Genomic DNA, 576,716 nt, shown 5'->3' with positions numbered 1-576,716 from the left:
TGATTCTTGCACATTATTGTCAAGAATCTGCTGATACTGAGTTGAATCCATGTGACCCTCAACTTTAACAAGATTCCCGGTGCCGACATTGGCCACACAGCCCCAAAGCATGATGGAACCTCCACCAAATTTTACTGTGGGTAGCAAGTGCTTTTCTTGGAATGCCGTGTTTTTTTGCCTCCATGCATAATGCCTTTTTGTATAACCAAACAACTCAATCTTTGTTTCATCAGTCCACAGGACCTTCTTCCAAAATGTAACTGGCTTGTCCAAATGTGCTTTTGCATACCTCAGGCGACTCTGTTTGTGGCGTGCTTGCAGAAACTGTTTCTTTCGCATCACTCTCCCATACAGCTTCTCCTTGTGCAACGTGCGTTGTATTGTTGACCGATGCACATTGACACCATCTGCAGCAAGATGATGCTGCAGGTCTTTGGAGGTGGTCTGTGGATTGTCCTTGACTGTTCTCACCATTCTTTTTCTCTGCCTTTCTGATATTTTTGTTGGCCTGCCACTTCTGGGCTTAACAAGAACTGTACCTGTGTTCTTCCATTTCCTTACTATGTTCCTCACAGTGGAAACTGACAGTTTAAATCTCTGAGACAACTTTTTGTATCCTTCCCCTGAACAACTATGTTGAATAATCTTTGTTTTCAGATCATTTGAGAGTTATTTTGAAGAGCCCATGATGCTACTCTTCATAGGAGATTCAAATAGGAGAACAACTTGCAAGTGGCCACCTTAAATACCTTTTCTCATGATTGGATACACCTGCTTATGAAGTTCAAAGCTCAATGAGGTTATAGAACCAATTTAGTGCTTTTGTAAGTCAGTAAAAAGTAGTTAGGAGTGTTCACATTAAGAAATTGATAAAGGTGCCCATACTTTTGCACTGGTCAAATTTTGTTTAAATGCGGACTGCACATTTTCTGTTAGTACAATAAACCTCATTTCAATCCAGTAATATTACTGAGTCCATCAGTTATTAGATATATGAAACTGAAATAGCTGTTGCAAAAACCCAAATTGTTATAAAGAAAAAAGGTTAACATTAATAGGGGTGCCCAAACTTTTTCATATGACTGTATATTATATAGTTATTAGACACAGAGTGATCTATTTCAAGTGTTTATTTCTGTTAATGTTGATGATTATGGCTTAGAGCCAATGAAACCCAAATGTCATTATCTGAGAAAACTAGAATATTATATAAGACCAAATGAAAACATGATTTTAAACTCAGAAATGTCGGCGCCGACTGAATAGTCTATACAGTAAATGCCTCAATACTTGGTTGGGACTTCTTTTGCATGAATTAGTGCATCAATGCGGTGTGGCATGGAGTCGATCAGCCTGTGGCACTGCTGAGGTGTTATGGAAGCCCAGGTTACTTTGATAGCAGCCTTCAGCTTGTCTGCATTGTGGGGTCTGGTGTCTCTCAACTTCCTCTTGACAATACCCCATAGATTCTCTATCGGGTTTAGGTCAGGCAGGATGCTGGCAAATCAAGCACAGTGATATTGTCGTTATTAAACCAGGTATTGGTACTTCTAGCAATGTGGACAGGGGCTAAGTCCTGCTGAAAAATGAAATTTCCATCTCCAGAAAGCTTGTCGGCAGAGGAAAGCATGAAGTGCTCTAAAATTTCCTGGTAGATGGCTGCGCTGACAATAGTCTTGATAAAACACAGTGGACCTACGCAGTAGATCACATGGCTCCCTAAACCATCACGAATTGGGGAAATTTCATACTAGACCTCAAGCAGCTTGGATTGTGGCCTTTCCACTCTTCCTCCAGGCTCTGGGACCGCGATTTCCAAATGAAATGCAAAATTTACTTTCATCTGAAAACATCACCTTGGACCACTGAGCAACAGTCCAGTTCTTTTTCTCCTTGGCCCAGGTAAGACGCTTCTAGTGTTGTCTATTGGTCATGAGTGGCTTGACACAAGGAATGCGACAGTTGTAGCCCATGTCCTGGATATGTCTGTGTGTGATGGCTCTTGAAGCACTGACTCCAGCAGCAGTCCACTCCTTGTGAATCTCCCCCAAATTTTTGAACAGCCTTTTCTTTACAATCCTATCAAGATTGCAGTTATCCCGGTTGCTTGTGCACCTTTTTCTACCACACTTTTTCCTTCCACTCAACTTTCCATTACTATGCTTGGATACAGCACTCTATGAACAGCCAGTTTCTTTAGCAATGACTTTGTGGCTTACCCTCCTTGTGGAATGTGTCAATGACTGCCTACTGAACATCTGTCAAGTCAACAGTCTTTCCCATGATTGTGTAACCTACTGATCCAGACTAATGGACCATTTTGTTTTAAACACTTAGGAAGCCTTTACAGGTGTTTTGTGGTAATTATTCTAATTTTCTAAGGTAACGACTTTTGGGTTTTCATTGGCTGTAACAGAAATAAAGACTTGGAAAAGATCACTCTGTGTGTAATGACTCTATACAATATATGTTTCCCTTAACTTTTTGATGATATTCTAATTTATTGAGATGCACCTGATTATAATTACTGCTGCAGGACCTCTATGGTTTGCCCTAGTTAGGACACTGGAATGACGGGGGTTGAATGGGCGAGGTATGGATATTTATTATTTTATCACACTTCCTTTTGCTTAGACTATTTATTAAAAATTGTAGACAACCACTAGACGTAAAGGATCTGTCAGATCATTATTACTGAGCTCTTTCTAAATACAAGTTGTCAGATTTTCATTTCTATACTGTATATGGAAGGATTTAACATATTTCCATATCGTTAACGCTCAGAAAAAATATATCATCCCCCGGCTACAGTATTTCCAGTTTGTTGACAACCTTCATCATTTTCTCATCAGAAATATTTAACCCTTGTCCAGTTCTTCTCACTGAAACCACTAACTAATATCAATACATTGGCCGTAAAGCTGCTTAAATATTCCCCGTAACAGCTGAAAAACCAATGTGTTAATTTTGTGCTCAAATCTTCTTTCTGCCTTGTTTCTTAATTACAGTTCTCCAGGCCAAAATCTGCCAGCTGCCTCCACTGCCAGGGATAAGCAAATCAACTGTATAAGGCACTTATCAAGATGTATTCAGAGCATTAAATGAACTCTAAAAATAGAAATTGTATTAGGCAGAAAGTTAGTGTCGTACGGCTCTGGGAAATTCTCCATTCACTATCCAGTTATGCTCATGCTTATTTTGTGCTCGTTACACCTTTATACCAATACAGATTGATAGGGTACGAGTGGTTCAAATATTCATTCTAATTTATTATTTCCTGTAATTGCACCAGAATATGTGGATATTATCTAAAATAAATAATCCAGGAATAAGGCCAGTCAAGTCAAATCAACTGAAATTACATACCCCTGTCAAAATGATGTGCCAGAAAAAGCTCAAGACGTTACACACCCATAATAATGTCTTAAAGGGGCACTAAGCACAAAAGTTTCAAAATATTCCAGGATCTATTTCCTTGATCTCCTCAATTTCTCCAATATTACATTTAAATATTACAGTTAAAATTGTGAAATATGTAAAGAAATCTTCTTATACTCCATTTTGTTCACTTTTCTTCATCTGAGTGTAAGAGGTTGGGCTGCAACAGAAGATATTGCTAGATTTTGTCTTCTCTAAAGAGGTGGTTCACCCGTTTTTATTACTGGCTACATCGATATTATCTTGATAAACAAGGTTTCTCTCAAATACCTTGTATTGCCAATTGTGCCTGTGAGCGGCGCTGTTGCAGGTCACTCATCCCCTTCACGTGATCCCCCCAGGCTCTGTGACCTCTGATGTATGGTGATGTCACGTCAACTTCCTGTTGACCTGACATCACCGCGGCCAACCCCAGTCTCTGTGAGTCCCTTTGGCTGTGGGCAGCGTTTCACCGCTTATCACAGCCCAGCATTGCTCCTCCTTGCGGCACTCTGCAGTGGAGAAGGGAGCAGGGAGATGCTGCGCTTTGACGCTGGGCTGTGACTAGCAGTGGAACACCACCCACAGCCCAGTCACTCAGCCTCAGTTGACGTGACATCACCAGATATCAAAGGTCACAGAGCCTTGGGGCAACGCGAAGGGGGTGAGCGGACCACAATATCACTGCTCACAGGCACTATTGGCAACTCAAGGTGTTTGAACAAAACCTCGTTTCTCAATATATTATCGATGTGGCCAGTAATGAATAGGGGTGAACCACCTCTTTAAGATAGTACCTGGATGTACTTTTGGATTTCTAACAGCTTAGTGTCCTGACTAAGCTATTACCATGACTATTCTCCCTATTAGTGCACTCTTGTTTGACCTAGCACTTCCTTAAAGGGAATCTGTCAGCAGGTTTTTGCTACCTCATCTGAGAGAAGTTTGATGTAGGCAAGGAGATTCTGAATCCAACAGTGTATCACTTAGATTATTGGCTGAAGCCGTTCTGACACAATCTGAATTTTTAGCTTTAGTCACGTAGCAGGCTCTCCATAGAGATTGTATATTGACAGTGAGGTGTCAATCAGAAGAGAGGATGTATCGGACTGCCCTGCACCTGCCAGCTAGACCTAGCAATAATAATCACCAAGTGATAAAGCCTTTAGTTTAAGTCAACAACAACAACATGGAGCCTGATAAGAGAGGCATAGATGGTTTTAAGTTTTTAAACCCCTACTGCAGCCTGGCTTCAGCTTACATAGCAAGTACCTGCTGAGAGATTCCCTTTAACACACTCTGCTCATTATTCTGCTCAACCTCCTGGATTCTGCCCAACCCAGGGAGCCGATGTGGGGAAGATTCTATCTGTGCATAGGGTTAAAGGGTTGAAACCAGGGAGCAATTAGACCTAGCTAAGTAGAGTGACACGCACCAAACCTGATCGTAAAAGCCTTTGTGAGCTGACACTTCCATAATCTTATATCCCACAAATTTGGCTTTGAATTAGTTACATAGTTACATAGTTACTTAGGTTGAAAAAAGACCTAGGTCCATCTAGTTCAACCTTCCTCCACCAGTTACTTTACCCAGAAACAAATTGTCAGTGAGGTTGATTTGCAGCCTTAGTAACATAGGAACATAGTTTCTAAGGCTGAAGGAAGACCTTATGTCCATCTAGGTCAGCCTATTTTAGTGCCTCTGTTCTCCAGTGTTGAACCTGGCAAAAAGCCACAGAGTAGAAGCCAGTTTTCTTCATAGGGAAAAAAATTATTTCCCGACTCCTAATCTGGGTCAACTATCTACCTGTAATATTATGCTATTTATAACCTTCTATACTTTTGCTATCAAGTAAAGCATCCATTCCTCTCTTACATTCATTCAGTGAGTTGGCCATAACCACTTCCTCAGGAAGAGAGTTCCAGAGCCTCACTGCTCTTACCGTGAAGAACCCTCTTCTATGCTAGTGCAGACATTTTCTTTCCTCCAAATGAAGAGAATGCCACCTTGTTCTTGTCATAGTCCTTGGTACAAACATATCATGGGAGAGATCTCTGAATGGCCCTCTGATATACTTATACATATTTATTAGGTCTCCCCTAAGTCTTCTCTTTTCTAGAGTAAATAGACCTAATTTTGATAACCTTTCTGGGTATTGTAATGCACCCGCTCCATTTATTATTTTAATTGCCTGCCTCTGAACCCTTTCAAGTTCAGTAATGTCTTTCTTGAGCACCGGCACCCAAAATTGCACACAATACTCCAAGTGTGGTCTGACGAGTGATTTGTACAGAGGAAGAATGATGTTTTCATCTCGTGCCCCCAGACCTCTTCTAATGCATCCCATGACCCTATTTGCTTTGGTGGCAGCTGCCTGACACTGGGCACTCCAGTTTAGCTTCTTATTGACTTAAGACCCTGTTACACGCTACGATTTATCTGGCGATCTCATAAACGATGCGAGACGCACAGATCATTGTTACGATTTGCCGAGATCGCACATAGGTCGTTTATTAGCGGTCACACGTACACATCTCACCAACGACGTAACAGCGATCAGCGATATATTGTTTGACCAAGTCGGTCGTTTGGATGTTGTTTGTCGTTGGCAGGGTGTCAATCGTACCAATATGTCTGCTGCGATCCAAACGATGAACAATATTTTGAAAACGAAGGACGTGTCAACTATCAACGATTTTCAACCTATTTGCGATCGTTTGGAGTCGCTCGTAGGTGTCACACGCAACGACATCGCTAACGATGCCGGATGTGCGTCACGGCAACCGTGATCCCCAATGAGATATCACCAGATAAATCGTAGCGTGTAACGCCGCCTTAAGATGCCTAAGTCTTTTTCCATGTCTGATTTCCCCAGCAGTTTTTCCATTTAGTAAGTAATCGCAGCATCTGTTTCTCCTTCCAATGTGCATAACCTTACACTTATCTGTGTTAAACCTCATTTGTTATTTTTCAGCCCAATTCTCCAATTTCCTGTATATATATGTATGACTTTCCGAAAGCACTAAAACGTGATGGCACATATCTGGTGTCTAGCATCCAAGGCACATGCCCAGTCAGCACTCTCTGAGCTATGCTCTTGGCTAGCTCATGGTCCAATATTGATACCTTACTTTTTGTTATAGCAATGACTTTCTTTTGGTTAATCTCAACTTTTGCCATAGTTTTTAGTCTTAATATATTCAAGAACTAAACAGTGTAAAAGTGTAAATCAATTTATGACAAAGTAATGTTATCAACAGAGTCATTTTGAAACTAACAGTAAATATCATGATCCTTTGGGTTAGCCAAGTCTGGAGTCATGACAGCCACTTGCTTGTTCACAACATGTCTACTATTAAGGGTATTACATTTTTACATTTACTGCAAATGGCAATTACAACCATTTCTACAAAGCTGTCATGAGTGTGGTATGGCCTGATGTGATCTAGGAGCATTCTAGGATCAGAAGGTCACAGCGTATTGTTGATTGCAGATCCGCTTTAGTGCCCGCTCACCATTTACGCTGAGTTGGAGAATATTTAATTCCATTTGGCACTGAAGGAGTTAAGGTTAATTTCTATCCTGCAGTGTTCGAATATGTAGTTGAAATCTCAGCTGCAGCCACTCCCTTCTGCTATAAATATTCACTCCTCACTCCTCCCTATGCCAGCTATAGCTCAAACATATGCTAATCATGCTGAAGGAGCTCTTTGCTGCATAGCTGTGGTGTCATTTCTTTGAAGTTTCTTACTGATAAAACCTAGAAGTGCTTGTTGTTGTGTCTTTCTCCACCCGTATGTCTTACCTACCTTGTATTCTCTTATTGTAGTTGCTAGACTAGTGTCTCATTAGCCTTCACTAGTCAGGGTGAGTTTAGAGTCAGCGAGGGCCAAGGCATGTGATCAGCACACGGGGGAAGAGTTTGTCTTGGGATCTTAGGGAGTGCTGAGTTCAGCTCCTCAGGTGAGTGCTAGGAGGTGACCCTGTGCTCCTTTCTCCCTATCGTGAAGGCCCACCATTGTATTGTTTTCGTATTGAACCCTGTGCGTTGCATCGCTCGCTGGGGGTACTTCCCAGGATGACACTACCCTGGTGTTCCCGCTGTGTTGTGCCGCTTGCTGGGAGTCCTCCCATGACTAGGCAAGAAACCTGAAGTCACATCGTGAGTGAATACTAAAATATTTGGGTTTAGATTATTTGTCTTGAATATTTTGTATTATTTGTGTATTTGTCACCAATTACAAATCTAATGCAAGTCAATGGGAAACTTGAATAATTTTGCAGTGGACCCTTCCAGGATGTCTGGCGGGGCTATAAAAATCCTGAAATGGATGGAAAAGTGCTGAAATTCAATGGAATCAGCATGGGGAGCATGCCTGGATGAATTTCTGAAACAGGTTGCTTCTGGGAGCAATGTTGTCAGAGTATTAGGCCACTTTGAAATTTGGTCCCCCACATATTTGTGATAACCAGTGCTGGTAAAATAGACAGCTGTGAGCTGCAGCCCCATTTCTCTGTTTTGTCTTAGCTGGCTATCAAAAATAGAGGCTTCTCCAGAATAAATAAATAATAATAAAAAAAAAACGATGTGGGCTCCTGCCCACTTTTAGTAACCAGCAAAGGTGAAGCAGACTGCTCGAGACTGGTATTCTCAAAATATTTGAGGAGTAACGAATATCCCGAATACCTTAATATTCATGCAAGTAACAAATAGTGCCGAATATATTCGCTGATCACTAATCGTGACAAAAGCTTTTGCCATAGATTGAGGATATCCAATAGTTCTTCATGATTGTTCTCACACAACACATTTGAAAGCCGAACATCAATGATTATTAATGACAGACTATATAAACTTTATCCACCAGTTTAAACTGGTATATTACTGCAGTTCATCAAGACAGACCCTGCAATCGTATTCACTTGACCCCGAACAGAACACTGTGGAATACGAGGAATTGTGGTGGAATGCATCAAGAACTTGAAGTGGAACACAATCACCCCCCCCCCCCCACACACACACACACAAATTCGGTGATACCAAACTGCTCCGGGGACATGAGAGGTAGTGGAACGCGAGGACCTGCAATAGAACACATCGATGCGTTCCACCGAAGGTCCTTCATGTGTTCCACTGCAGGTTGTTATTTTCCGCAGCATCCTAGGTCCAATTGCTAACCGAAAGCTGTATAGTATCACCAGATGTTTTATGTGTATGTGTGTGATGTTACTGCGATCTGATGTGGTTGTGTGTATGAGTGCCTGCCGGAAGAAGCAGGGAGGACTGCTGTGGAGCACGCAAGGACCCTCTGGGAGCGCATGTGTCGCGGGCGGAGGAGGGGACGCCGCGCTCTCCCACTGCTCGGGTCCGGCTGCCGCGGCTGCTGCGGCCTGCTGCTGCTCGGTGGCTCGAGCGATGGGCCGGATCCCGGGGACTCGAGCGGCGCTCCTCGCCCGTGAGTGAAAGGGGATTGGTTTTTGGGATGGTTTATTGTCTGTGACGCCACCCACGGTTGTGGTGATTGTGTGGACACCACCGCTGCTCTGTATGGGGATCCCGGGAGCGGTGACGGGGAGCAGCAAAGTTGTTGATTCTCCCCTCCGTGGGTAGGGGGTAGTTGTCCCGGGGCCCAGTGATGAGGTGGGTTATGAGGGATGGCAGGGCCGGTGCAGGGCTTGGTGGGGTGCAGGGACGCGGGGGCAGGGCTGTGCCTCACGGCACTGTGGTACTCACTCAGCCTGAGACGGTGACACAGTTCTCGGTAAAACACACGGCTGGAACGACGGTTCCCACGGACGGCTGCAGTTGCTTTTCCCCAGTAGTTGACGGTGACGGTCCCTTTTCCTGCACCTGAGATGATGATGGTAGCGATGGGTTCCCACCGGTAACCCGCTCCCCGACTTGGTTATGGGCTGGAGGAGCCCTACTTTGCCCGCAGGCGCTGGCCCTGAGAAACTGGTGCCTTGGCGGTGGCGGTGTCTCTCTCTAATGGTCGGACTGTTGCCTTCAATCGGGACTTGGTTGTTGGGAGACCCAGAGGTCCCCTTCACTGACGGATTTGGCAAATTCACGGCGACTCCTAGCCTTGCCGGGATCCGAAAGCCCCCTGCCAATGGTGCTGACTGCTCTTCGTATACCGCTCCGGTACCGCCGGGCCACCACCTGTCCACGGTCCTTTCGGCAACCTCCAAGCAGCCTCCCCTGCACACAGTCACCGCCGTCCGGTGATCTTGCTGTCTCAGTTCGGGGCACACACCCGGACCAACAACAGGCTTTCTTAACTGTCACTTTTTCTGTCACTACTCTCACTGTCCTCCTCTACCACGTCCTTCTACTTCACTCCCTTAAACTGATCTCTCCTTTACTTCCCTAACTGTTCTGCCTGGTTTTCCCGCCTCCAGGGCTGTGAACTCCTCGGTGGGCGGAGCCAACCGCCTGGCCCACCCCCTGGTGTGGACATCAGCCCCTGGAGGAAGGCAACAGGGATTTTTGGTTAGCTTTGATGTACCTATCTGGGGTGTAGGGTGTGGTGGTGTTATTACCTGTGACCCCTGGCTTGCCCAGGGCGTCACATTCCCCCTTAGCAAAATGCAGACCGTCCGCGGGCTGCCCGTCCAACACCGGTTTTATTTTCTGAAAAGATATATAAAAACATGAAATACAAATAAAATAACTTCATCCCACATCGGGAGGTTCATTTCTTAAACGTTACTAACATTTCAAACAGTTGCGGCTGCCGCTCTCTCCCACCGAAGTAACCTGGCCCTGATGCTGCCCCTAAAACCCAGGCAGCACCCCTTGACCCCAGTCTTGAACCAGTTACCCGAGCGGGATCTGTCCTTCCCCTCCAGAGGGTAGCCACCGGTTCCTGTGGTGGCTGGGCCCCAGCCGGCTCCACTGCGGGCCCTCCCTCCAACCTGCCTCTCCAGAGGCGGTAACGGTTAGCTGCAACAACAGATTTTATTTACAAGCCACTAATGTTTGTGGTTGCCCTGCAAGTTCTCGGGCTTGTCCATAGAGGTTTCTATGCAGCTAGATGGTCCCCACGGGGACAACAATGCCGGCAACGGCCGGTTCCAAATCACGGTTAATCAGGTTACTTTTCGGTAATCACTTATCATTTTCATTCTTTGACAAAACTTTTTCAAACTTTCAAAACACACATACTTTCTCCCCCCCCTTTTTAAAGAACGGTTTCCCTGTACCTAAGTGGGGGCCTACCTAGGTTGGGACGGGTGGACCTCCGGGGTCCGGTGTCAGTGGGGCTAGGCAGTGGGGCAGAGGGAACAATCAGTTCCTCCTCCCTGCTACCATGTGGGGCAGGCGGAGGCATAGGGGAGCTGGGCGCAGGTTCATCCCTGGGCACTGGCTCTGGTTCTGGCTCACGGTTGACCGCCTCCATCACTTCTTCATCCACAGGTTGTGGGAACAGTATCACTGGAAGAATCACCGCGCCTTTCTGTGTAGGCCAATCTGCTGGGAAGTCACCCATCACAGTGTGGATCACCTCTTTTGCCTTCTCTGCTGGTGGTGGAACTGGTACTTCAGGTGTTGCCCTCAATGCTGGTGGGCACCTTTTCAGATGGTCCCGAGAAACCGTGGCCAAAGTGCTCCCTTGGTCACGACTGATCTGGTAGGCCTTCCCATCTTCCCATCCTGTGGGCTGTATGACGTATGGGGTTTGTTCCCATTGATCACCCAGCTTGTGGGTCTTCCTCTTCCGCTTTAACACCACATCTCCAGGCTGGAAAGGGGCTGCAGACGCCTTCTGATTGAAGCGCCGCTCCTGTTGTTCTCGACTCCGACTTAGGTTCTTCTCCACATACTCCTGAATCTGTCGGTACTGCACCCTCCGCCGGGTGTCCCATTCAGCCGTCGAGGGGAGTGTCTCTGGGGCTTCCAGTCCCATTTCCAGGTCCACCGGCAGTCAGCCGGGCCGAGCCCTCATCAGATATGCTGGGGTGCACTTTGTTGAGCTAGACGGGATATTGTTGTACATATCGACCAAGTCAGGCAGCTTCTCCGGCCACAGGTTCCGCTCTTCCAGCGGCAACGTCTTGAGGAGGCCAAGGACCAAATGGTTCATCTTCTCACACATACCGTTGGTCTGGACATGGTAAGGCGTGGTCCGGATCTTCTTGCAGCCGTACAGCTGACAGAACTCATGGAACACCTCCGCTTCAAAGGCTGGGCCTTGGTCAGTAAGCACCTTCTCAGGGTATCCATGGGGTCGACAGAAGTAAGCTTGGAACGCTCTAGCGGCGGTACGGCCGGTTAGGTCTTTGACCGGGACAACCACCATGAACCGGGAGTAATGATCTACTATGGTCAGAGCGTAAGTGTACCCACTTCGGCTGGGGGTGAGCTTTACATGGTCCAAGGCGACCAGCTCCAGCGGTTGATGTGTAATGATCGGGCGTAGGGGCGCCTTCTGGCTAGCTTCGTCCTTCCTCCTCAGCGTACAAGGACCGCACTCTCGACACTAGGCCTCTGCAGACTCCCGCATCCCACTCCAATAGAACCGCTCCCTCAACAGCATCTCCAGCTTCTTCCATCCGAAGTGTCTGGCACCATCATGGTACGCCTGCAGAACAGTGGGTACATCAGCTTGGGGAATAACCAACTGGCGGATTTTCTCATGAGTCTTCGGGTTGATCAGCTCACGGTACAACTTCCCTTGATGTAGATACAGCCGGGTCCGTTCCTTCCACAAGCGTTGGGCTTCAACTGGGGCGGCAGGGTCCATCCCAGCAGCGCCTTGCTCCACCAGGGTCTTGACTAGGCGGACAACGGGCGCCTGATTTTGAGCTTCCTGCCACTCCTGACTGGGCAGCGGATCCAGGTTCACCCGTTGCTGGTGGACATGTACTTTCTCAGTTGGCGGCTGGTGGAATGCAGGCAACTCGATCTCTTCGAGGTCATCATCCTCGCACCCTCCTTCTGACAAGTGGGGCATCCGAGAGAGTGCATCAGCATTAATGTTGACACGACCGGCCCTGAATTTGATTGTGAAGTCATAGTTGGCTAGTCTGGCCACCCACCGCTGCTCCAATGCGCCCAACTTGGCCGTGTCCAGGTGAGTCAACGGATTGTTATCCGTGAAAGCAGTGAATTTTGCTGCGGCCAAGTAGTGGCGGAACCGCTCGGTGATAGCCCACACCAGTGCCAGGAGCTCGAGCTTGAAGGAGCTGTAGTTCTCAGGCTTCCTTTCAGTCGGCCGGAGTTTTCGGCTAGCATAGGCAATCACTTTCTCCTTTCCATCCTGGACCTGGGACAGGACTGCCACCAAACCCACATTGCTGGCGTCTGTGTGGAGGATGAATGGGCAGCCGTAGTCAGGGTACGCTAGGACCTCTTCTCCAGTCAAGGCCGCTTTCAGCTGGCGGAAGGATTCCCCATGCCTGTCCTCCCACACCAGTGGGGCTCCGATGGGTCTACCACCTTTGGTCTGTCCCACGAGGAGGTCTTGCATGGGAGCAGCCATCTTCGTTTACCCCTTGATGAAGCGTCGGTAGTACCCCACCAGACCCAAAAACTGCCTTACTTCCCTCACGGTGGTTGGTCTTGGCCAGTCCTGGATGGCAGTGATCTTCTCAGGGTCGGGGGCGACACCTTCCGCACTCACCACATGCCCCAGGTACTGCACTCTGGGTTTCAGCAGGTGACACTTAGAGGGCTTCAACTTCATCCCGTATTTGGCAAGGGACGCGAACACCTCGGCTAGGTGCTCCAGATGGGCTTCATACGTCTGAGAGTACACGATCACATCATCCAGGTATAACAGGACGGTCTCAAAGTTTAGATGTCCCAGACAGCACTCCATCAGCCGTTGGAAGGTTCCAGGGGCATTGCACAGCCCAAACGGCATACTATTGAATTCACAGAGCCCGATTGGGGTGGTGAAGGCGGTTTTCTCCCGGTCCTCAGCCAGTACCCACTGGTGAGGTCAAGGGTAGAGAAGTAATTTGCGGTTCTCAGTGCGGCCAAAGACTCTTCAATACGGGGCAGTGTGTAGGCATCTTTATGCATTATCTGATTAATCTTCCGGTAGTCCACACACATCCGCATGGTGCCATCCTTCTTCTTGACCAGTACCAACGGAGCGGCCCAGGGACTACAGCTGTCCCGAATAACCCCTGCCTCCTTCATGTTCCTCAACATATCTTTGGCACACTGGTAATGTGCAGGGGGAATAGGCCTGTACCTCTCTTTGATAGGGGGGTGCTCACCGGTGGGGATGTGGTGTTGGACCCCTTTGATCTGCCCAAAGTCTAGTGGATGTTTGCTGAAAACTTGCTCATACTCCCGCACCACCCTGTATACCCCTGCTTTGTGATGTGTAGGGGTATCGTCAGTGCCCACGTGTAGCTGTTGGTGCCACTCATTTACCACCCCTTGGGGCGGGGGAGTGCTGGTAGTAGGTGGGGAAACTGAGGGAGTGGCCTCGTGGATGGTGTGGGGATCCAGGGTGAGCAGCTTGGCAAGGGTGGTATACCGGGGAAGCCTGACTTCTTCCTCCCCACAGTTCAGTACCCTCACGGGCACTCTCCCCTTCTTTACGTCTACCACCCCTCGGGCGGCCATTACAGTGGGCCAGTGCTCGGAGGGCATGGGCTCCATCATGGCAGGGTAGTCACGCCCCTTAGGCCCTACTGCTGCCCTACACCAAATCATCATCTCACTCCTAGGGGGCACAATCAACGGAGCAACATCCATCACTCTCACTCCACCAATCTCTCCTCCTGTTGAGTTTACATGCTGGCGGTACATCAAGGCTCGGATCTCACGCTGCACAGCTCTCTGTCGGCTCCCCGCCGCCGTGGCGGCCAGCTGTTGCAGTAGGGCCAACACATCACCCATACAGTGCTCCATCACATTGGTTCCTAGCACTATCTTCGGGTTATGATCACTGGGTTCATTCATGATCACAATCATACCCTGCAGTTCAGCTCGCCCTACTGTCAAAGCCACTTGTTTATACCCCACTTGGGTCAATGGGAGTCCATTAGCAGCAATCAGTGTTATACTAGTATCAGGGGGTGCCAGCTCGTCTGTCCCCCAATACCGCTGGTACAATGTGTATGGTATGGTGGTTACCTGTGATCCAGTGTCCAAGAGAGCCATCACCGGTATGCCGTCCACAGCCACGGGGATGATGGGCCGGGCCCCGATATACCGGTCCCGCCAGTCTGGGGGGCCACGGGGTTCTACTCCTGAGGATTGGCCCGGGGCCCCAGGGGTTGCTCGTTTAACGGGCACTGTCGGAATTAATGGCCAGGCTTACTTTACTTGTAACAGGTTGGAGGTCTGCTCCGCGAGTTGTTAGAACTTCTCCGCTGCATCCAGGGGACATCCTCAGGGCTGTCGGCAAGCTGTATCTTTGCTGGAGGCTGGGATCTGGTCAAAGGTTGGAGTGCAGCGAGGATCTTGGCGAGGTCTCCGTCTATGCGGCGGACCTGGGCTGCCAGTTCTTCCATCGTGCTGCTTGGGGCTGTAGGTATTGGAGAGGTTGGTAGGGCAGGGACCACCACGACGGGGGCCGTCTCAATGGGCCACGGGGCTGGCTCCAAGATTTCTGAAGCTGGGGGTTGCAGTGCTTTAATGGCCCGTTCCTTTAACACAGCAAAGTCCACATCAGGGTGTTCCAGGGCCCACAGCCAGAGTTGTTTGCGATCCTCAGGGGACCTCATCCCCTGCACAAATTGCTCTACTAACATCTTGTTGCTGTCCGCCTCATTGATAGTGTCCACCCACTTTAGCGTGCGGATGGCAGTTTGCAGACGTAAAGCATAGTCCCGAATGCTATCCACAGGCCGTTGCCGGCACTGGTAAAACTGCATCCTCAGCTCAGCTTCGGTACGGGTCTCAAAGGCAGTCTGTAGCTTCTCAAAGATGGTGGCTACAGAGAACCGGTCCCCCTCGGCCCAGGTCTCCGCCTCCTGCTCAGCCGCGCCGGTTAGCTGGCCCAGCACTACCGCTGCACGTTGCTTATCAGTCAGGGGGTACAGTTCTAGCAACGGAGTAAGCTTTTTCCGGAAGACCTGTAAAGCATCAGGTTTCCCGTCATACTGCGGTAGCCAGGTAGCTCCGGGCGCATAGGGCAAGGAGAACGGCATCACCTGAGCGAGAGCGGGGGCCGCGGAACCTCCTGCCAGCACGGCCGGGACCTGGGCAGGCCCATTCCCATCCACGGGTGCCACTGCGGCTGCGACCACCGCTCCTCCAGCGGCTCCGTCGGGCGCAGACATCTTGTTTCCGTCCCCCTTAGCCTCTTTCCGGCCCCTCCTCTATCGGGGCGGGGTTTTGGCCTTCGCGCCTCCGCTACTCGAGAAGATGCTCGAGCGGGAACTCTTCGCGCCAAAGATGGCGACTTCTGAAATTTTCCGGCCGGACACCTCCGGCGGTAACAAGGCACACCTCTACCCAACGGCAAAGCGGTAAGATCCTGTTCGTGACGCCAAGTTGTCGCGGGCGGAGGAGGGGACGCCGCCCTCTCCCACTGCTCGGGTCCGGCTGCCGCTGCTGCTGTGGCCTGCTGCTGCTCGGTGGCTCGAGCTATGGGCCAGATCCCGGGGACTCGAGCGGCGCTCCTCGCCCGTGAGTGAAAGGGGATTGGTTTTTGGAAGGTATATTGTCCATGACGCCACCCACGGTTGTGGTGATTGTGTGGACACCACCGCTGCTCTGTATGGGGATCCCGGGAGCGGTGACAGGGAGCAGCAAAGTTGTTGAATCTCCCCTCCGTGGGTAGGGGGTAGTTGTCCCGGGGCCCAGTGATGAGGTGGGTTATGAGGGATGGCAGGGCCGGTGCAGGGCTTGGTGGGGTGCAGGGACGCGGGGGCAGCGCTGTGCCTCACGGCACTGTGGTACTCACTCAACCTGAGACGGTGACACAGTTCTCGGTAAAACACACGGCTGGAACGACGGTTCCCACGGATGGCTGCAGTTGCTTTTCCCCAGTAGTTGACGGTGACGGTCCCTTTTCCTGCACCTGAGATGATGATGGTAGCGATGGGTTCCCACCGGTAACCCGCTCCCCGACTTGGTTATGGGCCGGAGGAGCCCTACTTTGCCCGCAGGCGCTGGCCCTGAGAAACTGGTGCCTTGGCAGTGGCGGTGTCTCTTTCTAACGGTCGGACTGTTGCCTTCAATCGGGACTTGGTTGTTGGGAGTCCCAGAGGTCCCCTTCACTGACGGATTTGGCAAATTCACGGCGACTCCTAGCCTTGCCAGGATCCGAAAGGCCCCTGCCAATGGTGCTGACTGCTCTTCGTATACCGCTCCGGTACCGCCGGGCCACCACCCGTCCACGGTCCTTTCGGCAACCTCCAAGCAGCCTCCCCTGCAGACAGTCACCGCCGTCCGCTGACCTTGCTGTCTCAGTCCGGGGCACACACCCGGACCAACTTCAGGCTTTCTTAACTGTCACTACTCTCACTGTCCTCCTCTACCACGTCCTTCTACTTCACTCCCTTAAACTGATCTCTCCTTTACTTCCCTAACTGTTCTGCCTGGTTTTCCCGCCTCCAGGGCTGTGAACTCCTCGGTGGGCGGAGCCAACCGCCTGGCCCACCCCCTGGTGTGGACATCAGCCCCTGGAGGAAGGCAACTAGGATTTTTGGTTAGCTTTGGTGTACCTATCTGGGGTGTAGGGTGTGGTGGTGTTATTACCTGTGGCCCCTGGCTTGCCCAGGGCGTCAAACATGCGGTGGATTGCAGAAGGACCTGGGAGCGACACAGATGTCCGGGGTTTGGTAAGCATGTGTTACAGGGGAACTATCAGATTAGGATAAGGTAGCGTATTCCCAATCGCCAGGGGTCCACCGTGCTCCCAGATGGAAAAGCAGCTGCTTGCAACCCAAAGGTTAGGCAGAGATTACTGAGCTCATGACTCAGAGATAACCCAGGAGACCTGGGAACCAGTCACATGTGTAGGGACAAATAAAACTGGACGACAGCCCAGTTAGCGTTTCGTTGGAGCGAGCGCTACTCCGACCACGTGTGTAGGGAACACGTCAAGCCGGATGGTAACCAGTTAGCGTTGACCAAGAAGACCGCTGTGATAGCGCCCTGTCGGCCACGTGTGTAAGACATGTCAAGCCGAGTGGTCCTCCGATTAGTGTTTCTGGTCACCACTTGACTGGCCACGTGTGTGAGGGACACGTCAGACCAGGTAGTCACACCAGTAGCATTTGACTGGGAAGCCGAGGAGGGAAATAGGGTTCACACACCCAATCCAGGAACACCCTGTTAACTTCACAGTGGTTCTGGAATGCGCTGTCCGTGTGCATAGAGGGCACTCTCGGACAGGTGACACAGCAGGTATGCCATCTGTGTGCGTAGGGGGCACAACTGGACAGGTGGCGCAGCAGTCGCAGCAGCCGCAGCCCAGTTAAGCTCCACTTGGCTGCACTAGCAGGACTAGACGGTAGGAGGTGAAAGCCCGGCGCCTCACCCTAACGTACTGAGCCACGGGTGTCTTGGCGTGACAAGCACCGGAAGCCTAACCCTACCTACCGCTTCCAAACAAAAGCTTATGCCACAATGGGCTCTAATATGGAGGTGTGCTCTGTCTGAGCATAGGTGAAGACTGCGCACCTCCATGTTGTCTCCAGCCCCTTTTATAACCTGGGTCCGACCCAAACCCAGGGTGGACCACAATGGCACCTCCAGGGACCAATAGCGGAGTGCCACGTCATCAGTGACAACACCAGAGGCCTATCCGGCACTGCCACGTCACTGATGAAATTAATGGAAGTGTGCCGCCCCCGCGACAGCAGATGGGCTGCTCGGACCCAAGTCTGCAGTGGCTCGAGGGGTCTCCGGATCCAAGGCGGCGTCGCGCGGCACCCTCGGAAATAAAAGGGGGAAAAGTTTGTGGTTTGGGGGATAGTGTTCGTGATGCCACCCACAGTGTGTGGTATCGTGAGGGACCAAAGCTGCCGGTTTGGTGAGCCCGGGGATGCTGGTGTGTGGCAGCTTAAGTTGTTAACCCCTCCATGGGCAGGGGAGTGGTGTCCTGGGGTCCGGTGATGGATGGCGTGGGGTTCCCGTCCGGTGCAAGGGGGGCAACGTGTACTCACACAGTCCAAAGTCACTGACGCTGACACCAGATAAACCAAACTCTTGAGCACTGTGTGGTCCTTGGGCGGGCACACTGGGTTCGTGTCCTCTTGGTGTTGCCTGTTGACCTGAAGCCTTGTCCCTTGGCACTGTGTGTCCTATGTGTGGATCCCTTACACTTGAAGCGTTTCGGGTCCCGTTCACCTGCGTGGCTAGCAGGGTGAGCTTGCTCTCAGGGTTCATGCTTGGGATTTTCTGGACGGCTGTGGGAAGTCCTATCCTCCTCGTTGCGCTAGTACCCCGATTCTGGAGCGGGTGGGGAATGGTTCCTGAAGATTCCGTTTCCGTCGGGTGAATTACTGGGCTGCGTGAAGCTACTTCCCAGCCTAGGGTCCGCGTACCCCGTCGTGCCCTGGTCCCTGCCTGGTTGTAGCACAAGGCAGCCGGCCCACTCTCTGTAGCGGCACCATGCTCCCTGTCACTACCCCCTGCGACCGGGGTTCCAGCTCCTTCTGGCCAGGCCAACGTCTGGCACCTGGGATGGGTATAGGAGCCCAGCTCCGCAGCGTGACCTGCACTGTCACTGCTGTCTCTCTCCTACCACTCCAACTTCTCAACTGCACCGATACTTCTGCCCTCCTTCTACCAGCCCTCCATCCTGGGTGGCCCTATTCCCCTCAGGCTGCCCAATGGGTGTTTGGTGGGTGTGGTGCAGAGTGTTCAGGATTTGTGTACACCTGTTGGTAGCAACACCAAAGTGACAGGACCCGTAACAAAGGAGGAGCGGGTACCATGCAGAAGGGCAGATTGCACAGCACCCTTGTGACCACCTGATAGGCCAGGGCATCACAGCATCAACGCCCCAAACACCTCACCAGTCATCATCTGACGCCCAATGGTGGGGTGCCAGGTCATAGGAACGGGCCTCCGCAAGCCAGTCCAGAGTGGCCACATCATCAGGACACCTGATTCCCTCTGGCCTATCAGGGCCTGCCACCTCACGGACATACCCAGTTAAATCTTTCCCGGACTTCGCCTCCAATGCACTAAGTGCCTGATCATGCTCAGTAGCCTGAACAACAGTCTCAGAAATCAGACTATCAGCCTGAGCATGCTCAGTAGGCACAACACAGGACTTAGACACAGCACGCAGTCCAAGTACCTGTGCAAAGAGGCTTTTAGCACTAAGTGTAGGAGCATGCTCAGTAGCTTGAACCGAGGACTTAGCCTCAGAAATGGCACTATCAGGCTGACATGCTTACTAGGCGAAACTGGACTTAGGCTCTGACTGGGGTAAATCGGCACACGTATACGCACTAGCCGCCTCTCCACACTTAGACGTGGAGGAGCAAGCAGCCAGCTGGACGACCCGAAACACGGCCAAAAACGGCAGCAGGCGCCTGGGCGCAACTGGAACCACAGCAGGCTGTTTGCGGCTATGGTGGCGCCGATTCGTAACAGCATGATTCTCCTGCAGGGTGTCTGCCTTTTCTTTTTCCTACCCTCAATACACGTTTCCCCAAATATAAGCTCTACAGTGAAAATGAGCCCTAGCACATTTTTCTTGGCAAAAAATAATATGACAGTGTCTTATTTTCTGGGAAACATTGTAAAAGTTTTCCCTCCGTTATAAAAATCATCAATCCCTTTTGCACTCTCCTGACTGAAAATCTTGAATTTTTGGAAAATGATCACATTGAACTTTGAGGTATTTTTAATCAGTGCCATTGTATGGGAAGCTAACTTTGGATATGCTAAAAAGGCCTGACAATTAGAGCTGGGTACTTTTCATTTCAGTTAATTAGTGAGGACATAGGAAATAAGGCGCCCACTTTGCAGACAATACGTTACTTGCAATTTTATTCTATATATGATTAATTAAGCTTGGAAGCAGTGAGCCCCTAGACAACAAAAGTCCATGTTGTAGTAAGGGAAAATGTTATAAATTCTCCCACAACAGCAATATAATACATAATTACAGTAATCATGTTTCATTAATGTCACATTGTGAAGGAATAATAATATAGTCTAGCCATAAATGATGACAGTGTGAAACAAAATGTACAAAGTACACTACAGTACAACTCTGAAAAAAATGTGCCAGGTTATTTCATTAAGGAAGACCATAAATCTTGGGTATAAAGACTTCCTATGCCAACAAGTGCCATGCTGCGATTCCTTCATGATGACATGATGATAAATATGAAAGCACACAAATACAAAAGACTAATTTACATTCACCAAAAACTACACTGCAAGAACCTTTGACAGCAATGACCTTGTACAACTATACCACTGTACCTTGGGGCAACTACAACACTGTACCTTGGGGCAACTACACCACTGTACATTGGGGTAACTACACCACTGTACCTTGGGGAAACTACACCATTGTACATTGGGGCGACTACACCACTGTACCTTGGGGAAACTACACCACTGTACATTGGGGAAACTACACCACTGTACCTTGGGGCAACTACATCATTGTACCTTGGGGCAACTACACCATTGTACCTTCTGGCAACTATACCACCGTAGATTGGGGCAACTACACCACTGTACAATGGGGCAACTACACCACTGTACCTTGGGGCAACTACACCATTGTACCTTGGGGCAACTTCACCACTGTACATTGGGGCAACTACACCACTGTACCTTGGGACAACTACACCACTGTACCTTGGGGAAACTACACCATTGTACATTGGGGCAACTACACCACTGTACCTTGGGGAAACTACACCATTGTACATTGGGGCAACTACACCACTGTACCTTGGGGCAACTACACCATTGTACTTTGGGGCAACTTCACCACTGTACATTGGGGCAACTACACCACTGTACCTTAGGACAACTACACCACTGTACCTTGGGGAAACTACACCATTGTACATTGGGGCAACTACACCACTGTACCTTGGGGAAACTACACCATTGTACATTGGGGCAACTACACCACTGTACATTGGGGAAACTACACCATTGTACCTTGGGGCAACTACACCACGGTACCTTGGGGCAACTACACCATTGTACCTTGGGGCAACTTCACAACTGTACATTGGGGCAACTACACCACTGTACCTTGGGACAACTACACCACTGTACCTTGGGGAAACTACACCATTGTACATTGGGGCAACTACACCACTGTACATTGGGGAAACTACACCATTGTACCTTGGGGCAACTACACCACGGTACCTTGGGGCAACTGCACCATTGTACCTTGGGGCAACTTCACAACTGTACATTGGGGCAACCACACCACTGTACCTTGGGACAATTACACCACTGTACCTTGGGGAAACTACACCATTGTACATTGGGGCAACTACACCACTGTACCTTGGGGAAACTACACCATTGTACATTGGGGCAACTACACCACTGTACATTGGGGAAACTACACCACTGTACCTTGGGGCAACTACACCACTGCCACTACCAAAAGTATGACCATATGTAATAGCCATCTGGTATAATACCATAATTTGTAGAAAAATTATATTGGTTTCTATGGGAAAGAGTAGATAACACTATACCTTTTGTAAAAAACATTGAAAGAAAAATTGAAGAAGGATGGATCTACTTATAAAAATGAAAAAAAAATCTTTATTTTTTTTATCCAATACAATGTGTTCATTTGGCATATTTCATCTCTATTTAGTAGGCCAAATAAACACATTTTAATGCATAAAAAAATAAAGATATTTTACTAAATGGATCTATTCTTCTTCAATGTTGCGTTAAATGTAGGGCTGAGCGGATCCGAACTGTAAAAGTCCGGATCCACAGGGTTTCAAGGATTTCCGGGTGCCGGATCTGGATCTGGAATTCCGGGTGCAAGATCCGGATCCGGCAGTGGGGAAAATAATTGAAAAATAAAGAAAAACAGAAATACAACAGCGTTTCATACTTACCGAGACTCTGTGTCATGGCGGCACACTGTTTCCGGGTCGCGCATTCACTTCCTGTACTGTGCATCGTATACACACAGCTTTCTGTGTTTTCCCTGCCCACCGGCCGTCCTCTTGTCTGTGATTGGTTGTAGGCAGACGTGCCCCCAGCCTGTGACAGTATCTGCCTGCCATGCAGTCATCGCGGTTGTCATTGTCTGCACAGCCGGCGGTCGTGCTCTATGGCCGCTGGCTATGTAGCAGAGCTAAAGTGGTGTGGGACCTTGTGTGGATTACACTGGAGCTGCAGGGTGTTGGGGGTTAATAGAGAAATGAAGGAGGGTGCGTTTAGTACTTTTTTCCAAATAAAGGATTTTTCCCTGTGTCTGTGTTTATTTACATTCACTTACAGATTAGTGTGATGCAGGTATCTCATAGACGCCTGTGCTATTACTAACCTAGGGTTTAGTAGAAGCTGTGTGCTACTATTAACCCCTTATTGCCCCTATTGCCTCCACTCCAGGGCAAGCGAGAAGAGCCAGTATTGCACTGGGATTGTCACATCAAATAGATGCGGCAATACCGGGCGGCTGCGGGCCGAGAATACCAGCCCCCAGCCAGCATTACCATGGCTAGGGATGAAAATTAGGGGGGACCGCACATCGTTTTGTTTTTTTTTAAATTATTTATTGAAATAATAAAAAAAAGCCGCATCACCGGCACAGCCGCACACACTTCTGACAGGAGCGTGCATGTGTTTCTAGGTACATGCACGCTCATGCTCAGAGAGCGCAGGCTGTGCCGGCCATGTCGGCTGATGTCATGTCAGACTTGTACGAGTCTGACAGCTCATCACCAGCACAGCCGCACACTCTGACAGGAATATGCGTGTGTTTCTAGGTACATGCACGCTTATGCTCAGAGCGCGGCAGGCATGCTGGCTATGCTGGCTAATGTCATGTCAGACTTGTACGAGTCTGACAGCACATCACTGGCACAGCCGCGCACACTTCTGACAGGAGCGTGCATGTGTTTCTCTGTACATCCACGCTTATGCTCAGAGCACGTCAGGCCATGCCGGCTGATGTCATGTCAGACTTGCATCACCGGCACAGCCACACACTTCAGACTGGAGCGTGTATGTGTTTCTGTGTACATGCATGCTCATGTTCAGAGAGCGCAGGCCGTGCTGGCTGATGTTATGTCAGACTTGTACGAGTCTGATTGCGCATCACCGGCACAGCCGCACACTCTGACAGGAACATGCATGTGTTTCTGAAAGACATGCACATTCACCATACTGACCCGCAGACACTTGCACTGCTTTCCCCCGCCCACCGGCCGTCCTGCCGCCTGTGATTGGTTGCAGTCAGCTGACATGCTGACACTCAGGGTGGGGGCGCGTCTAGCTGCAACCAATTACATGCGCCGGTGGGCGGGCAAAACAATGAATATTGAATTGTCGGCTCTAGACGGGAAAAGCGTGACCCGAAAGGAAGTTTCCTGCCATGACAGAGCCTCGGGTGAGTACACCGCATGCGCTTCTACCCCCCCCCCCCCCCCGTCCCCTCCACAAACGTCTTTAACCTCTGGATTCTGGTCCCCATAGACTTATATGGGCACCGGAATCCGGAGCAGATTCGTATCTTTTTGTTCAATCAGGCAGGAATCCGCCGGTTCAGGTTTTTTTCGTATTCGATCAGCCCTAGTTAAATGGTTTCTAATCTACACTGCTGGACAACAGTTGAAGTGAGATCCATAGAACAACCAGGAAACCTCTCAAGGATTTGTGATTGATGTGTGGCTTCACACTAGAGTTGAGCGCGGTTCGCGGTTCGAGGTTCTCCAGTTCTAGGCTCGAGTGATTTTGGGGCCTGTTCTAGATCGAACTAGAACTCGAGCTTTTTGCAAAAGTTCGATAGTTCTAGAAACGTTCGAGAACGGTTCTAGCAGCAAAAAAACAGCTAATTCCTAGCTGGCTTTCCGCTGTAATAGTGTAAGTCACTCTGAGACTCACACTATTATGACATTTCAGTGTATAGTGTGCGTGAACAGCGCCTTCAGATCACTGCTGTTTGTATAATGGCGATCGCCATTTTTTTTTTTTTTTTCCTTGTCTTCCTTTCCTAAGCGCGCGCGTCTTGTGGGGCGGGCCAGCATGTCAGCCAATCCCAGACTCACACACAGCTAAGTGGACGTTTAGCCAGAGAAGCAACGGCATGTGTGATAGGATGTCCATGTCACATGTCCCTGCATTATAAAACCGGACATTTTCCTCCAGGACGCCATTATCTCTTCTGCGTCCTTGGTGTCAGGTGTATGCGCTCCATACACAGCGCTGGACAGCATAGGGATAGCACTTTCCATCAGTCCTTTTAAGGGCTCGTACCGGTAGGGTCAGAGTTAAGGTGACAGGTCCTGAAAACAGCGACAGCGTCTGTGTAGCAAAGGTCAGGGATTTCGTCGCTGCATTTCCCCATTAGGAGGGAATAGAAAGGCAGGCTTCCTTTCCTCTACCCAGAGCCCCACAATCCTGGCACTGTACCCTCCTGTCCTCTGCACACTCCAACTCATTATAACTAAGCCATTATACTAGCAAACACTCAGTGTACCTAGTGGCATCCTAAACGTGGGTATTGGACTTTGCTATAGTCCCACTAGTGCAAAGACATTTGCAGCACCTCTGCCTGCATTGCACACTCCAACTCATTATAACTAAGCCATTATACTAGCAAACACTCAGTGTACCTAGTGGCATACTAAACGTGGCTATTGGACTTTGCTATAGTCCCACTAGTGCAAAGACATTTGCAGCACCTCTGCCTGCATTGCACACTCCAACTCATTATAACTAAGCCATTATACTAACAAACACTCAGTGTACCTAGTGGCATCCTAAACGTGGCTATTGGACTGTTGTCTAGTCACACTAGTGCAAACACATTTGCAGCACCTCTGCCTGCATTGCAGACTCCAACTCATTATAACTAAGCCATTATACTAGCAAACACTCAGTGTACCTAGTGGCATCCTAAACGTGGCTATTGGACTGTTGTCTAGTCACACTAGTGCAAAGACATTTGCAGCACCTCTGCCTGCATTGCACACTCCAACTCATTATAACTAAGCCATTATACTAGCAAACACTCAGTGTACCTAGTGGCATCCTAAACGTGGCTATTGGACTGTTGTCTAGTCACACTAGTGCAAACACATTTGCAGCACCTCTGCCTGCACTGCACACTCCAACTCATTATAACTAAGCCATTATACTAGCAAACACTCAGTGTACCTAGTGGCATCCTAAACGTGGCTATTGGACTTTGCTATAGTCCCACTAGCGCAAAGACATTTGCAGCACCTCTGCCTGCATTGCACACTCCAACTCATTATAACTAAGCCATTATACTAGCAAACACTCAGTGTACCTAGTGGCATCCTAAACGTGGCTATTGGACTGTTGTCTAGTCACACTAGTGCAAACACATTTGCAGCACCTCTGCCTGCATTGCACACTCCAACTCATTATAACTAAGCCATTATACTAGCAAACACTCAGTGTACCTAGTGGCATCCTAAACGTGGCTATTGGACTGTTGTCTAGTCACACTAGTGCAAACACATTTGCAGAACCTCTGCCTGCATTGCACACTCCAACTCATTATAACTAAGCCATTATACTAGCAAACACTCAGTGTACCTAGTGGCATCCTAAACGTGGCTATTGGACTGTTGTCTAGTCCCACTAGTGCAAAGACATTTGCAGCACCTCTGCCTGCATTGCACACTCCAACTCATTATAACTAAGCCATTATACTAGCAAACACTCAGTGTACCTAGTGGCATCCTAAACGTGGCTATTGGACTGTTGTCTAGTCACACTAGTGCAAACACATTTGCAGCACCTCTGCCTGCATTGCACACTCCAACTCATTATAACTAAGCCATTATACTAGCAAACACTCAGTGTACCTAGTGGCATCCTAAACTTGGCTATTGGACTGTTGTCTAGTCCCACTAGTGCAAAGACATTTGCAGCACCTCTGCCTGCATTGCACACTCCAACTCATTATAACTAAGCCATTATACTAGCAAACACTCAGTGTACCTAGTGGCATCCTAAACGTGGCTATTGGACTGTTGTCTAGTCACACAAGTGCAAACACATTTGCAGCACCTCTGCCTGCATTGCACACTCCAACTCATTATAACTAAGCCATTATACTAGCAAACACTCAGTGTACCTAGTGGCATACTAAACGTGGCTATTGGACTTTGCTATAGTCCCACTAGTGCAAAGACATTTGCAGCACCTCTGCCTGCATTGCACACTCCAACTCATTATAACTAAGCCATTATACTAACAAACACTCAGTGTACCTAGTGGCATCCTAAACGTGGCTATTGGACTGTTGTCTAGTCACACTAGTGCAAACACATTTGCAGCACCTCTGCCTGCATTGCAGACTCCAACTCATTATAACTAAGCCATTATACTAGCAAACACTCAGTGTACCTAGTGGCATCCTAAACGTGGCTATTGGACTGTTGTCTAGTCACACTAGTGCAAACACATTTGCAGCACCTCTGCCTGCATTGCACACTCCAACTCATTATAACTAAGCCATTATACTAGCAAACACTCAGTGTACCTAGTGGCATCCTAAACGTGGCTATTGGACTGTTGTCTAGTCACACTAGTGCAAACACATTTGCAGCACCTCTGCCTGCATTGCAGACTCCAACTCATTATAACTAAGCCATTATACTAGCAAACACTCAGTGTACCTAGTGGCATCCTAAACGTGGCTATTGGACTGTTGTCTAGTCACACTAGTGCAAACACATTTGCAGCACCTCTGCCTGCATTGCACACTCCAACTCATAACTAAGCCATTATACTAGCAAACACTCAGTGTACCTAGTGGCATCCTAAACGTGGCTATTGGACTGTTGTCTAGTCACACTAGTGTAAACACATTTGCAGCACCTCTGCCTGCATTGCACACTCCAACTCATTATAACTAAGCCATTATACTAGCAAACACTCAGTGTACCTAGTGGCATCCTAAACGTGGCTATTGGACTGTTGTCTAGTCACACTAGTGCAAAGACATTTGCAGCACCTCTGCCTGCATTGCACACTCCAACTCATTATAACTAAGCCATTATACTAGCAAACACTCAGTGTACCTAGTGGCATCCTAAACGTGGCTATTGGACTGTTGTCTAGTCACACTAGTGCAAACACATTTGCAGCACCTCTGCCTGCATTGCACACTCCAACTCATTATAACTAAGCCATTATACTAGCAAACACTCAGTGTACCTAGTGGCATCCTAAACGTGGCTATTGGACTGTTGTCTAATCACACTAGTGCAAACACATTTGCAGCACCTCTGCCTGCATTGCACACTCCAACTCATTATAACTAAGCCATTATACTAGCAAACACTCAGTGTACCTAGTGGCATCCTAAACGTGGCTATTGGACTGTTGTCTAGTCACACAAGTGCAAACACATTTGCAGCACCTCTGCCTGCATTGCACACTCCAACTCATTATAACTAAGCCATTATACTAGCAAACACTCAGTGTACCTAGTGGCATACTAAACGTGGCTATTGGACTTTGCTATAGTCCCACTAGTGCAAAGACATTTGCAGCACCTCTGCCTGCATTGCACACTCCAACTCATTATAACTAAGCCATTATACTAACAAACACTCAGTGTACCTAGTGGCATCCTAAACGTGGCTATTGGACTTTGCTATAGTCCCACTAGTGCAAACACATTTGCAGCACCTCTGCCTGCATTGCACACTCCAACTCATTATAACTAAGCCATTATACTAGCAAACACTCAGTGTACCTAGTGGCATCCTAAACGTGGCTATTGGACTGTTGTCTAGTCACACTAGTGCAAACACATTTGTAGCACCTCTGCCTGCATTGCACACTCCAACTCATTATAACTAAGCCATTATACTAGCAAACACTCAGTGTACCTAGTGGCATCCTAAACGTGGCTATTGGACTGTTGTCTAGTCACACTAGTGCAAACACATTTGCAGCACCTCTGCCTGCATTGCACACTCCAACTCATTATAACTAAGCCATTATACTAACAAACACTCAGTGTACCTAGTGGCATCCTAAACGTGGCTATTGGACTTTGCTATAGTCCCACTAGTGCAAAGACATTTGCAGCACCTCTGCCTGCATTGCACACTGCAACTCATTATAACTAAGCCATTATACTAGCAAACACTCAGTGTACCTAGTGGCATCCTAAACGTGGCTATTGGACTGTTGTCTAGTCACACTAGTGCAAACACATTTGCAGCACCTCTGCCTGCATTGCACACTCCAACTCATTATAACTAATCCATTATACTAGCAAACACTCAGTATACCTAGTGGCATCCTAAACGTGGCTATTGGTCAGTTGTCTAGTCACACTAGTGCAAACACATTTGCAGCACCTCTACCTGCATTGCACACTCCAACTCATTATAACTAAGCCATTATACTAGCAAACACTCAGTGTACCTAGTGGCATCCTAAACGTGGCTATTGGACTTTGCTCTAGTCCCACTAGTGCAAAGACATTTGCAGCACCTCTGCCTGCATTGCACACTCCAACTCATTATAACTAAGCCATTATACTAGCAAACACTCAGTGTACCTAGTGGCATCCTAAACGTGGCTATTGGACTGTTGTCTAGTCACACTAGTGCAAACACATTTGCAGCACCTCTGCCTGCATTGCACACTCCAACTCAATATAACTAAGCCATTACACTAGCAAACACTCAGTGTACCTAGTGGCATCCTACACGTGGCTATTGGACTGTTGTCTAGTCACACTAGTGCAAACACATTTGCAGCACCTCTGCCTGCATTGCACACTCCAACTCATTATAACTAAGCCATTATACTAGCAATTTTTGCTGCCAGTTTAAGGGCTGTAGTTGCATTGTCAGGGATATTTATTCTTTATTATTCTGCTGTTAATAAAGCTAGACCACCACTGCAATCTACACCACCTCTCAATTTTTACTACCACATTTTCAGTGCACAATCTTGTCGCAATCAACATGAGTGGCAAAATGACAGATGCTGGTGGAAAGGGGAAGAGGCGTGGTGGAAAAGGCAAAAAAGGTTTTGTCCGTGGGGAAGGTGGCAAAGCTCCATTATCATCTGCTGAAGATAGACCATCTACCAGCAAAAGTAATATGTCTACTACTTACCGTGGACAATCCGATGTGCTCCCTTTTTTACGGACACGAGCAACAGGAACAAAGGTAGATGATGTCCAAAAAAGGAAAATGCTTGAATGGATCTCAAGTGGTCCAACAATTGCCCTCTCAGCCACTTGAAGTACCGCATCCAAAAAACACCAGTCCTCTGAGTTGTCATCCCAATCAAACTTGCTTTCTCCCAGCTCTGAAGTATCCATCAGCCCTGCACAGTATGGTGGAACTGAGATGGCTGAGTCTGCAGAGCTGTTCAGTCACACTATAGCCTGGGAATCAGAGGTCTGCTCCCAAGCTACAGTGAGTACAGAACAGAAAATGGTCTGCAGTGATGCCCAGAACCTTTGTGACTCTGATTCAGGCCGTGAGGACCAAGTTTGTGAGCATAATGTTGACCCTTTGTCACAAACTGTAACACCTGTGGTTATAGACAATGAGGAACATACTGATGAAGATGAGACGCAGATACCCGATTGGGATGACAACTTAAATATTCGGTCAGGGCAAGAAGAGGCTCGGTCTGAGGGGGAGGGTAGTGCAAACACAACAATTGATGATGAAGTTCTAGATCCCACCTACTGTCAACCCACAGTCAGGCACTCGAGGAGGTCAACAGAGGTGGTGGAGGAGGATGCAACCGATGACGAAGTTACCTTGCGCCTTCCTGGATACAGTCGGAGTACTGGTAGCACGTCTACAACTGCATCCTCAGCCACCACTCTGCCTCTGAGCATTATTCGGGGTGGATCAACAGGTCGCATGGCCTCTAAGCCTTGCCTAGCCTGGTCCTTTTTTGACATAGAAAAAGATCGCCCAAATTATGTGATCTGTAAAATTTGTCATGGTTCTCTTAGTAGAGGTCAAAACCTCAGCAGTTTGACAACTTCTTCCATGAATCGTCACATGAATAAATATCATATGGCCCGGTGGGAAGCTCACCGTGCTGCAATGCGGCCTAGCGGAGTAAACCATCCACCGCCTGCCCCTTCCAGTGCATCCGCGCGCTCGTCATCTTCTAGGACTGTGGGGACAGCTGTCACACCTGTTTTTCCACCCACAACTTCCACCACTGTAACCGCAACAGGCAGTTTGCTTGGTAGGTCGTCAGTTGGTTTGGAAGGGGAAACAAGTGAGTGTGTACAGCTCTCTCAGACATCGATAGCACCAACGTTGGATGAAGGCAACATCATGTCTCCGCCTGCACTTTCCTCACAAACCTGCATTTTTCCAGGGACACCCTACTCAACACCGTCTACACACAGCAGCCAGATCTCTGTCCCTCAGATGTGGTCAAATAAAAGGCCACTTACTGCGACCCATGACAAAGCTAAGAGGTTGACTCTATCCCTCTGTAAGCTGTTGGCTACCGAAATGCTGCCTTTCCGCCTAGTGGACACACAGGATTTTAGAGACCTTATGTCTGTCGCTGTGCCCCAGTACCAGATGCCTAGTCGCCACTACTTCTCTAAGAAAGGTGTGCCCGCGCTACACCAGCATGTCGCACACAACATCACCGCTTCCTTGAGAAACTCTGTGTGTGAACGGGTGCATTTCACCACCGATACTTGGACCAGTAAGCATGGACAGGGATGTTACATGTCGCTGACTGGGCACTGGGTAACTATGGTGATAGATGGTGAAGGGTCTGCTGCACAAGTCTTGCCGTCCCCACGACTTGTGTGTCAATCCTCTGTCTGTCCAAGTTCCGCCACTGCTTCTGCCTCCTCCACCTCATCTGGGTCCTCCACCTCCGCCCCAAGCCTGCCTGGTCAGGCCACCAGCGTTCTCACTGCGCAGAAGGAATCACGCACCCCTCATTACTATGCTGGCAGCAGAGCGCAACGGCATCAGGCGGTCTTTAGCTTGACATGTCTTGGGAATAAGAGTCACACAGCTGAGGAGTTGTGGTCAGCTCTGCAGTCCGAGTTTAATAAATGGTTGTCTCCACTCAACCTGCAGCCTGGTAAGGCCGTGTGCGACAATGCTGCAAACCTGGGTGCGGCCCTTCGCCTGGGCAAGGTGACACACGTACCTTGTATGGCTCACGTGTTGAACCTTGTCGTCCAGCAATTTTTAACACACTATCCCGGCCTAGATGGCCTTCTGAACAGGGCACGAAAACTGTCTGCTCACTTCCGCCGTTCAAGCGCCGCAGCTGAGCGACTTGCATCGCTCCAGAAGTCTTTCGGCCTGCCGGTTCATCGCCTGAAATGCGATGTGGCGACATGCTGGAATTCAACTCTCCACATGTTACAGCGACTGTGGCAGCACCGCCGAGCCCTGGTGCAATACGTCATGACGTATAGCCTGGGCCAACGAGATACAGAGGTGGGGCAGAGCACCCTGATGGAGTGGTCTCAGATCAAGGACCTATGCACCCTTCTGCACAGTTTCGACATGGCGACGAATATGTTTAGCACTGACAATGCCATTATCAGCATGACGATTCCAGTCATTTACATGCTGGAGCACACGCTAAACACTATTCGGAGTCAGGGGGTGGGACAACAGGAAGGGGATGAACTACAGGAGGATTCATATGCGCAAGACACAACAACATCACCAAGGTCCAGACGTTCATCATCACCAAGGCGCCAGGCATGGGACCATGGGGGACAGGGATCAACAAGGGCGCATGGTAGCAGGCAAGATGTTGAGGAAGGTGCAGGAGAACATGAAGAAATGGAGGACGAACTGTCCATGGACATGGAAGACTCAGCAGATGAGGGAGACCTTGGTCAAATTTCAGTTGAAAGAGGTTGGGGGGAGATGTCAGAGGAAGAAAGAACGTTTAGCACCTCTATGCCACAAACACAGCGTGGACTTGGTCCGCATGGCTGCGCAAGACACATGAGTGCCTTCTTGTTGCACTACCTCCAACATGACCCTCGTATTGTCAAAATTAGAAGTGATGATGACTACTGGCTTGCCACACTATTAGATCCCCGGTACAAGTCCAAATTTTGTGACATAATTCCAGCCATAGAAAGGGACGCACGTATGCAGGAGTATCAGCAGAAGCTGTTACTCGATCTTAGATCGGCTTTTCCACCAAACAACCGTGCAGGTGCAGGGAGTGAATCTCCCAGTTGTAACTTGACAAACATGGGACGGTCTCGTCATCTTCAACAGTCTACCCGTACCAGTAGGACCGTATGTGGTGCTGGTAACAGCAATTTTATGGAATCTTTTCATAATTTTTTTAGACCCTCCTTTGCAAGGCCACCAGAGACAACAAGTCTGACACATAGTCAACGGCTGGAGAGGATGATACAGGAGTATCTCCAAATGAACATCGATGCCATGACTTTGCAAATGGAGCCTTGCTCCTTTTGGGCTTCAAATCTAGAAAAATGGCCAGAGCTATCCAGTTACGCCTTGGAGATTTTGTCGTGTCCAGCTGCCAGCGTTGTCTCTGAACGTGTCTTCAGTGCTGCTGGGTGTGTGCTGACAGATAAGCGCACGCGTCTGTCCAGTGACAATGTGGACAGACTGACGTTCATCAAAATGAACAAGTCATGGATCCAGAAGGAATTTACTACCCCTGTGTCATCCTGGGGAGAGTAAATGCTTGTGGATTTGGAATGTGCTTGATGCAAATCTAGCTGTGAATTGTACAACTGGGGCACAACTGCTGCCACTGAAGGGGTGGGTGTGTGTGGGGCCCAATTTTTGGAAAAAAGGGAGACTCCGCTTGGAGTAACCCTTGCTTGCTGTGTTTTTAAAAGAAGCCAAGATGAACAGAGCTGGGATCAGGAAAGACTTTGCTACCTACCCCGGTGTCATCCTGGGGACGGATAAGAATGGCGTATTTTTGAATGTGCTTGATGCAAATCTAGCTGTGAATTGTACAACTGGGGCACAACTGCTGCCACTGAAGGGGTGGGTGTGTGTGGGGCCCAATTTTTGGAAAAAAGGGAGACTCCGCTTGGAGTAACCCTTGCTTGCTGTGTTTTTAAAAGAAGCCAAGATGAACAGAGCTGGGATCAGGAAAGACTTTGCTACCTACCCCGGTGTCATCCTGGGGACGGATACGAATGGCGTATTTTTGAATGTGCTTGATGCAAATCTAGCTGTGAATTGTACAACTGGGGCACAACTGCTGCCACTGAAGGGGTGGGTGTGTGTGGGGCCCAATTTTTTGAAAAAAGGGAGACTCCGCTTGGAGTAACCCTTGCTTGCTGTGTTTTTAAAAGAAGCCAAGATGAACAGAGCTGGGATCAGGAAAGACTTTGCTACCTACCCCGGTGTCATCCTGGGGACGGATAAGAATGGCGTATTTTTGAATATGCTTGATGCAAATCTAGCTGTGAATTGTACAACTGGGGCACAACTGCTGCCACTGAAGGGGTGGGTGTGTGTGGGGCCCAATTTTTGGAAAAAAAGGGAGACTACGCTTGGAGTCACCTTGCGGTGTTTTACATGATTTTAGAAGGGAGTGCCATGCCTATATCTGTGTGTCCTCCTCTTTTTCCTTGTCCAGCTGTTTTGTTTTCGCATGAGTATATGTCCTTGTCACTTTCACATGTGTTTTTGTTGTGTTGTGAGTTGTTTGTCACCTTTTGGACACCTTTGAGGGTGTTTTCTAGGTGTTTTTATGTGTTTGTGATTGCCTGCCATTGTTTCTTATGCAGTTCGAGTTCGGTTCGTCGAACGTTCGACAAGCCGAACTCGAACGGGACCTCCGTTCGGTGAACCGACCTTGAGCCGAACCGGGACCGGTTCGCTCATCTCTACTTCACACACTTTTCTGTGTTTTTACCCTTTGTAGTCTTAAGTCAGCATGGACAGCTCCCCAATCAAGATACCAAACCTGCATGATTTGTCACACGGGGTTTGGCTCATAACTCGCCGGGTGACATGTCAGCATCAAATGCTGTTCACACAATAGACTCTAAAGGCCCTGTCATACACAGAGATAAATCTGCGGTAGATCTGTGGTTGTAGTGAAATTGTGGACAATCAGTGCCAGGTTTGTGGCTGTGTACAAATGGAACAATACGCCCATGATTTCACTGCAACCACATATCTGCCAAAGATTTATCTCTGTGTGTGATGGGGCCTTAACATTCCACATTGTCATTTCTCTGGTGCACCTGAGTTACACAGGCAGGCTTGGGCTTCGACCAGTTGTGTGTTCATTTGTGATGACACTAGAAGCAGTTAATTTCTACTGGTCTGCTGCTTACCTCTGGGATCACATGTTCTGCGAAGACCTTTTGCCTTTTTAAGATGGAGGAATCTGGCTTCCCATGCCGATGATAGTTTTTGCTACACCGGTCCATGTGCTGTTGGATCTCAGTCTTGTTGGTGATTGTAGTGTTCTGTGCGTGGAGTTGTTGTCGAGTTCTCTTGTCCTCTCGCTGTTTGCTTCTTGTTCTTATTTTCCTCCTTATCACTTGTTGTCTAATAGCTCTGTTTGAGTGCTGAGTGAACTAGTCTTGGTTTCCTCTGTTTGTCCATATCTGTGGGCTCAACCACTTGTGCCCCGGCTCACCCCTAGGGTGAGGGAGAGGGAGAATTAGATGAGGGCTACACAGTAGCAGGGCTAGGAAAGTGGCCCAGACATCATCATCATTAGACGTATCCTTGGGATCGGGGACAGCTAGGACCCCCCAAGCCTGAATGCCAGTTTAGGAGCCCCGGTCCTCGGTTATCCCATCACACCCCATGACAGATTCTGGACAATTTGGTCCTGATTCATCAAGAATAGTGTTTTGTACATCATGAACTGTGTGCTACACTAAGATGCACCTCGTAAGGAATTTGTCACATCTTCATCTGCCCTATGCAACCGCCACAAGTTACTAACTGGAATGACCAACTAACAATTTAGTTCCGTCAAAAAAAACCCCCCAGCTTTTGGAAAGGGCTTTTGGAAAAACTATTTTGACTTAATAACTTGTGAGGTTCTTGAGACACCATTTCTATGGATGTCTGTATGTACCAGTATACACGCAAAGACATTTTTTATCAGATAGCTTAACTAGACTGCAAGAGGTACGAATAAAGATTCCAGAAGAATCGTAAATACGTGTGGGGTCTTCCCCCCATCTCTTCATTATTTATCACACAGGTTTCTCAATTATGCCAATTTTGACCTGTTTTTAGGTTTGTCTGCAGGTTGTGCTGGCAATATACGATACTAATTCATATTTTCATTTAATTGCTTTTGGTTTTGCCATTGCTATTGCTGTTGTTCTTGGCATCTATTATATGCATAAGCTTTGCACTCAGCATCTTATAGCTTAGGGATATGCATTATTACAATTGTATTTATAATGGTGACAGGTGCTACATGTGACTAAATAGGTTAGATCACAGCTGCTTTATGGGCTTGTTCAATTAGTCTTTTATAGTTATTGGGCTTATTTAAGTGTTTTTAAATGTTGTCTTTTTAGCTCCTATTTTAATAAAGATAGATAGATAGATAGATAGATAGATAGATAGATAGATAGATAGATAGAGGTGATCCCTTCCGAGGGGGTGATTGACATGAGAGCTGGGTTTCTTCTAAGACGAAAAACTGATTACACAGCAGTAGAACAGATGTAATACAAAGACAATACAATACTGTATTATTCCCAAATCGTGGAACTCCCAGTCTGAAATTTTTAGGCTTCAAAATAACCAATCTTAACACAGTGCCCTTCAACAATATCTGCTGCTGTTCTTGGAACCCAAAAGACGAAAAAGAAACACACAAACATGCAACAATAAAATTACGAACAATTTTTAAGTTCAAATTTGTGATTGGAGTCCTGTAGTCCACAACAATAGGATAAGTCCAGGTTTAATTTGAAATCCATCTTCAGATTGGGGAAGGAGCAACATGCAAAGACTTCCACCAACCCAACAATGCAAATGGTGAAAGTTCCATGTCCTGACACTATGTGGAAGTATGCTCCCCGTTGTGTGGTTTGTCTAGTAGCAACATGTTCCATGTGATGCCGTCTCTCATGAAGCACTGGGCAATATTAATCAGGCAAGCAACAACCGGCACGACAGATAACCGACTAGAGAAGCGTCCAAAGCAATGAAACTTTAGCTTTAGTCTTCAGATCACAAAAGTATAGTGAGTAGAGGTGGTTGGTCAGATTTCTTTGTCAGATTTTGGTTCAACAAGGTTGTAGGTGTTATTACTATTGCTTACAGGAATCCTCATATACTTGGAGGTGACAGCCACATGTAGTCACCAAGCCTAGATGCAGCTGTGAGTCTTGGTTAGCTGGGTTAGATCAGTGAAGATGAAATGCCAATGCTCAGAAGTAGAAAAACATCTGATGTGCTTTACTCTATTGCTGACATAGAATTGTTTTGTTTGGTTGCATATGTAACCAAGCACCACTCTATTTTCTGTGTAGAATGTAAATGCATCAATTGTAATGTCCATTTCATTCCTCACAACTTCAGCAATTCTAAATTGCTAGTACAGCAGCTCAAAGTTCTAGCCTTTTTATAGAGTGTTCAGGATTTGGGGTTAATTTGGCCTAAACAAGTTTGGCCTTACCCAGTACAAATCCACACTTTGTTGTTTGCTTCTGAGGTCTTGAGATATGCGGTACGATATATCGGGCGATATGTTGTCGGGGCCATGTCATTAGTGACGCACATCCGGCATCGTCAGAGATATCGTACCGTGTGACACCTCTGAACAACTGTGAACGAGCAAAAATACTCACCTTATCGTTGCTCGTTGACACGTCGTTCATTTTCAAAATGTCGGTCCTCCTTCCGTGCTCCGGTTGTGCATCATTCCCGAGACAGCACACGTCGCTCCGTGTGACACCTCGGGAACTACGAACACAGCTTACCTGCGTCCCGCCGGCAATGCGGAAGGAAAGAGGTGGGTGGGATGTTACGTCCCGCTCATCTCCGCCCCTCCCGTTTCTATTGGCCAGCTGCCATGTGACGTCACTGTGATGCCAAACGTCCCTCACCCTTCAGGAAGAGGATGTTCGCCGCCCACAGCGACGTCGACCGGGAGGTAAGTGCGTGTGACAGGGGGTTAACGACTTTGTGCGCCACGGGCAACTAATTGCCTGTGACGCACAAATGACCGGGGCGGGTACAATCGCTCGTGCGATCGCACGATAGATCATCCCGTGTGACGCCGGCAATAGGCTACTTCAGCTATGACGTGTTTAGCTGCATCAGAGAAAATGTTGACTTTTTTTGCTGCTTGATCTGATTTTCATCACCATGTCTTTTGATGGGAGAAAGCATAAGCAGTGCAGAGTTGTGTAAGAATGGTTGGAGGGTTTATACGTGGTCCTCACTATGACACTCCAAACACCAAACAGAGCTTTTACAGACTTTAGCTAAGGCTTAAGCCACATGGCGAGAAAATCGGTGCGAGTGGAGTGCGATAAAACATCACATTCCACTCAGACCAATTTTAGCCTGAGTGTCAGCGCACATGAGCGATTATTTTCTCAGCCCTAATCGGACCGCGAAAACAATCGCAGCATGCGATTGTAATGTGAGACTCTTTTCTCTCGCTCCCATTCAAGTGAATGGGGCGAGAGAAAAATCGCACTGCACTCGCAGTACACCGGTGTACCGCGCGTGCAGAGTGAGAATCGCAATAGCCAGCTATGGAGGAGAGAGGGAGATAAATCCCTCCCGCCCCTCCTCAGTGCCGGCCCGCCCCCCGCAGCTGAGGTCCCTTCGCACAGTCAGACCTCAGTCACAGGGACACTAGCATGAGACTTAGCTCCTGCTGTACTGCCAGCGCGAGCCGAGTGTCATGCGAGCATCGCACTAGTGCGCCGTGTGGCCCCGGCCTAAGTGTTCAGTAAAAGCACAACACCGTAGCATACCCCAAACCTCTTTAGAAGCTCCTTGCAGTCTTGGAACTGTTCCTTTTGAAGTCGAAGCCTTTCCTTAGGGTATGTGCCATCTTATGAATGGGACATAGCAGATTAGGGTTTTCAACCCTTTCACATTTGTTGCTCTTGTTTGGAGCTGATGTTTGTATGGGAAAAATATCACTTTTTTTCACTGACACTGGACCTCTGTGGTTTCTCTTGTTTGAACGTCGACTCTCATATTTAGTGATAAACCAGGGCCGTTGGGTTTTCCATAGGAAATGCTTGGGTCAGTCTGATACTCTGCAATATTTTCATAAACTCACGGAAGTAGGAAAACGAGGAAAAAAGACTTAATTTTCTCTTTTGTATCTTGACCCACGTGTAGTCCACCTTTTTTAAATATTATACAGCATCTTAGAAACTATTGGGTTTACCCTACGATCAGTGTCCAAGAGGCTAAGGCTACGTAGGTGCATGGTCTTGGCCAGATGGATCTCTTATAGTAGGTCGCTGAGCGCTTAGATTTTTGAACTGTCCTTAATGGATATATTTGGAAAATCCTGTATTCGCTTGAACAGTGCATTTTCTATGCTTCAGGACTGTCAAAGCTTTGTTGTAATCTCTTCAATGCTTCAAGTAGACCAGCCATTGGATTACTGTTGTGGACAGATAAGAATCTCGTGACCCTCTCTGTAGATTGTGATCCCAGCCATCTGATCAGCAGATCTAGCTCTTCTACAGCTGTGATGTGGCGCCCTGGACAAGCCAGGACGTCACAGGTACTGCACCAACACACCCCACACCCCGGTTAGGCACATCAGCCGCACACACAAAATCCTTGTTGCCTCCCTCCAGGGGCTGATGTCCACACCAGGTGGGGTGGAGCCAGGGGGTTGGCTCCTCCCACTGAGGAGTTCACAGTCCTGGAGGCGGGAAAAGAGTAGAGTTGAGTTTGGAGAGTGGAGTTTGGAGAGTGGAGTGGAGAGTTGAGGAAGTGGTAGTGGAGGAGCTGACTGGCCGTGTCCGGGTACGTGGCCCAGGCACAGAAACAGCAAGGTTGGCAGATGGTGGTGACCATCTGCAGGCAAGGCCAATTGACGCACAACCGTAAGGACCGGGGATGGGCGGTAGCCCGCCGGTACCAGACAGGGGAGCGAAGAGAGGCCAGCACCATTCGGCAGGGCCTGCGGACCCCGACCAGGCTTGGAGTCGCCGTTAAACTGGTCAAATCCGTCAGCGACGGGAACCTCCGGGGTTTCCCAGCAGTAAAGACCCGATTAAAAGGCAACCGCTCAACCGTGAAGGGAAATAGAGCTACCGCCACAGCTAGAGTTCCCAGGGCCAGCGCCTGCGGGCAAAAGGGGCTCCTCCGGCAAATATACCACTGGGGAGCGGGCTACCAGTGGGAAGCCATTGGGGCTGAGAACACAACACTGGTGCAGGGAGAGACAGTTACCGCCAACCTACCGGGAGTGACCGCCGCAGCCGTCTGTGGGACTCGTCCATCCAGCCGTTTATTTTACCAGAGACTCCGTGTATATTACTGACTGAGTAAGTACCATCGTGCCGTCTGGCACTGCGCTGCCCCGCAACCCTGCACCCGGCCAAGCCCCGCAATCCACCTTACAGTCAACAACTCCGGGCCCCGGGACTACCAAAACCCCCCTACCCACGGAGGGGAGAGAAAACATCCCAGCTGCTCCCTGTCATCGCTCCCGGGATCCCCATACAGAGCAGCGGTGGTGCCCCAACCTCACCACACACCGTGGGTGGCGTCACAAACCGACATCCCAAACCCCAACAGACCACCCCTTTCACTCACGGGCGAGGAGCGCCGCTCGAGTCCCCGGATCCGGCCCACCGCTCGAGCCACCGAGCAGCAGCAGCCGGACCTGAGCCGCAAGCACGGTCGAGCAGCGCACCCCCCGCCCGCGACAACTTGGCGTCACGAACAGGATCCTACCGCTCTGCCATCTGGTAGAGGTGCGCCTTGTGTCCCGCCGGAGGGTCCGGTCGAAAATTTTCAGAAACCGCCATATTGGGCGCGAAAAGTCCCCGCTCGAGCGTCTTCCCGAGCAGTGGAGGCGCGAAAGCCAAAGCTCCGCCCCTGAAGAGGAGGTGCCAGAAAGAAACCAAGGGGGCACGGATGGCGTCTGGCCGCATGTAGACCGCGGCTATAAAAGCAGGGACGCCAGGACCCTGCAGCCATCTTTTGGTTCCTGGAAGAGGCCGCCGCAGTGATGCATCGTCCGACCAGCAACACCGTAGCCCCCGCGCCTGGCACCGCGGCGTGGGTGGAGGTCCGGACCGCTCAGCTGCATAGCCGACTGCAGATCTGAGTGCAGCTCTTCTTGGAGGAGTGGGAGGCCGACATGGCGGATGTGGTGGCGGCCATACGGAGACGCGAGGTGGAGGAAGTTTTGGAAGAGCGGGTAAGCGAGCCACGCCCCTGTATCCCGATAGGGTTGGCCATCATGGCTGAGGAGCCCGGTCTGCACCCGCTCACCCTGCTGCCTTCCCCGCTGCCCGTGTTGGCTGCCGCTGCCCCGCTACTAGGCCCGCTACCACCGCAACCGGTAGCGGTACCCTGCCAATCTGCCCAGGTGGACCGACCTGCAACCGAGGCCCGTGACCGTCCGGCACTGTTCCCCTGGAAGATACCAAAAGCCGAGCCCGATAGCGGAGATGCCCCGGAGGCACACACAATGACCGTGCCTAGGCCCGAACCGACTCCGGCAGCTTGCCCCGTGCAGAAAGAGACAGAGGTCAAGCGGGAGAAGCTCCCTGTACCCATCCCCCATGCCTCGGCTGAGGCTGCGCCGGGTCGTTGCTGTGAGGCAGCACCCCAGGCCATGACACGCGGGACCTCCCACCCCGAACGCCAGTCATGGGCAGCGTAAAGGAGGTCTCGCGGGGCCCGACCCGTGCGCCGGGGCCCGCAATAGCCCCTTACTGGGACAGGGAGCCGACACCGCTGGGCCAAGAAATCGCGGAGAGGGAGAAGAGGAAGGCGGAGCTGGTAGCCCGCACAATAAGGGAGAAAGAGAACCTCCGCAGGGCCACATTCCGGGTGCGGGGCCTGAGGTACAAGGGGAAAGTGAGGAGGTTCGACGTCTGTAGGGGATAGGGCTTCATTGTCGAACCGGGCCTGGAGGCCGAAGTTTTTATAGCCCGGAGGGACGTAAATGACCACCTGCCGGAGGATCACCCAAGCCGCAACTTGCTTCCCGGCGATCTTGTCACCTATACCCGGCACTGCGGGGAGAGGGGCTGGTTTGCCCTGGACGCTAGGCTGAGTGGAGGCCAGGAGCCTCAAGCACCAACCCAGCCCCCTCACCCGCCAGGTGGAGTGGATCTAGAGTGATGGCAGTGGTCCTCCGCCGCAAGTGTCCCCGTTGGGACCACCAGCACCGTTGTGATGTTTTTGAATGTTGTTGAATGTAACCGAATGATAAGAGAACGTAATCACCCGAACTGTGACCAGATTAGAACCGTGATTGAACCAGCCGTTGCCGGCAACTAGTCCCCATTGGGACCCTGTGAACCGTTGCGTAAGGAACTACTTACGGACAAGCCCGAGAACTTGCAGGGCAACCACAAACTTGTGGCATGTAAATAAAAATGTTGGCTTGTTACCGTGACCTCCTCCGGAGAGGCTGATTTGGGAGGATGGGCCTGGAGATAATGGATGGCCAGGCCCGCCACTACCGTAACTGGTGGCAATCCTCCGGGGGTTCAGGGGTCCCCATGGACGCGGGTCCCCTGAAAGAGACCGTACCCGCTCAGGCAATTTGGTTCTGGACTGGGGCAAGGGGTGCTGCCCATTTTCTTAGGGGCAGCATCAGGGCCAGGTTGTTTGGGCGGGGGAGAGCGGAAGCCGTTATCTAATATATAAAGCTGAATGTGTGTGTATGTGTGTATGTCTGGGATTGGCATCTGCACCGTCGCAGCTAGAGCCACAAAATTTTGCACACTCACACGTCTGGACCACGAGAGCGTCATAGGCTATGTTTTGAGGGGAAATTTTAACCCTGCGCGTTACAGTTATTCGCCAAAAAACCTGCCTCCATTAAAGCGAATGGAGCTGGGAGCCACAGTGCAGCCAGAACTTCAGAAGAATGCGCAGCCACGCCCTTATATGGAATGTTGGCGTGTCACAATGAAGCCAGGGAAAGAGACAGACACAGACAGGGAAAGAGGCAGACACAGACAGGGTAAGAAATAGACATAGACAGGGTAAGAGACAGACACAAAGAAACAGATACAGACAAAGAGACAGACTGACAGGGAAAGAGAGGGAAAGAGAGAGACAGGTTAAGAGACAGACACAGACAGGTAAAGAGACAGACAAAGAGACAGACACTGGGAAAGAGACTGACAGGAAAAGAGAGGGAAAGAGACAGACAGGGAAAGAGAGGGAAAGAGAAAGGGAAAGAGAGGGACAGAGACAGACAGGGAAAGAAACAGACAGCGAAAGTGACAGAGATAGACAAACAGGGAAATAGATTGAGACAGACGGAGAAAGAGACATAGACAGTCAGAGACAGACAGGGAAAGAGGCAGACAGAGAAAGAGATATAGAGAGAATACATTTTTGTTAATACATTCTATTTTGTTAACAACAGTTATTAACCCGGGCAAAGCCAGGTAGTACAGCTAGTCATTAATAAAAATGTTCGTAACGTTTAGGCCTGTTTCACACGTCAGTGATTCTGGTACGTTAGTGCTTTTTTTTAAACGTACCAGAATCACTGACATACGCAGACCCATTATAATGAATGGGTCTGCTCACACATCAGTGATTTTTCACTGCACGTGTCTCCGTGCGGCGTACCCGCGTGTGTGTGATTGCCGCACGGAGACATGTCCATTTTTTTCTGGCATCACTGATGTCCCACGGACCACGCAGTGGTGTGGTCCGTGAAACAGGTGCCAGAAAAAAACGTGCTTTTAAAATAAAAATCATTTTTACTCACCCGGCTCCAGCGACGCTCTCTGCAGCCTGTTCTGCCTGCTGCTTCTGAGCCGGCTCATTACTGTCGCGCATATTCATGATGCACGACACAGCCGATCCGGAAGCAGCTGCTGCAGGGGTCAGCGCCGGCCGGATGCTGCACCGCGGAAGCGTTCAGCACCATGGAGAGCGGGAGCGCGCACAGGTGAGTTAATCTCTAAGTGCAATCACGGGCCACGGAGAATGGAGCCCGGATTGCACTTAGACAACCCATGTGTGCCGTGATTCACGGCACACGGAGGGACATGTGCGTATTTTACACGCCAGTGAAAAACGTCAGTGTTTTTCACTGACGTGTGAAACGGGCCTTAAGAAAAGTGCCTCCCGTTATGGGAAGTTTTATAAAGTAATGCTTGTGTTTTACATGTTTCTACTTTTTCAGTTGTGAAAATAAAACCGGTGATGGACGAGCAGCCCGCGGACGGTCTGCGTTTAACCAAGGGGGAATGTGGCGCCCTGGACAAGCCAGGACGTCACAGGTACTGCAACAACACACCCCACACCCCGGTTAGGCACATCAGCCGCACACACAAAATCCTCGTTGCCTCCCTCCAGGGGCTGATATCCACACCAGGTGGGGTGGAGCCAGGTGGTTGGCTCCTCCCACCGAGGAGTTCACAGTCCTGGAGGCGGGAAAAGAGTAGAGTTGAGTTTGGAGAGTGGAGTTTGGAGAGTGGAGTGGAGAGTTGAGAGTTGAGGAAGTGGTAGTGGAGGAGCTGACTGGCCGTGTTTGGGTACGTGGCCCGGGCACAGAAACAGCAAGGTTGGCAGAAGGTGGTGACCGTCTGCAGGCGAGGCCGATTAACATACAACCGTAAGGACCGGGGACGGGCGGTGGCCCGCCGGTACCGGACCGGGGAGCGAAGAGAGGCCAGCACCATTCGGCAGGGCCTGTGGACCCCGACCAGGCTTGCAGTCGCCGTTAAACCGGTCAAATCCGTCAGCGACGGGAACCTCCGGGGTTTCCCAGCAGTAAAGACCCGATTAAAGGCAACCACTCAACCGTGAAGGGAAATACAGCTACCGCCACAGCTAGAGTTCCCAGAGCCAGCGCCTGCGGGCAAAAGGGGCTCCTCCGGCAAACATACCTGTTGTGAATGTTAGTTATGTTTTGGCTGCTGGGAGGCTCCCCTCTGGTGGCCAGGAATGGTTTGGACTTGGACCAGGTGTTTTTTGCAGTGGGTGTTTCCTTTGCTAACTCTCTGCTTATGTCGCGGGCGGAGGAGGGGACGCTGCGCTCTCCCACTGCTCGGGTCCGGCTGCCGCTGCTGCTGCGGCCGCTGCTGCTCGGTGGCTCGAGCGATGGGCCGGATCCCGGGGACTCGAGAGGCGCTCCTCGCCCATGAGTGAAAAGGGGTGGTTTGGGTTTTGGGGATATTGTCCGTGACGCCACCCACGGTTGTGGTGATTGTGTGGACACCACCGCTGCTCTGGACGGGGATCCCGGGAGCGGTGACAGGGAGCAGCTTTGTTGTTATCCCTCCCCTCCGTGGGTAGGGGGTTGGTTGTCCCAGGGCCCGGTGATGGGGTAGGGGTGGATGGCAGGCCGGGTGTGGGGCCTGGTGAGGTGTAGGGTCGCAGGGGCAGCGCTGTGCCGCACGGCACGGTGGTACTCACTCAGCCTGAGACGTTGACACAGTTCTCGGTAAAACACACGGCTGGAAAGACGGTTCCCATGGACGGCTGCTGTTGCTTGTCCCCGGTAGTTAACGGTGACTGCCTCTTTCCCTGCACCTAGTACTTCTGTTGGTTGCGATGGGTTCCCACCGGTAACCCGCTCCCCGACTTGGATATGGGCCGGAGGAGCCCCTCTTTGCCCGCAGGCGCTGGCCCTGAGAAACTGGTGCCTTGGCGGTGGCGGTGTCTCTCTCATACGGTTGGACTGTTGCCTTCAACCGGGACTTAGTTGTTTGGAAACCCAGAGGTCCCGTTCACTGACGGATTTGGCAAATTCACGGCGACTCCAAGCCTTGCCGGGATCCGAAAGGCCCCTGCCAATGGTGCTGGCTTCTCCTTGTGTACCAGTCCGGTACCGCCGGGCCACCACCCGTCTACGGTCCTTACGGCAACTCTGATAGGCCACTCCTGCAGACGGTCACCGCCGTCTGCTAACCTTGCTGTCTCTGTCCGGGGCACACACCCGGACCAACTTCAGGCTCTTAAGCTGTCACTTTCCTCCTTCCACTTTCACCTCTCAACCTCATCTCTTCTCTCACTTCCCTAGCTTCACTCTCACTGCCTGTGTTTTCCCGCCTCCAGGACTGTGAACTCCTCGGTGGGCGGGGCCAACCACCTGGCCCACCCCCTGGTGTGAACATCAGCCCCTGGAGGAAGGCAACAAGGATTTTTGGGTCTAGCTTAGATGTGCCTATCCGGGGTGTAGGGTGTGGTGATGTCATTACCTGTGACCCCTGGCTTGTCCAGGGCGTCACATTTCCCCTTAGCAAAATGCAGACCGTCCGCGGGCTGCCCATCCAACACCGGTTTTATTTTTCTTTTAAACTGTAAAAAGATAAAAAACAGTAACAGATACAATTATACTAACTTCATCCCACATCGGGAGGCACTTTCTTAAACGTTTCAAATGGTTAACGGTTTCAAATGGTTACGGCTTCCGCTCTCTCCCACCCAAGTAACCTGGCCGTTACGTAATTTTGGCGTTTGGAATTTTTTTGCCGCTACGCCGTTTACTGATCAGATTCATTGATTTCATATTTTGATAGATCGGGCATTTCTGAACGTGGCAATATCAAATATGTGTGTATTTTTTATTTTTTTAACCCTTTAATTTTGAATGGGGTGAAAGGGGGGTGATTTGAACTTTTAGGTTTTTTCATTTTTTTTTAATTTTTTAAAACTTTTTCTTTTACTTTTTTTTTTTTATTTTACTAGTCCCCCTAGGGGGCTATAGCGATCAGCAATCCGATCGGTTTGCACTATCTGCAGATCTCAGCTACAGAGCTGAGAACTGCAGATTTGCTGCTTCACTTTCAATGCCGGCTGTATTCCGGCATTGAGAGGAAGTGACTCATGTTAGCTACAGGCGTCATCACATGACCCTGTGCTACCATGGCAACCGCCAAAAGTCACGTGATCATGTCACGTGACTTCCGGTGGGGGCGGGGTAAGTGACTGTCATGGTGGCGCCTATATACATATTGCTGCCAGATTTTGGCAGTGAAATGTAATGGGTTAATGGCCGTGGGTGGAAGCAATTCCACCCGCGGCTAGCAGGCACACATATCAGCTGTTGATAAAAGCTGATATGTGCGCGGATCGCCATCGCCTGCCGGCGGCAGGGGGCGGAGTTTACCGGCACACGATCCATGACATACCCAGTACGTCATGGGTCGTTAAGAGGTTAACATCAGCATGTGGAAAGGCACCTCCTACTGCAGTCATACAAGCCTTCTCAAAATCCACTAAAACCTTTTGTGGTGCCAGATTTGGAATCAATACCTTCATTATTTCAAACATTCTTTTATATGTGTTCATGTCCTTTCTTTGTAGTAAAATGTACAAACATGGCGGATATGAGTTACCCACCTTGGCATGCCAAGTGTACAGTTGGTAAATTACATTGGGCACGTTATCAAAGGTGCCATCTCCATAGACTGTATCTTTGTTCAGTTCAAGCATAAGATCTCTATCTCCTAAAACCAGAATTCTGTGTCGATCATCCTTTCCTGAATCAAGAAGTATCAGTTGACTATACTTTTCCGGAATGCAAAAATGTATAGTTTTCGGGTTAGGCAAATTACCATCTGTTCTATGATATACCAGGCTTCTTGCAAGAGATGATTGTCTTGGCATATGGGCCAATACATCATTACTCAACACAGACAACACCTTTCCCATCACATTGCGAGGAGTAGCACTTGACCACTGAGGAAGGATTTTCCGGTCGTGATGGTTACTATACCCCTTAAAACTTAACCTAAAAATAATACACCGACTGCATGCGACTTGGTTAAACAAATTGGCCACAGCAGCCTTTATTACCTATTATTAACATACTACCACAAAGGGGGCGCCGTCCAACGGGCGACCCCCAAACACACAATAATAGGTAACACATAATAATAAACGGTACATGAAACCCTATGTAGGCCCGGTCCAGAAACCCTTTCCTACACCAAATCCCTGGCCGCAACACTCCGACCCAGAGATGAGGTATTAATCACCCCACGGATTAATACCCCCCAAACTTTGCAGAACCCCGTGCCTGCAATTTCCCGGAACCCAGAGACACCATACCAAGACAGTGCCTCTCGGTCCAGCTACAAATCCCTTCCAACCGCTTCTGGACCAGACCTACCCCCGCTGCTGCGACAAAACATACATTCCTTTTATAATAATTCCTTTTTTTTTTTTTTTTTTCTGAACATAGTTAAACAAACTCACAAACGCAAAAAAGGGAGGGTGGGCGGGAATCTGTCGCCGTCCGGAGTCCAAAAGGGGAGGTAAGACCCTCCCTCATCGCTTTTATACTCCCCCCCCTCCCCTACAGGGATCCTTTTCTCCACCAATCCCCTATACCTTCCCATAATGCCCCTCATTATACCTTTATTAACCCCTCACTCCCTCCCTTCCCTCTGGTCATGTCGCCCCTCCCCCCTATGGGGTCCATGGCTTTCTTACTGCTCTCATGCCTTCTCTCATTTTGCTTCTGGCAATGTTTGCTTCTGCTTTTTGAGGGCAGGAGTCATGACAATGTTCTGTTGGTTCTTGAACTATGTTGTCATCTTTTGTTTTGAGAATCGAGTGGCACTTTGAAGAGCGATGAAGTCGGCATCTCCAAGTCACCACTGCATTGAAGTGCGAAATGCAAGATATTCAAACCCCAAGTAAATCATAACTTTGTTGTCCCTCTGGCTTCTTGAAAACTCCATTGTTTGCACTACAAGAAGGAATAGAATACTTTAGATAAACTCAAAATACATTTCTCTTGAAAAGAAATGAATCAATGTGGGGATAGATCTATTAAAGTACATGTTTTAACTAACGGTGGTGTCACACACAGCGACGGCGACAACGACGTCGCTGCTACGTCACCATTTTCTGTGACGTGGCAGCGACGTCCCGTTGCTGTCGCTGTGTGTGACATTCAGCAACGAGTTGGACCCTGCTGTGAGGTCGCCGCTCGTTGCTGAATGTCCTGCTTCATTTTTTGCTCGTTGCTCTCCCGCTGTGAAGCACATATTGCTGTGTGTGACAGCGAGAGATCAACGAACTGAAGCGAGCAGGGAGCAGGAGCCGGTGTCTGTCAGCCTGCGCTAAGCTGTAAGCAAGGTAAATATCGGGTAACCAAGAAGCCTTTTCCTTGGTTACCTGATATTTACATTAGTTACTAGCACCGCCGCTCTCACGCTGCCAGTGCCGGCTCCCTGCTCTCCTAGCCAGAGTACACATTGGGTTAATTACCCGATGTGTACTCCAGCTGCGTGTGCAGGGAGCCGGCACTGGCAGCGTGAGAGCACACCGCTTAGCGCTGGCTCCCTGCACACGTAGCCGGAGTACACATGGGGTAATTAACCCGATGTGTACCCTGGCTAGGAGAGCAGGGAGCCAGCGCTAAGCATGTGCGCTGGTAACCAAGGTAAATATCGGGTAATGGTTACCCGATATTTACCTTAGTTACCAAGTGCAGAATGGCTTCCACAGCGACGCGTGTCATTATGATCGCTGCTGCGTCTGCTGTGTTTGACAGCTAAGCAGCAATCATAACAGCGACTTACTAGGTCACTGTTGCATCACAGAAAATGGTGATGTAACAGCGACATCGTTGTCGCTGTCGCTATGTGTGAACCCAGCTTAACCAAAACACAATTGGCTGGCACAGCAGGAAAGTCATTGTTCACTGGGGTTGTACCAAAAGGAATGACATGATTGCCGTTTAGAAACAATGGGGTGGGAGGGCGCTGGATGGCCCATTTGAAATAATGTCAACAAGGAAAAGAAAATGACTTCCATGGACTCCATTGAAATACAATACAGCACAACACAGGCAGCAAAGAAAATGCAGAATGGATTTCAACAAAGGTCTCTAGGCCCACGTTAATTCTCCAGGTTCTACATGTTCAGTTCACTCATACCTAGTCCCAGAATACAGATTCTGTTCTTATGAGTTGTCATTCCACTGTGCTAAATATAATTCCAGTCTCAGTGTGGTGTGTATGGGCCGAGAGACCCTTATTCAAATCCATTCTGCATTATTTTATCCTATGTCTGCCAACACCTGCAGTTTATGTGTATGATACATAGCTAGGTAGAATCTATTCACTCTTAAGGGTACGTTACACGCTGCGATATTCGTACCGATATCGCTAGCGAGCGTAGCCGCCCCCGTCGGTTGTGCGACACGGGCAAATCCCTGCCCGTGGCGCACAACATCGCTAACACTCGTCACACGGACTTACCTTCCCTGCAACGTCGCTGTGGCCGGCGATCCACCTCCTTTCTAAGGGGGTGGTTTGTGCGGCGTCACAGCGACGTCACACGGCAGCCGTCCAATAGCAGAGGAGGAGCGAAGATGAGCGGCCGGAACATGCCGCCCACCTCTTTCCTTCCTCATTGCCGGTGGACGCAGGTAAGGAGATGTTCGTCGTTCCCGAGGTGTCACACTTAGCAATGTGTGCTGCTGCAGGAATGAGGAACAACATCATACCTGCAGCAGCAACGATATTATGAAAAGGAGCGACGTGTCAATGAGCAACGATTTTTCACGTTTTTGTGCTCGTTGATCGTCGCTCCTAGCTGTCACATGCTGCAATGTCGCTAACTGCGTTGGATGTGCATCACTAACGACGTGACCCCGACGATATATCGTTAGCGATGTTGCAGCGTGTAAAGCACCCTTTACTCTTGGTAGTCATAAGTGGACAGGGAAATAAGTGCAGGCACATTCACTGCCACTAAAATCAATGGGAGAGTGGTGCTGCTATGGCATTTCTGGCTCCTCTCTTGGTCAGTGACATCACTATGGAGACACACGGGTCAGTGGGTCCCCTTGTCTGCTGGCCTGGCTGTCTTTCAAGAGCCCACAAGAACCAGGGCTCATTCCACTGAATGCCCGCACTCGATCCCCATGGGCAGAACACCACTCAGACAACACAGGGTGAGGGGAACCCACATTGGTAAGACTATTTACCAACAGAAAAAAAACACAGAGGTGTAATGACTGGTGGTGTTTTCAGAAATATTACCGGTGCCACGAGCGTCACTAGAAAGACAGCGGGAGCTTAGGGAGATAAACACGTGGCTTAGAAATTGGTGCAGGAAGGAAGGGTTCGGGTTCATGGAGAACTGGGCTGACTTCTCAGTCGGCTACAGGCTCTACGGTAGGGACGGGCTGCACCTCAATGGGGAAGGTGCAGCTGTGCTGGGGAAGAAAATGGTCAGACGGATGGAGGAGCTTTTAAACTAGGATTTGGGGGGAGGGAGGGTAGTGGAGCAAAAAAGGGGATAGATAGAGCAGATAGAGACAGTGAGATGGTAGTGGTCAATGAAGGATTAGGGGGGGATGGGACATGCAAGGAAAGTAGGGAGGCTAGGAGTAATAAAGGTGTTAATAGGATTAAATGTCTACTGGCAAATGCAAGAAGTCTTGCAAACAAAATGAATGAATTGGAGACTCTTATGTCAACCATGGATTATGATGTGGTGGGCATTACGGAAACCTGGCAGGATGAAAGCCATGACTGGGTGACAAACATACAGGGTTATAGTACATTTAGGAGGGACAGGAAAGACAAAAAAGGTGGTGGGGTGTGTATATTTATCAAATCTAACCTAAAACCTGTGTTGAATGATGACATTGGGGGGAACTGCAACAATGTAGAGTCAGTATGGGTAAATGTACATGGGGAGGAGAATAATGGAAAAATGCTAATTGGAGTTTGCTATAAGCCTCCTAACATACTTGAACAAATAGAGGGTGAAATGCTGGAACAAATTGAAAAGGCAGCTAATAATAATAATCGGGTTCTTATTATGGGGGATTTCAACTATCCAGACATACAGTGGGACATAGAATCTTCTGGTTGTGCTAAAAGCTGTAAATTCTTATCTACCATTCAAGACCATTTCCTCTCTCAGATGGTAGATGAACCAACGAGGGGAGATAATTTGCTAGATTTGGTCCTGTCAAATAGACCGGATACAATTTCAGATCTACAGGTCCGGGAGCACTTGGGCACCAGCGATCATAATATGATCAGCTTCAACGTAATATTCAATAGAACATTTCAAAGGGGAAATGCTAAAACCTGGAATTTTAGGAAAGCTGATTTCAACAAATTAAGGGAAGAGCTTAAATGTGTAGATTGGGACAAAGTCATGGTAACTGGGGATACCGAACATAAATGGGGAAAGTTTAAGGATATATTGCTAGAGTCCTGTAAAAAACTTATACCCTCTGGTAATAAAACGTCCCGGAATAAAAAGAAACCACTATGGATAAATAAGGCTGTACAAAGTATAATAAAACAAAAACAAAGGGCGTTTAAAATCTTGAAGGCTGAGAATACAGAAATAGCATTGCAGGAGTATAAAGATATCAATAGGCAATGCAAAAAAGAAATCAAACAAGCAAAACTAGCTACTGAAACAAAAATCGCCAATGACATTAAAATAAATCCCAAAATCTTTTATAAATACATTAATGCCAAAAGGAAAACAAAGGATAGTATCGGCCCCTTAAAATATAATAACAAGTTAGTTATAGAGGACAAACAAAAGACTGAGATATTAAATAGGCATTTCTCATCTGTGTTCACCAAGGAACTGACTGTATCAGGCATCCTTCAACAAGTGAAAAATCAAAGTTCACCACCCGATATAATTAATTTAACACAAGAAGAAGTACGCCTACGTCTGAGTAAATTAAACATTGACAAATCCCCAGGGCCAGATGGCATTCATCCACGAATATTGAGGGAATTGAGCTCCGTAATTGACAGACCGCTATATCTCATCTTTTTAGACTCGCTTGTAACAGGGTTGGTGCCTCAGGATTGGAGGATTGCTGATGTGGTACCGATATTTAAGAAAGGTAAGAGGGTAGATCCAGGCAACTACCGTCCAGTAAGCCTGACATCAGTAGTATGCAAAGTTTTTGAGGGCATTTTAAGGGATGACATGCAAAAATATGTTGCAGAAAATAATATAATAACTGACAGACAGTATGGATTCATGAAAGATAAGTCGTGTCTAACCAACCTGTTGGGGTTCTATGAGGGGGTAAGTGCAAACCTGGATATTGGTAATGCAGCTGATGTGATTTATTTGGACTTTGCAAAGGCATTTGATACTGTACCACATAATAGGCTTATACTAAAGCTCCAGAAGCAAGGACTGGGGGAAACTATATGCAACTGGGTAAGGAATTGGCTAAAAGATAGGAAACAAAGAGTAGTCATAAATGGAACATTCTCTAAATGGGCCATAGTCAGCAGTGGGATGCCGCAGGAATCTGTGCTAGGACCAATTCTTTTTAATCTCTTTATTAATGACCTTGTGGATGGGATTGATAGTAAAGTGTCAGTCTTTGCTGATGACACCAAACTATGTAGGATATTAAAAACTGACCTTGATAGTATAATATTACAAAAAGATCTGGATAAGATGTCAGAATGGGCAGATACTTGGCAAATGAGATTTAATGTTGATAAATGTAAAGTAATGCACCTAGGACGGAGTAATCCTATAACTGCGTATACATTAAATGGAAGTAAACTCGGGACTACAGAACAGGAGAAGGACTTGGGTATTCTCATTACAAATAAGCTGAGCAGCAGCACTCAATGTCAAGCAGCAGCTGCAAAAGCAAACAAGATTCTAGGGTGTATAAAAAGAGAGATTAGATCCCGCGATCCCAACGTATTATTACCCCTCTATAAATCACTTGTAAGGCCACATCTGGAATATGGGATCCAGTTTTGGACTCCACATTTTAAAAAGGACATTCAGAAGTTAGAGTCAGTTCAAAGGCAGGCAACTAGATTATTACAAGGAATGGAAGGCCTCCCATATGATGACAGGTTGAAAAAGTTAGATATGTTTAGCTTAGAAAAAAGACGTCTTAGAGGAGATCTCATTTATATGTATAAATACATGTGTGGTCCATATAAAGGACTGGCACATGACTTATTCCTTCCAAAGACAACACTAAGGACCAGGGGGCACTCACCGCGAGTGGAAGAAAAGCGATTCCGACAGCTAAATAGGAAAGGGTTCTTTACAGTTAGAGCAGTCAGACTGTGGAATACCCTACCACAAGAGGTAGTAATGGCAGATACTATAACAGCTTTCAAAAAAGGGCTGGATGATTTCCTCACTACACACAACATTGTTGGTTATAAATGACTGAAGGAAGGTTGAACTAGATGGACCTAGGTCTTTTTTCAACCTTAGTAACTATGTAACTGTGGTTGCAGGGGTCAAAGCCATGACCAGGCATGGGGTACAGGAGCCCGCTAACTCTGGTGCCTGTTTCTGCTGGATCTGCGTCCTCACTGAAGACACAGATCCAGATGACATGCACTGCGATACATGCTGCCGGTACCGTGACTGTGAGCTGACGTAGGAGGTGCAGCCACAGTGAGTGGCACATGACAGTGGTGCACACTCCGATGTCAGCTGCTGGCTGTGGCTATAGCAGACACCAGGCAATGTAGGAGCAGAGGAAAGGTGAGTAGAATGTTTTAGTTTTTAATTATGCATCAGGGGCAGAACAGGGACACATACACTAGGATTGGGGACCATGTAACCCAGGATGGGAGCATATATACCAGGAAGGGGGCATATATACCAGGATGGAGACAACGTGGACCATACATACCAGGATGAGGACCTTATGTACCAGCATTGGGAAAAATATACCAGGTGGAGGACATATTCACCAGGATGATGGGCAAATATACCAGGACGGGAGACATTACTAAATAATGAAGGGGGAGGGGAGGCAGTTCATAAGTCTTGATAAAAGTTAGAATGCTACAAGGGCCCATACATGTGAAAAACATGTGTGAGTGGGGAGGCAGGTCCAAATTTCACACTGGGGCCCATTGGACTCTAGTTACACCACTGCAAAAACATATCATACATTCCCAGCACGAACACAAGGTGGTACAAGCGACAGTCTCACCTTTCTGCTATGCCTTTGGGGCTTTCAGTAGCAACTATCTCTGCCAGCAGCACCCTGCTTTTGGTGGGTTCCCACTGAGATGATGATGTATTCGCTGTGAGCTGCAGTCCCATGTATCTCCACAGATAATACAGTGATACTTTTGTGAGTACAGATAGTAGTGATTGCTCCTCTGGATCACACTGCTGCTGGTTCTGCATGTGCTGCTGTTTTGGGCTGGTGGGAGGAGTAAGGCAGAATCAGTGAGAGATGAGAGCAGACTGTATCTATCTATTTCTGATAATGACAGACTGCTACTATTCACAGATCTTCAGCATTTTTGCAGTTTTGCACTTGGTCAACTGTAAATCACAAGTTGATCACCTATCATGTGAACATCCTCACCTTGCACCTCAAATATCATAGATCTGAAACTTTGTGATGCTGCAATTGGTGATTTTTTTTGTGTGGGCAATTTTCCATGTGGGCAATCAGTTATCATGATCCCTTTGCAGAGAAACAGTCCCAAAGCATGATGTTGCCACCCCCATGCTTCACAGTAGGTATGGTGTTCTTTGGATGCAACTCAGCATTCTATCTCCTCCAAGCACAATGAGTTGTGTTTCTACCAAACAGTTCTACCTTGGTTTCATCAGACCAGATGACATTCTCCCAAAATGCTCTCTAGCAATCTTCAGATGGGCCTGGACATGTACTGACTTAAGCAGGGGAACATGTCTAGAACTGCAGGATCTGAGTCCCTAGCGGCATAGTGTGTTACTGATGGTAGCCTTTGTTATGGTGGTCCCAGCTCTATGCAGGTTATTCACTAGATCCCCATGTGGTTCTGGCATTTTCGCTCACCGTTCTTGTGATCATTTTGACCCCATGGAGTGAGATCTTGCGTGAGCCCCAGATCGAGGGAGATTATCAGTAGTCTTGTATGTCTTCCATTTTCTTATTATTGCTCCCACAGTTGATTTCATCACACCAAGCTGCTTGCCTATTGCAGATTCAGTCTTCTCAGCCTGGTGCAGGGTTACAATTTTGTTTCTGGTGTCCTTCAACAGCTTTTTGGTTTTCACCATAGTGGAGTTTGGACTGTGACTGTTTGAGGTTTTAGACAGGTGTCTTTTATACTGATAACAAGTTCAAACAGGTAATGGGTGGAGGACAGAGGAGCCTCTTAAAAAAGAAGTTGCAGGTCTATGAGAGCCAGAAATCGTGCATGTTTTTAGATGACTAAATACTTATTTTCTACCTTAATTTGCAAAAAAAATCTTTCCCAATCAGACAAGGTGATTTTCTGGATTTGTTTTCTCATTTTGTCTTTCATAGTTGTGGTCTACCTATGATGTCAATTACAGGCCTCTCTCATCTTTTTAAGTGGGAGAACTTGCACAATTGGTGGCTGACTAAATACTTTTTTTCACCACTGTATTTGGTTGTCAAGAGTATAGTGACCTACCAGCATATTGGATTGCATTTAGGCATCAATGTATGGAGTTTGCTGTACAGATGCGTGGCACATTCTGGTGCAGGACGGAGGTTCAAGATAAGAGATTGGCAGTGCACTGTACTGGCCTTGAAAGCAGAGTGTTGAGGAAAGATCTGTGTTCTGTTGCTTTGGAGAAATGTTTGTACTGCCAGGAACAATTGTAGTAATATGCGGGTGAACTATCTTGACTTATACATAGTCTATTGTGCACTTAAGAGGGTCTTCTGCATCAAAATTACTTAAACTAATGATACTGTCTTTTTGACTCTCATTGAGAGCTCGTTCCAGGACCTTATGTCATGCCATGGCTGTGGCATGCTGACATTCCTTCTCTAATGCCTCTATTTTTGCCCTTTTGCACACTGTGCTTGCTTTCATTTCTTCCTCCTTGTACCCTACTTCCACTCGCTTTTAATTTGTCTATTTTTCCATCTTGCTGCTTTCGCTTTCATCTTTCTTCATGGGTACTGCTTCTTCTACTGTACTCACTTCCAATGCATCCATTTCTACTTTCTTGCGTGCTGCTTCCACTTCCATCTCAGTTCTCTTTTGCACAGAGGTGAGTTTTATCTGAATAAGATTGGCTTCTGCCCATGGTCTTATCAGTTCCTTACTGAGTTTGAATGTTTTTAAGGGCATGACTGTTGCGGAGGGGATGATTGGATATACAATAATATGAAGCCAATCGTCGCCCGAAGTCCACCAGGCAGTTGACAAGGCCGCTACGGGACTGGAGGACGGGTACAGTAACTAAGGAAAACCGAAATATGAACAAATGAGATGTTTAAGAGCATGTCCCAACGTATAGCGTGTCCCTGTTAGCTTCACAGGTACACAGGTATCAGTCACGTGTGTAGGGACATGTCAGACCAAGAGGTAACCCAGTTAGCGTCACTGGGAAACCAAGGACTGGTACACACACATACACACAAGTCTGCCACTGACACTGCAGACTACCGGTCACGTGCGTAGGGGGCACATCAGACCATGTGGACCCTGACCCTCACCATGCCAAGACACAGGTATACCGAGATACAAATACCTGGTACCGGTGCCTAGCCCTGAAACACATACACATTGGTCGGACAGGAGCTGACCTAACTGCGCCGCGTTGCCAGAGAATTGTGGCGTCCGGCACCGACGCTCTAGCCCTGCCTACCACTGTCCTATACACACACATACACCTGCCAATGACTCTGCAGGATAAGATGGCACTGGAATCCATGCATACATACAGCATCGTCTGTTCAGTGAGCTGCCATCATAGACAATGTGACGCTTGTGCGCCTATGGGCGGAGCTACGGGCCTTTTATACCACATCCCTGGCCCAGGCCCCATGGCATGTGGTAATGGCGCCGATTGCAGCCATACAGAATTTGCCACGTCATCTCTGATGTCATGATGACCAATCAGCGGCTGCCACGTCATTGCTGATGTCACCGATGACCAATCAGCGGCCGCCGTGTCATTGATGACATCACGCACATGCTTAGTACGGCTAAATGAGCACTTAGACTCAGGATGGTACAAGACTCCAGCCACATGATGCCTGTCAGCCCAACAACTTGAGCAATGGACAGGTGGCGCTGCGGAGTCAAGCGATCCCGATATAGGAGTCAATGACGGCACTAGACCGGTTTGAGGCACAGGGGGACCCCAAACCGTAACAATGACTTAGTTGATTGCTTTCACATCTAGAAATGCAAGATGACATCTTTGGTATTTGTTCAATTCTTGCATTTGTCATAAGCTTAATATCACGTACAGCGATATCTCTCACAGAATTAAGTTGCTGCAAACGTTGCAGTTTTTTTTAGAGAATCTTGTGAATAACATGTCTTCAGAGTTATAATGTATTCTTGGCACGTCCCTGTATAAAGGTAAAAAACTGTACAAAATTGTCCTAGAACTTCCTCTAGTGATAGCTTGTGAGATTCAGGCTGAAAGATGGTGGTGATTTCACTGAGCACCTTTTCCATACATCTGATGCATTACAACAAAGTTCATGTTTTACACTTTCAAGGTTTTCTCTAACTTTTCTTGTAGCAGGATAAGGCACAGCTACAGTGTAGGAGATGTGGAGGTGCACTCGTAGATGTCCACACCATATGTCCAGAGAATTAGAAACAAGGCACTCTCAACTGGTGATACAAATGAAGAATTTATTCCATTAGTCTTAAAGCAACATTTGACGTTTCGGCCAGGTTGCCTTCATCAGACAACTTGTTATTAAGACTGTCAGGGTAGTGGTAAAGGCAGTGGTATCCACCACGCAGCATAGTGGTGGATATCACTACCTTTACCACTACCCTGACGGTCTTAATAACAAGTTGTCTGATGAAGGACACCTGGCTGAAACATCACATGTTGCTTTAAGACTTATGGAATAAATTCTTTGTTTGTATCACCATTTGAGAGTGCCTTGTTTCTAACTTTTCTTGTAAGCTTGGTAGAGTAATTAGACTTCTCACTGGACTGCAGATAAAGATCAATATTTTGTTAATCTGACTGTAGATCTTGCAAAGACCATGTATACTTCTCCTGGGACATGATATGTCACAGGCAGAATGGATCTTTAGAGTGATGTGAGCTGCTGGATTTCTTGCAGTATCTTATGCTGAGGGAGACTTGTTGTGGGACATGACAAAACCAAAGGTACAAAAAATGAGAACTGTCAGTGTCCTTAAGGCTTTAAGTAATACATCACTTTATGATGACATATTACTTTTAAGTGTGAAGGTAGGCCTCCTGTCAGTATCCGGTAGCTTCCTATTGTCATTCTTTCATTCCATCTGACTAGTGATCAAGCAATTCCCAAAACAGTGAGGTTCTGGGTTATATGCAGGTTAAAGTACCTTGTAAATTAGAAATTGGCCAATTAGTGCTCCATTATTTTAGATCATTGTCTAAACCTCTAACTTTTATCTTTGCAGTAATGATTTTATCCGGCCACGACAAATAAACATTGTAAAAATAAGGAATTGAAACATAAAAGACTTTATCAAATTTTTGAAATTTGTATAAAAGTGAAAATCTCCTTTAAAACCAGTGATTGTGGTGACCAAATATATCTTTAAAAGTGAATAATCTGATTTATAACTGTAAGTAGCAAAGTCAAAGGAAACATACAATCCTCTGTTGGATGCATTTTGGCTGTTTATGAGGAAAGGCTTGGAAGTGTTTTTGCTGGGTAATGAATGAAGTACTTTGTTCGGCTTGTGAGAGCCAAGCTCCCGTTTTTGACTCGGCAGCAATGAGATGAGGATGTGCACAAAGAAAGCTACTGACATGAGATATATTACTATGAAGCGCTGCTGTTCTAGAATCCCACAGGGATAAACAATCACACAATGTTTTTGGATACTGATGCGGAATATGTTATTGAACAGAAAAGCAAAGTTGGAATTACAATAGTTGTTACAGTGGTCGTTTAAGGCTACTTTTATACTAGCTCGTGTCCATCCTAATAGCTGACAATATGGTATTAGCAGCTGACACTTTCTTTCACCCTATGGTATTTTTTTCTAATTATGTCCCTTGTTACTTCTATTTTATAGCTAACTTTTAGACCTCCAACCAAGTTGCCCTATGATAATAACTTTAGGAAAGCTCTCCAAAAAGTCTATGCCCCCATCAGATAATACAATATTTGACATTGCTCAAATGTCATCAATGATTATGTTTCCCAATGTTATAATAACTTTGGCATAGCATGGAACCAGGGCCTCTAAGCTGTCCCTCAAGATTGAGGGCCCTATGCTATCCCTAACCCCAGGGATACCCCCTAATGGTGGAGATGCCTGAATCTCCTTCCTGGCCCTGCTCCTGAGCAGTCCTGTGGGAATGGGACAGAAGTATAATCAAAGTCACAGATATAGACAGAGAAGGGAAAACCAAATCTCTGTCACACAGCGCACACACAAAGGTAAAGAGAATAAGAGATTCAGAGGGAAATACAAGAGAAGGAAGGAAGCTACAAAACAACAGGGGCAAAGGTCCACAATTCAAGAAGCAAATAGCACAATTTTTACGAGAGAATCTGGGACACCCCACCTTACATACCAAAGAACAATCTATAGCTGGAATGGGTAGAAGATTTTATCAAGCTTAAATAGAAGGGGAGCAGATGTGATTGGCCTCCCACTACATGTGATCAAAGGAACCTAACAAGCAGACTAGCAGAGATTAACTCCCTCTAGCCTGCCTATGAATCAGCACACAGTAGGTCGACGCCCGGAGTCTGCCTGTGTTGATCCCAGGCACTAAAGAAACCATCAGAGGGAGTTTCAGAGTCGTAATGTGAACAGAGTGAACCGCCAGACAGTTGGCGAAGTTTGTGCAAAATTCCATGTGACATCTAAAGATCGAAAAGAATATTACATTCAGAGGGACTTCAATAGCAAAAATGATTATTTTTGTAGACAAGGCAGATACAGTAGGTTGCCCGGATAAAATGTCTACCAAAAGTAACCTTATAGATAACAGAAGATTGGAGCCATTTCACTAAAGCTGGGTTTACACACTGCAACATCGCAAAGGACATCGCTGTAACGTCACCGGTTTTGTGACGTAACAGCGACCTCCCTAAGTCTCTGCTAAGTCGCTGGTGAGCTGTCAAACAGGCAAACCTGGCCAACAACTCAACAGCGATCCGGACCTGCAGAGCGACCTAGCTGGTTGTTGGGGACGTTGATAAGCAGCCTTTTGAAAGGGAAGTTGCTAACAAAGTCTCTGCAAAGTCTTTCACACACTGAAACTTTCCAGCGATGCATGCTGCACAGCGGGAAACAAAGGACCTAGGAATGGTCCTGAACAATTTGTAACGATTACAACTTCACAGCAGGGGCCGGGTCGCTGATAGGTTTCACACACTGCAACATCGCAAACAACATCGCTATTGCGTCACAAAACCGGTGACGTTACAGCGATGTCGTTTGAGATGTTGCAGTGTGTAAACCCAGCTTAAGAGATCGAGAAAAGGAGGAAAAGACACAAATGATCAGGCAGATATAAAAATCTTTTTTGTCCTTGTTTAAGAGAATAGTCTTGATGAAGGGGAAAGTTGGAGTTAGATGCTCCTGAATCGTTAAGAGTAGAGATGAGCGAACTGGTCCCGGTTCGGCTCGAGGCCGGTTCGCCGAACGGGGGTCCCGTTCGAGTTCGGTTCGTCGAACGTTCAACAAACCGAACTCGAACGTATAGGCTAGAATGGGAGGCAATCACAAACACATAAAAATGCATGATAAATGTACACAAACAGTTAATAAACATTGCCATAACACTTACCGGTCCTCGCGATCCCTTCTGCACTCTGTCTCCTGCCGCTATTCCATCCGATGATCGCTGAATCCTCCTGGTGACCTGCACTGCCAGCAGAGATGCAGGACCTATCGTGATGTCAAAATAGCCATGTGACCAGTCACGTGGCTATTATCTCATTGGCTACAGACTGGTCACATGACTATGACACGTCATGTAGGACCTGCGAGTGCATCTCTCCGGTACACGGTGCACATATGTGTATCGCCGTGTACCGGCGACATGCTCTAGCACACGGTCGACTCCCCGTTCCGTTAGGGACCGGCTGACACAGCCGGTCATTAACGGAGATCACCGTTGCCATAGCAACGCAGTTAGCGGTGACGTCACCGCTAACCGCGGCTCCGAGAGCACCGTTGCTATGGTAACGCGTCTGTCAGCGTTACCGCTAGCAGCCAGCAGTGATCACTCACGGAGTGAAGGCTGCACGCTGCTTCCCGATTGTAGTGATGATTGTAGTGAGGATGGAGGTTCCCCAGACCCAAGTGATGAGCTGGTGAATCTCATCCTTCCTCACTACAATCGTCACTACTACTACACTAGTGATGATTGTAGTGAGGATGGAGGTTCCCCAGCCCCAAGTGATGAGCTGGTGAACCTCATCCTCACTACAATCGTCACTACTACTACACTAGTGATGATTGTAGTGAGGATGGAGGTTCCCCAGCCCCAAGTGATGAGCTGGTGAATCTCATCCTCACTACAATCGTCACTACTACTACACTAGAAAGAAAGAAGACAGAAGAGCAGGATCGTGGAGGGCTGACAGGGGGTAATAAAGATGGAGTCTCTAATGTGTCTGTGTATTTATTTCTATTAAAGTATTTTTTCTCTGTGTGGTGTCTTTTTTTTAACCCTTTATTGGAGATTCTTAATGGCCGGGTCAAACGTGCCTGACATTAAGAATCTCTGGCTTAATACTGGCTGGTAAAACAAAGCCAGTATTAACTCATGATTACCCAACAAGCCACCCGGCTCCAGGGCTGTTGGAAGAGTTGGATACAGCGCCAGATGATGGCGCTTCTATGAGAGCGCCATTTTCTGGGACGGCTGCGGACTGAAATCCGCAGCAGAAGCGCCCACAAACCTCGGGCTAACCTGTGCTGCGGACTCCAATCCCCAGCTGCCTAGTTGTACCCGGCTGGACACAAAAATAGGGCGAAGCCCACGTCATTTGTTTTTTAATTATTTCATGAAATAAGTGAAATAATTAAAAAAAACGGGCTTCCCTATATTTTTGGTTCCCAGCCGGGTACAAATAGGCAACTGGGGGTTGGAGGCAGCCCGTGGCTGCCAGCTGTACCTGGCTAGCATACAAAAATATGGCGAAGCCCACGTCATTTTTTTGGTGGGCAAAAAAATTCTGCATACAGTCCTGGATGGAGTATGCTGAGCCTTGTAGTTCTGCAGCTGCTGTCTGCTCTTCTCCATACAGACAGACAGCAGCTGCAGAACTACAAGGCTCAGCATACTCCATCCAGGACTAGGCAAAAAGAGGTTTTTTGCCCAGCTCACCTGTGTGATGGAAGCCAGTGATCCTGGGCTGTGCACGGAGAAGAGGTTTGGAGAGCCAGTCCATGTGCATTGAAATTGGTTGAAGGATTTCACCAGCACAAAACTCCAGGCATTTTGTTCTTTAAAATAAAACTTCCTTTATTTTCTTATCATTAAAAAGTCCATGCTATGGTGGTCAAGCCCATGTCAGAGAGGACGCGTTTCGAACATCCAGTTCTTATTCAGTCTCTAAACCATCTAGTCACAGAACTGTTTAAAAAGGGCTGAACCCAAACATGTGATCAAATGCAAGGAGAGAGCAAGACAATTACAAAAACATTAACCCCTTGAGTTATATCACTCCATATAATGCTTATAACACTTATATATATACAAAGTATTTTTTTAGCCAGATTAATATGCAAACATCAATTCATTTCTTTTATTTAAACCTTTTGGAAATCTTGTGCCCATTAAAAACATCCATTTTATTTCTCTCTGAAAGAGGATATCTTTCAAATTTCCACCCCTTCTAGGTAGTTGAATTTTTTCAATGGCATTGACTTTCATGCCTGTTAAATTACCTGCATGTGCGTCGCGAAAATGTTGAGACGCTCCTGATAATTTTCTGGTGGTGGCATTATTAACATCATAAATGTGTTCAGATATCCTCTTTCTGAGAGAACGACAAGTGCTGCCTATATATTGTAACTGGCAAATAGTACACGATATTAAATAAACCACATGGTCTGAACTGCAGTTTATGAGTGACATTATTTTATACGTTTTTTTATCTGTAAATGAAGAAAATTCCTTCACATTTGACATATAACCGCATAGTCCACACGATCTGTGGCCACATTTGAAAGAACCTGTGCTAGGTAACCAATTGCCAGTGTTTTTTTCTTTTTTAGTGGAACCGCACCTATTCATATGATCACTAGGTGATAACATGGATCCCAATGTAATGTTCCTTTTTGAAACAAATTTAACTCCATTTTTTAAGATTTTATGTAATGTGTCATCTGTAGATAAAATGGGTAAATATTTTTTAATAATTTTGATTACATCATAATAATTTTTACTGTATGTTGTTGAAAAAACAACTGACAATTCTTTCTGGGGATTATCTCTGGTTTTATTCATGTCCAAATATTGTGACCTACTCACTTTGATTGCCTTGGTTTTGGCTTTCTGGAGATTTGTCATTTTATACCCTCTTGCCAAAAACCTTTTTTCAATAGTGCTGCATTCTACCTCAAAACCATTTTGGGTGTTGCAACATCTCCTAGCACGGACATATTCACCTGTAGGGATGTTATTTATAACATGCTTTGGATGGCAACTTCCCGCATGTAATAGTGAGTTGCCTGATATGGGTTTTCTATAAAGACTACAATTAATTTCTCCATTGTCACCCTTCCCATGGAATTGTATATCCAAAAAATTAATTTTCGATACATCATGAAAAAAAGTGAAAAAAAGATTATGGGCATTATTATTAATGTATGATATGAAATCCTCAATTTTTTTGTTTGGATTTTGCCATACAATAAGTACATCATCTATAAATCTCAGATATAATGCTATATCCGAGAAAAAAGGATTGCACTGATTAAAAATATATTGTTCTTCCCACAAAAACATAAATATGCCTGCTAGAGAGGGGGAAAACCGTGCGCCCATTGAACATCCCTGCAACTGAATATATCCTTTATTTAAAAAGGTAAAATAGTTGTTTTTGAGTAAAAACTCAGTTACGTCAATCAAATAGTCCTGTAATTCAAGTGAGTAGTCAGAATATTTTTTGAGCAAATCTTTCAACGCTAAAATGGCAAGAGAATGTGGAATGGATGTATACAAAGATTGCACATCACAAGTTAACCAACTAAAATTATCTTGCCATTTCATCTGAGAAATAATATTCAACACATGTTTGCTATCCAGGACATAGCCAGGAGACATTTTAGGAAGAAATTGAAGGTGGTTATCCAACCACTCTGCTAGATGTTCAGTATAAGAATCTATACCTGAGACAATCGGTCTCATTTTTGGGGGAAATTGGTTTTTATGTGACTTGGGTAAGGCATGCAATAATGGTATTAAACAATAAGATGGATTAAGATAATCTCTCAATTTTTCATCAATTAAACCCAAATGTAAGCCTTCTTCTAAAATTTTTTCCAAGGATTTTTTTATATCTGCAGAGGGGTCATGATCGACTCTCCTGTAGGTATCACAATCCTGTAACATAGTCACTACCTCCCAATCACTGCATTCAAAGAAAAAAAGTTTGTTCGTGATTTAAGGGACTATGAGGATAATAAAATCTACAATTGGCATAATTCCAGGAGATTTTTCCAAGCTGGTCCCAGATCCATATTGAAAAATCATAAAAGACGCAACAATTCTACTCGTGTCAATTTTTCTTCTACGGACTTTGAAACGACTGATGTGGACTCTACAGACTATAATACTGACACGTCCGATAATAATTTTGACACCCCATCCACTTCTTCAAGTGTGTCAAAAAACTTGAAAAACCAGCCGTTTTTTCAAAAAAATCGAAAAAAACAAGGAGGAGCGGCCGCAAACATAGAAAGTCATGTGTACCAACACAATCATTTCACGAGGGGGAAAAGGAAATGAATATTGATAATAATAATTTTTCTGTTATAAATATGTCGGCATGCATTTTAAACAGCAGTGAAATTAGTGTTTTGAAAAGGGGTTTAAATTTTGTTCCCAACAAGAGGTTTGATCTTTTTAAAACAATACTAGATGTTAATAAGTTTATCCGAAAATTAACAGTAAAAAAACACTTCTTTCACGATGAAAATGAGGTTAATGTTCCTAATGTTTCAAATGCATCAGCTGACATTTTTTTCTCTCCTATGTCATTTAAAGAACAAATGGCTTTACAAGATTTGCATGATTTGTCAAGTGATAGTGGTGCCGGACCCAATCCACATTGTGCGGTTTCCCACTTTAATGTTCCTAATCCCAGTTTTTATCCCATACCTTCGAGGTGTGATCAGATGACTGATTTCCAGAACATAGTAGAAAAGAAATTAACTGCTCTTTCTCATTTACAAGAACCTATGGTTCAAAATTTGTCTAAGACTGAGAAGGATGCGATTATTTCCTTGCAAAAAAACTCTAACATCATAATAAAAAATTCTGACAAGGGGGGGGCAGTCGTAGTTTTGGATACTGGACTTTATGAAAGGGAGGTATTGACTATGTTACAGGATTGTGATACCTACAGGAGAGTCGATCATGACCCCTCTGCAGATATAAAAAAATCCTTGGAAAAAATTCTAGAAGAAGGCTTACATTTGGGTTTAATTGATGAAAAATTGAGAGATTATCTTAATCCATCTTATTGTTTAATACCATTATTGCATGCCTTACCCAAGTCACATAAAGACCAATTTCCCCCAAAAATGAGACCGATTGTCTCAGGTATAGATTCTTATACTGAACATCTAGCAGAGTGGTTGGATAACCACCTTCAATTTCTTCCTAAAATGTCTCCTGGCTATGTCCTGGATAGCAAACATGTGTTGAATATTATTTCTCAGATGAAATGGCAAGATAATTTTAGTTGGTTAACTTGTGATGTGCAATCTTTGTATACATCCATTCCACATTCTCTTGCCATTTTAGCGTTGAAAGATTTGCTCAAAAAATATTCTGACTACTCACTTGAATTACAGGACTATTTGATTGACGTAACTGAGTTTTTACTCAAAAACAACTATTTTACCTTTTTAAATAAAGGATATATTCAGTTACAGGGATGTTCAATGGGCGCACGGTTTTCCCCCTCTCTAGCAGGCATATTTATGTTTTGGTGGGAAGAACAATATATTTTTAATCAGTGCAATCCTTTTTTCTCGGATATAGCATTATATCTGAGATTTATAGATGATGTACTTATTGTATGGCAAAATCCAAACAAAAAAATTGAGGATTTCATATCATACATTAATAATAATGCCCATAATCTTTTTTTCACTTTTTTTCATGATGTATCGAAAATTAATTTTTTGGATATACAATTCCATGGGAAGGGTGACAATGGAGAAATTAATTGTAGTCTTTATAGAAAACCCATATCAGGCAACTCACTATTACATGCGGGAAGTTGCCATCCAAAGCATGTTATAAATAACATCCCTACAGGTGAATATATCCGTGCTAGGAGATGTTGCAACACCCAAAATGGTTTTGAGGTAGAATGCAGCACTATTGAAAAAAGGTTTTTGGCAAGAGGGTATAAAATGACAAATCTCCAGAAAGCCAAAACCAAGGCAAACAAAGTGAGTAGGTCACAATATTTGGACATGAATAAAACCAGAGATAATCCCCAGAAAGAATTGTCAGTTGTTTTTTCAACAACATACAGTAAAAATTATTATGATGTAATCAAAATTATTAAAAAATATTTACCCATTTTATCTACAGATGACACATTACATAAAATCTTAAAAAATGGAGTTAAATTTGTTTCAAAAAGGAACATTACATTGGGATCCATGTTATCACCTAGTGATCATATGAATAGGTGCGGTTCCACTAAAAAAGAAAAAAACACTGGCAATTGGTTACCCAGCACAGGTTCTTTCAAATGTGGCCACCGATCGTGTGGACTATGCGGTTATATGTCAAATGTGAAGGAATTTTCTTCATTTACAGATAAAAAAACGTATAAAATAATGTCACTCATAAACTGCAGTTCAGACCATGTGGTTTATTTAATATCGTGTACTATTTGCCAGTTACAATATATAGGCAGCACTTGTCGTTCTCTCAGAAAGAGGATATCTGAACACATTTATGATGTTAATAATGCCACCACCAGAAAATTATCAGGAGCGTCTCAACATTTTCGCGACGCACATGCAGGTAATTTAACAGGCATGAAAGTCAATGCCATTGAAAAAATTCAACTACCTAGAAGGGGTGGAAATTTGAAAGATATCCTCTTTCAGAGAGAAATAAAATGGATGTTTTTAATGGGCACAAGATTTCCAAAAGGTTTAAATAAAAGAAATGAATTGATGTTTGCATATTAATCTGGCTAAAAAAATACTTTGTATATATATAAGTGTTATAAGCATTATATGGAGTGATATAACTCAAGGGGTTAATGTTTTTGTAATTGTCTTGCTCTCTCCTTGCATTTGATCACATGTTTGGGTTCAGCCCTTTTTAAACAGTTCTGTGACTAGATGGTTTAGAGACTGAATAAGAACTGGATGTTCGAAACGCGTCCTCTCTGACATGGGCTTGACCACCATAGCATGGACTTTTTAATGATAAGAAAATAAAGGAAGTTTTATTTTAAAGAACAAAATGCCTGGAGTTTTGTGCTGGTGAAATCCTTCAACCAATTTCCATCCAGGACTGTATGCAGAAGTTTTTTGCCCCCTGAAAAAATTATGTGGGCTTCGCCATATTTTTGTATGCTAGCCAGGTACAGCAGGCAGGTACGGCTGCCCCCAACCCCCAGTTGCCTATTTGTACCCGGCTGGGAACCAAAAATAAAGGGAAGCCCTTTTTTTATTATTTCATGAATTTCATGAAATAATTAGAAAACAAATGACGTAGGCTTCGCCCCATTTTTGTGTCCAGCCGGGTACAACTAGGCAGCTGGGGATTGGAATCCGCAGCACAGGTTGGCCTGAGCTTTCTGGGCCCCACTGCTGCGAATTGCAGTCTGCAGCCGCCTCAGAAAATGGCATTTTCATAGAAGCGCCATATTCTGGCGCTGTATCCAACTCTTCCAGCACCTGCCTGCTATAACTGGCTAGCATACAAAAATATGGCGAAGCTCACGTCCTTTTTTTGTAGTTTTTTGGCAAAAAAAATAAAAAATGCTTCCCTGGATTTTCCATTGCCAGTGAAGGTAACACCAAGCAGTGGGGGTTAGCAGCCAGTAGCTGCTTGGATTACCCTTAGCTAGCAATACAAAAAATGCAGCGGGAGCCCATATTTATTTTTTTTAATTATTTATATAAATAACTAAAAATAAAATGGGCTTCCCTGTATTTTGATTGCTGGACATCACAGTGCTGTAAAAATAAATCTTTAAAAAAATGACGTAGCGCTCCACGGTATTTTTGATTCTCAGCGCAGATAAAGCAGACAGCTATGGGTTGCCACCCCCATCTGCCTGCCGTTACCTTGGTTGGCAATCAAAATACAGGGAAGCCCATTAATTTTTTCTATTTAAAAAATAGCTAAAAAAAAAAAATGACGTTGGGTCCCCCCATTTTTGATAGCCAGCTAGGGAAAAGCAGACGGCTGTAGCCTGAAAACCACAGCTGGCAGCTTTACCGTGGTTGGGGATCCAATGTGGAGGTCCCCTCAGGCTCTTTTTTATAATTATTTTATAAATATTAATAATTACACAAAAAAAGTAGGGTCCCCTCCAAATTGGATCACCAGCCAAGGTAAAGCGGACAGCTGTGGTCTGGTATTCTCAGGGTGGGAAGGTCCATAGTTATTGGGCCTTCACAGCCTAAAAATAGCAGGCCGCAGGCACCCCAGATGTGGCGCATCCACTAGATGCGCCAATCCTGGCGCTTCACCCCAGCTCATCCCGTGCCCTGGTGCAGTGGCAAACGGGGTAATAAGTCGGGTTGATACTAGCTGTAAAGTCACCTGAGATCAAGCCCAGCAGTTTGTGATGTCATGGCGTCTATTAGATACCCAACATCATAAACTGTCAGTACTAACAAAAACAAAAAATCAACAAAAGAAATTTATTTGAAAAAACAGTCCCCAAAACATTTCCTCTTTCACCAATTTATTGTAAGAAAAAAAATAAAGGGGTCCCACGACGACTCTGGACCGTCTAGAATATGGGGGGGAGACACTCAGGGAACGTATCCCCCATTTTCTAGGAGTGCGGACCCTTCATGTGAGGAGTGTGGGTGCAATGAATCTGCACTCACTCTCCCCGGGTCCACAGCAGCAGAGTCCATGTCGTAATGGTTGCTACCAAAGCTGCAATGCCCTGCTCATGAGGTAAGGGCATGCCTAATCAGGAGAACTACTGTAGAGGAAGCTCTGCTCACTGGTATATAGGTGCTCAGAGGTAATAATAGATAAAATTAGTGAGTAACCTCGGCACTCTAAATCTCCCAGACTAAGTCAGTAAGTCCCAATGGATAGTAATGCAAAATCACTCTTTATTGGTCCGTATTAAGAACATTTTTTTTTTCATAAGCATATTTGTTTTTGTCCAAAACAAGTTACAATTGACGTTTCGGACTGAGCCTTCGTCAGATTGGACTTATCTGCATGTAATCATGAAAAATGACAATAATCAGTATCACATAAGAGTGAGAGAACAATAACATAAACTCGAACAATGTAGAGGTACAATTGGCATGCAGCAAAAAAATTGCAACACAGCAAGAAATGAAACACATGATACAAATGTCATAATACAGTACAAGGACAATATAGTAATGACAAATATGGGGTCAGAGTAGACTTAGACAGCTCTGGTACGAAAGAGATGTCAATCATAAAGTAACATGTGCAGTAGGTGTAGAGCTACAGTATGCATGGCAGAGCTAATGGGTAGAACGACCATAGAAAAAGAACGGAGAAAAAGTGGAGAAAAAGTGGAGAAAAAGTGGAGAATAAGTGGAGAATAAGTGGAGAAAAAGTGGAGAAAAAGTGGAGAAAAAAATGGAGAAAACGTGGAGAAAAAGTGGAGAATAAATGGAGAAAAAGTGGAGAATAAGTGGAGAAAAAGTGGAGAAAAAGTGGAGAAAAAAATGGAGAAAAAGTGGAGAAAAAGTGGAGAATAAATGGAGAAAAAGTGGAGAAAAAGTGGAGAAAAAAATGGAGAAAAAGTGGAGAAAAAGTGGAGAAAAAGTGGAGAATAAGTGGAGAATAAATGGAGAAAAAGTGGAGAAAAAGTGGAGAAAAAGTGGAGAAAAAAATGGAGAAAAAGTGGAGAAAAAGTGGAGAATAAGTGGAGAAAAAGTGGAGAAAAAGTGGAGAAAAATTGGAGAAAAAAATGGAGAAAAAGTGGAGAAAAAGTGGAGAATAAATGGAGAAAAAGTGGAGAAAAAGTGGAGAAAAAGTGGAGAAAAAAATGGAGAAAAAGTGGAGAAAAAGTGGAGAATAAATGGAGAAAAAGTGGAGAAAAAAATGGAGAAAAAGTGGAGAAAAAGTGGAGAATAAGTGGAGAAAAAGTGGAGAAAAAGTGGAGAAAAAGTGGAGAATAAGTGGAGAAAAAGTGGAGAAAAAAATGGAGAATAAGTGGAGAAAAAGTGGAGAATAAGTGGAGAAAAAGTGGAGAATAAGTGGAGAAAAAGTGGAGAAAAAGTGGAGAAAAAGTGGAGAATAAGTGGAGAATAAGTGGAGAAAAAGTGGAGAAAAAGTGGAGAAAAAGTGGAGAAAAAAATGGAGAAAAAGTGGAGAAAAAGTGGAGAATAAATGGAGAAAAAGTGGAGAAAAAAATGGAGAATAAGTGGAGAAAAAGTGGAGAATAAGTGGAGAAAAAGTGGAGAATAAGTGGAGAAAAAGTGGAGAAAAAGTGGAGAATAAATGGAGAAAAAGTGGAGAAAAAAATGGAGAATAAGTGGAGAAAAAGTGGAGAATAAGTGGAGAAAAAGTGGAGAAAAAGTGGAGAAAAAGTGGAGAAAAAGTGGAGAAAAAAATGGAGAAAAAGTGGAGAAAAAGTGGAGAATAAATGGAGAAAAAGTGGAGAAAAAAATGGAGAATAAGTGGAGAAAAAGTGGAGAATAAGTGGAGAAAAAGTGGAGAATAAGTGGAGAAAAAGTGGAGAAAAAGTGGAGAATAAATGGAGAAAAAGTGGAGAAAAAAATGGAGAATAAGTGGAGAAAAAGTGGAGAATAAGTGGAGAAAAAGTGGAGAAAAAGTGGAGAAAAAGTGGAGAAAAAAATGGAGAAAAAGTGGAGAAAAAGTGGAGAATAAATGGAGAAAAAGTGGAGAATAAGTGGAGAAAAAGTGGAGAAAAAGTGGAGAAAAAGTGGAGAAAAAAATGGAGAAAAAGTGGAGAAAAAGTGGAGAATAAGTGGAGAAAAAGTGGAGAAAAAGTGGAGAAAAAAATGGAGAAAAAGTGGAGAAAAAGTGGAGAATAAATGGAGAAAAAGTGGAGAAAAAGTGGAGAAAAAGTGGAGAAAAAGTGGAGAAAAAAATGGAGAAAAAGTGGAGAATAAGTGGAGAAAAAGTGGAGAAAAAAATGGAGAAAAAGTGGAGAAAAAGTGGAGAATAAATGGAGAAAAAAATGGAGAATAAGTGGAGAAAAAGTGGAGAATAAGTGGAGAAAAAGTGGAGAAAAAGTGGAGAAAAAGTGGAGAAAAAGTGGAGAAAAAAATGGAGAAAAAGTAGAGAAAAAGTGGAGAATAAATGGAGAAAAAGTGGAGAAAAAGTGGAGAAAAAAATGGAGAAAAAGTGGAGAAAAAGTGGAGAATAAATGGAGAAAAAGTGGAGAATAAGTGGAGAAAAAGTGGAGAAAAAAATGGAGAAAAAGTGGAGAAAAAGTGGAGAATAAATGGAGAAAAAGTGGAGAATAAGTGGAGAAAAAGTGGAGAAAAAGTGGAGAATAAGTGGAGAAAAAGTGGAGAAAAAGTGGAGAAAAAGTGGATAAAAAAATGGAGAAAAAGTGGAGAAAAAGTGGAGAATAAATGGAGAAAAAGTGGAGAAAAAGTGGAGAAAAAGTGGAGAAAAAGTGGAGAAAAAATTGAGAAAAAGTGGAGAAAAAGTGGAGAATAAATGGAGAAAAAGTGGAGAATAAGTGGAGAAAAAGTGGAGAAAAAGTGGAGAAAAAGTGGAGAAAAAAATGGAGAAAAAGTGGAGAATAAGTGGAGAAAAAGTGGAGAAAAAGTGGAGAAAAAAATGGAGAAAAAAATGGAGAAAAAGTGGAGAAAAAGTGGAGAATAAATGGAGAAAAAGTGGAGAAAAAGTGGAGAAAAAGTGGAGAAAAAAATGGAGAAAAAAGTGGAGAAAAAGTGGAGAATAAATGGAGAAAAAGTGGAGAAAAAGTGGAGAAAAAGTGGAGAAAAAGTGGAGAAAAAATGGAGAAAAAGTGGAGCACCCTTTGGTGCCTTTCATGTGGCACTAAGGGGTGCTTAGCTTTGTATTTAGCCAAAAAAATGAAAAAAAAAATGACGTAGGGTTCCCCCTAGTTTTGTAGCCAGCTAGGGTAAAGCAGACGGCTGCAGCCTGCAGACCACAGCTGGCAACCTCACCTTGGCTGGTAATCCAAAACTGAGGGCACCCCACGCTGTTATTTTAAATTAAATAAATAATTTAAAAAAAAAAAAACACGTAGGGGTCCCCCAAAATTGGATCACCAGCCAAGGTAAAGCAGACAGCTGGGGCCTGATATTCTCAGACTAGGGAGGTCCATGGTTATTGGACTCTCCCAAGCCTAAAAATAGCAGGCCGCAGCCGCCCCAGAAGTGGCGCATCCATTAGATGCGCCAATCCTGGTGCTTCGCCCCAGCTCATCCCGCGCCCTGGTGCGGTGGCAAACGGGGTAATATATGGGGTTAATACCAGATGTGTAATGTCACCTGGCATCAAGCCCTGGGGTTGGTGAGGTCAGGCGTCTATCAGATACCCGACATCACCAACCCAGTCAGTAATAAAAAAAAATAGACGACAAACACATTTTTATTTGAAAAAACACTCCCCAAAACATTCCCTCTTTAACCAATTTATTAGAAAGAAAAACAAATCCAGGTCTGGTGTAATCCAAGGGGTTGCCATGACGATCCACACTGTCCCAGTCAATGAAGAGCAGGATGTTCCCCATTGGCTGGGAGAGCAATGCAGTGACCTGAGCTAACATCAATGGGTCAGCCCAAGTCACTGCAGGGCATGACAAGTGCTGCTGTCAGCGAGGTACATTACCTGCGCTGATCTCCAGCACACTGACAGCCCCTGTCACTGAGGTCAATGACCGGCGCCTTCACATCAAGTATCGCGAGACGTCCGTGACGTCACCGCCAGTGTCAGTCTCGGGTCAGAAGCGATAGGTGATGTGACAAGCGGCGGCCATGGAGGACAGTGACAGCGCTGAGGTCGGGATGGCGGGACTTCATCACCGCGGGTAAGCCGAGCGGGGGGGGGGGGTCTTGGGGGGGGGTGCGTGTGTGAGAGTGTGTGTGTGTGTGCGTGTGTGTATATGTATGTATACATGCCGCGGGCAGGAGGGGGTGGAGTGAGCTGAGCGGGAAGTGTGGGCTTCCTGTACGTAACTAAGATAAACATCGGGTTACTAACCAAAGCGCTTTGCTTGGATACCCGATGTTTATCTTGGTTACCAGCTTGTGGCAGGCTGCCAGCGATGGCTCCTGCACACTGTAGCTGGGGGGGGGGGGTGTGCGTGAGTGAGAGTGTGTGTGTGTGTGTGTGTGTATATGTATGTATACATGCCGCGGGCAGGAGGGGGCGGAGTGAGCTGAGCGGGGAAGTGTGGGCTTCCTGCACGTAACTAAGATAAACATCGGGTTACTAACCAAAGCGCTTTGGTTGGATACCCGATGTTTATCTTGGTTACCAGCTTGTGGCAGGCTGCCAGCGATGGCTCCTGCACACTGTAGCTGTAAAAAGCCCTGCTTTTTGCTGCTAGAACCGTTCTCGAACGTATCTAGAACTATCGAGCTTTTGCAAAAAGCTCGAGTTCTAGTTCGATCTCGAACAGCCCCAAAAATCATTCGAACGTCGAACTGGAGAACCTCGAACCGCGAACCGCGCTCAACTCTAGTTAAGAGGTGTTGTTTTGCCAAGTATTTAAAGGGATTGTATGCGGTTTTAAAGAAGGCAATTAATTTTATTATGATCATTAAATGATTACAGAAAATAGGAAGTAGTGTGAGCGTACAATTTTGCATAATATATATCACAAAGCTAAACTACTTACATTGCACACTACATATGAAAACAAAACTTCACCAGGAGCAACACATCATCTGTCTGGAAGCATTAGCTGTGAGAAGGAAAAACAGAGAAAACAGAGAAACTCCTGGGTCATGGGATCCACATTGTGGTTTAATAGGCGTCCCCTCCACAGGTAAACAGGCTTCTGAGTTCGCTGTAATCTTCACCAGTTTATATCTCACCTGAAAACAAATGCTTGTGTAACCACGTTACAAAAACTCTAACAGATTCCATTTGTCCAATATAGTATCCCTCTTCTGAGTGGCCAACTCTTCAGATGTCAATCTACACCTGACAAATGCGTCACCGGATGAGACATGCTAAATTCTCCTGGTTTCAGATGTTTTACCATACTATAAAAACATACATTCTTAGTAAACATTGATAAGAAAACTATGTGGTACTGAGTGATACTATAAACATGTATTTCCTCACTAGAACTTTAAATTCAAGTGAATGAGAAAATTACAGAAAAACAAGCTATTATAAACTAACTGTTGCAGTCTAATATCTTATCTAAGGGTTTCTTAAAGACAGAGTACTAATATGGATTCCTTGATGGCCAATAACATGTTAGCACTACAGGTGTATGCCTCTTAATTAATCAGACATGTCTGACAAGTGGCGCCCGCCTAAATACACCACGCCAGAAATTTTACTTCATTTATTGATTGTATGCAATGCCTACATGATGAAGTTGGAGCATCACAACCCCATCACGCCCACCTCCGCCATAATGGAAAGAGAAACCTAGCATGGAAAATACTAAAAGTTAAAAAAATGGAGCAACTTGGTGTTTTTTGCAACTTTTTAAAAGAATTTACAAAAGAATTGTTGCGAAAAAGCGAAATTGCTTTAATAAATTGGATCCTAAGTGAACACATTGAGTAGTTGCAGCAGATTTTTCTGTATCAAAAACAAGAATGTTGGTTTGAAAAAAGCTGAATAAAATATAAACGTTTTTTGATGTGTTTTTAATTTGTTTTAATGTCGGAATACATTTTTTTCTTTTGTCTATGTTGTTCAATTAAAAGAAACAGGCCTGTGCTTTTTGTGATATCCATATGCCTAAGTTGCCATTATAGAATGCTGTATATTAGTCACCGAGCCGATCTGTATGATATAAAAAACAGTTTTTATTATACTTACCTGCCGGGTAGTGTTGAGCGAGTAGTTAACTATTCGTTCTCGCTATGCTGTTAGCGAGTACTGTCCGCTACTTGAATATTCACTATGAGTAGGGGGCACAATGTGAGTCAATGGGAAATACTCGCAAAGTAGCGAGTAATTCGAAAGTTGTACTTCTCATGTGAGTAACGAATAGTACGGCACTTGGGTTAAACGCTACTTAGCGAGTATTTACCATTGACTTACGTTGTACCAACTACTTGTAACTAATTTATGAGTAGTGGACAGTACTCGCTAACAATATAGCGAGTATGAATAGTTAGCTACTCGCTCAACACTACTGCCAGGCGATCCGGTCCAATGGGTGTCACTGGTCTCAGTCTGGTGCCTCCTCTCTTCTTGTGGTCAACGTTCTCCCTCTTGCTCCATGTGGAAGACGAGTCCTACCTCATTCACACAGAGTCCTCCATTGTGCTCCTGCACATGCACACTTCTCTCTGTTCTGCTGAGGGTAGATCAAAGTACTGTAGTGTGCATGTATGGGCATTCTTTGACCTTTTCCCACCCCTGTGCTTTACAGTACTTTGCTCTGCCCGCAGCAAGGCGGAGAGAAGAGCGTGTGCGCAGGAGTGCAATAGAGGACATTGTGTGGATGCAGTAGGATGCATGATCCCCATGGAGCAAGAGCAAAGATGGTGATCGGAGGAAGACAGGAGGCACTGGATCAAGAACAGTGATGCCCATTGGACCAGAATGCCCAGTAGGTGAGTAGAATGAAGCTGTTTTTAATATTATACCGATCAGGTTGGGGACTTATATACAGCATTCTAGAATGCTGTATATAAGAGCTCACTGGTGGTGGCCACAGCTTATAAGAGACAAGTCCTGGTGACAGGTTCCCTTTAACCTTTTTTACCCCTTATTCTGCACCCTCTGTTTCCTACCCAGTGTCTGGTCCTCTGCTCCTCAGTCACTTCACTAGTCCGGTGTTTACTCTAGGCTTCTGGTCACAAGTAGAACCTAGATCATGCAGAGTGAACTCCTGGGCCAGAGTTTGAAGCTCTAGTCTAGAGTGCACCGGTAATGTAATTCCAAAGACACACAGAAAACGAGATCGCGGGCAGGGAGAGGCGGGAGTGGCTGAAGAGGTGCAGAGAATGAGTATGTTTTTTGTTTGCTATTAATTTGTATATGTTATGTTTATCATGCTATGGAGTCTGGAGACCTTGGAGCATAATAGTAGACATTTCTTTGTGAAATTAATTTTGAGGTAAAATCCGTGAAAACAGAAGAATTCTAATTTTGTCTGATCCCCTTAGCTGTACCCATTTTTCCCAGTCTATTACTTGATTTGTGGTTCCTGTAAGTCCAGGTGGGAAGTATTTAAGGATGAGCTTCTTATCTACGCACTTTGCTTGTAGAAGAACTTTTGTTCAAAACACATCGTCTTTGGAGCTCAAGTGAAAATATTCTTAAACTTGTAGAACATATGAAATAAAAAGTTGATTCTTTTTTTCACTTTGCAACCGATGATGCTAGACTCTCATCTACTAAGAGTACGCCATGGAGATATTTGTTTTTTGGTATGGGAACCTGCACATGATGTACGCAAATGGTATACTACTCCTAAATTGGGCCTTCACATTTGAGGCATACTTTGGGAGATTTTACTAATGTGCGGTATGTGTAATTTCCTACTATATTTTAAAGACCGCTTATAAAAACAATAAAAAAAAATGTCTGAATCATTGTAGCTAAAAATGACTCACACAATTTGCCAAATGCCTAACAACCTAACAAGATTCCTTTAACCTTTAAAAATGCTCAGTTTCTTGACTTTTCTTCTCACTATAGTTTGTCATTGGCTTTAAGGAAAATGTTAAAGAGATTTAAATGTCCACTTCAGTTTTAAAGGTCAGTCGTCCAAACTGGTATTTGACGGGTTTTTCATTTTTTTTTTGTTCAGAAGAAAATAAAATGTCTGACTCTTCTATAAGCATTTCACAAACTTCTGTTTAGCTCATCGATCAATCATAATACATTTTCTATGTAACCGATCCTTTATGTTTCTAAGCGACAGTTCACACTATTTTACATAAAAAGTGGAATTTAGCCAATTGCAAGGAACCATATTACCACACAGGAACATTTTAGCTCAGACTTATATATTAAAAATCCCAGCAAGTAATTAAATATTATGTCCCACAAAAAATATACGCATTGACAATCTTTAAAGGGGTTCTCCACTACTGGGATAACCCCTTCTGACCTTCTGTTTCCACGTTTCCCCCAGGTAAAGTAATAAAGATAATACTCACCTCCCCTACAGGCACTTTTCCAACAGTGTCCATGGCTCGTGGTGCTGGGACTCTTGTGGGGTTGGGACGTCATGCGAGCCTCTCGTCTAATCAGCCCCATTTCCCACCTTTGGACCAAACAAACAATCAACAGGAAGTGAGCACAGCTACAATGGTCACTTCCTGTTGATTAACTCGTTTGGTCCGAAGGTGAGGAGACAGAAGCCGACGGTGATTAGACCTACAACTACATGTGAGCCCCAACACCGCGATTCTGGATATCGCTGGAAGGGTGCCGGTATATGTGGAGTGTATAGTCTTTATTATTTTACTTGGGGAAACATTTGAAACAGAAGGGTTTCCCTAGTAGTGGACAAACCCCTTTAATTTCTAGGCAAACACACTTGTACCAAATACCCTGTAGCTATGAATGTTAGACAAATGGGAAAAACTATAATGGCTTTGTGTATGGTGCAGTGTTCAGCGTTGCATGTGTGGTGCTTCTGTGGCTTCAGGCGCCACAAGGTACTGCACACCTATTAGGGTGTAGTACTCATCCTAGGTCCGCGGAAGGTCGAGGTCGGTTTACACAAACACACACACATACAGTCACTGGGTTACCCTCCCTAATGGGGACTGGGCTAGGGTCTGATCACAGTAGGGGGTCACTACATCGGTGGGTTTACAGGACGCCACCGCACCACGGGTTCCCCAGATCCACTGGACTGGGGACTCAGGGTCAGGTTGCAGCAACCACCAGAGGGAGTTAGTGGCACAGTGGGAAGAGCGACTGGGGGCAACAGCTAAGACCACACAACACCACAACAGAAGAGTTTAGCTTCAGACACAGAGCAAAGCGGACGTGCTGCGTGCAGCTCTGTGGGCCAAGGCGTTCAACACAATCACTGGGGAGAAGCAGGGCAGCTGCTTCCACAGGACTGGTGCTGTCGGGATACAGATTCCTAGGGCAGGCATACTCCATTTTGTCTATCAACTCTGCAAGGGTCGCGGGGAATGGCTACTGATAGTCACCAGACCCGTCCCATGAGTCTGCAGAAAATAGCACATAGGATCTGGGGTTGAGAACCAGCCCCATAACGGAATTGCGCTATCAGCATACAGAATACAATTTACTGACACCGGGACCCTCAAGTGCTTCACGCCACGGGGGTCCGATACTTAGCGCACAAAAGGAGGAGAGAGCTCACAGGCTGACACACACACCGGACTTGACCTTTCACGGATCCAGGATTGGGTGGAGCCCATCGTGGTAGAGAACAGTACCCTGGGCAGCACTTGAAAGACTTGTGAGTAAAAACACTTGGAACCGCAGCCCCTGTCTCTGCCTCTCCTTTAACCGGCACCGTCGCTCAGCGCTGCGGCGCTAGAGGGGAACTACTACTATCCCCGCCATCCTCCCGGCGTAATCCCGCTCCGCTGGGGGGAGTGACACCATCCCGGCTGCACTCTGACAGCTACCCCTGTGAGAGACCCTGCAGCGGCGACCCACATCCCTGGCCGCATACCACAGGTGGCGTCACGATCACCTAATAGACTTTCCAAACCTCCAAATACTACCTCCATCCTCCCTACCACCCTCCAACTCTCCTTCCTGTATGCCTCTGGATAACGGAACCAGGACAGGCCACCCTGTCACAACGCACAGGATATGCTCCCTGGCCCGGTGACGAGTAGGTTAAAACACCAGCCCCGTTGGGTGCTACACATGCGCTGGGTGCCATGGTGGTGTCGGACTCTGCTCACACTGCAGAGTCCGACAAACAGCCTGTTAGTTGCACAGTCTGTTATGGACGTCGGGTAGTTCTGGTTTCACTGCTCTCCCAGTACAGCAGGAGTTAATTCCTCCTGGCTTGTGATCATCAGCTTCCTCTACCCTTTATAAGGCTCTGGATTCTGGGGCTGAGTGCTGGATATGGCTTTTGGCTTCCTAGGTTCCTGTGGTTATGCCATTGTATGATGATCTACAAGTTGCGGTTCTGCGTGATGTGTGAGTTCTCCAGTTGTGTATCTATCTATCTAATGCAAAAAATAGGAGCAGCACTTAACCTGTTGTGGTGCAAAGTCCTTCCAATCAGTCTCACCCGATTTCAATGAGCAGCAAAAAAAATGAAGGCAGCACACAGCTTCAATCTTGAATGAAAAAGCCTATTTAATGGCCCATATGATACAGCACGACGTTCAGTCACAAGTGACTTTTTTCAAGCAGTACAATGCAATGCATTCAAGTGAGAGTTTATCTATCTATCTAGGTAGGAACCCCTTTTGCATTACTCCCCAGTACACATACTGTCCCTTCTTTGTGTTTGAGTGCAGTGTGCATAAGTTTTCATTTATCTTTGTCTGTGTTTGTTTGGATTTTGGTTACTGGCTTTCCTGCCCGCTCCCTGGGTGGGGGGAAGTAGGATCAGGGCTTGGACAGGAGACAGGGCCATGTTGGCGGCTCGAACCCGGCTACCATCAAGTCTACCTTCCAGATAAGAGACAGTGCAGCGTCCTCAGTCTTAGGGTCAACCTAGGAGCACCTGTTCCATTAGTACACCCTCATGACAGTATGTTGAGTTATTTAGAAGACACCAAATTTACACAGTTATACAAGCTGAATAACTGACTACTTTGCATTGTAAGAAAGTGTCATATTGTCAGTGTTCTTCCATGAAAAGATATAATAGAATATTCACAAAAATAGGAAGGGTGTACTCACTTTTGCGGTATATTGTATATCCCCATATCTCCTAAAAAAGCCTTACTTATAATCTTGTAATATGAAAATAAAGACACTCGTGCACTCGTCCATCCCACACCAATGGAAAAATGGGAAAAAAGATTTGGAAGTACCACAGTGCTCCCCGTGCCTCTGCCCTGGTTATTTTGGAGATTAAGAAAATGCGCACTGATTGCAGATATTTTAGGCAGGGACCATACTCCAGAACCAATTCAGCGATCAATATATAACAACATCCATTAAAACATCAGATTAGGTCCCAAAATATATTCAGACCTCAGCACCGACCACTACATTTACTGTAATATGATGCTCACCATACAGGGCCCTACTGTAATACCATAGACATTTGATTACCTGTAGAGACACTGAGATTTTATGTCTCATTCTACAATATCTGAGTCTGATAATAAACAAAACACCGAATGTCGAATTATGATGGTACTTTAGGAGAAAATACTTCAATAATAAATTTCTACCAGTGAATAGAAGGCTGCTGTGCAGTTCTCTCCTTGTGTCATCATTATATGCCTAAAGAGGGCTTTACACGCTACAATGTATCTAAAGATATGTCGCCGGGGTCACGTCGTAAGTGACGCACATCCGGCATTGTTTGATACATCGTAGCGTGTGACAGCTACGAGAGAGTGTGATCGAGCAATAATACTCACCTTATTGTTGCTCGTTGACACGTCGCTCATTTTCTAAAAAATCGAACGTCTGGTTGTTCAGTGTTCCCGAGGCAGCACACATCGCTCCGTGTGACACCCCGGGAATGATGAACTGCAGCTTACCTGCGGCCGACGGCAATGCGGAAGGAAGGAGGTGGGCGGCCGATGTGTGACGTCGCGGTGATGCCGAATGTCCCTCCCCCTTCAGGAAGTGGATGTTCGCCGCCCACAGCGAGGTCGTTTGGAAGGTAAGTACGTGTGACGGGGGGGTTACAATATTGTGCGACACGGGCATCAAATTGCCCGTGCCGCACAAACGATGGGGGTGGGTGCGATCGCAAATGTGATTGCACGATTAATTGCAACGTGTAAAGCAGGCTTAAGTGTTTTTGGTTACTTCGACTCCCCAATAAATGAAATATAAAGGATTCAGAAAATTTTTATGAACCCCAAAATACAGGAATACCACAAAAATCATGCTCTCATACAACTTTGACAGAAAAAATAAAAAAAGTCATGGTTTAGGATGGCAAGAAGGAAATATTTGAAAGCAAAGATGAACTCACAAAGACACTGATGCCAAAACTGCTTCAAAACCCTGGAGCCCTGGACTGTCTTTATAGCTGCATGGGTGCCTTGTAGAAAAGGGAGCTCTAAATCAATTATTGTCTAATTTCCATGTAAAATACTTATTTCAGGTTCTTTGCTCAAAGGTAAAGGATGACGGGGATTTCTGTGATAATCTATTGGAGGGCTGTTTTGCCGAAGAGAAGGGGAAAGCCAGGTGATGATCGGCAGGGCTCCACTCTTCTTCTTCAATCGGATGTTGTGCATGTGCTCCGCCCCGGCTGGAAGGTGCGACACTTACTTGCATTTTCTGCAGCTCTTCCGCCACCTCGTCACCGTTGTAGAATAGTTGGGCTAAACATCACAGAAGCAGTTTCTTTACAACTAAAACACAAACTCTTTATTTGGCACACAATCTTGCCTTGACAGACATGCCACTTTCCTCCTGCGTTGCCGTTCTGCCACCTCTGTTCTATGGGGTACCTTTCTGTCTAGCCCTCACCCCAGGTATTAGCTCTCCAGCAGCCGAGTCTGACTTCTGCTCTTCCCCATTACTTATCTCTGCAGCTTCCCGTGTCCTTAGGACACAATGGAGGAGATATCCCGGTTCCCAGGTGGTCCCCAAAACAGAGCACATTAGCCCTAGGAACCTCACAGCAGAATTGCTTTTACTTCCTGGCTTGTCTGGCTACTCACTCCTTGTTGCTCCTCCCTCTGTCCTTCATGTCTTCCGGGTTACCAAAGTATCTATCTATCACTTCACCTCCTGCACCTCCTTCACTCCACCTCCTGCACACTTAGTTCCTACCTTACACTTAATCTCAGCTTAAAACATTCCTATGGAATTATACATTTAGTCATACATAACATCTTGCACTTTGCATAACAAGATACAGTATTTCTCCGGTAATAAAATTCTTTACATAAGACACAGATGTGTACCGCCCTGGGGCTCGGCCGGCTGCCGAGCCGCTCGGATCCGTGCTCGTCAGTGGGTGGCTCGAGCTTTTCACGGACCCGGGGGTCACGTCGCTCTGAAAGGGGGTTGGCGCTACACGTAGGGACTTTGGTGGGGAGGTCCACGGCCGGAGCCGCGGTTGTTTGCAGGGGATTTAAGTTCCTGACGCCACCCACGAGTTGTGGTGAATGGATGGACACCACCGCTGCCGTTGACTAGGCTCCCGGGGACGGTGTTGCGCAGCTTGGTGTTGACCCCATCCGTGAGTAGGGGGATGGTGGTCCCGGGGGCCCGAGGGAGGTGCTGAGGCGAGGGGATGGATGCGTGCTGGGGTGTCGGTGCGGTGCGCGGCCCGAAGGCACAGTTGTACTCACTATGACAAACACGCTGGAGAATCTGGTAAACCAAACAAGATGGTGAACGGTGCCCGCAGCCGGCTGCAGTTTTCCCCTTAACAGGTTGGTGGCTTCCGCCTTTCTCCTGCACCTCACTTGTGTAGAAATCACGACTCCTATGCCTGAGCAATGGTAGTCCGTTCCCCGGCTTGATATGTGTTGGGAGAGCCCTCTTTGCCTGCAGACGCTGGCCCCTTGGGTCTCTATGCCTGGGCGGTGGCTTTACCCCTATGGTTGGGCTGTTGTCTTCAGTCGGGTCTTATGTGGGAAAGGTCCTAAAGTCCAGTCCTCAATCAGTTGATTTGACTCAGCCCAGTTGTTTCTGGGCCTCGTACTGGGTCTGAGCACCCCTCCTGGTGCTCCGGTTTCCAATCGGTTCCCCGATTCGGTACCGGCTGGCCACCGCCCGTCCCCGGTCCCTACGGTTTCACCGGCTGTAATCCCAGCTCCTCCAGGCGGCCACCACCATCTGCCTCCTTGCCAAAGGTGACTGGGCTCCAACCCAGGCACCTTGTGTAGACTTTGGCAGGCTTGAGCACAGGTCTGCCCTTGAACTTGACTCCACTTCACTCCACTGTCAAGCCTAGACTCTAACTCTCTGTTTTCCCGCCTCCGGGACTGTGAAATCCTCGGTGGGCGAAGCCAACCACCTGGCTCCGCCCCCCTGGTGTGAACATCAAACCTGGAGGGTGGTGACAAAGGTTTTGTAGTTTGGCTGCTGTCACCTTACTAAGGGGAGGGGGCGTGTGTGTGTGGGACTACCTAGGATGACCTGGCGAGTCCAGGGCGTCACAGTAGCATACAACATACAGTAGCACACTTAAAGGGTATTATTACATATATAGTTATACAATACACAGTATACACTGAGTAGGAGTGGGGCAATCTGAACACCTCCAACACAGGAACCATGTGTTATCTGCATTTGTGCCTTGGGCAGCGCATATGGCTGTCATGCCCTTAGCAGCTATGTTCTGTCGCTGTTTGTTCTTATGTGACGCCCCTGGACTATCGGGTTGTCACAGGGTATTGCACAATCTGCCCTCCTGTGCAGTATCCACCTCCTACTTGGTTTTGGGTCCCTAACCATATGGTGTTGCCTACATCAGCTAATCAAATCCTAGATACAACCTGCACCACACCCACCAAACACACCAGTGGGCAGCTTGAGTGGAATAGAGTCGCCCACCTGGGGGGTTGGTGAGGGGAGGTGAGGAGTGTCAAAAAAGAGAGATTAGTCTAAGGAGTGAAAGTGAGAGGAGGTTGGGTGCGTGGTTCCTGGAAAACTATCTAGGTGGCAGAAGGTGGTCTGGGCCTAGAGGAGTCGGACCCCCTGGTCACAGGGGATTGTGGTAAGGGGCACGGATCTGTCGAGGAGGACAGCCGGTGGCCTTGCACCATCACCGGTCCGGGTCCGAAGCACGACGGGGTACGTGGACCCTAGGTCAGGGAGTAGCTTCAAGCAACCCGATAATTTACCCGCAGAGAACGGAGCCTTCAAGATTTGTTCCCAACCGCTCCAAAATTGGGGCACTAGCACAACAAGGGGGTTAGGACTTTCCAATCCAAAACGATCCAGAAAATGCCAAGCATGAGCCCTGAGAGCAAGCTCCCACACTTAGCCATAGTGGGCAGCGGGACCCGGCAAGTTTCACTCTACTGGGACCACCAGAGAAGTAAACTTAGTGCCAGGAGGCAGGTCACGGATCACCAGGCAGCACCATTGGGGACGGGACCCGAACTAGCTTCCCTCAGCGGCAGCGGTGTCCAGAGACTTGTTTTACCAGTTGTCGGTGTCTGCTTAATGGACTGAGTGAGTACCAAAGTGACCCCCTTTGCACCCAACGGCATCCCCCTCGAACACTGAGTCCTGGGGTATTCCCCCTTACCTGTGGAGGGTTCTAACACCTGGCTGCCCCATTCCATCACCCCCGTGTATTCCCAACTGCAGCGGTGGTACACCTAATTACCACATACCACGGGTGGCGTCACGAACCCTATACTATCCCTTGTAAATACCCCCTTCATTTGAGTGACTGCATGACCCCCGGGTCCAGAGACCCTCAAGCCACTGAGAACCCGGATCCGAGCAGCTCGGCTACTGACACGGGGGCGGCACACTTACCCTTTCTATTGTAATATTTACAGATGAGACGTTTCCATATTTTAGGTTCTTAGGATCTGATATTCTTTGTTATAAAACACTAAGCTTTAATCATTATTACATTTGCGCCTGTTTTTTTGTCTACATTTTGATATTTTTTTTACCTGTTTTTCATTTGCGCTTAATTCTTTTAATTTGCACTTTTTATAATCAGTTATACCATAGTTTTCATTATATAAGACGCGCTGGATTATAAGTTGCACCCCTAGATTAGAGGATGAAAATAGGAAAAATATTTTTTAATGTTAAAATGAGGGTCTGTCTTATAATCCTAGTTTTATATCTCACCAGGCGGGAGCAGCGGTGATGGAGCGGCTCAGGAAGGTTACAGAAGGCAGGGTTGGCAATGTTGCAGGCTCGGAGGAGGGGATGTCGCGGCTCAGGATAGTCAGTAAGCGGAGGGTCGGCAATACTGCGGGCTTGGGGGTGTTCATCTGCCGGTGGACTGCGGACTCCATTGAATCGCCTGCAGTTGACAAGACTGACTTCAAGAACATGGCTATGGAGGCGGCGCATACGCAAATAGGCCTCTGCAGCCATTCTCTTGAAGTTCATGGCGTCAATGTGCGCACACACCACTTCTGCGGCCATTTACTTGAAGTCCATCACGTCAACTGTGGGCAATTCAATGTAGTCTGCAGAATGCTGTCAGATCAATGGCTCCCACCGCATTGCTAACCGTTCTTCCTGTGACCCTCCTGAGCCGCTCCATTGCAGTGACACTCCCTTCTCTGAGCTCTCAGTATCGTTGACCCTGCCTCCTGTGACCCCACTCCAGTAAGCCATATCTGGATTATAAGACGCACCCCCATTATACCCCTAGTTTTGGGGAAAAAAGTGTGTCTTATAATCTGGAAAATATGGTATACAGTGTGTCCACCCATATCCTGTCCACCGCCATTAACTTGAGAACGGCGGCAGCTATAGGCATAGAAGTGGTGTTTAGGTATAGTAAAGTAGCCATGCGCTACGCATTGAAACCACCTATAGCACCACCTGGTGGAAAACAACTGAGTTAGCATTTTTATCTCAAAAACTTAACGAGATAGAGAAAAGTGTGAATTACAAAGTTGTAGGGCATCATCAATTCAATACGAATCAACACCTTACATACAGAAATGCTATGATATGAAACCCATGACCCCCCAAAACATTGAATGCTGGGCACGCATATGGCGCTCATTTAACTTTGATGCTCAAAGTGGCCACCGTCAGCTGCAAAGCACACTGGACTCTGGACAGCATACTGTATCTTGCTGCACGTTGTGCAATATGGTAGGTGACACGTTTGCACAAGCATCTGTGATACGTCATAGGTCCTGCAATGTTGGTGGAGGGGTCGCACACACCTGCTGTTTGATGTGACCTCACAGAAAGAAGTCCAATGGGGTCAGGTCAGGTGAGCGTGGAGGCCACTCCATGCAGCCACCATACCCAATGACTTGTAGGAAGGTCTCCATGAGGTATCGCTTCATGTTTGCAGCCTTGTGAGTTTTACATGTTCTAATCATAGCATTTCTGTATGCAAGGTGTCGATTCGTATTGAATTGATGATGCCCTACAACTTTGTAATTCACTTTTTTTCTCTATCTCGTTCCTTTTTCGAGATAAAAATTCTAACTCCGTTGTTTTCCACCAGGTGGCGCTATAGATGGTTTCATTGCGTAGCGCATGGCTACTTTACTATACCTAGACACCACTTCTATGCCTATAGCTGCCGCCGTTCTCTAGTTAATGACGGTGGACAGGATATGAGTGGACACACTATATGTGTTTACCTTTTTTTTCTTATGTTTGCCTTTGTGGGTGAATTTAGTTGAGAGTTAAGATGTTTTTGTGTAATTCACAAGTCACAAAATTTGCTGAGCATGTACTCCAACCCCCCTGTAGTGATTTTATGTACCCCTGTTATTTTGGCACAATATTTCTACCATTTGTAAAACATGAAATTTCTTTTGCTAAACAGTCACAAAACAGGTTAAAGGCAAAATTAAAAACCATTTTATGAACCGCTTCTTCCAATTTGAAGAATTTGGCACAAAACAAAAATTCAGCAATCTACAGGACAACAAACAAAAGTGACTTATAAAAAACCCCACAAATGATGAATTGGGGCTAAATTATTACTTAAAATCTGGGGAAAATTTTAATAGAGTTTATCAATAAGAATGAAACTTGAATATTTATTGCTTCGTGAATTATAAAATCACAACAGTTTGGATAACTCTTCAGCGCACAATCGCCCCTGAGCTCTGACATATTTTAGAAACCAAATTTAGAAAGTAAAAGAATAAAAACTTCTGTGTGAAACAGTCAGAAATATCTTTAATGGCAGTAAGATAAAAATATGTCAGCATGAATCTCCAATCTATCAATTAGACAGTGAGAAGGCTAATGAAGGAACCTACGCATGTCCCTTCAGGGCTCTGTTTAAAAATAGATGAAAATGTCCTAGTATAAAGGAGAAACATAATCAATACCGTGATTAATGGGAACGAATTCACACAAACATCTGGGCAATTAAATGTGCTCTTTAGGATATTTCCAGCCCTGGAATTTAGGGGAATTTAAACTTCCTTCATAGACGATCTATAATTATTGTAGCAAAAGTAAGAACTCAAATAAGAAACTAAAATAGTTTTCCATTTTTTTTAATGGGGACATTTTATTACATTACAAATCAAAAATGTCAAATTGAAAACTATGTAGGAAAAAATAATAAAAACTCTGGCAAAACCCAGCTGATATTTGGGCGAAGATGAAACAATCACATGATCAAAATATTAAAGGGAACTTGTCAGGTGCAATATAATATAATAATAATAATAATAATAATAATAATAATAATAATAATAATAATAATAATAATAATAATAATAATAATTATTAATTCACTTATATAGCACTATTAACTCCATAGCGCTGTACATATATCATCACTGTCCCCGTTGGGGCTCACAATCTAAGGTCCCTATCTGAATGTCTTTGGAATGAATCTTTAAACTCATCAAAGAGTTGGATATTGACTAAAAGGGCCACTTAATATGGTGATCTCCTAAAAAGAGCCACTTTGTGGCTAGGTCCTTCCCAGAGGGATATCTGGCTATTTTCTGTGTTGAGACTCCTAACAGAGGCTCCACAGATCTTTTTTGATTTGGAGTGTGGGAAGAAACCCAAAAACCTGGAGGAAACCCACGCAAACCTCGGGGAGAACATACAAACTCCCTGCAGATGTTGTCCTTGGTGGGATTTGAACCTAGGACCCCAGCGTTCAAACATGCAGTGCTAACCACTGAGCCACCGTACATGCACCTAGAACCACGAGCAGTTCTGGGTACATATTGCTAATCCCTGCCTAACCGTCCCTGTATACACTAGTATAGATAAAGAGATCTTTAGAAAAATTTATTTCAAAAGATCTTTTATCATATGCTAATGAGGCCAGTGACTAGTCACAAGGGCGTTACTTCTCCCAACTAGTCCGCCCTCGTAGTATGGCAGTATGCCCACAAGCGCGTGATAACATGCCACTCAATTCAGCGTCACCAGTGGTGAGGTGTCTGCCTGTGTCCGCTGTCTCCACTGTTCAGAAGTCCAGTCAAGTGCACTATACCTCGCTGAAGCCAGGACGCGTACAACCGGCTTCATACTTTGTGTGACCGGAAGTGCCGGGGACTTCTGAACAGTGGAGACAGCGGACACAGGTATGCAACTTCCCCGATGGTGATGCTGCATTGAATAACATGTTAGCACGCCGCTGTGGGCATACTACTATGCTAAGAGGGCGGACTATTCGGGGGAAGTAACGCCCTTGTGACTAGTTCCTGGCCTCATTAGTATATTAGAAAGAATCTTTAGAAATACTTTTTCTAAAGATCTCTTTATCTATGCTACTATAGTCTGGGACAGTTAGGCAGGGATTAGCAATATGCACCCAGAGCTGCTCGTGGTTCTGGGTGCATATTGCACCTGACAGGTTCACTTTAAAAAGAATCCGTCAGCAAGTTTTTCCTACTTCTTCTATACGCAAAGAGATCCTGAATCCAATGATGTATCACTTAGATTAATTGGTTCAGCCATTCTGACACCAGAGTTTTTAGATTTAGCCATGTAGCAGAGCTGAGAGAGCTGTTCCCACCCACACCAGGCTCGCAATAGAGATTGTACATTGTGTCGTGAAACTGAAATGACACAGAAGGGGGGCGCAAATGGTGTCTTATCTGGAGATACCAGAAAGAATTTAATTAGGTGCACTAACCTGGTGCAGTTGTGTTATAGACACAACCACTATAACCACGTGTTGAGGAAGGCTGCTGCAGAACACAGGAAGATAGCGTTGGAGGAGATGGAAGAAAAGGATTAATCCGCACTGCCAGAAGAAGATCACTGAAGATCAATGGGAATTAGGACATCGGATTTTATTGTTCTACGCATTTCGGAGCTGAATAACCCCTTCAGGAACGAAAATCATAGTTGGCAATGTACATTATTGATTTTTATTACTGAAGAAAAGGTTATACAGCTCCGAAACTCTTGGAACAATAAAATCCGATGTCTTAATCCCCATTGATCTTTAGTGATCTTCTTTTGGCAGAATGGATAGATCCTTTTCTTCCATCTTCTCCATAGAGATTGTACATTGATAGTAAGGTGTGAATCAGTGGAGGGGGTGTGCTAAACTACGGTGAGCATGACTTTGTAGTCTGAGCAATGAGAAGTCCTGATGTGTCATAAACAAACATAGCAAATAAGCAACAAATCTGACCTTGACAAGACAGGCATCCCTGAATTCTGGGTTTTAACCCTTGCAGCATGCTGTCTTTAGATTACAAAGCAAAAACCTGGTAACAGATTCACTTTAAGCATTACTTTCCCAATAGCTGCTGAAACGCCCACGCCGGGGCTTGCAGGGCTCGCACGGTCACCGGGCCGGTGGTATTCGGGGTCAGGCTGTGAGTGGCCCGACCCGGCTTCCGTGACCCCCGCCGGGTTTCAATAAAAAGGAAAGTCCGACCGTCAGTCCGGTATTACAAGGGGGACGGAAGGAGGGTAACGGGGTCCCTGGGGGGGCTTGCCATCGCTCTTCCCCAGGAAACGGTACGGGACGGGGGTGCTTGCAGCGCCACCCGTGGTTTGCGGCCAGGTGTTAAGCCGCCGCTGCGCGGTCTCTCTCCGGGGCAGGTGTTACGGGCAGCCGGATGGAATCGCTCCCCACGGGTGGAGCGGGGGAGCCCCGGGAGGTTAATGAGACCCAGGGCAACAGTCCTCAGGGACACCGGGGGCACAGGGCGGCGGCATTACTCACAGCAGTCATGGTGTGCGGTTCCAGTTGTTCTTTATTTAAAGTCCGTTTCACATCACACCCGGGTGCTGGTCCTCGCCGCCTGTAGCCTTTGGTCGGTCCCGGCCAGGTAGGAGGAAGGGGTGTCCGGTGAGGTGTTCTGGGGGTCTCTCCCTTTCGGTGCGTTAGTGCCGTCCCCGTGGCATAGAGCATCTTGGGAACTCGCCGCCTCTCTGTCTCTCTCCTCCCCGGTAGCGGACCTAACACAACCGCCACCGGGTACAACTTGCTCCAGGGAACCCCAGTCCTCAGCTCCATTCCCCTCCTCTAGGTGTTATCAGCCCTGGTCTCGTGGCATCTCCTCAACAGGAGCGGTTCTCTGGACGTCTGCTCTCCTTTGCAGCCCCTGACGTTCTGCCTAAACTTCTGTGTTCTCTGCACTAAACTCACTCCTTCAGGCCCCTCTCCCCTTGGTTGTCATGGGGACCTGCCTGTGTCCAGCCACCTGCTCATTAATGAGACAGGATGAGTCATGGACTCAGAACAAACGTCATGCTGTTAACTCCTTCCTGCCAGTATGATGTTAGTGTGTGTTGTGGGGACCCTTCTTCCTCCTGCCCGGGAAAAATGGGGTAACATTTAATACCCTGTAACGACCCGTTTACAAGGGCGTTACATTCCTCCAGACCAAAAACGCAACACTCCGGGGTTGCGACAACAAACAACACCACAAAAAAAAACTTTTCATAGATAAACAAATTAACATGTCCCTTTTACCGGGACCCAATAAAGGATAGGAAGAGGCAGGAAGAAAAAGAAGAAGAAAGAGAAGAAAAGCATGGAAAAAGAAACATTTGCATATAAAAAAAACATTTAAACTTTCTCGAACAGGCCTCCTTATGACGCTCCAGGGCCCTCCAGGTACCCAGGTTTAGGGGGAAAACTCGGTAGTCCAAATCCCGGTACGGGCTGCGGTGCCGGGCTCACCCCTCCGGCCACCACTCGCCAAAGCTCGCACCCGGACAGTCTGTATCATCTCCCCATCTTCTCCTGGGCCTGGGGAGGCAGGGTTCCTGGCTCCTGGCAAGTGGCCAACAAAGGGGCGGGCATGGATTTTCGCGCCCCGCTGCAGCCCCACCCACGAAGGGCGGGCCAGTCCAGTCCTTGTTGGTACGCATGGCGCCCATCCCATTCTCAATGGACGCCATTGTACAGTCCAAGTCCATTTGTCGTATACCCGCAGCCGCGGGCACCAAAATAAATGTGAGACAATCCAATATTGCAGATGATATACACAAGGCACGCGTCACCCGGTGTTACCGGGTCTTGTCCGGACCCTGCTCGCAGCGCCAAGTTGAAACGCCCACGCTGGGGCTTGCAGGGCTCGCACAGTCACCGGGCCGGTGGTATTCGGGGTCAGGCTGTGAGTGGCCCGACCCGGCTTCCGTGACCCCCGGCGGGTTTCAATAAAAAAGAAAGTCCGACCGTCAGTCCGGTATTACAAGGGGGACGGAAGGAGGGTAACGGGGTCCCTGGGGGGGCTTGCCATCGCTCTTCCCCAGGAAACGGTACGGGACGGGGACAGGGGTGCTTGCAGCGCCACCCGTGGTTTGTGGCCAGGTGTTAAGCCGCCGATGCGCGGTCTCTCTCCGGGGCAGGTGTTACGGGCAGCCGGATGGAATCGCTCCCCACGGGTGGAGCGGGGGAGCCCCGGGAGGTTAATGAGACCCAGGGCAACAGTCCTCAGGGACACCGGGGGCACAGGGCGGCGGCATTACTCACAGCAGTCACGGTGTGCGGTTCCAGTTGTTCTTTATTTAAAGTCCATTTCACATCGCACCCGGGTGCTGGTCCTCGCCGCCTGTAGTCTTTGGTCGGTCCCGGGCAGGTAGGAGGAAGGGGTGTCCGGTGAGGTGTTCTGGGGGTCTCTCCCTTTCGGTGCGTTAGTGCCGTCCCCGTGGCATAGAGCATCTTGGGAACTCGCCGCCTCTCTGTCTCTCTCCTCCCCGGTAGCGGACCTAACACAACCGCCACCGGGTACAACTTGCTCCAGGGAACCCCAGTCCTCAGCTCCATTCCCCTCCTCTAGGTGTTATCAGCCCTGGTCTCGTGGCATCTCCTCAACAGGAGCGGTTCTCTGGACGTCTGCTCTCCTTTGCAGCCCCTGACGTTCTGCCTAAACTTCTGTGTGCTCTGCACTAAACTCACTCCTTCAGGCCCCCCTCCCCTTGGTTGTCATGGGGACCTGCCTGTGTCCAGCCACCTGCTCATTAACGAGACAGGATGAGTCATGGACTCAGAACAAACTTCATGCTGTTAACTCCTTCCTGCCAGTGTGATGTTAGTGTGTGTTGTGGGGACCCTTCTTCCTCCTGCCCGGGAAAAATGGGGTAACATTTAATACCCTGTAACGCCCCGTTTACAGGGGCGTTACACTGCTATATCTACAGATCATAGTGTAATGGAGGCTCTTTTTTTCAGACATAAACTCCTTACAGTGCATCTGTCACCAGGTTTCTGCTGCCACCTCTTAGGGCGGCATGATGTAGGGTCAGAGACCCTGATTCCAGTGATGTTACTTTCTGTGCTGCTTACTGCAGTTTTGATAAAATCACCATTCATCAACCAGTTCTCTGCATGCTAAGCTTTGACACCCCCCTGCACACACGCATCACTGATAAGCAGCTTTTTGTGTACACTGTAGGCAGAACATTGCCAATCAGTGATGAAGGAGGTTATACAGATATTATGAATATGGAGCACTATATTTCTGCGGGTTTACTAGTCCCCTACTGATAAAATCACTGTTTTAATAGCAGGAGATTATCAAAACTACAGCAAGGAGACCAGAGAGGGACACAGCTGGACTAAATGAAGGTAATGGACTTGGGCAATGAGCACTTTGCCCATATATATCTTGCTCCTGACACCAAGAAATAACATACAGACTTCAGTGAGCATTGTGCACTCTTTTTTCATATGTGTCTTCCCAGTCAACAACACTAATGAATGATAAATTATTAATATGTGGTTTACTTATCACTCTGCAGTACACATTATAATGTAGGTGATTCACAATGTGGAGTGGAAAATGTGCACTTTATAGACATAAGCTGTGTGTCGGGAGAAATAAAAGTCAGCACTTATTTACAGGTGCAGTCCATATAAAAAACTAAGTATCTACAGGCAGACACACAATATTGATTCTCTGATTTGTTTTAGATGTTGAATTTATATCAGTGCTACTATACCAGGAAAGTATGATAATCTGTATATCTGCCGAAAAATTGGTTTACCATGATACTCATGCACATTTTCCCATTTGTGTACCGGTCACTTGCCCGTTTTACTTTACAGATGCTTCTTCACTCTGTGCATCCTCTGCTCAGCCATCACCCTCCCAAAGATTGTGGATTGCCAAGAGGTCAAAAACCTAGTCCTCTGCAGCGACTAGCTGATGGCAACCTGAAGAAAGTGCCTGTAAAGAAGCTGCTTCAGTGACATTTGGAAGCAGACTTGCACTGGCCCACCGGAAGACCGGGGAATACCCCAGAGGGCCCATGAAGGAGGTCAAAAGATCACTCTTAGTTTCAAATGGAAATTGTCTCTTCTGTGAGGAAGTAGACAAACTTTAGTGCTACCTATTGGAGGTAGCATTCTTAAAAGTCAAAAGTGACCATTTAATGAACCTTGTCATATTACTTAGGTTCTATGCCAGATAAGAATCTCAATTTGCAGATATGGTGTTTCGGAATGTTTGTCCCTCGTCAGTGCAAAGTATGAGATCTGATCTGCTGTATGAGAGGCTAAGACGGGGTCTAAGGGGAAAGTTATTCAACTTGCGGAGACTGACATTCCAATCCAGCATGCCAGTGGTGAGGAGACTTTAAGCTGCAATGCTCCTCTGGGAAATATGCAAATTGTCTCTTCCGTGAGGAAAGAGATGAATTCTAGTGTCACCTACCCACCCACCTGAAGGTAGCAATCCTAATGTCACAGAGTGACTTAGGTGAACCCCTGGAAGCCTATACTAGCCCTAAAATTGGGGCACCTTTGCTCAACCTAACCCTGAAGGTACCCTCGATGGTAGGGAGGTCCAGGTCACCACCTTGGGCCCTATCTCCTGTTCTTGTCCCTGATGGTATGACCCCCCCCCCTCCACAACCCACCACTCAGGGGGAATGGGCAAGAACAGGAGTCAACATCCCACCAACAAATATAGACAGATGGGTAACAACAATAAAACCTACACGCACACATGGCAACCGCACAAAAAGGAGCCACAAAATGTGCATGAGGGGAGACAACATAAAAGAGGGGAATAAACAGACTACTGGGGAACTTCCAAACTAGAACAAACACACGTGAGAACGCTGCAGCAAACTCCAATGCTACAGCCAACAGAACAACTGAGAGAGTAAATAACAGCTCCTTCCACCTCCTGGCCAAGCTTCCTAATGATAGAAAATAACCGGCTCTTTCTTGTGGACGTAGATGGTATTTATGGAATCTGGGCCAAGAGTCAGGAGCTGCCGGAATTAACCCTCTCCTCCCCAAAGGAAAGGTAATTCATTTAATCTGCAGAGTCCCACAAGACAAAGTTAGATTCTGACCCAGAACATGTCACAAAGCTCCGCAACAGGGGAAAGTCCATGACACCTAAAAGTCAAAAGTGACCCTTTAACGAGCCTTATCATATTACTTAGGATTTATGCCAGATCAGTTTCAAATGGAAACTGCATCCTTGGACACAAATCCAGTTTAAGAGCACTGAGGAGAAGAGAGCCACTGGCTCCCTGCCTTATAATGCCTGATGTTACTGCATTGTGTTGTCTGCAATGTGCAATAAACTAGGAAGTAGGGACCCATTATGGAAGCTGTGATAGGTGAGTAAAATCTTGTTTATTCTTTTATTTCCATGTAAAATAAATAACAGAGAGGAAATTATACTTAATAGGAGCTAAAGAGGAGGACACTACAGTATATGGGGGAAAAAGAGGGGACATTATGCTAAATGTCTGCTGGATTTCAGCATAAACATTACTATTGTATTGATCCACAAAAAGAAATTTTGGTTTTGTACGAGCCCCACAAAAATGGGAATATTTATTAATACTATATAGGGTGCACAGAGAGGTGGACATTTCTAAGGTTAGAGGGTCACAAAGGATATCACTACTGTGAAGTAGTTTATTTTTTTTGAATATTGTTACGATGTAGGGCACGAGGGTGGCACACTAGCACTTTTCTTCTTCACCTGGTGCAATGAAGAAGTATGGGGAAGGTGCTTTAGAAGCGATCAGCCATAGATGTCAATGACTTTCATTCTTCAGGGAAACGTTGTGGCTAGAAGAAGTTAAAGTGGTCTGCGCCGGATGGAGAAAAAAAGTAAAAACGAGAGTCTTCAATTGGAAATAGCATAGGTAAGCCTCTAGATTTAAGTCTACACTAAGGCGGGCTTTGCACATTGCGTCATCGCAAGTTGCGATGTCGCACGCGATAGTCCCCGCCCCCGTCGCAGGTACAATATCTTGTGAAAGCTGGCGTAGCGAAAATTATCGCTACGCCGGCTTCACATGCACTCACCTGCCCTGCGACCGTCGCTCTGGCAGGCGACCCGCCTCCTTATGAAGGGGGCGGGTCGTGTGGCGTCACTGCGACATCACACGGCAGGCGGCCAATTGGAGCGGAGGGGCGGAGATGAGCAGGATGTAAACATCCCGCCCACCTCCTTCCTTCCGCATAACCTACGGAAGCCGCGGTGACGCCAGTAGGAGATGTTCCTCGCTCCTTCGACTTCACACACAGCGATGTGTGGTGCCGCAGGAGCGAGGAACAACATCGGACCGTCGCGTCAGCGTAATTATGAATTACGCCGACGCTGCACCGATGATACGATTACGACGCTTTTGCGCTCGTTAATCGTATCATCGAACCTTTACACACTACGACGTTGCATGCGATGCCGGAAGTACGTCATTTTCAATTTGACCCCACCAACATCGCACCTGCGATGTCGTAGTGTGCAAAGCCCACCTTACACTATTCACTGCGTTCCAAATTAGTATGCAAATGCTATTTGTCTCTGAATTTCCTAAATAGTTGATGCAAATGAGTCAGTATCATGATCAAATCATCAACTATCAAATTTTATTGGAAGATCCTCCAAATAATAGCAGTATTTTTTTCCAAAACTAAAAAAAACTCAAACTATTCCAAATTATTATGCACAACAGTTTCATAACATTTTCTAAGTAGTAAAAAATGATAATTTGTTGAATTTGCAGCATTTAGAGGTCACATTTACGGAAATCAAAAGCTTTCCAATCAAAAATATCTTAACAGGTCAGGTTACATGTTAACATAGGACCCCATCTTTGATTCACAATTCTTTCATCCAATAAACTTGTGAATTTTTGGATAGTTTCTGTTTGAATTTCTTTGCAGAATGTCAGAAGAGCCTCCCAGAGTGACTGTTTTGATGTGAACTGTCTCCGATCCTAGCATGAAAGAAATTGGTCAGTCAGAAACTCTATATATTTTACTGAGGTCATCTTTACAACTTTAGGGAGCCTAAAAGTTACAACCAGATGTCTCCCCATGATTCCGGCCCAAAACATGACTCCACCACCTTCTTACTGACGTTGCAGCATTGTCAGGACATGGTGGCTATCCATCAATCATCCACTACTCCATCTATCTGGACCATGCAAGACTGCACGGCATTTATCAGTAAAGAAATTGGTTTTAAAAATAATCTTCATGTATATCTGCACCCACTGCAAACATTTTTGCTTGTGGGCACTCTGTAGGGGTGGGCAAAGTGTAGGTTTATGTACAACTGCAAGCCTCTGGAGCATCCTGCACATTCAGCTTTGTGGGCCCATGGAGGCATGCATAGCTTCAGATACCTGTTTGCTGCTTTGTGATGGTAGTTTAGCAGCTATTCTTTTAATCTGATTAATTTGTCTGGCAGAAACCTTCCTCATTATGCCTTTATCTGCACAAACTCGTCTCTGCTGTGTATCAGTCACAAATGTCTTCAAAGTAGGATGATCAAGCTTACATTTCGTGAAATTTCTAATGTTTTCATAACTTTTTCAAGTCATTGCACTATTTAACGCTTTTCGGCAGCAGAGAAATCCTTTTTTTTTCCCCACATTGCTTGTTTCCTGCATAATAATGTGGAATATCCTTCTTAGGTTTCATTCGTATATCTGTAGTTTTGATCAGTATTTTGCTCCAATTAGGGACTGCAGTAAATTTTTTTATGTAAGGAATGCTACAGCTCTTCATGAATTATACAAGCTGTGGTGTCACGCACCTATAGCGCCCGCTCACATCTTAGCTCTACCTATTTTGGCTTAATTGGGCTAAACTACAGTGAAAATGCCAAAAGACACAACATGTTTGCGCAGTTATATATTGTGCAAACATTTTACAACTTTTCAAAGAAATTTGCACCATAATTTTGGCATAATCACTGATAAATCAGGACCTATATATTTATAGAGCTACTGTGTATAATGTCACTAGTGATCACTGAATTTACCTGTACCCTAACACTATACAAGAGATACTATCTACAGAGTTCCTGTGCATAATGTCACTGGTCATAATATTATGATTACTTAATCACTACTGTATGTACTAGTAATATGTAGTCTGTTTATGATGTGGTGGTATTTTTCACTTGTATATGTTGAATAATTCCAGTCACTATGTGGTCGTGGTCGTAATATGTGGTCTGGTCATGGTGTGGAAGTATTTCTCCATTGTATATGGTAAAATTCTGTTACTATGTGGTGGTAATATGTAGTCTGGTCATGGTATGGCAGTATTTGTCCATTGTATGTGGTATTATTTGGTCACTATGTAGTAATAATATGTGGTCTAGTCATAGTTTGGCAGCAGTTGTTACTTGTATGTGCAAATATTAGTATATTGCTCTTGGTATAATGGATTGTGCTGTGTATAGAGCTCACTTGTTCTCTTTTCCATCAATAAGGAGATAATTATTCATTTTCATTGAAGATTAACTACTTGACAGTTTTACCCCTTGATAAACTATTACACAGCAAAAGAGATGCACCTAAAGGGGTTCTCCAGTGAAAATAAATTATCACCTATCTAGTGGATAGGTGATTGATTTGTGGGGGTCCAATTGCTGTGACCCATATTTTTCGACAGAATACAAAATTTATCATTCCAGTTTAAATGAAGCAGCATGGTCAATGAGCTTTTTCTTTTTGTTAAAAGTTTGTTAATCTGAGTGAGTATTTTTACAATCATATATACATCATAGCTAGATATATAATGGCATAACGAAAGCTTAGTCCTAGTCAATGGAGTCATTAATATACAAGTTGTGTGTCAAGGTTTTGATCCAAGGAAGCCATTTTTTATAGTATTTTTCGGAGTTCTCTCTTAGAGCCAAATTATATTAAAATGTATTGTGAAGGGAAACTCTCTCCACTAAGTTCTCTATTTTGGGGGGAAACCCCTGTTTTCATCTTGAAGCTATAAGATGTTTTTTGGTTAGTAAAATATGGCAGATGATATGTCTAAATTTGTTTGGAATGTCTTCAACACCTATTGAGAGCAGAATTAGCTGGGGAGTGAGCAGGATATTTAGATGAGTAATTTTTAATATAAGGCCTTGTGTGTCTAACCACAAATTATTCAGGATTGGGCAGTTCCAAAATATATGGGTTAGGCTTCCTATTTTTCCACAATTCCTTCAGCAGAGGGGTGATTTTTCTGGACAAACCATGTTTAATTTTTGCGGGGTGAAATACCACTTAGAAAGTACCTTATAGTATGTTACTTGAAGAGTAACGCAGGGGGAGTTTGTGTATATAGTATCTAGTGTTTTCAAAAACCTATCCTCAATTTTTATAACCAGGTCTTTTTCCCATGTTGTTAGATTGGGCCCTTTGTAAAGGCCTGAATATGTGACGCCCCTGGACTATCAGGTCGTCACAAGCTGCCCTTCCGTGCAGTATTCTGCCTCCCTCTTGGTTCTGGATCCCTACTTAAGTGGTCTTGCCTCTACCAGCAAATGAAAATCCTAATGACACCCTGCACCACACCCACCTGACACACCAGTGGACGGCTTGAGAGGAATAGAGTCGCCCACCTGGGGGGTCAGGGAGGAGAGGTGAGGAAGTGTAGTCAGTTGAGTTGAGTTGAGGAGAGTGGAGTGAGTGGAGAAGGAGGTTGGAAAGTAGCCCTCCAGCTGAAAGGAGCTCAGAGGAAGTCAGGAGTGGGGACTCCCGAAGTAACTGCCTAGGTTGCAGACGGTGGTCTAGGCCTAGAGGAGTCGTACCCCCAGTCACAGGGGATCATGGCAAGGTACTCAGACCCGTCGAGGAGGACGACTGGCAGCCTGGCCCTATCACCGGTCCGGGACCGAAGGCACGACGGGGTACACGGACCCTAGGTCGGGGAGTAGCTATAGGCAACCCGACAATTCACCTGAGGAGAACGGAGCCTTCATGTTCCGTTCCCACCCACTCCAGAATCGAGGCACTAGCGCAACGAGAGGGATAGGACTTTCCAACCAAAATGGTCCAGAAAATCCCAAGCATGAGCCCTGAGAGCAAGCTCCCATACTTAGCCATAATAGAGAGCGAGGCCCGGCTAGTTCCATGCTACCGGGCCATCAAGTTGAAGTCTAAACTAAGTGACAGGAGGCAGGTCATAGACCACCAGGCAGCACCATTTGAGGACGGGACCCGGACGAGCTCCCCTCAGTGGCAGCGGTATCCAGAGATTTGGTTTACCCAGTTGTCGGTGTCTGTTTATGAACTGAGTACGAGAGTGACCCCTTCATACCCACGGCAGTACCATCCCTTCACCGAGACCCAGGGCATCCCCTACCCGTGGAGGGTTCCAAAACCTTGCTGCCCCATTCCATCACCCCCGGGTACTCCCAACAGCAGCGGTGGTACTCCTAATTACCACACACCACAAGTGGCGTCACGAACTATAACTCCCCTGTAAATACCCCCTTTTTCATTCGAGTGGCCGCATGACCCCCGGGTCCGGAGACCCTTGAGCCACAGTAAACCCGGATCCGAGCAGCCCGGCTGCTTCCACGGGGATGGTACAAATATAAATTAAATACCTTAGAAATATTATTAGTTTTCCATGTTTGGGTGTTTAGGGGGTGGTTCAGTAGACTGACTATAATAGATAGCAATTTAAGTTTGACTTCTTCGATTAAAAAATGTTGATTAATGCATAACCAATTTCTATACTCTTTGTTGGGGACACCAAATGTGAGTTTTATCTCTCCTAAGGTGACCAGGATGTCATCTATAAGGATGTCCAATAGATTTGTTATATTGTGTTGTTTCCAGGTTTCTAGATTGATTTTGGAGATAATAACTTCTAGGGGTATGAATTTTGGAGTATCGTTTGTTTTGCACATCTGGACGTTGAGGAGAAGAGATTCCCAGGCAATGATGGTAGACTTATGTAGCATATTTTTGGGTAAAGGTCTCGAATGATCCATGAGATGAGCCAGCCATAGGGCAAGTAGAGATTTGCTGTTGTTTAAACTTCTTTCAATTATAACCCAGGCTGGACTGTCTCCATCTTGCAGCCATTTTTGGCTAAGCTTTGTAATGCTTGCTGAATCGGATATGTTGGGTAGGCTTAGTCCACCACTCTTTTTATGTTTTGATAAAATGGATCTTGCAACCCTAGGTTTATTGTTGTTCCATATGTATTTGACTACCTGATGTTGGAGTTTTTATAGCCATGATTTGGGAATGATTAAGGGGATATTGACATTTTGTATGAGACTAATCTTCCTATCCATGAGCATTCAATTTTTGCAAGGTTTAAGAGGATTTTTTGTATAGATGGTTTGTTTGAATTATATTTGATAAGGGTTTTGTTAAAAAGATTCCTAGGTACGATATTTTTTAATTCTCCCACTTGAATGAGTACTCCTTTTTAATAGTGTCTTGACTATCTTGGTCCGTATGAAAGTTGAATACTTGGGATTTCATTTGATTAACTTTATAGAAAGAAACCAGAGAAAAGCTATTTAGTATTTTAAATATGTGTCTGACGGAGTTTAGTGGGTCAGAAAGGCTGAGAAGGATGTCGTCGGCAAATAAAGTAATTTTATATTGTTTCAGGTTGAGGAGCATTCCCTTTAGGTCACCACTCATTCTAATAGTTTCTGCTAGAGGTCCGATGAATAAAGAGGATGGGAGAGAGAGGGCACCCCTGCCTTGTTCCATTGCATAAGGCAAATCTTTTAGAGGTGAAATTGTTTATATAAATATTTGCCGACAAGGAGGAGAATAGAGCTGTAATAGAGTTCAAAATTTGGCCTTGAATTCCGAATTTCTTCAGGATGGAAAAAAGGAAGCCCCAATGGACCCTATCAAATGCCTTCTTGGCATCCAGCGCTAGTAGGATTGATGGTGTACTGTTTTTTTTCTATATGTGATAAAAGAAAAAGGCTTTCCTAGTTGCGTTGATTATATGTCTATCTGCTATAAATCCCACCTGGTCTTTATGGATTAGGATGGGGAGACATGCTAGAATTCTTGTAACTATAGTTTTTTCTATAATTTTGGCGTCTGAATTTAGTAATAAAATGGGTCTGTAATTAGGAATATCTTGAGGATCCCCTTTTTCCTTTGGCAACACTATAATAGTAACTTCTAGCATACCTTTGACATAAAGCCCTCTCAGGCCAGGAAATTGCCGTTTTCAGGAAAGAAGCCAGTGAATCCTTGCAGTGCACAGTGTGCACTGGTAGAGCGACTGCAGACATCATTTTAGACTGGACAACCCCTATAACCAACGAGTGAAATTGCGCCTTGCATATTTTTTGGTGATCTGTGTATACAGATTGCTGTTCAAATTCACTGGGACCTGTGATTTTCAAGAAATTTGTTTTTAAATCGATTCACATTGGATTGATCTGCTCATCTCTAGCCTGGATACATACAGAGAAAGTGAGGATGAATACACGATTAATTCACCGAAAAGGACATAAATTCATAAAAAAAATAAAAAAAAAAAACTCACCAGAAAAAAAGCCACCAGCCAACACAGGTCAAAATGGCAGATGCATTCGCAGGATGCAACCAGCCAACCTATGATAAAGGTGGTGCTAACACAGGTGCAGAATACCAATGAGACAACCACTCACAGCCTACCAACTCATGGAGGAGGTGGTTGCTGTTATTAAACATGCACACTAATAAGGTTTACATAGGGCACCAGTCACACAGATATGTGCAATGCACAATGTCTAGCTTACAGCCTATTGATGATGCACATACTATTTTTTTCTATTGAGTTTGTTTTTTTTTTATTTTTTTCTGAAATTACGTCCTTTTCTGTGAATTATTTTAAATATAGTGTAGGGACTTGCAAGCGTAGCAACTCTTGACTTGTTATTTATGAGCTTATGTATTTTGGCCAAAATGTGGACCAATACCTCACTTTATTATTATTGTATATCAATTTCTATTGCACAATTTTCAGCAGGATGCAGCCGGGCCCTTTGGGGTGTCTGTCCTGTGTCAATGAACAGTATGATAAATTCCAAGCACTCAATTGGACACAAAGGTGTTGCAAAATGTGTTTTTTATTAGACTATTTGCAAAAAGAAAAGCGCCACTACCAAATAAAGCAAAGCCAACGTTTCGGACTACTTTAGGCCTTTGTCAACTTCTTGCCAAAAGCCAGGAAGGCCTGGAAGACAGGTAGAGGAATAGAGAAGATGCCTGAAGCGCATAAGGAATGGGGACGGGGTCCCAGAGCAGTGGCATACCGCCCATAGAGGCAGACCACGCCACTGCTACGGGGCCTGTGAGGTGGAGGGGCCCGGAGGCAGCTGCCCGCTGTGTGTACATTTTCACTTTCTCTTTCATGCCCCCGTGGCATCACCAAGCGGCTGATTAAGGCCGCTGGGTACCCGCACTGATTCTATAGCTGCAGGATGGCCGCAATGCATTGATGCAGTCTCACTCACTGTGCACTGTGCGCGGCCTGTGCTGAAAAGGAGGGAGTGGCCAGGCAGCTGCCTCTTCCAGTCAGAGAGCAGTGAGAGATGCCAGGAGAAAAACAGCCAATTAGGAGAGGGGGCGGAGCTTCTTCAGTACAGCGCGGGAGAAACAAAGATGAACAGGAAAACAGAGTAGAGCCCATAGAAAAGAGAGAAGAGCAAACAAAGCATTAAAAACAGTGAGAAGCAGAGAACAAAAGGAATTGAAAGAGAAAGCAGAGGAGAGGAGGAGACGCCAGGAGGACTGACAGGAAGTGCAGCAGGGAGGCTGGAGTCACTGACGATCTCTCACATCACAGGAGCAGGTATTATAATGTACAAATGTCTGCCTGTAACTAACTACAGAAACTGCCCTGTGCTGTGCCATTACACTGTGTGTGTGTCTGTGCTGCTCCTGAGCTGTGTCGTGTGTGTGTGTGTGTGTTGCTCCTGTGCTGTGCCATTACTGTGTGTGTTTGTGTGTGTGTTGCTCCTGAGCTGTGCTATGTGTGTTTCTCCTGTGCTGTGCCATCACTGTGTGTGTGTGTGTGTGGCTGTGTGTGTGGCTGTGGCTGTATGTGCGTGTGTGTGTGGCTGTGTGTGCATGTGTTGCTCCTGTGCTGTGCCATTACTGTGTGTTGTGGCTGTGTGTGTGTTGCTCCTGTGCTGTGCCATGTGTGTTGCTCATGTGCTGTGCCATCACTGTGTGTGTGGCTGTGTGTGTTGTGGTTGTGTGTGTGTGTTGTGGCTGTGTGTGTGTTGTGGCTGTGTGTGTGGCTGTGTGTTGTGGCTGTGTGTGTGTGTGTGTGTCTGTGTGTGTGTTGTGGCTGTGTGTGTGTGTGGCTGTGTGTGTGTGGCTGTGTGTGTGTATGGCTGTGTGTGTGGCTGTGTGTGTGTGTATGGCTGTGTGTGTGTGTGGCTGTGTGTTGTGGCTGTGTGTGTGTGTTGTGGCTGTGTGTGTGTTATATATGTATTTTGTAGAGGTTTACTGTATTTCACAATGCTATAAAGGGGGTCATAATTGTTACCATTAAATGGAGGAGACAGATGTGAAAATGTATATTGTGTGTAGTGAGGGGCACGAAGAAGGACATCGCTACTTTAGGCCAAGTTCACATATTGCAGATTTTTTTTGGGATTTGCGGTGTGAACCCACTTGTCTTGGTGCAGTGGTCTCTGCTCAGTAACAGGACGGTGGTTATATTCAAACTCTATGTGGTGATATTTGGTCATGGTGTGGCAGCATTATTTTGCAATGTATTATTGGCCTTGGTATGGTGGGTGTTGTTCAGCAACACTGTGTAGTATGTATTATTTCTAACTATAACCTGCCCGCAGTAACGTGTATATCACCCTCAGTAACTTGTGCCGGCCCCAGTAGCATGTATGATGATTATTGTTATTATTTTGTTGTAATTTTTTTTTTTTTTTTATTGGTAGGGGGGGCCCATTCAGACTTTTGCTATGGGGCCCCATGATTTCTATGTACGCCCCTGTCCCAGAGGTATTGGCAGGAGGTGTGTGGCCACACGCCTCCTGCCAATACCTCTGGGACCCAGTCCCCATTCCTTATGCGCTTCAGGCATCTTCTCTATTCCTCTACCTGTCTTCCAGGCCTTCCTGGCTTTTGGCAAGACCTTGACAAAGGCCTAAAATAGGCCAAAACGTTGGCTTTGCTTTATTTAGTAGTGGCGCTTCTCTTTTCTTTTTGCAAATAGTCTAATAAAAAACACATTTTGCATCACCTTTGTGTCCAATTGAGTGCTTGGAATTTATCATACTGTTCATAGTCTTTTTTCCCTTAAGCACCTTCCCTTTATAGGCAATAGAGCCCAGCTTTACCCTTATAATTCTGTCCTGTGTCAATGCACTTATAAAGTACTTGGCAGCCCACCTGATCTAATAGTATGGGCGTCATCAATAGGCTGTAAGCCAGACACTGTGCATTGCACGTACCAGTGTTACTGGCGCCCTATATAAAACCTCATTAGTGTGCATGTTTAATACCAGCAGCCACCCCCTCCATGAATTGGTAGGCTATGAGGGTTGTCTCATCAGAATTCTGCACGTGTGTTACCCATACCTTTATAATGGGGGCCGGCTGCATCCTGTGAATGTATGCACGATTGCTTCTAAGGGGTACTTTGCACACTACGACATCACAAGTGTGATGTCGGTGGGGTCAAATTGAAAGTGACGCACATCCGGCATCGCAGGCGACATCGTAGTGTGTAAAGCCTAGATGATACGATTAACGAGCGCAAAAGCGTCGTAATCGTATCATCGGTGTAGCGTCGGTGTGACGCCCTGGCAAAGCCAGGTTGTCACAGAAAGAGTTAATCCTCCTTGGTAATCTGATCTCACACCGATGCAGCATGACAAAGCACATCCCCCAGGGTAAGAGAACAGCAGAGCAGAGGGGAGGGGCTGGAGCAGAGTGTTTGGAGAGACAGAGAGAAGAGAAGCCTGGAGTTGTAGCTCCCAGGCTGAAAAGTGAAGCGTGCTCCGAGAGGGCCGGGACAGGCTGCGAGTGAGGAAGGGGCCAGAGGTAGCCGGGCAGGGTAGTGGCCCCCCGGTACCTGGGTGACCCGGATCACTGCAGGGGAGTGGATTCCCCGTTCCCGGCTGAGGAGAAAGAGGAAGAGAGTGGAGAGAAAGGCACCTGGCTGCAGGGAAAGAACAGGAGCTGCTGCACCGTATGTGGGACACTAACACCCCCGTACCGAAGGCTGCGGACACCGGCAATTCCTAGTTACCAGTGACTCTGTGTGAAATACTTGTGAGTACGCCCGTGCCCTCGGGCACCGCACTGCAGCACTGCGCCCTGCTCCCTGCTTACCCCATCACCGGGCCCCGGGACAACCAACCCCCTACCCACGGAGGGGAGAAATAACATCTAGCTGCTCCATATCATCACTCCCGGGATCCCTGTCCAGAGCAGCGGTGGTGTTCCACAATCACCACAACCGTGGGTGGCGTCACGGACAATCTCCCTTACCAAATCCCCCCCTTTTACTGTGGAGCCTGGGATCACAGACCGGGTCACGCCACCGTGATACCCACAGAAGTGACCTCGTGGCCCGGATCTGAGTAACCCCCTGGTCCCCAGGCGACACATTTGGCGTCACGAACAGGATCGAACCCATCCAGTTACTTGGAGAAAGTGCGCCTTATTCTGGACTGTCAGCGGTGTTCCGCTGCAAAAATTTTGAAAGTCGCCATCTTTGCCGCCATTTTGGGCGCGAAAATCTCCCGCCCAGCGCCTTCTTCCCCAAGCGGTGGGCGCGAAAAAGAGGCTCCGATCCCTGAGAACGCGGGCGGAAGTGAAGCTCCGGAGGACCGGAAGCGAAAGGAAAACTTTAAAAGTTGCTAGAAGGACTGCTCCCGAGTACCAAGGGGGAGCAGGAGGAAGGAACCGCAGTTTATGTGACCAGGACTGTAAAGGCAGGGACGCCAGGACTTTGCCTAATTCCGTTCCTGGACAAGCAGTAGCCGCAACCCCGATGACATCTTACCCGGCTCCGGCAGTCCGCCCAGCCGCCACGGTGATGACGTCGGCTCCGGCAGTCCGCCCGGCCGCAACGGAGGTGGCACCCGATTGGAAGTCTGCCCCAGATGTGGCGCCGCTAGCTGCTCCATATCATCACTCCCGGGATCCCCGTCCAGAGCAGCGGTGGTGTTCCACAATCACCACAACCGTGGGTGGCGTCACGGACAATCTCCCTTACCAAATCCCCCCCTTTTACTGTGGAGCCTGGGATCACAGACCGGGTCACGCCACCGTGATACCCACAGAAGTGACCTCGTGGCCCGGATCTGAGTAACCCCCTGGTCCCCGGGCGACACATCGGCGTAATCCATAATTACGCTGACGCGATGGTCCGATGTTGTTCCTTGCTCCAGCAGCAGCACACATAGCTGTGTATGAAGCCGCAGGAGCGAGGAACATCTCCTACCAGCGTCACCGCGGCTCCTGTAGGATATGCGGAAGGGAGAAGGTGGGCGGGATGTTTACATCCCGCTCATCTCCGCCCCTCTGCTCCTATTGGCTGCCTGCTGTGTGACGTCGCAGTGATGCCGCACGACCCGCCCCCTTAATAAGGAGGCAGGTCGCCGGCCAGAGCGGCGTCCCAGGACAGGTGAGTCCATGTGAAGCTGCCGTAGCGATCATGTTCGCTATGGCAGCTATCACAAGGATATCGCAGCTGCAACGGGGGCGGAGACTATCGCGTGCGACATCGCAGCATCGGCTTGCGTTGTCGCAACGTGCAAAGCCCGCCTAAGAGGACAGACATATCATTAGCAGGAAGCAAAGGGATAGCTAATGGGTAGCCATACGTTTAGACCCTGACTGAAAAAAAAAAGCAAAATGGGGGATTGTTTTCAACAATTCTGAAAATGTTACATCTCTCTACTATCCAAAGAGCCAACATATCCCTGCCTGTACCAACGCTAAGGGCTAGAACAAGTAGTTGAGGCTGCAGTATGGATCATAGTACATACGACATGATGGGCCAGATGTTTTACCTGCCAATACACCAGCCTGACACACTTAGCATACCTGAGTCGCCTGCACAGTCAGGGTCAGTCATACCTAGGTTGCGTCCTTTCTCATGCAAGTAACCAGAGTCCAGATTTGCTGGAGTTCTAACTCATCTAATTGGCCCAATGGCAAGAACTGGTCTAATCTGCTTTCAACGTACTGTAATGTCCTGCCTCCAATGTACTGTAAAAGCGGGAGTTCAGTGTAGCAGGTGGATTTCTCATGCCACAGGCTCCATTATCTTCCACCAGCATGGAAAATCTTTCATTTGCCAAAATGAATTAGGCATGGATCACTGCCTATATTGATTCCTCCAGGAGTGGGCACAGAGAAAAGAGGACCACTGTGCAAGAACAATATATGGTCTCTTTGCAGATCAATACCTCATAATATTGCACTAGTCCACCATGCCGTGTGGCTGCACAGTTTGCACCAATGGTATGTCCACCCCTGTATTACACCGGATACCAATGATTACATCGGCCTTACCATTTGTCTGACTGTCCATTATGTTCTACTGTCTCTAGTCCTGACTCCTTCTGCCCAACCAGGTATTTTTCACCTGTTTACCATGTTATACAGTACATCACAGAAGTGAGTACATCCCACACATTTTTGTAAATATTTTATTATATCTTTTCATGGGACAAAACTGAAGATCTGACACTTTGATACAATTTAAAGTAGTCAGTGTACATCTTGTATAACAGTGTAATCTGGTGCCCTCTAAATAACTCAACACAGCTATTAAAGTCTAAACCGCTGGCAGCAAAAATGAGTACACCCCTAAGTGAAAATGGCCAAATTGTACCCAATTAGTAATTTTTCCTCCCCAGTGTGATGTGACTCATTAGTATTACAAGGTCTCAGATGTGAAGGGGGAGCAGGTATGTTACATTTGGTGTTATCGCTCACACACTCTCTCATACTGGTCTCTGGAAGTTCAACATGGCTCCTCATGGCAAAGAAATCACTGAGTAGCTGAAAAAAGGATTGTTGCTCTACAAAAAGATGGCCTAGGCTATAAGAAGATTGCAAACACCCTTACACTGAGCTGCAGCATGGTGGCCAAGACCATACAGAGGTTTAACAAGACACGTTTTATTTAGAACAGGTTATACCATGGTTGATCAAAGAAATGGAGTGCACGTGATGCGCAATGTGATATGCAGAGGTTATCTTTTCAAAAAAGAAGTAAGAGTGCTGCCAGCAATGCTGCAGAGGTTACAGGGGTGGTGTGGAGAGGGGGTGAAGGGGAGCGTGTGTGGAAGCAACCAAGTGAGGATTACAAAGACAAGTATGTCCTTCCTACAGTCAAGCATGGTGGTGGGACTGTAATGATTTTGGGCTGCATGAGTGCTGCTGGTTGTGGGGACCTACAGTTCAATGTGGAGACCATGAATGCCAACATGTACTGTGACATACTGAAGCAGAGCATGATCCCCTCCCTTCAGAAACGGGGGGCCCCAGGACGGTATTCCAACATAACCCGAAAGACAACTCTTAGACGCCTACTGCCTTGCTAAAGAAACTGAGGGTAAAAGTACTGGACTGGCCACGCATGTCTCCAGATGTAAACCCTATTGAGCATTTGTGGAGCATCGTCAAATCAAAGGTGGAGGAGCACAAGGTCTCTAACATCCATCAGCTCCGTGATGTCATCTTGGAAACTGGAAGCGGATACAGCAGGTCCTGTGACGTTCTAGTGAACTCCATGCCCAAGAGAGTTAAGGCAGTTCTTGAAAATATTGACACATTGGGCACAATTTGGTCATTTTCACTTAGAGGGTGTACTCATTTTTGTTGCCAGAGGGTTTAGACATTAATGGCTGTGTGTTGAGTTATTTAGAGGGAACCCAATTTACATTTTTATGCAAACTGCACACTGACTACTGTACATTGTATCAAGTGTCAGATCTTCAGTGTGGTCGCATGAAAAGATTTAATAAATATTTTCAAAAATGTGAGGTGTGTACTGTGCTGTACCTATACTGTTTTGCTGCTGGGGCTGATTGTGATGACCGAACACAGAGCCAGATATCTTTCTGCCTGCCTCATCGCATTCTATAATGTGAAGCTTCTGCCACTGCCAATGCTGATAGACAGCTATGCCAGCCACACATCTTCCCTGTCCACTGTGCTCTATAACTATAATGCACAGCTGTTGTAGGGGCTGCCTGTGTTGGTCCTATACTGGTACTTTTTTCTTATTGAGCAGTCCGTGAAAAAACGAATAGCAATCAGAATTCAACTGAGTGGCAAATTAAGATTAGTAGGGACTGAAGAACCAAAAATTGAGGAGCATGGGCTGAGGAGAGTGGAATCATACTGAAGGATATGGAGAAGAATGTAGCCACGCTGGGGACTGAGGAGTGTGTAGTCAAGCTGTGGGCTTAGGAGGAGAGTAAAGTTATGGTGGGGGCTGCGGAGAGTTGGGTCAAGCTGAAAACTGAGGATGAAGATGGAGCTGTGCTGGGGCTCTGGAGAGTGGAGCCAGGCTATAGACTGAGGAGGAACATGGAGTCATGGCTGTAGAGAGTGGAACCATGTTGTGAACTGTAGAGAGTGGAGCTATGCTAGCGGCTGAGGAGATTGGAGGTATGCTGACACTTAGAGAGTAGAGCCATGCTGAGGGCTATGGAGTGTAGAGCCATGCTGAGGGCTATGGAGAGTAGAGCCAAGCTGAGGGCTATGGAGTGTAGAGCCATGCTGAGGGCTATGGAGTGTAGAGCCATGCTGAGGGCTATGGAGTGTAGAGCCATGCTGAGGGCTATGGAGAGTAGAGCCATACTGAGGGCTATGGAAAGTAGAGCCATGCTGAGGGCTATGGAGAGTAGAGCCATGCTGAGGGCTATGGAGAGTAGAGCCACGTTGAGGGCTATGGAGAGTAGAGCGGTGCTGAGGGCTATGGAAAGTAGAGCCATGCTGAGGGCTAAGGAGAGTAGAGCCATGCTGAGGGCTATGGAGAGTAGAGCCATGCTGAGGGCTATGGAGAGTAGAGCCGTGCTGAGGGCTATGGAAAGTAGAGCCATGCTGAGGGCTATGGAGAGTAGAGCCATGCTGAGGGCTATGGAGAGTAGAGCCATGCTGAGGGCTATGGAAAGTAGAGCCATGCTGAGGGCTATGGAGAGTAGAGCCGTGCTGAGGGCAATGGGGAGTAGAGCCATGCTGAGGGCTATGGAGAGTAGAGCCATGCTGAGGGCTATGGAGAATAGAGCCATGCTGAGGGCTATGGAGAGTAGAGCCGTGCTGAGGGCTATGGAGAGTAGAGCCATGCTGAGGGCAATGGGGAGTAGAGTCATGCTGAGGACTATGGAGAGTAGAGCCATGCCAAGGGCTATGGAGAGTAGAGCCATGCCGAGGGCTATGGAGAGTAGAGCCATGCTGAGGGCTATGGAGAGTAGAGCCATGCCGAGGGCTATGGAGAGTAGAGCCATGCCGAGGGCTATGGAGAGTAGAGCCATGCCGAGGGCTATGGAGAGTAGAGCCATGCCGAGGGCTATGGAGAGTAGAGCCATGCCGAGGGCTATGGAGAGTAGAGCCATGCCGAGGGCTATGGAGAGTAGAGCCATGCTGAGGGCTATGGAAAGTAGAGCCATGCTGAGGGCTATGGAGAGTAGAGCCGTGCTGAGGGCAATGGGGAGTAGAGCCATGCTGAGGGCTATGGAGAGTAGAGCCATGCTGAGGGCTATGGAGAATAGAGCCATGCTGAGGGCTATGGAGAGTAGAGCCGTGCTGAGGGCTATGGAGAGTAGAGCCATGCTGAGGGCAATGGGGAGTAGAGTCATGCTGAGGACTATGGAGAGTAGAGCCATGCCGAGGGCTATGGAGAGTAGAGCCATGCCGAGGGCTATGGAGAGTAGAGCCATGCTGAGGGCTATGGAGAGTAGAGCCATGCCGAGGGCTATGGAGAGTAGAGCCATGCCGAGGGCTATGGAGAGTAGAGCCATGCCGAGGGCTATGGAGACTAGAGCCATGCCGAGGGCTATGGAGAGTAGAGCCATGCCGAGGGCTATGGAGAGTAGAGCCATGCCGAGGGCTATGGAGAGTAGAGCCATGCTGAGGGCTATGGAGAGTAGAGCCATTGGGGGATTGGGAAGAGAGGAGCTTTGCTAGGCGCTGTAATTCACAAGTACAGGGAATGAAAAAAGCAACTTATAATTCAATACGATATTGTTGCTATATTCAAACTGCAAATACCTACATGACTTCGGGGGAGGGATGTTAATCATTTTCTGTGTTTGTGTATTATATTGTACCTGGTTATGGAACATTACACATCAGCCAGGGCTGTGTAGATTATATCTTTTTTCTTTTAGGGGAGTTTTTGTAGTTTTGAGTAGTCGTCTCAATGAAAAGTGGCAGAAACAAATGATGCCCTGGAACTGTTTAAGTTACTTATTCAGACAGAAGGAACATCAGCCCCCTAGTGGTGGCAACAGACACTGAAGATGTACTTTTCTCATGACTTTTTTTTTTATTTTAAAAGCACAGTATTAGGGCACTTTACAGCATGGGGACACTGTTCTCCTATTAAAGGGTTTTCTCATAATAAAAAATGAATACAATTCCAAATGCTCTTATTAACAAGTTTCTTCTCTCAAACATGGTGAGATTTTTTTGAACACAATGGTATACTGTGCATTGCCTAAGTTATCATCCATCTCCGCAGTCTATTAGAGGTGGCATGTTTCCTAGGAAAGGAGAAAAGCACTTGCAACCTCTTTGGTATGGAGCTTGTATGCACTGCTCTGAAGTTCTCTGGATTGCTGCATCCTGCCAGTTTATACACACCTGCACTACACAGATGCTACAGAGACAAATGTACCTCTGCTTGTAGTATAGAACACTCAGTTTGGTTCCAGCAGCTCAGCTATGCCGCAGGCCTGAACTGTTGATCACCATCAGCACTTTGCACCCTGGCATGCAGATAGCCGGAAGGCAGGGGAGCGATGTGCTCCGGAAGAGAGATTATTGGAACCTTATTCGTAAATGTAATATGAAGTCTCTTCAGATAATTTATTGCATAGAAGCCTTGAAATCAAATTACAATGGTAGGTAAACCTTAAAACTAACAATTTCGAAGGTGTATGGAGCCTTTGTATATGTTCAATTTCGTAAAAATATAGCATGCGCTATTAGAAACCATATTACAAGTATTATCATAGATACATTACTTATATACAGTTTCAGTGCCATGTCTCATCATTCTGTCACACTCAGGCTGACAAGTGTCCAACACGGCATGTCAGATGTGCACCGACCAGCAAGTGTCTGGCGCACGGCGAAATACATGGGTATCAACAGGGATGGTAAAGGAGTAGGGAGCGGGCTATGGGTCACCTCCTGATAAAAATCTATGTCTTGTCCCTGAGCTCCCCTGACATCCCTATAGAAGTCCTTCCCCCTGTCGCCGTCACATGCCTAGTCTTTTACTGTCCCTCCACTCACCCTGGATAGTGACAAGGCCAGTGAGTATGGCAATGACACACAGGGAAGGATGACAAAAAGGGGAACATAGACAAAAGGGATAAACACACTTCACTACTGCAGCCGGATTCCAAGGCTGCAACCGACTCGACTTCAAAACGTGGCACTGCAACAGCTAAGCTCCAGCAGCATAACACCAGCAGCTCCAAGTGAACTTCTTCCTTCCATCCTTCCATGGTGGTCATAAACAGAATAAGATTTAATTACCGCCATCAGTTGATGGATCAGGTGACTATTTAAAGGAGATGGGAGTGGTCATAAGCCGGCTGCACCTAAGGTGAACTAATCAGGAGGTACTAGCAAGTAAAATGTCATTAACCCTTGCAAAACACATTTAAAATCATTGAGACACTTGTGACTCATATAGAGCCGTGTGGATCCCAAGATGCTCATGTCCATAGCTGTGTAATGTGCATGGCTGTAGAGGTTTTTAATGCAAAAGAAATAAAAAATACATATAAAAAATAGTAAAATCAGCTTGGAAAAGGATATTGTCTGCTATTTATTTGCAGCTTTATTTTTCTTTTAATTACAACACAATAAAACAATGGTAATTACAGAAGATGCAATAGTATAAAAGCCAATGATCCCTTCCCTTTAAGACACTTACAGCAGACAACCTGCCCTATCCCCAAACAGCCCTCCTTAAAGAGAAACCTAAAATAAATAGTAATAAATAGAAATGATTCACTGCACAGCCTTTACCACTTTGACTGACATGGAGAACACTTGTTTGAAAGCACAGAGGCTTGCAATCTAATTAAGCTGCCGGGAGCCTGTGCCACCAATTTTCAGAATAATGCAGTCACAGTGATAAAGCTTTGTAAACATGTTCTTTTTTCTTGGAAAACAAAAGTTGCCGTATTATGGAATACAATACAATAAAATTAAATTTAATAATGATTAAACAGTTATTGACCCATGTATCTTCGATAATTCAATATGGGGCATCACAAAAGTTGTTTCTTCTTTAACATTTTAAATAAATTTAATTTTTAACTTTATTTTCTGTGCAATGACTTTAGGTATTAAAATACGATTTATGCAAATAACATACTGTTTATGCATTGATTTCCAATATACCATGTAAATAGTCAGTCTAAGCACTACAGACGTTTTCCCGGTTATAGCTCACAGTCTCGATACACATTAGCACCAGTTATTCAGCTTCGCATTTGCACACAAATGAACTTTGTGTTTGTCCTTAAAAACAAAATCCAATATTTTATCTATCGGACCGTATGTGTGAAAAAAAATATACAGGAAATGTTATATTGTGACTTTTTATTAGAAAATAAATAACATAGTGAAACTTTCCATTTAATTTTTCACCATGTATACGATACTTTATCAACTTATTTGTCTTTTATTAGATATTGACCCTTGAGGGATGTAGATTTCTTTCGGTTTCTGCTTACCATTTAATGTTAAAAACTAAAAATACTGATTTTCTACTTTTCTCAATAATATCTTTATTTATAGGTTAATAATAGTTTTTATTAATAAAATAAGATAAATATTATTAAATCTGATCAATCAGAATACTTATTATTAGAGTTGAGCGAGTACCTAACTATTCATACTCGCGAGTACCTAACTATTAATACTCGCGAGTACCTAACTATTCATACTCAGGAAAAACTCGCAAAGTAACGAGTAATCCGAATGGCGTACTATTCGCAACTAGCATGAATAGGACTGCATTCGAGTTACTCGTTACTTTGCGAGTTTTCCCCTTTGACTTGCATTGCACACGCTATTCGGAATGAATACGAAACTATTAGACAGTACTCGTCATGAGTATAGGGCGTACGAATAGTTAAGTATTTGCTTAACTCTATTAATTTCCTCCCGGCAGCGGGGTTCAATGTGCAGGCGCCAGGCAGGATTCAAATGCAAGTAGGTTATAGCATTTTTTTTACATGAAAGGTTCCCTTTAAGCTTGCCATACAATTCCACTGATAATAGCTTGCCTCAATCTCTTACACCCTGTACAAATGAATGTTTGGGCTTGGCTCTGGTGAGCCTCCTTGTGTTCTGTATTGGTGGAGGGGTTGTGCTGCTGCCCGAGACTAATTTTCAGAGTGGGTGTAAAAAAGCATAGGGTGTTGAAACTAAATATGTCCAATCCTCAGATGATGATGTTGAGAGAGTGTCAAGAAGTCCCAACCAAATAAGACGGTTGGCCACTCTGGCCAAATTTGTCAGATTTGGATAATTTTATTCAATGTGTATTGGGGTCTTTAGGTAAGTAAAATGACAAGAGGAGAGAAAACACTAAATTTTCTGTTATCCAGGACAAAAAATATGGTTGGTACTAGTGTTGAGCGAGTAGTTAACTATTCGTACTCGCTATGCTGTTAGTGAGTACTGTCCGCTACTTGCATATTCGTTACGAGTAGCGGGTGCATTGTAAGTCAATGGGAAATACTCACTAACTAGCGAGTAACCCGAAAGCTGTACTTTTCGCTACTCGCATGAAAAATACGGCTTTCGGGTTACTCTCTACTTAGCAAGTATTTCCCATTGACTTACATTGCGCCCTCTACTCGTAACGAATATGCGAGGAGCGGACAGTACTCGCTAACAGCATAAAGAGTACAAATAGTTAACTACTCGTTTTACACTAGTTAGTACCATTTCCCCCTACAAAGTAATACAAACAAAGCCCTATATTTGTAGGTCATGGGCCAAATTGCTAAAATCTCCAAAACCACCACCACTATCTGTTGCCAAACGTGATGATGATGAAGCCAAAGGTACTCCACTAAATCCTATAACTAGGAGCGCCTGCATCAGTTACTATAATAGTGTTCCAGTGTGAGGCTCCTGGAAATCAACACCATTTTTTAGCAAAGTGACCCGGGGCAGTAAGATATTGGCACTGTTCCGAGTTAGGGTGTAAGATACACAATGTATTATAATCTGAGAGATAATAATGGTATATTACCACCAGAATCTCTAATAGAATTTTTGAAAATTACTTAAACGCTGCTAACATAATCTATTTTCACAGCACCTGAAGGTTTTCAGAGCATCCTAGATTTGTAGACCTGTTTTTAAATCTCCCACCCCTGCAAAAGATGCAAAAACATATTTTGAGATAGGAAAATTGTTCTTAATATTAACAACTATCTTCCTGGCATTATTTTAGCATCACTCAATCTATCATAAATCATTTACTTTTATATAGGTTTCCTTACGTTGACAATATTCCAAAATATTTTATCATAAATGCTCTAAAATTAATCAATCCTAATCTGAGTAAATAGGAGATGCAATGTTTAAAAATGAGCTGCTGTGCAAATCCGTTTTTACTAGGTACTGTACTATTCCATACCATGTTAACAATGCCTAGCTCCAATAAAAAGCCACACTGAAAAAAAGTTAAAAACTTTAGTATGTAAAACGGTAACAGGACTCCTTTTTACAGTAAACTATATATAAACTGACATTTTTCACCTAACAGACATAGAGCCCATATCAACAGCATATCAATATCAACCTTGGGGCCCCTTTGTTCTTCCCACGAGACAACCTCTACTCTCCCTACCTAGCGCTGTGTATAAGGACAACACATTCAATCTCTAAAATTAGGCTAAATAGTAGTGAGAAGAGCAAAGGATCGGCATTAATATCACTATTCTAGTAACATGCCCCTAGTATCTGCTGTGAAAAATTATTTTCAGTTAACTGGTTTTAATAAATAACTACCAAAACACAAATGAGAACCTGTCAGAACTCTTGACTGTCTACATCCATTACCAAAGTGTATGTTATTGGTTTCTTTATTATAATAAGGTGTTTTATGTGCACTTCATGTGCTGCAGTGTTTTAAGAAATACCTTTTGATCTGCAGCATCACATATACTACTGAGGTAGGACTTGTCTGGCTAGGGATCGCTTAATGATTCAAGAAGAGAAGAAAAAGAATCCAGCTCCCGCAGTAATCGTATATAATTCCGGACTTCTTATATTAAAAACATCTTGTAATTTCAACCATTAATAAAAACAAAAGAATCGCTATCCTTTGTGTTTCGAGCAGTTTGCTCTTACTCATTGGCTATGAGTAAAAGCAAACTGCTCGAAACTCGTAGGGCAGCGATTCTTATGCTTTTTTAATAGTTGAAATAAAAAGGATGTTTTTAATATAAGAAGTCTGGAATGCCATTATATACTATTACTGCGGGAGCTGGATTATTTTTCTTCTCTTCTTGAATACTTCACCTCAGGAACTTCTGTGCACCGCACCCGTTGCTGCATTAACCATTCAAACACTTGATGGACTGGTGAGCTGACTGCCCTCTCTTTTCATCTTATATATCACCTAATGATACCTCTTCTGGGCATGTTTAACAGTCTGCATACAACAAGCACTGATGGACCAATATGTAGGCTGTCAATCACCCTCCAGTGAGACATAATTTGAAAATTAGAGGCAGGACTAGTCCATAGAAAGATATGTCCTGCTCCATTAGAATACGTGTTGCTGCAAAATTAGGCTTCATTCTTTAAACACAGCATTAGTAAGCACATAAAACACTTATCGCATTAAAGACATCTGCACCCTTACCAATGTAGTGGCTGTTGGGGAACCTGATGGGTTACTTTTAAAAGAATGAATGCTTATTGAGTTTTACATCAAAAGAATAAAATGAGCTAAAGCTTAATCAACATATTTTTGCAAAAGATGCAATTTTTTTTATACACATTGTGGGACCGTAATGGGGTTTGTGACAACCCCTAAGTTAAGTATGTTTGCTCTAAGTCTACATGGCCTATACATTTAATCATAAAATATGTGTGATACTCTTCTACAACAGTTTGAATTATAAAGGAGAGGATTTTATTGTGTAAGAAATGGGCAGGAAGGTTTCCATTGACATACTCATATGTATATCTCCAGTAAGTGACATTGCAGGGATGAGGCAGCAATACAATGTGCTATATACTGTATGCCCACATAAGACATTTGTGTGCAAATTATTCCACCTAATCGTATACATATTTTCTTTAAAAATTCAAGTACTCTTGAATAAAAAAAATATGCTATATTGAAATGTGATTATATGCGCACTTCCTATGTGTTATAAATTTACTGGACAAAGTTAATTTATAAATGGTCATTCATTTTCAACTCGCATTCGCCATACATCTTAAGTATACGTTTCTCTTATTTAACATACGCTAAAAGTCAGAGGGCACAAGAGCAGGAATGGTGCTCTGTTTTACACAGCAAGCTTTCTATAAAATGACAAAGTCATGACAGTCAACAGGACACAATTTTGGATAAAGGCATACTGTTTCCTTGGAAAACACTCTGTTTCCTACACGCTTACTTTAAGCCAGCAGACCATACTGCAATTGCATTCAATATACCATCGTTAAGTGTTCATAGCATAGTGCTTGTAAAAGTATACTACTGCATAATGCAGTTGGAATACCTTCCACAGAGACATCACTTTTCTCTAGGAATAGCAACAAAAGTAAAATAAAGAGACCTAACGCTGGAGATCAGATGGAAGGATGAAAGCGATACGTTTGACAAGAAAATGCTTTGGTGCTACCTCTAGTCTTGTATGCTTCTGTTGAGGTTCCATCACCTCCTCGCCCTTTGAGAACTATAGTAAACATGCAAATAAAGGATAAATTATATTGATGCTCAAAGTATTCAGATCTTCCCTTAGTATTGTGCCAAGATGGAATCATATAAGGCGATTCTCACTTCTGTGCAACAATTGTGTTCTATAACATCTGTCCTACCATTTTTTATTACAGACCCACCTCCCTTTACATATCCTTCATTATATCTTTCTACAATAAAGCAGAACTAATTTAATCAAAATACTGAGTTCTGTATATTCCTATTAACTCTTTTTTACAGTAATTGTTCTGCACATTTATATCATTTAACTGACAAGCTGTCCTTGATACAATAGTGCTCAAAGGGTTACACAGTCATAATACTTGTTGCAATTTCCTTCACAACGGGACTGCCATCTTGCCGCAGCTCATAGCAATACACTTCGGAGACATTTTGCTTCCCGCCAAGCTTCCAAATGAGTGTTCCTGTGAGACCAAATAAGTGCCCTAGGCAGTTGATCAAATATGATGCAAAAATAAAAAAAAAAATGAAATAAAGTAAAGAAGTTTTTGTTCAGTATATTAATGACTAAAAATGTGTTCAAAACATTTTGGACAAAGCTCAGAAAAAGTTGTAAAAAACACAAAATGAATGTATCATTAAGGCTGTTACTGTATTGCAGATAATTTGGCCCCTTGTTTGTTGGGAAAAAAAATAGTCTGTCCAAACAGTCTCAAGGTCCCACGTCACGTTGTTCTCCCACAAGATCAGTTGTGGGCATCTAACTATTGCAGACAGAGAAACAATCCTCTTTGGAAACAAAGCTGTTTTGGGTCTTCACACTCTGTCGAAGGTTCATTATGGGTGATTCTTCGGTTGATTCGATGTTTTTTCAACTTGCAGCATAAAACTTTTCGAAGTGAATCTGCAGTATTCGATACTAGGATAATTTGAAAGCAAACTTGATTTTTTTCAGGATTTTTTTTCCTACCTCCTCATCGTTACGTCTGGACACAAAGTCTGCCTCCAGAGTGCAGAGGAAAGGGCTATAATTGAATGACAAAGAAATACAAAAACTGGAGGATTGGCAGAAACTGTATTTCATGGAAGCTCCCCAGAAGATTGAATCCCCACTCAAGTGCAGGACACAAAACCTCTTGGATTTGAAAGATCAGCCATATGACCCTGGCCCACAGATGTCTGTGTTAAGCTAGGGAACAGCATAATAGCTCTGATGTTTAATCTCAAGTAACCTCAAATTTCTACAACAAGAAGCCCTACATCACACCCACTCTTGCATAGAGCGTTTACAGTACAGTATGTGGCGGGGTGTTCCTTTCCTTTTGAATTGAAAGACGGTGTAAACCAAGACAAGGAGGCACAGGGCCAGGATACAAGGGATTACAATAGCTATGGCTTTCACAGTGCTGGCTGTGTTGTCTAGCTTCATGACAATGTCTACATCATCTTGACTACTGGTTCGATCTTTGTCTCGGTCAACTGTAGTCTCACATCCCATGTAATCTTTAAGAATTGACCGCGGGTATCCAGGTTCCACCTTCAATCTCTGGTTGTGAAACTTCCAGTAATCCATGCCTTTATAGAAGTAAGTGAAGCCTGAAAAGATATTAAAAACTACATTTGAAATACATTCTAATTCCAGAATCATATTATACATCACCGGTACAAAGCCGCTTTTTCAACACAAAACAAGTCAATTGTAACTTGCATTCTCAAGAAAAGCAAAGCCACAGAAACCAAAAACCAGTACAATGTAATGCATGGGTCTTATGTAATAAGCCCATTCTCTCTCGCATTATTCTGGCATTTGGCAAATATAAATAATTTTGGTTCCTAATTGACCTAATAAAGGAAAGGTTTATTTTGATTTCATGTAATATAGTGAGAAAAACCTGCAGATGTGTCTTTAGAGAGAGTGGATGGAAACTTCTGGTTTCAACTGTAATTTTTTTTCAGTTTTTTGTTTCAGACAGTGAATGCCACAAATAAAAAATATTATAAGGGTATGTGCGCACACTGCAGTTTTGTTTCTCCAGCGACAAACACACCCTTTGGCAGAAAATCGCACTTCTGGATGAAAAAATGCATAAAAAAATGCATGTGTTTTTGATGCATTTTGGTGCGTTTTTGCCCCTGCATTTTTTTAACATTGTCAATGGCAAAACGCAGGGGAAAACGCAGAAAAGTGACATGCTGCTTTTTCTGCAACTAAAGCGGCAGGCAAAAAAGAAGCAACATGTGCACAGCCTTTCGGATTTTTCATAGACTTTGCTGGGGAAGGTCATACATGCAGTTTAAGACCACAAACTGCACAAAAAAAGCAGCAAAAATGCAGTAAAAAAAGCAGCGTGTGCACAAGACCTAAGGATTGCTTTTAAGGTTTATCCAAAATAAAAAATAAATAAAACAAAAAGCAATTGAAGAGTTGCATGCACATCAAAATGGTCCTAGTAGATTCTATTTTTTTTTTTTTTTAAATAAAAGTAAAGTAAAAGTTATATTTCTCAGAATATGTTTCCTCTCCTCTCCCCCTCAAAAAAAGATAAAATTTGTAGTAAAAAGAGATTTTCTGCTGCAAAATTAGCAGCAAAACAATGCATATGTATTGGAAATCATCGTAATTGTATCGAACTGCAGAATAAAGGTCACAAGTTAATTATATGGCATGATGAATGCTAAAAAATGTACGGTAACTATAAAAAATCCACCAGATTGTTTTTTATTCATCATAAGTACAAAAAGATGGATTAGAAGGTAATAAAAAATTATATATAACCAAAAATATACCAGTGATAGCTACAGTTTGTCCCACAAAAAATAAGCCCTAAAGCCTGCTTTACACACTTCAATAAATCCTTCAATCCGTCGTCGGGGTCAAGTTGTAAGTGACGCACATCCGGCATCGTTCATGACGTGTTTGCGTGTGAAACCTACATGCGATCGATATTGAACGAAAATACGGTGATCGCATACACGTCGTTTATTCCTCATACATTGGACGTTTGGTAGTACGAAACTAGTGAATTGTAACGTGTGACATCCCTCATACGATTTTGGTGTCTGATGCTATGTGCGCAGGTGTGCGCTCTGCACCGCAGCTTAAAAAAGGTCCGCTTCAGAGCGCAGCTGAAAAGCTGCGTTCTGAAGCGCCTCACAATGTCTGTCATGCACTAATCTCTGTCAGTCCGTCACTATCTCTGTCCCTCTCTCTCTGTCCATGTCAGTCTATCCCTCTTACCCCCTCTCTCATATACTCACCGATCCCCGATCTCCAGCGCAGCGCTGCACGGCATTCACACTGCTCCGGCGGCTTTTACTGTTTTGAAAAAGCCGGCCGCCCATTAAACAATCTCGTATTCCCTGCTTACCCCGCCCACCGGCGCCTGTGATTGGTTACAGTGAGACACGCCCCCACGCTGAGTGACAGGTGTCACACTGCACCCAATCACAGCAGCCGGTGGGCGGGTCTATACTGTGTATTGAAATAAATAATTAAATAATTAAAAAAAACGGCGTGCGGTCCCCCCCAATTTTAAAACCAGCCAGATAAAGCCATACGGCTGAAGGCTGGTATTCTCAGGATGGGGAGCTCCACGTTATGGGGAGCCCCCCAGCCTAACAATATCAGCCAACAGCCGCCCAGAATTGCGCATACATTATATGCGACAGTTCTGGGACTGTACCCGGCTCTTCCCGATTTGCCCTGGTGCGTTGGCAAATCGGGGTAATAAGGAGTTATTGGCAGCCCATAGCTGCCAATAAGTCCTAGATTAATCATGTCAGGCGTCTATGAGACACCTTCCATGATTAATCTGTAAGTGACAGTAAAAAAACACACACACCCGAAAAAAATCCTTTATTAGAAATAAAAAACACAAACACATTCCCTCATTACCAATTTATTAACCCCCGACAAACCCTCCATGTCCGGCGTACTCCACAGTCCTCCAGCGTCGCGTCCAGCTCTGCTGCATGGAGGTGACAGGAGCAGCAGAAGACACCGCCGCTCCGGTCACCTCCACGCAGGTAATGAAGACAGCCGCGCGATCAGCTGAGCTGTCACTGAGGTTACCCACTGTCACTGGATCCAGCGGTGGATGCAGCGGTGGCCGCGGGTAACCTCAGTGACAGCTCAGCTGATCGCGCTACTCACCTCAGTTGCTGACTGGAGCTGACCGGAGCGGAGGTGAGTAGCGCGATCAGCTGAGCTGTAACTGAGGTTACCCGCTGTCACTGGATCCAGCGGTGGCCGCGGGTAACCTCAGTGACAGATGAGCTGATCGCGCGGCTGTCTTCATTACCTGCGTGGAGGTGACCGGAGCGGCGGTGTCTTCTGCTGCTCCTGTCACCTCCATGCAGCAGAGCTGGACGCGACGCTGGAGGACTGTGGAGTACGCCGGACATGGAGGGTTTGTCGGGGGTTAATAAATTGGTAATGAGGGAATGTGTTTGTGTTTTTTATTTCTAATAAAGGATTTTTTCGGGTGTGTGTGTTTTTTTACTGTCACTTACAGATTAATCATGGAGGGTGTCTCATAGACGCCTGACATGATTAATCTAGGACTTATTGGCAGCTATGGGCTGCCAATAACTCCTTATTACCCCGATTTGCCAACGCACCAGGGCAAATCGGGAAGAGCCGGGTACAGTCCCAGAACTGTCGCATATAATGTATGCGGCAATTCTGGGCGGCTGTTGGCTGATATTGTTAGGCTGGGGGGCTCCCCATAACGTGGAGCTCCCCATCCTGAGAATACCAGCCTTCAGCCGTATGACTTTATCTGGCTGGTTTTAAAATTGGGGGGGACCGCACGCCGTTTTTTTTAATTATTTATTTCAATACACAGTATAGACACGCCCACCGGCTGCTGTGATTGGGTGCAGTGTGACACCTGTCACTCAGCGTGGGGGGCGTGTCTCACTGTAACCAATCATAGGCGCCGGTGGGCGGGGTAAGCAGGGAATACCAGATTGTTTAATGGGCGGCCGGCTTTTTCAAAACAGTAAAAGCCGCCGGAGCAGTGTGAATGCCGTGCAGCGCCGGGGAACGGGGATCGGTGAGTATGAGAGAGGGCTGCTCAATTCAGTCACTCAGGGGATTAGCGGTCACCGGTGAGCCCTTCACTGGTGACCGCTAATCAGGGCGCGACACAGACAGAGCCACAGCATGACAATGAAGTCGGGTGAAGTTCACCCGAGTTCATTCTGACAGTGCGGCTCTGTCTGTGTCTGCTGTCATCTGCCATTCAGCTCTGCTACATGGCTGTCTGTGGCTGCTGTTAGCGGCCATGTAGCAGAGCTGAATGGCAGATGACATAGTAAAAACGCATCCCTACACATTACACACGCTTGTCAAGTCAATAAATAAAAAAAAAAAGGGTGCCCGATGCATACGTCACGGAACACATGATCTAAAGGATCGCACACAAAATTGATCAATTTAACATAGACTACTAACGCACGTGTGACAGCAAATGAACGACCTACGTGCAATCTCATTCAATCGCATATGCGACCTGGGCGTGTCACATCGCATACGAGATCGCATCCCTAATTGTAAGGTGTAAAGCTGGCTTAATACATCTCTGTCTAAAGGAAAATAAAAGGGTTATAGGTTTAAGAGCATGGCAGCCATAATCATAAGGACCCATATATGAGAACTCATTTGTGCAGCAAAATAAATGGAGTAGAATTTAAAATTTAAAATACAATGGTAGGTTTGCGGTTTTTATCTTAGTCTTCCCATAGAGAATTAATAGAAGTGGATTAATAAGTTATATGTAACCTAAAATGATGCAACTGACAAATACAACTCATGCTGCAAAAAAATAAGACATTACAGCTATTTGAGCCAATTTGGGGCTATTAGAACAAGGGTGTTATTTGCCTTTGTTATTAGAGATGAGTAAGGCTAGTTTCACACTTGCGTTGAACGGTATCCGTTGCATTGCGTTGTGTGACGGATGCAACGGATGTGTTGCATATAGTGGCACAACGGATGCAACGGATGCTGCAAAACAACACAATTCGTTTTGTTTTTTTACAGTTACCGTCGGCAGACTACTGTGAACGATCAGCCGATCACTCACAGTAGCCGGCCGCCGGGTGATCAGCCGATCACTCACAGTAGCCGGCCGCCGGGTGATCAGCCGATCACTCACAGTAGCCGGCCGCCGGGTGATCAGCCGATTACTCACAGTAGCTGGCCGCCGGGTGATCAGCTGATCGTTCGATCGCCGACAATGTGTGCGGGGGTGCGGGGGCGGAGCGCGAAGTGGGTGGAGCCGAGCGGGGCCATGGCTGAGGACGTCAGTGCCACGGGGACTGCATCGCTGGGGGACAGGTGAGAGTGTGTGTGTGTGTGTGTTTTGTGTGTGTTGTGTGTGAGGGAGGGAGGGAGGGAGCGGAGCCGAGCGGGGAAGTGTCGGGCTCCCGGCACACGTAACCAGGGTTCCTTGGTTACCCGATGTGTACCCTGGTTACGGGTGGAGGGAGCCAGAGAGAGCATGCGCAGTGAAATCCAAAGGATTCCGCTGCTCAAAATAACGTTACATGCTGCGTTCCTTCCGCCCGACGCAGCGTCAAAATAACGACGCTGCGTCGTCTGGCAGATGCAATGCTGACACTTGCGTTACAGTGCGTCATCCAAACAAGTCAATGGAGAATAGCGCAGTGCGTTAACGGACTGCGCTATTCTCCATAGTGACGGACTCCGCTGAACGCAAGTGTGAAACTAGCCTAAACTAGGGCAAGGCAAAACTTGAATTCTCCTGTTCACGCAAATTTTACTTGGAAATTCATTTTGCATAGAAGTTATTCTCTGCAAATTTAATGTCCCTTATTATTGTCTTGGGTCTCTTTGAAATCCAGAGCATAATAAACATAAAATATAAAAAATAAAAAAAATTCTTGTACTCCACATACCGCTCATCTCTCTACCCCCTCTGCATCTTCTGTTCTCCGCCACTCATGCTTTCTCTAACCGTGATTTGTGCGCATGTGCAGAATCATCCCGGGTCTCATCAAAGCCGTAATTACTGGGATGGTTCACAACAAAAACTGGACAGATGTCGGTGAACAGTGCAGGGGCCAGTGAACAGTGCAGGGGCCGGTAACGAGAACAGGGGCCGGTGAAGAAAACAGGGGCCGGTGAAGAGAACAGGGGCCGGTGAAGAGAACAGGGGCCGGTGAAGAGAACAGGGGCCGGTGAAGAGAACAGGGGACGGTGAAGAGCACAAGGGCCGGTGAAGAGCACAAGGGCCAGTGAAGAGAACAGGGGCCAGTGAGCAACACAGGGGCTGGTGAGGAGTGTAGGGGCTAGTGAAGAGCGCAAAGGGCGGTGACTACTGCAGGGGCCGGTGAAGAACGCAGGGGCCAGTGAGGAGCACAGGGGCCAGTGAGGAGCGCAGGGGCCAGTGAGGAGCGCAGGGGCCAGTGAGGAGTACAGGGGCCAGTGTAGAGTATAGGGGACAGTGAAGAGTATAGGGGCCAGTGAGGTGTACAGGGGCCAGTGAGGTATACAAGGGGCCAGTGAGGTATTCAAGGGGCCAGTGAGGAGTGCAGAGACCAGTGATTTTCATGGATCATTGGTTAATGTGAACCTATTATTTTTAGCCCTTCTAGTGAGATGTAACAATCAGTATGTAACGAACAATATAAACCTTCTCACCATTATACCTACCATTCTCTTTGTCAACAAATGCTCCTTCGGGTGATTCTGGTATTCCTTTCCATATAGTAATGGATTTGGGGTAACCAGGGTCCATAACTCTCATTTCTTCATTATATCTCCAGTACCTGAAACACAGTAGCTTAAATTTACATTTACGCTTTCATGTAGTCCTTAAAAGGTCAGAAATGTAAAAAAACAAACTAATTGTCTTTTATAAGTCGAAGCCTAAAGGCCCATTTACACATAACGATATTGCTAACGAGATATCGTCGGGGTCACGGTGTTGGTGACGCACATCCGGCCTCGTTAGCGATGTCGTTGTGTGTGACATCTTTTTGCGATCAGTAACGATTGCAAAAAGGTGTCAATTCGTTCGTTGTGTACACGTCATTCATTTTTAAAAAAAAATCGTTCCTCATTTGAAACGCAGATTGTTTGTCGTTCCTGCGGCAGCACACATCGCTATGTGTGACACCGCAGGAACGAGGAACATCGTACCTGTGGACGCCGGCAATGAGGAAGGAAGGAGGTGGACGGGATGTTACGGCCGCTCATCTCCGCCTCTCCGCTTCTACTAGGTGGCCGCTTAGTGACGCCGCTGTGACGCGGAATGAACCTCCCCCTTAAAGGAGAGATTGTTCGGCGGCCACAGTGACGTCGGTGAACAGGTATGTGCGTGTGACGCTGCCGTAGTGACATTGTTCGCTACGTGAGTGATCTCCCCGTGACGCGCCACCGATGTAGGTGGGTGCTATCGCTAGCGACATCGCTAGCGATGTCGCAGCATGTAAAGCCCGCTTTAGTCAAGTTATTCTAAACATCACTGGAAAATGCTAAATGTTTTATTAGGTAATAGTATCTCATTATTATAATACAAAGGGGTATTCTCAAGTTGTAAAGATATCCCATGGAATAGGGGATAATGTCCCAATCACGGGGTCCGCCTGCCGGGACCCCCACCAATTCGAGAACCAGGGCTCTTTACAGCCATGTGTGAAGGATAGGTGACAAGCATGGGCACTACTCATCTCTATTTACTATACATGATAGTAGATAAAGATGAGCCCACCTTTACCTTTTAGCAAATTGGCCTCTAATTTCTTACCATACAAATTTAAACCCATCATAGTGACAAGTGAACTAAACTCATTGGTTATTCCAAGTTACCAAGTTTTTATATTACCAACACTTAGGTGATAAATGGCAGAAAAAAAAGACTGCATGTTCAAAAGTGCAGTCAGTTTTTTTGTGTAGATTATGGAGTCATGTCCTCTGACTGTGCACCCCTCCCCCATTTGCCACAGGTTATTTTATTCTCTATAGAAGGTTCCTGCTTGCCCATACACATGAAGGTTTATCACTCAGAGAGAGGCGCTAGAGTAGGTCCCCAGTAAAGGAGATATGCCTTGATGTGGCTACTGGGCAGGTATAGAAATGGCCATTTTTGTATGCTAAATATCTCAATTTTTTTCTTAGATGTCCTTTACCAGTAATGCATGTCTATATTCTTACATTCATGGATTGCATGCTTTAGCTTTACAGAGTGCAACATCTTTTTTTGTTATAATTCACAGATAATTCGTAGATCGCTGGAGACCTGAACACTAGGATTCCCATGACTGGATATTTCTGGCTGACCCCCAGACTTTGAATTGAACAGCAGAGGTCATTTTTGACTGCTGCACCGTTGGGGAGACTTTTGCTTTCCATTCTCAGGAAAAAGAAGGTGAAGATCCAGCACCATATAAAACTCAGAGTTTCTTCTTTATTTGATCATTTAAAATCAGGGGGAAAAAAGGGGGATACACCATCTCCAATAAGAACGTGACTCACAAGACGCATTTCGAACACATTGGTGTTCTTGATCACTACTTGATCATTACTTCATGGGGACACCGGCTACAAGTTTCCATGCATCTGCTTATTGGAACCTGTTGGGCCTTTCCTGGACTTTTTGGACATCCGAAGGGGTTAGCTGATACATAAGCACTATATTTATTTTTCCATTCTTAGGGTCACAGATGTCCCAATACAGTCCCCCAGCAATCAACAGGCTATCACCTATTATGCGCATGGGTGATAACTTCTAATCTTTGGATAAACCTTTTAACCCCCTTGGAAGTATGATATGTACATAGTGTATAGTACATTACGCAACAAACAATTATACAACATAGACCTCTCTACTTATACAAATGGCTGACTGAGTCTAGTCATTCTATTCGACTGTTGAAGAAAGCCAAGTACACATCTCTTGCAGTCCAAGGAAGAATGAATGGATGTTGCAAGTTTTTAATGATTTAACAGATATTAATGGTATTGCAGATCTATAGTATCACAGCTCATAGTTTGCCACCAAAGAATCAAAAACATAAAAAAAGTAACCATATTTGAGAAAAAATATAAAGAGTCTACTCTTACAGGCATTGATTTGTGAAGATCAGTTATTACCTAACCACCAGATTGGCAATACGTCAAAGATCGATGGGTGTCCCACCTCTCTGATCTGAACCAATACAGAATGGGGAACTTTTCTCCCCATTGTAAAGGAGCGACACTGCTCATGTCCGACAGTACCCCATTTATTCTCTATGGTCAGCTTATCATTGTGCTCAACTTTTTCCATGAGCTCCGCAGAGAATGGATGGTGCGGTGGTCAGGCATGTGTATGGCCGATCCATACTAATGAGTATAAACGTTCCTAGTTCTGATTAGTGGGAGCTTCAGCGTTCGGACCCCCACCAATCACTTAACCCCCTATCCTGTGAATAGGGGATCATTTACCTTTACTGGATAATCCCTTAAAGATAATTATGTTTTCCCTCTGTGTTATCTAATACAAAAAGCTGAAATTGTGAGACAAATCCATCATTCCTGCAAGCTGGGACACTGATGAGCTGAGGCGGTGAAGTGCTGTTTGAAGTCTCCTGTGATACCACACACTATTTTTGGAAAGCGTGTGATTGCTGAGTATGATAATTAGAACTAAAAAAATGATTATCTTCACCATAATGACTCTTCAAAAGGAATCAACAACTGCATAGATAGCTACTTCACACGCCAATAAATACTTATTACTCTAGACGGAAATTAAGTCAAGGCATCTGGGTGATGTATGGAACAACTTGATCTAATGAAGAGATGTAAGATTATCTTGTCTCCTATGTCTATGTCATTCTGGGATTACTGCATGAAATGCCAAACCACACACAGGTTATATGGGAAATTATCAGTAAATAGAGCACTGATGATCAGTATAGAGTAGAAGTGCACATAATAACCTACCATATAAAATGGGCTTAAATTAACTACTATCCCAGACTATGATGTTAAACTCAAGGGAACTGTTTCTGACACCTGTATAAGTAGGCCATGTAGTTTCCCTTAGTTCCGACGATATCCCAATAACAGACATTATTAATTAGTGTTGTGAAATTGGTCACCAATGGCATTCCTGAACTTAATCACCAAAATCTCGGCTACCATCCTCATTTCCAGTATCAGCATTCCAGGTTCTCCTAAGATCTCCTTTTTCTCAAAGCTGGTGGCAAAATGAGGGTAATATAGTATAATAAGAGTATCAGAATTATAAGGCAATGTTACAAGGAGGTTTTGGCCAGCATTTTCAATTTTCATGGCAGCATCAGGATCTGTAGAAACTCCAGATCCATGCACTCTGCCTTCTAAATTCTCTGATGTTTGTGATCAGCGCAGGGCGATTCAGACATCAACATTACAGTATGCGAGTCTGTTTGTTAATCTCCTTTAGTTGCATGTTATGGGAGAGCTAGTCATATTCACTCCACTCCTATATATTTACTGCCAGTTATAGATTGTCTATACTAGTCTGGAGAGGTGGTTTGATCTACACTTACTGGTGGTTGTTGTGAGCATTTGTGGTGTTAACCCTTGTTGTCCTTTTGTTGCTGCCTTACTTCTCTTGCTTTTCTCCTTATTTTTCTTAGTGCTTGTTCCTGTAAATTTGCAGTGTGTCTGAGTTCCTTTTTTACCAGTCTGTTTAAATTTGTGTTTCCATCACACTCCTGCCCCTTCCTTCCCGAGAGGGAGGCACAGGTAACAGATTACCTCTGGTCAGGAGTATAGGAGGCATGAGACTCCTGCATCTCCACCATTAGGGGTAACCCTGAGGGATAGACTAGGAGGGACAGTACTGGAGCATTGACGGACAGTATAGGAGCCCCCTGTTCTTCGCTATTCTACAGGCAAGAATAAAAAGAGCATTATATTTCTTGTCCTAAATTTTGGTGTCCAGTGGCTACCCTCTATTTCCCACCTGTTCGGACTCTCTGGAGAAAGGAGCTTTTAAAGCCTCATGACATATTTTGGTGGCATCCATCTTCATCCAACCATCTTTCATTGGCAAAAGTTATGTCCAATCAATATGATTAGAATTTCTAGACAAATCACTTTGCTCAATGCACCAAACACCTCATCACGAAGAGGTATATTACATAACTTCATGTTCTCTCCTGGCAAGGTTGCCAACTTGACTTTATTTTTTTTTGGGACATCTCCTTAAAGAAATCACGGACAGACAATATTTTTTATGGGCATATTGGAATACTGTTTGGCTTTATTATTGTCATATCTTCTGGTTCTGATCGGCTTTATTATGGTCATACTTTCTTGTTCTGATTAGGTTTATTATTGTCAGATTTTCTGGTTCTGATCGGGTTTTTTATTGCCATATCTTCTGGTCCTGATCGGCTTTATTATTGCCATATTTTTTTGGTTCTGATTGGGTTTATTATCCTCATATTTGTTGGTTCTGATTGAGTTTATTATTGTCATATTTTTTGGTCCTGATTGGTATAATTATTGTCATATTTTCTGGTCTTGATTGGGTTTATTATTACATCCAATCATGCTGTTGTTACCCCCAGTTGGAGCCGTTTAAACATTACAAATGGCTCGCACTGGGCTGAGCACCGAGTGTACCCGAGCACAGCGATGCTCATGCAAGTGATGTTCATACATTAAATGGCAGAGAAAAGACAGTACATAGGAGATGCACACACCGTAAAATAAATCATATACGGTATATATTCTAAAATTCAAAACTTTATTATATGCCAAAGGGAATATATAAAAACATGAATTAGTATAACATAACGCCACAGCTTTATTTCCAAGTGCCATTCCAGCACACAGATCAGGTATGGGTAATTTTCCTTGCTCTCTTATTGGTTTTATTTGATTTTTCATTGCTGTTCTGTATCTTAGACACTATCTTGTTATCTATCAGCCATACAGGTTTATGCTCGTCCATGAGGTTCATTGGTTTATTATAACCCTGAATTTCCACAAGGCTTCCGCTAATCATTTTTCATTGAGGTTTCTCTACTTTGTCAATTGGCCGGTTTCTTGACTACTTTTACCTATTGTGGTTATAGGCAGTGTCACTAAGTATTCATGTTTTTATCTATTCCTTTTGGTATATAATAAAGTTTGAATTTTAGGATATACGGTATATGATTTCTTTTTCAGTATGCGCATCTCCTATGCACTGTCTTTGCTATTCCACATATGATTTACCGTACTTGATGGTGCACCCTTTTCTAGTATTAGGCTATGTGCACACGTTGCTTTTTTGTGTGCACATTTTCTGCACATAAAAAAGCATGTTTTGGCAACAAAAATGAAGCATAAAAAAGAGCATTTTTTATTGCGTTTGTGTGTTTTTTCACATGCAGTTTTTCAAGCTTTTTTTTTTGCAATTTTTTTTTATTGCGAGGGCTCGCGCGCTGTACCCCTGAAATCGCTGCCGGGTCTCCGGCTGATGTTACAGCTGGGACCTGGCTCTTATTGCCCAGAGCGGTGCCCGCACCACTCCCGGCAGTTCAACCCCCTGAAATGCGAAACTTTCAATGCGATCGCAGCATTCAGGAAGCAGGGAGTGGAATTGCTTACCTCTCCCTGGTGATTGGGTCCCTGTAATGCGATCACAGGGACATGAATGCTGTCATGGTAACCCTTGTTCTTCAGCATGACGACCTGGGGTTACTTAGCTACAGATCGCCTCACAGACCATGCCATGTAATCCATCATAGTGATAAAGCACTGCAGTGGATTATAGAAACGCAGGAAAAAAAGCAGAAAGAATTGACATGCTGCTTCTTTTTTCTGTAACAAAATCTGCAATGAAAAAAGAAGCAGTGTGCGCACAGCAAGTCAAGATTGTCATAGACTTTGCTGGCATGTGTTTTTTCTTGCCGTATTGATTAAAATCTCATAGCCTTACAGCAGTGCATCTGCTCTTTACATTTACATGGTTTGCATACGTAAAGGACCTGAACTCCGAACCCAAACTCTGTTTTTTGTAAAGTCTGTGTTTGATACAAACACCGAACCTTGAACACTGAACTCCTCTCTACTCAGAGTCTACTGGTCAGAGTAACCGCTCCTTGCACCTTCCGGTGAATGTTGCTTCCTAGAGGGATTAGTGAGCTGGATATTTCTCTTTTTATGCATTTGTCAGAGTGACCAGTATACAACTATCACCTGTAACTAATCTGTACATGATGCTTACGATCCGTACCTCTGTTTTGTCCTGAAAGGAGATAGACTCTCACCTTACCGCCTACCATTCCCTGCTCATCCTATGCTTCCAGTTACTACAAACCTAAAATAATAGTAAAAAATAAATAAATTCTGCCCCTCATTCATTCCAAAAAAAGTCAAATTTTTGCTTTACATCTACAACATACTATACAAATGAAATTCTTCTAACTTCCGACAATTTTTTTTTTTTTTAGCTTTGGGTGAATAGGGAATTCCAGGTGGTCCTTAATCAGGTTCATTGCTTGTATAGCTTGACAACCCCCCATTGTGTCACATTTCTGGTTGCTTATTTAGTCCCTGTGCTTTTCTTTAATACTTTTCTCTAAAAGAGGACCTGGACCTAATTCATTCACACTGTAATTTACTACTCTCAGTTTTGAAAGGATTGGCAATATGAAAGAACACGGACTATTTTGGAACATAATGAAAAATGTCCCTTGCGGGTGTAAAATAATCACATTGCAGAATAACATTAATGCTTTTCCAAATACCAGAATATATTAACGACAACAAGAATTTGCTGAGCAACATCTTTAAATCTAGTAAGGGCTTACATATTTTAATTTCCATTACTTCTGCACCAAACCACAGGATCTTGCTCAATATATTGCAGGAAAGAAATTCTGAAATATTTTACTCCGACATAACTAATAGATTAAATGTTCAAACTAGAAAAAAAAAAAGTCTAAAACTCTCCTGTGCCTGTCAAATTGCCTTCCAATGCGTTCCCGTAATTTAAATCACTTTCTATCAGCAGCTGCCCACCACCATATAAGCTCCATTGCCGCAGGCAAAATACATGACAAATTCTTTTTCCAGCATTAAAATCTCATTGGTAAAATGTAATGGCAAAAAAATATTGCAAGTGGACCCTTTCTCGTTTATCATATTACATTAAAAATTAACAGTTCATCCTTATCGTTCTGTGAATTTTAAGGACTCGGATTTCTCACAATAGACATTCAATAAATTATGGTACATGCTAACTATGCAAACGGCTTCCGAGATGAAGAAGACTTGAACTCTACTGCAACCTAATCAATCTGGACCCTATAATGAGCCTTGCCACATGACGTATTATGTAAGCCAAATCACATACACTACTTGAAGACACATGTTTCAGGGTCTTTGCCCCTCATTAGTACAAAGCGAGAAATGTGACTTGGTTGGATGAGAAGCTACTGATGGGGCTGAGCCAAATTAGACCTCTTGCTTTGCACTGAGGAGGGTGAAACAACCTAAAACATAGGTCTGCAAATAGAATATCTGGTTTGGCTTTCATCCTGTCATGTGGCAAGGCTCAGTAACCCCTTTATGAGTAGAGATGAGCGAACCTGAGGTTTGAGTCTGGAAACAGACTACAAAAAAAAACAAAGTTCGGGTTCAAAGTTCGAGTGCAAACCACTCAAGTGAGCAGCGCTGTGTTTGGTTATGAGCGATGCTCAGCTGTGTGCAAGCCGCATGCAGGGTTCGAATGGCTCGCACATGGGGTAAAAATTAGTGTGATCAGATGTAATGTGCACACGAAAGAAAAAAAATTGAAACCCCCCGCAACGGAAGTGTTCTGCTTATGGCTGGCAGTATGTGGGTGGAGTCCTGAACTGCCCAATTCCATTGAGGTTCGGATCAAGTCAGGGTCACAATCCAAACTTTATCTAAGGTTCGACTGTGCCCTGCAAACCGAACCTCCAAAGGTTCGCTCATATCTATTTACGAGCTATGATGTACTGATATGTCATAGTTCGTGTCCCTGCCATGATGTGGGCAAGCTCACTGAGTCCATATCTTTCCCTGCACATGTTGACTGATCTGACCAGCCAATATGGGCCTCTAACATCCGAAGGTGGATCAGCTGTTAACCAGTTAAATCCCGCTGTCAATTTCTGACAGCGGGATTTAACAATTGCCACGCGAGGAGCGCACCATTCCCAGCTCCTGTCAGAGCCCCAATGACTTGACCATGAGATGCCAATGGCTTGTCATGACAGCCGAGGGTCAGCTCATAACCCCTGTTTCTGTTATTATGATCCTCCTGTGAATGTCATAGCCGACATTCATAGGAGATTGTTATTTCTCTTGTACTGAGCAGTGCTGATGCTGATGAAGTGCTCTGTACAGCACAAGTCATTGGATGATTTCAGTTTCAAGTCCCCTAGGAACTAATAAATACAATTAAAAGTGAGAGAAAAAATGTTTGCTTTTTTTAAATATGAAAATAATAAATAAAACCCAGAAAAGTTGAAATTACGCCCCATTGAAAATAAAAGCATAACATAAAAAATACACACATTTTGAATTGCTGAGTTTAGAGTCGTCCGATCTATCAAAACATTAAATAAATTATTCCGATCAGTAAACAGCGTAACGGAAAAAAGTTCAAAATGCCAGAATTACGTTTCTTTGGCCATCGCAACGTTGCAATAGGATGCAATAAGATGTGCAATACTTTGCATCTACACAAGAATACAGTAGTATCAGTAAAAATGTAAAAATGTCACTTTAGGGTGCAAAAATTACCCAATCATACAGCACCAGATCCCAAATGATGAAAATGTTACAAGGCTCGGAAAATGGCACCAAAAGCTACATTTTGTTTTATAAATTTCTGATTTTTTTTCCCACCAGTATAATAAAAGAAAAACTATACGGTAGATGTTTGGTATGTATGAACGTGTACTGACATGGAGATTCATGCTACAAGGTCAGTTTTACCATATAGTGAACATGGTAAATAAAAAAAAAAATCAAAACCCAATTATGGAATTGCACTTTTTTTTGGCAATTTCACAGCACATGGATTTTTTATTATATTCTAGTACACTATATGGTAAATTAATGGTTTGATTAAAAAATATAACTCGGCCCTCAAAAACCAAGCCCTCAAACGGCTGTGTAGATTTAAAGATAAAAATTTTATGGGTCTTGCAAGAAGGGGAGGAAAAAACTAAAATGAAACACGGAAAATCATCAGGTGGTGAAGGGGTTAGTATTCACTTTTAGATTGCTACTTCTAGTAGGTGACATCAGAGTTGAAGCCCTCTTAATCTCCGAGGAAGTAATATTTAATTTTTTAGAGGAGCACTGCATGGCCTATCAGACTCCTGGCATGTCAATTTTTAGAGGAGCACTGCATGGCCTATCAGACTCCTGGCATGTCAATTTTTAGAGGAGCACTGCATGGCCTATCAGACTCCTGGCATATCAATTTTTAGAGGAGCACTGCATGGCCTATCAGACTCCTGGCATGTCACTTTCCACAATGGTAAAAAAACCCTCTTGATAACCTGCAATTCAAATCACAACCACTGAGTGGCCACCTAAAGACATATATAGCATAAACATAGAAAAGAAAAATTGTTTGCAGCACCTTCGGTAGAATCCTTTAAGGAAGGGACACAAGTCAGGTCCAAGGGATCCACTTGGCATCTATGATATATCCTAAATGATGGACAGCATACCATCGGGATATATGCTATGGCCGAATAAAAGATATGGAATACACCTGATAGGATGCTGTCCATCATTTTGGACATATACCATAAACATCCCCTGCCAGAACTGCACAATCATGTATGTATATATATATATATATATATATATACATATATATATATATATATATATATATATATATATATATATATATATAAAAATATATATATATATATATTTATATATATACAGTACAGACCAAAAGTTTGGACACACCTTCTCATTCAAAGAGTTTTCTTTATTTTCATGACTCTCAAAACTGTAGATTCACATTGAAGATATCAACACTATGAATTAACACATGTGGAATGAAATACTTAACAAAAAAGTGTGAAACAACTGAAAATATGTCTTATATTCTAGGTTCTTCAAAGTAGCCACCTTTTGCTTTGATTACTGCTTTGCACACTCTTGGCATTCTCTTGATGAGCTTCAAGAGGTAGTCACCGGAAATGGTTTTCACTTCACAGGTGTGCCCTGACAGGTGTAATAAGTGGGTTGTCTTGCCTTATAAATGGGGTTGGGACCATCAGTTGTGTTGTGCAGAAGTCTGGTGGATACACAGCTGATAGTCCTACTGAATAGATTGTCAGAATTTGTATTATGGCAAGAAAAAAGAAGCCAAGTAAAGAAAAACGAGTGGCCAAGAAATTAAGGTCAGTCAGTCTGAAAAATTGGGAAAACTTTGAAAGTGTTCCCAAGGGCAGTGGCAAAAACCATCAAACGCTACAAAGAAACTGGCTCACATGAGGACTGCCCCAGGAAAGGAAGACCAAGAGTCACCTCTGCTGCGGAGGATAAGTTTATCCGAGTCACCAGCCTCAGAAAAAGCAGCTCAGATTAGAAACCAGGTTAATGCCACACAGAGTTCTAGCAACAGACACATCTCTAGAACAACTGTTAAGAGGAGACTTTGTGCAGCAGGCCTTTATTGTAAAATATCTGCTAGGAAACCACTGCTAAGGACAGTTAACAAGCAGAAGACACTTGTTTGGGCTAAAGAACACAAAAAATGGACATTAGACCAGTGGAAATTTGTGTTTTGGCCTGATGAGTCCAAACTTGAGATCCTTGGATCCAACCACCGTGTCTTTGTGCGACGCAGAAAAGGTGAACGGATGGACTCTACATACCTGGTTTCCACCGTGAAGCATGGAGGAGGAGGTGTGATGGTGTGGGGGTGCTTTGCTAGTGATACTGTTGGGGATTTATTCAAAATTGAAGGCATACTGAACCAGCATGGCTACCACAGTATCTTGCAGCGGCATGCTATTCCATCCGGTTTGTGTTTAGTTGGACCAACATTTATTTTTCAACAGGACAATGACCCTAAACACACCTCTAGGCTTTGTAAGGGCTATTTGACTAAGAAGGAGAGTGATGGGGTGCTACGCCAGATGACCTGGTATCCATAGTCACCAGACCTGAACCCAATCGATATGGTTTGGGGTGAGCTGGACCGCAGAGTGAAGGCAAAAGGGCCAACAAGTGCTAAGCATCTCTGGGAACTCCTTCAAGACTGTTGGAAAAAAATTTACAGTGACTACCTCTTGAAGCTCATCAACAGAATGCCAAGAGTGTGCAAAGCAGTAATCAAAGCAAAAGGTGGCTACTTTGAAGAACCTAGAATATAAGACATATTTTCATTTGTTTCACACTTTTTTGTTAAGTATTTCATTCCACATGTTTTAATTCATAGTTTTGATGCCTTCAATGTGAATCTACAATTTTCAGAGTCATGAAAATAAAGAAAACTCTTTGAATGAGTATATATATATATATAGAACAACATGAAGAAGGATCCAGCAAGGCAGAATGACTCCAAAGGGCAACAAAAGTTTTTTTTTTTCTCTGACTTTATTATCTAAGAATAAAAAATTCCAGAGCTCTTGACAAGTTGTTAAGTGCAAGGTATATGCAGTATGGACTACGCGTTTCGGCGGACGCAGCCGCCTTCTTCACGGTCCCAAGACAAAACGGCTTGGGACCGTGAAGAAGGCGGCTGCATCTGCCGAAATGCGTAGTCCATACTGCATATACCTTGCACTTAACAACTTGTCAAGAGCTCTGGAATTTTTTATTCTTAGATAATAAAGTCAGAGAAAAAAAAAAACTTTTGTTGCCCTTTGGAGTCATTCTGCCTTGCTGGATCCTTCTTCATGTTGTTCTACATATCTTGGAAGTCTCCCACTTCGGGTCCGTGCAATAAGGAGAACAAGGACGCCGGGGCTTGAGCTCAGACAGGTGAGCTGGTCTACAACCTTTATTTAAAAAAAAAAAAAATATATATATATATATATATATATGTATATATACATAAAAAACTCTTTGAATGAGTATATATTATGCATGCTCCAACTTTTTGGCTTGATGTAATATTATAGATATATTCCCTTCTTTCCTATTAATAAATACCTGTCGCCTTTGAAAAAATAGGTCTTCCCGACATCTTCCCACCAAACAGCAGTGTCTATCCCATGAGGTGGTATTCCATGCCCAAGATGTATCAAGTCGTGGGGATAACCAAATTGTAATGTTGTATCTTTAAACACCCAATATTTGTTACCTAGAAAACACAAAAACACATGGAAACAACTCAATAAAGAATTATTTTTAAAACTTTCAAAACATTGCAAGCCTGATGACAGATCTTCAAGTGTAGACAACCGCAGCTGTGCCAAATATTGTTGGCAAAACCCTGTGGCCGACGGAGATGGTTAAAATTACAACATCACCTTTCGCGATTTAGTCAATTTCTGAATATGTCCTCTCAAAATGTGACTAATCTATTTCACCCTTAGAGTTTGCTCTGGCAAAAAAAAAAAAATGTGGGCTATTAGAAGCCATTTAATATAAAAGCCAGTCTTGAACTTTTCATCTTCCTAAGGATAGATTCATAAAGTCTGCTTCAAATCTACATTTTTTTCTTTATATGAGGATTTGTAAAGTAAGTGAGACTTGGCCTTAATAGGGCTTGCCAATAAGAAAAATACCACTACAAAAAAAAAGATTTAAGCAACCTTCAGGAGATGAGCGAATCGATTTATACGACTCTAGTCCTGTATTTTGTGGCCATATGAACTGCCTCCTACCTGCCAGCCCCCCCGACACCTCTTGTGATTAGACAAAGTGTGCGGATTATGATGATGTCTCACCAGGACGGCGGCCTAATCAAAAGAGGTGTAGGAAATGCCAGCAGGTAGGAGGCGGTTCGTATGGCTTCTGTCAGCAGCCAAGGAATAATGACGGCCTGCAAATTTATTCACTCATCTCCACAACCCACATTCATCTTAACCCACTCAACCCAAGTTTGCATACACTCATGAGGAATAATTACACTGACGTGCTGAAGTTACCGATCATAAATCCAATTATATTAAATTAGCAAGTACAATGAAAAAGGATATATTACTTAGAGATGATCAGAGTTAGGTCAGGTTCACATGAACATTTTCATGATCCATATATTTATTTTTCAGGTGCCTACATTTGAGTTGATGACATGAAGTACCGTGTTTCCCTAAAGATAAGACATTGTCTTAGATTTCTTTTTTTGCTCCGAAAAATGTGCTAAGGCTTATTTTAAGGGCTTATTCTCTGGGAAACAGACAGTTTACCCCTAAAAAAAATACAGATCCCCCTTCCCAGGAGTCATATTTACCAGACTATGGGTGTCTGCATCACTCCCAGGTCCTCTTGCTATTTTCAGTGGGCGCTCCCAGCAGGTATGCTCCACACAGTCCTCCCTTGCTTCTGGCCGACACACATACATCACATCGCACACATAATGACACACACAAACTCACCACATCCGGCGATACCAATTGCTTCTGGCCTACAGAGGAACCTAGGATGCAGTGCAGTGGAGTGCAAGGACCTGCGGTGGAGCGCATAGAGGACCTGCGGTGGAATGCATCGATGCGTTCCACCACCGGATCCTCCATACGTTCCACCGCAGGTTCTCACACTCCACTGCACTGCGTCCCAGGTTCCTCTGCCGGCCAGAACCAATCGGTATTGCTGGATATGGTGAGTGTGTGTGTGTGATCTGATGTGGCAGTGCGTGCTATCTGAAGTGTGTAAGTGTGCCATCTGATGTGTGCGCAATCTGATGTGCATGGGTTTGCGATCTGATGTGTGTAGGTGTGCGATCTGATGTGTGCACAAACCGTTTGGTGTCTGGTGAGTATGATTGCGGGGTCTTCTTTTGTCTCTCTTTTGAGGAATGTCTGCTTTCTATAATGAAGTGTCTTGTGGTATTCTTTAACTTTTTTTTAGCTACACAGACACTTCATTACTGAACTGCGACTAGGGCTTATTTTTGGGGAAACACGGTAATAACACTTTTAAAAAATGTGCATGAAATTTGCATGTTCCCCAAGTGGTAATGTGTACTACTACTACAAAAAATTCTCAGCACTCCATACCTGCTTATGCGTTCGGTGTGCAAACTATCCAGACTGAGTTTCTCCATCATAAATGTTATTAGTAAGGCCCAATGCCATATAGCAGGCCTTCTGTTACATTGTCTGTTTAGTTTTAATAAAACACCAAATGAAAACTAATAAAGGAACTAATCCCACTGGTTTAAGTTGGATAATTCTGAGCTGTCGGGTACAACAACAGGCACCGGTCCTGGGGTCAGATATAACAATGTATGATGTAACAGTGTAATGCGGCTTCTTCACAATGAAGAAAAGGGTAGAAAAAAACTTATGATAATTGTTGGATAGTAACGAGCGATCACTAGCATGCTTTTATCAGTACTCGAAAAGAGCAGTCGGATGCTCGGATGGGCGCATATCGAGCACCCAAGAATAATGAAAATCAATGGGGAACGTATGCATTTTTCCAGGAAATCCTGCTTGAATTCCCCACTGACTTGCCTTATACTCGGGTATGCGAGTTGTGCCCATCCAAGCATCCAACTGCTCGTTACGAGTCCCGAATGGTACTGCTGACTCATCACTATTTTGCCTCCCTTTTCACTTCAATTTACATCAAACAGATTGCTGGTATTACGCTGTCTTTTTGCATATTTAGCAAACACTTCTGTATTTTGTACGCAGGTGTCTGCACCAGAATACATAATAGCAATCTGCTGCATCAGGTTTTTGAGTTGGGGCTTTGGCTAGTGATGGATTGTGGTGGAGCATGCTAGGGTTCTTCAACACTGGGATAATGTAGGAAAGTGAATTGTTGTCCCATCTGAAGGAAGAGCCAAACTACATCTCCACTCTGGTTCATATTTCCATCTTGATGACTACCTCTCCAAATCCCAACATTATAATTTTATCTGTACCTATTTACACCTCTGTAACTTGGCACCATTCATAACAAATTGGCCAATTTTTGAGCAAAGAACCTTCATTTTTCTAAGTATATCTTATATAGCATTGATGCAGTTTTAATTTCATATATTCTATGTTTGCCTTCGTCATTGCACTTTCAGAGTGCTGCTGTGTCTATTTGTTTGTATATCGTGTGGTTTCAGCAGTTAGCACCTGTTCACATTTGCTATATTTGGAGATGCAGTTTTTTTTTCCCCAAAATGTATTGGAGGTATAGACAGCCTCCTATTCTGACTGTGCTCTCTGCCCATCAGGGTGGTTATAATTAGTGCCAGATCCTATCTGCCCATATATTTTATTTGTAGACTTTTACTCCGGGAAAGGCATGACCCAGTATAGAGTCCCATCAAGGAAAGGTCACCTTGCTACGGTGGATGGGCATTCAAGAATTGGCCATTTTTTTGAGCAAAGAACCTTCATTTTTCTAATTATATTATATTTTATATAGCATTGATGCAGCTTTCATTTCATATATTCTATGTTTGCATGTGTCTTGGCAATTGCAGAGTGCTGGTGTGTCCCTTTGTGTTTTGTGTAGTTTTAGCAGTTAGCACTTGTTCACACTAGCTATATTTGAACATAAAGTTTTTTTTGTTTTGCCATATATTGTGGAGGTGTATAGAGCCTCCTATTCTGACTGTACAGGATGGTTTTAATTAGTTCTAGATCCTATCTGCCCATATAGTGTAGACTTTTAGTCCAGAAGAGGCAATCAAGGAAAAGTCACCTACCCGCAATAGATGGACATACAATTGGCCAAATTTTGTGCAAAGAACTTTCATTTTTTCTAAGTAAATTCTATATAGCATTGATGTAGTTTTAATTTCATATGTTCTATGTTTGCATGTTGTCCCGGAGGTGTCACAGAAGGCTGACAATCTAGTGGCAGCGAATGTTAGAAAATCCCAGAGATCGGCAACATGTATTTTTATCTGACAGTTCCCTGTTTCTGCAGCAACAGACTCTAGGACTCTGGGAAACTGTCAGTTATTCCTCTCATTTGTCAGCCTCTGACTTCCTTTATAAACCTCACCCTGGGGTGGTTTGAGTGCAGTTATTAGTTGCCCCTGGCTGTGGTGTGCAGCAGTCGTCTCCTCCTGTTGTTCCAGAGACTTCTGTGGTAGCTGCTCCTAAGATAACTGTTTAATGTTTGCTATCTACCTGGGCTCAGGTGGTATCATTTGTTTTTACCCTGCATTGTTTCCTTTCGTCTTCCTTCGCGTTAGTGGTGTTGACGAAGAGCTCATTCCTTCAATCCTTACTTATGGCCCATATCAGGGCTTACCTGGGGTGAGGTATTACTGCTTGGCGACAGGTGCAAAATCTGTATAGGGTCAGTGAGGGTAAGCTGCAGGTTGTTGTTAGGGGTCACCACTTCCCCCTTTCCCTAGTAATAGGGCATTCCTTTCCCCTTCCCTTTGTATTGTACTATACGGCTGGTAAAGCTTCTATCACATATGTCTTGGTGGTTACAGAGTGCTGTTGTGTTCCTTCATTTGCGTTTCGTGTTGCTTTAGCAGTATGCACCTGTTCACACTTGCTATTTTTGGCAATGCAGTTTTTTGCACCATTCATAACACAAAATGCATTTCTTTTTTACCAAGCACTGATTACTACAGTCCCAGGAAATACAAAATGAGAGATGTCAGGCGGCTGCGTGCTATACATAAACGTGAAACATAAAACTAACTATACTTTTGTATTTCCCTAAAAACTGAAGATTATTTTTACATAGCCTCCAAATTGCAATACATATACACTTTGTGCTAGAAATGACAAGCCGCATGATGACATGTTATACAATTCTACACTACTTTACCAAGAGAGTGGAGGGGAAAATGGAATTCAGGCAATTGCCCTGATGGCTGAGTTGTTTTAAATTGCAGCTTTCATAGTGCTTTTCCTTTTTGCTGCGGCACTAAAGAACAGACTTACACTCGGCAGACTTGAAATTTTCCAATTTAACTCAATTCAGTTAGCCAATACAGATATCACTAGCAGTTCAATTTTCTCCTTAGATTAGAGGTCTATTGTATGACGGCTGATGTTTTTGTGATACACATTTGCTTCTGGCATTGACTAGATGAAAGAACGGAGTTATAAGCTGATGATCTGGGAGGCAGAAATGTCACTGAAACGTGCTGCACTGGCCATTAAAACACGAAAAACATATTTACTCTTGTAATTTGGAATTTCCCTAATTAGTTTTGAGTGCCAAATCCATACAAAACATGAAAACCATGAAATGGAATGAATCACAAAATCACTTTGTATTGGTCTACATACACTCCTCAATATTGCAACACCAAAAAGGAAAAGCTGTAATATCATGGAAATCACAAGGTGGATAGATATGTTAATGATATGCAAATTATGAAAAAATGTAAACAACATGTTCAAAATATCTCGATATATTTAGATACATGTACAGAAATCACAACACTTTGCAGTCAACGCTGCTACCGTGTTTTTCCAAAAATAAGCTCTCCCCCAAAAATAAGCCCTAGCAGGGATTTTCAGCATTTTCGGAGCAAGGCTTAAATATAAGCCCTCCCCTGAAAATAAGCCCTAGTCCCGGATCAATAATGAAGTGTCCGTGGAGCTAAAAAAGTTACAGATGCTGCAGGACACTTCACTATAGACAGCGGCACCCGGCAATTACACTCACCCGACACTGAGCGGCAGGACCTGTAGCTATCGCACACCCGCACACATTAGATCTCTCTCACACACACACACACACACACCAGATCTCACACACCAGATCTCACACACAAACATCGGATCGCACACACAATCAGATGGCGCACATAATCAGATCGCACACACAAACATCGGATCACAGGTAAACATCAAATCACACACACAAACATCGGATCGCACACACATCAGATCGCATACATACTCACCACATCCAACGACACCGATCTCTTCTCGCCGGCAGAATCCTGAGAGGCAGTGCGGTGGAGCGCAACGACCTGTAGAACAGGACCTGCGGCGGAACACATGACTTACTCTCATAATTTCCTGCGGCCGGAAGCGCTGGATGTGATGTGTGCACGCGCGATCAGCTGTGTGTGTGTGTGCAATCGGCTGTGTGTCTGTGATCTGCTGTGTATGTCTGCGATCTGCTGTGTGTGTCTGCGATCGGCTGTGTTTTTTTGCGATCGGCTGTGTGTGTCTGCGATCGGCTGTGTGTGTCTGCGATCGGCTGTGTGTGTCTGCGATCGGCTGTGTGTGCCTGCGATTGGCTGTGTGTGCCTGCGATCTGCTGTGTGTGTCAGTATGTCAGCTAGCAGCAGGGGAGGACGGCGTGCAGCACCGACCGGAGATCACAGGGAGGACCTGGGAGCCACGCAGACATTCGGGTATGGTAAGAGTCTCCTGGGAAGTGGGGGGGTCTGCTTTTTTGGGTGGTAAACTTAACGCCCAACCGTGTTTCTCCAAGAATAAGACCTCCTCCAAAAATAAGCCCTAGTGCTTTTTTGGGGGCAAAAAAAATATAAGACAGTGTCTTATTTTTGGAAAAACACGGTATCAATGAGGTCATTAATGGTTGTCTGAGGAATGTTCTGCCACACTGAATGCACTTGGGAAAATCATCAAGATCCGCTGCTGGCAGTTCCCTTTATATTTAGAGATAAGTGGAACCGTGGCAGCTAAGTAATAACTTAGGGCCCGGCAACGCCCCCCTCTTCACCGGGCCCCATACACCAGTCATGGTTGGAATACCCTGAAGGCGACCCTGGGTTAGAGGCCATTTAAGATATCCTCAGAAAGTTAAGCGGGCTTTACACGCTACGATATCGTTAATTAATTATCGTCGGGGTCACGTTGTTTGTGACGCACATCCGGCGTCATTAACGATATCGCAGTGTATGACACTTATGTGCGACCTAAAATGATCGCAAAAGCAGCCAAAATCGTTTGCCGCGGAGATGTCGTCCTAAAACAAAAAATCGTTCATTTATAATTAGCGATGTTGTTCCTCGTTCCTGCGGCAGCACACATCGCTATGTGTGACACCGCAGGAGCGACGAACATCTCCTTACCTGCTTCCACTGCCAATGCGGAAGGAAGGAGGTGGGCGGGATGTTTATGTCCCGCTCATCTCCGCCCCTCCGCTTCTATTGGACGGCTGCCGTGTGACATCGCTGTGACGCCGAACGACCCGCCCCCTTAGAAAGGAGGCGGATCGCCGGCCAGAGCGACGTCGCAGCGCAGGTAAGTCCGTGTGACGGGGGTAAGCGAGGTTGTGTGCGACGGGCAGCGATGTGTCAGTGACAACTCACGGGGGCGGGTACGATCACTTGTGATCTCGCTAGCGAGATCGCAGCGTGTAAAGCCCGCTTTATAGTTTATGGTGATATGTTGACTGTAAGAAAAACCAACAAAAATATATGATATTTGCAGAAATTATTATAAAACGAATAAGCTTTCCTTTTTGGACTTTCCATTATAAAGCTTTGAGCACTAAGCATCCCTTATGCTAATGGCAACAAGAACACTGCTCCGATTCTGCAATGTGCCGTCCTGGAGTTTTGCTACAAATGGCGTCCACACTTGCCAAGTACAGCAATATGTAATTTGGAAAGCTGAGACGAACAGGAAAATGTTATTTTTATTTCACAAGTGACTGGATATAATAAATAAGGCGATCTGCTTTACTGGTTTGACTCTGCTTGGCTACAGCTAAGGTGACAAAATTCACTTTTCCTATTCTGAATTCAAGGGCGCTTTCTAATCTATAACAATATTAGGACAGTGGCATAGGGGCAATGGTGGCAGACCACACGGCCGCTAACGGGCCAAATGATTTTTATGTACACCCCTGTATTTATTACGATCAGTCTTCTACAAAATCTTCTCACTTGAGACACCCATTGTGTAAAGTTTTCCCGACACATTTTTTTGCAAGCAGAGCATCTCGCGTCACTCTGGGATATGACAAGGCAAGGAAGGCGACATATGCGTCCATACTGACAAATGTCTCTCTGGCCCTATGTTATAGGGTTTGATCACTACTTTAAAACACATTATAATTGCTCCTGTAATGGTGAAAAAAATAAAAAAGAATTGATACTCAACTACCGGATTGGTGATGCATTTTCGTGCCCTGCTCTAGGTCCCTTGCCAGTGTCCTAGCTTTTTTAATTCGGAGGTGGTGCCACGTGACCACTGCAGCCAATCAGCCGTCAAATGTACTAATCATCCATTTATCAATTATACATTTATCCTTCATAATAATCCATAAATGTACAAATTGGGAATACCGCTTTACCCTTCCACCCCATTTGGATGACAAAGTAGCTGTAATGCCTTTTTGGCATATTTGCTCTCTGTAAGGGCTTTTCGTAGTTTTTCACGTACGAATGTGGCTACCACTCATACACACGTGGTCAAAATTGTTGGTTCCCCTTGTTTAATGAAAGAAAAACCCACAATGGTCACAGAAATATCTTGAATCTGACAAAAGTAATAATAAATTAAAAAAAATCTATGAAAATGAACACATGAAAGTCAGACATTGCTTTTCAACCATGCTTCCACAGAATTTTTTAAAAAATAAAACTCATGAAGTTCACTTCATCTGACCAGGGTCAGTGTATGGAGGTTTATTAAACCTCCGGAAAGTACCTCTGGAGAGGAGTGTGTATACCGGGGTAAGTGAGTGGATGCAGACATAGCTCCACTGAGATACTTGATAAGTGTATCCGAACCTGTGCTGGCGTACCACGGGTGTAACAGACTGAAAATCGTATTTGTGCTATGTAACGAGGAATGTGGTTTGTGTGTGATAAAATAGACCTGATGGACTTTAAAATGAAGGTGTACAATGGTGCTACCTCAAAAAAGCAAGCTAAGTGAGTAACCCCATCAAAATCTGTAAAAATTGGATGCCATACTATGGGTGGGCTCATCCAATTTCTGGAGGAAAATAGTACATGCTACGAAAAATGTCGGTTGCCCACACGCACAGCGGCCCATTAATAAAGAGCTATTCTACATGGGGATGCTTAGGGGTACTTCTCACATAGCGAGAGCGCTAGCGAGATCGCTGCTGAGTCACGGGTTTTGTGACGTACCAGTGACCTCATCAGTGATCTCACTGTGTGTGACACTGAGCAGCGACCTGGCGGCCCCTGGTGTGAAATCGCTGATCATTACACACTGTTCTGGTTCATGTGTTGGTCGTCGGGCTCCCGCAGGGTAGCACGCGTTGATGTGTTTGACACCTTACACAACGACCTCGTTCGCGACTCACGTAGGCGTGCATCTTCGTTGTTTTCCGCGCCCTCTCTGTTCCGATTGGTGATCGCTACTGCATTCGGATTGGCCGCTTCCATCCTCTGTTCTGGCTTGTTGATCGCAGTACATTTCAGAGGGCTGAATTCACTTGTCCCGGACCGCGTGTAGCAGCAGATCGTAATACAGTCCATTCTGCATCGGGACTGTAGAATGGACAAGGATGGAGAAGGATGGAAGCGCTATTATGTTGCCTTCTCTAAAGGCAAGGCCGCCCAGTCACAACGCAGTTACGACCACCAATCGGAGCAGAGGGGGCGCGGAAAAGGCAATGTAGATGCACGCCTATGTTACTAATCAAGATTTGAATCGTGCTATGTGACAGGGTCCCACCACCGTATCATTACTGCATCGTTGGGAAGATCTGACTGTTTGACAGCTCACTAGCGACCCTGTAGCGACGTACCAGCGATCCTTACCAGGTCGTATCGTGGTCAGAATATCTGGTACATCGTTTAGTGTGACGGTACCCTTAGCGTGACAAACTGCAAATCTGCAGCAAACTTTGTTTTTCTTCTACGGAGAACCTTTTGTATCTTAACGTAACATTATTATCCATTGTCTTTGCACTGTTTCCCTAGAAAAATGTTGATAAATGAAGTGTGGCTCACCTTTAAAGAAGACAAAATTTCCTTCACTATTTTCATAGACGGCATCAATACTCGGTGGCAGTCCCCTCCAGAAGACACTTATCTGCATAGGATAGCCATCCATTACTTTGTTTTTTCTAACTCTCCAAAACCATTGATCCTGCAAAATTAGATGCACAAACGTTAGTAATAAATATCAAGTCAGAAAAAAATAAAACTGTTATTTTTAAACCAATAATAACTTATACATATGATACACAACAGCAGACGTGCAAAAAAATTGCTTTTAATATTTCATGAGAATATCTATATATATAATTGCCTTATTCTGTCTGTCTGTCTGTCTGTCTGTCTTGCTCCAAAATTGTGTCCTTATGGTGACACAAAGCTGATTGGCCGCTGGGCTCGCCATGGCCCCGCCCCCCGCACGGATTGGCCGCTCGCCCAGGCTGCGCCCCCACACGGATTGGCCGGCCGCTCGCCCAGGCTCCGCCCCCCCCACAGATTGGCCTCTTGCCCCGGCACCCTGCAGGCATTGGCAACTTGGCCACGCCCCGCCCCCCTCACGCAATGCACGCTAGCGCTGGCCCCGCCCCCCCACGCATTCCCCGAACCGACACGGTCACGAAGCCACGACTACCAGGTGAGTACTGTACCCCTGGGAGCCCACATCAGCGTACGCCACCAAACCCAGCCGACACATACCCTCGCATTGCTGGGGCTGGCCGGCGTATGCTGGTGTGGGCTCCCGTGCGAGCGGGGGACGAGATACGCTGGTAACCATGGTAGCATAGTTACCAGTGCATCAAGGTCCTGCAGCGGCGGAGCATACACTCACATAACAGCACACACACACACACACATCAGATCACACTCACTCTCACACACACCTCACACACACATAACATCGCATCCACACACTCACAACATCCTGGGATATCGCTTGCTTCTCGGCGGCGATACTGTGCTGTGAGCTTCCAGGACCTGCCAGAGGATCACATGGCCAGAAGCATGTGGTATCTCCGGATGTTGTGAGTATGAGCGCGTATGTGCAATATCGTCAATGTGTGTGTGTGTGAGTGTATGCGATCGTGTGTGTGTGTGAGTGTATGCGATCGGGTGTGTGTGAGTGTATGCGATCGGGTGTGTGTGAGTGTATGCGATCGGGTGTGTGTGAGTGTATGCGATCGGGTGTGTGTGAGTGTATGCGATCGGGTGTGTGTAAGTGTATGCGATCGGGTGTGTGTGGGTGTGTGTGAGTGTATGCGATCGGATCTGTGAGTGTCGGCAGAGGAGCACGGCGTGCTGGAGGAGGCTGGGAGGAGAGAGGCTGATTCTGGGGAAGGCTGGGATGGGGAGGCTGAGAGAAGAGAGGCTGATGCTGGGGGAGGCTGAGGCTGGGGTAGGCTGGGAGGAGAGAGGCTGATGCTGGGGACCGAAAAGGCTGATGCTGGGAGGAGAGAGGCTGATGCTGGGGGAGGCTGAGGCTGGGGTAGGCTGGGAGGAGAGAGGCTGATGCTGGGAGGAGAGAGGCTGATGCTGGGGACCGAAAAGGCTGATGCTGGGAGGAGAGAGGCTGATGCTGGGGGAGGCTGGGGTAGGCTGGGAGGAGAGAATCTGATGCTGGGAGGAGAGAGGCTGATGCTGGGGGAGGCTGAGGCTGGGGTAGGCTGGGAGGAGAGAGGCTGATGCTGGGAAGAGAGAGGCTGATGCTGGGAAGAGAGAGGCTGATGCTGGGAGGAGAGAGGCTGATGCGGGGGGAGGCTGATGCTGGGGGAGGCTGAGGCTGGGAGGAGAGAGGCTGATGCTGGGAGGAGAGAGGCTGATGCTGGGGGAGGCTGAGGCTGGGGTAGGCTGGGAGGAGAGAGGCTGATGCTGGGAGGAGAGAGGCTGATGCTAGGGACAGAAAAGGCTGATGCTGGGATGAGAGAGGCTGATGCTGGGGACAGAGAGGCTGATGCTGGGGACAGAGAGGCTGATGCTGGGAGGAGAGAGGCTGATGCTGGGGACAGAAAAGGCTGATGCTGGGGGAGGCTGATGCTGGGGGAGGCTGAGGTTGGGGTAGGCTGGGAGGAGAGAGGCTGATGCTGGGGACAGAAAAGGCTGATGCTGGGAGGAGAGAGCCTGATGCTGGGAGGAGAGAGGCTGATGCTGGGAGGAGAGAGGCTGATGCTGGGGGAGGCTGAGGCTGGGGTAGGCTGGGAGGAGAGAGGCTGATGCTGGGAGGAGAGAGGCTGATGCTGGGAGAAGAGAGGCTGATGCTAGGGACAGAAAAGGCTGATGCTGGGAGGAGAGAGGCTGATGCTGGGGACAGAAAAGGCTGATGCTGGGGACAGAGAGGCTGATGCTGGGGACAGAAAAGGCTGATGCTGGGAGAAGAGAGGCTGATGCTGGGATGAGAGAGGCTGATGCTGGGATGAGAGAGGCTGATGCTGGGGAAGAGAGGCTGATGCTGGGGACAGAGAGGCTGATGCTGGGAGGAGAGAGGCTGATGCTGGGAGGAGAGAGGCTGATGCGGGTAGAGAGGCTGATGCTGGGAGGAGAGAGGCTGATGCTGCGGGCAGAGAGGCTGATGCTGCGGGTAGAGAGGCTGATGCTGGTGCAGCATGGAGGATGGAGCACGATGGGGGGTGCGCAGCATGGGGGATGGAGCACGTTTGGGAGTGCGCAGCATGGCGGATGGAGCACGTTTGGGAGTGCGCAGCATGGCGGATGGACCACGTTTGGGAGTGCGCAGCATGGCGGATGGAGCACGTTTGGGAGTGCGCAGAATGGCGAATGGAGCACGTTTGGGACTGCGCAGCATGGCGGATGGACCACGTTTGGGAGTGCGCAGCATGGCGGATGGAGCATGTTTGGGAGTGCGCAGCATGGCGGATGGAGCACGTTTGGGAGTGCGCAGCATGGCGGATGGAGCACGTTTGGGAGTGCGCAGCATGGCGGATGGAGCACGTTTGGGAGTGCGCAGCATGGCGGATGGACCACGTTTGGGAGTGCGCAGCATGGCGGATGGAGCACGTTTGGGAGTGCGTAGCATGGCGGATGGAGCACGTTTGGGAGTGCGCAGCATGGCGGATGGAGCACGATGGGGGGTGCGCAGCATGGGGGATGGAGCACGATGGGAGGTGCACACCTCCCCCCAACACACACACACACACAACACACCACACACACTGGGAACCACAAACACCGCCCTACACAGACACCCACACACACAGACAACGCTGCACACACACAACACCCAACACACAAACACCGCGACACACACAAATATACGCACATACCGCACAACACACATTGCACAAAACATACCTCCCCAAAAACAGACCACACACACACAAACCGCGCAACACACACACACACAACGCTACAGACACACAGCGCTCCACAAACAACGCAACACACGCAACACACATACAACACTGCTCTCACCCCCCGCCACACCCAGACAACACCCAGAACATGTACAGCGCCCTACACAAACACTTGGTAACTACACACAACAACATCTATATATATATATATATATATATAACAAAAATCATACATGAACTACACAATACGTAAATTCTAGAATACCCGATGCGTAGAATCGGGCCACCTTCTAGTCTATATATATAATTGCCTTATTCTGTCTCTCTGTCTGTCTGTCTTGCTCCAAAATTGTGTCCTTACGGTGACACAAAGCGGATTGGCCACTGGCCTCGCCCCCCCGCACGGATTGGTCGCTCGCCCTGGCTCCCCTCCTACACGGATTGGCCGGCCGCTCGCACAGGCTCCGCCCCCCACACGGATTGGCCTCTCGCCCCGGCACCCTGCACGTATTGGCAACTCGGCCACGCCCCGCCCCCCTCACGCAATGCACGCTCGCTCTGGCCCCGCTCCCCGCATGCATCCCCCGAACTGACACGGAGACACGACTCCCAGGTGAGTACTGTACCCCCGGGAGCCCACACCAGCATACGCCGCCAACCCAGCCGACACAAACCCTCGCATTGCTGGGGTTTGCCGCCATATGCTGGTGTGGGCTCCCGTGCAAGTGGGGGACGGGATGCGCTGGTAACCATGGTAGCATAGTTACCAGTGCATCAAGGTCCTGCAGCGGCGGAAAATCCACACGCACACACATAACAACAGACACACACACACACACATCAGATCACACTCACTCTCACACACACCTCACACACACATCAGATCGCATCCACACACTCACAGCATCCGGAGATATCGCTTGCTTCTCGGCGGCGATACTGTGCTGTGAGCTTCCAGGACCTGCCGGAGGATCACATGGCCAGAAGCATGTGGTATCTCCGGATGTTGTGAGTGTGAGCGCGTATGTGCAATATCGTCAGTGTGTGTGTGTGTGAGTGTATGCGAACGGATGTGTGTGAGTGTATGCGATCGGGTGTGTGTGAGTGTATGCGATCAGGTGTGTGTGAGTGTATGCGATCGGGTGTGTGTGAGTATGCGATCGGGTGGGTGTGAGTGTATGCGATCGGGTGGGTGTGTGTGTGTGTGAGTGTATGCGATCGGATCTGTGAGTGTCGGCAGAGGAGCACGGCGTGCTGGAGGAGGCTGGGAGGAGAGAGGCTGATCCTGGGGAAGGCTGGGAGGGGGAGGATGATGCTGGAGGAGGCTGATGTTGGGGGAGGCTGGGAGGGTGTAGGCTGATGCTGGGGGAGGCTGATGCTGGGGGAGGCTGGGAGGAGAGAGGCTGATGCTGAGGGAGGCTGATGCTGGGGGTGGCTGGGATGAGAGAGGCTGATGCTGGGGGAGGCTGATGCTGGGGGAGGCTGATGTTGGGGGAGGCTGGGAGGGTGTAGGCTGATGCTGGGGGAGGCTGATGCTGGGGGAGGCTGGGAGGAGAGAGGCTGATGCTGGGGGTGGCTGGGATGAGAGAGGCTGATGCTGGGGGAGGCTGATGCTGGGGGAGGCTAGAAGGAGAGAGGCTGATGCTGGGGGAGGCTGATGTTGGGGGAGGCTGGGAGGGTGTATGCTGATGCTGGGGGAGGCTGATGCTGGGGGAGGCTGGGAGGAGAGAGGCTGATGCTGGGGGAGGCTGATGCTGGGGGTGGCTGGGATGAGAGAGGCTGATGCTGGGGGAGGCTGATGCTGGGGGAGGCTGGAAGGAGAGAGGCTGATGCTGGGGGAGGCTGATGCTGGGGGAGGCTGGGAGGGGGAGGCTGATGCTGGGAGAGGCTGGGAGGAGAGAGGCTGATGCTGGGGGAGGCTGATGCTGGGGGAGGCTGGAAGGAGAGAGGCTGATGCTGGGGGAGGCTGGGAGGGGGAGGCTGATGCTAGGGAAGGCTGGGAGGAGAGAGGCTGATGCTGTAGGAGGCTGGGAGGAGAGAGGCTGATGCTGGGGGAGGCTGGGAGGAGAGAGGCCGATGCTGGGGGAGGCTGGGAGGCGGAGGCTGATGCTGGGGGAGGCTGGGAGGCGGAGGCTGATGCTGGGGGAGGCTGATGCTGGGGGAGGCTGGAAGGAGAGAGGCTGATGCTGGGGGAGGCTGATGCTGGGGGAGGCTGGGAGGGGGAGGCTGATGCTGGGGGAGGCTGGGAGGAGGGAGGCTGGGAGGAGAGAGGCTGATGCTGGGGGAGGCTGATGCTTGAAGGAGAGAGGCTGATGCTGGGGGAGGCTGATGCTGGGGGAGGCTGGAAGGAGAGAGGCTGATGCTGGCGGAGGCTGATGCTGAGGGAGGCTGGGAGGTGGAGGCTGATGCTGGGGAAGGCTGAGAAGAGGGAGGCTGGGAGGAGAGAGGCTGATCCTGGGGAAGGCTGGGAGGAGGGAGGCTGGAAGGAGAGAGGCTGATGCTGGGGGAGGCTGATGCTGGGGGAGGCTGGAAGGAGAGAGGCTGATGCTGGGGGAGGCTGATGCTGGGGGAGGCTGGGAGGGGGAGGCTGGGAGGAGAGAGGCTGATGCTGGTGGAGGCTGGGAGGAGGGAGGCTGGGAGGGGGGAGGCTGAGAGAAGAGAGGCTGATGCTGGGGGAGGCTGAGGCTGGGAGGAGAGAGGCTGATGCTGGGGACAGAGAGGCTGATGCTGGGAGGAGAGAGGCTGATGCTGGGAGGAGAGAGGCTGATGCTGGGAGGAGAGAGGCTGATGCTGCGGGTAGAGAGGCTGATGCTGGTGCAGCATGGGGGATGGAGCACGATGGGGGGTGCGCAGCATGGGGGATGGAGCACGTTTGGGAGTGCGCAGCATGGCGAATGGAGCACGTTTGGGACTGCGCAGCATGGCGGATGGACCACGTTTGGGAGTGCGCAGCATGGCGGATGGAGCATGTTTGGGAGTGCGCAGCATGGCGGATGGAGCACGTTTGGGAGTGCGCAGCATGGCGGATGGAGCACGTTTGGGAGTGCGCAGCATGGCGGATGGACCACGTTTGGGAGTGCGCAGCATGGCGGATGGAGCACGTTTGGGAGTGCGTAGCATGGCGGATGGAGCACGTTTGGGAGTGCGCAGCATGGCGGATGGAGCACGATGGGGGGTGCGCAGCATGGGGGATGGAGCACGATGGGAGGTGCACACCTCCCCCCAACACACACACACACACAACACACCACACACACTGGGAACCACAAACACCGCCCTACACAGACACCGACACACACAGACAACGCTGCACACACACAACACCCAACACACAAACACCGCGGCATACATAAATATACGCACATACTGCACAACACACACATTGCACAAAACATACCTCCCCCCAAAACACACCACACCCACACAAACCACGCAACACACACACACACAACGCTACAGACACACAGCGCTCCACAAACAACGCAACACACGCAACACACAAACAACACCGCTCTCACCCCCCGCCACACCCAGACAACACCCAGAACATGTACAGCGCCCTACACAAACACTTGGTAACTACACACAACAACATCTATATATATATATATGTATATAACAAAAATCATACATTAACTACACAATATGTAAATTCTAGAATACCCGATGCGTAGAATCGGGCCACCTTCTAGTACAATGATAAAAGGTTATAGTTTACTAGGAATAATTTGAAATATTCTAGACCTTTAAATATGTGACAAAAATCTAGTTGTATACAAGTAACTAAATTGCCGTGTGCTCTAATAAATACATAAATAAATATATAAAGAAATATGGCCACAATGACATATACTTGATAATTATGAAAATGTTGTCTTTTGTAATGAGATTGTGTATATATATATATATATATATATATACATACATACACACACACTGAACAAAAATACAAACACAACACTTGTTTTCACTCACATTCTTCATGAGCTGAATTAGAAAATATAAGTCTTTTTTTACGTACATAAAATGCCTTTTTCTCTCAAATATTGTTCACAAATGTATTTAAATCTTGTGAGCACTTCTCCTTTGCGGAGATAATCCATCCACCAGCATGATTATTGCACAGGTGCGCCTTAAGCTGGCTACAATAAAAGGCCACTCTAAAATGTGCAGTTCCACAGTATTATAGAGGTCTGGGAGGATTCAGAAATCCAGTCAGTGTCTGGTGTGACCACCATTTACCAGTCTGCCATAAGCCCTGTACAGTGAAAACTCGGAATTCGTCTGTGAAGAGAACACCTCTGCAAAGTGCTAGGCACTACTGAATATTAGTATAACGTGCAAATTATTTACAGTAAGTGAAATAACTAAGTATATGTACCAGAGGTAAAATGAACAACATCCACAGATTAGTAAAACAGCATAAATGGAAAAACATGTCAACATAAACCCAAGTGCCTGCATATTGTGGTTAACGTGCGTTTCGTCTTGCAGCCTTAAACTTAACTTAACTAGGGAACAATTCAAAGCTGCAAGCGAAACAAGCGTTGGGCACAATGTACATGTACTGACATGTTCTTCCAATTATGATGATGTTTTATTAACCTGTGGATAGAGATCATTTCTTATCTGCTATGGAAACTAATTATATATATATATATATATACATATATTATATATATATATATATATATATATATATATAGTAAAGCACAGTTCCTTTTGGCTTCTTGTATACAACTATATTTTTGCAACATATTTACAGGTCTAAGTTATTATTTCTAGTATCCCTACGATGTATATTTTTTCTTGTGCAAGTTTTTGCCTTATTCTTTAAATTATTTATCATTAATCAATTTTTTGCATTTAGTCTGGCGGGATGGTGGGAGTTTGAATCCTATCACCTCACTGATCCACTGAAATTAATAATCTATCCTAAAAAAAAGTCAGCAAAATGAAAGTCCCATTAAACAGTTTTAAGGTTTCAGAAATCCCCTGTCCCCGGGTTGCATTTTATTAAAAAAAAAAAAGCCTCACCCTTTTAGGAGCTGGCGCTGAGTCTCCGCAGTTGTTATCGCTGTCTGTCTGCAGTGCTGCCATCACATGAGCAGCACTGCAGCCAATCAGCGGCGCACTGCAGCCAATCAGTGGCTCACCTCGAGCAGAACCCCTGGGCTCAGTTATTGGCTAGACCACGGTCCACAAGTCATCAGCTCTGCTGACAAATACATATGCTGGGAGCAACAGCAGAGGCTCATCGCCGGACCTGGGGAGGGTGAGTATAGACAATTTGTTTCTTTAAAATTAAAACTGCAGCTTGGGAAGCGTGGGTTTCTAGAAATCAGGAAAACTTAGACATGAAGTGTTAAATAAAATAGAAATATAGAATATTATTATTTCTGAAGAGGTTTTGAGACAAGCACTATGAAAAATTCATCAATATCAGTTCACAATTCAGCAATAACATGGCTGTGGGGACCTCTTACCAACACATTTCTAAGATTTGACATTGACATTTGGTTGAAAATGTGAAATTTGCACTGTCTAGTAATATTTTCAAGGAAGTCAAGTCCGATGCTATTGTAAACATATCAGCGCGGTATACTGATTTTACAGCATCTTAATTATAATCTATAGCCCGGAGGAAAAGAGCAGAAGGTCACTGTTCCTGTTTCATAAACTACGGGAATTAAAAGGTCATGGATTCAACAATTAAAGGAAGTGTTATGTGGAAGGGAGAGACAAACATACCTAATGACATCCTTGGTTTGGATACAGGGATATACATGTAACAGGTTGCAGTTTTCCAAAGCATTAAATGGATGAAGAGCCGAGTTTATCATTTACATTGTAAAATAATAAAATCTAATAACGGCGGCCACAAAAAATGCCAACTTGTAGACTATGCCTGCAACCTGCCTAATTATCTCTGCCTACTCGTAGAAGAAATGCCTGGGGATACGGCCCCATAGGATGATACTGAGATGTAGCCTGAAACTGGAGAAATAGGAATTAAAGTGCCCCTGTCAGGTCCAATATGCACCCAGAGCCATGAGCAGTTCTGGGTGCATATTGCTAATCCCTGCCTAACCGTCCCTGTATATAGTAGCATAGATAAAGAGATCTTTAGAAAAAGTATTTCTAAAGATCCTTTATGATATGCTAATGAGCGCTGGGACTAGTCCCCTGGGTGTTGCTTCCCTTGCTAGTCGGTCCCATTAGCATGTTAGTACGCCCCTGTGCTGGCACCTGGAGCCCGAGATAATGTGACCACATGTATGTGATATGTATACTCATGGCCATATTCCAGCTAGATGGGTGCAGCCTCACTCAATGTCAGTATATTGAGCTGGCCGGAAACAGTCTAGTTGGAATGTGGCTGGGAGTATATGCGTATCGCATACTTGTGGTCACATGAAGAGCCGCTCCTTGCAGTGTGCGCACTGTGAGGATTCACAAGACTGCAGTCACAAATCCTTTAAATAGTGTCTGGATGTGTGGGACATTTGTGACCACCAACATATTTTTCTTTTGAAAGAACTTTCTAATATGCAATTATATCTGACATCATGTTATTAGTGTAACTGGACAATAGATGAAAAGATCAACCCAATTTTACTTAAAAGATAATGGTAACATTACTTCAAAAGCACAGTATCAACAGGACTTATTAATGAAAAGTACAAGCCCACATAGCATGGGCAGTCCTATTCTTATATGTTAAAACTACCAAGATTCCCAGCAGCACCCTGCTTCTCCTCAGTTCTGCAGGCCCCTCCATCTGCTATCCTGTCTGTTTCCTAATATAGATCTCATCATAATCAATTTTTGTTTATATTGATGAGTTGACCACTTGTAATTTTGAGTGTAGTGACTGTGACCCCTTTTTGAACAATATTTTTTACTTTGTACAAACTCCACATCTTGTTGGTAGTTCATGGAGCTCATCGAAGCATGATTCTGTTCCCCTCCTTGGATTGCAGATCTGAGCATAGAACGGCTAAGCTGTGCTACAACCCGGCTGTCAGATCAATGAGGATGTCATGACAGTGCCTATGTTTTATAAGAAAGGGTCATAGGTGCATTAATTTTTCATGAATTAGACAGGGTCATTAGGTGCAAAGTTGGTATCTGTGGGATCTTGAGAGCCAAGCAAAGCTGAGCAGTGTTATAACTCAGCTGTCAGATGTTTTATTAGACAGGGTCTTTAGGTGCATCTGATCATGCTCGACTGACAGCACTGGTACTACTGGAGGAAAGACCTAGTGTCAATGGAGGGAAAAAAAGAGAGCCCTCGAATAATTATCATTAGAGAAGTAATAGCTGGAAATCAGTGCAATTAAAGAAAAAAAAAGGTCTGTGGCTACACATGATTAATTCTGTAAGTACAGCATTCTGATACCATATTGTGATTTTGGAATAACCAATACCAGTGAATTTAGAGGTAGGCAAGCATTACGCACATTAAAGGCCGCTTTACACGCTGCGATATCGTTACCGATATCGCTAGCGTGCACACCCACCCCCATCGTTTGTGCATCACGGGCAAATCGCTGCCCGTGGCGCACAAAATCGCGCGGACCTGTCACACTACTTACCTGCTTAGCGACGTCGCTGTGACCGGCGAACCGCCTCCTTTCGAAGGGGGCGGTTCGCTCGACGTCATATTGACGTCATAAAGTGGCCGCCCAATAGAAACAGAGGGGCGGAGATGAGCGGGACGTAACATCCCGCCCATCTCCTTCCTTCCTCATTGCCGGCGGCCGCAGGTTAAGGTGAGGTTCCTCGTTCCTGCCGTGTCACACATAGTGATGTCTGCTGCCGCAGGAGCGACGAATTACATCGTAGCTGCAGCAGCAATGATAAGCGAGATTAGGGGGGCATGTCACCGATTAGCGATTTTGAACGTTTTTGCGACGATTCAAAATCGCTAATAGGTGTCACACGCAACGACATCGCTAACGCGGCCGGATGTGCGTCACAAATTCCGTGACGCCAACGAGATCGGTTGAGAGATGTCGCAGCGTGTAAAGCGGCCTTAACGCCAATCATACTGATGTTTGGCTGGTCAACATTCTATGTTAACCTCTTGGTACTACATAATGTATATAGTATGTTCAATCAAAATTATTCACGCCCACTGCGCATTAGATTTATTGCCAAAATATACATCCTTTCTGGTAAAAAGCCAAACAAGATAAAAAGGGAACCTGTCGTGTCATAAATCATTATCAACCTGAAGATATGAGGTTAATTTGCAAGTTAATAGTGTCCTAAAGCTGTGCGGCTACCATACTGAAAGCCTGGCAATTGGGAAACAAATTGTATGAATGCTGGGAGCCATTGGCTTTCAGTCATAAAGGTGTAGCCAGTGCAGCTTCAGTCATTGCTCAGTACATAGTGAGCATAGGCTGTAACCACTCCCTGACAGTGACTGACAGCTGGCACTGTACTGTACTCTGACTGAAAACCGGAGGTTGCTGGGAGGAATAAAATTAATTTCCTCCTGGTAGAGGGGCTTTCAGTATGGCGACTGCCACACAGCTTTTAAACAATAACCTGCAGATTAACTACACATTTGCAGGTTAAAAACATTTGGGGACATGACAATTTGTCTTTAACTTAACTAATAGAGCAAGTGGTTCCTCCAAATTCATCACAAAATGTCACTTTAAATGACTGCTGCAGTCTGAGAATTATTCTTCTTTAGCTTCTGGCAGGATTTCTTAAGAATCTCAGACCATTTTGAACACCTCCTTAGAAGTCTGGTTACAGATTCCTGTTTCTGACGTGTCTGGGTAGTGTAGCCATTGTTCATTGAAAGGGAACCTGTCACCAGAGTTCCCTTTAAATGAACGCCCGAGTCTGCCTGCGCTGATCAAAGACAACAGAAAAGTTATCGGGCGGAGTTTCCGAATCTATAGCCTGAAAAAATCCCAATGCTGCCATGACAGTTGTCGATATATGTAAAAACCTCCATGTGACAACTATACAAAAGTAATAAGTAGAGTAGTTGTGAATCCAGCACCTGATGAGACAAAACACTTACTAGAAAGCAGCACCATTTGTGTGTATGTGTCTAGCCAACTCACTCTCTTCCTTCCTACTTCTTGACCTTTCCTTCTCCAAAAACTTGTCTTAAAGGGAACCTGTCACCACTTTTTTTCCCTATAAGCTGCAGCCACCACCACCAGGCTCTTATATACAGCATTCTAACATGCTGTATATAAGAGCCCAGGCCGGGGGTATAACATAAAAAACACTTTATAATACTTACCTAATGGTTGCGCAGTGGGCCTAATGAGCATCTCCGTTGTCCAGTGCCGGCGCCGCATCTTTTGGCCATCTTTGATCTCCTTCTCTAGCCGCGGTACATGACGGGTCCGACGTCATCCACACTCGCCGGCATTCAGGTCCTGAGCAGGCGCACTTTGATCTTCCCTGAGCAGGGCATGAAAGTATTGTAGTACGCCTGCGCAGGACTGGCGAGTGTGTATGACGTAGCCGCGTAATGCACACAGGCTTCAGGAGGAGGATGAAGATGGCCGAAAGGGGAGGCGCCCGCACTGGAGACCGGAGACGCCCATTAGGCCCAGCGCGCGACCGTTAGGTAAGTATTATAAAGTGTTTTTTATGTTATACTCCCGGCCTGGGCTCTTATATACACCATATTAGAATGCTGTATATAAGAGCCCGGTGGGGATGGCCGCAGCTTATAGGCCAAGAAAGTGGTGACAGGTTCCCTTTAAGCAACATTGGTTTTAGCTTTATTTATTAGCGAATGTCGAGTTCAGAAGGCAAAGCGAGAACAACGGGCATATAAATTGAAAAAGAAGCATATTTCTCTTAATATTATATCTTATGATCTTTTCACCCCGAAGCCTTCTCTTCTCTAACGCAACAACATTTAGTTCTGACAACCTTTCTTAATAACTGAGATTCTCCATACCTCTTATTAATTTGGTTGCCCTTCCATGAACTTTCTCCAGCTAACTGATACTTTAATGAGTCACACTAGTGCTTCATAAAAGGATAAAATAATAAGCCATGCCTTACCAAGTACAGGAATATCCAGTTAGCTTTCACTGCAGCAGACTGGCACTGTGTGCTATAATTAAGCCTATTATTAATAATTACACCGAAATCTTGGGCCATTGTAACCTAATAGCGATTCACTCAGGATATAATTGGCATGCAGATTTTTTTTTACTGCAAAATGTATAACCTTTACACTTGACAAACCTAAACTTTGTGATAAAAAAACATATTTTGTTCAATGGTCCTTAAAGTTTCAGAATTCCACACTTTTTGGATCACTGAGCTTCATCAGTAATGGACCGGACACTCTACCAATCTGTGAAAATAGTCAAAAGTGCTCAGTTAATGGTTCATTTAGAAAAGCAGACTCGACTGTGGTTATTAAATGGGATCTGTCAGCAGGGTTTTGCTGTGTAATCTGATAGCAGCAGAATGTAAGGGCTAAGAGGCTGATTCCAGCGGTGTCACTTACCTATTTATTTTATTCCCATATATAGCACTATTAATTCCACAGATCTTTACAGATGTGATCATCACTGTCCCATTAGGACTCACAATCTAAATTCCCTATCTGTATGTCTTTGGAAACTGAGAGGAAACAGGAGAACCTGGAGGAAACACGGAGAACCCAGCGCTGCAAGACTGCAGTGCTAACCACTGCGGCCCGTGCTGACTTAGACTATGTGTTGTTGTTTTGACAAAATCAGTGTTTTATCAGCAGGAGATTATCATTACAGGACTAGGCATCTCATGCCTCCTAGTCAACTGCTCTGTGTAACCCCGCCCCATCACTGATTAGCAGATTTCTATCAGTGTACCACATCAGAGACAGTTAACTGTGCCAAGACCTCACTGTGCTACTACTGTACCCCAACACAGTTACACCTCAGCAGTGGGGGAAGAAAACACCCATCAGAGAGAGTTAACTCCACCAAAACTTCACTGTGCTACCACTGTACCTCACTGGACCCCAACACAGTTACCACTCAGAAATAGTGGGGGAAGAGAACACCCATCAGAGCGTTAACCCTGCCAAGGCCTCACTGAACCCCAACAGTTACCACTCAGCAATACTGGGGGAAGAGAAACCCCATCAAATATAGTTAACCCTGCCAAGACCTCACTGTGCTACCACTGTACCCCAACACAGTTACCCGTCGGCAATAGTGGGAGAAGAGAACACCCATCAGAGCGTTAACCCTGCCAGGACTTCACTATAACCCAACACAGTTACCACTCAGCAATACTGGGAGAAGAGAACACCCCATCAGAGACAGTTAACCCTGCCAATGCCTCACTGTGCTACCACTATACTCCAACACAATTACCACTCAGCAATAGTGGGGGAAGAGAACACCCATCAGAGCGTTAACCCTGCCAGGACCTCACTATAACCCAACACAGTTACCACTCAGCAATACTGGGGGAAGAGAACACCCCATCAAAGACAGTTAACCCTGCCAAAACCTCACTGTGCTACCACTGTACCTTACTGTACCCCAACGCATGGAAGAGAACACCCCATCAGAGACAATTAACTATGCCAAGACCTCATTGTGCTACAACTGTACCCCACTGTACCCCAACACAGTTACCGCTCAGCAATACTGGGGGAAGAGAACACCCCATCAGAGACGGTTAACCCTGCTAAGATCTCACTGCTTCAATTGAAGATTTAGTGAAATTCAAAAACAAAAAAAGTAACTAAGCAGTTAAAAAATTATTTGTTTTTTATTACAATTAAAAAAAACTTTATTAGAGCTACAAATATCGTATAATGATGACTTTTTCTAGACGTGAGACATCACCGAGTTATGCTCGTTTTTTGTTTTTTTTTTTCTATGAATTTTGACACACTGAGCTCTAGAGCTTGGCCATCACTGCTCTATACACATAAAACAATCGTTAATACGACTTTTGACTTCTATGTGCTAGCACAGTATCTCTGAGAGGGGCGGCACATGGACGGCCAACTATCCAAATCATTGATTTGCTCCGGCATTTGTTTTTTTAAACAAAAAGTTAATCTTCAAGCAGTTTTCAAAAATTTCAAAGGTCAGAAATGCGATGAAGGCGGAAATGGTGATTGTGGTATTTTTGGAAGCTTTCTGGATACAAACACTTTACTGCATAAACTAATTTACATAGTCCGCTGACCAGAATGAAACCCTATAAATAATACGGGCAGTAAATACACCAATGTGTCAGAGCAATCGCAGTGACATTTGAATGTAGAGCAAGCTATTTATGGCCGGTATAAAATGTTATAGCATCCCGCTATGTAATTCCATCATGATAGATTTTTCCCATTTAGCAATCAGACATCAATTGAATAAGCAGCATTCACAGTGATTTCCTTTGGTCCGGGCGGCGGAAAACAGTGGCATATTTTACGGTTAATGTTAAAATGGTCAGTGAACCAAGTACTACAGATGAAGCGAAGAGCACATTAAGAAGGGCTGTAATCTCCACTGACGTTATCACAGTACGGTGCCTATAGGAGACTATTTGGATTTTATTTGCTTATTTAACTTTTTTTTAATGGGTTATTTTGATCAATTTTGAAATATTAGGGCAGAAAAAGAGAAAATTGTCTAAAGTTGTGTGTAGAGATGCATTTTTATGTTGCAGCCTGAGTTAGTAAATCAGAAGTTCAGTATTTTTTTCATTTATTCTACTACAGTTGACATTTAGGCAAAAGTGACAACTGGATGTGCTGCCATATTGGTCCCTTATGCACTGGGGTCTCAGCGAGTGACAATCTGTCACTTCGATATTGACGATTCATGCCGGGAATGTGGCATTTCACTTTGAGTTGCTCAACAAAATATTAGTCACAAACTTTGTATTGGGAGAAATTGCTCTTTAAGATGACAGTGGTGCAGCCACAGAAATGGCTTGTGAGTGCTCCTTATATGCCATAGGGCTCAGACAGGGCAAAAGTACAGGTATGGGACAATTGTATATAGGTCTCCACCTCCCCGGGAACTTCTCAAGACGTTCTTGAGTACGTCTAAGACAATGCCTGCAACAATGGTTTGGCACATGGGGAGGTACAACATTAATACTATGGATCTGGCTACCTGATTGCTGGGACCCAGTGCACTCCTAATTCAATGACAAATTGGGCCAGAATAAAAATTTGGATTAAAAAGTATATGATTAGTCCAGAATTGATTACATTAGTTTTCTCATCTCTATTGTTAAGGAATGGTTTGAAGGCCAAGTCGTCACCTTGAAATTTGAAGGCCAAGAGTCATTACCTTGAAATTTGAAGGCCAAGTCATCACCTTGAAATTTGAAAGCCAAGTCATCACCTTAACTTGGCCTTCAAATTCCCAAGATCTCAACCTGATCGAGCATTTTAGAGAACTGCTATAAAGCGAGTAGGATCCATAGAGACCCTCCTCAATTTAAAAAAGTGAAAGTATCTACTGCTAAAATCTTAATATCAGGATATGATGACAAGTCTTTCTTGTCGGAGTCCATGCCTTGATGGGTCAGACTTGTTTTGGCAGCATAATTGGGAAGTAAACAATTTGTCAATTGCACCCATCTATCCATAGGATGGGGCACATTTGAGTACCACCCATCCATATATTGTCAATGTGCTCATTCTATTCCTCTCATGTAATCTACTGGATATCAGACGCCATTAACTATTCCTTTAATATACAGATGTCATTAAAAAAGAAGCAGCCCATAAACCAGGCCGGCCGGCTTTTAATGTATATCCTCCAAGAGCAGATTTAAACCACCACAAAGTGTGAATTTAAATATATCTACATTTCATTATTTATAAACTAGGACACGTTCGGTATCGAGGGGCATAAAAAGCCACTAAGAAAATGAAATGCTGTTCTAAGTAAAGCTTTACTACATTGCAAATTTAGTAGTGAAATTTTAATGCATAGACCCGGAGCTCCACATCAATATTCTTAATTAACCTAAAAAATATTGCAACCCATAAGTAATTGAATATTGATTTGCAAAATGCCGTGTGTTTCATCCACATAGCGAAAAATCTGTGATGTCTCTGTGCACCAATAAATTAATAGAGAGATATTACTTCATCTTCTGAATGGCTGTGAAATATTATAGGAGTTAAAGGGCTCCAATACCCCTGTAATATGAAATACTAATGTAGAGACTGGAATTGTACCAGGAGAAACTCCTTACAGAAATCCAGTCCTGATTCTGCAGATTGGGAGCTTCGTAAAGATGTCATGAAATGTCCCAGTAGCTCCGGTAAAATTGCCCGCGTTATAGAAAAGTCTATTCGGTGTTCACTAAAGTAAAGAACCGGGGTGGGATATTAAAGGGACTGTGTTATCAGAAAAATGATCCATTGGTTACAACAGGATTTTATGTTAAAAGTTTTTTTAAAAAAATGTTGCCAATGTTTTTTTGCTTCTAGATCACAATTAGTGATGGGCAGACTCACAGATACCTGGGATTGGCGGGTCTAACAGGGTTTAAAACTCCCCCTGTTCCAGCCCGGGATTGATCCCGGATATCTGGCCGGACACCAGTCCCCATATAAGTCTAGGGGGATCAGAATTTGTCGCTTAAAAATGGTGGGAGAAAGGATAGAGGGATTGGAGCAAGCGCGTTATACTTACTGGTCTCTGGCACAGCTGTAACTGCTTCCAGGCCCTCTCATTCTACTTCCACAGCCACTCATTTACCTTCATACATATTCACTGCTTCCCCTGCCCATCGGCAGTCCCGGTGTCTGTGATTGGTTGCAGTTAGTTGCGCCCCTACCCTGTGTGACAGCATGTCTGACTGCTTGCAGTTACAGATCCTGTCTGGGTCTAATAGTGAAAAAATAAATAAATGGAAAAAAAAATTGGAGTAGAATCCCCCCACTTTGTGTACACAGGACAGATAAAGCCTAAAGCTACAGGCTACAGCCCCCAGCTGTGTGCTCATCTTGGCTGTGTATCAAAATAAGAGGAACCACATGCAGCTTTTTTTTTAAATTATTTAAATAAATAATTTTAAAAAAATGCCATTCGGTATCCCCCAATATTGATAACCAGCCATGATAATGCCAACAGCTGGGAGCTGCTGGAAGACCCATGGGTATTGGGTTTCCCTTAGTCTGAAAATCAGGATGAGGCCGGTAAAGTGTCGGGATTGTCGCATCTAACGGATGCGACAATCCTTGGAGGCTGCTATTTTTAGGCTGGGGAGGGCCAATAACCATGGGTCTCCCCAGCCTTAAAATACCAGCCTCCAGCTGTCGGCTTTTTTATGGCTGAGTTTCAAAATTGAGGGGAACCCTAAGCCAATTTTTTATTTATTTATTTTTACACCAATAGATTTGCAGACAGGGTCTATGATCGCAAAGCAGTCCGATACGCTGTCACGCAGACTGCCGTTTGGCGGGGGAAGCACTGAATATGTATGAAGGTAAATGAGCGGCCCCGGAAGTAGAATGAGCGGCCCTGAAAGCAGTTACAGCTGCACTGGAGACCGGTAAACATAGCGCGCCTGCTTTATACTTATTTTCTTTATTATTCCTTTATTTCTTTAATTTATTACCCGGGTGGCCAGACCTGGATTGTTGAACCCGTGCAGATGCAGACTTTTACATTCCAGGTCCACCCATCAATAATCACAATCTGTGCAATTTTCACACCGGCCACTAGGGATTTTTTAGAATCTATCTTCCAGTTTTTTCACAAAATCCACATGTACATTAGTCACAATAAGCACTGAGCAATAGATGGGAAAATTGCTGAAAACATCATAATGTAAAATAACATCAGGAGCATCGGACTCAACTTCAGCACGCCACCTCATCAAGACCGGCATGAAAAATACTGATCTTCATAAATCAGGGCCTTTCAATATATACAGAGGTTGAAATATGACGTATTCAATACTTATTTCACCTTCTGCTGTTTTTTCACCTCCCTCTTGCCCCTTTCTACTCATTTGACCACCTACACGTTGAAATTCCAAGCCCATTTCCACCACATGACCAGTGAGGCAGAGAAACATACTGAAGGAGGCGACAAGAAGAGGCAACTTCTTGAGGAAAGCTCTCAAAGATTTTTGAAAAACTACGAGACTTGCATAACTATGTGCCCTCTTCCCTGTGAGGACAGGTCACCATCGTAATGAGAGCTAATTAGAAAGTGCGAATATATCTTACCTTAAAGACAAACATTTCCCTGCGTAATATTGCCAAAGTGTTGAAATTGCCATCACAGATGTTAGGCTTTACTCCTGGGTAGGACGGCCGGTCTCCTCCATTTGGAGGCCTAGGAGGTCGAGGTTGCCTGTCATTCTTACGAGGATCTGCTGGTGGGTTAGGCCGATGTGGTGGCACTGTAGGAAGAGGTTTTGTTGGTGTAGGGATCTTTTCAGGTGGACCTAAGAATAAATTCAGAAAAGTATAAATACAATACTGTAGTTGATAATACATTATGTAATGGAGAAATGGATCAGTTAAACAATTGAGTTAAACCATGAAAATATAAGAATAACAGTGTGTAAAAGTTAAATGAATATTCCTTTCAGAAAGTGACCCTGGTGTGGCGCAGAGTCTCACTCCGACAACATTCAACATGTCTTCATTTACCAAATGTAGGAGCTCTTTGTCCTGACTCATAAAGGGGGATTCTGACCGAGAAAACCTCCTCTATGACCTCTATATATCTTAAAGCGAATCTGAGAGCGCCATGATGTAGGGGAAGAGCGCTTGATTCACTTACTGGGCTGTGTTCTGCTGTTTCAATACAATCAGTATTTTATCTGCACGTGATTATCACTAAAGGACAACATATCTTGTGCCTTGTAGTCCAATCACGTCCCAGCACTAAGTAGTAGTGTTCTTTGACTATACAATGTACACAGAAAGCTGTGGTGTTGGCTCAGTAGTACACAGCTCAATATCTGACCTCTGCTAGATCTACAGCAGAGAAAACTGCTATTCTGTCACAGCTACAGCATCCAGTAAACTAAGTGACATCACTGGAGTCAGGGTCTCTGTCCCTACATCATGCTGCTGTCACTTTACAAGCAAACACCTGCTGACATATTTCCTTTAATAAGGCATATGAACAAAGGAAGTCTTCATAAGAAAAACACTTTTAAAGCGCAAATCACCAGGATTTTCCTATATAAACTAAAGCCAGTGCTATACTGGCACTATCAGGCTGATTCTATACACACCTTTAGTTGGCAGCTCAGATGTATAGTTTTTGAAACGTAAGCAAGTAAAATTTGTAAAATGAACAGCTGTTGATTGGCAGCAGCTGGGGTGGATATTCATAGTCATTCTCGCCCTCCTGCCTGTCCATCCTCCCCCTAGCTTTTATTCATGCAAATTGTATTATAGAAGCATTTTACTAATGATTGTGGCAAGAAGGACCTTGCTGATGTCATACCCATGTGACCAGAAGGGGTGGGGCCTCAGCCAACATAGCTGATACCAGGAAGCAACATTATTTTTCTGTTAGCTAAAGCCCGACCCCTTCTGGTCACATGGGTATGACATCAGCAAGGTCCTTCTTGCCACAATCATTAGTAAAATGCTTCTATAATACAATTTGCATGAATAAAAGCTAGGGGGAGGATGGACAGGCAGGAGGGCGAGAATGACTATGAATATCCACCCCAGCTGCTGCCAATCAACAGCTGTTCATTTTACAAATTTTACTTGCTTACGTTTCAAAAACTATACATCTGAGCTGCCAACATTATTTTTCTGTTAGCTAAAGCCCGACCCCTTCTGGTCACATGGGTATGACATCAGCACAAGTCCTTTTAGTCACAAAGTAAAACGATTGTATAATAGAATTAGCATACATAACAGGGGGAGGGGATAACTATGAATACTCACCCCAGCTGAACTGTAGCTAATGTCAATCAACCCGCTGCTGATTTTTCAAACTTTCCTTGCTTGTGTTTCAAAACCTATACATCCTAGATGGCAACTAAAGGTATGTATGGAATTAGCCTGATAGTGCCAGTATAGCACTGGCGTTAGGTTATATAGGAAAATCCTGGTGATGGTGCGCTTTAAGGAATATATTACACTCATTGAATAGGCAATAAATGTTACATAGGTGGGGGTCTAGCCTCTAGTGATGCCCACGAGTCACCTGAAAATTTTTAAGAGAACGTCCTGCATATAAGACTGGTTTTAGTGTAGCCATATAGAATTCTGGAGAATTAACTACATGGTTGTATAGGAAAAGCAGTGCAGTTGCTTATTGTAAAAACTTAGATTCCAGCCCTAATTTTTCAGAGGTTCAATTTTAATAGAAGCTGAAATCTGATTGGTTGTTATACAAACTGCTCCACATCTCCTTTGCGTGGATATTGGTTAATCTCATCGTAGAAAGTTCTTAGCAACAGTAGAATTGTTACGTTTTCTATATAATTAGATCTTTGAGATTTTTCAGGAATTTTACAAAATCTACTCTTATGATAGGGAATGGTATAAAACAAATAATGGCCCAATACCTTCTCCTGCACCACTCTACTGCCACAGCACCAATGTTCCTCAGCAGGTCTGCAACAATGACTGTCCATCAATCACGTCACCGCTGCCTCCAATCACTGACCACTAAAGCCAGGTGATTGGTAAACAGCAAGTCTGGGGGAACCACTATGTTGGCAACATAGAGGTGGGGTTTCAATGGGTAATTGTTCTTTGTTTCATGACATTCCCTACTCTAGTACACATTTTGTAAAAGTGCAATAGTTGCCGATTGTTTTTTTTTAATTTTTTTTACATAAATGTGAGATTTTTTAAAAAGTTCACCCCCTTAGTAGGACCTGTTCTCATCCCCCGAATATGTGATTAGACAGCAGCAAGTCTGAGCCAGATGACGCCATATCTCAACGTCATGGACAAGGAAATGTTGCAGAAGCCCTGACTTGTTCGGGGAGCACAGGGCCACACAAGAGAGACTCGACAGCCCTTCAGGTAGTCCGAAAGGTCTCTCGTTTTACCCAGAGACTTGGAAACTTTACTTATACCTCGAATGGTCAGATTCACTCACACATAAAATTAGATTAATGCAATAAGTGGAATTCGGCCAATGTTCTGCTGCAGGTTGGCAAATTAGCGAATTCTGAAGTCTACTTTTATTATGCCCCATCCCACCAATTCAGGGGGGCTTTAACGTTGTAAATAAAACACACTCCCGATAAAAAGTAATCAAATTATCCAAACTATCGTTATTTCTCTGCTGCGGATGAACATGGCATTTGTAATATTTCCACACCTTACAAATATCAGGATCAGCTCTATTCTTGCCAATGATCCAATCACTGATAGTAACATCAATGCGCCATCTTCGGGTCCTGGAAACAGTACTATATACTGAGTAATAAGTGACCTGTCAGCAGAAAGAGATGACAGCAGCCATTTTTCCTCCAAGTATACAGATGCCAACCTTTTAAAAATAATTCTCATGAACACGACTCTGAAGAATTCGACTTGCTCATCAGAAAATGAAGGCGAAAGAATGCTGAGCTTCATACAAAGAGCAAGGTAAGTTATGATAATGGAGCGGATTAATAAGAACCCATGTGTTTTCAGCAAATCTTCGTCGTTAATCTATTAAGTAAAATATGTTTCATTCCTCCGCACACCCATGGTCAGGGCCAATCTAAAGGCACATTCAGCTGTATCCCAAGGGATTTCAGCTCCGAAGCCAGGGTAGAGTTTCACCTGGAAATTTCCCAGAGGGGCATTGCAGCTATAAGTCCCCTTACCTGGCAGCCAGACTGGCTTGCAAAGTCTCCTTAAGGAGAATAGTGTTCCCCCGTGGTCCCCACATAGCTTTCTCATGAGCCAGATCAGACACCCCCATACTTTGCACTGACGAGGGGCAAGCACCCCGAAACACCGTGTCTGCAAATTGGGATTCTGATCTGGCTTATATATCCTGAGTCATATTGCAAAGGATTGTCAAAAATCCACTTGTGACTTTTAGGATCGCTACTTCCAATAGGTGGCGCTGTGCTAGAGTTTGTCTCCTTTACTGGAGAGACAATTTGAATATTTCCCTATTTCCCAGAGGGGCATTGCAGCTATAAGTCCCCTTACCTGGCAGCCAGACTGGCTTGCAAAGTCTCCTTAAGGAGAATAGTGTTCCCCCGTGGTCCCCACATAGCTTTCTCATGAGCCAGATCAGACACCCCCATACTTTGCACTGACGAGGGGCAAGCACCCCGAAACACCGTGTCTGCAAATTGGGATTCTGATCTGGCTTATATATCCTGAGTCATATTGCAAAGGATTGTCAAAAATCCACTTGTGACTTTTAGGATCGCTACTTCCAATAGGTGGCGCTGTGCTAGAGTTTGTCTCCTTTACTGGAGAGACAATTTGAATATTTCCCTATTTCCCAGAGGGGCATTGCAGCTATAAGTCCCCTTACCTGGCAGCCAGACTGGCTTGCAAAGTCTCCTTAAGGAGAATAGTGTTCCCCCGTGGTCCCCACATAGCTTTCTCATGAGCCAGATCAGACACCCCCATACTTTGCACTGACGAGGGGCAAGCACCCCGAAACACCGTGTCTGCAAATTGGGATTCTGATCTGGCTTATATATCCTGAGTCATATTGCAAAGGATTGTCAAAAATCCACTTGTGACTTTTAGGATCGCTACTTCCAATAGGTGGCGCTGTGCTAGAGTTTGTCTCCTTTACTGGAGAGACAATTTGAATATTTCCCTATTTCCCAGAGGGGCATTGCAGCTATAAGTCCCCTTACCTGGCAGCCAGACTGGCTTGCAAAGTCTCCTTAAGGAGAATAGTGTTCCCCCGTGGTCCCCACATAGCTTTCTCATGAGCCAGATCAGACACCCCCATACTTTGCACTGACGAGGGGCAAGCACCCCGAAACACCGTGTCTGCAAATTGGGATTCTGATCTGGCTTATATATCCTGAGTCATATTGCAAAGGATTGTCAAAAATCCACTTGTGACTTTTAGGATCGCTACTTCCAATAGGTGGCGCTGTGCTAGAGTTTCTCTCCTTTACTGGAGAGACAATTTGAATATTTCCCTATTTCCCAGAGGGGCATTGCAGCTATAAGTCCCCTTACCTGGCAGCCAGACTGGCTTGCAAAGTCTCCTTAAGGAGAATAGTGTTCCCCCGTGGTCCCCACATAGCTTTCTCATGAGCCAGATCAGACACCCCCATACTTTGCACTGACGAGGGGCAAGCACCCCGAAACACCGTGTCTGCAAATTGGGATTCTGATCTGGCTTATATATCCTGAGTCATATTGCAAAGGATTGTCAAAAATCCACTTGTGACTTTTAGGATCGCTACTTCCAATAGGTGGCGCTGTGCTAGAGTTTGTCTCCTTTACTGGAGAGACAATTTGAATATTTCCCTATTTCCCAGAGGGGCATTGCAGCTATAAGTCCCCTTACCTGGCAGCCAGACTGGCTTGCAAAGTCTCCTTAAGGAGAATAGTGTTCCCCCGTGGTCCCCACATAGCTTTCTCATGAGCCAGATCAGACACCCCCATACTTTGCACTGACGAGGGGCAAGCACCCTGAAACACCGTGTCTGCAAATTGGGATTCTGATCTGGCTTATATATCCTGAGTCATATTGCAAAGGATTGTCAAAAATCCACTTGTGACTTTTAGGATCGCTACTTCCAATAGGTGGCGCTGTGCTAGAGTTTGTCTCCTTTACTGGAGAGACAATTTGAATATTTCCCTATTTCCCAGAGGGGCATTGCAGCTATAAGTCCCCTTACCTGGCAGCCAGACTGGCTTGCAAAGTCTCCTTAAGGAGAATAGTGTTCCCCCGTGGTCCCCACATAGCTTTCTCATGAGCCAGATCAGACACCCCCATACTTTGCACTGACGAGGGGCAAGCACCCCGAAACACCGTGTCTGCAAATTGGGATTCTGATCTGGCTTATATATCCTGAGTCATATTGCAAAGGATTGTCAAAAATCCACTTGTGACTTTTAGGATCGCTACTTCCAATAGGTGGCGCTGTGCTAGAGTTTGTCTCCTTTACTGGAGAGACAATTTGAATATTTCCCTATTTCCCAGAGGGGCATTGCAGCTATAAGTCCCCTTACCTGGCAGCCAGACTGGCTTGCAAAGTCTCCTTAAGGAGAATAGTGTTCCCCCGTGGTCCCCACATAGCTTTCTCATGAGCCAGATCAGACACCCCCATACTTTGCACTGACGAGGGGCAAGCACCCCGAAACACCGTGTCTGCAAATTGGGATTCTGATCTGGCTTATATATCCTGAGTCATATTGCAAAGGATTGTCAAAAATCCACTTGTGACTTTTAGGATCGCTACTTCCAATAGGTGGCGCTGTGCTAGAGTTTGTCTCCTTTACTGGAGAGACAATTTGAATATTTCCCTATTTCCCAGAGGGGCATTGCAGCTATAAGTCCCCTTACCTGGCAGCCAGACTGGCTTGCAAAGTCTCCTTAAGGAGAATAGTGTTCCCCCGTGGTCCCCACATAGCTTTCTCATGAGCCAGATCAGACACCCCCATACTTTGCACTGACGAGGGGCAAGCACCCCGAAACACCGTGTCTGCAAATTGGGATTCTGATCTGGCTTATATATCCTGAGTCATATTGCAAAGGATTGTCAAAAATCCACTTGTGACTTTTAGGATCGCTACTTCCAATAGGTGGCGCTGTGCTAGAGTTTGTCTCCTTTACTGGAGAGACAATTTGAATATTTCCCTATTTCCCAGAGGGGCATTGCAGCTATAAGTCCCCTTACCTGGCAGCCAGACTGGCTTGCAAAGTCTCCTTAAGGAGAATAGTGTTCCCCCGTGGTCCCCACATAGCTTTCTCATGAGCCAGATCAGACACCCCCATACTTTGCACTGACGAGGGGCAAGCACCCCGAAACACCGTGTCTGCAAATTGGGATTCTGATCTGGCTTATATATCCTGAGTCATATTGCAAAGGATTGTCAAAAATCCACTTGTGACTTTTAGGATCGCTACTTCCAATAGGTGGCGCTGTGCTAGAGTTTGTCTCCTTTACTGGAGAGACAATTTGAATATTTCCCTATTTCCCAGAGGGGCATTGCAGCTATAAGTCCCCTTACCTGGCAGCCAGACTGGCTTGCAAAGTCTCCTTAAGGAGAATAGTGTTCCCCCGTGGTCCCCACATAGCTTTCTCATGAGCCAGATCAGACACCCCCATACTTTGCACTGACGAGGGGCAAGCACCCCGAAACACCGTGTCTGCAAATTGGGATTCTGATCTGGCTTATATATCCTGAGTCATATTGCAAAGGATTGTCAAAAATCCACTTGTGACTTTTAGGATCGCTACTTCCAATAGGTGGCGCTGTGCTAGAGTTTGTCTCCTTTACTGGAGAGACAATTTGAATATTTCCCTATTTCCCAGAGGGGCATTGCAGCTATAAGTCCCCTTACCTGGCAGCCAGACTGGCTTGCAAAGTCTCCTTAAGGAGAATAGTGTTCCCCCGTGGTCCCCACATAGCTTTCTCATGAGCCAGATCAGACACCCCCATACTTTGCACTGACGAGGGGCAAGCACCCCGAAACACCGTGTCTGCAAATTGGGATTCTGATCTGGCTTATATATCCTGAGTCATATTGCAAAGGATTGTCAAAAATCCACTTGTGACTTTTAGGATCGCTACTTCCAATAGGTGGCGCTGTGCTAGAGTTTGTCTCCTTTACTGGAGAGACAATTTGAATATTTCCCTATTTCCCAGAGGGGCATTGCAGCTATAAGTCCCCTTACCTGGCAGCCAGACTGGCTTGCAAAGTCTCCTTAAGGAGAATAGTGTTCCCCCGTGGTCCCCACATAGCTTTCTCATGAGCCAGATCAGACACCCCCATACTTTGCACTGACGAGGGGCAAGCACCCCGAAACACCGTGTCTGCAAATTGGGATTCTGATCTGGCTTATATATCCTGAGTCATATTGCAAAGGATTGTCAAAAATCCACTTGTGACTTTTAGGATCGCTACTTCCAATAGGTGGCGCTGTGCTAGAGTTTGTCTCCTTTACTGGAGAGACAATTTGAATATTTACCTGGAAATTGGTCAGAAAACAGTATATCAATGGCTCTCAGTTCTGGGAAGTGCACTATTCGGACTTAGCAGAGGGGCGACATGTCCCATTTAACACAGTGTAACACTATTTTGTAACAGACTGCAATTCATCAACATTTCTAGGATGGGAGTCCAAATGGCATAATTATAGACAGGAAGCACGGTCTACTGGAAATGGTAAATGTGTTACTGGGGAATAAAGGGTGAGCAAAATCATCCAGAATCTGGGGCTATTTGTTCCAGTTGATATCAACACAACTCTCGAAACATCTGCATACGGGCCAAAGAAAATAGTCTGTTCTGAGAAAACTCACACAAACACCGTAAGAACTAAGAGCGTCAAATCATTACCTGCAGTCCTATGTAAAACCATACACAATGCAATGATTAACAAGATCTGCCCAGGCCAAATGTATAAAGATAGGAGCCCTCAGTGACCAGACTGAACCACAGTCATCACCGATAGAGTTCACCAATATTAGGAGAACATGTTAGGTTAGGTATGGGTTGAACTTGATGGACATAAGTCTACCTTCAACCTTAAACACTATAAAACTATGAATATTCCTAAAGAGCATTTCTATCCAAAAACTAAACAATAGCCACATATTAATAATTAAAACTTAAAATTTAGCTCAGAAGCTGACATTTGATAATTTCATTTTTTTCACTTACACAATTATTAAAAGAGCAAATACCCTCAATAAAAATGGCAGACAGTAAGGCTATGTGCGCACGTTACGTACTAGCCCTGCAGAAATTTCTGCAGCGATCTGAACAGCACACGTGCGCTTCAAATCGATGCAGAAACAGTCCGTAATGAAAAAAAAAGCCGATTTCATGCGCTCTGAGTGCAGCCCCTCCCATAGACAGAGCGGGGGCTGCAGGCAAAGCGCAGGAAAGAAGTGATATGTCACTTCTTAGAACGCACGCTTCGGGCAGCAGCCGAAGCGCTGCGCTCTAAGACGCCACGTGCACACGGCTCCTGCATAATCTTCATAGATTATGCAGGGACGCAGGAAGCATGCAGTTACGCTGCGGTGTAGATTGCAGCGTAACTGCATGTAATTACGCAACGTGCGCACATAGCCTAACTGGGTTATTAAAGAGGACCAACCACCAGGTTTTTCATACATAAACTAAAGCCGGTGCTATACTGGCCCTATCATGCTGATTCTTTACATACCTTTAGTTGTGAGATCGGATGTATACTTTCGGAAATACAGGTAAGTTTGTGATAGCACCCGCCCCCGTCATTGGTGCGATATGTGGTGCTCGCTGCTGTAGCGAACATTATCGCTACGGCAGCGTCACATGCACATACCTTGTTAGCGTTCAGCGTCATAGCGACGTCACTACAGTGTCACTAAGCGGCCGGCCAATAGAAGCGGAGTATGAGCGGGTTGCCGGTGGACGCAGGTAATGAGATGTGGATCGTTCCTGCGGTGTCACACATAGCGATGTGTGATGCCGCAGGAACGACAAACAACATCATACCTGTGGCAGCAGCGATATTAAGGAAAGGAGCGATGTGTCAACGATCACCGTTTTTGAACGATTTTGCGATCGTTGATCGTTGCTCCTTGGTGTCACATGCTGCAATGTCGCTACCGGTGCCGGTTGTGCATCACTAACGACGTGACCCCGACGATGTATCGGTAGCAATGTCGTAGCGTGTAAAGCACCCTATAGACTTGTATTGGTACTTTTCATCCGTGATGCTGGTGAGAAAGGAGTAGTCACAAATGTGTGAGCAGCCCCATAGACTACAATGGATCTGTGTTCTATAACTGAAAATCAGGGATAGATCATGTTCATAAGATGCCAAAGTCTGAATGAAGCCTTATAAAGTAGGCTCAGATTTGAGCAGGGGGGTTACTTCAAGACTGTTCTGCTCAGGTGTTCTGCCAGAAACAAAAAATAAACCTATATTTTCTTATTTTTGTATGGACATACAGTGGTACATTAGACATTTTGTAAACCTGTGCTTTGTGTGTGTGTTTATGCAGTGCTGTGTCTATTATTTTCTTTCCACGTGGCTCACCAAATCCAAAAATGTGTGACGCCCGTTGACTAGTATACAAAAACATAACTTTGTGATACCATTTTATGAAACAAGGGACTTTAGGAAACAAAAAGCGCAATAGAGCTTATCTAAATAACTACGATGACATACAGGGATATCCTGCTCACCTTGCTTGGTTGTGGTGACCACAGCACAGAAAAACTATTGTATACGACAGCTGCTGCAGAATCCATGGCCAGTTGATTACAAGCTGAAGGGAAGAAAACCATGGTCTCTCCGCGCTGCTGTGGAGGTTATATGAAGATGACAGGATACATGGGCAGGAAGTATTGTGGATGCGTTTCGAAGATTTCCAAACTCTTCTTCAGCACGGGAATTCAGTTTGTGCTCAAGAAGATGTTTGGAAAACTTTGAAACTAATCCACAATAGTTCCTGCCCATGTATCCTGTCATCTTCATATAACCTTGACAGCAGCAGCGCAGACAGACCACGGTTTTCTTCCCTTTAACTTGTGATACTATGTTGGCAGAACATTTATACTATATGTGTCTTTTTCTTGTCAATGAGTGGGTGTGTTTGTGGTTCAGTATTGACTAAAGTCAAGTCAGGGGTCTGGTTTGAGCCCACCCCTTAATTGATTGACTCATCAATGGACTATCAAATAATTAAAGTCCATAAAAGTGATAAAAAAATAAGGAAAATCATAACCATAGTCGCCATTCTTAAATCACCAATTCCATCAGACTTTGAATCCATCATCCTGATATTGCTTCAATGGTATCATCATATGAATCAGTTTCCAGACAATTTAGTTGCAATATATAGAGCAGAATCCAAGTCTTACCATAGATTTTCTGAATTCCCTGTAAATCATCAGTAGGTAGCTTGAAGTTGTCGGTTTCCATGTACTGGTAAAAAGGAGCCATGATTGCGGTGGGGTCATTAGAGTGCTCCAATCCTAATGCGTGACCCAATTCATGTACCGCGACCAGAAATAGGTCATTTCCTGTGGAACAGAATAATTGAGAACATTTTTGTCGCAGATTGTAATCAATAATGTAATTACAGTCTCAAACAATTCAGATAATACGTAATTAGCTAAGGAAACAGTAGGAAAGAAATCATTTCTCCGGTAATTATATAACAGGCGAGCAGGTGTTAACGACGGCTTCATTGTATCGTCACTAATTGTTTACATTATTAGAATTCAGACGGACGTTACTTCCCCTGGCTAGTCGGCCCTCTTAGCATGTAAGCACACCCCTGTGGGTGTCCTAACATGTTAATGAATGCGAAACGTCAGAAGATAGTCATGCTCACCTCTCTGCGGCCACCGCGCCCGATGCTGGTTCTCGGCTCAGTGCACATAATCCAAGGACTTTTGATCATGCGTACTACACGAGTTTGGAGCAAGTATGCATACACCCGGCTTCATAGTGGCCATGACAGAAAGTCTGGGGATCATGCGCACTTGGCTGAAATCCAGCGTCGGCAGCAGAAAGGTGAGCGTGACCATGCCGCTGATGCTGCGCATTCATTAACATGTTAGTACGCACACGTGGGTGTACTTACATGCTAAGGGGGCTGACTAGCCAGGGGAACTAACGCCCTTGCGATTAGTTGGTGGCCTCATTAGCATATAATGAAGGATCTTAGAAAATATTTTTTCTAACAATCTCTTTATCTATGCTACTATACACTGGAACTGTTAGGCAGGGATTAGAAATATGAACTCAGAACTGCTCGTGGTCCAAGGTGCATATTGGACCTGACAGGTTCCCTTTAACCCATAAAAAATTGCTACACACTTCCCCATAATACTGTATTTAAAGTAAAACTTTAATTACTAAATATGCATGGACAGCTTGTTGCTGCCGCCATAGACAATTCCATGATTGCACTCCATGGAATTTTTATGGATTTTGAGAATTGTTTATAGGAATATGTTTACCAACACAGTTATTTTCTTCTTTGGTCTTTGTTGATAGGCTGCAGCAGTGGCATCACATTTACAGCACAAGTGACCACTGCAGACAATCACTGGGTTCAGATGGTGCATGAGTCACTTTGCACAGTGATTGCCTGCAGTGGTCATTTGTGCTGTAGATGTGATGAGCAGAGAAGTAACTTTTCTATTAAACATATCACTATGAGCAATTCCTCTGAAAATCCCAAGGACAGCAATCATGGGAAAGGATACGGTTTCCTCCGGGTGCTTTTGTATATACAAGAAAATAGTTGTGGGATTTCTTTAGGAAGGAAGTCCTCACCCAGCGTCTTCTAGCACAGAGGATAGATAAACCTATTATTAGCCATCTGAAGCCAGAAATGTAGTGTTACTCTCATCTGTAAGGATTCAGGGTAGGACTAGGCAAGGTATATCACGTCAGTGGAAAACCAGAGCTTACAAGAGATGTACATTGCTTGTCTCATTGCTATGTCTGAAAAAGCTAACAAGTCCCAGAAACTGACAACAGAAGCCATAGGAATTCATATATAAACCGCCCTCACTAAACACATACTACTGATACAACGGGATTGTCATGACCGTAAAAGGCAGAGCTGCCAACCGGGACCAAGGAAATCGTGTCTACGAGAAGAGATAACAAAGCATTCATTTTCGACTTATGGTACAGACTAAACCATGCAAAGCATACACAAAACATAGAACAGATATAGTTTATCACATGTAACACACTTAAAGAATCACTACATTTTAAATGAATTTGTCCCTGCAGTGAGGAAGGAGACAAACTCTAGCGCCACCTATTGGAAGTAGCAATCCTAAAAGTCAAAAGGGGCTTTTTAAACAAGCCTTTTCATAAGATTTAAGATTTATTGCCAGATTAGAATCCCAATTTGCAGACATGGTGTTTCGGGTGATTGCCCCTCGTCAGTGCAAAGTATGGGTATCTGAACTGGCTTATGAGAAGCTATGTGGGGACCATGGGGAAGACTATTCTCTTTACGGAGACCTGACAAACCAGTCTGGCTGTCAGTAAGGGGACTTATAGCTGCAATGCCCCTCTGGGAAGTATTAAAATTGTCCCTCCAGTGAATAAGGAGACAAACTCTAGCGCCACCTATTGGAAGCAGCATTTTAAATGGAAAGCTTCCAAGGTGGTCATATAATTAACACATATATAGTGCCTTGAAAAAGTATTTATATCCCGTGAACTTTTCCACATTTTTCACTTTACACACGCAAAATATTTTATTGGGATTTTATGTGATACACTAACACTAAAGGCTGCTTTACACGCTGCGACATCACTACCGATATATCATCGGGGTCACGTCATTAGTGACGCACATCCGGCGCCGGTAGCGACATCGCAGCGTGTGAGATCAAGGAGCGACTATCAACGATCGCAAAATCGTTCAAAAACGGTGATCGTTGACACGTCGCTCCTTTCCTTAATATCGCTGCTGCCACAGGTACGATGTTGTTCGTCGTTCCTGCGGCATCACACATTGCTGTGTGTGACGCCGCAGGAACGACGCACATCTCCTTACCTGCGTCCACCGGCAATGCGGAAGGAAGGAGGTGGGCGGGATGTCATCTCCGCCCCTCCGCTTCTATTGGCCCTCCGCTTCTATTGGCCGGCCGCTTAGTGACGCCGCAGTGACATCGCTATGACGCCGAACGCACATCCCCCTTGAAGGGGGGATTGTTCGACTGTCACAGCGACATCGCTGACAAGGTATGTGCATGTGACGCTGCCATAGCATAATGTTCACTACGGTAACGATCACCACATATCGCTGGAACGACAGGGGCGGGTGCTATCACGCTTGACATCGCTAGCGATGTCGCAGCGTGTAAAGAACCCTTAAGAGGCAAGTATTTGTGACTTGTAAATATTTTGTTTTTGTGACATTCTAAATATTTTCATTTATAAATCTTTGGCTTACTCACTTACATTTTGGCTACCTCCAGTCTATCTTTTTTATGTCTCTGGGTCAGCAGTGAGGTCCTCCTGGGTCTCCTGCATAGCATTTAATTTAATTCAAATGTCAACAGTTTGCGCGGACACTGATGCCCCCTGAGCCTGCAGGACAGCTTGAATTCCTTTGGAACTTGATTGGGGTTGCTTATCCAACATCCAGACTTTCCAGACTTTCCTGTATTACAAGCTTTCATCAATTTTTCTCTGCTGTCCACATCCAGGAAGATTAGGTACAGTACCATGGGTTGTAAACTTCTTGATTAGGTTGTAAATTGTGGACAAAGGAACATCAAGATCTCAAGAGATGGACTTGTAACCTTGAGATTGCTGATATTTTTCAACAATTTTGGTTCTCAAGTTCTCAGACAGTTCTCTTCTTCTCTTTCTATTCTCTATGCTCAGTGTGGCACAGACAGATACACAATGCAAGAATTGAGTCAACTTCTCCCCTTTTTAGCTGGTTTCGTGTGTGATTTTCATATTGACCACACCTGTTACGTGCCACAGGTGAGTTTGAATCAGCATTGTGGCGCCCCTAACCTGGTCAGGCACCACTGAGTACTGCACCCATGCTAGGTCAGTACAAACAGGTAATCCCAAAGGCTGACTAGGGTGTGGACACACAGACATGTAGTAACCAGGACACACACACAGCTTAGAGGGGACCCCTGGGCAGATCCAGGAAGGGGGCGTAGCCCTCGCATCCCAGCTAGTGGTGCGTAGTGGGACTGGAAGGTACACAGTGTGCAGTGGCAGTCAGAGGAGCAGGAGTGGAGGAGCCGTGTCTGAGGTGGAGAGCTGAAGAGCAGGACACTGTCAGACTCTGCACCTGTAGTGGCTGCTGGCGGGGGAGAGAGGCTACCCAGTGGTGCCGCCTGAAAACCACCTAGTGAAGAGGTGGCTGAGTAAGGGGACTACCGATAGAACAAGCTCGCACGGGGAAACAGGTCCCTAGACCAGGAAAGCATTTACTCGGCCTGCTAACCCTGCTGGTGAGGGTGCTGGATGTACCTCACCAAACCACACAGAGTCCACAGCATCAGCAGCAACGAGGGGGCCCATAAGGAGGATCGAGCCTGGAGCCATCTTATCCTTGGTCCACGCTGTCAGCAAACGGGCCAGAAAGGGGAGAACGGCAGTTGTGACTTCCCTGGGTGATTCCCGCAGTACTACAAGTCAGGAGTCACCCCAAACAAGAAGGGCTAGGAAGGCAAGTTAGCAGTCACCCCTAGATCAGCCTGAAGGATACCTGGTTCCACCTGGTTAATCATAGCATCGCCCAGGTTGTCTCACGTTACCATCAGAAAAGTGAGTAAAAACCCTGAAAGACATTGCTGCCTGTGTGTGAGTTCTTCTACGCCTTGTGGTACTGCACACTTACACTGAGCCCCTGGGGCCAGCCTCACTCTCGGGAGGCCATAACATCAGATTGCATTTACCATCAACCCCAGAAGCTCCCTAAACTGCAGTGGCGGTCACCCCCTGATCGCAATTACCGAGAGTGGCATCACGATTCCCATTGAAGTTAACCTGACGTTCCTGTTGCCGGAAGATTTCCAGCACGTGAAGATCCTGAGGCGACCTGCAGGTGAGAGGGGCTTCACAGCATCACATGCTTAAAATAAAATTGTTTACGCATAATTCTGGAAAGAAGCCAACAATTTTGTCCGGACCATTTTTAGGGGTTTTGTGTTAAATTATGCCCAATTTTTCTTTTTTCTGCGATTTGTTTTTTTTTTTGTGTGTGTTGTTCCAGTACACACAAAGGAAATAAACATGTGTATGACAAAATGTGTAATTACAATAATTTTCTGGGTGAAATACATTTTCTGAAACAATTTAAAGGGTGCCAACACTTTTAACCATGACTGTATATTTTTGTTATTATTGTGAAGCTAAGATTTTTTTTACCCATGGTCCCAAAAGAAAAAAAATTTTCAGGATCAACTATACAGATCATGCCCCGATGAGGCAAACGACTCTGATTCATTAAGAGGCACAGGCCTTTTTATGCATCTAGCACGTCTGAAAAAGTAAAGTGTGCCTCGTTACTAATCTTACTTCAGTCCGAGACTGGAGTAACTGAAGTAATAATTTGCAGCGAAGGGGTTGCCAAAGCCCTGTCTCGTCCAACTCCACCCAATTCGTCTGAGAGAGGCAAAAATTACATGAAATCAGCAAAATTGAATGGCAACCTCGTATTTTAGGACTTTTCAAGGCTTTGATGAATTGAGCCCCATGTGTGCATCCACTTTAACACCTGACCACCACAGTCAGTCTGGGCCTTAAAGGGGTTGTCCATTGAAAAATAAGCTATCATTTACTGATTGGTGGGAATCTGACTACTGAGACCCACAATGACCGGCAGAACTGAGAATTTTTATCGACTGATGGGGCACTTTTATCTCCATTACAAAATGGAGTTACAGGTCGGATTCCTTACCACTGTTCCATTCATTGTATATGGGGCTGCAGCCCCATTGTGAATGAATGGTGCGGTAGTAATGAGTTTTCATGTGCGCCACCTCCAGTTATAGAACACCTCACAATTAGAGATTTAAAGTTCGTTGTTTGTACTGGACAAAGACTTAAAGAAAAAAAAATCAGTTTTTGAGTTCGGAGTTCAGGTGCATTACCTATGCAGACTACTCGATTGAGCATCACTGTGCTCAGGTACGTTCAGTGCAAAGCCCAGTGTGAGCCGCTTGCAGTGTTTGAATGTCTCTATCTAGGGGTAATACAGCATTATTGGATGTAGTGAGAACATAAAAAATGAAAAAACACCCTCTCTCCCTTGGAAGTGATCTGCGTATGGCTGGCTGTATGTGGTCGGAAAGCAGAACCGCCCAATCAGTGACTTCTAATGAGGTTCGAGTCAAGTTCGGGTCCAGAACAAAACCTCATCTAAAGTCCAGCTGAACCCACAGAACCCGAATTTCAACAGCTCCACTCATCTCTACTCACATTGGAAAGCTGCTTTTCTCTGTTAAGGCCCCGTTACATTGCTAACGAGATATAGTTGGGGTCACGGAATTCGTCACGGAATTCGTGATGCACATCTGACCTCGTTAGCGACGTCGTTGCGAGTGACACCTACGAGCGACCGCTAACGATCAAAAATCGTTGATTGTTGACACATCATTCATTTCCCAAATACTGTTGCTGGTGCTGGACGCAGGTTGTTCGTTGTTCCTGAGGCAGCACACATCGCTACGTGTGACACCCCGGGAATGACGAACAACAACGTACCTGCGTCCTGCCGGCAATGAGGTGGGCGTGTTGTTAATGCAACTAGTCTCCGCTCCTCCGCTTCTATTGGCGTTCCGCTGTGTGACGTTGCTGTGACGGCGCACGAACCTCCCCCTTAAAAAAGAGGTTGTTTGACGCTCACAGCGACATTGCTAGGAAGGTAAGTATGTGTGACGCGTCCTAGCGATATTGTGCGCTACAGGCAGCGATTTGCCCGTGATGCACAAACGACGGGGGCGGGTGCTTTCACAAGCGATATCGCTAGCGATGTCTCTGCGTGTAAAGCAGCCTTTAGAGGTGGCTGATGGACTGGTCTGGTCACATGTTCTTCCACCAGCCACCATTGTATGGACAGTTAACTGCACTAACAAGAGAAAGTGGCCGACCCCTTTATCTTAGACACTGTCAGTGAGCTCCTTCTAACAGGGAAGTTTGGAACTCTTAAGGCCACTTTACACACAGATAAATCTGCGGCAGATCTGTGGTTGCAGTGAAATTGTGGACAATCAGTGCCAGGTTTGTGGCTGTGTACAAATGGAACAATATGTCCATGATTTCCCTGCAACCACAGATCTGCAAAAGATTTATCTCTGTGTGTAAAGTGACCTTTACTTTTTATCTTTTTTATGAGCTTGTCTCAGCTAATTTATGGCTACAGACTACATTAAGGCTGCTTTCACACTTGCATTGTTTTGCATCAGTCACAATCCGTCGCCTTGAGGAAATACAGTATCCTGCATAATATTATGCAGGATTCCGTTTATTCCCCATAGATTTGTATGGACGACGGATTGCGACTGATGGTCCTGCGTTGCATCCGCCGCATGACGGATCAGTTGTGGAAAAACTGACCGTCGGGCGGCAGTAACGCAGCATATAGCGTTTTTCGGAGCGTTGACAATAGGAGCGGAATCCGTTGGAATGCGTCACTGGACGGATTCCTGTGACTAATCCGTCATTTACCAACTGAGCATGCTCAGATGAGTAAATTCTGGAAAAAAAAAAAGCTGCAACGGATCAGTTTTTTTGCAGCATCAGTTGTGGCACTATATGCAACGCATCCGTTGCATCAGTCACACAACGGATTGCAACTGATGCAAAACGACGCAAGTGTGAAAGCAGCCTAAGGCTAGGTTCGCACACTGCGTCTTTTTGACACTGCATTTTTGTGCGTTTTTGGCCGCTAAAAACGCACAAAAACGCACCTGCGTCGAAAAAACGCATCAAAAACGCACGCGTTTTTACCACGATTTGGTGCGTTTTTGGCTGCGTTTTGCTGCGTTTTTGATCTCTGCGTTTTGCTGCGTTTTTCCAATGCATTGCATGGGGGGAAAACGCAGAAAAACGCAGGAAAGAACTGACATGTCCATTTTTTTTTTTAACTCAAAAACGCAGGTAAAAAAAACAGATGTGTGCGGACAGCAAAAATGAAAACTCATAGACTTTGCTGGGGAAGCAAAGTCCTGCAGTTTTAAGGCCAAAAACGCACCCGAAAAACGCGCAAAAACGCCGCGAAAAACGCTCTGTGCGCACATAGCCTAAGGTGAAATGTACAAGAAACAGAGCCTGTAAAAGCCAAGTGGTGCAAAATCTGTAATGAAATCCAATAATAAAAATTATTTTTTAGTCGAAATACTTGAATTTAAAAAAAAAAAAATGTTTTAGCAATATACCATCAATTAATAAAATGAGAATAGCCCTTTAATGGAGTCATAGCCATCACTAAAGCACATGAATGTAATGAGTCTTGTATTTTGGACAACAGTTAGAGATTAGTGGACCCGTTGAAGTTCAGGTTTGCTGGGTTCAGCCCGGACTTTAGGTACAGTTGAATTTTGGACCTGGACTTGGCCAGAACTTGATCCCAGAGCATGAGCCCCATTGGCTGAGCTCCGAGCTTACCCGAGCATCCTGATGCTCGATCGAGTGCTTTGCATACGTAAAGCACCCGAACTCCGACACTGATTTTTTGTAAGGTCCGTGCTCAGTACAAACCCCGAACTTTACTGTTCAAGTTCGCTCATCTCTAATCACGGTCAATACAGGGCGGCTCTACCGGACTGTCAAGGGTGTGTCACGGGTGACAGACAGTCATGTGGTTTCTGGCCATAGGATGTCACAGCATTTGGCTACGCAAAATGCTCCCGGACTTTACATTGTTCCTGTTGTCCGTATTCATTAGTATAGATAGCTTTCCTGCTGGATTCATCTCTCCATGTTTTGGACCCAGCAGGAGCTTTCCTTCCACCCAGCTGCTGATCATCAGTATTCTCTTGGTGCTTAAATACACCTTCCATCCTTGGACTGATGCTGGTGACATTTCTCAATTCTTTCAAGCTCTGTTCGCAAACAGGTGACTTGTACTCCTCTGTGGTGGCTTTACTGAAAACTTTGCTGAACTTCTACCTGTGTCATCTCTGGATATGTAGTTCACGCAGTTTCCCATATGTATCGTAGTTATGTCTTCTTTAGTGGTTAGTGGGGTTGACGAAGACCTCATCCCATCTGTTCACTATTTAGGGTCCAGCAGTAGGAATACCTAGGGTTAGGTATCCGCCTCGGCACACAGGTGCAGAACCTATCTAGGGTGGTGAGGGACCCCAGGGACCAGCAGTATTCACCATCTTTTCTTCTGTAGACACAGGCTTCACCTTCCCTTCCCTTTCATTGTTCGCTTGGTACTTTCCCGTACTTAGCGTGACGCGGACCCAGCCCATCCATGTAATACACGGTAAACCACTTTTCTGAATTGCCAGAATTTAATTCAAAATTTTTCCTACAAAGGACGCTGCAGGGATATGTATGCATGGCCTCCCCCAGTAACGATAACTGATCCTAAATCAGCTGATCCTTCCGTAACCATCCGTTATTCCTAGATTCTCCTCCTACCCACATTTACTGTACCATCTGCTCATAGATAAGATAATATAAATGACTCGCGTTCACTCTTGGTTTAAAATAGGTAATCGTGTCATTGTATCGCCTCATTTATATTGTGCCTCTTTAAATCTTCTTCGACCATATGGCGGATTGTGTGAATGTCTCGTTCTCCATCGGTAAGAAATTAACTTTGACGTACTTGGAGAAAATAAGCTGAACACGAAATTGGTAGTTGAAGTACAGAGATGGGCACTTATGCCCAGGTGAATGAACTGAAGTGCTTATAATCAAAAAAACTGTCCTCCAAACCTCAGGGTAATTACCAGTTTTCAGATGATTGGCAATCTAGTAATTAAACCGTACTCGCTATATTTCATCAACAAAAAAAATGTGTTCGTTGTTAGGGAAAAAATGATTTGGAGTATTCATCCTACTGGGAGCAAAAGTTGTCAGCACATCATAGGAGTGAAGCAATTAAAATGCATTAGACTGTAACCAGCCATGAAACGGTGACATTAAGAGGCAAACAGTTCGCTCAAAGTGAGCAAAATACAGAGACAAAGATACTGAGCACCGGATGGCACAGCCGCATCTATACAGAGGATAAACATGTAATGTGGAAACTATACAAACACTGTGACAATGCCCCCCCCCCCCAGGCCAAATGCTTCCACTTCTTCAATGCCCCCTGAAAAGTCTTTACTGTCCTTTCATGATGCCGCACAGGGAGATATATATATATATATATATACACACACATACATACATATATATATATATATATATAAAAAAATAAATATATATATATATATGAAAAAATATATATGTATGTATATATATATATATATATATATGTATATATATGTATATTATATATATACAGTTAGGTCCAGAAATATTTGGACAGTGACACAATTTTGGCGAGTTGGGCTCTGCATGCCACCACATTGGATTTGAAATGAAACCTCTACAACAGAATTCAAGTGCAGATTGTGACGTTTAATTTGAAGGTTTGAACAAAAATATCTGATAGAAATTGTAGGAATTGTACACATTTCTTTACAAACACTCCACATTTTAGGAGGTCAAAAGTAATTGGACAAATAAACCAAACCCAAACAAAATATTTTTATTTTCAATATTTTGTTGCGAATCCTTTGGAGGCAATCACTGCCTTAAGTCTGGAACCCATGGACATCACCAAACGCTGAGTTTCCTCCTTCTTAATGCTTTGCCAGGCCTTTACAGCTGCAGCCTTCAGGTCTTGCTTGTTTGTGGGTCTTTCCGTCTTAAGTCTGGATTTGAGCAAGTGAAATGCATGCTCAATTGGGTTAAGATCTGGTGATTGACTTCGCCATTGCAGAATGTTCCACTTTTTTGCACTCATGAACTCCTGGGTAGCTTTGGCTGTATGCTTGGGGTCATTGTCCATCTGTACTATGAAGCGCCGTCCGATCAACTTTGCGGCATTTGGCTGAATCTGGGCTGAAAGTATATCCCGGTACACTTCAGAATTCATCCGGCTACTCTTGTCTGCTGTTATGTCATCAATAAACACAAGTGACCCAGTGCCATTGAAAGCCATGCATGCCCATGCCATCACGTTGCCTCCACCATGTTTTACAGAGGATGTGGTATGCCTTGGATCATGTGCCGTTCCCTTTCTTCTCCAAAGTTTTTTCTTCCCATCATTCTGGTACAGGTTGATCTTTGTCTCATCTGTCCATAGAATACTTTTCCAGAACTGAGCTGGCTTCATGAGGTGTTTTTCAGCAAATTTAACTCTGGCCTGTCTATTTTTGGAATTGATGAATGGTTTGCATCTAGATGTGAACCCTTTGTATTTACTTTCATGGAGTCTTCTCTTTACTGTTGACTTAGAGACAGATACACCTACTTCACTGAGAGTGTTCTGGACTTCAATTGATGTTGTGAACGGGTTCTCCTTCATAAAAGAAAGTATGCGGCGATCATCCACCACTGTTGTCATCCGTGGACGCCCAGGCCTTTTTGAGTTCCCAAGCTCACCAGTCAATTCCTTTTTTCTCAGAATGTACCCGACTGTTGATTTTGCTACTCCAAGCATGTCTGCTATCTCTCTGATGGATTTTTTCTTTTTTTTCAGCCTCAGGATGTTCTGCTTCACCTCAATTGAGAGTTCCTTAGACCGCATGTTGTCTGGTCACAGCAACAGCTTCCAAATGTAAAACCACACACCTGTAAACAACCCCAGACCTTTTAACTACTTCATTGATTACAGGTTAATGAGGGAGACGCCTTCAGAGTTAATTGCAGCCCTTAGAGTCCCTTGTCCAATTACTTTTGGTCCCTTGAAAAAGAGGAGGCTATGCATTACAGAGCTATGATTCCTAAACCCTTTCTCCGATTTGGATGTGAAAACTCTCATATTGCAGCTGGGAGTGTGCACTTTCAGCCCATATTATATATATAATTGTATTTCTGAACATGTCTTTGTAAACAGCTAAAATAACAAAACTTGTGTCACTGTCCAAATATTTCTGGACCTAACTGTATGTATATATATATATATATATATATATATATATATATATATATATATATATATATATATATATATGAAAGGGCTAAAATCCTGTGGGACTTCAAGATCCAGACAGATAAGCAAGTGGTAGCTAACCAACCAGATATCGTGATAGTAGACAAGGGTCAGAAGACAGCAATGATAATAGATGTGGCAGTGCCTAATGACAGTAACATCAGAAAGAAGGAATATGAGAAGCTGGAGAAATACCAGGGCCTTAAAGAACAACTGGATTCCAGTGGTGATAAGAGCACTTGGAGCAGTGACCCCTAAGTTGGAAAAATGGCTGCAACAGATTCCAGGAGCAACATCTGAGCTCTCGGTCCAGAAAAGCGCAGTGCTGGGAACAACTAAGATCCTGCGCAGAACCCTCAAGCTCCCAGGCCTCTGGTAGAGGACCCGAGAATGAGGAAGGACAAATACAACTGTTAAGAGGAGACTTTGTGCAGCAGGCCTTCATGGTAAAATAGCTGCTAGGAAACCACTGCTAAGGACAGGCAACAAGCAGAAGAGACTTGTTTGGGCCAAAGAACGCAAGGAATGGACATTAGACCAGTAGAAATCTGTACTTTGGTCTGATGAGTCCAAATTTGAGATCTTTGGATCCAACCACCGTGTCTTTGTAGAAACGGTGGACGGATGGACTCTACATGCCTGGTTCCCACCGTGAAGCATGGAGGAGGAGGAGGTGTGATGGTGTGAGGGTGCTTTGCTGGTGACACTGTTGGGGATTTATTCAAAATTGAAGGCATACAGAACCAGCATGCCTACCACAGCATCTTGCAGCGGCATGCTATTCCATCCGGTTTGAGTTTAGTTGGACCATCATTTATTTTTCAACAGGACAATGACCCCAAACACACCTCCAGGCTGTGGAAGGGCTATTTGACTAAGAAGGAGAGTGATGGGGTGCTACGCCAGATGACCCGGTCTCCACAGTCACCAGACCTGAACCCAATCGAGATGGTTTGGGGTGAGCTGAGCCGCAGAGTGAAGGCAAAAGGGCCAACAAGTGCTAAGCATCTCTGGAAATTCCTTCAAGACTGCTGGAAAACCATTTCCGGTGACTACCTCTTGAAACTCATCAAGAGAATGCTAAGAGTGTGCAAAGTAGTAATCAAAGCAAAAGGTGGCTACTTTGAAGAGACTAGAATATAAAACATATTTTCAGTTGTTTCACACTTAAAGTGTTTCATTCCACATGTGTTAATTCATAGTTTTGATGCCTTCAATGTGAATTTACAATTTTCAGAGTCCTGAAAATAAAGAAAACTCTTTGAATGAGAAGGTATGTCCAAACTTTTGGCCTGTACTGTATATATATATATATATATATATATATATATATATATATATATATATATACATATACATGTATATATATCTCCCTGTGCGGCACCATCAAATATATATTTTGTAATTTCACCATACCCCCAGGCTTGGACTGGCCCACCAGGGGACAGGAGAATTCCCTGGTGGGCCACTCACAGTGCAGGAGTTTGTCACCCACAATACACTTATAGTTTCATAGTTTCATAGTTTTTAAGGTTGAAGGGAGACTCTAAGTCCATCTAGTTCAACCTGTAGCCTAACATGTTGATCCAGAGGAAGGCAAAAAAACCCCAATGTGTCAAATAAGCTCCAATGGGGAAAAAAATTCCTTCCTGACTCCACATACGGCAATCAGACTAGTTCCCTGGATCAACACCCTGTCATAAAATCTAATATACATAACTGGTAATATTATATTTTTCAAGAAATGCGTTCAGGCTCTGCTTAAATTTTACTAGTGAATCCCTCATTACAACATCATACGGCAGAGAGCTCCATAGTCTCACCGCTCGTACAGTAAAGAATCTTCATCTGTGATTATGATTAAACATTCTTTCCTCAAGACTTAGCGGATGCCCCAGTGTTCCAGTCGCAGGCCTAGGTGTAAAGAGATCTTTGGAAAGGTCTCTGTACTGTCCCCTCATATATTTATACATTGTGATTAGATCCCCCTAAGCCTTTGTTTTTCCTAACTAACTAACCCCAAGTTTAATAACCTGTCTTGGTATTGCAGCCCCCCCCATTCCTCTAATAATCTAGGTCGCTCTTCTATCTACCTGTAAGATTATGCTTGATTCACTGTGCCCCGACAATGGCAACATCTCGTCATTAAACTGCCCAGTTTATTATATGGTACATTTTGAAAGCAGATAATGTAATATATGTATGTAGCTGAATAATTGGCCCCCAAATTCTTTTGCCCCCCCCCCCCCCCAGTCCGACACTACATACCCCTGAGCCCCATCTTCTGAGTATCTTAAACCTTACACTCTTGGCTTCATAGTTAACTTTTACTTATATTGTGAAAACAATCTCACGAGTTTAAAAGCATAAACTATTATTTCTGGCTCTGGCATCATTTCCTGCACATTTGCTACTATCTATCAAAGGAAGCATTGAAGTAAACATCTTACACTGGATGCCAAGTATTCTTGCCTGTAGAAATTAGACAAAGAGTCATTTATGCATGCAAAAAATAGATTTTCACTTGTCAGCTTTCAAGATCTGTCTGCAGCAAAATAGAAGGCAGCAAATATTTTTAGATCTTTATTGTAACTTGTTTATGTAGGTTTTTTTATGTATTACATCAGTTCAAGACCGATCACATGGGCAGCGACTCAAGAGACAACGCTTCTGATCTCCGGAGCACTTTATTCTGACATTAGACTAAGCTAACACAACATAAGAGACGTGTCCATTACCATAATAAAGCGTCAGCCTGAACACCGCACATTGATGGAGAAATATAGACATAGTCTCATGAAGAACAGTTCAAGTGGTCAGAAACCAAGTCTATGGGAATAACCCAAGTGATAATCAGATGGTTACATTTCACCTGTTCTCCTTCGGCTCTGTTCACATGTCCAGTTACCATCCGTTTGTAACGGAGCCAGTATTAAAGGGAATCTGTCACCAGATTTGGTGACTATAAGCTGTGGAGACCACCAGTGGGCTCTTATATACAGCATTCTGACATACTGTATATAAGAGCCTAGGCCGATGTGTAGAGGATAAAAATGACTTTCTAATACTCACTTAAACGGTCGGTTCAGTGCAGACTGGTCGGATGGGTGTCTCCATTCTCTGGGTCCGGCGCCTCCTCTTTCGGCCATCTTTGTCCTCCTCCTGAAGCCTGGGTGTATGACGCGTCCTAAGTCATGCACACGCACCGGCGTTGAGATCCAGCATAGGCGCACTACAATACTTTGATCTGCCCTGAGCAGGACCTCAATGCCAGCCTGTGTGAATGACATAGTACGCGTCATGCACCCAGGCTTCAGAAGAAGGAGGACAAAGATGGCCAAAAGAGGAGGTGTCGGACCCGGAGAACGGAGACACCCATCTGACCAGTCTGCACCGAACTGACCGTTTAGGTGAGTATTATAAAGTGATTTTTCTGTTCTACACAGTGGCCTGGGCTCTTATATACAGCATGTTAGAATGTCGGGCAGAAAAAAAACAGAAAATCAGAAAAAAGTATTGAGCATATGAAGAAAGAAAGGTGCACAAAGCCATAGAAAGTAAGGACAGTAGCTGAAATCTATCCACAATTAGAAAGCAATACAGCCACTTGGTGAAAAATAGTATTAAACTGATCTACTGGTGGCCTATAAAAAAAGTGTCTTATTTTCAAGGTGCCACACATGAAACATCTCATGATGGGTAAAACCAGTGAGCTGTCTCAAGACCTTCACAACCTTATGGTTGTAAAACATACTGATGGCATTGTTTACAAAAGAATTCCTAAACTATCAAAGGTTCCAGTGAGCACTGTTGGGGCCATAATCTGGAGGTGGAAAGAACATCATTTCACCATAAACCGGGCACAACCAGGTGCTCCCTACAAAATCTCAGACAGAGGAGTGAATATAATAAGAAGAGATGTCCATGAGCCAAGGACCACCTGTGGAGAGCTAGACAAAGACCTAGAATCAGGAGGTACAATTGTTTCAAAGAAAACAATAAGTAATGCACTCCCCCTCCATGCACCTGTATGCACGCTCAGCAGGCAAGACTCCATTGCTGAACAAAAATCAAGTTCAAGAGTGTTTAAAGTTTGCTCAACAACATTGAGACAAGCCTGTGAAATACAGGGTGAATACAGTCTGGTGAGATGAAACCAAAATTGATCTCTATAGATGCCATAATACACACCATGTTTGGAGGCCAAAAGGTAAATCCCCCCCACAAAAAAACCCACACAAACAGTGAAGTTTGGGGGTGGGAACATCACGGAGTTTAGGCTGGTTTTTGTATTCAGTAATAGCAAACTTCATATGATTGAATATACAAATTTACTGAGACATTATTGATGAAAATTTGCTGCCATCTACAAAGATGATGATGATGAAACGAGGATGGACACTCACACTTGGTTTCACAGAAAGAAAATAAAGCTGCTAGAATGGCCAAGCGGATCACTGACCAGAATCCCATAAAAAATGTATGGAAGCTCAGAGTTCATAGAAGGAGCCCATGGCACCTTCAGGATTTGAAGAACGTTTATGTGGAAGAATTATCTAAACTCACACCTGAGCAATGCATGGGACTAATTTCTCCATACAGGAGGTGTCTTGAAGATGTCATCACCAACAAAAGCTTTTGTACAAAGTAGTAAATATATTTCTGAAAGTGTGTTCAAAACGTTTTTCTTGAGTCATTTCTTATTATTACACATCAATAAATTTATGGGCACTTATGGTGTGATTTCTTTACCTGTGTGGATTGGATGGGTTGTTACCGATATCTGGTGAGAATTTCATGTCAATAGCACCTTTAGAATTATATTTACTTAGAAAATTGGTGACGTATTCAATATTTAATTCACCCGCTGTATATACATATGGGAGTTACATGCAGTTTCATATACATTTTTGGGGTCATTGACAATCTTGTTCTCTCCTTTTTATACAAGAAAAATATAGGGGTAGTCCAGGTTTGGCAGGAAAGTTTGCAGTGCACACTGTCAGGATTCTCTGGTGTCATCAGCGAGAACAGGCAGACATGTGACCACAATTATTTAACATGCATACTTCTAGTCACATTCCAACTACACGTGTGCGGCCTCACTCCGTTTACTTGTAGTAAAGGGGTTGTCCACAACTCATTCCCTTACTTTGCCCCTGTAAAAATAGATTATCATTAGAGGACTACTTGGCGTGCTGCAGGTAGTCCAGCATATTCAGTTCTGTATAACTGCTAGGTCTGTGGCAGAGAAAACATTGATTTTATCAAAACGACAGCAAACATCTCAGTAAGTGACACATCGCTGGAATCAGGGTCTTTGCCCCTACATTATGCTGCTCTCAGATGGGGAGCAAAAACCTGGTGACAAATTCCCTTTAATATTGAGTTGTGACAGCAACAAATGTACCAAAAATAGCAAAACAGCATTGTAGAAAATCCCACCGAGCACGCTGTATACTTCTTATATTATCACAAACATTTCTGATGTTGGATGATTTATTGAACAGGAAAGTTCCAATCTAACATATGTCATTTCCCCTCAACATGCTGCCTGACAGATGCTTCAGAGAGATTGAAAACAATATTATACAGCGTTCCATTTTCATTCTTTCTCAGAATGAAGAAAATTAAGTGCCAATCTCTCCCATCGTTCCTTATGAATGTGTGTAACCAGCCGGGATTCTTTCCATTACATTTACTTAGGTAGACATGGTGTACTAATTTATCTGGAGGAAAATGACTGTTACATTGTCTTATTATGAACACCCGAATCTGAGACAAGTGTCGTTGTGCACCAACACTTTAATGAATAAGTATAAAAACAATTTCATTGGAATCTATACTCTTTTCATAGACAACCAGCTAGAAGGTATGGATTCTTCACATAATGCTCCCCAAGGAATTAGTAAAGCAAAATATTTTTTCGTATAAAAAAACTTTCTTAAAGTGTCATTAACATGGCAAAATATATCTTTGTACCGTGTTAGCCAGTAGAGATAAAAAAAAGTTTGTTTAAAAGAAAAGTCCTCAGTAGTTGATACCTTTTAATGGCTAACTGAAAAGATGGTAATAATTGCAAGCTTTCAAGACTACTCAGGTCTCTTCATCAGGCATGGTATAACACAAAATCTGAAGAGTCACATATTTATACACAACAGGACATACAATAGTGCAGTGGAAAAAGAAAAAAAAAAGTTATGTGAAGCAGAACTATCACTATGGCAAGAGGACAAACTGTTGTAGCCATAAATATTGTTGTAGTTCATTCATAAGGAGTGTGAAAGTTTTATTGACCTCTGATTGGGGTCTGGTCCGGGCTGTGACGCCCCCGGATGCTCTGAAGAGCAGGTTTCTTAATTGATGTAAAAAGACATGAATCCATGTGACACATTCATTCCTGCTCTGAATGTGTCAAAGGTCATTATAAGTTTGTACTCCCATAGTCTCCTGTCTCTTTGGGACTTGCAATTTCCTTTCAATACCAGCAATTTCATGTCCATGATGCTGTGGTCTGGCTTAAAAAAAATTTTAGTCACAGGTAGATCCATCCTTTTTTCTCTAATTGTGTGGCGGTGAGAATTCATCCTTGTCCTGAGCTGTTGTCCTGTCTCCCCTACATACAGACCCCCAGTTGGACATTTGGTATATATAATCAAGTACACCACATTGGTTGTGGTGCAGCTGAAGGTACCTGGGATCTTGTACTCCTGATGTGATCTGGAAATCTTTATCCTGTCCGTTGTCAATATAAATGGACAGATCTTACATTTTTTCTGGTTGCAGGGAAGTGTTCCTGTTGTTGTTGGGGACATTAAGAGGTGTTAAGAGCAGCTGCACGGAAACTACAACCATTACTGCAAAAAGATGCCCGGTTATAAGCTATTTTTTCAGACCCCCCACTTCTGTGTTTTAGGCAGCCCCCGAATCTAAGAAGCATCATTGTCAGAAGCTCCCTGTCCTCTCCAACAACAACAGGAACATTTCCCCACAAAATCAAATCCACAAAATCAAATATTATACCCAATTTCAAGGGATAGGAGAGGACTTGTGATCATTGAGGGGTCTGACTGCAGGAACCAAGAGAACAAGACTTTTCAGATGCTCAATTAATTGTCCATGGCATAGTCTTAAGGGTACTTTACACGCTGCGATATCGGTACCGATATCGCTAGCGAGCGTACCCGCCCCCGTCGGTTGTACGTCACGGGCAAATCGCTGCCCATGAAGCACAACAACGCTTACACCCGTCACACGGACTTACCTCCCCTGCGATGTCGCTCTGGCCGGCGAACCGCCTCCTTTCTAAGGGGGAGGTTCGTGCGGCGTCACACGGCAGCCGTCCAATAGCAGAGGAGGGGAGGAGATGAGCAGCTAGAACATGCCGCCCACCTCCTTCCTTCCTCATTGCCGGTGGACGCAGGTAAGGAGATGTTCGTCGTTCCTGCAGTGTCACACATAGCGATGTGTGCTGCCGCAGGAACGACAAACAACATCGTAACTGCAGCAGCAATGATATTTGGAAAAGAAGCGACGTGTCAACGAGCAACGATTTTTCATGTTTTTGCGCTCGCTGATCGTCACTCCTTGGTGTCATACGCTGCGATGTCGTTAACGGCGCCGTATGTGCGTCACTGACGACGTGACCCCAACAATATATCGTTAGCGATGTCGCAGCGTGTAAAGCACCCTTTAGAAAGCTGACTATGTCCGGAAGTTCCCATCGACAATTCCTGGAGTGGAGGTCGAAAATGCTCAACCTCCAATCTATTTAATAAGGAGCGTTACAAAGTCGGTTTTCTGCCTCACTGGGGTTTGCAGTGGGGGAAGTCCCAGCAATCAGCAAGTTTCCTACAGATAGGAAATAACATGTGATTTTGGGGTAAAAACCTCCTTAAAATGGTTGCACTTCTTAAAGTAAAATCCCATCAAACAAATGTCTTTAGCTAGCCAAGACCTGGTCACATTCTAAAGCTCCTCCTGGATTGAACCTTACAGGGCAACCATGAAAATTTTGTTGTGAGCAATCCCATATTTTCATAAGAAGCATTCCTTGGAGTTCCCACCTTTCCTGCTGGTTTACCAAAGTCAATATTCCTCCAATGGAATCTCAAACATCTCACCACAGCTTGACTTGTTCTGGTCTAAGCCCCTATTCAAGGCTGGTATTATACACGCCAGTCTAATGAAGGGTGTGGTGGAGTGAGAGTTGCATGCCACTTAATGAATCAGACGCATCTTACAAGTGGCGTGGCTTCCATGTGCCTCACCAGAAATCTTACTCTAGTAATGGACTTTAGTAATATTTGTAGCGTAAGCTAAGCCACATCTGGTCATGAAATAAATGGGCTTGTGTTGTCCCACTCCATTGTGTCGCTCACTTTGGTAGTGATGGCCAAGATGCAAAAAGTTAAAACACTTTTGCGCAATTTCACGTTGTGCAAATGTTTTGCGACTTTACAAAAGTGTTTTACCCCAGTTTTCTGGAACAAACATATTGATGTGTTGTCCCATAAAAGTACAAAATTCAACTGTCCACAGGCTGAAGACTCTTTGGTCAGCCTTTGGACTTGAGACACTGATATTTAGGGTGGCCAATTAAAGCGGATTTCCTATGTAGGAACGCACTTATGCCTTCCTGGTTGTCCTAGGAGTGGGCCCAAACTGTGTGAGACAGCTTTGTCTCCGAAGCCTTGGATGGGGGCAGTGGCACTGAATGTGACCAAGATCTGGTGCTAACAGTGTGCTCTAATGATCCAACCAGCTTCAGGGCCGGACAGCTTCAGAGCCGGACAGCTTCAGATCGTGTCAGCTTCAGATTGGGCCAGCTTCAGATCGGGCCAGCTTCAGATCGGGCCAGCTTCAGATCATGTCAGCTTCAGATCGGGCCAGCTTCAGATCGGGCCAGCTTCAGATCGGGCCAGCTTCACAGCACTGCTTCCAAGCTCTATAGAAAAGAACTTAAAAGCACTGCACATGTCCAGCCATCATCACTAAATTATAGAATTGACCAGTTCCCTAGGCAACAAACTGTAAATATGAATAATGAAAACTGTAATAAAAAACTGTAACAGTGGAGAAATTTTAATAAATGGAAAATTGGGAAGTGTCTTGTTTTCACAAGTACTATACAATTATGGCCATAAGTGAAGGTGGGAATAACACTTTATACAGCAGGGCATAGACATAACTGGGGGTACACACATTACTGGGCGGCACAGACATCACTGGGGGTATATACACATCACTGGGTTGCACAGACATAGCTGGAGGGCACAGACAGTCCTGGGGAATTGCCGGAGGGGCACAGACAGCCCTGGGGGACTGCCAGAGGGGCACAGGCAGCTCTGGGGGATTGCAGGAGGGCACAGACAGCCCTGAGAGACTGCCGGAGGGGCACACACAGCCCTGGGGGACTGCCGGAGGGGCAAAGACAGCTCTGGGGGATTGCCAGAGAGGCAAAGACAGCCCTGGGGGACTGCCGGAGGGGCACAGACAGCCCTGGGGGACTGTTGGAGGGGCAGAGAGAGATGGGAGAGGCTGGAGGCACAGACAGACTTGGGGGACACTGGAGGCACAGAGGGTGCTGGCGGACGCTGGGGGCACAGAGAACAATGGGGGAGGCTGGAAGCACTGACCGACCTGGGGAAGGCTGGGGGCACTGACAGACCTGGGGCAGGCTGGGGGCACTACAGACCTGGGGGAGGCTGGGGGCACTGACAGACCTGGGGGAGGCTGGGGGCACTGACAGATCTGGGGGAGGCTGGGGGCACTGACAGACCTGGGGGAGGCTGGAGGCACAGACAGACCTGGGTGAGGCTGGGGGCACAGACAGACCTGGGTGAGGCTGGGGGCACTGACAGACCTGGGGGAGTTTTGAGGCACTGACAGACCTGGAGGAGGCTGGGGGCACTGACAGACCTGGGGAAGGCTGGGGGCACTGACAGACTTGGGGGAGGCTGGGGACACTGACAGACCATGGGGAGGCTGGGGACACTGACAGACCTTGGGGAGGCTGGGGACACTGACAGACCTTGGGGAGGCTGGGGACACTGACAGACCTTGGGGAGGCTGGGGACACTGACAGACCTGGGGGAAGCTGCGGTCACAGAGAGAGATCGCTGCTGCCGGGCACAGACAGAGGGCTCCCGCTGGGCACAGGCAAAGCGCTCCCGCCGGGCACAGGCAGAGCGCTCCCGCCGGGCACAGGCAGAGCGCTCCCGCCAGGCACAGGCAGAGCGCCCCCGCCGGGCACAGGCAGAGCGTTCCTGTCGGGCACAGGCAGAGCGCTCCCGCCGGGCACAGGCAGAGCGCTCCCGCCGGGCACAGGCAGAGCGCTCCCGCCGGGCACAGACAGAGCGCTGCCTGGCACAGTAGGACCTGGGGGATGATGGGGCAGTCGCTCCTCTTCTGTTGGATGGAGTGTAGCACACCTTCCGCCTGTACGTCCTCACGTAGCCAGTGCCAGCGTAATCGCAGCATTCAGTATTGAATGCGCTGTGCGAGTTCTTAAAGGTCCTGCAGACAGCAAGATGCGTCTGCCGCCCCAGCACTGCGGTTCCCAGGAATCAGCCCGGGGGCCACAGAAAAAGTCATTGCGTGCCGCATACCCACGGGCCGGAAGTTTCCCACCCCTGCTTTATAGGATGTCTTGAATAAAAACGAGAGGGCCCAGAATCTAACATTCATCCCACATGGTAAATATTTCTTAGGTGGCATACTGTAAAATTGCTGCAAGTCCAATAAATAGTGCAGTACCGCCTCCTTCTAAGGCCTAAATGTCAAAGGAAGAGGCTGATATCTAGACTATGTGATAATGTGTCAAAGTAAAATGGCACTAAAAATAAAGAATTTCTCATTTTTCATATACATTATGGAGTTTTTCAAATTCCCTAAATAGCATTAAGCACTGTAGTATTGTTAGTGACCCAAGCATGTTCAGTGGATTCTCAACAATGGAAGATTTGGGATAAGGGTGGGGCAATTGTCTTAGGCCCGTTTCACACGTCAGTGAAAAACACTGACGTTTTTCACTGGCGTGTAAAACACGCACATGTCCCTCCGTGTGCTGTGAATCACGGCACACGTGGGTTGTCTAAGTGCAATCCGGGCTCCATTCTCCGTGGCCCGTGATTGCACTTAGAGATTAACTCACCTGTGCCCGCTCCCGCTCTCCATGGTGCTGATCGCTCCCGCGGTGCAGCATCCGGCCGGCGCTGACCCCCGCAGCAGCTGCTTCCGGGTCGGCTGTGTCGTGCATCATGAATATGCGCGACAGTAATGAGCCGGCTCAGAAGCAGCAGGCAGAACAGGCTGCAGAGGACATCACTGGAGCCGGGTGAGTAAAAATGATTTTTATTTTAAAAGCACGTTTTTTTCTGGCACGTGTTTCACGGACCACACCACTGCGTGGTCCGTGGGACATCAGTGATGCCAGAAAAAAATGGACATGTCTCTGTGCGGCAATCACCGCACGGAGACACGTGCAGTGAAAAATCACTGACGTGTGAGCAGACCCATTCATTATAATGGGTCTGCGTATGTCAGGGATTCTGGTACATTTAAAAAAAAGCACAAACGTACCAGAATCACTGATGTGTGAAACAGGCCTTATGGTGTGAAAAAAACGAGTAGTAGAAAAGCATGCAGAAACATTGAAGAATACATATCTATGCGAAGATGTCGATTTAGTAGTATCCGATCTTACCATCATGATTTGGATTTCCTAAAGTCCAAGGTTCATCAGAGTCAAAATGCGTATCTCCTCCAATTCCAGGTCCTGGGAAGTAAGCATGGGCCAAAAATCCCCCTTCTCCATCAAATGGCGAGCTATCTCCATGAAAACCTGATGCAAAGATGATGGTAATGTCCACTTCCCGTTTGCCATTTTCTAACTCATTGTATGGAACTTCTTCGAATGTCAATGGAGTTACATTCTGCCAAACATCAAAGGCACGGCGAATGGCTTTACGCGTTTCTGTGTCTCCCACTTTTGGAGTGACGTTCTTTATACTACAAAAATAGAGGGGGAAAAAAAAGGAATTAAGTATCAACCAAATAAATATATTACCAGCTGCCAAATCTAGAGTTTATTTATAACAATATGTAGAGAAGTAGGTTAGTAGCATAATTCTCATTTATAGACTGTCTCATATCAAAAACCACAGCTGATTTTATTATAAGGTAAAAGCTGGTTCACATATAGTAGTTTTGATGCATTTTTTTCTTCTGCATATTTTTTGCAGCTGTCTAGATCAAAAAACACAATAACAGCTTTCTTTGATCATTGCGTTTTTGCTGGATTTTTCTCTTGATGTGTTTTTCTTGGAGATTTAAAGATACATTTTTACTGCAGAAAAGCTTTGATTAAACGCAACTGCGTTATTTATTATTTATTTATTATATGTTGGTTATATAGCGTCATCATATTCCACAGCGCTTTACAGAGATTATCATCCCTGTCCCCATTGGGGCTAAAAATCTACATTCCCTATCAGTCTGCCTTTTGACTGTGGGAAAAAACTGGAGAACCCGGAGGAAACCCACGCAAACATGGGGAGAACCTGGAGGAAATCCATGCAAATACTGTGAGAACCTGGAGGAAAGCCATGCAAACACTGGGAGAACCTGGAGCAAACACGGGGAGAACCTGGAGGAAACCCATGCAAACACGGGAAGAATCTGGAGGAAACTCACGCAAACATGGAGAGAACCCGGAGGAAACCCATGCAAACACGGAAAGAACTTGGAGGAAACCCACACAAACATGGGGAGAGCCTGGAGGAAACCCACGCAAACACTGGAAGAACCTGGAGGAAACACATGCAAACACTGGGAGAACTTGGAGGAAACCCATGCAAACACTGGGAGAACTTGGAGGAAACCCACGCAAATACTGAGAGAACTTGGAGGAAAGCCATGCAAAGATGGGGAGAGCCTGGAGGAAACCCACACAAACATGGGGAGAACCTGGAGGAAACCCACACACACACACACAGGGAGAACCTGGAGGAAACCACACAAACACAGGGAGAACCTGGAGGAAACCTACACATACACGGGGAAAACCTGGAGGAAACCCACGCAAACATAGGGAGAACCTGGAGGAAAGCCACACAAACACGGAGAGGACATACAAACTCCTAGAAGATGTTAACCTTTGTGGGACAAAAAAAATGTTTTTTTTATATGCATTTTTTTCAGGCTCCCCATACCAGCCTATATAGAAAAAAAATTACTCCAAAAATGCAGTGAGCATGAAATTTCGTGAAATCACATCCATGTTACTTGAACAGCTAAACGCATAGTTTTATGTACAAAAAAAAAAAATACTACCGAAAAATGCAGCCTTTCCATCATATGTGAACATGGCTCAGAACTTTGAGGACAGGTTTGGATGTATGATAAAATTATGTACTTATGTAGCTGAGCTGAGCGTGGAATTCGTCCACTCTAAATTCAGTGTAGTTTTCCATAGGACTTGCAATATTTTAAAGAATTAAAATGCAGCGATTTGGAAAATGTATTTATGCATCATGAGCCCCGAATATCTACTTCTTATGCATGAAAACTCACTCAGGTAGAAAAGATTGGTTAGCTTTAGGCACTTCACATATCTCTCATTGCGGAAACATGCAGTTAATTGCACAGAAGTGTGCGTGTCACTGGCTGGTTTCTAGCTCCGCTCCATCAGGCCGAAACAGTTTTGTAGGGACTACAGATGAGCTGCACTACGTAATGGACGTCTGAGGTAGTCTGAGACTAAAGCGGGCTTTACACACAACGACATCGCTAACGAGATGTCGTTGGGGTCACGGAATTAGTGACGCACATCCGGCCTCGTTAGCAACGCCATTGCACGTGAAATGCAGGAATGACCGTTAATGATCAAAATTACTTACCTAATCGTTGACAAGTCGTTCCTTTCCCGATTATCGTTGCTGTTGCAGGACGCAGGTTGTTCGTCGTTCCTGCGGCAGCACACATCGCTATGTGTGATACCGCAGGAACGAGGAACATCACCGTACCTGCGGCCGCCCGCAATGAGGAAGGAAGAAGGTGGGCGAGATGTTCGGGTCGGTCATCTCTGCCCCTCCGCTACTATTGGGCGGGCCGCTTAGTGACGCCGCTGTGACAACGAACCGCCCCCTTAGAAAGGAGGCGGTTCGCCGGCCACAACGACGTCGCTAGGCAGGTAAGTATGTGTGACGGGTCCTAGTGATGTTGTGTGCCACGGGCAGCGATTTGCCCATGACGCACAACCAACGGGGGTGGGTGCTTTCACCAACAACATTGCTAGCGATATCGCTGTGTGTAAAGCCCACTTTAGACTCTAAAGCGGACTTTACACACTGCGACATCGCTAGCCGATGCTAGCAATGGCGAGCATGATAGCACCCGCCCCTATCGTTATGCCGATATTTGGTGATTGCTGCCGCAGCGAACTTTATCTCTACGGCAGCGTCACACGCACTTACCTGGTCGGCGGCGTCGCTGTGACTGCCGAACAATCCCTCCCTCAAGGGGGAGGGACGTTCGGCATCACAGCGACGTCATTGCGACGTCACTAAGCGGCCGGCCAATCAAAGTGGAGGGGCGGAGATGAGTGGGATGAACATCCCGCCCACCTCCTTCCTTCCTCATTGCTGGCGTGTGGGAGGTAGAGAGAGGTTCCTCGTTCCTGCGGCGTCACACGTAGCGATGTGTGCTGCCGCAGGGACAAGGATCAACTTCGCCCACGCGACAGCAGCGATATTTGAGAATGGACCCCATGTCAACGAGGAGCGACGTTGGACGTTTTTGCAACGATCCAAAATCGCTCCAAGGAGTCACACACAACGAGATCGCTACAGCGGCCGGATGTGCGTCACAAAATCCGTGACCCCAACGAGATCGCTGTAGTGATCTCGTAGCGTGTAAAGCCCACTTTAGGCAGCTTAGTCCTTCCCTCTTACTTTGCACTGCAGCTCTGCCAGTCCAAATGAGCTACTATGTATAAACAAAACAATATGGGAATAAGTTTATTGAAAGCTAGTTGCCATCAAAGCAAACTACAAGCAACTAATCTACCAGTAAGTATAAAAAGATTACTACTGTGTTTCCCCAAAAGTAAGACCTCCCAGGATGCTTTTACAGGATTTTTAGATTATGCTTGAAATATAAGCCCTATTCCAAAAATAAGCCTCAGTTACAATCAGTGCCAGCGTTAGGAAGAGTCAAACTGTGCAATTTCCCAAGGTCCCCGACTCTTTTTGGGACCTCAGCGTTTGTATTTCAAGATTAAGATTGTTTAACGACCTTTGGTGACTTCCCAGTCATGTGATCATGATGTAACCAAGGGTCTCTTAATTGCAGGAGTCTAAAAGAACTGAACCCGGAGACAGGCTGGTATGTAGAAGTGGCATTAGGGGGAAGGGAGGGCAAACTGGGTAATTTCACAGGGCTCCCATTTTCCTTGGGGCCCCAACGTTTCTATCTAGATATGGTAAGACTGCTTAAGGACCTTTGTGATATGACCATCATGCACATATACATACAGTCCTGCTCATTGTTATTGGCACCCAAGAAGTTTAAGTACATAATGTGGAATGTCTTCTGAGAGAATGAATCAAGTGAAACAGCTTTTTCGTATCGAGCACTCGTGTTACATACAAAAAGGCAAATGATAAACAACAATTTAAAACAAAAAACAATGTAAAGGAAAGATAGAGAAACCTAAAGCTTTTGTGACACTGGTATTGGCACCCTTTACATTAATATGTGTGGAAACACCTTGTGACTCGCCTGTGGTAAATTACAAATGAGAATCACCTGTGATAAATTGTCGGTGCCCATATAACACGAATTAGCCAATGGATGATGACTTCAGTGTTTTAAAAAGCCACATGGTAGGCCTTGTTCCTTTGTCACAATGATGAAGACACAGGAGTTATCTGAGGACATCAGAACTGCTATTATGAGCAAACACAAGACTTCCAAAGGGTATAAGGCCATCTCCAAAGACCTTGGTATCCCAGTTTCAACATTGTGCCATGTTATTAAGAAGTTTGTCAAGCATGGAACCATCAAGAGGAAAATTGACAATAGATATCTTCAAAGGTTGGTGCGACTGGTGGAAATAACACCACCTCAAACATCCAACGACCTGAAGGCCAACCTAGAACAGTCTGGGATCATGGTTTCAACAAGTACCATACACCGCACACTAAACCAAGCAGAGGTTTATGGGTGAAGACCAAGGAAGAAACCATTGCTGAAGAAAAGACATAAAAAAGAATGACTGATATTTGCCAAAGAGTACCTTGCCGAACCACAATCCTTCCGGGAAAATGTTGTGTGGCCAGATGAAACAAAAATAGACCTTTTTGGCAAAGCAATAGTTTACAGATGACACATTGAAGCTTATAAGAATAGAACACCCGATTTCTCCTTTGAATCAATGGGGCTTGTGTGCAAAGGCCCACCAGAAAGAGGAAAAACACCATGAGGGGAGTAAGTTAGGGTTCACTAAAATTAGCATGTAAATACCTAGAGTGCCATGCGATAAAAAAAATCAGATTGCACTTATACCAATGTTATTGAATATTGAATGAGGTCCTGCTTATTTGCGAGTCTTTTCTCAGCGTCACTGTAATTGGTCCTGTTAATAATGACTGTAGCATAATAGCTACTGACAAAAAAAAAAAAAAACACATTGCCTATGGATGGTAATTTGATATTGGGATGCTGGACGCTGCCTGAGAAAAATTGGGTATAAAGTAGAATATCTCCAAACTATGGCCCAATACTAAGGCATATACAGCAGCACTTGAGAAGACCAAGGATCACGAGTGTCTCCTGTCCTTGAGAGACATGTGACAGCTCTCGGATCTGTGAAACTTTGTATTTTCAAAGTGTGTCTTTATGTTGGTGCCACAAGAGTTAATGTAATTTTCCTTGCTGGTAGTTGCTAGCTAGTCCAATCTCAGGTGCAGTCAGTTTGTGACCACTCACATTTCCTTTAAATAGTCACATGTTCCATCACATAATGCCAGTTATAGGAAAAAATAATTCTGAACCGACCACCGTGGAGAGAGAGGATCTATTTGGAGGTTGCTGGAGCCCAGTTGCCTGCAGCCCTGGTGTTTGGCCGCTACCTTGCTGTCTGTTAATAGGCACGGCGGGAGGGAAGGACCTGTTTAGGAACATTCAGGAGCTCAGGGTGCAGAAACAGGTTAGAGTCGGGGGTGACCATTCTCCTATCTCCATAACGCAAGGGCTTTCCTACCCCCTTCCCATCTCATTGTAACCTCTGTGTTGTGCCGTTCGCTGGACATCCCCTAGTCTGTGAGTGACAGTAAGGCCCCAATTCAACATTGCTAAATAACACTTTGTAAAATAGTAATATTTTTTTTCATGACAGTATTGGGCAACTCTGTCAAAATGGGTGGAGATGTAGAGGAACAGGTTTGCACTGCCCCCAGTGAATGACTTGCGTTGCGCTAATCAGTCAAATTCTTTGAAAATGGCAGTGTTTCTTACACCAGACATGTTACTCCACTCATCAACTGGAATATAATTTGTGGAGAGCTCCATTGAAAACATGCATCGTTGATGTGCAGCTGCATGACTTTGGTGCTTCTTATTCCTACACACCCCTCATTACAGGCGTACTAAACACCAGTCTTAATTAATCGGGGCCTATGTGCCTTGGCAGAGACTCCACAAATAGGCTTTGTCCTGCACATGGGGCCTTTCAATATTATCAGCACTAACAAATATAAAAAACAATAATGCTGTAGATAGATGAGGAAATTATATTAATTAGCAACATTGTTTATGTGGAAATCTTTATATCGTAATGCGGCCAGTAATATTTTACCATTGTAATATTGATTTTACATTTTTGAAAATTGCAAAACGCAATAAGTATCTTGTTCCCCGGCAGGATTTTTCTTGTATTTTATGCTCCTCCACAAAATATTGGATCCTGTTATCTGACATGATCAATCTCATCATCCCGCAAGAATCAATAAATGTTCTGTCTGACAGCGGTTTGCTCTACCCATTCATCTCAACGGATCTCATATCCTTTGTGTGTCCGTCCCGGTGAGGATGATGAGGCTTTGTCTCCGGCGTAATGTGCTGCCACTGTCTGTCAGACTCTCCTATTTTACGTCAGAGAACTGGACTCACAGTTAAAAATGAATATACAAAGAATTCCTGCTTATTAAAAGATTGCGAATATGGATTATGTTCACCTAAGCTTGTAATCTAAAATCAAGCTCAGACAGTGAAGAGCCGACCTGACAAGCAGACGGAAACCCGGCATCAAGGAATGGTCTTGTCAATGGCAAACTGTGGAGTGATTAAAGGGAACTTGTCACCAGTTTTTTGCCCTATAAGCTGTGGCTACCACCACTGTTCTCTTATATACAGCATGTTAGAATGCTGTATAGAAGAGCCCAGGCCACTAGGTATAACATAAAAAACACTTTATAATACTCACCTAGAAGGTCGCTCTGGTGCACAACGGTCGGATGGGTGGCGCTGTTCTCCGGGACCGGCGCCTCCCCTTCTGGCCATCTTTGTCTTCCCTATTCTGAAGCCGCGGTGCATGATGCTCAGGGCAGATCAAAGTGCGCCTGTGCAGGACCTCAATGCTGAGTGTATGACGTAGACGCGACATTCACCACGGCCTCAGAATATGAAGACCAAGATGGCCGAAAGGGGAGGAGCTGGTGTCTGAGAACAGCACCACCTATCCGACCGTTGTGCACCGGAGCGACCTTCTAGGTGAGTATTATAAAGTGTTTTTTATGTTATACCCATGTTGGAATGCTGTATATAAGAGCCCAGTGGTGGTGGCCGCAGCTTATAGGGCAAAAACCTGTGACAGGTTCCCTTTAAGCTAAAAATAAAAGCTACAAGTGAAGCACATCTCCAAAAACTAAAAAAAACAAACAAAACTTCTCTGTGTTCTTAGATTAACATGTACAGGACCGTTGTGAAGCTTTATCCCAAAAGCCCGGATGATTGTACTGCAGAAGACCTCTACTTCCTAATTCACTAACTGAAAGTTATTGTCTGCATGTAAGGCCCCATTCACATGTAAGTGATCCCGGTACGTGTGATATCCGTTTTCATACGTACCGGAATCACGGACATATGCAGACCCATTACATCAGTGATTTCTCAGGAACAGTGTCCAAATGGAGCACACGCGTGTCCGTGTGTTCCGCACGGAGACAAGTCTGGTTTTCTCGGCATCACTGATGTCCCACAGACCACACACTGATGTGATCCATGTGACCTGTACCAGAGAAAACATGTCTTTGAAATAAAATGAATTTCTTTACTCGTCTGTCTCTAGCGCTGCTGTCTTCTGCTTCAGGGTTCGCTCATTATGCTCATTGCATATTCACTGCACTGCGGACCCAGAAGTAAGTGTGACCACAGCGCCGGGGACAGGTGAATATAAAGTTCCTGATCTCTGTGTGTAATCATGGATAGCACACGGAAAACACAAGTGTACCAAAATCATGGCACGTGGAGGGCCATAATCATCTTCAACACGTCAGTGAAAAACGTGTCAATCTGATATCAGTCAAGGTATTAATCTGCTCAGCTCCTTCTGCTTTAAAACATGGTGACTGAATTTTCATGGTGACATATTGCTTCTTCAGAGAGATTTCTAGTGTTACCTATTGGTGTAACAATCCTAAAAGTCAATATTGACCATTTACTGAGTATTAGGCCAGCTTTGCACACTACGACATCGCAGGTGCGATGTTGGTGAGGTCAAATCGAAAGTGACGCACATCCGGCGTCACTTGCGATATCGTAGTGTGTAAAACCTTTTTGATACGATTAACAAGCGCAAAAGCGTCGTTATCGTATGATCGGTGTAGTGTCCGACATTTCCATAATGCCGGTGCAGCGACAGGTACGATGTTGTTCCTCGTTCCTGTGGCAGCACACATCGCTGTGTGTGAAGCCGCAGGAGCGAGGAACATCACCTTACCTGCGTCCCGGCTGCTATGAGAAGGAAGGAGGTGGGCGGGATGTTTACATCCTGCTCATCTCCGCCCCTCCGTTGTTATTGGCCGCCTGCCATGTGACGTCGCTGTGACGCCGCACGGCCCACCCCCTTAGGAAGGAGGCAGTTCGCCGGCCAGAGCGATGTCGCAGGACAGGTGAGTGCATGTGAAGCTGCCATAGCGATAATGTTCGCTACAGCAGCTATCACAAGATATCGCACGTACGACGGGGGCGGGGACTATCGCACTCGACAGCGCAGCATCGGCATGCGATGTCGTAATGTGCAAAGTCGGCCTTACCATATGATTTAGCATAAAAACCAAACACTCTATTTATAGACACCTCTTGCTTTGCACAGATGAGGGGCAAAATCCTGAAACATGCTAATTAAGTTAATGGTTTGGCTTTTGTCCTAAGTGATATGGTAAGGCTCGTTAAAGGGTCAATATTGACTTTTAGGATTGCTAATTTGTGGCACTAGAGTTCAATTCCTTTTTCTCTCTGAAGAAGCAATTTGCTCATTTAATTTTCCAGAAGATCATTGCACTGGTCTTCCACATCTGAGTACACCCTCAGAGAATAGCATCTTTCAGCTTTATTGCTGTTGACATTTTTGTTACAATAACCCTCATATCAGTACAATACTTATATCACTATCATTGCTTTCCCAGATGAGCATCGCATGGTCTATAAGACTCTGTACAGCACTCCCCGCAAGGCCAAACCTTTCCCCTTAGACCCCGGTTAGAGGCCTCTCATCCAGCCAAATCAGAATATTATTGATATAATAATATATCATGATGTATATAATTGGTGGTTTACTATGCTATTATTAAATTTTTCTCTTTTACATGCCTACAAAACTATTATTGCTTAATATCTCTGGGTTACATCAAACATGTGCTGATCGCTGCACCAATAAAGGCCCATTCTGAATAACATACGGCCTTAGTATATAAAGGAGGAATTTTTGCAGGGTCGCACAACATTTGATACATTTTTGCCTCTTTAGATATAACACGTCTACCTACAGCCAATTTTCCACTTTTTACTTGGCATCTCTACTTGAGCGAAAATTGAAGATTTTTGGGGGTCTTTTTAAAATGTCATTTATTAAAATCTAGCTTAGAGGGAGCCTGTCATGTTAAGAAACACTATTTACCAGACTAAAGGCCACTTTACACGCTGCGACATCGCAAGCCGATGCTAGCGATGTCGAGCGTGATAGCACCCGCCCCCATCGTACGGCCGATATGTGGCGATCGCTGCCGTAGCGAACATTATCGCTACGGCAGCGTCACATGCACATACCTGCTCTGCGATGTCGCTGTGACCGGCGAACCGCCTCCTTTCTAAGGAAGCAGTTCGTTCAGCGTCACAGCGACGTCACTAAGCGGCCGCCCAATCAAAGCGGAGGGGCGGAGATGAGCGGGACGAACATCCCGCCCACCTCCTTCCTTCCTCATTGCTGGCGGGATGCAGGTAAGGAGAGGTTCCTTGTTCCTGCGGTGTCACACATAGCGATGTGTGCTGCCGCAGAAACGAGGAACAACATCGTTACTGCAGCAGCAACGATATTTGGGAATAGGGGGACATGTCACCGATTAGCAATTTTGAACGTTTTTGCAACGATTCAAAATCGCTCATAGGTGTCACACGCAACGACATCGCTAAAGCGGCCGGATGTGCGTCACAAATACCGTGACCCCAACGAGATCGCTTTAGCGATCTCGTAGCGTGTAAAGCCACCTTAATTCTGCTTTAAACTCATGTATTCCTGGCTAACTGGAGCAGCGGCTACAAGGAAAAAATTAACTTACATCCTCCCTGTAGCTGATCGCTTTCAATCATCAAGGCGGTACAGTGAGCAAGCTGTAATCATTTCAGTGCACATATACGCCAAAGAGTAGGCTCTTAATCAATGTGTCGGGCAGTGATTACAGTGTGCTCACAGAGTAGTGAGTGGCGATTATAATTGTTCATTGCACCACCGTTATGACTGACAGTGATCGGCTAGAGGGAAGATCTATGTTAATTTTCTCCCTGCAGCCGCACTTACAGTAAGACAGATAGATATGATTTTAACTGAACGTTAACCCTATATCTGAAGGTAAATAGAGTTTCTTGACATGACCTGTTCCCTTTACGCTTTATATTTCAGTTAACTAAATCCAGGTTACCTATGGTAAGAAAGGCATAAAACATAAAAAATAGTGCGAGAAATTGTGCAACTTTTTAATGTAAAAAAAGTGGTGTAAAATCCTAGACAAATTTCATCTAAATATAGATAGACTTGGAAAAAGCTTTGTGGTAAAACACTTTCTTAACAGGGCCTTGTCCAATAAATAGGACATTTCTCTTAACGTGTTGTAGCAAATACTTCTCCAGAAAATAAAAGTGAAAACAACTTATGATAGAACTCTATGTTGAGAAATTCCTCTGTAATTTATCTTAGGCCCCCTTCACACGTCCGTGAAAAAAACGATCCATTTTTTCACGGACGTATTAAAGGGGTGGTTTGCCGTGTTTGTGGCACATTCCTGTTCACCGTGTGTTATACGTAATAACACACGGAGAACGGAAAGCCCCGCCTTACCTGCTTCTTCCGGAGCTGTCTGTGGTGCTGAATGACAGCGTCTGTCACAGGCCACGTCCCGCCGACGCTGCTTCCTGCCCCCAGTGAAGACGACGCGTTGTTCAAATTCACTGGGGGACAGATGTAGGGGACAGCCGCGGCAGAGACTGCAGGTATGGTGGAGGTGAGTATGTGTTTTTTTATTTTTTACAATGCCACATGTGTTTCTCCGGCGCATGTCACGTGCACCCGCATCCACACTACTTCCGTGTGATACGTGCGCGGGCCCGTGCTGCCAGAGAAACACGGACATGCATCCGTGTGGAGCACACGTCTGCTCCACACGGAGGCACGGGCCTCTGGCAGAACACGTGCGTGCACATATACCCATTGATTTTAATGGGTATACGTGTGCCCGTGTCTCCTGTACATACGGGCACGGACCTAGCACGTACCGGAGACACGGACGTGTGAATGGGGCCTTAGGCCGCTTTCACACTGCGATGTGACCTCCGTTCAGTGGTCCCGTTGGGTCTTTCGTCCGACAATCCACCCCCCGCCGGAAAGCGGGTTTCGGACGTATGCTACAATGGCCCCATTGATTATTATGGTGCAGATGGAGTCACCATGTGTCCTGTCTTGCACAATTTTCGGGCGTATACACTTTTTGGAGGCGGATACCCAGACGCAATCTACATTGTCTGGTTGTCCACCTGCAGAAAGTGTATACGCCCAAGAATTGTGCAAGATAGGACAAAGTGTGACTTCGTATGCTCCATTATAGTCAATGGCCCCGTTGGCGCATGCATCCGAAACCCATTTTGTAGGGGGAACGGAAGCCCTGATGGGACCACTGAATGGAGTTCACAACGCAATGCGAAAGCGGCCTTAGAAGTGCACTGCGGGTGTGTCCCTTCTTTACTAAGAAGCAGTCCAAGTGCACTGACACGCCCCCAGTGCACTCTGTCTAATTTGCATATTGCTACATTTTTCATGACTGGCACATCAAAGCTCTTAAAAAAAGGTGTCATTTTTTATTGGGGGACAACCGCCCATACAGTCATATCCCTACTGACATTTTTAACGACATGCTGACAGGTTCCCGTTCAGACTATGCACCATGATTATATATGTCTCCCTCATTCTGCTTAATATCACCCTTGGATATGATTACCATAATCATTTCTTCCACGTCACCTTAGATAACTCCAGTGTGAATTCTTAATCACTTATTTTCATTCGAGCTTTTCCTTCATTTGCATTTTTGCAGTTTCATGAGAAGCCGGAGCCGCTCGTGTCATTCCTCACAGTAAATCATTCTAGTAAAGATGTCTCGATGTCTACTGGAAATCCGCAGTGACAACACTCGCATGTCATCCCTTCACGTCAAAGAGAAGAGCAGCAGGGAGATTAAAAGCCGTAGTATTGATATACATGGATGTGCCGAGGAGAGTAATGCACTCGTCCAAGTTAAGAAGTGTCTCCCGTAAACACAAGGCGTCCTAATCAGTTAATTAGGGTATACTACATGATTTGTCAGGGTCTCCTAAAAAATAAAAGGCTTACAATTCGCTATGATTTGTTACACCTGAATCTTTTCATTCCAGCTGGCATCAATCAAAGCCGTGCTGAAATGCGGGCATTTGCTGGGGTTTTCTGGCACACAGCATGGCTTATTGAAATAAATGAATTGCTTCTAGTCAAATATAGATTTCATTTTCTGCTCCTCTTTTTCCCTTCAGACACTTCCCATTGGGTTATTTCATTAATCTTTTTGCAGTTTGTCTGCTTGTTAATCTCCAAACCTTTGAAAGCTACAGCCTCAGCATGTGAATCAATAAAACAAATCATTCATTATACATGTATAAAGCATTACTGATCCCATCCTCTCAACAAACTTTGATACGTCCAGAATACATAGATAAACTTAAAAGGGTTGTTTAGTAACCAAAAAAAAACATTTTTTTTATCAGATATAGGGGGACCCTAAAAAGAGCAGGAGGTCCTTTACTCGGGACAGGATCTTCATCTGTTGGTAACAGTGTCTTTCCCTATGGAGGACTATTCTGCTGAGCCATAGGGGTACTTTGCACGTTGCGACATCGCTAGCATCGGCTAGCGATGCCGAGCGCGATAGTTCCCACCCCCGTCACACATGCAATATCTTGTGATAGCTGCCGTAGCGAACATTATCGCTACGGCAGCTTCACACACACCTGCCCTGCGACGTCGCTCTGGCCGGCGACCCACCTCCTTCCTAAGGGGGCGGGTCGTGCGGCGTCACAGCGACGTCACACGGCAGGCGGCCAATAGAAGCGGAGGGGCGGAGATGAGCGGGACGTAATCATCCCGCCCACCTCCTTCCTGCCGCATAACCGGTGGACGCAGGTAAGGAGATGTTCCTCGCTCCTGCGGCTTCACACACAACGATGTGTGCTGCCGCAGGAACGAGGAACAACATCGTATCTCCTATTTGTGTGACATTATGAAAATGACCGACGGTACACAGATCACCAATTTTCGTCGCTTTTGCGATCGTTTATCAGCGCATCTAGGCTTTACACGTTGCGACGTCGTTACCGGCGCCGGTGGGCGTCACTTTCGACAATTTGACCCCGACGATATCGCAGTAGCGATGTCGCAACGTGCAAAGTACCCCATAGTCACAAATCCATCCTTTTTTATGATACATTTGCATTATGTGTTGTTTTATTTTTATAAATCATGGACCCTTTGAAATCAATAAAGTCTTTATTAGAAATATTAAAAACATTGTGAAGGCAGAGTATGAATCTTTACATGGAAACTTACTCGGCCTTCACGATGTTTTTAATATTTCTAATAAAGACTTTGGAGATTTTATCTTAAAAGGAGAATCAGTGCCGGATCATTTTTCCTATTTCCTTCATCCACTAACCGGTTGGGACTCACCGATGGATCATAGGCACCCGCAAGGTCCAGCAGTCCGGGCAACAGGTGAGCTGAAGAATTTTTCTTTCCTTTGAAATCAATGCGTCTGTGCACAGCTTTTTTTTTTTAACAGATTGTCCACAACAAAACCCCAAAACGTCCTACTTTGATGTTTTGTGGATAAAATTCATCAATGCAAGTCAATGGCCCAGTTAAAAAAAAAAGTGAATAGCACATGGATGTCGTCTACGTACTGTCCATATTTTGATTTGATTGGTTGGAGAAGCTGAACTTTTTTTTCAGTCTTGAAAATCAGATGCAACAAGGATAGGGAAACAATATAAAAAAATCAGAACGATTTTCATATAGAAAAGGAGGACAATTTTTTTTTCTCACTTATCTTACGTGCACTTATCACTTATGTGCAACTCGTTTTTTTTTCAGTAACAGGTATTAATCATTTACAGGAGCATTTACAAGTGTCCTATGTTACAGAATTGTAATGTAACCGTAAAAATCAGATGCCATATTGTGGCATCCAATTTTTTTTGTTGCACCCATAGATTTGAATAGGTGAGTTTTGACCGATTTCAGACTAAAATTTTTCACACACAGATTCTGTCTGGTTTTTTTAACGAACAAAACTTATCAGATACAAAAGGGTTTCTGAAACCGGCCTTATGCAGGCTACCCATTTAATTAAATGGGTACTACGTAACATGTCCTGCTGTATCTAGTGCTCTGTTAGTTGTCACTGTCACTGTTACGGTGGCCAAGCACTAGTCAGAACAGAAGTAGGGTTCCCCAATCTGGAAAGAGATGTTTAATTAATTATTCAGTATACAAAATGTAGTTAAGAGGGATGATCAACTACCTCAAATATTCAGCTTCGCGAATATTTTCCGAATAGGTCGCCGATATGCGAATATTCGATGTGCAATGTAAGTCTATGGGAAGCCCGAATAGTTCCGAAAAGTTGTTATTCGGGTTTCTCATAGGCTTTCATTGCGCATCGAATATTCGCGAATAGTCGAATAGCGGCGACCTATTCGGAAAATATTTGCGAAGCCGAATATTTGAGGTATTCGATCATCCCTAGTAGTGAAGAGAAGAAAATGAAAAGAACAGAACTTGAAGTTTTTGGTTGCCACACCTTCCAAAAAAGGATAAAAAAAAATAAAAAATTAAAATGTTGTATGTACCTCTAATTAGAAAGAAAAAAGAACAAACTGGCTAACCGCAACAGTCAGTGTGTTGCAGTCTGGAGCCTGATGCATTCCTGCCATGATGGAAGTAATAAAGTCCACAAAATCCAGCTTCACAAACTTCAACCTTCTTTATTGTTAAAATTAATATGAACAGCTTATGTCATATCTCCCATTGTTATTCCTCTACGCGTTTCTTCATTCCTTTTCAGTGTTTCAGGCATGCTCATGATTAAGGATCCCTGTCATGTGAAACACGTAGAGGAATAACATTTGGAGATATGGCATAAGCTGTTCATATGAATTTTAAGAATAAAGAAGCTTCAACTTTGGGTAGCTTCATTTTGTGGACCCCAAATTAATATTGATAAAAACATCAGCTTAAAACACAAAACAATTAAAGCCCTTATACACTTCCATCAACAGAAAAATACAAAAAGTTACAAAATTTCATATCTTAGAAAATGAAGACAAAAAAATCTAAAAAATACTTTTGACAACCCTCAGACTTTTATTTTCCAGTGCCTCAATGTAAAAAATAACTTTCCTTGACCTTAAGAATCATGTTATCAGGTCATTTGTACTCTAAAGCAAATGGTATAAAGACAAAACCACCAAAAAAAATATAGTGGTCGTGTGATGGTGTAATATTGTGGGTTGTGTATCATTTTGTGTAGGTTGTGGGCCTCTGTCCATTCTATGTATTATTTGTCCTTTCTGCATGTTAGTAACCCCCTGCAGTGCTTCTGTCCCTAGGTGTGGGGGAGGGGGCCTGGTATCCACCCTTTTTCTTTGTTTACCTGTTGGATTATTAAGTCTGTCTGAGAACTTCAAGAGAGAAGCAGGAAGATTTATCCTCTGTGGGAGAAGCTGAGGCTCCCCAGAGAGACCTCGACATTTATCGCTTATTGGACTATATCCGTGTTTCTGGACTATTTTACCCTCTGTATGGTGGATTATTTTATGGACCTTCTGTTTTGCTTGGAATACATGTTCTTTGGATTGTTTATTCATCTGTCACTCTGTTGATTGTGTAATATCGGAGAAGGACCGCTTGACAGGTCGAATCATACGTTTTTTTTCAATGTATTTTCAGTACATTTGGGAAAGTGAATCATGATATTCAAAACAACTCGTCTCGAAAAAATAAGCCCTGATATGGCTATGTGGACAGAAAAGTTTGGAGAAGAAAGGATTGGAAAAAAATGAAAGTGTAAAAACAACAACACAAACTAGTTACCAGATCAGACGTAGTTAAAGGATTGGCTACTAATGTCTTGGTGCCAGACACCACGGAACGTCCTCACGTGTAGTGGGGTCTATCAATTGGCCAGAGCTGTTTTGATGGCAAAAGGGGACGTACACAATATTAGGACGGTGGATTTCGTGCCACCACTGATGGGTTATAGAGCTCTCACTTCTGGTACAATATCCTCTAATTACCAATCATCATATTCATTATGGTAATTGTTATTCTTCATGATTATTAATTATTGCCTCTCAGATCTGAGAGCAGATGAGTTTTGTGAGTATCAGCTGTCATTAATCGCTGCCAGGATAGTGATGCAATTTGTCATAGAAATGTTGGTAGAAAATGTAATTTCTAGGCTGCCAGTGCACTGAGACTACACGGATATTTCTCCATGGACGACAAATCGGGAAATCAGCTGGAACTCGTGCTCCTAAAGTTGAACGGTATTTTTTTTACTGTCTGCTGACAGGACTACACGAACATGTACGATGGTAGATACATAATAACCCCTTTCGCACTAATCTATAACACAGCCTTTCCCTGGAGAATTCTTCACCCCAAATATAGTTTTCATTATCTTAATTTTCTCAGGCTATAAAATGTATATAACTTGTTAATCAGTCAGTTCAACAACCAAACCCCGCCCCCCGAGAATCTTAAGCCTGCTTTACACGCTTCAATAGATCTTTCAATCCGTCGTCGGGGTCAAGTTGTAAGTGACGCACATCCGGCATCGTTCGTGACGTATTTGCGTGTGAAACCTACGTGCAATCAAGATTGAACGAAAATACGGTGATCGCATACACGTTGTTTATTCCTCATACATTGGACGTTTTGTTGTATGAACCTAGTCAATTGAAACGTGTGACATCCCTCATACGATTTTGGTGTCTGATGCTATGTGCGCAGGTGTGCGCTCTGCACCGCAGCTTAATAAAAGGTCCGCTTCAGAGCGCAGCTGAAAAGCTGCGTTCTGAAGCGCCTCTCAATGTCTGTCATTCACTAATCTCTGTCAGTCCGTCACTATCTCTGTCCCTCTCTCTCTGTCCATGTCAGTCTATCCCTCTTACTACCCCCTCTCTCATATACTCACCGATCCCCGATCTCCGGCTCTGCACGGCATTCACACTGGTCCGGCGGCTTTTACTGTTTTGAAAAAGCCGGCCGCCCATTAAACAATCTCGTATTCCCTGCTTTCCCCGCCCACCGGCGCCTATGATTGGTTACAGTGAGACACGCCCCCACACTGAGTGACAGGTGTCACACTGCACCCAATCACAGCAGCCGGTGGGCGTGTCTATACTGTGCAGTGAAATAAATAATTAAATAATTAAAAAAAACGGCGTGCGGTCCCCCCCAATTTTAAAACCAGCCAGATAAAGCCATACGGCTGAAGGCTGGTATTCTCAGGATGGGGAGCTCCACGTTATGGGGAGCCCCCCAGCCTAACAATAGCAGCCAACAGCCGCCCAGAATTGCCGCATACATTAGATGCAGCAGTTCTGGGACTGTACCCGGCTCTTCCCGATTTGCCCTGGTGCGTTGGCAAATCGGGGTAATAAGGAGTTATTGGCAGCCCATAGCTGCCAATAAGTCCTAGATTAATCATGTCAGGCGTCTATGAGACACCCTCCATGATTAATCTGTAAATTACAGTAAATAAACACACACACCCGAAAAATCCTTTATTAGAAATAAAAAACACACACATATACCCTGGTTCACCACTTTAATCAGCCCCAAAAAGCCCTCCTTGTCCGGCGTAATCCAGGATGCTCCAGCGTCGCTTCCAGCGCTGCTGCATGGAGGTGACCGGAGCTGCAGCAGACACCGCCGCTCCGGTCACCTCCAACAACAAATGAAGACAGCCGCGTGATCAGCTGCTGTCCCTGAGGTTACCCGCGGCCACCGCTGCATCCACCGCTGGATCCAGTGACAGCGGGTAACCTCAGTGACAGCTCAGCTGATCGCGCGGCTGTCTTCATTTGCTCATTTGCTGTGTGGAGGTGACCGGAGCGGCTGTGTCTGCTGCAGCTCCGGTCACCTCCATGCAGCAGCGCTGGAAGCGACGCTGGAGCATCCTGGATTACGCCGGACAAGGAGGGCTTTTTGGGGCTGATTAAAGTGGTGAACCAGGGTATATGTTTGTGTTTTTTATTTCTAATAAAGGATTTTTTTCGGGTGTGTGTGTTTATTTACTGTAATTTACAGATTAATCATGGAGGGTGTCTCATAGACGCCTGACATGATTAATCTAGGACTTATTGGCAGCTATGGGCTGCCAATAACTCCTTATTACCCCGATTTGCCAACGCACCAGGGCAAATCGGGAAGAGCCGGGTACAGTCCCAGAACTGTCGCATCTAATTTATGCGGCAATTCTGGGCGGTTGTTGGCTGATATTGTTAGGCTGGGGGGCTCCCCATAACGTGGAGCTCCCCATCCTGAGAATACCAGCCTTCAGCCGTATGGCTTTATCTGGCTGGTTTTAAAATTGGGGGGGACCGCACGCAGTTTTTTTTAATTATTTAATTATTTATTTCACTGCACAGTATAGACACGCCCACCGGCTGCTGTGATTGGGTGCAGTGTGACACCTGTCACTCAGCGTGGGGGCGTGTCTCACTGTAACCAATCATAGGCGCCGGTGGGCGGGGAAAGCAGGGAATACGAGATTGTTTAATGGGCGGCCGGCTTTTTCAAAACAGTAAAAGCCGCCGGACCAGTGTGAATGCCGCGCAGCGCCGGGGATCGGGGATCGGTGAGTATATGAGAGAGGGCTGCTCAATTCACTTACTCAGGAGTTTAGCGGTCACCGGTGAGTCTTCACTGGTGACCGCTAATCAGGGCGCTACACAGACAGAGCCGCAGCATGACCATGAAGTCGGGTGAAGTTCACCCGAGTTCATTCTGACAGTGCGTCTCTGTCTGTGTCTGCTGTCATCTGCCATTCAGCTCTGCTACATGGCTGTCTGTGGCTGCTGTCAGCGGCCATGTAGCAGAGCTGAATGGCAGATGACATAGTAAAAATGCATCCCTACACATTACACACGCTTGGCAAGTCAATAAATAAAAAAAAAAAAAAGGTGCCCAATGCATACGTCACAGAACACATGATCTAAAGGATCGCACACAAAATTGATCAGTTTAACATAGACTACTAACGCACGTGTGACAGCAAATGAACGACCTATGTGCAATCTCATTCAATCGCATATGCGACCTGGGCGTGTCACATCGCATACGAGATCGCATACCTAATTGTAAGGTGTAAAGCTGGCTTTAGTCTCTTAGGTCCTATGAGGTGGGGTGGTTTTCAGAAGATCAATTTGCCAAAATAAAGACTTTCCATCCATACTCTTCTACATCTGGGCTAAAACTTAAAACTCAGGATCAGCCCAAGAGAAAAGCCCCACTGTTTCTGAAACTTTCATTAATCTGACTTATTGTTTATATTAATTTAAAAAAAAACAACTTTTTGGTATTATGAACAAAATTCTGTGTTAACGATAATATATTAACTGGAAATTATCTATTGATTAAAAGGAACCTGTCAGGTGCAATATGCACCCAGGACCACGAGCCCCAGGACCACGAGCAGTTCTGGTGCATATTGCTAATCCCTGCCTAACTGACACTGTATACACTAGCATAGATAAAGAGATCTTTAGTAAAAGTATTTCTAAAGATCCTTTATGATATGCTAATAAGGGCAGCGACTAGTCTCAAGGGCGTTTTTTTGCCCTCGGCTAGTCCGCCCTCTTAGCATGTTAGCACGCCGACAGGGCTATTCAATGCCCATTGCCCAGCGTCATTGGCGGTGACGCGCACACCTGTGTCTGTTCTCACCGCCTCAGATGCCAAATATAGGCTCAGTGTGCTTCCCCAACACTTCCGGTCATACACACTAGACCTCTCTGAAGCTGGGATGTGTGCACCCACAAATAAAAGAACGCTGAAATAGTCATATTTCAAAGGATTTGCTCATCATCTCCATTCTTCAATCTCTATAGTTTATAACAAGACAGATTTCCATTCATGATTCCAAAATCTTAAAGTCTTTGCTGATGACAAAAAACTTTGTAAGATAAGAAAAACTAAGCTAGATTCTATAATATTAGAAAACGATCTTGATAAGATGTCTGAACAGGTAAATATATGGCAGATTACGTTTAATGTTGATACCTGTAAAATAATGCACTTAGGACAGAGTAATCCTAAAGAAGTAATCTCAGGACTACAGAACAGGAGAAGGACTTGGGGATTCTCATTACACATAAGCTGAGCAGCAGCACTCAATGTCAAGCAGCAGCTGCTAAAGCAAACTAGATTTTAGGGTGTATAAAAAGAGATTAGATCCCGTGTTCCCAACGTATTGTTACCCCTCTATAAATTATTTGTAAGGCCACATCTGGAATATGGGATCCAGTTTTGGGCTCCACATTTTAAGAAGGACAATCGGAAGTAAAGGCCCCATCACACACACAGATAAATCTTTGGCAGATCTGTGGTTGCAGTAAAATCATGGACAGATTGTTTCATTTGTACACAGCCACAAACCTGGCACTGATTGTCCACAATTTCACTGCAACTACAGATCTGCCACAGATTTATCTCTGTGTGTGACAGGGCCTTTAGGGGTACTTTGCACACTACGACATCGCAGCTGCGATGTCGGTGGGGTCAAATCGAAAGTAACGCACATACGGCGTCGCAGTCGATGTCTTAGTGTGTAAATCCGTTATGATACGATTAACGAGCGCAAAAGCGTCGTAATCGTATCATCGGTGTAGTGTCCGACATTTTCATAATTGCGCTGCCGCGACGGTACGATGTTGTTCCTCGTTCCCCTGCAGCAGCACACATCGCTGTGTGTGAAGCCGCAGGAGCGAGGAACATCAGCTTACCTGTGCCCTGCGGCTCACGCCGGCTATGCGGAAGGACGGAGGTGGGCGGGATGTTTACGTCCCGCTCATCTCCGCCCCTCCGCTTCTATTGGCCACCTGCCGTGTGACGTCGCTGTGACGCCGCACGACCCGCCCCCTTAGGAAGGAGGCGGGTCGCCGGCCAGAGCGACGCCGCAGGGCAGGTGAGTGCATATGAAGCTGCTGTAGCGATAATGTTCGCTACGGCAGCAATCACAAGATATCGCTGCTGCGACGGGGGCGGGTACTATGGTGCTCGGCATCGCTACAATCGGCTAGCGATGTCGTAGTGTGCAAAGTACCCCTTAGAGTCAGTTCAAAGGCGGGCAACAAGACTACTACAAGGAATGGAGGCCTCCCATATGATGAGAGGTTGAAAAAGTTAGATTTGTTTAGCTTAGAAAAAAAGTGGTCTCAGAGGAGATCTCATTTATATGTATAAATACATGTGTGGTCAATACAAAGGACTGGCACATGACTTATTCCTTCCAAAGACAGTACTAAGGACCAGGGGGCATTCACTGCGAGTGGAAGAAAGGCAATTACAAATACAAAGTCCTAAATCTAGGCAAAAGAAATGTAAAAAACATATATAATATTGGAGGAATAGAACTAGGTGGTAGCACCAGGGAATAGTAGATCCCAGATTCAACATGAGCAAACAATGCGGAGCTGCAGCTAAAAAGGACAACAAAATTCTGGGATGTATCAAGTCAACCAATGAATCTAGATCAAGAGAGGTAATTATTCCCCAATACTCTGCCCTGGTCAGACCCCACCTGGAATACTGTGTACAATTCTGGGCACTCCAATTAAAGAAAAACATCAATATATTGTAGCAAGTCCAGAGAAGAGCAACCAAGGTTGCTAGAAGGTCTGCAAACCATGTCATATGAAGACCGGCTAAATGAACTAGGAATGTTTAGTTTGCAAAAGAGGAGGCTGAGAGACTTAAGGCTACTTTACACACTGCGATATCGGTCCCGATATCGCTAGTGTGGGTACCCGCCCCCATCTGTTGCGCGACACGGGCAAATCGCTGACCGTGCCGCACAACATCGCCCAGACCCGTCACACATACTTACCTGCCCGGCGATGTCGCTGTGACCGGTGAACCGCCTCCTTTCTAAGGGGGCGGTCCGTGCGGCGTCACAGCGACGTCACTGAGCGGCCGCCCAATAGAAGCGGAGGGGCGGAGCTGAGCGGCACGTAACATCCCGCCCACCTCCTTCCTTCCGCATAGCGGCCGGGAGGCAGGTAAGGAGAGGTTCCTCGTTCCTGCGGCGTCACACATAGCGATGTGTGCTGCCGCAGGAGCGACGAACTACATCGTTACTGCTGCAGTAATGATAATCGAGAATGGACCCCCCATGTCACCGATGAGCGATTTTGCACGTTTTTGCAACGATGCAAAATCGCTCATCGGTGTCACACGCAGCAACATCGCTAATGCGGCCGGATGTGCGTCACAAATTCCGTGACCCCAACGACTCCGCATTAGCGATGTCGCAGCGTGTAAAGCCCCCTTTAATAGCGGTCTACAAATATCTGAAAGGCGGTCATAGTGCAGGGGGAACTACCAATCTGCACCACCATAGCACTAGCACTTTTATAATTAGCATCAATTATCTATAGCTCACTTTCACTAGATATGTTTGATATCAGCAGATATTATTGCACTTTATTTGGAACCTTAGAAGATTTACAGATCTCTATACTCCTTCTGCTTTTTTTAAGTATATTTATTGTCTTTTAATTTTATATTCTCAATAAAGATTAGTTTTATGCATTGGAAAACTATTTACATCATGTTTTATCTGATTTTTCATCAGATACATGGTGATTTTTGTATATTTATGGCATTCCCCCTTAATTTGGGGTTTCGCAGGGAATGATGTTGGCAATTTCTTTTTGACTTTGGAAAACCAGAACTATAGTTTTTTTTAACTATAACTTCAGAAAACTGCAGCAAAAAAAAAAACCAATGCAGGTTGATACATCGATGTGTGAACATACCCCACTGTTTCACGAAGGTTGACCCCTTTTAGTCTGTAGGGTAAAACAATGAGTTGTTTTTGGAAAATAACTCATTTATACAGGGCGGACTGGATTAGAAAAGAGTTTGAGAGCTGACGCTTCAGAGCGACTGTCTTACCAGATAATTATGTTGAATGATCCAAAGCTTTTCATTCTTCCCGGCTTATCATCTAAGAACAGCCAAACAATTGCCTCTGCGATAACTCTTCCTTATGAAACGTCTATGTGGCATTAGTTAACTCCGTGTAATTAACTTGAGAGCTTCAATCAATTTTTTTTAAAGACCCCAGACTTTATCAAGTTCATACCAAAGCTATAAAAATCTCATTACAGTAATCTGTAAATGAGACTGACAGACGTAAAGCACATACATTTAGACATTTAAAGCCTGCAAGCAAATTACAAAATAACAACTAACCAATATAGTGTGTTCTCCTATGCTGGTCCTTTAAAGGGAACCTGTCAGGTCCAATATGCATCCAGGACCACGAGCAGTTCTGGGTGTGTACCATCCCGCGCTCGGCTACAGCCGAGCCGCTCGGATCCGGGCTCGTTGGTGGGTGGCTCGAGCGCCTCCGGACCCGGGGTCACTTCGCTCTGAAAGGATGCTGGCGCTACGTAAGGGGGTGGTAGGTAGGTGTACGGCCGGAGCCGTGTTTGAGTTCGTGACGACACCCACGGGATGTGGTGAAGGTGTAGACACCACCGCTGCAGTTACGGGGCACCCGGGGGAGATGGTTAAGCAGCAAGATGACCCGGGGGAGATGGTTAAGCAGCAAGATGTTAACCCCTCCGTGGGCAGGGATGATGGCCCTGGGACCCGTTGGGGAGAAGTAGCTGGGTGGTGCAGGGCGGTGCGGGCTGGATGGCACTGTTGTACACACTGTTATTGACACACACAGTCTCTGGTAAACAAAGATGATGGTGGTCGGTGCCCGCAGCCAGCTGCGTCTGGTCACCCCCACCCGGTTCGGTGGTCTTTGCCTTTCTCCTGCACCGTGTAGTGTGTATGTAGACTGCCTTCACTTCATCGACAGGAGTCTGCTCCCCGGCGGTATGTGTGTCAGGAAAGCCCGTTTGCCCGCAGACGCTGGCTCGTGGGATCTCTCTGCCTGTGCGGTGGCTTTCTATCCCCTTCGGTGGGCTGTTGTCTTCAGTCGGGACTTGGGTGAGAAAGGACCTATAGTCCAGACCTCAATCAGTGAATTAACTCAGTCCAGTGGCTTCTGGACCTCGTTTCAGGGTCTGAGTACCCCCCTTGTGTGCTCCGGTTTCCAGTCGGTTTCCCGGGTCGGTACCGGCGGGCCACTACCCTGTCCCGGTCCACCACGGTTCCACCTGGCCATCTTCCCGGGTCCTGCAGGCTAAGGCCACCGTCTGCCTCCTAGCCGAGGTACCAGGGCTACGATCCTGGCACCTGTCAGTTCCCGCTGCAGACCTGTCACCACAGGCCTGCTGCACTTGAACTCCTCACAACTCTCTGACTACAACTCAACAACTGACTTGCACTTCCTGCCTCAGGCCTTCAGAACTCCTCGGTGGGCGTGCCAACCGCCTGGCTCCGCCCCCCTAGTGTGTCCATCAAGCACTGAGGGAGGTGACTAGAGTTTATGTGTTTGGCTGGTGTTACCTGGTGTGGGACTGGTGTTGTGTGGGGGCGCTATCTGTGACTACCTGGCTAGTCCAGGGCGTCACAGGTGCATATTGCTAATCCCTGCCTAACCATCCCTGCATACACTAGCATAGATAAAGAGATCTTTAGAAAACGTATTTCTAAAGATCCTTTATGATATGCTAATGAGCGCACGGACTAGTCACAAGGGTGTTATATCCCCTGACTAGTCTTCCCTCTATCATGTTAGCACATCCACAGGGATGTGCTAACATGTTATTCATTGCCCAGCATCATTGGCAGTGACGTGAGTATCTGTGTCTGTTGTCACTGCCTCAGACGCTGGGTTTTATGTCAGTTTTCCTGATCAGAAGTCACCGCACTAGACCTCTCTGAAGTCGGAATGTGTACACCCGGCTTCATAGTGCACATGACCAGAAGTGCAAGGACATCTGATCATGCGCACGGACCCTAAACCTGGCGTCTGAGAGGCAGTGACAACAGACACAGGCACGCGCGTCTATGCTGATGACTCTGGGAAATGGGCATTGAACAGTATGTTAGTACTCCCCTGTGAGCATGCTAACATGCTAAGATGGCGGACTAGTCGGAGGATATAATGTCCTTGTGACTAGTCCCTGGCCTCATTAGCATATCATAAAGGATCTTTAGAAATACCTTTTGTAAAGATCCCTTTATCTATGCTACTAGATACAGGGACAGTTAGGCAGAGATTAGGAATATGTACCCAGAACAGCTTGCAGTTCTGGGTGCATATTGGACCTGACAGGTTCCCTATGATAAAGCTGCATTTGTAGACCTGTAATATTCTTCTTTACAAAGTAAGGCCATCACTGACGTATTGGACTTTTTTTTACCTTTCGGTTCTGCTCATATTTTAGTGTCAGATTTGGTACAGCGAAGAATGATGATCAGTGATGAGCAGATTATTTGGGATTTGAATTTGCCAAATTTATACCAGAAATTTGATTTAGCCGAACATCCACAGGTCCGCTCATCAATGGTCGAGACGTCATGACATTAGTCAAAGCAGAAAGTTGTAAAGAAAAAATGGCAGCGACACCTGTCAAGTGGTGCGGCTATGTATTGCACGAATATTTAAAGAAGAATATTTGCCAACTTTTCTGACAGTCCAGGAGGTCTCCTCATTGTCTGTGAGCCTCATTGATGTTCTGGGAGATTTCAAGCATATTTTCAATGGAAACAGAAAAATGTAGAGACAAATTGAAACCTATAGGATCCTCCTCACCTGTATGTGATATGCTTGTGATTCCACTTCTGCCCAGTTAAGGCATAACGTTTTCGGCGGACACTAAATCTGGAAATACCACTTTTCTGGTCAGGCACACCACATCGTGGTTTCTTCATCCAGCTACAATAAAGAAAAAAGAAACTGAAACAGCAATCGTCTCATTCGAGGACGCAGATAAGACTGTGCGGCAGATACATATACTGGAAGGTAGACTAGAGGAGATATAGGGATACTACACAACTCAGAGGTTATAGGGTTGACAAAATATACACTAGTACATGGAACACGCAGCTACGATGTCATCATCTATATCCATTACTCGGAGCACCTTTCTCAATCAGAGTGTTTGTGGCCATTAAAATAAAAACACTTATAATCCCATCCGGCGCCGGCGCTGTTATAGCGGTGTTGACACTCGCTCTCCCGGAGCTCATGTGAAGATAGTGCTGACACTACCGGAATGGTGCCGGTACCGGAGGGAAGTATGAGCTTCTTTGATCTGCCAGATACAAACACTCTGATTGAGAAGGGGTTGTCCAAGCAGTGGATATTCCCTTTAAATATTACAATTACCTTTTTCTAAAAGGGGTTGTCCAGGATTACAAAAAGATGGCAGCTTTGTTTTACAAAAAAAATAAAAAATGTAATCGCTGTCTACATATTGTGCATTATTGCAGGATTGCATCCATTCACTGAAAAGGAGATGAACTGCAATACCAGATGCAGCCTGTAGGCATGGGTGGTGCTGTTTTCTTAAGAAAGCAGCCATGTTTTTTCAATCCGGACCTTGCTTCCAGCCTACCAGCTGTACTCCTGCCATCATTCCTATTGTGATATTTGCATGGAGTTGAAATAAGCACATTATCTCAACTTAAAGGGTATGGACACATTCAGGGACAACATTTTTTGTTTAAATGTATATATCTTTAGCTAAAAAAAAATTGCACTGGGGTTTCATAAAAAAAATTGCATTGGTTGCATTCTATAGCCTCAGACAATTTATGATCTCCTCTTAGATGACTTATGGCTACAAACTTCAGCTCAACTTTGATGAGGTCATAAATCAGCACAATAGGAGCTCAGAAACAGGCAAATAGTTATAAAACTCTTCAACCATAGCTCACTGATAGATCCTCAGTTAACTCAGTGCAACACAGAGGCTATACAATGCATAAAAAACATTGGGGTTTTACACAATACTACATCTTAGCAACACAAAGCACATAGACATCAATAGAAAACCACCTCCTAGCAGCACCATATATCGCACCATTGGCTTGTGAAATAGTATTCAGGAGGCACAGTGATAAGCAGATCTCATCTGTACAACATTTACACCACAATAGTGATACGTGAGACTGTGCTATCCGATAGTCACAGTGATGGACAGGCATGAAGATGGCAATGTACAGTATTGGGAATTCTCACCTCATTGTGATTTGACTACATCATAGGAGGAAAGCAGAGGGGAAAAAACAGAAGAACATGATTACGCTCCAGTACATCTGCTAGACATCATAATGATCAACATACAGGACACATTCAGCGAGTACGTAGATTGGCTACACCGTACATTTTTTATATCAGATTATATTATTAATAGAGTGTATTACTGTGTATAATGTCAGAATTCAGCCCATAAAATGACTATCCTCATTAGAATTATGCAAACAATTGATTATTTTTTCATAGTCAGTATACCAGTCTCATCAGGTCTTAGGGGCACTTTGCACACTACGAAATTGCAGGTGCGATGTCGGTGGGGTGAAATCGGAAGAGATGCACATCCGGCATCGCAGGCGATATCGTAGTGTGTAAAGCCTTTTTGATACGATTAACCAGCGCAAAAGCGTCGTAATCGTATCATCGGTGTAGCCTCGGTCATGTCCATAATTTGGAAATGACCGATGTTACGATGTTGTTCCTCGTTCCTGCGGCAGCACACATCGCTGTGTGTGAAGTCGCAGGAGCGAGGAACATCAGCTTACCTGCGTCCCGGCTGCAATGAGGAAGGAAGGAGGTGGGCGGGATGTTTTTACGTCCCGCTCATCTCTGCCCCTCCGCTTCTATTAGCCGAATGCGTGTGATGTCGTTATGACGCCGCACGACCCGCCCCCTTAATAAGGAGGCGGTTCGCCGGCCAGAGTGACGTCGCAGGGCAGGTGAGTGCGTGTGAAGCTGCCGTAGCGATAATGTTTGGTACGGCAGCTATCACTAGATATCGCTGCTGCAACGGGGCGTGGACTATTGCGCTCGGCATTGCAGCATCGGCTTGCGATGTCGTAGTGTGCAAAGTGCCCCTTAGAGTTCTATTTATTAATGTATGCATTTTGTATGACAGTACTGCACTGCAGCGCCAAATGCTGGATCACAACCACTAGTTCCCCGACCTAGCGGCCCATCTGTGGCCCCAGGGGTCAGGTCACTGGTGGGGATGTGGAGATGACTGTTGAAGAAGCAGTGCGACAGTGAGGGCTGATTCTGGTGGAGAGTACGGTGTGTTTCTCTAAATAAAAATTTTGAAAATCCATGTAATTTCCCCTGAGCTGGCACAAGGAAACCGAAGAATTACGCTATGTGCACACATTGCATTTTGCAAACTTTTTTTTAAAGCAAATTTAAGCTGCTTTTTACAGTACCAGTAAAAGCTATGGGATTTCAGATATCTCATGAATGCGCTTGCTTTTTTTTTCCTGTGAATTTGAGAATGGCATACATCTGCAGCAAGTCAATTCTTTCAGCATTTTTGTACTAATACAAAGCAATGAAAATGTAAAACAAATGCAGAAAAAAAACAAACAATGACGTTTTTTTAAAGAGGACCAACCACCAGGATTCTCCTATATAAACTAAAGCCAGTGCTATACTGGGGCTATCATGCTGATTCTATACATAGCTTTAGATGTGAGATCGGATGTATAGTTTGTGAAATACAGGCAAGTAAAGTTTATGAAATGCACTGTTATTTGATGAGAGGTGCAATGGAATATCTAATAGGTGGGTTGGGTTTTGCTAGTTATTCCCGCCCCTGTCTGCTGCCTGTCCTTCCTCCCTCTGTCTCTGTTATTACAGCAGGAGGTAGGAGACAGAGGAGGGACAGGCAGGCAGCTCAGGGCAGGAATAACTAGTGTGATGCCCTGGACTAGCCAGGTAGTGACAGATAGACCCCCGCACTACACCTGTCCCCCAAAAAAGGTGTCATCAGCCAACCATTAAAACCTAGTCACCTCTCTCAGAGCTTGATGAACACACCAGGGGGTGGAGCCAGGCGGTTGACCACGCCCACCAGAAACAGTGAAGTTTAGGAGTGCAGTGCAGTCAGTCAGTGAGTAGTGAGAGGAGGCTGACAGGTGCCGGGGTTGGAGCCCGGGCACCTTTGGCTAGAAAGCAAGCGGTGGCCTCAGCCTGCAGGAGCCGGGAAGACGGTTCGGTGGAACCGTGGTGGACCGGGACAGGGTAGTGGCCCGCTGGTACCGACCCGGGGAACCGACTCGGAAACCGGAGCATACAGGGGGGTACTTAGACCGTGAAACGAGGTCCAGAATCCACTGGACTGAGTTAATTAACTGATTGCGGTCTGGACTATAGGTCCTTTCCCACCCAAGTCCCGACTGAAGACAACAGCCCAACGAGGGGGATAGAAAGCCACTGCACAGGCAGAGAGATCCCACGGGCCAGCGTCTGCGGGCAAAAGGGCTCTCCCGACATTCACAAAGCCGGGGAGCGGACTCCTGTCGCTGAAATGCAGGCAGCCCAAATACACAACACGGTGCAGGAGAAAGGCCAAGACCACCGAACCGGGTGGGGGACCAGACGCAGCCGGCTGCGGGCACCAACCACCATCAACTTGGTTTACCAGAGACTTGTGTGTGTCAGTAACAGTGAGTACAACAGTGCCATCCGCGCACTGCCCTGCACCGCCCAGCTACTTCCAACGGGTCCCGGGGCCACCATCCCTGCCCACGGAGGGGTTAACAACTTGCTGCATAAACATCTCCCCCGGGTGCCCCGTAACTGCAGCGGTGGTGTCTACCTTCACCACATCCCGTGGGTGGCATCACGAACTCAAGCGCGGCTCCGGCCGTGCACCTACCTAACCCCCACCAAAAGTGCCAGCACCCCCTTTCAGAGCGAAGTGACCCTGGGTCCAGAGGCGCTCGAGCCACCCACCAACGAGCCCGGATCTGAGCGGCTCGGCTGCAGCCGAGCACGGGGCGGTACACTAGCAAAACCAGACCCACCTATTAGATATTCTATAGCTGCTATCAATCAAATAACAGTGAATTTCACAAACTTTACTTGCCTATATTTCAGAAAGTATACATCCGATCTCACAACTAAAGGTGTGTTTAGGATCAGCATGATAGCCCCAGTATAGCACTGGCTTTAGTTTATATAGGAAAATCCTGGTGGTTGGTCCTCTTTAAGCATTTTCGGTGAATAAAATTAACTTTATTGTAAATGTATTGTTGACAACACACTCATTTACTCCGCAACTGAAAGTGCAGCAAAAAAATATGTAAAAAGCTGAGTGACAAATGCTTTGAAAACACTGGAAAAGGGCATTTATTCTGCCAAGAGAGCAGGTCATGGCTGTAGAAGAAAAGTGGCAAATACACTGCCACAAGTTTCCTCACAGCCGACAGTCCAACTTTCTAAAAGACTTTGTATTTTACTTAAAGGGGTGGTCCACTACTTGAACAATCTAACTTCAATCCCTACATTTGTCAATGAGTCAGAACTAGTCTATTGCTGCCTGTGTCCAAAGAACAGGAAGTACGAGTCTAGTACTTGCCCTCATGTTCTGTGTGAAAAATGAAAGGTTTCTGTCTTTTTAATACATATAGTGATAATGAAAAAAAATAAAAATAATTGTTCAAAAAATAAAATTTAAAATCGGATTTAGGTCATTTTCCGCTGATGCGCCCTTTATGTGTTAGGATGGGCATGTGTTCTGTGTAGATGTTGGAACCCATGAACCTCGGTCTAGTGTGGTGCATGATGGACCGCATGTCTCATCCTAAAATAATGGTGGAAAGGTGTTTGAATACAGTAAAGGCCACTTTACACACAGAGATAAATCTGCGGCAGATCTGTGGTTTCAGTGAAATTGTGGACAATCAGTGCCAGGTTTGTGGCTGTGTACAAATGGAACAATATGTCCATGATTTCACTGCAACCACAGATCTGCTAAAGATTTATCTCTGTGTGTAAAGTGGCCTTAAGGCTATGTGCGCACGTGTGCGCTCTGCACCGCACCGAAAAGGTGCGCTTCAGAGCGCAGCTGAAAAGCTCCGTTCTGAAGCGCATGGTGCCGGCGAGAACGTGCGCTCTGCCTGCAGCTCCTGCCATAGACAGAGCAGGGGCTGCCGGCAAAGCGCATGGAAGAAGTGACATGTCACTTCTTAGAACGCAGCGATTCGGGCAGCAGCCGAAGCGTTGCGTTCTAATATGCCACGTGCGCACGGCCCCTGCACAATCTCCATAGATTGTGCAGGGGACGCAGGACGCATGCAGTTGCGCTGCGCTACAAAGCGCAGCGCAACTGCATGAATTACGCACACGTGCGCACATAACCTTAGACGTGAATGGGAAGCAGAAGTTTTGTTTTGCAGCCCGTCTATACTGTAACAGTATTTAGGAGAGTCTAAGCTTGGCGAAGAAATCAATCTATGGGATGTTGACTTATTACAATGTATCATGACAATTATCAGTTACATTGCGTTGTCTGGCACATAACGTGGCTCTCCACAGACTCTGACAGTTATCGACGACTTCCTGACAGACTGTGATATCTGCTGCAATCTCTTCATTCATCAAGTTCTTCAAATATATTTATCTAATGTGTCTAATCTGAGCTATTTTTGTAGAAAGCTGAAAGTGGAAAAATACCGGTCTGAAAGAAAAAGTGTTGCCGGCTAAAGAGGTGGACTGGATGACTCTACGGGATGTTGGCTCCACAGATCGAGGTCTCCCACTCTCCGACCCCTCCATATGTGAGAGCAAAAAGCAGAAAGAATGGCTCTAGACTTAAGGGACGCGGCCCATCCATGTATTTCTTGGTCACACATTTCTCTCAAGAATCTTCTTGAAATATTGGATTTTCCTTGAAGGCATCTCAGAGTGTTAGTGGTACCAGGAGCTGAACCGCCACCATTTGGCTTCTCACCATGGAAGCTGTTTAGGGATGGAGAGATTTTGCAAGATTTCTATTTTAATGGGGATGTATTAGAAGAGTCCCTACAAAAAGAGCTCCGTTTACCAGGCAGGGATCACTTCTATGTAGGGAGCAGCGTCTGAGGGGTGAGCCCTCATGAGAGTAGGATGGGCCCTCATGGGAGTAATCTTCTTTTTTTGAGATATGATAGGATGAGACCTCCTGGAAATAATCCTTTTTTTCTAAATATAATAGGATGAACCCTCATAGGAATAATCCCTTTTTTTCTAGATATGATAAGATGAGCCCTTGTGGAAATAATGCTTTTTTTTTTAATTTCGAGATATGATAGGATGAACCCTCGTGGGAATAATGCTTTTTTTTCAATATGATAGGATAAGTACTCATGGGAATACTGTAATCCTTTTATATCTAGATTTGATTGAATGAGCCCTCCTGGGAATAATCTTTTTTTTTTTTTCGAGATATGATAGAATGAACCCTCCTGGGAATAATGCTTTTTTTATATGATAGGATGAGCCCTCGTGGGAATAATCCTTTTTGTTCAAGATATGATAAGCATGAGCCCCTGTGCGAATAATCCGTTTTTTTTCTAGATATGATAGGATAAGCCCTCGTGGGAATAATCCTTTTATATCTAGATCTGATAGTATGAGCCTTAGCGGGAATAATCCTTTTTTTTTTTTAGATATGTTAGGATGAGCTTTCATGGAAATAATCCTTTTTTCCGAGATGATAGGATGAGTCCTTGTGGGAATAATATTTTTTTTCTAGATATGATAAGATGAACCCTTGTGGGAATAATCCCTTTTTTTTCGAGATATGATAGGATGAGATCTCATAAGAATAATTCCTTTTTTTCTAGATATGATAAGATGGGCCCTTGTGCCAATAATCCTTTTTTTTTCTAGATATGATAAGATAAACCCTCGTGGGAATAATCCTTTTATATCTCGATCTGATAGAAGAGCCCTTGTGGGAATATTTTTTTTTTCCCCGAAATATGATAGGATGAGCTTTCATGGGAGCAATCCTTTTTTTTCTACATATGATAGAATGAGCCCTCATGGGAATAATCCTTTTTTTTTCTAGATATGATAGGATGAACCCTCGTTGGAATAATCTTTTTTTTTTTTTTCGAGATATGATACAATGAGCCCTTATGGGAATAATCCTTTTTTTGAGATATGATAAGCCTGCTTTACACGTTGCAATTTCACATACGATATCGTATGCGATTTGCAACGCCCCCATCGTATGTGCAGCACGTTCAATTTGTTGAACGTGACGCACAAACGATTAACCCCCGTCACACGTACTTACCTTCCATACGACCTTGATGTGAGCGGTGAACGTCCACTTCCTGAAGTGGGAGGGACGTTTGGCGTCACATCGACGTCACGCGGCAGCCGGCCAATAGAAGCGGAGGGGCGGAGATGAGCGGGACGTAAACATCCCGCCCATCTCCTTCCTTCCGCATTACCGGCCAGGAGCCGCACGTAAGATCTGTTCATCGTTCCCGGGGTGTCACACACGGCGATGTGTGCTACCCCGGGAACGTTGAACAATTTGACGTTCAATTCTAGAGAAATGAACGACGTGCGTGCGATGAACGTTTTACCGTTCAATCGCAATCGCACGTACCTGTCACACGCTGCAATGTAACTTACAATGCCGGATGTGCGTCACTTACGACGTGACCCCGCTGACACATTGTAAGATACATTGCAGCGTGTAAAGCGGGCTATAGAATGAGCCCTCGAGGGCAGGGCCATCTCTTCTACTGTACCAGTCTGTGCCTTGTATTGTTCATGATTATTATCTTGTTTTTATTATGTATATCTCTTTTTAAATGTTAAGTGCCATGGAATAAATGGCATTATATTAATAATAAAAATATAACATTGCATACAAATATTCATCTGAAACCGTAAATTAGGCCATAGACACTAACACATGGATTTACAGGTACAAACATTTTAACATTTTTACATTTCTCATGCACTAGCATCAAAATGTAGCATTAAAGCTTTAGAACTAAATATTCCTTTGCTCTAAGTGTTCACGCAATACTGGGGTTTACTTTAAAAGTAATGTTTAGGTGTAAGGTGGTGATAACTGGCTGAAGACATAGTGGAAAGATGGAAAAACACCGCTATAATTGCTAGGATGATACGTAGAAAGAAAATGTTACCAGCGTAAATCCATCACAACGTCTTAACTTATTTATGTGAGGGCATGGTGGGTAACGACTGAAAAATCCTGCACCTAAAATCTGTATTGTGATCAAAAATGTCATCAGTACATACACAGCTCCATACAATGAACCACACTCCCGAAACTCACCAACATAAATCACATCAAGGGTATGTGCACACAGCATCTTTTTAAAGTGGATTGTGCCTGGAACTTAATAAACATTAAAAATAATTAACATAACCACAGTGATGTCAAAACAACTTGCGGTGCATATGCTGCCTCTTTTTTAGGTTCTTTTAACTGCTGTAGGCTTCAAAAACCATAAAGTGGCTATAAGAAGTGACCGATCTTCAGTTGCCTTCCAAATGCCACTATCTTATACCACATCCGTGATGTAGGTGCAAATGTGTGTGCATGTGTCCGTGTGTGTTTTCAACATGTGCTATCCATATGACATCCGCATAGCACACAGACAGCATGAATTTCTATACTTACCTGTCCGTGGTGCTACTGTGTCCGACGCTGCTGTTTCCGATCCTCGGTGCAGTGAATATGCATGAGCATAATGAGTGGGGGGGCGGAAGCAAGTGACAGCAGTGCTGAAAGACAGCAGCGCTGGAGACAGTCAATTATAGAAAATAATTTTATTTCACAGACACATGGTTTTCTCCGGTATGTGTCACACGCATCACATCAGTGTGTACTCCGTGCGGTCCGTGTGACACCCATGCTGCCGGAGAAAAACAGGACATGTCTATGTGTCGAGTGCACATATGCTCCACACAAACACACTAAATGAAAGTGTGGCGCCCCTGAGGCTTCCGTCGCCACAGGTCATTGCACCCCACCAGCGGTGTGATGCCCCATTCTGGGAGAGGAGGAGAGTGAACTCCGGTCCCCTGGTAAATCCACACTACACCCATTGTTAGGAACATACTGGGACCACGGAAAGTGGCAGGCAACCCTCCCATGCTGCATGCTGAGAGGGGCTGTAAGACCCATCCCTGCTCCCATAAGGTGGTAGCTTAGCAACTGGAGAGGTGGGAGGAGCCACCAGAGAGCAGATAGAGAAAGGAAGGTCAAGTTAGTTTCAGTTTACCTCAGGGAGTGAAAGAGTGAGGAGCCAGCATGTAGTTGGAGAAGAAGAACAAGAGCAAGGAGGGAGGAGGAGGCCTGCTGGAGGCAGGCAAGGAGGAGGAAAGAAAGACAGAAAGGAAGAAGGAAAAGAGCTCCAAGTCAGTCAGGAGCAGAGGAACAGAAGGAGACGCTTCCCGGTGAAGACCCTGGGACCCAGAGGTCCAGGTGACACCACGTAAGGGACAGAAGGAGTCGCAGGGCCGCGGGTAGTCCTGGAAGTACCACGAGCAGTCCTTGATAGGTACCGAGGAGAGGGCCTAGAGGCGCCACGGGTAGTTGTAGGCTGCGGTGGCCTGTTCCACATTAACATCGGTGGAGGGATCAAGCTGCGACAGGGGACGGTCCCTAGAGACTGGAGGAGTGCAAAGACAATCTCCAAACAGTAAAAACCGAGGCCCAGGGAACGTTGTAAACTCCCAGGGCCAGAACCCATAGCAGACCTTCAGAAAAAGGGTAATCAGCCGACAGGTGACCCCCCAGCCTGGAGGCTGTAGTGGAGGCCAAGCCAGGTCCACCTTAACAAAGGCAAGGCTAAGAGAGACAGCAGAAGAAAGAGACACTAAGAGAAGGGCACCGGCTTTTACTCTCTGAATCACCCAGAAACGGCGGAGGTCCCTGACAGTGGTCCCAGCAGTCCAAGGGTCCCTACAGCTGTGACAAGAACTGTGAGTAAAGAACTTGAACTGCACCCTTGAAGTGGTCTCTGTTATTTCCGCTGCATAGACATTCACAAGCACCAACTGTGCCCCGGGCATTGCTCCACCTGTGGGGAGCAGTACCACCTTTGCTGCCATAACATCATCCCGGTGGCCTCACACAGCAGCGGCGGCTTAATAGCCGCATACCACAGGTGGCGTCACGAACACAACCATTAACAAGCAAGCCACATATTCTACTGACACCCACCAGGGCCACGGAGCCGGGCCCAGCCACCACTGACTACCACCGGACTAGTCCGGCCCGGCACCGGGTGTCCCACAGCCCTGGGGTGGGCGAGTCAACAACACGCACGTGTGCGTAGACCCATTGATTTGTGTCCGTGTCTCTGGTACGTGTGAAAACGGACACACGTACGTGTGAAGGGGGCCTTATATAGAATTAAAAAAGGGACCGCAGCAAAAATAGACAACAAAGAAGACGCTTCAGGCTTTACGTGTTTACGGTTTCAAAAACAATGTGAGTACGTAAGATGGAGTGTGCACACACCCAAAGTGGTTAATCAGAACTCCCTTACTGTATGGATGAAGGGGGGAAAAAAAACTTTCATATTTTGCATAAAACTTTGGTCCAATAGGTATGACACTGAAAGTCAACATTTATAGAATAGCTAAAATTAAATTAAAATTTTGGAATAAATAAAATTTAGTAAAAATCAATATGAGAGACATGTAATACACTGCATACAAAGCTACGGTAAGGAAGATCTACTTACTCAATTGTAAATTTATCAACTGCTTTTGTAACATTGATACCATAGAATTGCTGCATAGCAGCTATAGCAGATTGCATGGTTTCCGCAGAGCGCAATACCGACATTCTGGGGTCTGATGGTGGTAGGTAGCCGTATTTTTGCAGCCAACCCTGAAAATTAAGAAAAAAAAAATATTGTTAAAAGTTGAATAAAAGGCAAACAAATTAACTTTACGACTGAGAATACATTTTTAAATGAGTAATAACATAACTGTATTATGTTCTATTCGTATCATTCACAGGCATAAAAGACAAAATGCTAAGCCAGATTTAGCATCAATGTCCAGTATTATACAGGTCAGCACTTTGGACTTTCTAAAGCAGTCACGATTTCTTTTGTCACATCAGTGGTCTCATTAAAATGTGTAATGTCCTATAAGGGAGGACATGCATCATCCTGACAAGCAAGTGAGCAGGACGTTCTGTCCATCCAGCATTAGGTCTGTATGGAAAACTTTGATAAATGTAAAAGGGAACAAAAATGCTTAATGCTGGCGGATTTGCATTTGCAAGGCTACAGCCAGCATGATATAGATATATGATATATATTATCTATCTATCTATCCCTCTATCTATCCCTCTATCTATCCCTCTATCTATTTATCCCTCTATCTATCCATCTATCTATCCCTCTATCCATCTATCTATCTATCTATCTATCTATTTATCCCTCTATCTATCCCTCTATCTATTTATCCCTCTATCTATCCCTCTATCCATCTATCTATCCATCTATCCCTCTATCTATCCCTCTATCTATTTATCCCTCTATCTATTTATCCCTCTATCTATCCCTCTATCCATCTATCTATCCCTCTATCTATTTATCCCTCTATCTATTTATCCCTCTATCTATCCCTCTATCCATCTATCTATACCTCTATCTATCTATCTATTTATCCCTCTATCTATTTATCCCTCTATCCATCTATCTATACCTCTATCTATCTATCTATCTATCTATCTATCTATCTCTCTATTTATCCCTCTATCTATCCCTCTATTTATCCCTCTATCTATGTTACGGTTGCTGCGAGCACTGGAGACTATGTCCAGATTTCTTGCTACTGCACATGTGCGAGCGCTGGAGACTAAGTCCAGATTTCTTGCTACTGCACATGTGCGAGCGCTGGAGACTAAGGGGCACTTTGCACACTGCGACATCGCAGCCCGATGCTGCGATGCCGAGTGTGATAGTCCCCACCCCCGTCGCAGCAGCGATATGTGGTGATAGCTGGCGTAGCGAAAGTTATCGCTACGCCAGCTTCACACACACACTCACCTGCCGTGCGACGTCCCTGTGGCCGGCGACCCGCCTCCTTGTTAAGGGGGCGGGTCGTGCGGCGTCACTGCGACGTCACACAACAGGCGGCCAATCAGAGCGGAGAGGCGGAGATGAGCAGGATGTCAACATCCTGCCCACCTCCTTCCTTCCGCATATCCTACGGAAGCCGCAGTGAGGCCGGTAGGAGACGTTCCTCGCTCCTGCGACTTCACACACAGCGATGTGTGCAGCCGCAGGAGCGAGGAACAACATCGGACCGTCGCGTCAGCGTAATCATGGATTACGCCGATGCTGCACCGATGATACGATTACGACGCTTTTGCGCTCGTTAATCGTATCATCCAGCCTTTACACACTGCGATGTCGCATGCGATGCCGGAAGTGCGTCATTTTCAATTTGACCCCACCGACATCGCACCTGCGATGTCGCAGTGTGCAAAGTGCCCCTTAGTCCTATCTTGGAGCCATTGCACATGTGCGGGTGACATCATCGCTGACACGAGGTCACATGTCTCTGACACCTTCTATGCCGATTGGTCGCTGGTCATGTGCTTGTGACGCCTTGCTCGGTGATAGGCCAGCATGATGTCACTCTTGTCGTTCTGGCAGCGGATTGGCTCTGGTGTCCTCCATCTTGGATGAGGCACAGAGTCTATATAAGACCCTGACACACGCCGCATGGCGCTCAGTCCTCTTGGTTCATGCATGAGGGTAGACGCCCTGTGCACGTTCCTCTAGGCATTCCTCTGTCTATGCTAGGTGAGCGCTACCGGCAGGGTAGCGTTCTTATACCTTACAGCTTCGGCTGCTGTCCGTATCCTTACCTCTTAAGGGAGCGGACATAGGCAGGTGCCTGAGGCACATGGTCTGGCTGGGCCTTGTGATTCGACTCGTAGGTGGACGTTGCCGCTAGGGTAACGTTCCTTATACTGCGTCTGGCAGTTGTTCGTATCCTCGCACACTAGGGGAGCGAACAGAGGTAGGAGCTTTGTGCGGCTTACGCTGCTGTTCGTCTCTTTTGCACCACTAGAAGAGCGGACCTAGGCAGGTGCCATATCTAGTGGTTCGTGTCCTCGCACACTAGTGGAGCGAACGCAGGTAGGAGCTTTGTGCGGCTTACGCTGCTGTTCGTCTCTTTTGCACCACTAGAAGAGCGGACCTAGGTAGGTGCCATTTCGCACACATTGCCTTTGTCTCTGTGATTATTAACAGAGATCATTCCACACACCCTCCAAGTAAGGGAGGAATTGCTTTACTTATTATATCCTTCTGTGAGTTAACAGAGGTATTGCACTCTGCCATAGTCTGCAGCAGAGTCTTTGCACGGTGGACCCTGACTGTCTGATACTCCTTTAAGTTATTATCAGACAGCCCCCCGTAACATTAGGACTGAGCCAAGGGTCTGGCAGTTATGGCAGAATATCAGCAGTTACACCGTTACATACAAGTACTTGAGTCACGGCTCAAGAGTATAGAGGATAAACCTCAGACCATGGTGACATCTGCACATGATCCTCGACTTGCTCTGCCAAACAGATATTCTGGCGATGCCAGATCATGTCGTGGTTTCATTAGTCAGTGTCAGATACACCTAGAGGTCAACTCTTCTCGCTTCTCTACGGAGAGGTCCAGAGTAGGCTTTATCATCTCCTTACTTCAGGACAAAGCCTTAGAATGGGCGACTCCCCTATGGGAGCGCTCTGATGTGGTTACTCTGAGACATCAAGACTTTCTTGATGCTCTTAAGGCGGTATTCATGGGTCCGCAGGTTACCCATGATGCGGCCCTGAGACTGTTAGATCTATCTCAGGGTTCGTTATCCACTAGTTCTTATGCCATTGCTTTTAGAACTCTGGTGGCAGAACTAGATTGGCCAGAGAAGGTGTTGATTCCTATCTTCTGGAGAGGGTTGGCAGGCTATGTCAAGGATGCTCTTGCTACTCGTGAGGTCCCTGCTTCTCTGGAGGACTTGATCACAGTAGCAACGAGGATCGATGTACGCCATAAGGAACGTAGACTCGAGGTCTCTTCCTCACGCCCTAAGCCTCGGGCTATTCCAGTTGTTGAGGGTCCACTACCATCTTCCTCAGCATCTGAAACATCTCCCACTCCCATGGAGTTAGGTCATACGTCCTCCAGACTACGCAAGTCTGGTCCTCCTATATGTTACGTATGTCGTCAGGCTGGGCACTATGCCAGCAAGTGTCCTAGTCGTCAGGGAAACTCCCTGGCCTAGTAACCATTAGAGGGGGGTTACTAGAGACGTCTTCTGCACCCTCTAAGTGTTGTATCCCAGGTCAGCTCTCGTTATCTGAGAATACATGGCCTATTATGGCTTTTGTGGATTCCGGAGCTGACGGGACTTTTGTGTCCTCAGGATTTGTAAAGGGACACAATATTCCCTCTATCATGTTAGAGGCGCCTATTCCTGTCCGTGTTGTTAATGGAACTATGTTGTCTGACTCCATTACATTGAGGACAGTTCCCTTGCGCCTTTCCCTGTCTCAGGGTCACATAGAGGAGATTTCTTTTCTTGTTTTGCCTGAGGGTATAGACGACGTCCTTCTGGGTCTTCCATGGCTTCGGACTCATGCTCCTCACATTGACTGGGAGTCTGACAGCATTATTAGTTGGGGTTCGAAATGTCAGTCCCGATGTCTTCCCTTACCACCTAAGGTCATTGCGGTTGCATCTACTGATCTCTCTCCCATACCTACACCCTATCTGGATTTCGCTGACGTGTTCTCCAAACAGGGTGCTGAGGTTCTTCCACCCCATAGGCCGTATGACTGTGCCATAGACCTTATCCCAGGTTCGGTTCCACCTAAAGGCAGGGTTTACCCCCTGTCGATACCTGAGTCGGAGGCCATGTCGACCTATATAAGAGAGAGTTTAGAGAAGGGGTTCATTCGTAAGTCTGTCTCTCCCGCGGGAGCTGGGTTTTTCTTTGTTGGAAGAAAGAGGGTGATTTGCGTCCCTACATAGATTACAGGGGTCTCAACGCAATCACAATAAAGAACAAATACCCATTACCTTTAATTTCGGAGCTCTTTGACAGACTGAGAGGAGCTCAAGTTTTTACGAAGTTGGATCTGCGGGGTGCGTATAACTTGGTACGAATTCGAAAGGGTGACGAATGGAAGACCGCTTTTAACACCCGAGACGGTCACTATGAATACCTCGTCATGCCTTTTGGGTTATGTAATGCACCCGCAGTATTTCAGGACTTCGTAAACGATGTGTTCAGGGATTTACTGTTATCCTCAGTAGTGGTGTATCTGGACGACATCCTGATTTTTTCTCCTGATCTGGAGACTCATCGTCAGGATGTCGTTCGTGTCCTTTCCCGTTTAAGGGAGCACTCATTGTTTGCTAAACTCGAGAAATGTGTATTCGAGCAGTCCTCATTGCCTTTTTTGGGTTACATTATCTCACAAGAGGGCCTGGCTATGGATCCTGCAAAGCTCTCTGCTGTCCTGCAATGGTCCGAACCTCATTCCTTGAAGGCGGTGCAACGCTTCTTAGGATTCATAAATTACTACAGGCAGTTCATACCCCATTTTTCTACTTTGGTGGCCCCTTTGGTGGCCTTGACTAAGAAAGGTGCTAATCCCAAAGCCTGGTCTACTGAGACATCTCAGGCTTTTGAGGCAGTAAAAAGACACTTTTCAACTGCCCCCGTTCTTCAAAGACCCGATGAGAGTAAGCCCTTCCTCTTAGAGGTTGATGCCTCTTCAGTGGGTGCTGGTGCGCTCTTGTATCAAAAGAACAGTGCAGGTAGAAAAAGGCCGTGTTTCTTCTTTGCTAAAACCTTTTCACCGGCAGAGAGAAACTATACCATTGGGGATAGGGAACTGCTCGCCTTGAGATTAGCCTTGGAGGAGTGGCGTCACTTGCTGGAAGGAGCGAAACATCCTTTCCAGGTCTATACAGACCATAAGAATCTGACGTACTTACAAACCGCTCAGCGTCTGAATCCTCGCCAAGCCCGCTGGTCCTTGTTTTTCTCCCGCTTTCACTTCTCCATCAACTATCTGTCTGGGAGTAAGAATAACAAGGCAGACGCCCTGTCTCGCTCTATGCTTTCTACCCAGGAAGAGATTGACGAACCTCGTCTTATCCTTCCCTCCGGGGTTTTTCATACGCTCTCCCCTGTGACGTTAGACCAAATCCCACCGGGCAAGACCTTTGTTCCGCCTGATCGACAGAATGATATACTGTCATGGGCCCACACCTCAAAGGTGGGTGGGCATTTTGGTATTAGGCGGACACGAGAGTTACTGGAGAGGTGGTATTGGTGGCCACACTTAGCCAGCCACGTCAAGAGATATGTCGGTTCTTGCTACTCCTGTGCTCGCAACCGTCCATTACGGCAGAGACCGGCTGGGCTCTTGCATCCTTTACCAGTGCCAGATAGACCATGGGAGGTGGTAGGCATGGACTTTGTGGGTGATCTTCCATGTTCACAGGGACATAGATTTGTGTGGGTCATTACGGACCATTTCTCCCGGATGGTTCATCTCGTACCGTTATCGAGAATCCCATCTTCCAGGGTACTAGCCAAACTATTCCTCAAGCATGTCTTTAGGCTTCACGGGATGCCAGATCGTATCATTTGTGATAGAGGCCCGCAATTTGCTTCCCGTTTCTGGCGAGATCTTTGTAGCCTTCTGCAAATTGAGTTGAATCTATCTTCGGCATACCATCCGGAGACCAATGGTTTGGTTGAGCGTACCAATCAATCCATGATTATATACCTTCGACACTTTGTTGCTGAGAACCACGATAACTGGTCCTCCCTCCTACCCTGGGCAGAATTTGCCCTTAACAATTCGCTGGCTGAGGCCACTGGGCAGACACCGTTCGTACTCAATAATGGGCAACACCCTAGGGTACCGGTACCGTTTCCCGCTGCTGCACCTCCTCCTCTTGTGGCCGACTGGGCAACTAATGCCAGAGAGGTTTGGGATCGGACTCAAGAGTCAATCCAAGCAGCTAAGGACCGTATGAAGACGGTGTCCGATCGGTTTCGTCGCCCGGCTCCTGTCTTTTCTCCAGGGGACTTTGTGTGGCTCTCTGCAAAAAACGTGAAACTTAGAGTGAGCTCTGTCAAATTTGCTCCTCGCTTCCTGGGTCCTTATGAGGTTCTTCGACAGGTAAATCCTGTAGTCTACCAATTGAAGTTACCCGTCCATCTTAGGGTCCATGACAAATTCCATGTTTCACTGCTAAAGCCGGCAATTTTACCTCACGCTCGTGAAGTGCACTCTCCTGCTTCTGATTCTTCTCGCTCTAGCTATGAGGTACGAGCCATAGTTGGTTCTAAGATGGTTAGAGGGCGCAGGTTCTTCTTGATAGATTGGGAGGGCTACGGCCCGGAACATCGCTCTTGGGAGCCTGAGGAGGCTGTCTATGCTCCCGACTTAGTTGCCGATTACCTGCGTCGCCGGGAGGGGGGCCCTTGAGGGGGAGGTACTGTTACGGCTGCTGCGAGCACTGGAGACTATGTCCAGATTTCTTGCTACTGCACATGTGCGAGCGCTGGAGACTAAGTCCAGATTTCTTGCTACTGCACATGTGCGAGCGCTGGAGACTAAGTCCTATCTTGGAGCCATTGCACATGTGCGGGTGACATCATCGCTGACACGAGGTCACATGTCTCTGACACCTTCTATGCCGATTGGTCGCTGTTCATGTGCTTGTGACGCCTTGCTCGGTGATAGGCCAGCATGATGTCACTCTTGTCGTTCTGGCAGCGGATTGGCTCTGGTGTCCTCCATCTTGGATGAGGCACAGAGTCTATATAAGACCCTGACACACGCCGCATGGCGCTCAGTCCTCTTGGTTCATGCATGAGGGTAGACGCCCTGTGCACGTTCCTCTAGGCATTCCTCTGTCTATGCTAGGTGAGCGCTACCGGAAGGGTAGCGTTCTTATACCTTACAGCTTCGGCTGCTGTCCGTATCCTTACCTCTTAGGGGAGCGGACATAGGCAGGTGCCTGAGGCACATGGTCTGGCTGGGCCTTGTGATTCGACTCGTAGGTGGACGTTGCCGCTAGAGTAACGTTCCTTATACTGCGTCTGGCAGTTGTTCGTATCCTCGCACACTAGGGGAGCGAACAGAGGTAGGAGCTTTGTGCGGCTTACGCTGCTGTTCGTCTCTTTTGCACCACTAGAAGAGCGGACCTAGGCAGGTGCCATATCTAGTGGTTCGTGTCCTCGCACACTAGTGGAGCGAACGCAGGTAGGAGCTTTGTGCGGCTTACGCTGCTGTTCGTCTCTTTTGCACCACTAGAAGAGCGGACCTAGGTAGGTGCCATTTCGCACACATTGCCTTTGTCTCTGTGATTATTAACAGAGATCATTCCACACACCCTCCAAGTAAGGGAGGAATTGCTTTACTTATTATATCCTTCTGTGAGTTAACAGAGGTATTGCACTCTGCCATAGTCTGCAGCAGAGTCTTTGCACGGTGGAACCTGACTGTCTGATACTCCTTTAAGTTATTATCAGACAGCCCCCCGTAACAATCTATCCCTCTATCTATCCCTCTATCTATCCCTCTATCTATCCCTCTATCTATCTATCCCTCTATCTATCCCTCTATCTACCTATCTATCCCTCTATCTATCTGTCTATCCCTCTATCTATCTATCTATCTATCTATCCCTCTATCTATCTATCTATCTATCTATCCCTCTATCTATTTATCCATCTATCTATTTATCCATCTATCTATTTATCCATCTATCTATTTATCTATCTATCTATCCCTCTATCTATCCCTCTATCTATCCCTCTATCTATTTATCCCTCTATCTATTTATCCCTCTATCTATCTATCCCTCTATCTATCCTTCTATCCCTCTAGCTCTCTATCTATCTATGTAGTCACAGATATATCCTTAAAAAAAAGATAGGTCACATGATAGAGAGTGAAAAAAAGAGGTTCAGGCACCTCTACCAATGAGTACCCTCCTCCATCCCTAGACCTAATATGGCTGCTGTACTTACTATGAAAATCCATGTTATGACTGTATAATGATTAATTCTTCTCCATCCACCTAGCATGACTGACAACTCTTCATGTCCCACCTCCTTCCTGCTGCTGAATCAGTGCCCCATTACTTTGATTGACAGCTCCTCAGGGGCCCTCCTCCTTCCTGCTGCTGCTGAGATCTCCCAGTGCTCAGTGCAGGCTGCAGCTGTCAGTCAGGCAGGTTGGGCAGAGAATAAATACAATTGGTCTCAAGAGCTATTTCATTCCATAGCTGGACTCCTCTTCCTAACAGAATTACACAGCCATTGATTTTCAGAGTGAATACACCTGTCTCATCAGGTGAAAAAGTTCTATATAATAATGTAAGCAGTTTGTATTGTGAAATGTGGTGATATATTTGCTTTAATACATTTCAGATGAGGTGATTATATACAACATTTATTGCCAAGGGTCTAAAGTTCTTTCTTCTAGCATAAAGCTTCATGTGACATTTGCCTTAACTGTTTTAGATCAGTAATATGGTATCTGGTGGTCAAGTTGGCATTTTTAAGCCCATAGGGAGGAAATAACGGTCAAACAACTCCTTTTTGATTGACTCTACAGACCCATCTATTATTTGTGCTATTAGTCTACTAGAACATACAAAGAAATACAAGTGTTCCCTCAAGTTACAATGGAGCTTCTTCAGGACCCCGAAGCTTCTGCTGTCTACAAAGAATGTATTCTTTATCTGGCAGATATTGCTTCTTACTTTTACATTGGAGGTCTTGCGTTGTCTAAATTAGTGATTTACTTTTTGATTCCCATTTTTCCTATACTGGGGTGGCATATGGTGGCTTCTGAACCAAATACGGGATGATAAAACCTTGCCACCAGGGCTGAACTCTAAGGTACGACCAGCCTTGTTGGGCACCAGTTATAACATCTAAAATAGTTGTAGTGATTAGAGATGAGTGGACCCAAGAAAGTTCAGTTCGGCATGTTCTACTGAACATTAAATTAAGATTGGTTTGGGACCCAGACTTGAACTGAACCTCAATAGAGGTCACTAATTGAGCAGTTTGGGTCTCCGCCAACATACATCCAGCCATAAAGAGATCACTTCAAGGGGTGGGTAGGACAGGTGTTTCCATTTTTTTTTTTGTTTGGTGCACACCAAATCTGATCATGCTGTTGTCACCTCAGTGCGAACCATTAAAACACTACAAGCGGCTCGCACTGGCTGATGCGGCTCACACTGGGCAAAAGCGGCTCGCTCTGGGCCAAAGCGGCTCGCTCTGGGCCAAAGCGGCTCACTCTGGGCCAAAGCGGCTCGCTCTGGGCCAAAGCGGCTCGCTCTGGGCCGAAGCGGCTCGCACTGGGTCGAAGCGGCTCGCACTGGGTCGAAGCGGCTCGCACTGGGCCGAAGCGGCTCGCTCTGGGCCGAAGCGGCTCGCTTTAGGCCGAAAGTGGCTCGCTCTGGGTCGAAGCATCTCGCTCTGGGCCAAAGCGGCTGGCTCTGGGCCGAATCGGCTCCCTCTGGGCCAAAGCGGCTCGCTCTGGGCCAAAGCGGCTCGCTCTGGGCCAAAGCGGCTCGCTCTGGGCCAAAGCGGCTCGCTCTGGACCAAAGCGGCTCGCTCTGGGCCAAAGCGGCTCGCTCTGGGCCAAAGCGGCTGGCTCTGGGCCGAATCGGCTCCCTCTGGGCCGAATCGGCTCCCTCTGGGCCAAAGCGGCTCGCTCTGGGCCAAAGCGGCTCGCTCTGGGCCAAAGCGGCTCGCTCTGGGCCAAAGCGGCTCGCTCTGGGCCAAAGCGGCTCGCTCTGGGCCGAAGCGGCTCGCTCTGGGCCGAAGCGGCTTGCTCTAGGCCGAAGCGGCTCGCCCTGGGCTGAAGCGGCTCGCATTTGGTCGAGCATAGAGTGTACCCAAGCACAGCGATGCTCAAGTGAGTGGTTTGCATACATAAAGTACTTCAACACCAAACCCCAACTATGTTTTTTTTTAAAGTCTGTTTGGTACAAGCACCGAACCCATGTTCGCTCATCTCTAGTAGTGTTTAGTTTTCTCATGTTAATCAAACAAAAAAATTAAAAAATTAGATCAGGTTGGTTTTTACGATTTTTTGTTCTTTGAGTCAGGCGTGTGCTTCACGTAGCTTTAGTATAACATTTCTGACTCAATTTCACAGATAAACTTTAAAGACAGCAGAGTTTATGAATATCTTGACAGGTTTGGTTGCCCAATATATATCACTAAAATATCACCGAGTATTAAGCCGGAGCATGTAAAGGGCAGTATCTTTCCTCTGCTGGCTGGCTGTCGGCTTCTGACTATTATAAATGAGGCAGGTAATTTACAGACTGATTCGTAGCCTTGGAAAAAAAAACCTGCCTTGAACAATACTAGAGTACGTCCAATAAATCTTATTTAGCTCTCGCGTTCCTCTACCTCGCTGACCCCACAACTATGTTATTACTGGAGGCTTTCTTCAGAATTTTAACAATTATTTATTACTCTTATTTAACCGATCACTTGAAATTCTACCCAAAAGGAACATTTACATCTGTACAAACCATAAGAGATGCTGCAGAGAAAGCAATTTCTCATTTCACCTTGTTCAAATGATTTTAACCCTTTCCCATTCATCCATTTACTTTTTTTTTCTTTATGATGGGGCTTTTTTTTTTTTTTGTTTTGCGTTTCAAATCGGAAATTAAGTTTGTGAGCCCCAATGGTGACAGTGTTGCTGATGTATGGAAAGTGCTGTGGAATTTATGCTGCAATAAGTGAATAAATATTATTATTTTATTATTTATTAATAATAATTTCCGCTAATAACCTTTGTATTTTTTAGGACACGTTGTATATCATAAGGAATGATTTTAGGGACCATAGGCACTGAGCAATTCTTGGGGGCGGATTTAATAAAAACAGCAATTTTATGCATTGAGTTCCATATTTGCAGTGTTCACCATGCGGTATAAAAAGTTAAATTCTGCAAATTAATGGCAATACCACCTTTTTTAATGCTTTAACTTTGTTCTATAAAAGTTATATATAGCATGTTAGAATGCAATAAGAGCCCAGGCCACTGTGTAGAACGTAAAAATCACTTTATAATACTCACTTAATGGTCGATGCGGTGCAAACTGGTCAGATGGGTGGCTCCGTTTTCCGGGTCCAGCACCTCCTCTTTTGGCCATCTTTGTCCTTCTTCTGAAGCCAGGGTGCAGGCCGCGTCCTATGTCATGCACAGTAGCCGACACTGGGGTACTGTGCGGGCGAACTTTGATCTGCCCTGAGCAGGGCAGATCAAAGTATTGTAGTGCGCATGCGCAGGATCTAAATGTCGGCCTGTGTGAATGACGTAGGACGCGTCCTGCACCCTGGCTTCAGAAGAAGGAGGACAAAGATGGCAGAAAGGAGGTGCCAGACCCGGAGAACGGAGACACCCATCCGACCAGTCTGCACCGCACCAACCCTTAAGTGACTATTATAAAGTGATTTTTACATTCTACACAGCGGCCTGGGTTCTTATATACAGCATCTTTAGAATACTGTATATAAGAGTCCACTGGTGGTGGCCGCAACTTATAGGCCCCAAATCTGGTGACCAGTTCCCTTTAGTTTATTTTTCAGGGTTGACATTTACTTGAGAACAAGAAGATGTAAAATTAAATTAATAATTTTTAAGTTACAGAGTGAGGTCCTCTTGTCACCCAATAACCCATATTATACAAGCTTCCAGAGTTCTCTCTACTCCTAACACTCTCTTCTCCCCCTTCTGCTTCCATGTCAGTCAATCGTATGCTCAGGCCATATTTTCCATACATCGTCTGTATTCCTTCGTATGTGCTCAGATGTCTCTTGGGAGCGGTGTGATAAATAAAATCTGTATTTAATTAACGTTACCTTCCCTATTCTCAGGATTAGACAAACCCTATAAAACATATTTTAATAAAATTCAATTATTCTTATCGGTTACATATTGCAGAGTTAACAAGATGTTAAAAGCATTAGGTTGTTGTCTGCCAAAAAGGTTTTGGACAGAGATTACAGCTAGCAAATCCTAAAACCTCATTTATGATTTTTATTTCCCATGGTTTATATCATTCCAACATATTCCACAAAATTAACCGGAACAATCTACAGTTTGGACAATGTGAAATATTGCCTTATGTTAGTGTTCACCAACTGACGTCTTAGGTGCTAAAAGGCATTTCTTGGTTTCCTCAATGAAATGAGAAATATACTGATGGCGTTATACTAACTGGACCCAACGTTGGTCCCGACCAATGGAATTTCTTTTATAGTGGTTCTATGAATTGGTTTAAAAATGCAAATCATTAGTTGAAATTATATTTTCTATGCATGAGTTGAAGCCTTGGTTAACATCCCATTTTTTGCTTCTTTCAGGTATACTTTACGACAGGGGTTCCCAACCGGTGGCTCAAGGGCCCTTGATGTGTGTCTCGCGGCTGTTTTCCAGCTTGATTTTGAGAGTAGCCCCACATAGAAGAGCAGATCTAAATGTGGGTAAGGTAGAACCTCTGGATCTTGGCATAGTACCTTGGTGTGATTTCTGTGGACAAGCTTTGTCTGTCATTATACAGGTAAAGGGGGCTCCACATATCACTACTAGGAGGGGGCAGATGCTGGATATGGCTAGTGACCCTCTCTCAGATGGGGATGTGGTTCTCAAGGTCAGAAAGGTTATGAACCTTTGCGTTAAGATGACCAAAAATGTATAACTCAGATGGGAGGCTGCAACTTAGCCACTAAATAGGCATACAGTAGAGTATATCGCCAAAAAGGCCCCCGTCAGACAGGCAAACACAACACTAAAAAATTGCTTCTGCCCAGTGAGCCTTGCGTGACATGAATGGCCAGTCATGATCAGTTATGTAATGTTAGCTGAAGCGCCATTTCTTTATACTAGGTGCAGACTGTTTTTTTTTATTGATCCAAGAAAATTGGATCAATTATGCAAATCACACACTGATCGGTGTGATCAGTGTGTGATCCGACTTCCTCAAATGTGGAGATGGCAGGAAAATAATATCTTCTCCATTCTGTCAGTCCATTAAAATCAGAGCACACGCGGATGTCATCTGCGTGCAATCCAAATTTTTTCACAGATGACTGACTTGCATGGCCAAGTGTGATCCGATGGAGGCAACTCTGGTATGTAGCATTTTAGAGACTCGGTCCAAGGAAAGAAAACCGGACTTGTACATGGCCCCATAGAATAACAGTGGTCCGAATGTTACCCGATATTTTGTGGGATTGCACTTGGACCACTGCATCTAGCATCAATGTATGGAGAGTTGTCACTGGACCATTCTGGCTCCCCGGAGTGTACACCTAGCCTGTCTCTATGGGCTGTATGTTACTGGCTTTAGACCAGGGATTCTCAACTCCAGTCCTCAGGACCCACCAACAGATCATTTGTTCAGGTTTCCTCTCAATATTAGACAGGGAATAATTCCACAACCTGTGCAACATTAAGGAAATCCTGAAAATCTGATTGAGGAAAACCTGAAAACATGATCTATTGGTGGGTCTTGAGGACTGGAGTTGAGAAACACTGCTTTAGACTATATCTCACCCTTCACGGAAAGAGATGAGACCAAGCGGCTACTTTGCATAGTCCATCAGCTCAAATCTAATAAGAAGACATGTTTTTAGTGGACATGGTTCGGAAGACTGTGTGTTATGGGAATCTATCCATTAATGCTCCCAGACACATACATTTTTCAGTATTTTTCATATTGTTCATTTGGTCATGACTCTAAACCGGAAACAAAATATAGAAACCCTTGGTATTTTGACACATGATGAATATAGTATCAAAGCCGGTATATTAAACCATAAAAGAGGACATATTCACATGTCCTTGTTTGCTGTACGTGTGTTATATAGTTTGCTAGTCACATTATATTCAAAGAGGAGGCTCAACTGCTATTTTGGACCACTGATGAGAATAAAAATTACGGAAACCTATTCACCCACTCAAGTGATCTTGTCCCCACTCAAGTGATCTTTTCCATCCATGAAAAAAAAAAAAAATCAAACAAAGCAAGCACATGTAAGGATTTATGCGCTATTCATTTTTCAGGGACTAGTAGCTAGGAGAAGCTTGAAAAAAATAAAAAAAATAAAAAAAAAATTCTGCATACATGAAAAATAGTTGACACCAAAAATTGACAACTGAATAGAAAAAGATTAATTTTTTAGGAACTCAAAATTTATACTGATGTGTTAATAAGAGCAAAACAAAAACAAAAAAAAGGGCCTATTTCAATTAAAAAAAAAAAAAAAATGCTTTCCACCTCTCAGTGGACCACTGTCACGTTAGGTACTGGAAAGTACCAAGCGCATGACGAAGGGAAGGGAAACCCTGTGTCTAGTGAAAGGGAAGATGGTGAAACTTGACCGATCCTACTGCTGGTCCCTGGGGTCCCTCACCACCCTTGATAGGTTCCACACCTGTGTGCCGAGCTGGATACCTAACCCAAGGTATCCCTAGTGCTAGGCCCTAAATAGGGAACAGATGGGATAAGCTCTTTGTTAACCCAAGTAAACAACTAAAGAAGACACAAGGAGGACACACAAGGGGAAAAGCATGAACTACTTATCATTAGATGACTTAGGTAGAAGTTCAGCAGAGGTTTCAGCAACGATACCACAGAGGAGTAGAAGCCGCCTGCTTTCAACCTAGGCTTGAAGGAACTGAAAAATATCACCAGCACCAGTCCAAAGAAGGAAGGGGTATTTAAACACCAAGGGAATACTGATGATCAACAGCTTGGTGAAGGTGAGCTCCTGCTGGGTTATAAAAGGGAGAGAGATGAGATGAATCCAGCGGGAAAAATCCAGCGGGAAAGCTACCTATACTAATGGATACTGACAACAGGAACAATGGAAAGTCAGGGAGCATTTTGCGCAGCCAAATGCTGTGCCCTTCTATGGCCAGAAACCACATGACAGTCTGTCATACAAGACACACCCATGACAACCACATTGACCAGTCAAGCGCATCTAGTGGGTTCCTTAGACTCATCGGTTTCACCTTTAGATCTTATGTTCCCCATTTCAGCCCTTGACTAGGACTTTGGAGAAAGTTTAGCGGCTGCAAATGCTACAAGGAGGCTGCCTGTCCTAGATTGGCAATATTTTATGTCCATTGCACGTTGAAAATTGGGCTCTTGGCCAACCATCAATTCTAAAGACCTGAATAGAAGTTCGGGACCTGAATAGAAAGTCGGGAATGTGACGTCAGTAAATGGGTTCACCAGACTTTTAATTTACTCTGGGAATCCTTGAACTTCGAATTGTAAAATATGAAGATATTTTTTTCTATGTTTTCGAATTTGGCCAAACGAAGTCAAAGCGTGCTCTTCAAATTCCCATGAACGTTCTCCTCTGTTGCATTATTAACACATCTGACGGATTAAAATCCTGCTGAAGAGCTACAAACCCGAGCAGAGATTGAAAACACAAACAAGTTATTAGGTGAAATATGAGCGCGCTCCACTATAAACATCAGCTCCGCAGAAAAAAGAACGCCAGATGTCACCATTAAAAGTAAAACTTCAGCATTTTGACGTGTGGAGCGCAATTCATATCCAACTCGGAACTGCATTGTCTGCCAATGTAAATGATTCCCTGACTCAACAAACAGTTAGTTAATCTTTAGAATAATACAGTGCAGATTTCTGACTTGCGTATTCTAAGGTGTACGATGATAAAGTGTCTCATCAAGATATCCAGTTTATACAATTGAATGCATGGCATATTTATAAAGATAAATGACTCTCGCATGTTATTTATTTATGCCAGACCGGCTGTTTTCTTAGGTTATTCCAGGACAATCCTTCGTAGAAAGAAAGAAATGGAAATTCTTATGGGAAAAAAAAGAGAGGAGAATTGAATGGGCGTTTGCTCATTCAGCAAACCCGTAACATACTGGAGACGTAAAATACACAGACCTTCCAGTAACATGATCACACTGATGAGGAAAAAAAGTGATCCAGCTTCCACGTAACTTGAATAAAACTGTAATGTTAATGAAAAATTCTTAAGGTCCATGTACGAATGAAATGTGATACAGGAGGTCCGAAAAGTTGCACGACTACCACCAGACGCGTTTCGAGGCGGTTGCTCTTAAACTCGGTAAGTTAAACTCGAAACGCGTCTGGTGGTGGTCGTGCAACTTTTCGGACCTGCTGTATCACATTTCATTCCTACATGGATCTTGCTTTTTAAGAATTTTTCATTAAAATTAGAGTTTTATTCAAGTTACATGGAAGCTGGATCACTTTTTTTCCTCATCTGTGCCTGACGCTGAGCAGAAGCGGGATCTCGTGTTTCTCACTGCCGACAGTTGGAGTGGTCTCTGCTGTGAACTGGACTTTTTTCCTACCATAACATGATCACAAAACCAAAATCGAGATCGATCTCGCTTTCTTGTAAAGCGTAGCAGTCATTTCAATTTTTATTTCATAAATCAATAGTCCAAATGAAAATTAGTAGCTTTGTAATATATCAGACAAATCGGCTTCTTTCTTTCAGAAATGATCAGTCATTATCAAAATTCTCAGTTCTTAGGCAAAATCTGTATTCAGTGAAGACTTTCCCATTACTGAGAAGGGAGATGGTAGTACGGACTACCCAATTATTGAAATAGGACTCAGTGGTGGATCAACTACCATGTCTTCTCCTGGATTTAATGTTTTTGAAAGAAGTAGGCACTCATAAATGGTGTAAAGCAGTTATTGGCATCCCTGCACTGTCCTGCTCCCCTCAGCCAGCACACGTACCCTCCTCCGCGCTCAGCGGTGTCTGCTTCATCTCCTGTACCTGCCGTACAGGCCTCCTGGGAGCACTATTAGGGGGCATGCACACCTAATCTTAAAGTGCCAGCGTGTTCTAACTCGGAAGTACCTCTCAGCCTATGGCCTTACCCGCTGCTGCACCAATCCGTACCAGCTGTATCTGTCGTACCTGCCGCTGCACTCATCTATACTGACCGTGCTGCCATATCAGCCGTCCTGACTGCATCAGTCACATCAGAGCTTGTCATTGTTCGTACCCCTGGGGCCAGCTGTCGTAGCACCAAATCTCCCTGAGTGACACCTGGTTGCTACCAGCAGCCAAGTCTACCCTAATCATCAGAGGTTCGGTTGAATACCCAGTGTGCGCCAAGTTATGGACCTCAGGCATATTGTGTACTGTGGCCCAGAGTGTCCATTCCCCACTCGCAAGCGTGAGCATCATACATGACCAGTCTCTAAGTTATATTATACAGTGTGTCCACCCATATCCTGTCCACCGCCATTATCTTGAGAACGGCAGCAGATATAGGCATAGAAGTGGTGTCTAGGTATAGTAAAGTAGCCATGCGCTACGCAATGAAACCCCCTATAGAGCCACCTGGTGGAAAATAATGGAGTTAGCATTTTTATCTTGAAAACGGAACAAGATAGAGAAAAAAAAGTGAATTACAAAGTTGAAGGGCATCATCAATTCAATACGAATCGACACCTTGCATACAGAAATGCTATGATTACAATGTGTAAAACTCACAAGGCTGCGGACGTGAAGCGATACCTCATAGAGACCTTCCTGCAAGTCATTGGGTATGGTGGCTGTGTGGAGTGGCCTCCACGCTCACCTGACCTGACCCCATTGGACTTCTTTCTGTGACGTCACATCAATCAGCAGGTGTATGCAACCCCTCCACCAACATTGCAGGACCTACGACGTATCACAGATGCTTGTGCAAACGTGTCACCTACCATATTGCACAACGTACAGGAAGATACAGTATGTTGTCCAGAGTCCAGTGTGCATTGCAGCTAACGGTGGCCACTTTGAGCATCAAAGTTAAATAAGCTCCATATACGTGACCAGCATTCAATGTTTTGGTGGGGTCATGGGTTTCATATCATAGCATTTCTGTATGCAAGGTGTCGATTCGTATTGAATTGATGACGCCCTACAATTTTTTAATTCCCTTTTTTTCTCTATCTCGTTCCATTTTCAAGATAAAAATGCTAACTCCGTTGTTTTCCACCAGGTGGCACTATAGGTGGTTTCATTGCATAGGGCATGGCTACTTTACTATACCTAGACACCAGTTCTATGCCTATAGCTGCCGCCGTTCTCAAGTTAATGGCGGTGGACAGGATATGGGTGGACACACTGTAGACTAATATGGGCAGAAACATTTGCATTGGAAACTAATCAACTAAATTAAAGGGAACATTGGGATTCATTCTTTGGCACATCTAACCAAACCAAAGGATGACCCCCATCAATTTTGAGAATATGAGCCTGATGACTTTATGGCATATCTCCTGGATGGTAAAACTAAGGACATAAGTACCCAATACCATTCCTTGGAAGAAAGGTAGCTGTTAATGCATGGTCCCTTTCCATTATAATCTTTTAGAAGTAAAGAATCATGCACAGAACCTTTTGAGACATGGAACTCCATTCTTAGAACTGATATCAGTCCAATCAATGACACCACTACATGAAAATGAGCGCAAAAACCTGACCCATGAAAAGCTTATTAGATGTGTTATAAATATCTACTGAATGGGCATTTACAGAGAGGTTTTGTCAGAAAAAAAAGAGACTGTTCAAACCAAGTATAAGGCTCGAAGCACCCTTGGGGTGACTTATCCCTTCAATGGACCTTTCCACCTACTTGATTTCCATGTCTCTGTGCTTTGTTGGCACATGTAGAAGTGGAGACAGGTGAAAAACACAGCTTGTCCATACCAAGGGTACAACAAGCTCCTGTGCCTGGTTTGAACAGTCATTTTGTGCTGACAGGTACCAATACTGGGGTACCAAATAATCTAAAGAACAGGAAACCTAGAGTTTGTTCTTGGAGGAGTAGAGACTCTTGTCTTTTCACTCTCAGTCTGTTTCATATATGGAAACCTATGCAATAATTACTAAGCATAATTCATCTCCAAACTCCTGGAAAGCTTGGTCCACTCCCATATAATCCGCTGTCAGATAACGCTCTCCTTGACCCTCTACAATCTGGTTTCCACTCCTTAAGGTACCGTCACACATAACGAGATCACTAGCGAGATCGCTGCCGAGTCACGGTTTCTGTGGTGCAGTAGCGATCCTGTTAGCGATCTCGCTATGTGTGACATCTACCAGTGATCAGGCCCCTGCTGTGAGGTCGCCGGTCGTTGCAGAATGGTCCAGGCCATTTCCTTCAAAGGCGATGTCCTGCTGGGCAGGACACATCGCTATGTTTGACACTGTGTCTGTGACTGTCACAGTGACTGCTGAGATCGTTATATAGGTCGCTACTGCGACCTGTATCGTTCCTGCATCGTTGGTAAGGTCTGACTGTGTGACATCTCACCAGCGACCTCCCAGCGACTTACCTGCGATCCCTATCAGGTTGCATCGTTTTCGGGATCGCTGGTAAGTCGTTGTGTGTGACTGGGCCTTTACATTCTACTGAAACTGCTCTTACTAAAGTCTCTAATGATTTACTAACAGCTAAATCTAATGGTCACTACTCCCTGCTGATCCTCTTGGATCTCTCTGCTGCATTTGATACTGTGGATCACCAGCTCCTCCTCACCATGCTCTGCTCTATCGGGCTAAAGGACATCGTTCTCTCTTGGTTCTCCTCCTATCTCTCTGACCACTCATTCACTGTATCTTTTGCTGGCTCCACTTCCTCTCCTCTTCCCCTTACGGTCGGGGTTCCTCAGGGTTCAGTCCTCGGCCCCCTCCTTTTCTTTTTATACACGACCAATACTGAACAAACCATCAGCAGATTTGATTTCCAGTACCATCTCTATGCTGATGACACCCAACTGTATACATTGTCTCCTGACATCACCCCTGCATTATTACAAAACACTAGCGATTGTCTGTCCGCTGTCTCCAACATCATGTCCTCCCTCTATCTAAAACTGAACCTAACAAAAACTGAACATCTCATGTTTCCTCCCTCTCCTAACCTTCCCAAATCCAATATTATCATTTTTGTGTGTGGTTCTACCATTACGTCCCAGCAGCACGCCCGCTGTCTTGGGGTTGTATTTGACTACGATCTCTCCTTCGCACCCAACATTCATTCAGCTACTCGTTCATGTCACCTCCACCTCAAAAACATCTCTAGAATTCGACCTTTTCTTGCCGTTGACTCTACAAAAACTCATACTGTTACTCTTATTCATTCTCGCCTGGATTATTGTAATTCTTTACTAATTGGTCTCCCTATTACTGGACTCTCTCCTCTCCAATCCACTCTGAATGCCGCAGCCAGGATCATTTTCCTATGCAACCGCTTCACTGATGCCTCTGCTCTGTGCCAGTCATTGCACTGGTTGCCTGTCCATTACAGAGTCCAATATAAACTTATCACTCTAACCCACAAAGCGCCCCACAGTTCCACACCACCCTACATCTCCTCCCTCATCTCTGTCTATCACCCCACCCGTGCCCTCAGTTCTGTTATTGACCTAAGACTGACATCCTTCGAACCTGCCACTGCTGTCTTCAAGATTTCTCACGAGCTGCGCCAATTCTCTCGAACACACTACCAAGAAGAATTTAATTAATTCCCAACATCCACACCTTTAAGCGGGCCCTGAAAACGCATTTCTTTAGACTAGCCTATCACCTCACTTCCCTCATCTAATCTAGTCCCATTCTGTCCTTCATAAAATTTACTTCCAAATCTACCCCCTGCAGCTTCTGGTTCCTTCCTCTTCATGTACTTTTTATACTCTATACCTGTATAAATTCTGGCTGGCGATTGGTCCATGCAGCTGGATTTAAATCCCCTATTAAATCGATGGCTGGACCATATATGACAACCCCCCCCTCCATCTACCTTTTGTGTCTCCCCTTAGGCTACTTTCACACATCCGGCTTGAGCCCTGCGGCTCAATCCGGCTGTGCAAGCTATGCAACGGATGCGGTGAAAACACCGCATCCTTTGCATAAGTTTTTCCCATGCGGCTCGCCCGGTTTTTGCCGCTTGCGTCATGCTACTGAGCATGCGCAGTGGCAAAAACCGCATGCGGCGGCCGGATGCGGTATTTGCCGCATCGCGCCGCATCCGGCCGCCATAGGCATGCATTGAGAGATGCGCCGCATCGGCCGAATGCGGCGCGATGCGGTTTTTTTTGCCGCACGAAAAAACGTGCCAGGCAACGTTCCATCCGGCCACCGCATCGGCTAAATCTGCCGCATGCGGCAAAAAACGGATGGAACGCAAGGCCATGCGGCACAATGCGGCACTAATTAAAGTCTATGCAGGAAAATCGCAACCGGCAGCAAAAAAAACCGGTTGCGATTTTCCTGCAAAGTGCCGGATTGTGCCGCAGAAGATAAACCGGAGGTGTGAAAGTACCCTTATTCCCTCACACTGTAAGCTTATGAGCAGGGCCCTCACTCCTCTTGGTATCTGAATTTTGTTATTTTGTATTGTCTGTACATGTGCCCTCTGAATTGTAAAGCGCTGCAGAATATGTTGGCGCTATAGAAATAAAAAAATATTATTATTATTATTATTATTATTATGCACTTTGTCAGTCCCAAGAATGATCCCAAAATCCAAGATCTTTAATGCCTGTTACAAGGTGACCCGCTGTTAATCTGGCGCTGGGTTGGCATGGATTGTAACCTGGGTTGGAATTAATTTCAATGCGTGTGATGTCGGTCCCAGATTAGATGATTAGCGTAAAATGTAAAAAAATGAGGTTATGTACCTTAGGCAGAGATTTAGTAATGTCATCCCTCCCACGACACAAAACATACAGTACAAACATCTGTTCGCTGATGTGTGTTCGTGAATCTGCAGCCAAACCATCAGCAAAAGCATTTCCAATGCTGGAAAGATCACATTAATAATCTGCATTATTAAAAGCTCATTTATAAAGGACACATAAATCAAATGCTCCGCGCAGAATTACCCTTATAATTTGGCACAAAGCTCTGTGATTTCACAATGTGTAATTAGTGGTCTTCTATTGGGTTGCAGGTAAATGGACTTTGTTATCTTATATTCCTTTTATATTTCTATGCAGTATATGGAAATACTATTATCATGGGAAATCCGAGAGTATGAACCATTCATTCAGCATTCAAAAGACATGCAAAGAGGGGAAAAAAGACTGATTATGTGCTTGTGCAATGACACCTTGTCCTCTCCTTGCCTCCAAATACATGTATTCATACTAAAGGCTATAGAGCAGGGCTGCACAATTTTTCTACTCTAAAGGGGGCTTTACACGCAGTGACATCGCTAGCGATGTCGCTCGTGAAAGCACCCGCCCCCATCGTTTGTGCATCACGGGAAAATCGCTGCCCGTGGCGCACAATATCACACGTACTTACCTTCCTAGCGACATCGCTGTGGCCGGCAAACTGCCTCTTTTTAAGGGGGCGATTTGTGCGGTGTCACAGCGACGTCACACGGCAGCTGTCCAATTGAAGCGGGGGGCGGAGAACAGCCGCAGGAACCACCTCGTTGCCGGAGGACGCAGGTAAGCTGTGGTTCGTCGTTCCTGGGGTGTCACACGTAGTGATGTGTGCTGTCTCAGGAACGAGGAACAACCTGCGTCCAGCACCATCAACGATATTTGGGATTTGAACGACGTGTCAACGATCAACGATTAGGTGAGTATATGTGATCGTTAGCGGTTCTTCGTACGTGTCACGATGTCGCTAACGAGGACGGATGTGCGTCACGAACTCTGTGACTCCCCAACGACATCTCGTTAACGATGTCGTTGCATGTACCGGGGCCATTAGGGTCACATTGTCATAATGAATCATTCTAAGGGACTGTAATAAAATGTAAAGGGGTAATACCTACTCAAACACTTCTTACATTTGCAGCACCATCTTGTGCCTTTAACTTCTGACGGTCTAGAAGTCATAAGTTACATCACAAGATCTCAATGCAAGTCTATGAGAGCCAGAATGAGGCTCTCATAGACTTGTATTGAGTTGTGACTTCCGATGCACTCCAGCAAATACTGGAGCTCCCGGCAGGAGACTGACCAGAGTGACGCTGGACACCAATGAAAACGCCGGAAAGTGAGTATAAGATAAGGGGGCAGGAAACTTAAAATGAAGAAATAAAAAAGCCACTGTAGTAGTGCTTTCATTGACAAGTCTGGAAGGCAAATTTGAGATTTGTTACAAAAAGTTATTATAATGCATACACAGTTTCTGCAACATAAAGAGGTGGTTCACTACTCAGCATTAGTGGCCATATCACTGTAAAACTCATGGGAAGACTTATCAAATACCTTGAGTAGTACATTCTGCCTCTGAGTGGCGCTATTGCGGTCTCCTCATAACCATCAGCCCAGCATCTCACTCCTTCACTGCAGAGCGCCACAAGCAGGAGCGATGCTGGGATGTGATTAGCGGTGACACTCTGCCCACATTCCAGTCACTCACAGAGACTGGGGCCGCCTCGATGATGTCGGGTCAACTGGAAGTTGACGTGACATCACCGGATCTCAGAGATCATGGATCCCGAGTTTCACGTGATGGGGATGAATGAACCGCAAGAGCGCCACTCACAGGCAGAATTTACTACACAAAGTATTTGACAAAAGCCTTCCCTATGAGCTTTACAGCAATGAGGCCACTAATGCTGGGTAGTGAACTACCCCTTTAAGTGTTTTCAGGGTTCTTCTCCCCATCTCAATTTACGTTCCTGCATCTCTAGAGATTACAGATCCCATAGGAGGCTGGATATTCTTGACTCATTCATTCCATGTATCCACCTGCTTATTTTGTGCAAGTCCATCGGAAATACAGTTGGGCACTGACACAGCATGGAAACAGTTAGGAATAATAAGTTTTATTTTGCCAATTTTTTTGTATCCTGGGAAAGTGGCTTAAAAAGTCTGAGGGGGGTTTATTAGACTTGCAGTTGATAAGCTACATGTATGATGGGTACCAATTTTCTTACAATGCTATGAGCAGACGTAGATTTGCAACACACCGTACTTCATGACAACTTCTGGTGTAAATTATGGTACAAGGGTCAGTCCATGAGATGACCAGATTCTTCCACAAAAACCTACTTACGTTTCTAGTCACTGGAAAAGTGCAAGGAAAGCAGACAACCACAAATAGCAATTGGCCATTACACCTTTTTTAGCACAAATATAGTTTGCAGCAAAAATTGTAACTTTTTACACCAGAAAATCTGTATATATCTACACATCTATACACCTGAGTAAATTCCCCCCACTTTGCTGATATTGTATTAGTAAAGACGCCCAGACACATTAGATAAAAGTCTTCTGAACCCACCAGAGGGATTAGCCGACCATTAAATAGATATGAAGTCCACTCAACCCTCCTCCGACAGATGACGTTGGGTGAAGGTAAAGATCAGGTGGTTGGAATTTCATGACCTGATTGTTTTGTGCAGAGAACACATGAATGCTTAGCTGAACCGAGCATTCACGAGTATGGCTGCAGTCACACTTGCGAGACATTTGCGTGAGTCTCGCATCGCCCGGCACGGCCTGACAATCTCCTGACAGGAGTGCCTTAGCTGCATAGAAATGCATGCAGCCAATGGGCTTCTGTCAGGAGATTGTATGGCCGTGCCAGGTGATGCGATGCGAGACTCCGGTCTAAGGTTGAGTTTCGAGACAGAGCTTTTAGCCAAGAGTTATAATCTAAAGTGAATGGCTTGCACAAAAGGGATGGTCCAACGGCTAAACAAATGTTCATACAAATCCCTATCTATTTAGTAATCTAAACTAATTTCTATGGTTCCTTAAATGTTCACGAACTACAATATCTGCTATTGATTTTTTTCTTATACTTCCTGTCTAAGATGCTTTGTTTGAGCATCCCAGTGCATGCTGGGATAGTCAAACTAAGCGTCATTAGGCGACAGAGGATACGGTCACTGTCACAGCTTCTGCTCCCTCCCTGAAATGAAACGTCATCAGTGACTCTCATTTCAGGGGCTGCTCTGTCCTTACGCACTGTCATTGTGTGATGTGCACAATGACAGTGCAGTCTGTGTTTCTGGCTCAGATTAGGTGTAATGAGCAGGAAACAGAACAGAGCACTTAAAGGGAATTATCTGAGAGGCGCTCAGAGATTAGCGCTGCTCTCGCAAGTGACATCACTTTCGAGGAATTCGCTGATCTCTAAACACCGTTATGTGCTTTGACAATACGGTCTGCTTTGCTCTGTTGCCTGCTCATTACATTTGATTGGTGCCGGCAACACAGACTGCGCTGTCATTGTGGAAATCACACAATGAACACGCGTAGGGACAGAGAAGCACGTGAAAGGAGTGTCACTTCATTACAGGGAGGGGGCAGAGGCTGTGACAGTGACCTCAGCCTCGGCCCCCTAATGATGCTTTGTTTGTCATTCCAAGCATGGACTAGGGATTCTCAAACAAAGCGTCATAGACAGGAAGTAGGAAAATAAATCAATAGCAGTTAAATAGTATAGTTAGTGAACAGTGGTGAATTTTTAATGCTATCATATTCGAAATTAGTTTTGATTACCCCAGTAAAAAGATAGGGATTTGGATGAAAATTTGTTCAGCCTTTAAACCACCCTTTTAAGGCCTATTTCTTCTGCAACCGCCATGCTCCCCTCACCCGTATCCATAACTAAAGAGTGGCCATATCGCTCCATCTAAAACCGGCTTTCATCAATTGCAAGTATATCATGAATTTCCTTTAAAAAAAAACTAATTTTAAAAGGAAATAAAAATATGAGATTACCATTAATATCTTCTCTAAAAAATAATGGCCGGTGTACAGGTCGGAAGGTTGTAGGATTATAATATTCTGATATATTCTGACACATGATATATTACTAATATTCAGAATAGTCAGAATGTCCCCACACTCATTCATGTCATACGTATTCTGTAATATATACTATATTTTTGGATTGAACTGTCTATAACCCATCATGATACTAATTATTTCCTGCACGTGCCGATGCCTACTTTGACCTCACTTCATACTTATTTTCACTTTCACAGTTTTTAATCAAATTTGTGTATTTATAGAAAAGCAAATTAGGACATACAATAATGAGAGCATACCGTCATTGCTGCTCTTTTTAGGGGCTAGAAAATATCAACCTGCTTTTAAATCAGTAATGAATTAAAAGGGCAATTCCATATTAGACATGTAAGGCATCCAAACTGTAAACTTGTATTAGATGAGGGTCACAACTCTGTGACCTATATCTGTTTTTTTTATTTGCTTACTTATATAGCGCTAATAAGTCCACAGACCTTTACAGACGTGATAATCACCATCCCCTTTGGGACTCACAATCTACATTCCCTATTAGTATGTGTTTGATTTGTGGGAGGAAACATACACAAACACAGGGAGAAAATACAAACTCCTTGCAGATATTGTCCTTGGTGGGGTTTGAACTCAAAACCCCAACGCTGCAAGACTGCATGTGAGTTGTTCGACCTTTGTCATTGAAGATGACCATTTCTTCAGGGATTAGGGGAAGATTAGTCGCTGTGAGCCCGAAGGTGACGGTTTAGACCAATCCTGGCCAGAAAGTCCTGCCCACATACAAGACATAGGTAGCTGTTGTTAAAACAGTAGATACTACTTGTGCCTTTTGCACAGTTCGCTTACAATTTTCCTCAAACATTCTCCTGTCTTCAGCTCTTGACTCTGTATGTGAGTATGTATGGAAAAACCTGTCAGTGTAGGGGGGAGGGAAAGGGAGATACCACCATGGATCAGTCCCTTCACAAGTCATCCAAGACACACAATCCTCAGCTTTTGAAAGTACGTTTTCTCTGAAACTCTACAGCGTTTGTTACGACTGAGCCCTTCCACTCACACGGAGACAAATAAACCAGAGGAGATGTTAAGCATAAATCCCTATACAATCTAGAAGTTGCCCTAAACTTGACCCCGATTTGTTCTAGCCTGACCACAAAGATTGGCACCCTAAGATAATGTAAGGGCACTTGACGTTGGTAGACAGAGTGTCCTTAACTGCACCTTCAGCTATAAACCAAGTGTAACACAAAACAACAGAAAACATAAATGAAGTGCACACAGGCAGAGGGTGAGACACAGGGCTAAGAACGTGTAAACACAGTCTTACAGGGAAGATGGACGAAAACGAAGGAAACCCAAAAGAATAACAGTATACATGGAGACCCGCCAAATTCTAAAAACTGAATAGGAGAAAATAAACTGGTGGGAAAGCAATAGCTATAACTCAGTAAGAATTTTTAACTGAGGAGCTGGGTCTCCAGACAACCAGACGTTGAGGTTATTTATGATGTTATATGCCCTTCTCAAGTCAAGTTTCAAAGACCATTTAGCTCCAGCTAACTGATTAAACAGGTCCGGTATAAGGGGTAAAGGATATGGATTGCGAACTGTGATTGTATTACTCTCTCTAAAGTCCAAGCATGGACGCAATCCTCCATCTTTCTTAATAAAGAAAAACCCATGGCAAATGGAGAGGTGGATGGCCGTATATGCTCCATGGCCTGACTTTGTTGAATATACTCTTTCAAGGGTTCTCTCTCTGGAAGAGAGAGGGAAAACAAATGAGACTAAGGCATCTTTGCACCTAGTATGAATTCAATAGCGCAATCATATTTCCAATGCGGTGAGAGAACTTCACACTCAGAAAATACATCATCAAAGTCTTGAATGAATTTTGGAAGGTGGTACCTCACAGAAGCCAAGCGTCTGCCGGATGTGCGTCACGAACACCGTGACCCCGACGATATATCGTTAGCGATACCGTTGTGTGTAAAGTACCCTTTAGTCATTCTGCCCGTAATCTGATCTCACATTCCCTGGCAGAAGGAACTCTGAAGAGCAGGGTCATTCCAAGAGGTCTCCACAGCCTAACACCTCAACGATGAGTAGTAGTCCTCCACTCTGTGACCACCCTGAACCAATCTACAAATTTTAGATTCAGCTATGGAAACTTAATCACGGTGGTTTTAATTGAGGCCAAGAGCTGAGGGAAATAATTGTACTTTAATTGTACCTTAACCTATAAACCGACTCTAACACAAAACAGAAAACATAAGTGAAGTGTACACAGACAAAGAGTGAGACACAGGCTAAGTATGTGCAAATATAGTAATACAGGGAAGATGGAGAAAAATGAAGGAAACCCAAAAAATAATGTAACATGTGGAACCCCTGAATTCAGTATTCACCTGAATAGAAGTGAAACAGGAAAGTAAAAAAAGAGGAAAGACAAGAGACCCATCAGTAGTTGGACCAACACAAAACAGGCTGTGGTGCAACAGACAAAGAAACCAACCACACAACCAGAGGTCACCAGATCGAGCCCCAGAGTTGTAGCCAGTAGGATGGATAAGCAGATATTTTGAAACTTTAATTAGTGACTTTGATGAATTTTCCCCAAAAGTTTATTCACATGAACCTCAATGCTGGGAAGATAACCAAGCTGACCATAAGAACTTACAATCTACAGAAGAGCGAGACTTACCTGGTGAGTTTGTAGATGGAAAATGACTCTGCCGTACAATCTGTGCTCCACTGGGAACCACTGATCTGTGATGGTGAAGGTACTGACCCCCACTGTACATTATGATAATCTCCTAGATAATCTGTATGATAATCCATGAGATGTAGAGAATTATGAAGAAGCCCACACAGCCATGAAAAGAGACTTTAGCTGGCTCTCTAATGCTTCAGTAGTGTGTTAAGTGGTGCAGGGCAAGTTTTTTTTTGTAAACCATGAATCGAATCTCAAAATGTTCAAATTTGAGTGAAAATAGACTCAAACTTAATCCTATGTAGATCCATCTGCTCGTCTTTAGAAGCCAGTGTCTCTTGCTGCCTATAGTTCAGGCATCATACTTCTAATGTTAGGTTCCCTTTAACAGTGAACCAGCAATAATCTTTGATTAACTGCAGCCTCATTAAAATAATTACAATACAAATTCATCAATATTAATTAAACCCAAAAGAGAGCCAACAGTACCAGAGCATTAAGAGAACCAGCAATAACAATAATACAAGGTCATCTACAAGAACCATGAGCAGGACACAACAATCAACAATACGCGAACCAATAACACAAGACAAAAGATAAATAATCTACAAAACCTCAATAGTAAAGAACAATACCGTATAAGAAGCACTTTAATAAAGAACCAGCAATACCACAGTACAAGGTCATCTAGAAAAGCCTCAAAAGGGTATGGACAGTGCAAGACAATACAATCAACAATATGGGAACCAATAACACGACAATACAAATCATCCACAAAACTTCAATAGTAAATAAACCAAAATAGTTCATCTAGTAGTACTTCAATAGAAAAGCAGTAAAACACAATGTGAGCTCATCTAGAGGGAAAAATGTGCAAACAATGCACGGAAATACAACCAAGAATATGAGAATCAACAGCACAAGACAATACAAGTTCATGCCGACCATCCCAAAATATGTCGCAGTCCAAAAATACAAGATTGTTTCCACTTTCAATAAAATAGAATGTAATCTGTGAGTTTTTAAAATACTTTACAACAAATGATACTACATGTGTGCAGAATTATTAGGCAAATGAGTATTTTGATCACATGATACTTTTTTTTATACATGTCCTACTCCAAGCTGTATAGGCTGAGAGCCAATTACCAATTAAGTAAATCAGGTGATGTGCATCTCTGTAATGAGGAGGGGTGTGGTGTAATGACATCAACACCCTATATAAGGTATGCTTAATTATTAGGCAACTTCCTTTCCTTTGGCAAAATGGGTCAGAAGAGAGATTTGACGGGCTCTGAAAAGTCCAAATTGTGAGATGTCTTGCAGAGGAATGCAGCAGTCTTGAAATTGCCAAACTTTTGAAGCATGGTCACCAAACAATCAAGCGTTTCATGGCAAATAGCCAACAGGGTCGCAAGAAGCGTGTTGGGCAAAAAAGGCGCAAAATAACTGCCCATGAATTGAGGAAAATCAAGCATGAAGCTGCCAAGATGCCATTTGCCACCAGTTTGGCCATATTTCAGACCTGCAACGTTACTGGAGTATCAAAAAGCACAAGATCTGACATACTCAGGGACATGGCCAAGGTAAGGAAGGCTGAAAAACGACCACCTTTGAACAAGAAACATAACATAAAACGTCAAGACTGGGCCAAGAAATATCTTAAGACTGATTTTTCAAAAGTTTTATGGACTGATGAAATGAGAGTGACTCTTGATGGCCCAGATGGATGGGCCAGAGGCTGGATCAGTAAAGGGCAGAGAGCTCTACTCCGACTCATATGCCAACAAGGTGGAGGTGGGGTACTGGCATGGGCTGGGATCATCAAAGATGAACTTGTGAGACCTTTTCTGGTTGAGGATGGAGAGAAGCTCAACACCCAGACCTACTGCCAGTTTCTGGAATACAACTTTTTCAAGCAGTGGTACAGGAAGAAGTCGGTATCCTTTAAGAAAAACATGATTTTCATGCAACACAATGCTCCATCACATGCATCCAACTACTCCACAGTGTAGCTGGCCAGTAAAGGTCTAAAAGATGAAAATATAATGACATGGCCCCCTTGTTCAACTTATCTGAACCCTATAGAGAACCTGTGGTCCATCATAAAATGTTAGATTTACAGGGAGGGAAAACAATACACCTCTCGGAACAGTGTCTTGGAGGTTGTGGTGGCTGCTGCATGCAATGTTGATCGTAAACAGATAAAGCAACTGACAGAATCTATGGATGGTATGCTGTTGAGTGTCATCAGAAAGAAGGGTGGCTATATTGTTCACTAATTTTTTGTGGTTTTGTTTTTGCATGTCAGAAATTTTTATTTCTAAATTTTGTGCAGATATATTGGTTTACCTGGTGAAAATAAACAAGTGAGATGGGAATATATTTGGTTTTTATTAAGTTGCCTAATAATTCTGCACAGTAATAGTTACCTGCATAAACAGATATCCTCCTAAGATAGCCAAATCTAAAAAAAACGCACTCCAACTTCCAAAAATATTAAGCTTTGATATTTATGAGTCTTTGGGTTGATTGAGAACATAGTTGTTGATCAATAATAAAAAAAATCCTCTAAAATACAACTTGCCTAATAATTCTGCACACGGTGTATATTCAGATCTGTATTTTGGGCTGTGGCGATATATTACAAGCTATTGTTACGATTCATTATGTAAATTGTTTTTTTAAACACATGCGCATTACTGACCATTCATTCTTTATGAGACCGTCAGAGATAGTCGAGTACAGCACTCGGCTTTTTTTTGGGCAGTTCACCACTCGATTCTCATGGGGTGTTTTGGAGTTTTATCTTTTGGCTTATTGAAAGCTCTAACAGGGGTTGGGGGCCTAAACCACAGGTCTGCAATCACTCTGTCACTCTATGTGACAGCAGAGTTGTGAATCCTCAGATGGCGCACTATGTGATGCAATGAATCTCCAGTGTCAGCAGCGTGAACAGCAGTCACGTGACGATAAGTATAGTGTCGCCGTTTATACTAGAGAATCCTCACAACACACAGTGCACGATGCGAGAAGTCACATACAGTAATTAAATAATTTATGTTTTAGCAGGGGCAGAACAATCACGATCGCATGGGTCACCATCGCAACCGGGCCAGGGGGTTCAGGGGGCCCGAGGACCTTAGCCAGTGGTTCACCGCCAATAGCGGCAGGCTATGTGACTGAAGAACACACTTTCAATTGTATCGGCATCCCAGATACCGATACATTTGAAAGCAATGATGAGTGAGCATTAGGCCTAAGCCACTTGGCATGAAAATTGGTGGGAGTGGAGTGCGATAAAAAAAAAAAAAAAAAAAATCGCATTCCACTCAGACAAATATTAACCTATGTGTCAGCACCCATGAGCGATTATTTTCTCAGCCCTAATTAGACCGATAAAACAATCGCAGCATGCTACGACTGTAATGCGATCCAGGTTTCTCTCGCACCCATTCAAGTCTATGGGGTGAGATAAAAATTGCACTGCACTCGCAGTACATCGGTGTACCGCAAGTGCAGGGCGAGAATGGCAATAGCCGGCTATGGAGGAATGAGTGAAAGAAATCCCTCCCTCCCCTCCTCCATGCCGGCCCGTCCCTCCTCAGTGCCGGCCCGCCCCCCGCAGCTGAGGTCCGATCGCACGATCGGACCTCAGTCACAGGGACACTCGCATGACACTCTGCTCTGCTGTACTGCCAGCTTAAGCCGAGTGTCATGCGAGGGGATCGCAGTAATCCCCGTGTGGCCCCAGCCTTGCGCTCCCTCTCTCGTCATTCTCCCACTGTGTCTACACTCTGACATGTCAGCACAGTGGAGTGAGATGACATCACTATTGAGCGCTGTGCTGCAATGAGCAGAGCGGCAGAACAGTGGAGACGCTGAGGAGACTGGAGCAGCAGGGGAACGAGGAGAAGCGAGTATGTATTTAATTACGGTGGCCAGACGACTAAGGGGCTGCATTAAACTATATGGGGGTTGTATGCTACTATATAAAGAAATATGGGGGCTGCATAATGGTATATGGGGGCTACATAATGCTATATGGGGGCTGCATGATACTATATAATACTATATGGGGGCTACATAATACTATATGGAGGACTATGGTGGTGCATTAAACTAAATGCAGGACTATAGAGGGTGCATTATGATACATGAAGGACTATGGGGAGTGGATACGTAATTATCCTGTATTCCGATGGGGTGGGGCCGGGAAGGGGCAGGTCCAAATTTTGCATTGGGGCCTATTGAACTCTAGTTACGCTTCTGCGTTTTAGACATGACAATCATGGAAATAATCATCTAAAAATACTAAAGTAAAATAACTAGTAACATATCCTCCAGAAATGTATAATATATTGTAATTTAGTCAACACATACCATCTTGAAAATATTAGGACAAAAGAAGGAACCATGTTCCCATAATGACTACATTACAATTACCATGTGCTACATAAGTATGGGGTCAGGCTAACCTGCTACCTTGGCAGACTCATATGCATAGGGGTTTTTGTTGTTTTTTTATAGTAATAATAGTGTTGTATTATTTTTTCCATTACATATTGCCTTGCTGAGAAGTATCCTGAGGACCTCGACTTGTCAGCTGTCAGCAGTGTTTTCTCTAATCTACAAGCTGTGTTCATAGTAAACTATGATTACTCATGGCAGCTGTAATAACTGCGATTTCACCGGGGTCAGCACTACACACAAATCACACTACTTAGTTTAATCTAGGTCAGTGTTGTCTAGGCAATGAGTTTGCATAAAACTTGACTTGAAAACTAGACAAAAAAAATCAATTTTAAATATGGGAATAAAATCCCCTTGTTACCATCCAATGGGTTAGTCCAACCAATCCAACTCCACTATCCAAGAATCTTACTCTTATAGATGCCCCATCTTAAGCAGGCTTTACATGCTACCACAAATCTAACGATGTGTTTGCGGGGTCACGTCGTAAGTGACGCACATCCGGCCTCGTTACTGTTGTTGTAGCGTGTGACAGCTACGTGCGATTGCGATTGAACGTAAAACCGTTCATCGCATACACGTCATTCATTTCCATAAAATTGCACGTCGGGTTGTTGTAACGCCTGCTTGGATCCACAGACTCAGATGGGCTGTAAAGGGGAGTCTAGAGGGAAGCCACTCACCAAGTAGGACCGCCAGAACCCTGAAACCCTTTAAGCCCTATACAGGGATTTGGAATTACACAGGACCCTGGAGATCACTACATGTGGAAGGCTGCAGTCCGATGAGAGTAGTAGTCAGGCAGGGTCAAACCAGGAATTGCGAAACAGGGACAGAATTGGCAGGCAGTGACGTAGTCAGCAAACGTAGCAGAGGTCAGATCCGGGTCGGGCAGCAAGGTACAAAAACAGTAGAAGGGTAGTCAGAAAACACGCAGAAGTCAACACAGGAATCACCAACAGAATAGGACATAACAGGAGCCAGGAAAATCAGAACTATATCTGGCAGTGATCATGTGACAGGAGGGGAAATAAGAAGGGTGTGGTGTCTTCCCATTGGCTGTAGCTGAACGCTGGCAACTTCATCTGGAAGACACATGCCACCCACAGTCAGCCAGTGGTACTGCATATCCCAAGCTAACCCAGCCCAGTGGATAATCAGAGCCTGCGCCCACTGGTGCCGCTGGCATCGACTTCTCTCCCATCACCAGCACCATCCACGGCAGGAACACGGCGTCGCCTGGCGATCGGAGCAGAAGTCGCTGGAGCAGACTCCGGCGGTGACGTAACAGTTGTTCAATGTTCGGGAGGTACCACACATCACAGTGTGTGACACCCCGGGTACGATGAACAGATCTTACCTTCGTCTCCCGGCTCCCGCCGACAATGCGGAAGGAAGGAGGTGGGCGGGATGTTTACGTCTCACTCATCTCCGCCCCTCTGCTTCTATTGGCTGGCTGCCGCGTGACGTTGCTGTGACGCCGAATGTCCCTCCCACTCCAGGAAGTGGATGTTCGCGGCCCACATCGAGGTCGTATGGAAGGGTAAGTACATGTGACGGGGATTAATCGTTTGTGTGACACGGTCAACAAATTGAACATGTCGCACATACGATGGGGGCGTGTCACATCGCATACGATATCGTATGCAGAATTGAAAGGTGTAAAGCAGGCTTTAGCCACATGATTTATAACAGGTCTCCTCCTGGCTCCACTGAAATAAGTGAAGTTTAAATGAATAAATGAAGTTTAAAAAAACTAACTTACAAGAGTCTTTGGAAGTTTTTACAATTTGGGCAAGAGTCGTAAAAGTGTGAAAATTTAGTAAACTTTGGTAAAATTTCAGAAAAACTTTTTAAAGACAAGGTCAAACTTGGCAATAAGTTTTCACTGCATAATTGTGAGAATCTCTGCTGTGTCATGTGTAGATTTAGCTGCAGCTTTTACAGCAAATTTCATCCTATCGATAGAAAAATTTGAAATCCACAGTGTTTTTTCCTCTTATAACCCAGATCCACGTTAATGTTTCTGTAAATTGTAGCAAATTTTAATTTTGGAATCTGTGCCATATCCACAATGTGTGAGTTCACACTCAGGACTTATGACAAATATATATTTTTTTATTTGAAAAACAGTGCCAATACATACAAAATACATTTTTTAAACACTTTTTTTTGCATATGGTATTTTTTTTTAGCATATTGTAGCGTAAAATTACCTAAAAAGCCAACTTAAACGGTCTAAACAATATTTTTATTTTTTTTAATAAGACTGTCTTAGCTTTCAAAATTGCTCACCAGTGACCCACAAATATTATTTTTCACTTTTTTCACTTGGTAATAAGACCTAACCCTGACGTCCATTTTTGACTCACGTGTTTTATTTACGGTTCTCAAGGACAGAATACGTACCCATTATAAGTATAACAACGTGTCCATAAAAATGGAGACTGAGATATTTGGCACTCCAATGGCTCGAAAATAATTTCTAATATTTATTATAAAGGTGTTTGCAATCCAAAATAAACATTTCGGTCACAACTGGACCTTCATCAGTATGGATTGCCAACTGTTTTCATCTAATTTCAAAACACTGGAGTGCCAAGTATCTCTGTCTCCACATTACGGGTTTGGATCTTTCTTCTGCACCATCAGCTCTAGAATGGCCATGGTTACTTTACTAAAAATGGAGATACGTCCGCTTTTCATTCAATTTGTAGACCAAGCTTGCCCATTAAACTCAATGAGTCAGTGCGGAAAAAAAAAGGAATAGCATTTGGATGATGTGTGTTATATAAACGCTGTCCGATTTTTATTGGGTAATCGGTAGACAAAAAATTTGAAAAATGTTTTGAATATTTTTTATTTTTTGAATATGAGAAAAATGAGTGTTAAAGATGGACACATGAACCAAAGCTTGATGAATATTCGAACTTGCTGAAAAACTTTGCTTTTTTCCTACACAAAAAAATGTTGAGAGGTCTGAATGAGAACTAATACTGATACCAACGCTATGGTAGTTTCTTCCTCTCCCCAACTACAATTTCTGTCATTCCATCCCCATTCCCTTGTCCAGTAGAGCATCTGAATAGGATCATTTTTGAAGTCATCCACTTTGCCAAGCCCGGAAGCGATTGGGATATCACATGAAGTCTTCAAAATTGCATAGTTAGGAGAAAGTTCTACTCAAAGATTGGGAAAGTGGTCGCACTCCAAAACAATATCTGTATTGGAAGCCATTCGGATTTGTGATAAAAGCCCCTTTTAGAAAAATGTAATAATTTGGAAGAAAATTGGACAGATCAGAACACAATACTGAACAAGGACATATTCTGACTAATCAGGACTAGTAGGACATGGATATTGATACGAATAGTGATCAAAACCCACACAAGTTGCTATGAAATAAGTGCACTGGGATCAAAAAAGAACATAAGAATAAGAAGTAGCGCAGACTTGGATTTTCAGCCTGCAACTTCAATCATATCTCGGGCATAGGAATAAATTATTCTAAAAACCTTTTTTTTGCATTTTTAATTTACGCATAAATATCTTGTGCCGGGTCTCCTTAAAGAAGGCTTCATGTTCATATAAAGTGACCAAAGCCATTATTTTGCGGATTGCTTCTCAAGATGTGATGATTTCCCGCTTCACTGGCCTGTTTGTCATCTCTCTTCTGCGTCTGTGCTATTAGTAACTTTGGTTCTGAGTCTCGTTCTCCAGCCAAGCCTCATTAGCTTTTCCTTTGGATGTGAAAGAAAAACTGAGAGAAAGCACTTTTCAAACAGAATCAAGAAATATTCACTGCAACGTGTGCGAGAGACGTGAGCGGCAAATTCCCCTCTCAGGTGGTAAAGATCTTCTTTAAACAAGAACAGGTGGCTACAGAGAAGAAGTTTTTTTGCAATTTCACTTGGAATATATTATGTGAACAGTTTTCTTTTAAGATGATGGGTATATGAGATTATTCTGGGAGTTCAGAGATTTTATATGGCTAGGCTCGGACTGGCCCACAGGAGTACCAGAGAATCCTCTGGTGGGCCCCATAGCAGTAGTATGTCACTTACCCTCCAAACATGATCAGTAGTTGGCACAATACACTTGTTTCACTATGTACAAAGGAAACATATTATTATTCATTTGCCAAACTACCCAGGATATTATTAAATAGACGCATAGGTAAATTTGTGAATTTAATGTAGTTGATCAGTGAGTCCCTGGAGTCAATGTTGCTGGTGGTCCGCTGTTGCACCAGTATGACATTGTATTTGATGCATAAATGTAAGCTTGCGTGCACAAAGGACGGTGCTACAACTCTGGCATATAAAGTACTAGGGGCAGAAATTCGGTCATCAATATTTGGTACTGTGGTGGCAAAAGTAATAAATAATACTTGTATGTAATGCATATGTAATACACATCTAAAAGTCTCTTAGGGTGCACTTGATTACCAAAACCCGTCCTCATAATATGCTATAAATGTATGATCGGTGTGGTCGTATCCAACGCGAATGTCCCTTGTTTGAAAAAAGTGGGGGTCATGGTCACACGTGCACTACTGCTCCATTGATTATTTATCTTTGAGACCTAAGGGATAGGAGAGCGCCAAGTTGGTGTAGAAAGACTTATAGGCCATCCAATGCTTCCCTGGAAACTTAAATAGGCAAATATCCTCTTCAGACAGGAAGAGGAAGGCAACGCTAGTGCTTGATGTTTTAAAAAGCCTGCGCAGATGACTTAGGATAAGACGTCAAACCAGAAACAGTATTTGCAGACACTGGTTTTGGGGTGTTTGCCCATCACTAGAAAGCAGAAAAACTGAAATGAGCATTTACTTTCTCTGGCTAGTCCAAAACAATTTTTTACAAAACTAATTTTGTATAGGACAGGGCGCTGACCATTTGTTAACCACCATAGTAATGGCATAAAATGATTAAATCGCATATAAATAGGCTAATATCTGGATGTGGAGAGGTGCTGAATAATTACACCTTAATTATGCAGAAATAATATACAGTAGGTATTATAACTTCCTATAGTCACATAGATCTCATATTCACGAGTCAAGAAAAGCCCAATGCTTGTTTGGAAGGTCTCACCCGGTGCAAGGGATATTGTAGGGTATGTTCACATGTGGCATCTTTTTTTTTTTTTTTACCACAAAGATGCAGCATTTTTGTCTCAGAAAACACACCAAAAACTTACTGCGGCAAAAACGCATCAAATGCGTTTGACACGTTTTTACCGCGTTTTGCCCAATACGTTTTTTAAGTCTATTTACTGCAAGGTCTCAAAAACGCTGGAAAAACGCAAAAAAAAAATTGACATGCTGCATCTTGGGTGCAAAAACACAGCCAAGACACAGCCAACAAAAGATGCCCAGTGTGGACAGTAAAATCAAAATTTCATAGACTTTGCTTGGGAGCCTGTGACCTCAAAAACGCACCAAAAACGCAGCAAAAGATGCCCTGTGTGAACTTTGCCTTAGAATAAAGATGTCACCATAGAGGTATTGGAGATAGCTCTTCAATCAATTCAAAATGCAAAAGCGGCGGGCTCAGACGGTCTACCTGGGGAGTTTTTTTAAGTTATATGCAGAACTCTTCCTACCATACATGCTCATAGTTTTTCAGGAAGCCATCACTATAAGACACTTACCAGACTTTATGAAAGAGGCAATCATAGTGTTGTTAATAAAGCCATAAAAAGACACAGACAGACCAGAATCATATAGACCAATTTCCCTATTAAATATAGACATACAAGTCATGGCCAATTTCTTGGCTAATAGATTGGCAAAAATAATAAATTAAGTGATTCATGAGGATCAAACCCGTTTCATGCCCAATAAATCCACGGTAATTAATCTCTGGAGCTAGAGCGGTGCTCTCACTAGATGCTGCCAAAGCTTAATACCGTTGAGTGTCGCTACCTGTGGGCAGTTCTGGAGGGGATGGGGTTTGGGACTAACTTTATTTCATACGTAAATCTCCGTCTGCTAGATTAGGAGTTTATGGGCACCTCTCTGACCATGAAAACTGGTTAGAGGTACCCGGCATGAATGACCCTTCTCTCCCCACCTACAGTTAGGTCCAGAAATATTTTGACAGTGACACAAATTTTATTATTTTAGCTGTTTACAAAAACATGTTCAGAAATACAATTATATATATAATATGGGCTGAAAGTGCACACTCCCAGCTGCAATATGAGAGTTTTCACATCCAAATCGGAGAAAGGGTTTAGGAATCATAGCTCTGTAATGCAAAGCCTCCTCTTTTTAAAGGGACCAAAAGTAATTGGACAAGGGACTCTAAGGGCTGCAATTAACTCTGAAGGCGTCTCCCTCGTTAACCTGTAATCAATGTAGTTAAAAGGTCTGGGGTTGATTACAGGTGTGTGGTTTTGCATTTGGAAGCTGTTGCTGTGACCAGACAACATGCGGTCTAAGGAACTCTCAATTGAGGTGAAGCAGAACATCCTGAGGCTGAAAAAAATGAAAAAATCCATCAGAGAGATAGCAGACATGCTTGGAGTAGCAAAATCAACAGTCGGGTACATTCTGAGAAAAAAGGAATTGACTGGTGAGCTTGGGAACTCAAAAAGGCCTGGGCGTCCACGGATGACAACAGTGGTGGGTGATCGCCGCATACTTTCTTTGGTGAAGAAGAACCCGTTCACAACATCAACTGAAGTCCAGAACACTCTCAGTGAAGTAGGTGTATCTGTCTCTAAGTCAACAGTAAAGAGAAGACTCCATGAAAGTAAATACAAAGGATTCACATCTAGATGCAAACCATTCATCAATTCCAAAATTAGACAGGCCAGAGTTAAATTTGCTGAAAAACACCTCATGAAGCCAGCTCAGTTCTGGAAAAGTATTCTATGGACAGATGAGACAAAGATCAACCTGTACCAGAATGATGGGAAGAAAAAAGTTTGGAGAAGAAAGGGAACGGCACATGATCCAAGGCCCACCACATCCTCTGTAAAACATGGTGGAGGCAACGTGATGGCATGGGCATGCATGGCTTTCAATGGCACTGGGTCACTTGTGTTATTGATGACATAACAGCAGACAAGAGTAGCCGGATGAATTCTGAAGTGTACCGGGATATACTTTCAGCCCAGATTCAGCCAAATGCCGCAAAGTTGATCGGACGGCGCTTCATAGTACAGATGGACAATGACCCCAAGCATACAGCCAAAGCTACCCAGGAGTTCATGAGTGCAAAAAAGTGGAACATTCTGCAATGGCCAAGTCAATCACCAGATCTTAACCCAATTGAGCATGCATTTCACTTGCTCAAATCCAGACTTAATACGGCAAGACCCACAAACAAGCAAGACCTGAAGGCTGCGGCTGTAAAGGCCTGGCAAAGCATTAAGAAGGAGGAAACCCAGCGTTTGGTGATGTCCATGGGTTCCAGACTTAAGGCAGTGATTGCCTCCAAAGGATTCGCAACAAAATATTGAAAATAAAAATATTTTGTTTGGGTTTGGTTTATTTGTCCAATTACTTTTGACCTCCTAAAATGTGGAGTGTTTGTAAAGAAATGTGTACAATTCCTACAATTTCTATCAGATATTTTTGTTCAAACCTTCAAATTAAACGTTACAATCTGCACTTGAATTCTGTTGTAGAGGTTTCATTTCAAATCCAATGTGGTGGCATGCAGAGCCCAACTCGCGAAAATTGTGTCACTGTCCAAATATTTCTGGACCTAACTGTACTTGCTCTTGCAATTTGAGTCTTTTGTGTGTCATTAGACTTTCTAAAGAAATAGTGGGTTTGCAGTGAGGAGCGAATATCTCTTTATGTAGACGACATGCCACTTTATCTGGGAGATGTCATCTCTGACCCCAGTGATGTCATTAATTACCAAGTTCAGGAAATGGTCTGGTTTGGTAATTAAGTGGGAAAATGTAGTTTTGATGCCAGTTGACCTGGTCGCTTTGTCTCTTTTACTAAATCAAACACAAATACGGTTAATGCAACAATTTACATATTTGGTAACTATAATTAGTGCTAAACTTCAAGACTCTAGAACACCAAACCCAGAACCTTTAATTGGGAAATATAAAACAAGGATAGATGCATGGTGGCACCTCCCAATAATAGAGCCTGGAAGAGGAAACCTTGCTAAAATGATCATATATATATATATATATATATATATATATATATATATATATATACACAGATATATATATATATATATATATATATATATACATATATATATATATATACACACATACACACACACACATACATTTTATATATATATATGTAAAACTCAATGACCCGGTGTGGCTACCAGCCGCTACCGAGCTTAAATTCCAAGCCACAACTGAATTTCAATTCTTAGAAGGGGACAAGGATGTTGGGGGTTGGCGATTCCCAATCCATGGGTAAACTTTATGGGTTCTCTTTTACAACATCTTCATGGTTGGGAACCTTCCCAACAGTATGGGGATAAATGGAAAACATACAAAATGGCCCTCTCCAACGTGTATACGAGAGGCTGGTAAAACATACAAAAAAAGAGGGGGGAAAAGACAATACCCACTCTTGCTTTAATATATGACATTTGGGACAGGGAGAAATAACTACTAGGTATTAACAACTGCATTAACTCCACTCCATTATGGCATAATCCACATCTCCTGGAATGTACAAACTTACAGAGTTCTGTTATTGGGAATATAAGGACATATATTATTCGTATTTAAGAGTTCTGGACAACTACGTTTGAAATGTAACATTCCACAGTTTTTATATCAATATTTGAAGCTTCACCATGCTTGTACAATACAAAAAATGAAAGAAGTAAACTTGAAGATAACATAATTTTATTATAGATACAATTACATCTGCTAAAGTTACAAGAGGGTTAATATCCAGCACATATAAGAATTTACTACTATTGGATCTATCTATACTCATGATGAATTTTAAATCCAAAAGGAAGTCGATGTTGGGCCTATATCAGAGGGAATGCGGGAAAATATTCTGGGATCCACTTCCAGTGTGAGTCTCAGCGGCTCTCTCAATTATACCTAATTTTTAGGGTACATAGAATCCCTAGTTTACTCCACAAAACTGGAATTAGTCCCAATTCACTGTGTCAGAGGTGTGGTAAGGATGAATCCCATTTAATGCACATGCTATGGGAATGCACAAGAATCGGAGTATTTTGGAAAGAGATGATGTCTCTAATGGAATGGTCTTTCAACATAAACATATACTAACAGGAGGTGGAGGGGAAAGAAATTGTCGATTTTCCTTTGCCTAAAATTAGAAAATACCGTTATTCAGTATTTTGAGCTTGACTCACAGTGTTCACATAAGGAATATGCAACTTTCAAATTGTATTGTATGGATAGAGTGTTACATATTATTGTATTTCTTTTTAGAAATGAATGTAATGGAGCGTTTTTTCAATAAAAAATATCCGCTTAAAAAAACAAACAAACAAACAAAAAAAATGACTGGCTGGGTAAGAAGCCTCTGACAGGGGCTTTAAGGAGTAAAGTTTCCCTATGAGGACAGCACAGAGACAGCATAGGGCGACATACAACACAACTTTTTGGTAACAGTAGAGTTCCCGACCACTTCCCCTCTGATGAGGCTATTTGCATATTGTCTATGGAACTGATTGAGATAGTTGCTAATTCTTTTTGGGCCAATCCCCTTAACAGCCCTGGTTTGTTTTATGACTGTATTAAAGGGTTTTTTCCACAAACGTTAAACGTTAATTTCAAAGTTGTTTTTAATCAATAGATCTTGGAATAATAATAATTTCCACAATTGGATGTGTTTTTAAAAAAACGGTTCCTGTGTTCTATGTCCCTGCTATGTGCTGTGTAATGGTCGTGTCTGGCCGTACAGGGACATGGTCTGATCACACCACATCTCCTGGGACCTGGAACGAGGAGGAAACAAAAGAGACAGGACGGGATCATAGCTGATTCTTTTTTTGAGGAAATACATTTCTATGCCTGTTTTTTTTTTTTTTTATATTTTACCTCAAAGAAAGAATGATTTGTAATCCCGTGCTGTACTGTCCGTAAACTTTATTACTTCCTCCCCAGCACAGGAGCTGTGGTATTATCAGACCATGTCCCTGTATGGTCAGACACGGCCATTACACAATACATAGCAAGGGCACACATATAAGATTATCTCACAAATTACTACTATTATAAGATCTATTCATTACAATCAACTTTAAAATGATCATTGTTCGTGGGAAAAACCCTTTAAGACTATTACTCTAAGGCCGGGGCCACACAGGGACTACTGCGATCCTCGCATGACACTCGGCTCGCGCTGGCAGCACAACAGGAGCCGAGTGTCATTGCGACTGAGGTCCGGTCATGCGATCGGACCACAGCTGCGGGGAGCAGGTTGGCACTGAGGAGGGGCGGGCCAGCGCTGAGGAGGGGACGGCCGGCGCTGAGGAGGAGAAGGAAGGATTTATCTCCCTCTCTCCTCCGTAGCCGGCTATTGCCATTCTCGCTCTGCACTCGCTTTACACCGGTGTAATGTGAGTGCAGTGCGATGTTTCTCTCGCCACATAGACTTGAATGGGTGCAAGAGAAAGAGGATCGCATTACACCCACAGCATGCTGCGATTGTTTTCTCAGTCCGATTAGAGCTGAGAAAATAATCGCTCATGGGTGCTGACACATAGACTAAGGCGGGCTTTGCACACTACGACATCGCAGGTGCGATGTCGGTGGGGTCAAATTGAAAATGACGTACTTCCGGCATCGCATGCAACATCGTAGTGTGTAAAGGCTCGATGATAGGATTAACGAGCGCAAAAGCGTCGTAATTGTATCATCGGTGCAGCGTCGGCGTAATCCATAATTACGCTGATGCGACGGTCCGATGTTGTTCCTCGCTCCTGCGGCAGCACACATCGCTGTGTGTGAAGCCGCAGGAGCGAGGAACATCTCCAACCGGCGTCACCGCGGCTTCCGTAGAATATGCGGAAGGAAGGAGGTGGGCGGGATGTTTACATCCCACTCATCTCCGCCCCTGCGCTCGGATTGGCCGCCTGCCATGTGACGTTGCAGTGACGCCGCACGACCCGCCCCCTTAATAAGGAGGCGGGTTGCCGGCCAGAGCGACGGTCGCAGGACAGGTGAGTGCATGTGAAGCCAGCGTAGCGATAATTTCCGCTACGCCAGCTTTCACAAGATATTTTACCTGCGACGGGGGTGGGGACTATCGCGTGCGACATCGCAGCATCGGCTTGCGATGTCGCAACGTGCAAAGTACCCCTAATATTGGTCCGAGTGGAATGCGATGTTTTATCGCATTCCACTCACTTCGATTTTCATGCCGTGTGTCTTAGGCCTAATTATGAACATTTTCTCGTTCATTTTTGAATGTCTCAAAAACTCTGTGTACACGTAGCCTAAATTGACAAATTGGTGTTACCAGCTGGAGGTTTAAGGCCTTGTCACACACAGAGATAAATCTTTGGTAGATCTGTGGTTGCAGTGAAATCATGGACATATTGTTCCATTTGTACACAGCCACAAACCTGGCACTGATTGTCCACAATTTCACTGCAACCACAGATCTGCCGCGGATTTATCTCTGTGTGTGACAGGGCCTTTAGGTGTGGCTGGAGGTGAACATATGGTCCCTAGATATGGTGACCTTGTCCTATCACTATTGACTTGGTTTGGTCTTTTTGGCAAGAAAAATGTTAACACCCGATTCTTAATTTATTCATATTTTTCCAGAAGAAATAACAAAAGAGCGACATAACAGAAATATAAGAAAAGATGGTCCCAAGTTGTTATTTCATGGGAATTCTAAGGGGCACTTTGCACACTGCGACATCGCAGGCCGATGCTGCGATGCCGAGTGCGATAGTGCCCGCCCCCGTCGCAGCAGCGATATGTGGTGATAGCTGGCGTAGCGAAAGTTATCGCTACGCCAGCTTCACACACACACTCACCTGCCGTGCGACGTCCCTGTGGCCGGCGACCCGCCTCCTTGTTAAGGGGGCGGGTCGTGCGGCGTCACTGTGACGTCACACGGCAGGCGGCCAATCAGAGCGGAGGGGCGGAGATGAGCAGGATGTCAACATCCTGCCCACATCCTTCCTTCCGCATATCCTACGGAAGCCGCAGTGACGCCGGTAGGAGACGTTCCTCGCTCCTGCGACTTCACACACAGCGATGTGTGCAGCCACAGGAGCGAGGAACAACATCGGACCGTCGCGTCAGCGTAATCATGGATTACGCCGACGCTGCACCGATGATACGATTACGACGATTTTGCGCTCGTTAATCGTATCATCCAGCCTTTACACACTGCGATGTCGCATGCGATGCCGGAAGTGCGTCATTTTCAATTTGACCCCACCGACATCGCACCTGCGATGTCGCAGTGTGCAAAGTGCCCCTAAGTCTTTACAACAAGTCCTCTTTAAGAAATGTCTAGAAATAAAAGATGGCGCTGACTCCAAACTTCCTATTTCCTGGGACATTGATATTTTATTTTAGTAGGAAGAATTGTGATTGGATGATGCGTAGTATTTTTAGATACTTTTCGTTCTTGTGGCAATTCATCTTGAGCAAAAATTCAGAAATCCCTTTATCATTACTGAAATAACAGATTAGCCATAAAACCTGGAGGGTATTAAGCAGCAGCAGCACAGTTTGTACGGCTCACATAATACTGCCAGGATATTCCACATTGATAAGCTGAACCAGATCGTGTTTAGAGGCGCGAAACAGAAGGGCAAGGAAACATGAAATACTCAAAAAGCTGGAAAATGCCACCCAACCCAAGGAGGGAACAAGGGCCACAATTAAAGGGATGTGTAATGAAGTACACCCCTTACTATATACGAGTTAAGGTGGACTTCATGAGACTAGAGCCACCCATTAATTTAAAGCATCAATATTAGCTAACGTTCCAACATTGCACCTAACTAATGATATTAATGCACTCCATTTATAATATTAATATTAATGTACACCAAAGGGGTTACTGTTTCAAAAATTCCAATGATCCCTTTAATAAAAAAAGGTCGTTTAATTCAGCAACTCAATAAATGCAAATATTCTGTAATTACCAAGTTCAAGAAAATTGATGTTATAGCGCTAAGCCATAAACCAAAACACATAATAGTAATCACTATCAATTAAGGATTATTAAAAATAGCTAGCTCAGTAGAAATAAATTCATTTCGTAAATGCAAATAAATAATGCATAAAAATTAAATGCATATAAATAATGAATCCTAATTATTTTTTAGTTTCCTTCTAGAGAGAGATAGGATAGATAGATAGATAGATAGATAGATAGATAGATAGATAGATAGATAGATAGATAAATGCAGGGGTGTACATAGTACATACTCCCCCTCAAAAAAATATAAAATAAAATATTTGTCTGAGTCACATAACAGCATATGTCACAATTTTCAACCATTTCAAAGTAATTCTCCTATTGAAGCCCCTAGATTCCCTTTTCATTGCACCCATGAAGAATGAATCCAAAAGAGCCCCAGAAACACTGTATGATGCCAAACAGTATATTCCTCCCCATGCACCAGTATGATGACCTTACTGTACCCCCTCGACTACCCCGGCAATGAATGGTGACCTAACACAATATCATCTCCAACTGTGACCCCCACACAGCCCTACATAAAATATAATGGACTCCACACTATATAATGGACCACTAGCCTTCCTAACAGTATAATGGCTCCACGCAGCCCGCACAGCATGATGGACCACAGACAGCCCTCCACACAGTATGATGGACCCCACATAATCCTTCACATGGTATAATTGTTTCAAACAGTATGATAACCCTGAAATAGCCCTCCAAGAAGTATTAAGGCTCCCGCATAGCCCTCCAAGTATTTTAATGGCCTCCACATGGCTCAACAAATATGAGAATGACCCCGACTTAGTCCTCCATATAATATAATGCACCCTCCATAGTCGTCCATATAGTATAATGCCCGCCCATATTCTTCCATATAGTATAATGCACTCCTCATAGTCCTCAACATAGTATAAGGCCCATCATAGTCCTTCATATAGTATAATGCAGAGACCATAGTCCTTCCTATAATATAATGCACTCTCCATAGTCCTCTATATATAATGCACCCACCATAGTTTTTCATATAGTATAATGCACCTCCATAGTCTTCTATGGGAGTATAATGCAGACTATGGGAGTATAATGCACTCCCATAGTCCTTTTTATAGTATAATGCACAGTCCATAGCCCTCCACATATAATGCATTCCTATAGTCCTCCATATTGTATAATGCACCTCTTTATATAATACACAGCCCATAGTCACCCCTGAAGTATTATGGCTGCTGTGTACTCACTGATTTAAAAAAAAACAAAAAAACCTATAACTCTCCTTGGACCTCCACTGCTCCAGTTTTGGCAGGGAGCGTTTTGAAGCTTTGTCTTTCCTGCTCGGCATAGCGTGTGCAATGAAGTGACGTTATTGCCCCGGCTGCCCTGAGTATTCAGATGTCAGACGCAGCCAGAAAATGATGAAGGAGACAGTGGACAGCGGAATCCTCCCTCTTTCATTATTGCCCCCAACCGTATCCACACCCGTGATGTCAACACAGTTGAGAGTGTGACCTATGACCTGACCCATAGCTATAGCGTGCTCTGCCTCTATTGGTGGTACACAAATATATATACACAGTTAGGTCCAGAAATATTTGGACAGTGACACAATTTTCGCGAGTTGGGCTCTGCATGCCACCACATTGGATTTGAAATGAAATCTCTACAACAGAATTCAAGTGCAGATTGTAACGCTTAATTTGAAGGTTTGAACAAAAATATCTGATAGAAATTGTAGGAATTGTACACATTTCTTTACAAACACTCCACATTTTAGGAGGTCAAAAGTAATTGGACAAATAAACCAAACCCAAACAAAATATTTTTATTTTCAATATTTTGTTGCGAATCCTTTGGAGGCAATCACTGCCTTAAGTCTGGAACCCATGGACATCACCAAACGCTGGGTTTCCTCCTTCTTAATGCTTTGCCAGGCCTTTACAGCCGCATCCTTCAGGTCTTGCTTGTTTGTGGGTCTTTCCGTCTTAAGTCTGGATTTGAGCAAGTGAAATGCATGCTCAATTGGGTTAAGATCTGGTGATTGACTTGGCCATTGCAGAATGTTCCACTTTTTAGCACTCATGAACTCCTGGGTAGCTTTGGCTGTATGCTTGGGGTCATTGTCCATCTGTACTATGAAGCGCCGTCCGATCAACTTTGCGGCATTTGGCTGAATCTGGGCTGAAAGTATATCCCGGTACACTTCAGAATTCATCCGGCTACTCTTGTCTGCTGTTATGTCATCAATAAACACAAGTGACCCAGTGCCATTGAAAGCTATGCATGCCCATGCCATCACGTTGCCTCCACCATGTTTTACAGAGGATGTGGTATGCCTTGGATCATGTGCCGTTCCCTTTCTTCTCCAAACTTTTTTCTTCCCATCATTCTGGTACAGGTTGATCTTTGTCTCATCTGTCCATAGAATACTTTTCCAGAACTGAGCTGGCTTCATGAGGTGTTTTTCAGCAAATTTAACTCTGGCCTGTCTATTTTTGGAATTGATGAATGGTTTGCATCTAGATGTGAACCCTTTGTATTTACTTTCATGGAGTCTTCTCTTTACTGTTGACTTAGAGACAGATACACCTACTTCACTGAGAGTGTTCTGGACTTCAGTTGATGTTGTGAACAGGTTCTTCTTCACCAAAGAAAGTATGCGGCGATCATCCACCACTGTTGTCATCCGTGGACGCCCAGGCCTTTTTGAGTTCCCAAGCTCACCAGTCAATTCCTTTTTTCTCAGAATGTACCCGACTGTTGATTTTGCTACTCCAAGCATGTCTGCTATCTCTCTGATGGATTTTTTCTTTTTTTTCAGCCTCAGGATGTTCTGCTTCACCTCAATTGAGAGTTCCTTAGACCGCATGTTGTCTGGTCACAGCAACAGCTTCCAAATGCAAAACCACACACCTGTAATCAACCACAGACCTTTTAACTACTTCATTGATTACAGGTTAACGAGGGAGACGCCTTCAGAGTTAATTGCAGCCCTTAGAGTCCCTTGTCCAATTACTTTTGGTCCCTTGAAAAAGAGGAGGCTATGCATTACAGAGCTATGATTCCTAAACCCTTTCTCCGATTTGGATGTGAAAACTCTCATATTGCAGCTGGGAGTGTGCACTTTCAGCCCATATTATATATATAATTGTATTTCTGAACATGTTTTTGTAAACAGCTAAAATAACAAAACTTGTGTCACTGTCCAAATATTTCTGGCCCTGACTGTGTATATATATATATACACATATATATATATATATATATATGAGATAGTTCTGACCTGGCCTCCCCCAAGATTGGCACACTTACCCCATTCTGCTGTAAGGATTATGACAAATTATTGACTATACATCATGACAAAACACAATGGATAGGGGATAACATACTATTGTGAGTATAACCTTTCAATATGAAAGAATATTGACAATTTGACACCAATATCCAGACCCTTGGCCCTGTAGGTTTAGTAGATCATTCATTTTTACAGTGCATTATAAAAATCTCATTCCGCACATTTCTTTGGCTTTAAGACTTCTTTTCTTAAAATATTATCTCTGGACGAATTCAAAGCTACTACAAAATGTTATCGGAATAAACTGTCTTAAAGGGTTGTCCATTACCTGGAGGTGCTTGAGGTGAGTATATGTTATTTTTATGTTTCGAGGGGAGGCACACTAATAATGGACAACCTCTTTAAATGTGTCACTGTATTGCCTATACTTTTGTTGGTGGTTGAGGACAGGTTTTAGAGGGTTTTGTCTCTGGGTAAAAAGTAAAAAAAAAAAGTGGATTCAAAAATATAAGAATTTTAAATTGGACTGTTATATATGAAAATCGTTATAAATTCTCCATGACTTCATATTTAACATTAGTTTACAGTCGTTTCCATTTAATATCATTTTCTCAGCCATTATTATCCATGAAATATGTAACATTTGCTTATTATAACCCACTGATGACAAGTCAAGATGCCGGTCGATGGGAACTAAAGAGTTGATTATAGGTCAAAAACATGGGTTGTGGCAGCGTAAAAATGGTCTCATTTAATGATGATTACAGAGTGAAGCATTTCACATGATTATAGCTCAGAAAGGTCATCTATAGTCTCCATGTCTGCGCGCCGTGAAAACGTGTTTGCTAAGATAATTAACCAGAACATGAGCGTTTTAATGATGCTGTTAGAAGACATAACACACGGATCCCAGTGACATCCAGAACTTCACAAAACATAAACTATGAGATAGTGATATGGAAACCATGACACTGCTATTCCAAAGAATCTCCAATTTATATTTCATGTGAATTAATGAATATTAATGTCTCAGGCCTCCTGTACCTGGTAGGGCTTGGGCGATTGCACAATATAATCCTAGGACTCACAGCAAGCAGTTATGGCCCCTTTATGGAGATAGTCTCTTCTAGTTTCTCGGGTTTAGGTTGGTACTGTTTCCCCTTGTAGAGTCCAGAAGCGAATGTAAGAGGTCTTAGGCGGGCTTTGCACACTACGACATCGCAGGTGCGATGTCGGTGGGATCAAATTGAAAGTGACGCACATCAGGCATCGCATGCGACATCGTAGTGTGTAAAGCATAGATGATACTATTAACGAGCGCAAAATCGTCGTAATCGTATCATCGGTGCAGCGTCGGCGTAATCCATAATTATGCTGACGCGACGGTCCGATGTTGTTCCTCGCTCCTGCGGCAGCACACATCGCTGTGTGTGAAGTCGCAGGAGCGAGGAACATCTCCTACCGGCGTCACCGCGGCTTCCGTAAGATATGCGGAAGGAAGGAGGTGGGCGGGATGTTTACATCCTGCTCATCTCCGCCGCTATTGGCCGCCTGCCGTGTGACATCGCTATGACACGGCACGACCCGCCCCCTTAGGAAGGAGGCGGGTCGCCAGCCAGAGCGACGGTCGCAGGGCAGGTGAGTGCATGTATCATCATAGTATCATAGTATCATAGTTTTAAGGTTGAAGGGAGACTCTAAGTCCATCTAGTTCAACCTGTAGCCTAACATGTTGATCCAGAGGAAGGCAAAAAAAACCCCAATGTGGGAAACAAGTTCCAATGGGGAAACAATTTCCTTCCTGACTCCACATCCGGCAACAGACTAGTTCCCTGGATCATTACCCTGTCATAAAATCTAATATACATAACTGGTAATATTAAATTTTTCAAGAAAGGCATCCAGGCTCTGCTTAAATGTTAGTAGTGAATCACTCATTACAACATCATGCGGCAGAGAGTTCCATAGTCTCACTGCTCGTACAGTAAAGAATCCTCGTCTGTGATTATGATTAAACCTTCTTTCCTCAAGACGTAGCGGATGCCCCCGTGTTCCAGTCGCAGGCCTAGGTGTAAAAAGATCTTTGGAAAGGTCTCTGTACTGTCCCCTCATATATTTATACATTGTGATTAGATCCCCCCTAAGCCTTCGTTTTTCCAGACTAAATAACCCCAAGTTTAATAACCTGTCTTGTTATTGCAGCCCACCCATTCCTCTAATAATTTTGGTCGCTCTTCTCTGCACCCTCTCTAGTTCAGCTATGTCCTTCTTATATATCGGTGACCAGAATTGTACACAGTATTCTAAGTGCGGTCGCACTAGTGACTTGTACAGAGGTAGAACTATATTTTTTTCATGAACACTTATACCTCTTTTAATACATCCCATTATTTTATTAGCCCTGGCAGCAGCTGCCTGACACTGTCCACTAAAGTGAAGTTTACCATCCACCCATACACCCAAGTCTTTTTCTGTGTCTGTTTTACCCAGTGTTCTACAATTAAGTACATAATCATAAATGTTATTTCCTCTACCCAAGTGCATGACCTTACATTTATCTACATTAAACTTCAATTGCCACTTCTCAGCCCAATCCTCCAATTTACATAAATCTCCCTGTAATATAAAATTATCCTCCTCTGTATTGATTACCCTGCAGAGTTTAGTATCATCTGCAAATATTGAAATTCTACTCCGCATGCCCCCAACAAGGTCATTTATAAATATGTTGAAAAGAAGCGGGCCCAATACTGACCCCTGTGGTACCCCACTATGAACTGAGACCCAGTCCGAGTACGTACCATTAATAACCACCCTTTGTTTCCTATCACTGAGCCAGTTTTTAACCCAGTTACACATATTTTCCCCTATCCCCATTATTCTCATTTTATGTACCAACCTTTTGTGCGGCACCGTATCAAAAGCTTTTGAAAAGTCCATATACACAACATCCACTGCATTTCCCTGGTCCAGGCTTGAACTTACCTCTTCATAGAAGCTGATCAAATTAGTTTGACAGGATCGATCCCTCATAAACCCATGTTGATACTCTGTCATAAAGTTATTTTTCTTGAGATACTCCAGTATAGCATCTCTCAAGAAACCCTCAAGGATTTTACCAACCGTAGAGGTTAAACTTACCGGCCTATAATTTCCCGGCTCCGTTTTTGTCCCCTTTTTGAAGATTGGCACCACATTTGCTATGCGCCAGTCCTGCGGTACCGACCCTGTTATTAAGGAATCTGAGAAGATTAAAAATAATGGTCTATCTATCACAGAACTCAATTCCTGTAGTACTCTGGGGTGTATGCCATCCGGGCCCGGAGATTTGTCAACCTTAGTGATTTCGAGGCGGCGGCGTACTTCCTGCTGGGTTAAGCAGGTAATATTCAAGGGTGAATTTATGGTATCACTGGTCATGTCATCTGCCATGGCATTTTCTTGTATAAAAACCGTAGAAAAAAAGTCATTCAGCAGGTTGGCTTTACCCTCATCCCCTTCCACCATTTCACCAAGACTATTTTGAAGGGGGCCAACACTATCGCTTTTCAGTTTTTTACTGTTTATGTAGTTAAAGAATATTTTAGGATTATTTTTACTTTCTCTCGCAATGAGTCTCTCTGTCTCAAACTTAGCTAACTTAATTTGCTTTTTACATATTTTATTTAATTTTCTATAAATTATATAATGCCTCATCACTACCTACCCTCTTTAATTCTTTTAAGGCTTTCTGTTTTTCTTTTATTGCTTCCCTTACAGCTCTATTTAGCCATAGGGGTTTCCTCCTATTTCTAGCATGTTTGTTCCCATAGGGTATATTTTCTGCACAAGCCCTATTCAGGATGCTCATAAAAGTCTCCCATTTGCTTTGTGTACTTTTATTACTTAGTACATCATCCCAGTTTATTGCACTAAGATCATCTCTCAACCATTTAAAATTTGCTTTCCTGAAGTTTAGTGTCCTTGTAGCCCCTCTACTAGACATCTTACTAAAGAATAAATGATAATTTTCGCTACGCCAGCTATCACACGATATCGTACCTGCGACGGGGGCGGGGACTATCGCGTGCGACATCGCAGCATCGGCTTGCGATGTCGCAACGTGCAAAGCCAGCCTTACACTGTACATTAGGCAATACAGCCTTTGATAAAAGGTATGCAAATTACCTCTACTCCAGGAGGAAGAAATCTCCAATTTATGGGTCAAGAGGAACAGCTTTCCTGGCCCTGGATGGGAGATAATGTTAATACATTTTTCTCATCCAGCAGTGCCTCACCTATACGTATCCCTATGCTAACTTTTGAAACAGTATCCCCTTAGAACTTCATCAAAGTCAACCATTCAGTACCCTGCTCTGCACTGATGAGGGGCAAGAACCCTGGAACAGTTCTCAATAGATGGTTGCCTTTTCCTTTTAATGGGAATCTGTTAGCAGAAATTTGCTATGTAAGCTGAGGACAGCATGCTGTAAGTGTTAAAAACAAAAAAATCAACTGTGCTTCTCTTGTCAGTGTGTGTGCAATTGTTTCCGTAGACTAAAGGGTGCTTTACACGCTGCGACATCGCTAGCGATGTCGTGTGCGATAGCACCCGCCCACGTCGCTGTTTCGTCATGGGGGTGATTGCTGTCGTAACGAACAATATCGCTACGGCAGCGTCACACGCACATACCTGCCTAGCGACGTTGCTGGAAACACCGAACAATCTCTCCTTTAAGGGGGCGGTTCATTCAGCGTCACTAAGCGGCGCCAATAGCAGAGGAGAGGCGGAGATGAGCGGCCGGAACATGCCGCCCACCTCCTTCCTTCCTCATTGCCGATGGACGCAGGTAAGGAGATGTTCGTCGTTCCTGCGGTGTCACACATAGCGATGTGTGATGCCGCAGGAACGACGAACAACCAGCAGCATGCACCACCAACGATATTATGAAAAGGAGCGATGTGTCAACGATTTTTGACGTTTTTGCAATCGTTGATCGTCGCTCCTAGCTGTCACACGCTGCGATGTTGCTAACGACGCCGGAAGTGCGTCACAAACACCGTGACCCCGACGATATATCGTTAGCGATGTCACAGCGTGTAAAGCACCCTTAACAGGTTTATTACCATGTGATTAGCATTACAGGTAGAGAAACTCACATGCAAGGCAGTCAGACATGCCCCCTGTTGTGATCGACACCTCACAGTCAATGAACAATCTCTATTGAGAGCCTTGTGTGGGTGGGACAGCACCCTGGGCTCAGCTATATGCTTAAAACTTAATTCTTTGATTGTGACAGAATGACTGCAGTCTGTAATCTATGTGATACACTGTTGGATTTAGGATCTCTTTAACTACATTATGTTGCTGTCTGTCAGGTGAGGTACCAAAAACCTGCTGACATATTCCCTTTAAGGAAGACTCTAGTTAGAAACATTTAGTATCAATAAAAATGCTATCATGCTTCTTTCAGAGTTGGACATTGAGTTATAGGGTAACTACCGTATTCTCAGAGAGGTGGCATTAGAGATCCAAGTTTCTTCTTCCTCTTAAGGGAAAAATTTAAAGATTTGAACTCTGAAGCTTAAAAAAAATTATAAATCCAGTTCTAAATGGTAATACAGACTGTAACTCATATGTGGTAAGTTGGAATCTCCGCACCCCTCTGGGCTTCTCCACCCAATCACTCAACATAGCAACAAATTCAATAACGGTTATCCGAGGAATTGGATATTTCCAAATCTTCCTTTATTTCATCACCTTTAAAGTTACCAGCATGCCAGCGACGTTTCGGCCACAAATTGCCTTTTTCAAGACAAAATTTAAAAGGGAACCTTGTCAGGTCCCTTATGCGTTCTGACCTACAAGCAACCTACAAGCAGTGTGATGTGTGGCCTAGTAACCCTTTCGTACCCATCCCTGTGTTGTAATATTGTGTAATATGAATGTATACAAATATTTTATTACTTATATGTTCCCTATGTAAATGATCAGAGGGTCTAGTCCCCTGGGCGTTGCATCCCCCCATGGCTGTTTGCATGCTTTCTATGGATTCTTTGGATTTACATAAGCGACGTCACTGTCAGCTCCTTGAGATCCCACATGTGTGTTCTTGCCATTCCCGCAGCCTTGTTACCCGGGTGTTTGCTCTTCGGTTTCAGATACGCACTGCGCATGGTTGGAACCGCAAAAGTCTTCTGAGCATGCACAGTACGTGTCTGAAGCCGACAAGCAAACACCCGGATAAGAAGGCTGCGGGAATGGCAAGTGCGCACGCGGGGGATCTCAAGGAGTTGACGGTGACTTCGCTGATATAAATCCATGGTCTCACGCCCACGGGGGGGGTGATACCACGGAAAGCAAGCATGCCCAGGGGACTAAGGTCTCTGATCATTTACATAGGGAACATGTAAGTAATAAAACGGTTTTTATACATTCATATTGCACAATCTTACAACACAGGGATGGGTAAGGAAGGGGTTTCTAGGCCACACATCACCCTGCTTGTAGGTCAGAACACATATGGGACCTGACAGGTTCTCTTTCAAGAATAAACAGCATTGTTATTCCTACATTGTTCGCTTGAAAAAGGCAATTTTTGGCTGCAGCGTCGTTGACACGCTTGGAATTTTTTAAAGCTGATGAAATAAAGGAAAATTTGGTGCCTCCGGTAACTTGGACATCCGTTTTTGTTACAGACTGTAACTCATTCTTACTAAAGTCCTGGACCAGTCAATAGATAAAAGGCTCCATAATAAAAATGTAGTGACTTTTTTAGAACTGATGACATGAGATAAAATAGACTGACTTGAAATTATTTAATTTGAAAAACTGGTTCTAATACAGGTGGTAGCGTTCCAGAAAAATACACATTGGCAATAACGCTAGGAGGATAACTCTGATGTATCCATTTTTGCCTATTTGCGGTAATTCTGTTTAATAATACGAGAAACCTCTTTCCGCCCATCATGCGCTGACAAGCTTGCATTATATGACAGTGAAGTAGCAGAAGTGTCGTTAGATGTATAGATCCTGTTTTCCCTAATTAGTTTATTTTGGGCTGAGTTTCCTCTAGGATCACGATCGTGAAATGGCTGTCTTGATGACACAGTAAGAATGCAATGTTGTTTTACTAAGCAGTAGAGTAATTAAAGAGAGATCATTAATTTGTAGTGACCAGAGTCAATGAAGAAGATCAATATTTTCCTTTAAGTGCACTCTTATATTCCTAAAAGCAATTCTTAATTGGGAAACGCTTTTAATATCGCCGACAGTGCTTTACAGATAAATTGTCTGATTTTTAAAGGCAAAATCAAGAAAGATTAAAGGCTAAAGTAAGTGTTATTTACAGCTGTGCTGCCGAGCTCACTCAAGAACAATACCCCTTTATAGGACCACAAAGGTAGAGATGGGCGAGCGCTAAACTGCTCGGGTGCTCGGTCCCCAAGTAGCTGGTCAGAAGCTCCAAAAATGTTTAATTCGAGTATCGAGTATAATGGGCAGTCCGTCTCTCTGCCCACATAGACCCAGTCATTTCCTGGGGAGGGCGAGGGTTGGTTTTTTATAGCACACTACATCTGAAATTGTTGCTTTACTCCCAGTAACAGCCAGTCAGAGACTGTGAATGGGTCTCAGAGGGGTGCCTGCACACATCATGCTGTGCTTTTTAGTCGTTGCTTCACGGACAATAGTCAGCCGAGAACCGCGAGTATCTGAGCACCCCGATGCTCAATTTTGTACCGAACAGTGGCAAGCATGCGCACTCAACACTGCACACAACAATACGTAAAATATACTAAATATTTTCTAATGGGAATCTGTCATAAGAAGTGTAATTTGAATTATGTGGGACCCGATACAAAATCTCCAAAAGGGTCCCAACTACCATAGGTCTTTAACAGTATTGCACCTACAACAATTCAAGATCGAAAAAGAAGAAAAAGATTAGGTACATCCACTGAATAAAATCTTGATCTTTTACTGAAATTCCATTAAAAACAGCTTCACTAGTGTATGCAAATCATTTGACGCGTTTCCGGTCCCAGCTACCATGGGTGTTTACCAGTATTGGTTTTCTCTACGTGTCAATGAGACCTTTGATACACTAGGCCATCGAAATCACAGTCCAGGTAGAGTCCTTTATAATTTGTCTTTTCTGGCATATTACTGCTATGGTCACAATTCACTACAGTCCCCGGTTTACCGTATACAGATGGATAAAGATCCGAAAGTTTCTCCTCTAGTGTAAAAGTGGTAACTATAACAGTAAATAGGAGCTGTAAAGAGAAATCACTTGGACTGGTTTGGAGATTAACCATTTTCTTCCTTCCATTGTTAGTAAAAGTGGTAACTGTCATCCATAGAGTAATTTGGGATGCCTTTAATGGATTCCTTATAAGTTATTTCATGACATGTAAGGCGGTATGACTGGTAAACAAAGACGATGGCATGGTAGTCGCTGTAGACAGGTGAGTGTTATAATCGGACTCTTTCTGCTTGAAACACCCCCATCACCTTTATATGATAAGTGAAAAGTGTGATTCTCAAAAAGGAGGACGAAATACAGTCATGTATTACAATAAATTGATATTACACGGCTGGCTAATTGTATAGGTGATTAAAGGATAGGCAACTTCCATTATAACTGGTAATGTAGTGCCGGAAACGCGTCAAAGATGATTTGCATATACCTGTAAAGCTTTTTTTTTTAATGGCATCAAGATGAAGATTTTATTCAGTGGATGTACGTAATCTTTTTCTACTTTTTCTGTGTTGCACTGTTGGGCGGCACAGTTACACGGGTTCCACACCAATATGTGAAGATCTGTTGCGGTGGGCCATTATCCTATATTTTTAGTATAACTGGTAATGCCCAATTATTCTCCCATATTGTCCCCTCCTTAAAACATAGTGAAGCCAACCAGTGACAATTTCATCACTTAACCCTTTCACCCGTTCTTGGTTGATGTATGGCCATCCATATGGCTTCTTGGCGATATCAGTGATCAATTCGTATTATTTAATTTCTGTGATTGGGCATTGTTTATCCAGGTAACTAGTCTGATTGCCGTATGTGGAGTCACCAAGCAATGTTTTCTCCTAATGTGGAGATTACTGTCTGCCCCATGGTTTTTTTTTGCCTTCCTCAGAATCAACATGTTAGCTTACGTCATGGGTTGCACTCGATGGACTTAAGTCTACCTTCAACCATAAACACTATGGTATGGTATAATGGTCGTGAGGCCAGAAGAGACCATTTTCCTTTAAACAGAGCGGTCACCTATGATTTATACAGGAGTTTATGACCTAATCCCTCCTACGCATACAACAGGCCCCACGCTGAGACAGAGATAAACCATCCTAGCTTTGTTACGTCTATTTATTCTGGTTTACCCAAAGCCATATGCTGGGTTCACACATAGCGACAGCGACAACGACATCGCTGTTACGTCACCATTTTCTGTGACATAACAGCGACCTTGTCAGTCGCTGTTATGATCGCTACTTAGCTGTCAAACACAGCTACGCAGCAGCGATCATAACGTCGCTACATGTGCAGAGAGCAGGGAGCCGCGCACACTGCTTAGCACTGGCTCCCTGCTCTCCTAGCTACAGTACACATAGGGTTAATTACCCGATGCGTACTGCAGCTACATGTGCACAGAGCAGGAGCCGGCACTGGCAGCAAGAGCGGCGGAGGCTGGTAACGAAGGTAAATATCGGGTAACCAGGGAAAGGTCTTCCCTTGGTTACCCAATGTTTACAGTGGTTACAGCTTTCCGCAGCTGCCAGACGCCGGCTCATGCTCCCTGCTCGCTTCATTTCGTTGCTCTCTCGCTGTCACACACAGCGATGTGCGCTTCACAGCGGGAGAGCGACGACGAAAAAATGAAGCAGGACATTCAGCAACGAGCAACGACCTCACAGCAGGGGCCAGCTCGTTGCTGGATGTCACACACAGCGACAGCGACGGGACGTCGCTGCAACGTCACAGAAAATGGTGACGTAGCAGCGATGTCGTTGTCGTCGTCGCTGTGTGTGACACCACCTATAGTCTCTAGAGATACGGAAATACTGTTAATCATCAGGATAATTATTTTTATCCATTACCAATAAAGGTAGAAGATAAGAAAGCAGTCCAAATGTAAAATGACAAGGGAAAGGCATGGAAAATCTAGGCTATGCATATAGTTAATGAGGACGATCTACTCCATATCCTCGTCTTGCTGGTATATTGTACATCCCCACCTTCATCATCCTGTAACTACACTGAAAGGTACGAGTAAATGGTGACTAAGACGGATGCCTCATGGATCTATTGTTGGCAACTTTATAACATATCTGTTATACAAATCACACTATAATCTATAGATGATGAATGCCACCCTATGGCAATCGCCACCAGTATTCATCACCCATAGGCTATAATGTCGGATAAGTCAATAAAATATATTAAATAGCTTGTAAGGTATCCATTAATCGAACTCTGCACAGATGCTTTGCCGTCTTTCACCCATAGGCGAATATGGAATCTGCTTAACAGAAAGGTGTTTTTTTTTACAGGGTACATCTATGAAAATAATGCCGTCTACTATTCTATTACTTTTTTATTGCTTTTGCCATATATTGTTGTATGCTGGCCAGACCAAAAGACTACTGAACTTCTATGGAAACATTCAGCTTGTAAATTGGGAGGTTTTCCAATGCCCACACTAATAGTAGGGGAGGAAGCAGTGTAAGTCCAGCCTAATACTTTTATACTTTTGAAGACTTGTTTAAAAAAATGTGTCCTAATGGGACTTGGTGGGGAAAAGAAATATGTGGGTAAGATGCAAGAGCAGAGCCGCATGAACATGACCTCCTAGTGACTGCAGGGTAACGGGCTCCCGACAAGCGCTTGACACAAGTTGCCTAAAAACAGCTTAGAGTCCAGTGAGGCCTCTATGTTCACACTAAAGGCTCACGGTAGACACACTCTACAAAATAGTCCCAATATGTCTACCGTCCACCCATCTTCATGACTTACAGTCCAATCCAGATTCTTGCTCTTCAGATTATGGCATTGTTCTCTCACTGGTCCCCATCAGCTATTTCCAACGCTTGGTTAATTAGACTTAGTAGAGAACCAGCTATTCTGCGAGTAAATTCACATTCAGGGAGTTGCAACCGTCACTTACAATGCATATGTCACATCAACGATGCTCCATTTTCTCTTTAAAGCACCACTCCAGCATTTATTTATTTCACTACTGCAGTGGTGCTATAGTCACTTGCCTCGTGTAGTATAATAATATACTCACCTCCACCGTCATCTTCTTTTTCCAGAGGAGAAAAATCAATTGAGATAAAGAATCGGGTTTGATGCTGCGCTAAAGACCACAATATCCAAGGTTGTAAAAAAACTTTTTCTTTATTTCCAAAGGTCTACGCGTTTCAAAGGCATGTCCGCCTTCTTCATCAGGACAAGGAAAAATAAAAGAACAGCCTAACCCTTTTCTTTTATTTTTCCTTGTCCTGATGAAGAAGGCGGACATGCCTTTGAAACGCGTAGACCTTTGGAAATAAAGAAAACGTTTTTTTACAACCTTGGATATTGTGGTCTTTAGCGCAGCATCAAACCCGATTCTTTATCTCAATTGTTTTTTCTCCACGGCTTTATCGGGGCTGCAGCTGACCGCTTTCTTTACATTCAATTGTTTTGTCTTTCCCAGGAGTTGTGCCTGTCACAACCATAGCAGGTGAGTATCTGTCCTGTTTGTTATATCTCCATTTATCATCGGATAAGACCCTATGTGCGCTTTTTTCCACAGTTCTTTCTGACATCTTCTTTTTCCAGTGTTACTCCAATCAGTCTCCACCAACTCATGACCTGACGACAGCTTTAGTTTTTCATCGAGCGTGCCGGAGGTTACAAATCAATACAAGTCTATGAGCCTTGTTCTTGCTCTCAGAGTTGTACTGAGACCTTATGATGTAACTTCTGACTTACGTCCAGTCAGAAGCTATGGCACAAGATGACTACATGGGACTAAGCAGCACCAAAAAAGGATGAAGCCACCAGAGGGTGAGTGTAAAACTGGGGGTAGGGGACTTACATTTAAAGCGTTACTCAACTTTGGAGTGATGCTTCAATGGGAAAATGACGGGGTCACTAATTCCTCGTTGGTATGTCACTATCTTTTAGCTATTGTGTAGTTCTCTAGCGATACACTTACCACCGACTCCCAATCTTAACTGTCTACCATGTTTTCCAGCCATTCCCCCACTCACCGCCAAAAAAAACTGTCCCTCTTCTCACGTTCCCGCCAAGTCAGTGACACAAACCATTCACAGTTAGTTACCCCTTTTACAAACAGAGTGATGAATGGCGCCATTGTACAGAAACACATTTATTAGTGCCAATTAACAAGAAAACAACTTACAATACAATGTACTATATAGACAGTATCTATCTGGCCGGAGAAATACAATAAAAGTGCAGGCACATTACAGCAAACAAGAGTCTGAGATCAACAATCTTCCCTATTGCTTATACTTGATTTACAGGACTGACTAATAATGGACGCCTCTGACTTGTATAGCGCAGTACGGCAATTATCAGTTTGATTATGTGACTCACGTTCCATGCAGCGCGAGACTATTGCACCGCTCAGTGGTAAGCACCGAGAACCTGTGTGCAACCAAGGGTAACATCTGCAATACCACATACCCTAAATCATATGGTTGAGGTCCACTGCCAATCAAATGGCTTTCAATGAAACTGGTGTGTCTGAAATAAGGAAATTAAAAAGGGATTAATGTCAATGCCAAAAATCTCTGTACAGAGCTACAGAATATATTAGTGATTTATCAGCAAAGGGAAATAAGTAATGAATATTGTACACCTCGATGAGTCATAGTCCGTATGTACAGTGGAACCTTGGTTAACGAGAACAATCCGTTCTGGGAGTGTGCTTGTTAACCAAGTTACTCGTTCAGCAAAGCAAGATTTCCTATAGGAAATCATTGCAATGCAGACAATTCGTTCCACAACTTGTTAAATGTCCCATCCTGGTCCCCTATTGTGCTATTCTACACACGTACAAACACACACAAAACACACATATTATACTCACCTTACCTTCCATTTCATCGCCGGCCTCCTGGATCTTGCAGTTCGCCTCCTGGATCTTGCAGTTCGCCGGTACAGGATGTGTATCGGGTAACCATCGCGACGAGGGAGGAGCTTCCAGAGCGCTGACGTAAAAGGCAGGAGCCACTTGCGTCTGATTGGCCAGCGTGCTGCCTTTGAGTAGCGGCTGACAGCGGAAGTTCCTCCCTCGTCGCGATGGTTACCCCATACACATCCTGTACCGGCAAACTACAAGAACCATGAGGCCGGCGATAGAACGGAAGGTAAGGTGAGCATAATATGTGTGTGTGCGTTCGTGTGTGTTTGTGCGTGACTGTGTGTGTTTGTGTGGACTGCAAGAGCGGGTCAGAGCGCGGTGGATGTACAGAACCGGACGTGTGTGCGGTGAGTACTTTGCTCATACTGCAAAGCTTGCTCGTAAACTGAGTTACAAATTTACAGCAAGCTTTGCTCGTTAAGTGAAATACTCGCTAACTGATTTACTCGTTAAGTGAGGTTCCACTGTATTCTCACTTTATAGAAAACGGTGAGTAACAAACCAGGAGCAAAATGTCCACCGGACTAACTTCTCCAATAAATAGGTGAATGTAGAGAAGAAGACATAAGGAAGAAAGCAATGTTGTAACCTCAAGTTATTATATTTCACATTTTCCAGGAATAAACACTTTGGTCTGTTTTTGAGAGCGGCTCATATACCGCAATGTTATTGATGCTGTCAAACCTGCTTTAAACCACGCTCATCTGAGAGTATATAATCAATAGCTGTCCCATCTCGGATGCGCCTTGTCATTACAAATGTCTATCCCATTCTTATCCCAATAAGTCTTTACAACAGTTTGCTGGAGCGTCTAATATTGCAAATGAAAACACAATAAAACACTCCACAGATTGCAGTGCAGAATAAGGCAATTTTTATGTCTCGCAACCAAGCAGGATGAGATAATAACCTCCTAATGACTCGAGCTGCAGAATACGACATTTCAGACTTCTGCCTATAAATGTAGAGAGCTTTAAGCTACACGGATTATTCTCGTTCAGGTTTTACAAATATCGAGGTCAACAAGTCATACAATGGCGATATTAAGAGGCCTCGTCTAATATATAAGGTTTTATATTCGTGTATGACAAAAAAGTAACAACACTAGCGCTTCATCAGTAATCCAAAAGCAGCAACTGATGGTCGGACATGGCACCCATGTAAAGTCCCATTGTCATGCCTGTCTCTCTGCTTTATGACACTAGTGACAGATTCAGGACTTGTGAGTCATTTTCATGTTAGACTCTCAATAGTAAATGGATTTCCTTTCCTTTGGCAGTCATAGGGTTAATGTCAGTTTGCTTTGCAGCAGCTTCTAAATCCTGGTCAGGTGTTTCCAGTTTGGTACCACTCCCAGCAGAAGGTGCTGGTTATTCTTTGCCATTTGTTTGGTGGGCCAAGAGGTGGAAGGAGCTGCTAAAACCCTCTGTTGAAGTTGCTGTGGTGGTTGCAGTCTTGGTGCTGACTGCAGCAGTTCATTATTGTGTTTCTCCCCTGTCTGTCTTCCTTCCCTAGTGTGTTATTTTAGTGCAGTGGTGGGTTTTGCATCCCTTACCTGCCCACTCATGAGCCAGGACTATTGTAGGATCACTCAGGGCTTCAGGTTCCTGCTCGGCGACAGGTGAGGAACCTGTATAGGGACTGGTTAAGAGTGCAGGGTACAGCGACAGGTAAGTGGAGGAGGTGTCTATCTTCCCTCTCACTAGTATCAGGGCCCACCATTGTTATTGTGTCCCTGGTGTACCCCTGTTAAGTTGTGAGTTTAGCCTCACGCCGGCCCTTCCCCTAGTCCATGTTGTCACAACCGTACAAACAGCAAAAGTGACTTAAGTGAAAACAAAGACTGCCGTGCCTGAGATAGTGAGCGTCAATAAAAAAAAGGTGTATATTAGTGGTATAGTACCAGTAGAAAATTGCTCTCACCTAATATGAAAGCCAAGAATCACACCTGTTTCATGGAAAATGAAATCTGTCCATGCAGTTGCCATGATGTCATGCCACAGACTGTGCCTGCATGGCCAGATATGGCACTTTCTGGTGCAAACGTCCACAAGGTGGAGATGGTTATTCACTCGAATTTTCCGTGTGTATACAGTGTGGTTTGTTCAGTGCGCTCCAGCCGGTAGAGTAACTAACAACCAGGTAGGAAGGTTCTCAGCGTTAACGTGCCACAGCAATTCCTGTGAAGTACAGTGGCTCAAAGAACCAAAAACCATACGCATTTTGGAAAAACGCTATTTTCCTTCACCAGATTCTTAATCACAACTGCATGGACAGATCTCATCTTTCAGGATACCGGTATGATTCTCCGCATTCACATATAGGTGAGAGCAATATTCCAAAGGTACAGTATCGCTAATATACACTTTTTTTTATCCCCTATGTACTATCAGTCACTAGAGCCAACGCGCCAGTCTTTTTTTGTATTTACGATTTATTTTCCTATTCTTCTCTTTATACACAATTTTTTGGGACGAATTTTGTTTTTCTTTTCATCAAACGTTGTAAGTATTATTATAAAGAAATATAACATGAGCACAAGCAGAGGAACAAGGAAAAAAGAGAAATGGTACATAACTATTCATAAGAACCCAGAACAAGGGTTCATGGTTTCAGTAATGTGGACCCATATGGAAGCAATGCTATTATAAAAAAATTTCAAAATCAAGTGATATTCCAGCTCTCGAAAACCCATTAAAATAATCTTTGACATTTTTTGACTCTTTAGTAGAAAAATTCACCTATAACAAGCAGCTGTTCAAACAAAATCAACGCATTTCAAGCACCTAACGCTCTTGTTTTTGTGTTTTGTAAAGTGCAAATATTTGTAATGAAGCATCCAAAGTTACCTAATGGAATTTTTACAGTATTCTGAGTGCTGAATTATTACTTTTCACTATTGAGAGGAATCCAACCCTGGGTGACATAGCTGTGCACCAGAGCCAAGATATAAATAGTGGCGGAAGGAGAAGGGATATGAGCAGATTGCAATATGTACTTATCCACAAGAGAATATACCTCCATTATATGAATACTTGCAAACCTTCTCAAAAATTACTGCAAGAAAAGTTTCCGATGGTCACACCTTCTTTTCCATACCATGCCCCCCTCTCACTAAAGCCCCCCTATGCCCAGGCTGCCCTCTCATGACCCTTTAGGGTATGTGCACACATGATCAGGACCGACTGCATCCTGGAGGCGGCAGGTCCTGACCTGCGGGGCCGCAAATCTCTTCTGCAGGAGACCACAGCTGCTTGTGCCCATGATACGAGCTCAGCTAATTGCGGTCTCTCTTGTGTTCTCCCTGCGGAGAACACTTGTGTCTCTGTAGCAAAGAATTGACATGCTGCAACTCGGAAAGCCGCACAGCAGGTCAGTTATCACTGCGGGAAAAACAAGCACAATGGACATAGGAGTTCGAGAAATAGAATCCACTATGCTTGTATTGTACAATGCAGCGTTTTGGACTCAGTGAAAGTACTCTGGGTCCAAAACGTTGTGAACTCTGATCGTGGGCATCAGTCTGTCTGAAAACCAAATATCACATAATCCACAAGAATCTCCTGGACACTGCTTCCGGGAGCTTTCAGAAGACAGAGATGTCTGGCAGCTCTTCTTTGAGTTGTGGAGGTCTTTTCCTCTTTTGCCACAGCCTCCCAGTTGTTCCAGGACAGTTGTCCATTATGATTATAGGGCATGCTATGAAATTGATGGGCTCCAAGCAGCCTATAAAAGAGGTGTATCCATCAAATATGGACCCCAGTTGGAGCCAAGTGCCTCATTCAGGGTCTCTGAAAAGGCGTGTGAAAGGCCGTACGGACATTGTATAAGTGCTACCCACATAGGAGACCAGGATTGATGAAAACCCTGGAGTATTCATGGGGAAAAATTGGTAAAAATGTTCACATGATACCTGATATACCTAGTTCAGAACAGATGCTACCTCACACTTCTACTAGTTAATTAGGATTTCTTCCAATTAAGACCTCTAAGTCTCTCCCCTGGATCAGCCGGATGAACTCATCGTCTACTATCCATCGCTTTCTTTTTCCATGCATCTATATTTCTACAGCTGTGTAAGATGTATGCAATTATTGAATTACAGATCATTCACCACACAAGGGAAAAGCTACAGGTGACAGAAGGATTAATCGCCAATGGATATAAATGCGAGTATGACATATTGTAATCGGATATCGACTACATCATAAACTGTGCACGCTCGAACAACAAACCTATAAATAAAAATAATTACACTTTTCTGTCTGTCCTGGCTTCTCGAATACATTTTAATATAATGCAACCACATAGAGAACTGGATTTTTGCATGAATATAAAGAATCCCAAGTTGACTAATGTAGTAAAGTAGAAAATTATGATAATGTAATATAATAGGAAAAAGCTTTATAACAGTAACAACACAGGTCTGCAAGGGTAATATTGTTTGAAAAATTAGTGGTGACTTGTATATATTTTCGATCGCTGAAAAAAATCCATCAAGTACAGTTTTTCCACAAACACTGACTCCATGGCTTGTTCTTGCACCATACTTTGACTCTTTTGGTGACCTTTGGTGGATGATTTACGTGTCATTAGATTTATCATTAGTCATTAAATTTAATATTGAGTGAGTGGAGACTCTTTATTTATTCATGCCCAAAAAAAAGCCTGAAAGTTGCTACTGCACAATGGCAGCAAGTATGTTTCAGTGCCTGTGGGGCATTCTGTGCATTTGAAGGAAAGCTATGAGAATTTAGACTTTATTCTCAAGAAACCCAACTACGAGGCTCAAGGATAGTCAATATGTGGTGATCTGAAAGCTCTATCTTTGCTCCTTGGGCAGCAAGGAGGATACACAAAATATCCATGCTTTTTGTGTGAATCAGACAGCCGGGATAGAACTCATCACTGAAGCCACAAAAAGTTAGCCAAGAAGAGCATCTTTTGCAACCTGGACTCAAGAACAAAGTTGTGGAACATTTAGTTGATCCCACTAAAGTTCTCCTATCACCAATCCACATCATTAAGCTTGGACTGATGAAGCAGTTTGTGAAAATTCTACTGAAAAGAGGAGAGACTTAAGTACCTGTGTACTAAGTTTCAGGGACTGTCAAAAAGCAAAACTGAGGGAAGGCATTTTAATGGTTCTGGGATATTCAGAAACTCAAAGGAACCTGTGTTCGAAACAAGAATGAAGGCTGTTGAGAAAAGGTCTTGGGATTCTTTTAACACTAGACGTCCCAGAAATTTCAAGCTCCCCCTGAAGTCCAGAAAGAGGGTCAAATGACCCTTAGTCCAAACTGAATAGAACTAACTAGAATCTAAATGGCTAAACTCAATGGAAAACAACAACCTCCTGTGGTGCAACAGTAATGGCCCTAATCACAGAACAAAAGACGGTGATTATATGATGTTAGCTAAAATCCTTCAGGTCATTCGACCCGTCTCTGGGTTCCAAAGGTAGAAATGTTAAATGACCCCTCCCTGGGACTTCTAGTGTTAATGAAGTTGTGAATAAATTTCTATGTAATAACAAAGATCCAAAATTCAAGTCCATTATGGAGAACATGTTGAAACGTTTCAAAACTCTTTGGTTGTATTGTGAATTTGAAGTTACATTTTTTACATTCCATTTGGACTACTTTCCTCAAAACTTTGGTGCTATTGGTGAAGAGCAAGGAGAAACATTTCATCAGGGTATCAAGGAGATAGACTGATGATACCAAGGTAGATGGAACATGAGCATGATTGGGGACAATTGCTGGATGCTTCACAGAGAACGAATCCACTGCCAAAATCCGAGTTTACTCCAATGTCAAAATGTCACTCATGAGAGCTAAACAAGACCTTTCATCTCTTTGGACATGTTTGCTATACCATTGTAAATACATGTATTCTCCATAAAATAGCAATTATGGTATTCTACATTTGTTATTCTGCTGTTACTTCTGAAAATGTTTGAATAAATTGACAACTGGGTGTCAGCACTGATTGGACAGTATCAGAGTGTGGAGGAACACCCCCCCACCCCACCCAACAGGTCACATCCAGTTATCAAATATATTTGTAAGAGGGTGGCCAGAAGAAGATACTCAGATTCACTGCCTCACGACATTTGTTCAGCAACATCGCCATCACCGGAAGATCACGGTCACTAGGAACCAATCTGTCACTAGTGTGTTTCCTCGAGGGAAGAGTTAGGATGATCAGAGTAAGGCTAGTTTCCCACATCCGGCTTTTCGCCGGATTCGGCGTACGCCAGTACAGTGTATATAGTACAGTGGCAGCGCGACAAGCTGACAACATGTGACCGGGGCATGTGACCCGGAAGTTGCAGCGCTGCCACTGTAATGTATACACTGTACTGGCTTGCTCCGAAACCGGCAAACCGGCGAAAAGCCGGATGTGTGAAACTAGCCTTTGGTGACCAATGTGGCTGGGCCAGCACTATGAAAAAGATTGCAATTACACTGAATTTGAGGAACTTCGATGTGAATCTTGGGACATCTCTGTAGGATACATCAAACCTATCCAAAAACTTCTAAAATTGCCAATTTTAATTATTATCAAGTTTAAAAGGGAAAGAAGTCCCAACATCAATATTTAACAATAAACATCAATTTCAACAATACAAATATCAATCAAATAACGTACAGGGGAGGGGGGGCCTGACCCTCAATAGACCCTAAAACTCGCCCCTTCCTTGCCGCGGAGGTCGGCACCCTAGAGGCCTGCGCAGTTGGCGCCCCCGCTCAACGAAGACTATCCCTCCGGGCCCTAAATGACCCTAGCAGATGAGGTGATAGTACTAAAGGAATAATTTCCAATATAATGAACCAACAATAATCTCTCAATTATGCAAAAAAATGGAAACACTGTCACCAGTATAATTAGACTAGAGACAGTGATAGGGTACAATGACCCAGGAAATAACCATTCAGAGATGAACTAATGGTTCAAAAACAACCGCCCGACGCGTTTCCCCTCATCCATATGAGGTTCTTCAGGGGTGGAAAAAATAGTCAGTTCAAAATTAGCTCAATAGAAAATCAGATGTTGGTAGTCCTGAGTCCCACTGAGAGCAAATTAACCCCAGAGTATATACAGTCCCAGTAAGCATAAGATAAAGCCAGATGATTCACACCCAACAGGTTAAATAATCAAAAGGGGTGTTCAAATTGCATAGATAATGCTGGGACAAGGGGTAAACAGCAAATTATTCAAATATACAGTATTGACTACTTAGCTTAAGCCTCAGTGTAAGACAGATAAGGACAGTTTCCACTGGACTCCCTAGATAATGAGCGGGTCCATTATCCCCGTATCAGCAGCAGATACACTCCTCAATTTGCCATCCTCCGGTTTGGACGCAGTCAAAGTGCCATGGTGCAAATTCAAATTCCCCATTTGAATTTGCACCATGGCACTTTGACTGCGTCCAAACCGGAGGATGGCAAATTGAGGAGTGTATCTGCTGCTGATACGGGGATAATGGACCCGCTCATTATCTAGGGAGTCCAGTGGAAACTGTCCTTATCTGTCTTACACTGAGGCTTAAGCTAAGTAGTCAATACTGTATATTTGAATAATTTGCTGTTTACCCCTTGTCCCAGCATTATCTATGCAATTTGAACACCCCTTTTGATTATTTAACCTGTTGGGTGTGAATCATCTGGCTTTATCTTATGCTTACTGGGACTGTATATACTCTGGGGTTAATTTGCTCTCAGTGGGACTCAGGACTACCAACATCTGATTTTCTATTGAGCTAATTTTGAACTGACTATTTTTTCCACCCCTGAAGAACCTCATATGGATGAGGGGAAACGCGTCGGGCGGTTGTTTTTGAACCATTAGTTCATCTCTGAATGGTTATTTCCTGGGTCATTGTACCCTATCACTGTCTCTAGTCTAATTATACTGGTGACAGTGTTTCCATTTTTTTGCATAATTGAGAGATTATTGTTGGTTCATTATATTGGAAATTATTCCTTTAGTACTATCACCTCATCTGCTAGGGTCATTTAGGGCCCGGAGGGATAGTCTTCGTTGAGCGGGGGCGCCAACTGCGCAGGCCTCTAGGGTGCCGACCTCCGCGGCAAGGAAGGGGCGAGTTTTAGGGTCTATTGAGGGTCAGGCCCCCCCTCCCCTGTACGTTATTTGATTGATATTTGTATTGTTGAAATTGATGTTTATTGTTAAATATTGATGTTGGGACTTCTTTCCCTTTTAAACTTGATAATAATTAAAATTGGCAATTTTAGAAGTTTTTGGTTATAATTTTCTCACGTTGTACTTCTAAACTATCTTCCTTGAAAGAAATCAAACCTATCCAGCAACTGAGCGGCCATATTTTAACTGCTTACAGTACTAATAAACAATCTCTTTATGTGCAAACTAACATTTCCGGGCTTTATTGAGTACTTTGTAAGCCTTAATGGACACAATGGGATATTTCACCTGCAAAACTGATTTCTCGCCCAGCTTAGGAACAGCACACACCACACTAATATCATTAATCATTTCTTATTAAAGTAGAGTCACCGGCACAAAGACCTTTACAATCTCATTTAAATGCTGTGAATCTCATAATTTAAATTTTAAAAACGGCAACCACTAGTTATTAGATTAAGATGACAATTTATAATGTGCGGACACAACGGGTCCCTGCTGGCACTTTAATGTGTCATTTTATCCGAATGCCTATTCCTTTATTCATGATAAGTAGTGTTCTTAGACTTCTACACTTGTTCCATTTAATAAAGAGAATTTCATGCATTCCACTCCCGACCTAAGCAAGATTTAAAATGTTCATTTATAATAATCTCATTGAATTAATTATTCATATAGAGCGAGAATTCATAAGACAAGGTGCAGCATGGCTAAAACCAGCTCCAAGATGTCCAAGATATCGCTAAGGTTAAGTTCACACAAGCATCTAAAAAAAATTGTTTAATTTTCATCCAGAGAAAAAAATATGATTTTTCATCTGCATTGTCATCCGCATGGCTTTCATTTCTATATGTCAGCAGTGGAGATGAGCCGATGTGGAAAAGTTTAAATTTTCCAAATTGCGCAGATTTTACTGGGAATTTCAATTTCCAGCAAATGTATTTTCCTCAAATTAAATGTTATGTATAATGCTCTGTGGTCTAGAGTAGGATGTTAGAAAGAAAAATATATCTAAGATGTAAAAGAAAAAAAAAAACAAAACACACTAATACCTCACCACTCACCTCCACTACGCACTATTTTAATATTGTCGCATTTTCAAGTAAGGCTGGGACTTCCAGTTAAGAATAGGCTCGGGATGTGACTGTCTGGGTTGCCCACTATCCAGAAATTCTAGGACAGTCTGTAAAAATAGGACTTTTTTTTTGCCCTGTCCATAATTTTTTTTAGAGGTTGTCCACTACTTTAACATTCATGGCCTATCCTTAAGGCCACGATACATCTTTGGCAGATGTGTGGTTGCAGTGAAATTGTGGACAATCAGTGCCAGGTTTGTGGCTGTGTACAAATAGAACAATATGTCCATGATTTCACTCCAACCACAGATCTGCCAAAGCTTTATCTCTGTGTGTAAAGTGGCTTTTGGATAGGTCATCAATGTTTGATCATCCGGGGTCCGACACCCCGCACCCCCATTGACCAGCTGTTTTTGGTGCCGGTAGAGGTAGCCAAAAATCCTCAATTCCAGAGCTGTCCCGCCTTCTGATAGTAGCTGCGGTCAGGTACTGCACATCCACCTCCCATTTAAATCAATAGCAGTCTGATGTGCAGTACCCGGCCGTGGACGCTATCAGAGGACTGAGTAGTTCCGGCACTGAGCATATCCGGCCTCCTGCTGCCAAAGCCGGTACCGGTGGCAGCCGATCAGACATTGATGGCCTATCCTAAGGTGGGCTTTGCACATTGCGACATCGGTAACAATGTGTTACCGACACTGCAGCGATAATCCCCGTCGCAGGTGCGATATCTTGTGATTGCTGCCATAGCGAACATTATCGCTACGGCAGCTTCACATGCACTCACCTGCCCTGCGACATAGCTCTGGCCGGCAAACCGCCTCCTTACTAAGGGGGCGGGTCGTGCGGCGTCAAAGCGACGTCACACGGCAGGCAGCCAATAGAAGCAGAGAGGCGGAGATGAGCGGGACGTAAACATCCCGCCCACCTCCTTCTTTCCGCATAGCCGGCCGGGAAGCAGGTAGATGTTCCTCGCTTCAGCGGCTTCATACACAGCGATGTGTGCTGCCTGCTGGAACAAGGAACAACATTGTACCGTCGCAGCAGCGGCATTATGGAAATGTCGGACCCTACACCGATCATACAATAACGACGCTTTTGCGCTCGTTAATTGTATGTAAAAGGCTTTACACACTACGATGTCGACAGCGACGCCGGACGTGCGTCACTTTCGATTTGACCCCACCGACATCACACCTGCGATATCGTAGTGTGCAAAGCCCGCCTAAGGATTGGCCATCAATGTTAAAGTAGTGGACAACCTCTTTGAAGGGAATCTGTCACCATGTTTTTGCCACCTAATCTGAGAGCAGCATAATGTAGGGGCAGAGACCCTCATTCCAGTGATGTCACTTACTGAGCTGTTTGCTGTCATTTTGATAAAATCAATGTTTTCTCTGCTGCAGATCTAGCAGTTATACAGAGCTCATGAATATGCTGGACTACCTGCAGCATGTCAAGTAGTCCTGTAATGATAATCTACTACTGATTAATTAGTGATATGAAAACTACACTAAGCAGCCCAGTAAGTGACACATCGCTGGAATCAGGGTCTCTGCCTCAACGTTATGCTGCACTCAGATTAGTAGGCAAAAACCTGGTGACAGATGCTCTGATTTTTTTAAAGCTGAAAATAACTTAGATTATTTTGACCATAATTATCATCATCATTTTACAGTTTACAGTGAATTATGGGCTGTAGTCATGTATCACTTATAGTCATAATGATTTATTATGGTTTTATATTTTTTATATTTTGATAAGCTGTCCAGAAAAAAAAAAGTCATGTTGGCAACCCTGGTTACTGTATATGATCGGGCTTAGTCGCAACCGAAAGCTCGGCCTAAAGTGCGTATCGTGAGGTTGCAAAGGCCTTACAACACGAATGAGCATAGACATTCCGGGCCTAGTTGCACATTGTAGGGCAGGGCTTCTGTAATGTAAGGTGGTGATGTTGCATCCTCTACGCAGGGACTAATGGCCTCTACTAGGCCCCAATATGCGCAGTGACATCCCAGTTCTAGTCGGACGTCTCAGCCTAAGGCTGGGGCCACATGAGGACTAACGTGATCCTCGCATGACACTCGGCTCACGCTGGCAGCACAGCGGGAGCATAGTGTCATGCGGGTGTCACTGCGACTGAGTTCCAATCATGCGATCCGACCTCAGCTGCGGGGGGCGTGCCAGCACTGAGGAGGGGTGGGCCAGCGTTGAGGAGGGGTGGGGACGGAGGGATTTATCTCCGTCTCTCCTCCGTTGCCGGCTATTGTCATTCTCGCCCTGCACTCGTAGTAAACTGGTGTACTGCGAGTGCAGTGTGATTTCTCTCTCGCCCCATAGACTTGAATGGATGCGAGAGAAAAAAGGATTGCATTACAATCGCAGCATGCTGCGACTGTTTTCTCGGTCCGATTAGGGCTGAGAAAGTAATCGTTCATGGGTGCTGACAGATAGGCTAATATTGGTCCGAGTGGAATACGATGTGTCTTAGGTCTGACACGAAGATGCTTTCGGTTTCAGAGCAGAGCGGTGGTAAGAAGAGGTTTTCAAGACAGTATGGGGGTAGAACGAGCATTGAAGAATGCTGGAGAATTGAGCATTAGAGTTTTTTAATTTTTTTTTTTTACAGCCAAGTTCAGTGGCAGGCAGACATTATTTTGTTGAATTTCCTAATTCCTTTGGATAAATTCACCCATCTCTAATTAGCATTGGTACTATAACCTTGGTGCAATCCAAGACTTATCATTTTTTCCACAGATAACTCTTGGATGGCAAATTTAGTCATGTGAACGTAGCCAAAGGTGTAAGTAGGTAGACTCCATGAGGAAACAGCAGCAAGTACACAATATCTGGGCGGTACACGGAGATGACAGGCTTGTTGCAGATGATTTAGTGCCAGGTCCCTGACGTCACGCGGCCGCCCTGCTCAGTTACCCTCCTGGAGCCTGTTGCTATATTCTTCTTAACTGTTCCTAAATAATGCATGAGGGCACAGTGTTTAGTGAACAGGCCGAGCAGCAGGCGCCGGGCCAAGACCAAGGTCGCTATGGAGATTTACGTGCACCTTGAGACTTCATCCTCAGGACTTGGATAAACAAAATGAAGCAACTGTGTTTAAGCCAATATAAAAATAGATATACCATAGCCACCGCTCTAAGAACCTAATCAGGCCGGTGACACGCCATATGTAGATGATATATAAGCCTCCAGAACCAGAAGATACTTTATTGTAGCAAAACATCAAGTGAAAAGCCTACCGCAGGCAATGGACAGAATTAACCCCTAAATGACGCAATTTTAGTATTTGGGTTTTTGATATTTTCCTCCTCTTCTTCTATTAGGCAGAATTTTAAAAATTTCCTTCAACATTATCTTATAAAGGACTTTTTTTTATTGTTGTTTTTGTCTGGGGCAACTTGTAGTTTTGAATAACACTGTTCACTTTACCATATAATGCCACCATTTAGTTTACCACATGATGGCACATTCACTTTACCGCATAATTTCACCAGTCAATTACCCATAAAATTACACCTTTCACTTTATCATATAATTACATTTTTCACTTTACTATATAATGCCATCATCCATTTCATCATACAAGGGCACCATTCACTTTCCCATCTCCGGAATTACTGGGTAAGTAAGTCTTTCCTGTAGAGTGTAAGCTCTTGTGGTCAGGGGGTCCTCTTTGTTCTCTCCGGTAAAGTTTAAGCTCTTATAGTCAGCATGATCCTCTCGCCCGTAGAGTGTAAGCTTTTATGGTCAGCAAGGTCCTCTCCTTCTCCTGTAGAGTGTAATCTCTTATAGTCAGTTTCTTATGGTAAGTAGGGTTCTCACTCTCCCGTAGAGTGCATGTTCTTACTGCCAGCAGGGTCTTCTCCTGTAGAGTGTAAGCTCTTATGGTCAGTATGTTATGATCAGTGGGGTCATCTCCCTTCTGTAGAGTGTAAGCTCTTAGGGGTACTTTACACGTTGCGACATCACTAGACATCACTAGAATCGGCTAGCGATGTCCAGCGCGATAGCACCCGCCCCCGTCGAACATGCGATATCTTGTGATTGCTGCCGTAGCGAACATTATCGCTACAGCTGCTTCACAAGCACATACCTGGTCGGCGACGTCGCGGTGACTGACGAACAATTCCTCCTTCAAGGGGGAGATGCGTTGGCGTCACTGCGACGTCACTAAGCGGCTGGTCAATAGCAGCGGAGGGGCGGAGAGGAGCGGGACGTAACATCCCGCCCACCTTCTCCCTTCCGCATTGACGATGGATGTAGGTAAGGAGATGTTTGTCGTTCCAGCGGCTTCACACATAGCAATGTGTGACGCTGCTGGAGCGACAAACAACATCGTACTGGAGCGACATTATGAAAATGAACGACGTGATACAGATCAGCGATTTTTGACTGTTTTGCGCTCGTTCATCGTCACTCCTAGGCTTTACACATTGCAATGTCGCTACCGGCGCCGGATGTGCGTCCTCTCCTCTCCTGTAGAGTGCACGTTTTTATGTTTAGTGGGATCCTTACTCTCTCCTGTAGAGTGTATGATCCCAGGATCAGCAGGAGTCTCTCTCCTGTAGAGTGTATGATCCCAGGATCAGCAGGATTCTCTCTCCTGTAGAGTGTAAGCTCTTATGGTCAGCAAAATTATCTCTTCTTTCTCTCCCCACATATATTATCCAAGCAATTATAAGCTTTCCAGTATTGATATATGTGTAATTTTATTAGCTGCATATTAAATTTTTGGGGAAAATTCCAGCAAAGCCTGCTAATGAGAATTTCAAAAGATCCGCTCCCCTCTAATGAATGGGTTTATCTCCGTGTCTACCTATCTATCCTCATCTCTACACTCCAATCCCTTATTACTGACTGTATTGACTGCCAGCCGGACTAAGCAGATGAAATCAACTTCACCCGGTGCTCCATTTCCTGCAGCAACTGTGCCCTGAATATATCATCTAACAATTCAGTTTATTATGTAAGAAATCAGATAACACTGAGCATTAAATATTGATTCCCCATACCGAGCCGTGTGCGATGTGGGACATTGCATGATTACATTATAGAGCAGCAGGAATATGAATTGATTGCAGTGGACCATGAATGTTACTGCATTCCATAAACTGTGGCGGCAAAATATTAAAGGTTAAACAACTGCTCGGAAGACTAAATTAGTCAACATTTAATGTTGCGGGCAATGGACATGGCGTTCATTCCATTTTTCTATTTTGCTTTTGAACAAATATCTAGGAAATTAATGTACAAGAGGAGAACAAACATTTGTGATCTTCAGGCAACTAAATGGTTTTTGCAATCTGAGAGCTGCATATTGTAGGGACAGGGACCTTGATTCCAGTGATGTGTCACTTACTGTGCTGCTTGCTGTAGTTTTGAGTGGACTGTGCATATAAGAAGGGGTTGATAAATTTAATGAGTATATTAACAAGAAAAAAAGAAAAAAAAAAGATAAAAAAACAAACATGACGGGGTAAAATAGGACAAAATAGGGGTATGTTCACATAAAATTTTGCAGTGTTATTTTCCACCTGAAAAATGCAAGAAAACCGTTGCATACATTATTTTCTTGTTTTCTTTATGCATTTTTTTATTGTATTTTCTTTGCATGCTTAGTTAACTTTTTAGAAATTCATTGTAATGGGTTAAGAATGCTGAAAAAATTGACAGTGTTTTTTTAAAAAAAAACAACGCAACTGCTCAAAAATCCTGCTACAGTAAAACAGCATTTTTGACTGCACAAAACAAGCAGCAAAAATATTACTTGTCAATATGGCTACATTCGCACATGAGGTTTTTTTTGCTGCTTTTTTTTCTCCAGAATAGAAGCTGCATTTTACAGTAGCAGTAAAAGCGATTACCATATTTTTCGTTTTATAAGACGCACCGGATTATAAGACGCCCCCCAAATTTAGAGATAAAAAAGGAAAAAAAAAAAAATGAAGTCCGTCTTATACTACAGTGTTGTCTTTCAAGAGGGGGGCAGCAGCGGTGGTGGAGCGGGGTCAAAGGAGGCAGAGGCTGTGCTGGCGGCGCCGGGTCAGTGGTGGCAGCGGCGGTGGCGGGTAAGTGGTGGCAGTGGAAGCTGCGGTGGTTGTGTGGTGGAGCAGGCCAGTGCGGCGAGTGTCCCAGTCTGTCCGCGGTCCAGGCTTCAAAGAAATGGCGCCCGGAGCAGCGCATGGCAGATGGAGCTCTCGTCCAAGAGCTCCATCTGCAAACGCGCTGACTACCGGCACCATCATTTGAAGCTGGGACTGCGGACATACTAGGAAACACGTCGCACAGCCACCGCAGTCGCACAGCCACCGCAGTCCGCACAGCCACCCTGCCGCCGGCATAGATTGGCAGCCAGAAGGCTGCTCGCCCACCCACACAGAGAGGCAGCCAGACGCTGGGACAGAGAGGCAGCCGGACGACGCCACGCACCGATAGGCACCCGGCCGACGGAACGCATCTGGCTGCCCACACACAGAGCCTCACAGACAGCCCCCCACCAATTCACCTCCTGGTAAGCTATATTCGGATTTTAAGAGGCACCCCTCATTTTCCTCCCAAATTTTTGGGAGGAAAAGTGAGTCTTATAGTCCGAAAAATATGTACATTTTTGAAATTTCACACACACACACACACACACACACACTTGTTTTTCCTGTGGATTTGAGCACTAGTGTTTTTGAAATCTGCAGCACGTCAATATTTTCAGCGTTTTTCACCCATAGAAAGCAATAAGTATAAAAAAAAAAAAAAACGCAAAAAAAAAAAAATGCAGCAAAAGATTTTGCTCCGTTTTTGGCAATGAAAACTAAATTATTAGACATGTACCGAAGAAAAATCACCTATGTAATTCTCACACATAAAAATTGCTGCAAAAATGCAGCAAAGCCTACGTTAACGCAGTCTTTTTTTACCGCTAAAAAACGGCACAAGAACGCTGCGTGTGAACACTACCGAACATTTGTGCTACTTTTATGCAGTTTTGTGTGCAGTGTTTTTGGCTAATTAAACTAACTTTGTTAACATGTGCTGTAGACGAATCACAAATGGAATCGAATCAGCCTAAAAAATGTAGCAATTTGCTGCGTTTCATATGCAGCGTTTTTACTGCCAAAAGTGAAGGTTTTGGCTGCAAAAAAGATAAATAAACCTCATGTGTGAACATAGCCGAAAGCAGTATAGGACAGAGTAGGAAACATTCCGTACTTTATAAACCCCCTTCACTCTTTACCCCTCTCTCCTATGAATTTTCGATCTCATTCATATGCCAAATTTTAGAGAAGGAACATATGAAGCATTTCTTCTCTGTAACTGAACAAGGGCCCAGATAAAGATGCTATACTGATGTAGCATAGTGGCAAAAGGTAACTCGGGCACACAAGAAAAATGAAAGTCTGAAACAATGGTATTTGAACTTCAGTTCGCTTGTTTTATTGATGCAAAGGACCAAAAATTAAATCTGACGTATCGGCCTTCACATACAGGCCTTCCTCAGAGATGGTCTATGATGCAAATTTTTACAGAAGGAAAAGGACACAATTAGTACATATATAAAGTACATATAACATATATGTTTTACGATATGAAAATCTCATTTGAAGAAATAAACTGGCATCAACAAGCATATAATCACTGATATTAGATTCTCAAAGAAAATTTATACATAAGAAACATTATATCACAATGCTCTGTCACTGAAACGGTATGTACAAGAGAAGGTTTATAACACCTGAGAGGAAGAACACCCTAACTGTGATTAATGTAAAAAGACATGGGACATACCTATATGGATATGAAAGAAAATATGCATTCGAGTAACTACTCAAATAGACACTGACATGTGTGACTAGTTTTTGTGCTTATAATCCCATTGACAGACTTATATCCCCATACTTTTATGTATCCACAGACGATAACATTAGGCTTCTTACACCCTTCGGGTATTGGCCTGATTTCCATAAAATAAAAGAATTTTTCGTACTAGTCTGATCAAGGGGTATGTGTACTTTCACTATGCCATATGCTCTCCCCATTTACAATAATAGTATTAATATAGTAACTATTTTTCATGTCCATAGATCACATTAGCTACCAGTCCAGCGTTCTGACACTTGTGGAAAAACACATGTCAGTTTGGCAACCCTGCTCCTATCACATACTATTTGATTAGGTATGTACATATCTATAAGGGCTAAGCCACACGGCGAGAAATTCGGTGCGAGTGGAGTGCGATAAAACATCGCATTCCCCTCGGACCAATTCTAGCCTGTGTGACAGCACACATGGGCGATTATTTTCTCAGCCCTAATCGGACTGAGAAAACAATCGCAGCATGCTGCGATTGTAATCCGAGACTCTTTCTCTCGCACCCATTCAAGTGAATGGGGCGAGAGAAAAATCGCACTGCACTCGCGGTACACCGGTGTACTGCCAGTGCAGTGCAAGAATGGCAATAGCTGACTACGCAGGAGAGAGGGAGAGAAATCCCTCCCTCCCCTCCTGAGTGCCGGCCCGCCCCCCGCAGCTGAGGTCTGCTCGCACGAACGGACCTCAGTTGCAAGGACACAGGCATGACACTCGGCTCTGCTGTACTGCCAGCACGAGCCGAGTCTCATGCAAGGGGATCGCAGTAGTGCCCGTGTGGCCCCAGCCTAACAGTCACACTTAGTCCCTCATACCTGAATAATAAAGTTCAATAAGTTATCATACTTTGCAAACCTTTCTTTCCTTTCCATAGCATTACATAAACTGATTCTACTAGTCAGCCATCTTCACATTACCTGTGTGCAACCTACCGGTTCTTTGATGTTTACAAAGGTATTTTCGTCACTCTTCTTTCAGTGGTGGAAGACAGTGCCTTTTTCTTCTTTTTCTTCTCTTTTCTTTCCTTTTTTTTCTTCTCCTTTTTCTTCCCTTTTTTTCTCTTTCCTTCTTCTTCCCTTGCTCTTTTCCTCTTCCTCTTTTTTCTCTTGTCCTTTTTCTTGTCCTCTTTCTCCCTCTCTCTTGTTCTCTTCATCCTATATCACTTTTACTCATTCTCTATCTTGCCTCATGGTAACTATTTCTCCTTTTCTGTGTCTAGCACATCCCTGTTCCCCTATATCTCATCACTGCTCATATCCTAGTCCCTTACGTTACCCATACCCTCTATTCTTCATCATAGCCGGTTCTAGTATTCTCTAACTTGTCTATTTTAGGCAGTCGTGTAGATCATGAAGTCTCCGTCTATTTGAGTAGTTACTCGAATGCATATTTTCTTTCATATCCATATAGGTATGTCCCATGTCTTTTTACATTAATCACAGTTAGGGTGTTCTTCCTCTCAGGTGTTATAAACCTTCTCTTGTACATACCGTTTCAGTGACAGAGCATGACTTAGGAACGTCTGACTGACGGCCCTAACTTGCCGTTCTGACCCAAACCAGTTATCCACCTTTCACCACTTTTCCACTCAAAATAAGACACGGACTGCGTGACATTGGATGTAAAGGCCACAGCAGCCTCGTTTATTAACACCAAAATAATCAATAACATTTATTCATAAATGTAGTAAATAACTCCATAAACATAACCACCAGCAAAGGAGGCGGGGGTAAGTGAAGAGTCCCTTTGTACATGATTGCAACACCAGCTCCACCATGTGCCCTCAGCCGCACCACACCGACTCAAGGACACCCAGCCGAGTGTTGCTCCACCATGTGCCCTCAGCCGCACCACACCGGCTCGAGGACACCCAGCACATTAACATGCCCTGCTGTGACCCAGCACAGCAGGGTCCCACGTTAACATGTCCCGCTGTGACCGAGCACAGCAGGGACCCACCAACCATACCATTGCACACCAGGGGTAACCCGCTCCTGCACTGGGTTCCCGCCCGCTCTTTGTGCAATCTACCGACTTCAAATACCCCCCTCCTTTCCGCCGACTGCTGCGACAAGGTCAATCCTCCTCGTCTCTCCATGTCGATCGCCAGAAATCCAAAAATAGGGCGGGTGGGCGGGACAATTCCAGACGTCTTCAGGTAATGAATGACCTCCCACCTCCTAATCCAGCCCTATATATACTCCCCTACCCTAGCAACCCCCCGGACCAATTACATGGCCCCACAGCCCTATAACTCCACCTCCCATTTTCCCGCACAAAATACCCTGAGCATTAACCCCTTGCTAATCCTCAGGCCTAGCATCCCTCCTCAGTCATGTTGCCCTCCCTTGAGCCCTTTCAGGGCAGGCGTCCGGGCTTTTCTTGACTTAGGAACGTCTGACTGACGGCCCTAACTTGCCGTTCTGACCCAAACCAGTTATCCACCTTTCACCACTTTTCCACTCAAAATAAGACACGGACTGCGTGACATTGGATGTAAAGGCCACAGCAGCCTCGTTTATTAACACCAAAATAATCAATAACATTTATTCATAAATGTAGTAAATAACTCCATAAACATAACCACCAGCAAAGGAGGGGGGGGTAAGTGAAGAGTCCCTTTGTACATGATTGCAACACCAGCTCCACCATGTGCCCTCAGCCGCACCACACCGACTCGAGGACACCCAGCCGAGTGTTGCTCCACCATGTGCCCTCAGCCGCACCACACCGGCTCGAGGACACCCAGCACATTAACATGCCCTGCTGTGACCCAGCACAGCAGGGTCCCACGTTAACATGTCCCGCTGTGACCGAGCACAGCAGGGACCCACCAACCATACCATTGCACACCAGGGGTAACCCGCTCCTGCACTGGGTTCCCCCCCGCTCTTTGTGCAATCCACCGACTTCAAATACCCCCCTCCTTTCCGCCACAGCGAGCACGTATGACACCTTGTACGTGCGAGCCCCACCACCAAAAACCCCGACCCGAGCCGACTCCTCGGGTCGAGCAACCAATACTGCAGGACCATGCCAATCGAGCAAAATAACCCCCCAATAGACCTTACGATGCCAACCAGCACCAAGCCACCAGTACAACAAGGTCAGCCGCCCCCAAGACCTGCAACTAACCGACCACGTCGTCCGATCCTATGTACCGCCTGCGCGACCAGTCCCCAACGAGCCACCAGAGCCGCCGCCCCCATCTCTATGGAATAAGGGGCAAGCTCGGCCTCGTTGAGACAGCTACACTGCAGGCGCCTCCTAAAATTACACCTCAACTGATAATTAACAAAGCCAACCATTATTGGTGTACCATTACCATCCTCTGCACCGCCTGCGCGCCCAGTCCCCAACGAGCCACCCGAGCCGCCGCCCCCATCTTCATGGAATAAGGGACAAGCTCGGCCTCGTTGAGACAGCTACACTGCAGGCGCCCCCTAAAATTACACCTCAACTGATAATTAACAAAGCCAACCATCATTGGTGTACCAGTACAATCCTCTGCACCGCCTGCGCGACCAGTCCCCAACGAGCCACCTGAGCCGCCGCCCCCATCTTCATGGAGTAAGGGGCAAGCTTGGCCTCGTTGAGACAGCTACACTGCAGGCGCCTCCTAAAATTACCCATCCACTGGTAAATCAACAAAGCCAACCCTTATAGTCGGAAACAAAACAACCTCCACTGTTTCCCCAACTCCTGACAGATTCCTAAAACATACCCAGTAACACAACCCCTGGGCAGTCATGCCCCTGTGAACAACGGCACGAGCACGGCACCCAGGCAAGAAGAAATGGCCCGGGGCAATCAGGCCCGATGTCACGAATCAAGCCCCCCGGATGCCCCAGCGACCACCTCTCCTCCACCCACGCGCCGTACCAAAACGCTGCCGTTCCCGTAAACTGTGTGTGATCGCACAGATCCTAAAACACCACCAGCCCAATAGCCAAAACCATGCCACCCTGCTATTGTTGTCACGACAACCCGGAACCGAAAACAGCCAAACCGACCACCAGCCTGAAGAAAAGACCTTAACTATGTACCAATGTGTAACGATACTCCCAACATCAGACGATTTCCCAAAACTAATTCAGAATACACCCTTCTGACCACCACATATTGCTCAAAGCCCCGGAAAAGGGGCACATGACCACCGTTATTCATCGGTATCACCGTGCACTTTGAACCCTCAAGCACGACACTACCGTTGCCCCCCTCTCCAAAGCCAAATGCACACCACGCCCAATCCCCGCTAAACTGCAGACTCAAAACTACTCACAAAATGAGAGAACAGCAACTCCCACTAAACCCGTAGTCCAGGAAAACTCAAACACCACATTTCTCCGAAATTGCAGGCACCATAAGCCAGGGCCAACCGTCAAACGTTGCACCGACAGGTGCCTGGTGCTTGTACGCCACTCAGCCTTAAAGCGCCGCAAAACACCCCCCCAAACGGGGCACCGCCCCAGACGGTTACCAGGTCCTTAAACCATAAGAGTCAGTGCACCCCGCGCTGGCTGCCCCTGCCCCTGACATTGAGGGAGGTAATGGCAAAGTTGCGACCTACTCGCTCACTACTTCGACACCTCACCCACAGCTGCGCCGCACAACTGTGTGCCCCAATACCTGCCGGTCCTGACAAATACGTAAGACCCAAGTAACCACTTGGCAATGCAATACTGGGAGGGGCTACACTACCGCCTGACAATCGGCGAACCCACAACATGCCCCATGATCTATCAGCATAACCAACAAATGGAACAACCCGCCATCAGCACTGGCTAGCTGGAAAATCCCACAAGTCGCCAATCAGAGGCCCCCCGGACACCAATAATCCACACACTGGATAACCCAACCTCAATGTCACTTATTCCTCGCACCGACACATTACCCGAGCCCCCTATCCGGGGGCACCAGGAAGAAACACTCTAAGACGAACCATATACCCATAAGGCAAAGCCACGCCAGCTGTACCCGAAAGAAACCCCCAAGCCCATCGTAAACGAGAACCACCTACTCTTATGATAAACTCCAGCGGAGCCACTATCAACTGCCATAACGAATGCCGCCCGATACAGTCTGCCATCGTTAAGCCGGCGACCCTACTAAGAACCGCATACCAATCCACGCGCATAAAACTTGTTAAAACTGCCCCTGTGCCGACACTGCTAGCAAACTCCCGTAATCTCCCCATGAACCCGCAGATCCTGCAAAGGCCCCCAAACGGCACACAGGGCAATAAGCCAAACTTGACCCCAAAACAGTAGCACGACATACACTGGAGCCTGATAATGGCCCGTAACCTGACCTCAGACATAGGGCCCTACCTAGCCGAACCAAACACATCGACTTATCAAACACATGCTAACTCCGCAGGTACACCCTGGGCATGAAGAAACAGCGTAGCAGTCCCCAGGTTGTCCCCGGAACAGAATATAAACACTCGACCATCCCGAATATCGGATAATCCCCCAACCGAACCCAGACCATGTACACAATAACCAGACCTGGGGCAACCATAAAACATCCCGCTCCACACAATATTTGTCCAACAGACATCGTAAACAAGCACTAAAACCCGATTACAAACCAAGGCAACAAAAGTGTGTTTTTTTTTTTGTTTTTTTTTTTAAATCGCCTATTACTCCTGTAAATAGACGGCTAGACAGGGCACCGCATACAGGTGAACAGTCAATTTCAAGACCCCCCGGGAGGTGTCGTCAACCGCCGCAAGGGAGGACAGATCTCCAAAGGACTGCTGTCCCAATCATAACGACCTTAACATCTGGCCGCAACAAAACATGCCCGCCCAGTAAACCTGAAAACCCACCAGTACTCTCACAACCCCTGTTGGAGGACCGGACTCAGGCCGATGCCTATAGAGTATAAAGCACCCCCTCGTGAAACGCAACCACATTCCCCTTCACCTCCCACCAGCAATAACACACACCCCATGCAACGCTCAAGAGTCAGACATCAAATGCAAATGCACCCCCGCAGAACGGGCCACCATGTATGTGGACTACCATCGAACCCTTATCAAATACTATTAACCGCGATAAACCTCTAGCTAAAAGACTCCCATAACCATTACATAAACCATGGAATCGCCGTGAACTCGGTTATCCTATCCACCACCCCTTCGCAAGTATTCGTATACCTGCCTCAAATTCCGCCCCACCGCCGACTTACACCTGAATTAGTCACGAACCACCAGGAAAACACCCAATCATACAAAGTCACCCAAAATATGCAAGCGCAATTACGCCAACCATAATAAACAATTGCGTCACCTAGAGATAAACACCCTATCATGAAAAACCCCAACGCTCATGAAGTGCATAGCGAGGCATCCGGGACCACAGAGCAACCACTCCCGTACAAAATTCAACGCTGTAACAGGGCCCCCTACCTCCTACCGAAACCGGCTGACAAACAAACTACCGCCCTATTGCACCCGAAATCATACGTATCGACACCCTTACTACCCACCCTAATCCAAGCATTAATACAAGGTTTTAAGTGAGCCTTAATTTACTAGGCTGACTCCATGGAATCCCACGGAACAGCCGTCGCATGTCCTCCGCGTCGAGCACCGCCATGTTCTCCACCGATAGACGCCGGATGCAGCCCTCCTGGGCCGCACCGAAAGCGCCCGGACTAACCAGCCATCCGGGGACGCTTGGCGAAAGGTCACCGGCTCGAAGCCACAACTGGGGGGGGGTGCGCTCCAGCCGCTCAGCCGCCTGTGTGAATCCGTATCCAGAGTTGGATCTGCTACAATCACCGTGCGCAATTGCGCAGGGCACAGCTCCTGAATCTTGCACCAGACGCCGAGGGCACATGACGGCAACGCCGGACCACGTGACCGCGCCACGGGTCACGCGGACGCGCCACCCAGGTTGTCACACCAAACCCCCACGCCGTAGCCCTCCTACGATGTTGCCCCAACACGTGCCGCCGCCGGACTGCTGGCCGGGCCCTACGCGGCTGCGCAGGCCGCACTGGTGGAATCAGAGGTATCACTCACCCACTCTGCTGGACGACATCTGCCGTGAACTCCCTGATGGCCAGGCCCTGCACGGATGTGCCGGCCGCACTTCCTTGCTGCTGATGGCTTGGTGACGTGTCCAGTAACCGTGTGATCGCGCCATCAGAGGGCCTCGCACCGACGTGCAGGCCGCGCCTCCTGGATGATGCCGGTCACGTGACAACCCAGCAAGCCATGTGGAAGTGACATCGAAGGGGACGCGACCGCATCGGCCCCACGTGACCGCGCCGGCCCCACGCGACCGCGCCGACCCCACGCGACCGCGCCGACCCCACGTGACCGCGCCGGCCCCACGTGACCGCGCCGGCCCCACGTGACCGCAAAGCATCGGGTGAGCCCCAACGGGTCGGGTGAGCTCGGCGGGTCGGGTGCGCGCGGCGGGTCGGGTGAGAGCGGTGGGTCGGGTGAGAGCGGCGGGTCACGCAGCCGCAATACGCCCGTCACCACTGGCCACTGCGACCCGGGATCCCATACAGGCCCTGCACGGCTGCACAGGCCGCACTTCCGGGTTCAACGCCCGGTCACATGACCGCACCGCAGGGCCATGTGACCATGACGTCAGGACGCCGGGGCCATGTGACCGCGACGCCGGACCACGTGACCGCGCCCCGGGTCACGTGATCGCGCCGCCCACATCACTATGCCGACCCCACGCCGCACCACCACAGAAGGAGGCCGGTGACGTCACTCACCACCCCGCTGCTGCCGAAATCTCCGTCGCTTCCCCCGACGTCCTACGATGCTGCTGCCAGCGCCGAAGGGGGGTCCCGGGGCCCATCTGGATCCAACTCCTGCGAGGGCCTTGACCCCCTCCCGGAGGCACCGGGAGCTCGACCACCTCCGCCGCCTGATCATCCACCGTCCACCGCCGCTGTGTCCACTGGAGCCAGCGCTACCCACGCCGCTCCGCCATAGACGACCTCCTTTGGGACAGGAACAATTCCAGACGTCTTCAGGTAATGAATGACCTCCCACCTCCTAATCCAGCCCTATATATACTCCCCTACCCTAGCAACCCCCCGGACCAATTACATGGCCCCACAGCCCTATAACTCCACCTCCCATTTTCCCGCACAAAATACCCTGAGCATTAACCCCTTGCTAATCCTCAGGCCTAGCATCCCTCCTCAGTCATGTTGCCCTCCCTTGAGCCCTTTCAGGGCAGGCGTCCGGGCTTTTCTTTGTGATATAATGTTTCTTATGTATAAATTTTCTTTGAGAATCTAATATCAGTGATTATATGCTTGTTGATGCCAGTTTATTTCTTCAAATGAGATTTTCATATCGTAAAACATATATGTTATATGTACTTTATATATGTACTAATTGTGTCCTTTTCCTTCTGTAAAAATTTGCATCATAGACCATCTCTGAGGAAGGCCTATATGTGAAGGCCGATACGTCAGATTTAATTTTTGGTCCTTTGCATCAATAAAACAAGCGAACTGAAGTTCAAATACCATTGTTTCAGACTTTCATTTTTCTTGTGCGCCCGAGTTACCTTTTGCCACTAATCTAAATTTTTCTCGGAGGCACCAGCAATTTATTGAGTGAGCCAGACTTTATTCTATATTGATACTGATGTAGCAGGCCAAATTAACCCCTTCCAGATTAAACCTGGGTATAGTTAGGTTTAGGCTATTTTACACCCTGAGGACCAACTGTCCTAGCCCAAACTATACCTTGGGGTGTAAAATAGCCTAAGCCAAACTATACCAGGCCAGAATATACGGTACCCATCTAATGTGGAACCTGGGTATAAGCTGGCCCAGGCCACAGTATACACCGGGGAATAAACTCTATACCTGGGGTGTAAAATAGTACAGTGCTTACATTGAACTGAGAGTAGATGGCATTGTACAGCCATATCAAAAAGACTGATCTGCACATCCAACAGGTGCGAACAGGCGCCAGCCAAAAACACAATACAACTACAAAGTACGTAGATGGCGCTGTCCCATTAGTGCATAGTTAAAGAATCAACCAGCAGGATTTTACTATATGAGGTAAAGGCAGTGCCATATAGGCACTAGGATGCTGAATCCAGGCATACCTGTTATACAAAGATGCGATGCTCGTTTGATTAAATATCTTTAATCAAAGTTGCAGAAAAACAGTGTACTTTGATTGATGTGTGCAACATGGACGGGTCTCTGTGGGTCGGGTCCTGGACATTTTATTCCTCTTCCAGCGTCCTCTGGCTTGCCCCCTATTTGAATATTGTGCCGTGCAGCCATTGCTGTTGTTGGCACGCATGTAGATTGCAACAGTATTCAGGTCTTCTATAAAATGGTGTCGAAGTCCACGCATGCACGTACCACGATCTCCGGTGCCATTTTATTGAACACACTGTGGTGAAGACTATGAAAATCATTGCGCAGATTTTTTTTTTACATCTGTGCACACGCCAATGCTCCTCAGTCTTCAACGCAGTGTGTTCAATAAAATGGCACCGGAGATCGTGGTACACGCATGCGTGGACTTCGGCACCATTTTAGTGAAGACCTGAGTACTGTGGTAATGTACACGCAGCGCCAACAAATAGCAATTGCAACGCAGCGTGATATTAAAAAAAAAAGGGGGGAAATGCCAGAGGACTCTGGAGGAGGAAGAATAAACATGAGGACTTAACCCACAGAGACTCGGCCATGTTGCACACATCAATCAAATTTAATCAACGAAGCATCACATCTTTCTATAACAGGTATGCCTGGATTCAGCAGTTTACTGACTATTGCACAGACTTTACCTCATATTGAAAAATCCTGCTGGCTAGTCCTCTTTAATCTCATGTATTTTAACTTGTTATGTATGTTGCTTTCTTTGACACCAAAAACTTTCTGACTTAAACAGAACCGGTCACCAGATTTGGCGACTATAAGCTGCAGCCAGCAGGGCAGATTAAAGTGCACCTGCCCAGGACCGCAGAGTCGGCCTGTATGGATGACGTAGATGCATCATCCACATTGGGCTGAGTAGAAGGACGGAGATGACAACAGAAAGGAGCCGCTGAACCGGTGAGCAGTGACACCCATCAGACCAGACCACTCCCTAGCACAGTATATTAAAAGTGATTTTTATGTTCTACTCAGTGGCCTGGGCTCTTATATACAGTATTCTGGAATGCTGTATATAAGAGCTCAGTGGTGGTGGCCACAGCTTATAGTCACCAAATCTGGTGAGAGGTTCCCTTTAACTTACCAGACAAAGCTAAATCATCAATAAATTGTTGAAAAATTAAGTAAATTTTCATGCATATCACTTAATGCTACTGATAGGGCTATAATTTGGCCTGAAGGGTATATTTTGGCCTAGGCCAATTTATACCCTGCAGTATAATCTAGCCTAGGCCACTTTAACCCCAGGTATAGTCTGGACTGTGGGTATTCTCTTTCCAGTTACACCGATATTAACAACGGGGGTAACCACTATCTTGGGAGACATTGCTGAACCTTCTCACAATTATGTGATCTGAAAACGTTGAGTAAATGACCCCATCGCACCTTGAAGTAATATCCCACTTGTGAATATAGCAATTATGTGGAGCATTTTCAGTATAACTATGCTCTAAAATGGGATAATCAGTCCTAATATGTGATGTGCTCAGTGTCGAGAATGAATGCTGGTTACCGGGGGACTGTAAAACATGGAGTGGTGATAGAACGCCACTTCAGACTTCTATGCCACCCTGTGGAAAATTGTATCTGGGAACGAAGCCGAGCAGAAATCTCATCATCATAAATATCTCATTGTTTCTTTCTCTGGGATAAATTCTTAGATGATTATTTTGTACAAGCGACATTAGTATCACTGAAAAAACAGCTCATTGCAATTTAATGTTAAATACTGTAAAGTAATAATTGCCTACGGTCTGTAATATTTTAGGAGATTCCAACCCTACTGCGCCGAACCTTAATTTCACAGATCTAATGAAGTTTGAGATTCACATCAATGTGGATCCATCCTCTACAGTTCACTGGCAGCTAGTTCAATAGCTCCCGATAAAGGAGCTCAGAAATTCACCGTTCCTTTTGTGATATTGAGCGACAATAAATATATACAGTACATAAAATATATAATACGTATGTACAAGGAAATGATTTAGCCCTCATTGCACTTTAGCTTCTCATAAGCCAGATCCGATACCCACACTTTGCACTGACGAGGGGCAATCACCCTGAAACACTGTGTCTGCAAATTGGGATTCTGATCTGGCAAATAAACCCTAAAGGCCCCGCTACACGCAACGACGTATCTAACGATATATTCGCGGGGATCGCGGATTCCGTGACGCACATCCGGCGTCGTTTGCGAGGTTGTTGTGTGTAACAGCTCCGATTGAGTGTTCGCAATCAAAAATACTCACCTTATCGTTGATCGTTGACACGTCGTTCATTTTCAGAAAATCATTACTGTTGCAGGACGCTTGTTGTTCGTCGTTCCTGCGCTAGCACACATCGCTATGTGTGACACCGCAGGAAAGAGGAACATCACCGTACCTGCGGTCGCCCACAATGAGGAAAGAAGGAGGTGGGCGGGATGTTCGGCCCGCTCATCTCCGCTTCGATTGGGCGGCCGCTTAGTGACGCCACTGTGACGCCGCACGAACCGCCCCCTTAGAAAGGAGGCGGTTCGCCGGCAACAGCGACATCGCTAGGCAAGTAAGTCCCGTGTGACGGATCCAAACGATGTTGTATGCCACGGGCAGCGATTTGCCAGTGACGCACAACCGACGGGGGCGGGTGCTTTCACCAGCGATATCGCTAGCGATGTTGTTGCGTGTAAAGCCCCCTTAAGTCTTATGAAAAGGCTTGTTTAAAAAGCCACATTATACACTCCCTTTACTACTTACATGAGCACCTGTGACTATTACCTGCCGCAAACATAATGTATAGCCAGAAATCAGCTTCTGGCAATGTTCCTAAGGAATCCTAGGCCTTTTGCCATGGCCAATGGCCTCCAGGTCCCTATTATTCATGGGTTTTCGATACAGTGGTCCACTACTCGGACAATCCCTTCTTAATGTATATGTCCCCCCTCCCCCAGTAAAATAATAACACCTCTACTCACCTCCGCTGCAGTGGTTTTGGCACTGCCTCTCCAGGTGATTGCGTGACATTGTTATGTAGGTGCCAGAGGTTAGTAAAGGTGTCATTACTTTACTGGGGGGTAACATGGATTGAGAAGTGGTTGTCCCAAGTAATGGACAACATTTTTAAAAGCAGAGATCACTGCCTTAGGCCCCCTTCACGCGTCAGTGATTTTGGTACATATGTTGCTGTTTTTACACATACCGGAATCACGGACATGCGCAGATCCATTAAAATCAATGGGTCTGCGAACACAATAGTGATTTTTCACTGACGTGTTTCCGTGCGGCGCACATGCGTGTCCATGTGCTCTGCACGGAGACATGTCCTTTTTTCTCTGGCATCACTGATGTCCCACAGACCACACAGTGCTGTGATCAGTGAAACACGTACCAGAAAAACATGTACATTTAAAATAAAAAGCTTTTTAAACTCACCCGTCTCCAACGATGCTGTCTCCAGCCGTTGCCATCTCCTGCTTCCAGGCCGGCTAATTATGCTCTTGCATATGCACTGCACACAGCCAACAGCAGTGCACAGCCAAACCAGAAGTAGCTGCAGAGGGGAGACAGCGACGGCCAGACACAGCATTGTGGGATACTTCTTCACCATGGACAGGAGAGGCATGCACAGGTGAGTATAAGTGCCTGATCTCCATGTGTTATCACGGATAGCGCACGGAGATCACACGTGTGCTAAAATCACGGCACGCGGATGGACATATGCACCAATATCACATCAGTGAAAAATGTGTGTTTTTCACTGACGTGTGAAAGAGGCCTTAGGAACACAAAGAAAAAGATGCAAAATGTATTCACACTTCCATCAAAACTGACAGTATCTTGATGTCTCATAACATGAGAGTAACAGAATTCTGAATTTAGACTGTAGATCTAGACTCAAATTAGTTTGATATTTCAAAATGCTATGTCTGTTTTACCATGGAATGCTATAAGAAGAAAAGAAAGGAAGAAAAAACGAAAGGAAAGAACGAAAGGAAAGAGCGAAAGGAAAAAACGAAAGGAAAAACCTAAGGAAAAAACGAAAGGAAAGAACGAAAGGAAAGAACGAAAGGAAAGAACGAAAGGAAAGAACTAAAGAACGAACGAAAAAAAAAATAAACAAGGAAGGAGAAGATGTAGGGGGGAGAAGAAAGAGAGATTTATATGATATTGCGCTATGGTTCCAGAATACACGTGTAAATCTTATGTGTATATGTATATGTTTGGCCATTTAATAATAACAATACAATCCACTCAAAGAAATGGACTGCTTTCTCCAATGACCTCTTTTATTTTGAAGGGTATCTTTAATTTTCATTCACTGGAGCCAATATTTATCCCATTGTGTTGATTCACTGGAGTGGAGAAAGGGTGTATATGTCAATTTTATTATGCCTTGGTGACAACCTGGTCTATTTCACTACACACTTTACTGCCCAGGCGTACTGGGACAGAATACTGAATGGATGACTCTGAGGTGGTACAGAAGGAATCCATTCTCTGCCTGTATATAGTGTATATAATATATATATTTTATTTATTTTAAGTCATGGCCAAAAGTGGAGAAACCCTTGCAATTGTTCAAAAAAATGTGAATTATTTATCCCAGAAAGTTATTGAAAATTCACATGTATTGTTATACATATTTATTTCCTTTATGTGTATTGGAGGAACACAAAGAAACAGAAGAAACAGAGAAAAATGGTAAATTGGTCATAAATTTTACAGAAACCCCCAAATAGTTGATACCCTTCCAAAATTGTTGGTAAAGAACGCTGTTTGAAGCATGTGATGCTTGTTCAAAATTCACCTGTGGCAAGTAACAGGTGTGGGCAATATGAAAATCCCACCTAAAACCAGATAAGAAGAGAATTTGACTCATTCTTTACATTGTGTGCCTATGTGTACCACATTAAGCATGGAAAAAAAAAAGAAAGAGAAAAGAGAACTAAGGACTTAAGGAAAGCTGGTGTCACACACAGCGACAACGACAACGACGTCGCTGCTACGTCACCATTTTCTGTGACGTTGCAGCGACGTCCCGTCGTTGTCGCTGTGTGTGACATCCAGCAACGACCTGGCCCCTGCTGTGAGGTCGCCGGTCGTTGCTGAATGTCCAGCTTCATTTTTTCGTCGTCACTCTCCCGCTGTGACACACACATCGCTGTGTGTGACAGCGAGAGAGCGACGAAATGAAGCGATCAGGAGCCGGCACTGGCAGCTGCGGTAAGCTGTAACCAGCGTAAACATCGGGTAACCAAGGGAAGACCTTTCCCTGGTTACCCGATGTTTACGCTGGTTACCAGCCTCCGCTCTTGCTGCCAGCGCCGGCTCCTGCACTGTGACATGTGGCTGCAGTATGCATCGGGTAATTAACCCGATGTATACTGTAGCAAAGAGAGCAAGGAGCCAGCGCTAAGCAGTGCGCGCGGCTCCCTGCTCTCTGCACTGTGACATGTAGCTGCAGCACACATCGGGTTAATTAACCCGATGTGTACTGTACCTAGGAGAGCAAGGAGCCAGCGCTAAGCGCGGCTCCCTGCTCTCTGAACATGTAACACAGCGACGTTATGATCGCTGCTTCTGCTGTGTTTGACAGCTAAGCAGCGATCATAACAGCGACTTACAAGGTCGCTGTTACGTCACCGAAAATGGTGACGTAACAGCGACGTCGTTGTCGCTGTCGTTTAGTGTGAACCCAGCTGAAGAAAATTGTTTAAAAATATCATCAATCTAATCTCAAGGTTACAAGTCCATCTCTAGAGATTTTGATGTTCCTTTGTCCAAGGTGTGCAACACAATCAAGAAGTTTACAACCCATAGTACTGTAGCTAATTTCTTTTGACATGGACAGCAGAGAAAAACTGATGAAAGGTTATAACGCAAGATCGTCCGAATGGTGGATAAGCTGCCCCAATCGAGTTCCAAAGAAATTCAAGCTGTCCTGCAGGCTTAGGGTGCATCAGTGTCTGCGCAAACTATCCTTCGACATTTGAATAAAATGAAATGCTATGGAAGAGACCCAGGAGGACACCACTGCTGACACAGAGACATAAAGCTAGACTTCAGTTTGCAAAAAATATACATGATTAAGACAATATCCTTCTGGGAAAGCGTCTTGTGACCAGATGACACAAGCTTTTTGGATAAGCACACCAATCTACTGTTTACCGAAAATGGAATGAGGCCTATAAAGAAAAGAACACAGGACCTAAAGTCACATATGGTGGGGATTCAGTGATGTTTTGGGGTTGATTTGCTGTCTCAGGAATTGGAGGTCTTGAGTGTGTGCAAAGAATCATGAAGTCTGAAGATTACCAAGGGACTTCGGGTTGCAAAGTAGTGTCCAGTGTCAGAAACCTGGGTCATGGGTCTTCAAGCAGGACAATGACCTCAAATATACTTCAAGAAGCCCCCAGAAAAGGATGGAAACGGAGATGGAGAATTCTGAAGTGGCAGGAATGAGTCTGGATCTAAATCTCATTATACACCTGTGTAAAGATCTTAAAATTGCTGTTGGGAGAAGACGCCTTCAAATATGAGAGACCTGGAGCAGTTTGCAAAAGAAAAGTCCAAAATTCCAGGTGAAAGGTGTGAGAAGCTTGTGGATGGTTATAGGAAGCGATTGATTGCAATTAATTATCCCAAAGGGTGTACAACCAAATATTAAGGTGAGGGTGACAACAATTTTATCTGGCTCATTTTTGGAGCTTTATGTGAAATTATGCCCAATTTACTTTTTTTTTCCTCAGGGTTTTTTTTATGTTGCTCCAATACACACAAAGGAATTAAACATGTGTAAATAAATATGTGTAATTGCAATAATTTTCTGGGAGAAATACTTTAGAAATTCACAGGAATTGTTATATACACATACTTCTAATTACAGCTAAAGCAGATAACCGGGTTCATCAAGGAAACGTGCAGTGCTACCGTATTGCATTATTGAAGCTTGAGATTATATATATTTTATGTAGGGCAATACAGTATATAGCAGTAAAAGCAGATATGCATTGCCCAGGATAAAAATGGGTAAACACTTACGGATTAGAAACATGGCACTGATACCATCATGGTAGTTCTCTGCACGGTAAGATCCTCACTGTAACCAGCTAATTATCCACAGCGTTATTTGCTAGCAATGTAGACACTGAGTTATAACTCTCAGCAGTGGGCTCCTTAAACAAGGAGCAAATCTGTGATGGGTCCTTATAGTGACATAACTACCTGGGATGCACAGGTCACAGTCCATTTAGACAACCTACATTATGGTTAAAGCGTTACCAATTGTCACCAGTACTTTAGTCCAGCTGCAAGCATCAAGTTTTATCAAGCGCACCCTTCATTGGGATACTTAGGTCAAACTACCTTTATGATGGGAAGGTCCAAGGTTCCCATTACTCTATCAGTAAGAAAGGATTCAACTATTGCGCAACCCTTAAAAAAACATCTTGCACCAAGATAATAATGGGACTTCCCATTATATTACACAATGACATATTGCTACTTTATGTTCTTTGGCTGCTTTCACACCGCATTCCTATCCCCATTCAGTGGTCCTTTTTGGGCTTCCGGAAGTCTGATCCACCCGCAAAACGAGTTTTGGATGTATGCGCCGATGGGGCTACTTACTATAATGGTGCAGACGGACTCACCAAGTACTCAGTCGTGCCCCATTTTCGGGAGTATACGCTTAGTGGAGGCGGACATGCAGATGTAGTAGACTGCGTCTGGGTGTCTGCCTCCATTAAGCATACTGGAGGTGGATACGTCCGAAACCCGGTTTGCGGGGGGTTCAGATTGAAGCCCCAACGGGACCACTGAACAAAGATAGGAACGCAGTGTGAAAGCAGCCTCATCGATTGTAGGGTTGTGCCTGTCTGTTCCTTAAGCCCCTCATACACCTTAGAATAACTTGCCGATATCCATAGGTTTGGCAGAGCAAGAGCTCCTGTGTATGGAGAGGTTGGGTAAGATATTAACTACTGGCCGAATTATCAGCAACCTAAAGTGTATGGTGGACTTCAGAATAAAAGAGACTAGATTTATGTGCAAGAAACTGTAACACATCCCCATTCACTTGAATATAGCTGGAAAAGAACAAAAAAGACCCCCCCCCCATTCTCCAGAACAGTGAGGATCTCATATACTAGACCCCCACAATCAGAATTTCATGGCATATGCCATACTCCATGAGACTACATGAGCCATGAAGTCTATGATTAACTTTCTCACACAGCCAAATATTACTTTAGCCTTTACACCTACTGTCATTCACATATTTATATTGCACATAGTCCACCTGCAGCCACCACCAGTAAGTCCTTATATACAGCATTACAGAAGAAAGTGCCCGTACTGATCTCTCCTGCTCAGGGCAGATCAAAGAACTGTAATGCAGAGGAGTGAGGAAAGGTTAAAGACCGCCCGAACATGTGCACTACAATGCTTTAATCTGCACTGAAAAGGGGAGATCAAAGTGCACCTGCACAGGTCTGCAATGTTGGCCTGTGTGGATGATGTGGGACACGTCATCCATACTGGGCTGAGTAGAAGGTGGACAGAAATCTCAGTAGAGAGGAGGTGCCAGATTAGAAAGCAATGATGTCCATTGTACCAGACCACCCAATAGATGAGTATTATAAAAGTGATTTTTACGTTCTACAAAGCGGCCTGGGCTCTTATGTACAGTATTCTAGAATGCTGTATATAAGGGCTGACTGTTGGTGGCCGCAGCTTATAGTCGGCAAATCTGGTGACAGGTTACCCTTAAGTAGAAATCATGAATCATATATAAAAAAAATTATATATGGTATAATGTGAAGAGCAGTTCTAAGCCAAAGGTCATGGGTTTTAGCATTTTTTAACAACTGGTTCACTCAAAATCGATAGCCGGTGTTGACCATGCCAAACTAGTTAAGGGCTGTAGCTCAATATTCACGGACACATCTTCGAGGAAGTTGCATCTCATATCCCAAATCGTCCAGGTGAGCAATATCCTAGCTAGCCAACCCATCTCTCACATTTCGTTCACACAAAGCAACATTTTTCTGTATTTTTCGTATCTTTAGGAGATCAGGGAGCCTTTGAGAAACTTGTTTTAATTGGTATAGTTACAGTGATAACGGTATATGGTCTTCATACTTTTATAAGTACTTTGAGAGATTACAGATTTTTTCCTCCCTATGGTGGTCACACTGGCATACAGTGAGAAAAGATTTAAGACTCACTTTGAAATCTGACCCATAGTTTCCTGACCTGTCATCACTGGTCTCATTTCGAGACACTGAAAATACCCACTCAACCTATTCCTGGCCAATGTAGGTCATCTCCACTACCAGAGATTGGCTGGGCAGACACCAGCAGGGAACAGGTAAGAATTAGAATGGAATGTTAGGTTTCAATTCTTTTCGTATTTTACACCAATCTGAGCCCTTTGATAAATATTTTGATGTGCCGGAACTCTTAAATACAATGTTTTTCAGTCGTCTTATTTTTTTGTATATCACCTCTTAAGAGTTTACGATGTTACACTGGCTGTCTGGTGACATTCTATGTGCCGAGGCATTTATGTGATGAGTTACTGAACCCTTTCTTAACCTGGCATCTGACACTCAGATCTCTACTGAAGGGAACATCAAACCGACTGCTGAAGCCGGCTGCCTTTTTCTTTCCCTTAACCGCTAGGATCATAGTTGCTGAACTTCTAACATCTTCCCCTCGTCATTCAGCTATCAAGTGGAAATCAAATAACCGCACAGCTGCGTTTCTTCCTTAAGCGGAACCATTGTGTTCAGTGGATTCATTAAGAAAATATAAGAGTGTTGAGTAAAGTCTGAGCGCAAGAGTGCAATCTGTCAGCGAGACAAATGTCACACCATTTCTTTACACAGAAACAATAAATACAATTCACACTTATTAAAACTTGATTTCTGAGTCTCCAAGATAAACATGCTGTGAAATATGCTATTGAAAGGCCAATGGTAAAAAAGTCTTTGTTACCATTTACTGAAATTTCACGCTCTACAGAGTCTAGGAACTTTTGCAAAGTCAACCCCCTTGAGGTTGGGAGAACAGCTGATGTTAGGACAGCTGTATTTCTTATAGACGCTAAAGCAAAAGGTCCCGTACACTTTAGATATAACCCACCAATGCCCAAGTAATTCAGCTCAGCCAAACATGCATGATATTTAAAGGTGCCGGACAGAGGAACATTTACTGCACAGTTCTGGTGCCATCTCTACCTCAAAAAATATTAGTAGACCGGAAAAAAAATCCAATAAAAAAAAATCCACCCATTCATCAATTTATGTAAGGGTCTTAGAATGTGCAGAAAATTCAGATTACTGATAAGTCACAGAGACATGATATAGACAGATGTTATCAGAAGTGGTATGCGAGCAAAAGCTCCCACCTATAGAGCAAAAGCAATAACTAGTGAATTCTTTAGTTATTGTTGGATAGCAAGTCACAGAGGCCCCTATGCTGTCCCTCACATTAGGGGACCCTATGCTATCCCTTATCTCAGGGATACTTCTAATGGTGGAAACGCCCGAGTCCTGTTCCTGGCCCTATTCCTCGCCAGACTTAGTCTGCTGTCCCTCCTCCCCTTTCCACCAGGGAAGGACGGGGCAGGAGTGTGATGTTAAACAAAGATGGAGAAAGACAAGAGAAAACCAAAACTCTGACACACAAACACAAACACAAGGTAGGACAAAGAGAGGATCAGAAGGAAAACAAGAGCAGGAAGGAAACTACAAAAGACAACTGGGGTAAACTCCACAACTGCACAAAGCAACAAGAACTACAAGCACTATAAAATCTGGGACATCATACCAGACCAACTAAGACAAGCTATAGCTGACATAGGAGGAATGACCCCGCCAGCATATATATATAGATATATATATATATATATATATATATATATAAATATATACACACATGTCTCCCTCACAACAGGTGAGAGTAAACAAGCAGACTAGCAAATATTAACTTTTGTTAGCCTACCTACAAGTCAGCACGCAGCAAGTCGATGCCTGAGTCTGCTTGTGTTGCTCCCAGATGCCAGAGAATCTCTCAGGCGGAGTGTCAGAATCAGCAATCTGAACAGGACCTGATGCCGCTATGACATTTGGCAAAGTTATAGAAAATCTGTGTGTGACTGTACTCCTAGTCTGCTACTACTCTTGGCTTCACTCTGGAGAGGTGAAGTCCATCTGTTTTAATCTATAGCTTATTCCTAGCCTAGAAGAGATGGCAATGGGAGCTCCAAATCCCCATCTTTCTTGGAAATCAGTAGGAGTAATATTATCTGTACACCCTACAACACCATCTTTTGACTTATCTCTGTAACTTCATATTTTTTTAAATACATCATCCTCTATGATCCACCCTATTGTAGCTACAGAATAGAAGTAGTTAAAGGCTTCATCCAGTAAAAACAAATTATCATCTATTCATTCAATAGCTGTTAAATAGAGTTGAGAGAGTACCTAACTTTTCCTTCTCGCTATACTCATAACGAGTACTGTGTAATACTCGCGTATTCATTCCGAATAGTGTGTGCAATGCAAGTCAATGGGAAAAAACTCACAAAGTAACGAGTAACCCGAATTCGGCACTATTTGCTACTCACACGAATAGTGCGGCATTGGACTTACTCATTAAATTGCGAGTATTCCCCAGTGACTTGCATTGCACACACTATTCGGAATGAATATGCAAGTATTAGACAGTACTCGTTATGAGTATAGAGAGTACAAAAAGTTAGGTATTCGCTCAATTCTATTGATAACTTGTTGATCGGTGGGAGTCTGAATGTTGGGACCTGCAAGGATCAAAAAGAAGATCAAAAAGAATTGGGTACTTTTATTAGACCCCCAACTCCAATCTTTCCCTATGGGGCTGCCAAGCCCTGTGCTCCGGTTTTTCTAGGATTCCAACAGAGAATGAATGCAGAAGCAGTTGGGCATAAAACTTGCCCTGCATTTTGGAATACAAAAAAAGTTCCCTAGTTGGGATAAAAATTTGCTATTCTACCAATCAATGAAAATCCCAGTGGTTGGACCTTCATTGATCATAGGACAATACTCTTAAGTGCCAGATCTCTGGAACAGTATGGCGGATATATAAAAAAAAAAAAATCAAAAAGGTGCAGCGACAATAAAAGAGCAAAAACTGGTTACTTTTGAACTGGTGACAGGTCTTCTTAAAGTAGGAAAGATATGTTTCAAGTACGGTATATTTAGTAGCAAGTAAGGGGAATATTCCTGCCCTTTAATTTTATACCAAGACTTTGCTTCTTCATTAGATCTGCCATTAAATGTGTGCTTGCCGAGTTTGCTTCCTACGTGCACCATGAAATCTCTTTCTTAATCCAGGCGGAAGGTTAACAAACAATCTTATTATGAATTACATATCGAAGGTTGATATCATAATGAGTCCTGACAAATGTTCAATTCAGCCCTGCCTTAGGCCATTTGCACACGTTCAGTATTTGATGAGTTTTTTACGTCAGTATTTGTAAGACAAAAGCAGGAGTGGGTAATAAACATAGAAGTGGTGCCCATGTTTCTATTATACTTTTCCTCTGATTGTTCCACTCCTGGTTGTGGCTACAAATACAGAGGTTAAAAACCTCATAAAATACCTAATGTGTGCATGTGGCTTATAAATACTGAGGTAAAAACCTCACCAAATACCCAATGTGTGCATGTGGCCTTACAAATACTGAGGTAAAAACCTCACCAAATACCCAATGTGTGTATGTGGCCTTACAAATACTGAGGTAAAAACCTCATCAAATACCCAATGTGTGCACGTGGCCTTTCTCACTCCATTTACCCCATCCCATAGAACAGTATACGCTGTTCTTCTCCCACAGCTCAGATTCCTTACAGCCGTTATAGTTCTCCCATCTAATTAGTATTATTACAAAGACTCATCCCTTGTATGAGCTTGTCCGGACATATGGCGAGTTTTACCATCTTGGGTTACAAACTTGATTGTATTTGTGTCTTCTGTAATTCGCTCTGGAATATCATTTTCACCCCCTTAGCTTTTTACCTATTCTGGTACATTACAACTTGTGTTTAATATTTTTGTAATCCAAATTGTGTGTGACACATCAGCACTAAAGATTCTAAGATGTAGAAGTGAAGTGAGAAATATATAAGCAAAAATTAAATTTGTGGGATAAAATAACTAAAAATTGTCATATGGATATGTATTCACCCCTTTTACTATGAAGCCCCTAAAAATTTCTGGTGCAATCAATTACCTTCATAAGTCACATGCTTAGTGAAAGGAAGTCCACCTGTGTGCAATCTAAGGCTAGGGCCCCACTTTGGGTTTTTAACCTGCATTTCTGCAGCGTTTTGAGCTGCAGCGTTTTCTGGCCAAATGGCTTGCGTTTTGTTTTTCCATGTTATCCTATGGAAAATGTGAAATTTCTGACCACACTTTGCGCTTCAAAACGCTGCGTTTAATTTGCATAATTTGTAGCAAAAACCATGCGTTTAAAGAAGCAGCATTTAAGTTGTTTTTGCCATTTTGTGTGCGTTTTGATCATTTTGTGTGCGTTTTGATAACATTGAAGTCAATGAGAATTGTCCAAAATCTTGTTTCTTCAGAAAGATGCGTTTTAATAGCGTTTTCAATGCTTTTTCACTGCGTTTTGAGTGCAAAAAACGCAGCAAATGGAGGATGGAAATGAATGCAAAAACGTCATCATCGACATCACTTCCGATCACAAATAAAAAGGAGCCAAGTAAAATCATTATTTAGCCCCCTGATTTTTAGGAGAAGGTTTATTTTTTGGTGTTAAAATATATACTAAACAATGGTTTGGTATCAACGGCTAAAAATAGATGTTCCAAAATTGATCTGTATGGTAAGTTTTTTTTTTGTTATATATTTATATTTTTTTTAAATTTTGGATTTCAATATTTTTTCCTTGAATTTGTAAATTATAAGATAAATATATTAAATAATATTTATTACATTTTGTCTTTGTTGTAAAAGGTTGAATCAATGCCATGCCTCTGGGATCAAGCTTCGCCAAACTATATGTTGAAGCTAAAAAGATCAGACTGGTTGGTTAATAATTTGTCGGGAATTATTCCCATAGTGGCATGAGGTTGATCAGGCAATGCAACATAAAATTGGTACTTTTTTGGCAAATATTTTAAATTTAAAAGTTTTATTTTTAACTAATATTTAACCCGTAAATTCATACTAAATAATTAAAACAAAAACCCCTATAATTTCAACTCTAGAACAAGATGTCAGGAAGAGATGGTGGTCAGTCAAAGACCGATTTAATAAAATAAGAACAGAGGGCATGAAAAGTGGATCATCACCCAAAAAGCCTAATTTTATCTATATATATAATTGCCTTATTCTGTCTGTCTGTCTGTCTGTCTATCTGTCTGTCTGTCTGTCTGTCATGCTCCGAAATTGTGTCCTTACGGTGACACAAAGCTGATTGGCCGCTGGGCTCGCCATGGCCCCGCCCCCCCACACGGATTGGCCTCTCGCCCCGGCTCTCTGCAGGCCTCGCCCCCCTCACGCAATGCACGCTCGCTGTGGCCCAACTGACACGGGGCTCCGATTCCCAGGTGAGTACACACACATCAGATCACACTCACTCTCACACACACCTCACACATCACATCCACACATCACAACATGCTGGGATATCGCTTGCTTCTACACCGGCTCCGTCAGGATCCCGGCAGCGCCAGACATAACCTTGCGATGCTGGGATCTTCACGGAGGCCGTGAAAGCTGGTAACCATTATACACATCGGGTAACTAAGGTCCCTTAGTTACCCGATGTGTATCATAGTTACCAGTGTACACCGGCTCACACTCACTCTCACACACACCTCACACACACATCACATCGCATCCACACATCAAGGTCCTGCAGCTGCGGAACATACATAACATAACAGCACACACACACACACACACACACACAAATCAGATCACACTCACTCTCACACATACATCACATCGCATCCAAATACTCACAACATCCTGGGATATCGCTTGCTTCTCGGCGGCGATATTGTGCTGTGAGCTTCCAGGACCTGACGGAGGATCACATGGCCAGAAGCATGTGATATCCCCGGATGTTGTGAGTATCAGCGCGTATGTGCAATATCGTCAGTGTCTGTGTGTGTGAGTGTATGCGATCGGGTGTGTGTGAGTGTATGCGATCGGGTGTGTGTGAGTGTATGCGATCGGGTGTGTGTGAGTGTATGCGATCGGGTGTGTGTGAGTGGATGCGATCGGGTGTGTGGGTGAGTGGATGCGATCGGTTGTGTGGGTGAGTGTCGGCAGAGGAGCACGGCGTGCTGGAGGAGGCTGGGAGCAGAGAGGCTGATCTTGGGGAAGGCTGGGAGGGGGAGGCTGATGCTGAGGGAGGCTGGAAGGAGAGAGGCTGAGCAAACGTGCTCCATCCGCCATACTGCGCACTCCCCATCGTGCTGCATCCCCCATGCTGCGCACTCCCAAACGTGGTCCATCCGCCATGCTGCGCACTCCCAAACGTGGTCCATCCGCCATGCTGCGCACTCCCAAACGTGGTCCATCCGCCATGCTGCGCACTCCCAAACGTGCTCCATCCGCCATACTGCGCACTCCCAAACGTGCTCCATCCGCCATACTGCGCACTCCCCATCGTGCACCATCCGGCATGCTGCGCACTCCCAAGCGGATGGAGCATGATGGGGGGTGCGCAGCATGGCGGATGGAGCACGTTTGGGAGTGCGCAGCATGGCGGATGGAGCACGTTTGGGAGTGCGCAGCATGACGGATGGAGCACGTTTGGGAGTGCGCAGCATGACGGATGGAGCACGTTTGGGAGTGCGCAGCATGCCGGATGGTGCACGATGGGGAGTGCGCAGTATGGCGGATGGAGCACGTTTGGGAGTGCGCAGTATGGCGGATGGAGCACGTTTGGGAGTGCGCAGCATGGCGGATGGAGCACGTTTGGGAGTGCGCAGCATGGCGGATGGAGCACGTTTGGGAGTGCGCAGCATGGCGGATGGAGCACGTTTGGGAGTGCGCAGCATGCCGGATGGTGCACGATGGGGAGTGCGCAGTATGGCGGATGGAGCACGTTTGGGAGTGCGCAGCATGGCGGATGGACCACGTTTGGGAGTGCGCAGCATGGCGGATGGAGCACGTTTGGGAGTGCGCAGCATGGCGGATGGAGCACGTTTGGGAGTGCGCAGCATGGCGGGTGGAGCACGTTTGGGAGTGCGCAGCATGGCGGATGGAGCATGATAGGGGGTGCGCAGCATGGCGGATGGAGCACGTTTGGGAGTGCGCAGCATGGCGGATGGAGCACGTTTGGGAGTGTGCAGCATGGCGGATAGAGCACGATGGGGAGTGCGCAGCATGGCGGATGGAGCACGTTTGGGAGTGCGCAGCATGGGGGATGCAGCACGATGGGGAGTGCGCAGTATGGCGGATGGAGCACGTTTGGGAGTGCGCAGCATGGCGGATGGACCACGTTTGGGAGTGCGCAGCATGGCGGATGGAGCACGTTTGGGAGTGCGCAGCATGGGGGATGCAGCACGATGGGGGGTGCGCAGCATGGGGGATGGAGCATGATGGGAGGTGCACACCTCCCCCCAACACACACACACACGCGCACTGCACAACACACACACACTAGGAATCACAAACAACGCCCTACACAGACACCCACACACACAGACAACGCTGCACACACAAATATACGCACATACTGCACAACACACACATTGCTCAAAACATACCTCCCCCCAAAACACACCACACCCACACAAACCGCACAACACACACACACACACACAACGCTACAGACACACAGCGCTCCACAAACAACGCAACACACGCAACACACATACAACACCGCTCTCACCCCCCGCGACACTCAGAACATGTACAGCGCCCTACACAAACACTTGGTAACTACACACAACAACATCTATATATATATATATAACAAAAATCATACATGAACTACACAATACATAAATTCTAGAAACCCGATGCGTAGAATCGGGCCACCTTCTAGTATATTATAATGACCTTCGTTTTCTATGTACAAGCCGTCAGTTACGTCCGTAAGGTTTTTTTTGTTTTTGTTTTTTTTTAAATTTGAGTAATAAATATTTGTCATTTAATTTTGGTGCATAATAAATTTTTAAAGTCTATGATTTTCAATTGCAGAACATCAGGTAATATTCCACCACTAGTTGAAACACCTGAAGAAGAACAAGCAGGTGAAAGCCTAGGTACAGATGAAGATGTTGAGATATTGTTGAGGAATCAGAAACAATCCACTTACAGGAGAAACCAGTGGGACAAATTTAGGACTTCAACCTGAGAAAAGGCCACCCTACACCAAACCAAAAAATAAAAAAAACAAACATTGGTAATAAAAATTTAGAGGAGGATGTGTTATCAACTGAAACTTTGAATATCTTAAAAAAAGCAACAGAAGATGACGAATTGCTTCTCGCCTTAGGAAAATTCAAGACCCAAAAAAAAACAACACATGTGGCATGATGTGCTGTTACGAAGAGGAGGGTCCATATCCTTCTGCTGGTGAAATGCTAAATTTTCTTGAAAAAACTTTTCAAGAGAAAAAAAAAAAAACAACAAGAAATAAGTGAGCCACATCCACAACCTCTAACTACCACCATGCAACATCTCTATCAGGAGTACCCTACCCAATATATACAACCCTATGTTCACAAATATTACATGAGCCAAAATCAAACAGATTTTAGTCAACAACCACCCTGAAATGTCCAAAATAACCCAAATATAAATTTAAGACCACCAGAAAAAAAACAAGGATACTTCACCCAGCAGTTGTACTAAGATACATAATATTTGAATGTTAAATCATGATGTAAATTATTTTACTTAAAAAAAACAAAAAAAAAAAAGGGAAATTATTTATTTTGATGTTTACAATCATTTTCACATTTATGTATGTATTGTTCTGATAAAGAATGTTTTATGTTTAAAATAACAAAATAAATTGTCTAAAATACATCACTCAAAGTTCAATTGTTTTTTTTTTAAATTTTTAAACAGTTTAACATAAATGGTGTTTTATCAAATGGATGTTAACATGTCTACAGGACATGACATCAGCCCTTTTTTTTAAATTTAAACAAAAAAGACAGACATTTTGTTTTATCAATAGCTAAACTTTATTTAGCTTTGTGTTACTTTGCAAAACGCATGCAAAAAGCGCTGAAAACGCATCTAAAACGTGGTAAATACGCATGCGTTTTCAGCGCAAAATTTCTGAAAAAGGCAATTTTGGTCAAATCAATTAAGCCCAAAACGTGCGTTTAGAACTGCAAGTAGGAGAACGCAAAGTGGGGTCCTAGCCTAAGGGTCCCGTGGTTTCTGAAAGGCCACTAAGGCTGCAACACCATTAGGCCTTGTGCGCACACTGCGTTTTTATCCGTGGTTTTGCTGCAGAAATTTCTTGAGAAATGTTTGTAACCTTTCTGCAGACATTTCCCAGCAAAACCTATGGGAAAAAAAAATAGCTGTGCGCACACTGCAATTTTTTCTCAAGAACATTCTTTCTGCAGAATTTCTTGAGAACATTTCTTGATAAAATGTGCATGTCACTTCTTTTCCGAAGGTACCTGCGGTACTTCACTCCATTCTCTGTAATGTATTCGCGAAATACCGTGGGTATACCGCAGGTAGCAAATGATGTGAGGTATACCCTCAGTATAGCCGCGGTTTACCTGCGGTAATGTTCATCACTGCCTGCGTTTTGCAGGGAAGTGATGTCGTTATGACAGGAAGAGGAAGCGGAGCAGAGCATAAACACACACACATCACACTCCCTGGACGTCGCATGGAAGCACTTCCGTGTGACCTCCTTCGGGTGCCCGTGCAGTCTGTGTCCCGCTCCAGCCCCGCGGCTGCCCGCACAGCAGTGTCAGTGTCTGCCCGCACTACAGTATCAGCAGCTTCTCACACTGCAGTGCTGGCAGCCACGGGCATGACGAGCGCTGCTGTCAGGAGGTTAGATGAGATCATTACCTGCTGTGACGATCTCCTGCACTCCTGACGTCAGCGCTGTCACTGCCTTCCATTGCCCGCCGAGTTCTCACATCACATCTCGCGGGCGGCCCGAGACTGTCACTAGTGGTGACATCACGGGCTCCCGCGATTCTTCGCTGAGAACGTGGCGGGCATAGAAGTCAGTGACAGCGCTGACGTGACGTCAGGAGTGCAGGAGATCGTCACTGCAGGTAATGATCTCATCTATCCTCCTGACAGCAGTGCTCGACATCCCCTGCAGTGACCTGGGCTGACCTCATGATGTTAGCTCAGGTCACTGCACTACTCTCCCAGCCAATGGGGAACATTCCGGATCGTCGTGGGACTCCCTTATTGGATTATGCCGGACCCGGATTTGATTTTTGTTCTTTTCAATAAATTGGTGAAAGATGGAATGTTTTGGGGAGTGTTTTTTCAAATAAAACATTTTTTGTTGTCTATTTTTTATTTCTTACTGACTGTTTTTTTTTTTATTATTTATTTATTTTTTGGCTAATTACAATGCTAAGCACCCTTTAGTGCCACATGAAAGTCACTAAAGGGTGCCAGCTTAGAATATGCAGGGAGGTGAGACATTATATAGGTCTTTCTCATCTATTGTCTATCTATTGATCTATCCATCTTTCCCTCTATCCATTATCTGTCTGTCTATCTATCGATTATCTATCTATTATCTATATTATTTATTGCTGTTAAAGCATTAAAAAATGCAGGGACCAACCTGCAAAAAAACGCACCAAAAACGCAACAAAACACGGTAAAAGCGCATGCGTTTTTCGTTGCGTAATTGGTGCGTTTATTAATGCAGGTGCGCTAATCCTTCACTCTCGAAATTTCTTAAGAAATTTCTTGAGAAAAATCCTTTTTCTAGTGCGCACATAGCATTAGGCAAGAGGCACCGCTAACCTAACAGCATGAAGACCAAGGAGATCTCTAAACAAGTCACAGACAAAGTGGTGAGAAGTACAAGTCAGGGTTGGGTTCTACAAAAATATTCCAATCTCTAATGATGCCCTGGCACACCATCAAATCCATTATCATCAAATGGAAAGAACAAGATACCACAACAAACCTGCCAAGAGACGGCCGACCACCAAAAGTATGAGGAAACTATCTTAAAAAGGAGTTGTCCACAGAGTAAAAATTTTATTTTTTTTCTCCAGCAGTCTCTCCCCGTCACTCACCTTTGGATGCTGCCTGGTCCTCCACCAATCTGTACTTCTTGGTCACTTTGCTGTAGGGATAACATCTCAAAACAGGGACATGTGACCAGTTGCAGTCAATCATTGACTGAGGGAGTTTACTACTATCTAGTAATTGGCTTCAGTAGTCACAAAACCTTGGAGAGCACATATGTCAAACTCTGGCCTGTACGCTGATTTTACTTGTCCCTCAATAACAGATGCCCATTATTCTGTATGAATAACTATGTAGGGGCCATTATTCTGTATGGAAGACTATGTAGGGGCCATTATTCTCTATGGAGGACTAGGTGGAGCTCATTCTTTATGGAGGACTATGTGGGCTCCGTTATTCTTTATGGAGGACTCTGTGGGGTCCATTATTCTGTATAGAGGACTATATGATGCACATTATTCTGTATGGAGGACTATGTGGGGACATTATTCTGTTTGAAGGACTATGTGGTGTCCATTATTCTGTATGGAGGACTATATGGGGCTCATTATTCTGTATGGAGGACTATATGGGGCCCATTATTCTGTATGGAGGACTATGTGGGGTTCATTATTATTATAACGCCTGCCTGGATCCACAGACTCAGACAGGCTGTAATGAACAGGCTAGAGGGAAGCCACTCACCAAGCAGGACCCCTAGAACCCTGAAATCCTTTAACCCCTATACAGGGATTTGGAATTACACAGGGCCCAAGGTGATCACCACCTGTGGCAGGTTTCAGTCCGAGAGAGTAGTAGTCAGGCAGGGTCAAACCAGGAATTGCGGAACAGGGACAGAATCGGCAGGCAAGGACGTAATCAGAAACAAGCAGAGGTCAAAACCGGATCGGGCAGCGAGGTACAAAAACAGCAGACAGGAGACGTAGTCAGAACACAAGCAAGGTCAGCGCACAGGAATCACAGAACAGGACGTAACAGGAACCAGAATTTTCAGAACTATCTCTGGCAGAGGTCAGCAGACAGGAGGGGCATCTAAAAGGGTGTTGTGTCTTCCCATAGGCTGTAGCTGAATGATGGTACTTCAGCTGGGAGACACCCGCCACCCACAGTCAGCCAGTTGCACTGCAGATCCCCAGGAAACTCAGACCAGTGGATGAGCAGAGCCTGCGCCCACCGGCGCCGCTGGCATCGACTCCTCTGCCATCACCAGCACTATCCACGGCAGGAACACGGCGTCGCCTGGCGATCGGAGTAGAAGTCGATGGACCGGACTCCGGTGGTGACGTAACAATTATTCTGTATAGAGGATTATATGGGGCCCATTATTCTGTATGGAGGACCATGTGAGGTATATTATTCTGTATAGAGGACAATATGGGGTCCGCAACTAGGTTGGTCCATGACTTTGTCCAAGTTGTTAACTTTGGCCCTCTGTGTATTTGAGTTTGACATCCCTACTGTAGAAGGACGTCATCGCTGTAGCGACCAATAGGTGGAACATGAAGAACATATGCGCCAGTAATTACCTATAAGTTGCTACAGGCTCACAAGCTGGACCTGAAGGTTCTGTAATGTCCCTTCTGGAGAAATCGGCATAGTAGGAAAGTAAAAAAATAAAGTTTCTTATCAGTACCCTCCCATGTGTGCCCTGAGATTTGTTGCCATCCTTTCTGAAGACCTTTTAAACGGATTGTCTAGTCTTATTATAAAAGTCTGCAGTTTTCACCACAGAATATTCAGTTTTGGCCCTGGAATTCTGGAAAATCCCAGGACAGTTGTCCAATATGTAATTCTAGGCGCTTGGATGGGATGACTGAGACAATACCTTTTTGTATACAGAGGCTGGCAAAGCTTTTCAAGAGCAACAGGCGACTTTTTCAAGTAGAAATAGGTTTAAAAAAAATAAGTTAATCAGCATAAAAGGTGAAGAAGATATAGTGAAGCTACATTTGCTGACTACAGAGCTAATATTAATCATAGGAGGATCTTCCTGTTATTTGGATTAATATCCAGCTCATTGATATATACCTCATAGTGTCGGCCGCTGCTCTCTGGGGTCGTCCCACTAACAGACTACAAACAGTGCAAATAAATGCTCCTACAAAGCAAACGTCATTATCCCATTTTTGACCACATTTGCATTCTGCAATATAGCAAATCCGCAGATATCTAGTGCCTGTGCATTTTCCAGCGTTCTGGCTTTTTTCGGAGTGCTGAGCTTGCACAACGGTAGGATCTTGCATTTGTCAAGCAGCAGGCAGTCTGTAATTCATCCAGAAAGTTCCACTCACAGAATACAGCAGACAAAATTCCGAAGGTTACGGAGAACACAAACACCTTGTTTGGGCTGTTAAAGAAGCTCTGTAGGATGCCACACTTTCCATAGCCCTCTTCTCTCAGCGCCTCTTACCTCCGCTGTTCTCACTCATCGCCTGCTATCTGTGCTGCGCTTCCCGCTGAACCGATATCAGATAAGCTGTATTACTGGCTGGACTAAGAGGTTCAATGTGAAATAAAGATCACACATCAACCAGACACTGAAATAATCTGGACTTCAGTAAAACAGCTAGATGGGGCCATTAAAAGAATGTATAAGGGTATGACCGCACTTTGCGTCGTCCTACTTGCATTTCTAAACGCACGTTTTGGAATTAATTGATTTAGCCAAAGTTGCCTTTTCCAGAAATTTAGCGCTAAAACCGCATGCGTGTTTACCGCGTTTTAGATGCGTATTTAGGCTATGTGCGCACTAGAAATGTGAAGTTTCTCAAGAAAATTTCTTGAGAAACTTCTGGGAGTGAAAGATTTCCGGACCTCCGGAAAAAATCCGCACCAAATCCGCATGCGGATTTGCCGCGGATTAGCCGCGAATTTGCCGCGATTTTCCCGCGGGTGGTTCCCTGCGGATTTTGCAGGCTGTACTGCCGAAATCCGCAGGGTACCAGCGGAAAAGAATTGACATGCTCATTTTCTCAAGAAATTTTCTCGAGAAATTCTTCTCAAGGAAATTTCTTGAGAAAAATCCGCACAGATATTTTTTTTTCTCATAGAATTTGCTGGGAAATGTCTGCACAAAGATTGCAGACATTTCTCAAGAAATTTCCGCGGCAAATCCGCGGGTAAATCCGCGGGTAAAACGCACTAGTGCGCACAGAGCCTTAGCGCTTTTTACATGCTTTTTCCCTTGCGTTTTGACAGATGCGCTTTGAACATCAAGACACTGCTAAATAAAGATTAAATAGTCAAACAGAATGAAAAAGAGAAAAAAAAGCAAAACATATATAATTTTTGAATTATTTAAGAAATTTGTTATATTTTATGAAATTATAGCGGTTTTATAATATTTATTGCTAAAATAGCAATAAAATCATAATTTTCACTAATTTAATTGTCGGACTATGTGTGTGTGTAAAGGGACATATTTTTCCATTATTTTAATGTCTGAAAAGCATGCGTTTTTGAAGTAAAAAAACACATTGTTTCTGCAGGTAAAACGCAGGAATTTTGATGTTTGTTGCTTTTTGAAACTTCTCATTGACTTCAATGTTAGCAAAACGCTGCAGAAATGGCAAAAACAATTGACATGCTGCTTCTATGAACGCATGGTTTTTGCCACAAATTATGCAAATTAAACGCAGCGTTTTAAAACGCAAAGTGTGGACTAGAAATCTACATTTTCCATAGACTATTATGGAAAAGCAAAACGCATGCCTTTTGGCATGAAAATGCTGCAGTTCAAAACGGACCTAAAAAGCAGCTGAAACGGAATTGGAAAAGCAAAGTGCGGTCATACCCTTAAAGGGAACCTATCAGTTGTAATATGCACAAAGAACCACGAGCAGTTCTGAGGGCATATTGCTAATACCTGCCTAAATGTCTTTGTATCTAGTAGCATAGATAAAGGGATCTTATTTCTAAAGATCTTTTATTATATGCTAATGAGCGCAGGCACTAGTCGCAAGGGCGTTACCGCCCCCGACTAGTCCGCCTACTTAGCATGGTAGTACACCCACAGGGGCATGCTAACATGCTACTCAATGAACATCACCAGCGGTAACGCGCGTACCTGTGTCCTCTGTCTCCACTGTTCAGAAGTCACCGCACTTCTGGTCATGTGCACTCGACCTCACTGAAGCCAGGACGCGTACAACTGGCTTCATACTGCACGTGACTGGAAGTGCCGGAGACTCCTTAACAGCTGACACAGTGGACACAGGTACGTGCGTCACTGCTGGTTATGCTTCAGCGAATAGCATGTCATCATGCCCCTATTGGGGTACTACAATGCTAAGAGGACGGACTAGTCGGAGGAAGTAACGCCCTTGCGACTAGTCCCTGACCTTACTAGCGTATAATAATCTTTAGAAATCCTTTTTCTAAAGATCCCTTTATCTATGCTAGTATATACAGGGACAGTTAGGCAGAGATTAGCAATATGCACCCAGAACTGCTTGTGGTTCTTGGTGCATATTGCACCTTCAGGATCATTTTAAAAGATCGTTCTGGTTACAAGACATTATCATCCATCCACATTAGCTCATGTAGTGGACTGGATTCTGAACAGGGAACTTCCTATAATGAAGGGGGAGAAATAAATAGATGTGTTGTGTACCATGGACCATGCAGTGTGCGGTAGTTACCATACCACCATGGCAGTGACAAAAAGAAAACAAAAAGAAAAAAGAGAGCTAGTGTCGCCACGGTGCACTCAATTTACCTCTGTTTCCTGGCAGTGTGGTGTAATGCGGTGCACTCCAATTAGTCCAGAAAATAGGGAAGCCGATGGAGCAGAAGAAAACAACACATTTACTAGTAAGTTTACAGAGGTACATCCAGATGATTGATGTATGCACACATGCTCAATTCCTATTGACCAATCACAGTAGCTTTCCATGGTAGTTATGTGGTTATACATTAGATGCAGTGACTCCTTAACTTCTCTTTCTGCTGGTATGTGTGACGCCCTGGACTAGCCAGGTAGTCACAGACATAACAACATACACACCCCCTTCCCTAGACAGTTACACCAGTCAGACAAAAACCCTTGTTACCTCCCTCCAGAGTCTGATGTCCACACCAGGTGGGGCGGAGCCAGGCAGTTGGCCCCACCCACCAAGGAGTTCACAGGCCTGGAGGCGGGAAAAGAGACAGAGGAGTTTAGGAGTTGAAAGTGAGAGGAGTGAAACGTCTGCGTGTGCCTGGGTAGGAGCCCAGGCACTGACAGCAAGGTTGGCAGACGGTGGTGGCCGTCTGCAGGAGTTAGTAGAACTCTGCAGAGCCGTAGGACCGGGGTCGGGCGTTGGCCCGCCGGTACCGAACCGGGGAGCGGAGTGAAGCTAAGCACACAGGCAGGGCCATCGGACCCCGACCAGGCTTGGAGCCGCCGACAATAGTCAAATCCGAGTGTGACAGGAACCCCAGGGGTTTCCCAACAACCAAGACCCGACAGAAGGCAACAGTCCACACCGTGAGGATATACAGCCACCGCCACAGGCTAGAGATCCAAGGGCCAGCGCCTGCGGGCAAAACGAGCTCCTACGGCACCTATATGCCGGGGAGCGGACTACCGGTGGGCAACCACAGGAGTCAGAACATTCTAACAGGTGCAGGGAAAGACAGCCACTATCAGCCGTCTGGGCAGAGCACAACAACAACACTGCAGCCGGCTGCAGGACCCGTCCATCCGGCTGTTTGGTTTACCAGAGACTCTGTCATTGACTGTCTGAGTGAGTACACCAGTGCCATCCGGCACCGTGCCGCGCTGCCCCTGCAACCCTGCACCCCAGCCATCCAGCCTCCCCGTTACACCACCGGACCCCGGGATCACCAACCCCTAACCACGGAGGGGACAACATCCTAGCTGCTCCCTACCATCTCTCCCGGGATCCCCATCACCAGCAGCGGTGGTGCCACCATCACCACGTCCCGTGGGTGGCGTCACAAACTCTCTCCCCAAACAAACCATCCCTTTTCACTCACGGGTGAGGAGCGCTGCTCGAGTACCCGGGTCCGGCCCACCGCTCGAGCCACCGAGCAGCAGCAGCAGAAGCCCCGGACCCAAGCGTGGCGAGCGCATCCCCTCCGCCCGCGACATATGCATAATCCTAACCCCACAATTATCTGCAGCTGATGCTCTGGCCTCTGATATATACAGGAGCTATGGCTGCTCCCTTACCTTCCCCTTCAGCTTCTCCAGATCAACTCACACAGACACAAAATGTCTCTTTTCCTTCACTGCTAAGCCCAGAGATACAATCTGATGGTTCTGCCAGGTGACCTGTATGCCATAAGGTTGCCTTACTAACCTTAATAACCTCTTAATAGCAGAACATAACAGGAACATCATTTTGTGCATATATACATATGTATGTATGTATGTATGTATGCATGTACAGTTATGGCGAAAAGTTTTGAGAATGACACCCAAAATTATATTTTCACATGATCTGTTGCCCTCTGGTTTTTAATTGTGTTTGTCTGATGTTTACATCACATACAGAAATATAATTGCAATCATATTATGAGTACCAAAAGGTTATATTGGCAGCTAGAATGAGTTAATGCAGCAAGTCAATATTGGCAGTGTTGACCCTTCTTCAGGACCTCTGCAATTCTCCCTGGCATGCTCTCAATCAACTTCTGGGCCAAATCCTGACTGTTAGCTGCCCATTCTTGCATAAGCAATGCTTGCATTTTGCCAGAATTTGTTGGTTTTTGTTTGTCCACCCGTCTCTTGATGATTGCCCACAAGTTCTCAATGGGATTAAGTTCTGGGGAGTTTCCAGGCCATGGACCCAAAATCTCTATGTTTTGTTCCATGAGCCATTTAGTCATCACCTTTGCTTTATGGCAAGGTGCTCCATCATGCTGGAAAAGGCATTGTTGGGCGCCAAACTGCTCTTGGACAGTTGGGAGAAGTTGCTCTTGGAGGACATTCTGGTACCATTCTTTATTCATGGCTGTGTTTTTAGGCAAGACTGTGAGTGAGCCGATTCTCTTGGCTGAGAAGCAACCACATGAATTGTTTCAGGATGCTTAACAGTTGGCATGAGACAAGACTGGTGGTAGCGCACACCTCTTCTTCTCCTAATAAGCTGTTTTCCAGATGTCCCAAACAATCGAAAAGGGGATTCATCTGAGAAAATGACTTTACCCCAGTCCTCAGCAGTCCACTCCCTGTACCTTTTGCAGAATATCAGTCGGTCCCTGATGTTTTTTCTGGAGAGATGTGGCTTCTTTGCTGCCCTCCTTGAAACCAGGCCTTGCTCAAGCAGTCTCCGCCTCACAGTGCGTGCAGAAGCACTCACACCAGCCTGCTGCTATTGCTGAACTAGCTCGGCACTGCTGGTAGTCCGATCCCGCGGCTGAAACAGTTTTAAGATACGGTCCTGGCGTTTGCTGGTCCTTCTTGAGCGCCCAGGAGCCTTTTTGGCAACAATGGAAGCTCTCTCCTTGAAGTTCTTGATGATGCGATAGATTGTTGACTGAGGTGCTATCTTTGTAGCTGCGATACTCTTCCCTGTTAGGCCATTTTTGTGCAGAGCAATGATGGCTGCACGTGTTTCTTTAGAGATAACCATGGTTAACTGAAGAGAAACAATGATACCAAGCACCAGCCTCCTTTTAAAGTGTCCAGTGGTGTCATTCTTACTTAATCATGACTGATTGATCGCCAGCCCTGTCCTCATCAACACCCACACCTGTGTTAATGGAACAATCACTAAAACAATGTTAGCTGCTCCTTTTAAGGCAGGAATGCAATGATGTTGAAATGTGTTTTGGGGGTTAAAGTTCATTTTCTTAGCCAATATTGACTTTGCAAGTAATTGCTGTTAAGCTGATCACTCTTTATGACATTCTGGAGTATATGCAAATTGCCATTAGAAAAACTTAAGCAGTAGACTTTGTAAAAATTAATATTTTTAGCATTCTCAAAACTTTTGGCCATGACTGTATGTATGTATGTATGTATAATATATAATATACTTACATACATACATGCATACATATACATACATACTGTATAAACTATTTTTATGTGCTCAATTCACAGCATGTTGTGTATGGTTACTTAAAATGGCTAAGAGTCGCCAATGCAAGTCAGTGGGTGCGAGAAAAAAAGATGAACAGCATGCGGATCATCCATTTGCCATCCAATTTTTTACGGATACATTACAATTCTGTAGCATAGATCACAGTAAATGAATAATAATAATATAGTAATAGTTGCAGAGAAAAAAACAAACCATTGCATACGCATGTCATACAGATGATAGGGGAGACAAAGACAAAATAAATCGCACACTCGCATAGCACTTGCATAACTTATGGAATACCAAACGGTTTTCACTCGCTTTTCTTCTCTGGATGAAAATCAGACCAAGTTAATATACATAGACATGAGCAAACCCCTAGGGCAGAGTCACACTTGCTTATAGCTTTTGATGCGATATGCTAATGACTCTGCTGCGATCGTGGTCCGAGTGTCATGCAACTGTGGTCCATCCCTGAGATTGGATCACAGCTGCAGGGGAGAGGGAGGGGTTAATCTCCCCATCTCCTCCACTGTCAGCCCCTTCGTATATTGCACTGCACTTGGATGACATCCGAGTGCAGTCCGATGTTTCTCTCGCACCCATAGACTTGTATGGGTGTGAGCGACACGGCTCTCGCAAACAATCGCAGCATGCTGTGATTTTTCCTGACTGGAGTGAGATTTCTGGCATAGAGAAAGCCACAGCTCGTCATGAATCAGATGAGATGTGGAGTTACACCACCGCCCATTTTGGCGAGAAACTCTCCTGAAAATGCCAAAAGTTAAAAAAAAAAATTGACTAATCCCGAGTTGCTCAAATATTTTCTATTTTCAAATCTTTTCAAAGAGATTCTGGGGAAATTGCTTTCATGAATCATGGTCGCAAAGCTTCACTGATCTAAGCACAAAAAAGTTTTAAATATGGATCCATGTCTACGGTCCATTAGACTCTGAGCAGGTTCCATTCTCATCTGTTTTGAAGATCAGATTTTGCCACTAACGTCTATGGGAATTTCTTACAGCTGAATAAAAAAAAGGAGCAGATCTTTTACTTCAGAGATCCAATCGGGTTTTATTTGTTTTAAGTGATCCATTATTAAGAGTTGACAGAGAATAAAAAGTTCAGACCGTCTCCATGCTTCAGGTCTAAAAAAAAACCAGAAAAAATGGAAGCAGAACAATGGCAGATAAGAGAAAAACAGTCAGTTTTTAATGGATGTAAAAACAGAAACAGATGTGTGAATGTGGCCTAACTTGTCACCCACCATAAGGTCACGTGCACACGTTGAGTATTTCATGAGTTTTTTACCTCAGTATTTGTAGCCAAAACCAGGAGTGGAATAATTAGAGGAAAATATAGAAACACGGGCACCACTTCTGTATTCATCACCCACTCCTAGTTTTGCCTTACAAATTCTGAGGTAAAAAAACTCCCCAAATGCTCAACGTGTGAACGTGGCCTCATTAAGAAAAAACAAGCAACAAAGGCCAAGTACACACGTTGAGTATTTGGGGAGTTTTTACCTCAGAATTTGTAGTCTAAAACAGGAATGGAACAATCAGGAAAAGTATAATAAACACAAGCACCACTTCTGTATTTTTCCCCATTTCTGGTTTTGAGTCAAGAAATACTGAACGCGTGACGGTGACCTTATCAAAATCTCTTCTTGCAGCCACTGAGTGAATGGGAACCGAATTTGCTTCAGATGTGTCCAGTCTTGTATTGGCTAATACACTGAGGCTTATACACTGACGCAAACCATCAGACCCCGGAGAGATAGTATCAGCCCTCTGCCAGCTGCAGCTCATCTCCGGAAATATATCAGGAATATGGATATTACCTTGGTTGGCAAATCTGTTGCAGATTTAGCCTTTCAATATACTCATTCAGATGTTAAAGGGAACCGGTCAGGTCCCCTATGCACCCTGAACTACGAGCGGTTATGGGTGCATATTTCTAATCCCTGCCTAACTGTCCCTGTATCTACTAGCATATAGAGATCTTTAAAAAAAAGGATATCTAAAGATTCTTTATGATATGCTAATGAGCGCAGAGAGTCGAAAGGGCGTTAGTTCCCCCGACTTGTCTACCATCTTAGCAAGTCTGCACACCCAAAGTGGTGTGCTAACATGGTATTCAATGCCCATTGCCCAGCATCATCAGCGGGGACGTGCGTTCCTTTGTCCGTTGTCACAGCTTCAGAACATCGGGTTTAGGGTCAGAGCGCATGATGAGAAGTTCCAGCACTCACCGGAAGAGCGTGGACTTCTGATCATGCGCACTGATCCTAAACTTCTGATCATGCGCACTGATCCTAAACCCAGCGTTCTGAAGTGGTGACAACAGACACATGTACACACGTCACTGCTGATGATGGTAATGGGCATTAAACAGCATGTTAGCACGTCCCTGTGGTCGTGCTAACAGTGCGGCCAAGTCAGGGGAACAAACGCCCTTGTGACTACTCTCTGCGCTCATTAGCATATCATAAAGGATCTTTATAAATACTTTTTCTAAAGATCTGTTTATCTATGCTACTATATACAGGGACGGTTAGGCAGGAATCAGCAATATGTACCCAGAACTGCTCGTGGTTCTATGTGCATATTGGACCTGACAGGTTCACATTAATGACATTCCTTGGACAAAAAAACTCACCATTTTTAATCAGTGTTTGGGCAGTGTCAGATTTTACCATCTTAGTTTTAATCAGTAGGTTTTTCTTTGAAAATCAGAACACTAGCTGAAAATTGGAAGGCAACTGTGTGCGGTCTGATTTATTTTAACTAACCCATGGGCTTGCATTGGGGAGTTTCATCCACAATTAGGATCAAAAATCAGATGTCTCCATGTATTGGTGCAGAAAAAGAATGCGAAAAATTGAACAGAGTAATGCTGGCGTCACACGGTACGATCTATCGTGCGATCGCACGAGCGATCGTACCCGCCCCCGTCGTTTGTGCGTCACAGGCAATTAGTTGCCCGTGGCGCACAAAGTCATTAAGCCCCGTCACACACACTTACCTCCCGAACAACGTCGCTGTGGGCGGCAAACATCCTCTTCCTGAAGGGGGAGGAACGTTCGGCGTCACAGCGACGTCACACAGCGGCCGGCCAATAGAAGCGTAGATGAGCGGGACGTAAACATCATGCCCACCTCCTTCCTTCCGCATTGCCGGCGGGAGCCGCGGGACGCAGGTAAGCGGTGTTCGTCATTCCCGGGGTGTCACACGTAGGGATGTGTGCTGTCTCGGGAACGATGAACAAACGGAGCACAGAAGGAGGACCGATATTTTGAAAATGAATGACGTGTCAACGAGCAATGATAAGGTGAGTATTTTTGCTCGTTCTCAGTCGTTCGTAGCTGTCACACGGTACGATATCTCTAACGATGCCGGATGTGCGTCACAGAATCCGTGACCCCGACGACATATCTTCCGATATATCGTACCGTGTGACGCCGGCATAATGGGTACAGATTAAAGACATACGTGGAAAACTGAAAAATAATGAGCCCTAACACACAATATTCTGTATGTTCCTTTGCATTCATATGTTGACCTTGTCCCTCGACAGCTGCTGGGTGGTGGCCCTAGTTTTCTCCATCATGCACAGTGAGAATATATTCCTGCAATTATTAAAATTATATAATATAAATTATTGCTGATGATCCATGTCACTCCTCAAACCATCTGGAGTACATGCCCTGCCAGCCCTACCAAGCTGCACTGTGACCGCTCATGTGCCAAATATGCCAGTAGTTTATACACTATAAATGCATTCTGGCCCACGAATATATTCGTAGAATAATCATTGGCTAATTAATATCAAATACCTCAATACATAGAGATGTCAGAAAAGATCAAAGGCTCATAGTAGAGAATCTCTATCTACGTGTGGCGGCACATTCGGCAGATCTGCGCTCCGTCTCCTTGGACGGTGCACTTTGTCTGCTGCCACATCACCTGTATTCACATTCCTCCCAATACTGCAGGCGGCAGTAACCGATAGCCCTCACACAAAGGACATTAATGTGAACCTGACAGATTGTGTTTCTTATGATAAATTATGTATTTCTGCTTCGTATTTAGAAGTCATTGTGACTCAAATTAAAGCCACATGATACAACAACGTTCTGCCGTGGAGCAGAGAGTTCCCTCATCTGGGTAAAGGATCATGGATGTTGAAATCTATTAACAAAAGAAAACGTTTCCTGGTATCCGGATATACATTTATGGCTTAAGGGATTCTCCCATAAGAAAGAGTAAACCATGATTGCTTGATAGATGGGCAGGGGTCTACATATCATTGCAGCCGGACAGGGGCCCATAATGAAAGAGGGCCACTTCTACTTCCAAAGCAGGTGGAATTGGGAATTTTGATGAGTTATTGGACTGAAAAGGGTCCATAGACTGTTTTAGCACAGATGCCCTTTTTTGTCAGAGTAAATGAGGGGCCCACTCCTATCTAAAGAACAGAGCCCCTTCTGGCACCACTGAAGCCAAGCATGCTCTGTTTTAGTCATAGATACTTTATATAATACATATGACCATGGTGCAGAAACTGAACAAGCAGGAGATGTTTTGAAATTATAATATAATAATTTGAGATTATTTTTAGAATGTGAAAAACAATTTCTTTACACAGATGCTAAACAGTTTATGAGAGTTCATTACATATATACGTTTTAAAAGGTGGAGATACATTTTAAAGGGACAGATAACTTTGCCAATTCTTGATAAGAATCAGAGAGGAAATATAAAACAAAAGAACAGTGTCATGGAGTATGAAATGACGGAACAGGGGCTCCTAGGCTGGTCCTCAGACTAGAGACTCTGCGCCGTCCCTTATCCCAGAGGTAGGCTTAATGGTAGCCAGGTCTGAGCCCCCAGTGTGACCCTGACTCCAGCCCGAGCCCTAATCTTACTCCCCCTCTCTCCCACCCTTTGGGCAAGCCATAAACACAGTATCAAACCCCCAATAGAAACAACATGAACAAGGGAGAACGAAAACTCGTACACACTGCACTCAAACACAAAAGAGAGACAATATGTGTATAGGGGAATAAGGGAATAGGAAGAAAGTTAACGCACAACAGGCGAACTTCCACACCCCACAAAATAGCAACTACAGATCACCATGAACTGGATCACCACTAGGACCAGAATCGCTGGAGTTACGGTAAAGCTATTATCAGCGCATACTGGAATAAAATCAGTACCTTAAATAGGAAGGAGACAGCTGCATGTGGCAATCAGCAACCTAAGCTCCTAGTTCCTGCTGATCATTCTGCAGAAATTAACTCCTGTAAAGCTGAAGACCAGTGAACTTGAATTAGCCAACGCCCGGCTCTGGCTGAAGAACTCTGAAGCATCAGGTTGCTTGTCAGATTCTGTAGTGTGAAGAGAGTCCAACAGAGCCATGCCACCAAGTGCGAACAGTGTCAAACATTGCATGACACACTGCCAATCACTGATTACAGCGGTCACATGTCCCTGTGACAGGATGTTAATACTAGAATCAGAAGTCATCAGGTACCGCCAGGTAAAGTGGCCGCAAACTACCACTTTCAGCCAGCTCAATGAATAGAGAGGTAGCCATGTGTATCGTTCTTGCCCACAGGAGTTATGGAAACAGCCCCGTCCCTTACCTGCTGGAGGCAGAGCAGGGGATCCCAAAGGTGGCGATCTCAAATACTAGTCTTGCTAGTAATGACCCCCACAACCAGGGTTGTGGAGTCGGTAAGCCAAACCTTCGACTCAGACTCCTCAATTTCCCTTACACCGACTCCATATATATATATATACACACACACACACACACACACACACACAGTTTATATATAAAAAGACCATATAATAAACTGTGTAAGTGGCAAACAACAGTTTTCAACAAAAACATAGGGGCACTTTGCACACTACGACATTGCAGCTGCGATGTCGGTGGGGTCAAATCGAAAGTGACGCACATCCGGCGTCGCAGTCGATATCGGAGTGTGTAAATCCTTTTTGATACGATTAACGAGCGCAAAAGCGTCGTTATTGCATCATCGGTGTAGGGTCCGGCATTTCCATGAATTGGGAAATACCGATGTTACGATGTTGTTCCTCGTTTTTGCGGCAGCATACATCGATGTGTGTGAAGCTGCCGGAGCGAGGAACATCTCCTACCTGCATCCTGCGGCTCACGCCGGCTATGCGGAAGGAAGGAGGTGGGCGGGATGTTTACGTCCCGCTCATCTCCGCCCCTCCGCTTCTATTGGCCGCTTGCCGTGTGACGTCACTATTACGTCACACGACCCGCCCCCTTAATAAGGAGGTGGTTCGCCGGCCAGAGCGATGTCGCAGGGCAGGTAAGTGCATGTGAAGCTGCCGTAGCAATAATGTTTGCTACGGCAGCTATCACCATGATATCGCAGCTGCGACGGGGGCAGGGACTATCGCGCACGGCATCGCAGCATCGGCTTGCGATGTCATAGCGTACAAAGTGCCCCATACTAAATAACATTTGTGCAGTCTATGAATTTGTTGTAAGAAATATAATTGCCTCCATCAGATCCTCCTTCGCAGATAACCTCAAATCTGACCTAATAACTATAAGGCTAGAGAACAACCTCTCTACAGTAACTTGGGTTGGAGGCAAAGCCATAACCACATGGGCAACATCTCTAACAATTTCCGGGTATAAAGGATTTGCCTCATGCACAGTCAGTTTTGATGAACTGTTGAATTTTTCTATTTCTTTGAGAGCAAGTGAAAAATTTTGCTGAAATCTGGTCAATCTGCTGCTATAGGGGACGGAGTGAAATCTTTTTCTTTGCGGCAACACTTTGACAAGTATTTGGATGACATGGAGCAGGCAAAGTTAAACTCATCTGATGAGGTGAAGATATGGCAGCAGTAGCACTGTCAGGACCCAAGTCCTCTTCCGCCTGGCAGTCCTGTAGCCGCTCATCCTAACTGCTACCTCACTCAAAGCTTCTTTTGCTTTAGTAAGCTGTTGATCATCAAGCAGTATACGATGACTTGGGTCCACATAAACAGCTGCCAGAAGAATTTTATTTTCCAATAGCTGTGTCTCTCTCCGTTTTATTGAAGCAGAAATGCCATCTGCGATTAAACCTCCTGTTTGGGAAAGGCAAAATAGCAAGTTCTTCTACTCCCTTATGAAAATGCCAGGAGTTAAATCCTCAGCTTGTAATTTTTTAGTCACGGTAAATGGGTGATTAAGCAATTCCTTCAATTCAGCCACCTGTGTCCATTGACCTTCATTTAGGGTTACCTGAGGATTCACCATATCTATAAGAAATTATTTTAGTTCAAGCAATCGCTCAATCGTTAAATAAGTGCTGCCCCACCGAGTGGCTTGATCAACAATTGCCCCTTTCCCAGCACGTCTCTTCAAGATGGAATCAATTTTAGGGGTTCTGGCGGCAATAATCAATTTCCTCACTTTTCCAATCAGATTTCCAGCATGTCCCTCTTGCAGACTATCTCTTATTGCCAGCTGTAGCGTGTGCACAACACAGCGCATGTGATGAAAGTGTTTTGAAGCAGCTTCAACAATATCATCTAATTCTAAAGTATCATTTTGCTGTTCTTCTGTTGTAATATCTGTTTGTTCCTCAGTTACATGAACAGCACTGTGGCCTTCCATCTCACACATACTGAATCCTAAATTTTCTTCTAGCTGTTGTTCATTACTCTCATTCATCAGTTTAAAATTCATCAGTTTAATTATACTTATGTTTGAAGCATTGTTTGTTACAATAGCAAGAACCTGTTCTTTTTTGAGTTCGTAATCTTGCAGAACTTTTTCCATTAAGGCCTGGAGAAACTGACTGGTGTGATGAGCTTTAGTATCTTTTACTGACAGTGACTTGGTAAAAATTTCTGTCTTGACACAAACTATCGAACATTGATGTCAAAATAATTCAGTGAAATGCAGTGACTCTGGGCATCCCAGCAAAGGCAATGGGTTTCAAGATATGACATTCAGACACATAATTTTGTGAGGATCCATTTTTGGGCTCAAAAACAGATCCTCACAAAGAATGAGCATGTCAGTTTGTGGCGTTTTTCTAATCTGCTTTTGCTATTGACAACATTATCTATGAGCTCAAAAATCTTTCAGGTGATGCGGTTTTTTAAAAAGCTGATCTGCTTTTGTAGCTGACAAACGTATCCTCAAAAAACGCAGCAAAAACGCTGTGTGTGAATGTAGCCTTACATCAGGAACAGAACAGCCATTTATAGGACATTTCATAACTTTCCCAAAATCCTATGAAAAAATATTCAGCACATTCTGCATTGCACTACTGTACCCAATTTATTATATATTTTAGGAGTCGGAGTCGGTGCATATTATACCGACTCCGACTCCACCAAAATGAGCACCGACTCCGAATCCACAGCCCTGCCCACAACATTTAAGGATTTGGACAATTTTGCCAGGGAAAAAAAAATCTATATATTTACATATGTTAGTGGCTACTCTTTTGCTTTACGGGATACCTGTCAGTAAGAATTTGCATAAGAAAACTGAGGTGTTATACAGTTAGGTCCAGAAATATTTGGACAGTGACACAATTTTCGCGAGTTGGGCTCTGCATGCCACCACATTGGATTTGAAATGAAACCTCTACAACAGAATTCAAGTGCAGATTGTAATGTTTAATTTGAAGGTTCGAACAAAAATATCTGATAGAAATTGTAGGAATTGTACAAATTTCTTTACAAACACTCCACATTTTAGGAGGTCAAAAGTAATTGGACAAATAAACCAAACCCAAAAAAAAATATTTATTTTCAATATTTTGTTGCGAATCCTTTGGAGGCAATCACTGCCTTAAGTCTGGAACCCATGGACATCACCAAACGCTGGGTTTCCTCCTTCTTAATGCTTTGCCAGGCCTTTACAGCCGCAGCCTTCAGGTCTTGCTTGTTTGTGGGTCTTTCCGTCTTAAGTCTGGATTTGAGCAAGTGAAATGCATGCTCAATTGGGTTAAGATCTGGTGATTGACTTGGCCATTACAGAATGTTCCACTTTTTTGCACTCATGAACTCCTGGGTAACATTGGCTGTATGCTTGGGGTCATTGTCCATCTGTACTATGAAGCGCCGTCCGATCAACTTTGCGGCAATTGGCTGAATCTGGGCTGAAAGTATATCCCGGTACACTTCAGAATTCATCCGGCTACTCTTGTCTGCTGTTATGTCATCAATAAACACAAGTGACCCAGTGCCATTGAAAGCCATGCATGCCCATGCCATCACGTTGCCTCCACCATGTTTTACAGAGGATGTGGTGTGCCTTGGATCATGTGCCGTTCCCTTTCTTCTCCAAACTTTTTTCTTCCCATCATTCTGGTACAGGTTGATCTTTGTCTCATCTGTCCATAGAATACTTTTCCAGAACTGAGCTGGCTTCATGAGGTGTTTTTCAGCAAATTTAACTCTGGCCTGTCTATTTTTGGAATTGATGAATGGTTTGCATCTAGATGTGAACCCTTTGTATTTACTTTCATGGAGTCTTCTCTTTACTGTTGACTTAGAGACAGATACACCTACTTCACTGAGAGTGTTCTGGACTTCAGTTGATGTTGTGAACGGGTTCTTCTTCATCAAAGAAAGTATGCGGCGATCAGCCACCACTGTTGTCATCCGTGGACGCCCAGGCCTTTTTGAGTTCCCAAGCTCACCAGTCAATTCCTTTTTTCTCAGAATGTACCCGACTGTTGATTTTGCTACTCCAAGCATGTCTGCTATCTCTCTGATGGATTTTTTCTTTTTTTTCAGCCTCAGGATGTTCTGCTTCACCTCAATTGAGAGTTCCTTAGACCGCATGTTGTCTGGTCACAGCAATAGCTTCCAAATGCAAAACCACACACCTGTAATCAACCCCAGACCTTTTAACTACATCATTGATTACAGGTTAACGAGGGAGACGCCTTTAGAGTTAATTGCAGCCCTTAGAGTCCCTTGTCCAATTACTTTTGGTCCCTTGAAAAAGAGGAGGCTATGCATTACAGAGCTATGATTTCTAAACCCTTTCTCCGATTTGGATGTGAAAACTCTCATATTGCAGCTGGGAGTGTGCACTTTCAGCCCATATTATACATATAATTGTATTTCTGAACATGTTTTTGTAAACCGCTAAAATAACAAAACTTGTGTCACTGTCCAAATATTTCTGGACCTAACTGTAAGACAGCGCAGGCAAACACATTTCCAGTAAGACCTAGTCTGTCATTATCAAGTGTTCTGTTGCACCAAATTTTAAACTTATGCAAATTAGGTTTGAAAGTGACCCTCACCCCACCGCTAACACTGCGCATCTGTGTACAACCCCATTTCTTTCCTCCTGCAATCTCTCACACTGAGAGAAGGGAGTCGAGCACAGAGAGCAGACAGACTCTATTGATTGTATCAGTTTTGCAAAAGCACTCAGCTAAATAAAAGCTGTAGAGACGTTCTGCAGAAGCAAAACGGTAGATTTTTTTTTTTTTTTTTTAATGAAGACCATTTAAAAAATTGTTTAACTTTGCATTAAGGAAGAAATTAAATAATAATAATAATAATAATAATAATAAAATAAACAAAAATGTCCAAAAAGGTGTACATAGCCTTTAAATAAATAATCAGCTGGTACAGTGTATTTTCAGTATTGCAAGCTTTTACAGCCGGCTCATCAGATAAATAAAGATTACTTGAATTAGGATTTATGACATGCTGGGCATGATTAAATTCCTCGGGTCATCTGTTCGACAGCTATTTCTCAGCCTTGACAGTGATTAAATCCCATTATTTCAATCTAGTTCTAAAACACTCACTTAAAGGCCTTTCTGGAGGCCCCGTCGAGCATGGTTACCCTATACATGTATGACGGGAAGAAGGCAGATGACAATGTAACTATATAGCACAAGGGTACCGGGAAAACAATGGACTTAGACACTCAGTTTTAAAGCATTTTTTTTAACCAGAAGTGGATCAAAGAATAAAGAAAGGACTTAAGGGTGCTTTACAAAAGCTGCGACATCGCTAGCGTTTGCTAGCGATGTCGCGAGCGATAGCACCCGCCCCGTCGTTCATGCAAAATTTTGTGATAGCTGCCGTAGCGAACATTATTGCTACGGCAGCGTCACACCCACACACCTTATCAGCGACTTCGCTGTGACCGCCGAACAATCCCTCCTTCAAGGGGGCGGTTCGTTTGGCGTCACTAAGCGGCCACCCAATAGCAGAAGAGGGGCGGAGATGAGCGGCCGGAACATGCCGCCCACCTCCTTCCTACCTCATTGCCGATGGACGCAGGTAAGAAGATGTTCGTCGTTCATGCGGTGTCACACATAGCGATGTGTGCTGCCGCAGGAACGACAAACAACCAGTGCCATGCACCACCAACGATATTATGAAAAGGAGCGACATGTCAACGATCAACGATTTTTGACGTTTTTTACGATCGTTGATTGTCGCTCCTTGGTGTCACACGCTGCGATGTCACTAACGGCGCTGGATGTGCGTCACTAACAACGTGACCCCCGACGATATATTGTTAGCCATGTCGCAGCGTGTAAAGCACCCTTAAGGCTATGTTCATATGGATCTTTTTTGAGACGTTTTTGCAGAAGATCCCCTCTGAAATCCTTCTAAAAAAAAAAAAAACAGAAAAAAAAAACAAAAAACACATTTGGTGGGTGCACATGACCCAGACACAGAGTGTCGTCTCCTGCGGACACGCAAGTGCTCTCCGCAGGAAACTGCAGGTGCCCGTGCCCATGATTGGGGTTCGGTTACTGACGACTTTCCTCTGTTCTCCTTGCGGAGAATGAATTGAAAATGCTGCATCTAGGGAAGCTGCGCCGCAGATCAGTTTACGCTGCGGAGAAAAGAAGCACAGTGGACAGGAGATTTCTAAAAATCCATCCACTCTGCTTCTACTGTACAACACAGCATTTTGGACACAGTAAAAATACGCTGCATCCAAAATGCTGCAAAACCCTGATTGTGTGCACCCACCCAAAAATTCTTGAAAAACTTTCCTATTCATTTTTACAGGAAATCCTCATCAATGTTCATATGAGGAATGAAATCTGCTCCAAACTAAGAACTGTCTTATCAAAAAACTGGGAAAAAAAATTCATAGCAAAAAAAAAAACTCTACAAAAATGTTTTGAAATTGCTTCAGAAAACCAAAAACTCATCCAAAAACTCCCTCAAAAAGGAGCATTTTCTGAAACAGTTTCCATTTTGCATGCACTCTGTGTTGCATAACCAAAACGTATGTGCATAATTAGGCTTTTGCTGAGATTTTGGAGCAGAAACTGAATGGAAATCCCATGCTTTTGAAGGTTTTGAGCTCTAGAGGAGGATTTGGAGCGCTAATTTTCCAAAAACCACTAAAAAAAACTTAGTATGAACATCCTAAATAAGGCAAATATTAGCTCCCACCGGTACCAATCCAGTTTTACAAAGACAAAACACCAGCAAAAAGCAGGCGGGGTTTTTGATGAAGTATCCTTTTTGGGGTCTCCTCTGATGTGGCGGCATTAGAGTTGTTTGGTTTGTTTGTTTTTTTTGTTGTTTTTTTTTTTTACATGCATAAAAGTAATCCCCAGCCTTTCTTACCTTATGAGCCACATTCAGCTCTGGAAGAGGGTCACGCATCATATCAGTGTCCCCTGACCATCCTCCCTTATGTATTGACATCCAGCTCCCCTCTTCCCCACTGGAGTGGCGCATAGAGCCCCCATTATTTTTAATCACAGCCAAAGCTTTACAACAGAAGTCACACCAAGGAAGCGTAAATTCATATAGGGGATCTCACCTTACCCTCATTTGATTTGTTGCATAAAGCACTTCCAGCATGCTACGGCAAGCACCCCCTCTATCTGGCTGTATCATCCTATGTCCAGCCTAGCACTTAATTTATCTCTCCAACTACAACACATGTATATGTGTAGCGCACCACGGGGCAGGCGGTTAACCTACTCGTCGCTTGGCCTTTTCAGGTCGGGTCAGGCGTTGTCACAGGGTGGCCTTGCCCGGTTCAATTGCCCCGAAGTGTACAGTTAAATGGTGGGGGAAGCAGGGTATTGGGAATAGTTTGTCATGATGCCACCTGTAGTATGCGGCCAGGAAATAGCCACCACTGCCGGGTTCCTCACCGGGACAGGTGTTATGGCAGCCGGGATGGTGTCTCTCCCCACAGGGCCCCGGGTGAATGATGAGGGTTATAATGGCCATTGAAGCTTAAGCGCTGGGCGGCGGTGCCAGTAAGGATGAGCCAACACAGTCTCTGCGGGTTCAGGGTGTAGTTTACTCACAACTTCAGCTGCCAGCCCGGTCACACTGGTCACTGCCGTCATGGGCTCAGCTCGATCCCAAATCCGCGGGGGGTCAGAACCAGTCCGGTAGTCTGCGGGCCCTTCCTCACTGTGCTTTTTAGTGCGGGTCCCTGTGGTTTGAAGCACTTAAAGTTCCTTCTGTACTAGGTAGAGTACTGCTCCCTATGCCAGTAGCGGGGATCCCCTTGAGTCTGACCGTGATCTAGGCCCCGGGAGTCCTATATGCCACCTGGCTCTGGAAACTTGTGTGGTCGAAAAAGCATGGAACCTCTCCGTCCAGCAGAATCTGGTGATACAACGTGAAATTACACCACCCTAGGGTGCTGCACCCTGATCAGCGCTGGCCCCGGGGGAACTGAAAAGGTATCCTCGTCAGCGACCGTTAAACTCCTATGTCCCACAGGAGCTACCGGGAAAGACGTCTGCTCACTGTCACTCCTGCTGGAGAACTCCCTAAAACTGTAAACTGTGTGTGTGATTCCTAACTCCCCCTGGTGGCCACTCCTCCCCTTACACAGGTCCTAAGCTACTGGAATAGGGCACCTGTTGTGATGGCATCCTGTAAATGCCACAAACTGTTGGAAACCCCTTTTATACCCAACCCTAGCCCAGTCACAGTGGAGAAGGGGCAACCCATGTGTATAAGTGACTGTGGATGATGAAACCGATACCGACCTCCTTTTGGATCCATAATCGGCGCCCCACCCTAAGTGGAGTGCAGTACCCTGTGGAGACCTGAGCCTCAGGGGCACTACATATGCACAGTTAGATCTGCTGTTTGCTAGTCTTAAAGGGGTTGCCCACTACTTGTACAACCCGTACTCATTCCCCTTGTTTGCCAACATAAAAATAAATAAGCCTTTTCTCCCCTCTGGTGCGGCCATGGTTCCAGCAATGTCTGAAGTTGTATTCCCAAGGCCCATGTGATATTGTTATGACACGCTGTCCTGCGACCAATCAGCGCCGACGTACTTCACCCCGCCAAAGTATCATCCTGCTTAAATGTCCGAAGGTGGGAAGACAGATGCCGGGCACTGATTGGTTGTGGGGCTCGCGTGTCATAATAATGTCCCATGTGCCCTAGGAATGCAACTTCAGACATCACTGTAACCGCAGCTGCACTAGAGGGGAGTATAGGCTTGTTTATTTTTTCAGGTGCGAACAAGGGGAAGATTGTCCAAGTAGTAGGACATCCTCTTTTACGCACCAAGCTGTCAGACGCCCATGAGCCACACATCATGGTCCCACGAGTCACAGGTTGGAGATCACTGATTTATAACGAAGAGTGACTTAAAAGCAGAAGTAGCCTGAAAAATTGTGAGGCACATCTTTTAACCTCTTTGCGGCTTTCGAAGCCTGAAGCAGTTAAAGGGAAAATGTCACCAGGTTTTAGCTCCCCCCACTTGAAAGCAAACTGATGTGGTTACAGAAAATCCCGATTCCAGCGATGTGTCACATGACTGTTTGCTGTCATTTTGTTAAAATCACTGTTTTATCTGCTGCAAATCTACCAGTTGTCTGAATGCTGAGCTCTGTACACAGCATTGATTGGCAGCTTTCTGCCAATGCAAAGTGTACACAAAGCTACCAATCAGACTTGGAGGCGGAGTTATACAGAGCTCATGAATATGGAGGACTACATAGCAGCAGATTTACTAGTCCTCTAGTGATAAAAATAACTTATCAGGAGATTATCAACACTACACTAAACAGCCCAGTTAGTGACACATCAATGGAATCAGGGTCTCTGCCCCTACATCATACTACTCTTAGATAAGATGGCAAAAGTCTGGTGACCTAATCCCTAAAAAGAAGTTGAAGAAGACTGAACATGTGACCGGTTTTTCACTGCTATGCGTATGTTAGTTCTTTTTATCATTTTTTAAGTGCTTTTTCAAGTAGGTTCCAGTTGAATACGCCTGAAGAGGACATATTGTGCATATACCCCAATACTTCACTATTAAAAGGGAACCTGTCACCAGATTTGGCGACTATAAGCTGCGGCCACCACCAGTAAGCTCTCATATACAGCATTCTAGAATACTGTATATAAGAGCTCAGGCTACTTTGTAGAACATAAAAAAACACTTTTATAATACTCACCTAAGGGGCGGTCCAGTCAATGGGTGTCGCTGCTCTCTGGTCCGGCACCTCCTCTCTGCGGTGATCGCGATCCTTCTGAGCCCCGTGTGAATCCTACGTCATCCACATTAGCCGGCATTGAGGTCCTGCACAGGCGGACTTTGATCTGTCCTGCTCAGGGCAGATCAAAGTATTGTAGTGCGCATGCGCAGGTGGTCTTTAGCCTTTCTCGCGCCTGGGCATTACAGTACTTTGATCTTCCCTCAGCAGGGCAGATTAAAATGCGCCTGCGCAGGATCGTCATGACGGCTTGTGTGGATGATGTAGACGCGCCATCCACACTGAGCTGGGTAGCAGGAGGACGGAGATCGCAGCAGAGAGGAGGTGCCGGACCGGAGAGCAGCGACACCCATTGGACCAGACTGCCCCCCAGGTGAGTATTATAAAACTGTTTTTTTACATTGTACAAAGCGGCCTGGGCTCTTATATACAGTATTCTGCAATGCTGTATATAGGAGGTCAGTGGTGGTGGCCGCAGCTTATAGTCGCCAAATCTGGCGACAGGTTCCCTTTAAAGGTATATCGGCAACTAGGAAAATTGTTGGCAAATGTGACCCTGCTTTCCACCACAGTGATTGGATCCCAAGCACACCCCGATGTTACTATGACGCCCTGGACTAGCCAGGTAGTCACAGGTAGGCCCTTGCACAAACACCCTTCCCCTAATAAGGTGACAGCAGCCAACCTAAAAACCCTTGTCACCTCTCTCAGTGTTCAATGGTCACACCAGGGAGTGCAGCCAGGCGATTGGCCATGCCCACCGAGGAGTTCAGAGGGCCTGAGACAGGAAAACAGTGAGAAGTGAAGTGAAGGTCAGCAGTGGAGTGGAGTTGAAGTTCACGTGCAGCAGGCCTGACGCGTCAGGTCTGCAGCGGCAACACTGACCGATGCAGCGGTCGTAGCCCTGGTACCGCGGCAAGGAGGCAGACGGTGGTTGCCGCCTGCAGGAGCCGGACAGACGGCTGGTGGAACCGTAAGGGACCGGGGCAAAGTAGTGTCCCGCCGTACCGAACCGGGGAACCAACTGGAAACCGGAGCACCAGGAGGGGTACTCAGACCCAGAATGAGGTCCAGAAGCCACTGGACCACGTCGAATTTACTGATTGAGGTCTGGACCTTAGGTCCTTTCCCATCCCAAGACCCAAAAGACAGCAACAGCCCACCGAGGGGGATAGAAAGAAACCGCACAGGCAGAGAGATCCCACGGGCCAGCGCCTGTGGGCAAATGGGTTCCCATACACACACAAAGCCGGGGAGCGGACTATCGTTGCTGAGGCATAGGCAGTCAAATTCTACAAAAAAAGGTGCAGGAGAAAGGCGGGAACCACAAACCTGGTGGGGGACCAGACGCAGCCGGCTGCGGGCACTGACCACGATCCTTTTTGGTTTACCAGAGACCACGGTGTATTTGTCATAGTGAGTACAACAGTGCCCTCGGGCTGCGCACCGCACTAACACGCCCGCACCTCGCAACCACTGGGCCCCGGGACCATCACCCCCTGCCCACGGAGGGGTCAACACCAGGCTGCACAACACCGTCCCCGGGAGCCTAGTTAACGGCAGCGGTGGTGTCCAAACTCACCACAACCCGTGGGTGGCGTCACAAACTTACACCCCTAAACACCACGGCTGCGGCCGTGAACCTCTCCCACCGAAATCCCCTCACGTAGCGCCAGCCTCCCTTGCAGAGCGACATGACCCCCGAGTACGGAGGCGCTCAAGCTACCCACCAAACGAGCTCGGATCCGAGCGGCTCGGCTGCGGCCGAGCGCGGGGCGGTACATTACTAAACCTGGAATACCTCTTTATAACCTCCACTTTTTTACTCTATGGTTCACTCCGGTCATTTACTTGTGGCCACAGGCAGTAACCTCTTAGTTAGTTTTTAATGGCAGAGTAGAACATTATTAGTATTCTGTACATTTGTCACAAGCGCTGTTACATTTATCGCCGGCAGTAAGGACCTGAAAATGTATTAAAAGCATTGATTTTGTCCATATGGCAAACAGGAGTCCTTTCATAACATAAATTCTGAGCTGCAGATTTTAATCTCATCAGCTATGCAGTAAAAAATATGGCACGGGATCATTGCAGTAAAGCTTTGTATTAAACCATTATTCTTGATATCTTGTGATGGGTCCAGGACCAGGTACATTTATGTGGATAATATTAAAAATGAAGAAGAACATTAGTTTTGAAACATCACAGTCTTTATTCTGCATGTCTGAGGTGTAAAAATCCATAAGGTATGTTACGTAATAGGGGCTCTTTGGAATAAAATAAATAAATATAAGAAATGTAATTAAAAATAAATTCCTAGATACCTTTAAGTAGTAAATCACACATTTTGTACAAGGAGGTAATTAGTAGATAATTAAAATTATCACATTTTTACACTAACAGAAACATGTTCTATAATGTTAATAGGAAAGGTGCTTTTGAGCATGTGCAATAGGAACCTCTGCCCCATCCCTTCATATGTAGGATGATACGTTACCCATGGACATCTAATACTAGAGATACAAGGAATACCGAGGAAAGAAGAGGCTGCTAACCCTGCTGTCCAGTCTATCTGATCTAATACTAGAGATACCAGGTGTGCTGAGCAAAGAAGAGGCTACTCAAACTGCTGTCCACCCTGTCTAATTGATCTAAAACTGGAGATATCAGAGAAGCAGCTAAGGTAAAAAGAGGCTGCTCACAATTCTGTCCACCCTGTCTAATCTAAAACTGGAGATATCAGAGGAGCAGCTAAGGTAAAAAGAGGCTGCTCACAATTCTGTCCACCCTGTTTTTCTGATCTAATACTCGAGATACTACAGGTCCTCAAGTAAGAAGAGGCTGCTCACACTGCTGTCTACTCTATTTGATATACTAGAGATACCAGGTGACCCGAGGAAAGAAGAGGCTGCTCACACTGATGTCCACACTGTTTAACTGATCTAAACCTGGTGATACCAGGGGTGCAGAGGCAAGATAAGGCTGCTCACACTGGTGTCCAAACTGTCTTTCTAATCTAATATTGGAGATATCAGAGGAGGTGCTAAGGTAAAAAGAGGCTGCTCACAATGCTGTCTACTCTGTCTTTCTGATCTAATACTGGAGATACCAGAGGTGCTCAAAAAAGAAGAGGCTGCTCACACTGCTGTCAACCCTGTTTTTTAGCTTTAATACTGATAACCAAAGTGCTGAGGTAAGAAAAGGACACATACACTGCTGTCAACCCTGACCTTTTGGTCTAATACTGAAGATAACAGATGTACTGAGGTAAGGAGAGGCTGCTTACACTGCTGTCTGCCCTGTCATGCTGAATTCTGTGTGGCTGCCATGACCTGGTGATGGCATATGCTAAATATTATTTCCAAGTGACAAGAGCAGATCTTCCTACTTCACATTCTCAAATGCACCTATCCTGTTAACCTTCTAGGGAAAGTTTCTGTCAGTGTAAGTGCCATCATTTAAATTATATGGTCTTTACCGCCCTAGACAAAATGAGTGTGCTTTTGAAATTAATGGTATTAAAAATGACATGTCCTTTATTAGTTATTTACTTTTTCTATTCCTGGAGAACCCCTTTAAATATTTAGCTGAGCCTATTTTAATGTGAAAGTAATCTAAGATAAAGAATTTTAATCATACAGCCCAAATCCAATGTATAATGCTCCTAATGCTAAAATACCATTTGTAGCATCAAATATTCTTATGCTATATTGAGGACGGTAGGCTTCCCCTACTTCCACTCAGAAATCGAGGAAGAGGACTGTGCAAGTAGGTATAGTCATGGCCAAAAGTTTTGAGAATGCTACAAATATTAATTTTTACAAAGTCTACTGCTTAAGTTTTTCTAATGGCAATTTGCATATACTTCAGAATGTCATAAAGAGTGATCCGCTTAACAGCAATTACTTGCAAAGTCAACATTGGCTAAGAAAATGAACTTCAAGCCCCAAAACACATTTCAACATCATTGCATTCCTGCCTTAAAAGGAACAGCTAACATTGTTTTAGTGATTGTTCCATTAACACAGGTGTGGGTGTTGATGAGGACAGGGCTGGCGATCAATCAGTCATGATTAAGTAAGAATGACACCACTGGACACTTTAAAAGGAGGCTGGTGCTTGGTATCATTGTTTCTCTTCAGTTAACCATGGTTATCTCTAAAGAAACATGTGCAGCCATCATTGCTCTGCACAAAAATGGCTTAACAGGGAAGAGTATCGCAGCTACAAAGATTGCACCTCAGTCAACAATCTATCGCATCATCAAGAACTTCAAGGAGAGAGCTTCCATTGTTGCCAAAAAGGCTCCAGGGTGCCCAAGAAGAACCAGCAAACGCCAGGACCGTATCTTAAAACTGTTTCAGCTGCGGGATCGGACTACCAGCAGTGCCGAGCTAGCTCAGCAATGGCAGCAGGCTGGTGTGAGTGCTTCTGCACGCACTGTGAGGCGGAGACTGCTTGAGCAAGGCCTGGTTTCAAGGAGGGCAGCAAAGAAGCCACTTCTCTCCAGAAAAAACATCAGGGACCGACTGATATTCTGCAAAAGGTACAGGGAGTGGACTGCTGAGGACTGGGGTAAAGTCATTTTCTCAGATGAATCCCCTTTTTGTTTGGGACATCTGGAAAACAGCTTATTAGGAGAAGAAGAGGTGAGCGCTACCACCAGTCTTGTCTCATGCCAACTGTTAAGCATCCTGAAACCATTCATGTGTGGGGTTGCTTCTCAGCCAAGGGAATCGGCTCACTCACAGTCTTGCCTAAAAACACAGCCATGAATAAAGAATGGTACCAGAATGTCCTCCAAGAGCAACTTCTCCCAACTGTCCAAGAGCAGTTTGGCGCCCAACAATGCCTTTTCCAGCATGATGGAGCACCTTGCCATAAAGCAAAGGTGATCACTAAATGGCTCATGGAACAAAACAGAGATTTTGGGTCCATGGCCTGGAAACTCCCCAGATCTTAATCCCATTGAGAACTTGTGGGCAATCATCAAGAGACAGTTAGACAAACAAAAACCAACAAATTCTGGCAAAATGCAAGCATTGCTTATGCAAGAATGGACAGCTATCAGTCAGGATTTGGTCCAGAAGTTGATTGAGAGCATGCCAGGGAGAATTGCAGAGGTCCTGAAGAAGGGTCAACACTGCAAATATTAACTCATTCTAACTGTCAATATAACCTTTTGGTACTCATAATATGATTGCAATTATATTTCTGTATGTGATGTAAACATCAGACAAACACAATTAAAAACCAGAGGGCAACAGATCATGTGAAAATATTATTTTGGTGTCATTCTCAAAACTTTTGGCCATGACTGTAGAAGAACAGACAGGGCGATTATACGGAGGCACAACTGAACATACAGATTTGGCAATGACTATGCTTACTTTTTTTTGCTACAGTTTTTATATAGTTTTATAGTTTTTTTATAAAACCACAACGGTGAGCTGAGATGAGGACTGATTAAAAGGAACCTGCCTGGTCCAATATGCAGCCTGAACTACGAGCAGTCCTGGGTGTATATTGCTAATCCCTGCCTAACCGTCCCTGTATACACTAGCAGATAGAGAGATATTTAGACAAAGAATTTCTAAAGATCCTTAATGATATGCTAATGAGTGCAGGGACTAGTTGCAAGGTCGTTAGTTCCCCCCTCTAGTCCGCCCTCATAGTATTCATGCGTGTCTACAGGGGTGTGCTAACCTGCTATTCAATGCTCAATGCCCAGCGTCATCAGCAGTGATGCGTGTACCATTGTCCATAGTGACCACATTGACACCGGGTCAGTGTGTATGATCAGAAGTCACCGCACTTCCGATTATGCACACTGGACTTCTCTGAAGCCGGGGCGCGTACAGCTGACTTCATAGTGCGTATGACCGGAAGTGCCAGGGCATTATGATCATGTGCACTGACCCTAAACCCAGCGCCTTAATGCGGTAACAATGCACACAGGTATACGCATCACCGCTGATGACGCTGGGCAATGGGCATTGAATAGCATGTTAGCACGTCCCAGTCGGTGTGCTGCCATGCTAAGAGGGCGGACTAGTCGAGGGATAAAAATGCCCTTGCAACTAGTCCCTGCGCTCATTAGCACAGATCTTTACTTTTTCCAAAGATCTCTTTATCTATGCTACTAGATACAGGAACAGTTAGGCAGGGATTAGCAATATACACCCAGAACTGTTCATGGTTCATACGGGACTTGACAGGTTTCCGTTAAAGGCCCAGTCACACTAAACAACTTACCAGCGATCCCAACAATGATACAACCTGATAGGGATCGCTGGTAAGTTGCTAGGAGGTCGCTGGTGAGATGTCACACTAAGCGACGCTCCAGCGATCCCACCAGCAACCTGACCTGGCAGGGATCGCTGGAGCGTCGCTACACGGGTTGCTGGTGAGCTGTCACACAGGCAGATCTCACCAGCAACCAGTTACCAGCCCCCAGCCAGCAGCGCCGCGTGGAAGCGATGCTGCGCTTGGTAACTAAGGTAAATATCGGGTAACCAACCCGATATTTACCTTGGTTACCAGCGCACACCGTTTTGTGCTGGCTCCCTGCACACCTAGCCACAGTATACATTGGGTTAATTACCCGATATGTACTCTGCTACTTGTGCAGGCAGCAGGAGCCAGCTTCTGCGGACGCTGGTAACCACGGTAAACATCGGGTAACCAAGAAGCCCTTACCTTGGTTACCCGATATTTACCTTCGTTACCAGCGTCCGCCGCTCTCACACTGCCAGTGCCGACTCCCTGTTCCCTGCACTCCTAGCCACAGTACACATTGGGTTAATTACCCGATGTGTACTGTGGCTACGTGTGCAGAGAGCAGGGAGCCGGCACTGACAGCTGAGAGCGGCGGATGCTGGTAACGAAGGTAAATATCGGGTAACCAAGGTAAGGGCTTCTTGGTTACCTGATGTTTACTGTGGTTACCAGCGTCCGCAGAAGCCGGCTCCTGCTGCCTGCACATTTAGTTGTTGCTCTGTCGCTGTCACACACAGAGATCTGTGCTTCACAGCGGGACAGCAACAACTAAAAAATGGTCCAGGACATTCAGCAACAACCAACGACCTCACAGCAGGGGCCAGGTTGTTGCTGGATGTCACACTAAGCAACATCACTAGCAACATCGCTGCTACGTCACAAAAGTTGTTCCTTAGCAGCGATGTTGCTAGCGATGTTGCTTAGTGTGACGTGGCCTTAAGTCCTTGATATTCATGAGCTGCGGCTAGCCCTGACCATTTTAAACTGATTGACAGGATTCTCCCTATGCACAGTATAATTCACTGGATAACACAGACAGATAAGGACCCTGGAACAGGATAAGGGCACTTTGAAACTGTTTCTGTGTCTATGAAGCTTGAGCCCCTGTACATTTGCATCGGTTTTGCCAAAGGTATATCTGCCCCTTGGCATATAAGATGCTGTAGCTTATGAATGAAAGCTCTCCTGGTAAACAGTAAAATGATAAAAGCTATAGTAGAATAAGGTTTATGTCACACTTGGAATTATGGCTGCTCATGAAGGGTTCAAACCCGTCATTAGATACAAGAGAACTTGGCACACCAAAATGAATATAAGGACTTTATTATACAAATAATCCAAAAAATGTAAAGTTTCAACCCCTATATTGAGGTCTTCATCAGACACAATAGATTCTTGTTTAGGAATATGCCTTTAAAGGGAACCTGTCAGGTCCAATATGCACCCAGAACCACGAGCAGTTCTGGGTGCATATTGCTAATCCCTGCCTAACCAGCCCTGTATACACTAGCATAGATAAAGCGATCTTTAGAAAAAGCATACGATAAAAGATCTTTACAAATCCTAATGAGCGCAGGGACTAGTCCCCTGGGTGTTAGTTCTCCTGGCTAGTTGCCCCTATTAGCATGTTAGTACTCCCCTGTGGGTGTACTAACATGCTAATGAATGCGCAGCGTCAGAAGAATTATCTCACTCACCTCTCCGGGTGCCATCACCGCCCGACACTGGATTTCAGCTCAGTGCGCATAACCCCGGAGTTTCGGTCATGCACAGTACTTCAGTTTGAAGCCAGGATGCGTACACCCGGTTTCATAGTGCGCATGACCCAAACTCCGGGGTCAGGCGCACTGAACCAAAATCTAGTGTTGGACTCGATGGCAGCGGAGAGGTGACTGAGATCATCCTCTGATGCTGCAGATTCATTAGCATGATAGCATGCCCACAGAGGTGTACTGACATGTTAATGGAGCCAACTAGCCAGGTGAACTAACGCCCAAGGGACTAGTCCCCTCGCTCATTAGCATATAATGAAGGATCTTTACAAATACTTTCTCTAAAGATCACTTTATCTATGCTAGTGTATACAGGGACGGTTAGGCCGGGATTAGCAATATACACCCAGAACTGCTCGTGGTTCTGGGTGCATATTACACCTGACAGGTTCCCTTTAAGATGGTGACACTCAAAATCAGTGAGATCCACAGATAAATCATATTGCTGTTCTGTATAGATGTAATGGCGCGGTATAGCATAGCGTCTTACACGCAGGGAGTTCATAAAAATTATAGCAAGAAGAAAAGTAAGTGACCCATTCAACGCTGGTATAAATCTCTGCAGTTTTTAGAATTCCCATAGAAATGAATGGAGAGCGTGCGGCCAGCTCATCAATCCAGTTCTATATGACATAACCTATTCATATTCCAGATGGGACAATCCCTTTAAGGTTACGGTTGATAAAAATGTTTTTATATGTTTAGTTGTATTAACACAGGGTTACAGAACAACGTCATTCACAGTCTGGTTAATTGGCAAATATCAATAACTGGAAACTCAGGACGAATCCTTAGACCCTGCAGTAAGCCCATAACCCCTATCCTTTCCCGAGGCTGATCCTCCTCTTATGAGGTGTCATCTGTATTCAGGAGACAAGCATAGTCTTCCATGACCAGACTCACCTTGCATCACTGCTCTGTCACCTGACAGCAGATGATGTAGCTCCGAAATAACATACTGAGCAAGCCTGTGAAGTGCCAGGCACAGCGAGGTGCCAGAAACACGAGATTGGCACCTTGGCAGCAATAATTCTGTCAAAATATTCTTTTTAAAAGAAGTTCTGCAAAAATAAAAGTAGCAAAGAAAGTGGCAGGGGAAATGTAATCTGAGGACAGACGGAGACCAGGTGCGACAAAATGTACCTTATAGGTTTCGTTGTTTCTTGTACCTCCTCTTGGCTCATATTGGTATATTGTTTTCCATTGATTTCCATGGTCTCATGGCTATCATAGAACGACTCCATATCCCTTATTTATCAACCGGGGTACGTCAGGTTATAATGAAAACTTTAAGGGCCAGAATTGTAATCTTTTCTTATGACTTAACCAATATTGGAAAGAAAAGTTTGGACAATCACCAGTTTAGGATATAGTTTAGGACAAGTTTGTTTTTATTTTAAAGGGAATCTATCAGCAGGTTTTTGCTATGTAATCTAATACGACAGCATGATTTAGGGGTTAACACACAGCTTTCAGTGATGTGTCTCTTAAAGAGGACCAACCACCAGGATTTTCATATATAAAACTAAAGCCAATGCTATACTGGCGCTATCGTGCTGATTCTATACATACCTTTAGTTGTGAGATCGGATGTACAGTTTCTGAAATACAGGCAAGTAAAGTCTGTGAAATGCACTGTTATTTGAGGAGTGGTGCAATGGAATATCTAATAGGTTTTACTAGTTATTTCCACCTGTCTGCCTGCCTGTCCTTCCTCCCCCTGTCTCTATTACAGGGGGACAAAGGACAGCGGCGAGGAAGGACAGGCAGACAGGGGCGGGAATAACTAGCAAAACCCGACCCACCTATTAGATATTTTGTTGCATCTCTCATCAAATGCATTTCACAAACTTTACTTGGCTATATTTAAGAAAGTATACATCCGATCACAACACTAAAGGTATGTATAGAATCAGCATGATAGCGCCAGTATAGCACTAGCTTTAGTTTATACATGAAAATCATGGTGGTTGGTCCTCTTTAATACGGTCCTGAGGGGTTTACCTGCAATGTTTGTTTAAGCTTCAGGAGATTAACATTTCTGGATTAGAGGTCAGCTATTCCGGTATACCTATACGGTGATGAGCAGCTCACTGTCTATAGACATTCTACGTACAGAGCCTGGTGTGGGTGGAAGTAACTTTTTTAGCTCGCCTACATCTAAAAACTCTGTGTCAGAACGGCTGCACCCACTAAACTAAGTTATACATTGTTAGATTAAGGTTCTCTTTGCCTAAAACATGCTGCTCTCAAATGAGGTAACAAAAAACCTGCTGACAGATTCCCTTCAACTAGAGTCAGTGTAACTGCTGCTCTTAATAGGTGTAGATTTTGGTTCCTGACAGATATTGTAAATGGAATGTTCCAAAGTAAGAGGCATGTATGTCCAAAAAAACGCATAGCTTTGAGAAATTGTTTTATAACTGTCCGGCACTGCAAAACATGTGTGGAGTGGTCCAATGGGGTCCTCCGAAGTGTGCTGGGCACCACCTCTCTTACCCACAATCACCGCCCCTCCACCTCAGACTAATGTATATGACATTTGATGACCCCAACAGATGGTATTCAGAGGTGGGGAGACACACATCAGACCACTCAGCAGATTTTAAAGCAGCTAAGGACCTTTATAAAACTATTGTTCAAAGCTATTCTGGAATACTGTGACGTGCATTAAGATGTATACAAGGAGTCGGCAGCAGAACATAAAGAGAACGTGCAGCAGGTTTTCCCTTTTAGTGTCAAAACTTGTCTTCTGTCCCCTTTAAGAGCAATCTGTTCCATTCATAAACCCTTCAACCCAAAATTACCCCATCCCATAATTTTACATACGTACGCCATCCTTTATATTGCATTTAACAAATATATGAATACAGATATTGTCCTCTCCATCCCATCAGTGACGCTCTCGGAGGTCGTCTACTTTGCGGCCTATGGTCCTGGGTTTCAAACAACATATTGTATGTGATTCTCTCTTATGATGATTTATGAAGCTGCTCATTGAGGCATAATTGTAGGGTTATTCTAGCAAAATGGCACAGAAGAAAAATGATATGTCCTACTTTTCTGCTGTCATCATTTTTGTCTTGTTTTGCAACGTCCACATATCCCGAGGCTCCGTTGCTTCATAATCAATTATCTATGTGAGAACTTCACCAGCAACCATGTGTTAACGGAAACAGTCTCGGAATAATTAGATGCACATGTCTTAAGTCTTGTTTAAAGTATTTTTTTTCGAAATGAATAAATATTAATGGCTGGACATCAGCTGATGACGACATACGTGGTTATTATACCTCATCTTACCAGTCCTGCTTTTGCATCATATAGTTTCCATCTCACACTTATATGGATCATATGTGTATGACCACCAGGGATCTGCTTCACATATGTGGCAGTTAAAGACATTGTAGCATTGTAGGCTTGCCTATATCAGGTGGTCGCCCCTGCATATGGTGTCACATAGGGGACTCTTCATTGTAGCTATATTATGTACATGTGTGTAGCTAAAAGCGTTTGCCTATCCTAAATGTTAACAATCAACGTGTTCATTCACATAGCGTCCTACATTGAAGATGCAAATTCCAATTCAATATGTACCATGCTGGTAAATGATCACCTATCCCTATACTGGGGGTCCAACAACCAATCACTCTGAAAAGATTCATCTGAGGTCGAGCAAGGAGGCCACCGCCCCATTCACTGTCTATGGGCCCTATGGAAGATTACCATGTGCTGTCCTCGGCTATGTCCCACTTAAAATGGAGTGGTGATGCTCATGCTTGACGTCCACCCCATTCTCAAGATCGGTGGGAGATTACCAAGTGCTGCACTCAGCTACATACCACTGAAAATGGAGTGGTGAGGCACATGTTTGACTTCCATCCCATTGTCAAGATCGGTGGGAGATTACAAAGTACTGATCTCGTCTAAGTTCCACTGAAAATGAATGGAGTGGTGATGCACATCCTTGACCTCTATGCCACTCTCAAGATCAGTGGGTGGGTCCCAGATATCAGGGGCCCAGAGATCTGAAATGCACTCAAATGGCTAGGAAGGGTGCTGCCTGTCTATGGTTGGGGTAGTAGGGTCATGGCGTTATGCATGTGTGTGATGTGGCAGCTCACTCTACAACCCAACCTTCTGTCCACATTTCCTTCAGGGGAGATACATTTTTGCCTTTAGGGATGATCACCTACCTTTCCGGCTTAGCATATAGAATGGTATAGTCTGGAGGGTGCTATAATAGCTCCGGTTGGCTTCTATCCAGCCGCTTTGTACATGGAGGTGTGCTGTATCTCCCTCCCTCTCTGCCGCTTGTCAAGTTTTCCCTCATTAAGTGCACACAAAATGTTCTTGTGATATTGCACATGACATATTTGATATCGTTGAGATTTTATTTTATTAAAACTACAACTTTATGTTACAGCTGGCGGTATGGAACAAAACAAAATATTGTTGGTCAGCTTCGATGGCGGACGTGCCTGCCTGGAGTCGAGTGACTGGCAGAATAATTATGAAGGTTATGTCTAAAATCGAGAATGTTTTTCGATATTTCAATAAATGCTCTGAGCAGCCTCCATCCAGCAAAAGTTCTGGTATTTTAGGTGTCTTATTTATGGTTTGGTAGGTTAGACGCCACACTAGACATGCTGCGGTTTACATGCCATCATTAGGTTATAACTAGTGATGGGCAAATAGTAACTATTAGTTTTCCGATAATGCTTAAGTTCCCCAATGACTTGCATTAGGTTCGTTATTCGTGACGAATCCTGGAAAAGTACTTCGGATTATTCGTAAGGAACCCCAAACACGAATAGTTACTATTCGCCCATCACTAGTTATCATCTATCCTACTGATAAAATATAGAAAAAAAAATATATCCCAGCAATTCTTACCTTAATCTCTGAATTTCCTATGATCCCAACTTAAATTAAAATTGAGAAATATAAAACAAAACCTTCTCAAATGTGTCCTAGGAGCCTAGCCACCATCTCCTCTGTCTCCTCTACAGGCTGCAGCAGGAGCCTCCCCCCTCTGCCCTGACTGTAGTAGGATAAACGTGGGATAAAATATTAAGCCTGACCTGCTGGAATAAGATATACCCTCACCTATTCTGCAATGTAAAATAGGACTGTTCAGCAGCAGATTTACCCCTGTGTTCCTTGTAGGATTTCCACAATACTGTTTGTGGTGCGAACCTGCAACAAACAGTGGCAGCAAAATTATCTCCTATCACTTGTATCATTCATTTTTAAGTTTAGTGCTCCTAGTAAGGGGCGGTCTCAACTAACTTTAATCTAAGGTATAAGGGAGTCCCAACTTACAGTAGTTCCACATCCTGGATCATAAAAGGTGGTCTCAAGTAAGGCAATAGCAATATTGTGCCTTCATTTTTGGACTACTAGTCTGTTTGATCTCTAAAGGACCAGTTACATGCAGCGATATCGCTTGCAAGCGTACCCGCCCTCGTCGGTTGTGCGTCACGGGCAAATCGCTGTACGTGGCGCACAACATTGTTAGGAGCCGTCACACATACTTACCTGCCTAGCGACGTCGCTGTGGCCGACGAACTGCCTCCTTTCTAAGGGGGCGGTTCGTGCAGCGTCACAGCGGCGTCACTAAGCGGCCGCCCAATAGAAGCGGAGGGGTGGAGATGAGCGGCCGTAACATCCCGCCCACCTCCTTCCTTCCGCATTGCCGGAGGCCGCAGGTAAGCTGTTGTTTGTCATTCCCGGGGTGTCACACGTAGCGATGTGTGCTGCCTCCTCGGGAACGATGAACAATCTGCGTCTACAACAAGCAACGATTTTATGAAAAGGAACGACGTGTCAACGATGGACAATAAGGTGAGTATTTTCCATCATTAACACTCGCTCAGAGCTGTTACACACAACGACGTAGCTAACGACGCTGGATGTGCGTCACGGAATCCATGACCCCGGCGATATATCGTTAGATATGTCCTTGCGTGAAACAGAGATAATCCGCAGCCAGAGGATGGAAGACGTCACTGCCCATGAGACAGATATCGAAATAGCGGTCCTAAACTATCGACCAAATCATTGTTGTTTAAAGTGTAGTAGCCCTATATTACCAACATAAGATTTGCTCTTGTGAAGAAAGTTTAATTTGTCTCGTACTTTTCTTTAATAGTGAATTCTTTAACATTACAACACTTGGGTAAAAAATAGCTTTTTCCCTAAAATATTAGGCTAGTTGTAACTATTGTTTAACTTTAATCTTGTTAAAGACTTTTTCTTCTTTCGACCTTAATATGCATTAAAAGGAAGTGTCGAGTTGCGTAGCATTGTTACATGGAGACCTGTATTGATCACAGGACACGGCAGGTAAAGAAGTAATAAAAGCAGAAAGGAATACTGAAAAATGAGACAGCAGTTTGCACCATCATGCAACCTATATTTTACCAATGCCCATGTGTATGATTTTTATTACATTGATCAAGTGCTCGTCTACAGCTGGAGAAGACAGACCACTCTTCATAAGGGTTTAGAAAACTAACCGTGTATTTCAGAGCGGCTGTAAATTACAGGTCTACCTGTCCGCTGAAAATGGCTCTGTGTCACTCCAGAAGACAGAGGACGAGTAACACTTTCAGCTTTGTAAAGAGGTTCTTTCTGTAATTGCTGTGTTTCTAAGTTTAGTCGAATGGTTTGAGTTGCAGTACCAGACGCAGCCCAAGGACAGGGGTGGCACTGTTTATGTAGGGAAAAAAAAGTATTTTTTTTTTGTAATGCTGGACAATTGTTTCAATAACTTCACCTCTGGGCATTCTATCACGGTTCGACTGACCCACCAAAGTATCAGATCTACCGAGATCTTTTGGTAGGATGCCAACTTGACTTTTTATCTTTTCTGGACAGCTTACCAAAAATAATCACGGAAATATTTTTTATGGACACATTGGAAAACCTAAATACATTCATAGTAATTTGAAGTGATAAATGTCTATAATCCATAATCCTGATATTAAGACATCAGCTGAATTCACTTTAAACTGTAAAGTGATAATTATGCAGGAGCCACAAGGTCATTAATACGAGTGAATTGCATGACATTTGGCTCCTGCTCTGCTGGAGTGTAAGCCGAGTGTCATGCGACTGTCAAGCCACTGTGATACAATCCTGCGATTGGAGCACAGCCACCAACGAGGGGGGCGGGCGCTGTGGAGGAGAGGGAGGGATTTATCTCCCTTTCTCCTCCATTATCAGCTGATGCGATTCTCTCATTCCAATTGCATTACACCGGTGTAATGCGAGTGCAATGCGATGTTTCTCTTGTGCCCATAGACTTGTATGGGTGCGAGTGAAAACAAATCAGATTCCACCCGCAGCATGCTGTGATTGTTTTCGGGGTCCGATTAGGCCTGCCCCATAGAGTAACATGGGTCCGGGTGAAATGCGATTTTTTATTGCATTCCACTCGCTTTGTTTTTCACGCCATGTGTACTTAGTCTTACAGTCAGAATAATCTGCATAAGTTTCTTCACCTTAAAAAATCACAGATGCCTTCAATTTTTAATAGATAGGGCAAAAAAAAGTACCTCATTTTTACTGACAGTCCTAGAATTTCTCAACCATTGGCAATCCTGAGCCTTATTGTTGTCACAAGGGTCTCCCATCCTTGGGAGACGTGTAACAGGCTTGGGATCTAAGTCTCACATTGCCTTATGAGACTCTAGGTTATTTGATTTAATAAGTACAGCCAGGGTTCAGGACCCTTTTCTTGCTGGTAGATCCTTCTTTGTTCAATCTCAGGTGCAGTCGATTGATTTGTGACCACTCCCTTTCCCTTTAAATAGTCACATGTTCCATCACCTGATGCCGGTTATAGAAGTTCATCATTCTGAACCGACTAAGGTAGAAGAAGCAAGTCTCTTGAAGTTCCCGAAGTTGAGTCTCTTGAGCATCTTGCATCCCTGGTGTTTGGCTGCAATAGTTAGTGTATATCCTTTTTGTCTATGTTCCCCTGTCAGTCTTCCTTCCTTTGTCTTATTATTGTAGTGGTGAAGTTTAGTGCACTCACAAGCCTTGGCACTATTCAGGGTGACTAGAGGGATCATTAGGAACTAGGCACGTGACGGTGATGAGAGGAAGAAGTTGTATGGGGACGTTAGTGGAGCTCAGGGTTTCGACAGAGATTAGTGTCAGTTGGTGACCTGTCCCCGCTCCCTATCATTAGGGCTTTCCTCTCCCTTTACATCTTCGCTTTAACCTCTTAGTTGTGCTGTGCGTCGGGACATCCCTTGCCCAAGCGTGGCAGTTGGTGACACAATAATGTTCCCAGATAACAAAAAGGCCACAAAGATCCAGCCAAGGACAACTACATTTGACTTTTGAAATCAATCACTTGCCACTAGAGATGTATGGATGCCTTTGGGAGCAGATTGATGTGAGTGTTTAGCGTTTTTTCCGGACTTGCTCACTTTTCATAGAGTCTACTACAGATAAAGGGATATATAATGAAATTAAATTCACCTTATTGATATCATTCATACTATATATACACATGCCGTGGGTGGAATTGCAGAATCATTAGATGGATCCAAGGAAACCTTGAATTATGCCGTTGATTAAACTAATATTCCTTGGCTAAAAATCTAGTCTAGCTATATTTCTACTTGAATACATGGGCCATTTAATTCCAAGTACAGTGAGACTCTGTCCATGTACGGGGGGAATAATTAACACATATACATAAATACTCCATCACGCTGGACACAACCCTCCTTGTGCTGCACGCACGAGTTATATACATATGACGGGTAGGTTCACACTGGCCATCTCGGTCTATGGCTAAAGGTTTTTTTTGAAGAGGACATGATTATTTTTTATTGTTTAAACTGATTGCTGCTCCAAAGATTCTGGAACAGTTTCTCTTTATCTTCCGTGCCCCTCTGTTTCAAAGTCGTAAAGATGCATATTTTTTCCTCATCCAATTGGGCGTGTACCACGAAATGTCCTCTGTTGGTACACACCCAGATGGCTAAAACTAAAATTTGCATCTTTATTAGTGGATTATTGGGGGCCATAACTAGAACAGATGTTCATTAAGGCTGAAGTCACAAGGGAATTTGTGCAAGTCCTCGCATGACACTCAGCTCACGCTGGCAGCACAGCGGGAGCCGAGAGTCATATGCGAATGTCATGCGACTGAGGTCCGATCATGCGATCAGACCACAGTTGTGGAGGGGAGGGCTGGGGCTGCGCAGGGGAGTGAGGGATTTATCTCCTCCGTTGCCGGCTGATGAGAGACTCTCACTGCACTTGCATTACACTGGTGTAATGCGAGTGCAATGCGATGTTTCTCTCGCCCAATAGACTTGAATGGGTGCAAGTGAAACAAGCTCGCATTGCACCCGCAGCATGCTGTGACTGTTTTATCGGTCCGAATAGGGCTGAGAAAATAATCGCTGCTGGTAGCGACTCCATAGAGTAATATTGGTCCGAGTGGAATGCGATTTTATTTTTTTTTATCGCATTCCACTCGCTCCGTATTACTCGCCATGTGTGCTAGGCCTAAAAGGAAAAAAAAAAATCTCACTTATATATCGCCATTAATTCCACAGCAATTTACAGATTTTACAGATGTGATCATCACTGTCTGCATCGGGGCTCACAGTCTACATTCTCTATCAATAGAGTGTGGAGGAAACCAGGGAATCCAGAGGAAACCCACGCAAACATGGGGAAAACATACAAATTCCCTGCAGATGCTGTCCTTGGTGGGATTTAAACCCAGGATCCCAGAGCTGCAAGACTGCAGTGCTAACCACTGGGCCACCATACAGTGCTAACCACTGAGTCACACTTGAAAACAATCAACAGACAAGTTAGGCAAAGTGGAGCCACCTAGTGACTGGTAATTCGGACTGCAGTTTCGCAAGTAAGACAATTCTTTACCTTTATCAAGTTGTTGAAAACTACATCGACCATTTAAAAATCACTGGTCACCAGGTCAAAAGTGTCTGGCTCTTGCTCTTATTTTATTTTCTGATACTTTCCTGGAACTTTCATTTTTGTTGTTTTTTTAAAATCCACCATACAGTTCCAAATTCATGGAACTTTTTATTTAGTGCTGATTTTTATGGTTTTTAGAAAAAGGGCATGGCTCACAGATTAATTGTGTAGAGCAGTCTGAAGACACGCCCCCATAGAATCCCGTGAACCACTCCTCCAAGGTGAAGCCCATACAATTCAGCACCACATAAAAAGGCCCTAATGTGTGGAACTGTATAACAAATCGTAAAAAAAGAAGAAAAAAATAATCAGGAGAGTATCAATAATAAAATAGGAGCAAGAACTGGACACTTTTGACCTGGTGACCGGTCCCCTTTAACTACTCAAGGATAGTGCATTAGCTCCATTGTAAGAAACCTACGTACTAGACAGAGTCTCTGGTGACTGATGATGGATCGCTCCTGCTCTACAGGACATTTGCAAGTTTGATCGTTGTTACTGTAGATCGGTTCTCTTGGTAAATTAGATTTCCTTTAGCTTATAGTAGTAGATGCACATACGCCGTGTCCTGTCCTCCAGCTCGCAGCAAACAATAATACGTCTTTACTCTTCATACATGACCTTATCGTTTCTGACCAGTAAATCTGTGACATTTTTTTGGCCGCTTTTCAGGCCGCATTCTTTCCAAAATATATGTTTTCCTGCTTAAAAAAAAAAAAAACCAAAACATCCAATCGAAAATAAATATAGTCTGACACAGTCCCAATTTCAAAGTCTCCAAACCAACGCACTGTGGAGCCCTCCGGGGAACGACAGCAAGACGGGGAGAGAATCGGCTTCATTCAGACGTCAGCACGAAACCACGGCGGGCCCGTAATCTCTAACAAAAGAGCATTTACATCTCCATTAAATGGCCAGACTGTCAGTTACTTAGGGGCGACTGAAACAGTAGTCAATATTTAGCTTAGTCTGTAAAATATCAGAACTGCAGTAAAGTGGTCGGTAAGGTGATAAAAAATATACGTTCATTACGGGGCTGACTTGTACCAAGACGAAAAAATGAATTAGAGTGAATATTAATGTAAAAAAGTAACCTCAGGGCGTCAAAAAGGAAAAAAAGTCCCACAATAACATCTTTCATAAGGTAATTTATAACCATGATGCATTGCTGCAGAGCATCACGCTCGGACTTCTTTGGGTATACAAATATATATATATATATAAGTATATATATGAATAAAATTATATATATTTATATATATATATATATATATATATATATAATTTTATTCATTTATATAGCGCTATTAATTCCACAGTGCTTTACATACATTGGTCATACTGTCCCCATTGGGGCTCACAATCTAGAGTTCATATCTGTATGTCTTTGGAGTGTGGGAGGAAACCGGAGAACCCGGAGGAAACCCACACAAACACGGGGAGAACATACAAACTCCTTGCAGATGGTGTCCTTGGTGGGATTTTAACCCAGGACCCCAGTGCTATATATATATATATATATATATATATATATATATATATATATATATATATATATATATATATATATATAAAATCTGCATCCTTATGATATTTTTTTATATTATGTAACTAAAGACTGGGAGAATACGTAACGTGGTACATTATATATATTTATACATACATTTATATGCTTGATATTAGATGATTGGAGGGACTAATATACCTATATACTAAATGTTTGTTTCTTCCTGCAGTCATATACAAGGGATTTCCCTTAGTCCAGTACGTCAGATTGCAACAAGGATTTTCTCCTTTCATTATTCACCTGAGCTTTGTGACCATATCTTTAGGTATTCGTCCTTTCACTTTGGCTGTTGTTTTCTTGTATATTGTAAACTTACCATAATTATGTATTATGTTGGCATGTCTTCATTCTGTTTTACTTTATACTCACTATGTTAATAGTAATATTTGCATGAGAAAGGTATCTCCATGATTATGTACTTATGGGAATATTTTATTTTATATACAGATAAACCTTGAAAAAAGCATTTTGCTGAAACGTTGGTTGTTTATGGATATGCCAAAACAAAATAAAAAAATATAAATTGATTTGCAACAATCTTTATCTCTGGATAACAATTCTTTTGTGCGTATGGGACTCCATTTTTTATATAATATATTTTATATATATATATATATATATATATATATATATATATATATATATATATATATATATATATATACACACAGTCATATGAAAAAGTTTGGGCACCCCTATTACTGTTAACCTTTTTTCTTCATAACAATTTGGGTTTTTGCAACAGCTATTTCAGTTTCATATATCTAATAACTGATGGACTGAGTAATATTTCTGGATTGAAATGAGGTTTATTGTACTAACAGAAAATGTGCAATCTGCATTTAAACAAAATTTGACCGGTGCAAAAGTATGGGCACCTCAACATAAAAGTGACATTAATATTTTGTAGATCCTCCTTTTGCAAAAATAACAGCCTCTAGTCGCTTTCTGTAGCTTTTAATGAGTTCCTGGATCCTGGATGAGGGTATATTTGACCATTCCTGTTTACAAAACAATTCCAGTTCAGTTACGTTTGATGGTCGCCGAACTTGGACAGCCCGCTTCAAATCATCCCACAGATTTTCAATGATATTCAGGTCTGGGGACTGGGATAGCCATTCCAGAACATTGTAATTGTTCCTCTGCATGAATGCCTGAGTAGATTTGGAGCGGTGTTTTGGATCATTGTCTTGCTGAAATATCCATCCCCTGCGTAACTTAAACTTCATCATTAATTCTTTCACATTATTGTCAAGAATCTGCTGATACTGAGTTGAATCCATGCGACCTTCAACTTTAACAAGATTCCCGGTGCCGGTATTGGCCACACAGCCCCAAAGCATGATGGAACCTCCACCAAATTTTACTGTGGGTAGCAAGTGCTTTTCTTGGAATGCCGTGTTTTTTTGCCTCCATGCATAAGGCCTTTTTGTATGACCAAACAACTCAATCTTTGTATCATCAGTCCACAGAACCTTCTTCCAAAATGTAACTGGCTTGTCCAAATGTGCTTTTGCATACCTCAAGCGACTCTGTTTGTGACGTGCTTGCAGAAACGGCTTCTTTTGCATCACTCTCCCATACAGCTTCTCCTTGTGCAACGTACGCTGTATTGTTGACCGATGCACATTGACACCATCTGCAGCAAGATGATGCTGCAGGTCTTTGGAGGTGGTCTGTGGATTGTCCTTGACTGTTCTCACCATTCTTCTTCTCTGCCTTTCTGATATTTTTCTAGGCCTGCCACTTCTGGGCTTAACAAGAACTGTACCTGTGTTCTTCCATTTCCTTACAATGTTCCTCACAGTGGAACTGACAACTTAAATCTCTGAGACATCTTTTTGTATCCTTCCCCTGAACAAATATGTTGAATAATCTTTGCTTTCAGATCATTTGAGAGTTGTTTTGAGGAGCCCATGATGCCACTCTTCATAGGAGATTCAAATAGGAGAACAACTTGCAAGTGGCCACCTTAAATACCTTTTCTCATGATTGGATACACCTGCCTATGAAGTTCAAAGCTCAATGATGTTACAAAACCAATTTAGTGCTTTAGTAAGTCAGTAAAAAGTAGTTAGGAGTGTTCAAATCAAGAAATTGATAAGGGTGCCCATACTTTTGCACCGGTTAAATTTTGTTTAAATGCGGATTGCACATTTTCTGTTAGTACAATAAACCTCATTTCAGTCCATCAGTTATTAGATATATGAAACTGAAATAGCTGTTGCAAAAACACAAATTGTTATAAAGAAAAAAGGTTAACATTAATAGGGGTGCCCAAACCTTTTCATATTACTGTATTATATAAAGCTGAATGTATGTATGTATGTATGTCCGGGATTGGCATCTGCAACGTCGCAGCTACAGCCATAAAATTTTGCACACTCACACTTCTGGACCCTGAGAGCGTCATAGGCTATGTTTTGAGGGGAAATTTTAACCCCGCACTTTGCAGTTATTCACCAAAAAACCTGCCTCCATTAAAGTGAATGGAGCTGGGAGCCACAGTGCAGCCAGAACTTCAGAATGCGCAGCCACGCCCTTAAATAGAATGTTGGCGTGTCACAATGCAGCCAGGGAAAGAGACAGACATAGACAGGGTAAGAGACAGACACAAAGAGACAGACTGACAGGGAAAGAGACAGACAGGGAAAGAGAGGGAAAGAGAGAGACAGGTTAAGAGACAGACAGAGACAGGTAATGAGACAGACAAAGAGACAGAGACAGACACAGGGAAACAGACAGACAGGGAATGTGACAGACAGGGTAAGACACAGACAAAAACAGGTAAAGAGACAGACAAAGACAGACGGAAAGAGGGAAAGGGAAAGAGAGGGAAAGAGAGGGAAAGAGACAGACAGGGAGAGAGACAGACAGGGAAAGTGACAGAGCTAGATAGACAGGTAAAGAGATAGACACAGACGGAGAAAGAGAGAGAGACAGTCAGATACAGACAGGGAAAGAGACAGACAAAGAGATAGAGAGAGAGACAGAGAGATATATACAGAGGGGGAGACAGACATTATAATAACATTTATATCTATTTGTTTTGTGGCTTTTGTGTGCAGAATACACTCTATTTTGTTAACAGCAGTTATTAACCCAGGCGAAGCCGGGTAGTACAGCTAGTATATATAAATATATATTATATATATATATACACACACACATTATACATACATACATACATTATATTATATACACACACATACATACATACACACAGTTGAAGCCAGAAGTTTACATCCGATATCTAAGACACATATGCATGTTTTTCTCACTATCTGACTGAAATCAGAATGAAAATTTCCGTTTTAGGTAAATTAGTATCCAAAATTATTTATATTTGCCAAATGCAAGAATAATGAAAGCGAGAAAGAGAGAATGTTTTAAGGCATTTTTATTACTTTCTGCAAAGTCAAAAGTTTACATACACTAAAGGGGGCTTTACACGCAATGACATCGCTAACGAGATGTCGTTGGGGTCACGGATTTAGTGACGCACATCAGGCCTAGTTAGCGACGTTGTTGCGTGTGAAATGTACGAACGACCGCTAACGATCAAAAATACTCACCTTATCGTTGATTGTTGACACATCGTTCTAATCTCAAATATTGTTGCTGCTTTTGCATGCAGGTTGTTCGTCGTTACTGAGGCAGCACACATCGCTACGTGTGATACGCCAGGAACGAGGAAAATCACCGTACCTGCGTCCTCCGGCAACGAGGTGGGCTTGTCTTTCCTTCGGCTGCTCTCCGCCCCTCTGCTTCTATTGGCTGCCTGCCGTGTGACGTCGCTGTGACGCCGCACGAACCGCCCCCTTAGAAAGAAGGCGGTTTGCCGGCCACAGCGACGTCGCTAGGCAGGTAAGTCCGTGTGACGGGTCCTAGCGATGTTGTGTGCCACGGGCAGCACAACCGACAGGGGCGGGTTCTTTCACCAGCGACATCGCTAGCGATGTCGCTGCATGTAAAGCAGCCTTAAGAGTACTGTGCCTTTAATCAATATGGGACAGCCCATATGATGATGTCATGTCTTTGGAAGTTTCTGGAAAGTTTATTGGCAACATCTGAGTAAATTAGAGACACGACTGCGGATGTATGTTAATGCACACCTGAAACACACTGCTTCTTTGTGTAGCATCATGGGAAAATCAAAAGAAATCAGCCAAGATGTTAGGAAGAGAACTGTGGACTTGTACAAGTCTAGTTCATCCTTGAATGCAATTTCCAGATACCTGAAGGTGCCTTATTCATCTTTACAAAAAATTATACACAAGTACAAACAAGATTTGAATGTCCAGCCATCATACCGCTCAGGAGGGAGATGGGTTCTGTGTACCAGAGATGAACATACTTTGGTCAGACATGTCAATATTAGCCCAAGAACAAAAGCAAAAGACCTTGTGAAGATGCTGGCGAAAGATGGTATGATTATGGCATTATCCATAGCGAAATGAGTACTGTATCAACATGGGCTGAAAGGCCACTCTACCAGGAAGAAGCCATTACTCCAAAAGAACATCAAAAGCCTGATTAATGTTTGAAAATGCACACAGGAACAAAGACCTTAATTTACGGAGACGTCCTGTGGTCTGACAAAACTAAAATTGAACTGTTTGGCCATAATGACCATCGTTACATTTTCAGGAAATAGGGAGAAGCTTTGAAGCCTAAGAACACCATCCCAACTGTGAAACACGTGAGAGGCAGCATCATGTTATGGTTTAGTTTTGCTGCAGGAGGGACTAGTGCACTTCACAAAATAGATGTGGAAAGAAGATTATCTGGCAATACTGAAGCAACATCTCAAGACATCAGCCAGGAACATAAAGCTTGGGTAGAAAAGGGACTTCCAAATGGACAATGACCCAAAGCATACTAACAAACTGGTTACAAAGTGGCTTAAGGATAACAAAGTCATTGTTTTGGAGTGGCTATCACAAAGCCCTGACCTCAATCCTATTGAAACATTTTGGGCAAAGCGAAAAGGCCGATGCGAGCAAAGCGACCTACAAACATGGCTCAATTACTCCAGTTCTGTCAGGAGGATTGGGCCCAAATTCCTACCAACTATTGTGAGAAGCTTGTGGAAGGAGATCCAAAATGTTTCACCCAAGTCATACAGTGTAAGGGCAATGCTACCAAATACTAATGAAATGTATGTACATTTTTTACTTTGCAGAAAGTAATAAAAATACCTTTAAAACATTCTCTCTCATTATTCTGTCATTTGGCAAATAGAAATAATTTTGGTTCCTAATTGACCTAAAATGGTAAAGGTTCATTCTGATTTCATGTCAGATAGTGAGAAAAACCTGCGAATGTGTCTTGGTAGAGAGCGGATGGAAACGTCTGGTTTCAAATTTATTTTTATATATAATATTAATTGTATATATATATATTAGAATAGGTGCTTCATTTATCCTGATGCCTTGGTGAAAAAAAAAAAAAAAAAATGAACACAGCGTTTACAGCCATATTTTGTGACTATTTCTATAGCTTTATCCAGATGCAGCCATGAAAAGAATAGTCTGAATTCAGACACATCGACCTCAGTATTAGAGAAGAACGTCTTGCAGATCTGTTTGTCCTCCTCTAGGCACAATGAACTACAAACAGCTGCTGCTGGGAAATGAGACTGAGCGCTCTCTTCCCTGCAGCCAGTTGTCCTTTTATGCTATTCCCTGAGAGGCAGCGTACATACAATGCCTGCATCCTGACAGCGCAAAACCTCTACAAACAGAACATGGCTCGTAAGGGGAGACGTCACTGTGCCAGCAAATACCAGAGCATTGTTCATGAAGATCAGTATACATCATCGGCTACCTATCCGGGACCACAACTATAGCATTATATATTTATTTAATTCACTTATATAGCGCTATTAATTCTACAGCGCTTTACAGACATCATTATCACTGTCACTATTGTCCCCATTGGGGCTCACAATCTAAATTCCCTATCTGTATGTCTTTGGAGTGTGGGAGAAAATCGAAGAACCGGAGGAAACTGACGCAAACACTGGAGAACAGACTCCCCGCAGATGCTGTCCTTGGTGGGATTTCGCCTCATGACTAGAGATGAGCGGACCCATGGAAGTTTGGTTTGGCGGGTTCAGCCGGACTTTAGATAAAGTTCGGTTCGGGACCCAGACTTGACCTAAACCCCAATGGAAGTCAATGATTGTCTGTATGTTGCCAGAGAGACGAGCTGCCCAAACTACATCCGATAACATTGTTTTATCTCCAGTGACAGCCATTCAGACTGTGAGCGGCACTCACGGAGCCGAGCACTGAATGTACGTGAGCACAGCAACGCTCGATCCAGTGGTTAGCATACGTAAAGCCACCGAACTCTAAACTCAAACACTGATTTTTTTTTTTTGTAAAGTCCGTGTTCAGTACGAACATCGAACTTTACTGTTTGGGTTCACTCATCTCTACCCATGACCCAGCACAAGTGCTAACCACTGAGCCACCGTGCTACACATGCATTATCCCATTAGAAGAAGAGAAAAAGAGTTTTTATAGTGCAAATAACAAATTTTTATTCGACAGTGGTGGGGAAAAAATCCAAACAGTCATTAAAAACATATAAAAACATTAATGACGGTTTACCCCTACATAGGGCATGATACAAAAATTAAGATGTAAATACATAAGGCATATAAATAGCACGTACTCAGTGGTGCAGAAACAACACGTGGATATTATGCCAACAGTCTGCAAGGAAAAACAGTGATGTCATTTTATCAGGCAAAGTTGCTGCAGTGATCTGCACTTAACACCAGACTTCAAAGTATATATGTATAAGGCATGCAGATATAACGTACTCATTTGTACAAAGACACCATATAGATACTGTTTAGCATGCTGCCAAGCACTTTAAAGTCATGCTGCCAAACAAAATCACTGCAGTGTAAAGTCACAGCTGTGATTGAATTTAGATCCTCACTAAGAGCCTGCACACATAAATACCAGTGCCTATAACGCCCAGTACCAGTCCAACCAAGTGAGGGGGGAAGTTCCGCCAATAACTGAAGCCTCTGGAAGACCTACGTACGTTTCGATATTAAAGGTAATTAATCTTCATCAGGGAGGAGGCATGAAGACCTTGGGTGTGATTGACATGCATTATCCCGTATTTTATTAAAGTCTTTCAAGTGTCAAAATAATGTTTCTTGCTTTTGAAAATGGAGAACTAGTCCAGAAAGGTATTGCTTCTCTGATTAGTGCTGCTTTGAGTATATGGGCAATATTTCCAGCAGTCCTACCAAGACAGAGATTGTATCAAGCATGTCAATCACACCCAAGGAGGTAATGATCAAAGGATCTGAGACAGGACTAGTCTACGAAAATCGACTAGTGTTGAGTGAGCACTACCATGCTTAGATACGGGTAACGAACAGTTGGACGCTCAAATGGGCTCGACTAGTGTACCGAGTATAAAGTAAATCATTTGGAGAACTCAAGCATTTTTGGAGAAAGATGTTTCATAAAAATGCTTGAGTTCCCCATTGACTTTCATTAAACTTAGTACACGAGTCAAGCCGTTTACAAGTACCAAGCACCCGAGCATGGTAGTGGTCACTCATCACTAAGCGCGACACATTGCTGGACCAGTCCAATATTACTAGCATAGGTCAAGCACCAATAGTAAAAACTTAATTTTCAAAAGGCAAACATTATTGTGCAACTTAAAAGACCTTATTAGAATGCCAGCCATGGTATACATAATGCTATAGGGACAGTCTTTGAATGCTTTGGGATTCGGCAGGTTCCCTTTGAAGATGTGCTAAAATGGGTTGTATGATAACGTCAACCACTTAAACTGACCTGGCAATCAGCTGAAAAAAATCTATCATCACATAATGGCTTCTCATATCAATAGCTGCCCATGCAATACAGACAGGTATGCCATTGTACTGCCACTGTACTGTACCACACTGTACTGGAGTGCGCCGGATCCAGCAAAAAGCCAGCTGTGTGAAACGGCCCTTAGAGACCAGCTTTACTAGCATCCCTCCGACATAGCACATAAAGCGGTTCTACAGTTTGTTTTTTCTTCTGGAAATTAGACTTAGTCTTCTTGGGTGTCCAAACTCTTCTACGATGTTTAGATGTCTCAAAAGTTCATTAAGTCTAAAAATTATTAAGATGGTGGAGACCTCTTCATGCCACCAGAAGAAAATCCAAAGTTAGTTGCTGCCTTTTCCTCAATAGGATCTCTCTTAATCCTAATACTTATTCTCTCTCTTGAAGAGGGGTGGAATCGCTCTCTTCGCTTAATAGTTCCATCTTACCGCCCTCAAACTTAGAATTACTTCTCCATATTAATGTGAGGTGGAACATGACAAGCTCTTTCGGCAGGTTCTGGGCTCGGAGCTCTACTTTTCCTGTTCTTCCAGACATTACCTATATAGTAAAACCTTAAATGGACACTTTAAGTATCTTAAAACGCTGTTTTACTCTTTCACTTGTTTCAAACCTTGCACATTTCTGGTAAAATAGACTCCCAGATTTGCTTGGCTTCTGAATTATACATTATTCCATCCATGTACAGTTTCTGATCTGCTGAGTGGAAGAAATTGTATTTTTCTCTCTATATTTATAAGCCAGGAGCGCAGCCCCCCGCTGTGTTATTGGAGATAATAAAAGACATGTTACATAACTTCTTTCAGATTATAAATCTGCTTTTTCTCCTCGGGAGTACTCACTAGTGAGCGAAGTGGAGAGGTTACCATATCAGAGTCACAGGCTGCACTTCTGCTGAGGATTATTGGTAAACTGTTGTGACACTTCTCCACCACATAGGGTAATGTCACGTTAAGCTAACTCTTCTCATTTCATTTCTTTCGCTACCTTTTACTGACTATTATTCTACAAATACATCTGAAAAACCATCTTGAGGAGCGGAGGGGGGAGAAAGTGACCTTTCAAAACACTGACACTTTAGAAAAACAAATGTGGAAACTTCTGGCAAAAATTGTGGCCAATAAATTAAGTATATGATTAGTGTTGAGCGGACCCGGATCTGAAAAATCCGGATCCGCACGGTTCGAGGTTCCGATCCGAGTCCGACCAGTACCCGGGTTCCGGGGTGCACGATCCGGATCCGTTTTTTTTTTTCTCTCTCTCTCTCTCGTCCCGGATCCGACTCCCCATTCATTTACATAGCCGCGGATTCCGGATCGGATCCGGACTTCGGCGGCAACCCGATCCGGATCCGTCGGACCCGGATTATAGCCGATCCGCTCAAATCTATATATGATGTGATCCAATATTTTTTTTAAGTGATTTACACACTTTTTTTTAACTTTTCTTGAGAAATCGTTACTTGTATCAAACTTATTAACAAACTATTTTTTGGGCACTAAAGATCTGTATAAAGCATGCCGGTCGTGAGTTGGCAAAAAGCCTCATTCCGACGTCAGCGATTTCTCTGGCACAAAAGTGTTTTTGATCCAGTTTTCATCTATGTTTAGCCAGTGGTTAAATTTTTAATGTATATTTTTTTCTGTATGGAAAAAAAATTAAATATTTTTATTTTTTTAAATTACAAAACGTCTCCTATTCAATGATAAAAATGGAAAGCACATGCTTGGCAATGTGTACTGTCAATGACTACTCAAAGACCCATAGGCTTTTATAAGAAATTTTGCTTCATGACTCCTATTAAAAATGGACGTCTCCGAAATTTTTTTTATGGTTACTGAGTCCTCAAAACCACATAGATGTGTGAACAGCTCCATAGATTATGACTGATACATGCTGTATCCTTAAAAAACACTCACAGATCTCCTTTGGGAGAGGTGACTGTATTTGGAAAGTTATCCTTTTGGAATAATTTATGCCTTTTGTGTCATGACATAAAATTATGCATTTTACACTATCAATAAAATTGACCCTAACCATATGTTATTTTGTGCCGATAACAGTATATACATATAGAACATTAATATGTGTGTGTGTGTGTGTGTGTGTATATATATAACATACACACACATACTGTTATAAAAAATATAAGATGGCTGCTGGATTTTTCCAGGGCTAATACATAGTAGTAGTCCATGCGTGCATTAGGTGACAGCAGCATGTCTCTGTCATTCTGTCTGATCTGCAGTGATCACTGTACAGTAGAATCCACTAACCCGCTTACTGTCCTCTTTAGACGAACTTTCTCCTTCCATTTATCACATAGACTTTGCGTCCAGTTGCCGAGACATAATTCTGCTTCCTGTCTTAAACCAGATTAGTCTCTGCAAGCAATATGCTGCTAAAACCAGATGATGAGAACATAATGGAGGCCTGTTATTTGCTGAGAAGGTAATGTAAGTAACCCTTGAAAGTTAGAAAAAGACCTCAACAAATCTAGACAGTGATTTTTGGTTCTTAATCTAAACTAATTAGCCTTAATCACTTTGACCACGAAAATCCACTTGTTGTTAGATGGCCTCTTAGAGGCTTAAAGGGTTTAACAAACCATGCTATGATTTAGTATATGGCCAGCTTTACATTTTGAGCGAAATTATTTTTTTTATAAACCAATTATTATTTCGGTAGAGTGCATCCCACTTTCCACCCAACAGTCAAAGCACCTTTGTCATTGATAAGAAAGTTATGGTACTGATTAGGATTCTTTATAGGGAATCTGTCAGCAGGCTTTTGCTATTTAATCTGAGAGCAGCATAAGTAGGGACAGAGATCCTTATTCCAGCAATGTATCACTTAGGTTACTGATTTCTCTGCTGCAGGTCTAGCTGAGCTCGGAATGCTGAACTCTGTATAAGCCCACCCACACCACAGCTCATTCTGTACATTGCATATTGATATAAAACTGCTAATCAGTGGTGGTGGACCAGTAGGCACAAGGCAGCCTGTCCTGAAGTGATAAACTCCTGCTGATAAAACAATGATTGTATTGGAACAGTAACACAGAAAGTGATATCATTGGAATCACACTGCTCTAAAGAGGGCTTTTCACGCTATGACATCGTTAGCGATGTTGCTAGCGTTCGCACCCGCCCCCGTCGTTTGTGCGTCACAGACAAATCGCTGCCTGTGGAGGACAAAAATCGCTAGTACCTGTCACACATACTTACCTTCATAACGACGTCGCTGTGGCCGGCGAACAACCTCTTTTCTAAGGGGGCGGTTTGTGCAGCGTGACAGCGATGTCACACGGCAGGCAGCCAAAAGAAGCGGAGGGGCGTAGAGCAGCCGCATGAAAGTCACGCCCACCTCGTTGCCGGAGGACACAGGTACGGTGTGGTTCATCGTTCCCGGGGTGTCACACGTAACGATGTGTGCTGCCTCAGGAATGACGAGCAACCTGTGTCCCAGAAGATCAACGACATTTTGAAAATGAACGACGCGTCAACGATCAACGATCAGTTGAGTATTTTGGATCGTTAGCGGTCGCTCGTACGTGTCACACGCAACGACGTCGTTAATAACGAATTCCATGACCCCAACGACATCTCGTTAACGATGTCGTTGCGTGTAAAGCGGCCTTTAGATTACATAGAAAAAACCTGACAGATTCTCTATAAATCTTTTTTGGAGAATATTTGCATGACTTCCTCTTATAAATTATACATATCCTTATATGAATTTGCACATATATTTATATTTAAATAATATTTCTATTTATTGTTCTGTATCATCTGTGGTCTAAAACAAGACAAATCAATGGGATTATTTAGGGCCACCAGAATGTCATTTTTGTGCTGAAACAACATATGTAATTGTATGAAGCACTCGGTCCCCATTGGATTACACTATGCACCTATCAGGCAGATGACACTATAGAATTGTGAAATCATGAATTAATCTGCAATTTTTATGTCTCCAGCATTTGGGTGATCACAATAAGGCCACTTTCACACATCCCAGGATTTAACACAAGTGTGTGACGGGCTGTGGTGAAGGTGCGTGTGTGTGTGTGTGTCTGTGTGTGTGTGTGTGTGTGTGAGAGAGAGAATGTTCTACGCGTGCTATCCGTGTGACAGCCAAATAGCGCACAGACAGCATGAACTTGTATACTTATTTGTCTCCAGCACTGCTGTTACTTCCGGGTCCAAAGCCAGTGCAGTGAATATTCATGAGCATAATGAGCGGGCCCAGAAGTAACAGCAGAGGCAGAGACAGAAGCACTGGAGACAGGTAAGTATATATATTTTTTTTTTCTTTAAGGGACACGTGTTTTCTTTGGTATGTGTCACACTGATGTCACACGGATCACATCAGTGTGTGGTCCATGTGACACCTGTGCTGCCAAAAGAAAACGGACATGTCGCTGTGTGGAGCACACGGACACAAGTGTGCTTAACACGGGCAAACAGTCCATGTCAAAATACAGACGTGTGCGCAAGCCCATTGCATTGAATGGGTCTAGGGTCTCTAGAGTCTCTGATACATGTGAAAATTGACATCACAGGTACCAGACACACGGATGTGTGAAGAGGCCTAAAATAGTGTGCACATCGGTTATTCTTTAGTGACATCATATATACATTATCCTTTATATCTAGTAGCTCTTTAAATCAACTTTTTTTCCCCTCTTTTTTTAAAATAAGGAAAAAGCTTTTAATTTTAGCCAAAAATGTAATATACTTTACCAAATATTCCAACACATTTTATACATTATGTTGTGACGCCATCTTTATGTACTGTCTATATTGCAAAGTACAATTTACATTGCTCCTATATACACATGAATGGCTGTGAAGCCACATACAGCCCAGTATATAAAGCTGCCGGACAATGCTCTGCGTTATTCCACAGCCTCGCAGTTGTCTGCCTCTCTGCAGTGGTCGCTGGCTTTGGGCCAGCTGTGAGGTGAAACAGTTGCCGTTTCCTGATAGAAAAGCAACAGGATTTATAAATCTCTCATCTGATGTATATTCTTATATTTCCGGACGAAGGTTTGGAGAATCCAGTTTAGCGCATTTTTGTGACCTATATCTGAGCTTAAAGGGGGTTGTCAGAATGGCTTGGAAAAATAAAAGAAGCCATATTCAACTCACTGATTCCACGCCGTTACGGTTCAAAGGCTGCCCGGTCCCCCACCAGTGACCGGCTACACGGTCACATGACCTTTAGTTGGGACGTCATCAATGCAGCAGAAAGTAGAGACCGGCAGGTGACCGGGGGGGCATTGGAGTATTGCCTAATTTTTAACCCATTTTGAGCCAAATCTGAAATAAAAGGTTATGCTTAGAAAATATCTCCTTACCAGTATGTCACTAAGGCAGGTCCATCACTCAGGACCTCTTTGAGCTAAAGTAGAGGGAGCAACAAACAATGCCTCTTGCTCTGTGAATGACGACCATGTAGTATTGGTGCTTGCAAGGAACTGTCTGAGGAACCGATGGTTTGGGTTGTGGAAATTGTAACAAACTGATCCTCATTGATAACAACTAACGACAAGGACGTCACAACCATTGGTGCAACATGCTTATTATCTAAGCTAGTCATCTAGGTGGGACGTTCCTCCGAGTTGCCACTTTGCCCAGGATATAATCTGGTGTGACTGACGTGCTAAAAAAGGATTTAATACATGTTTTTTCACATTGTGATCTGTGCACACGTGAGCAATGATCTTCAGAACTCCTACTATTCTCCTAATTTAACACTAGTCAGACCGAGAATCTACACCTACAAGACAGATCCGTGAGGCAAGAAGACCATCTATCTATTCTTACAATACAACATACGAGATTTCTCCCATAGGCTATACGGCAGAACACGGTCTGGAAATTGATCTCACTCTTGCCTTCCGTACCTTCATTTCTCATCTTAAATCACATTCTCCACAATTCTGCTTGCCATGAGAATTTTTACATGTCAACCTGGTCCAAACCTTCTAGATACAATTTCCATATTTGTCTAAAACATTTGCTCTAAAAGCCGCGAACATCAGGTGGGGAAGCTATGCTCCTCTACCTGTGACAAGAAACCTCCTACATGGGTATAACCAAGAGCATAGGTACCACAGAGGTGGGGGACAGCTGCGAGACCCTGACAGAAAGAGGTAAAACCCAGGTAGAACATGTTCCCTAAAATAATGGCACCTGAGCAAAACTAATCAAAAGGCTGGAGAGCTGACTCGGTGGTCATGAAAGACGTGTCCTATGTCATCCACACTCGCTGGTATTGAGGTCCTGAGCAGGGCAGAGCAGGGCAAGTATTGTAGTGCGCCTGCACGAGACCGGCGAGTGTGTATGACGTAGGACGCATCATGCACGCAGGCTTCAGAAGGAGGAGGAAGATGGCCGAAAGAGGAGGCGATGGCACTGGAGAACAGAGACGCCCATATGGCCCAACTCCACCGCAGAAACCGTTTAGTTGAGTATTATAAAGTGATTTTTACGTTTTACACAGCGGCCTGGGCTCTTATATACAGTATGTTAGAATGGCGGTGGTCGCAGCTTTTAGGCCCCGAATCTGCTGACAGGTTCCCTTTAAGGATCTTTGATGACTTCACAGTTACGTATGATGATGTAATCAAAGGTCTCCTAATTGCAGGAGTGTAAAAGAACTGAACATAAGACAGGCTGGCAGTAGGTGGGAGCAGAGTAAACTGGGCAATTTCACAGGGTCCGCATTCTCCTAGAGGCCCCAGCATTTATAGCCTGATAACACTGCTTCAGGACCTTTGTGACATTACCAAAGGTCTCTTAATTGCGGGAGTCTAAAGGGGGCTTTACACGCTGCGATATCGTTAATGAATTATCGTCGGGGTCATGGTGTTTGTGACGCACATCCGGCATCATTAATGATATCTGAGTGTGTGACAAGTACGAGCGATCATAAATGATCGCAAAAGCGGTCAAAATCGTTTGCCGCGGAGAGGTCGTCCTGAAACAAAAAATCGTTTTCTGCATGTTAGCGATGTTCTTCGTCGTTCCTGCGGCACCACACATCGCTGTGTGTGACACCGCAGGAGCGACGAACATCTCCTTACCTGCCTCCACCGGCAATGCGGTAGGAAGGAGGTGGACGGATGTTACGTCCCGCTCATCTCCGCCCCTCCGCTTCTATTGGACGCCTGCCGTGTGACGTCACTGTGACGCCGCACGAACCGCCTCCTTAGAAAGGAGGCGGTTCGCCGGCCAGAGCGACGTCGCAGGGCAGGTAAGTGGGTGTGATGGGGGTAAGCGAGGTTGAGCGCCAAGGGCAGCGATTTGCCCATGTCGCACAACCGACGGGGGCGGGTATGACCGCTTAACTCTGAAGAGGAAACATGCAGGGGTGTGTGTGTGTGTGTGTGTGTGTGTGTGTGTGTGTGTGTGTGTGTGTGTGTGTGTGTACACAGACAGATACACACAAGCGATACATACAGGGTTTGGAGAGTTATGTTGATGTTCCAGAATGCAATATGGCTATTTTGATTTGAAGAAAGGTTGATTTTTTTTTTTTGTTCAAGAATAATGGTTGTTTTTACTGACAGATTCCCTTTTATATAGATAGCATTGATGATGGTGTAGTGGAACATAGGGCCGAAATGCTGGGTATGCTAGGTGTAGTCTATGTTGTAGAACAGATTTGGTGGATTGTTACTTTAGATCTTATCTAATTAGGTTAATAGATTGAATTTTCTGACTAATGCTATAATATATTTATACAGGGATTAGAGGAACTTTCTCCTTTAAAAAGGAACCACATTAATTTCATAGGCAAATAGTTAAATGTTAATATTTGGACCTATCCACCAGTAGTAGGAGCTCTTCGACTTAAGGGGGCTTTACACGCTGCGACATCGCTAATGCGGAGTCGTTGGGGTCACGGAATTTGTGACGCATATCCGGCCGCATTAGCGATGTTGCTGCGTGTGACACCGATGAGCGATTTTGCATCGTTGCAAAAATGTGCAAAATCGCTCATCGGTGACATGGGGGTCCATTCTCGAATATCGTTACTGCAGCAGTAACGATGTAGTTCGTCGCTCCTGCGGCAGCATACATCGCTATGTGTGACGCCGCATGAACGAGGAAGCTCTCCTTACCTGCCTCCCGGCCGCTATGCGGAAGGAAGGAGGTGGGTGGGATGTTACATCCCGCTCAGCTCCGCCCCTCCGCTGCTATTGGGCAGCCGCTCAGTGACGTCGCTGTGACGCCGCACGGACCGCCCCCTTAGAAAGGAGGCGGTTCGCCGGTCACAGCGATGTCGCCGGGCAGGTAAGTATGTGTGACGGGTCTGGGCGATGTTGTGCGGCACGGGCAGCGATTTGCCCGTGTCGCGCAACAGATGGGGGCGGGTACCCACGCTAGCGATATCGGGACCGATATCGGAGTGTGTAAAGTAGCCTTTACTCCCTACTACTTTGTTTCCCCGCAAATAAGACATGGTCTTATTTATTTATTTTTTTTGCTCCGATAGATGGGCTAGGGCTTATTTTTAGGGGATATCTTACTTTTTTTTCCATGAACAACAATACACACTTATAAACTATTTATATGGGCATATAGGTCAAAGAAAGTTGAATACAAAGATACCTTAATTTCTGCAATCCGATGACTTAGTAAAAAAAAATCCATGTTTTTCTTAAATGTAAATGAGTTTTTAAAGATCTATAGACTGGACACAGATCTTAGAGAGAATCTTCCTCCAGAAATTATTGTAAAGCAAAGGGGGTGTTACCAGTGTGAGACATGTAACGACTGACAGTCTGCGCTCATACTCACACACAGTTCTGTACAGTGAGATCAGAACTATCACAGGACAATGGAAGTGAGCTTTGTCTCATTACAAACATTCACTATTACAGTTGTCCTCTCATAGTGCTGGCCGCACTTCTGAAGAGCTGTGCCTGATTATAACCAACACAGTACAGCAGAGTTGAACCTTGTCTCATTACAAATGCAACAAGCATATTTGCAGTAATCTCCTCACAGCACTATCAGCTCTGCTGTACTGCCCTTCCCACACACTGGCTGCCTGTGAGATCAAAGCTGAACACTGTGAAAGGGACAACTGCAGTACAAATGTTTTTGTACTGACACAAAGTTCACCTCTGCTGTACTGTGTTATTTCTGATCTCACTGTAGAGCTCTTTGTGAGGTCAGGAGAGCAGACTGTCAGTCATTACATGTCTCACAATGGTAATAGCTACTTTCATTTCAAATAAGCTCTGGAGCCAAATTCTTAGAAGGATATCCATAGATCTTAACAGCTGAAGAATATAGAGAATTCTCTGGAAAAATACATCAGATCACAGCTATCAAGGTATCATAATAAGCTTCCTATGAGATACATGCCCATATAGACGACTTAGGAGAGTTGATCCTGCTGAACGATTCCCCTTTAGGCCCCCTTCCCATGTCAGTGATTCTGGTACGTATGACGTCCGTTTTCATATGTACCGGAGACATGGACATACACAGACCCATTAAAGTCATTGGGTCTACGCATACATCAGTGTTTTCACAAGGACTGTGCGTCCGTATGGAGCACAAGTGTGTTTGTGTGTTTTATTTTTAGTTTTCTCCGGCAGCACTGATGTCATACAGACCGCACACTGATGTGATGCAGGTAACTCATACCGGAGAAAACACGCGTCTGGGTCATTCCATGTCAAGTGATCCAAATATGAATATTTTTTTTGTCTGACATCTTTAGATTTTTTTTTTATGAAGTACAACTTTAATTATAAATTAAAAAAAAATGTAATTTTTTTCTTCATCAGTTAATTTTTTTACAGACTTTTAAAGTTTTAAAAAAGTGGACTTTTGGCCTGGTATGGCTTTACATTTTTTATCATATCTTGGGCTAGAAGTAAGATAAAGAGGTGGGAGAGGCATCATTTTTCTCAGAACTGTACCGGCTTTCATTTGATATCCCACAAGACTATGTTACTTTATAAACCTTTGAAATAAAATTAATTTCTAAACTCACTCTGCTGTCTTCGGCACTGCAGTCACTTGCTTCCAGGTTCACTCATTATGCTCATGCATATTCACTGCACCACGGACCCGGAAGCAGCAGTACTGGAGACATCAGCACCGGTGAGCAAAAAGTTCCTGACCTCCATGTGCTATCATGAATAACACACGGATAATAAACATGTGCCAAAATCACGGCACACGGAGGGCCATACACACTTTCATCACGGACTGTGAAAAACGTGAGTTTTTATCACAGATATGTGAAGGGGGCCTTAAGCATGGTACTGGAACTGAACATCAATAAAGCTGACTCTATATTTCTGCTTGTCTGTAAATTTAATTTTTCAAGAAACGGTACAATGTTGCTAAAGGCCGCTTTACACGCTGCGAATCGTGACCGATATCGCCAGCGTGCGTACCCCCCCATCAGTTGTGCGACACGGGCAAATCGCTGCCCGTGTTGCACAACATCGCCCGGACCCGTCACACGGACTTACCTTCCCTGCGACGTCGCTGTGACCGGCGAACCGCCTCCTTTCTAAGGGGGCAGTTTGTTCAGCGTCACAGCGACGTCACAGCAGCGTCACTGAACCGCCGCACAATAGAAGAGGAGGGGCGGAGATGAGCGGAACCAACATTCCACCCACCTCCTTCCTTCCGCATTGTGGCCAGGAGGCAGGTAAGGGGAGCTTCCTCGTTCCTGCGGTGTCACACGGAGCGATGTGTGCTGCCGCAAGAACGAGGAACAACTTCGTTACTGCTGCAGTAACGATATTTGAGAATGGACCCCCATGTCACCGATGAGCGATTTTGCACGTTTTTGCGACGATGCAAAATCGCTCATAGGTGTCACACGCAGCAACATCGCTAATGCGGCCGGATGTGCGTCACGAATTCCGTGACCCCAACGAGATCACTTGAGCGATGTCGTAATGTGTAAAGCCCGCTTTAAACTGATATCCCAGTTTTCCATCCTAGTCTTCCTGATAAGAAGAAATAAGCATATGACTGACAAATGTGACATACAAGAAAATGAAGCCTATAGATCCGTATCAATATTCTCCTGAGCAGATCAAGCCAACAGGTTAGCGATGCTTGTTAAATAATGAATACCATTCTGGTTTCTATATTCACGCAGAGGTGACATCTGAAATCCAACCTGAAGGCAGCACGAGAAAGGTAGATCCTGTAGAGGGGACTATTAAAGTACTTGTGACGGCTTATGAGTCAGAAATGGAGAACAAGCTTTTTCTATTCAAGCCACTGATTGCAGAATGGCCAGAGACTGATTTCGTAATTTCAGTCTTTCCACAATGTACATTATTGTCGCTATTCTATAACTGCATCTTAAATAGACTGTAATGATAGAGGCTGAAAATGAGCCAAAGACTGAAATGCTGTGACACAGCAGTAATATACAACTATAATACCGTACACTGTATCCTATCCATCTTTCTATCTGTACTGTAACAATTTGTTGGCAAATTAGCTAATAAAATTGCCATCTTCAGGGTTACATGGTTGAGACTAGAAGAACTTTAACTTCAACATAGAGGACTAGCTTCAAAACTGTCCTCAACCAGCTTTAAAGAGAACCTGTCAGGTGCAATATGGACCCAAAGCCACGAGACGTTCTGGGTGCATACTGCTAATCCCTGCCTAACCGTCCCTGTATACACTAGCATAGATAGATCTTTAAAAAAAGTATTTCTAAAGATTCTTTATGATATGCTAATAAGCGAGGGGACTAGTCGCAAGGGCGTTAGTTTCCCTGGCTTGTTGGCCCCCTTAGCAAGTAAGCACACCAACAGGGGCATACAAACATGCTAATGAACGCGCAGCGTCAGAGGTAGGGTCACACTCACCTCTCTGCCTGTGTAAGGCTGGGGCCACACGGGGATCTACTGCGATCCCCTTGCATGATACTCGGCTCACACTGGCAGTACAGCAGAGCCGAGTGTCACGTGAGTGTCCCTGCGACTGAGGTCCGTTCGTGTGAGCGGACCTCAGCTGCGGGAAGCGGGCAGGCACTGAGGAGGGGCAGGCCAGCGCTGCAGAAGGGAAGGGGGGATTTATCGCCCTCTCTCCTCCATTTCCGGCTATTGCCATTCTCGCTCTGCACGCGCGGTACACCGGTGTACTTCGAGTGCAGTGCGATTTTTCTCTCGCCCCATTGACTTGAATGGGTGCAAGAGAAACGATGATCGCATTACACTCGCAGCATGCTGCAATTGTTTTCTCGGTCTGATTATGGCTGAGAAAAGAAACGTTCATGTGCGTTGACACACAGGCTAATATTGGTCTGAGTGAATTGCGATTTTTTAATTGCACTCCACTCGCACCGTTTTTCTTGCCGTGTGTGTATTAGGCTTTAGTTTTCAGCTCAGTGCGCATGATCAGAACGTCCCAGGATGTCCGGTCATGCGCACTACACCAGTTTGAAGCCGAGACGCCTGCACCTGGCTTCATAGTGCGTATTACTGGAAGTCCGGGACTTCTGATCATGCGCACGGAGCTGAAAACCAGCAGTGGCAGCAAAGGTAAGAGTGACCATACCTCTGACGCTGCGCATTCATTAGCATGTTAGTATGCCCCTGTAAGCTGACTAGCCAAGGGAACTAACACTCTTGTGACTAGTCGCTGGCCTTATTAGCATATCATAAAAGATGTTTACAAATATTTTTCTAAAGATCTCTTTATCTATGCTACTAGATACAGGGACCGTTAAGGGGGCTTTACACGCTGCGATATCGCTAATGATTTATCGTCGGGTCACGGTGTTTGTGACGCACATCCGGCGTCATTAGCAACATCGCAGCATGTAACACGTACGAGCGACCGTCAACGATCGCAAAAGTGGTAAAAATCGTTGGTTTTGGAGAGGACGTCCAAACACCAAATATCGTTGTCTGGTGAGTAACGAGGTTGTTTGTCGTTCCTGCGGCAGCACACATCGCTGTGTGTGACACCGCAGGAATGAGGAAACTCACCGTACATGTGTCCCACCGGCAATGAGGAAGGAAGGAGATAGGCGGGATGTTCGACCCACTCATCTCCGCCCCACCTCTACTATTGGGCGGCCGCTTAGTTATGTCGCTATGACGCTGAACGAACCGCCCCCTTAAAAAGGAGGCGGTTTGCCGGTCACAGCGACGTCGCTAGGCAGGTAAGTATGTGTGACGGGTGTAAGCGATGTTGTGCGACACGGGCAGCGATTTGCCCGTGACGCACAACCGACGGGGCGGGTACACTCACTATCGATACCGATATCGCAGGGTGTAAAGTACCCTTTAGGCAGAGATTAGCAATATGCACCCAGAACTGCTCGTGGTTCTGGGTGCTTATTGCACCTGACAGGTTCCCTTTAAAGCGGATCTGCCAACAGGAATTTGGATTTTTGAATTTTTATCACAGATATGTGAAGGGGGCCTTAAGCATGGTACTGGAGCTGAACATCAATAAAGCTGACTCTATATTTCTGCTTGTCTGTAAATTTAATTTTTCAAGAGTTATTTAGTTATTATCACCCATTGCAGTTATGTACTAACGAGGCACAAGTGGGGCTGAACATTGCACTTCAAAGAATCATAGAATGGTAGATTTAGAAGGGACCTCCAGAGCCATCATGCCCAACCCCCCGCTCAATGCAGGATTCACTAAACTATCTCAGGCAGATGTCTCCCCAGCCTCTGAAGACTTCCATTGATGGAGAACTCACCACCTCTGCCTGTTCCACTCGTTGATCATTCTCACTGTCAAAAAGTTTTTCTAATATGTAAAATGGGTTCTCCCCCCTTTCAGTTTCATCCCATTGCTTCTTGTGTTTTCATGAGCAAATGAGAATAAGGAAGATCCCTCTACACTGCGACATCCCTTCAGAGATATTTGTAGACCGCTATTAAGTCTCCTTTTAGCCATCTTTTTTGCAACAGAAACATTACCAGTTCCTTTAACCATTCCTCATAGGACATAATTTGCAGTTCACTTACCATCATGATAGCTCTTCTCTCAACTATCTCTACTTTTTTAATGTCTTTTTTAAAATGTGGTGCCCAGACATGGGCACAGTATTCCAGATGAGATCTGACCAAAGAGGGGTAGAGTGAGTTAACTACTTCACATGATCTAGACACTATGCTTCTCTTAATGTAGGCCAGAACTGTGTTTGCCTTTTTTGCTGCTGCATTACACTGTTGACTCATGTGTTGTCTGTGATCTATTAGTATACCTAAGTCTTTTTCACACATGATGTTGCTTACTTCTATTCTTCTCATTCTGTAGATGTTAATTTAATTTTTCTTGCCCAGATGTAGCATTTTGCATTTCTCCCTGTTAAATACCACTTTACTAGTCACTGCCCATTTTTCCAGCTGATCGAGATCCCTCTGAATCCTTTCTCTGTCTTCTCTAATGTTAGCTATCTCTCTAGCTTTGCATTGTCTGCAAATTTGATTGTTTACCTACAGTTACTTTATCTAAATAATTTATATGTTGAACAACCTTGGAGCCACGACAGCGCCTTGTGGTACCACACTTGAAACACTCTTCCAATTGGATGTGCAGCCATTGACTACCTCAACTCTGAGTACAATCACTGAGCCGGTTAAGCATCCGTCTAACCGTAGCCTTGTCAATCCCATACTTGGTTATTTTTCCCAATAAGGATGTTATGAGATACTTTATGACATATTTGCTGAAGTCAAGATATATTATAGCTACCACATTTCATTGAGCTACCCAGTCAGTGATTGCATCATAGAAGGAAATTAGATTAGTCTGGCACGACTTACCTATTTTCTTATAGTTTAATCACTGCTTTTTCAGTGACTTGCATCCTTTAGTCAAAATCTGATGCAGGTACTTTTATTGCCGCAAACGGCGCATGCGCAGATCCTTTCATCAGCTCAATTGCTGTATGTCATGTGGAAGTTACTACACATGGGCCTTCCCGGCATCATGGTGCCTGTGTGAGATTTTTACCTGAGGAGGCAGATCACAGAAAAAGGAGTGACTTTTCAATTGAAGACCACATGCAGATGGTAGAGGGGCATACCCAAGGCTAGTCAGACACGGGCGGGAATAGATAACTAGACCCGACCCACATATTCCCTTCCTGTTGCACCTGTCAATCAAATAGCAGTGCATTGCTGGAAGTTTACTTGCACATATTTCTGAAATAAAGTCTCCAATCTCAGAACCAAAGCTATGCTTACATTCCGCATGATAGCGCCAGTATAGCACTGGCTTAACTTTATATATGAAAATCCTGCTGGTTGGTTCTCTTTAACAGTTCACTGAAAAATGCTTTATCATTCAGTGGCATTGGAGTTGTAGAAATCTGTCTTCAATAAGCTCCCCCTAGTGGAGGCTGCAGTCAGGATTTAAAACAAAAAAAAAAAACAAACAAACAAACATCTGGGAGAAACAGTAATATGAAAATAAAAGTCAATCAGCCCATGAAACACACTGTAAACTGTAAGCGCATCAAAGTGTGAATACTCAGCTTAAAGGGGCTGTCTACTTTGGATAATCCCAATTTATTACATGGGTCTTTTGACAAAAAAAACAGATTGCACACTGTCCCCCTGCAGTTCCCCATTAATCTGCTCTGGTCTGGTGAGATCGTTTGCAGTAAGCATCACATTTGCTTACAGCATCACTACAGGGTAGATTTGTCACTGCATAATGTCCACTTAAAGACAAGTCCAATTACTTGAGCTGTATCCCTCAGTGACTTCATAGCAGGTGCCATCGGCAGATTGTAAGCTCTCTGAACGTCTGCCTGGAGGGCAACGTCACCCTACACCATATGTATTAGCAATTGCTAATGATGGAAAAATAATATATGGTTTTCAAACACTTTTCATCCATGGAAATATCAAGTCAGTAACTCCTGCAATATGGAGCCTCACTACTAACAGTCTCAGGTACTGGGAAAGTGTTATATAGCCTTCCCTCCACCCCCATCATTGAGGTGTAAAACTGGCACTGACAGTAAAAAGCACAAATAACATTACACCAATGCAGGAGAGAAGTCCGGAGTCTAAGAATAGCCATGTCTAGAACACAAGACATTTAAACAAATATTTTCAATCTGTTATTTTCTTTTTTCCCACCGTGATGCAGCTGGCGGCCCACTAAACAGATGTGACAGTATTGCATTTGGCAAATGTTCTAGATATATTTACACCATTGATATCCATATATAATACTGCTCCCCCCTGCTGAGTGTATTATACATGACAGCTTCCCTCTGGTGCTACTGATGTTGCCTGCAAATAAGAGGCAGGAGGCTCAGTAGCCTCACCAACAGAAATGGGGAGGATCATTGTAACTTTTCTATGGAGAGGTCTATACAATGTAGGTGAACTCACAGTACTCCGGGTGTAACCGCAATTCATTGCTATAGAGGGGCAAATCATGAGAACTAAATCCTCATACCAACACTATGGATGCAATGGCCAATTATCCTTCCGAATTCACTGCTAATGTCATCATGTGGGGCAGACGACAAAAATGGACACACTGACAACGCCTCCATTAAGTCCCAAAAGGGTAGTAATAGAACTACAAGTAAAACATTGAAAATACAAAGAAATAAGAAGACTACCATTGAATACGTTAGGAAAGAAAGAAAATTAGAAAGAGAATGAAAAATAGAGAGAATGAAACATAGAAAGAGAAAAAAGAAATAAAAAGTGAAAGAGAAAAAAAGATAAAAGAGTAAGAAAGATAGAGAAAGAGAAAAAAGAGAAAAAGAGAAAAGAGAGAAAAAGAAAAAAAGAGAGAAAAGACAGAGAGAGAAAGAGAAAGAAAGAAAGAGAAAAAAAAGAGAAAGAAAGAATAGCTAGTGATACATGTATTGAATACATAGATATCAGATAAGGAATAGAATGGTTCATAAAAAACAAAGATAAATTGATAAAGGATAGATAGATAGATAGATAGATAGATAGATAGATAGATGCTTTTGTGTATTAAGCAGAAACATCACCACACAGGCTGAATAAAGTCCATTAGTCTTGATTTCTGGGTTTGGAGTGCACCCATTTTTTAGATAGATAGATAGATAGATAGATAGATAATAGCCGCACTGTGGAACATTGGCTACAAGCCCATGGACACCGACCTGAGCTTCCCTATATAAAATACAAAAAAATGGCAGCACTCCCAGTTAAGTGTACAAAAAAGTGGGGTACCCATACAATGTTTTGGTTCCAGAACAAAATAGCGATGAGTCTTTATCAAGATAAATTATATATATATATATATATATATATATATATATATATATATATATATATATATATATTCAGAACATAATTATTGAATATGGAATGGAGAAAGAGACTTGAATATATAATTATTTGATGGAGTATAGATAAGTAGGATAGATAGATAGATAGATAGATAGATAGATAGATAGATAGATAGATAGAAAGATAGATAGATAGATAGATAGATGGATAGAGAGATAGATAGAGAGATAGAGAGATAGATGGATGATAGATAGATAGATAGATAGATAGAGAGATAGATAGATGGATGATAGATAGATAGATAGATAGATAGATAGATGGATAGAGGGATAGATAGAGAGATAGATAGATAGATGATAGATAGATAGATAGATAGATAGATGGATAGAGGGATAGATAGAGAGATAGATAGATAGATAGATAGATAGATGGATAGAGGGATAGATAGAGAGATAGAGATAGATAGATAGATAGATAGATAGATAGATAGATAGATAGAATAATTAATCCAGTATATACACAATAGGTAAATCCATAACTATAAATAATTAACAGGGAATAGATATTCTATGTATTGATAAACAGTAGTTGCTACTTTTGCCAAATGCCACTCAGTAACCCTTCCTACAAGTGCCCTGTCTGCCCCTCCACAAACTCCTGCATCTCATAACCCCCAAGTCATAACTGTTTGCAAGGCACAAAGAGCCATGTGGTTTAGTAGAAAAGCTGTGGAGGAGCTGTGGGGGTCTATGGGGGGCAGTGGGGACCTGTGGGTAGACTGTAGGGTGCTGCCCTGGTAGTGACTGTACTATATACTGTATCTTACTGTATTTATACATCTCATAGAAACAAAACATAAAAAAGCAGAAGACAAGGCACAGGGGGCAGGCAACTTGAAGTCCACAGAAAACCTGCCAAGGATCAAGTTCCCTTGTTTGTGCTGCCAAAACTAAACCTTCTGTAAGAACAAAGCCCACAGTACAGTGGCTGAGCCCCCTGATGTCCTCAATGCCCCAAGATGTCCCCAATGCCTCATGATGTCCCGATACCCCTTAATGTCTACAGTGCCCTCCAGATGTTTCTGGTGCTTTCAAATGTCTCTGGTGCCTCCAAATATCTTCAGTGCCCCCCTGATATCTCCGGTGCCCTACCAATGTCTCCGATTACCACCTGATGTCTTTGGTGTCCCTCAATTTCTCCGATGCCCCCCTCTGATGTCTCTGATACCCCCCACGTCTCTGGTGCCCTCAAATGTCTTCGGTGCCCCACTTGATAACTCCGGTGCTCTACCAATGTCTCTGATGTGCCCCTGATGTTTTTTGGTGCCCAACAATTTCTCTGATGTCCCCGATTTCTCCAGTGCCCTCCTGATGTCTCCAGTGCTCCCAACATCTACAGTGCCTCCCGATGGCTTTGGTGTCCCCACATATCTGGTATCCCCACATTTCTGGTGCCCCCACATGTCTCCGATACCCACTGATGTCTCTGGTGCCCCCCAGATGTCTCCGACGCCCCCCGATTTCTCCGGTGACCCCCTGATGTCTCCGACGCCCCCCGATTTCTCCGGTGACCCCCTGATGTCTCCAGTGGTCCCAACATCTGCGGTGCCTCCCGATGTCTTCGGTGTCCCCCATGTTTCTGGTGCCCCCTGATGTCTCCGATGATCTCAGGTGTCTCCGATGCCCACCAGATGTCTCCAGTCCCCCCCAGATGTCTCCAGTGCCCACTGTGACTTCCATCCTGTGCCCTGTGGCCACGCTCATCAATAAGAAGTGTCGGCTGGTCCAGATGTTACTGTGCTGATGAGAACAAGCTCCGCACCCACTGATGCCATGGGCATGGCCAGCGATAGGGCACCCTGTGGATGCATCCTGAGAGTTGGAGTGCTGGTCCGAGGAGAAGTAGATGCTCAGGGGTGGCTCTTACCTCTACATTGAAATACTGCTGCTCTGCAGACACAGCACATACAATCCAAAGCAAGGTTTGCCAAAAAAGCACCAATGAATGCACGAAATCCTGCGCCCTCCTAGAGCCCGCGGTGATCCAGACCATGGTGAGCGGCGCCTTCAGGACTGAGCCGTCCCCGAGTCCCCGGCGCTGGAGGAGAGCAGCCCTGCACGATCAATACATGGGAGACGCTCTGCTGCGAGGGGCGCCCAATCCGCAGGGACCTGATTCATAACCAGCTGCCAGGCGTGCCGTGCTCCGTGGACCGGGAGAGGCCTGTGTGCCCAGCTGCTGCCTCTCCTGCGCTCAGTCTCCTCTACGGGAATGTCCATCCTTCATCAGCATAACTCCTCCTCTGGAGCTGCCTTTCCTTCTTAAAGGAGACAGGCTGTAAACATGAAGAAAGGAAGGAAATCGGCCCCAGCCCCCTCCTCATTCATCCCCTCTGTATCTGGGTGTTGGCTTATCCTACTCCAAAGCAAAGTATCCTGAGTGTATCATGCTGCCCTGGAAGCACGATCCTAGAGGGGCATCCTCTGCTGTGCAGCACACATGTCAGGAGGACCACTTATCTCCAGGGATGACTCCAGCATGATTTATCATGTGTGTGCTCCTATGAAGTCTTCTCATGATGGAAGTCTCTGGGAATATAGGTCAGAATGGAAAATAAGAGGAATATTGGCTACAGAAACATCGTTCTTTGTTCATATGGATTTGTCATCAAGACGCAACAGGAACATTTCATCTGACGATCGTCAATTCACACAAATATTTTGGTTACACATTGAGGCATGAACTCACACGACCTGCCTTATTGTGCTGTTACCAATTTTGGGGCTGATAATTTGCCTCTTATAAATCAACTATCCATAAGTCATTTGGTCATTTACTGGGATGTTTACAGATCTTGGAACCAGAATGATCTTTGTGATAATAAGATTGGTAAATCATAAATCATATACATCACATAGGAGACGCTGAGACTGCTCTATATGGATCACTGGAGACATGGGTGCACATATACATCGCAGAAAAGGCTTATATATCACAGGAGATGCTTGGGGCATATACTTCACAAGAGGGGCTGGGGGCATATACATCACAGGAGACATAAGTGCTACAGTATATACATCACTGAAGAGCCTGGCCCATAGACATCACATGAGACACTTGGGGCATTTACATCACAGGAGACACTAGGGGCATATACATCACAGAAGAACCTGGGGGCACATACATCACAGGATTGGCTGGGGGCATATACATCACAGGAGGGGCTGGGTGCATATATATCACATTGGAGATGCTGGGGGCATATACATCACATTGCAGATGCTAGGGGCATCTACATTACAGGAGACACGGGCATATATATCACAGAAGACGCTGGGGCATAAACATCACATCAGATGCTCGGGCAAATACATCACAGGAGATGCTAGGCGCAGGGTTCCCCAACTCCAGTCCTCGAGGGCCGCCAACAGTGCATGTTTTCAGGATTTCCTTAGCATTGCATGGGTGTTGGAATCATCAACTGTGCAGGTGATTAAATTATCACATGTGCAATACTAAAGAAATCCTGAAAACATGCACTGTTGGCGGCCCTTGAGGACTGGAATTGGGGACCCATATGCTAGGGCATATACATCACAGGAGACGCTGAGGCATAAACATAACTAGGAGACACTAGGGCATATATATCACAGGAGACGCTGGGGCATATACAGCTCTGGCAAAAATTAAGAGACCACTTCTAAATTTTCAGTTTTTCTGATTTTTCTCTTTATAGGTATATTTCTGAGTAAAATGTAAATTGTTCTTTTATTCTATAAACTACTGACAACGTCTCCGAATTTCCAAGCAATAAATTTTGTATTTATTTTCTGAAAATGAGAAATGGTCAAAATAACAAAAAATGCATTGCTTTCAGATCTCAAATAATGCAAAGAAAACAAGTTCATAATCATTTTGAAACAACAATACTAATGTTTTACCTCAGGAAGAGTTCAGAAATCAATATTTTGTGGAATAACCATGATTTTTAATCCCAGCTTTCACGCGTCTTGGCATGATTTCCACCAGTCTTTCACACTGCTTTTGGGTGACCTTATGCCACTCCTGGCGCAAAAATTTAAGCAGTTCTTCTTTGTTTGATGGCTTGTGACGATCCATCTTCCTCTTGATTACATTCCAGAGGTTTTCAATGGGGTTGAGGTCTGGAGATTGGGCTGGCCATGACAGGGTTTTGATGTGGTGGTCCTTCATCCACACATTGATTGACCTAGCTGTGTAGCATGGCGCATTGTCCTGCTGGAAAAACCAGTCCTCACAGTTGAGGAACATTGCCTGAGGAGAAGGAAGCAACTGTTTTTCCAGGATAACCTTGTATGCAGCTTGAATCACACGTCCTTCGCAAAGATGTTTGTTGAATTTTCTTTACCTAATTTCCAGCTTTGCCCAACATCTGGTCATCTAATGGTTACACGGAGACCTGAAGAGGCGTACAAGCAACATTGGCATATACATCACAGGAGATGCTGGGGCATAAACATCACAGGAGACATTGGGGTATAAACATCACAGGAGAATGTTGGGACATATACATCACAGGAGGGGCTAAGGGCATTTACATCACAGAAGGGACTGGGGCATAAACATCACAGGAGGGGAAGGAGCATACATACCACAGAAGTGACTGGGGGCATATACATCACAAGAGATGCTGGGGTCATTTACATCACAGAAGGGGCTGGGGCATATACATTACAGGAGGGGCTGCGGACACTTACATCGCATTGAAGACGCAGGTGGCATATACATGACATTGCATAATCTGGGGCATACACATCACAGGAGACACTGGGGAATATACATCACAGGAGACACTGGGGGCATAAACATCACAGGAGACACTGGGGCATATACATCACAGGAGACACTGGGAGCATATACATCACAGGAGAACCTGGGGGCATATACATCACAGGATCGGCTGGGGGCATATACATCACAGGAGGTGCTGGGTGCATATAGACCACATTGGAGATGCTGGGGGCATATACATCACAGGAGACACTGGGTGCATATATATCACAGGAGACACTGGGGGCATATACATCACAGGATCGGCTGGGGGCATATACATCACAGGAGCGGCTGGGTGCATATATATTACATTGGAGATGCTGGGGGCATATACATCACAGGAGGGGCTGGGGGCATATACATCACATTGCAGATGCTAGGGGCATCTACATTACAGGAGAAACGGGCATATATATCACAGAAGACGCTGGGGCATAAACATCACATCAGATGCTCGGGCAAATACATCACAGGCGATGCTTGGGCATATACATCACAGGAGACGCTGAGGCATAAACATAACTAGGAGACACTAGGGCATATATATCACAGGAGACGGTGGGGCATATACAGCTCTGGCAAAAATTAAGAGACCACTTCTAAATTTTCAGTTTTTCTGATTGTTCTCTTTATAGGTATACTAGCTGTACTACCTGGCTTCGCCCGGGTTAATAACCGCTGTTAACAAAATAGAATATATTAACAAAAATGTATTCTGCACACAAAAACCACAAAACAAATAGATAGAAATGTAATTATTAAATTGTTGCCTATATTAACCAATCAGAGCTCAGATTAATTAACTGTAGGAAAATAGAAGCTAAGCTGTGATTGGTTGCTATTGGCAGCCTGATAAATCTCGAGGCAACAGAAAGCCCTCCCCCTGACAGTATATATTAGCTCACACATACACATATACACATAATAGACAGGTCATGTGACTGACAGCTGCCGTATTTCCTATGTGGTACATTTGTTGTTCTTGTAGTTTGGCTGCTTATTAATCAGGTTTTTATTTTTGAAGGCTAATACCAGACTTGTGTGTGTTTAGGGAGATTATGTGGTGAGGTTGGTGTATGTGTGGTGAGATGTGTGCTGAGGGTGGTATATGTGTTCAAGCACGTGGTAGTGTGTGGCGCATTTTGTGTGTGTGTTCATATCCCCGAGTGTGGTGAGTATCCCATGTCGGGGCCCCACCTTAGCAACTGTACGGTATATACTCTTTGGCGTTATCGCTCTAATTCTTTAAGTGCCCCTTGTTCACATCTGGCAGCTGTCAATTTGCCCCAACACTTTTCGTTTCACTTTTTCCCCATTATGTAGATAGGGGCAAAATTGATTGGTAAATTGAAACGCGTGTGGTTAAAATTTCGCCTCACAACATAGCACCCGGTGCTGCCCGGGATAGTAACTGTCTCTCTGTTTCTCTCCTATTCTCTGTCTCCCCCTCTGTATATATCTCTCTGTCTCTCTCTATCTCTTTGTCTGGCTGTCTCTTTCCCTGTCTGTCTCTTTCCCTGTCTATCGCTTTCTCCGTCTGTTTCAATCTCTTTCTCCATCTGTCTCAATCTCTTTCCCTGTCTGTCACTTTCCCTGTCTGTCACTTTCCCTGTCTGTTACTTTCCCTGTCTGTCACTTTCCCTGTCTGTTACTTTCCCTGTCTGTCACTTTCCCTCTCTTCCCCTGTCAGTCTGTCTGTCTCTTTGTCTGTGTCTGTCTCTTTGTGTCTGTCTCTTTCCCTGGCTGCATTGTAAAACACGCCAACATTCCATATAAGGGCATGGCTGCGCATTCTTCTGAAGTTCTGGCTGCACTGTGGTTCCAGCTCCATTCGCTTTAATGGTGGCAGGTTTTTTGGCGAATAACTGTAAAGAGCGGGGTTCAAATTTCACCTCGAAACATAGCCTATGACGCTCTCGGGGTCCATACGTGTGAGTGTGCAAAATGTTGTGGCTGTAGCTGCGACGGTGCGGATGCCAATCCCGGACATACACACACACATACACACACACACACATACACACACATTCAGCTTTATATATTAGATTTCTGAGTAAAATGGAAATTGTTTTTTTTTCTATAAACTACTGACAGCGTCTCCGAATTTCCAAGCAATACATTTTGTATTTATTTTCTGAAAATGAGAAATGGTCAAAATAACAAAAAATGCATTGCTTTCAGATCTCAAATAATGCAAAGAAAACAAGTTCATAATAATTTTGAAACAACAATACTAATAAAGTTTTAACTCAGGAAGAATCAGAAATCAATATTTTGTGGAATAACCATGATTTTTAATCCCATCTTTCATGCATCTTGGCATGATTTCCACCAGTCTCTTACACTGCTTTTGGGTGACCTTATGCCACTCGTGGCCCAAAAATGTAAGCAGTTCTTCTTTGTTTGATGGCTTGTGACTATCCATTTTCCTCTTGATTACATTCCAGAGGTTTTCAATGGGGTTGAGGTCTGGAGATTGGGCTGGCCATGACAGGGTTTTGATGTGGTGGTCCTTCATCCACACATTGATTGACCTAGCTGTGTAGCATGGCGCATTGTCCTGCTGGAAAAACCAGTCCTCAGGGTTGAGGAACATTGCCTGAGGAGAAGGAAGCAACTGTTTTTCCAGGATAACCTTGTATGCAGCTTGAATCACACGTCCTTCGCAAAGATGTTTGTTGAATTTTCTTTACCTAATTTCCAGCTTTGCCCAACACCTGGTCATCTAATGGTTACACGGAGACCTAAAGAGGCGTACAAGCCACATTGGCATATACATCCCAGGAGATGCTGGGGCATAAACATCACAGGAGACATTGTGGCATATACATCACAGGAGATGCTGGGGCATATACATCACAGGAGACACTAGGGCATATATATCACAGGAAACACTGGGGCATAAACATCACAGGAGAATGTTGGGACATATACATCACAGGAGGGGCTAAGGGCATTTACATCACAGAAGGGACTGGGGCATATACATCACAGGAGGGGAAGGAGCATACATACAACAGAAGTGGCTGGGGGCATGTACATCACAAGAGATGCTGGGGTCATTTACATCACAGAAGGGGCTGGGGCATATACATTACAGGAGGGACTGTGGGCATTTACATCACATTGGAGACGCAGGTGGCATATACATGACATTGCATAATCTGGGGCATACACATCACAGGAGACACTGGGGAATATACATCACAGGAGATGCTGAGGCATATATATCACAGGAGATGCTAGGACATATATATCAAATGAGACACTGGGGCATATACATCACAGGAGACGCTGGGGCATAGACATCACAGGAGACACTGGGGCATATACATCACAGGAGATGTTGGGACATATACATCACAGGAGGAGCTAGGGCATATACATAATAGTAGGAGCTAAGGGCATTTACATCACAAAAGGGGCTTGGACATATACATCACAGCAGGAACAGGAGCATACATACCACAGAAGTGGCTGGGGCAAATACATCACAAGAGATGCTGTAATCATATACATCACAGGAGGGGCTGGGGGCATATACTGTACATCAGAGGAGGGGCTGGGCGCATAGACATCACAGGAGATGCAGGGACGTATGCATGACAGGAGGGTCTGGAACATATACATCACAGGAGAGGCTGAAGCATATGCATCACCGGGGACGCTGGGGGTGTATACATCACAAGATATGCTAGGGCACAGACATCACTGGGAGGCATAGATACATGCACGGATATCGCAGGGGGCACGGACAGTGCTAGGGGAATGGACAGCGCTTGGTGGGCACACAGCACTGGGAGGGGCACACAGCACTAGAGTGGAACACAGCACTGGGGGGTACAAAGCACTGAGGAGTGTACACATCACTCGGGGTACACAGCACTGTCAGGTGGCACACAACACCGAGAGGCATGTACAGCACTGAGGACGGTGATGCTGCTGTCTTCTTCTGCTGGATGGGAGTGCATCGCTTGCTAACCCTGCCCACAAAGTATGTCCACAGTCTGCTGGCACTGGCCAGCGTGAAGACCAAATTGTATGCACAGTGGTCCCTGGAAATCTGTTCGGGGGCCGCAGCGTAGATAGGTAAGGAATTGGCTAAAGAATAAGAAACAAAGAGTCGTCATGAATGGTGCATTCTCTAATTGGGCTATAGTCAGCAGTGGGGTACTCCAGGGATCTGTGCTAGGACCGATGCTTTTAATCTATTTATTAATGACCTTGTGAATGGGATTGAGAATTTGAGAGTAAAATATCAGTCTTTGCTGTTGACACCAAACTATGTAGGATATTGAAAACTGACCTTGATAGTACAATATAATAAAAAGATCTGGATAAGATGTCAGAATGGGCAAATACTTGGCAAATGAGATGTAATATTGATAAATGTACAGTAATGCACCTAGGACGGAGTAATCATATAGCTGTGTATACATTAAATGGAAGTAAACTCGGGTCTACAGAACAGGAGAAGGACTTGGGTATTCTTATTACAAATAAGCTGAGCAGCAGCACTCAATGTCAGGCAGCAGCTGCTAAAGCAAACGAGATTTTAGGGTGTATAAAAAGAGAGATTAGATCCCGTGATCCCAGCGTATTGTTACCCCTCTATAAATCACTTGTAAGGTCACATCTGGAATATGGGATCCAGTTTTGGGCTCCACATTTTAAAAAGGACATTAAGAAGTTAGAGTCAGTTCAAAAGTGGGCAACTAGACTACTACAAGGAATGGAAAGCCGACCGTATGATGAGAGGGTGAAAAAGCTGAGCTTGTTTACCTTAGAAAAAAGAAATGTGAGCGAATCTCATTTATATGTATAAATATATACAGTATGCGGTCAATACTAAGGACTGGCACATGAGTTATTTTTCGGAAGACACTAGTAAGGACCAAGGAGCACTAACTGCAAGTGGCAGAGGGTTCTTTACAGTTAGAGCAGTCAGACTGTGGAATGCCCTACTACAAGAGATAGTATTGGCAGACATTATAACCGATTTTAAAAAAAGCGCTGGATGATTTCCTCAGTTCACACAACATTGTAGGTTATAAATGATTTAGTGACAACAATGTATAATTGTGGAGGAAAGTTGAAGTAGATGGACCTAGGTCTTTTTCAACCTATGTAACTATGTGAGTAGTGTGGCCATCCAGACAGCAACATCACCTCTGTTGCCTACACCTCCAACCCCATAACCATTGGGGTATGCTACAGGAGACTCCGCACAAATGGTTTTCTGCCATGAAGAAGAAAGCTGGCACCATGGGGCACATTTTCAACAGCACAGTGGTAGGCCAACTACATACTGGTGCCCCAGAAGCTACCCCCATGACGTAGCATGTGGGCCAAGTGTCCAGGGGATTTATGCCCCTCCATAGCTCTCCCGATACCATCCATCATACACTCTCGCCTCGTGGCATCTTTGGATGATAGCCCTTCACACCCACCTGCCTCCCCCACTTACCCCTCATCCTTCCAACAGTCCCACCACCCTGTCCAGATCCCCCACCTATTATAAGTTATAATTTAGATTTTTTTTGTAAAGTGATGGGAACAAACATTCTTTTTTTAAACAGCACTGTTTTTTTATGGAGATTATATCATTTTTGTGGTTGCATAGTGATAAATGAAAACTATGTTTGAAAAAATAAGTTTCTTTAATGTGTTGGTTGCAGAGATTTTATGTGCAAAAAAATTTAGAAACAACAAGGCACAACTCAGAATAATTAATATATTTGGTATACACAAAAAGCCTGGTATAAAAAATTCCTCTGAACGTGGAGGAACCTTCTGGCAACCTAAAAGAGTTTGCAATTACCTTGTGAACTGTGAGGCCTGAAGGTTCTTGCCGTCTTCCAGGAAGTTTAGTTAGTAGAAACAATTCTGGAATATTTACACTCCGAACATCCGCAGAATCTGGAGAGTTATGTATTTGTGTGAAATTGTGTACAATTCCACATACTTGAATGCCATGACGTCACTAACATTTTGTTTGCTTAATTGGAGGGCACTTATCAAGACCCTCCATTTAGCAACAAAAATACCAATGGCTCATTTCACCAAACAGGCCCTGGTAAGCTGGTAATTAAAGACCCTCTGTTGTTCGGTCAAATCTCTCCATGGGAATGGCCTCATGACATGTCGGCTCAGCTAAAATTCTTCATCCCCATTCATCCAGGCAGGATCCGTGGAGGAAGGACTCCTATCTCGCTGTTCAGAAGACGCTGTCCCATTAAGGAAGAATTGAAAATTCTGGAATCTCCAGTTCTACCGTAGGCCCCAATATCTAAAATTACAAACCTGTAGTTGTTGTCAGCCATGGATAACAGAACTACAAAGCATTATTGCTTGTACAGTCCCTGACAGACGCTCTGTCGCTTATCCGTGTTATGTAAATAAAAGCTTATAACCTGACTTTAAATTCATCCATTGGTTTCATAAATTACTCTTTTGAAAGCTGAAACCCTCCCAAATTTGGTTTAGGTTATGAAAATAAAGTTGCTGCAAAGCGGAAATATTGATCATTTAATGAACACAGAAAGATCAGATTTTTGCAAGACAAATGTTTTGTCGCCTTGTCATATAATGCACCCAATCCTAGTTTACATCCTCACCTGTGCTCATTAAATGATTGGTTAATTAGTGGGTGTGTATAAAAAGAAACCCAGCACCCCAGACCTTCACTTGAATGGCAACTTGACCTCTGACAACAAGCCAAAAATCCACCCTGTGACCAAAGCCTTGATTATCAAGAGGCTGAAGACCAGATCCACTGCAGAGGTGGCTGGCACCTTTAATGTGTCTCAGCATCAAGTACAAAGAATTAAAAAAAGATTTGAAGAGACTGGAGATGTTTTTGACAAGCCCAGGTCTGGCAGACCTCGCAAGACAACTGCTCAGGAGGAACGTTTGTTGGGTAGAAAATCCAAAGCCAGACCCTCTACCACTGCAGCAGAGCTCCAACAGGCCTGGTCACCTCAAGTCCCTGTGCCAACTAGAACAGTTTGTAAGATTCTGTCTCGAAATGGCCTCAATGGACGAATCAGTGTCCAGAAGCCAGCACTAAACAAAAGGCAATTAAAAAACCGTGTGGCATTTGCCAAGTCCCACAGCCTGCTAAACAGATGGACGCTGGAAAAGTGGCAGAAGGTGGATTTCTCTGATGAATCTTCAGTTGAATTACACCATAGCCGCCGCAAATACTGCAGGAGACATACTGGAGCCTGTATGGATCCAGAAAACAGTTAAGTTTGGTGGTGGAAGGATAATGGTGTGGCGTTACATTCAGTATGGGGGTATGCGAAACATTTGCATGTGGAAGGCAATATCAATAGCCTAAAATATTAAGAAGTATTAGCTACCTCTTACATTCCCAATCATAAAAGGGGTCAAATTCTGCAGCAGGATGGTGCTCCATCTCATACATCCATCATCCATCTCTACAACAAAGTTCCTCCTTGCAAAGAAGATCAAGGTGCTCAAGGACTGGCCAGCCCAGTCACAAGACATGAACATTATTGAGCATGTTTGGGGTAGGATGAAAGATGAAGCTTGGAAGACAAAACCAAAGAATCTAGATGAACTCTGGGAGGCATGTAAGACGGCATTCTTTGCTATTCCTGATGATTTCATCAATAAATTGTATGAATCATTGTTGAACCGCATGGATGCAGTCCTTCAAGCTCATGGAAGTCACACATAATATTAAATATGGCTGTAATAGCACCACAACTTTATTCACCAATAAATCTTAAATAAGATACCGGGGACAACTTTTTTAATGGCACTACAATCAGTTCTGCTGTAGACATCCCCCTTCACGGCTGCTCCATAAAAAACGCATCTTTGCTTTTAGCTAAATATTCTTCTAACTGTGCAAATAATGACTTCTTGTTCTCCTATCTTCTTGTAACCACATCACACGTTGCCCTAATGGGTTTTGCACGAGCGGCACACACTCTCAACGGAACGGCCGACCACAGAAGATAGTAATTAACATTTAAAGGATTTAAGCCTCTCTTAGAAATGAACTATTATCAGAAATGCACGCCAATCCCTAATCTACTTTCTATTTCAGCACTAGTAGGAATCACGTCGTCTATAGGGATATTTTTATACATTTTTCATATGCTCTCCTTCTTGGTTGATCTTATTTTAAAGTGGTTTTCCGATGATGACATATTCTTAAAGGGACCACGTCATGTTGGACATGCAGACCGATCTTTTGACAGCACAGTATAGAGAAGGAGAAGTTGAGCAGACTGTAATAAATACTGTAGATTTGTGGGAAAAGATTCAGTATAACATGCATTTTATTCATTGAAATGCCTGGTGTCTGCATGCATAGAGTCCAGTAGGAGGTTGTACTAGTGATTGACGGCTGTCTTTGCATGCATTGTCATATAGGAACTGTGAATTACTTAATACTACCGCCCACTTGGCTCATATGTACATACACCAGCAATTTAGAAGAATAAAATACAAGCTATACTGATCTTTTCCCACAAAAATGTATATCATTCTGATGATCTCCTCCTGCTCCATATTGTCCTACTTGCAAATCAATTACCATTTTTTAATATGACTGTTCCCTTTAAAGCAGGTCATAAATGTCAGATCAGTGGGGTTAACATCCAGCACCCATATGATCAGCTGTTATTAGCTCAGGGGGCAGCAGAATGAAGAAAAGACTAACCTGAGCTCCACTGCACAGCTCCATTCAATATGTAGTTGTTGCTGCCAGAATAGGAGCTGCTCTGCAACTCTTGGCAGTGGCTGCTTCTCAGTTCATGGAGCTGTGCAGTGCCGAGCAGATTAATGTATACATCCACCCGTCGCCAAAGCTGCTAACAGCTGATCATGACGGTGCCATGTGTTTTGTTACTGTAGTATTGAGATCAGATGACAGGCTATGTTTACGTAAGGAAATGGTGAACCGAATAAATGCTGCCATCTACTGGCTGGATTGGACAGGCAGGAACTGAAGAACGGAGAGCATGTTTTCTCAAGGAAAGAGTTTGGAAGAGTTTGAAGGAGTCACCAGGACAGGTGACAGCTGTGGCGCAGTTGTTAAATATAAAAGGCCATGACTATAAAGGAAGAGAGGAATTGTTGCCAAGGCTTGAGAAGAAGCAAACGTGTGAGCAGTGAGAGCAAGCTCAGAACCATTATTGCAGTAGTGGTACCTGTGACTGATCTGATCCCAGAGAAGACTAGACATTGCAGGGCAAACACTGAAGAGCAAATACTTATAACCAGAAGTTGCAGATCAACCATCTGGGTAAAAGGAGTAAAAAGCATGCTACGCATGCACCCTATGATGTCTGCCTTACAGGCGGAGATGGTTCTGCTGACCTTAGAAGGAGAGGCCTGACAAATTGTTATGTTCCGACAAGTACAAGACAGTGATGACAGTACATGAGATAACGTAATTAGAATCATAGAGGAGATGCATGCTGACACTACTGACTTGGTCATTATATGCATTCGCTTATTCTGTTGGGATAAGAGGAAAGGAGAGATGGTGGCCCAGAATGTGAACATTCTGCAAGAGGTAATGGCCCACATCACTAAGAAGACTGATGAAGAGTATAAGGGAAGGGGACTAATAGACAAAGTACTGAGGGAGCAGCTAGTCATAGGTTTAAAGGATCCCTACCTGAGACAGGCTCTGAAGAGACGTTGACATTATAATCTCAATATGAGCTTTCTAGAGATCAGAGTGGAAGCTAGAGTCAAAGAGCGAGAGGCATCAGCTATGATGGGTGTGACATCATGAGACTCCATAGTCTTAGAGAAAGAAATGAAGACTCCAAAGATGTAGTTTCTGAGAGAAAAAAACTTAACTATTTAAAGGAAACCCCGATGTTTGCTGTCCCAAACTTGTCCCAACCATGATGGACGCAGAAATTTGCTATTTAATGGATACAGAGTCTCAGGTGCTCACCATGTTCAAAGAATGTACCTGATGGCACTTCCTTGATATTGCTCATTCCAGAGAAGTTAATACCATATGACTGTTTTCCGCCAAGCAGTTTCCCATTCCTGTAGCAGAAGTGGTGTGGCTGAAGATGTGAGTGTGTGGGAAGACTCTTGGGAAGAAGCGGATTGTGCTCTATCGGAGGTGGACTGATTGGGAGTTTGGGAATGAAAGTTCTGAAAGAAGTGGGACAGTTTCTGGCCAACAGTTGATAAGGAAGTGGCTGGACCCGCGTGATTCGACATCTTGCAAGTTAAAAAAATATTCCAATAGCTCATTCAGGTTGGTCAGATCTAGAAGCTGTGTGTTGCATCCCAACATCTAGGAAAGCTAATGGTGACCCCCAACACCGCTTTGACTTTGATTTTGCTATTGGGACAGACCGTGCTCACTATGCCAGTCTGAGTGAGTGCCATTAGCAGGGGTTGAAGTGCTAGTCAAACCCCCAGAAAGGGGAGAAATAATGCCAGGATTATTGATCGCCCAGCTACATCCATCTTACTAGTCCAGATGAAAGACAGAACACTGAGATTGTGCGTGGACCACCAGTGGTTAAACACCTGCATAATTCGGGACTCATTCCCTCTGCTGAGGATAATAGAGGGTTGTCAAAATGCTCCATTAGGACGGGCTGCTGATGTTGAGGACGACTTTTTTGTGGTACCCACAGAACCCTGTGAAGTGGTGCATCACTCTCCAGCTGAATAAAAAAAGGGCACAAAACTGAACCTCCACACAAAACACCTGAAGTCCTAAGTTTCTGAGCCGAGTCCCCTCAAAAGGAGCTTCCTAGAACTGAACATGCCTTTGCTGGTATCCCACCTATGAGGTATGAACAGGATGATTTTATTTGGCAGCATATTGTGCAAAAGACCCATGAGTGTGCTCAGTTGCTGGTAACATTAAAGCCTCCCTTGAAGAACATCTGGATGTGCAAGGATTCTTCTCGCCCGAGGACTGGCAAGTTAAAAGAGAGGATGAATGTAAGGGGGTGGCGATCCGAAGACACACTCTGTTACCATTTCACAGTAGTTGCAAGTAAATACTGCTATCTGCCAGTTGGAATTGACAGACAGGAAATGAAGAAAGGGGAATGTGTTTCCTTGAAGGAAGAGTTTGAAGGAGACACTGGTTCAGTTGACAGCTGTGGCGAAGCTGTTAAATATAAAAGGCAATTTCAAGAAAGCTGTGGATCAGTTGGCACCAAGACTGGAGAAGAAGCAGACATGTGAGCAGTGGGAGCAGGCTTGTGGCCGTTACTGAAGTAGTAGTACCTGAGAGTGATCTGATCCCAGAGAAGACTAGACTTTTTAGCTAAAACACTGAAGATAAAAGAACCAGACTTCGCAGATCAAACACAGAAGTCTAGACTTTGCAGGCCAAGCACTGGAGACCAAACACAAAGGCCAAGCACTGGAGACCAAACACAAAGGCCAAGCACTGGAGACCAAACACAAAGGTCAAGCACTGGAGACCAAACACAAAGGCCAAGAACTGAGAACCAGACTTCGCAGAAAAAGGATCGAAGCCCAAACACCGATTGCCTAAGACAGAAGGCAGATGTTCTGAGTGAGCTGGGCCATTACTTTCTGTTCAGTCTTATGGTACTAATTGAGGAAAGGTACTAACTGGAATTGTACTGTAGCTCTGTTAGGCCTTGTGCGTAGATTTTTTTTCCACTTCTTACTTATTGTATTGAGTTCTCCAGATAATGGAGGTGGTGAATAGTTGGTGTGACACTGACATTTCCCTGACAGAGAGAGATTAGCATTAAATTAACATTAGATAATAACTGTTAATTAAAGTCTTTAATACCTACGTGTAAGTATTGCATTTACACTTTGTATATTACTGACCTTGTATTGATCTGCCTCTTTAAAGTCATCTGTACTTATTTTTGAATTACCGCTTATCATTTCTCTAAAATAAATACCCATTGTGAGTCATCACTGAGTCGCCTTTACTGCTCTGTTGCATTTCTGGATCTTGTTTACATTTACATCATATTTTATCTTATGTTTAGTGTCTCCGATGGGGCTTATATCTGAAGCCATACAAAACAGGATACACTGACATTTACTGTAATAATGCAGATACAGTGTACTCTGTCATACATCATTTTCAGCCGTACACGATTAGTTGAAGTGGACAGCAAGATTTAGCTTACTATGCCTTGCTGCCGGCCTCAACTAGGTGTATATACTGTAGATGAGAATATTGTATGACTGAGTACACTTTGACCCCATCTTCATTTTGATCGTCCATCCAGCACATATCCAGCACATATGCTGATGATGAATCCCATTAATTTGGGATTCGGTTGTAAGCCCTGATGTCAACACTGAATGTAGGGTAAAATGTGATGTGAGCTCTGCCTACTATTGGAAATATTTTGTAATATTAATGTCTAAGTCAAGTAGTTAAAGGGAATCTTTCAGCAGCTTTTTGCTATCTATTCTGATGACAGCTTGCTATAGGGGTTAAAACACAGATTTCAGTGATGCATCTCTTATTAGGCTGCCTACTATTGTTTACTTGCAATGATTGTTTTAGGACCAGAACATTATCATTGCTGGGACTACATTGCCTCAGACCTGGTAGTTAGCACAGCAGGGGGATGTGCCGAAGCAGCTCACTGTCTATAGACATTATACACAAAGAGCCTAGTGTGAGTGGGGGCCTCTTTTTCAGCTCTGATGCATGCTAAATCTAAAAATTCTGATTGTGTCAGAATGGCTGCAGCCAGTAATCTAAGTGATACATTATTGGAATCAGAATCTCTTTTCCTACTTCATGCTGCTCTCAGATGAGGTAGCAAAAACCTGCTGACAGATTCCCTTTAAAGCATCACCCATACATTGAAACGGATATGCCCACACGTTCTTCATAAGTAAATGGTCTAAATACATTAAAAAAAACCAACAATCTGGATAAACTATTTCAGTTTGTTCTGTTTTTTTCCTGTCATTTTTTTTTAATTTGGGTACATTTTAATCAGCAAATTCAGAATTAGCATCATGCCTCCCAATAACTTATGAAAAGGTCAGGACTACTCTAAGAATTGTGATTTCAGCAAGACCAGGAGTATTATTCATTATGTTAATGACATAGGGAAGTAGGATTACAATGTGCTATTTTTTAATATTCTTATTAAAAATCCTTCACCAGTATAAAGCCGCATTCACACATCAGTTGCTTTTTTTTGCATACTAGAAAACAAAATGAATGTACTGTATTTTTTTTTAGCATTGTATTGAATCCAGTATTCTGCCATTTTTGGTCTGAGTCTCCATTGTTACCATCAATTTTTCTCATACGGAAACAAAATCCAAGTTTCTCCTCAATAAACAGAAAAAAATGAATATCATGTTTATTTTTTTCACTGGCCCAATGATTTTTATCGGCAAGTTTGACCACTGACTCAGACCAAAAACGGACACTTCTTTTGTATTTTTTCCAGACACTCAGTCTGCCAAAAAACAAGGACAGGTGAACACTCCTATACACAATAATGGATACATGTTTTACCTGTGAAAAAGTCAGAAAGAACACATAGGTGAAAAAATGGACATGTGAATGAATCAGTCAGCGAATAACCCTCTTCCTAACTTATTTATCCACTGCCACCTTTAGGCAAAAAAGTTTAATGCAATAAAAAAATAATCCCGATTTCACTAATCCTAATATGATTAATTTCTTGCTGGTCTATTAGAGTTGAGCGAGTACCTAACTATTTGTACTCACTATACTCATAACGAGTACTCTCTAATATTCGCGTATTCATTCCGAATAGCGTATGCAATGCAAGCCAATGGGGAATACTCGCAATGTACCGAGTAACCCGAATGTCGCACTATTTGCTACTCGCACGAATAGTATGGCATTCGGGTTACTCATTATTTTGCGAGTTTTCCCCATTGACTTGCATTGCACATGCTATTCAGAATGAATACGCGAGTATTAGACAGTACTCGTTATGAGTATAGCGAGTGCATATAGTTAGGTACACGCTCAACTCTATGGTCTATGTTTTCAATTCACTTTTTCCATTAACAGAAAAATATCTTCTCTCCTAATCATGTTTCAAAATACCATTTTTTTAACAAATACACTCTGATTCACCCTGGTCCTCCATGGTCACACTACAAGCGTCGCAAGTGCATTCAGACCAACAACAAAAAACACACCACTATAACACCACAAACAAGGGGGGGGCACCAGGAATACATTAACAATGATGGGCCCTGGCACTAGTGAGATGGGTAGACTGCACACCTCCTATCCTCACCTGTAGCTGTCCCTACTCTCCTAGCCAGCCCCTATACAATCTCCGCATCTGTCACCGAGCAGGAACCTGAGACTCTAAGAGACCCTATAGATGTCAATCAAAAGCAAATCCTAGACCCTATAGATGCCGTGACTAGTGAGTGACTAGTGAGTGACTAGACCCTCTGCTGCAATAATATGACAAGAGGACAAGTGAGACAAACAGGGGAAAAATAACCAAAATGGAGAAGATACAATATAAATACGAATCCACAGCAGCTTCTTCCACCTAGGTGGCAAGAATACAAATGGTTTTGTTTCATCAGCAAGGATTGCTGGAAAACACCTTCTACTTAAACACAAAAGGGCGTGGTCACAAAGCAGCTGCAGCTGACATGCCAGGCAGGAAGCTGCTATCAGCAAAACTGAAATTTAATTGTTCAAACACCAAGAGAAATGAAAGCATGTTTAAATGTTGAGTACATGATGGTAATGAGGGATTCAAACCCCGAAACCATCACTAGTCTCCAAAATAGACCACCGTGACATCCATTCTATAGGGTATGAAGCTATTTTGGGCATTCAGTTTTGTTCAAGGGAACCTATCAACAGATTTCTTTCTCTAAGGCCCACTTCACATGCCCATGTTTTATGTACACTTGGCATCCATTTATTTCATGGATACCACACGTACCCATTATAACCTATGGTCTTGCTCACATTTCAGCATGTTTACATGACTGTGTGTCCAAAACACAGAGACATATATGTTTTTTTTTCAGCAACACGGATGACAAGGGTCAGTATAAGAATTGCACAAGAATGATACATTATTGCACACTGATGAAAAACGTTGATGACACCGGTTCCGGGTTTCATTTATATGTGTTATACGGATGCTTGAAGGCGACCTAAGTGCTGTAAGGGAACAGGATGTGTAATTACCTTTTACAACAAGTCATTGTTGTAAGTAATGGGCAGAGTTCGACTTAAAAAGTAAAGTTATATATCAGCTGTGTTTCATGCTACTGCAGTCTTCTGTAATCAGGTCCACTCATGTCAGCACATTCACAGGTTGACCAGGACATAAAAAGAAGTTGAAGGTGTTGTCCACTATTCGGACATCTTCTTCTCAATCACCATGTTTTCCACCGTTAAGAGAACAACACTTGTACTCACCTCCTGTGCTGGCACTCACTCTCCTGAGGCTCACATGACATTATTACATCATACAAGTGTTGCACCCAATTAGCACTGGCTTCACTCTTCCCGACTTTGGATTTATATAAGAAGGGAGTGGCAATCCATAGCTCTAATTTCCTATTGATATTCAATTTCTCCGAAGGTGTAAAGGGAAGACAGTGCTGATTGAGCGCAGGGCTTGTTTGACATAATAATGTCATGTGAGCTTCGGGAGAATGAGGCTCCAACACCAATGCAACAGTGCCATTACCGGAGGTGACAAGAAGTGTTGTTATTTTAACAGGGGCAAACATGGTGACTGAGAAGGGGTTGACAACCTCTTTAACAATGGGAGTAATTGTAATGCAGCCACTGGGTGAGGGCCCATTCAGAAATCATTTTTGCACACAAATACTATCCCTATGTACCCACATAGCTTTACTATTTAGAATAGTGAATGTTTTACGGGGGGACCGGCGGATTAGGACCAGGGAGTATAGATCCCAATCGCTAGTCAGGGCCCACAGTGCTCCAGATGGTAATGGAGCTGCTAGCACCCTGTGGGTTAGGCGGAGACTATAGAGCTGGATGGCTCTGAGATAATCCAGGGAACCGGTCTCGTGTGTAGTGACACGTCAGACCGGACGACAACCCAGTTAGCGTTTCGGTGGAATTGGCGCAACCCCGACCACGTGTGCAGGGAACACGTCAGGCCGGATGGTGACCAGGTAGCGTTGACCGAGAAGACCGCTGCGACAGCGCCCTATCGGCCACATGTGTCAGACACGACAGGCCGAGCGGTCGTTCGATTAGCGTTTCTGGTCACTACACGAATGGCCACGTGTGGAGAGGACACGTCAGGCCAAGGGATCACACCAGTAGCGTTGACTGGGAAGCCAAGGAGGATAATAGGTTCACACACCCAATCCTGGAACACCCTGTTAACTCCACAGGGGTCCTGGGGTATGCTGTCCGTGCGCGTAGGAGGCACAACCGGACAGGTGACGCAGCAGGTATGCTGTCCGTGTGTGTAGGAGGCACATCTGGACAGGTGACGCAGCAGCCGCATCCCAGGTAATGCCACTGGACTGCTCTAGCACAACAGGAACGGTAGCAAGGAAGCACGGCGCCTGACCCTCCTGTGCTGAGCCACGAATCTTGGCGTGACAAGCACCGCTTCCAACAAGGATTATGCCACCATGAATTCTAAGTGAAGACTGTGCACCTCCATGTTGTCTCCAGCCCCTTTTATAACCTGGGTCCACCCCAAACCCAGGGTGGAACCACCAAGGTCCAATAGCAGAGTGCCATGTCATCAGTTACGTCACCAGCAACCTATCCAGAACCACCACGTCATTGATGACCCCATGGCAGCCACGCCTTAAACACTTCCCCAGTCATCGTCTGACGACCAATGGTGAGGTGCCAGATCATAGGGGCGGACATCTGCGAGCCAGTCCGGAGTGGCCACGTCATCAGGACACCTGACATCCTCTGCCCTATCAGGGCCTGCCACCTCACGGACATGCTCAGTGTGGTCCTTACCGGACCTAGCCTCTGATGCACTAAGTGCCTGAACATGCTCAGTAGCCTGAAAAACAGACTCAGAAAGCAGACTATCTGCCTGAGCATGCTCAGTAGGCACATCCCAGAACTTAGACACAGCACGAAGTCCAAGTACCTGTGCAAAGAGGCTGTTAGGATTAATTGTGGGAGCATGCTCAGTAGCTTGAACTGAGGACTTAGTCTCAGAAATGACACAATCAGGCTGAGCATGCTCACTAGGCAAAACACCGGGCTTAGACTCTGGCTGGGGTAAATCAGCGCACGCATGCGCACTAGCCGCCTCTCCACACTTAGACGTGGTGGAAGGAGCAGCCAACTGGAAGACCCAAGGCACGGCCAAGAACGGCAGCCGGTGCCTGGGCGCAACAGGAACTGCAGCAGGCTGCTTGCGGCTATGGCGGCGCCGGTTCGTAACAGAATGTTTGTGATCGTTCCACACAAAATCATGGAAACGCGTCCAATATTGTTCTGTGTGTTAGATCAATACCAGTGATGCAAGTCTACGAGTCTGTGAATATCAGATGAAACATGAATGGTATCCGAGTGCAGTACAATTTTCACGGACTGTTGTGAGAAGGTGTAGGAACATTTTCTTTTATTCATATATGAAAAAAACTGATGAACATTAGAGGAAATTCTGATAGAACTCTGATGACACTGGTAAAACTCTGATGAAAATCACCGATAACTCTATATATTTTTCCCATACATGAAAAAATCTCACATCTGAATAATCTCTAAAACTATGACTGCTCAGCGAGGCCCCCCACCCAGATGACTGGAACAGAGCGAGAATCAGGAATATCATGTTTTATGTTTTCTTCTCTGTTTTCTCAATGCAGCACAGACATGATATAATATTACTTGCCTTGTAATTGCAATGGCATTTTGGCATTAGATGAAGACTACAAAGAAACCTTAAAAAAATGCAAAAATAGGGTTGAGCAAATCTAAAAAGCAATGTTTGATGTATGTTAGATCACCAAGTGACCCTTGTATATAGATTTGAACACATCTTTTCCAGCATATACTGTATTAGAGCCTGGTGGGAGAATACTGGGCTTTATTTTCTATATATAATACACCATTACGTATAGATGTGGCAGCCATGACTATGCATATGGCTCAGACTCTGCACAGTTTATATTAGTGATTATCGGATGAACTATCAGAAACAAAAAAGTTAATTGGTGGTATGCGCAAAGGGGCTAATAATGATTATGTAACCATGTGTAGGATACATGTTTAGTTTACATAGATCTCTGTCACGGTTGTCTCTTTGCTATATGAGGCTTATGACAGGTTGTGGACTTGAGAGTCATTTTCCATTCTTGACTCTCAATATTAAAGGTGTTTTCCTTTCTTTTGGTAGTTGTAGGGTTAATGTCAGTATTCCTTTCCAGCAAGCAGGCTAATTACCAGCTCAGGTGTTTCCAGTTTGGGACCACTCCCAGTCCCTTTTTATACCCTCTACTACCAACAGAGGGTGCTGGTTATTCTCTTTGCCATTTGGTTGCTGGGCCAGGAGGTGGAAGGAGCTGCTTAAAACCCTCTGTTGAAGTTGCTGTGGTGGGTGAAGTTTTGTTACTGACTGCAGCAGCCTGTTATGTTCCCCTGTCTGTCTTCCTTTCCTGGTGTGTTGTTTCAGTGCAGCGGTGGGGCTAGTGTCCTTCACTTGCCCATTCCCTATCCAGGGCCTATTGTAGGGTATTTTCAGGGCTTCAGATTCCTGCTCAGCGACAGGTGAGGAACTTGGCTAGCAGTGCAGTGTACAGCGGCAGATAAGTGGAGGAGGTGTCCATCTTCCCTTTCACTAGTCCTCCTTTGTTAAAGTGTCCCCGGTGTACCCCTTGTTTGTTGTTGTGTATTCCCTGTTGGTGTGTGTTTTGGCTCACGCCAGACTCTCCCCTAGCCCGTGCCATGACAATCTCACAACCAGCCTGTATTACTGAGAGAGACATTCGCACAGCAGAAAATGCTGAAACTTGGATCAGGCTGCATATTTCATATCAGGAGGCTGAAAATGAATGATGAAATGAAAATTACAGCCTGAACTTTAATGCAATTTTATTAACTAAAGGTAACTACTAACAGGTCAATTTTTTCCATGTCAAAAATGTCTATAGCCTTTAAATAAAAATTAAACAAAAAGTAACAAAAAGTGTGACAAAGCCTCCTAACAGGTACAAGTATGAATGTAGCCTTAGAAATGCCCTCAAAAGCCTCTTCTAGTGATGGTTGAAGGCATTCAACACACATGATGCGGTGGACCACTAGAGACGTTACTCAAAAGCTAAGGTGAGGTGTTGGCAATGGCAATGGCCCAAGACCTAATTCTGCATCACCTATCTTGAGGTCTTAGTTTTTGCCTGAGGAACAAAAGAGCTGACAAATTTGCTTTAACTCTATGTCCACCATAAAGATGTGTTCTGAAATTTGGCTTCAAGTTAGTGCGGCACGGTGGCTCAGTGGTTAGCACTGCAGTCTTGCAGCACAGGGGTCCTGGGTTCAAATCTCACCAAGGACAATATCTGCAAAGAGTTTGTATGTTCTCCTCTGGGTTCTCTGGTTTCCTCCCAGACTCCAAAGACATAGATAGGGAATTTAGATTGTGAGCCCCAATGGAGATAGTGTTGCTGATGTACAGTCATATGAACATAGAGGCTGTTATTTTTGCAAAAGGAGGATCTACAAAATATTAATGTCACTTTTATGTTGAGGTGCCCATACTTTTGCACCGTTCAAATTTTGTTTAAATGCGGATTGAACATTTTCTGTTAGTACAATAAACCTCATTTCAATCCAGAAATATTACTCAGTCCATCAGTTATTAGATATATGAAACTGAAATAGCTGTTGCAAAACCCCAAATTGTTATAAAGAAAAAAGGTTAACATTAATAGGGGTGCCCAAACTTTTTCATATGACTGTATATAAAGCGCTGCGGAATATGTTAGCGCTATATAAATATAAAGATTTATTTATCATTGTAAATATACTTCAATAAAGGCTGTGGGTTAGCTTGGACAGTGGACCTCATTCCCTGGATGACAATATGTCCCCTGAAGAGTCCCTTTGGACAAAATACGTCGGGACAGATATAGGGTCACTGTAGGGGTGTAGTTCAGGAGAACCAGCTGTGGACCGTCCTTATTAGGACGGGAGTCTATGGGTGCTAGTAAAGGGTGTAAAATCCCCAGGATAGATTAGGGTCAGCTCCATCTGTGGTATACGGAGGACCCCGTCCTGGTGGGATTTTCCATGCACCCTGGCTCATATGGACCTGGTGAGACCGTTCCACTCAAATTCTTTTATAGTTGACCTCTGTCACTGCTAAAGAGTATTTTCATTTGAGTATATTGTGTTTTTTTCTCTTCTCCTTTCTTTTAGGTGAGGGAGGACCACTGTCTGTTCCCAGAGACGGAAATAACACATTTTTTGTTTACTATTTATGTTCTGTTTGTTGTGTTTTTTTGAATTAGTGGCATCCTAGGTAGGTCTTGGCCATAGAATCATAGAATCATATCATAGAATATTAGAGTTGGAATGGACCTCCTGGGTCATGTAGTCCAACCCCCTGCTCAAAGCAGGATTCACTAAATCATCCCAGACAGATGTCCGTCCAACCTCTTTTTAAAGACTTCCATTAAAGAACTCACCACCTCCCGTGGCCGTTTGTTCCACTCGTTGATCACCCTCACTGTCAAAAGGTTTTTTCTAATATCTAATCTGTGTCTCCTCCCCATCAGTTTCATCCCATTGCTTCTTGTCTTTCCTTGTTCAAATGAGAATAAAACTGATCCCTCTACAGTGTGACATCCTTTAAGATATTTGTAGACAGCTATTAGGTCTACAGGTTTGGTGTAGCCTTTATTAACGATTTATGGTCATGATAGGTAATTTATCAACCATTACCTCCCTAGGAGCTTTGTGTGTCCGCTGTGACGTTTACATTTTATGAGAAATTATTCAAAGTAAAATTTTAGTCAATTGCTGAGATCCTAAATATATTTCAATATATAAAAAAATATTACTCAAAGGTGGACATTCCCTTTAAGGTATTTAAAAGTCACATAAAAGAAAAAAATATCCAAATCTTTATGGGAAGTAACAGGTGCTCCTGGTGGGAGACGCACCTAGACCCTTTATGTGTGACCTGACTGGTAGGTGACCCCTCTACCGGTCATTTATCACAGGCGCCCGCTGGCCAGTTCTTTGGCAACATCTGCTGTTTGTTCAGTTGGAAAGTTGTAACAACTTCACAATGTATGTGCCTTCCCATAGTTTGTCAGCAGTAAGAAATCATTACTCAGTCTCACTTTCTCTCTGTCCCCTCTATCGAGGAGACTTTTTACATGACAAATGGGAACACAGCTTTGCTTCCTTGAGTCATTTTTTAACTGTTTGCTTAGTGCAATTTATCAAATAAAACCCTAAAAGATCAGTCTATCTGCTACTTGTTCTGGGCACAACAGATAATAAAACTGGAAATGCCATTGGTTTAATAATATTTTCTACATTTTATAGTATATCACAGCTTGCCTAAGCTTTCAGAGATGTTCACTTTGTAGCTAAATAAATGATAAAGTAGTCATCTTTTCTAACATATTAACAATCTATATCTTAATAATAAAATGGGAATAAAAAATGTGATAAAAAATGGGAAAGAATGCCCAAAGAAACAATGTGCCTCTCATCCCATCAGTAATTAACAAGAAGTTTTGGGGGGGTCAATGTTGGCCAATCTAAACATTTAGGCACCGATTCATCAAGACTCACAATTTTCTCGATCCTGATAAAGAGGCGTAGAGGAGTCAGACGCCTCCATATGCCACACTTGGAATATCACAACATTCCCTGAGTAAGGAACGCCATAGCTCTTCATGAATTTGATGACTTGTGGCGTCATACCCCCGCTACACACCCATCATGCCACAGCTTCTCCCAGTTTGATGTAGCTGGGAGAAACTGGTATGAACATACCAAAAGTCATAAAATTTTAAAGCAAGTTCAAATTGTGCCAAAGTTTTGTGACTTTTCAAAGCAATTTACACTAGAATTCCTGCGAAATTGCTTTAATGAATCGAGACAGACTGTAGATGATATGCAATTGTCTGCCATAATTAGTGGATCTTATATGTATGGTTTAACCAATGACAGATATAGCATTCACCCCCTTAAATAGCATAGTGCACATTTGATTCTATTTGAGAAGCATGGTCACACTAACTGAATTTGAATGAGCAGCCTGCTACGCAAACTACGTAAGCACGCTGCATTATTGACATACCATGCCAAAAGCATCAAGCTTACATAATGTCACATTCTAATGGTGAATATGTGACTAGAAACAGATAAGCCATAACATTTAAACCATGTGCCATATTGTGTAGGTCCTTCTTGTACAGCCAAAACAGAGCTGATGGTGTCCTGTGGTATTCGGCATGAAACGTCTAACATTAGATCTTTTAAGTAATTTAAAGAAGCACTCCCATCAAAATTTTTATCCTCTTAATATATTGCAATCATTATATTATATAGCACTGTGAACGTATAATTGCTAATTTTATCTTTCTACCCAGTTAATTCTTCTCTTTTCTCTCCTGTATGTAGAAACAGAAAGTCTCTTTTCCCTGCATGACTCATCCCACTGTTCAACTCCTGACCCAGCTGATTCCTTCCATCCCCCTGCCAGAGACTTTCCAGTGACTGAAGACTTCCTGTTTCTACATAGAGCATAGAAGGATTCAGCTAGTCAGTTTTTAATCATGTGATGTCTTAGACCTAATGAAGAAGAGAAAAATGAACTCGGTAGAAAGGTAAAATGAGCAATTGTAAATACACAGTGCTATATATTATGTTGATTGCAATGTTTTAAGAGGATACACATTTTGATACGAGTGCTTCTTTAAGTTTTCAAATGGGGTCTCTATGGTTTGGACTTTTTTTTATAACAGCATGGTGACTCAGTGGTTAGCATTTTTGTCTTGAAGCCCTTTGGTCCTAAATTCTACTCCCACCGAAGACATCATCTGCAGGGAGTTAGTATGTTCTCCAAGGCAATACACAGTAACCTGCTGGAAGAGGTCACTGCAGTGAACCTTACAAGGGGACCAAAGAGTTTGCAACAATGTTCAGGAAAGTGGTACATACAGATGAACACTAGAGCCAAGGTTTAAAATCAGAACATTAACTGGAGCATTACACTGCATTTGCCGACTTCTTATTGCATTTGTCCCATAGTGAATTCTAAAAGAAAATGTTATTCATCAGATCAGGCCATCTTCTTTGGTACATGTGTGGCTTCAAAACACTAAAGTGGCAAAAACACAAATACTTGATAGATCAGAACTCTTGAACAGCTGTGCTACATCAACTTTATTGATATAGCAAGCTTATACCTAAGCCCTAGTTCACAAGAACTATCACGGAAGTGAGTACACCCCTCACATTTTTGTAAATATGTTATATCTTTTAATGATACAACACTGAAGATATAACACTTTGATACAATGTAAAGCAGTCAGTGTACAGCTTATATAACAGTGTAAATTTGGTGCTCTCTAAATAACTCAACACACAACCGTTAATGTCTAAACCGCAGGCAACAAAAGTGAGTACATCCCTAAGTGAAAATGGCCAAATTGTGCCAATTATCAATTTTACTTCTCCTGTGTCATGTGACTCATTAGTGTTACAGGGTCTCAGGTGTGAATGGGGAACAGATGTGTTATATTTGGTGTCATCGCTCACACTTTCTCTCATACTGGTCACTGGAAGTTCTACATGGCTCCTCATGGCAAACAATTCTCTGAGGATCTGAAAAAAAATTGTTGCTCTATGCAAAGATGGCCAACGCCAATACTCTGAAAGTGAGCTGCATCACAGTGGCCAACACCATAGAGGGGTTTAACAAGAGATTCCAATCAGAACAGGCTTCTCCATGGTCAATCAAAGAATTTGAGTGCATGAGGTCAGTGTCATATCCAGAGGTGGTCTTATCAAAATAGACATATGAAAGATGCCAGTATTGCTGCAGCAGTTACAAGAGTGGGAGGTCCGCTGGTCAGTGCTCAGACCATATGCCGCAAACTACATCAAATTGGTCTCCATGGCTGTTATCATGAAGCCTGTTCTAAAGGTGATGCACAAGAAAGCCCACAACCAGTTTGCTGGAGAGAAGCAGACTAAGGACATTGATTACTGGAACCATGTCCTGTGGTCTGATGAGGCCAAGAGAAACTTATTTGGCTCACATGGTTTTGAAGTGTGGGTGGCAGCAATGAGGTGAGGAGTACAAAGACAAGTGTGTCATGCCTACAGTCAAGCATGGTGGTTGGAGTGTCATGGTTTATAGCTGCATGAGTGCTATGGGGGCCACAGTTCACTGAGGGAACCATTAATTCCAACATGTACTGTGACATACAGAAGCAGAGCATTATCACCTCCATTCAGAAACTGGGCTGCAGAGCAGTATTCCATCATGATTACGACCCCCAATACACCTTCAAGATGACCACTGCCTTACTAAACAATCTGATATGATTGCTGAACAATCTTAGGTACCATGTATAACTAAAGCACCACACCAGCATTTTTTTTTTCCCCCACTGGGTGGTGCATTCAATCTAAGTCCCCTGCCCCCTGTATTATACTGGGTCACAAATAGCTGAAGACCGACTGGAGCGGTGGTGATAGATGATGAAGCCCTGGAAGGGAAATATAAGACAGAGGGAAGGTAACTTAGATGTATGGCATCACTCCAGCAGTGTGATGTTTTAAGGTTCTTATTAGAAGTGATTGAATCTTTTCAACGCAAATTAAATTTAGGTCGATTTTAATGAAATTTGCAGGTCTCAGTGAATTTTAACACTATACCTTTTGACTCATTGCATGATATTGCATTAGTCACAGAATACTACAATGGCATGCAAAAGTTTTGGCACCCCTGGTTAAGATTACTGTTATTATGAACAGTTTAGTAAGTTGAAGATGAAATGATCTCTAAAAGGCATAAAGTTAAAGGGGACACATTTGCTTTGTATTTTAGGCACAAAATAATAGTTTTTTCATCTTTTACATTTGAAAAACTACTAAAAAGAAAGTGGGCCGATACAAAAGTTTAGTCATTCAGCAACTGACCACACGTCTACAAATCACAGTGAGCGATCACACGACGATCACTCTAAGCAGCAACGAAACCCTAACTGCTAGATTACACCCCCTGGGCATTCGGGAGGTCAATGTGCAGAATTTCAAACACATGGGAGAGATCGGTCAATCTAGGGCAGCAGTGCAGGGACCAGATGCTGAGGACCGGCCTCCTGGGCTCCTCATCCTGGTTGCATCATTCCCAGCAAGATATGAAATGTATGTTTTATTTGAAACGCGGCAGCATCAAAGTAAAATATACACAACTGCAATAATGGAGCGCATGTCTGCTTCCTTCTTGTGGCACCCCTGTCGCTTCAGTCGCCACAGGGTACTGCACCTCACTTAAGGTGCAGTATTCATCTTGGGTAGGAGAGAGTTAACCACCGGTGTTTTCACATTTCACCTTACATATGGCTTAGGTACCCTCCCACCGGGGACTGGACTAGGGTAGGTTGGGGGGTGGCCATCATGATGAATGGGACTTTCCCGGTCACTAGGACAACCACCTGGAGGGCGGGCATTACTTGGGGTAGAAGTAGGAGCAACTCTTACACAACCTTCAGTCAAGTCGGGACTTCAGTTCTGGCAGCACAACACCACTCTTCTTCTTTTTCTTCTTCACAGAGCCTGAGGCTTGGAGTGGGAAACTCAGCCCCGGGCTCCTCACTTCTGGTAGAACATCCCTTGGGAGAGGACACTTTCAAATACTGGTGGATACCTCTAACTTATCTGGGATCGGCTGGAGCCCATCACAGCAGAGACTGGTACCCCAGGTAACCAAAGGACAGTGAGTAAAAAGACCTGGAACCGCAGCAGCTGACTCTGCCTCTTTTTCCCTGCATCGTCGCCCCGCACTTCAGCGCCCGCCATCACTACAACCCTCATCATCTTCCCCGGGGCCCGCTTCACCTGTGGGGAGCAGAACCATCTTTGCTGAGACACCATCAGCCCCGGAGGACATCACCCACAGCGGAGGCTAATCCCTGGCCGTGTACCACAGGTGGCGTCCCGAGACAAACTATCCCCATCATCCCATCATTCATCATTCCTCCCTATTATTGTACGATTCGGGGCCACAAAGCCCGGCAGGGCCACCCATGACATTCCAGACCCCAAAATTATCTGCCCAGCGACGGGTAACAGTTAACCCCTTGCCCCGTAGGTGCTACTGTGCCGCCCCGGGCTCGGCAGCTGAGCTGCTTGTGTCCGGACCTTCAGTGGGTGGCTCGAGGGTCTCCGGACCCGGGGGTCCTGCGTCACTTCGATCAAAAGGGGGCTGGGGGTTTGGGGATGTAGGTGTGCGGCCGGAGCCGTGTTAAGTTTGTGATGCCACCCACGGGATGTGGTGAAGGTGGAGACCATTGCTGCAGTTACGGGGCGCCCGGGGAAGATGTTGCGCAGGAAGTTGTTGACCCCTCCGTGGGTAGGGATGGTGGCCCCGGGACCTGTTGGGACTGTTTGGCGGTGCAGGGAGATGGGCGGCCGGAGGACACTGATGTACTCACTATTAGTAAACACACGAGTCTCTGGTAAACCAAAGTGATGATGGTCGGTGCCCGCAGCCGGCTGCAGTCTGGTCCCCCACCCGGTTGGTGGTCTCCGTCTTTCTCCCGCACCTGTTTGTGATGGTGAACTACCTGCGCTTGCAACTTCAGGAGTCTGCTCCCAGCTTGTGGTCGCCTTAGGAGCACTTTGCCTGCAGACGCTGGCCCGTGGGATCTCTCTACCGTAGCGGTGGATTGCTATCCCCATCGTTGACTTCAGTCGGGACTTTGGGTGGGACAGGACCTATAGTCCTGGCCGCAATCAGTTAATTAGCTAGCCCCCAGTAGCTTCTGGACCTAGCTTCAGGGTCTGAGTACACCCCTTTGTGCTCTGGTTTCCGAGTCGGTTCCCCGGGTCGGTACCGGCGGGCCACTACCCTGTCCCAGTCCACCTCGGTTCCACCGAGCCGCCTTCCTGGCTCCTGCAGACGGAGACTGCCATCTGCCTCCTAGCCAGCAGTACCAGGGCTCCTACCCTGGCACTGGTTCAGGTTTTGGTTCTCGCCTCTGCTGGAGCTGCACACAGCTCCATCCCACACGCTTCTCCACCTTGAACTCTAGACTTGAACTACTGTTGTTCCCGCCTCAGGCCATCCATACTCCTCGGTGGGTGTCTACCAACCGCCTGGCTCCACCCCCTGGTGTGTCCATTAAGCACTGAGGGAGGTGACTAGGGTTTTATATGTTTGGCTTCTGTCACCTTGTTAGGGAACGGTGTAGTGCGGAGCCCTATCTGTGACTACCTGGCCCGGCCAGGGCGTCACACTACACTTCCACTTGGGGGTCGTGCACTAGAAATCAGCTGGTAGGTTTCTTATCTTGTGGAAAAACAAGACTGGAGTCTCATATGTTACATGGCGTCACTGCCGTCTGCACATCACAAGCAATGGTTTAGTGTAAGTATGAAGGCCATTCTATCAATGTAATGGAGTGTTAGCAGTTGTGTATTATGATGTTCTGCAGCAGTTGAGGTGTGTATGATGAGGTTCTGCAGCAGCTGAGCTGTGTATGATGAGCTTCTGCAGCAGCTGAAGTGTGTATCATGAGTTTCTGCAGCGGCTGGGGTGTGTATAATGAAGTTCTGCAGCTGTTGAGGTGTGAATTACCGTATTTTTCGCTTTATAAGACGCACCCCAAACTTAGACATAAAAAAAGGTAAAAAAAAGAAAAATGGGGTCCGTCTTATAATCCGGTGTTCTCTTACCGGAGGGGGGCAGCAGTGGTGGTGAAGCGGGGTCACAGGAGGCAGCGGATTTGCTGGCAGGCATGGCGGGTCAGTGGCATTGGGGTCCGGGGTGGCAGGTGGCGTCCGGGGTGGCAGGAGCCGGGGGATCAGTGGTGGCAGGAGTCGCGGGGCCCGTGGTGGCGGCAGCAGCAGCGGCGACGGCAGGTGAGTCATGCAGCAGGCCGCTGCAGTGAGTGTCCCAGTGTCCGCGGTCCCGGTTCAAATAATGGCGCCTGCGCAGATGGAGCTCTCATCCAAGGGCTCCATCTGCGCCCGCGCCCGCTGCCATCATTTGAAACTGGGACCGCGGACAAACTGGGTAGGTTGCTGCACAGACGCCCGACCCGCACTCAGAGTGGCAGCCAGCAGGCTGCCCGCCCACCCTGTGTGCAAGCGGCCAGGTACCTGTGCTTGCGTGCGGGCGGAAGCCATCTGCTGCCCGCACACAGCACCCGGCCGCCGGCCACTGCCCGCACACAGCCGCTGCCCGCACACAGCCGCCGCCCGCACACAGCCGCCGACCGCCGCCCGCACACAGCCGCCGCTCGCACACAGCCGCCGCCCGCACACAGCCGCCGCCCGCCGCCCGCACACAGCGCCCGGGCCCGCTGCCCGCACACAGCCGCCGAACGGCCGCCCGCACACAGCACCCGGCCGCCGCCCGCACACAGCACCCGGCCGCCGCCCGCACACAGCACCCGGCCGCCGCTCGCACACAGCACCCGGCCGCCGGCCGCAGCCCGCACACAGCACCCGACTGCCACCCGCACACAGCCACGGGTACCCGGCTATGACCGCACGCAAGCACAGGTACCCGGCCGCTTGCACGCAGCCACAGGCACCCGGCCGCTCGATCACCGCACAGACAGGACCCCCAGGTACCACTATATTCGCTTTATAAGACGCACCCCCCATTTTCCTCTCAAATTTTTGGGAGGAAAAGTGCGTCTTATAAAGCGAAAAATACGGTATTAGGTCCTGCAGCAGCTGAGGTGTTTATTATGAGGCAGAATATCACATGATTCGGTGTGGAATTGTTTTACAAATTTCGCACAAAATTATTTGAAGCATTGCCAACTGGTGTGAGCCCTTTAACATCTGTGTCCTGGCCTTTTGGTCTTGAGTACCTGCAGCACAGGCCACCAGCTACATTGTGCATTGCCTCGTGTTCTCATCCTGTACATTTTTTACATATCCACAGGATAATAGATGTTGATTCCATCAATGGGACCTGTTCCACCCTTAAGGCCCCGTCACACACAGAGATAAATCTTTGGCAGATCTGTGGTTGCAGTGAAATCATGGACATATTGTTCCATTTGTATGTGACGCCCTGGCAAAACCAGGTGTCACACAGATAGGCCCCCGCACAACACCTTCCCACACAGGGTTACACACAGCTGACCTGAAACCCTAGTCACCCCCCCCCTAGAGTAGGACAGACACACCAGTGGGCCAGACCAGGCGGATGAGAAATGCCCACCTAGAGGTCTAGAGAACCGGGGGCGGGAAAAGCAGTTTTAGGTTTTGAGTAGAGGAGTTGAGGAGTGGAGCTTCAAGTGAAGGAGGGGAACAGTGTAGCTCCAGCGAAGTGCTGATTGAGAAAGGAAAGGCGTCGGGGTTGGAGCCCCAGTGTACTTGGCTAGGTGGTAGACGGTGATCCGTGTCTGCAGGAGATGAGAAGACGGCTGCTGGAGATCCGAGGTGGACCAGGACAGGGTTGGAGCCCGCCAGTACCGACACCAGAGAACCGACAAGGAAACCATGCACAGCGAGGGTACTTGGACCCTAAAGCCAGGACCGGAACCAACGGCCTTGCTAATTAGCCAATTGAGGGCAGGCTTACAGGTCCTGTCCCAACCAAAGTCCCAAAAGCAGACAACCATCCACCAAAAGGGATAGGGCATCCGCCAGGGCCCGGTAAATCCTGTAGGGTCAGCGTCAGCTAACGGCTCCCAACAGAAAGGACCGGGAGTGGACTCCCGTGTTTCACGCCGGGAGGTCCAACACACTACACATTGAGTGCAGAGGGAAGTGATACGGATCATCAGCCCGGGTGTGGGACCAGATACACCCGACCACGGCGGCCGGCCACCATCCCCTTGATTTAGCACTAGACTTGTGTGATTTATTCAACCGTGAGTAACATAACATCCCCCGGTCTGACCGGGCATGCCGGCCCCTGCTGTCACCATCTCCAGAACAGAGAAACTGGTCCCCGGGGCATACATCCCTACCCACGGAGGGGTTTACATCTGTGGCACCCTGGACAAGCCAGGGGCCACAGGTAACAACACACATACACACCCACCCCCAGCAGTTCACAGCAGTCATCCCCAGTGAGACCTGATTTCTTCCCTCGGGTTCAGACAGACACACCAGGTGGGCGGAGTCAGGCAGTTGGGCACGCTCACCGAAGAGTCTAGCTGGCCTGAGGCAAAAACCAGCTCAGACAAGTCCAGGCAGAGGAAGAGAGAGGAGGTCTGCAGAGAGGCAGAAGCAGACTGGGGCCTAGGTTGGAGCCTAGGTCCCTCGTGTAGCCAGTGAGGCAGACGGTAGTGGCCGTCTGCGGGAGCGGGGAAGACAGTCTTGGTGGAATCGTAGGTAGCCAGGGCAGGGCGGTGGCCCACCGGTACCGAACCGGGGAGCCAACTGGAAACCGGAGCGCAGGAGGAGCATACACGAAGGGGCAGGAAAGGACTTACACTACTAAACTGGGTCAGGGGAAAAACACCGCAGCCGCCTGTGGGACCCATCCATCCAGCCGTTTGTTTGACCAGAGACTCCGTGTAAATCATTGGCTGAGTGAGTACCACTGTGCCGTGCGGCACCGCGCTGCCCCCGCGACCCTGCACCTCACCAGGCCCCGTAACCCACCTGCCATCCCTAACCCTTACCGGGGCCCCGGGACAACCAACCCCCCTACCCACAGAGGGGAGAACCAACATCCAACCTGCTCCCTGTCATCGCTCCCGGGATCCCCGTCCAGAGCAGCGGTGGTGCCACACTTCACCACACACCGTGGGTGGTGTCACGGACAGTTTACGACAAATCCCGTACAAATACGTCCTCTTTTAGTTTTAGTTGAAGTGTCTGCATGACCCCCGGGTCCGGTAGAATCCCTCGAGCCACACTGCGGATCCGGATCTGAGCAGCCCGGCTGCTGGCATGGGGGTGGTACATGTGCACAGCCACAAACCTGGCACTGATTGTGCACAATTTCACTGCAACCACAGATCTGCCACAGATTTATCTGTGTGTGACAGGGCCTTTAGTCAAGAGATGGCAGAACTCCCATGCAAGTGTATCTCTTTTTTTATCATCTCTCCACAAAAAGCATTTGTGCCTCATTGGTGAGATCCACATGTACCATCCATTATGTAATAACCTTGGATACAGCATAAATGTTCGAGATCAGAGGACACCTCTAAGGACGAGTTCAATCGTGGTGGAATTAATGTGGATTTGAGATGCAGATTCTCCAGCACAAATTTGGAGGAGTTTATTGTACAATACATTTGAAGTAATCAATTTGCTAAGGATATAAAAAAATGGTCTCCTGTCCTCATTTGGGTCCTGGGAAACTGGGTAAAAAATCAGTACAGTAGGGGCACCAAAGGGCAGTTTTCTACAGAGCATCATTCAGGCTAATGCCGGCCCTGGCAACTACTTACATTGTATGGCCACAGGAGAGGGGGTCGGCCGTGTTCGACATGAGTGACGTCAGCCACTGCCAATCCACCCTCTGTTCCTAAGCTTCCGGCAGCTCATGGGCACATTATATGCAGGAGTTGATGGCCTGAAAATGATGACATACACCCGTGTGCCCACCCCCATCCGACCTCCCCTTCCCCATTTGACCTCCCATTCACCCAGCTGCTGGCCTGCCGATCACCCACCTCTACTCTTCGTGTGCCTCCCTCTCTGGTCGTACAGTATAAAGTTGGAGACTGTCTCTGTCTGCTGCCTACAAACTACTAAGAGCTAGTACAATAAGTTCATCCCTACCCAAGTAGAGTAGGCCTCTGCCCAAAGAGTTTACTTTGTCATGGTTGCAGGCTTAAAAAATATTTTGGCCAAAACAAAAACGGATGGCTATGTTTGTGATATGGTATTTGATGGGAACTGCTATTGTGTGATTTGAGAGGACTTTGTGCAGAAATGTAGTAATTCCAAGAGCAGGTGGTGGGACTGTGGAAGGTTTGAGGGGTGGAGGCGGAGCCTGGGTGGAGTCACAAGTGGGCCCATATATTTTGCCAGTAAGGGGCTCAAAGATTCCTGCTGGCAGCCCTGTATACGGTAATGTCAGGAGCAGTGGGCATACACTCGGTCAGGGGAGGCTCAGTTCTTCACCGGTCTCATAGACCCTGTAGCAGTTACATGGTTTGCCACCACTTGCACTGTGCCTCTGGCATGAATGGAAACATTGGTACTTTATCAGTTAGTATATTTAATATATAAAGTTGGAAAATGTTAGTGTTACGCCCTGGTCTATCAGGTCGTCACCGGGTATTGTGCAATCTGCCTCCTTGGTTATGGGTCCCTAACCATTGGTGTTGCCAAAACCAGCTAATCAAAATCCTAAGAACACTCTGCACCACACCCACCAGACACACCAGTGGACGGCCTGAGTGGAATAGGGTCGCCCACTTGGGGTGTTGGTTAAGGGGAGGTCAGGAGTGTCAGGAGTAGGCCAGTGTAGTGTTGGAGGTGAAAGTGAGAGGAGGTCAGGAGCTGGGCTCCTTGGAACTAGTAGGTAGCAGACATTGGTTTGGGCATGGTAGGAGCTGGACCCCCGGTCACAGGGGATCGTGACAAGGGGCACAGTATTGTCGTGGAAGACAGCCGGTGGCCTTGTACCATCACCGGGCTGGGGCCAGGGCACGACAGGGTACGTGGACCCTAGGTCAGGGAGTAGCTTCAGGAAACCTGACAATTTACCCGACGAGAACGGAGCCTTCAAGATCTGCTCTCCACCTGCTCCAAAATTGGGGTACTAGCGCAACGAGGGGGATAGGACTTTCCACACATACGGTCCAGAAAATCCCAAGCATGAACCCTGAGAGCAAGCTCCCTCAGTTAGCCATACTGGGGAGCGGGACCCGACTAGTTTCAAGCTACAGGGACCAACCAGAAGGAAACAAGGTGCCAAGGGAAAGGTCACAGATCAACAGGCAACACCAACAGAAACGGGACCCAAATGTGCTCCTTCTCAGTGGCAGCGGTGTCCAGAACTTTGGTTTATTAAAGTTGTCGGTGTCAGTGTTATTAAGCTGAGTGAGTACGTAAGTGACCCTTACCTCCCAAACGACACCTCCCTGTCACCATCACCGAGTCCCGGGGCATCTCCCCCTACCCATGGAGGGGTTAAACACCTGGCTGCTCACTCCATCGCCACCAGCCACTCCCAGCCGCAGTGGTGGTACTCCACCTTACCACACAGCACGGGTGGCGTCACAAACTCTTAATATACCACCCCCCTGTAAATACCCCCCTTTTTCTGTTCGAGTGGCCCCGAGGCCCCACCCGAGTCCGGACGCCCCTCGAGCCACCGCGGATATGGATCCGAGCAGCCCCGGCTGCTGACGTGGGAGAGGTACAAGAAGTCACGTGCTTTTGCCAAATAGTGTATACAAGATATCACAAGGAATAAAAGCCATAGGTCATTTATCCATAAATACAATGTCACATTCTAAGCTGAGAGTCTTCTACTCTATATAAATTGAAATATTTAAAAATTTCCAATTCATGATTAGATTATGTTGTAATGCACATTAGTAATTCACATTTCAGGACAAGCATTGAAGAGCCTGGCAGTTGACAATATGTTCTCTAAGCTACAGCTGCTATTATAACACATCTTCCATCTGCCCATGCAGATTTTTTTTTTTTTTAGTTTTTATAGGATGTGAAAATGAAAAGTATTAAATTAAATATTGAAATCAAGAATATTTCTTATTAACTAAGACTACTGAAGATAAAACATACACATAGTTGTATGTCTGCTCCAAGGCTAAGGGGTGCTTTATACTCTGCGACATCGCTAGCGTCGGCTAGCGATGTCAAGCGCGATAGCTCCCGCCCCCGTCACGCATGGGATATGTGTTGATTGCTGCCGTAGCAAACATTATCGCTACGGCAGCATTACACGCACATACCTGGTCGGCGACGTCACGGTGACCGCTGAACAATCCCTCCTTCAAGGGGGAGGTGCGTTCGGCGTCACCGCGACGTCACCGCGTCGTCACTAAGTGGCCGGCCAATAGAAGCAGAGGGGCGGAGATGAGCGGGACGTAACATCCCGCCCACCTTCTTCCTTCTGCGTTGTCGGTGGACGCAGGTAAGGAGATGTTTGTCCTTCCTGCGGCTTCACACACAGCGATGTGTGTTGCTGCAGGTACGACAAACAACATCGTATCTGCAGCTGGAGCGACATTATAAAAATGAATGACGTGACACATATCAGCGATTTTTGACTGTTTTGCGCTCGTTCATCGTCGCTCCTAGGGTTTACACATTGCGATGTCGCTACTGGCGCCGGATGTGCGTCACAACAACCGTGACCCCGACGATATATCAGTAGCGATGTCGCAACGTGTAAAGTACCCCTAAGGGTTTATAGAGCTACCAAATACATCCTGGACCACTGAAGCCCATTATCCACCTGGTAAACTAAGTAAGGGACTTAAAAGAAAATTCATCTTATTCAATAGATCTAAGAATAATATTAAGTTCCACAATTGCATGTGTTTATTATTTTTTCTGTGCAGAGATAATCTTATATACGTGTCCCTGCTGTGTACTGTGTAATGGCCGTGTCTGACTGTACAGGGACATGGTCTGATCATACCACATCTCCTGGGTCAGGGAGAAGTAAAAAAGTATACAAATATTACAGCACGGGATCACAGCTGATTCTTTTTGTGAGGTAAAACATCTCCCTCCCTTCTTTTTTTTTTTTTTTTAAACATTTTACCTCAAAGAAAGAATTATTTGCTATTCCAAACTGTAATGTCTGTATACTTTTTTACTTCCTCCCCTGCCCAGGAGCTGTGTTATGATCAGACCATGTCCCTGTATGGTCAAAAACGGCCATTACACAGTACACAGCAGGGACACATATATAGGATTATTTCAGCACAGGAACATTTTTTTAAACACATCTAATTGTAATTGTGGAAATTATTATTCCAAGATCTATTGATTAAAATTAACTTTAAAATGAACTTTATACATATATAAATTAAAGGGTTATTCCCCAAACTCAATGTGGTTGTAAAATAATGTACATATATATTTAGTTATTTGTGCCAATATAACCTACTTTTTAATCTGTTCCTTTCTGCACATTTTATCCCTTTAAGTATGCTCCTCTAGGCTCCACTTATCCTCCAGTTGAAATTGGAACCATTCTTTAGTGACATAGAGTTATCTTCTGCCATATGCATCAATAAAGTTGCATGTGCAATTCCACAAACCGTCTGTCAATGGCAAGCAACACAGTTTTACATTGTCACTGTGAAAGAGTACAGGAGAATTGAGCTCTGCTGCAATCAGTTAACAATTTGTTAAACCACATAGCAGCTACAGTGAAGGAAATAGTTATTTGATCCCTTGCTGATTTTGTAAGTTTCTGACAAAGACATGAACAGTCTTTAATTTTAAGGGTAGGTTAATTTTAACAGTGAGAGACAGAATATCCAAAATAAAATGCAGAAAATTACATTATATAGATTATATAAATGTATTTGCATTTTGCAAAGCAAAATAAGTATTTGATCCCTAAGGCAAATAAGACTTAAAACTTGGATGCAAAACCCTGGCAAGCACAGCAGTCAGACATTTTTGAAGTTGATGATGAGGTTTGCGCACCTGTCAGGAGTAATTTTGCTTCACTCCTCTTTGGAGATCATCTCTAAATCATCAATTAATCAATCAAATCAAGATTTTGAGGCTACGTTTTCTATGGGATTAAGGTTTGGAGACTGGCTAGGCCACTCCATGACCTTAATGTGCTTCTTTTTTTTTTTGATCCACTCCTTTGTTGCCTTGACTGTATGTTTTGGGTCACTGTCGTACTAGACCAAGGCTCTTCCTGGGCTTGGCCAGTCCTCTGTACCCACCCTGTACCCACCCTGTAATTATCACCAGGCTGTCTCTGATTCATTTGTCCAGCTATAGCATCATACTCTCAACAATGACCCAAGTCTCCATAACTAATAGCTGTTATATGGCTGTTAAAAAGATATCAGCTATTAGAATGTAGATTAATTTATTTTATGGCAATGCACATATTTACTCTGGAAACCCAGAAATCTTCTGCAATTTTTACGACATGTTTACAATGCTGTTGTCAATGGTTTCCATAAATGTATGATTTATTTTTATGCAATTTTATATATAATTTCTAAAATGTGTAAATGATAATTAAAGGGGTATTCTCATCTCTAATATCCTATCCCAATATGTAGGTATAATAATAATAATAAAAAATAATAATAATAATAATAATAATAATAATAACAATAATAATAGTTTAATATTAGCACATACCTCCAATTAGAAATGTAGTAAAGTTATTCTGATTTCATTGTCACTTACCTTATGTTCAGGGCATTGCAGGACCTTAGGTATCCACGATTATGACCACAAGCAACTAACTGTGATTATATACTGTACGTGGCCTTAACCATGGATACCTAAGGTACTGCAACTACATATTAGGAGAGGATTTTGTAGATGAGTTTACCCCTTTAAGCCCTCATTCAGTGTTATTTTGCAAATGTACTTTATCAGTTTATTTGTTCCTTTTCTGAGCTCCTAAATCCTAGAATGGCAGCATATTACAGATGAAATTATTAATGGTTTGCTGTATTGTTTGGTAGATCTTATTATTAGTGATTGGCGAACGTGCTCATTACTCAGTCGAGCATTAACGTACTCAGTTACTCGCGGAGCTTGACCGGGTATCGTGGGTCCTTGGATATTCAGTCAGTTAAGCAACGACCACAACTCACAGGCTGGCTTCACTGCATGATGTGTGCAGGCATCCCAGGGAGAGCCATTCACAGTCTCTGATGGGTCTACTCTCCAGGGGGATAAAACAAAGTTCTTGGACATCATGAAACCCAAAAAAACACCCCAAAAACCCGCCCTCCTACCAGTCCTGGCTGCGGTTACCTGCATTGAACTCCGGAGCTCTTACCTTTAGCTCCGGAGTGCAGCCTGAACTGAACTCAGGGTTTGCAGGACTGCATCGACTGATTCCCAGCGATTGTGGTTCAGTTCATGACAGCTGCAGACAGGCCAGGCTGAACTCCAGAGCTCAGGTGAGAGCTCCGGAGTTCAATGCAGGCAACAGCAGCCAGGACAGTAATACTGGCGGTTCCTGCAGTAGCCAGTCCGACACTGCAAACAGGCCAATCATTGACTTTCCATAATGCTCGTTACTCGCGTTGAGGTCGCCTGAGCATCTGACCAGCTCAAATCGTGTAGTGAGCATTTGAGCATTTTAGTGCTCACCCATCACTAGTTATTCTCCAATTGACACAATATATGTTTGTTCTCTTCTGGCTAAAAGGAGAATAAGTTTTCTCCAGCAAATCTACCTTCATTAAATATTTAAAAACTGATTTTTATTAGCAATATTAAAAATAAAATTATCCCACCCCGTGAGTGAATACACACAACCAACAAAACACAAAATCGGACTCAATGAAGCCACAATAGGGAGCTCTTTGGATACGGAGTTATAATGGAAATCTTGGTACCGTCTATCTATGTTAGGGCAATAGTCTAGATGCACCCTAATTCAATCTGTCGCTACGTGTCAATGGAGATATAACTTATGTTACACGCACCCTAAAGTTCAGATAGTGCCCCCATTCCACGGCGGCTAGCCCTTGGAAGCTGCCCCTAATCTCCCTCACCAATTTAGATACGGGCAGATTAGACAGTTAAATGATGATTCAAAATAGTCACTTATCTTAAATATGTTCACGGCAGCTTTTCCACATGATTTTCATTAGTATTTTCCATAGATATAGTCCGCAAAGAGTCCAAAAGAAAACTCGACGCGTTTCCCCCCACTAATATATATTGGGGTTCATCAGGAGTTTTAAGGCACAATCGCCATTCTGATGCTCAGCTGCATATATGGCAGCAAATGTCCCTCGAAGACGGTGCTTGTGGCAGACCAAGAATAATTGTGGCTTTATTATATGCCGGCCTTGTGTAGTGAATTATATTCTGCTTCCCGTGTATTTTAAAGGACTTTTCCTGCAGACATTTTGCTTAGCGTGCCACCAATCCTTTGCATGAGTGATCCAAGTGTGGGAAAAAAAAAGGGATTCCTATACTAAGGAGTTATCTTCTATCTATTCTATACAAATGCATAAACTCATTTCCTTTAATAATCAGCTATAATTAAAATACCTACAGCTAAATACATATTTGCATATGTAAATGTTCTATTGAAAATGCACAAATTCAGAATGCTTGATTGCATATCATACAGATGAGTAGTCATTTACATGTTTCCAGTAGGGTTTCCTGTGATGCTTTCCTGTAGCCCAAACTCCACTTTGCCAGTAGGGAAACAATGTCTTTTTTTTATATGACTTTTATGCTAGCGGTGGATACATGTAGCTTCCCATAGAAGAAAAAGAGTAAACTGCAAAAAAAAATACAAAGCACATTTCTTAAGGCTTTAATAAATGATCTTAGCTATTACAGGTGAAACCAGAAGTGTTAATGAGGACCAACCAGCAGGATTTTGCTATATGAGGTAAAGGCAGTGCCATAGTCCGTAAAATGCTGATTTCTGGCATACCTGTTATAGAAAGATGTGATGCTTGGTTGATGAAATATTAAGTTGCAGAAAAGCACTGCACTTTGATTGACGTGTGCAACGGGGTTGGTATTTGTGGGTTGGGACCTCGTGTTTATTCCTCCTCCTCCAGCATCTTCTCTTGTGCCCCCTTTTCTTTATTTGAATATTGTGTCGCGCCTCCATTGTTGGCAGTGCATGCGCATTTCCACAGGAATTACAGTATGTCTTCTTTAAAATGGTGCCGGAGTCGGTGCTTTCGCGTACCCCGATCTACGGAACTATTTTATTAAAGACACTACAGTGAAGATTATGAGATGGATTGGCGCATGCGCACATTTTTTTTTTATACCTGCGCACGCACCAATGCCTCTCAAAGTCTTCACCGCAATGTCTTCAATAAAATGACACCAGAGATCGCGGTACGCGAATGCGCAGACTACTGCATCATTTTAATGACGACATAATCCCTGTGGCATTGCGCACGTGCTACCAACACCAGCAAAGGCAGCATGGTGCGGTATTCAAATAAAGAAAAGAGAGGAAGCAAGGAGGACGCCAGAGGAGGAATAAATGCTGAGGACCCAACCTACAAAGGCAATAGACGCGGAGGGGCAGAGATGAGCGGGACGTAAACATCCCAACTACCTCCTTCCTTCCGCATTGCCGGCGGCCGCAGGGAAGCTGCAGTTCTTCATTCCCGGGGTGTCACACGGATCGATGTGTGCTGCCTCGGGAACAATGAACAACTGGCACGCAGAAGGACGTTCGATATTTTGAAAATAAGCGACGTGTCAACGAGCAACGATAAGGTGAGTATTTTTGCTCGTTCACACTCGCTCGTAGCTGTCACACGCTACGATATGTCAAACGATGCCGGATGTGCGTCACTTACGACGTGACCCCGACGACATATAGTAGGATATATCGTACCATGTAAAGCCCGCTTTATAGTTCCCTGCATTCGTTTAAGACAATTGGAGCCTTTGGAATACTTTCTATTTGCGAAAATCAAATAAAATTTCTTGGTAAAATTTGGCAAAATTGGGAATTAGAATTTCAGAAGATTTGCTCATCGTTATTCATAGTTCTTAAATTAAAAATAGCTTTATCTTACAATACAACTAGTTTTAAGGCTATTAGGGGAATCTGTCAGAAGGATCAACCCTCCTAAGCTGTTTTTTTGGCCATGGCTATTAAAAAGTTGAATAAAATGATATGTTGATGTATGTGATCTGATGTCTTTATACAGAGAAATCCACATTTCTCTTAATATGTAAATGAGCTGTTAAAGGTAAACTAGCACATTTGATAACGCTATTAACTTGCAGATACAGGGTTAATTCACTGGTGAACATACACCGCATTGAAAGTGCTATAAACAGGGGAAAACTTCACCTTCATAAAGCTATTAAACTACAGTTTAACGATATGTATGTAGGTGGCATTGTAAGGGATGCCAGAGGGCATGGTAGTCATTGCCGGGTGTAGTACTCAGTAGCCTGCCCTGGTACTCTTACATAAATCAGGCTTGCGGGTTTGTCACATACAAATCAGGCAGTACTCCATTGTAGTAGATAGCAGCATTTCTTTACTTGGAATGAACTTGTTAATAGGTATTTACTTGGTATGTTACACTTCAGGGTAATCATTCACATCCTCCTAGACATGCTGCAGTCACTCAACACTACAGTAGCCAGATCCTTTAGTGCTAGGAACGTGAAACCCTCTGGGATATTCATTCTACCCCTGCAGCAGCTACCCGTCCGTCCTCTCGCTCTCAGAGGCCGGTCTCCAACTCCCACCTGCCACTCTCCACAAGCCTCTGTCTGCCCTAGCTGTTACAAGGGCAACAGCTTGTTCTGCATTGGACATAACTTCCCAACAGCACTACCTAGCCTTTCCTATCTAACCTATCAGAAAGCTTTCGCTATTCTCTTACTCCCTTACTAGCCCCTACTAGAGAAGCTAATTCTATTGTCAGGTATTAGTGCCCCTGAACTACTTTAACAGTCAGGGATACCTATGCAAGAACCGTTCATAGCAATACCTTACCAACTATTTTACTAACTGACATGACTAACACTGTTACTGCTACATCTGCCTACCATCTATACCTTATTGCTATAAAGACATATTTCATGCAACATAACATGACAACAATATGGGCAACATCTCTAAGGGAAAGGGTTTGACCACCCCATTACACTCTTCCCTCCTCTGAACATGGTCGTTCTCGACCATGCGAGTCTGTAAAACACCAAACATTGCACAAGAAGTATACATTAATTAACATCTTTTATTCTTCTCTCTTTGGGTCCATCTGACCTTGGTTCTACTGGCTTGGGAACCCTTAAAAGAAAGTTTAATAATATGAGCTCTCCATTCAACAGGGGCTCAAAGTTCACAGGGGCTCGTACATATGAGCCCGTTCCCTGGGCATGATTCTTCCAATGTTGCAAATGTCTGTTCGACGAAACAGTACCTTTGGGTCACCCATTGTCTCTCCTCCCTCCTTTGTGAGCACCAGTCCCTGAAGGACAGAGTCCATGGGGTAAAAAGGCAGAGTCCACACAACAAGGCCTTGTCCTGCAAATCTATCAGAAAGTTTTCTCTATCCTTTCACTAGCCCTGACTATAGAAGCAAATTCTATTGTCAGGTATTGGTGCTCCTGAAATACTTTTACAGTCAGGACTACCTATGCAAGAACACTACATAGCAATGCTGTACCAACTATTTCCCTCACTAACTTACATGACTACAACTGCTACTGCTACATCTGCCTACCAGTTATACCTTATTCCTATAAAGACATATTTTCATACAACATCACATAACAACAATATGGTCAATATCTCCAAGGGAAGGAGTTTGAGCACCCCCTTACAGTATGATAAGTTTCCTTCAAGATATATGGGCTAGATATACTGTAGATCTCTCTGACAGTCTGCCTCTAGGGGTGAGTAATTCTTCACCCCATATGATGTTGACTAATCATAAGCAGGCCGCAACATACAGGGGTAAGAAGAACACGCCTCCACAATAGCTTACAGCAGGTTTCTCAGTGTAAGACATGTAATGACAGACAGTACTGACCTCACTTCTCTCTGTAGCTCTGACTGTTATTACAATATTCCAGGAATAGAGTAGTTGTGAGTGTGATTACTAACACTCCTTCAATTTTCATCCCAGCAGTCAGTGTGTGTGAGGGTGTGAGCAGTAAAGCAGCCCTGACAGGAGTATAAGGCTGCTTTCACACTTGCGTTCAGCGCAATCCGCCGCTATGGAGAATAGCGCAGTCCATTAACGCACTGTGCTATTCTCCATAGACTTTTATTGACGACTCACTGTAACGCAAGTGTCTGCGTTGCATCCGCTGGATGACGCTGAGTCGTTATTTTGACACAGCGTCGGGTGGAGGGAATGCTACATGTAGCGTTTTTTGGGTCGTTAAAATAATTCACCTTGACAGATTCGGTTAGAATCCGCCAAGGTGTCTAATGATTGTCTATAGTGGTGGATTCCGCCGCAATGCGTGAAGCGGCAGAATCCACTGACTGATTCCGTCACGTTCTACCGAGCATGGTCAGCATGTCCAGCAGAACGATCTAAATCATTTAAAATCACTCCTGGTCTCTCTATCTCTCTCTGTCGGTCAGTTGGTCCCTCCCTCTCACCCCCTCTCTCATACTCACCGATCACTGACGCGGCGCTGCACAGCTGTCACACTGCTCTGGTGGCTTCTTCTGCTTTTTAAAATGCCGGCCGCTCACTATTCCATCTCGTATTCCCTGCTTCCCCCGCCCACCGGCGCCTATGATTGGTTGCAGTCAGACACGCTCCCATGCTGAGTGACAGCTGTCTCACTGCAAACAATCACAGCCGCCGGTGGGCGGGTCTATGTAGTGCAGTACAATAAATAAATAAATAAATAATTAAAAAAAAACGGCGTGCGATCCCCTCAATTTTGATACCAGCCAAGATAAAGCCACATGGCTGAAGGCTTGTATTCTCAGGATGGGGAGCCCCATGTTATGGGGAGTCCCCCCCAGCCTAAAAATATCAGCCAGCAGCCACCCGGAATTACCACATACATTAGATGCGACAGTCCCGGGACTCTACCCAGCTCATCCCGAATTGCCCTGGTGCGGTGGCAATCAGGGTAATAAGGAGTTAATGGCAGCAGCCCATAGTTGCCACAAAGTCCTAGATTAATCATGACAGGCATCTCCCCGAGATACCTTCCATGATTAACCTGTAAGATAAAGAAAAGAAACACATACACCCGAAAAATCCTTTATTTGGAATAAAAGACAAATAAACCCACCCTCTTTCACCACTTTATTAATCACCAAATACCCCTCCAGGTCCGGCGTAATCCACACGATGTCACAAGACGCATCCAGCTCAGCTACATGAAGCTGACAGGAGCGGCCGTAGAACACAACCGATCTCTATCAGCTCCACGCAGCAACTGAAGTGAGCCGCGTGATCAGCTGTGCCCTCATTCAGGTTTCCCGCGGCCACCTCTCTCAGGTGGAGGACTTCAGATGTGGCCAGCACCACTGATCGCGCGGCTCACCGCGGTCACTTGGGGGATTTGCGGTCACCTCTCTCTTTCCTACCAACCGCAAATCTCCTTTCCGGGCGAAGCATTAAAAAAACAAACAAACAACCTCCCAAAAAATGCAAAACGTTCTTTCACAGAAATCCATTACCTTTATTAGCACACTATTTGCAACGCATCCATCACATGCGTCATACAACGCACTGTGACGGATGCTTCACAACGCAAGTGTGAAAGCAGCCTAAGAGGAGAGCTCTTAGAAATGTATGTAATGAAACAAAGTTCAGCTCTACTGTATTGCCTCTTCCCCCACACTAGCTGTTGTGAGATGAAACTGAAGAAGTATTTGTAATCATACTCATCTCTGGACTACGTCATGCACTATATAACCTCAAACAGTTTTGCAGTGATATCAGGCTGTCTGTCATTACATGTCTCTGTGCTGTACTCAACTATCTTAGGGGCATGTTCTTATATGTTTCTGCCTGCCTATGGTTGGTGAACATCATACACTCCCCCAGAGGCATACTCTCGGAGAGTTTTGTTTCCAGCCCGTACAATTTTAACAGCTCATTTATATACTAAGAAAAAAGTGGATTTCACCTGAAGGGTCTGGTTTACAAAACTCATTCCCAAAGTGACCAAACTGATAAGGCAAATTGAGTTCATGGCCATAACATGGAATGTGTGTTGTTACAGAAGGAGTTTCTGAATATAATAAGATAGCGCACCTTTGCATAACCGCTGGCAGAGACCTCTTTGAGCAACTCCCGTAATGGGTAAATACATCATTCTTCCATTATCCTGTACAAACCACACATGGGAAACAGGGTTCTGTTTTTTTATCCGGCCCATCCTGTAGTGGAGCAATGTATACTGTTTTCTCTGCTAATTAAGCCAAAAAGGTTAGAATTCATTTAATTAGCAAATCTGGCTTTAAGATAAGCATTAATGGAACTCTAACCTTACCACCTACGGTACATGGATGACTATGGAAGGAACAGATAAATTATAAGTTCCTGTCGGATGAGAATCTCAGGGTCGTAGAAGAGGACAATTACTGTAAGTGCAAAAGTTCACAGGAAAAAGTTGAAATAATTGAGAGAAATACAATAAATGTTCCTGGAAAAAAACTTTGCATAAAGAAAATGATATTTTTACCAAAATATATGAAGATCTCATATGCCTTAGATACCGGTATGAAAAATGGGAAAGATATATGAGGTTATGGTAATAACCTCACAACAACATTCATAATCCATAGACCATTATAGAGCAACAAAACTAAAAATACTCCGTCAGGACAGAATTTATACATTTCCACTTCCTTCAGGTGTAAAGTGATGAATTCCAAATCAGGCAACTAGAATGTGCAACATTGCATGTTTATTTAATTTTTGCCAGAGTGCAGGATGTAACAAGCAATTTCATCCCAAAAACCTGTTTCCGTCTCCTATTTTTTTTTTTTTCTTTTCACGAAGAACCTTTTTCCACACTTTTGTTGCTATGGTTACTGTTTTCCCAATTCACTCAAAACATAAAGATTTTATCCTTAAATAATCATGCAACCTGGATCATTCACCGTTCACACAGGTTCTGCTCTCACACGGATTCAAGTTCATTACAAAATATTATAATATCTCCATAGTCACCGATACAGCGGCTCCGGACAGACAAACAACTGCTTCCTTCTATTCTGCATCAGTATTTTCTCCAGAGCGGTGAACTTCTGAATAAATCCGTAAATATTTTATGTCAATTAGATAAGTACTGTAAATTGATAACAATTAATACTTAAGGGAAAAACCAGGTGACAGGTTCCCTTTATGAGCTGCAGCCACCACCAGTAAGCTCTTATATACAGCATTCTAAAATACTGTATATAAGAGCCCAAGCCACGCTGTATAACGTAAAAAACACCTTTATAATACTCACCTAGGGGGTGGTCCAGTCTGATGGGTGTCACTGCTCTCGGTCCGACACCTCCTACATCCTGTGTGATCACCGTCCTCCTGCCCAGCCCCATGTGGATGACACATCCTACGTCATTCACAGAGAGGTCTCCATTGTGCTCCTGCGCATGCGCACTTTGATCTGCCCAGATGAGGGCATATTAAAGTACTGTAGTGCGCATGTGCGGGCGGTCTTTGACCTTTCAGACTAAATAGCAAGATACCAAATGGTACCATGACCTTACCCCACACCTGCACATTACAGCACATTGCTCTGCCCTCAGCAGAGCATATTAAAGTGTGCAGTAGCACAATGGCAGCTTCTGTATGGATGACGTAACATGCATCATCCACATGAGGCTGGGTAGGAGGACGGTGATTGCACAAGATGGAGGAGGAGCCGGACTGAGACTAGCAACACCTATCAGACCGGACTGCATCCAAGATGAATATAATAAAGGTGTTTTTTTACATTCTACAGAGTGGCCAGGGCTCTTATATACAGTATTCTGGAATATTGTATATAAGGGCTCACTGGTGGTGGCCGCAGCTCGAAAGGGAAAAACCTGGTGACAAGTTCCCTTTAAAATAGATAGTTATTTAAGAATATGATATAACCATATAATCACATAAGTACACCTGCAAAGATAAACTAATGGAGATTAAGAGGCAATACCAAAAGCTTACTATATTTGTCTGAATGTTTACCAGACAATGGCACCATAGCTCCGAAGTCATGGTTTTTCATTTAAGTTATTTTATCTAACTCTTTGCAACAACTGTATTTTGATGCTGTCAGTCTTGCTGTGGACAAGATTGCCGCCAATGTAAAGGACTATACTATACACCTGACTTGGCTCCACTGTGCTCCACCCCCTTCCTCTCTGGTTGCTGCTATTTGCTGGTCTCCACGTCAGGTTTTACAAGTGGCCCAGCATGTTCCTATGACAATATGACCTTTTAATGATCACTTGGATTAGTCCCTGTGATTGAGTGTTAAGTCCTGTGCCCACGCTGAGTATTTTGACGTGGATTTTGACGCAGATTTTCAGAAATCTGCAGCAAAATCTGCATGTTCATTGTGAAGCCTGCAAAGTCTATGAGAATTCAGAAGTGCTGTGCCCACGTTGAGTATTTTTCCCTTGCGTATTTGGTGCAGATTTCTTTTTTTCTGCACCAAATACGCAAGGGAAAAATAAGCAACGTGGTGGGCTCAGCAATTCAGAATTCTCATAGACTTTGCTGGCTTCACAATGAACATGCAGCTTTTGCTGCAGATTTCTGAAAATACGCGTCAAATGTACACAGCGTAGGCACTGGGCCTTAAAGGACTTGTCAGTTGTGTTAACATTGATGGCCTATCCTCAGGATAGGCCATCAACATTTAATTGGTAGGAGTGTGACACCCGACACCCACGCTGATCAGTTGTTCCTGATGTTCATGATTTCTCTTTTATTTTCCAAAATGCTTAAAAAAAAAGGATAGCTAAACTTGGATTTGTTAGGACAAACAACTGCTCTATTTCTTTATTGCACTAAGTTTGTAAAACGTTCCCTATCATTCTGCACTATTGATTAAGTCCATGATTTGGATTTGATACCACCACGATATGGATAAAATAAAAGCATCTTCTTTTTTACTAAGATTCACATTACAGCAGATTCATATATTTAGTATCTTTTTAGTTAATTAGTTATGTCTGGTCTTTATTCTCTTGTGATATGAATCCAGTTCAGTAGACAGACCACTGAACAGCTGCAAGAAATGAGCAAATCTCCTGGGAAATACTGACCTAAATATCAGCTCTTATAATTTATAATACTATTAACGGGTCAGGGCAGCGGAAGACAAGCAACTGTTGGCTCAGCAAGTGGAGGTCATTTTCCCTTTAAACGTTGGTTCACCCTCCGTGAAATCACCGTATATTAGGTGTAGGGTTCGAGGAGGTAAATCTATTGATGAAGTAAATGTAAAGTGAATTGTGTTTTCTTTTTTCCATGTATCAGATTGGATTTTCAAGGCATGTTACAGAAATTAAAAGCCTGCTTTGTATGATGCTAAAAGGCGAGCACATTTCGATTGTTGGAGTTATTTATGTGTTGGCTAGTAGTTTTTCTTTTTTTTTTTTTTTAATGGTCGTCAGATGTTTTTGATAGATTCGTCAATAGCGATTTATTACAAATTTACAATTTTTTTGTTTGTGTTAACATACTCATGTCCTCTCTGCCCACCTTTTATGTACCTTAAAATTTTGCATAAATTTGGTGACTTTTTGTGCTAAAACATTGAAAAAAGGTTAATGACGTAAAGAGCATGTTTTTTATTCACAAAATTCCTGAATCCCAATTTGATGAACTAGGCTTAAGAAAATGTCAACGAATACTTCAAGACAAAGAAATAAAAACAAATTAAAGGGGTTGTTCCCTACTTTTACACTGATGGCCTATGGTTAAATTAGGTCATCAATGTCTGATCGGCTGGGATTCAACACACCGCACCCTCACCAATGAGCTGTTCTCAATGCCAACGGTGGCAGCAGGCAGTAATGCTCAGTTCCGGAGCTGCTCTGTCTTCTGATAGTGGCCGCAGCCCGATACTGCACATCCACCTGCCATTAAGATCAATAGGAGGCTGATGTACAGTACCCGACCGAGGCTATCAGAAGACGGGGCAAATCTGGAACTGAGCATTTCCGAACCACAGCTGCTGTCGCTGACATCGAGAACATCTGATCGGTGGGGGTGCGGGCCGATCAGACATTGATGACCTACCCTAAGGATAGGCCATCAATGTAAAGGTAGTGGACAACATCTTTAAAAAACATAAATGATGTATCGTTTCCATTACTTTTACTCAAAAATTTGAAACTTTTTAGTATTCTATATAGCTGTCGCCCCTTGTCACCTTGTATAACTTGGATATGGCTATCCAATAATTTAAGACTTAACCCCTTTACAACATCTGCTATACATGACGCCCCTTGAGAAATATTCCTGAGACTTTACAGCGGTAAGAACATGCTAGCTGATAAGAACATCAGTGATTGTCAGCTATGTATCTTAGCTGACATCCTGCTGTAATGCCCACAGTCAGTGCTAACACGGATTGTGGGGGTTTAACCCTCTGATGCCACTGTCAATAGTGACAGTGACATTGATCAGCACAGCAGAGGGAGTGAGCTCCCTCTCTACTCTAATAACAAATTTGCAATCGTGTCATGCCGATGATTTCCATGGTGACCCCAGGCTGAAAAATGGCTGTGTTATCACCCAGGTACGGAGGCCTGTGAGTTCCTGCTTTGAGCATGACTTGACACGCCTCCTGTCCGTGTGCGAGTTACAGATATAATATCCTGCATTGTAAAAGCATTATAGCGCATTATATCAGCAATCAGGGCAGGAATACTTGATGTCCCATCCTAGGACTAGGTAAAAAAAAACAACTAAAAATCTTTTAAAAAAAATTACAAAATAAAGAACCAAAAAAATGATTTTTTTTTTTTTTATCAGTAAATACATCAATTGTAGTGAACAGCGAGCGTGCTCGTCACTACTTGATAGAGCATCGAGATGATCAGGTACGCTAGTTACTCGATCAAGTATCGTGAGTACTCGAATACCATGTTTGAGTTACAACAATACATATTTTGCAGCTGTTTTTCAGCTAATAAGCATATATGGAGCAATGTTGGCTTCTGGCATTAGTGTAAATGGCCTGCCTCATCATGTCATTGGGTCTCTATAAGACTCGGTGATGCGATACTCGGCATACTCTACCTCACAAACAGTGTAGGGAGAGCTGCTGGAGAAGGAGTAGTGTATTAGTTTAGCATTAAAGGTATAAGGGTGTCAATATGCTCACTGCACACCTATATTAATTAATTGAGCGGTGTGGTTTGTAAGATGGGGTCACTTATGGGGGCTTCTACTGTTCTGACACCTCAGGGGCTCTGCCAATGTGACATGCCACCCTCAGTAAACCCTATGTAGAAATTTATCTATCTAGCCGTGGAGGTTGGTACCCTATAAAATGCGCAAATTGCACACCCGATTATATACTGACTGACAAATACAGACAAACAGAAAACAGGTTGCATTTAAGCATAGTTTCCACTTATTATTTGCAGTCAGGTTTGCAGTTAGTAAAGGGTAAATTTCCATTTAACAACCAGACAAAATATTTCAATATGTCTGACCTGAAACCTGTTAGAATCTACAAGAATGTGTATGTGTGTCTAATAATGTGGACACAATCATGTAATACAGGACAAAAAACAAGATGTAGGAGAAGACACTATATGTGTATGTGCCGCCCCCACGTCAGTAGCAGCCGGGCTGCTCAGATCCGGACCCGCAGTGTGGCTTGAGGGATTCTCTGGACCCGGGGGTCACGCGGACACTCCGAATGAAAGGGGGACGTATTTGTACGGGGCTTGCCGTAGTCAGTCTGTGACGCCACTCACGGTGTGTGGTGAAGTATGGCACCACCGCTGCTGCTGTGGCACACCCGGGGCGATGGGATGGCAGCTGGTTGTTAACCCCTCCATGGGTAGGGATGGTTGCCCTGGGACCCGGTGATTTGGTGCAGGGGACGGTGATGGCAGGGGCCGGCGTGCCTGGTCAGACCAGGGAGTCTCAGCTTACTCACGGTTAAAGAAATCAGAGAAGTCCAGTGATTAACCAAGGCGCTGGTGGCCGGCCACCACGGCTGGGTGTACTCTGGTCCCCCACCCGGGCTGGTGGTCTGTGTCACTTTCCTCTGCACTGTGTTGTGATGTGGTGGACTTCCCGGTGTGGAACATGGGAGTCAGCTCCCGGTACTATTGTTGGGAGCCGTGCTCGCTGACGCTTACCCGTGGGATCTACCGGGCCCTGGCGGATGCCCTATCCCTCTCTGTGGGTGATTGTCTCTTTTTGGGACTTAGGTTGGGACAGGACCTTTAATCCTGCCCTCAATTGGTTAATTAGCTAGGCCGTTGGTTCCGGTCCTGGCTTCAGGGTCCAAGTACCCCCTCTGTGCATGGTTTCCGGGTCGGTTCTCCGGTGTCGGTACTGGCGGGCTCCAAAATGCCCCGCTCCACCTCAGATCTCCGGCTGCCGTCTTCCGGTCTCCTGCTAGACATGGACCACCATCTGACACCTAGCCAATGCACCAGGGCTCCAACCCCGGCACCTGTCAACTTCAACCAACTACTCCTCTCAACTCCACTTCACTCACTCCACTGAACTGAACTGACTGCTTTTCCCGCCCCGGGCTCTCCAGACCCCTAGGTGGGCGTTCTCCATCTGCCTGGTCCTGCCCACTGGTGTGACTGTCTTTCCCTGAGGAGGGGACTAGGGTTTCAGATCGGCTGTGTGCAACCCTGTGAGGGATTGTGTTGTGCGGGGGCCTATGTGTGTGACTACCTGGTTTTGCTAGGGCGTCACATGTAGCTTTACCCACAAAAACAAGATGTAGGAGTGACAATAAACAATAGAGATAAGATAAGGTATACTGTCCTTAATAGTTGTCTAATATGGTGGCCTATACCTTATTGTTTCTTGCAAGAAATTATTAGGGTATGTGCCCATGATCAGGACCCACTGTGTCCTGGAACCCAGTCACTTAACTAATCTGCAATCCTGGTACTTTTTTGAAACTACATAATGTGTTTGTCATATTTGACCCTTTTTTTGTCTAATACTCTGCCTGCCTTTCCCGAATGCAGAGTAACGTGTCTGTCCACATCCTTTGATTTCGCTTCGGTCATTGACTAGTTATTCTTCGGTTCTGACCTTGGCTTGATTAGTTACTCCTTTGAATTTGTTGGATCAGTCATGACTGGTCTTCAGACACAAGTTTGTAGCCTAAAATGGTCGGTTAGCCGAAAAAAAATCTAACAAAGGCACCAACCTGGTAACTTTAAGTGAGCCTAAAAGGGCGCTTTTCAGACTCCTGGTGTTCCCAGCTGCTGGGACATCTGGACCCATTGAACCCTTACCAGAGTTCACAGCCTCCAGATATCCCAGCAGCTCCTTCCAGGAACTTTAAAGGCTTCTTTAAAGGCTCTTTTAAGGTTTCTAAACCTCACAATACCATACTGCAGGACTGCTGTGCGGCCATGTCTCACAATCCGACAGTCCGGTAAGACTTCGATAAGGAGGATCCAGGACACAACAATGGATACAATTCAGTTGCATTTAAATGCGTTTTGAAGCTGTCCAGCTTCTTCAGTAAAAAAGCTCTCAACCTTTTCCTGAAGAAGAAGCTGGACAGTTTTGACGCACAATGAATTAAAACCGCATTTCCAATATCCATTGGTGTGTCCTGGAGCCTCCTTATAGAATTCTTCAATGACAGCGCAATCCCAGCATGATTTATCCTTTTTCTGCTTATCTCTGTACCTTAGTGTACACTCATGTGTCTGCAGCAGCTGTACATCCAAAACACATATGTTGTTGTTTGTGAAACAACTTTTTCAGGTGAACACACGACTGTCACCATTTGTTCTCTCACACCGGATAAGACCAAGACCCTATAACTTCCCAGTGCCTCATTGTTATGTTGGATACATAGCCTCTTTTAAAATTTCTGCAGTAAAAGTATGTTTTCTATATTTCTTTCTGTCCCAGCACATTTTTTTTTTTTTGCTGTATCGGTCTTTGTAGGTTGTGCTTATGGGAAGCTTTACCTCATCAGGGTAACAAATTTGTTGTAAAAGGGTATAGAATTTTCCTATATAACCTAAAGCCAGTGCTATACTGGCACTATCAGGCTGATTCTATACATACCTTTAGTGGTCAACTTGGATATTTAGGCTTTGAAATCCAAGAACGTAAAGTTTATAAAATTAGCTGCTTCTTGAGTGACAGCAGCTGAGGATCAGATATTGGCTGGTGGGGGGGATAGGGGAATTCATATCTATCCTCTCCCTCTGTTAGAATTAGCATAATTTTTATACAATTGACCTAGCAGAACCTGTGGTAAGGTCATACCCATGTGACCAGAAGGGGTGGTGATTTAACCAACAAAGCTGGATACCAGGTCACATGCGTAAGACTTAACACAGGTCCTGCAGGGTCGATTGTATAAAACTTATGCTAATTCTAACAGGGGGAGGGGGTAACTATGAACAACCCCCCCAGATATTATCTGATCCTCAGCTGCTGTCACTCAAGAAGCTGGTGATTTTATAAACTTTACTTTCTTGGATTTCAAAACCTATACATCCAAGCTGACCACTACAGGTATGTAGAGAATCAGCCTAATAGTGCCAGTATAGCACTGGCTTTAGGTTATATACAAAAATCCTGGTGATTGGCTCCCTTTAAAGGGTGAAAACCAGAGAGCTTCTCAGTTACATACTTTAAAGGGGTAGTCCACTACTCAGAATTAGTGGCCACATCGATGTAAAGCTCATAAAGAAGGCTTTTCTCAAACACCTTGTGTAGTCAATTGTGCTTTTGAGTGGTGCTATTGCGGTCTGCTCATCCCTATCATGTGACTTCCCCGGGCTCCGTGACCTCTGAGATCTGGTGATATCACGTCAACTTCCAGTTGATCCGACTGTTGTGAATACATTTGAATTAGATTCCAGTTTGGGGCTCCCTCTTGTGATCAGTGCTAGTAATGCAGCTGACTTGCTGAGTGGGAACTGGACAGCTGAGTAGGATTTGCAATCAGGCCATTTGGTTTGGGCCTATATAACTATGTAGCTTCCTTTTGTTCCTTGCCAGTGTTCAGTTGTATTTCCTGTGTTCTAAGGACTTCCTGAAACTAGCCCTGTTCTGTGTGTCTACCAGAACTCCTCTCAAATAAGTTGGTCTTGTACCTTTGCTTATGGTTTTTCACTTTCTTGTGATTTTGCCTGTGTGGAGTTCCTGGTGGAATTGGATTATTCCCTGCTGGGAGTATCTGTGTACCTTGCTCCATGTTCTGTTATGTATTGTGTTTTGTCATGCTTGGTACAATATGCAGTCCCCTCTCTATATCAATGTTTTTCTTGGATCCCAGAAACACCAGAGTACTGATATAGATGGGGAGAGCCTGTTCAGGCTCAGTATTTTTTCATGTCAGGCGTGCTGATATTTATTAGGGTTTTTACGGCTGTAGTCAGTACTCTTTCCTATTCTTTCCTACGTCAGCGTAGTCTTTACATGTGGGGGGGCTATCTATATCTTTGGGGACTACTCCGAGGCAGATTAGCGTTTCTACATTTCTCTCTCTTAGAGTGTTTAGTTCTCCGGCTGTGTCAAGACGACTAGGTCATCGTGGGCTCGTCCCTTGGCTACTTTTCGTTGTGTGTCAGTATTGGGTCTGCAGTCCGTTGGGGTTCCAGCCACTCTGGTTGTTTTCTGGGTTTCTTAGTTATTGCTGTTTTAAACACCAAATTTTATTCCAAATTTTCATGTGCATTACATCTTATGAAACAATATAGCAAGTATGAATTCACTATTTCCATTAACAGGTTATTGTCAATTAACTATTCCTCCCGTTTCCCTTGTTTTCCCCCCTTAACTATGTTTCATCTTTCTTCTATTCTAAAATAATCCCCCCAACAACTTAGCACACTTTTCCTCCTGTCTAGCCCACACGAAGAACACCCAACAACGCCACATTTTGTCATTTTATCATCACCACATGTCTCTAGATGAATCATTTGCCTTCCTATCACTCCTTCACATTATGGCTGTTTTAATTTCCCCAATGTTCCCTTAATGTCTTCTAGTAGATACCACTCTGTGTACGTGAAGGGGGTAACTATTGTTTGTAATTCTGTAGCTTCACATTGTGTTTCCATGAATTTTCTCCATTTTTTTAAAGAATGCGTCGGTCAAACCGTCTTTGTTTTTTTCTGCTGTCCTCTGTTCAATTCTAAGTAGCATTTTAATGTTGTTGCTGTTTTCATGGTCCTCCTCGGTCACTGGATCACAACACCCGACATAACTGAGGTGGGTCCCAGTGTCTGTGAGTGGCTGGGCTGTGGGCAGAGTTTCAACACTCGTCACAGCCCAGTATCGTTCCTGCTTGCGGTGCTCTGTAACAAAGGAGAGAGCGCACCAGATGCTGGGCTGGGATGTGTAAGAGGGTGACCTACGGTGAGTACTCCCCTGAAGACATCATTGGTTACATTGCAAACATGTATTTATTGTGTAGAGTAATTTGTGTTTTATGTGGGTAGTGTTACAGTCCTGCCGGCTGCCACAAGATGGCACTGGGCTCTCTGTCTGCTAGGAGGGAGTCTTGCACGAGAGGTGCAGGGGCAGAACTGGGAGGATTAGTGAAGGAAGCCCGGTCTATAGTATAGAGGGAAGGAACAACCACGGGAAGGGCAGTCTCCAATCAAGGAGACCACCTATACCAAACATGGTATCCATCCACAGACAGCCGTTTCGGGGTATTTGCCCCTCATCAGTGTGGAGTAGGAATCTGGCTAGTGGAGGCAATGCCTAGTAAAAGACTTCTTAAGCAAGCATTGTTGACCTTAGGGAGATCAACATATCCACTGCGGAGACACCATCACGTGTTTCTCAACGCAGTGATTCTAGAGCAAAGCCCCCTGGGAAGTATGCAAATGAGAAAGCCGCGGAGACACCATCACGTGTTTCTCAACGCTGCCAGGAAACTAGCCAGGTCTTTCACCGGGAAGGAACAACCACGGGAAGGGCAGTCTCCAATCAAGGAGACCACCTATACCAAACATGGTATCCATCCACAGACAGCCGTTTCGGGGTATTTGCCCCTCATCAGTGTGGCCAGCATTGAGAAACATGTGATGGTGTCTCCGCAGGCCTTCTTGCTTTGAATATTTCCCAGGGTGCATTGCTCTAGAATCACTGCGTTGAGAAAGACGTGATGGTGTCTCCGCAGTGGTGGATGTTGATCTCCCTAAGGTCAACCATCCTTGCTCACATAGTCTTTTACTAGGCATTGCCCCCACTAGCCAGATTCCTACTCCACACTGATGAGGGGCAAATACCCCGAAACGGCTGTCTGTGGATGGATACCATGTTTGGTATAGGTGGTCTCCTTGATTGGAGACTGCCCTTCCCGTGGTTGTTCCTTCCCGGTGAAAGACCTGGCTAGTTTCCTGGCAGGATTGAGAAACACGTGATGGTGTCTCCACGGCTTTCTCATTTGCATACTTCCCAGGGGGCTTTGCTCTAGAATCACTGCGTTGAGAAACACGTGATGGTGTCTCCGCAGTGGATATGTTGATCTCCCTAAGGTCAACAATGCTTGCTTAAGTAGTCTTTTACTAGGCATTGCCCCCACTAGCCAGATTCCTACTCCACACTGATGAGGGGCAAATACCCCGAAACGGCTGTCTGTGGATGGATACCATGTTTGGTATAGGTGGTCTCCTTGATTGGAGACTGCCCTTCCCGTGGTTGTTCCTTCCCGGTGAAAGACCTGGCTAGTTTCCTGGCAGCGTTGAGAAACACGTGATGGTGTCTCCGCGGCTTTCTCATTTGCATACTTCCCAGGGGGCTTTGCTCTAGAATCACTGCGTTGAGAAACACGTGATGGTGTCTCCGCAGTGGATATGTTGATCTCCCTAAGGTCAACAATGCTTGCTTATATAGTATAGAGGTTGGGGGTTCCTGGGTTTTAGTTAGTGTTAGGGATGGAGTGAAGACTGTAGCAGAGTGGTGTGGTGTTAGAGAAACAGGCAGAAGATCGGGCAGGAGGAAATCAGAAGGTGATGACCTGTAGTCTGTAGCAGAGCAGTAACCTGGAAGTAGAGAGAGGAAACCAGAATAGTGCCCCTGTGGCAAGTGAAGAATGCTGTTAATGTAAAAAAAGCCTTAGGCTATGTGCCCACGCTGCGGAAAATTTGCAGAATTTGCCGCAATTTTTTTAAGGAAAATCCGCGGATTTATCAAAAATCCGCAGTACAGCGAGTCCTCAGCCATTTCTATGGCATTTTGGAAGTGCTGTGCCCATGCTGCGTTTTTTCCGCAGAGGATATAATGTGGATTTCCCTGCGGAAAAATCTGCAGCATGTCAATTATTCCTGCGGATTTTTCCGCACGATCACATACTTACCTGCCTTGATAGAAGACACCGGAGTTACTTCGTCTGGTGAAGAGGAGCGCGGAGGAGCCAGGAGCGGGCAGCAGGAGATGGTGGGCGGGGCCTGCACAAGCTTCGGTCATGTGACAGCCGGAGCTAAATCAGGCCCGCCCACATTCTCCTGCAAAGTGCAGACAGATGTGTCGCCCACCTGCAGCGGTTTCCCCAGGGACTTCACTCCACCTTCGGGGACGCCACAGGGTCTCCACTTTTTGGTATTTCTGGCAACAGGTATGTCAGGTTTATTTATATAGGAGTCGTGATGCCACTCACGGTTTGCGGTCAGGGTTATGGGTGACCGCCACTGCAGGTTTAATGAGCATCTAGGGCTGATGGAGTCTGCAGTCGGATGGTGTGGCCTCCCGTGAATGAGGCTGGCCCCAGGGGCTCGGGTGTGTAGAACAACAGGTTCCAGAATAACTCAGTCACAGTCCAAAATGTCTTTTCAACTTGCTTTTACTCACGTTTGGATGTTCTGTGAGGAACCCGGGCGATGCTGAGATTAAACCAGGTGAAACCAGATATCCTTTAGGCTGGTCTAAGGGTAACCGTTAACTCGCCTTCCTAGTACTTCTTGTTTCGGATAACCCCTGACTTGAAGTCCCGTGGGATCTATCCAGGGAAGTCGCTACTGCCTTTTCTCCCCTTTTTGGCCTGTTTGCCGGCAGCGTGGACCAGGTGAGATGGCTTCTGGGTCTGTCTCCTTATGGTTCCCCATGTTGCTGCTGAGGCTCGGACTCTGAATCGTTGGTGAGGTACCTCCAGTCCCCTCACCCACAGGTTTAGCAGATCAATAAATGGACTTCTAGTCTAGGGACCTGTTCCCCGTGCGTGCCTGGTCACCAGCGGTCCCCGTACTCGACTGCCTCTCTTCAGGTGTCTTTCGGACTGAATTTCACTGGTTACCGTTCTCCCCCGCTAATGGCTACTTCATATGCAGGGTCTCACTAGAGTGTCTGTGTGTGTTCCTTTTGCAACTGCTGCACTCCACTCTCCAGACTGGCTCGCTCCTCCTACTACTTTCCTAACAGGCTCTGCATCTTAGCTTCCAGCCCTTCCCCTATACCCCTTGCTGAGAATTGTAGGCCAGACCCCTCCATGGACTGCCCAAGGGTCCCATCTAATGGTGGGGGAGACCTGGTGGCTATGTGTCTGTGCGTACACACCCTATTCCAGCCTTTGGATTACCTGGAAGTACTGCCCCAGCATGGGTGCAGTACTCAATGGTGCCTGACTAGGTCAGGGGCGCCACACAGACATGGCCGGAAAGTGAAGTGCTGCGTGATGGAGGTAAGTATGAACTCCCCGATCACTCCAGCACTTGTTCTGCATTGAGGATGAAGTGCCGAAGCCATGGTACTGTATCCTTAATGCAGAATGACCGTAGCATATTCACAGGACATTCTGCAATACAACCGCAGCATTAAAACAGACAAAGTGTGCTGCAGTTTTCTGGGATATATCCGCATGACACTTTCTCCGTGGGCACATAGCCTTAGTCTTGGGACAGTCACCGGCACTGCGGGATTGGGATCCTCAGAGGCAACCCAGTGTAAGATAGCCTTTCAGTGAACAGTGAAGTGCCTAGACTTCTGTGAAACGATGCCTGTGAAGAATCTGTTCCTCTCTGCTGGAGAAGAATGTTGGTGAGAGAAAACCGTATACAGTAAAGTTAAAGTGCTGGCCCAAGTGTATGCTTTATTATTATGGAAGTAAATCTGCCGCATGTTCTCTGGACCAGCAACAGCGAGCTGACAGCCGAGAAGTACCCTGGCCCTCAAGTAATCGCACCACACCACTGACCCCACCGCACACTCCATCCCCAGTTTATGTAGTGTGACAGGCGGGTGCTGGACTACGTCCCTCGCCCTTGGCCTCACATTTCAAATGTGTGCTGAAGCTCTGCCCACAACCCAGTCACTCAGGGAGACTGGTGCCCGCCTCGGTGTTGTCAGGTCAACTGGAAGTTGACATGACATCACTGCATCTCAGAGGTCACGGAGCCCGGGGGCTACGTGATGAGCATGTGCGGACTGCAATGGCACAGTTCAGAGGCAGAATTGACTACACAAGATATTTGAGTATAGCCTTCTTTATGAGCTTTACATCGACGTGTGGCCACTATACTGTGTAGTGGACCACCCCTTCAAATATCGATAAAGTGACGGCATCTCCCATCCAAAATGAGAAATAATAAATACTAATAATAACTTTTTAGACCTGCCAACATAATGAATAAAGCATGGCTCAAATTTGCTGAGAATGTTCAATAATTTGTAAGACCATCTTTGCAAATTTCAGGTATTAAAAGCATGTGGCTTATACAAATTTTGCCCACAAATGAGTGTCTGGCTGTAATTTGGAGAAATCATCAGAAGGTTGATATTTTGAAGCAAAGTGTATAACTGTAGAGGAGAATGGGCAGAAAGGAGGTGTAATCATATCTACGGAGTCAGGCTAATATCGTTGTGTTCTCTTTATATCATGACGCTTGGGCATCCCATCATTACTGATGGCTTTTACAGCAATATTGAGCTCATATATACAGAATAGAGTTACTATTTCAATGTGTTCTCTCTTAGTAAGTCATCAATCAATATTTGATGGCACAGGCTATTAAACCAGAGAGAGAAACACTCTTAGCTTATTCTGGGCTGAAGTTACGACTTCGGTATCATATTCCTTTTATAGTACACATCATATCTAATATGATATCATGAGTTGTGATATTTCCACATCAGCTTCTGCTTATGAGAAATGACTTCTATTACCATCAGCCGTCTATGTTAGAAACCGTACGTACATACAAATAGTTAAAATTGTCGTTTGTTAGTTATTACAAGTTTATTAGACGTTAAAAGGGACCTGTCACGATAAATGTGTATATTTTACTAAAGTCCGGCTGGTACGGTATGTGTAGAGATGAGCGAATCTGATAACTTTAGAAGTCGTCAAATCATGCGCATTTTCCTGTGAAATTCAATTTGCAGAGAACTTGTTCTCCATGAATTGAATGTCTCTTACTAAGCTTATGGGTCTCTCCACCTCACTGGCTACCTGTTCATCCCCTCTGCTGCTCACTGCCTACCGTCCCTAGAGCTTCTTCTTCCTTCCGGTATTAGTCGCATCTTCGGGTTTGTTTACTCTAGGCCGAAACTTCCACCAGCCACAACCAGGCCTTGGAAGTCACTGCACAAAGCACTTCGTGATGTCATGGCATGATCTCCAAGGCCTGGTCGCAGCCAAAAGTTTAGAGTTAACAAGTTGGGAGATGTGTGGTGCCCCTAAGGCTCAGTCGCCACAGGGTATTGTATCTGTCTTAAGGTGTAATGCCTATCCCGGGTGAGAAGAGGTTAACCATTGGTTTTCACTTACAAAACATTCACACAGATAACTTACACAATCCCCAGCCCATGAGTCAGCTAGTTATACAACACAGGAAGCCAGATAGCCTGAGGAATTCCCGGTTACCAGGGCAGCAGCCACTAAGAGTCATCCCAAAGGTGGGGGCTGACTGAGTGAGTAGGGAACACACAAACAGTTTTAGTTTAGAATAGTCTGACACTCGGAACAACATGGTCGCTAGAAGGTGTGCTTCAGAGCTCTTCTAGTTAGAACCAGGCAGAATGGAAGAGGGCGAGAGGCAACTGATGGAGATAGTGAGACAGAGGAGAACATGGTAGCTGGAGGTCGAGCCTAACCATTCCCACAGTGCCAGCGCTGACAGGGTGCAGAAGTCCTAGGGCAGATTATACTTTATGTTGTCTGCCAGAATCTGCAGGGGATGGGGATTTCAAGTCCCATCGCCCACCACCCATTTTCCCGGAGCACAGTGACACATAGAATCCGTGGTTGGGATTGCAGCCAGGCCCCACGGCAAGGATCCGCGCCACCTGCATACGGGGTGGGACACTTAACAGAGACACTGGGTTCCCCAAGCCACTTCAAGCCACGGGTATCCACAACCAAGCGCAAGGAAGGGAGGTCTCACACTCCAGAGACACCTGTGATTGCCTCTGATTTATCCAGGACCGGCTGAGGCCCATTGCGGCGGAGAGCAGCACCTCCAGGTCATCTTATGAACTGTGAGTAAAGAGACCTTTGAACCGCAGCCCCCTGTGTCGTCCCTGTCTTTGCCGTCGCCCCACGTGTCAGCGCTCCTGTGGACTACTGCCCTCTTCATCCACCCGGGGCCCGCTCCGCCTGTGGGGAGCGACGGCATCCCAGCTGCCATAACACCTGCCCAGGTGAGGAATTCTGCAGTGGCGGCTACTCCCTGGCCGCATAACACAGGCGGCGTCACAACAAACTTTCCCAAACACCCCGCTTTCCCCACCATTTACTGTACGCCTCAGGGCAACAGAACTAGGCATGGCCACCCATGACATCGCCTGACCCGACCCTCAACGGCCCAGCAATGAGTAGGTTAACCACCTGCCCCGTGGGGCACTACAGATGCAGCTTGGGCTGGGGGAATAAAAGAAGTCTCTGAGGACCGGACATTGGGCAATAAGAAGGTACACAGTCAGGTGAATGTAAGTTGTTTTTTTTTTTAAGCTTTTGCAAGCCATCTCCAGCTCAGCAAAATAGCGTCCAGAAGGGCAGGACTCAATCACTTGGGTTACATAAATAAAGAATTTTGAAGGGTAGAAGTTGGCAAAAAAGGTAGAATTATTTCCTTTGGAGGGAGCATTGAGGGGGCATCATTACATTTAAGGGGGCATTAATATTTATTAAAGGATGCACTTACAGTTAGGTCCAGAAATATTTGGACAGTGACACAATTTTCGCGAGTTGGGCTCTGCATGCCACCACATTGGATTTGAAATGAAACCTCTACAACAGAATTCAAGTGCAGATTGTAAAATTTAATTTGAAGGTTTGAACAAAAATATCTGATAGAAATTGTAGGAATTGTACACATTTCTTTACAAACACTCCACATTTTAGGAGGTCAAAAGTAATTGGACAAATAAACCAAACCCAAACAAAATATTTTTATTTTCAATATTTTGTTGCGAATCCTTTGGAGGCAATCACTGCCTTAAGTCTGGAACCCATGGACATCACCAAACGCTGGGTTTCCTCCTTCTTAATGCTTTGCCAGGCCTTTACAGCCGCAGCCTTCAGGTCTTGCTTGTTTGTGGGTCTTTCCGTCTTAAGTCTGGATTTGAGCAAGTGAAATGCATGCTCAATTGGGTTAAGATCTGGTGATTGACTTGGACATTGCAGAATGTTCCACTTTTTTGCACTCATGAACTCCTGGGTAGCTTTGGCTGTATGCTTGGGGTCATTGTCCATCTGTACTATGAAGCGCCGTCCGATCAACTTTGTGGCATTTGGCTGAATCTGGGCTGAAAGTATATCCTGGTACACTTCAGAATTCATCCGGCTACTCTTGTCTGCTGTTATGTCATCAATAAACACAAGTGACCCAGTGCCATTGAAAGCCATGCATGCCCATGCCATCACGTTGCCTCCACCATGTTTTACAGAGGATGTGGTGTGCCTTGGATCATGTGCCGTTCCCTTTCTTCTCCAAACTTTTTTCTTCCCATCATTCTGGTACAGGTTGATCTTGGTCTCATCTGTCCATAGAATACTTTTCCAGAACTGAGCTGGCTTCATGAGGTGTTTTTCAGCAAATTTAACTCATGCCTGTCTATTTTTGGAATTGATGAATGGTTTGCATCTAGATGTGAACCCTTTGTATTTACTTTCATGGAGTCTTCTCTTTACTGTTGACTTAGAGACAGATACACCTACTTCACTGAGAGTGTTCTGGACTTCAGTTGATGTTGTGAACGGGTTCTTCTTCACCAAAGAAAGTATGCGGCGATCATCCACCACTGTTGTCATCCGTGGACGCCCAGGCCTTTTTGAGTTCCCAAGCTCACCAGTCAATTCCTTTTTTCTCAGAATGTACCCGACTGTTGATTTTGCTACTCCAAGCATGTCTGCTATCTCTCTGATGGATTTTTTCTTTTTATTCAGCCTCAGGATGTTCTGCTTCACCTCAATTGAGAGTTCCTTAGACCGCATGTTGTCTGGTCACAGCAACAGCTTCCAAATGCAAAACCACACACCTGTAATCAACCCCAGACCTTTTAACTACTTCATTGATTACAGGTTAACGAGGGAGACGCCTTCAGAGTTAATTGCAGCCCTTAGAGTCCCTTGTCCAATTACTTTTGGTCCCTTGAAAAAGAGGAGGCTATGCATTACAGAGCTATGATTCCTAAACCCTTTCTCCGATTTGGATGTGAAAACTCTCATATTTCAGCTGGGAGTGTGCACTTTCAGCCCATATTATATATATATAAATGTATTTCTGAACATGTTTTTGTAAACAGCTAAAATAACACAACTTGTGTCACTGTCCAAATATTTCTGGACCTAACTGTACATGCATTTTTTGATTTGTTGGTTGCCACTTTAACCACTGTTAGTTGAGTGATATTCCACTCGCTCACACACAAAGTGGGATATCAAAGACCAGGAGGCATTATTACTGCAAAAACACGGTGTACAATATTGACTAGTGATGAGCAGACTTGCAGATAACTGGGACCAGCGGGTCCATGTTATCTGATTCTTAAAATCCGCTTCCGGACCAAATTCCAGTCCCCATATAAGTTTATGGAGACCAAAATCCGGAATTTAAAAATGGTGGTAGGATAAATAAGTAAAAAAATTGGTTTAGGATCTCCCGTATTATGATACCCAGCACAGATAAAGCCCAAGGTTACAGGCTGCTGCCCTAGCCGTGCACCTATCTTGGCTGTGTATCAAAATAAGAGGAACCGCTTGCAACATTTTAAAAAAATTATTTAAATAAATCATTAAAAAAAACAGTGTACGGTCTCCCCAGTTTTGATACCCAGCCATGGTATCAAAGTTGGGGCCCCGCACTTTGAGTGCTTTGTCCCTTTGTGACTAGCGGTGAAACTCCGCCCACAGCCCAGTGACTCGCAGAGACTGGGGCCGGCCGCGGTGGTGTCAGGTGAGCAGCAAGTTGACGTGACATCATCGGATCCCCAAGGTCACGGAGCCAGGGGTCAGGCGATGAGGGGGAAGAGCGAACTGCAATAGCGTCGCTCACAGGCACTATTGGCAACACAAGGTATTTGAGAGAAACCTTTTATCTCAACATAATATCGTTGTGGCCAGTAATGAATATGGATGAACCACCCCTTTAATGGCAGGGGAGGACATATCATTGGTGCAACCTATGCAGCTGCACAGGGGTTTCAAAGGTAAGGTGGCCCATTTCTACCTTCAATTGTGGTGGAATTGTGCTTTATAATGAGCAATTAGACTGCAAATGGCCCATATATTGTTCATGGACAGATGTCCTCTTCTGTCTGTGCCCAGTAGTGATTAATGGGCTTATCACTTGTAGTGTATGGCCGTGGAGGGTTAATAGAGTGCATCCTCGAAAATTTATGGTAGGGAATCAGCAAAAGGGGTTTTCCAAGAAAATATTTTTTATTCCATAGACTTAAGAGCTAACAAAAACAAAGATATAAAAATATCAAGGTCAGCGGTTCTGACCCACCACATTTCCTTGACACCATCTTCTCCTCTTCTGCCACTGGTTCTTGCTAGGAACTAAGTAGGGCTCTTTGCTGCTGGACTCCTGTAGAATGCAGGACTAAGGCTAGTTTCACACTTGCGTTCAGTGCATTCCGTCACTATGGAGAATAGCGCAGTCCGTTAACGGACCACGCTATTCTCCATAGAGTTGTATGGACGACGCACTGTAACGCAAGTGTCTGCGTTGCATCCGCTAGACGACGCAGCGGCGTTATTTTGACGCTGCGTCTAGCGGATTGAACGCAGCATGTAACGTTTTTCTGCGCTTGGCGGAGTGTCAAAAAAACGCAATCTGCAGGAATCCGTTAGGCGTCCGTTGTTTTTATAATGGACGCCTATGGTGGCGGATTCCGTTAGAATGCGTCATTTGAATGGTACCAGGCTAGGGTTGGATCAATAATTGGCTGCCTAGAGGTGGAGCCACTCCAGTCCACTAGACAACCAGGTGGGAGGGGCAGACAGTGGACAGTCAGGAAGACAGTAGACAGTCTAGGAGTGACAGTGAAAATGAGCAGATGGACTGACATTAGTGAACAGTGACCTGAGGGCCCAGGCGGTTAGTTGCCGGTGGAGTACGGTGGAGTACTCCTGGAACTACGCACCAACGGGGTACAGAATCCTAGGTCAGGCAAAAGCTCCAGGTAGACCTGATAAAATCTGCACAGGGAGGGGACCATCAGGGACCTCACCGATCTTGAAGTTTGGGATTCAGTAGCAATGGGAGAACCGGGGACAGGACCAGAGACTCCAACCCTACAGGGTTCACGCTACCGTCATGCGGACTGCTGAAGAAGAGAACCAGGAGGGGACCCCCAGCCGCTCTATGCCACCGGGACCCACCAACCTAAAGACAGGTGCAGGGGAAAGAAGCCACCAGGTCACTAAACTGGCACTGGGACTACGGGGATCTGCGGTTAAGACCAGCCAGCCTCGGGTGACCAGTTACCACCAGAAAGTGAATAAAGAACCAGTTACACTGAAACTCTTGTGTGGCCTACCTTCATCCGACACCCGTCACATGACCTACCCTCTGGGGCCTGGCCCTGCTTGCGGAGGGCCCAACATCCAGGCTGCCACTAACACCATCCCCAGTAGTGAACATTGTGCAGCGGCATCTCCATCCCTATAGCCGCAAAACCGCAAGTGGCTTCACGTATAAACTTTATTCAACAATCCCCTGCAAATATTCCACTTTTCAAAAAGCACCCAGGGCATGGAACCGGGCAACGGCCACCAAAGTGACATTCCCCAGTGATACACCGCCTGGGACTGAGTACCCCATAACCCTGGGCGACACAGTTACATAAGTCAAACTTCCACCTGTTAGAAAGTGCTGGCATATTATAGCAGTTTGTTATAACTTTTTAAGATGGGGGAAAAAACTTTAAGTGAAAACAAAGTATGGTAACATTTTCTACATAGAATTATGACGGGTGTGGAAACGTGATCCGGTGACATCAAAAACCTTTCTAGTAACAACAGTTTATGAGCTCATTACACTGAAATATTGATTGGGAAACAACCCATGCAAAATGAGAACATTCTGCATCAATACACCATGACAAGCAAGATAAGTGAGAGAATCATGGATTGCAATTACAGCTGTATACAGGGTTAGTCAGCGTTCCAGGAACCAAGAATACAAAAGGTATGAAGGTTATGTGACAGAGAAGAGGACTGGTTGGAAATGACAACATAACTAGAAGGAATCAGCTATTATTGGACTAATATTTCAAACTAATATTTGCTCTATATTTAAAAAAAAAAAAAAAAAAGTGTTGGAAAAAATATAAATATTTATTACATTGAAACGATTGAATATGAGGTAGAACTGAATTCTACTTGAATGTTACAAAAATCTGTACTCACCAAAATGTGGATTTTCTATAATTCACTTTTGCATGGATTCTGCTAGCCCCCTATTTTGCTCAGCTGTAAATGGACATCAAAAGGCTATAAAGCCAAAACCCCCCACTTATATTCACCTTACTGCTCACTTTTCCAGCCCTTCTGCTCCTCACCTTCACCCGTCTGGTCCTCTTTGAATCTTCTTATCACCGCCGCAAGATATGAATATCTGAGTCTCATCACGGTAGTGTAAGGAGATGGACACGCTGCCCCATTCCCCCTTGAAGACACCAATCATGTTATGGCTGTATAAGTGTAATGTGTATTATGTCCTACATTATTGTATTGTATGTAATATATATTTCAAATTGTGTTATATGTGGTTACCAGACTGTAGGTCAAGAAACACTTAATAGTTGGAACTAGCCTGTAGTGAGGGGGGGGCTAGTTAAGGGGCAGTGGACGGTTTCCTTTTGGAAGATCAGATAAGACCTAGTATGCCGCCCCCACGTCAGCAGCCGGGCTGCTCGGATCCAGATCCGTGGTGGCTCAAGGGTCGTCCGGACCCGGGGGTCGTGCGGCCACTCGAATTAAGGGGGTATTTACAGGGGACGGTGTATTTACAGTTCGTGACGCCACCCGTGGTGTGTGGTAAGGGGAAGTACTACCGCTGCAGCTGGGGAGTACCTGGTGGCGATGGAGTGGGCAGCCAGGTGTTTAACCCCTCCATGGGTAGGGGGAATATCCCGGGATTCGGTGATGGTGACAGGGATGTGCCGTTGGGGAGGTAAGGGTCACTTGCGTACTCAGTCCAATAACGCTGACACCGACCACTTAGTAAACCAAAGTTCTAGACACCGCTGCCACTGAGGGGAGCACGTTTGGGTCGCATTTCTGCTGGTGCTGCCTGTTGATCTGTGACCTTTCCCTTGGCACCTTGTTCTCTTCTTAGTTGGTCCCTATAGCTTGAAACTAGTCGGGTCCCGCTCCCCAGTGTCTCTAACTGAGGGAGCTTGCTCTCAGGGTTCACGCTTGGGATTTCCTGGACTGTATGTGTGGAAAGTCCTTTTCCCCCTTGTTGCGCTAGTACCCCAATTTTGGAGTGGGTGGAGACCGGATCTTGAAGGCTTCGTTCTCGTTGGGTAAATTGTCAGGTTGCCTGAAGCTACTCCCTGACCTAGAGTCCATGTACCCCATCGTGCCCTGGTCCCAGCCCTGTGATGGTACAAGGCTGCCGGCTGTCCTCCTTGACAGTTCCGTGCCCCTTGTCACAATCCCCTGCGACTGGGGGTCCAGCTCCTACGAGGCCCAGACAAACGTCTGCTACTTAGTAACTCCTCTCTCCTTCACTTCTGACACTACACTGGCCTACTCCTGACACTCCTGACCTCCCTTTAACCAACCCCCCAAGTGGGTGACCCTATTCCACTCAGGCCGTCCACTGGTGTGTCTGGTGGGTGTGGTGCAGAGTGTTCCTAGGATTTTGATTAGCTGGTTTTGGCAACACCATAGGTTAGGGACCCGTAACCAAGGAGGAGGCGGATATTGCACAGAAGGGCAGATTGCACAATACCCTGTGACGACCTGATAGGCTAGGGCGTCACATTAGCGTGTGATGGCGACAGACATTATGTTTGGTTTTTCGACAAGGCCGCATGACATGGGTGTCCCTGAAGCAGAGCAGACTGGAGCCATAGATAGCTTGATCCAGAGTATGGAAACAAAGTTAGATTACCAGTACACAGAGGGATCTATGGGAGTGGGGTCAGTGGACTGACCAAACAAACGAGTGGATGAGTGACGTGGATAAGACACTCAACAACATGGCCCTAAGCACTTTGAAACTCTTGAAGGTGATGGGCCTGGACGGGATACAACATGGGACAAAGGGAGTGCCCCAAGCAGAAGGTCCATAGGCGTCAGTAAGCTTTAAGTTAAAGTCCGGCCATATTGGCCATATCTGCATCTGCCATCTGCTTTGTGCAGGAGATGCAGATCTGTGAATTCAGTTCACCTGAGGTGAGGTTGTGAAGCCCCACAAGTGCTGTGTCGGTGCATTACCTTCAGGGACTCCACTCGGCTGGATCTTGTCACAGGTAGGAGATCTTTTTCTTGTCGTGACGCCACTCTCAGTATTGCGGTCAGTGGGGGACCGCCACTGCAGGTTGAGGGACGCCTGGGGCTGATGGTGAGTGCAGTTAGTTGGAATAGCCCCCTGAGAGCGAGGCAAGCCCCAGGGCCCTGTGTAGGTGCGTAGTACCACAAGGCGCAGAATAACTCCACACAGGCAGAATGTCTTTCAGGGTTTTTACTCACTTCAGGTGGCAGGGTGAGTAACCCGGGCGTAGCTGGGATGAACCAGGCGGGAACCAGGTGTCCTTCAGGCTGACTTGTGAGGGTGACTACTAACTCGCCTTCCTTAGCCCTTGGTGGTTTGGAGTGACCCCGACTTTGAGTCCCTATGGGGGTCACCCAGGGAAGTTGCTGAAGCCTCACTCCCCTTCGTTTGCCGTGTGCTTGTTGCCTGGGCCAGATCACTCCAGCTTCTTGCCTCCTGTGAGCTATGGGCCCTAACTGTGGCTACGTGGCTGCGGCTTTTGTGGTGTTGTGGCGTGGGCTTTGAGGGCCCCACACCGGCAGGTTTAGCAAAAGAAAGCTGGATCTATCTCCGCTTCGGGATCTGCCGCCCGTTTGGGCCTGGTACTCCCTAGCAGTCTCCTTACTTCCCACTCTGTGCTCTCTCTCTAGCTGGAGATGGGTTTCGGGTAGCCCTCCTAGTTGACCGTTCTCCCCCGTCGGTAGCCACTGCGCGGACGCTGTCAGACTACAGCAGCCCAGGGGAAGGGGTCAGCTCTCCTCGGAGCTCCCTGGACTCTGCTCTGAACTGGCTCACTGCTCCTCCTCTCCTGTTCTTGCCTACGCCACCTAGCAACCAGACTCTCTTACCACACCCCTTGAGAGGAGATGGAGGCTTTTGGCCCCCTCCACTATTCCAGTGGAGGTGAAGGCTTTTCCCCCTCCTGGGATCCCCAGGGGTCCTCTCAAAGGTACATGTGTGAGACCTGATCACTATGCGCCTGTGTAGTCACACCTCGGTCAGCCTTCTGGATTACCTGTATTGTACTGTCCCCAGCATGGGTGCAGTACTCAGTGGTGCCTGACCAGGTCAGGGGCGCCACATTCCCCCTTAGTTATCACCAGCACGTCCTCGGGCTGCAAGACAACATTTTAAAATGCATAAAACATTAAAACATGTAAAACATTTTTAAAAGCACCAGGTACCATACATCACCACCCTCCACCCACAAGTCCGTTAACCCACCCAAAACCCTCTCACGTTGGCCGCGGCTTCAGCCACTTCTGGCAGGATGTAGAGGCGGCTTTCCTGGTCTGGTGGTTTCAGGGTATACCTGGCCTGGTGGATCCGCGCCTTCAGCCTCTTCTGGCAGGATGTAGAGGCGGCCTCCACAGTTGGTGCTGACCAGGTACCCTCTTTGTGGTGGAGAGCCAGGCCCCATAAACAGGCATGCTCTCTGGTCGCAGGTGAGCCAAGGCCCTATATACGGACGGGCTCCTCCTGGTTGCAGACGAGCCAAGCCCCTAAACAGGCTGACTCTGGTGGTGGTGGTGCCCTCTGGTGTAACTATTTACACTGCGAGAGTTTGTGGCTATAGCCAGTTCATAGCCTTAAGGTTTATTTCTCACAATAGTTTTTGTGGGCACATTCTTGAACTTTAAAACGTTGCAAAACAAACTTTCCAAACTGGTCAAAACTTGCTGTACTTTACTTAAACTTAGGCAGATTCCTCTTCACCAGGGCTTGGGCCTGTAGGGCTGCGGCACCTGTTGGTTTCTTGACCTTTTTCCTCATCTGTAGTGGTCTCATCATTAGGTCTTTGGTCTTTTCTTTCTTTATGGCTGTCTTTCCTTTCTTCTTTGGGACATGGCACTACATCTAGGGCATACCAGCCTCTTTCTCCTTGATGCAGGGTAAACTGTACGGAGTCTCCTGTACGCAGGTTCCTTCCAGGATGTCCTCTGGGCAGATTAGCTCTGACGTCTCTTCTGTTGACGAAGATACCTTCCTTTATGCCAGGTGCTACGATGAACCCGTATCCTGACTTGAGGCTGAAGTCCTCCACTACTCCTCTGCAAAGGGGTCCTCGGACCTGTGCTTTGGCTCTTCTCAGGAACCTTTTTTCTTGTAGGTCTCTGGCCGTGATGTCATCTCTCTGCTCTGGGGATGGCGGTGCAGGGAAAAACTGAGTTCTGCTGCGGCGCTGTGTCTTGCGGGCTGGATTCTGCGAAGTGCAGCTTACAAGCTCCCAGGTGAGGCTTTGGGGCAGATCTTCTTCTTCAGCAGGAGGTGTCAGGTCTTCCTCGTCCCAGCGGGAATATGGCAGCATCTCCGGCTCTGGGACTAGCACTGCTGCTGGCTCCGGGGGCAACTCCTCAGCTTCTTGCCCTCCTCTCCCCCTTAGTTCTTCGCTGCACTCTGGTCGTGGCAGCACTGGGGATGAGTGTTCCTCAGCTGGCCCAGGCGGTGGACTCTTCAGCGTGGTTGCTGCAGGGGTTGCCTTAGGGGTGTTCGGAGGGAGCATGTATCGGTCCACCATCTCCTGTGGGAACTTAGCCTCCAGGTCAGCCTTCAGCTGCCAGTATGCGGAGTCTTCACCTATCAGGGATTTCCTAGTAGGGACTTCCTTAGGCTGGGGAGCGGTGTCTGCTCTGGCCTTGCAGGCCGGGGTAAATGGTGATGCAATCTCTTGGCGGGCCGCGCCCTGTATGGCGGCGGCCTGGTCTTGGCGGGCCGCGCCCTGTATGGCAGCGGCCTGGTCTTGGCGGGCCGCGCCCTGTATGGCGGCGGCCTGGTCTTGGCGGGCCGCGCCCTGTATGGCGGCGGCCTGGTCTTGGCGGGCCGCGCCCTGTATGGCGGCGGCCTGGTCTTGGCGGGCCGCGCCCTGTATGGCGGCGGCCTGGATCGGCGTCGCAGCTGCGATGGGATCTGTGCAGGCTGGGCTGGGCGTCGCTGCAGGGACCGGGTCTTGGTGGGCCGAGCAGGGCATCGCTGCGGCGGCCGGGGCTTGGCGGGCCGAGCAGGGCATCGCTGCGGCGGCCGGGGCTTGGCGGGCCGAGCAGGGCATCGCTGCGGCGGCCTGGGCTTGGTGGGCCGAGCAGGGCATCGCTGCGGCGGCCTGGGCTTGGCGGGCCGCACCTGGCATGGCTGCGGCCTGGCTCAGCGTCGCCGCGCCGGGCGCCTCTTCTGGGACCGCGGTCATAGCAGCAGGGGTTGGAGCACTTGCGCTGGCCGGGGCAACTCTGGACTCACCCATCAGTGGCACCATCGGGATCTGAGTCGTCGCCGCTCGATCTGGCAGGCGTCGCGCGGCTCCCTCCTCGTAGGTCCGAACCGCCGCAGCCATCTCCAGAAGCTCCGTGCGTCCCTCACTGAGCTGTCGCATGATCCTGGCCTCCAGCTGATCGCAGAAGATAGCAAGCTCCCGGCACCACCAGGCAGCAGAGCCTGGTTCTGGGTATCCACGTCCGGACTCCATCTCTTCTCTCTGCAGCAGCAGGCTTGTGGCTCTCTTTCCTTCCCGCCGTCTCTGGACGCTTCCGCTCTCTTCACAAGCGAGGTCAGAACTCTGCAGGGGATCTCTGGGTAGCCACACCTCTTCGTGGGCGGTAACTTCTTCCAGCGCGGCTGCTGTTGTTTTTCAGCGCGCTTTTCATGGTGGCAATATGGCGGCGCTTCCAATTTTTCAAGCGGACCGCCCAGGCACATGGTCACCTGTCTGAACAGGTCTAGTCCTTATCCTGTTCGTGACGCCAGAAGTGAAGCCCCACAAGTGCTGTGTCGGTGCATTACCTTCAGGGACTCCACTCGGCTGGATCTTGTCACAGGTAGGAGATCTTCTTCTTGTCGTGACGCCACTCTCAGTATTGCGGTCAGTGGGGGACCGCCACTGCAGGTTGAGGGACGCCTGGGGCTGATGGTGAGTGCAGTTAGTTGGAATAGCCCCCTGAGAGCGAGGCAAGCCCCAGGGCCCTGTGTAGGTGCGTAGTACCACAAGGCGCAGAATAACTCCACACAGGCAGAATGTCTTTCAGGGTTTTTACTCACTTCAGGTGGCAGGGTGAGTAACCCGGGCGTAGCTGGGATGAACCAGGCGGGAACCAGGTGTCCTTCAGGCTGACTTGTGAGGGTGACTACTAACTCGCCTTCCTTAGCCCTTGGTGGTTTGGAGTGACCCCGACTTTGAGTCCCTATGGGGGTCACCCAGGGAAGTTGCTGAAGCCTCACTCCCCTTCGTTTGCCGTGTGCTTGTTGCCTGGGCCAGATCACTCCAGCTTCTTGCCTCCTGTGAGCTATGGGCCCTAACTGTGGCTACGTGGCTGCGGCTTTTGTGGTGTTGTGGCGTGGGCTTTGAGGGCCCCACACCGGCAGGTTTAGCAAAAGAAAGCTGGATCTATCTCCGCTTCGGGATCTGCCGCCCGTTTGGGCCTGGTACTCCCTAGCAGTCTCCTTACTTCCCACTCTGTGCTCTCTCTCTAGCTGGAGATGGGTTTCGGGTAGCCCTCCTAGTTGACCGTTCTCCCCCGTCGGTAGCCACTGCGCGGACGCTGTCAGACTACAGCAGCCCAGGGGAAGGGGTCAGCTCTCCTCGGAGCTCCCTGGACTCTGCTCTGAACTGGCTCACTGCTCCTCCTCTCCTGTTCTTGCCTACGCCACCTAGCAACCAGACTCTCTTACCACACCCCTTGAGAGGAGATGGAGGCTTTTGGCCCCCTCCACTATTCCAGTGGAGGTGAAGGCTTTTCCCCCTCCTGGGATCCCCAGGGGTCCTCTCAAAGGTACATGTGTGAGACCTGATCACTATGCGCCTGTGTAGTCACACCTCGGTCAGCCTTCTGGATTACCTGTATTGTACTGTCCCCAGCATGGGTGCAGTACTCAGTGGTGCCTGACCAGGTCAGGGGCGCCACAAGGTCACTTAGGGGTGCTTCACACATAGCGAGATCGCTACCGAAATCGCTGCTACGGCACGGTTTTGGTGACGCAACAGTGACCTCATTAGCGATCTCGCTGTGTGTGACACTGAGCAGCGATCTGGCCCCTGCTGCGAGATCGCTGCTCGTTACACACAGCCCTGGTTCGTTTTCTTCAAAGGCGCTTTCCCGCTGTGACACACAGATCGCTGTGTGTGACAGCGAGAGAGCGACGAAATGAAGCGAGCAGGGAGCAGGAGCCGGCATCTGGCAGCTGCGGTAAGCTGTAACCAGGGTAAACATCGGGTAACCAAGGTGGTTACCCGATATTTACCTTAGTTACCAGCCTCCGCAGCCCTCACGCTGCCTGTGCTGCCGGCTCCGGCTCTCTGCACATGTAGCTGCAGTACACATCGGGTTAATTAACCTGATGTGTACTGTAGCTAGGAGAGCAAGGAGCCAGCGCTAAGCAGTGTGCGCGGCTCCCTGCTCTCTGCACATGTAGCTGCAGTACACATCGGGTCACGTTGTTAGTGACGCATATCTGGCGCCGTTAGCGACATCGCAGCGTGTGACACCAAGGAGCGACGATCGCAAAAACGTCAAAAATCATCGATCGTTGACACGTCGCTCATTTTCAAAATATCGTTGGTGGTGCATGTCACTGGTTGTTTGTCGTTCCTGCGGCGTCACACATTGCTATGTGTGACGCCGCAGGAACGACAAACATCTCCTTACCTACGTCCACCGGCAATGAGGAAGGAAGGAGGTGGGTGGCATGTTCCGGCCGCTCATTTCCGCCCCTTCTCTGCTATTGGGTGGCCGCTTAGTGACGCTGCTGTCACTATCGCTACGGCAGCGTCACACGCACATACCTTTGCAGCGACGTTGCTGTGACCGCCGAACAATCCCTCCTTCAAGAGGGAGGTGAGTTTGGCGTCATAGCGACGTCGCTGCAAAGGTATGTGCGTGTGACGCTGCCGTAGCGATAATGTTCGCTACGGCAGTGATCACCAAGTGTCGCGCGAACGACGGGGGCGGGTGCTATCGCTAGCGATGTCGCAGCGTGTAAAGCACCCTTAACATAAAGTGTAATATTAATAATAATAAAGACTTTGAGCATCTTCGCCCTCACATACTGTGTGCAGCGTAAAACCTAAATACTTTTGATATTTAACACTAATAGCAAAATCTGTTCATTTCTATGCAATCAGCTATTTTGGCCCTACTGGACTCACAGCTGACAGCAGAAAACTGCTGGCATCCGAAGACTGCTGGGATCTTACTAAAAATGAGAAACACGGAGACAAGTGACCTAATATCTCTCCTGAGGAATTGCAGATGCTTATAAATATGAAAGTGAGTGAGCGGTGTTTCAGTAGGCCAAAACCTCCGTCTGGTTATTTTTAGTGACAGAGTTTGAGGCATCAAAATTGTGATTTAATTATTACTTTTTCTATATGGCTTGTTATATTAAGTCTTAATGCATTTTTTTTATTTGTAGCTACTGTAGTGTATTTAAAATAAAACATGAAGCATATTTGTATATGGTAATGTTTAGAATATTGCTATTTTGCATGCACAGCACCTATTCAGGCTTTTCTATCTATATGGCTACAGACTACAAATAAGCCCCGGGTGTAGTCTTATCCTGCAGCCACAGGTTTCTCTTTTCCATTTATCAAAGTGTTTTTTGATCACAAATAAATAAGGCTGAGCAGTAATACCAGATACAGCCCAAGGACGAGAGGCACTGTGTATATATGTATAGTGAGCTTACTAGTTTTATGTTAAAGGGGTTCTTCAGGAATATAATAAAATAGCCCCAGTTCAAAATTCAAACATCAGCCTCTCCTAGTCAAGTGTCAGGATGGGTTGCTGTATGAAGATACACTGCTCCTGAGACCTGTGTCTCAACTGCCAGAGATGTACTGTAAGCACACATAACTGCTCATACCACTATGAGCGCTGTGACTTCAGAAGAAATAAATCTTTTTGGCTGACTGAGCAAAAAGGATATTTTTCTCCAACCTCAGTCCTCTGTGCACAAACAGCCAAGGAGAAGATTACCGTATTTTTCATTTTATAAGACGCACTGGATTATAAGACGCACCCCAAATTTAGAGATAAAAAAAGGTAAAAAAAAAATCGGAGGGGGAGCGAGGTCACAGGAGGCGCGGCGGAGCAGGAGTAGGGCGATGCTGCAGGTGCTGCACTGGGGGCTGTGCTAGCTGTGTAGAGCAGGGCAGTGTGGCGGATGTCACAGATGCTCTGTTGGCAGTGCAGGCTTCAAAGAAATGGTACCTGGAGTCGGCGTGTGCGCATATTGAGCTCTCAGTTCAATGACTAGATGATATCTGCGCCACTTCCGGGCGCCATTTTCCTTAAGTCCTCTGCTGGGAGATCAATGGGCCGAAGGCGGCACATGTGCAGATGAGTTCTTGAGCTGAGTGCCATCTGCGCACACACCGACTCCAGGTGCCATTATTTGAAGCCCGCAGCGCCGACAGAGCATCTCAACCACTGCACTGCCCTGCTCCACACAGCCCCCACCGCAGCCAGCACAGTCTCCACTGCAGCCAGCACAACGCTCATTCTCCACCTCCCGGTAAGCTACATTTGCATTATAAGACACCCCCCTCTTTTTTCTCCAAAATCGTCGATCGATGATCCTATCCAATCCGATCATCGATACTAGACAAACGCATTAAATTCAATGGTAGGCAAAAATGATGTGTTGTAAAATGGTATAGGGGTGGCTTTAAAAGAATGAAAATAAAAAAGGTTTAAAGCAGTACATACTTACCATGTCTCCCCGCGGCTGCAGCACTACATCTGGGTCCGCTAATTATCCCTCATACATATTCATTGCTTTCCCTCTCCACTGGTGTCTCTCATTGGCTGCTGTTGTACCAAACCCCACCCTCTGACACAGCTTTTGTGATTGGTTGGAATCACAACTCTGTTTGTGCCCTCATAATGGTGCGAAATAAGTAAATAAACAAATGGAAAAAAATGTTGTAGGGTCCCTCCTGTATTGATACCAACACAAATAAAGCCAGAGATATAGGCTGTGGCCCCCAGCCGTACACTTCCGTGTCTGTGTAGCAAAATACCGTAAAAGGAGCCGCATGTGGTTAAATAAATAATTAAAAAAAGCGGCGTGTGATCCTCCATAATTTTGATACCCAGCCATGATAAAGTTGGGGGCTGCTATTCTGAGGCTGGGGAGGCCCATATTTTTGGCCCCCCAGCCTAAAAATAGCATCCTCATGTTATATACAGTAAATTAAAAATATGAAAAATTCAAATATAGCCACTCCATGTTCAGATTAGAGAAAGAAAAGACACCAAAAGCTTTTATAGATTAAACATTATAGTCTTTATTATTCAAAAAGTACTACAAAAATCTAAAAGACAGAAAAACAGTACCAGAACATAGAAAAACCATGACCAATGCGATTAAAAAAGTGCAAATAGATGGTACATATAAGGGTGATCCCCCACAGCATGTGAAGAGCTGAGTGGAACAATGTAAGGAAACCCAGGGGTAAGCAGCAGCTGTAAGTATGAAGTAATCCACCAAACATATGTACATAGAAACCAAGTTGTACTCTATCACAATATAGAGGTACTGAATTGCCACAAAAATATATAATGCAGTGGTGGCAAAAAATATAAAACAAGTCCAGCTGCGTACCCATGGGATAGGAACCTTCACTCCAAGCTTCACATGCTTTAACAAGCTCTTCCTATGCACGTTTCACGTTGTCAATACCCGCTTCTTCAGGGAAGGCATAAGATGTAGGACTTTAAGTAGAGGGTCATGTGACCACATTGGTTTGCAGCACAAGGACCTACCACGGGTGTTCAGTCACTCCCTTACATCGTTCTACTCAGCTACTCTTATGCTGTGGGTGTTCATCCTCAGGTGTACCATTTATTAGCACTTTTATGATTGCATTGGTCATGGTTTTTCTTTGTTCTGGTACTGTTTTTCTGTATTTTATATTTTTTAGTACTTTTTGAATAATAAAGATGATAATCTTTAGCCTATAAACGCTCTTGGCATTTATATACTCCAATCTAAAAATAGCACCCTGTTGCTTGCTGTATCCATTAGATGTGACGATCCTAGCACTTTACCCGGCTTATCCCGATTACCTTGGTGTGGTGGCAATCTGGGTAATAAGGGGTTAATGTCAAATGTAAGCTGCCACTTAGCCCTGGATTATTGATGGATAGAGTTCTATGAGAACCCCCCACCACTAATCCTATAAGTAAAAAGAAATAAACACCAACACATTGAAAAATTCTTTATTTAAAAATAAAATTTAAAAAAACACCCTCTTTCACCAATCTATTAACCCCCAAAAAACCCAGGTCAAATGTAATCCACACTACGAGGTCCCACAACGATTCCAGCTCTGCTTTGTGTCGCCCCTGAGTGTCAGTTGCCACAGGGTACTACATCAAACCCCGGATTCCTGGAAGACAAGTGCTTGAAACTAACAACAAACACAAATCCACACCCTTTTCCCCAGACTGGGTAACAGGCTAGAGATGGACCTGATGGGTGGTCACCTATTGGCTGGGATGCATCGAATCCACTTGTCATAAACCTGGGAGGAGGAGGGGCTAGTCAGTGAAGTGGACGAACGACGGATATCTTGTCAGAAGTGATAGTGGAAAGTCAGACAGAAAGTCAGTGAGAAGTTGACATGCTGACAGGAAAGTGTAAAGTGACTACTGAGTAAAATGGAGTATGGTTGCCAGGGAGAGTACGGTGCAAGTACTCACTGGACCGAGCACCGTCGGGGTACAGAGGCCTAGTTCAGGAAGACGCTTCAGGCTCACCTGATAACAATTTTCCCAGTGAGGGGACCATGAAGGACCTTACCGACGTTAGTGTCAGGGGCACAGCAGCAGAGAGGGAACCTGGGAATGGGGACATAGGTCCGACCCAAGAGAGGTTCAACCTGCCTGCCGTATGGGCCAGGATGGAGACAACAGGAGGGGGAGCCCAAAAATGGTCCAAGCCACGGAGACCCACCAACTACTAGAGGGTGCATGGAAGTAAAGCTCACCAGTTCATTACACCGGCACTGGAACAAAAGGGAATACCGGATTGGTAAAGACCAGCACAAACCGGGTAGCACAATTTCAAATCAGTAAGTAAAGCACAAGTTAAACTGCAGCCCCTGTGTTGTCTGAATTCTTCGTACACGTCTGCACCAATATACTACAACCACCATCATCCTCCCCTGGGGCCTAGCTCTACTTGTGGAGAGCCATTACATCCAAGCTGCCCAATACCACCAGCCCCAGCAGTGAGAGACTTTGCAGCAGCGGCTTTCCCCATATAGCCGCATACCACAAGTGGCGTCACGAAAACCATTTTTATTTTTATTCTTCCCTTCTACAAAACCCCATTTAAGCAACCCCCAGGGTCACGGAACCAGGCAACGGCCACCCAGTGAACTTTCCACGTAATATACAGCCCAGGACCGAGTACCCCAAAGCCCAGGGATGCGTCAGCTTCATCTGAAGGCACAGCGAGCAGCCACAGAACGTGACCACCCACTGTGAGCTTCAGGCAGAAACTGAACTGCAGCCATCAGTCTTGTCACTTAGGTTAGTTGCAGTCACAGCTGCAGATTCGCACGGCCCTCCAGCTATGTCCACAGGTAGACTGACCTCAGGGGACCTCAATGAATTCAGTGACCTAACCTCAGAAGATTCTCTGAGGTTAGGCTTCATACATATTCACTGCTTCCCCTGCCCACGAGCTGTACTGGCATCTGTAATTGATTCCAGGCAGATGCTCCCCCACCCTGTGTGACAGCATGTCTGACTGCTTGCAATCATAGGTGCTGGGTGTATGTCCCTACCATGATGTAAAAATAAATATATTATAAAAGAAATTGGCATAGGGTCCCCCTATATTATGATATCCAGCACAGATAAAGCATATGGCTACAGGCTGCATCCCCCAGCCATGCAATTATTTTGGCTGTGTATCAAAATATGAGGAAACACATGGGGCTTTTTTACATTATATAAATAAATAGTTTAAAAAAATGTTTGTGTGCCCTCCAGTTTTGATACCCAGCTATGATACCAGCTTGGGGCTGGAATTCTCAGGCTGTGGAGACCCATGCTTATTGGGCCCCCCAGCCTAAAAATAGCAGCCTGCACATCCATTAGATGCGACAATCCCTGAACTTTACCCGACTCTTCCTGATTGCCCTGGGGCAGTGGCAATCAGGGTAATAAGGGATTAATAAAAGCTCACAGCTTCCACTAAGCCCTAGATTAGTAATTGAAGGAATCTATGAGAACCCCCATTACTAATCTATAAATGAAAAGAAATAGACAGAAACACCGAAAAAATCCTTTATTTGAAAGAAAATACAAAAAACCACCCTCTTTTACCCTTTTATTAACCCCAAAACACCCAAGTCTGACGTAATCCACATGAGGTCTCATGATAATCCCAGCTGTGCTATATCTGAGGTAACAGTGCGTGGCCATAGAACATGGCCAACCGATGTGAGCTTCATGCAGAGACTGAGCCGCACGATGAGCGGTGACATTGCTCAGGTTATTTGCAGTCACAGCTGGAGGTTCACTCAGTCCTCCACCTGTGATCCCAGCTAACCTGATCTCAGTTAACCTAATTGAACTAAATGAACTCAGGTGAGGTTACCTGCGATCACAGGTGGAGGGCCGTGAAAGCTTTCAGTTGTGACTGGAAATAACTTGAGTCATGTCACCGCTCATTGCACGGCTCATTCTCTGCCTGAAGCTCTCAGTGGGCAGTCATGTTCTAAAGCTATGTGCTGTCACTTCAGATGTAGCAGAGCTGGGATCGTCATGGGGCCTCTTGTGGATTACTTCAGACTGGGTGTTTTGGGGGCTAATAAAGGGGTGAAAGAGGGTGAGTTTTTTTGGATTTTATTTCAAATAAAGGATTTTTTCGGTTTTTGTGTTTATTTCTTTAAACTTACAGATTAGTAATGGGGGAGGTCTCCTAGATGCCTCCCATTACTAATATGGGGCTTAGTGGCAGCTGTGAGCGGTTATTAAGTCCTTATTACCCTAATTGCCACCGTACCAGGGCAATTGTAATGAGCCGAGTAAGGGTTTGTCGCAGTTAATGGATGCGATAATCCTGGGCGGCTGCAGACTGCTATTTTTAGGCTGTGGGGCCCAATAAGCATGGGTCTCCCCAGGCTGAGAATACCAGCCCCCAGTTGTTGACTTTATCATAGCTGTGTATCAAAATTGGGGGGAAACTCATGCCTTTTTTTAATATATTTATTTAAATAATTTTAAAAAAAGCCACATGCAATGTCTCTTATTTTTATACATAGCCAAGATAAGCGCACGGCTGGGCCTGTAGTCTGTAGCCATATGCTTTATCTGTGCTGGGTATCATAATACGGGGCTGCTACGCTTATATTATTTATTTATTTTTAGAGCAATAGAAATGCATACACTGCGCCTCTGATTGATTGCAGTCTGACACGCTGTCAGATGGGGGCGTGTTTGACTGTAACCAGAGATGCATTGACTGCCAATGGGTGGCGGAAGCAGTGAATATGTATGAATGATAATGAGTGGCCCCGGAAGTAGCGTTAGAGCCAGCTGAGATTTGGCAAGTATAACGTGCCTGCTCCTATCCGCCCATTCTTTCTAATACCATTTTAAAGTAGTCCCGATAGTCTTATATGGGGACTGATAGTCCAGGCAGATATCCCAGATCAATTCCGAGGCCCGAACCAAGGTTTTTTTTAAGCAGGTTGGAGCCGCCGATCACGGATATCTGTGAGTCTGCCCATCACTAGTTAGGGTATTAGTTATAATATTAAGCACTGTAGCATGCAAAATCCTAACAATGTGTGATATACTCACTGTAAGGATTCAGCTCTGCTTGCTGGTCAAGCAGTCATCATGTGACCACTCATATTCGATTTTTATACTTATAGTTATGTGCCAACTAGATTCTATTCCTGCTACTAGGCACATGACTTGGCACATGACTAAAGGCCCCGTCACATGCAGCGATATCGCTAGCAAGCGTACCCGCCCCCGTCGTTTGTGCATCATGGGCAAATCGCTGCCCGTGGCGCACAATATCGTTCGGAGCCGGCACACAGACTTACCTGCCTAGAGACGTCGCTGTGGCCGGTGACCCGCCTCCTTTCTAAGGGGGCGGTTTGTGCGGCGTCACAGTGGCGTCACGAAGCGGCCGCCCAATAGAAGCGGAGGGGCAGAGATGAGCGGGACAAACATCCTGCCCACCTCCTTCCTTCCTCATTGCCGGCGGCCGCAGATAAGCTGTAGTTTGTCGTTCCCGCGGTGTCACACATAGCGATTTGTGCTGCCTCGGGAACGACGAATAACCTGCGTCCTCAACAATCAAAGATTTTTTTGAAAATGAACGATGCGTCAACGATGGACGATTTGGTGAGTATTTTCCATCGTTAACGGTTGCTCGTTGGTGTCACACGCACCAACGTCGCTAAAGATGCCGGATGTGCGTCACAGAATCCGTGACCCCGGCGATATATACCGTTAGATATGTCGTTGCGCGTGATGGGACCTTAAGCATATGAGCGGCCACGCATAATGACCACTTAAGAGGTAAATAGGAAGACTGAATATTTGGCCTTGGTGCAAGAAAACCTAGACTCAACTCTGATCTATTGTATATCTGCCCAACCCAGAAGGCATTTGGGGGATACTAGTGTAGGTTTAGGATGCGCTTTGAAAGCAAAGGCTGAATATTTTTGAATTTCCAAATGTAAGAAAATAAAAGGAATAGGCAAGTACTTTATAATCACAATTTTTGAAACTTTGGATTCTAAGTAGTAATTAAAGTATTCAGCTGTTTCCGAGAAGTATGGCAGCAAGAGCACAGCTTGAAGGGCCATTGTGAGTCACACAACTACAGTAAGTGCAGTAATGCAAAAGATAAAATCAATCAAATCACAAGTACAATCATGTAATGATTGTTCCAGCCATGCTCATTCTCTTCTCTCTCTTAAAAAATGACTCACAGGCAGCTGAATAAAGGATGCAACAATATCAATAGGATTTCTATGGCACCCTTGTCATTTTCAGCAAGCAAAGGCAAAAGCCTGTAACTATTTTTTTTAGAGGTGCAATATACTGGTAGTATAGTAGTTCTCATCATTTCCGTAGGATCTAAAACATTTTATTCACGTGTTATAATTTCTATGTGCTTCATTGTGGCTTTATTACTGGGAAGATTTAATGAGGTTGGTAGTCGTCTATTTTAGTTGTATTTAATTATTAATAATGCTTAGCAGATAAAACCATTTTCAGCTTTGGAAGCACTTTATACTACTTTGCTATTTAAATACTAAAAGTAAAATAAAAAAAAAAATGCATTATTATTACTTGTTGTTCCTTGAACTTCTAACCACTATGGTGAGGTTAATGCATATGAAACATTATTACATTTATGGGTTATTGCTATTTTATAAAGGATTAGTGTATCATTTGGATATCTCAACTGTTTATTATTGATGGTGCTCAACCTCTGAGCCCCTGCTGATTATAAAATATGTTAAAAAAAACCCTCAAAAAACAAAACAGAAAAAGGCAGCTGTATTTACCAACACATGTAACAGTAAAGGGAACCTGTCACCAGGTTTTTCCCTTATAAGCTAAAGCCACCCCCAGTGAACCCTTATATACAACATTCTACAATACTCTTGCTCAGCACCATGTGTTGTGAACACATTTGGACTGGGTTCTGGTTTGGGACTCCCTCTTGTGGCCAGTGCTGGTAGTGGAGTTGGTCTGCTTAACAGAAGCCAGACAGCTGATGATGATTGGAAATCTGGTTGTTCAGACTGGACTTATATAACTGAGTAGTTTTCTCTTGGTCTGGACCGGTGATCAATGTTGCTTCCTGTGGTGCTGTGGACATTCTGAAGCCAACCCTATCTTCTGTTCCTACCTGAACTCTTAACAGATAAGTTTGGTTTTGTACCTCTGCTGATTTTGTTTCCATTTTCCTGTTGTTTAATTTGGAGGTACCTTAAGGCTTGTTCCCTGATTTTGCTTGTGATGGTCTGGGTGGAGTTGGCTCATTCCCTGCTTGGAATGTCTGTGAACCTTGCTCCATATTCTGCAATGTATTTGTGTTTTGTCATGCTTTGTATTAATTTTAGTCCTTCCTCTATATTAAGTGTTTTGCTTGGATCCCAGTAACACCAGGGTACTGATACAGTGGGGGAGAGGCCGTGTGGTCTCAGCTTTTTTCCTATCAGGTGTGTTGTGTTTTTCTAGGGTATTGCGTGGCTGCAGACAGTGCTCTTTTCTGTCCTTTCCTATATAGCTAGTTTGGGCCTCATCTTTGCTGAATCTGTTTTCTACCTGTGTACTGTGTTTCATCTTGTCTCACCGGTTTTATATGTTTGGGGGCTATCTATATCTTTGGGGAACTGCTCCGAGGCAGATTAGCTTTTCATGTTTTTCTCCCTTTAGGAAGAATTAGTTCTCCGGCTGTGTCGAGGCGACTAGGTCATCGTAGGCTCGTCCCACGGCTACTTCTAGTTGTGTTGTCAGTGTGAGGTCTGCAGTCAGCTGAATGTTCAACCACACTGGCGAAACTCTGGATTTCCTAATTTTTGCCTTTTTTTTTATCCTCCTCGGTCACTGAATCATAACACCCATGGGCATCAAATGCCCTATGTCATTCAAAGAAAGGCCTCCATTGCGATCCTGTTACTGCTCACTTTGATCTGCCCTCTGACAGCAGATAAAACTATTATAGTGACAAAAAAACTGACTGCACTCACCAGACTGCAATGTGAATAGGTGCATAACTGAACATTACATAAAATTACAAAAAAAGAGACAGTTGCACTCTGAAATGCTAAACCATGCAAACCATGACTGTATGATATGTAGATATGCATTACTGCTAAGGAAATCTAAAAAATCGGAGATATTTAGCATACAAAAATGGCCATTTTTATATCTGACCAGTCGCCACATCATGGCATATCTCGTAACTGGATACCTACTCTATATTAAACCCTCTTTCAGGGTTCCTACTTGCCCATACACAGGAGGTTTTTAAACCCAGAAAGAGGCTTCAATATATAGTATGTACCCAGTTATGAGATATGCCATGACGTGGCGACTGGGCAAATATAAAAAGTTCCAGTTTTGTATGCTAAATATCTCAGTTTCCTTACATTTCCTTAGCAGTAATGTGTGTCTATATTCATACAGTCATAGTTTCCATGCTTTAGCATTTCAGAGAGCAAACTATCTCTTTTTTTGTAAAAGTATTATAATGCACATGCACAGACGGTCTTTGAACTTTTCTCTCACCTGCGCATTACAGTACATTGCTCTCCCCTCAGCAGGGCAGATCAAAGCGCGCATGTGTAGGGGCACAATAGAGGCTAGAGGCGTCTGTGTGAATGACACCGGACGTGTCATGCACAGAGCTGGGCAGGAGGACGGAGATTGCTGAAGATGGAAAAGGCACCGGACCGAGAGCAGCAACATCTATCGGACCGATCCACCCCCTAGTTGAGTATAAAAGTGTTTTTTGTTATACAGCGCGGCCTGGGGTCTTATATAAAGTATTTTGGAATATTGTATAAAAGGGCTCACTGGCGGTGGCTGCAGCTTATAGGGACAAATCTCGAGACAGGTTCCTTTTAGAGAAAATTCCCCATCAGTCCCCTATGCATGATTGGACACAGGCTAAAACTTTTTTTTTTTTTTTTAAATTCATGGCTTCCATGATTACTATTTTCTTTATCATCATACAAAATGCAGAAATTAGATTTTTTTTTTCTTCTGGTTTCAATAGCCCAGCATGCCCCTGCATAAGACTGAAAAAAAAACATCATAGCTTTCGTGATTACGGGTTTCTTTACCATAATCCTCATTGTTTTCAAAAATTTTGATTTTTTTTTACTTGAGTGAATTCCCTGAGTATTGGGTCTCTGGACACCTGCACATTAATTGGCAATAAAGGCTAAAATATTTTTTACAGAAAAATCCATGGCTTCCTTAATTACTATGTTATATTTTACCACATACTTATTTTTGATAAAAATTAGCATCTTAGGGCATTTACAAGTTTAAGTTCCTTCATCAGGCTCTTGCACAGAATTGGGTCACTGCGCAAAACTGGTAACATACAGTTAGGTCCAGAAATATTTGGACAGTGACCAAATGTTCATGATTTGGACTCTCCATGCCGCTATTTTTCCTTTAAAATGAAACAAGTGAGATGCAACTGAAGTGGCGACTTTATGGGTTAATTAAAAGGGTTGAACAAAAATATCCTGTGACACGTTTAGGAACGGCAGCCATTTTTCTACAAAGCCTAATCATTTCAGGGACTCAAAAGTAATTAAAGTAACTTTACCATAAATAAAATGTTCATCTTCTAGAGAATCCTTTGCAGCCAATGACTGCCAGAAGTCTGCAAGCCATGGATGTCACCACATGCTGGGTTTCCTCCTTTGTGGTGCTTTGCCCCTCCTTTATGCGTCGTGCGGCCACTCAAATGAAGGGGGTATTTACAAGGAGTATTATAGAGTTCATGACGCCACCCGTGGTATGTGGTAATTAGGAGTACCACGGCTGCAGTTGGGAGTACCCGAGGGTGATGGAATGGGGCAGCCAGGGTGTTAGAACCCTCCACGGGTAGGGGGGAATACCCTGTGACTCGGTGTTTGAGGGGGATGCCGTTGGGTGCAGAGGGGTCACTTTGGTACTCACTCAGTCCATCAAGCAGACATCGACAACTGGTCAAACAAGTCTGTGGACACCGCTGCCGCTGAGGGGAGCTTAGTTCGGGTCCCATCCCCAATGGTGCTGCCTGGTGATCCGTGACCTGCTTCCTGGCACTAAATTTACTTCTTTGGTGGTCCTGATAGTTTGAAACTTGCCGGGTCCCGCTCCCCACTATGGCTGAGTGTGGGAGCTTGCTCTCAGGGCTCACGCTTGGGATTTTCTGGACCATTTTGGATTGGAAAGTCCTATCCCCCTCCTTGCGCTAATACCCCGATTTTGGAGCGGGTGGGAGCGGATCTTGAAGGCTCCATTCTCCTCGGGTAAATTATCGGGTTACCTGAAGCTACTCCCCGACCTAGGGTCCACGTACCCCGTCGTGCCTTGGTCCCAGCCCGGTGATGGTGCAAGGCCACAGGCTGTCCTCCTCGACAGATCCGTGCCCCTTGCCCCGACCCCTGCGACTGGGGGTCCAACTCCTCTAGGCCCAGACCATCGTCTGCCACCTGGATTGTTTCCCAGGTGCCCCGCTCCTGACCTCCTCTCACTTCTCAGACTACACTCTCCTCTTGACACTCTTCACCTTCCCTCTCCAACCCCCTAGGTGGGCGACTCTATTCCACTCAAGCCATCCACTGGTGTGATTGGTGGGTTTGGTGCAGGGTGTATCTAGGGTTTGATTAGCTGATGTAGGCAACACCATATAGTTAGGGACCCTAAACCAAGAAGGAGGTGGACACTGCACGGGAGGGCAGATTGTGCAATACCCTGTGACGAACCGATAGTGCAGGGGCGTCACACATGGGACGTCTGATTTCACACATATCAAAGACACGGACTCACGTAGACCCATTAAAATCAATGGGCTTGGTCACACATGCGTGTTTTCACATGGACCATTAGTCCATGTGGAGCATAGGCATGTCTGTGTTCTCCACATGGTGACATGTCCATTTTCTGCCAGCAGCACGGATGTCTCACAGACTGCACACTCATGTAATCTGTGTGACACGAACCGGAAAAAATACAGGTCACATAAAAATAAAGAATTTTTATACTTTTCCTGTCTCCAGCGCTGCTGTCTCTGCCTCAGTTGTTGCTTCTAGTCCCACTAATTATGCTTATGCATATTCACTGCACTGACTGCGGACCTAGAAGTAACAGCAGCACTAGAGAGAGGTAAGTATAACAGCTCATGTTGTCTGTGTGCTATCTGGATGTCACAGGGATAGCACACGGAACAGCACATGGAACGCACCTTCACCACGGACCGTGCAAAACATTTGTGTTTTGCACGGATGTGTGAAGGATGCCTTAAAGGGTTTTTCCCACAAACAAAGTTCATTTTAATCAATAGATCTGGAATAATAATAAGTTCCACAATTGGATGTGTATAAAATAATGTTCCTGTACTGAGATAATGTTATTTATGCGCCCCTGCTATGTACTGTGTAATGGCCGTGTCTGGCCGTACAGGACATGGTCTGATCATTCCACATCTCCTGGGCTGGGAGAACACAAAAGAGTATAAAGACAATACAACACAGGATCGCAAATGATTCTTTCTTTGAGGTAAAACATTTTTCAAAAACAGACATGGAAATGTTTTATCTCACAAAAAGAATCAGCTGTGATCCCGTGCTGTCCTGTCTTTATACTCAGTTGTCGCGGGCGGAGGAGGGGGCGCCGCGCTCTCCCTACTGCTCGGGTCCGGCTGCCGCGGCTTGCTGCTGCCGCTGCTCGGTGGCTCGAGCGATGGGCCGAATCCCGGGGACTCGAGCGGCGCTCCTCGCCCGTGAGTGAAAGGGGTTGTTTGGGTGTGGGGATTGTTTATTGTCCGTGACGCCACCCACGGTTGTGGTGATTTGTTGGCACCACCGCTGCTCTGTATGGGGATCCCGGGAAGGATGGTATGGAGCAGCCAGTTGTTGTGTTGCCCCTCCGTGGGTAGGGGTTGGTGATCCCGGGGCCCAGTGATGAGGTGGGAGATGCAGGGCTTGGTGGACGCAGGGACGCGGGGGCAGCGCTGTGCCTTGCGGCACTGTGGTACTCACTCAGCCTGAGATGATGACACAGTTCTCGGTAAAACACACAGCTGGAAAGACGGTTCCCACGGACGGCTACACTTGCTTTCCCCAGTAGGTGACGGTGACGGTCCCTCTGTCCTGCACCTAAGTTGATAATGGTTGCGATGGGTTCCCACCGGTAACCCGCTCCCCGGCTTGGATATGGGCCGGAGGAGCCCTACTTTGCCCGCAGGCGCTGGCCCTGAGAAACTGGTGCCCTGGTGGTGGCGGTGTCTCTCTGTTACGGTTGGACTGTTGCCTTCAATCGGGACTTGGTTGTTAGGAGACAGACGTCCCCTTCACTGACGGATTTGGCAAATTATGGCGACTCCTAGCCTTGCCAGGATCCGAAAGGCCCCTGCCCTGGTGCTGACTGTTCTTCGTATACTGCTCCAGACCGCCGGGCCACTACCCGTCCGCGGTCCTTCCAGCAACCTCCGAGCAGTCCCCCTGCAGACTATCACCGCCGTCTGCTGACCTTGCTGTCACTGTCCGGGGCACACACCCGGACCAACTTCAGGCTTGCTTAACTGTCACTTTCTGTCCTCCTTTACCACTTCACTGTTTACTCCTTCACTTCCCTAGCTTGACTCCTCTCTAGCCCTCAGCTAGACTTCAACTCTGTTCCTCACTCAAGCTCTGCCTGAGCTAAACTGCCTGGTCCCTCCCGCCTCCAGGGCTGTGAACTCCTCGGTGGGCGGAGCCAACCGCCTGGCCCACCCCCTGGTGTGAACATCAGCCCCTGGAGGAAGGCAACAAGGATTTTGGTAGCCTTGGTGTTCCTAACTGGGGTGTAGGGTGTGGTGGTGTTGTGACCTGTGACCCCTGGCTTGCCCAGGGCGTCACACATTTATTTAAACACATCCAATTGTGGAGCTTATCATTATTAGCTATGGATTAACAGTCTGAATTGCTAATTTCACCTCTAAAATTACACAATATCAAGGAATTCTCTTGCTTGCGCAGATTACAGGTCTCTTCACTTCAGCACCTAAAGTTCCCCTTCTGAGGACTTGGCACAGGCTTCTGTTTTCTCCAGTGCTTTTACTGTGCATCCAGAAAAAGCCCAGAGGATTCACCAGGAAGACACACCTAAACCACTCCATTTCATCCTCTTCACTCACATCCATCACCTCCCCCTCAGTAAGACTCAGTGGAAGTCTGTATACTGATCTGTTGACAAAAAAAAATAAAAAGTCTTAGAATGTTGTGAAAACAACCTCTATTTTTTACCCTATTTTTTTCTTTTGAGAAAGTAGTAAAAATAAAAAAAAAATTCCCAAATACTTGTGGCAGAATAGTCTGTTTTTTCCAAGAAGCTCACAATTGTTTTGTCAATGGAGCTTTCATGGAAAAACCTGATGCTTACAAATCCCTTCTAGGTTTCTTAGCAAAGCATCACAAGAGGCGAGTGTCTACTAACAGTTTCGTGGGCGTAAAAATCTCTACGAGTTATGAGTTTTCCAGATGTGAAGTTGGTGGAGAACTGAGGAAGCCTCATGGCAGAAGAAGGTAAGGTGTTGCCAATAAAATCCCTGGTGCTACAAATCACAGAGTAACGACTGAAAAGAACTAAGTCATTAGCATGGAAGCCTCAATAGTGTCATTAGGCAGAATTAAGTTCTAAGCCACGGATTGTAAAACTGTAGAAGCAGGTATTCATGGTACATTTTTAAGATGAAGATATTTCAGGACCTAATTTATGGTGAAGGCATGACAGCACCAACAATTGTGTTTGCTCGAATGGAGTTTTTCAACGTGGCTTTTGGCCCAGATTTCTGTCCAAAAGCCATATAAAAATTCCCTAGATCTGTGTAAAGAGGTGACACAAGGGGTGCTGTAGTCATGGTCAGTGTGTCGTGCAACCCCCTGGCCCTGCTACAGGCAGATTATCGGGCCCTTGAATGTTTGGGCTTCGTCCACTTACTTACCACCTGGGGATACTTCGTCTTTTGTATCTTCTAATGCAAAGGCAATTAAGGAGACAACAAAGATGGCTTTCCTTGAACGTAACTTTACTGTACTTTGTGGCAAGGTTCCAATACAACATGCAGTCACTTTAAACTGTTTCTCTCCTCCTGTGCACGCTAGCACTATACTGTACTTCTTCTGTCTGTCTCTCCTCTTGGCTGCGTCCTGTTACCAGCCGACTAGTCTAACCCCGTCTTTCACCTGGGGTCCTCGCTCAGCTCTTTTCCTGGTGCCAAGTGGGTCCCGTGAATCCCCTATGTCGCCCAGCAGGCTGCCAAAAACAGACCTGCTCAAAGGAGACCAGTCTACCCGCAGCACCATAACCACCCTGCTCTTCAGGCAGCCATCTTCTTTCTCCAGAACATTTCCCTGGTTCCAAAGACCTAGTCTCAAAACTCCTCCCAGGGCCAAAACCCTGCCTTAACCCCTCGTGTACTTGCTGTGGAAATGCTACCGAGCTACCCAGCCATATTACATCCCACCAGCACTTGCATAACTAACACCTTCTGCAACTCTGCTACATCTGTTCTATCTAAAACATCCTTACTCTTACACAATGCAGTATTTCACTATAAAAGATACACAATACATTACACATTAAAGGCATAGAAACACACATTTGGCATTACATAAGACAATATACCCCTTCGGCCACAAGATGGCACCGGCCGCACTTACAATAATGTCCAAATAATATACTAGCTTAAAATCTATTAAAACATCTTGGTCAGCATCTTCAGGGGGGGAAATGCTTTGAATTCTTGGTATACAGACCACCTCCTTACATCTGCATGCAATAAGGTTTTTGTGGCGCCCTGGACTAGCCAGGTCATCACAGATAACACACAAACACCTCCACCCCCATTAGACAGGGACACCAGCCAAACACAAAACCCTTGTTGCCTCCCTCCAGTGTCTGATGTCCACACCAGGTGGGGTGGAGCCAAGCGGTTGGCCCCACCCACCGAGGAGTTCACAGGCCTGGAGGCGGGAAAAGTGACAGTTGAGTGTTGGAGTTTGAAGTGAGAGGAGCAAGCACTTGGGTGTCTGGGTTGGTGGCCGCGGTCCAGCGGGGCCCGACCCGGGCGCAGGGGTCTGCCAATGCCCTTTATTGGGACAGGGAGCCAAACCCATTGGGCCGGGAGATTGCTGCCAGGGAGCAGCAGAGGGCTGAAGTGATGGCAAGGGTGATCAGAGAGAAGGATGCACTCCGCCATGCCACCTTTCGGGTGCGGGGCCCGGTGTACGAGGGACAAGTCCGGCAGTTTGACCAACGGAGGGGGTTTGACTTCATCTATGAGCCGGGCCTGGAGGCCGAAGTATTTGTGGCCCGCCGCGATGTTAATTCGCACCTCCCCACAGGCCATCCAGGTCGTGATCTGTTGCCGGGTGACCTGGTGACTTACACCCGCCACTGTGGGGAGAGGGGCTGGTTCGCCCTGAACGTCAAGCAGAGGAAGAGCCGCAGTGAGCAGATGCTGCCCCAGCCCCCTCCTCCTCCACCAAGCCGTCCGGATGTGGAGCTAGAAGAGGTCCTGGAGGAGTATGACCTCAAGTAGTGGCAGCGGTCCCCCGTTGCAAGCAGTTGTCCCCCGTTGGGACCCTCAGCAGTTTGATTGAATGACAGTAATCAACCGTGACCTTCACCTGATTGAGTACGTGATTATTCCGGCCGTTGCCGGCAAGTTGTCCCCGGAGGGACTTTGAGTTTGTACCACCTGCATGAGAGACTACTCATGGACATGGCCGAGAACTGGCAGGCCACCCACGAACTGGTGGGCATGTCAATAATTTATGGGATGGAAGCCGTTGCCGCCTCTGGAGAGGCAGATTGGAGGAAGGGCCCGCAGCAGAGCAGGCTGGGGCCTGGCCACCACCAGGACCGGTGGCCATCCTCCCCCTGAAATGACAGCCGGGTGCGAGTAAACGTACCCGTTCCCGCTCGGGCAGCCTGAACCTGGACTGGGGTCAAGGGGTGCTGCCCACTTCTTAGGGGCAGCATCAGGGCTAGGTTGCTTGGGTGGGGGAGCGGAAGACATCCGTCCGTCCGTCTGTTATTATTAAAAATGTTTTTGTTTTATATGTGCAACGTTTAAGTGTCCTCACAAAAATGCTTACATGTTCAAAATGTTTTACATGTTAATTTATTGTTTTACAGTTTTTGAAAAAAAAATAAATAAAACCGGTGATGGACGGGCATCCCTCGGACGATCTGCATTTCACCAAGGGGGAATGTGGCGCCCTGGACTAGCCAGGTCGTCACAGATAACACACAAACACCCCCACCCCCATTAGACAGGGACACCAGCCAAACACAAAACCCTTGTTGCCTCCCTCCAGTGTCTGATGTCCACACCAGGTGGGGCGGAGCCAAGCGGTTGGCCCCACCCACCGAGGAGTTCACAGGCCTGGAGGCGGGAAAAGTGACAGTTGAGTGTTGGAGTTTGAAGTGAGAGGAGCAAGCACTTGGGTGTCTGGGTTGGTGGCCCAGGCACTGACAGCAAGGTTGGCAGACGGTGGTGGCCGTCTGCAGGAGTGATGGAGCAACGCGGAACCGTAGGACCGAGTCATGCGTTGGCCCGCCGGTACCGACCGGGGAGCGAAGTGAAGCCAGCACACACAGGCAGGGCCATCGGACCCCGACCAGGCTTGGAGCCGCCGACAATAGTCAAATCCAAATGTGACCGGAACCCCAGGGGTTTCCTAACAGCAAAAGTCTCGATTGAAGGCAACCGTCCACACCGTGAGGGTATACAGCTAGCGCCTAAGGCTAGAGACCCAAGGGCCAGCGCCTGCGGGCAAACGGGCTCCTCCGGTACCCATATACCGGGGAGCGGACTACCATTGGGGATCCATAGTAGTCAAATGAGAACATCAAGGTGCAGGGAAAGACAGCCGCCATCACCTGTCCGGGGAGAGACACAGCAGCTGGCTGCGGGCCCCGTCCATCCAGCCGTTTGGTTTACCGAGGACTTTGTACGTTTCTTACTGAGTGAGTACTCCCGTGCCATCCGGCACCGCGCCACGCTGTCCCTGCAACCCTGCACCTCACCAACCCTGCCACCCCGTCACATCATCGGGTCCCGGGACCACCTACCCACGGAGGGGGAAAACAACATCCCAGCTGCTCCCTAACATCGCTCCCGGGATCCCCGTCACCAGCAGCGGTGGTGCCCATCTTCACCACGACCCGTGGGGGCGTCACGGACTAAATCCCCCAAACCAACCACCCTTTTCACTCACGGGTGAGGAGCGCCGCTCGAGTCCCCGGATCCGGCCCACCGCTCGAGCCACGGAGCAGCAGCAGCCGCAGCAGCGCCGGATCCGAGCGTTAGCGTTAGCGTTAGCGAGAGCGCAGCAGCGGCGGCGGCCTCCCCGCCCGCGACATTTTGATTAATTTGAATGAGAAAAAGCATGTCATGTCTTTTCTTCACAACTGTTTTTACAACGTGTAAAATAAAAAAGCATCATGTCAATTCTTTGGTGGGTTTTCCGCATGTATGGGTAGATTATCCCTAAATTTTTTGGAATATTTTAAAGCAGAACCATTTTAAAATCCATAATCAAAAACAACTTACAATACTTCTTGACAGGGGTGGTCATATGATTGGTGTAACTAGTGCGGCTGCACAGGGGCCTAAGAGCTAAGGGGCCCAGTACACCTCCAAAGCAGGTGGAATGTGTATTATAATGAGCTATTGGACTGCAGAGGGCCCTTATATTGTTTTTGCACAGGGGTCCTCTTCTGTCTGTGTCCGCCAGTGCTACTTCAATAAACTTTCATCTGGATTTTGAAACCGATCTGGTTCAAAATCCATGTAAAATAACTTTGGGAATATATCCTACATCATTGCAAAACACCCTTTTTGTCAAGATTACTATTGTGGATTTTGATGCTTCTTTTTCTGATATTTTTGCAATGGAATTGGACCAAAATAATAAAAATGAAAATTGCCCAAGGAAATCACATTAAAGTCAACATGTCAGGTGCAATGTGCACCTAGAACCACGGACACTTCTAGGTGTATATTGCTAATCTCTGCCTAACCGTCCCTGTATACACTAGCATAGATAAAGACAACTTTAGAAAAATATTTCTAAAGACCTTTTATTTTATGCTAATGAGCATGGGGACTAGTCCCGAGGGCGTTTGTTCAGTTAGGTATGTGCTGCTCCTACCTGTTTCTTTACAACTGTTACCTTATGTTACATCCACTGTTATCAATGTCTTATGTTGTTCATGTTTCATGCTTGTCCACTGCTGCCACCTACTGGTCAGGCTCTTCTGTTCCCCTGGTTCTTTTTAGTCCAGCCAGTGGGAGTGTTTTCATCCCTATATGTGACCTCATATCCTGGCATCCATTTTAGTTTTAGTCAGTGCATTGTGAGGAGCACATTCCTCTCTTTTGGGCTTCTGAAAGGCAAAGTTTTTGACCAGTAGCGGCCCTAGGGGCAATCATCACAAGACTACCTCAGTAACAGCCACTTGGACCAGAGGAGGTCAGGAGCTGGGCTCCTTGTAGAATACTAGATGGCAGACGTTGGTCTGGGCCTGGTAGGAGCTGGAACCCCGGTCGCAGGGGATCGTGTCAAGGGGCACGGATCTGCCGAGGAGGGCAGCCGGCGGTCTTGAGCCATCTCCGGGCAGGGTCCAGGACACGCCGTGGTACGCGGACCCTAAGTCAGGAAGTAGCTTCATGCATGATGGTAATTTACCCGATGGGGGTGAAGTCTTCGAGATTCATCCCTCACCTGCTCAAAAATTGGGGTACTAGTACAACGAGGGGATAGGACTTTCCCAAAACACAGTCCATCAAATCCCAAGCATGACCCTTGAGAGCAATCTCACTCCGTTAGCCATACGGTTGAGCGGGACCCGACTAGTTCCACACTACAGGGTGCAAACAGTGAAGAAGGTGCTACGGAAAAGGTCACAGGCTAACAAGCAACACCAAGGGCACGGATCCAAGCATTCTCCCTCCTTGCTGCAGCGGTGCTCAGAATTCTGGTTTACAAGCTGTCGGTGTCAGTATTCTTGGACTGAGTGAGTACGTAGAAAACCCTTTGGTCCCCAACGGCACCCCTTCACTGCCATCACCGGGCCCCGGGGCACAACCCCCTACCCATGGAGGGGTTAACACCTTGCTGCCATACCACCGCCACCGGGCTCTCCCAACAGCAGTGGTGGGATTCCATCTTACCACGCACCATGGGTGGCGTCACGAACTTCCAACTCCCCTGTACATAATTTCCTCCTTTTCACTTCGAGTGTCTGCACGACCCCCTCCCGGGTCCAGAGACCCCCTCGAGCCACCGCGGTTCCGGATCCGAGCAGCTCGGCAGATGACACGGGGGCGGTACACTAGCATGCTATGTTGGCCGACTAGCTAAGGGGAGAAACAGCAAAAGCTGTAGGTAGATTCCAGCACCAAATAGGATACCATCCAGAAATAGTAAAAATAGAAAAATCTTTATTGGATCTTCATGTTAAAAATGAACCTAAAGTTAAAGGTCCATGAATAACACCTGACGCGTTTTGGATCTCCAGATGAGATCCTTACTCATAGGTGATATTAACCAGAATAAAAAAAATTATAAAGACCAGAGGCAGTGAGATCCAAAGAGGGGTCCAGAAAACCCACTTGAGGGTAATTAGCACAATCTCATTAAACAAGGGTAAATATCAGACCTGTTGCATGAATAAATGAAGAATGGAGATTTTAGAAAGACATAGAAAAAACCCTCAAAGCATGCAAAGATACAGAAAGTATCTGAGGGTTTTTTGGCTATTTAGTTTTTGTGCATGGCTAATTAAAAAATACAAGCTTAATGTAAGATAATTGAGATGAATTTTCCTCTGAAAGAGCAAGGCTTCATGATAAAGAGTAGATTGGTTGGTCTTTGGAAATTCTACAATTAACTTCCTATTGTAAGCGCAATTATCAGTGTTGATGACCAGCTGGGCATTTCTAATCAATCAGGGGTAATTAACACAACAGGTTATTGGTGCATCGCATGGAGCAAAGGCTTCATTAATAAAACCTTGCTTTTTTCAGCTTTATATGTAATGAATGAGATGGCAAAGGACATATTAGCAAGAATGGATCATTAATGTTAGCATTGGTATAAATGAACGACTACTTAGCTATTAAGAAGCTGCATTTTATTAAGCAAGGATAAAGTATTATTACTGAGAAATTCTACATTAAATGGGGTACCCGATCTCTACCCACCGAGCCTGACTGACAGCTCCTCACTATGCATCTTCCCTCCGCCTCCTGAGATCTCATACTACTGGACTCATGAGAACTCTCACTCTATACAACCATTCTGACTTGGATTTTTAAAGCCTCAACAGGTCTATTAAAGGGAATCTGTCACCAAACTTTTTCTCCTCCATCTGAGAGCAGCATAATGTAGAGACAGAGACCCTGATTCCAGCGATGTGTCACTTACTGAGTTGTTTGCTGTCATTTTGATGAAATCAATGTTTTCTCTGCTGCAGATCTAGCAGTTATACAGAGCTCATGAATATCTCATGACTACCTGATAATCTCCTGCTGTTTAGGCTATGTGCCCACGCTACAGGATTTACCGCGGATTTGCCGCGGATTTTGCCGCGGATTTACCGCGGATTTGCCGAAAATCTGCAGCAGCAGCACTTCCAAGCCATTTCAATGGCATTTTGGAAATGCTGTGCCCATGCTGCGGATTTTTCCGCGGCGGATTTGCCGCGGATTTTGATCCGTAAAAATCTGCAGCATGTCAATTGTTTGGTGCAGATTTGGTGCGGATTTTTGGTTTTGAATGGGGGAAAAAAAAAATAATGAAATCCGCATCAAAATCCGCGGCAAATCCGCGGTAAATCCACGGTAAATTCGCGGCAAATCCGCGGGTGCGGATTTGCCGCGAAAGTCGCGGATTTTCAGGCAGAAAAATCCGCAGGGACATTCTAGCGTGGGCACATAGCCTTAAACTGTGATTTTACCAACACTACACTAAGCAGCCCAGTAAGTGAAACACCGCTGGAATCAGGATTTCTGCTCATACATTATGCTGCTCCCAGATTAGGTATCACAAACCTGGTGACAGATTCCCTTTAAAGTTTGAAGCCCCCAGGACTGTTTACCAGCTCTATATTGCAGAGTATGTTGACTTCGTTTCCCGAAAACGATCGAAAATTGAATAGACTTTCAAACTATTTATGGGTTTAAATTCTGTATTTATATTTTTTTTTTTTTTTGTAAAATATGAGATAAATAATTGCCTGAGTCTGTATCAAAAAACGCTCAATAAACGATTACTACTTCTTTATTTACAAATTTATGAGGAGTAAAATATTTTTACAAACTGCTCAGATGTGATTTCTTCCCTGCAGCACGAACGGGACATCGGAGGGGAATTGAACAGGGAATATATCTTACTAAAAAGATTTAAAATCAAGTAAAAAATCTATTATTAGCAATATAAAATTGTGGCTTAATATATCTTTTTTCCAATTAAATCAAATGTATCCACTGCTTAAAGGGAATCTGTCACAAGGTTTTTGCCACCTAATCTGAGAGAGGCATTAAGAAGAGGCAGAGATGCTGATTCCGGTGATGTGTCACTTACTGGGCTGCTTATAATATAAATCACTGTTTTATCCGCAGGAGCTTTATCACTAGAGGATTAATAAACCTTCTGCTAGGTAGTTCTCCATATTCAGGAGCTCTGTATAACCCCTCCCACAGCACTGATTGGCAGCTTTCTGTGTACACTCTTCAGAAAGCTGCCAATCAGTGGTGTGGGCAATACCCCTGCCGATTAGCTGCTCCCGGTGGCGCGGCTAGCTTGAAATACTCAGATGCACAACACAGCTCCGGCAATAGAATAGTGGCTTTTGCCTAGTAATGCAATGTTTATTCCAATAGGGAGCGGAAATGCAGCACCCAGATGTAGCTGTTACAGTTCCTGAGGGGCGGCGAGTGTCCGGGAGTGGACCCACTGGACCATACACCAGACTCCCATAGAGGAGCTAACCTGTAGCGAACTCCTATACAGGGATTATCAGGAGATGCCCCAGGGGGCCTAAATGCATGACATCCAGGACCAGTGGAGTCAGCACTTACGGACTGGAGAGTCTCTGATGTCCAGTACAGATGTGCTCAGATGTGGCAGCACGGAGGTGGTGGCTCAGATGTGGTAGCATGGAGGTAGCGATGGTAAGAGACTCTGGAAGAGACACTAGTTAGCAGGAATGAGTTACTGGTGAAAAACACAAGGGAGCAGGGTCAGACACAGTAACACGCAGGAGGCCTGAGAATTAGCAATGCACTAATGATAGGCAACATTGCTCAGGCACCTCCCCTAAGCGGAGGCAGGCTTAAATGCCTACAGGGCAATAGCTGACCTCAGGGATAACTTCTGGGTAATGGGACGCTGGCCTTTTAAGAAAGGGGAGTGGCCACTCGCACCCCATGTACACTCCCAGAAGGACTGTGTGTGGCTTGGAAGCTAGATGAGGCCACGGCAGACCTCGGAGCAGGAGCAGGATGCATGGAATCGGTGGGCAGGTAAGGAGAGCGTCACTCCCGCGGAAGCCTGGGAGCGGAGGTGTGCAGGGGTGCTGCACTAGGGCCGGGCACTGCAGTAGCCAGTATACAGTTGACTGATGTGGGCTGGTCAACTTCATAACCACGCATTTCCAAGCAGGAGCGGGAGTGGCATCAGACACAGCTGATCAGCGGTGATCACCGATCAGACATTGATGATCATTAATGTTAAAGTGTTGGACAACCCCTTTTAGTCATTTGTTAGTAGAGGTCTAAAAAAAAAAAAAGAAAAGAAAGCTTTCCAGACCAAATAAGTATAAAAAGTCTCCTTAAAATTATCATTATCGACAGATATGTGATAAGATGAGACAAGGCGACATGATTTTGTGAACCTCTTGGCTCTAAAGCGGGCTTTACACGCTACGATATATCAAACGATATGTGGTCGGGGTCACGTCATTAGTGACGCACATCCGGCCTCGTTTGACATATCGTAGTGTGTAACACAAATGAGCGACTGTGAACGAGCAAAAATACTCACCTTATCGTTGCTCGTTGACACGTTGCTCATTTTAAAGAAATCTAACGTCCTTCTGTGCTCCGGTTGTTCATCGTTCCTGAGGCAGCACACATCGCTCCGTGTGACACCCCGGGAACGATGAACTGCAGCTTACCTGCGGCTGCCGGCAATGCGGAAGGAAGGAGATGGGCAGGATGTTTACGTCCCGCTCATCTCCGCCCCTCCGCTTCTATTGGCCGGCCGCTGTGTGACGTCGCTGTGACACGAAACGTCCCTCCCACTTCAGGAAGTGGATGTTCGCCGCCCACAGCGAGGTCGTTCGGGAGATAAGTACGTGTGACGGGGGTTACTGACTTTGTGCGACACGGGCAACGAATTGCCCGTGCCGCACAAACGGTGGTGGCGGGTGTGATCGCAAATGCGATCGTACGAGATATCGACGCATGTAAAGCAGCCTTAACACTTAATGGTAACATGCTGGAGCTGTATGAATGCATTTCCTAATTTGATAGTTGCAAATTCCTACTTTCCCATTAAAGATGACTTGTTCATTATTTGATACATTTTCCTTTAGTCACAATATGATTACTTTTGCTCATGTCAGATTAGCTCATTTTTACATGGTTCCTTGGTGCAATATAAAGACGTCAGTATGGTACCTTGACTTGCCCTCTATAACCCTGCCAGGCTTGGCAATACTTAGTCAGGAATCCATCCAATAATGGGATGTTCCTTGAAATGTAATGATAAAGAGGAGGTGAATGAGTTATGAGTCTCAATTATTGTTGATAAGAGCAGTTATTTATGGTTCAGCGGCTCCCGCTTCAATATTGCACTGCGGCATAACTCATCTCCTCTCTTCTATTGATTTCACCTCTCACCCCTTTAAGAGGAAGAGAATTGTGCACTCTACAAGATCATATTGTGCCGATCCTTCTTTATTTCCTTTTTGGATGCTCGTGAGGTTTGTAAATAAAATTCAGCTATTTGCTGTGTCCCATAACGACCCAGCAATGATTTCTTTTACTGAGAAAAATCAACCGAAATACGTGAACACAAGAATTGTAATAGGTTTGTTAAAATATCACAAGTGCATCTGTAGTGCCCCTGAGACCATCAGGGTGCTACAAGGGTCTGCATCCCCACAAGAATGCAGGGCCAACCCCTTAGGGACCAAGAACCCCAGTGCCGGTATACCAAAAACCCAAGTGATCCCAGTTTTCCGCAACAATCCCCCATACAATGGTACCCAGCTAGGGTGGGAGAAATGGATGGCCGCCTAGAGGTGGAGCTAATCCAGTCCACTAGTTGACTGGGTGGGAGGGGCAGACTGTGGACAGAGAGAACACAGGAAGTCAGTAGAAAGAACTGCAGTGACTGTAGGAGTATGAAGGTGGAAGCAAAGTGACAGCCTGACTCGGGTTAACGGTGACCTGGTACCCAGGAGAAGTGGTTGCCGGTGGAGTACGGTGGAGTACTCCCGGAACTATGCATCGACGGGGTACAGGACCCTAGGACAGGAAAGAGCTTCAAGCCGACCTGTTAACACCTGCACAGCAAGGGGACCATCAAGTACCTTGCTGACGAAGGGGTCCTGGAGGTGAAACAAAGCCGGCCTCGGGCAACCAGACAGCATCTACCAGCGGTGAGCAAACCTGTTGCCCTGAACATCTGTGTGGACTCCCTTCTTCCGATGCCCACTGCACCATACACCCTCTGGGGCAAAACCCTACTTGGAGAGGGTCTACCATTCTAGCTGCCAATATCATCAGCCCCAGTAGAGACATTCTGCAGCGGCGGCTCCCTATACTTAGCCGCAACACCGCAAGTGGTGTCATAAGTGAACATTATTTTATTCTCCCCTGTAAATATCCCCATTGCAAAAAGGGCCCAGGGCATGGAACCGGGTGACGGCCACCACCGTGACATTCCCAATAGAGACTCTGCCCGGAATCGAGTACCCCATATCCCTGGGTGCTACACAACTCCATATAATGAGGGGCAGGGAAGGAAAGAAAAAATGAAATAAAACAAGAAGACTCCATCATTCCTCACACACCTGATCAAGGTACAGAGAACATCCCCACTGATCTGGGATGTGCTTACAATTGTGACTAGTTTTCCGGTATACATAATTTTATAAATCATATACTTTAACTATAATCCAGGAATGGTGCAGAGTTTTGGCCATCTTTGCTGCCATGTTAGTAGAGATGAGCAAACCTGAGTTTCTAGGCTCAGGTTCGGAAACCGACTTCCAAAAAAACAAAGTTTGGGTTCGAAGTTTGAGTGAGTTACAAGTGCAAACCACTCAAGTGAGCAGCGCTGTGCTTGGGTATGATAGATGCTCATCCTTGTGCGAGTCACTTGTAGTGTTTGAACGGCTCTCACTGGGGGTAAATTCAGCGTGATCAGATGTAATGTGCCCTGCGAATTGAACCTCCAAATGTCCGCTCATCTCTACATCTTAAGGCTGCTTTACACAGAACGATATCGCTAGCAATCTCGTTAGTGATGTGACTCACCAAGATTGTTGTTACAATTTGCCGAGATCCTTCATAGGTCGTTTAGTAGTGGTCACACTCACGCTCACAAACGACGCTACATCGTTCAGCGATATATTGTTTGATCAAGGCGGTCGTGTGGATGTTCTTCATCGTTGGCAGGGTGTCAAACGTAGCAATATGTCTGCTGCATTCCAAACGACGAACAATATTTTGAAACTGAACGACGTGTCAACGATCCACAATTTTCACCATATTTGCGATCATTCGGAGTCGCATGTAGGTGTCACACGCAACAACGTCGCTAACGATGATGTAAATGCGTCACGAAAACCGTGACCCCAATGACATATCGTCAGATAAATTGTAGCGTGTAAAGCGGCCTTTAGGTTTGTAAGTTGGAATAACAGCTGTCATATGAGTAAAGATGAGCGAGTTTCAAAATACTCGGATTCGTGATACTTGTAACGAGTACTGTCTAATACTCACGTATGCATTCCGAATAGTGTGTGCATTGCAATGCAAGTCAATGGGGAATACTCGCAATGTAATGAGTAACCCAAATGCCACACTATTTGCTACTCGCACGACTAGTACGGCATTCGGTTTACTCGTTATATTGCGAGTATTCCCCATTGCACTGCACACGCACCGCATATATTGCACTGCACACGCTATTCGAAATGCATACGCGAGTAATAGACAGTACTAGAGTTGAGCGATGTTCGAGTCGAATGGTTCGACAATTTTAAATTCGAGTGATTTTAGGCGACATTCGAATCGTTCGACAAACTCGAACGATTTGCTTCAAGCTCCGCTGTTCAAGTTACGTTCGATAACGGTTCGATCAACAAAAAGTGTAGCTAGTTACTAGCTGGCTTTTCACTGTGATACTGTGAGTCACTGTGAATCATGATATTATCAAAATTCAGTGTATAGTGTGCGGGGGGGTTAGATCAGTTGCTGCTGCTGAGTGCTGAATGAATGGCGATCGACATTTTTTTTTTCTCCTAATCGCTCGTACAGTGGGGCGGGCCAGGCTGTCAGCCAATCACAGACACACACAGAGCAAAGTGGATTTTTGCCAAACAAGCAAGGGCATGTGTCATTGGCTGTGCATGTCACATGTCTTTGCCCTATAAGACCCGGCCATTTTCCCCGTCGCTGCCATTATCTCTCTGCTGCGGGTGGGTGACAGTCACCGCTCCCGCTCCTGCTGCTGTGTGCAGTATACACTTATACAGTGCAATCTACACATCGCTTTAGGGATTAGGGACTACTTGTAATTTCAGCCCTTTTCAGGGCTACATTACAGCCGTTCATAGCCATTTTTGCAAGGCAGGTCTGTGCCAGCGCTGTGCAGGGGTTTCTATCACAGCGTCTGGCTAAATCAGCCCAGGCAATTTCTTGGGGCATTGTTTCATTGGCAGGGATAGAAAGTGAGGCTTTCTCAGCTGACAAGCTAGCTACAGCACCTGTGCATTCTACACACCTCTCCATTTTTGCTTTGCAATTTTAATTGCAAAAATTGCTGACACTTTTAGGGGGATACTAAAATTGTCTGGAATACTAACTTAGGGTTCCTCTCCTGTCAAGCAAGGTACACCAACTGTGCATTCTACACACCTGTCCATTTTTGCTACGCAATTTTAATTGCAAAAAGTGCTGACAATTTTAGGGGCATAGTTTCATTATCTGTGATATTCAGTGTTGGTTCTTAGCTGTCAATAAAGCTAGACCAACTCTGCATTGTACACCACCTCTCCATTTCTGCTATGCAATTTTTAACTGCAGGTAGTCCAGGCAATCTGTGACGAAGGTGCAGGCGTGGATATAATGTCGCCTTCATTCAAAGGTGGTTCTCTCGATGTCTGAGAGAGCTCAACACCAGCAGCTGTTTCCACTTCAAAAACAACTGACGATCTGCCAATCACACTGCTTGTTGCGGGTAAAGGGGTGGAAGGTCAGCATCAAAAAGCATGTGTGACTGCTGTCCCCACAGTCACAGAGGATGAAGAGCACACAGATGCCATTGATGGGCAGATGGTGATTGCATAGCCCCGATAGGCCGCATTGTAGCACAGTGAACTTCCCATTGCGACTTATGCTTTATTTAAAGTTGTGTACAGGGTGGGCTCCCCAGTATACAGCAAAACCATGCACTAGGAAAAGGACTCTAGGCAGTTGGGTTGATAAATGATTGTTTACCTTTACCAAAACAACCAATAACAACCATGCATAAAACTGAAAGAATAGAACAATCTATTCACAAGTCCGAAAGCCTACACCCCTATGCTGCGACACTTGTAATGGCGATTTATACCCCCTTCTCACCAACCTTTGCCTAACCAAGGGACTGTCTAAACAGTTGCCTACTACCTGGTAATCCATCTGCGTAGCAGCAGTAATTGTGTGTGTGTGTGTGTGTGTGTGTGTGTGTGCGCGCGCGAACACGACTTATCAGTGGTGCATCACAAGAGCTTATGTGGCGCCCCAGGATCTGGTTGCCACAACAGTGTTGCCCCTCCAAAGGGTTAATGCTGAGCCTGGAGGTAACTGGGGAAGTCTATTGGCCAGTAAGTACCAACATTCAACACTGTTTCTCCCTCAGGCCAGCAGAGGGAGCTCTAAACCTGGAGTTCCAGGGAGCACTTCTTTAAGCTCTGACCTGAGGGAGGAGTTAGGTAGTCTGTGAGGGATGTACAAGGAGAGAGGAGCTGAGTAGTGCAGGCTTGCGAACTGGGGCCTGGAGCTAAGATAGCTCAGCCCAGAAAAGCAGGATCTGCAGAGAGGCACAGAGAGAAGACTCTAGAGAAGGACGGGTCAGAACCTGTCCGCCTCAGAAGAGCACGCAACAAAACATCGGACGTCGGAGTCTGTGGTTGCCAGGGTGTAAAACCCTTTCCCTGGTAGCCGAATCCGAAGGGCAGGAGAACTGTAGGTCTCCTGGCCGCCACAACAACCCGAAGGTACAGCTGCATCACCAGGGCCCGGTGTGGACCTAAGCAGGGAAGCATCAGAGAGGGCCTGCACAGCCTATCCTACGAGAAAGGGACTTACCACCAGTCCCAGCAGCAAGAGGGCCATTGCTAAACCCAGAGTGCAGGGTCCTGTAGAAGCAAAGGAAGAACAGGAAGTAGGCCTCAATACTCGACTGGCCAAGGAGATCACCTCAGGTACTTCCAGGCCGACTGGATCCCCTTCACCACCTGTGATGATCTCCCAGGACTAATCTGTTGCAAGTAAAAGAAAAGAAGGTAAAGAGACTGTTGTTTGTGTCTTACACTACCTGATTAGCCCTGCACCATTTCCAAGCACCATAGACTTTAATAAGCACCAACGGCTGCCCCGGGGTACCGCTCCACCTGTGGGGAGCAGAACCATCCCAGCTGCTAATCCATCAGCCCCGGAGGTCTCATCCAGCAGCGGCGGCTCTATAGCCGCAATCCACAGGTGGCGTCACGAATACTTCCACAAACTTTAATTAAAGTTACCACCCCCCACCACTGCCATATTAGTCGACCCCGCCAGGGTCACGAAGTCGGGTCCCGCCACCACTGACTACCCCCGGACTAGTCCGGCCCGACACCGGGTGTCCCAATGCCCTGGGGTGGGCAAGTCACTTACAACTTATCTACCTAAACATAGACAAAACCCATTAACCCCCCTGAATACTCTTATTAGCTGAAGCCTCACAGATAAGGCAGATGATAACAGTGGTAAGTCAAACCACACAGCTCAGCAACACAGTTCTGGAAATCTTGTAAAGCAACAGTCAATGCAAACATGTGTCGCTGTCACTCTATGATTTTAACTGTAACTGACAAATTGACAGAGCAGAGGCATCAAGTCTTATTGTCTATATACAGTAGTCGGCCGAAGCAGAATAGATATGTGTTTTGCAAAGAAAACAAAGTGTTGCGTGCACGCATTACTATCTGGTCCCAGCCTACCGTACCCGGGTACTGTGGTGTCCAGTTGCCATAAATTCAAAGTTTACGATCCTCTCACCATAAACAGTATAGACAGCACCGGAAGATTGTTGGTCTCCGGCACAGGATGCTGCTCACTGGCGTTACGGTCCTCCTCACCAAACTTCAACACGAGTCTCCTCACAATCCACCCAAGTGTTTCCGTGGTGGCTCCTTGCTGTAACGCACACCTTTAGCTTTTCCTTCAGTTCACAGACAGCACCTCCTCCGGTCTCCAAGTCCACAGCCGATGACCATTTTGCTATTGCTATAGTGACCAAACAGTCAAAGGCAGATGCAAAAAAATAGCAGCCCCTTGTGGGTAGTTTGCAACAATGCATACAATGAACGGCAAATAAGCATGTTGCATTCACAGTGGGTAAAGCTCATCAATACACCCGCACGCTATCACTTCATATCTATGTGACAGTTCATGGACGAAGTACTCAAAGTAGTGAGTTTTTGGCCTCTACTTAGAGATTGGTGACAAATCTTACAGATGACATGACTTGGGTGATCTTTTGCGATGTAAAAAAAGCCCCAGGCTAGGAAAGGCTTACAGTCCATATGACCTGCAGAGCGACCACGTCTTCTGCTCAGAGGCAGAGTTGTGGCTGAGGATTCAGTTGTTGATGTGGTTCCAGTACTTTTTCTCTGTCCAGGAAGACGCAGCCTAACCTCATCATCAGTAGCATCCTCCTCCACCTCTTCTGCTGACCTCATCGACTGGCTGACTGTGGTTTGACAGTAAGTGGGGTCTCCAACCTCATCATCACCCTGTGTGTTTTCACTCCCCTCGTCCGGACTCCTCCGAGCCAAGCTCTTCCTGCCCTGACTTATAGTAAAGTTGTCCTTCAATCAGGTATCTGAGTCTCATCAGCATGTTCGCCATTGTCTCCACCAGGAGGATTTATAGTTTGGGAATGAGGGTGTAAATTATGCTCAGCACCTTCTTCATCGGGGCCTAAATCCTACTCACAAAGCTTCTGGGCATCAGTGCACATCGTTTCCTTGTCTGGACTCACTCCAGCTTTGGAGAAGACTTCTGATTCCCAGGCTATAGTGTGACTGAATAGCTCTGCAGACTCAACCATCTCTGTTACCCCATACTCAGCAGGGCTGGTGGAAACTTGACAGCTGTTAGGAAGCAAGTGCGATTGGGTTGACACCACAGAGGAATGGGGTATTTTGGATATTGAAGTTGAGGTGGAGGAGAGGCCACTTGATGGCGCACTTGAGATCCATTAAAGCACCTGCTCTTTTGGTACCTCATCTACATTTGGTAGCGATGGTCGTGTCCATGAAAAAAGGGATCATATCAGATTATCCACAGGAAAAAGTACACGTCTTATTTTGGCTGGTAGTTGGTGTTACGAATCGGTGCCGCCGTAGACGCAAGCAGCCAGCTGCGGTTCCAGTTGTTCCCAGGCGTCAGCTGCCACTTTTGGCCGTGCCTGGGGTCGTCCAGCTGGCTGCTTCCTCCTCCACGTCTAAGTGTGGAGAGACGGCTAGTGCACATGCGTGTGACTATTTACCCCAGACACAGCCTAAAGGCTACTTTACACACTGCGATATCGGTCCCGATATCGCTAGTGTGGGTACCCGCCCCCATCTGTTGCGCGACACGGGCATATCGCTGCCCGTGCCGCACAACATCGCCCAGAGCCGTCACACATACTTACCTGTCCGGCGACGTCGCTGTGACGGGCGAACCGCCTCCTTTCTAAGGGGGCGGTCCATGCGGCGTCACAGCGACGTCACTGAACCGTCACTGAACCGCCGCCCAATCGCAGCGGAGGGGCGGAGATGAGCGGGACGTAACATCCCGCCCACCTCCTTCCTTCCGCATAGCGGCCGGGAGGCAGGTAGGGAGAGCTTCCTCGCTCCTGCGGCGTCACACGCAGCGATGTGTGCTGCCGCAGGAACGAGGAACAACCTCGTTACTGCTGAAGTAACGATAATTGGGAATGGACCCCCGTGTCGCCGATTAGCGATTTTTCACTGTTTTGCAACGATGCAAAATCGCTAATCGATGTCACACGCAACGGCATCGCTAATGCGGCCGGATGTGCGTCACGAATTCCGTGACCCCAACGACTCCGCATTAGCGATGTCGTAGCGTGTAAAGCCCGCTTTAGTCCAGTGTTTCGCCTAGTGAGCATGCTCAGCATAACTGTGCCATTCCTGAGGCTAGGTCCTCAGTTCGTGCTACTGAGCATGCTCTCACACTTAGTGAGAAAAGTCTCTTTGCACAGCTACTTGGACTCCATGCCATGTCTAAGGCTGTGTCCGCACTTTGCTTTTTTACCTGCTTTTTCGCTGCTTTTTCAACTGCAGCGTTTTAATGCCAAAATGCATGCGTTCTGCTTTTCAAGCAAAGTCTATGGAAATTTGGGATTTCTTGTGCGTACTATGCTGTTCAAAACGCTGTGTTTTTGTGGCAGAAATTTGGGCAAAAACTCTGCTTTAGGCCCGTTTCACACGTCAGTGAAAAACACAGACGTCTTTCACTGGCGTGTAAAACACGCACATGTCCCTGCGTGTGCCGTGAATCACGGCACACGTGTGTTGTCTAAGTGCAATCCGGGCTCCGTTCTCCGTGGCCCATGATTGCACTTAGAAATCAACTCACCTGTGCCCGCTCCCGCTCTCCGTGGTGCTGAATCCTCCCGCGATGCAGCATCCGGCCGACGCTGACCCCTGCAGCAGCTGCTTCCGGGTCGGCTGTGTCGTGCATCATTAAGATGCGTGACAGTAATCAGCCGGCTTAGAAGCAGCAGGGAGGACGGGCTGCAGAGAGTGCGGCTGAAGCCGGGTGAGTTAAAATGTTTATTATTTTAAATGCAAGTTTTTTTCTGGCACGTGTTTCACGGACCACACCACTGCGTGGTCCGTGGAACATCAGTGATGCCAGAAAAAAATGGACATGTCTCCGTGCAGCAATCACACACACGCGGGTACGCTGCATGGAGACACGTGCAGTGAAAAATCACTGACGTGTGAGCAGACCCATTCATTATAATGGGTCTGCGTATGTCAGTGATTCTGGTACGTTTAAAAAAAAGCACAAACGTACCAGAATCACTGACGTGTGAAAGGGGCCTTAGGCTATGTGTGCACTTTGCGTCAAGGTACTTGCAGTTCAAAACGCAAATGGCAAAAACAATTGACATGTTGCTTCTTTAAAAAGCAGAGTTTTTGCCCAAATTTCTGCAACAAAAACGCAGCGTTTTGAACAGCATAGTGCGCACAAGAAATCCCAAATTCCCATAGACTATGATTGAAAAGCAGAACGCATGCATTTTGACATTAAAACGCTGCAGTTAAAAAAGCAGCGGAAAAGCAGATAAAAATGCAAAGTGCGGACACAGCCTAAAGGCCCTGTCACACACAGAGATATATCTTTGGCAGATCTGTGGTTGCAGTGAAATCATGGACATATTGTTTCATTTGTACACAGCCACAAACCTGGCACTGATTGTCCACAATTTCACTGCAATCACAGATCTGCCGCAGATTTATCTCTGTGTGTGACAGGGCCTTAAGTCCTGTGTTGTGCCTACAGAGCATGCAGAAGCTGATAGTCTGTTTTCTGAAACTGTTGTTCAGGCTACTGAGCATGCTCAGGCACTTAGTACATCAGAGGCAAGGTCCGTTAAGGAGCTCACTGGCCATGTCCGTGAGGTGGCAGTCCATGATAGTCCAGAGGGCATCAGGTGTCCTGATGATATGGCTACTCTGGACTGGCTCGCAGAGGCCCGCCCCTATGACTTTTCACCACATCATTGTTCGTCAGACAATGACTGGTGAGGTGTTTGGGGCGTGGGTGCTATAAAATCATCATTGAAGTGGCAGTTCCGGATAGGCCGCTGGTTATGTCACTGATGACGTGGCACTCTGCTATTGGCTCCTGGAGGTGCATTGTGGTCCACCCTGGGTTGGGGCGGACGCAGGTTATTAAAGGGGCTGTAGACAACAAGCAGGTGCTCAGTCTTCTGTTATGGTCAGACAGAGCACACCTCCATGTTTTGAATCCATTGTGGCTTTAGGCCAGAGGTAGGCAGGGATAGGGCGTCGGTGCAGGCCGCCACCACACTTGGTAATGCAGAACGGTTACGACCACCTCCTGTCCTATCAGTCCTGCTAGTGCAGCACAGTGGCATTAACTGGGCTGCTGCTGCGCCTGCTGTCCACAGGTGTGCCCCCTACGCACACGGACAGCGTACCCAATGGCCCCTGTATTGTTAACAGGGCGTTCCTGGGCTGGGTGTGTGGACCCAGTGACGCTAACAGGGTTCAGTCTCCAGATCCGAGTGTCGTCTAACTCGGTTCAGGCTACTATTAGTTTCAAAGCCACCCAGCTCTGTATCCTCCGCCTAACCTTCGGGTTGCCAGCATCTCCTTTTCCATCTAAGAGCACGGTGGACCCCGACTGGCGATTGGGATATATACCACCTTATCCAAATCTGCCAGTCCCCCCGTAACACATGGTGTTTCTTCAGCAGATGTTACTGTTGCTTAACCACCAAACCCACGGACACAAACGTTTTTCCCCTTTCCAACACACCTGTTCCCCTTTCCACCAGCATCTGTCCTTTTTCCAATCATTTTGTATATGACCAAATTTGCAACTCTGCAGGGACACCCTACTCAACGCCGTCTCAGCACAGCAGCCAGCCCTCGGTCCCTCAGATGTGGACAAGTAAAAGACCATTTCCTCCTATCCATGACAAAGCGTTGAGATTCATTCTGTGCAGCACTGGTGTATAGTGAAAAAGCAGATGTAAGATTGCGTACCAGCTTCTGCTGATACTCCTGCATACGTGCGTCCCTTTCTATGGCAGGACTTATTTCGCCAAATTTTGTCTTGTACCGGGGATCTAACAGTGTGGCAACCCAGGAGTCAGCATTACTTCGTATTGTGACAATCCAAGGGTCATGTTGTAGGTAGTGCAGCAAGAAGGCGCTCATGTGTCTTGCGCATCCATGAGGACCAAGTCCTTGCTGTGTTGGTGGCGGCGAGGTGAGAATCATGCCTCCTTCCTCTGCCCTCTCCACCCAACCACGCACAACAGAAATGTGAGCAAGCGCTCCCTCATCTGCTCAGTCTTCCATGCCCATCGCCAGTTTGTCCTCCATTTCTTACTGGGCTCCTGCACCTTCCTCAACAGTTAGGCTGATACTATGCGCCCTTCTTATTCCATCTCCCCCACCGACCCATGCCTGCCGCCTTGGTGCTGCTGACCGTCTGGACCTTGTAGATGTTGTTATCCCTTGCGCATATGATGCCTCCTGTACTTCCTCCCATTCCTCTTGTCCCACCACCTGACTATGAATGCTGTTTAGAGTGTGCTCCAGCATGTAGATAGGAATTGTCATACTGATAATGGCATCGTCAGTGCTAAACATCTTCGTCGCCATTTGTAAACTGTGAAAAAGGGTGCATAGGTCCTTGATCTGATACCACTCCAGCAGCATGATCTGCCCCACCTCTGGATCTCGTTAGCCTAGGCTATACGTCATAACGTATTGCAGCAGGGCTCGCCGGTGCTGCCACAGACGCTGCAACATGTGCAGATTCAAATTCCTGCGTGTCGGCACATCGCATTTCAGGTGGTGAACCGGCAGACCGAAAGACTTCTGGAGCGATGCAAGTTGTTCAGCTGCGGGGTGTGAATGGTGGAAGTGAGCACATAGCGAGCGTGCCCTCTGCAGAAGGCCATGTAGGGCGGGATAGTGGTTTAAAAATTGCTGGACAACCAGGTTCAACACGTGAGCCATACAAGGCACGTGTGTCACATTGCCCTGGCGAAGGGCTGCACCCAGGTTTGCATCATCGTCACACACGGCCTTCCCTGGCTGCTGGTTGAGTAGAGACAACCATTGATGAAACTCGGTCTCCAGAGTTAACCGTCCACAACTCCTCAGCAGTGTGACTCACATTTCCCATACATTTCAAAGTAAAGATTTGACCGCCTGATGGCGTTGAGCTCTGCTGCCAGCATAGTGAGGAGGCAGGGCCGTATTTACAATTAGGCACCCGTGGTCCCGTGCCTGGGGCGGCAGGATGCGGCACCTTCTAGCAGTGAAAAAAAAATAAATATTTTTTTTTAACATATCCATTAAATCCGCTGAATTTTCGGAGGGGGGAGGGGGAGAGGCGCACCTCCATTTATTTGTATCCGTATCAATTAAGACGCAAATGCAGACAAACTGCGGCGGCCGGGCACAGAGAGCTGATTGACCCCGGAACTGCCGGCGCCTGCACTTCCGGGGTCACAGGCGCGCCAATCAGCTCCTTCCTCTGTGCTGTGTCCAATGCTGTGTGGATTTCACATGCAGAGCTCACAGCAGGACGCCGCAGAGGACGCCGCGATGGAAGCCGGTGTCAGAAGAGGATACTCACGTGAGCCAGGAAGATGACAGCGGGCCCTGGAGCAGGTAAGTGCTCGCAGAGCTGAAGATTCATAAGGAGCGTGGGGGTGTCTCTAATGCAGACTGGAGATCTGCGCATGTGGTGGGGGGAGAGAGGCTGATATTGGGGGAGACTTGGGGGAAGAGAAGCTGATACTGGGGGAGGCTGGGAGGAGAGAGTCTGATGCTGGGGGAGGCTGATGCTGGGGGAGGCTAGGAGGGGGGAGGCTGATGCTGGGGGAGGCGGAGGCTGATGCTGGGGGAGGCTAGGAGGGGGGAGGCTGATGCTGGGGGAGGCTGACGCTGGGGGAGGCTGGGAGGAGGGAGGCTGAGGCTGATGCTGGGAGAGGCTGGGAGGAGAGAGGCTGATGCTGGGGGAGGCTGATGCTGGGGGAGGCTGGGAGGAGGGAAGCTGATGCTGGGGGAGGCTGGGAGGAGGGAGGCTGATGCTGAGTGAGGCTGATGCTGGGGGAGGCTGGGAGGAGAGAGGCTGATGCTGGGGGAGGCTGGGAGGAGAGAGGCTGATGCTGGGGGAGGCTGGGAGGAGAGAGGCTGGGAGGAGAGAGGCTGATGCTGGGGGAGGCTGGGAGGAGATTGGCTGATGCTGGGGGGGCGCTGGGAGGAAAGAGGCTGATGCTGGGGGAGGCTGGGAGGAGAGAGGCTGATGCTGGGGGAGGCTGGGAGGAGGGAGGCTGATGCTAAGGGAGGCTGATGCTGGGGGAGGCTGGGAGGAGAGAGGCTGATGCTGGGGGAGGCTGGGAGGAGAGAGGCTGGGAAGAGAGAGGCTGATGCTGGGAGAGGCTGGGAGGAGAGAAGCTGATGCTGGGAGGAAAGAGGCTGATGCTGGGGGAGGCTGGGAGGAGAGAGGCTGATGCTGGGGGAGGCTGGGAGGAGGGAGGCTGATGCTAAGGGAGGCTGATGCTGGGGGAGGCTGGGAGGAGAGAGGCTGATGCTGGGGGAGGCTGTGAGGAGAGAGACTGGGAGGAGAGAGGCTGATGCTGGGGGAGGCTGGGAGGAGAGAGGCTGATATTGGGGGAGGCTGGGAGGAAAGAGGCTGATGCTGGGGGAGGCTGGGAGGAGAGAGGCTGATGCTGGGGGAGGCTGGGAGGAGGGAGGCTGATGCTAAGGGAGGCTGATGCTGGGGGAGGCTGGGAGGAGAGAGGCTGATGCTGGGGGAGCCTGATGCTGGGAGAGGCTGGGAGGAGAGAGGCTGATACTGGGAGAGGCTGGGAGGAGAGAGGCTGATGCTGGGGGAGGCTGGGAGGAAAGAGGCTGATGCTGGGAGGAGAGAGGCTGATGCTGGGGGAGAGGCTGCTGCTGAAGGCAGGGGAGAGAGGCTGCTGCTGGGGGAGGCTGGGAGGAAAGAGGCTGATGCTGGGGGAGGCTGGGAGGAAAGAGGCTGATGCTGGGAGGAGAGAGGCTGATGCTGGGGGAGGCTGGGAGGAGGGAGGCCGATGCTGAGGGAGGCTGATGCTGGAGGAGGCTGGGGGAGAGGGGCTGATGCTGGGGGAGGCTGGGAGGAAAGAGGCTGATGCTGAGGGAGGCTGATGCTGGGAGAGGCTGATGCTGCGGGAGGCTCGGAGGAGAGAGGCTGATGGTGAGGGAGACTGATGCTGGGGGAGGCTGGGAGGAGGGAGGCTGATGCTGGGGGAGACTTGGAGGAGGGAGGCTGATGCTGAGGGAGGCTGATGCTGGGGGAGGCTGGGAGGAGAGAGGCTGATACTGGGGGAGGCTGATGCTGGGGGAGGCTGGGAGGGGGAAGCTGATGCTGAGGGAGGCTGGGAGTAGAGAGGCTGATGCTGGGGGAGGCTGGGAGAAGAGAGGCTGATGCTGGGGGAGGCTGATGCTGGGGGAGGCTGGGAGGACAGAGGCTGATGCTGGGAGAGGGGAGGCTGATGCTGGGTGAGGCTGGAAGGGGGGAGGCTGGGAGAAGAGAGGCTGATGCTGGGGGAGGCTGGGAGAAGAGAGGCTGATGCTGGGGGCAGAGAGGCTGATGCTGGGGGCAGAGAGGCTGATGCTGGGGGAAGCTGGGGGAGAGAGGCTGATGCTGGGGAAAGCTGGGGGAGAGAGGCTGAAACTGGGGGAGGCTGGGGGGAGAGAGGCTGATGCTGGGGGACGCTGAGGGGAGAGAGGTTGATGCTGGGGGGGCTGGAGAAGAGAGGCTGATGCTGGGGGAGAGGCTGCTGCTGAAGGCAGGGGAGAGAGGCTGCTGCTGGGGGAATGGGTGAGAGGGGCCAATGCTAGAGACAGAGGACAAGGGTTGAGGGATAGTGCAATGACAAAATCGATGGGGGGAGTGTAAGGACTCAGAATGAGAGGGGGGCAGCATTGGGAGCTCATTATGGAGAAGGGTCAGCATGTGTGGGCTCAGTATGGAGTGGAGCAATGTAGGGGAGTCAATATCAAGAGTGGGGTAGTGTGTGTGTGGGGGGGGGGGGTGTCTCAGCATAAGCGTTAGTGTGGTGGTCTTAGTATGATGAATGGGGCAGCATGGAGGTGTCATTATGGAAAAGAGGAAGGCAGCATTGAGCTCATGGAGAGGGGCAGCATGCATGGGACATTGTGAGGAGGGGGCAGCATGCATGGGACATTGTGAGGAGGGGGCAGCATGCATGGGACATTGTGAGGAGGGGTCAGCATGCATGGGACACTGTGAGGAGGGGGCAGCATGCATGGGACACTGTGAGGAGGGGGCAGCATGCATGGGACATTGTGAGGAGGGGGCAGCATGCATGGGACATTGTGAGCAGGGAGCAGCATGCATGGGACATTGTGAGACGGGGGCAGCATGCATGGGACATTTTGAGGAGGGAGCAGCATGCATGGGACATTGTGAGGAGGGGGCAGCATGCATGGGAAACTGTGAGGAGGGGGCAGCATGCATGGGACATTGTGAGGAGGGGACAGCATGCATGGGACATTGTGAGGAGGGGGAAGCATGCATGGGACACTGTGAGGAGGGAGCAGCATGCATGGGACATTGTGAGAAGGGGGCAGCATGCATGGGACATTGTGAGGAGGGAGCAGCATGCATGAGACACTTTGAGGAGGGGGAAGCATGCATGGGACATTGTGAGGAGGGGGCAGCATGCATAGGACATTGGGAGGAGGGGGCAGCATGCATGGGACATTGTGAGGAGGGGCAGCATGCATGGGACATTGTGAGGAGGGGGCAGCATGCATGGGACATTGTGAGGAGGGGGCAGCATGCATGGGACATTGTGAGGAGGGGCAGCATGCATGGGACATTGTGAGGAGGGGGCAGCATGCATGGGACATTGTGAGGAGGGGGCAGCATGCATGGGACATTGTGAGGAGGGGGCAACATGATGTGAGGTCAATGTGCAGATCATATTTTATAATTGAGGAAGGTGTGGTGGGTATAATTTATAAGGGAGGGCAGTGTGTAGTTTATTAGGGGCAGTGTGACAGTCACAAGGGGTTAGTGCCCTTCGTTTCTCATTGATACTTTTTCAAGTGTTTTACAGAGTAGATCTGCCTTAAACAGATGTCGTGTGCGAAAACTCATAGTGTTACGTTGTCACTAAGGGGCGCAACTTCTTAAAGTGCTTAGGGCAGCACGAAGGCAAAATACAGCCCTGTAAGGAGGTGTGCGGGATTCCTTGTGCACAGTTACAACGCGGGTAGCCTTACCAGACAGGTTTTGAGCAGAGGTTGAGGACCTAGACGAGTTTGAGGAGGCAGAAGCAGTGGAGGACCTTCTACATACAGAGGAAGGATTGACACACAACTCCTGGGGACGGAAAGACTTGTACAGCAGACCCTTCTCCATCTCTCACCATAGTTACCCAGTGCCTAGTCAGCGACATGTAACGCCCCTGTCCATGCTTACTGGTTCAAGTATCTGTGGTGAAATGCACCCTGTCACACACAGAGTTTCTCAAGGAAGCGGTGATGTTGTGTGCAACATGCTGGTGTAGCGCAGGAACGCCTTTCTTGGAGAAGGAGAGGCGACTGGGCATCTGCTCTTGGGGCACTGCAATGGGCATAAGGTCTTGAAAATCCTCTGTGTCCACCGGGTGGAAAGGCAGCATTTCTGTAGCCAACAGCTTGCAGATGCTGAAAGTCAACCTCTTAGGCATGTCATGCCCTTCTAAAATCATGTAAAACACAGCAAGGGGACTCCAACCACAGTCTCCCTCTTTTCCAAAAATTGGGCCACACACACCAGTTCACTGGCATCAGTTGTCCCACAGTTGCAAACTTAAAATTGTTATTTGCATGAAGCACATTCAAAAATCAATCAGCCTTTCGTCTCCACAGGATGACACAGGGGTAGAAAAGTCCTCTCTGATCCATGACTTCTTCATCTTGGTTCATTTTTCAAAAAAAGGGAACTCCAACCACAATCTCCCTCTTTTCCAAAAATTGGGCCATACACACCACTTCACTGGCATCAGTTGTCCCACAGTTGCAAACTTAAAAAGTTGATTTGCATGAAGCACATTCAAAAATCCACCAGCTTTTACTCTCCCCAGGATGACACAGGGGTAGAAAAGTCCTTGAGGATCCATGATTTGTTCATCTTGATGAACGTTAGTCTGTCCACATTGTCACTGGACAGACGCATGCGCTTATCTGTCAGCACACCTCCAGCAGCACTGAAGACACATTCCAAGAGAATGCTGGCTGCGGGACACGACAAGATCCCCAAGGCGTAAGTGGTGAGCTCAGGCAATTTATCCAAATTGGAAGACCAAAATGAGCAAGGCTCAAGTTGCACAGTAATGGCATCGATGTTCACTTGCAGATACTCCTATATCTGTGTCTCCTCCTTCTTTTACTCATCCAGCTCGTTTGTTTTCGCATGAGTATATGTCCTTGTCACTTTTCCATGTGTTTTTGGTGTCTTGTGAGTTGTTTGTCACCTTTTGGACACCTTAGAAGGTGTTTCTTATGTGTTTGTATGTGTTTGTGTTTGCCTGCCATTGTTTTCAATGGGGTTCGAAGGTGTTCGTCGAACGTTCGCCGAACTGAGCCGCCGTTCGACGAACCTAACCGAACTCGAACACTAGGGGGGTGGCTCAACACTAGACAGTACTCGTTACGAATATCGCAAATCCGAGTATTTCGAAACTCACTCATCATTAGTAGTCACCTGGAAGGGTGGTGGAATAAAAAAAGTTGCCACAGCCTTTTATTAAAATTTTAAAAGCATAACAAATTAATACCAAATTTATTTAATTTTGAACCTATAAACCATATGAAAATTAACTGTACGCAGCTCAGCACAAATACGCTCAAGCTCGTTTACCATCACATACGTCCCATCATTATTGAAGGACTTACCTCATGGCCGTGAGAAAAAATGTATTAATTAACGAGAGGCCGGGTGGGCAACTTCAGGTAAGCAGCGCTGACAGACTGGCACAGACTGCCAGCGTCGCACACCTTTTATCAATTCTTCAGAATATTTACAAGTAAAACTTACCAATCACAGATCCTTGCTGGGGGAGATTAGAATATCTCCCCCAGCAACGTACTGCAAGTAGTCCAAAGTTAGCCAACTTACCCAGGGCATGGGGATTAATGGCGGGAAAAAAAAGCCGGAAACAACATACAGAAAATGGGTATACCTGGAAAAAACAAGATTAACCCCTTGAGCAGGGAAACATATAGTATATACAGTAGTAATGCCATTGTGGCGCCCCTGAGTGTCAGGTGCCACAGGGTACTACATCTAACCCCGGATTCCAAGTAGACCAGTGCTTCTAAACACCAGAACACACACACAACCACGCCCTTTTCCACACACTGGGTGACAGGCTAGAGATGGACCTGATGGGTGGTCACCTACTGGCTGGGACACATCCAATCCACTAGTCAGAGACCTGGGAAGAGGAGGGGCTAGTCAATGAAGTGGACGGACGACAGACTTCTTGTCAGAAGTGATAGTGAAAAGTCAGACAGAAAGTCAGTCAGAAGTTGACGTGCTGATAGGAAAGTGTAATGTGACCACTGAGTAAAAGGGAGTACTGTTGCCAGGGAGAGTACGGTGCAAGTACTCACTGGACCAAGCACTGACGGGACACAGAACCCTAGTTCAGGAAGACGCTTCAGGCTCACCTGATAACAAGCTGCCCGGTGAGGGGACCATCAAGGACCTTACTGACATTAGTGTCCGGGAAACAGCAGCAGAGAGGGAACCTGGGAACGGGTACAGAGGTCCGACCCAAGAGAGGTACAAGCTGCCTGCCGTACGGGCTAAGATGAAGACAACAGGAGGGGGACCCCAAAAACACTCCAAGCCACGGGGACCCACCAACTACTACAGGGTGTATGGAAGTAAGGCTCACCAGTTCACTACACCGGCACTTTAACAAAGGAAATACCGGATTGGTAAATACCAGCACAAACCAGATAGCAGCAACTCCAAATCAGTCAGCAAAGCACAAGTTAATCCGCAGCCCCTGTGTTGTCTGAATTCTTCCTACATGTCTGCACCAATATACTACAACCACCATCATCCTCCCCTGGGGCCTAGCTCTACTTGCATAGAGCCATTACATCTAAGCTGCCTAATACCACCAGCCCCAGCAGTGAGAGACTTTGCAAGGGTGGCTTTCCCCATATAGCCGCATACCACAAGTGGCGTCACGAAAACCATTTTTATTTTTATTCTTCCCTTGTACAAAACCCCTTTTAAGTGACCCCCAGGGTCACAGAACCGGGCAACGGCCACCCAGTGAACTTTCCCCATAATATACAGCCCTGGACCGAGTACCCCAAAGCCATGGGGCATGTCACCATGTGTTCCCCTCCTGAGGGGCTCGGGGCACGTCATTCCTAGTGGTGCTGTGTACTTGTGGCATACTTTGCTTTCACTCTGTTATCCAAGTCATTCCAACTCATCTAAGTTGGGTTGAGTTCAGGTGATTTTGGAGGCCATGTCACCTGAGGCAGCACTCCATCCCTCTATTTCTTGGTCACATAGCTCTTACATAACCTAGAGGTGTGTTTTGTGTTCTATTGCATCACAAATGATGGTCCCACAAAGTTCAAACCAGATTGGATGGCATGTTGTCTCAGAATGCTATGACAACCACACTGGATAAGTGTTAGTTAAAATTGGGATAAATTAGCAACATTACCACCAGCAAAGAATTCCCACACCATCACACCTCCTCCTCCATGCTTCAAGGTGGACTCCACACATAAAGAAATCAATCTCTCACCTTTTCTGGGTCTCAAAAAGACATGGTGGTTGGGACCACAAATCTCAAATTTTGAATAACAGTACACATTTTGTATAAAAATACAGATTTCCACTAATTTGATATCCAGTCATTGTGTTGCTTGCCCCAAACAAGTCTCTTCTTCTTGATTGTGGTCCTCAGTAGTGACTTCTTAATAGCAATCCAACCATAAAGACCTGCATTTCGCACTCTTCTCTGGACAGTTGATGTTGAGATGCATCTGTTACTTAATGTCAGTACACCATTTTTGAGGACTATTATCTGACAAAGCTGTGAATGTGACTTGTGAGGCTGGTGTATCTCATGAACTTATCCTCTGCAGCAGCTTAAATTCTTGGTTTACCTACCTTCATCACGGTGATTGATAATCTCCATGACTGCATTTGAGAATACCTTGAAGGTTCTAGCATTTTTCCCAAACTGACTTAAAGTACTGATGGACTGTCATTTTTCTTTACTTAGTTAAGTGATTCTTGCAATATTCAAGCTTAGAACAGTTGTTGAATAGGGCTCAACACTGTATAGAACTTTGTACCAACATTGCCTCTGCAAAACACCTAATTAGCAACTTAAATAGAACTCTTCATTGACGTCTAACATAAGCTGGCATATTAATCTTTGCATGTGCTGCCTCCAGCACCATTATATTGAAGACCATGAGACCAGCTGTGGAATTAATTTGTCATGTAGGAAAAGTGCACGTCTACCAAAGGCACAGAGTGACTGATTGTAGCATCTTTTGTTTCAATATAGAACTATTCATTTATTAATTTATGATACCATCAATTAAATTTAGTTCTGGACACCAGCAGCATGAATGCAACCCCACATAAGAACCACCACCATGTTTCACTGTAGGCACCATGCATTTTTCAAGATTCATTTTTCTAATTGCATGGTGCCTACAGTGATTTATGACGTGCCGTGTCCTTATTTGGGGTTATTTTTCATTTTTTTTTTCTTTCATGGTTTAAGGTTGAAGGGAGACTCTAAGGCGGGCTTTGCACACTACGACATCGCAGGCCGATGCTGCGATGCCGAGTGCGATAGTGCCCGCCCCCGTCGCAGCAGCGATATGTGGTGATAGCTGGCGTAGCGAAAGTTATCGCTACGCCAGCTTCACACACACACTCACCTGCCGTGCGACGTCCCTGTGGCCGGCGACCCGCCTCCTTGTTAAGGGGGCGGGTCGTGCGGCGTCACTGCGACGTCACACGGTAGGCGGCCAATCAGAGCGGAGGGGCGGAGATGAGCAGGATGTAAACATCCTGCCCACCTCCTTCCTTCCGCATATCCTACGGAAGCCGCAGTGAGGCCGGTAGGAGATGTTCCTCGCTCCTGCGACTTCACACACAGCGATGTGTGCTGCCGCAGGAGCGAGGAACAACATCGGACCATTGCGTCAGCGTAATTATGGATTACGCCGACGCTGTACCGATGATACGATTACGACGCTTTTGCGCTCGTTAATCGTATCATCCAGGCTTTACACACTGCGATGTCGCATGCGATGCCGGATGTGCGTCACTTTCAATTTGACCCCACCGACATCGCACCTGCGATGTCGCAGTGTGCAAAGTGCCCCTTAGTCCATCTAGTTCAACCCGTAGCCTAACATGTTGATCCAGAGGAAGGCAAAAAAACCACAATGTGTCAAATAAGCTCTAATGGGGAAAAAAATTCCTTCCTGACTCCACAAACGGCAATCAGACTAGTTCCCTGGATCAACACCCTGTCATAAAATCTAATATACATAACTGGTAATATTATATTTTTCAAGAAAGGCATCCAGGCTCTGCTTAAATGTTAGTAGTGAATCACTCATTACAACATCATGTGGCAGAGAGTTCCATAGTCTCACTGCTCGTACAGTAAAGAATCCTCGTCTGTGATTATGATTAAACCTTCTTTCCTCAAGACGTAGCGGATGCTCCCGTGTTCCAGTCGCAGGCCTAGGTGTAAAGAGATCTTTGGAAAGGTCTCTGTACTGTCCCCTCATATGTTTATACATTGTGATTAGATCCCCCCTAAGCCTTTGTTTTTCCAAACTAAATAACCCCAAGTTTAATAACCTGTCTTGGTGTTGCAGCCCACCCATTCCTCTAATAATCTTGGTCGCTCTTCTATCTACCTGTAAGATTATGCTATTTATAACCTTCTATACTTTTGCTATCAAGAAAAGCATCCATTCCTCTCTTAAATTCATTCAGTGAGTTGGCCATCACCACTTCCTCAGGAAGAGAGTTCCAGAGCCTCACTGCTCTTACCGTGAAGAACCCTCTTCTATGCTGATGTAGGAATTTTCTTTCCTCCAATCGAAGAGAATGCCCCCTTGTTCTTGTCATAGTCCTTGGTACTGTCAGGGCCAGGCGGACGGGCAGACCCAGGAGGTGGATCCACTGGGCCGAACTCCAAGATGGTGGTAAGGAGTCCGGTAGCGGAAGCACTATAGGCAGCTGAACAGTCCGTGCATATGAGGATAACGGAGAAGTCCCTGGGACCACGGAGTCACTGATGGTAGTCCGGGTGACGCAGCTCAGGGTCGGAAGCCGAGATGATGTCAGGCGGGGTCCGGAACCTTTGGAGCGAGACGACGGGTCACCGCAGGGATCCGAGATGGTGCGGACTGTCAGATGGTAGATGAACAGCATGCGGGGTTCGGGATTCAGCAGGACCGGATGGCGAGGCAGGATCAGCTCTAGAAGAGAGATACGTGAGTATGGCAAAGCAACACCAGGAGACCTGACTCCTAGCTTGGAAAACACGAAGATCAGGCCCCGCCCCCTTGGACATTAAACCCCTTTATACCCTGTACCTGTTTGCATCATTTCCTGTTAATGGACGCTGGCCCTTTAAGAAAGGGTCAATGACCGCGCGCGCGCCCTAATGCGCATGCGCGCTGCCCGAGTGCCAGAAGCCAGAGCAGGAAGCTGCGAGGAGGAAGCAGCAGGGACGGCCTGGGGCTGAGAAGCCGACGGGCGCCGGGAGCGGGGGCCAGGACGCCGGGGACGCGCTGGCAATGGAGGCAGGAGAGCGGGGAGCGGCGGTGACCGGACCAAGGAACCGGGAAGCGAGGCAGGGGAGCCGGGGAGCGTGACAGGTGAGCCGGAGGGCAGCGCAGGGGACCCGGGGAGCGTGACAGTACCCCCCCCCCAGGCCCCCCTCCCCGCAACCGGGACAGGAAGGTACGGATCAGCGGAGTGCCCACATTCTCCCGAGGCTCCCAGGACCTATCCTCAGGACCATACCCAGCCCAGTCCACCAGGAAGAACTGTCGACCTCGTACGGTCTTCATGGCCACGATATCCCTTACCGCATAGATGTCGTCATCAGCAATAGGAGGAGGAGCCGAACTGGCAGCAGCGGAGAAGGGACCAAGTACAACCGGCTTGAGCAGGGAGACGTGGAAGGAATTGGGTATCCTCATCGTGGCCGGGAGCTGTAGCTTGTAGGAGACCTCATTGATCTTGTTGAGGACCTTAAACTGCCCGATGTAGCGAGGACCCAGCTTGTAGGACGGTATCTTCAATCGGACGTACTTGGAAGCAAGCCAGACTAGGTCTCCAGGAGAGAAACACGGAGGGTCCAGACGTCTCTTGTCTGCGTGTCTCTTCATCCGCAGGGAAGCACGCCCAAGGGACGCCTTGACAGAGTCCCAAATGGTAGCGAAGTCACGGGCTACAGTATCAGCAGCAGGGACATCCGAAGAAGGGGATATAGGCAATGGGACGGAGGGTTGAAGTCCGTAAACAACATGGAAGGGAGAGCTGGAGGACGACTCACTGATGTGGTGGTTATGGGAGAATTCAGTCCAAGGAAGAAGCGTGGACCAGTCGTCGTGATGGGCGTTGACATAGTGACGTAAGAAGGAGGTCAAGATTTGATTGACCCTCTCCACTTGGCCATTAGACTGAGGATGGTAGGCAGAGGAAAAGTCCAGAGTCACTCCCAGATGTTTGCAGAGCGCCCTCCAGAAGCGGGAGGTGAACTGAGTTCCTCTGTCGGACACGATGTGTGATGGAAAGCCATGCAAGCGGAAGATGTGCTGTATGTAGGCTTCCGCGAGTTCCTGAGCAGAGGGCAGTCCAGCCATAGGGACGAAATGAGCCATTTTAGAGAACCGATCCACCACGACCCATATGACTGTGTGTCCGGAGGACAATGGCAAGTCCGTAATAAAGTCCATCGCTATGTGTTGCCACGGAACTGAGGGTATCGGCAGAGGCAGAAGACGGCCATATGGCAGGTGTTTGGGCGTCTTGTTCCTGGCACAAGAGGAGCAGGCAGAGACAAAAGCAGCGACGTCCGTGCGAAGGGATGGCCACCAGTAATGACGTACAATCGCACCCCATGTTCTCTTCTGGCCAGCATGACCGGCTGTTTTCGAGGCATGACCCCAGTGTAACACTTTTTGCCTGTCAGTCTCAGAGACATAGGTCTTCCCGGGCGGTATCTGGGCCAGGGTGACAGGAGCCACCGGAATGATTTTGCTAGGAGAGATGATGGGTTGGGTAGTCTCCTCCTCCTGCTCCATGGGCATGAAAGACCTAGACAAGGCATCAGCGCGTACATTCTTGTCCGCGGGTCGGAAATGTAGCTGGAAATCAAACCTGGCAAAGAATAAGGACCACCTGGCTTGCCGTGGGTTCAGTCGTTGAGCGGACCGCAGGTATTCCAGGTTCTTGTGGTCCGTATAAATAATCACGGGATACACTGCTCCTTCCAGAAGGTAGCGCCATTCTTCCAGAGCCAGTTTGACCGCCAATAGCTCTCTGTCACCGATGGTGTAGTTGCGTTCAGGCGCTGAGAAGCTCTTGGAGAAGAATCCGCAGGTCACCATCTTCCCGGAGGAGGACTTCTGCATGAGCACTGCTCCGGCTCCCGAGGAGGAGGCATCCACCTCCAAGGTGAACTGGCGGTTTAACTCCGGACGGTGGAGTACAGGAGAGGAGGCAAATGCCCGCTTCAGAGAGTCAAACGCGGCGTCGGCCGCAGGTGACCAGTCCTTTGGATTAGCCTCCTTTTTGGTCAAAGCAGAGAGAGGAGCAGTCAGGGCAGAGAAGTGAGGGATAAACTGGCGGTAGTAGTTGGCGAATCCCAGGAAACGTTGGATTGCCTTCAGTCCAGAAGGAGGAGGCCAGTTGAGGATGGAGGAGACCTTCTTTGGATCCATCTGCAGTCCGGTATCAGAGATGATGTACCCCAGGAAGGGGAGAGAAGACTGCTCAAAGACACACTTCTCGTACTTGGCGTAGAGACGATTCTCTCTCAGTCTTTGTAGAACCAGCTGTACGTTCTCTCTGTGGGTCTGGAGGTCCGGAGAGAAGACAAGGATGTCATCCAGATACACTACTACACAGACGTAAAGAAGGTCCCGGAAAATGTCGTTCACCAATTCTTGGAAGACTGCTGGTGCATTACATAGGCCGAAGGGCATCACGCAGTATTCATAGTGCCCATCGCGAGTGTTGAACGCGGTCTTCCATTCGTCCCCAGAGCGGATGCGTACCAGATTGTAAGCACCCCGAAGATCCAGCTTGGTGAACACACGAGCTCCTCTAAGTCGGTCAAACAATTCGGGGATGAGCGGCAGAGGGTACTTGTTTTTTACGGTGATTTGATTCAATCCCCGGTAATCAATGCATGGGCGTAAGTCGCCTTCTTTCTTCTTGACGAAGAAGAAGCCTGCTCCCGCAGGAGAGGAGGACCTCCGAATGAATCCCCTTGCCAGGCTCTCTGTGATGTAGGCAGACATGGCCCTTGTTTCGGCTGGAGACAACGGATATATCCGTCCTCGAGGTGGTGTTGTTCCTGGGAGCAGGTCGATGGCGCAATCGTAAGGACGATGCGGCGGAAGTACCTCAGATTCCTTTTTGTCAAAAACGTCTGCGAAGGACCAATAGGCCGAGGGCAGTCCCGGTAGGTTCTCTGGAACCGGAGGTCGTCGGATGGGTTGTATGGACTTCAGACACTTCTCATGGCACGAAGAGCCCCATCGGGTGATTTCGCCAGTGCCCCAGCTGACTGATGGTTCGTGTGTCCGTAACCAGGGAAGTCCCAGCAGGATTTGATGGGACATGTGTGGAAGGACGTAGAGAGCGATGTTCTCGGTGTGCAGGGCACCGATACGCAGTTCGACCGGCCTGGTGATCCAGGAGATGGTGTCAGAGAGGGGTCTGCCATCCACAGAGGCAATCACCAGGGGCTTGTCGAGTGGAGTAACAGGCACCTGGTACTTGTCCACCGTGGCCTGCTGGATAAAATTGCCTGCTGCTCAGGAATCGAGGTACGCCTCAGCCGTGAACCGCGTCTCTCCCGTTGTCACTTGCACAGTCCAGGTAACCGGGTCTGAGAGAGTCCCAGCACCTAGGGTGGCCTCTCCTACCAACCCTAGGCTTTGGCGTTTCCCGGCCTCTCAGGACAGGAGCGTAGGAGGTGTGTGCCCTCTCCGCAGTAAAAGCAGAGACCTTTGGCGAGCCGCTCTGCTCGACGTTGTTCAGACTGTCGTACTCGGTCGATCTGCATGGGCTCGTGGACGGGATTCCCAGCTGTTGATGACTGTAATACGGAGGGCTTCTGCGGAGGAGAGGAATGCCGTACCGGACGTCTCTCACGAGACAGCTCTTTGGATCGCTCCTGAAAACGAATGTCCACTCGAGTCGCTAGGGTAATCAGGGCATCCAGAGTGGACGGCACGTCACGACCTGCCAGCTCATCTTTGATGCGACCCGAGAGTCCTTCCCAGAAGGCGGCTGTTAGGGCCTCGTTATTCCACCCGAGTTCTGACGCCAAAGTACGGAAACGGATGGCGTATTGACCCACCGTCAGTGTTCCTTGACGTAACCGGAGAAGGGATGAAGCAGACGCAGAGGCGCGTCCCGGCTCGTCAAAGGTGCTGCGAAAGGCCTGCAGGAACTCTTGAAGATCCTTGGTCATAGGGTCCTCCTTCTCCCACAAGGGGTTCATCCATGCCAGTGCCTCGCCCTCTAGGTGAGACATTATGAAGGCGACCTTGGCTTGGTCGGAGGCAAACAAATGTGGCAGCTGCGTAAAATGAAGGGAACATTGGTTTATGAAGCCCCTGCAGGTCTTGGGATGTCCGGCATAACGGGGTGGTGAAGCCAAACGGAGTCTGGAAGCATCCGAAGAGGCTGCCACGGGTGCGGGAGCCGTGGATTGACTAGTGGAGACCTGGGACGCAGAAGATGGGACCGAGGCTTGTAGCGTGGTCAGGCGGGCGTCCACGGAAGTCATAAAGTTCAGCATGCGGGTCTGGACTTCACGCTGGCGTTGGAGTTCCTCTTGCAAGGCCGCTAGTGCTGCAGCGGGATCCATGGCCTGATCTTACTGTCAGGGCCAGGCGGACGGGCAGACCCAGGAGGTGGATCCACTGGGCCGAACTCCAAGATGGTGGTAAGGAGTCCGGTAGCGGAAGCACTATAGGCAGCTGAACAGTCCGTGCATATGAGGATAACGGAGAAGTCCCTGGGACCACGGAGTCACTGATGGTAGTCCGGGTGACGCAGCTCAGGGTCGGAAGCCGAGATGATGTCAGGCGGGGTCCGGAACCTTTGGAGCGAGACGACGGGTCACCGCAGGGATCCGAGATGGTGCGGACTGTCAGATGGTAGATGAACAGCGTGCGGGGTTCGGGATTCAGCAGGACCGGATGGCGAGGCAGGATCAGCTCTAGAAGAGAGATACGTGAGTATGGCAAAGCAACACCAGGAGACCTGACTCCTAGCTTGCAAAACACGAAGATCAGGCCCCGCCCCCTTGGACATTAAACCCCTTTATACCCTGTACCTGTTTGCATCATTTCCTGTTAATGGACGCTGGCCCTTTAAGAAAGGGTCAATGACCGCGCGCGCGCCCTAATGCGCATGCGCGCTGCCCGAGTGCCAGAAGCCAGAGCAGGAAGCTGCGAGGAGGAAGCAGCAGGGACGGCCTGGGGCTGAGAAGCCGACGGGCGCCGGGAGCGGGGGCCAGGACGCCGGGGACGCGCTGGCAATGGAGGCAGGAGAGCGGGGAGCGGCGGTGACCGGACCAAGGAACCGGGAAGCGAGGCAGGGGAGCCGGGGAGCGTGACAGGTGAGCCGGAGGGCAGCACAGGGGACCCGGGGAGCGTGACAGGTACAAACAGATCATGGGAGAGATCTCTATATGGCCCTCTGATATATTTGTACATATTTATTAGGTCTCCCCTAAGTCTTCTCTTTTCTAGAGTAAATAGACCTAATTTTGATAACCTTTCCGTGTATTGTAGTGCACCGGCTCCATTTATTATTTTAGTAGCCCGCCTCTGAACCCTTTCAAGTTCAGTATTGTCTTTCTTGAGCACCGGCGCCCAAAATTGCACACAATACTCCAAGTGTGGTCTGACGAGTGATTTGTACAGAGGGAGAATGATGTTTTCATCTCGTGCCCCCAGACATCTTCTAATGCATCCCATCACCCTATTTGCTTTGGTGGCAGCTGCCTGACACTGGACACTCCAATTTAGATTCTTATTGACTAAGATGCCTAAGTCTTTTTCCATGTCTGATTTCCCCAGCAGTTTCCCATTTAGTAAGTAATCGTAGCATCTGTTTCTCCTTCCCATGTGCATAACCTTACACTTATCTGTGTTAAACCTCATTTGCAATTTTTCAGCCCAATTCTCCAATTTACTCAAGTCCATCTGTAGTTGCAAACTGTCCTCCTTTGTGTTAACTACCTTTCATAGTTTTGTATCATCTGCAAATACTGATATTTTACTCTGTAAACCATCCACCAGATCATTAATAAATATATTAAATAGTAGGGGGCCCAATACAGACCCCTGTGGCACCCCACTAGTAACCCTGGCCCAATCTGAGTATGCGCCATTAATAACCACTCTTTGTTTTCTATCACTAAGCCAGCTGCCTACCCATCTACACACATTTTCCCCGAGCCCAAGCTTTCTCATTTTACTTAGCAGTCTTTTATGTGGGACAGTGTCAAATGCTTTACCGAAGTCGAGATAAATGACATCCAATGATTCTCCTCGGTCCATGTGAGAGCTTACATCCTCATAGAAGCTGATCAGGTTAGTTTGACAGGAGCGATCCTTCATAAATCCATGTTGATATGGAGTTAAACAATTATTAACATTGAGACATTCCATAATAGTATCCCTTAAAAACCCTTCAAACATTTTACCCACAACAGATGTTAAGCTTACCGGCCTATAGTTTCCAGGTTCCCTTTTACACCCTTTTTTGAATATTGGTACTGTGTCGCCCTGGGCAAGCCAGGGGACACAGGTCACACACCACCACACCCCACACTCCAGGTAGGCACATCACAGCTAACCAGAAATCCTTGTTGCCTTCCTCCAGGAGTCTGATGATGCACACCAGGGGGTGGGCCAGGCGGTTGGCTCCGCCCACCGAGGAGCTCACAACTCTGGAGGCAGGAAGAAACCAGGCAGATAGCTCAGGGACGAGCTTGAGTGAACAACAGAGATTAGCCCGGGCAGGGCTTGAGTGCAGTCTAGTCAGGGAGGAGGAAGTGGAAGGAGTGGAGGAGTAGTCTAGACAGGGCAAAAGTCAACAGCAAAGTGAAAGTGAACGTAGAGAAGTGGAAAAGGAGGAAAGCAAGTGAAGTGACAGAGGAGAAAGACAGCCTGAAGGGTCCAGCTTGGTGGAGGGCCAGAACAGCAAGGTCAGCAACGGCGGTGACTGTCTGGAGGGGGACCGTTTGGAAGTTCCTGGAAGGACCCCGTTGGCTGTGTGCCCGGTGGTCTGGAGCAGTGTTCCGAAGGACAGTCAGCACCAGGGCAGGGGCCTCTCGGACCCCGGCAAGGCTAGGAGTCGCCAAATTTGCCGAATCCGTCAGTGACGGGGACGCAGATCCCCCAACAACCAAGTCCTGATTGAAGGCAACAGCCCAACCTGAAGCAGAGAGACACCGCCACCGCCACGGCACCAGTTTCTCAGGGCCAGCGCCTGCGGGCAAAGTGTAGAGCTCCTCCGGCCCAGATTGCAGTCGGGGAGCGGGTAACCGGAGGGAATCCACCGCTACCACAAGTCAAACATAGGTGCAAGGAAGAGGGACATCACCGTCACCTACCGGGAGTGCAGGTGCAGCCGTCTGTGGGACCGTCCTACCAGCCGTTTGGTTTACCGTACAAACTGTGTCCCCGTCTCAGGCTGAGTGAGTACCACAGTGCCGCAAGGCACAGCGCTGCCCCCGCGTCCCTGCGCCCACCAAGCCCTGCACCACACATCTCCATCACCGGGCCCCGGGATCACCAACCCCTACCCACGGAGGGGCAACACAACACCTGGCTGCTCCGCATCACCATCCCCGGGAGCCCCCGTACAGAGCAGCGGTGGTGAAATCACCACAACCGTGGGTGGCGTCACGAACTATAACAATCCCCCACACCCAACAAACCCCCTTTTCACTCACGGGCGAGGAGTGTCGCTCGAGAAACCCCGGGATCCGGCCCACAGCTCGAGCCACCACTGAGCAGCTGCCGGACCCGAGCAGAAGGGGTGAGCGTGGTGTGCCGACACCCTCCTCCCCGCCCGCGACAGTACCACATTTGCTAGCCGCCAATCCAGTGGAACAGACCCAGTTTCTATAGAGTCTTTAAATATAAGGAATAGAGGCCTGTCTATCACATTACTTAACTCCCTTAATACCCGAGGGTGAATGCCATCAGGGCCTGGTGATTTGTCAATTTTAATGTTACTAAGTTGGTTCTGCACTTCTTCCTGGGTTAGGCAGGTCATACTTAATGAAGCGTTTACATGATCACTCTGCATTTCCCGTGGCATATGCTTTTCCTGTGTGAACACAGTTGAGAAAAAAGTAAAAACATTTGCTTTTCCCACATCGCTTTCTATGATTTTACCCTCATTATTCTTTAAAGGGCCAACACCATCAATTTTAATCTTTTTTCTGTTTATATAATTAAAGAATAGTTTGGGATTTGTTTTGCTTTCCTTAGCAATGAGTCTCTCAGTTTCTACTTTTGCTAAATGTATTTGTTTTTTACACATTTTATTTTTTTCTCTATATATTTTTAATGCTTCTTCGCTGCCGTCTTGTTTTAGCTTTTTAAATGCCTTTTTCTTATTATTCATTGCCCCTTTTACATCTTTATTTAGCCACATTGGTTTTCTCTTGTTCCTAGCCCTCTTATTTCCGTATGGTATGGCTCGCTCGCAGTGGGTGTTAAATACCGATTTAAAAATTTCCCGCTTATTTTCTGTGCTCCCATTTTTGAGGACATTGTCACAATCAATTTGGCGAAGGTCTTCTCTAAGCTGATCAAACTTTGCTTTCCTGAAATTCAGCGTTCTTTCTGCATTTTGTAGCGTTTTTTAAACATTTCAAGCAATTAAAAAGTGCAAAAACGCTACAAAATGCAGAAAGAATTGGCAAGCTTCTTTCAGAAACAGCAATTTTCTATTTTAGTGAGGAAAAAAACAAACAATCGTGTGCATTAGGCTTATAAAATCTCCTAACTTTTGCGGGTACTCTAAAAATCAGCATTTAATTTTGAATAAAACTCACAGACGGGGCAAAAAAAACTGCAGCAAAAATGCAACGTGTGAACATAGTCTTAATAGCCAGGTCATAGCTGACCAAATTTCCTTTGTCATCTATGACTACAGTAAATGATAGAGGGGGAAATAAAACTACACCTGCCGATAGTCACCGGTAAATGTGATGTCAACAACATTTTCCTAACTTATCTCGGCATGCAATGTGTGTGACATGGTCAGAAATGTCCTGTTTAACCTATGAAAGAGGGACTCGAACTCACAAAGCCTTTGTGGACAATCCAAGAACTGACAAAATTAGAAGGAGGAGGGACTCTGATACACCCATATTAGACATAAATGAGGACCTCATACACATTCTGTAAAAATTGTTTGGTAGTGGGACTACTAGTTTCATATAGCCTATGCACTTAATGCATGGGCTGGCAAAAATTGGAAGGTGGGACTGCAATACACCCCAGAAGACATGTGGAGGAAGGCCTCAGAAAACCTTTTTTTCCATTAAGGAGTGTGACTCCTAGACTGGTCCATCGTATCCACTATGTGCAAGAGCTGCCTAAAATTACAAGGAGGCACCCCTGTACACCCTGGAAAGCATGTAAAAGAGGGTCCAGAAAACATTTTCTGCCCATTACAAAAGAAGTGATACTCCCAAAATGGGCCGCCTGATGAGCCTTTAAAAATTTGGAGCGAGGACCACATGATGACCCTCTAAAAATTTGGATTGAGGATTGCATGATGACCCTCTAAACATTTCGAGCAAGAAATGCATGATCACTGTGGCGAATTTGGCAGGATTAAGCCTTGCCCTCAGAAGATCTAAGTGATGTGGGGAAGGCCCACTTATTGCAACATGACAGCAAGAACTGGGTGGAAAATTAGAAGAAACGTGATGAATAGCCAGATGAACCCAACCCTGTTTAAGGTGGAGCTGTGCAACTGGCCACCAAGGGGTGAGTGGGACAGGGCCATTTTATGAGAAATCGGAGAAGGAGGGGAGTGAGATGAGCTTCTTGATGATGGAGCAGAGGTCTGAAAAGGCAAATAGCCTGGAAAACAATCTGTGGGTATTTGTGGATCATACATTTTCCTCTCATTTGAGCCCAGGTTATCCATGAAATCAACTGAAAGAGGGAGGGAACAGTGACTACAGCCTGCCAGCTTCAGATTTGACTCAAATCCATGGCAAATAAAAATGCACTTATTTTGTGAACAAAAAAACCAAATGTGCCTTTTCTGTTCGATATCTCAGATGGTTCTCACTCATAAATTTTAGAGGGCCATCAGGTGGCCCTCATTGATACATTTTGGAGGGCCATCAGGCTGTCCACACTCATAAATTGTGCAGGGCAATCAGGCTACCCTCACTTATACATTTTTGAGGGCCTACAGGCAACCCTCACTCATACATTTTGGAGGACCATAAAGCAGCCCTTACTCATACATTTTTTTAGGGCCATCAGATGGCCCTCACTCATAAATTTTGGATGGCCATCAGGCGGCCCTCACTCAATGTACATTGCACAATAATTCCAGCTAGGAATGGTATTATCAGAAAATAGAATGTATTTGAATTACCACTTAGAATGTAGCAGCAGCAAGGAATGTAAGGCAATAATCGGTTCCAAGATGCCTCTAATACACTATCCCTTCTCCAGCAGCTCTCTCTAAACTAACTACAGCTAACAGCAGTATTATTAGAGAATAGAATATATTTAATTAGACCTCCAAAGAACTTGTGAGTTAACATAGCTGCAGAATGGATTGTAATGCAATAATCCCTTACTAAATGCCTCTAATATACTATCCCTTCTCTAACAGGTCTCCCTACACTAATTGCAGCAAAGAGCGGTATTATTAGATAACAGAAAATATTTGCATTAGCCGTGAAAATAATTTTTCGATTAACATAGTAGCAGCAAGGAATGTAAGGCAATAATCCTTTCCTAGATGCCTCTAATATACTATCCCCTCTCCAGCAGCTCTCCCTACATTTATTGCAGCTAAGAGCGGTATTATTAGAGAATTGGTTCTATTTCAATTAGCCCTGAAAAGGAATTTTGGGTTAACGTAACAGCAGCAGACACTGTAAGGCATTAACCCCTTCCTAGATGCCTCTAATACACCATCCCTTCTTCTGGAGGCTGGCCCTACACTAATTGCAGCAAAGAGCGGTATTATGAGACTCCAGAATATATTTGAATTAGCCCCCAAAAGGACTATTATTAGAAGATAGAATATATTTGAATTAGCCCTGAAAAGGATGTTTTGGTTAATGTAGCAACAGAGAAAAGAGTAGAATTAGCCCAGAAAAGGACTTTTGGATTAACATAGCAGCAGCAAAGAATATGAGGCAATAATTACTCTAAGGCGGGCTTTGCACGTTGCAACATCGGTAACAATGTGTTACCGATGCTGGAGCGATAGTCCCGCCCCCGTCGCACGTTCGATATCTAGTGAAAGCTGCCGGAGCGATTATTATCGCTACGGCAGCTTTACACGCACATACCTGCCGTGCGACGTCCCTCTGGCCGGCGACCCGCCTCCTTCCTTAGGGGGCGGGTCGTGCGGCGTCACAGTGACATCACATGGCAGGCGGCCAATTGAAGCGGAGGGGCGGAGATGAGCAGGATGTAAACATCCCGCCCACCTCCGTCCTTCTCATTGCAGCCGGCGGTAGGTAAGTTGAAGTTCCTCGCTCCTGCGGCTTCATACACAGCGATGTGTGCTGCCGCAGGAGCGAGGAACAACATCGCACCTGTCGCTGCACCGGCATTATGGAAATGTCGGAGGCTGCAGCGATGATACGATAACGACGCTTTTGCGCTCGTTCATCGTATCATCTAGGATTTACACACTACGACATCGCACCTGCGATGTCGTAGTGTGCAAAGCCGCCCTAATACACTATCCCTCCTCCAATAGCTCTCCCTAAACTATTCATGGGGTACAGTGCATTGAGCATGGCATCACTGGGTTTTATATGGACCTGATAATGCTATGTACCTGAGTAATCACAGTAATACCAGTAGCCAACAGGGCTATGGCATTACCATCACATGTTTAGTGGCTGAAAAACATGTGGGGCAGTGACTTGAGCATAGCTCCCGACTCCTGAGCACTGGATTGAGTATTGAGGGTGCGGACCACCCCAATGCTCCATCGAGTACCAAGCCTGTTGGCTCATCACTAAAAACAGGATAAAAAGTTGTCTGCACAAATTTTTGGCCAACGGATTGCTGCTGGATTTGTTCTATCGGATGATTACTGGACATGTGATCATAGTCTTAAGGGTGCTTTACACGTTGCGACATCGCTAGTGAATGATAGCAATGTCGCGAGCGATAGCATTCTCCCCCGTCATTCCAGCGATATGCACCGTCACACGCACATACCTTGTCAGCGACGTTGCTGTGACCGCCAAACAATCCCTCCCTCACGGGGGAGGTGCGTTTGGCGTCATAGCGACGTCACTGTGGCGTCACTAAGCGGCCGGCCAATAGAAGCGGAGGGGCGGAGATGAGTGGGACGTACCATCCCGCCCAGGTTCTTCCTTCCTCATTGCCCGTGGATGCAGGTATGGAGATGTTTGTCGTTCCTGCGGTGTCACACATAACGATGTGTGATGCCGCAGGAACGACGAACAACATCGTACCGGTGGCAGCAGCGATATTAAGGAAATGAGCGACGTGTCAACGATCACCATTTTGGAATGATTTTGCGATCGTTGATAGTCGCTCATTAGTGTTACACGCTGAAATGTCACTACCGGCGCCAGCTGTGCATCACTAACGACGTGACCATGACGATATATCGGTAGCGATGTCGCAGCGCGTAAAGTACCCTTTAGTTTCCATTAGATGAGTGTATATCCAAGCATAAACAATTGCACTATAAAAATAAAGTAAAGCTCTAGCATTAAAGGCCCCGTTACACGCAGCGACGTATCTAACGGATTCCGTGACGCACATCCGGCATCGTTAGCAAAGTCGTTGCGTGTGACACCAACGAACGGCCATTAACGATGGAAAATACTCACCAAATCGTCCATCGTTGACACGTCGTTCATTTTCAAAAAATCGTTGATTGTTGAGGGCGCAGGTTGTTCATCGTTCCCGAGGCAGCACATATCGCTATGTGTGACACCTCGGGAATGATGAACTACAGCTTACCTGCAGCCGCCTGGCAATGAGGAAGGAAGGAGGTGGGCAGGATGTTATGGCCGCTCATCTCCGCCCCTCTGCTTCTAATGGGCGGCCACTTAGTGACGCCGCTGTGATGCCGCACGAACTGCCTCCTTAGAAAGGAGGCGGTTCGCCGGCCACAGCAACGTCGCTAGGCAGGTAAGTCCATGTGACGGCTCCTAACGATATTGTGTGCCACAGGCAGCGATTTGCCTGTGGCGCACAACGACGGGGGCGGGTGCTTTCACCAGCAACATCGCTAGTGATATCGCTGCGTGTAAAGCCCCCTTAAGAGTTCATGTCTCTGTACAAACTTGTTGACTGTTTCCCATAATAAAAGTGGGTTTTAAAAGGTTGACATAACTTTTTAAGAGCTATTTAATGCATCCATTGATACAGCTTTGTTTGATTATGGAAATCACGTTATATTTAAGTTTGTTCAACTTTTTAAACCTTAAATTGCATAGTGTGAACTCCAGGCAAAATACATGCAAGTTTTACAATTTATGCACAGTCTAAACTTTAAGCAACACTGTGATTTTAATTTGCTGCCATCTGGAGAAAGTAAATGAAAATTGTAAATTAAGAGCAGTATTTATATAACTCAATAGACCTTTTTACTGACTATAGAAGCAAACAATTTTAAAACTGATACTTTCAAAATGTGCAATGAAGAGTAAAGCCTCCTAAATAGAGATGAGCGATGTTCAAGGCTCGAGGTTCGCCAATTTCATGTTCGAGTGATTTTGGGGGTGTTCGAGACGTTCGACGAACTCAAGCCTTTTGCTAAAAGCTCGACAGTTCGAGTAGCATTCGAGAACGGTTCGATCAACAAAAAGCGTAGCTAGTTACTAGCTGGCTTTTCACTGTAATAGTGTGAGTCACTGTGAATCATGCTATTATCAAAATTCAGCGTATAGTGTGCGGGGGGATGGGGTTTAGATCAGTGCTGCTACTGAGTGCTGAGAGAATGCCGATCGCCATTTTTGTTTTCCCTAACCGCGCGTACAGTGGGGCGGGCCAGGCTTTCAGCAAATCACAGAGACACACACTGCAAAGTGGATTTTTGCCAGACAAGCAAGGGCATGTGTCATAGGCTGTCCATGTCACATGTCCTTGCCTTATAAGACACAGCCATTATCCCCGTCGCCGTCATTATATCTCTGCTGCGTGTGGGTGACAGTCACCGCTCCCGCTGCGCTGCTGTTATGTGCGCTATAGAGATACAGTGCAATCTACACAGTGCCTTAGGGATTAGGGACTAATGGTTATTTCAGCCCTTTCCAAGGCTGATTTACAGGCGTTAATAGCCATAGCTGCTAGGCAAGTCCGTGCAAACGCTGTGTAGGGCTTTAGATAACAGCGTCTGGCTACCTTAGCTCAGGCAATTCCTTGCTGCATTTTTTCATTAGCAGGGATAAAAAGTGAGGCTTCCTTTGCTGACCTGCTACCTACAGCACCCATGCATTCTACCCACCTGCCCATTTTTGCCACGCTATTTTATTTCCCCAAAGAGCTGACACTTTTTGGGGCATCCTAAAAGTGTCTGGAATACTAAGTTAGTGTTCCTCTGCTGTCCACTGACCCATAGCACCCGTGCATTCTACCCACCTGCCCATTTTTGCCACGCTATTTTATTTCCAACAAGAGCTGACACTTTTTGGGGCATCCTAAAAGTGTCTGGAATACTAAGTTATTGTTCCTTTGCTGTCCACTGACCCACAGCACCTGTGCATTCTACACACCTGCCCATTTTTGCCACGCTATTTTATTTCCCCAAAGAGCTGACACTTTTTGGGGCATCCTAAAAGTGTCTGGAATACTAAGTTAGTGTTCCTTTGCTGTCTACTGACCCACAGCACCCCTGCATTCTACCCACCTGCCCATTTTTGCCACGCTATTTTATTTCCCCAAAGAGCTGACACTTTTTCTGGCATCCTAAAAGTGTCTGGAATACTGTTAGTGTTCCTTTGCTGTCCACTGACCCACAGCACCCGTGCATTCTACCCATCTGCCCATTTTTGCCATGCTATTTTATTTCCCCAAAGAGCTGACACTTTTTGGGGTATCCTAAAAGTGTCTGGAATACTAAGTTAGTGTTCCTTTGCTGTCCACTGACCCACAGCACCCGTGCATTCTACCCACCTGTCCAATTTTGCTACGCAATTCTAATTGCAAACTGTGCTGCCACTGTTAGGGGCATACTAAAATAGACTGGGATAGTCAGTGTTGGTTCTTCAGCTGTCAATAAAGCTAGACCACCTCTGTATTGTACACACCTGTCCATTTTTAGCTATGTAATTCTAATTGCAAACCGTGCTGCCCCTGTTAGGGGCATACTAAAATTGTCTGGGATACTACCTTAGTGTTCCTTTGCTGCCAATCACGGTACAGCATCTGTGCATGCTACACACCTGTCCATTTTTGCTACGCAATTCTAATTGCAAACTGTGCTGCCACTGTTAGGGGCATACTAAAATTGACTGGGATAGTCAGTGTTGGTTGTTCAGCTGTCAATAAAGCTAGACCACCTCTGCATTGCAAACCACCTCTCCATTTTTGCTACCACATTTTAAGTGTCCAATCTCGTTGCTAACAAAATGAGTGGCAAAAGGACAGATGCTGGTGGAAAGGGGAACAGGTGTGTTGGAAAAGGAAAAAAAGTTTGTGTCCGTGGGTTAGGTGGGAAAGCTACATTAACATCTGCTGAAGAAAGGCCATCTTCCAGCAAAAGTAAGATGTCTACTACTTTCCATGGACATTCGGATGTGCTACCTTTTTTATGGAACCGAAAAACTGTAACAAAGGTAGATAATGCACAAAAAGAGAACATGCTTGAATGGATCTCAAGTGCTCCACCTCAACTTCAACATCCAAAAAACAACAGTCCTCTGAGTTGTCACACCAATCGCACTTGCTTTCTCCCAGCTCTCAAGTCTCCACCCGCCCTGCAGAGTATGGTGTACCAGAGATGGCTGAGTCTGCAGAGCTGTTCAGTCACACTATAGCCTGGGAATCAGAGGTCTGCTCCCAAGCTACAGTGAGTACTGAACAGGAAATGGTCTGCAGTGATGCCCAGAAGCTTTGTGAGTCAGATTCAGGTCATGATGACCAAGTTTCTGAGCATAATGTAGACCCTCATTCCCAAACTGTAACACCTGTTGGTGGAGACAATGAGGAACATACTGATGATGATGAGACGCAGATACCTGATTGGGATGACAACTTAACTATTCAGTCAGGGCAGGAAGAGGTTAGGTCTGAGGGCAAGGGGAGTGCAAACACAGCGCTTGATGATGAAGTTCTAGATCCCACTTACTGTCAACCCACAGTCAGGCACTCGAGGAGGTCACCAGAGGCGGTGGAGGAGGATGCGACTGACGACGACGTTACCTTGCGCCTTCCTGGACAGAGTCGGAGTACTGGTAGCACGTCAACAACTGCATCCTCAGCCACAACTCTGCCTCTGAGAACAAGTCGGGGTGGCTCTGCAGGTCACATGGGCTCTAAGCCTTGCCTAGCCTGGTCCTTTTTTGACATCGCAAACATCTCCCAAATCATGTGATCTGTAAGATTTGTCGCCAATCTATAAGTAGAGGCCAAAACCTCACTAGTTTGACAACTTCTTCCATGAATCGTCACATGAATAACAAGCATAAGTCCCAGTGGGAAGCTCACCATGCTACAATGCGGCCTAGCGGAGCGGGCCAACCACTGTCTGCCCCTTCAAGTGCATCCGCGCACTCTTCATCCTCTATGACTGTGGGGACAGCTGTCACACATGTTTACCACGCAGACCTTCCACCTTTTTAACCGCAACAGGCAGTTTGCTTGGTAGGTCGTCAGTTGTTTTGGAAGGGGAAACGAGTGCTGGTGTAGAGCTCTCTCAGACATCAAGAGCACCAACTTTGGATGAAGGCAACATCATGTCTCCGCCGGCACTTTCCTCACAGACCTGCAGTTTTCCAGGGACACCCTACTCAACACTGTCTCCACACAGCAGCCAGATCTCGGTCCCTCAGATGTGGACAAATAAAAGGCCATTTCCTCCGAGCCATGGCAAAGCTAAGATATTGACTTTCACCCTCTGTAAGCTCTTGGCTACCGAAATGCTGTCTTTCCGCCTAGTGGACACAGAGGATTTTCGAGACCTTATGTCAGTCGCAGTGCCCCAGTACCAGATGCCCAGTCGCCACTACTTCTCCAAGAAAGGTGTGCCTGCGCTACACCAGCATTTTGTACAGAACATCACCGCTTCCTTGAGAAACTCTGTGTGTGACAGGGTGCATTTCACCACCGATACTTGGACCAGTAAGCATGGACAGGGGCATTACATGTTGCTGACTAGGCACTGGGTAACTATGGTGAGAGATGGAGAAGGGTCTGCTGAACAAGTCTTGCCGTCCCCACGACTTGTGCGTCAATCTCTGTATGTGAAAGTTCCTCCACTGCTTCTGCCTCCTCAACCTTGTCTGGGTCCTCCACCTCCGCCCCAAGCCTGCCTGGTCAGGCCACCCGCGTTGCAACTGCACACAAGGAATCCCGCACACCTCCTTACTATGCTGGCAGCAGAGCTCAACGGCATCAGACGGTCTTTACCTTGAAATGTCTTGGAAATAAGAGTCACACAGCTGAGGAGTTGTGGTCAGCTTTTGCAAGTGAGTTTAGTAAATGGTTGTTTCCATTCAACCTGCAGCCAGGGAAGGCCGTGTGCGACAATGCTGCAAACCTGGGTGCGGCCCTACACCGGGGCAAGGTGACACACGTGCCTTGTATGGCTCACGTGTTGAACCTTGTTATCCAGCAATTTTTAACCCACTATCCCAGCCTAGATGGGCTTCTGCACAGGGCACGGTCACTCTCTGCTCACTGCTCACTTCCGCCATTCAACCTCTGCAACTGACCGCTCCAGAAGTCTTTCGGCCTGCTGGTTCATCGCCTGAAATGCGATGTGGCGACACGCTGGAATTCAACTCTCCACATGTTGCAGCGACTGTGGCAGCACCGTCGAGCCCTGGTGCAATACGTTATGATGTATAGCCTGGGCCAACGAGATGCAGAGGTAGGGCAAATCAGACTGCTGGAGTGGTCTCAGATCAAGGATCTATGCACCCTTCTGCACAGTTTCGACATGGCGACGAATATGTTTAGCGCTGAAAATGCCGTTATCAGCATGACATTTCCAGTCATTTACATTCTGGAGCACAGGCTAATCACTATTCGGAGTCAGGTGGTGGGACAAGAGGAAGGGGAGGAAGTACAGGTGGATTTATATGCAACACAAAACCAAAAGGAAAAAACTCCTAAAAACAATTTTTATTCAATTAATATTAAAAATGTAGATATAAAACCACTGCTCATCCAGGATAACTACAGTGATAAATTACAGTGAGTGGAAAAAGGGTGATAGACTCAATTGGTGGGGACAGTGCAAATAATTTCCTGTTCTCAAGGTAGGGGCAACATTAGTAGTTGCACTAGTTTAGTTTAGGCTCAATATAACGTGGTTTAGGGGATAACCTATCTCTCCCTCCCTTACTCCTACCTACCAGCGGAGGTGTACCATAAATTATTGGGTACCCCCCGCTCCACGTCGTCTCTCCCTAATATCTCCCTTAAGCCAATCGCCAAACCTGGGAGACCCACCACCAAAGAAGATATGTGCAAATAGTTACAGTATTCAAGGATAATTAGATATATTAAAACATTTTCTAGATATTAGATGAATCTCAGATCAAAAGGAGAAAGTATTATGTATACATGGATGTAAAATCCCAGCAGAAAATAGTTCATCTGTCGAGATCATCCAGTATGAATCCCAAAATTCAGGTTTATCTATACATATGGATATATAGTCCCAGCAGGGAATAACTTATCTGCCGAGACCATCCAGTATTCTATCCCGACGCGTTTCCCCCCTGTATTTTTAGGGGTTCATCAGGGGACTGATCCGGATTAAATCTCTTATATCTTAATGACTGATGGTCGCATCAACAATGTGGCATCAACCGCCCATCATAGGGACATTCACTCTGTCCTGAGACACTGCTCTTAAAATGCTGCAGGGCATGATGCATGATGGGCGGTTGATGCCACATTGTTGATGCGACCATCAGTCATTAAGATATAAGAGATTTAATCCGGATCAGTCCCCTGATGAACCCCTAAAAATACAGGGGGGAAACGCGTCGGGATAGAATACTGGATGGTCTCGGCAGATAAGTTATTCCCTGCTGGGACTATATATCCATATGTATAGATAAACCTGAATTTTGGGATTCATACTGGATGATCTCGACAGATGAACTATTTTCTGCTGGGATTTTACATCCATGTATACATAATACTTTCTCCTTTTGATCTGAGATTCATCTAATATCTAGAAAATGTTTTAATATATCTAATTATCCTTGAATACTGTAACTATTTGCACATATCTTCTTTGGTGGTGGGTCTCCCAGGTTTGGCGATTGGCTTAAGGGAGATATTAGGGAGAGACGACGTGGAGCGGGGGGTACCCAATAATTTATGGTACACCTCCGCTGGTAGGTAGGAGTAAGGGAGGGAGAGATAGGTTATCCCCTAAACCACGTTATATTGAGCCTAAACTAAACTAGTGCAACTACTAATGTTGCCCCTACCTTGAGAACAGGAAATTATTTGCACTGTCCCCACCAATTGAGTCTATCACCCTTTTTCCACTCACTGTAATTTATCACTGTAGTTATCCTGGATGAGCAGTGGTTTTATATCTACATTTTTAATATTAATTGAATAAAAATTGTTTTTAGGAGTTTTTTCCTTTTGGTTTTGTGGTATAATAACTCCTATTAGTATATGGTAGTTGGTTTATAATGGATTTATATGCACAAGGGATACCAACATCTACAAGGTCCAGACATTCAGCATCACCAAGGCGGCAGGCATGGGATGGTGGGGGAGAGGGATTAACAAGGGCGCATGGTAGCAGCCGAAATGTTGAGGAAGGTGCAGAAGCCCAGGAAGAAATGGAGGACGAACTCTCGATGGGCATGGAAGACTCAGCAGATGAGGGAGACCTTGGTCAAATTTCGGTTGAATGAGTTTGGGGGGAGATGTCAGAGGAAGAAAGCACGGTTATCACCTCGCCGCCACAAACACAGCGAGGACTTGGTCCGCATGGATGCGCAAGACACATGAGCGCCTTCTTGCTGCACTACCTACAACATGACCCTCGGATTGTCCGAATTAGAAGTGATGATGACTACTGGGTTGCCACACTATTAGATCCCCGGTACAAGTCCAAATTTGGAGAAATAATTCCAGCCATAGAAAGGGACGCACGTATGCAGGAGTATCAGCAGAAGGTGTTACTCAATCTTAGCTCGGCTTTTCCACCAAACACCAGTGGTGCACGGAGTGAATCTCTCAGTTGTAACTTGACAAACATGGGACTGTCTCGTCATTATCAGTCAAACCGTACCAGCAAAACCGTATCTGGTGCTGGTAACAGCAATTTTATGGAATCGTTTCATAATTTTTTTAGACCATCCAATGCAAGGCCACAAGAGACAAGAAGTCTGACACATAGTCAACGGCTGGAGAGGATGATACAGGAGTATCTCCAAATGAACATTGATGCCATGACTGTGCAACTGGAGCCTTGCTCATTTTGGGCTTCCAATCTTGAAAAATGGTCTGAGCTCGCCACTTACGCCTTGGATATATTGTCGTGTACCGCAGCCAGCGTTGTCTCTGAACGTGTCTTCAGTGCTGCTGGGTGTGTGCTGACAGATAAGCGCACGCATCTGTCCAGTGACAATGTGGACAGACTAACGTTCATCAAGATGAACAAGTCATGGATCCGCAAGGACTTTACTACCCCTGTGTCATCCTGGGGAGAGTAAAGGCTGGCATATTTTGGAATGTGCTTGATGCTAATCAACACATCCAGTTTGCAACTGGGGCACAAGTGATGCCACTGAAGTGGTGTCTGTGGGGCCCAGTTTTTGGAAAAAAGGGAGACTCTGCTTGGAGTTCCCTTGCTGTGTTTTTAAATACAAGCCAAGATGAACAAGTCATGGTTCAGCAAAGACTTTGCTACCTACCCCGGTGTCATCCTGGGGACAGTTAAGGCTGGCGTATTTTTGAATGTGCTTGATGCTAATCAACACATCCAGTTTGCAACTGGGGCCCAAGTGCTGCCACTGAAGTGGTGTCTGTGTGGTCCAATTTTTGGAAAAAAAGGAGACTCTTGTTGGAGCCCCCTTGCTGTGTTTTACATGATTTTAGAAGGGCATGACATGCCTATATCTGTGTCTCCTCCTCTTTTTCCTAGTCCAGCTGTTTTGTTTTCGCATGAGTATATGTCCTTGTCCCTTTCCCATGTGTTTGTGGTGTGTTGGGAGTTGTTTGTCACCTTTTGGACACCTTTGAAGGTGTTTTCTATGTGTTTTTATGTGTTTGCCTCCCATTGTTTTCAATGGGGTTCTAGAGGTTCGTCGAACTGAACTCAAACAGGGCCTCCGTTCGACGAACCAAACCGAACTCGAGCCTTCAGAGGCTTACTCATCTCTACCCCTAAATACTTTACAAGTTGGTCAGTGGAAGTACTATATATAAAAAGTAGGGAAAAAGGATTCCAGCATCCACGTCCAATAGTTATATAAAAAAAAAATTCTTTATTGAAAAAACATTAAAATGAAGATGGAGAGTCACATCCTGGGAAATAAAATCCCTATGAGGACAAAGATATGGAGATGGATCATTTCCATATCTTTGTCCTCATAGGGATTTTATTTCCCAGGATGTGACTCTCCATCTTAATTTTAATGTTTTTTCAATGAAGAATTTTTTTTTATAGAACTATTGGACGTGGATGCTGCAATCCTTCTTCCCTCCTTGGAATCCACAGCCTGGCCGGCTTTTCTTTCCCGTGCACCTGTCCTCAAATTGGGTCTCGATCAGACTGGGTGAGCTGAACTTTTTCTTCCTTCCCTGTATATAAAAAGTGTCTTAAACACATGATAAACTTAGTTCCTTCTATGTACATAACTATTTTGTGCAATTCCGGGAAAAGAATTCTGATTTAATAATTTATTGGCTAGAAACTCTTATTTCTTGTTACTTTTTTTAAGCCTAAGAAACCTTTTTCTGAAGGAGAAACAGAGAGATATTACTGGTAGAGAGGAATCCTAGAAAAATAATCCGTCAAGAATATTTTAGCCAGTTTTATTCATTCTCCACAATGTAATTTAAAACTTTTCTGTGCTGTTAAAGCACATATCAGTCTATGTCCAAGCACAGTCCCAATTCTTTTGCTCTGTAACTTGCCAACCACTTTTTTTAAAGTAGACAGTTCCCTTCCATTTGCATTATACCTATACTGTATGTTCTATGCTTTCTCTTACTTGCCAGCATTGCATCAGCAATTGTAATAACTTGCCTATCTGAGCTGAATTCAAGCCTATCTGTTATGTGTGTGACGCCAGGTAGTTACAGGTAGACCCTTGCACAAACACCCTTCCCCTAACAAGGTAATAGCAGCCAACCTAAAAACCCTGAGTCACCCCTCTCAGGTCTTGATGTTCACACCAGGGGGCGGAGCCAGGCAGTTGGCCACGCCCACCGATGAGTTCGGAGTGGCTGAGGCAGGAAAAACACAACAGATCAAATTGGGAGGTGAAAGAGAGTGGTAGTAAAGTGTCAATGTCTGTCAGGGGTCTGGGTCGTAGCCCAGATACCCTGCAACCAGGAGGCAGACGGTGGTTGCCACCTGCAGGAGCCGGGAGGACGGCTGGTGGAACTGTAAGGGACCGGGACAGGGTAGTGGCCCGCCGGTACTGAACCGGGGAACCAACTGGAAACCGGAGCACCAGGAGGGGTACTCAGACCCAGAACGAGGTCCAGAAGCCACTGGACCACGTCGAATTTACTGATTGAGGTCTGGACCTTAGGTCCTTTCCCATCCCAAGACCTGAAAGACGGCAACAGCCCACCGAGGGGGATAGAAAGCCACCGCACAGGCAGAGAGATCCCATGGGCCAGCGCCTGCGAGAAAACGGGTTCCCCGACACACATAAAGCCGGGGAGCGGACTACTGTTGCTGAAGCATAGGCAGTCAAGTTCTACAAAAAGAGGTGCAGGAGAAAGTCGGGGACCACCAACCTGGTTGGGGACCAGACGCAGCCGGCTGCGGGCACCAAGCACCATCCTTTTTGATTTACCAGATACTCCGGTGTATCTGTCATAGTGAGTACAACAGTGCCCTCAGGCTGCGCACCGCACCGCACAAACACGCCCGCACCTCGCAACCACCGGGCCCCGGGACCATCACCCTCTACCCACGGAGGGGTCAACACCAGGCTCCACAACACCGTCCCCGGGAGCCTATTTAACGGCAGCGGTGGTGTTCACACCCACCACAACCCGTGGGTGGCGTCACGAACTTACATCCCTAAACACCACGGCCTCGGCCGTGAACCTCCCCACCGAAATCCCCCTCACGTAGCGCCAGCCTCCCTTCAGAGCGACGTGACCCCCGGGTCCGGAGGCGCTCGAGCCACCCACCAAACGAGCCCGGATCCGAGCGGCTCGGCTGCGGCCGAGCGCGGGGCAGTACATGTGCAGTGTTCCAGAGAGGAGAGCAAGATCAAAGGCCCTTTCCAAGTTGATCATGTATCTACATGGTGAGAGATAAATTCCGTCAACAGTTATCTAAGGTGTTTGGGCAACTTAAAGAGCTTTCACACTTTCAAAAAACGGACAAGCGGCATTGTTGGCGAAGACGGACATTGAGTAGGCTTTTTGTTTGTTACTGAAAGCACGCATGTGTTTGGATGTTTTTGGGATGGTTTGTATTTCGTAGACAAGTGCCTACCAATGGGTTGCTCAATTTATTGCTCTTATTTTGAAGCATTCAGTTCATTTTTAGAATTGGTGATATATGACCTGGCTAGGTTGCAGTCGGTGATTTATTACCTCAATGATGTTTGTTTATTGGGCCACATAGCTCCCCGCTTTGCCATTCATTGCTGGGAATCATGGAATGGATAGCTGGTTGGTTTGGAGTGCCATTAGTGCAAAACAAAACAGTAAGCCCGAGCACCTGTTTGAGTTCTTTTGGAATTACCATTGACACAGAAGATGGAGCGCAGGTTGCCTGATGAAAAAATCATGGCTTTGAGGCCAGCGGTTTGTAGGGCGGGTTGAATTAAGAAAATACAGTTAAGGCCCGTTTCACACGTCAGTGAAAAACACTGACGTTTTTCACTGGCGTGTAAAACAGGCACATGTCCCTCTGTGTGCCGTGATTCACGGCACACGTGGGTTGTCTAAGTACAATCCGGGCTCCGTTCTCTGTGGCCCGTGATTGCAATTAGAGATTAACTCACCTGTGCGCGCTCCCGCTCTCCATGGTGCTGATCGCTCCCACGGTGCAGCATCCGGCCGGCGCTGACCCCCACAGCAGCTGCTTCCGGGTCGGCTGTGTCGTGCATCATGAATATGCGCGACAGTAATGAGCCGGCTCAGAAGCAGCAGGCAGAACAGAGAGCACCGCTGGAGCCGGGTGAGTAAAAATGATTTTTATTTTAAAAGCACGTTTTTTTCTGGCACGTATCTCACGGATCACACCACTGCGTGGTCCGTGGGACATCAGTGATGCCAGAAAAAAATAGACATGTCTCCGTGCGGCAATCACGGACACGCGTGAACGCTGCACGGAGACACGGTCAGTGAAAAATCACTGATGTGTGAGCAGACCCATTCATTATAATGGGTCTGCGTATGTCAGTGATTCTGGTACGTTTAAAAAAAAAGCACAAACGTCCCAGAATCACTGACGTGTGAAAGAGGCCTAAGAGACCTTCAGTCGTTGCTAGGAAAGCTCAATTCTTCTTGTCGCATCATGCCCATGGGCTGGATTTTTTCGTGTTGTTTGGTGGCGACAACAGTTGGGGTGAGGTCTCTGAGGTATCATATATGGTTAACAAGGGAACTGAGGGCCAATCTGGCAGCGTGGGAAGGTTTTCTTGACAGGTATAACGGGCAATCATTGATGATTATGGAAGTCATAAATGATTTTGAATGTGAGCTTATTACTGATGTGGCAGGTAGTGTAAGTTTCGGAGCTTACTGCAGGAGCAAATGGTGCGTAGGTGAATGGCCACGGTTTTAGTAGGAGGCGGGGCTTACAAGGAATCTGACATAATTGGAGGTTTTTCCAATAGTAGTGGCCCTGTCAATTAGGGGGAGCAATTCGGCAAAAAAAAAATCTGTTTTCATTGCGATAACATGTCAGTGGTAATAGTGATTAATAATTTGTCTAGTTCTTCTTCTCCTGTTGTGCGTCTCTTAAATTACTTTGTTTTGTGGTGCCTTTGCCTTAACATGTGGGTGGTGGCAGTGCATGTACCAGGGGTTGAGAATTCGATGATTCTCTCTCTTGATTGCAGTGCGATTGCTTTTGCAATCTGGCACTAAATGTGGAGTCTGCCGGCTGCAAATGGCCAGTGGAGCTCTTGGAGCTGGTATTCGAGCATCAGGCTCACTGATTAAAGCATCTCTTGCAGATGGTACATGTTAGTGTATGAGGCGGTTTGGAAAGAGTGGGAGGATTGGAGGCAGGAATTCAAAGAGGGGGAGTCTTAGGAGGGTTCGGTAGGGGCATTTCTTTGTTGGCTAAGCAGTGTGGTGGCTGAAAGATGGTTCTTTTCAAAGGTTAATCATTTTATGGCAAGGATAGCCTTTAGTTGTAAACTTAGGGGTCTAGTTGATGTCAGAAAACATTTTTTGGTTAGTGAAGCTTTCAATGGTTTCAGAAAAGGTTTTCATAAGTCAGACAATCATAGATCTGTTTCTTTTAATTTGCTGGAGGAAGAGGGGGCCCAGCTTGGGCAAATATGCATCTCCAACTTTGAGGAGACGTTATTTCGGCTAGCAGTTTATTGGTCATTTTTGGGGGTTTTGAGTATAGGGGAATTAGTGTACCTATCATTGTCAAGGGAAGGCAGTGTATTAAAACAGGATGCTGCTGGGTTGGCTGACTCTGTTGAGTTTTGGGTACGTTATTCAAAAACAGATCAATTTGGTAGGGGAAAAAGGGTTATGCTGGGAACATTGAGGGGATCACTAGTGTGTCCAGTAGAGTGTTTTGGAAGGTATACAGCATTGAGGGCAACTGTTCAGGCCCATTGCTGAAACACAGGGGTGTGCCTTGCTTGTACTGGTATCAGATCGTAGCAGTTTTTATGACCTACCTAAAAATTTTAGGACTGGAAGGTTCTCTGCTCACTGGTTCTGAATTAGGGCCGCGATAGAGGCAGACAAATGGGGACTTCCTGTCGAGGTTGTGCAGAAAATAGGTAAGTGGGAGTCCAGGAGGTACAAACTTCAATGGTGTCCTCATTTGTTTTGAAGGGGGGGTGTAAGGTCGGTGTGGGGACAGGGGGTTAAAAAGAGGAGGCAATTTATATAAAGTAATTTTGAAGTATAGACTTATACATGCACAATACAGTGCATTTTACTTCTTCCTTCTTTCCTTTCCCTCCCCGCCTCACTCCCTCTTTTTTCTCCTTGGAGGAGCACAACTAGTATGGATTTTTGGTCACTTTTGTCTAATGAGGAGCGCTGAGGGCTGATGTGTGAAGTAACAGGCAGCAGCTGAGTTTGTAAAGAGATAAGCATTTCTCAAGATTGGATCGTTACCCCAATGTGCTGGTATTGCACATGGGCGCAAATTATTTGGAGGTTTGAACCTGCAGGGACTTAATTAGAGATAACCATAATGATTTGCTGCGCCTATGTTCAACTTGCCCTGACTTGGTCAGATTTTGTACCTAGGAACACTTGGTGGGTGGCCCCATTGATAGAGAGGACCAATAAGACCAGAATAAAGGTGAACAAGCAGTTGGGAGTTTTGTGGCTCGTAATGGTGGGGTTGTACTGAGGCACACAGTTTTGGGGTCAGGGGAGGGGAATTTTTAGCGGAGTAATGGGGTGCACTTAAATACAGTCTACAGATAGATTTATGAGTTTTATGTTTTCAGGAAGGAGTGGATCGGGCGCTTGGTTTGATAGGGTGACTCGTATTATGAGGTTTCAGGTGATGCTCACTGTGGCGATGGTGAGGTGGGTTCTTGGAGTTGTTGAAAAAAAATTGTGGTGGAGGTTGTACATCAGGTGGATGGTAACCCCCCATTTTCTTTGGATTAGTACTTACCTGGCGGACTTTGGGGCTCTCCAGAGTGGGGTCCCATGGGAGTCGGTGTTAGGGAAAAGATTTTTTAGCAAAAGAGGTGCCCTCAAGCCTGGGGTTGTCGCTGGGGGCAACGTTCAATGGTTTATTAATCATTACATGGGTAACCGCAGAAGTATCACTGGATACTTCTGCCCATTCTTTTTAAATTTCAGGGCGTATTCCCTGACTCTGTGTTTTGGCTGCAGCGGTGATGTCACGATTACAGTACACATCATCATTTCAGCCAATCATGGAAATCAATGGCTCTGCTTATGCAGACTGCACGTGCTGCTAAGCTTTGTGATTGGTTGCAGCAGTGATGTGCACTGTAGTTCTGATGTCAGTGCTGCAAACAGTACACAGAGATGCATACCTCCCAACTTTTAAAGCAGGGAAAGAGGGACAAAGTCTGCGGCGCGCCATGGCAACTTTTAGGCCACGCACCCTAACCACACCCATTTTACAAACAGCCACACCAATATCCACTCCCCATCTACACCCATCCAGCAAACTGAAACTGCAGAAGCTGTCCATGATTGCTCTGAGCCACCACAGATCAGCAATGTGCAGAACAGGCAGGGAGTTAACTACAGGGTGTGCAGGCGGCTAGGACCCAGGAGTAGAGTGAACAGGGTGTGCAAGCAGCTAGGACCCAGGAGGAGAGCTGAACAGGGTGTGCAAGCAGCTAGGACCCAGGAGGAGAGCTGAACAGGGTGTGCAGGCAGCTAGGACCCAGGAGAAGAGCTGAACAGGGTGTGCAGGTGTCGCGGGCGGAGGAGGGGACGCTGCGCTCTCCCACTGCTCGGGTCCGGCTGCCGCTGCAGCTGCGGCCGCTGCTGCTCGGTGGCTCGAGCGATGGGCCGGATCCCGGGGACTCAAGCGGCGCTCCTCGCCCGTGAGTGAAAAGGGGTTTGGTTTTGGGGATTTATTGTCCGTGACGCCACCCACGGTTGTGGTGATTTTTGGTAACACCACCGCTGCTCTGTATGGGGATCCCGGGAGCGGTGACAGGGAGTAGCAGAGTTGTTAGTTCTCCCCTCCGTGGGTAGGGGTTGGTTGTCCCGGGGCCCAGTGATGGGGTGGAGGATGAGGGATGGCAGGCCAGGTGCGGGGCCTGGTGAGGTGCAGGGTCGCGGGGGGGGGCAGCGCTGTGCCTCACGGCACGGTGGTACTCACTCAGCCTGAGACGCTGACACAGTTCTCGGTAAAACACACGGCTGGAAAGACGGTTCCTACGGACGGCTGCTGTTGCTTTTCCCCGGTAGTTAACGGTGACTGTCTCTTTCCCTGCACCTTGTGTAATGTTGGTAGCGATGGGTTCCCACCGGTAACCCGCTCCCCGACTTGGATATGGGCCGGAGGAGCCCCTCTTTGCCCGCAGGCGCTGGCCCTGAGAAACTGGTGCCTTGGCGGTGGCGGTGTCTCTCTCATACGGTTGGACTGTTGCCTTCAATCGGGACTTAGTTGTTTGGAAACCCAGAGGTCCCCTTCACTGACGGATTTGGCATATTTACGGCGACTCCTAGCCTTGCCGGGATCCGAAAGGCCCCTGCCAATGGTGCTGGCTTCTCCTTGTGTACTGGTCCGGTACCGCCGGGTCAGCACCCGTCCACGGTCCTCACGGCAACCTCCGATAGGCCACTCCTGCAGACGGTCACCGCCATCTGCTAACCTTGCTGTCTCTGTCCGGGGCACACACCCGGACTCACTTCAGTCTGCTCTCTTGCCACTTAACTACTCCTCACTTTCCCTCTTTCCACTTTCACTGTCAAAACTGAACTGCCGCTTTTCCCTCCTCCCAGGACTGTGAACTCCTTGGTGGGTGGAGACCAACCGCCTGGCTCCACCCCCTGGTGTAGACATCAGCCCCTGGGGAAGGCAACAAGGATTTCTGGTCTAGCTTTGATGTGCCTGACCGGGGTGTAGGGTGTGGTGATGTCATTACCTGTGACCCCTGGCTTGCCCAGGGCGTCACACAGGCAGCTAGGATCCAGGAGGAGAGCTGAACAGGGTGTGCAGGCAGATAGGACCCAGGAGGAGAGTTGAACAGGGTGTGCAGGCAGCTAGGACCCAAGAGGAGAGCTGAACAGGGTGTGCAGGCAGCTAGGACCCAGGAGGAGAGCTGAACAGGGTGTGCAGGCAGCTAGGACCCAGGAGGAGAGCTGAACAGGGTGTGCAGGCAGCTAGGACCCAGGAGGAGAGCTGATCAGGGTGTGCAGGCAGCTAGGACCCAGGAGGAGAGCTGAACAGGGTGTGCAGGCAGCTAGGACCCAGGAGGAGAGCTGAACAGGGTGTGCAGGCAGCTAGGACCCAGGAGGAGAGCTGAACAGGGTGTGCAGGCAGCTAGGACCCAGGAGGAGAGGGAACAGGGTGTGCAGGCAGCTAGGACCCAGGAGGAGAGCTGAACAGGGTGTGCAGGCAGCTAGGACCCAGGAGAAGAGCTGAACAGGGTGTGCAGGCAGCTAGGACCCAGGAGGAGAGTGAACAGGGTGTGCAGGCAGCTAGGACCCAGGAGGAGAGCTGAACAGGGTATGCAGGCAGCTAGGACCCAGGAGAAGAGCTGAACAGGGTGTGCAGGCAGCTAGGACCCAGGAGGAGAGCTGAACAGGGTGTGCAGGCAGCTAGGACCCAGGAGAGTGAACAGGGTGTGCAGGCAGCTATGGACGCCGCATGCGGTTTTTTCCACTGCGCATGCTCAGTAGCCTGCCACAAGCGGCAAAAACCGGATGGGCCGCATGTAAAAAACTTATGCAAAGGATACGGTTTTGTCACCGCATCCGTTGCATAGATTTTAGAGCCGGATTGGCCGGCTCTGCAAAACCGGAGGTGTGAACTTAGCCTAAGATGCAGCAGCTCTGCCAGGCAGGAGATCATGTGGTCGGTAGCTGATAGAAGCATTGGCAATGCTTCTATCTTTGCATATTACCGGCCAGTGCTATGCACCTGCAGGAGAGGAGACAAGTGGTAAGTACACACTGTCTTCTCCCCAATGTCCTGATCTACCGTGTGCCTGCAGCATTGAGAAGCAAACACTGCACACACGATAGATCAGGACATAAACACACGGGAGTCAGAGAAACAGCTGGAGGAGCACAGGCTCCGGGCCGGAGGGGAGGGAGGGGGAGGGAATTAGCGCTGGGGACATTCATTACCTTAGCAGCAGCAGCAGCACAGAGACCAGCGCGCTCTGCTCTGTAATGCTCAAGACACGTGTTAGGATGGTAGGAGGGAAAAGCAGCGAGGCGGGGAGAGAGTGGGTGGGCGGAGCCATGGGATACGGACCTCCCGCCCGGGGCAACGGGACAAACAATGCAAAGTGTGATAGTCCCGCTGTATCCGGGATGGTTGGGAGGTATGGAGATGGGAAGCTGGGCTGAGAAAGGGAGAATACAGTCTGCGTTTGCTTCTGTTACAAGCATTCAACTGGGACTACTTTTCTGGAAGTAGAAAACCCCTTTAAAGCACTATTCCAATGTGTTTTATGAGAGATGAAATGGCCCTTTAATTCTAAGTCCCCTGTCCCCAGTCTTATACGCACCTTATAGCGGCTTTACCTTTTACTGATGTGGCTCTGGTTGTGCGGGGCAAGCTTATGACTTACTTCCCACTGGCCGGGAGTCAGAAGTTATATCACAAGCTGCCAATACGTCTCTATGAGAGCTTGAAAGATGCCAGAACAAAGCTCTCATAGACTTCTATTAAGGCCCCCGCATAACACACCATCCCACACTGAGTTACACACAGCCTACCTGAAACCCTAGTCACCCCCCCCAGGGTAGGAAAGGCACACCAGTGGGCGAACCAAGTGGATGGAGAACCCGGGGCAGGAAAAGCAGTAGTTCTAAGTGAGAGTCTAAGTTGAAGTGCAGGAGGAGAGGAGTGGAGTAGTGAAGAGGTGAAATTCAAGTTCAGAAAGGAAAGGCGTCGCGGTTGGAGCCCCGGCGTACTGGCTAGGTGGCAGACGGTGGTCCTTGTCTGACAGGAGACGGGAAGACGGCTGCCGGAGATCCGAGGTGGACTGGTGCAGGGTTGGAGCCCGCCAATACCGACCCGGAAACCGTGCACTGAGGGGGTACTTGGACCCTGAAGCCAGGACCGGAACCAACGGCCTAGCTAATTAACCAATTGAGGGCAGGATTATAGGTCCTGTCCCAACCAAAGTCCCACAAGCAGAAAACAGCCCACCGCGGGGGATAGAGCATCCGCCAGGGCCCGGTAGAACCCACAGGTCAGCGTCGCACGGCTCCCAACAAAAGGACCGGGAGTGGACTCACTCCTGTGTTTCACACCGGGAAGTCCACCAAACAAAACACAGAGTGCAGAGGAAATTGACACAGACCATCAACCCGGGTGTGGGACCAGATACACCCGACCGCGACGGCCGGCCACCAGCACCTTGGTTTACCATTGGGCTTGTTTGATTCATTTAATCGTGAGTAAACTAACATCCTCTGGTCTGACCGGGCACGCCGGCCCCTGCAGTCACCATCCTCAGCATAGAGATACTGGGCCCCGGGGCTTCCATCCCTACCCACGGAGGGGTTAACATCTAGCTGCCATCCCATCGCCCCCGGGAGCCCCACAACAGCAGCGGTGGTGCCACACTTCACCACACACCGTGGGTGGCGTCACAGACAGTTTACGGCAAATCCCGTACAAATACGTCCCCTTTTATTTGAAGTGTCAGCCTGACCCCCCGGTTCCGGTAGAATCCCTCGAGCCACACTGCGGATCCGGATACGAATCTGAGCAGCCCGGCTGCTCGCACGGGGGCGGCACACAAGCGGCTCACACAGGGCTGAGTACCGAGCGTACCTGAGCACAGCGTTGCTCGTGCGAGTTTTCTTCTCAAGTAAACGCATCCGAACGCCAAACCTTCATTTTTAAATTTGGTGTTCGGTTTGAAAACTGATCCTCAGGTTTGCTCATCTCTACTCATTAGCATATCATGAAGGATCTTTAC

General features: G+C 45.4%; 1 protein-coding gene and 1 long non-coding RNA gene across 3 annotated transcripts; both read right to left on the bottom strand.

The window, feature by feature from the left end:
* Positions 1-114,589: 114,589 nt before the first annotated feature.
* Positions 114,590-116,482, bottom strand: LOC142244080 (uncharacterized). The gene is made up of 2 exons (XR_012724434.1): positions 115,729-116,482; positions 114,590-115,680 (listed from the first exon to the last, which is right to left on the bottom strand). It is a non-coding gene; the product is annotated as an uncharacterized LOC142244080 (long non-coding RNA).
* Positions 116,483-116,696: 214 nt separating this feature from the next.
* MMP16 (matrix metallopeptidase 16) lies at positions 116,697-420,543 on the bottom strand. Of its 2 annotated transcripts, XM_075353111.1 has the most exons (11): positions 420,171-420,543; positions 240,566-240,714; positions 231,048-231,062; positions 229,617-229,739; positions 203,519-203,823; positions 179,999-180,160; positions 169,228-169,448; positions 149,731-149,869; positions 139,878-140,028; positions 127,398-127,513; positions 116,697-121,312 (listed from the first exon to the last, which is right to left on the bottom strand). In XM_075353111.1, the coding sequence occupies exons 1-11, from the start codon at positions 420,294-420,296 to the stop codon at positions 120,978-120,980; spliced, it is 1,842 nt and encodes a 613-aa protein (XP_075209226.1). In that variant the 5' UTR covers positions 420,297-420,543; the 3' UTR covers positions 116,697-120,977. The 2 variants fall into 2 exon arrangements, with proteins under 2 accessions (XP_075209226.1, XP_075209227.1); XM_075353112.1 differs by lacking the exon at positions 231,048-231,062.
* Positions 420,544-576,716: the final 156,173 nt, after the last annotated feature.

The sequence above is a fragment of the Anomaloglossus baeobatrachus genome, chromosome 6 (genome assembly GCF_048569485.1).
Source record: "Anomaloglossus baeobatrachus isolate aAnoBae1 chromosome 6, aAnoBae1.hap1, whole genome shotgun sequence".
NCBI classification, from domain to species: Eukaryota; Metazoa; Chordata; class Amphibia; order Anura; family Aromobatidae; genus Anomaloglossus; species Anomaloglossus baeobatrachus.
This window is presented reverse-complemented; position numbering and strand designations above follow the sequence as displayed.

Coding starts and splice junctions, on each gene's coding strand:
- MMP16 (XM_075353111.1), bottom strand. CDS start 420,296: ATGGTCTGGATCACCGCGGGCTCTAGGAGGGCGCAGGATTTCGTGCAT. Junction 203,824..229,616: donor CACAAGCATATCACATACAG/GTGAGGAGGATC, acceptor CTATTTTTGTAG/TATAAAGAACGTCACTCCAA. Junction 180,161..203,518: donor AGGAAATCCAAATCATGATG/GTAAGATCGGAT, acceptor TCTGTTCCACAG/GAAATGACCTATTTCTGGTC.